This window comes from Aphis gossypii, chromosome 1, assembly GCF_020184175.1.
Source record: "Aphis gossypii isolate Hap1 chromosome 1, ASM2018417v2, whole genome shotgun sequence".
NCBI lineage: Eukaryota > Metazoa > Arthropoda > Insecta > Hemiptera > Aphididae > Aphis > Aphis gossypii.
In genome coordinates this window covers 19,882,297-20,413,948 of record NC_065530.1, presented here as the reverse complement: position 1 = coordinate 20,413,948, position 531,652 = coordinate 19,882,297, and the positions used below count along the sequence as shown (strand labels likewise).

At 27.4% G+C, this 531,652-nt stretch overlaps 15 protein-coding genes, 3 long non-coding RNA genes and 2 other non-coding genes across 38 annotated transcripts; 11 read left to right on the top strand and 9 right to left on the bottom strand.

Annotated features, from left to right (window-relative positions):
• Positions 1-28,208: 28,208 nt before the first annotated feature.
• On the top strand, positions 28,209-96,552 carry LOC114127151 (neuropeptide Y receptor type 6-like). The gene is made up of 4 exons (XM_027991297.2): positions 28,209-28,386; positions 57,271-58,106; positions 74,245-74,585; positions 91,575-96,552. The coding sequence occupies exons 2-4, from the start codon at positions 57,487-57,489 to the stop codon at positions 92,162-92,164; spliced, it is 1,551 nt and encodes a 516-aa protein (XP_027847098.2). The 5' UTR covers positions 28,209-28,386; positions 57,271-57,486; the 3' UTR covers positions 92,165-96,552.
• Positions 56,032-56,664, bottom strand: LOC126555839 (uncharacterized). The gene is made up of 4 exons (XR_007606965.1): positions 56,573-56,664; positions 56,361-56,502; positions 56,211-56,292; positions 56,032-56,123 (listed from the first exon to the last, which is right to left on the bottom strand). It is a non-coding gene; the product is annotated as an uncharacterized LOC126555839 (long non-coding RNA).
• Positions 96,553-133,536: 36,984 nt separating the features above from the next.
• On the bottom strand, positions 133,537-143,069 carry LOC114127153 (glyoxalase domain-containing protein 4). The gene is made up of 8 exons (XM_050196905.1): positions 142,798-143,069; positions 136,263-136,449; positions 136,054-136,190; positions 135,945-135,994; positions 135,594-135,859; positions 134,321-134,476; positions 134,032-134,207; positions 133,537-133,906 (listed from the first exon to the last, which is right to left on the bottom strand). Exons 3-8 carry the CDS (start codon positions 136,138-136,140, stop codon positions 133,781-133,783), a joined length of 861 nt encoding a protein of 286 aa, XP_050052862.1. The 5' UTR covers positions 136,141-136,190; positions 136,263-136,449; positions 142,798-143,069; the 3' UTR covers positions 133,537-133,780.
• On the top strand, positions 137,351-150,785 carry LOC114127150 (uncharacterized). The gene is made up of 17 exons (XM_050196904.1): positions 137,351-137,443; positions 137,838-138,135; positions 138,372-138,631; positions 139,945-140,212; positions 140,348-140,593; positions 141,090-141,258; positions 144,707-144,848; positions 145,206-146,072; positions 147,161-147,358; positions 147,436-147,653; positions 147,777-148,047; positions 148,146-148,385; positions 148,453-148,626; positions 148,691-148,944; positions 149,793-150,045; positions 150,212-150,405; positions 150,474-150,785. Exons 2-17 carry the CDS (start codon positions 137,877-137,879, stop codon positions 150,664-150,666), a joined length of 4,206 nt encoding a protein of 1,401 aa, XP_050052861.1. The 5' UTR covers positions 137,351-137,443; positions 137,838-137,876; the 3' UTR covers positions 150,667-150,785.
• A 1,511-nt stretch (positions 150,786-152,296) lies between these two features.
• On the top strand, positions 152,297-155,462 carry LOC114126243 (RUS family member 1). The gene is made up of 9 exons (XM_027990140.2): positions 152,297-152,682; positions 152,980-153,137; positions 153,328-153,488; positions 153,709-153,907; positions 154,068-154,186; positions 154,315-154,514; positions 154,774-155,057; positions 155,118-155,235; positions 155,305-155,462. The coding sequence occupies exons 1-9, from the start codon at positions 152,604-152,606 to the stop codon at positions 155,358-155,360; spliced, it is 1,374 nt and encodes a 457-aa protein (XP_027845941.1). The 5' UTR covers positions 152,297-152,603; the 3' UTR covers positions 155,361-155,462.
• LOC114126244 (RWD domain-containing protein 4) lies at positions 154,908-157,481 on the bottom strand. 3 transcript variants are annotated; one of them, XM_050197125.1, is made up of 5 exons: positions 157,156-157,481; positions 156,288-156,397; positions 155,746-155,911; positions 155,504-155,671; positions 154,908-155,055 (listed from the first exon to the last, which is right to left on the bottom strand). In XM_050197125.1, exons 1-5 carry the CDS (start codon positions 157,264-157,266, stop codon positions 155,041-155,043), a joined length of 570 nt encoding a protein of 189 aa, XP_050053082.1. In that variant the 5' UTR covers positions 157,267-157,481; the 3' UTR covers positions 154,908-155,040. The 3 variants fall into 3 exon arrangements, with proteins under 3 accessions (XP_050053082.1, XP_050053081.1, XP_050053080.1); XM_050197124.1 differs by lacking the exon at positions 154,908-155,055 and having other exon boundaries at positions 155,409-155,671; positions 157,156-157,296; positions 157,419-157,437; XM_050197123.1 differs by lacking the exon at positions 154,908-155,055 and having other exon boundaries at positions 155,409-155,671.
• Positions 157,482-180,218: 22,737 nt separating this feature from the next.
• On the top strand, positions 180,219-219,366 carry LOC114126241 (protein yippee-like 1). Of its 2 annotated transcripts, XR_003592573.2 has the most exons (6): positions 180,219-180,531; positions 200,223-200,391; positions 214,729-214,772; positions 215,003-215,111; positions 215,971-216,462; positions 218,513-219,366. XR_003592573.2 is itself a non-coding variant. In XM_027990138.2 (5 exons), exons 2-5 carry the CDS (start codon positions 200,290-200,292, stop codon positions 216,073-216,075), a joined length of 360 nt encoding a protein of 119 aa, XP_027845939.1. In that variant the 5' UTR covers positions 180,219-180,531; positions 200,223-200,289; the 3' UTR covers positions 216,076-219,366. The 2 variants fall into 2 exon arrangements, 1 of the variants encoding a protein (XP_027845939.1); XM_027990138.2 differs by having other exon boundaries at positions 215,971-219,366.
• Positions 219,367-221,683: 2,317 nt separating this feature from the next.
• On the bottom strand, positions 221,684-223,372 carry LOC126549246 (uncharacterized). 3 transcript variants are annotated; one of them, XR_007603393.1, is made up of 2 exons: positions 222,181-223,365; positions 221,684-222,015 (listed from the first exon to the last, which is right to left on the bottom strand). XR_007603393.1 is itself a non-coding variant. In XM_050197893.1 (2 exons), the coding sequence occupies exon 1, from the start codon at positions 223,079-223,081 to the stop codon at positions 222,314-222,316; it is 768 nt and encodes a 255-aa protein (XP_050053850.1). In that variant the 5' UTR covers positions 223,082-223,372; the 3' UTR covers positions 221,684-221,878; positions 222,309-222,313. The 3 variants fall into 3 exon arrangements, 2 of the variants coding, with proteins under 2 accessions (XP_050053850.1, XP_050053851.1); XM_050197893.1 differs by having other exon boundaries at positions 221,684-221,878; positions 222,309-223,372; XM_050197894.1 differs by having other exon boundaries at positions 221,684-221,878; positions 222,313-223,371.
• A 144-nt stretch (positions 223,373-223,516) lies between these two features.
• Positions 223,517-224,645, top strand: LOC126549247 (uncharacterized). Its single transcript, XR_007603394.1, has 3 exons — positions 223,517-223,616; positions 223,714-223,876; positions 223,948-224,645. It is a non-coding gene; the product is annotated as an uncharacterized LOC126549247 (long non-coding RNA).
• An 11,499-nt stretch (positions 224,646-236,144) lies between these two features.
• On the bottom strand, positions 236,145-249,042 carry LOC114126238 (uncharacterized). Of its 6 annotated transcripts, XM_027990135.2 has the most exons (9): positions 243,884-244,031; positions 243,604-243,825; positions 241,403-241,454; positions 238,942-239,085; positions 238,755-238,876; positions 238,495-238,606; positions 237,623-237,750; positions 236,553-236,744; positions 236,146-236,487 (listed from the first exon to the last, which is right to left on the bottom strand). In XM_027990135.2, the coding sequence occupies exons 4-9, from the start codon at positions 239,066-239,068 to the stop codon at positions 236,362-236,364; spliced, it is 807 nt and encodes a 268-aa protein (XP_027845936.2). In that variant the 5' UTR covers positions 239,069-239,085; positions 241,403-241,454; positions 243,604-243,825; positions 243,884-244,031; the 3' UTR covers positions 236,146-236,361. The 6 variants fall into 6 exon arrangements, with proteins under 6 accessions (XP_050058381.1, XP_027845936.2, XP_050058280.1 ...); XM_050202424.1 differs by lacking the exons at positions 241,403-241,454; positions 243,604-243,825; positions 243,884-244,031 and adding an exon at positions 248,903-249,042 and having other exon boundaries at positions 236,145-236,487; positions 238,993-239,085; XM_050202323.1 differs by lacking the exons at positions 241,403-241,454; positions 243,604-243,825; positions 243,884-244,031 and adding an exon at positions 248,903-249,042.
• LOC114126235 (alpha-L-fucosidase) lies at positions 243,907-251,646 on the top strand. Its single transcript, XM_027990130.2, has 9 exons — positions 243,907-244,153; positions 247,457-247,598; positions 247,934-248,040; positions 248,162-248,322; positions 248,887-249,088; positions 249,869-250,009; positions 250,146-250,311; positions 250,374-250,512; positions 250,622-251,646. The coding sequence occupies exons 1-9, from the start codon at positions 243,907-243,909 to the stop codon at positions 250,721-250,723; spliced, it is 1,407 nt and encodes a 468-aa protein (XP_027845931.1). The 3' UTR covers positions 250,724-251,646.
• Positions 250,337-256,592, bottom strand: LOC114126236 (gustatory receptor for sugar taste 61a-like). Of its 2 annotated transcripts, none has more exons than XM_050202287.1 (8): positions 256,455-256,592; positions 256,046-256,374; positions 255,797-255,973; positions 253,463-253,704; positions 252,465-252,619; positions 251,074-251,245; positions 250,883-250,972; positions 250,337-250,794 (listed from the first exon to the last, which is right to left on the bottom strand). In XM_050202287.1, exons 2-8 carry the CDS (start codon positions 256,365-256,367, stop codon positions 250,720-250,722), a joined length of 1,233 nt encoding a protein of 410 aa, XP_050058244.1. In that variant the 5' UTR covers positions 256,368-256,374; positions 256,455-256,592; the 3' UTR covers positions 250,337-250,719. The 2 variants fall into 2 exon arrangements, with proteins under 2 accessions (XP_050058244.1, XP_050058208.1); XM_050202251.1 differs by having other exon boundaries at positions 253,463-253,731; positions 256,455-256,590.
• LOC114126239 (uncharacterized) lies at positions 252,586-256,035 on the top strand. Of its 6 annotated transcripts, none has more exons than XR_007604713.1 (4): positions 252,586-252,731; positions 254,328-254,779; positions 254,880-255,018; positions 255,164-256,035. It is a non-coding gene; the product is annotated as an uncharacterized LOC114126239 (long non-coding RNA). The 6 variants fall into 6 exon arrangements; XR_007604718.1 differs by lacking the exon at positions 252,586-252,731 and adding an exon at positions 254,144-254,159; XR_007604707.1 differs by lacking the exon at positions 252,586-252,731 and having other exon boundaries at positions 254,167-254,779; positions 255,164-255,687; positions 255,761-256,035.
• Positions 256,593-256,877: 285 nt separating the features above from the next.
• Positions 256,878-261,157, bottom strand: LOC114126249 (cytosolic non-specific dipeptidase-like). Its single transcript, XM_027990145.2, has 10 exons — positions 260,815-261,157; positions 260,624-260,740; positions 260,144-260,318; positions 259,512-259,784; positions 259,194-259,423; positions 258,728-258,923; positions 258,441-258,662; positions 257,499-257,648; positions 257,189-257,290; positions 256,878-257,085 (listed from the first exon to the last, which is right to left on the bottom strand). The coding sequence occupies exons 2-10, from the start codon at positions 260,656-260,658 to the stop codon at positions 257,035-257,037; spliced, it is 1,434 nt and encodes a 477-aa protein (XP_027845946.2). The 5' UTR covers positions 260,659-260,740; positions 260,815-261,157; the 3' UTR covers positions 256,878-257,034.
• A 149-nt stretch (positions 261,158-261,306) lies between these two features.
• On the top strand, positions 261,307-266,012 carry LOC114126248 (cytosolic non-specific dipeptidase-like). Its single transcript, XM_027990144.2, has 9 exons — positions 261,307-261,930; positions 262,027-262,201; positions 262,280-262,552; positions 262,618-262,847; positions 262,927-263,122; positions 263,183-263,404; positions 264,516-264,668; positions 265,355-265,456; positions 265,644-266,012. The coding sequence occupies exons 1-9, from the start codon at positions 261,872-261,874 to the stop codon at positions 265,698-265,700; spliced, it is 1,467 nt and encodes a 488-aa protein (XP_027845945.1). The 5' UTR covers positions 261,307-261,871; the 3' UTR covers positions 265,701-266,012.
• Positions 266,013-267,090: 1,078 nt separating this feature from the next.
• On the top strand, positions 267,091-271,326 carry LOC114126250 (26S proteasome regulatory subunit 4). The gene is made up of 8 exons (XM_027990146.2): positions 267,091-267,285; positions 267,399-267,549; positions 267,612-267,736; positions 268,504-268,689; positions 268,747-269,061; positions 269,153-269,350; positions 269,420-269,629; positions 270,989-271,326. The coding sequence occupies exons 1-8, from the start codon at positions 267,283-267,285 to the stop codon at positions 271,121-271,123; spliced, it is 1,323 nt and encodes a 440-aa protein (XP_027845947.1). The 5' UTR covers positions 267,091-267,282; the 3' UTR covers positions 271,124-271,326.
• A 1,715-nt stretch (positions 271,327-273,041) lies between these two features.
• Positions 273,042-273,181, bottom strand: LOC114126251 (U4 spliceosomal RNA). Its single transcript, XR_003592574.1, has one exon. It is a non-coding gene; the product is annotated as a U4 spliceosomal RNA (small nuclear RNA).
• A 1,571-nt stretch (positions 273,182-274,752) lies between these two features.
• On the top strand, positions 274,753-276,844 carry LOC114126245 (protein CWC15 homolog). The gene is made up of 4 exons (XM_027990142.2): positions 274,753-275,000; positions 275,082-275,192; positions 275,260-275,422; positions 276,499-276,844. Exons 1-4 carry the CDS (start codon positions 274,870-274,872, stop codon positions 276,742-276,744), a joined length of 651 nt encoding a protein of 216 aa, XP_027845943.1. The 5' UTR covers positions 274,753-274,869; the 3' UTR covers positions 276,745-276,844.
• A 5,809-nt stretch (positions 276,845-282,653) lies between these two features.
• LOC114126242 (serine-rich adhesin for platelets) lies at positions 282,654-520,676 on the bottom strand. 3 transcript variants are annotated; one of them, XM_050198246.1, is made up of 22 exons: positions 519,923-520,676; positions 490,843-490,911; positions 429,212-429,494; positions 394,724-394,891; positions 372,998-373,113; positions 354,475-354,593; positions 348,670-349,234; positions 331,433-331,609; positions 301,551-301,730; positions 293,322-293,475; positions 291,219-291,459; positions 289,444-289,648; positions 286,955-287,416; positions 286,571-286,884; positions 286,271-286,491; positions 285,814-286,002; positions 285,638-285,741; positions 285,407-285,571; positions 285,198-285,341; positions 284,982-285,056; positions 284,754-284,887; positions 282,654-284,669 (listed from the first exon to the last, which is right to left on the bottom strand). In XM_050198246.1, the coding sequence occupies exons 2-22, from the start codon at positions 490,858-490,860 to the stop codon at positions 284,510-284,512; spliced, it is 4,194 nt and encodes a 1,397-aa protein (XP_050054203.1). In that variant the 5' UTR covers positions 490,861-490,911; positions 519,923-520,676; the 3' UTR covers positions 282,654-284,509. The 3 variants fall into 3 exon arrangements, with proteins under 3 accessions (XP_050054203.1, XP_050054205.1, XP_050054206.1); XM_050198248.1 differs by having other exon boundaries at positions 289,444-289,645; positions 519,923-520,675; XM_050198249.1 differs by lacking the exon at positions 284,982-285,056.
• On the top strand, positions 400,297-400,369 carry Trnak-cuu (transfer RNA lysine (anticodon CUU)). The gene has a single exon. It is a non-coding gene; the product is annotated as a tRNA-Lys (tRNA).
• Positions 520,677-531,652: the final 10,976 nt, after the last annotated feature.

Below are 531,652 nucleotides of genomic sequence, written 5' to 3'. Positions count from 1 at the left end.
ATGTCTAATATACTATATTATAATATGAACAGATTGAGTTACAAATTACTTGCAACTTGTAAAAGTAAATAATTAAAAAATATAAGACGTATTATATACGAACACATCGCATCAAATACTGTCAATTATCTAAAGCAACGAAATCGAAGTCCAATGCTGTAGAAAATCATCATTTTTTTGAAAAAAAAAAAATAAAATAAATAATGAAATAAGATCACGAGACGTCAAAGTTAAGAGATGAATTTAGTTTTTAAAATTTCTCGGTAGAATTTAACATATCTATAATTTTTTTTAATTATTATTTAATAAAATAAGACGTAGGCTTTCTGTATCTTTAGATAACTATTTTAAAAAGATAATTATAAATATAAACATATATATAAAATACGAACAGATGTATTTACAAATATTAGTAAACTAAATAATAACATGATTACAGATAACTAATGCAAAATTATGAATAAACATAGACCATTTATACAGAATAATTGGATGTTGATTTTAACTAATGACGACGTGAGGGAGGCCGCTTTTTAGACGTTGACGTGGTGGATGAATATGAAGATTGTAGTGAACGAGCCTGTTGAGTAATGAATTATGGAAATTTCTTGATAGGGTACATTTGAGGTCTACAATTTTAACAATTTGAAGGTCTTTATGAATATTTTCATTACAAATGAACTACGAAGCATTTGTAATATCTCTTAACACCTTATTTTGAAATATTTGGATTTTTTTTCGAGAGTATACTACAATAGTTTCTCCAGATTGGACATGCATAAGTAATAATTAATGACAGCAGTAGTTTTTGGTTTATTAGGACTGAACATTTTTTTTGAATTACTGACTTTTTGTTCATTATTGGAAATACCATCCATAGACGTTGGTATGCTAGTTGTAGTTTTGATGATGTACCCCCCAACCTATCTAATTAAATAATATACCTAATATATTGTAATGTATTACCTATACTAATAAAATAATAACATATTGTAGAGTAAACACATTTTAGTAAATTACATTTTATTGTTTAAATCAGTATATCTACTATCATTGGTTATAAATACAAGTAATTTATAATTAATTCTATTGTATAATTTATTTTAAACCAATTTAATTACGTAAGTACGTTATTGTTTTAATCCATACAATTTTTTAAGTTTGAGCGTGCTGTATACGCGCATATTGCTATTTTTTTTTTGCACTGTAGTACCATACATACGTATAAATATTAAATATATGAACATTGATGAGTGATAATTAAAATCACTAATATAATAATATAATATAATATAATATAATAATAGTGATTAATATATACGCATTGACTTGGTGACACGTCATGTCAACTTCACGCAGTCACGTGTATAACAATTATTATTAATTTTCTTATGTTTTAGGTTTTTAAGTATTAATTTTGTGTTATTAGTTATATAGTTATCCAATCAAGTTACAAAAACCTAATTTAAATTCATCTTGAAGTTTGGTTGGAAACTACTTTATTACATATTTAAATTAATTTATAATTAAATAAATAATTATTATTTTAACATAATTATTTCCTAAGAAGACGCTATACCCACGCATGTGTTTTCTCTGTCTTACACACGTAAACGTTTAACTTAACATAGTTAAAAACTATTTTGCACGAGATGACTTCACTCCTTCAATATTTATATTAAAATTATAAATCGCACTGGGAAGAATTTTATCGGTCGTAACGTTTTAATTTTTTTCTGAAAACCTATATTCGCTTAATCTTAGTTAAACGTCCTGATATTTAGGTGTGAGTAAATACTATATTTTTATATACTAATACCTAACTGTACCACATAAAGATTTGAGTACTTAGCGTAGTTAAGTTTTTTCGTTTTTGTATCTGGGTACACTATAACTTTTCGAAATAATGCTTCAATTTAAAACTTCAGGGGTGGTTTTCGAAGGAAAATTGAATATCTTTGGTGCATTATCGAGGTCAATAACGATAACGATTTATCCTCACGATTTTAAATATTTGTTATTAATTAAAAATTATAAGTCATAGGTATGTACTTGAAAATTTCACCAGTTATTTTGGATTGGCATTTTCTTTACATAATTTAATTTTCAAAATATTTCGCTTATTTTAAGGTTATAGGCATTTGAAATATTCGTTTTTTTTTTTTTTTAACTTTTTTTTGCGTTGGTCGCAAATGGTCACAATTTAATCTTAAGTCAAAATTATTACGAAATCAAAAATTTACGCGTAAAATACTAAAATAACGATTTACTATCAAATACCTAATTTTAGATTTTTGTTATAGTTAACAAATATTAGATGTATAAACTTGAAACATACGCCAGTTTTTTCAATTGTAATTTTCTGTGTATGATTTAATTTTGGGGTATTCAGATCATTAAAAAAAAACCACCTTTATTTTCACCACCCGCTAAAAATATATCCAAAACTGACAAATTATTTTCGTTCAGAATCGTTTTGAATTTTGACAAAATTTGTAACAATTGGAAATATTGCAAACTGTTTTTACGTTTTTTTAGTTAGATATTCATAAAAAAATTTTTTGATAATTCAATACACGATTCCCTATAAGTATTTATTGGAGCAATAAAACCTAAAAAAATATTTAAAAATAATTATTTTTATAGACATTTTAATTTAAAATTTGAACGAAATTAATTATTTAAGCGATAAATATATAATGAAGTTAATTATTTTGGTATAATGCAAAAACTTTATTCGCGAGGACTTAAAACTTTAGGTAATATGTATATTAAATAATTACGAATTTTACCATACGCAATGACATTTTTGATTTATTTTATGATATCTGTTTGCACTATGAAACGTTTTTACTGTTTTACGGTGTTTATAGAAATACCTATCTAATATATTTTGAGTTAGATTAGTTGATATAATATGGTATAAATATTTATTATAATATTATTATAATAATTAATACAATACTAATAATGTGAAAAAGTTTAATATTTTTTTTAAAAAATATGTCAATCTACTGTAATACTTAAAGTAAAATGAATTACTTTAAAAGTTAACCTACACGATTTTTGTTAGTTATAAATGGCTAATGTGGTATGTATATTGTATTATATTATGTTAAATACGAACACTACGAAAACGTATAGTATAATTAGAAGTAAAGTTTGTGTCTTAAGTAGCTAAATAGATTAATATTCAAAAGTGTTTATGGGTTTATATTACAAACATCCATACTCAATATTCATGTATTGTAATTTACAATATCATCCAATTAACAGCTGGAATGCATTGAAACATACATTTTATATTCAGCACTAATTCCCTACCTAATTCACTATCATTGCTACCTAAGTAACATAATTCATTATTATTCATTTTAGTTAAGCATTCCGTATTATTGGGCTCTGCCCACTACTAATTAATAAATATTATTTTTAACAAAAATGTGTTCTAGAATACAATTTAACAAAACTTAATATATAATTTTTATTTCTTGAAAAAATTGTAGGTATACGCCGTGTAAATCGAACACAATTCTTTATCGTACTGGTATATAAAATAAACAAGGTATTGGCGGCATGTTTGGTTACAACAATTGTTCCCTGTCTATTATTGATTCGATAGTTTTTATTTTTATACAGGATTTCAACCAAAATGTTTTTGTAACAATAAGGAATTTAGGATTTAAGTGTTTTACATAATAAAATATTTTGTGTAGATGGTATAAGTATATAAGTATATAACACATTCAATAATGATTTAAGAAAAAAATGTTTTCGTGAAATTGCACAAGTGCTTTTTAAAACGAATGGGAAATAGGGGAGACTCGTGTATTTCGTACGAACCGACTTTAGACGTTTGACACAAAAACCGGAAGCTTCAGCCCAATTTTGTATGGGGGAGGAGGAATTTCACACATCGTCTAATACTCTGATACATAGTAAATATAATATAGGATACATTAAAGCCTTATTCGTTTGAAATTAAGATATTTCTTTTGTTAAATTTAAGTTTTCTTTATAGTCACGCGTTTCAGCTTACTTCTACGATTGGAAAATGGTGTAAACCATAGACATAATATTAATACATGGATTACGTATTTATGTGTCTTTCATATCTTGCTATAGGTTGGCTTATCTAAAAAAAAAAATTACCTGACATGTGCACAATTTTATGACAAGACTTAAGTGTATTTATTTACTCGTACTTACTCTTCCTTTATTCTTATATTATTAAACCTATATCACCCACTCATTATGTCTGGGTATATACTATAGATGGATTATGATTTTATGTGTTATTGTCATCTTTTTCTATCAATTTTAACTCTTTCTTTTTACTATAAGTCCATTTCTTCATAATACGTTTGCAGTGTATTAGTGAAACATTTATGAATTGACGAGTACTGATATCATGGCTGTAAGACTCGTCGTAAGAAAGAACATTATTTCTGGATATTTTTATATTTTTATACTATTATTTTTTATCGCTCTGATAAGGTTAGCGTGGTTTCATTTATTGCCTTTGTTTAACGACAATATTATTTATTATACTATAGAAATTATAAATACAACTATTTCTAGAGCTGTAACAAATAACATTTGTTATATTCGGCAAACAAAATAAATAGCAATATAGTTTGAGTGATTAAAAAAGAAAAGAAAAAAAAGTGGAATACATAATGAATGTATCACATATATTTTGTGATAATTATGTATTTACATAGTATTGTTATACTTAGAACAGTCAGAACCGACAGAACCACGCCTAATTAAATTAGTTAAGTATAATGATTAATATTATAGTTATTGTAAAAATAAAATGTTATATTATCAATGCTCGATTTGTGTGAGTCAGTATTTAAAATGTAAAAATAATACACGTCGTTAAAATTTTACAATAGGAGTGATTATTATAAAATTAATATATTATTATTATTTTACGGTTTTCGATAAAATATTTTCAGTTATCAGTTTCCAAAAACCGTGTAGCTGCTACATTTTGAATTTCAATCTTTATAAATTGTTGAAAATAAAAAAAAATGTAGACTATAATAAATCGTTATTATTCAATATTATATACTACTTATTTTAAGTTATTTAAGTTAGTTGTCAATACTAAAAATGATTAAAAACTGCGATGTATATATTATATTTTTAACACATCATAAAAAAATGCAATAGTACATTGGATGACAGGAGAAGTAAGCTATTTCGACCGTGAGCGATAGTTTAGATAGTCATGATTTCCCCAACAAGAGCCACAAATGCCATTTTTTACTCATCTCTGCTGCCTCTGAACAACATGGTAGTAATCCACCAACCTGCAGCTAATGTTTAATATATATTGTCACTAGACAAAGCGTATCGATACATAAATACGTTCACGTTTATCAATCTGATTTTGTTGTTTCATTGTTTAGAAAATAACTTTTACGACCGCTGACTGCCTGACTAAAAAGCCTTTAATGTCCACTAGACAATAAAAGGTTATTTTTCAACACTTAACTTGCTTGTAGAATTACATTTTCAACTCAGGTTGACAAAAACATTATTAATACAATACTAATTGTAATAAAGGTTGTACCTATATTATAATTCCGAGTCCATCAAAAGGGATACAGGGATACAACTGATAAGTTATAATACATAGTTTATTTCAATCGCTTTTCATTGTAAAATTATCACTATTAGGAATTAAATACGATTAAAATATTCCAGAAAATAAAAATAAAAAGGCTGCAGTGTGCTAAGTGCTAACTTATTTCTTTCATCGAAGTTGTAACTCTTATATTTAATGTTACTTGTTCAAAAAATGAACACGCTTGTTAGTTTTTGTGCATGATAAATGATTATAATTTTTTTTTTTTTTTAATTCAGAACTTAGACAATGTAAACATAAAAAAGTACAGTAAGCATAATGGATGTTTTCTAATTATATTATGTGGCTTGATGACTTGAGAGAAGAACCAACCTGTGAAGGCATTTCGACATGAATTTACAAATTATTTAGGTATTTGTGTGCTTAATTTATAAGGTCTCAGGGCCATTGTCACTTGAGTTTTCTGGGAGGGTTCCGAGGATGGAGAGAGATAGTATAATTTTAACGTGAGGGTTGGTGTGATTTTGATCTGCATGAAGGGTGTGGTTTGAGATATAAGAAGAAGAATTGGTTACGAGTGTGAGAATTTTTAATTGGAAAATATAAAAAATATAATAATAATAATATTATATAATATTTTTTATAAATTTTATGTTTTGGATTATTAGCCCCAATTATATACCGTACAACAGATGGGCTTAAGAAGAAAATTATAAATATTAATTTTAGTTTTGAGGGATAGTTTTGAAAATTTACCAAGAATGGGTTTGAGAGAATAGAGTCGTTAGTTTAATTTTATTTTTATTGAGTGAATGTAGTAAGCTAACGTTAGAGGCTTGTCGAAAATAACCTAGTCTAGTCTATATAATCTAGCTTAAGTAGGAGTTTGGTATAAATCAATAAATGTATTGCTTATAGTTTTATATGAACTGGAAGAGGTTTTCTGTGACAGAGAGATTATAATTTAAATTACGATAAGACCACGTTTACAATACATTGCCTAATTTGTATATGTATGTTCTACATAACAATATTAATGAAATGTATTATATAAATTGATCAAAAGTATATTTTTAGATATTTATAAAATTATAACGATTCTACACAATATTTTAATATTCGTTTAAATCGATATATATATATAATTATGTATACATGTACGTTTCATCTAATAATAAAAATATGATATTGAATTATAGAAGCGTGTCCATCGACAATATACTAAATAACATTTTTATTTAAAAAATCGAAAATAACTGACAAAGTTTTTCGACGACGGTTTATCACGTACATTGACTATTGTTATACGGTAAATAAAATATAAAATTTATAAATAAATATCATTCAAACACAAACACATAATCGGACGTCGCGTCATTCTGTACTTGTCTTGCTGGAAAAACCATACACGTCTCGATTCTCCGGTTGATATATATATATACATAATGTATAGTATTGTTGTGATTGCTTTAAAATATTTTTGAATTTCTGAACCATTTTATAATAGTTATTTTATAATATAAGATGTACGTAATGATAAAAAAAGAATTACCAACAAATATTTTTCCTAAAATATTCGAAATGTTCATATCAAAGTGGTTTATAAATAATTTAAAATATTATGTGTAGTGTACACACATTATATCATTATAGATAATCACTTTATTTAATATATTATCGTAGATATAGTTTGTACATCAGCCGTCGCTCTTAAAAAGTGAAAACCCATCATAAACTTTTACTTAAATTATAATTAACTTTGTAGCCAATGCATTGGCACTTGTAAATCGATAAAAATAATATTACACGATGATAATATGGTACACACAAATACTGTGCGTGAACACACACAACAAAACAGAACATTGTTTTCCAATTCTACGCGCTCGTAGATGTAACAAATTTATTTATTTTTTCTTTAGGTATTTAATAAATGTTATCGAAATGGTTAATTAGTAATTTGTAATTAATATTTGAGTAAATAGTGTTTATTTTAGATGAACATAAGAATACAATTTAAATTGATGTAGGTATGCATTTATTTTTTTTAATTTTCGGATGGATAAGTGTCCACACTTAGGTAACAATGTATTTAACTAAATTTATAAGGATAATGATTCATGAATACATGAACTGTTTTAATGTACCTAATACAGATTTTAAAATTTTAAAATTAAAAAAAAAATACTTGTTAAAAAATCTATGAAAAAAAAAAAATGTGACTTCGGATTATGATATATTATAATTTTTATTATATTATGTATTGATATTATTATTATATTCTAGACTTATACTATACGATTCGTTTCCAAAACAATTCTTTACAAATATTGATATATTTCACTTGACACGAAATAAAACTAAATTAAAATAATAAAAGTCAAAAAACATATAAGTATTGTTGTGTATAATCTATAGATACCAAGGTGGATTAATCCACATAGATGGATATGTTTTCTTTTAACGGCATAGTTATTAAATAATGCTGTATTATCACGTATTCCTATGATTTAATATTATATTGTTTTTAATCTAAAAAAATGCAACGGGTTTCGTGTTTAAGACAAATTTATTTTTGTTTTGCGTGTCATACTTTTATAGTTTTATGTGAACCTTCTTATTTTTTTATGACTTGTGTTTGTTATTATCCAAGTATTTTTATTTTTAGCAATTAAATTTATTTTGAATATTCTATCGAAATGATTTGTATACTTGTATGTTTTATGTTTATTATTTTATTGTAAATTGTCAATTTCACTAAGAATAACAATAACTACGTTTGATGTGTTTGGGCATATATTTTATAATTACTTACCTAAAATTGACAATAATAATTATAATAACTATAATTTGTTGTTTGGCTTTTTTGAATAAAATTTTTTATTAATTTTGTCTACTATCATCAAGATTATTTTTATATCGTTTTTGAAATATTTGATGTATTAAGTTTTATTTTTCCTAAGAATGATTTTATTAATAAATTCCTCATAATAGCTTATTATAACGAATCATTTAAACAGTATGTTTAAGGTATTATTTGGTTCTTAAAAACTTAATTATGAAAATATATTAAATAATGTGTGGTAATTTTAAACATAGCTCAGCTTACTGTAAGGTAATGTTGAATGTAACAAACCACAATGATAGTTCATTATAAGAATATTTTTTTTGTACATATAAAAATATATATAAAGCGATTACAAGTGTATAAAAATCTAATGCATATGATATAATATAGCAATAATAATAATCATTTTTGTCCAACCTTGAGAGGGAGTATTATACTATTTTGGTATAAATAGGAGTGTAGAGACTTGGTGATCGTCAATGTGTCTCAGTCCGATCGATCATCGTTGTCGTATCCACTCTTGTTGAAATTGTAGTTTTCTGTTTTCAGTCTCACGTTACGAGTCACGTAAAGTCATTTTCGTAAGTAAGTTATTTTAATATATTTTTAATATTAGTTTGGTAACAGTTTAATTCTCATTTTACAGTTTATAGTTATTTTAATATTAATAGATTGGTAGATATTAAATAGATTTTAATTCAGTTTTCATTGTTAATGGACAATTTATATAATATTAATTATTATTATATTAGTATGATTTAAAATGTTTTGAATTTTCATTTTTTTTATTTTAATTTCTTTAACAGCATAAGCTTGTATTATAGTATAAGGTGAATTAAATAACTGGTAATTTTTAATTGATTTATTATTACTATTTCTGTTTTCTTAAAAATAGTTCTTAATAGTTTTCTAATACTTTATTAAGTTTTATATTTTATTTTTTTAATGTGTTTTGGATTGATGAACGATTTATATAGATTTTGTTTTGTTTATGGAAATATGGATATTGTATTTTAGTTGTTGGATACCAATATTATCAGATGCTACTAAATTTTTGGCGTATTCGGTATTGTTTGTCTACATAATTCCCTCGTATTTTTAAGTGTACATTTCCTAGAGTTTATCAAAATGATAATAATTGGTTTAAAATTTGTATTTCTACTTATATTACTAGTTTTTTTTTCATTTAAGCTTCGATAGTATAAGTATTTCTTTTATAATATTAGAAATTATGTAACAAAAAAAAAAAATAATAATAATAAGAAATTATAAATTTCAAATATTAAGTCCACCATATTTTTGAATAATTTAAATTAAATTTCAGATATTTTAGTGACGATACCGATTTTACGTAGGTAATTAATTTATAAAATTTATTTTGTATTTCAGCTTTGCATTATGGAGTCCAAAAAAACTGCTCAAGATAAATACGCGGATCAGTGTAACCCCAACCACCCGAAGGATGGCCCTGGTCGTCCACACGGATATCAGGGGGAAAACCAAAAACATGATCTGGATAACCGTGCCAATCAAAAAAATAAAAATAATCCTATATTTTTACCAAAACAATAAACAAACAATCATTTGTATTGAGTAATATTATATCATTGTTTTTAATATTTAACATACAATTTTCCGTTCCTATTTTTCAAGTATGTACCTGTTTTAGATTCTGAACGAAGTGATGAATGTATTGCTTTTACAATGATGATTGACAAAATTCGTCAAAATCATGAATATTTTCATATAATTTTGTAGTTGAAAATTCATAAAATAACGATTTACTATCAAATAATTTTAGATTTTTGTAAATTACTAGTCATAGAAACTTGAAACATACACCAGTTTAAATTGGCATTTTCTATACTTACATAATTTAATTTTGGGTAATTCAGGTCATTAAAACAAAAACCACTTTTAATTTCACCATCCACTAGAAAATATATCCCAGTCTGACAAATCATCTCCGTTCAGAATCATTTTCGTACATAATGATACCTATCATTAGATTCAAATTTAATACATAAATAATAGTGACTTACTGTACAGCAGAGCATTATTCACTTGATCACACTTTTTAATTATGGTATAATAAGTATAGGTTTATACATACGTTATCCATGTATGTGTATATTGTTGATACATGTTAATTGTTAATACACTCTGTTAATAAGACATGCAATATATTTTATATTATTCGTATGGAGAGTACTTACACTGTACAAATATTACAATACTTAACTCCATGGTTATGTGGTACTTATATTGTGCTTCTAAACTTACTAAAGTTCTAAAATGTGAACCATAAAAAAACAAGTATTCAACAAATCGTATTTAGTGGTCAACATTTCTGTATCTACGCCATTGATCAACAGGTAGGTTGAGCGTAAATAAATGTGGATATAATTAGAGCCAATACCTAGCTTAGAGTTTGGAAATCGGTATTCAGGAGTGAAGGGTTTGAAGGGGAAATTATGTTTCTATATAATAGATAATATAGTTTTTCTTCTCTATGAAATTTTTAAAACACAATATTACATTCTTCCTTATGGTAATTTTTATTTTAATATAAAAATCAAAAATTCTACAATACGCAAAAATAAAATAAAATAGATACTAGATAGGCAACCAATACTTTTTATCATAACTTGTGTTAATATTTTTTATAAATATTAAATGAAATGTTCAAAATATTTATTTTTATTATTTAAAATTATCAGCAATATATATATATATATTTTACAGTTAAATCAGGTTATAAAATAACTAAAACGTGTAGATAATGTTACAATTCATAAATTTAACTAGTATTATTTTATGCATTCCCTGGCATCACTTCGTTAATGTGTCAAATTGTACAAAATATCATGTATACATCAAATATTCAAATGTTAGGTATATAATATAATATTAATATTTTTTATTTATAGTATAATTTTCATGTATGATTTCATACTTTAACTAACATTCGGAGATCATTCATGAACTACTTAGTTAATTTATAAAATAACTGAATTAAACACTTTAACTGTAATATAGGTATATTCTCACCATCCTATGGCACGTCGATATTGACTTACTATGTTCATCATTATATTGCTTATAGCTTATAGTCTCAGTTGGTTTGATTAGTTTAATATAAATTGAAAATCAGAAAAATACATTAGTAAATTAATTGGTATGTGCAAAATACATTTAACGGAGTTTCGGACAGAGCAAATTTACTGACATTGTTTAATTTCACGATCAACCTTGTATGCAGAATTAAGTATTAAATAATTTAGGATTAGTAATTTAGAATTACTATATATATAAAAAAAATTAAAAGAAATAAAAGAAAATCAAAATTGATGAAACTTACATTTTTGTCACTAGATTCAGCAAGATCTGTAGTGTTATAGTCTACTTTTTATTATTTATTTTTTAATTAATAAATAGTTAATATAGTTTATTTATAAAAACCATTTTTTTATTTTATTTATTAAATGGTTACACAAAATAAAAATAAAAATGAATAAAAAAATAATTATTATGAACTGGATAGATTAAGTATCCAAAACCTGTATTTTGAACTTGGTGAAAACAAACCAAGTAACTGTGTGTATGCAATTTAGTAGCTTACATTAATTAACGAAGTTTAAGGAGAGGCTTTCCATGAACAATTCAATTTATCAAAAGCAACGCTATACAGGAATAGTTAGTAAATTATAATCATAAAATAAATGTAATATAAATTATTTTAGAAATATAGGTGAATGCATAGTTTTCATTTATTTCATTAAGTTTTTTTTTTTCAATTTTAATACATGTTTAATTCACATTATTACAGAATTTGTAATATAAACTCAGTCACTACTGGCTAGGTACTTAGTACTTAATGCTATAAAAGACTATAGGTATACTTTATATCAGTAAACTCACTATACAGAAAAGTGAGCTTAAGTTAAGTTTTCTTAATGTTATTAACTGTTCGGTCAAAATGTTTAAAAATGTAATGCAATATTCCACATAAGTTATGCTTATATTTTGTGTTTAATAATATAAGAGGTATTTCATTTTTTGACACATCTATTATAGTGACACATTTGACAGGTGGTATCTACTTGCCCATTTTTTTATAATTAAATGTATGCAAATACAGTTTTTCTGTTATTATCAGATCCTTTTTTTAAATTGTTTTATAGTAGAAATGATTGATTTTTGTTTTGATTATTTTCCTACCATGAAAACTTACCTCTGTTATTGTTTTTAAAACAATTTAAAATTCAATGTATTGTATTTAAATTGTTAATAAAATTAAAAATTATCATTGAAGGACAACGCTGATCAACGATACAGTTAAATTGAATCAAAACATACAATAAAAACTATTGATCCTATAGAGACTATCGGTAACAATTTGAAAACTAAATTAATCATGATAATCAAGCAAAAACACAAACACTAAAAAGAAAAAAAATATATATAATAATACAAAATATATAAACCCAAATAACAAAATATACTATTATTTTTTTTTATCAAAATAAATGAAAGTTGTCATAATTTTGTTAATATTTATTTGAAATGCAATGCTACTTGTGATATTTTAAATAGTCTACCAAGATTTATGGGGTTTAAAATCAGTGTTATATGCTTCATATATCTTAGTAAATGTTAAATACGGATAGTCTTTTAGTCTGACTGTTTCCCTTATTTTAAAATTTTGTTGTATAGTTCTCTGACATTGCGGTAAGTTTGACAATCAACTCGAAGTCTACGAAAGCACTTATTATATTTGGTATACAACTCCTAAATCACAAAGACCACCCCAAAGAGTAGTCGATTTTCATTTGTTCATTCAGACTATTTGAAGGACTACTAAAGAAAGTTTAAATGTAGTTAATTTAAATTTGTGTAAGTTCTCTGGTAGATCTGTTCAACTAACGTGTTCAGAAGTAATAAATATAACCTTGACTAAGGTATTTGTTTATATTTTAAAACATTTATACATAAAAAAAATATTAAATAAATAAAAAAATTGTTTTTATTTTTATTTTTTAGTACGTGTCTTTCATATTGTTGTAAAAATAAAACTAAAATTAAAAAAAAAAACCTTTGTATTTTTTAAAATATAATTTATACAATCATTTGCTGTATAAGAACTTAAATAAATTGATGGTGTACTTTTAAGCACCGAAATATTATAACTTATTTTCTTACATAACCAAACAGTTTGCATGAAGCAAGTTAGTTTAAATCCACTTTCTCATGTCAACATTTAGTGTATATACAAATATTATGTAAAGTATGTATACATTATTATCTCCGATCAAAAGATATAACAGACATAAATGCAAAGTTATGCTAGTTTTTGGTTGAGATATGTAAAATTATGTAAAATCAAATCACACTATTTCATTAAGAATTTTACAAAAATTTAAGCTACATAAAAACTATTTATTAAAATTGTTACTAGCAGAATAACATATTAAATTGATAACTTGGACTCTTATGTTTTTAGTGTTAAGAATATGATTTTTTTAATAGTATAATAAATTTTTCAATATTGTGATATGTTATAGTCTTATAGAAATTTAAAAAGAAATGAATTGTGACTAATTTGTAACTTATTTCCACAAGCTACTCATATACACTAATTTCACTCAACACGTACTTGTATTGTAGTTGTGGCCTTGCGGGTGCAGATTTTTTGTATAAAATAAAGTTTTATTAAGGTCAATATGTAATGGAGTGTTTAAGTATTGCTTGTTTCCTATTACAGGTAACAACATAAAATGCGCCTAAGATAAATAGTAAGTCTTTTGTATTATAATATTCACGTTTTCAGTTTTACTAAAAATCTATCAATTTCTTTTTTATTTTAAATGATTTTTTAGAAATAATTTTAGACAAAAAGGAATGATATTTTCTTAAAATATATTGATTTGTTGAAAATATTCTTTATCCAAAAATATGTATTTTTATATAGTTAAATATGTTATGGGTTATATTCAATTCTCCATTGAATAGTGAAATGTAAAGCTCACTAGAATAAAGATGAATTACTTATAAAAAAAAAAAAAAACATGAACATATTAAACATTTGGTGTCTCAAATTTATTATGATAACTCAAGTCAAAATTTATAGAAGGTCATTAATGCTTACTTCTTGAAAAAATATTTATAGTTAGAGAATATTCGTTACGATTTAAAAAAAAAATTATAACTTAACAAAATATTATTATTTAAAATTACATCAAATAATATTTGTTCTGTCAAAATATAGGTATTTTATATGTCAAATAATCAACTAGAAATGGCATGGTAATAAACAATTAAAAAAGACAGTATAATACTTCAAAAACTCTTAGGTCACATTTTTGCTTTTTAGTTTTTGTTACGTACCTATTTATCATTAAAAAAATATGTAGAATGGGAGGAGTAATTAAATTACGAATATTTTAAATGGTATCAATAGTCACAGAGTTCGATTTTATTAATGGCATATAAATTATTTTGTTCATGCAATGAAATTCCATCAATGTGCACTTAAATTTGCGAGTAAAAAAATTATACTATGACTAGGCATATGCTATGGTGCTATGCGTTCACTTATTAAAAACTTTATAAAATCCTACGTTTTTTTATTTTTGTTATTGTTAATTGTAAAGTTTTTGAGAAATGGCTGTTTTTAAAACTACACCACAATAATACAGCATGTAATCATATAATTATATTCTATTAAATTTTGTATACAATATAGTATAATACTTTAATGCATCGCCCTTTAAAAGTTTGTTTATTTATAAAATTTTTATACCCCATGGACCCCAAGAACCTCAAAACTTCCTCTCGAATATGACCTTGTTTATGCCTGTATTATGATTCATAATACACACAACCTGTAAAAATTATATTCGCCCCAAAATTGTTTTCTTTATAATTTTACAATTAATTTATAACCAAATATAACAAGTTATTTTAAAAATGTTTTTAATTACACCAATATTTGATTTGTTAAATAATTATTAAAAATATTTAGAAATTATGTTAAAATTTTAAATATCAAATCTCTCAAATTGTGAGTAAACATTATATGATAATTATATAGAAAAAAATATTATATCTTAGATGATATTCTTGGAACGATAAAACAGGTGTTCATCTTACAAAAAGCAGCAAGCACTTTGAATTTGTCTACACCAATTTGTGTCACCAAATGCCATTGTATCATATTTTGCACGGAAGTAATCAATAGTCATAATATATAAGCAAAAAAATCATCGTTGACAGATTACTTGGCGGTGTATCAATTGATAATAGCACTCAATATTTTGTGCTATTTACTAAATTGATATAATATTAAATATTAAAACTAAACGCATGTTGTAAAGTCAACGCACTATTATTACACATCGTATAATACAACATTTATAAATTTTTTTACTTAATTAATATTCTTAATCACATTGTACTAATAGTTTGTTTTTTTTATACATGTGGATCAATTACATAAGTCTTAAAAAATATCATAAGTAATATTATGGAATTAATGTATTGTTTTTTTTCGCCAATGTCTTTAAACTACATACTGTAAGTAAATTATTCATGATTTATTGTTCAAATTTCAAAATAAAGGCCAAATAGAAAAAAAAACATTATTTTATTTTTAATACATAATAACAGGCGTACCACCTCTTTTATATATTAAGAAAGTATAAGAAAGTAAATTATGATTAATGTACATGAATGTAATTATGTTTAAATTCCATTATTCAAGGAAGAAATAGTCTCAGAGATACTAACAAATGGTTAGTGTCATTACTCAGTATGCATATTTAGTATGTTTACACTATAAATAATGTAACTATATGATTGATACGAACAATTAGAAAATTGTTTTTAAAACTAATGGAAAACCATTTATTAGCTTTTGAAAGCTATAGATAATGAATTTTTACTTGGTGATCTATACTCATTTAAATTAGCATTCACTTATTTCTATATTGATAAAGTAATTATTCTAAAAACTAGTAAACAATTGCAAATCAAGTATTAACTATTCAAGTGGGAATAGAATATTCATCAAACTTCTCCCTATTTTATCAGCAACAATTCATGTTCACTACAACAAGCTTTCAATTAATAAAATATTGAAGCAATTTATAAATTTAATATACAATAAATTCTTACAATAATACATTTCTAGAAATATTATTAAGTAGGTAGTTAAACATTTTTATAAAATTAATGTTTCATTTTAAGAAATTACCACTTTGTTTAGTTTTCTATGAATATCTAAATTTTTTCAATAAGAAAGTTTTAATTTTTGTTTTGATTTATTTTTGTATTCATTTTTAATTTAAAACATTTATAATTTGATTAAGTTATAAATTATTTTTAATTACGTGGTAAAGAGGTCAATATATTATTTCTAAATCGTAAACTTGGCTAACATTTATATAGCTGATATTGAATTTTGTTAAATAAGATTTTGCATAATGACAGGTAAAAAATATTTTCAAAACTTAAAGCTTTTAACATTAATTATTGTGTTAAAAATATTAGTTCAATACCTAATATTTTTTTTATATATACACTTCACATACGTTATAATAATTATTATACGCATAATTGTATTATGTATTTAAGTTATCGTATAATACATTAATTTATTCATATTATATAAGAGAATTTCAGTGTTGCATTCTATTTTCTCCACATAAAATATTTGTCATTTGTATTGATACTTATATTTTAAAACACTTCTTTCAATTTTTTTTTTATGGTGTTAAATTTGATTATTTTAATTATTTTAAGCTTATTGACATCATCCGATTGGATGTTTAGTGTACACACTGTACTTAATATTGCATATTGTTTATTTGTTTATTTATAAGTGTAGTATCGGACAAATATAATGTCGGGCAAATGTAGTGTCGGGCAAATGTAATGTCGGGCAAATGTATTGTCAGGAAAATGGTGTCGGGCAATTAATATGTAAGGCAACTGAATTTCGGGAAAAAGTACTGATCCCTAAAGAGCATATATGTTAATTGGTTAATGGGTTGATGTTGTTAATGTTTTTAGCAGCTAGCAGTTGATTTAAAATGCGTATTTAGGGTTATATACAACTTAAAAATTATCCTATGTTTTCTAAACAAGATTTATTTCTAAACAACCAACATAGTATTGAGAAAATTGTAAAATCACATAAATATTGATATGAATCATGATTACTTATGGCCTTTCATTTTATTTCTGGATAATATGGTATATACCTATATTGGCTATATTAAAACTTATTCTAAATTATTTCAAGTGGTTAACTGCCAGAGTATAATAACCGAGTTTAATGCTTTCGTTTCACTTTGCTTAGTTCAGCAAATTACGACGACAAGTTATTCTAAACGGAACTTGGTTAAAACTGTGATTTTTTTTTTTCAAAATCGTTAGACGATATTTTGTATTTTTTCACGTATCTCATGGTAATTTATTGAAAGTATTTGTTCTAAGTTCTATTTAAATTGTTAGTTATATTTATTTTTTTTAATTTAAAAAAAAAAAAAAAAATTATATATTCAATATATTAGGTAAATTTTTAAAATCGAATTCTATACTATTCAATTACACCAGCTATATAATTTATTTTAATATTCACACCAGATCGTGGTTTTTGGCAGACCACTATTACATTGCAGTTGACCGAAATCAAGATTACGTTTGTGAGCTTATGACGTTTGTGTGTAGGTATTGTGTTAGTTGATACTTGATACTGCATAAAGTAAGGGCTGCAGTTGTTTCCGTCGTGACGTCACGAACGCATAGTATTATTATACTGGCATTTTGCATTGATATAATGATATCATACATAAACATACGATAATTGAAAATTCGTGTACAAAATTAAATTATTAATTGTATGCGGTGTACTGGCTACAGACCACTCGCCGATAGAGTGCTATAGAATGGTGTAAGCTAGTATGAGACTGAAAGTCTCGAAACGATCAAATCACACCGCGCGAACTAAATCGATAAATATTGTAACTCAGCATGCCAAAAGCCACGATCCGAGGTCGATCGAATATTTTTAAATGTGCATTTTCATGGCACGCTGAGCTATATTTTGTGTGATACATATTGTTAAGTTAATGTGTGATTAAAGACGAAAAAAAATTAAATTAATCGTATTTTCTGAATAATCATTATAATACTAATATGCTAAGCTTTATTGAAATATTATATTATTAGGGATTATTATCTCTTTAGGTAATTTATATATCTCTACACATTTTAATATATTATGTAATACTGCTAATAATGTATAATAGGTATACCATTGAATTTTTGCTCGTGTATGTATTATGTACAGCGTTCTTGTTTTCCTGTAGATTTTTATTTTTAATAAATATTATGCTTTTATCTACGGATTTATGTTTTGAAATCTTCATTAAAAGTGCATATGTTTTGATTTGGGTATTATAGTTGAAAATAAAAAAAAAAAATTCTTTAAACTACTATTATTTTTAATGACTTAATAATATAATATGATTAGAATTATTATACATTTTATAGTAGTTACAACTTAGGTTTAATTTATGAAGTTTTTTTTCTAAATTAATTTTATGTTAATTGCATTAAAGTAATTTATTTCAATAATATTGTTTCTTATGAGTTATATTTAACTCTTAATACAAAAAAAATCTTCCAAAAAAACACAATCTGTCAAATAAACGTTATACTATTTAAATTCGCGATCCTTCTTTTTTACGGTTGATCTCTTATCTGACTCTTTAAAATTCAAAAGTAAGCTCTTATTTAGCTACTTTGTTTTATTTATTTAATTCATTAATAATTTAAATATTTAAACTCTCATAAACTGTTTTTTTATAATTATTTTAATTAGATAGTAAGATCAATTTCAAAATCAGACTTATTTTAAAATAATTTGAATTATTTAACAATATGATATAAACTAAAAATTGATTATTAAATATCAAGCAATGCTATGAACATTTTTAGATTTCATACTTCAATATATGTATATGAATATAATTTAGATATTGTTATACTTTAGAGTGTTTTTGAAAATAATGACTTAGATGTTATGTTTGACACTGCATTTTGTTTCAATAAATATTATTTAAACATTTCTAAAAAAACATAATCTATTTTAGGATAGGCTACTAGTTTATGTATTAATAGCACCTATAGAGATTTTACAAGCTCTAAAGTCTAAAAAGTCATCGTATTTTTTTATTAGTAGGTTTTACACTCGAATACTGCAACTAAATATTCTGGCCACCTTTTATCAATAATCATGTATAAAGCCTTGAAGCTATCTACAATCGTTTCCTTCGCTATATATCCTATAAATGTGGTATTCTACATCAACCACATTTACAGGGCGGGTCACTGTTAGATTCTTGGATACATTAAATATGCATAATGTAACTGTTAGGAGAAATATTAATGATTTGAGTTTCTTATACATTAACATTATGGCCAATGGCTAAATAAACTATTTAGAGTTTTTAAGCTGCTTTAAATGTTCTTAAATATAAAACTAGATTAACAAATAATTTGTATAAATAATTAGTCATTTCAAAAACAATTTATGCTCTTACATCCGTTGGCAATAGATCTATGAGATTAACAAATTATGTTAAAGTTAATTTATATTTAATTTAATTTTCACTGTATTTATTATTTTTATAATAAAGTATTCATTCATAAATTAATATATTGTTATTATGTTTCCTAGTTCCTACATTTTAATTCATAGCTAGTATGCTAGTAAATAATAAATATATATATTAATAATTATTATTGGGTTTTAAAATCAGTTTAAAATATAAATACCAATAAACGAAAAATGTATAATACTTAAATGACTTATCATTGAATATACATTTTTTTATCTATAGTTAGTTAAATTAAATTTAATAGCAATGATAATACTTTGTATACATTTATTAAACCATTGTTGTGATGTTGTTTTAAAAAATGGTGTAAAACTGAATTGAAAAAAAATAAAATAAGTTGCAGAGTGAATAAAACAAAAAACTATACTAATCAATTCAGTTATTGTTACGAAATAACCGTATCAGAACACCAAAATGCCTATCAGAAAGATATAGCAAAAGCTAATAATTTGGATAAATTTTCATTCAAATCAAAATAATTCAAGAACTAGTAAAATTTTTAAATTTTAAATTTTGAATAATTTTTTCTTAAAAAAAAGTACATATTCAATATCTTCATAAAATTTATATTCCTATTTGTTCAAATTAAGTTTTATATTGAACAAACTACAAGGTTTGCGTAAAAAATAAAAAGCACATTATCTTATAAAATTACAGATATGAAATAAGAATTATTTAGTACCTAGTATTAAACTGAATATAATAAGTAGATACGAGTATACAAATGCATATGAGACCTAAATGAAATAAACTGACTATTAGTTTAATATACTATTTTTAATTCTTATTTTGTGAAAACTGTTATTGAATTAATAAAACACTTTCTCCTCTTTTTATAAAATATTAATTATTTCATTCAGTATCAATAAATGCTAAATATGATGTATTGTTATCGGTTCACTTTTCTTTCTAAGGTAAGGTATATAATACATTGCAGTATTAAATCACAATAATAGTAGTAACATTTTTTTGAAGTTGGTACCTATTTTAAAATATGGGCTACTTCAGTTCTCCCAAGTTCCTAATTTTAGTTAAATTGATATAAAAATAAAATACACCGACAATTTTATACTGCAGATGTTCCTAAAACTTGTATATACATTATGATAGTTGAAATTTATAGTTTTAATTCCTTTTGAAAATTGAAGGAGCTATTTTTTTCATTTGTTATTGATTTTACTGAAGAAAACTGTTTCAATTATCAAAATATCTAAGTTTAAAATACATTTTAAGTTCCTCACCCGTAGAAAATTTTAATATATTTAGTAAGCCACATGGTGTATTTTAAATTCAACTTTTAAAGTACATAATGACAATGAGTCAGTGTATTGGAAAAAGTTTTCAAGCTAAGTTTATTTACTAACAAATAAATCAGGTTATTAAATTTTAAAGGTTACAACGTTATATGCATGCTTATTGAATAATGGTTTAATTTCAATTCTTACCTTACTTTAGGCATATTAAAATAAAAATGTAAATAAAGTAAAGATTATAGAATATGCAAAAAGTAAATTATACGTCATTTAATAAATGTATTTTTTATTTTATTGTAGTCAAATGAAAAGTTATTATTACATAGTTATATTCATATTAACCATTTATTAATCTGAATAGTTTTAAACCATTTTTTTACTACGCCAAAATATTTTTTTAATTGATCAGTATGAAAATATTATAGTTGATTAAAAATAATAATATACATATGACAATTGGCTTATATTATTTATATATTTATAGAAAATATATTTTACTTCTCTCATCTTACGAATAATAAAATATTTTTTTTTTCACAACACAATGTTAATTTCCATCATATTATGTTATAATAATTATTGTAAAAATTTACGAACAATTAACTTTAAATTTTAGGAAGTATAATTTATTAATATTATAAGTTTTTGTATGAAAAAACCCCTATTTTTGAAGTTATGTTACATTATATTAAAATATTATGAATGGACTTTGATTGTTATCATATAATAATTCAACTTAAATTTAGGAATATAATGCAGTTACCCTTAACGCTCTTCATGTTTTATTTTTAAATCGTGTTCTCTTGAAGTGATTGAAAACAAATAATTTGCTCGGTAATTCGTTATTCGTAATTAAAACTAATTGTGCAATTTGGTTTTATTTATAGAAAAAATGAAAAATCATGTAATGCATCAACAAGGTACTTTCTTACACTAGAAAACCATGCAAAATAGAGCTCTAAAATGATTTTATTTGTGAGGGAAGAGGGTATTTAGAACAACTGTATAATAAGTGAAATTAATCAAAAAATTAATCAGACAATTTGAAAACGAAATACAATGTGTGTTTTTCTATATCTCCCTTTTCGTGGCTAAAAATGGAAAAATATGCGAGACTATGAAATCCACAGAGGTATTTTAAACAACTCAGTGAAAGGGAAATTATTCGAATGTTTCACAAATATACCAGAACATGGAAATACAATGTGTATGTACTGCCTTCCTTTTCTTACATTAAAATGGAGAAAAGCATCGTGGAGACACTATAGAAGGGGAATATGGAAAACTTCACAAAAAAAAATCGTAAAAAAATTCAATAGTGATGTCGTTAGAAATGCGATACATAAAAAAGGCCTGTTCTTTTATAAATATAAGGGGGGTTAGGATAAAGATATATAGATAATAATAATATATATACAACGCACATGACAATCGAGATTGATGAACAACATTATAGTATACTATATTATTGGTCCATCTCAATGTTAATTGAATAGAATTCGAAATTCTAATAAAGTATTACAGTTATTTATATATATGTTATGTATGAAATACGTAGGACGTAGAAGGGAAGTGCACTTATTTTTTCGTTCTCACTCTCAGGCTACGTGCACTGTACTAGGTTATAATACTAGAAATACGATGTGTTCAGTGCTAGTGATTCGAGACGTGCGAAGGTAAATATAAGCTTAAGTCGAAAAACATACATACTAAGTTTCTAAGAAACGTATTAAGAATGATCAAGAGTTTGATGTCTGGGTTTATTTAGTGTGTACTAGCTACCCCTAAGAAAGTCAAATATATTGCAATTTTTTATTACTTTCTATTTTATATGTTATCGTCATTTTTTAAATGCTGGAAACTATTTTTCTGTTAAAGAATTTAAACAATAAAAACCTGAACTTTGAAATACTTCTGTGTAAAAATTTAAAAAAGTTATTTCAGTTACAAAAGTCAAGTATCTTATTAATAGTTATATACTTAGAATTTGAGTTTGGTGTAGTATTATAATAAAAAGAAAATAGTTTTCCCATGATTGCAACTCTTTAACGGCTATATCATTATGATATCAATACCTTCACATTGATAACTATTTTTTTTCTTATTGCCATTAAACGGTTCAAATTGTTTTGAACGAAAGCAATATTTTAAGGAAAAAGCATGTATGTAAAGTTGTAACACAATTTTGGTTGTCTAATGGTTGTTGGTGTATTTCATTTTTAAATTCAACACTTTCATTGTAAATTTACATTTGTGTCTGAATGATAATAATAATAATAATTTTTATTTATGGATTTAAAATTAAAATTACATTTTCATGGTTGTTTAATAAAATAAAATATTTATAGTTATAAATTATAATATATTTATTTAAAACAATTAAATCAAAAAGATAGCATGATATACAAAATTATACCAATACTTTTTCGATATACAAAAATATAAAGTAAATACCTAAAAAAAAGATAGACCAAAATAACTTCATAATTTATTTTTATTTCTCTATTGCCTAATTTTACTTAACTCTTATTACTTTAATACATTTTTATATTTCTTAAAAACCTAACTGGAAATTATGTTAGGGATATTTAAAAAAAAATATTTTTTAAAATAGTTACCAGCTCACATTAGAATATTTGACGGCAAATTTGATATGTAAGAATTTAATATTATTCAAAACTCTACTACTGTGAACTTATAATAAAAACATATTAATTTATTATTCCATTAAAATTTGTGGTGCAGGTTAATAATGTTATAGAGTAAGCATTTTTTGTTTTTAAATCATACATATTTATAGTTACATTTTAAGTATAACCATGAACCAAGTGAAGAACATGGTTTGTTAAAATATACTATTTTAATTAATACGGAAAAAAATGGTTAAGATTTTTTTCTTTGTTTAAACAAGTTATTTGAGAAGAGTAGCTGTCATTAGTTCGCTCCCATCTAAGGTTAGGTAAAGTATAATGGTTACAATTCCTTCATAAAAAGTTCCAAAGAAACTTTTGTGTTATACAAACTATGTAACTTATAAGATATATATAACATAAATATTTACATTCAATATTGATACAGCCCGCATTGTTTTTTGGTATTTAAGTATTTTAATTATAAAACATACTTTGCAATGAATAATTATTGTATTTTCGATTATTATTTTGCTTATAATTAATATAAAATAGAATTTTATTATTTTTTCATAATATTTATTTCTCAATCTAAGGATGAGTATAAATTACGTTAAATTTAAATGCATAAAATAGTAACTATAAAAGATATATATTAAATATCTTATAATGAAATAATATTTTATACTATTATTACATTATTGTTTATTACAGTTACGTGAATGATTGATGATGCGAAATTTTATTTATAACATAAATAATTTTTTATAAATTTCTTTTTTTTTTCTTGACAGTTTAATTTCTACAGGTTTTATGAAGGTATTTATATCTGGATAAAAATGTAAATTAATTATTTTAATACTGTTTATTCACTTTTACCTTTCTAAGTTGTTAGTAAGGAAACATTTTGTGATTATTACTGAATCCTAAAAGACTCAGAAATATCTTAGAGTCACGTTCTTATTAGCATTTATGTCATTGGTTTCTTGACATGATAAACTACTGGTATGATAATCATGTTATGAATAAGTATAACTTACTTAGCGAATATATGAAATAATTTATAAATAGATTAAAGATATGCAAGTTGATATTTAATTAAAAATATAAATTTAATAAGTTAATATAATTATTTTGAAAACTATCAGGCATTTAAATTATAATATATATATTTTATGTATTTATGTATACCATACACTTATAAGCTATATTTATACAATAATACATATAATATTATAAAATTGTTTTTTTAATTCGTGGTGGTTAGTTAAAAATAAATATTTTATTATTATAGTCTATAATTTGTATATTTAATTTATGTACCTGTATGCAAGATAGTGAATATAGAGAATATGCAAATGTGTGGGAGGAATATATATTTAGTATTTAATTATCATGTATATATATAATATTTTATAAATAAAAAAATACCCACGGCGACATAGGCCATTGAGATATTATTATAAATCATTGACACAAGTTTTTAAATTAATATTTAAAATAGTTATATTGTTCAATTTGGATGTGGACTGTAAAACGGATTATCAGTAATATACTAGTATATACTAGGAGGTATAAATAAGTTACTCAAGTACTCAGTTTGTATTGAAGTTTTAATTGAAATGTTTCATACGTGCTTGCGAAGTTGATTTTAAAGTTTTTTCTTCAAAATCTTTGTTGGGGTTATTGATAATATTGATAATGACTTTATAGGCATCAAAAGTTATAACTAGTTACAAGTATATATACTATATACTACGATTTTGACCGTTAGAGTTTTATGGGATTAAATGGCAATAAATAATAAATATAATTAAAAAATAATAGTTAAAAATGAATTAAATATTATAATTTATAAGTTGAAAAATATTTTTTCCATACATTTTCATACATTTTCTTATAAAATGTTTTAATATTTGTTTTCTTAAAATATATAAATCTATTTACTTGGTTTAATTATACGGTTTTTTATCTATGTCCATTTTTTTAAATTGAAACAAAGTATTGGTCCTTAATAGTTTTTTATGTAGGTACATTTAGAAATCTTGTCTCCCGGGACGCAGATTTACCTATTAGAATTCTTACTCACGCTTCATTTTTTCTCCAAAATAAGTTTGAAAACCCATCTCTATAAATAATTATTATATCTTTTGAATTATCTATAAAAGTATATCGTAAACAAGAGTATCGTTTTCCGATAGCTTTATACAGTTAATTTCATAGGTAAGTAATTTTTGAAATGTAAAACATCATAAAATAATATTACAACTGTACAAAAATTGTCAAGTTAAATAACTGAGATTAAAGACAATAATATTTTTAAACAAATTTACAAATACCTTAATATACATTTATCACACCTTAAAACTTGCTGCCTGAATGTCTTCATCACTTCCCAAAATTTGTTCCCGTTTATACAGTACTTACATGTTATTGGAGTATAATGAAATAATTAACATATTCATTTATTTCACGGGATACTACCCGTTCATCGTTATGTCATTATTTTTGAAAATGTAATTTGTAAAACGATGTGAATTTCAGTCTCAAGTAAATATTTACAACTCAATTGAAGTGTCATACATTACATTGTTTGCTACGAAACGTCGGATTTAATAATATAATTTACGTTAACAATAGACAGTGTACTACTTATTTCTTAAACAGCTTCGTGTTAACAATCAACACTTCGCAAAATACACGTAAAAGCCATGTACAGTATCATAATATCATGTTTTTGGTAAGGTACGTGTACATTATCAACCCAATTTATAAGTTATATTCCAGACTTTCAATTTCACATTATTAAATTACATTATATATTATAATATATTACGACGATTAAGAAAAGTCTCTAAATTAGTAATTATATTACTGAAATGTGTATAAAAATGTTATCAAATATTATCTAATATTATCTAAACAATATATTATAAGCTCAGAGTATTTTGATGTTTTATTATATTTAAAATGAGTTGTTTCGTAATAAAAACGAAAAAATTAAGTGGTCAGCGATTTGATTGTTTTAATTATATTAATATTAAAATTTATAATTATATACGTGTACATAACTTTAAACATGACCGTATTTTATTAAAATATTTAGTAACCTACGTTAACATTATCTTTATCTCACTATTTAAATTATGGATAAAACGAAAAAAATAGGACTTTTAATGATATATATATATATATTTCTAAAACTACTTTGAAGCATTAAAAGAATCTAAAAGTTTTATTTAGTCTCATATCTATCGATTGTAAAATGAATACTGCAAATATAGTACTTTGGATGGCGCCATATCGCCACATTCCGTTTTATTCCACTAAAAAATAAATTGTTTTGCGAGGGAAATAACCCCAAAGACCACCGGTTATAGTTGATAAACCAAATACTGTGTGTAGACTTCTAAAGGTGAAGGTTTTGAAATATTATATTATTTTGTGATGCAAGATATATAGACATTAGACACTCACTTACTAGCACAGTTGTCAGTTTTACTTGTATGATAAAAGTAACTGTTAACTGATAATGGAATATATTTCGTCCATAATTATAAAAAGTTATTTTACTAATTATTAATTATTCCGATTTCAATTCTCAATAAATCACCTAGTTCAATAATAAATTTACATCATTAGTTTTAAAAAATGTATTATGTTTAAAAATAAGATTCCATCAACTATTTTATAAAGATAATGCTAAGTTTTATGTAATTTTATTGTAAAAATATTTACGATTTCAGATCAAACATCATTCACATAACGTAAGAAACCGATTTCATAACTATATTACTGCGTACTTACAATTCATTTGAAAAAACAACGGGTATAAGACCATAAACTTATGTTATGATTATTGATATTACATAGCTATAATTTGAGAACGATTATTGCTATAATATAATGATATTCATTTAATATTTGTTTCAAATATGACAGTTGGTGGGGTGTTATTTATTGAATTCCTTAAACTGTTTTTTATTTTTTTAATGTGAAATTTGTGTACAAGATGTTTTGGTAAACAAAAAAAATCATTAGATTTTCATAATTATTCAGTTTTTGCGTTTACCTGGTTTTCAAAGACTAAAGGATAAAACCACGAAGGGTCGGCGTTTTACGAGGCAATTACTACGCTTGCGCCCTCGACGCCGTGAGGGGCGCGAAACGTATCGCCATGGTACTCCGACCGAGTATCGTGTGCCGCGCGGCATTTCAGTTGTCCCTACACACCGCGGCACGGAAAATGTTCGCGGAAAGCGCACCGTAATCGTTCGTAATCGCGACGCATATCCTAATCGCTGTCTGTACGTTGCATTTAGTTTTTGACCCGGAACCGGAATTTACGAGCTACACTCATCGCACCCTTGTGAGTATAATAATATTTCATGGTGAACCATATATTTTTATGCATTTTAAAATTTAACATAATATCTTATATACCTATATAGTAGCGTCTGCTATTCAATTGGTCTATCGTTACTATTTGTTGTCATTAATACATCGCAAATTTTATCATAGTATTATATAATATGCATATTTATACTGTAAAAAATAAAAGGATATTAAAACAAATTTTTATCTTGGCAAAATTTTTCGCGTTTATGTTGCAAGTAAGTGCGTTGTTCACTGCACCTGTAAGGTTATACGATGGTTCAAGTTCTAAGTTTTGAGATAAATATCGTACTTATGTCTTAATTTGGAAAGTGTAGAAAGTGCTTAACTTATTATAACTTTCATATTAGCTTAATATAATATTATAAATTGTATTTTAATCTCATATTATTAACACTGATATGTAGACTATGGAGTATAATGGACAATAAGTACATCAAAAATTCGTAATAAAAATATCTGTTGCAAAAGTACTAAAATACGATTATTATATATTAGTCATTTGATAAACAGTATTTTGTAGTAATAACTATTTTTTTTTTATGCATATAAAAAATAAACACACCATAAGTTATAATGATTTACAAATCACTTGTATAGTGATGTATTACAATGTTTAATTTCTTAGTTATATTATCATTATATGTATTAAAATGTACTATGTAAGTATTAGATAGTTAGTTGATTATAACTACAACATGTTGTATTTAAGTATTTAATATGTATACATTGAAATGTGTGTTTGAAGTAAAGTCAGTTTTCACAAAACAAAAGTTTATATCTATTATGCTTATATGCATTAGGGATTTTTGGAAACTTTCGTTAATAGCTTGTTGTTATCTCTCAAAATTGATTGTTCTAAATTTAAATCACTTTGGATATATGTTTAGAATTTGCTAGTGTAGTTTAATTTAAAGATAAAAATCTTTATTAAAGATAAATAAAAACGATCATATAAAAGTATCATGAATATTTATATTGTTTATTTTTAGATTTTGAGTGGTCAATTTTGATAAACCAAAAAAAAAAATATTTGAGAAAATACTGGAATTTTATGGCTAAATCTAGTTTTGACAAAATGGTTTTGTTATTTTGTTATAATTGAAAAAAAAAAAAATATTCATATATAATATGTATCTAGAAAAATTGGAAAATTTCTTCAAGTAATTGCATTATAATTTTCAATATATATTAATATATATCTCTTTGAGCAATTTATATGGATGGAATTTGTTTTTATTTAGATGGTATTGATTGAAAGGTTAATAAAAATAATATAATATGCCATAAATATATTATATATTATAATAATTAAACATTGATAATAAAATAAATGCAATGTTGTTACAAATATTGAATCACCCTACCTTAATACTAATAGTAAAATAAATTAGTTAACGTAATAAAAACATAGAAAAACAGAAGGTAATTAAGTATATTTAGTGATATACGAGTAGACTGATTTTCTCCATTCAAATTGGTGATCACTTGCCAAAATTTTATTAATTTAAATAATTTTTACTACATCAACCTATACTTTTAAAAGTATTACAAAGTACAAAACTATACTGATAATACAAATGTCATCTGAAATATTAAAATTTTATAATTAAATAGATACAATTTCTGCTCAGATAAAACAGAATTGTATTTAATTATATTGGAAAATAATATAAATGAATAATAATACGTTTTTGAAATAAAAATAAATATATAAAATAAATTATTTTTTTAACATTGAATAAACACTAGGATTCTTTACAATTATAATTAACACATTAAGTATTTAATTTAAGTATAGAAAGGATTAAAACTTTGATTTATTTATTTCAATGGGTCTATAAAATAAATTCAGTTACCACTCCAATAATTTGTTCAAAATTAAATGAATAGATATAACTCTTGACTTATATTATAATGCTGTTGTAACAAAAATAAAAATTGATCGCATGTTTACATTAATATATTGCAATAGTCTCACAACTCACAAATAAATTGTCTTGAATACCAACATGAAAAGTAGAAAGTTAAGGTTAAATTTTATAAATTGTGTACATTAAATATATATTAATCATAAAACCTATTATATTCCAATCGTATGTAAATTATAATTAATATATATACATTAAAAGTAAAATAATAATAATATTGTTATTTATATTATAATTAATTAAAAATATATTTATTTCAATAGTCAATAAATAAAATCTATACTAAAATACGATTATATACTCATATATACATATAATTTTAATAGTGGAATTATACAATATACAATTGATTAGTAAAAAATCATTACTATACGAATATATTATATGAATGAATATATATATATATATATATATATGAATGTATATTCATAGTTTTGTAAGTTTTATTCCTATTCTGAACTTAAAAACCATAAAGCGTAACTAAAAACAGATTTGATTATTTGAGTATAATGATAGTTATTGCTTATTATAATACAATTATCAATTGTTGAAGAGCGAAGAAAATATATGCAGCGAAATATGTTTACTATGTTAACATCTAGAAAATAGTGATTAGATTATAAGTGCGAAATGTTTTACTTTTAAGGGAGAGTTAGTTCAAAACTTCCGCTTTTTTTTATAATTTTCAATCAATAATAACTAAATTAAAATAATATACTATGTATCTATAGGATTCCGTCTCACTTAGTTTTCTAATTTGACGTTTGTTGTGAATTGGTACATATTATAGTTTGAACTCACGCACCCTCAGACACAGCCCAAAGCCGGTCGATGTAGGGGATTAATGATACACACGTACACACGATTGCAATAAGAATTTGTGTTTGTGTGTATGTGTACGTCGTATGTGTATATATTCCCCTTCGGCGTATCTTTTAGCTTATCCAAACATTTTATATAGTGACGTAAACCAACTGCTGTTCGAAATCTCGAGTTAACAAGATGACGGCAAAGAAAATAAATCTCAGAAATATGATGCGAGCCCGTGTACATATTTTATTTTTACGTTCAACCAAAAAAACACGGAATTACTTACTAGTAAATGAATGGTTATAGAATGATGGGATATGAGTTAAGATTTTTATTCATATTGTAAATTAATTAAATTAAATTTTATTTCATATGTGTGTAGTGTATTCTTAGTACACACAAACAGTTATACATGGTCAGATTATTAGCTCGAATAGACAACACACAAACGATGGTTTATTGGTGACCATAAAACCTTCGTTCATATAACATTACAAGCGATATGCTTAGCTGCTTGCCTAATACGTCTGTCAGACGTATATCGTCTTATACCTAAAAATACACGCATGGATGAATGTCTTGGGTCACGTGTATAACGAATGTAGGAGTAAAAATAAGAAATATATTTTGTACCGTTCTTACTAAAACGAAGCCCACATACATGTGTAGTAAGTATACGCATGTATACTAAAAATATGATATTTTATATATGTATACTAAAAGTTTGTATCCAATTAAATTATGAATTTAATATGACACGTTCGGTGTACTATTAAAAAGAGTCTACTCACCGTTTTTCTTATGTTGAAATTGTAATAATAATATTATGCACAATGTGGTTATTATAATCTCGAGCACCATGTTTTACATAGGTAGGTCCCATTTATAAATGTGTTGCCAATTTATAAAGTAAAGTTTAAGTTATTGCTACGTTTCGTTAATGTTTCCAGAGTAAAAGAGAATAACATTTTCTTGATATGCATTTTAAAAAGTTATATCGACTTCTTATAAATTGAGAAAACCATAAAAACCGGTATGATAACAAAAGAATTTTAAATAATTTTATAAATACTAATGCGTTGTAAGAATATTATTAAATTTGACAAAATTCTCTATTTAAGATGGGAGTGAAATGTGTATGTATTACATTTTGATATAATCTATTTTAAAATTATAATACTATAGCATTTTTTAAGCTTAAGTTTGAAATTAATAAGAAAAGTACAGTAATACATTTACATTTAACTGCAATATTAATATTTTAATATTATTTCTTGAAAACGTTTTAATCTGTAAGTAGTATATTCAACTCAATATTGACCACTTTAAATATAATTAAAACAAATTTCCTACTTAATCACAGTATTGTAAAATAGGTATTCTTATATTTATAAACTTTGGGATACTTGTTGAATAATTGTTTCTTAAAATGTTCATAAAAATATTTGTTATATTACAGTTATGATATTCATGAATTAAATATTATTTTAAGTTATAGATAGTTATTATTTAGAATTTTTTTTATGTGTAAATATATATAAATAAATATATGTCTAACAAAGATTCTAAATTCTAATTTAAATACCATGTTGAATTTTGAGGAGAAGTAAGAACTATGCTTATTTCTAAATACTACCTATTCATCAGTTAGCAATGAAAATAATAAAAATATTATTTTGTTTACTTTCAATATTAATTGTAAATAATAAAAGGTTGGCCGGTGGGAATATAATATTATCAAATACATTCACAGCTCAATTTCTTTATTGATATTTGTATTTTTAATAAAGCTCAAGATAGTAGCAAAATATAATTTTTCATTTTAAATTTTAAATTTTGTAGTGAATATTTTTGAGTATTTGTTAGTTTTTAGTAAGCATAAATAAATATAATATCACGAACAATGTATATTTTAAAATCAAATAAAACTTTAGTTATTGATTTATAATATATGCCTATAAAATATAAATTGTATATTTTTTATGAAATTTAAATATTTAATCTCATAATCTCAACGAAATTAGTTTGTTCTTTTCAGAGTTAAAATATGAAGTATAAAAAAAAATACATACAAGTATTACAATAACTATAAAAAAATGTAATTATTTATTTATGCTCTTATGATTTGAATAAAAAAAAAAAACTATTTTATAAAATGTTAGTACAACATCTATTTTTTATTTTATTCTACCTCCAGTGTACTTTGGTTTATGACTTAGGAGTACATCAAGTCAAGTGCACTATGTTCAATGGTCGATTGAGTTGGATGTATAGGTTTCATAATTGTATTATCTATTAAAATTTATCAAACCAATATCATAATAATATTATTATTGGTAGTTAAATGAATTCATGACAGTCGTGTAGCTAAATAGCCTACCCAGGACGCCATGTTAAAAATATTTAGTTATTATCAAAAAAATTTTCAAGCGCCTGTAGAAAAATGAAATAAATATCAAAATGTACAAAATTCCAATATATTTTAAGTTTCTTATTTATTTACAAAATTATATACATTTTTAAAAAGATATGTTAGCACAATTAATATATTATTATACTAATATAATAGAACTATAATATTTTACGTACAATTAGACATGTCTGCCACATTAAATATAACGGAAAAAGTTTAGAAATTCGTTTTTGCCGAATTAATGATTTTTCTTTTATAATAATAATAATTATTATTGTCATCGGATCGTATTTATTTCTATACCGTATTGAATAATACGATATAAAATTATACAAGTTTTCCGGGTCGGATTGTAGCTACTGACATTGAAAAATTACTACTGCGTTGGTTACAATAAGACATCGTGCACCGAATTACTTTTAACTGCTAAAGTGGTTGTGATTTAGACAGGAGCAGTCGGGAGTTGGTAGCACGTGTACAACGATATCGTAACGCGCAGGCGTTGTTAGCATGCTAAAGAGATGTGAAACAATAAAAAAAAGTGTACTTACGTTTTTCACAAGGGTAGCTGATAGGTTACAAAAAAAAAAAAATGAAACTTTATGAGGCCCTAGTTAATTATTTCATTGTAAAAAAAAATTAAATCGATTTTTAATTCCTAGCCTACTTATTGAGTGTTAAATAAATATTTTTTACTTAAGTTTTTCTTATTACTCGTATATTAACCATATCATACAACATTATGAGCATTAGTTTTTTAAAAAAAACAACTTAATTTGTAATTGTTCTTGTAAATATGGTGTTGAAAATTAGTCTTTTAAACAAAGATGATTAATAAAAAACATGTTTGGTTATTATTTTTTTAAACGATGTATTTTTATCTGTATGATGATGGTTTTAAATAATTTAATAATAAAGTAACACTTAATATTCGTAAGATATTGATTAAAAAAAAAAACAATGTCATGAAATCATGTATTGGTGACTAAATATGGCTGGGATAAAACTGATTTATAAAAATAAAAAGGCTTTGGGCAGGGGGAATTCTATCCCCATTATAATATCCTCATCATGCAGTTTACGACTCCCCTCCCACTACCCATCTGCACACTTTACCGATTGCTGATCCATATTAGACGATACTGTTCACAGCAGTATTATAGGGAAACAACATTTAACCATAATATCATAGTGCTACCGGGTGGTGGTAGTTATAAACATATATATACACACAAGGTGTGTAATAAAATAGGGCGCAGGACAAGGAGGTCAAATACTCGGCACTTTGGACAAAAAATTATAACCCGATGCCCGCCGAGGACCCATATAATATCAGTCGTATAAATTCAGATACACACACATTCACGTGCATACGCACGCGTAAGAACGCCTGTTTATTATTGAACATTTAGGCCCTCTTGTGTTTATTAAATTTCCTTATAACCTAAAAACGTGATGTTCTACTGACGCGTGACCCGTCCCGTTAGAATTGCTCTAATTTTGTTGACGTCCATCACTACCCTTAACTATGGAATAGGCATATTTTTTAACGCCACGTCTTTTCATCGGTTGATACTAAACTAGAAAATAAAAATCGTATTATAATACTCTTTTTGATTCCGAACGTCCTCCCTTGTATATTAACTGCAATTCCAAAACATGATTACGACGATTGTTCTTATTTTTTTTAGAAATTCTCATTACAAATAAAAAAAAATTGAAATCAATTAATAAATTTGCTTTATTAAACTCTACTAAAAATATAATTTTGAGAACCTTATCTTAAAATTCAAAATACTGTGGTTAAGTCAGAAATGAAGTGTAGTTTTTTAATAAATGACAGGTTACTTATTCAACATTTTATTTGGGTTTTTATTATTCAAATACAAAACCATTTATCTTGGTGTATCTACTGAATTTACATCTCATGTAAATACTGAGAAATACAACCGTATTTTTATATATTAAAACTTCATGATATACCTAAATAATAATATTATAAGTGACGCATAAAGATTGATAATGGTTAACAGTAAAGTAATTAATATTGCAAAAATATTCACTTGCTTATACATTTTAACCCTGAGAATAATTTTGAATTACGTCTTTGAATTGTTTTTTGTTTAAAAATTGTATTGCAAACAATGCATGTATAATATTATAATACAAGTCTAACGTGTGCATAAAAAAGAAGACATATTTTGTGTTATTATAGAGCTTATAATTTATATACTATTAACTATTACATATGGGTCAAAAAAAAAACTACCATTCTTGATGGTCAATTTATGTGTTCTTAAATTAATGTTCTAATTAAATTGAATCAATAATTTAAATTTATTTATTTTGACTTATAATATTATAGTATATATTATCTTACTAGGAAATAAGTTTGGCCAACATTTTTAGAAATCGATTCTTGATCTTGAAAATGATAGTTCATTTTAAACTAGTTTTTTTGAAAATATTATAACATTATATCTATACATTTCAGAGAAACTTATTTTTATATTTCATAAATTATTACAAATAATTACTAAGTCAATAATTATAAATCAAATTTAATTATAAAAGTACACAAGATTTAATATTCACATGACTGTATTCATATAATATTACCATGAAGATTAAAGGTATATCTTTAATTTTCGTGAGTATTACATAGTAAGTTGTTGTGTAATATAGGTGTTTATAAAAAATAATAGACTTCCACGTTTCAAAATAATTATGAAATATGTCAAATTGTCAACATAAATTATTTTTTATTTTTGTTTATATGACTTAAAAACGATTTATGAAACATTAGTTTTTATATTATTTTAGAAGAAGTATAAAAATACTTATAAGATATTGAGATAATATGGAAATAAGTTATTGATTATGAGAATATTCAGCTGTAAATAAATAAAATGAATGCATTTTTTCAAATAAAAAATATTTTTTATTGTATTCATTGCATTTTCTATAAAACTGTGTATTCAATATTATACTATATTAGAATATAAAAATAAAAAAAAGTACAAAATTTAAGTACAAATGTCATTACTTCTCGTTTAATAAAAGTGTCATTATAATAACTGTATGATAAAAAAATTGTAAATTATTTATAAGTTATTATTATTATTTCATTTTCTACATAAATTATTATAATTTTTAACATATAACTTAACAAGAATAAAATCTGTAACTAGGTATACTGTATTTCAAAATGTTTTCAATTTAATGGTATTTGAGCAATATTTCTTGCTGAACACTCTAAAGTAAAGGTTATTTTAAAATTTAATTTTGATGATAGTGTTATAGTCATTCAACTACGGCTCGGAAATTCCACTGGAATTAATACTTACAAGGAATTTTGACGGAATTTATTATTACTATTTTTTATTTATGTATATATGTATATATACATATATTAAATTCGATTTCACTATAAATTTGGACTTTTGTAGTAATCACCGAGTTTTTTTTTTTTGAAAACCGTTAACATCATATAGTTTAGAATATAAAATGTATGAACTATTAATAAATCGATGATGTGCTTAGTGTATTCATGTGTAGAAAAAGATTGTTAACATACTTTTCAACGAGCGGAGACTTTGGGTTGTTTTAAATTAATTAAAACTACAATCTAATTAAATTATTTTCGGAGATCTGTTTGCACCAAATAATATTGTGCAACAAATTGTTCGTTATAATAGAATTCATGATGAATACTAAAAATTATATTATTTTGAATTATTATCAGTGGATAAAATGTACTATCTAGAGGTCTTAAGTAGTTTAGTATAAATTATATTTCGGAAATTGTGTTAGATCCTAAATCATGTACTTCATATTATTTGATAATAATTATTATTTATGATGTATATTTTAATATAATATTATGTTAGCCAGTTGGCAGTTAGTAATATTAACATTTTAAGTAAAAATGTATTTCTAATGTATCTTATTGAATTATTCTATGTGTGTGCCTATTATACTGACATACAGTTGTACAACAATCACACTTGAATATTCTGTGATGTTCGTTAGAATCCAGATAACGATCGGATTGCTTTGAAGTGTTTTACTAAAAATCGACATTCAACGAGTTCTGAAATTATTTTACAGAATTTTTCTCTGATTTTATACCAAGATCCATACTACAATATTTAAATTTAATACATTTTTATTTCTAAATATAATGGTCATACATGTGCATTATATGAAACTGTTTATTCTTAAGATTGGCCTGTTAATATTATAGGTGATCACTGATTAACTTAGTTTTCATCCAAATACACCCTCCACTATGTGCGTAATCCTCAAAAAATGGGTGAGATAAGTAAATAAGTAGTCAGGTTGAAGGTCATTAAGACTAATTTCGTCGTTGAATAGCAATATTATATATAATAATATTATGTACTTACAAACAGTGGAGGGAAAACAATTTTTTAAATAGATTAAAATATCATCACTCTTCAAAGATTAATACATATTATTATGTATTTGTGGACAATAAAAACGATAGGTATAATTGAGAATGAGTTGGCAAAGTTGAACGTGGTAAAAACAGACACGACAATTGTTTCATAAAATCGGATATGATACTTTATACCGTGTGTCTATGTGTATCTTTAAAAACGTAATACTATTGAATATTTTTCTAAAACCAATAACAACATTTTCAAAAATTGAATGAATTCAACTTTCCGGTTTATGAGATAACATCATAAATCATGATGTATTCGTTGAAGAAACCGTAAAAGTTGTTGTAGAAACCACACCATATCACATTGTTTGACATGGGGTAGAGCGAAACAAGCTCAAGTTTGACCGATTGAAAATATTATGATTACCTGGTCATCGAGAGTGTAAAATAAATAATATGGTAGGTGATGCCTTGTCATAACTTTCTCAATGGCATAGTGTGTGAATTAAGAATCTGTAAAAATAAATATTTTAGTGTTAAACTTATGTAATATAGATAATGTAGGAAGCATCTATTATTCACAGACTTAGTAGCCGAATTAGCGGCAACTTAATATATATCTACGACGATTAATTTGAATTTAATGTATGTACCTATAATACGTAACCTTTGGTAAAATATTAGCACGGTATATAAATATTAAAATATATTAGCTTTCATTATCGTTACTTTGTATTATAATATCAATATGTATAATATAGATCTTATACTTCACAGATTACGTACCTATATTAGATCTGTATTGTAATTACATTATTCTTACCGATACGTATGGTATAATTGGTTAAGACACGAACGACGAAAATGCCCCTAATACTGTCTTGTATGTAATATTTTTCAGATAACGGCCAGGCAAAAGGCAGTAAAATAATTTAGTAAAATAGCATTGATTAAGATATTTATATGGATTAAAAAAAAATAATAATAAAATAATATTTATGGCAATAAAGTTATTACGATGTTAGGTTTTGATGCACATAAATATTACTTAATCAATTATATTTGATGAATGTTAAAAATTAATAATTTTATAAATAAACGAAAAATTATGTAATAATAAAAAATAATAAATAATGTATAAATGATTGATTGATAGTTTGAAATAGTTCAACATGATTTTTCCCGTAAGTTTTATTTTAAGATGGCAAATAGTAATATTTTATTTACCCATGCTTTTTATCATAAAAGCCAATATTTTATTTTCGATTTTCTTCACCATTAATAATAATAAACAAATATGAATACATAAGAAGAACAATTAATTCTGTTCTGAAAAATAAGGTACAATACAAAATAAAATACGTGTCTGAAAATATAAAGTGAATTTATATTCATATTTTTTTTTTAACTTTGAGGAAGTCTCGTTTTTAAATTTTAGTGAAGGGTAAGTACCCTATATAATAAATTCAAATTCCATTAAGCTGCAATATTGTGATTTCAAATAATGTAGTAAAAAGTTAAAAATAGCATATTTATTCCATCATTAAAACTAAAAATTAAACAAATAATGATGACATTATAAGTAAAATGAGGGGAAAAAATACTGTTCTGGTATTTATGGTTACTATATATCATTACATAAATTTCTTTTTTTATCAATAATATATCATTATATGAATAATAGGTAAAAGTCTTCAATTGCATAGTTTAATATTTATATGTATTTAATTTAAACTTCTTAAATTTATTGAATAATAATCATAAAATAACTTGCCAAATTCTATTAACTAAATATTTCGTTGACGAATATTATTACATGATTTTATATTACTGAAAAATTAATTTATATTTTATACTCTATTCGCCTAGTAGTAGGTAGTAGTAGTAGTAGTATCATTTTTGCAATGTGGGCTCTTTATATAGGTTATTATTATTATTTTATATAATCACTATCCATATTAATTGTTTTTGAAATTGTCTAAAGTTATTTAAAATTAACACATAACGAGTTTATTAAACAATATTATGCTGTTAATAATAATGTTATAATGGTAGTGGATTAATTAGGTTATTCGATTTAGAATTAATATTCAATACCTAAGTTTTTACAGTCTGTTAATAAACTCTCAATAATAATAATCATTATAAAACGTATAAAATTATTGTTTAATTAATTTAATTAAAATTAATAATTGAAAGGTTTACGTGTTTATCGAACTAAACGTGTAAATCTATTCATATTTTAGATCAATAAAAGTGGTTCAAATTTTTCATTAGACACAGATTAAATTTTGCTGGAGATCATTTTTAAAATTTAAAAAAAAAAAAAATAAGTTTTTAAAAAAGGAAAATATGCAATTCAGTAGTTTTTAACAAATACTTGACCATTTACGTACATTTTGGGGTAAACGGTAAACTATATTCTACACAGAAACTTTTTGAGTATGATTTCATTTTCATACAATACACAGTATACATAATAAATACTTTGCTTAGACGAGAGAATCAAAACAATCTATCATGCTATGAGTATTTTTCATTTATAAAGTAAATGTTTATGAGTTGATTTTTTGACCAATTTAATTTTTATTTATTTAAGTTGTAGTTATATTTTCTTAAAGATTTTATCGGAAAATGTTTATGTATTAATGTTTCCAAAATGTTTAAATAAAATATTAAATCCAAATTGTTGTGTTATAAAACAAGATAAATAAATTCTAACAAAAACAATATTTAATTTAAAAAGCTAAAACAACACAATGAACTGAAAATGTTTTTCAAGGACAATCAATAATTATATAGTTAAATACAATAAATATATAAGTAACATATTTCATACATATTATTGATATTACTTATTAAACATTTTTGTATAGGATTCAGAGTAATATTGATATAATTAGTTATGGTATTAAAATATAATTTTTAATAAATAATAAAACTGTAGAAATTAAAAAATTAATTTTTTTTTTTTAAATTTGTAAAATTAATAATTAATAAATTCGTTGTTCTAGATCAATGGCCAGACATTTTATGTTTATAAATCTTTTGTAATAAGCATAATTAAATATATATATATCGTTAGTTTGACTACTAAATTAATTTAATTTTTCAATTTAATCATAATTATATTAACGGTTTCATATTAGTTAATTTATTTTTAATCTTTGTGAATGAAATAACTTGATTACTTGCTCATTTTGGATAGGCCTTTTAAGTGACGTAAATTTGTTTGGATAATCTTTTTGAAATTTTTCTTTTCAAAAATGAGATACAAATGTTTTTTTAAGTATAAAATTAACATAAAATTTTTTATTAACATAAAAAGATATAATAAAAAATATTTAATGAGAACAAGTTAGGTTTCTAGGTTAAAACTAAGGTTAACCTAATAACCTTATACCTTGGTTCACAGGCATTTGGAATTTATTGAAGTAGTTTTGACATTTATGACATTTAAATGAACTTTAAAGAATTTTAAAAACACTTAAATGATATGATAAAAAAAATCGAATGACCATCTGTTTAAAAATCATAGGTGTGATTTATACGACTATTTATTTAATTACCAAATTGTTATCTATAGTTAAGTATGAATTATATAGATAGCTTTCTAAATAATGAGTATTATACACATTATCAAAAAAGTCTTAATAATATAAAACTAGATAGATTAGGTTAGGTTTATTATAACGAATAGTTACGTAGCATATATCTATAATGTTTATTATCAAATGATTGAAATATTATATTTATAATTTTTTTATTTTACGTATTTATCATTTTTAGGTGTTCGGTATCATTAATTATACGGTAAATATGATGTGTATTAACAAAAGAACATAACTATATTATACTGAATATTGTTATATTTTAAATCAAGCATTAATAGATTGAATTATACTGCATTTATTTCTTAGAAAATAAACATACGCAATTTTTTAAATTTAAATAAGATTAGAAATAACACTATGATAAACATTTTCGGACCATAATATAAATTATTTTGTTTTTATAAAGAAAAACAACCTAATAACCAGTAAGATAGAAATATAATTTTTAAGTTTTATTATACTTTACATTTTTATATCATTATTTTTAATAAATTCTGTTAATAATTTTAATTTAAGGAAACTTAATTTTACTACAATAATAATGTATGGTTTATTATTGAATTTTTAAATTACTACTCTTGTACTCTTGTTTGTTTTTCTATGTAAATAATTAGAAACAGATAATCGTATATCATTTGAACATTTTAATTACTACAACAACACTAATTTATACTATTTTTATCAACATTATTAATAATAGGTACATACATTTCCATAACGCCCAATCACAAAGAAGATCCAATTATATTTTTAATGGTACATTTAAAATATACAAAATATTTTGAAATGTGAGATGATTCAATTAAAAATAATAATAATAAAAGTTAATATAACCTTAACTTTAACAAGCATAATAAAATCTAAATAACACTTTGTATTTTAAAATCCAACATTAATTGTATTCGTTATTTATTATATACAGATGCATTTTATTAATATTTTCTAGATTTTGTAATACATTAATAATACGCAAAATTATACAGCTAAAAGTGTTATGGTATATTTATAAAAATATTTCTATTCGTTTTTAATACAATTTGCTACAATGTTAATATTTGATTTTAAAGTTAATAATTTTCTAAGAGATGTTAATTACTTTTATTAGAACCAATTTAATATAGCTAAATTAAATAAAAGATATAAAACATAAATGTAGTAAGTTTTTGTGTAGTTAAGGCGTGAGCTAATAATTTAATGCACCTATACATTCATTAAAGACAATCCTATGTTTTAATTTTAATTCATATTTTTTAATAAATATACATTTTAAAAATATTAAATGTTTAAATGTTTAATTTTAAACAAAAATAAAATCTTTGTATTATTATTTTAATTAAAAATCCGGTAAAATTTAACTATTATTTTAATGTTTATTTAAAGGATAACCCATAAGCTAATGGCTTTCCAACTACCCTAGCTTGAGTATTAGCACTTAAGACTTAGCATTATTGTGTCATATTATATAATTGTGATTAATATGATTTTGTACTTCTGTAAAAATCTCGTCAGGTACAGCTGTAACAAAATACTATTTTTGCAGTGATTTTATATAACACCATATTATAATAATTAATTATTATCTATTTTTTTTAATGCAATTAAAATAAAATAATATTTTTCAAAAAATTCTGTTATGCGTTTTTTTTTCATATAAAAGTTTTGTAATAAGTTAAAACGATCACTAAAGAAAAATTTTGCCATAAATGAATTGCTCGTGTAATAACTGTAACATTGGTTGACTATTGAGAAGACTTAGCTGTTGCAGACATCAATGCAACACATTTCTAAGCACTATAATATATAACCTAACCTAACCTATGGGCTACGATACAACTAGTTGAGTACATTTCATACTATTCGTTACAGTGAGACTTATAAAATGCATTTGAATTATTAACATAAATATTATAAAAACGGCTATGATTTCCTATCACGTAGGTAGTAGAATATTAATATGACCAACTAAATTATATGATAAACATATTTATCATGATATTATGATATACATATATATATATATATATATATATATTTATATATTTATTGGAAATACAGTACAAGAATTGAAATTTTCAATAAAAAATTAATAACTATTTCAAGTCCATTAAATTGTTGCATTAACATTTTTAGTATTTATACTGTTTAAAATTAGGGAGGATCGAAAAATGATTTTTAGGACAAATAGAGTTTATGACTCATGACTCATGAGTGTTAAATTTACACGGGTTTAAACGAAAACCGGAAAATCTACAAGTTTGCGTCTATATATTTTATAACATAAAAAATACTACGAGATTTAAGTTTTTAATAACTTTGAAAATACTGCTGTAAAATTACTGTTGGATTGTGCAAATTTTATTTTAAAAAAAAAAAAAAAAAAGCAATAATCGGTAGTAAATCAAAAATAATACCAAACATATATTATATTAAAATTTAACTAAATATATTATTTATGGACATGTTTGATGTACATTTTTCTTTATATTTATGTATTTTATATTGAACGAAAAATAAAAAAATCTGTTAGTAAATAGTCAATGCATGTGAGTAGTCGGTTAATAACCTTAAATTAATTACATAGTTATATAATTAATAACAGTTAAATTTTGGATAAATAAAGCGAATGAGTTTAATAACAGGCAATACCAAACAACAACAACTTATATAAAATAATTAATCGGAAAATTGTAAATTACATAACATGTAGAACAATAGTTATCATTAAATGAAAGTACTGAAAAATGTTTGAAAAATAATTGAAAGTATTAAATTGTAAGGTATACATAAAATAAATATAAATATAAAATTTGAGACAAAAAAAATTGATAAATATCTGAATTTTCATTAATTGAAAATGTATATAATTAATAAAATAATAATTTCAGTTATATTCTTTATTATAAATTGATTTAATTTCAAAAAAATTAATTAATTTATAAATTAATGAGTTTGATTGAATATTTTAATAATTATTCTTACAAAATTCAATACAGATTTAGCATTAAATTGCATACATAAAATGCTGAGTTGTATAAAAAATATATACTTTTCGTTTCGTTTACGTTTTTATTACAGTCTATTGAAAAATACATAAAGATAAAAAACAATTTATACATGCGCTTTTATTCATTGAAAGTCATTTCCAATTTTTATAAATATAAATATAGTTTAGAGTCATATATACGTATGATTAAAGTTTAGACAAGTGTTTTCATTGTGTAATCGTCTGTCTCATTTTTCATGTCAGTACACTCTGGAAAGTTATCTTTTATATTATTATATTCCGTCTATTGTTATAATCTAGACTCGTAAAATTGAATTAATTTTTTTTTTTAATTTTTCATTAATTTAAAATGAAATGATCATGAAAAATATTATAATATGTACGTGTAAAAACTTATTTTCTAGGTTATTTTTTTTTAAATAAATTATTTTATTACATTTGTTCAACTTGAATAATTTTAAGTTTTTTTTATTGATGATTAACTTGAGGTAAAATAAACATCAACAGGTACAATATTTATGATAATTAGTATTAGTATTTTTATTTTAATATAGTGTATTATAATATGCTTTTGGACAGGATACAACCATATTATTGCTAAGGAAATTTTGTGACGTCATTTAAATTCATTACTTTTAGACATCGCCTACGCCCACTGTTGTTATTATTTTTTAATCGGGATTTTCGTAAGGTTACTTCCATTAATCAATGTTAACCTCATTAAATAATATATTTATTTCTATGTTTAATCATAATTTTAAAGCATATATATGATTCAATGTTGTTACATAGAGCGGAAAAAATATAAGGTAATTTAATTTTTTTTTTCAGTAATTTAAAAGTTATTTTGTTTCTCAAAATCAGCATATAGCAATCTTTGTGGTTGAAAACTACAATACATAATATTATATAAATTTAATGCATATTTTTAATCACGTGATCACATTGATCTATTATGTGACACGATTATGGTAGTCTGATATCGAGTATACAAATCGTTTGTCATTGATTAGTTTTATGTATTTAATTAGCTATTTGACGTTAATGATCGACACTCGAGAAAACTCAAAGACAGAATATGTTGACAATACAAATAATTAGTTGCGTAAAGTAAGTATTAATAAGAAATCAAGCTCATCTGCAATGTTATAAACTTATGTGATGTGCTAATGATTTCTCGATAGACAATCAAGCCGAGATTAGCGCTGAATATAAAATAATAAAAAAAAAAAACGATAAGAATAGTTATGGAAAAATTCTTTTGAATATAAATTAGTAAATATTAATCAAACACTATCAAAAAAGAAAATGTGACCGAAAGATTTCAATAATATTAGTAATTTGAACAAACTCCGACACGTATTGTATGCATTCTTATCGATTTTCCTTCCACCAATTTTCAATCTTGATATTTCCGTCTTATCATTTTTATGGAAATAAAATGAAATACGATTCGATGTGCAATCTTCCTTATGAGGTATATCTTGTTTTGACAAAATATTATTCGATAATGTATGTTTTAACTACAGTGTGTATTTTGTGCGAATAATACGAAAACAAGAAAAGATGACAAGTGATTAATCGCATGGGAATAAATCGTTTATACTAACAAATCGTAAATATAAAATTTAATTTAATTAAAACGGCCAAACTACATTAGATATACCTGATAAAATCGGTATAGAGTGGTTAGGTTAGGTGTCTTAGGTAAAAGAAGTTCATTGAGTGTGTAGTCATGTGCTTGCTGGAGCAAAACCAATACAAGTATAAATTAAGTAAAAATGGTAATACTAGTGGTAGTTAATAGTGTGTACCTTCCTAATATTATATCTAATACAAGTTTATAAATTATAAATACTTAATAGCTATAATTTTATAAAATGTAAAAAAAAAAATTGAACACAAATTTGATTTTGAATTTATATCAACATGTATTGTACTCGTATACATAAACTATAAATACACATATTTATAAAAGTATAAAGTTATACAAAATGTAAATCAGAAGATATATAACATGACAGTTTTAAGTAAAGTAAAATGTATCCTATGTAGTGGTTTTTGAAACTAACTTCAAGTTTTAATATGTACCTACATTTCCATAACGCCTCATCTACAAAACTTAGTGAAAAGGTGAAGCCCTGAAAATTTAATTTAATTTCTTTCGAATGAAATTTAAGTATGAAAATATCAATCTCTAATAAGAATATATTATGATAATTTGTATTATTTAATTATGAAATCTGCATATTTCCTGGGTTCATTTATTATATATTTATTGAAATTTTAGTTTTTGAGTTTTATGTTCATCATCAACATCAATTATCAGCAATCATTAAACGAACAGAATCCTGTCACATTGTATATTAGTAAAATTGCATGGGTTGTGTCATAGCATGTTAAAGTATCGAGTAACGCAATAAATGCTCTGTCGATAGTTATTACGTGCGACAAATGAGGAGGTCCTCATTCGATGTAGGTTTAATGTAATGGAAAATCTAAGTGATTTTCTCTAAAGTGCCTGAAGTGTTTTCTTAAAATTTCATCTTTAGAAATATTCGTCGAACACAATAATCGATTTTTTTTAATATGAATACATTTTCCTGCGAATGTTTTTTGAATTTTGTTATAAGGTACCTACAATGCACATTTCAAACTTGTTCAAGTTTAGTAAAGATAAAAGGTTTGCTATTAACAATTAACATTACGTGAATACATAATGAAAAAATTAACAAAAACATCAAGTGTTTTTTTACAACATTTTAGTGCTCTTGATACACATAAATGAGTGGTCTAAGTTTTTAATTAACGTTACCACTTTTAAAAAACATTGAACATTACGGAAATTCTTTCTTATCGGTTTGAGTTGTATTACATTTTAAAATATGAGGCTTAATTTTATAAAAGGAAAATTATGTGTTATTTTGTTTGAAATGCTTACATAGTTCATTTTTTTAAAATCTTAGTGGAACGATATTTAGAGAGTATTGGTTTTGATAAAAATATGTTCTTTATGTCTGTCATTACTTTTTGAAGCAAAAATAATGCTACAATTACTAACCTAACTTTAAGTATGGTTTGTGGTAAAAAATTAGATTTAGTTAGTAATTTAGGTATTCAACATATTAAGTACTTACTTTTCAAAATAATCAGAGAAAAGAATACGAAAAATGAAAATGTTAACGACATACCAGTTTTTGACAAAACTAATATTTCATACACAATCAGTAAAACTATCTATATGCTTACTGATGATAGTAGCTTTGAAGAATGAAAGAATGAATTTACTTGTTTTTTTATTTTTTTTTATTTATATAATGCTAGTAAATATTTCAAAGTCTGAGACATAAATTAGGCATACTTTTATTATATTATTTGTCATACCTATATAAATAACTCAAAAACTTTTTCAGAATTTTGAGTCTTTGATTGTATAATTATATAAATATTTTGTGAAAATTTCAATTATTTATTGTTTTTTTATTTTTTAAATACAATAAAATAACAAACATTGTAAGAGTAAAAATATTACTATTTTTAAGATAACTTAGAATTTTCATCAAAAATTAATTTGGCTTTTCAGTAAAATATATTTTTTTTAATATATAGTGTTAGAAAGACGATTTTTTAAAATATATTTATAAACATATTTAAGTGGAATATGGTTTATATTATAATAACTATTAAGTAGTCGATCACACATAAAATTATTTTCAACATTTTTGAACAAAGTTTTATTTAATTATTGTTTTTTTTTTTTTTTTTTTTTTTATAAGTATTATATTATATCTGATAGAATTTCAACAAAATACCTACTCTGCTTATATATTTTAGTATTATTGTATTGGTATTTAATAATAATAATAATACATTATTATGTATAATCGATTTTATAATACTATCGGTATACAAATACAACAAGAAGTGTTATTAATCTTAATATTCCTATATTAAACGGAACATAATATGTGATGTGAACTGAGTAAACTATAACGACTGCAGTTGAAATGTAGTTAAACAACCGTTCTTTAGACATACATTTATTGTTGGAGCATATACATAAACCGATAGTATAGGCTTTTAATGGTCCGTTTTTCATTGTTTTTCCGGGATCGCACAGCTCCGGGTTTGTGAACTGTGGCCTACATACAATCGGGCGTTAACGTTCTCCAATAAAATTACTCGCTTATGAGAAATTCCAAAGAGTATTTGCAGTTGTTTCAAAGGCCTAACCATTTTGAATCGAATATATATATTATATACGTATATACTTATAGGCCACAAAAAGTCTGGGGTATAAATTCCAAATTTAAACTGTATAGTTGAGGGGGGGAGGTGCTGCTTTAAAGGGTCTTAAATTTATGGTTTTATAAGTCGATACTTATTTGTACAGATGATTTGTATGTTAAGCTGTGTGGAATGGAATAAACAAAAAATAAATACTAAAATAACCGAATTTATCTCTCACGAATGAAGTTTATCCTGTAATAATCTAAATTGGAATATCTTAATTACAAATGTTTATTATTTTTAAATTAGTGTTAATAGATTAGGAGCTAAAAAAAAATTATGTGTTATTGTTCAATTATCTGAATACAAAATAAAGATATTAAATTATATGGTATGAAGTTTTTAGTGAATTATTAAAAAAAATATATGATATTTATTTACTATACCTAATTAGTATACTAGATTAGTACAAATTAATTTAATACTAATAAAATATCTAATACATTTATAAACGAACTAATATTCAAAAAATCTATTCCAGATGAGTCTCTGTTGTATAGTAGGTAAATGTCAACAGATAAAAAATACATTTTTACATCAATATATTCATTACTCCGTTTATAATCTAAAATAAAATATGTATTTTTTTATTTACAAATATTAAATAAATATTTTATATATTTGATTGGCGAATGGATATTAATCACATAAGAATCGTTTCTTTTCTTTTTTTTTTAATTTTACTTTTTTTAAATTAATTTTCATTAACATTTTGTTGATAACACACTAAGAAAAATAATGTAATTACAATTGAAGGATAATAAATTGAGAAGAAATCTTGTCCTGAAGACAACGACAAATATTATATGTTTGAATAATATGTAACAGAATAATATAGATACTTGTACATGATAATACCATACGCATTATTTAGTTGTATGTTTTACCTACTAAGTACAATTTATGTAAAAGTACAAACGCACAATATACGTATTACCATTATACTTTTGAAGTAGCCTTACATGTAATATAAAACAAAATTTTTCTCGTACATTACAATGCTACTTCCGCTACAGGTTTATTAAAAAATACAATTTTTAATTACGATGTATAATATATAAGATTCTCGGAAAACGAGAAATTATATAAGTATCTATTAATTTTTACAACAAAGTGTTATTCATTAATTTTTCTTTTAAAGAAAACGATTACGATTTAAAATTATATGTGTACTATAAAAATCTCAAAAACTTTATAGAAAGTTGAGTTGCGTGTTGTTGATAACTTCAACATTTGGGCATTGTCCGATTTTAATCAACGTTTATCTAAGCGTAAAAAAAACTATATAATCAAATTTAGACAAATTTGTTAAAATAATACCAATTTTGATTGTTTTGTCGTGATTTAGACATTATAATATTTGATGTACTATTTTTTTTTTAAATTGCCACTTAACTTATTGTTTGATTAGCGTACGCCTATTAACTATACTTCAAAAATTAATAATTTGTTAAATAATAATTTTTCCAATATCATACACTTTTTTAATAATTATAAGTATTTTACTATATAATAATATACACAATGATTCTATGAATATTATTAATTTATAAATAAAATATGTCATTGCACATATTTCTGTGATTAGTTTGTAAACATTTAATCTATTTTTAATGTGTAGGTATTTAAAATAAGCGTTGATATTATAATATTATATTATGAATAATATCATAAAAATGTAATTTGTATGGACACGTAGTAATCATTAAAAATTGAAAAATATATACATAGAAGAAACGGTATAAATATTTTCATTTAAAATTAAATTGAATAAATAAGTTTATTTGTTAGTTGATAAAAAGTGGTCATAATACATGACACGTAATAATAGCTATATTTAAACACCATAATTTACTAAAGTATTTATGCAAAAATATCACTATTAATCAAAAATAATTCATAAATATTTTTAAAATTTAAATCAGAGTAAATACGAAAGGTTTTTATCATTCTTCTTTTATTTTGTGTATATTGAGTAATAATCTTATTTATGTATTGTGACTTAATTAAAAAAAAAGATTGAAAGTTAAAACATTACTACTTTTTCAAATAAAAATAATAAATAATAATTTATATAAACGTAAAAAATATAAATAAATTATCATGTCATAGAATAATTAGCGAATTAGCTATAACTTGTACCAAATTATGTTAGTAAATGTATTTTTATGTATTTAAAATTACATTATAGTTAATTGTTATTTGTTCATTAGAGTGGATTAAACATTTGTAACTTGATATGCATAATTATTTATTTGATTTTCATAACACATTTTTAATTTATAAGTATAGTATTGGTTTACATATTTAAGAAGGTAAACATTTAAATGATTGTTAGAATAATTTTCTTAAAACGCTGTTATAGTATAATCGTAGTAATAACACAATAATATTATATACATCAGAAATGCTGTATAAAAATAATCTATCATAATAATAGTTACAATTGTTTTAAAGCACCATATTAAACTATTAATGAAAATATCTAATTTTGTTATTAAAACGCATAGTATTTAAAGAGTTCAAAAATCAAAGGAGTTAATTTTAAAATTAAATACATTAGTTTTGTTTAACAAAATGAGCATAAAAATTTATTGTTAGTTACTACTTTGTCTACTACTTTGCTTTATTTTTTGGTTTTTAACCCAGCTTATGTCTATACGGAAATATGTGCAATGTCGATGCTATCGCTAGTGGTCGTTTGTGTTAGCCATAAATAGTAATATTAATGTAAGTGTTTGTTTACTGTTACTGAGCTATCTATGCACGTGCTGCAGACACGAATATGTCAATAGCACAACCAACCAAAAATGAAAAGCGCGATTTTTTCTCAAAAAATGCTTTACAGAAAAAACTAACATTTCGAAAGTGTAGGTTCGTAAACCTAACCCGATTTCACTATTATTTTTGTTAGAAAAAGGATGCTTTTAAGTTATTTGAAAAAAAAGCTTGTAAAAATTTGTCATTATTAAAATCATATAATATGGTTTAGAAATATAGTTTTAAAATCAAAGCCTAATGCACCAATAAGAAGTTTTTGTCTCCAAAAAATTCAAAATGATTAAAATCGGATTACTCATCGAGATGTGAAAGTTTTTCTTGTAAGGAATGTTTTTGAGTAAAAAAGTAGGTCATACACTGGTTCTTTAATCTTTTTATCAAGTATATAATATAAAAAAATAAAAAGATAGTATGTTATATGTCTCCATTTAACATTTTATTGAGATCAAATTGTCATCAGCAAATATTTGTCTATGTATTAGAAATATTTTTATTTATTTCTCAAACAGAAAAAGTACTTATACTATTTTTTGGTTTTGTATTGATTATTAACCTAACCATAATAACTTTACAAACTTTTTGATTTTTATCTAACCAAGAGTTCTAGAAAAAGTCACGTTTATATGAGTACATATAATATATCATAGTTATGTGATTTAAAACCAATTTATTGTTCCAACAAATTATGAACAATAAAAATGGTTTCAATGAGTTTATCTTTAATCAGACCCAGCACAATAATAATATATCGTCAATTCTGCTTGCTTCAAGGTAAACTGGTGCAGTTGCATTTAGAAGTTAGTGAAGTAGATATATATATATATCAAAGAAAATAATTACTATTATTATTGTTGTAAATATCATTTATATGCATCGATATTAATTAATACTTAATAATAAGCTAATAGTAACTATTACAAAATTCAAAAGTTCAAATTTAATATACATATATATATATATATATATATATATTGGATATTATTGACATAGGTATCCATTAATGTAAGATATGATCCAGAAAGAATGTTTAATGTGAAAAAACGCTGTAAAATAAACATATGAAATAATATTTTGTAAATTATTTTAAAACTGTATCTTCCTGCTTAGTTTTAAGTCTAAAATAGACTATAGCATACCTAAATATCTTTAAATATTATAAATAGTAACTAAACTAATTTGTTTGCAATTTTTGGAACATAATATATTAAAATTTGAAAAAAAAATAAAATATAATACTTTAACTAGTTCAACTAATTGTTTTGTGTATCTTCTTGTGTTTCAATTTTAGATTCTGAACATTTTGATGAATGTATTAATTCTACAATGATGTGTTTAGGGTATGTGTGTGTCTATGTACCTACACGATAACTATTCAAAATAATGCTTAAATTTACAACTTCAGAGGTGGTTTTCGGTAACAAATTCAAATTGAATATCCTTGGTGCATTATAGAGGTAAAAAGTAAGAAGTTTCCAGCATTTTTCAAAAGTGTCAGGAAATACCATAAAAAGTGATGGAAAAACGTGAATTAGTTATCAAACATTGATTTTTTTCTTACTATTGCAACTCACTTTAAATACTTGAAATTTCCACCAACTGTTTATATTAGCGTTATCTATACACGGTTAAATTATCAAAACATTCTGATGTTCTGATGTTTTTTGAGCTTTTCATAGAAAACTGATTTTTTTTTTAATTTTTCTAAATACCTATTATTTTTTTGAAATATCATAAAAAATATTGTATGGCCATAAAAACTTTAAAATTGTAAACAAGATTTCTTATAAGTTTTTCTTATTATAGTTAAAAAAATCAAAAACCTTTTAATAAACATTTTTTTTCATAAGTGTTTAAAGTTGAAATTTTTACGAATATGTCAAAATCACAAACATTTGCAAGTAATTCTGTAATTGAAAATTCATAAAAAAAACGATTTACTATCAAATAATTTTAAATTTTTGTTATTGTTAAAAATAACTGGTCTTAGAAACTAGAAACATACACCAGTTATTTAAATTGAGGTTTTCTGTGCTTTGGAATATTCAGATCATTAAAATATAAGCCACCTTTTCCACTATCCAGTAAAAAATATATGTTAGGCTGATAACTGAGGATAATTGAATACCTACAAATAAATAGTCAAAAAACTCATGCTAAACTCTATAAAATAATTTTATTAAATTTCAAGGACCAAGAAAAGATTATAATAAATGAAAATCGATAAGCCTAAAAAGAAAAAAATGATTGGTTACTGATATATTCCACAATATTTTAGCGTTCCTCTAATAATTAAAAATATGTTATTATAAAACCACCTGTGGTGTCAGATTTATTTTTATAAGCTTATGTATATATAATATATATATATATATATATATATATACCTATATATAATTTTAGTACTTCTATAAGTGTATATTAATTTGTACAATTTGTCGATTTGTCTATATTTTTACATTTGTATTATTGCTTACAATTATGAATTGTTTTAACTGAATTTTTTATAGAAATAATAATATAAGAAAATAACGTCATTATATTTCACTTATTATACAATTATATTAATTATTTCTTAAAACACTATAATTTTTTTCATCACTATTAGTGGTTTACTAATAATTTTTCTTTACCAGTAGTTCATTACATCTTTGTTCGTGCTGAATATCAATAAACCTAAAAAATACCCATCGTAAAGACCCTAAATAAATATATTGGTTGGAATAAAATACTATAAAAAAAAATCGAATTGATATTTTTGAATTTACTATGAATTTAATATTAATTATTCAAAGTATTCAGAATTGCCACAAAAAATTACATTTAAATAAATTACAATGTTATAAAATATAATATTTAACAAAGAATTTTGTGGAAGGATGTTTATACACAATGTATTTTAATTACTAAAATGCTCAGTATTTATTTATAGTAAATAAATCATTATCTATAATAAGTCTACTCAAATTATTTTTCCAATAATGAATAATAATCTATTATTTCAGTTAATTTATAAAGTGGACAAATTTAAAACCTCTTAAAAAACAGATTAGAAATTGTTTTCGTGAAAATAATATAATAATAAAACAAATTATTTCAAATACATTTCATTCGCTAACAAATAACAACCCTTTATCAATTACTTATGTTCCAACTGATTATTATTAAATACAGGTAAATCTTAAATAAATAAATTGTTTTATATTTTAATAAAATAACGTCAAAAAAATATATTAATAACAAAAATAATATTTTTAGTTTGTTAGATTTATTATTTTTTGTTATGTTCATTTAATTTTACAATGACATTTTTGAACCCTTGACGGACGGTTAAATTGCTAGGTACTTAAACTAACTCTCCACTTTCTGTAGTTTCTATATAGTGATTTATCATTGTCCATTGGACTTTGGATTTTAGTTTTGATTTGAAGGTCAAGACATCAAACGTACGCGCCCTAGTGAAATTATTGTCTGGAAAAATTACAAAAATTAATTTTGCTTCTGAAATGTATAATGATCAATAGCTAATATGTAATAAATTATTATTTTATTTATATTTCCATTAGCTAATAAAAGTTACTTATTTTGTAAAAACTATATTAACCGTGGTGTTGAAAGTATAATTATATAATCTGACTCTGCTTGTTGGAGTTTTTGTTGTTGATATAAACGTAACTATATGTCATTTGTTATCAATAAAAGTTGTCTTTAAACTTTATCCGACATTGTCACTCTATATTTATAATTTTTAGTTTATTTAAAGTTTATACTTTGCTTAATTACTACCTTAGACGGTAACATATACATACATATAATAAAGCCAGGAAGTATGTATACAATAGACTCGATGAAGATTTACGTGAATTTCATTATAATATTATTATAATTTGTATAAGTATTCACTAAAGATCAGAATTTAGTAATTGTATCTAAAGAAAAATGTTCGATGACTTCGATAAAATACAATATTTTGTTTATAACGCGCATTTAAAAATGAATATATGTATTAAAATTGAATAGCATTGTAAAATTAATTAATCATTATATGTAATAGAGTTAATAACAGACTTCAATTGGTAATGAAATAGCAATATGTTGTGTAGTAAAGTTATCTTTTAAAGATAAATTAAACTTAAGATAAGTTAAAATATCTAAGGTAAGTTCATACGTTTAATGAATTTTTTAATTTTGAATTCAATTTTCAAGGTTAATTATTCAATAAAAATTTTATTAAAAAGCCACTTAAATTAATTATAAAATTGATGAAGTAATTAACGTACAATGTACATATATGTGTTAATCATTCCAAAATTATACTTTTCAGAAGCATGTTTAACCAATTCGTTGGTAAATTACATTAGTTTACTCTTAGCGTATTGACGTTTGAAATTAATTGAACGTTTTTCTCTCGATGTCTTTTACCATAAAATGTTTCTCGATGATCCGTGAAAAACAACGACCTGTAAATAGTCACGAGTTCAACACCAGTAAATTGAGTTTTTTCAAACAGTGTAAAAACAAAATTATATTGTATTTTATAAACGAACAATATCGGAAACGTCCGGAGGAAATGAAATGAAGAATCCATTAGCGAGAGCAGAAGCGCGCCGCCGCAAGGTCGTAAATAGCCTGAACTCAAAAAAAAAAAAAATCAATTTCGGACAAACTATAGGAATCACTGCCCAGTAAAGTTTTACGTCATAATAGTGGGTAGGTAGAGTACTAGGAAGTAATTTCTGTAATCTCAACAATCACGTGCGTCCAGCCGTCCCTTGGCACTACTCTCTTAAATTTGACTTCATTTGATCCGAATTTACCTGACTCGATCTTTAGTGTAATCTATACAAATATGGTTTATTTTTGTTTTAAGTCATTACGAGATAATTTTTATTAAAAAAAAAATCAATACATTTTCTGAAACTAGAAATGTTTTGTAGCTTAATTTGTCATCCCATATAGACCGCTTTAAGGTGGGTTTTCACAGAATAATTTTATTTCATCCGCGAAAATTAAATAATTCATTTTTTATAATTAGTGTTGTCATTGGTTACAGATTACAAAGTATTTATTACAATTATTATTAGTTGTAACATGGTAAATGCAATAAAAAAATGTAAAATATCAAATTATAATTAATGAAAATTAATAACGTGCAAAAACTAAAGGTTTTGAAACAAATCACGTATTTTCGAATAAATTATCGACTCGACGCATAAATCATTAATTATTATTTAACTCATAAATATTATAATTAGTTGAATACATGAGACTTTCTTTCAAAACTCCAAAATTTTAATATAAATATATTAGATAGGTACCAAACAACAATAAGTAAAATCTATAATGTACGATATAAGTAGAGCTTTCTCTGGCTCGTTTCAATGGACTGTTTTTATACCGCTTAAAATCGATAATATCGGTGACGAAGTTTGAGTAAAACGAAAAAAAATAATAATAATAGTAATAAAACGGCGCTGTGCGATGATAACAATATAATATTGACAGACTAAAAATCTGTGACTAGAATATATTATTTTAAACCACTCGGAGGCTGCTCCCCCTCCGCGATAATCAAAACGACTTTCACGGTTTTGGTTGTTTTTACAGATGGTGTGACGAAGACGACGATATGACCCGTACAGGACCGTTTGCCGGGCTGGCGGTAGGACACGAGACCATCACTAGGACGACGACGATTTCGGACGGGAGGTAAAAAAAAAAAAACACAAAAATCCAAAAAACAAAAAATCGAAACCAAACGGACGCCGGACGCGGTACCGACTCGCTCGGGGCGAACAGAGTGATTGGCCGGCCGGCACCGTTATGTTCAACCCGCCCAAGCTTCACAAGCACGACTGGTTCATGACCATGGTTACCACGCTGCTCGAGACGTCGGTAAACAGTGACGACACCGGCGGCTTTAAGAACGGCCGTTGGCCGGGCACGTACGGCCCGAACGGCACCTTCGACGGGGGCGGCGACGTGGACGGCGGCGTCGGCGCGGACGGCGGCCCGGGCGGCGGCGGTTACGACGGCGGGTTCCGGTTCAACAGCAGCGTCAAACTGGCGCTGGACGTGATATTCGACAACCAGCTGAACGTGGACAAGGTGCTGGTCATGTACCTGGAGGTGGCCATCGTGGTCGCGTACGGCGTGCTGTTCGTCATCGGGCTCGTGTCCAACGGGCTGGTGTGCTTCGTCGTGTTCCGCCAGTGCGGCAAGAAGAACGTGCCCAGCCAGGGCCCGTCGCCCCGCAACCTGTACATCGTCAACTTGGCGTTCGCCGACATCATCATGTGCGTGGTGTGCATGCCGTTCACGCTTTGGGCGCTCATGTCCCGCCGCTGGACCTGGGGCCTGATCATGTGCAAGACCGTGCCGGCCGCTCAGGGCGCCAACATAACCGTGTCCGCGTGCACCATAACCGCCATCGCTCTGGACAGGTAAGCCTAACACGTCTTTATACGATCGCATTGTCGTTATTATTACGATTTTTGTTTTTTTTTTTCATTAATTAAATATAATATTACGTCTGCCATCGACGATTTCCCGACGCCGAGAACCCCGTTAGGTTGATATCCCTCTAAAAGCCTCGGTTTATTTTATCGATTATATTTTATTTTTACATAAACTTTCCAATGCATCTATATCGACCACCGCTGCAGTCCTGATCTTTCGAGTGATTTTACGTTGGGTGTTAAGGTTTCCCGTCCGATTTTGTGCACACGGCTCACCCTTGTGGGGCGATACCGATAAGGGCTGTGGTTCAATCGATCGTCTTCGCGCCCTAGGTCATATAATATGTTAATTGTTACATTAAAAAAAAAAAAGTGACATTATATTTGATTACGTCATTAATCGATAAAAGTAGTTTGTTATAAATTATCTGGTTTAAGATAAATGTAGCTACTAATCGACATGAAATGTATGATCAATACATAAGTATTCTATACGTATATTATATTATATAAATCGTTCTAAATCTGACTTGATTTCACTAAGGATTTTGATAGTAAATCGTGTTTTTGTTTGAAATATTTTGTAGTATTCGCAACTAAATGTACATGATTATTATCTTAGTTGAATTTAATATAATATGATAGTTATAGTCGTTACTGTTATAGTTAATATTTATTCAAGAGAGATGTTACCACACGATTTATTATCATACTTAATCGTCGTCATTACTATGGAATAATGTTTGATCTAAATGAGATTGTCGTACGTCAACATTTATCGTTTATAATATATATATATATGGAAAAGTGTTTTACGAAATATAATAAAAAAACAGTCAATTATTAATCATATGAGTTTATTTTAGATTTGCTCACTGGAGATTGTCAATTTTTTTTTCGTTTATACTATTTAGTAAATTTATAAATTACCTATACCAATTTATCTATACAAAATGATTACGGCCAATACGGTAATATTAACAAATTAATACAAATATATTATTATTATTAATATACCTATTAACATTTATTTTATTATTTTATTAATATTTATAATATTAATACAAATAAAATACATACAAATTTGATATTTATTTTCATTAATGAAATAAAATATTATATGATTATTGCAGAGCACATTTTCGGGGGAAAAATCAGATGGTTAGATAAAGTTAGGTTAGCGAATACGATAACGTAATTTGATTTATTCAATTCCTTTATTAACTACACCGGTATGTAGTTATTTCATAATTTTTTATGAAGTTAGGTAGTATATATATATTTTAAATTTTATTTATTACAATATTATATTTTTCAGTGCTTTAATAAAAACAATGATTATCTTTCTTTTTTTTTTAATAGTAAAAGCGCACTAAACTTTTCATAAAAAGTATCTTTTTATATTTGTATCCATTATTGAGTTAAATTCGAATATAAAATATATTATGCTTAAACGTTTTAATTAAAACACTCTCTAAAAGCTCGGCTTAGTATACACGTCAATACTGACGATTGCATATATAATATTATTTAGCAAACGATTGACATAGGGATTGTCTCATACGATAACATAATGATTCATCTTCTTCTAACGTCCATTTATCTCTAACACATATTGTGACTGGGTGATCAATGATCATGTCTTAATTCTACAAAAATACCTTTAAGTATACATCGTGCTTTAAATGTGGTCAAAATATACCAAACACTAATTGTAAATTTCAACCTACACCACTGACTGTCATCATTCGATTACTGCGGTCATACACCTTAACATAGGAAAGATTTGTACTATTAATATTTACTAATTAATACTCATTTGACTATATTATGCAAAAAAGCACTAAAAATTGTGATGCTCGATATTTTTTTAAATTTTTATATAAACCTATAAATAATGTATACAAGAGACGAGTCATTTTAATTTATTTTTGCTATTACTTAGGCTCCGTATTTTTTACAAGATAAATGTAATTAAATTGTTTTTAGAAAAATTACCTAAATAAATAATAAGTACATTTTAAATTGAAAAAAACACTAATAGTATAGTAGAGGCACAAGATAATTATTATTGAAGCGTCATAATTAAATTATAAAAACTTAAATACTTATTGTTGATTTTAATCATATTAAATTTAAATAAAACACGTTTAATACAAATATACGTAAATTATTATGTTTTGTAAACCATAAACTACATTATATATTTTTTTTTTCATTGTTTTAACCATTTTTTCCAATGACTGCTTTTTACAAAATATTTTGTATGTCAAACAATTGTGTTCCTTTGCAATTTATAATAGCAAAAGCTTTTGTAATTTGAAGTGGTTATTGCTTTTAGCAGTAATGACGGATAAAAAAAAGTATGATGAATGAACCGCCGATACTATTGTTAAAATGGTATGATGAAATTTATACGTGATAAAAACATATTTTTAACACATAATACGAATAAATATAAAATGAGATAAAATAAACCGTCTTTTAATAGAAATTAAAAAAACATAATATCTAATATTACAAAGCTTAAAAATTAAAAAGATTGTTTTTTATTTTAAAAAAATTATACTCAAAGATTTTATGAATTATTTAAACAAATTATTTGAATTTTCATTTGACCTAGTTTACTCTAATAATATAATATATTTATGTATATTGTATAAATAAATTAACTATTAAGTGATTAATTCAAAAGATTATTATTATTATTTTATGTCAACATTGAATTTCTGCTTTCCATACATAATTTATTTCGTTAATATACTAATTTAATGTTTGTATTAATACTATAGAATAATCACTTATTGGACATAATTATTCAGCATTGCAATTGCATTATAAAGATTAAAATCGATTTGTGTACAATTGTGTATTATATTATACCATAAATTATATGATATAATTTTAAGACAGCGATCAGTTGTTCTGCTTAAAAATGTTAATTTTTTAAGAATCAAGTTATTGCATAGCATACAAATTCGTATTAAATATGAATATACGTATCTTTTAACATCAAAAAATCAGCAGTTTTATGTAAAATATTTATTTTTACATTTGACTCTGATCTCGATTTTTCATAAACTAGAATTGCATTAATTTTTTTATATAAATCATAATATGTAAATAGAGAGTGAAAGTATTAATTAATAACAAGTCCATGGATCAAGGCCTCAATATTTCTAACTTAACATTGCATTATTGCATATCTCATTACACTTACTAATCACTGTAGCACTTATTTTTAAATTGACTAATAAAATGTTTATAAAATCATAAATAATATTATCACAAAACAGGAACACATATCATGCATTTCGTTGTATACGTTTATGCCAACGTAATGTACGTGAGTATATATTTGCAGATATATAACTTGGTGCTTCAGTAAACAAGTGTAAGGTATTGGTCGTACAAACTATTTTGCAGAATATTAGTGTAAAATTATGAATATACGATGATGTCGGGAAACACACGCGCATGTTCGCTAGAATTTCCTATCGGCGAACCCCCTCAAAGCCATTGCACACCTCAGTAACAATCCCTTTCTCTTTCTCTGTCGTCCACTCTACCATTCCTTCCCCTTTCACACTCGCTGTATCACCCTATTCCTCTCTCTCTTCCTCCTTTATACGTAGATATCTACCTCTCTTTCTATATCATCCCCTATCTCTTTCTCTTTATTCCTCTCTATATCTCTCTGTTCTATATTATATACATATACTTTTTTTTTCTGGGACAAATTATGTACTTGATCGGGCGGATGAATGGCGAAATAACACCGCCAAAGCATTGGTTCCGTCACTCTAGATAGGGACGTCCGTACGCGTTCCACCCACGGTGTATGTGATCATTCGTCCGACAATAACATTCGATGATTGAAGTGTCTGTAAAGTATAATGTACTGCTCCCAGACACGTTCACCGTCAGTAGATCACTAGTAATGGGGTAAAATGAGGATTCACAGCATCATATTTTATACTATACAGTATGAACAATTTCAATTGAAAACATATCTATTAATGTGCAATTGTTATTCATTTATTAATTTTGCTTAAAAGAAAAATTGAATATTACAAGTATCTTCCGAGACAAATAAAAATAATATTATAATTTTTACATGTATAAAAAGTAAAATAACAAATGAAAGTTTGCTTCAAACGTCGAACAGAAAGTAAATTAACTCTAACAACTAAAATATATTAATATTATCGCACCCAATACATATACGTACCTATTTCAATAAACTCTAAGCATTTATATAAATTCTACAAAGAAATTAACAACAATATATTAATATATATTATTATTTTTACCATGTTAACTTATTCATGTAGAAACAAAGTTGTGTAAAAAATGGTTTAGTTATTATTACCGTATAACACATGTAGGAAAATATAATAAAACAAATAGTTAAATGGCTTATAGAATGAGAAAAATTATTTTAGTAATCATGTACGGTAGCGTCTCACTACAACGGGGTTTTTACGAAAATTAATAATCGTGGCATGCAATTATATGTCATTTATCTCCACAGGTAATATTACTTATATTTAATTGATAATATCTAGTGGTTGAATTTTTAAAATGAAAAATGTAATATCCAAAAAGCATTTTTTCCAAGAAATCTAAATTTAGTTAGAAGACAATAAGATGTATAATAATAAACATTATGTTATAATGTCTTATTTTTATACATGTCATGTATGTCATGTGAGCACAATAAGTATTTATTTAATGTTTTACCAACTGTGTAATCTTGACACTAGATTGGCACATAATATACAGATAAATAATCATACAAATAAAACAAAAACACTGCGGTACTCAAAATACCATTGCGTTTAAATATTACTAAATATGCAGAATATGGAACTTTGTAGTATTGTCCGTAATTGAAAACTGACAGGCTTTGTATTTATTTTTCCATTCTCTTCGTATAGTATGGAACGTGAGTTACGACTAAAAAAGTAAAAACCCACAATTTAATTATTTCAAAAATAAAATATTTTTAGAACTACTATCTTTACGTTATTTGAGCATCAGAATTTTGTATTTAAGTATTAAATCCTTTACCCACCCATAATAGTTATCCGGGTGATAAAAATAACAAATATCTCAAATCACAAATTAAAACCTGCTTTCGAAGAGCAGTACATTCTGCATAGTAAGTTGAGCTTTAAAATGTTTATTTAATTTAAAATACATTATGGTCCAGTTGAAATTGTTTTGTCATTGTGTCATCACTAAAACGAAGTCACGTATATACTATATCCGTAATTAATATTTTGTCTTTTTGTTGAAACAATACAACGTTGACAACTTTCTACGATATAATGAAGTTATCTTGGCAATTATTTTGATGCGATATTTAATTTCCCAAGGAAAAAATAATGTGTAGCGAACTGTAATTTTTAGAAACACTTTTAATTTATGTATAAATAACTCTAAAGAAATCGTTCAATAACCTTTACTAAGCATCCAAATTCAGTTTAATAGACATGTTTATAAATAATTATAATGTTATTTTGAATAGTAAAAATAAATCTAAATATATAAGATTAAGTTTTCATTTAGCTACATAATTTGTTGTAATTGCTTATACTAAGATAATGAAAAAAAAAAACAATTATAAAGCATATTGGTACAACTTTTTTCTAAATTTTAATTGATTTAATTTTCATATCAAAGAATTATAATAGCATAGACACTATACAATAAATAAATAAATAATTTCATACCATCTACTAACGATCTGTAAGCCCTCTTAACCTAACGAAGAGAAAAACTTCTAATTTATATTTAAATATAATATAATGTTAACGTATTAGTTTTTGTCAAAGTGGAAACGTAAAAATGAATATTCAACATATTACGTGAGAATGAATATTTTATAAGATGTATGCTCATAGTGTAATTTATTGAAAGTTTGTAGGCACCAAAATACTTGTGTATAATATACCATTATCTATATGTATATTGTTTTATGTTTATTCGACATGTTTTATATGACACGTGATACCCGGGTAAAAGAAAGAGGGTGTCCGCTTCGTAGATATTGCTTGAGACCCAAAACTAAAGATGAACAATAAACTGGGTTACGTAAGTGATTGTAATTTATTGAATTCGGTAATAATATTCTGAGGGGCTAAAACTCATTTTTGAAATTCATAAGAAAAAAATATGTGATCCTTACATACTCGTTAAAGATGTAATAACGCAAAGAATAATTATTGTTAGATAATGCATTAGAATGAGTTAATTTTTTTAATTTAACTCTGCTATTGAAATATAAATGTGATGTATTTTTTATAACATATATAATATTTTATTTACTAATTGTTAAAATTTAAAATATGTAAATTATAATGAACACATTTCATTTTAATTTAATAATATTTAATGTGTAAAATGGAAACTATTAGATGATATAGTGAATTTTCATTATTTTTTCTTTAATACATTTATAAACAAATAGAAAACAACAAGTATTGATGAAGGAAACAACTATATTCATATATGAATAATTTAAAAGTCACAACTCCATCTACTACTGCAGTGGACTAATAACAACTAAGTCATATTTTGTTAATTCATTTTAAATAATACTTGTACATACCTAGCGCATATTACCTATTTGGTACTTAGAATTATTATCAATGATTTGAAAATCATCTCTTTAAAATTGTTTTGAATTTTTATAATAAAAATAGTTTAAATAACTAATATAAACATTATATAATTTATAAAAAGTTATTAAATTTAAACGGTTTTGGTTAAATTTATAAACATTTTCATACAACTCGAGTCTCAGTCTATTTGAGTAATTAACATATACGATTCATTATTTTTTTTGCTACATAATATTATGCATTGTACATAAATACATAATACATGAATATAAAATGTATATTTATATTTTTATTTGATATTAACTTGAAGAAAATGAATTGTTAATTGTTATTAAATGTACAAGATACATTATATTTTCTAGAAAAATCTTGTAATTTTCAACTCAAAGCAGTATACATTTAAAATAAAATAAAATATGAAATTAAGTGAAATACTTGAAAGTGATTTTTTAAAAAAGAAAATGTATGAAAATAAAATGTCAACTATTTGCTTATTTTTTATTACAATTAAGCAAAAAATAAACTTAAAGATATGGTTTAGATGGTTTAACATTTAATTTAATTAGTTAAATATTGTTGAAAAATACATAACACCGATCTAATGTGTTTTGCATTAAATGAACATTTATTTATTTATTTAAAGGGCCATGTGGGCTCAAGCACAGTATTTATCTTAGTTTAAATTTAAATATTTTAAACTCAATTATTAGTTTTTTATAATATTCTATAAGAATAAATTTTAAATTCTAAATTTCCTAAACGTAATATAAAAAAAATATTGACAGTTTGAGGGCTAAGATGAAAAAAATGTTTACACAAGTTAAGATGTATATATGGTTAAGGTTTAATATTTCTTATTGTCTTGTTGCTAACTATGAAATCGACCCCTCTTTTCTACCCTTCATAAGGTTCTGAGAATTTTTTTTTCCTGTCCTATTTCTAATTACACCGCAGAGAAAGTTTTTTTGGTATTAAAGAGGATTAAGTCTTATTTCAGATCAAAGGCTACTTAATAAAGAATAAATTCTTCAGCGTTTTATCTATAGAGTCAGATTTAACAAAGAAATTATACTACAATGATCATTGATTCATTATTCAATAGAAAAGCTCGGCATAAATATTATTAATTTGGTTTAAATTTCTTTTGTCCAAATTAAATTATTAATGTAAATTATAATAAAAGTATTACAGTTATGTTGATCAGTGTATGAATTGTTTATTTATACCTTATATGTTTTTAGTTTTTGAATAAAGTGGACAGTTCATTGATTTTAACACGGTATATTTCTTTTTTTTACAAATATATATCTTAAGAAATTCAGGATGGGTAAAGAAAAGTGTTTTTTTCTTACCTGGGGCGCAACATACTTAAAACACATTGCTGGCTTTGTTCCTATTCCTTCTGTTTTTGAGTTATTATTCATTATTTTCTGAAGTAATAATATTTTTATAATTATTATTATTTAATTGCTGTATTATTTTTAAATTTATAATTTTTATAAGATTTATATTTTTATATTTTATATATATATTTTTTTTTTTTTTGAAATATATGGTATTTCATATTTTATTCTTAAGGTTACTCCTACTATATTTAGTACATATTTAATTAACTTAATTATATATTAATTAAAAAATAAATAACCGTTGTTTTTATCTTTATGGGTTTTAATTATTTAAAACCTAATACATATAAAATATAAAATTTGTACAGATACCATAACATGGTTTTGTTCAAATTTTAATTTTTTAAGGTATTTATTATGTATGCTAAGTTTGTACCTTACTATATATACAATCTAATGTTCGTACTTTAAAATTATGATTTTATTTTATTTTATTTTATTATTTTATTTTAATTCCAGAATTTTACTATATTGCATTGTTTTAAATCAATAATAATAAAATGATAAAATAAAATATCAGCATTAAAAACAATTGAGTTGGGTTCAAAGGAGGGAAATATTATTGAAATAGAAGTGGATGTGAATTCAATGTAATATTTTAGTGCAAAAAAGAATGTGTTGATGAAATATGGAATTATGAGACCATAATACAAAATTAATAATTATTTTTTTTCTAAACATTTAAATACATATTAATAATCTACATAATGAATTAGTTTTCTAAATAAAAAATAAATGTTTATTTATTAAATTCATAAACTCAATATTGGAAATTACAAGTATAGCTAAGAAAAGAAGCAGTCAGATTAAAAAAGTTATATAGAACGGCGCATTAGATAGGCAATTTTGCTACTTGTATGTGTACACTCCAATTTTATAGTCTTTCTTTTATCATTATTATTTATTATTTTATTTGTGTTAACTTATATAATAAATATAAACAATTTAAATGATTTGTTTATTTATTTTTTAATTTATAAAACATCGATATATTTCTGTAGTGATGTAGTAAATGGAATTGCTAATAATATTATAATGTCATAGTATTGATAAAATTATTATTATTATCAATGATTAAAGAAATTTAACTATGAACGTTATGTTTTATGGAATACATTTTTTGTAAAAAAAATATTTGAATAAAATATTCATAATATATAAGTGAAACATAATAATACCGGTTAAACAATAAAGAAAGAAATTAAATAGTGTTTTGAAAAACAATTATTATTTTCACGAATGATATTGGTGATATTGGGAATACGGCATATTTCATAATAATATTATATTATGCTTAAATTAAAATTGTTTTTTTATAATATTTTCTAACCATTATTTTTAAGTATATTATTATTGGTATAGACAAGTCAAAAGTATAATAATTTATAAGCAATGTAAGCACAGTAAAAAAACATATATAAATATGTGTTAGCGTATTTTTTTTATTGCTAGTAACTTATTTAACGATTTATTTTTTTTTTTTTTAATTGCTTAATTTATTATTTTAACTTTAAATAAACTTTTTTTTCTGTGTAGGTATATATTATTATTTACTTAAAAAAAAAAAAATTTAAGCGAGTTTACTATAATTGAATTTGATGTGTCTAGATTTTAATTTTAGATCTTAACATTTCGTTAAGCACATCGATAACTTAGTATCTGCGTCTTATTTTCATTGCCGGATAACATGATAGCACTTAAACAAATAAAAGTTTATTTAAAAAAAAATAGAAACTAATGCAATTAAAATAGTAAACATTGATAGTTATTGTCGTTACTTAAGAATATTACTTAAAATTTTCAATTTATTTCAGAATATCAGGTATAAGTTTTTAAATTTAACTAAAATTAACTTATTTCTTTCAACTTAAATTTAAATTTAATTTTTAAATTTTTTTTTATTTTTTCAAATGAAATCATAACCATTATATTCTATTATATAGTATTAAATACTATGAAATATATCACATTGAATGTTATAAAACGTTTTATATGGTAAAACTCGCTTAAAACGCTATTCAAGGGACCAACTCTATAGAGCGGCCTAAGCAGTAAAGCATCTTTTGTGGGAATTGGAAAAAAAAATATCAAGTATATTTACATACATATTTATTATTAAACATAATTCAATGGGTAATAAATACATCAATTATTTGTAATTATTTTTAATTGGATTAATTAAAAAAAAAAATTAATAAATAGTATTTTTTTCAATTTGATCTTTTTTATTTAATTTTAATAAATTTAATAAATTTTAATAGGTATCTATTTTTATTTTAATTTGCTTGAGGTTAAGAGAATACATTTTAGTAAAGGAGTGTTCTATTTTGTTAATATTACGATTATAACCCCACATTTTCTTATTAAAAAAAAAAAAAATAATAATAAATTAGGTAATCTTAACAATATTTAGTAAAATGTATTGTAATCCTAAACAAAAGAGTGTTTTATCCAATTAAATAGAGAAATTCAAATGTATTAACAAGTAGTTTTAGAATAATTTAATGAGTACTTCGAGTGAGTTTTACTGTATTTACTTCTTATTAAGATGATTGTAAAACTTAATATAATTATTATATATTATAATGTACTTCGTAATTTTTTTTTTTTTTTTTTTAATTATATAAAAAATATTTATTGTTATTTAATTATTAGTTATTATAGGTTGTTAAACTTGCTGTATGCTCTTCATTAAGAAAAATAAATTAAAAACAACAATACACAGAACAGATTTAAAATAATATATTCATTACTTTATGTTTTGAAAATTAGTCGTTTAGCATAAATTATAACTTGAATAAATTAAAACAATTAAATACTCATCAGTCACAATAATGAAATGTAATATTTTACGAATTTCATACATCAATTAAAACAAAATATTCATGCAAAGGTATAATGTATTTATGAATATCTATACAATATACGTATAATATATATATTTATGTCTATATAATTGTTCCAAAAACAAATACTGTTTTTTTTTTTATTTGAATAGGTATTCCCAATTATTATCATTTGATATAAAATTATTTCTATCGTATAATTATTTTTATATAATATTTATTATTTTTAGTTATAAGACAATTTATTTTAACATATTTATTTTTTCAGCTGATGAGTATATTTTTATAACTTAAATATATATTTATTTATTTTTATGTTTATTTAACATAAAAATATAATTTATTTACCTTTTTAAAAAAAAAAATATGAATGTTGTTTTAATTTACTTATATATAACTCATATATATGTACTCATATATATATACATATTAAACACCAATCGTAGTCTCTGTATTTTTAAGCAGATTATATACTTTTTTTTTCATAATGAATGTCCGGGTATATAGGAGTCGTTAGAAACCAATATTATTATTTTATTATTCAAAAGGAAAAACGTTAAATAGCCAGTTAGAACATAATAGAGAACTGATGAGTGCAAGTCAAAAAAAATATTTTATAAAGTTATGTCTTATGACTTATCAGTATGAAATCAATCCTGTTTATGATAAAAATATTAAAACAATTATTATATTATGTATTACTCGTGATATTTTTAGACTAATATAAAATATGTGAGTTTCGTACATACTTTAGTATGTTTTGGACCATGTTAAATACCGTAGAATTTCCTAACATATTTTTAATTGAAATGTAAGTTACTTAGATTTCCTTTCTCAACTTCGCCAATTAACATTATTAAAACATAATAATCTTAGATTTTGAAATGTATAATGAACTTTAAGAGAATACCAGTTTTTGTATTTATCTAAAAACTTCACTATAATTATAATTGCTAACTACAACATAAAATATTGTTATTCATTTAATTTAGATCTGTAGAATTTATGCATTTAATAGGATTATTAAATAATCAAAAAAAAAAAAAAAAATTGCAATATTTTATATTAGACATAATTTAAGTTAAAGATTTGTTTAATTTATTTGTTTTTTAACATCATAGTATATTATTTATTGGCAATAATATTTTGTTATAGCTTATCATATAAATGTAAATATATACTCATTACTCGTATGTATTTATGTATGTAATATGTATATATGTATATATGTATGTATGTATGTATGTATGTATGTATGTATATATGTATGTATGTATGTATGTGTGTATGTATGTATAATAATGAATTATATTTTAAGATCGCGAATATAATAGAACAAGTGTATCGTTTGTAAATATTTGCTTTCACAAACGTTTAATTCGAGAAATTAATGTACATATTAATCTAAATTGCACAACTGCTTATGAGCGGCTTTGTACATCACCTCATATACAAGTTATTATAAACTATCATTAATTAGTGCATCCTAACTGTACGTTTAACTCTGTTAATACCAATCCTATTTATAGTAGTTATGTGATTGTGAGTATCGAATAAACAATTGGCAGGGTTATACGTACAATATACATAGTATGTGCATGTGTAACAAAGGAATACAATCAAGAAATTCTATTTGCTTTACACTTTGATGTGGTTCTTGTGTCTGATAATGAATTTTGCGATAGTATGTATTTTCAATTTAAAAACCAATTACCTACTTATGTTTGTTATTGGAAAATTGCACACTCAAAATGAACTATGATAAATATGTTGTTATTACATTATTATTGCTTATAGCTGTTTTTATTTAAGGTATAGCTTGTATCTGAGGTAATTTTCAATGGCCAAATCGAATACCTGGTATAACAAGTAAATTAAACAGATTGACACAAACATTTATAAAAAAAGAAAACAGCAAATTATACACAAATTATACAATCTTTTAAAAACATACGTGTAGATTGAAATATGGTGAAACGTTATTATTTATTAATAATTAAATTATTAGTTAATTGCTTGATCCTAACAATTTATTTCAATAAAAATTATTCTTATTTCAGTTCGTAAGGCATTTAAGTTTTTTAATTTCATTTTAGAAATCGGAAAGCAAGTCTGAACTGTCTTTTGGTATGTAGAGCTCGAAATACAGTAGTATATTGTTTCACCAAAAAAAATCTCGACTTTTTATGCAAAAAGTTGAAAAAATGTAATGATGAAAAATTATAAAGCAAACTAAGAGATAACTGAATGGTAGCGTAACGGTGTAAACTAAGAACAACTTCAGTGAGGTTAATGCTCTCAAAAAAGTTTCACTTACACAATAATGAATGGTTAGTTTTGTTTCGTCTAAGGCATCATCAACTTTGATTACAAGCAAAATTGAAAATAACTAAAGTGTATACTATATAGTGAATATGAATTTATTTAGATATCTAATAAACGATAAGATATGTATTGGAAACTAATAAAAAAAATATAGAATGTTTATGTTTATAACTAGAATAATAAATGTGTGTATGTGTAAGTGTGCTTGCGTTTAATGTAAGATCGTAAACCATCTGTACATGAAAAATGAGAACATAGTTATCTATACCTCAAACATTTTCGTTGTACAATTGAAATATTATACATTCTACCACTTCTACCAAGTGGTGTAATATATTTGTTATTTTAAAAATTATGGATGTGATAGTTGTAGTTTCAAACAATATTAATGAAAACTAATGTGTGGTCATATTTTACACACATACTCGTATATTAATTTATATTAAATAAAAGCACATATAATAGCTTTGGTCTTAATAACATTATTGCATTTTTTGTGGAACCTAAAAAAAACAGTTTGGTAATAAATGTATTTTAATGAAATGGTATAGGACTGTAATACAAATCAATGATAGACTCAATTAAATGAAAAATCTTATAATAATTACACTAATTAAAGTTAATATTAAAATTGTGATTAGTGAAAACTGGAAATTAATAAGTACGAATGTACAAGTAGTCAGTATAATATTTAACAAGTTATTTTTATATAATATACACTTAAATTTAAACTTCAAGAAATTAGAATTATGTAATTCATTAATCATAACAAATTACTTATTACTAATAATTAGTATCTAATTATTAGATAATGCTTACTTTTCATTATTTTCAGAATAATTTTATTTTTGAAAATATTAAACTTTCTATATGAAAATTTAAGGATTCATGATAAACTGTAAAAATACATTATTAGAAGAAAATAAAAATATTAAAAATACGAAAAACTATAGTTTCCCTAATCATCACAGTACATAACAAGTATTTAGTATTATCTATAACTTAATTCGAATATTCTCGATATACTAATATAATTATATGTATATACAAAAAAAAAAGAAACTTCCTCTTGGTTTATAAATATATGAAACAATGACTTGATTAAAATATTTCTAGCACCAAACGGTATTGACCAAAGTTATTGCTGCTATGCACATTGTTAGAGTGTGTAATGATTTTTTTAATTACAATCGATAGTAAAAAATATGTAACCTTGAACGGGCGTAAAAATTAAGTGTCTTCTACTTGTATTTTTGTACTTGAGTTAAAAAAGATAAAAATCCGTCTCTGTTTCATCGCAGTGTAAAAGCAAAACTAATATTTAACAACAGTCAAAACGTAAAAGCTGACCGGCGCTGATGTCATAAACGCGTTTATAGACCATGAACAGACTTGCAGCCGACGGAAATGGAAAAACCTTTTAATTATGAAACAACGTGACTAACCTTTATTTAAATTGATTATAATAGTATGTCAAATCACGTCGCCGTCGTGGTACGTCAATTCGTAAACAATTTACCGTAAATGATTATAAAATTATTTGTTCGGTAGATCCGTAGATTTCCCGCATTTTCACTTCATAAATACAGTAGTTAAAATATTTTTGATATGTTATCTTTGATACTTCTCAATCTTGAGTAGTTTTGACATTTTTCTGCGAATTATTGTCCCAAACACTTTTTTTCTGGAGGGTAAGAGACATTATTTAATTGAGTAACTAGTTGTACTAAATTCTAAAGCATAACAGTAGAAGTCAAAACGGTAGGGACTGTTATCTGGTCAAGTCGATTCATCTGATTTATTATCCTTACTCTAATTCAAGGTCCTTCTTCGTCGAAATCGTTCTAGTGTTCCATTTCATGTCCCTATATGTTCAAGTAATTATATGAAAAACGAGCCTGTTAGACGTTCAATGTTAATGGCCAATGAGGATCCCTTTATCGATCTTTAATTTTACTATCTGTTGTTTTTTAAATTTTAATCTGCTTTAATGTCTTAACTATACTTTTTTTTATCATAATTGTTAATTTAATTTAATATTCTGTTATATGTGTTATTGTAATTATAGTACCTAGCTAAGTAATTTTTATAAATTTTCATTTTACTCATTTATTATTATGAATAAAATAAGCATAACTTACTGGTTTTTTTTTTATCTTTTAAATTGTATATGCTTAAACTATAAAATATGGTATATGATTATTATAAGTAAGTTAAAAATTTTAAATTATACAATTTGTGCTTGAATTGAACAATACGGAATAACATTGATTGAGCAATTAGTGTATATTATTAGAAGATTATGTCAATAATTATATCAAAAATATATTTTAATTTTTCAAATTTTCTAATACGCTTTCATTTAGAACTAGTTTTATAGAAAAATATTTCATACAAAAAAAAAAACAAAATTAAGTCATTAGGTCAATATCTTAAACAATAATAGCTTCATATTAGACCGATACAAAATCCAAAATGATGACGTCAATTCTAGATGACAAACCATTTGTTGTCGTTTTATCATTGGTGTGTATAGCCCGTGCGTGGTTATAATTTAGTTTTCCGTTTCTATTGTCGTCCGGCCAGGTTAGGTTATATTGTGTCTGGCAATACAATCGCTGGTCACCATAGGCAATGGTGGAGGGATTAGAGGTTGTAACACTCCTCCCTTATATAAATGACTTTCTTATGTGTACTTTATATTTATTTTTATTTACCTACACAAAAGTCTATTACCATCTACCCCTCCACAATCACCACCACCAACACCGAAAAATCAATAAATCGAGAGTACCTACTATACTACTGGCTCTCAGACTTCACATCGTTCGTTGTCATTTTAGCGTTGTAATAAACTGTACGGTAGTAATAACGTGTGACTATAGTTTTGTTTAACATTTCTGTTATTATCCTGCAGGTATTTTACGATCGTCCGGAATCCCCGAGGCTCGGTGTTTCGGTGTAGCGTAGCAAAGACATTGGTACTCATTTGGCTAGTGTCGTTCGCTGCCATGGTGCCTCTGCTGTTGTACCAGAACGTCGAAGAGGTGCACGTCGGACCCGTTCGTCTGTACGAGGCGTGCGTCGAGAAATGGCCGTCCCGCGTGGCCCAACAGACGTTCACCGTCGGCCTGGCGGTCGCACAGTTCGTGTTACCGTTCACCACCATATCACTGATCCATCTGAAGATATCGTCCTATCTCACAGTGCATCTCAAACACCCGACTATCCCGTCCAAGGAGATCAATTGCAGACGAGGTTAGTACACCATGACCTAACCCTAGAGTTTCTGACCCATTGTCCGCGGACGAATTTTTACTGGGTCTGCTTTAACTACAGCCGGAATAATTCAGTAGCTGACTAATCGCGCTGTGTATTTTTATGATTTTTGTAAAACGAAATTATTGAGATTATTTTTTCTTCTTATTGTGGACGTGTATATTATTAAAGCAGTTCATTCGATATAGGTCACACCAATATTTTTCTTTCTTTTTTTTTTTAAGTACATTTTGATGCACCGTAGAAAATATCGTTACTTTATTGGTAAAAATTGTTCCAAAATAGAAATAGGTATTATTATTCATATTTATCAACAAGCGAAGATACCAGGACGGTATTTGCAAGTACTTTTTGTCACCTTTGAAACGTAATTACTCACACATTGAGAGTTTAAACTTTCACGATATAACTTTGAGGTACACTGTTGGTTGACGGACGGTGTATGCCATAAACAATTTGTCTTCTGGGTTATTCGTACGAAAACAAATATTAATTATAGTTCTGTTGGCCAATGTCTGAAATAATCATCGTATAAATTATTAAAATTTAAACATTACCTAAGTATAATTGTATGAAATAACTTAATAACATATATTGTTTTAAATGTAGGTCATATCAATAATATCAATATTCTTTTGATAAGGTGAATTTGAATAACATTCATTTTTTTAAACTTCTAAAATAAAATGGCAAAAAATAATATCTAGCTTAAAATATGTGATATTTGAAAAAATTAGCTATATAGTTATTAGTATTTTAAGTAAATTATAAAAATAAAGTCTTAAAGATAAATACTGAACACACTATTTTTGTTCACATTTGTATTCAGTATGCAATGATTTATTAATGATTTAAAATTGATCATATCAGTCACAGTGAAATAAATTGACACGATTTTAATACATTTATTATTAACTCGTATAAATTAAATAAATAAACCTACATAATACTGAAAATCTTACTAACATAATTCTAAGTTTTCATTTACTTATTCAAAATATGTCCATATTGCTAAATCATTTTGTAATTTTTACGAGAATGTCAAGAACACATGTGTAATGGCAGCAATCGGCCATAATAAAACTAACACAGAAATAACAGTTACGTTATCAGTGTGGAGTACCACCATGTTAGGTCAAAATTCAAAACATATAAAGCTCTTTTACTCGACCTGGATATGGTCATTAATTTTTAAGACCATACAACATATACTGCGCTATAGACCGAAACCAAATTTAGATTGGGTGACATTTATTTTAATCAATGGACCCGATCAAAAGTTTTCAACTGAAACCAAATTGTAAAATGTCGATTTTCAAAAAACACAATAAATTTAAGTAAAAAACGTAACAATAAAAAAATATCTATGATGATGGATGATGATGGTTTTCGCACTATTATCGCTTTATTAAATATCACGACTGAGTCCTAAATATAAGTTATTGCATTTTTATCTAAACGATTTCTTATATTGGTGTGTGTCATATATAAATGACAATACACAAAAAGAATTCCGTTTCTTCTTCTTTAGAAAATACATCAAAACATCATGTTCTTTTGAATAATTTAAATAAATAAAAATCAAAAAATATATTTTAAACAATAAGATACAGAAATACAACTACTATATAAGTCATTATACTGTCCAATTGTTTAATACTTTTATATTAGCTTCAACATATACAATTTTTATAAATTTTTATATTCTGTTAAATAAATACCTCTCAAAATTATCAACCACCATAATTGTTTTATTAAATGCGCCACTTAAAAAATATTATTAAAGTACGTATTAATTTTATAATCTCTTGTTTTAGATTAAACAAAATTTTAATCTTATTCAATTTCATTAAATATTAACCAAAAAATAAATAATATACCTATTTAATATTTTTATTTGAAAAAAAAAAAACTATTATTATGTTAAATAATTGAAAATTAATATTAGTGTTTTGGATTTTGGAAAAACAAAACAAGTATTGTCTTAAAATCTGAGTGAAACAATATTATGGTATCGGTTTTAAACGTAACATATGTTTTTGTTTATTTGCTTACACAATTTCCGAATAAAAATAATGCTATAGTAGTTTTTTGTTAGATAACATTTTGATTTCACCAGCCACAAGAAAAAACTATCGTAAAATTGCGACAAAAAAAAAAAATGAAATTTACCACAGCACAATTGCTTTTGTTAAAAAAAATACATTGTTATTATTTTGTTGTTATTCAGAAATCAAGAACTCTAAATATTTAAAAAATGTTTAGGTTTAATAATTGTAAAATGTGTTTTGTTGGGTATAGTACTTTGGTGCAATCCAATTATATAACAACTCTATAAGCATGCTGGTCCTTCGGAATACACAATGACCGCACTTAAATAATAATGCCTAACCTTGTATAATACTTTTTTCTTGCTACAACGAAAAAAATTATTTACTTTTATTGCTTTTTCATACTGATACGAAAAATATTTAATATGGATATGCTTAATATATTCGTATGTGTACACACACATACGCATGTATGAGAAGGAAAGAGATAATATAAGTGTTCGTTGTTTTACATAATCCTCATCGTTTATAGGGGTCCAAATTTGAATGTAGGGATTAGATTGAATACTCGGGTGTCATTTGTGACCACCAACGGTATAAAGGTTGAAAAGTCAGATAAATATTCACTTTTTTTTTTATTATAAATATGCGATTTCATGAAAAAAGGGGGTTCTGAACCTAAGCTTTTAGTATGCCATTTATATGCTGTAAAGTGCATGTATGTGCAGGTTTATAAGCATTCAAATGTTATAAGCGTATCGGAAATAAATGGAATGGATAATATTCATATTCACGGGTAAACGATGGAAAGCGGATGACTTAATAATGATATGGTGTACCGTTTACTATACATGAAATTAAAGACCTTTGATGAGAAAAAAAATAAAACCTAACGTTTCGATAGGTAGTTAAATCTGGTTATATTATGAAAATACTATTACGTTTAAAATTAGAACCGAAATCTAATTATTGAAACAGCATGACGTATGCATCGAAAATCGGCGTATACCACAGCCGATCTCTTACGTATGTTTGAAAATGTTAGGATAAGTGCATAGCCAAAATGAATGAATCGAGTGTTTGAGAGACTCGTTTTATAGTATACGCTTGTGATGCGGCAAGATGATAAACATTCGAGGTAACTCTGTGACACACTACACCCAGGATTAAAGGTGTACCTACTCGTACACCGGAGGCGACATATTGAGTAATGCGATCGGTGCCCTCGTAAACGGTGTAACGTACGGGCAACCCACTGAGTTTTGTGTAGATATTTGATTTGTCCTCGTCTCTCTCTCTCTCTTTCTATATTTATATATATATATATACTTCATTACGGTTACAAAGATAAACCCAAGCTGTTTCAAACCTGTATAACTAAATGAGTTAAATAATTTGTCAAAGTTTTAGCCCCTTTACTTGGTTCATCTTAAACTGTCACTCTCATTATCGAAAATGACCAGTAAAAACTGAAAGTTTGTTTTCTCCATACAACCGTATAACAGGGTCAGCGCATTATTGTCTATACTGGTTGAATTATAAACGTACAATAAAAATATCTATTATCCGTCTCACATACACATGTAACAAAACAAATTTTCGTTCAGCAGAATCCATCATAATATTATTATGTTGTTAGCTTTAAATATTGGAGTAAATTTACCAATTATCAAACTTAAAGGTAAAAATATTATCTATGTCATCGCATATAGGCTTTTATCGATATTATCGATTTAAAGTATTATAATATTAATAAGAACCAATGAGATGGACTAGATAATATTCTTAATTTTAAGTCTGATAATAGGTAAATTTGCTCTAATATTAAAGCTACTTAAGACTTAACACATAAAATGAATTATTCTGAACGCAAATTTGCTGTGTTATATATGTATGTAAGACGGATATATCATATTATTATTTATTATGTGGGTGTGGAACTGTGGAATCTTCTTATATATTATTATAAATATTATTATGGCGATCGAAGGTCATATCGAAATCGTATAGGTATAACAATATTACGACAACAGTGATATGAAATATCACATTCATAATAGTATGCAATGTGCATATATTTTGACACACGGATCTAACGAGAATCCGGCCATATAATCATATACGCATCGATGATGATATCGATCCATATTGTTTTCCGTCTAGTTGACTTTGGTACCGAACAATGTGTGTTGATGCGTGCATGCGTATATACCAAATTTAATAATATATTATATTGTACGCGGCCCGGCCAACAAAAGATAGAATGGTTAGACCCTAATATTTGCGATATGCATTGCCAAACACATACCACTGATCGTTTATAACCGACAAAATCTTTATCTAGGTGTCAATTAATACTTTTCTACTACACATCACCCGAATTTATATAATTTTTTTTTTTTTTACATATTTACCAGTCAAAATAAAACTGTATTTTTTAATAATGACAACATACATTTTTAATGTTATCTCTAAAAAAAAATATCTTTTGGAGTATTTTATGAATTACAAATATTTAAACTATAAGTAAGCGGAGTGGAGAGACGTGAATACCCCACAAAATATTGTTCTACTACTCCGCTTACCAAAACTTTTTACTTAAATACTTATAACTCACAAAATACTCTTTCCAGTTCCAATCTTTATACATCAAAATACTCAGAAAAATATTTTACTTCGGACTATGAAATTAAAAATGTATATTGTAATTCAAAAAAGTAAAAAAATTAAATAAAAAAGGCATGTTGTTTTATTGCGACTGAAAATTTAAAAAAAAAAAAAATATTGTAAAAAATAAAACATTTTAAAATAATGAGTGTTGTTTGATCAAAGAATTAATCAGTATATATTAAGTTTAACCATATCTCATGTTCAACAATCAAAATAAGTAATCACAAATTTTTCTATGTGATTTTTCTCTTGATTTATTAGTAATTTAAATTTACGAGTATTTTAGAATTTATTATTATTTTATTAAAATTTATACTTCAGAAATCCTTATTAGTAATTTAAATAACAATAATACTTTCTAAAATTATTTAAATGTATAGCTAAATAAATTATCGTAACAAAGTAGTAAGAATAATAGATTAAGTGATGAAGAATGTAATTTTGAAAGTGAAATTTTGAGGAAATCAGATTTTTACGACTTCCAGTTGGCTTCAACAGTGGTGCACTGAAGAACTTTACACATGAATGCAAACAAAATTTAGCTACACTATATTCACACATGAATGATTTATTTTTATATTTGTACACTAAAAAATAATATTGTTATAATGTATTACAGATTCAATTCATTCAAAACAGTTTACATTTCTAATATAATATATTATAATGTATGAATATTTTATATATATTAGTAATATAAAATAATATGATATTACTATAAATATTATGTTATATTAGTTTCTTATTTGTCTAAATCGTATGAGTATGCAACGCATACTAAATAATTAGTATTATAACAATTAACTATTTTGAGAGAATAAAAATAAAGTCATAAATTATAGTATTATAGAGTAACATAAAATTAACTTAAATTAATTTCGTCAATTACTGCCTCATGACAAAATATTTTTTCTTGGTATAAACTTTTTTTCAATTTATAATTTAATCACACTTGTAATTAACCATCTCAAATTAAATTAAATTAAATTATTTGTTTACAAATTAATAATATTATAACTTAAGATTTTAAGTGGAGCAAAAAATGTATTAATTTCACAATAAAGTATATTTTAACTTTTAAGATGATGTGTGGTAGTAAATTATATGTAGTTGGTACTTCGAGGTTCAAAAGTAAAAAAAAATGTCAGCAACCTTTAAAATAATCAGAAAAAAAAACAAAAAAAATAAAGAAAAACATGAATTTTTATTCATAACTAGTGTTTATTTGATAAAATCGATTTTATTTTTTTTTTTTTTGTGATTCAAAAACAAATAAAGATAAGTACTTGAAATTTTCACAAAATGTTTGCATTATTATTTTTTATGCATGATAACATTTTCAAAGTATTAACTTTTAGAGCTATTCAAGTAATTAACAGTTTTTTAGTATTTTTTTTTTTTTATATAAATGTCAATATAAAATTTATCGTTGGGTAAAAATGCTTAAAAACTTAAAACTTTTTTACGTTGGATAATTTTCGACAACATTTTTCAAAATCTCAAATATTTATAAAATAATATTAAGTAGTTAGATATTCATATAAATATTTTTCTTTTTATATCAAGAATTAGAAAAGGTCCTTATTTTCCATTAGTTTTTCTATTTATAACAAAAATAAAAAAATTATTTAATCTCACTAATGAGGTTGAAATTTTTACTAAATTGGACATTAAGCTGTATAATGACTTTTTTTCCTTAAACGATTTTTTTTTGTGATTATAAAACAAATAACTATTATCATTTATAATTTTTAACAAATTTAATATAAGTATTTCCTGCACATAGTATAATTTTAAACATTATATTTAAATATAGCTCATTGTGAGTTTATTTTTAGTTTATTTTTATTATAAATGAACAAAAAACCTTTGGTGGGGGTTTTTATTTTAAAAATGTAATACAAGATCCCACATAAATTGTTCTGATATCTGTTTAATTAATTTTATACCTATTTACGTATACTATAAACTTATGACCTTTATCGACAATATTATTAACATAGTATCCACAAGAATTTTCTAAAGGTAATAAAACTTTTAAATATGTGTACATATATACAGTTCTGTCTGTGCAGAAGATTAATACTTTTAAGGTTTGTATAGTTTTGTTTATACTTTATTTATATTTACAATAAGCACAAACTAAAATTATGTGACATTTTTATTTTTATTTCTATAATTTAAAATCCGTATAAATATTTATTAATAAATTTAAATTCATAGAATTGTTTTATTATTTTAGTTAAAAAAGATTTATGTTAAGATTTATTCTGATATAATTACCAGTTTTCATAACTTCATAAGATTCAAACATCGCCGTAAACCTTGTAACATGCTAGGGCTATGGCTTATAATAATTTAGTACATATCACTATTTAATTTTAGTTACATTTAAAACGTTCCAACAATATACATTTCATAAACAATACCACCTAACTACTTATTAATCCAATCAGAAATACTTGGTTTAATCATTAAACTTCAGCTATTTGATATTAATACTTTTGTTCGTCAAACACGTATATACTTTATGCTAATTATATTTATTGAACTAAACTATAGGTATCAAAATCAATACCTTGTTGATTTCGTGACGTATACTCATTAGCTGAATAAAAAAGTTTTATTATTAACAACTTAAGATAATTATAAATTAAAAATCATTACTTTTTTTTTCATTAGTAATAATTGTTTTAGGTCGCAATATGTATATCATAACATATAATAATAAGTAATATATAAATGCTATTGAAAATAATATTGAACGTGAAAAAAATATTCTTATTTGGTACCGTTTGCTACAGCGTATTGGCCCGGAAAACAGTGAAATAATATGCTAACTGCGAATTTTTATTGTATTCCAAACCGGTAGTATATGTAAGCCCCTACATCCAGACGTTGCAAGGTATTTGTATTTTAAAATGATTATGTTGAGTTTGCTATTATAAGAAAAAAAATGTTTTACAAAATATTATCATTACTTATTACTATATAAAAAAAACTAAAATTTGATTATTTTTAATTTAAAATTTCTAACAAACTATCTATAACAGTTTTCATAGTTGATTAAATATATATAACTTTATGAGACGAAAATGTTTCACACCTAAAGATAAGATTTTGTAAATTATAACTATAACAATTTGAATTTTTTAGAAATTTAGCATAATTCCATGTATCCTAATGATTATTACGATCATGTGTATTTACAATTATCATTAACTTCATTTAAGACATATTCTATTAAATCAGATATGAATAAAAATATAATATTTATTTTAAAATAAATGAATAAAAACATTTTACACAATGAAAAATTTATTCCATTCCAAAAACAATACACTCTTAACTTTGTGAAACGTTTTATAATATCTAGTTTTTAATGTACAAGCAATATATCAATGGTTTTATGTTAAATTATTGGAAGATTTGAAGATAAGTAAATGAATACATCTATAGTCTATACATTTTAAAACAAAATTATATACATCAAAAATATATTTATTCTCTTATTCTAACTTCCTATAGATAGTAGTATAGCCAGTACAAGTACTTACGCATACATTATGTAAAGTAATTTTTTTTAGTTGTATAATGTATTTATTGATTTGATACTTTATTATGCGTAAATGGCTTCATGGGCATACGAATAACGGAATGAACCGTATAGATCATAATTTAATTCAATTTCCAAAGGTTCAAAGTGTTCTAAAATAAAACAAGTTGGCAATATTCAAATCATTTCAGTATATAAAGTATAAATGTATAATATTTGCAATGAACTAAAATTATGAATATAAATATATAAATATTTATTTGTTATGATACTTGGATTTAAAATACTAAGAAAACAATAATAATGAGTTTTATTGTTGTTAAAAATATTTTTTTTAATTTGGAATAAACTTGCATTTTCTATTAAGTTTTTCTGAATGACATCAATTGAATATAATATCAGGAATTACCTTCTGAAATAATTAAATTGTATTTTAATTTATTAGACCCTTAAATTTGATAATGAAAAATAACAATAACTCTACATAAATATTATAAAATAATTAATTTAAGTCTATACACTCATTATTTTGAAAAATTAAAATTTTTTAAAAAATATTTCTTTGATATAATATGATCTAATTAAAAATTATATTTATATGTATTTTTACAATATTTTATCAGTATCATTTTTTAAGTTGTTTTCTCTTTTGTATATCAAGTTCAATAAACGTTTTATTTAATATCATAAAATAGAAAATTATTTCCCGGGAATTTTGTTTCATAAAAATCAAAATTCAAACAAGTAGTTAATTAGTTATAAATATTTAAAGTATGTTTGTCCGGAGTAGAGTGATACAAGGGTATCCCTTAAAATGTTGGTCCACTGCTCGGTTCGTTTAAACTTTAGATACTTATAACTATTAAAATACTTGTCCTAATTTAGATTGATATAAACTAAAAATACTTCTTATAATATCTTGCTTCGAAATATAAATTTAAAAATATATTACGTCATTAAAAAAGTAATAACTTTTAAAAAAAAATTATACTGGTAAAAAATAGTGAAAATATAATTTTTTTTTTTTTTTCAGAAATGTTGTTCTGAACATCAAATTATATGAAAAAATATTTTAAACAAGTAAAAACTTTTCAAAATTATGAGAGTAGACACAAAAATTAATCGTTTGATATATCATAAATGGCTGAATACATTTTGTGTAACATACAAGTATATATTATTATTGTAGGTATAGTGAACGAGATAATTAAAACGATAGAGACTATAATACCTATACAATTAATTAATTTAAATTACTATTGTAATACTGAATAAAATAATGATTAAAAGTTAATACCTTGTTTTCATAATACGATAGCATCATTTCAATGCAATTTCAATGAGTCGGCTTAGAGGTGAATAACCGTACCATACGGTTCGAGAATATTTTAGATATTTCTGAATGCGTGTTCACCGCAATAGAAATTAATACTATTAATATATTATACCTACATACTTGAGTACTCGACTAAAATAACAAAAAAATTCCGAAGTCTTCCAGTACAGTAGTATATTTTCTAAGGGAAATATGATTGTGCAAATTATTAAATTAGATATTAAGAAAATTCTTTGAATAGGTAGATAGTTAATAAACGTATTATTGTTACATTTTTAGATCAAAAGAAAAATAATAATAATAAAACTGTATTGAAGTGCATGTCAGCACAAGAGCCAAGAAGTTTTATATAAGTTTTTCTCGTATCTGATAAAAATACTATCCGTATATATTTTGCAGGACAACGGACATCTATATAAATATAATATACTAGGTAGAAGATATTACACAGTTGTGCGTTTTGTTTTCAAACTCGTTATTATTTAATTCTTTTCAAATTATTATTTTATTAAATGTGCACATTTTTTATTTCTATTGATTTAGTAATATATCATACCATTTTTTTTATATTTTTCAATTAAAAAATATAAAACAGTCACTTTTAAGAATTGTTATAGAACTATATATTATGACTTACGTTATTGAATGATTATTCTGTTGTTATTAATTATATTTATTAAATATCACTATACTTATATATTTTAGAAGAATACTTTTTTATGACATAAAAAGGTCATTAAATGTACATATGTTTCACAAAACATAAATTCCAATATTTGGAGCACGATTTAAAGGTTGATTACTCTATTTCACGAGCCATTAATTATTATTACATTTATCAATATTTTTAACTGAAAATAAACTGAAAAAATTGATTTTAAAAATTATGAGTACCTACTTATTTATTATAATTATACATTAAGTAATTAGGATTAAGAGTGTGGTATTTATAGATCTCTTAACATAATTTATGAACAATAAAACGAAGACATATTTTTCTAATTTTTACATAAATATCAAACTGTATAAATCCTAATATTGTAAGTAAATTACTAATGAAAAAAAAAAATGATTAATTATTTTATAACTTTTAAGACATATTTAAGATTTTAAACTATTTTAAAATAAATAATAATAATATTATTATGATTGAGTTATTTATACATTATATTTCATTTTCGAGATTTTCGTTAATAAATATAACTTTCATAATATGTGTGTGTGTGTGTGTGTGTGTGTTTATACCATTATATAATGTAATCTGTTATGTTTCATCATATTAAACTATATCTGAAAAACATTAACCTAATTCGTCAATATTGGCGATTTGCGTGTAATAAATTATTAAAAAGAAATATATTAAATTAAAAATGTACCAGGCGTATAATAATATTCATTGTTTTTTATTGAAGAAGGAATCGTGTACTAGTTGTCTTATTTATTATGTTTCTTCATAAAATATCAAATATAGACGAGTCTTGAAGATTAATAAAATACTATATCGGATACGTATGTGTAAAAGTCTGTGTATGTAAGAGATTTCATCGGTTAGAACTTTTAAAAGACGATTTTATTGTAAAAACCTACAGGAAATCCGATTTTTTTTATGAAATATGGTCTTCACATACCACACATATACACAATTTTATTTAACAAAAACATTTTTTTTTTTTTTTTTTAACTTAAAAAATAAATCTGACTCCGACTAATATGGGCTTTATTGTGTATTTTCTATATTTACTTTATCAACGAAAATATCAACAACAAAAGACGAATAAAATCGAAAAGGGCAAAGACATTGGTTAAAACATGTTTTGTATTTTATATTTTGCCGTCTGCAGACTGCATATTGTATAGAAACTTGATTAAATGGCGTAGTCGATAAATTGTATACGGAAACACCTAATTCGGAAAATGGAACTGTTATGTTTTCTGCAAATGTTTTACAGTATACACTATACAGTATACATGTTATCATGCGTTTCGATATATGAATTATTTGATAACTATATAAAGTGATGCATAAAGTAAATGTACATATTTCATTTGTAAAATATATTATCATCATTAAAATACAATTTTATAAATCATAGTGTATACGAAATATATTTAAAATCAACCTTATTAAATAAAATATATTTTTACGTTTAAATTAATATTATAAATATTATATAAATTTTATTATATTAATATTATTTTGCATTTTTAATTGCTATGCTAATTATACTAATATTGTATCCGGTTATCCATAGGTATTTAAAACTTAATTTTTGTTTTATTTGTCAATAATACCTATTTAATTAAACCAAATACATAAATATTCAGTTGAATTAAGAATATGCTAAAAAGTAAAAATGAAAATGAAAATATCATTTTTTAATTTTCACTTTATTTTTTCTATCCCGATTTGTGATTATAAGAATATCTACTTAATTAGGTAATGTTTTTTTTAGATATTGTTAAACCATAAAACCACAATATATCATTATTTGGTTATTAGAAATCATTATATTATTGAAATGCTTAATGGGATATAAACAGTATGTTAGGAACTCGTAAAGTTCCATTTACTTTAGAGTAGGATAATACTAAGTTATGAATTTGTGATATTAAATTTGAAAGCAATGATAAATAACAACATTTGTTAGAAGATATAGTGCGCTCTTCAAAGTACCATCTAATAAAGGTTAAATTCTCCTCTGTAATCTGAAGTCTGTAAAGACATGTCTCATAGAACATTTTGTTTAGTTTTTTCAATAAACCCTAAAAAGTGATTATAGCGTACATTATTGTGAAACCATTATAATATTCTTTAATTTACTCAGATATTGAAATACAAAATGCAAAATTAATTTTTAATTGTAAATTTTAACAATAAAACTCATTAAAAAACTTACTACTTCGGTAGTTAAAAGGTTTTATATTATTTTTATACAAATACTTGTTCTAATTTATTTGATAAGTGTAGGTAACACTTAAATAAAACAACCACGTGTTATTCATATTTTTACATAAAAAAATGAACTTAACACTATGTTAATTCATTGGTAGATTTTTAATGATTTGACTAATTAACAACTTCTTTTTCTAAGTGTCCAATCACTAGGTTCTCTAATAATGAGACTGCTGATTAAATGAAAAAATCTACATTCTTCTGACCTTTTGATTCTTTAGCTAGACCTATCGGTAGGTCAGACTTTTATCCAAATTAAAAATAACGGTTAATATTTATTTTATTTTTATATTTAGCTCAAATACTATTATTATATATATATAACTTATAACTTACTCAACCTTAAACAACTATATATTAAAGAAGTTTTATATAATTTATACTTATTACTTATATAATCATAAAGAGTTTAATTTTAAGCACAATTATGATACTCGCCAAATCGTAAACAATACTTTTCAAATATTCAAATGCAATAGTGAATTCGGTAAAAGAAATCCATATTATATTAGATTATATTATTGTAATTATCTTTTGTATCAATATTAACAGTTTTGATAATTTTACCTTTTATAAAAAATATGTTATCTATAAAGTAACAATATCAAAATTTGAATAGAAACTAATAAAATTAGCTTTATTTACTTTTTTATACAAACATTTAAAAAATTGTCTTTTTAATACACAATTGTATACCTACCATTATGGTATTACAAAAAAAAATTATTTTATGAAGCAATATCCATACCAATCCAAGATACCTACTTATTATAGATTAAAAAAAAAAAAATTGCTTTAAATTGTAAATGTATACTTTAATATAAAATCACATGCATTCGCCTCCCATAAAATTATAGTTTTAATAACTTGAAATGGACTTTGAAACATCTAAATCAAATCAATTACATCATTGAAAGGATTTCTTAAATAAATACATAAATTAAAAGACTTAAATATCTGTTAAATAAATAATATTGTGTATTTGCATACAAGTTAATACATTCTATAAATTATCATCATGGGAAATATTAAATATTAATTTTTTATGTGAACCCATTATGGGTAACGGTCGTTCCACAAATTTCTGGCGTATTTCATGTAAATGACAATATGTACACCATGTAAAGTTTTTGCATTCATAAAAGAGGTCCCTGGGGTAACCAAAATACATAACACGGTCATTTCGTAAGGTCTATGTGCATAACCATATATAATCTTTCACCAACATCAATTTAGTCACATTAAATTGTACAGTAAAGTTTATCTAATAGATGAAATTTACTCCGTAAACTTGTTCATTTACGATGAAGCTTTGTTGAAATATTATAATATCATCTTTTACTTAGTACCATTGAATGAATATATTTCTAACCAACATAACAGTGTAGAAATTGATTATCATTGTTTAATGCATATAATTTATTTAATAACTATTCTATGGAAACGAACACATTTAACTAAATGTTATTTTACAGTTTTTTCTTTAATTTCAGTTTTTAAATATTTAATATCAAAAAATTTTAAGCTAGGTACAACATAAACGATAAACGTGTTTAATATACCTAGTGTAGTTCTTCGCAAAACATAGACTGAAAGAAAAAATGAAAACCTATACATTGGTATTGGGTGTATAATAATAGTGAAATGAATAAGGGTTTGGCTCGATCGAGATACGTAACCGTTATGTGGATTAGTATATTATTATAATACGCTTGTAAAGTATAATGTTTTTAAAAAAAAAAAGCTTGTATGTTTTTACGTCAAAAACAAAATCTCTCGTAAGTTATTTATGATGCACCGTTTCGCGGTCGTAAATATTAAAGTTTCAAAACTCCAATAAATACAACGATTTACGAGTGTGAACTTTAATGGAGCAAAACAAAAATAATAATAATAATAATAATAATAATAATAAATAAAACAAGAAGAAGATTTCTCTCGCATAATACACCTACTGTGCTCGAATAATCGTGCGTAACCATATGGTATATCACATTTTATAATAATACTATTATAATATATATGGTACTACACTGCCAAATTTTCAAATAAAGCGGATGGACAAATTTGGATGGTTATCACCGCAGCGGTGACGTGACGAGCCAACCGTCCGGAAACTAATAACTTGATAATTATTAAATCATCGTGTTTGTTACTCATTCGATAAACATAGATTTATAGTTGTATTTTCATCATATATATTTTACGTATCTACATATTATAAAACAAGAACTTTAGTGGTACAGGTCACGATGCTCTAAATTAAGGTTTTATAACAATGTTGATAAAAATTAAAATTTATAGTATATATATTATTATACTCGTACTATAATAATACGACTAAGAACATACATAAAATAGCGATAAGGCTTATATATATAAGGGTTATATATTTTTTTAACCAAATAAACCTATACTTTGGGTGACTAATAATATGTGATTGGTTACACTTTCTCTTCATAAATTGACACACACACACATCTACATTGCAATAATACAGACGGTTCTCAGGTACAAGGAAATAAGTAAATATTGGTGTTTATTCGATTAATACGCAATCGTGTATAAAACAATGTGAAACGTATTACGACGTTTTTACTAATAATTACTAAAATATAAATGACTGTTGTATCATTTTATTTTCTTAAATTAGCTGTATAAAATGAAAAATCCATTACGGTCGGTACAGAAATCAGACTTTTTTTCGTTTCCTGAAATAAAGTGGTGATTTTCATACTTCTCATTTCCTTTACCCGCACATCGACTATACTTAATACCTATGCATTAGTGAAATTCTAGAGCTAAACTTACTCAGACTTGCGTGCTTCGACGAACACGCCCTAGAATAAACGGAAAGGAATCATTTAACTCTCAACCACATTTTTCCCGAAAAAAATTAGATTATTATAGTGGTACCAGAAAATAGATATTTTCATACTTTTTCAAGTTATCTGTCGTTTGTTGCTTAGTACACTATTTACTCCGATTTATGTTTGAGTTAGATTTATTTCAGAGTTATCTGGAATAACAAACAAAAACACTTCCTTTAAACTGATAGCAAATATGTTAACCCTTCGTCAGTGTGTTGTGGTTTATTAAGCTCCACATGATTAAGATTCTACGTCATACCACTAGTAATTAAACTAGATTAAATAGTTTTACCTCCATGAAATCTTTTATTACCTAGTATCTTACGATCCAACATTTTTTTAGTTAATAAATAACCATATGATTAACTGCCATCATGCTATAAACTATAATATTCTAGTTACAAGGCAAATCTATTTTCTTTATAAAATGTTATAATGTTATTGAAATAAATTTACTTTAGTTTTATTTATAAATTGAAAACTAAAATGTCATTTTGATTTTAAAAATTACACATAATAAAACATGTTTTTGTTCTTTCTACAAAGTCATAGTTATGAGAAAAATATTTATATTTATTTATACGTCCAAAAAATATTTAAAAATTATGATTTATTAAAAATCATAATATAATTAAAAATTATAATTTATAATATGTTAACAAGTTGTTATATATTTAAATTTTAGTAAAAGTTGAACTGTAATTAATATTTTATGTTATTTTAAATTGTGAGGTGTGTTACACCCCAACACACTAAAGATACAAAAAACTGTTACCACACTAATGAAGGATTAATTGCTAAACAATTGTAAACTCATTGCATGGTATCTCATTAGCAATGAAAGACTACGCCGTGGGATATGTGGAGATGAGATTAGGTTAGATAACCTAACCTTCAGTGGTCCACGACTGAGGATAACGGGCGGGCCATTTGTATAAATCATAATTAGAAGCATTTCTGCTTATAACGGTAGAGAAAAATAAATTAAATAATGTCGATGTTAAATTATGGACACTGTTAAAAATTAAAATAAATGTGGTCAAGTGGGTAACGCTCTACTGCATAGTAAGTATCGTGTGTACTTAGGATATAGAATACAATGATAGGTATCATTATACATGAAAAACGATTCTGAACAGAGAGGTTTTGTCAGCCTAAGATATATTTTCTACTGGGTTGGGAAAAAGATGGTTTGTGTTTTAATGAACTAAATACCCCAAAATAAATCGTGTACAGAAAATGCCAATTTACGTGTTGTATGTTTCAAGTTTCTATGACTAGTAATTTTTAGTAAATGCTAAAATTATTTGATTGTAAATAATCGTTATTTTACACGTAAATATTTGATTTCGTAAACATTTAAACGTTAAATAAAATATTTTCAATTGACCAACGCTCAACTTTTTTTTATAATAATTGTAAGTCAAACTTGTGGAAAATTTTATATTACATTTTCAACCCTTAGCTACTCCTCCCAAATCGTTAATACATTTTTAATTACAAAACACCGGTTTTTATGTGCGTGTTCGCAGTGCGGAGAGAGCTGAGCCGGAACAAGCGGACCATGTGGATACTGTCATCGATCGCCGTGGTATTTGCGCTCAGCTGGCTACCGCTGACGCTGTTCACGTTGCTCGTCGAGTTCCAGCCGCACTTGATCGACTCGTCGGACGCCCTGTACAAGGCTTTCGCGATCGTGCACATGATGGCCATGTCGACCACATGTACCAACCCGCTACTGTACGGTTGGCTCAACACTAACTTCCGGCGGGACATATCCGGTATATGCCGGCAGATGTGGTACTGCTGCGGTGACCAGAAACCGCCGCCCAGACGGAGACGGTACCCGTCCGTGGCCACCGATTACCGCGGCCCGAACGACCGGCGCATGGGCACGGGGTCCGAGGCGGCCGGCGGATGTGGTGGCGGCGGCGGTGGAGGCGGTGGAGGCGGTGGCGGCGGTAGCCGGCGGCACCAGATGCACCACGATCCCGAGACCACCGGCATGTCGATGGTGGTCAAGAGCGACCGTCGGTTTAGCACCAGCTATCTGACCACACTGACCACGGTAACGTCCAGGTCACAGCCGGGTTCTAGCATGGGACGCGTCGAGAACGTCTAGAGACAGTTTATTATGGTCATATTATAATCATAGACGATTTACTACTATATAATAATTAATAATACATTATAATAATAATAATATTATATAGTCATCTTGCGAGTTGTCCTCCATTTCGGCGGAGCTTGTGAGTTACGAGCAATTATTGTTTATTATTAAGGGGGAAAAAATATTACGACGAAATTATTATTTGACCAACAACAGTGATGTTGGGCTAATTATACAGACTCACTGAGCTGGAATTGCAGCTACGACGTCTGACGTGTTATATTCCTCGTATCGTATTTTGATTGGCCGTTGTAATCGTGGTATCTTTAAACTATTACCACGATCTACCGTGATTTGGGCCGAGCTCAACTTTTGAAAACGACACGACAGACGATGTAGCTGTGAATTTTGCGCGTTTTGAGCACTAATCGCTGTGGTATTGTACTGTAAAATATGTCACTGGATATCTGCTGGTAACCCGAATGTCACGAATTCGCCAAGCGCCGACGAAATGGTGCTAACGGGTGTATTTTATTTTTTGCTAAAATGATAATTTGTAATTATATTAATCTTAAAATTTGTCAGGAAACGAAACTATTGTGTACAAGTCCGGGCCCATGACACTTTTTTTACTTTTTTAGGCTGTGTGTACATTCCATTTTAGTGCAATTATAACGGTATTTAGGATCGACACAATGGTGTTCTATAATATTATATACAGGGAAATTCGCCAAGCATGCTCCTTCAATATTGTTTTACTTTAATTATACATTTATTTAAAATTTTGAAACCTAAAATATTACACTAAAATGGCAAATTTTTTATTACTTGGATTTACTTGGTTTTTTACTGTAAGTTATTTAACAAATGTTTTTTTTTGGCATTTTGAAGTCCATAAATTGAAATTCAAACGTGTAGTTTCCAAGTTAGGTATTGAACATTACGCACTAATGATAATAATCAATAATAATAAGTTCAAAGATATGAATACTTTAAAATAATAATATTACAAACATTATATTAATTATTAGTAATAAATATACATTTTTAAATGTGAACAAATAGTCCGAGTGTGTATATTATGGACGTAATTAAATATTATATTCATTTTATACATTTTTTTCTATTTTCAAGAACTATTACTATTATTCCTAGTATAAATGTATTAAAAACTCAACAACTATTCATTCAAATTTTAATTTCCATACATCAACTACATCAACATTTTCAAAAAAAAAAAAAATTTATTTTACAATTTACTGTAGAAAAGAAAGGTTTTCAATTGAAAAATAGAAATTTGTATTTTCACAGAACACTCCAGATATTATGAGCTTATGGTACATAAAATCTAAGTAATAAAAATATGGCTTTAAATTAAACTTTAAAATTAAAAATTTGAATAAATGTACAAAAATTGGAATGATCATGCTTGGTGAATCATTCTATATACAACCTGCGAGAAAACGCGAAGTAATATTCGATAGTTAGGAAAACTCTCTCGAAGAAGTAGTTTTTATTTTGTTTTTCACAGTTTTAATTATTCAACTTCTGTACAATTTATTTTACACTTCCATACACACTTCTTGTATATAATATATTAAACTGTAGTTGTTAATTATGTGTAAAAGAAAATCAACATATTTTTAATAACATTATATCGTAAAAATAATACTATTAAAATGAATATTTTAAAACCATTTTTCAAGGTTCAAAAATAAAAGTATTTTTCATTCAGTATACAATTAATATGAGGATTTGAGTGAGTATACTATACATTAATAAATATTCGTCATGTCATGTCTTAATCATTAATAATATTTAAAATTTCGCTTAAGAATTTGAAAGGTTTCTTTTACATATTATTATAACCAGTTTAGCTAATTATATTATTTCCTGAAATTAAAAATATTTAAAAGTGATATTATTAGCTTAGAGACAAAATAATATAATATATTTCATGACATAAATAGTTACGAATTATATTTTATTTCTAGTGAAATAAAGTTGCTTTAATATTTGGTTTTAAAGTAGTTGTTTTTTTTTTTTTAGAATATATTATTTTGTAGTCAAAAGAGTATCTTTTTACCAGCCAATCATTGTTTTTTTTAAAGAAATAGCATTTAAATGCAAAGTGTTTATTTATGAAGACACATCAACAACATTATAAAATACGTCGGTTTTAAATTTTAATTATGTATAATCTAAACAATATCTAAAATAACAAATGTAACAATTCATTTATAATTATTCTTTTGAGGAATTAAAAATTAAAAATTATATTTCTAAAATGTTAAAGAACACAAAAAGAGGTGTAGTATTAAAAAAGCATCAAATTTAATTCATAAATAAAACGTGTGCTTAGTATTTTTTTATTACTAACATAAATTAAGAACCGAGTTTAAAAAAGCTAATTTATATTAAACGAATATGTAATGAAATTATCAATATTGATTGGAGGTGGTACTAAAGGTACTAAAACGGGCATTATCAAGAATATAATTTTAAATGCATTTAGCATATTATTATAGATATTTAGTGTACTGTTAGTTAATTGGTGTTTTTTTTTTTAATTTACTTATTTTTTACTTAATATATCATTATATAGTTTTAAATATTACATTCATTATTTTAAAAATAATTAAACTAATTACGTGATTTAATTTAAACCAAATGCGTATCCAAAATGAATACATTTAAATTATTATTGCATGTATCTTCCAAAGTCTTACTGACTAAGTCCTACGTAACTTTTGACTGATAATAATAGCGAGTTGTGTGCCGCATATGTTAACGGTTTTGTTTTAAAAACCCTCCAGACGCATGTCTAAACATACAATTTTATAATATTATTATAATTTATGATGTATGAAACGATACGGTTTTGTTTCGTCTAGACGGCACGCTACGTAGTAGAATAATTATTAACATAACATTGGAACTGTATTGTAAATGTTTGTACATTAAGGCACGTGTGATTATAATTAATTTTTTTTAAAGTTTTATTAAATAATTGTTTATACTAACGGTATAAAACTGAACAAGTTTTAATAATATATTGTACAGCTCTTTTTGGACTAGAGCAATAACATATATTGGATTTAAGGGGCAAATGGACAATCTTGGGACCACACTATAATCATGTTTATATTTTAACGTATTTTGATTTGTAAAAAATTAATTTACTCGACTTATCTTCGATATTGTTAGTATCCCGATCCCCGTAAACGTTCGCATGCAGAAACGTAGTGTGAAAAAATTATTAGTTATTTGTCGAACTGTTGACCATTATTGCTTCAAATAATGAGTATGTCTACCCGACCAGACCGATCATGCATCGATTACAACATTTTCTATTCAAGTTACCCAGTCAACCGATGAAATCTAAGTTGCGTTGGCGTGCATCTCCTCGCATAAATGTTACCCAATACGAATATGAGCGCATAATAGACGTAATAGACGCAACAGAGTGTAATATTATATAGAGTGGCCTTTATTATCAAATCTGTACAGGCATGTGAGAATGTGGGTAAACTTAACTTGAATAGAATGTAATAAAATGTAATAGTGTGCATTTATATGAATCAACGTTAACATCAGATATTATATTGTGCTTATAGCGAAATAAGCGATGGTAGACGGACATGTGTAATCGTTTTAATGATCTAATTCACTGATGATTTTGAAAAGCGTAGGTAGATGATTTTTTTTCCGCCAAAAATTATGATGTAACTGATGTCTTATAAACCGATAAAACTTAACAACTTTATAGCAACCTCGAAATAGTACTTTTTTGAATAGAATCTTTAACCTAAATACAGATAGCGTTATATTTATATGACATATAAATACGTAATACTATCCACATTTTACTACTACCAAATTTTAACTAAGATATAATTAATTTATAAAATATTTAAAACAAACAATTAAATATTGTTTAAAACAATTTTGATAAAATTGAGTTTTGTTTTTTCTAATTATCACACCACAAATACAATTACGATGACAGTTTTATAATTTTAGGTTTTTCTTATGGTATTTATAACTTTTATTTAAGTAAATCAATTTAAAACTTTTTTTTATAAAAAAAAAAATTACGAGAGTATTAATTATAACTTAAGATATTTTGTTTAATTTTACGACAAATGCATGAGTAGTATTTATCATAATATTTACTGTTCCACTTCCAACTATGAATTGAATTTACCCGAATTTCAAATATTTAGTCGAAATTCGCTACTACATTTATAAGTGTGGGTGTAAATTAAATTATTTAAAATATTTAAACATTGTATTACCTCTGATAGGGTATAAATATGAAACAAAAGAGTTGTAGAATAATAACAATTTACAAAACAACACCAACACGATATAGTGGGTTAATAGATTTATCACCAAAATTAATCTCGTAAGCACCATATTACACAATTGTTTGTCGTACCGTGTTTATTACTGAATTCCGTGTTTTAATTATTGAAAATTATTTTAAAAAAAGGACACCTTTTTGTCAAAAATAACACTAACACTTTACATTAATTAACCATTTTTAGTGGCGACCAGTGTTATCCACAGCGCATAGTGTTTAGACTAATTTAAATTTACATATAATTCATAACAGGTACCTAAATCACAAAATAAAATTGAGCTATTTCCCGTGTGTTGCGTTGTTGTTACATCAACTTATTAACCCTCCTCTCAGAATTGAATAATATTTTAAATCAATCGAGTACATTATACTTTTTGACAAAATCACAAAGATTAGACTCTGGTTCACTTTTTTTTTGGCGGTAATTAAATCTTATAGCAACACTGATACATGTCCGTATAATCTTCTTGTGCCTTTAATCGGCTTAGATAAAATCATTAATATTTGTAAAAGAAAGCAAATTCTCAATATAGTTTTCATCAGTTTTCACGAATATCAATCAAAATTATATTATTATAAAATAATATCTATATTTTCTGTTGAAAAACATACATACCTACTTACTTATATTAATCCAAATGAGCTCTATTTTACCTACATTTTTTTACGACGGAATGTTTTTGGTAATTAACTGTAAGGGAAAAACCGTGTTAAATAAATATTTGTACATATACATCTATTAGAAAATAAAAGTCACGTCAAAAATGTTTATTTAGATTGTAAAAAATATTAAAATAAAAACAGCGACGTATGTATATTTTATATTACATTAATATTTATTATTATTTAAAAAAAGAAATTATACTTTTTTTTCCACACAACTTATTTTAGATCACTCTACCTCCGTTGAATGTTCAATTTACAAGTTACAATAACATTTAAAATAAATAATAATATTAGTAATTAAAAAACATCTCGATAATCAGAGATTTATTTAAAATGTATTTCTGTGTCTAATATATTGCAATAAATAAAATTTGTAAAAATGTATAAAGTATATATTATCGATTTGAAGTTCCAAGTTTTAATTTATTAGTAACAGGTGAACATTTGATAATATATTTTATTGATTTTTCAAGTGTATGATTTTTTTGTTTTTTTTTTTTTTAAGAATAACACCCATTATAATAAATTAATAACTTATGACTGCATAATTTAGAAAATAATTATTTTTAGAAATAAAATTAGAATAATTATGATGACAATTGGCAATCGATGAACAAAATAATTTGTATTTTTTGTAGTTTCTGACTTATAATTGTATGAGCATATTATACTTTACTATCTGTAATATTAAATAAAAATAAACTTTAGTTATATATTATGTATTGCTATTATTATAATTAATTGTATTGTATGTATTAATGTGTTTATGAATAATATAATAACCTATTTTGTATTAAAGTACTTTATTATCAATATTTTAAAAAAAAAAAGATGGTTTCGAAATAAAAATATTATACATGATACAGTTGTAATAAACGACCAAAAGCATAATAATTGTGATTTTATTTATCCTATTTGTATTTATTTATTAATGACAAGTATAATACAATATGAATTAATAATATTCATAATTTGAAATTATATGTACAACACTCCGTAAATCTGGGATTAGTGCTTCTACAATTTAATGACGTTTCGAGTTTCTATAGAAGTATAGATCATATGAAATTTTTCAGGTAATGTCCACTCAACTCAGACCCGCTTGATAAGGTTCTCTTACTCATTAGATCAATCACTGCAAGTCCACAAAAACTTATTTTAGAATTTAGAAACGTACACATGTATGTCTTTCTTAATCACGATACAGCCTCGTGTTGAAACTTTGAGTTTTATAAGTTATAAACACTAAATTTATTAAATTAAGAAAATTAAAAATGATTAATGTTGTCTTAATAATTTACGAAATTATAACTTCGTCAGCATTAAAAATTAATGATCATATAAATTGTAACCTAAATAAAAGTAGGCGTTATGAAACCCATAAATTCTAATTAGGTATGATCTTTAAGATTTAAAATAAAAATAAAGTTATTATAAATAGTGAAAACACAAAACTATGGATTCTTTTTGCTTAGTCAAAATATATAAGTAATAAATTATTACATTTTAATATTTACCGAGTTTTTTATTATTAAATTCAACTTTACTTGATAATGAAAATAATTAGTACCTATGCATAATTTCAATCCAGTCTTTATAATTTAATATACAATATGCTTTGTAAGATAAAATGAGGTCTTTTGTTGTTAGGTATCTATTTAACATTCATAAATTCAAATAACAAAAAGTAGTATGATAATTGGCATACTGACGTATGTTCATGTATGAAGTATATAAAGTTATGCAAGATACAAAATTGATTCAAATAGTTAGATCCTTTTTTAAATTATTAGGTATTTCTACAGTCATTTTTATCTTTTCATACCTTTCTTTTGTATTTTATTTAAAACACGTTTTTAAAAATGTATATTTAGATAATGTTGTATTACTTGGGTAATTGAATTCATATTTAGATATGAAGAAAAATGTTCAGACATACTCAATCACCTACAAAAATCCGAATACTACAATGTATGTAAATTAGTTCATAAGAGTCAATAGATCAATTACTATTGACTGTAAAAAAGTTACCTAAGTACTTTTATTATCATTTAACAAAAAACGTTTTTGCACACTTAACATTCATTAAAATGTTTGATAAAAATTAAATAATGTACCAACATTGTTGCAAACTATACAAGGTCATATAAAAAATTCTAAAATTGTCAATATTAATTTTACAACAATTGGCATACAATGTAACTGATATTTTACACTACGATTGATACGCATTTCGAATAAGTTTTCCGTACAGTGCACCTCATGCTGCTTTGTTTTCTTTTATTTCTAGTAGTTTACACTAGTTTTTCATTACACTTGGTTTTCATTATTTTTAGAACGGTAAACAAACCATTTTTCTCGCGCTCGGTCTTCATGAATGTAAAAACTTTAGAATTTGCCATTCAATGTCAATAACATTTTTTTTAAATGTAGAAACACTGTCTCTTTTTCCTTTCTGCGTCCCATATTTTGACAATACACATTTTATAACTTTCTGTAATTCACCCGTCACGGGATGTTTCTATTGTTTCTTCGGAATACAACGTTTTGTTTTCGGTTATTGTCCCTTATAATTTATCACTGTCCGCCGAATCTTTTGAAAACATAATGTGGAGCCTATAATAATTCCCAACATTTCTCCGACTACACCTATTTCGTACGTTTTTCTTTTGGACATTATTTATTTTTTAAACTATATAATATGATATTTGGTTTAAAATTTTAATACCAATAATCCGTTACTTATTCGATCGCTAGATGAAAAATGCTTTCCAATTAAACGAATTACTCTTGTCTAATATAAAATTAAATTGTTTTATAGGAATTAAACATCTAGTTGTTAACATGTCCTTTATTAAACCAGCAAAAACCGATGTAACTTAAATTGATTACGTGTCAGTAACACACAAACACGACCTATTAAACTTAATAAATTTGTTCTCGAAATAATATATACATAATACATGCAACCATACAAGTACTCAATAATATAATGCCACTCCTTTTCGGACATTGAATAATTTCCAATTAACAGGCTACATGCATTACTTTTTTTTTTATTAAAATCACGTTGTTTTACAACAATATTGCGTGTATATTTTACGAAAATTTGTGATTAAATTTAAAACAATTCTTAAATGTATGGTTTATTTATTTTTTGTTTTGTTTTATTTTTTTCCACATTGTAAATTATTTTCTAATTTCCATTAAATCAAGTATGGTATAACGATATATTATATGCACGATATTTTAAAATTAAAAAATAATGTTTGCAAAGGAAGATATTTTATATTAATATTTGGATATTTAATTATATAAATACCTGTTTTATATCAAAATTTAATAGATATATACCTACATAAAACTTCCGGGATAGGTATTTCCTCGAATCGAAAAAAAAATGCGTGGAAAAACTTGTATTTTCATTGTTTTATCTCTATTGTTTCGTTCTTTAAAACGCTAAATAATAGTACCCAACGGGCTAATTTTGGACAAGAGTGTTATCAAATTCATCTCGTGAAATCGTTGTATTGACGACTGACGAGCGAAACAAAAACAAAAAATAAATAAAATGAAAACATTATACAACAGACTCTGTAGCTTTATGAGCGTTTTTTTTCATAACCCATAATATTATGTCTGTTTTTAGAACCGTAAATATTATATTACAAAGTCAACTTTGAACCTCGACGGTGTCACAAGGCGTATTTTCTCGAGAAAAAAAATTTATATATTTCATTTTACGACGCACTAAAACACCAAAAACTCTCGTTGAACGACCGCTTCCGCCACTGTTAAGCTTCCCTGCTGCGGTACGTTAAATATCACTTTGTTGTAATGTATAGATTAGACTAACCTACCTTCGTTGTACCGACTGAATAATAATAATTAATATTAACGTTGTAATTATTATTATTTACAGCCCGTAGACGATTCGGTGACGTCTTTGCCGTACGCTTACAGTAATAATAGTTATCATATTATTTCATGTTATTATAAAATCATCGTGTTGACGATTTAAGCCCGCGGCACCGTGGCTTCGTATTATACATAAACTGCTGTACGGAAATACGCTCTCGAAGTAGCGGACCACTCCACAGTGTGCGTTTACGTACGGCGTAATATAGATATTATATTAATTTCTGTGGAAATATTGCCCTCGGTGGAACAACGTAATGTAATATTATAATATCTTCTTATTACATTTTATCGCACCACCTCTAAAACTCAGGGACGGACAGTATTTTGGTAACCGTAAATAGTGCACTTTTAATAGGTTAGGGTTGGTATTCAACTAACATATTACACCGTATACTATTAAATCGAACAGCGAATTATCGAAATAATTGTTTCCGATCGTGGGTGTGTTTTCTACCAAAATAGATCTGTCATACTCCAACTGTATCTGCCATCCAATAAATTACGTTTTACTCAACGTGGACGAGTTTACTTGAAGACTACTTTTCCACTTTTTTTTTGAAATTGAACTCTTATAAACTCACTAAAATTTAGATCCAAGACCTCTGGACCTGTTTGTATTATAACGTCTCATAATTCTCAAGATTAATAAAATATTTTCATGTAATTAATGAATTTCTTTTGTATATGAGTATTTACTATTTGATCATGGATTAAGTCGATTAAGATACATACATTGTATTGTTTAGTTGATTATAACTGAAGTACTGCAGTACAAATAATAAAATCCTATATACTTTACTTAAAATTAATTTTTTTATTTTTATAATTCATAATAATAATTAGGTAATAACTTAATAATTATCGCTGCTATAAATATAGCATGCACCTGAATTACTACGAAATTCGATGTTATTTTTATAAATATTATCGACCCATGTTATACAGACATATTAAGAGATTAAATGACTCATGGGTATATAAATTATAAAAATAAATAAAATTTACGACAGCAAATAAGTATACCACAATATTGAAATTTCGTAGGAATATTATCTTAGAGACTAGTATACGGCTATATCCGTAATACCCTTTAACTGGTCAAAATTATAAATTGTGATTTTCTTTAAATTATAACATAAAAATGTATTTAAAATTAACTATTGTACATATTACAATAAATAGATTATATTTTAATTAGTTTTTCTTGGTTTTTATTTTTTTAAGTATGGGAAACCTTGAAAAATTTCTTCAAAGGCCTTTGATATGATAGGTTACCTATACTGAAAATAAACAGAAAATATTTATCAAATTATTATATAATCTTCATAACTATAAATTCCTATAAAAGCAATCTTAAATTTAATAAATTACAAGTATGTTGGTTTGGTTAGAAATGTGAGAAATTATTACAAATAAACATGGATAAAAAATAAACTACATTATATTTTGTATAATGATTTTAACCAACCTCCTCCTTCCATAAATATTTAAATAATCATCACATCAATCAAAATCGTTTGACAAAACATACAGTGACCTAATATGATTTTGGGAAATAAAAAATTATGTCATAAAGGATCTGTCAATATTATAATGTTATCTAGTAAAATCAGTATGCCTATTTACGATCTTACGGCCAAAATTTGACATTTATAGTTGGTACCGGTAAATCATATTTAAACTGTACTCATTTCAGGGTGTATTTTTATCGACCATTTATACGATTCTACTAACAACCTATCTTCCAATTATTATCAATTAAAATAAATAAACTCTTTTAAACAATTATTTCGCCTTAAGTCACAAATTAGGCATGTATTATATTTTATGCATATGTATAGTATATAAAGTCTAAAATCATTTAGTATTATTCGCAGTTACAAATAATCAAAAATGTATTGCTTTTATTTTTTATTTACGGAAATCGGTAGAATTGCGTCTGGGAGGATCGTTCGTTAAATTTTGATTTTACAGATATTTATTTCACAAGTGTATAGTTTTTTCTTTCAGTACAAATTTTGATATTTTTTTCAGAACTAAATTGTTATTACAATAAACACTACTGAGTGTATTGCATGAATCCATTTTATTTTCTGGAAATAGTCTGGATTAAAATATTCAGAATATTGAATATTGAATAAAGGAGAGTGTATGACGTAAATTCGGAAGTGAAACAATACTACAACTTTGTTGCGTATTTTAAGATGATGGCGGTGAGGTAAATTTATTGTAATTTTGTTGCTTATATTTTGCTACTTAATAAACATGCGTATCGGTTAGAATATGAATTAAAACAACGACACATAATGCCAGCACATAATTTAAAACATTTTATGAAATAAAACCACAATTCAAATTTTCTAATTTTTTGTACATTCGGATATCCTCGTCAATGAGCTCATCTCTATGGGTAATTTTCCGATACTGTTAATCAGTATTTATTCCTAAAGCTTATAAATTTCTATTCATGCTTTCATTTTTTTTTTAGGGAGGAGGGGGCGGGGGTGCAAAAGTTTATTTTACCTCTTAAAATTATATGACTACATAATAAAATCTGATCTTTTACGTGTTTTTTCTTCTCATTTGTCTATTAGCAGGTAGATGGAAGATACTTATTTCCATTGAAAAATACAATTTTAAATTTAAATATATTTCAACTGATGCTACATATACCAACAAGTATAATAGGTACATAATGGCGTTTTGAATTGATTTTTTTTTTTTAAAAAAAAATTTATCTTACTCGAAGTTTTCCTTCGAGCAAAAGAAAAATACACTATAACCCTTATATTAAAAGTTACATATCTAATTTATTTATAAAGAACAGTATTTGAATTAAATCTATACAAATCTAGATAACTTAAAATCGATTATCGCTTCGTTTGTAAATGAGTTCGACGTTGTGAAAAAAAGACTGTTTCTGTTACAATATTTTCAACTGTTTTCCAAAATTATAGAATTATTGAAAAAGCTTTAGGCTGGACGATTGATAAGTGCGTTTATAATAAGTAAAATAAATTATTATGAATAGTAAACTATAGTATAGAGAGGATTCGATTAATGACAAACCTAATATTATTATTAGACAATAAATTAACGGTGTTATACGAACACTGTGGATTTACTTTTAAACGAAACTGTTCATTCAAAATACTATTTAGATTTTTCTTATCGAGTATATATATATTGGTTTTTGTACAAACACCTAAATTTTGCCCCTAGTTCGTTCGATTGTTTCAACATCGAACTCCGCCGATGATTAATAGCACAGGACGCCTGTGTGACTCTTTTTACGCGCGAAAATATAGCGTGCAACACTCAGTCGCGTCTGCCATCTACCGGAAATCGCGAGCGAGTGTTGACATGCGTATTATATTTTGACTCCGTGAGGGGCAGTATTTGGGCGGGGCGAACGAGCCGGCGAGCGATATAGTCGGTGGAAATTGACCCGGGATGATTTTGACGATGAGGATTTCGGGGAGGCGGTGGTAGTATGGAAGTATGACGTCAACGATGAGGTCACGGGGCCTCGAATGACGTAATAGCATACGCGTGCAGAAACCCGGGGACGGCTAAGCTGAGAGTGTTGCCACAAGAGTACGTCGTTGCCACCCTCGGTCTCGAGTGGATGAAGCGCTTTCCCAGCGAAGGTGAAGCAATCTTTTCCGGGGTAGCGGTGGCCGATTTACTGCGACGTTCCGCGCTGTAGAGGCCGACCACATTCATGTTATTTTATGTCTATATACCTACCCTGTGCGTATATGCAATATAAATATCGGAATTTATGAATAATGCATTTAAATCACAATAAGTGTTGATGATACGCGTCATCGATGGCAGACGAATGAATATAAATTGACAAATAATAACACTGTTCTACATTTTCAATACTCATTATTGTTCGCAAGTTCCCACTAGAGGCGAAGTCTTTTAATGACGCAAACGTATATCATGATATTATGTATCAAGAATTATACATTTATTATAATATTTTAATGGTTTCCGCGCGAATAGTATCAACTCTACATGACTCCTAGACTACACGACGATAATAATCATGATTTCTACCTGGTCTAGTTAATATTTTAATGACTTTATATATCCGTCACATACTCCCTATAAATTGCATTTGCGATTAATATTATTGAAATGTCATTCGTAACAGCAAACTTATATATATATATTATAACAGTAAAGTTTTATCAGTGCAAATGACAATATATTATGGAACAATACTGTACTTTAAGTATAAATTTAAAATTCTGTAGAAAATGGATTTGTTTTAAATAAAAGTATTGATGGGTTTTATTTTATAGAGCTCGTGTATAAGTTCCAGCCCGTATTTTATTCGTATAAGGAGTGATTTGGAGATTTATACGATACCGCTTAAACAAAAATATGATGAATTAATATATTTAATTTGACGATTTTTTGTGAACATATAATTATTTTGGTTTTATTAAGAAATACTAGCCACTGCAAATGTGTTGAATTTAAAAATGCTATTTTACTCCTATGAATACTAATATACTAACTCAATCAGTTATTCGATGTGCTTAAGTTCTAAAAAGCTTAAGTTATTTCTATCCAAAACAGGGTTTGGATTTCAATGTATTACGATAGTGTTTAAAAGTTAAAACATTAAGATTCAATAAAACTAATAGGTTAATTTCAATAAGTACATAAACCGAAGTACAAAATAAATAAAACTTTATTGGTTAGATTAGGTCAGGTATAAATAACGTATTAATATAGTTCGCGGTGTCGAACCGAAAATCATTATCTGAGAATATGAAACGCGATAAACAGTTACTTAAGCCGTCTACTACTCATATAAAAAACTCTTTAAACATTATCAATAACACATAATCATAATAATATGTCAAATTACGAATCGTCGTTAGACGATCGCGTTGCCGGATCACAATAATACGACTCGCCTAAAACAGCCCGACCATAAAATGCCCTAGGAATACGATCCTGCGTCTACGCTATTAGTCACACGCTATCAGGCAACATCGTTTATATTGCGACGGCGGTGTGCGAAAAACGGTGATTTATACCCACCGGACCGGACCGAGAACCGCACAGATGCATGCTCACCGGTTGTCAGTCGGAGTTTCGGGGACTTGGTCGGTGTCACTAGTGGCCACTGATTGATGATGCGATGTGGTTTTTGTGTAGCGATAAACCAACTTACTATAATATGTGCGTTATATCATTATACGCGAGTACGTACGTATACATCACATATATAAGGTACGCGGGGTAGCGCCGCACACCACGATAATTTCATTTATTCTGTGATTTAGGCGGATAGTGTGGATAGAATAATAAGTCTTACGTCCTGCACCGGCATTACCTACCCTCCCCCCGACCACCTGCTCAAACATGCCACCGCGAGCCAAGTTTAACGACCAAGCCGTGTGTAATCGCGGGGCCTACCCGGAATGCGATTAGTCATCACAGACTCACAGATTTCAGCTACCTTTGAAATTTACCACCCTAACAAGAGTAACGAACGTATTCGATTTTGTACATTAGCACTGTAAAGGTACGCGCGGGCATGATTAGCATATACGCCAAACGCCGTCACTAGTTCATATTTGCTCTGTCTGCTGTACACACGTGTACGATACCAGGGCCTAAAATTAGGGTATTTTGCTATTGCACACCTATTTCCATGCTCCAAAATATTTTTAAATAGTTAACAAAGACTTATTAGTACACATGCCACACATAACTTCGTAACATAATAAATTATTATTTTTGGTATTTATTAATAATTAGTAGTTATAATAAATGCAATCTAAGACGATCTTCTATAAAAGTCCTTGATACCTGTACAACTAAAAATTTTAAAATTAAAAACAAAATAACTTCGGTGAAAATACAAATTTAAGAAATGGGCACTTTTAAATTTGCTACTGCACATAGTGTGTACTACTGTATACAATTTTAGGCCCTGTACGATACTATACATATAGTCTTATAATACAGCAGTGCTCGTATCGAATGTCGATGTAAACAATAAATTACTATATATGAACTTACTACAACTATATATGATATGTTATACATTATACTGTAACGTTCGGGCTTTGCGTGGTTTATTTTGTTTTTGTTTTATAGCTCATCGTGACCGAACAAAGCAGGTTGACGTCGAAAATGTTTGATCGCTTTGTCTTTTAAACCGACCACCGTCGACATTTGTTTATCGATAATAGATAATTTACCATAGTTCTACGAAATCCATGAATTTTGATTTCTCCTTTGACAATGGTCATCGCCTATTATTTATACACAAAATTCTAAACATAGATTACCATATACGTACATGATTGAGTTTATATTTTGATATTCACATTTACTCCTTTTTTGTTTTATTGCTATTCCCTATACATCATGTTTTATGCTCTTCGAGTAATAAACTTTTATACTGCAGTTATTTTTATTCTACGTGAATACCATTCGGTAAATGCATATTCAAACAATCCACATTTTTTTATACTCCAAGTTCGAAAATAAAAAAAAATACTCACAATTAAAATTACGTAAATTATATTTCGCAATTGAAAAAGATAAGATTTTGAGACTTTTTGGTCATTTTCTATATCGTCGTATAATCGATTTATGTAGTACATTGTGTCATTGTATTAAATTATAATCGATTTAATTAAACACTTCGAATTTCTGAATAAAGCAAAGTTATCGTAAAGGACATTATGTTCAACCGCTGTTATACCCGTATTCAATATATTATTCAATTTCATTATTTCTTATCGCTATTAAAAATATTTTTCATTCAAAAATAGTATAAAAGTGGTTGTATACAGGCGCATTGTAAAATTTTTATCGAAAATAAAACTTATTTACTATCACCAGAACAATGAATCTATTAAATTTGATTTTTTTGTGTACATAACCATCGACCATTGTGCAATTCAATAATGTTTAGTACTGTTGATAAATATTATTACTGTGTAAATAAGAATACAAAAACGCTTACGCGCTAAATCATATTTACACTACACACCTTAGTCAAAATTAAAATCCAATTAATTAATTATTGACTTTTATGCTACTGGGAATACTAAATATAATAATATGGATTCGTACATTTCAAGACGTTTTCCGTACTTTGTTATCAGGTATAATTATATATTATTCTTTTCTCATTTTAAATAGCATGCAATACAATTTAATTATGTATACACGCATAATATATTTACGAGGGGAGATTAGAGAGATATATATCTCCTCCCCTTTACCTTCTTTTTTTTAGCTTATATTTATACGGTTAATTATAGTTTAGTTTTTCCATTTATCATTTTATCAGTACTCAGTAGGTAATAATATGTTATGACGTTTGGACATAATCAATTTCAGTTACTCATATCATCCCCTTCAAAGAAATTCTAAATACTATGCAAACGAAATCGATTTATCTATTGTGAATTATTTTCCGTTTAAAAAATAAAAGTTGTTTCTCATAATTATATTTTTAAATAATGTAACTTATATTATCGGTTAACCGGCGCACTGTATAGGCAATTTAGCACATAGGCATGTTTCTTTATGTTAAAATGACAAAAATAATTTAACAATCAATTTATAAAAAAAATGACAATTTATATTATAAAATTATAAAAATATTCACATATTTACTTAGGTAGTACCAAGGAGTCTTGAGTTAATTTTTATTTTATTTTTGCCTTGTAATACTCTGCCTAGTTATCAGAAATTCTTCGGCTGTTGCATGTGTTTAATTGAGAAATATTTGCAATAACAATATTGTTATAATTACATTGATATAATTGAAGAAGTCTTATATTCTTGTTATAATCTTGCAAGAAGACGAATGTAGAAGAACACGTGCTCATCCATGTGGTCCAGAAAATAGACGATGCAGAAAATATATTGTATTGTTATTTTTTAATAAATTGAATAACTAATTAATTTATAAATAAAGATAGAATGTATAAATAAATAGAAGTAGTTTGAAAAAATGTATAACCCGTTCAATAATTAAGATATTGTATCATCGAGGCAGAATGACACAGAATAATCGTTAATTAAAATTTAACAACTCGAGTACAAATACAATGATGATAGTTGGAGTGTTATTTAGACTGTTAAATAGTAAACGACAAAAACTTTTCAGTAAATTAAAAGTACTGTGATTACGGGGTAACTGTTGTGTTGTAATTATAGAAAACTACATATAACATGGGTTAATTTTTCTAATTTATCTAAACAGATTAGTTTATTAAATTACTAAAAATACTGTTTCAACATTAAGTAAACTGTGAAAAATATTAAAATGATTTATTTTATTGTTTTTATAATACTTCATCATAATATATATGTACTGTAGTCACTATTAAATACTTGAAATAATTGTATTTATATAAATTTTATCTCAAAATAAATAATATAATACACAATATTACACTGATTACTGAATAAGTAATTAGTAATAATACATGACACTCGATAAGCACCTATCAGTATACTTATTGAAATAATTAATTCATCACTTATTGGGGTGTATTGCAATTAATTAGAATTTAAATTTCAAGCATCCTTAAAAAAAATCCGAAAAACCATAGGTATTTTAATATATTTCGCAATATTTTCCTGTGTATTTTAGTAAATAGGTAAACGGATAGTTTTAGATTTTGAGTGAATTGATGAATTATTGATTTTACATCGATGTATGTTTTTTTTTATGTATATTTTCTGGATAAGTTGTTAATAAAATGCTTCAATTTTGATTTTGTGGGAAGTTTTGAATATTAATTTGTATCTAATTTATATTTTAGAGAGGTTAAGATTAAAAATTCTCAGTAATTTATAATCGATAAAAAACAAATAAAAAATTAACAAAAATGGAAATTTTTTTCTCAAAAACAATACTATTATTATAATAATTATTGTATAACCATGATTAACAACATTTATATAATCTTTGCTCAGAATCGTTTTTCATCGTATACAATGAGTTACATTGAATTCAATTTTAACAAAATCCATTATAGTGATTTACTCAATAATGAGTTCTATTCGACACCTAATGTATAGCATAATGATACCCATTTGCCTACCTTTTTTAAGTCATAATTTTGTACATTAATTTCAATTCACCAATTATAAATTATCCAATTCATAAAATGTTCAAACTGATAATAATTGTTCATCTCATGAACCACACTGACGTATAATGAATTATAAAATAAAACATTTTTTATTTTAATCGACTTACACAATATAATAGTTGTCGTTCGTTATTTCATAACTTTACATTTACCATATTTAGGTCATTAGAACTATTGGTTTCCATTCAAAAAAATTCGCTCGATTATTATGCAACGCCCTCACTTTATATACAATAAGTCAATGGGCCTTTGTACGGAGATTCAAGTGCTATACGTGTGAAAGGGAAATAATTCTGAAATAAACTAAAACGGAAATCTCCAACAACTGAAAAAAATATTCTTAATATTTCAATTTTATATAATTTTATTATTATATATAAGGTACATTTCCACTTATATTTTAAATCAATTGTACATGTATGATGTATACATTTTGAAACAACAACCACATAAGTTTTAAATTGTTATATTGTGTAGAATATATTCTTCTAATATTGTTATCATAGTTATTTAAGTAACATTTTATAAGACATTATTTTGCAGTTTGATCAGTATCAGCTTATAATATAGCCAATATGTGTAAACGTGTAAGATAAATTGCTTTACACAATTAATGCTATTTATAAATAGTTCTATTTGCATTAATATATAACTAAGTGATTAAACTTAAAATATGAATGATATTGTCATTGATTTAATTTTAATTTTTAAGTATTGATATCTTAATACTAAATAAAGATTGTATAGGTATGTATAATATCAATGAACCAAATGAACTTTAATACTTTAAATATTAACTATAAAAAATTATTTTAAGTATATTGAAATCTTCAGCTTACAATAAATTTTGAATAGAATGTTTTAGCTGTAAAGATTAACTAAATTAAATAGAGCCGTTTAATTAATTTCTTAATTTCTTATGATAATTATACTTATCTTACCTGATTATATCCAATAAATAAAGTAGATTATGAATTTCTTATTAATTAATCTTTTCTAAGAAATGGTTACATCGATATTCTTTTTTAGGGTAGTATTTTATTGTTCTCGGAGAGAAATAGCTGTATAAGTTAGCTTTGTACGAATTTCAAAACATGCAACTTCGAGGAAAATACTTAATTTTTTTTACTAATTTAGAATATCTCATTGGATATTTTAAACTTATTATAACAATGCCTTACAAGATTGTCTATATCAGAAATTTTAATCATTTTAAAAAGTTTTATAAATACATTGTTAAGTATTGTAAAAATGTCATGTTGTTAACAACGAAATAATTCACAACGTAAACTCTACGCCTATAAACTTCCAGTTGTTAGATCTAGTTAACTATTTATACAAAAGCTACTGCAACACTTTAAGAATAAAAACATAAAAAAGTAAAATGAGAAAAAATGTTGTCTCTTTTCCTACTTAAATTATTACTTTACTCTGACTCAATTCAAAGTGAATGAGACGATATCTATAAATTGTATTCTTTAATGTTATACACTATTTTAATTTTTGTCTATGCTTATATGAGCACACAATATATGTTTATTACACAAATAACTATATATGAAATTTATTTTTTTTTTTGATATTTGTATTGTAATTTTACCTTTCTATAGCTAGTATTATTCTTCTATATAATAAATTTAAATAAGGTTCTCACTCTTCTTGTCAAAATTACATAGTGTAATACGTTCTATATGTATTTTGTGGCCGTCTTTATTATAAATTTGAATCCTATTATTTGTTGAATCTCATTGTATATTTGTATATTCAAATGATTCATTTTCTAATATCGTACATTGCTTATATAATTATTGTGCTATTATTAGCATGCAAGAAGCGTACATAATAAAAAAATAATTTCAAAAATTCTCCAAAAATCATAATAGATCATAAAAAATTTAGTTTTAATCTCCATAACCATTTTTTTATTGAAAATTGTTTAAATTAATTGATTTATTATGATCATACAATAATAGTAAGTATGTACCTACTTATTTTATAATTGTATGTTAAAATACGTTCAACAGTTTTGTAGGCAATAATCCCAAAAAATTTTTTTGTGTGTGTCTGATAAAAAAGGTGTGGAGTTGCATTTAGAGATAGTTAAAAATATGTATTTAACTCTAGAAATACAATTCATTTCAATAAAATCTATTAATCAATTTACTAAGTTTTTTTTTTTTTTAACTATAAGAATCCATTAAAAATAATATAGTTGTTACCATTTAAAAAAAAGTTGATTTTAATGTTGGTAGGTACAACTCCTTGCTTTAAAATTTTAAAATTGTTGTACAAAAATTGACCGTTTAAAATAAAGAAACACATTTTTTTTTTTAATTCCATGCTATTGATCCATGACCATTAAAAAAACCTCGTATAACGAAATATAAGTTACACTCTGTATATTATTAATTTAAATTACTATACTAGATGTTTTTTTTATTAAAATTTTGATCATGGACCAAATTTGGTGATAAAATCTACATTTATATCTATATATTTTTCTAGTGCAAAAGTCAATTATTTAATATTTACTTTTTTCCATTTATCTTTATTGAGTACAATATTAGTTCATAAACGTCAAGTATTTCTGTACATAATAATCTTACAAATATTTTAACAAATATTGAAAACGAATTAGTATCATCTTGATATAATACCATAATACTATCATTATATGAAAATTATCTAAATACAAAAATTACTTTTTGCTTTAATTAAGCTGATAGATATTATATGTAAAATAAATTATTAAAAATTATGTATTTTATTTGTTGATACTGTCATGATTAAAAATTAAAATAGATAAACAATTTATTTATTTTGGCGTGATTAAAAATACCAACTAAATTATTTATTTTTCCAAACTAAATCAGTATAACATTTTAGAAAATTCTAAATTTTATTAATAACTGTATTATTAGTTTTTCTTTATAATATTAAGCTTACTGATTAACTAATTTCTTTCACAGTAGAGTTAATTATTTTGTTAATTTAAATATATCATACTCTAAATATTGTAGGGAACTTACAACTTTGGATATATCAAGGCAATCAATCTACTTACACAACTTAACTCATATAGGAGTTTTCACTTAGCTAATACCCATTCTAACAATCTATAGCTTATACAATTAAAGATTATACTTACTAAATTGTTAAATAGTACTTTGTAAGAGTTCTTAAATGATTAAAGTTTAAATCAGCCTTTAACCTAGATTTTTAAAATATAAATGAATCTATTCATTGAAAAAAGGTCTATGAATTATAACTTTGTACTAATGGTGTTATCACTTGTCAATATTATAATCCATATTCTAATAAAAAAATATATCAAAAAAATATCCAACGCTGAAGAACACCTGGAAACATTAAATAAAAATTTTTTAATAAAATTGTGTTGAAAGCTATATAGTTATATTCTAATAAACATACATTTTAAATAATTTCACTTAATTTATGTATGTATATCGTGAAATAACGAACGTTATTTACACTCCTGTTTTTTTCCTTTAATAATAAACTTATTAAAATGTTGATATTTGGGATTTTTAAGCATATTCTTAATCTTAAGGACCATATTTTCAAATACTTAGTTATTTTATTTTTTTTAAAGATTATATTTAGCGATTTCCTAAGGCAATACAACATACAAAACTGTTTTTTAAATGAGAACCACAATCTTTTTCTTATTAAATATTAAAGAAACAATCTTTCCAAAATGTTCATGTATTTAAATTTAAACTGGAATAAATAGTTTCTGAGTTATTACAATCAACCCTCACTAATTTATAGGTTTAAATAAAATATAAAGTATACGTAATAATTAGTAATTCAGTCTAGTCCTTATTATTAGTTAGAAAGTTTTCAATATGATAAAATAATGATAAGTTAATGTTATTAAGAGGACGTTACACCCGCATTTGTTGTCTCCGTTTTACTAACGTATATCATAGTAAATTTGAAGTTGTTAGCTTTAATATTGGAGTCAATTTACCTATTATCAAACTAAATGGTAAGAATATAATCTAAGAAATCATACAGACTTTTTATAATATTTTTATTTTAAAATGAGTTATAAACATTTTAAAGCTTTGATAATTTATATAGCTATAACTCGCTGAAATTTAAAAATCAATTAAAACCTGATGAAACATGATGCCCTGGATAATATTCGTAACTATAAATTTGATAATAGTTAAATAATTGACACAAACATTAAATCTAACAATAAAGAACGGGTTTTGCTTAACGCAAATTTGCTATGATGTACGTTAATATGGAGACAACACATGCGGGTATGACGTTCTCGTAACTATAATTTTCTAACCATCGTATCCATGTATCTTATATACGTATTATCACGGATTATATTGTTATCTTTGACACTTAATATTTAATGAATCAATAAATACTAATTAGCATTTCCATTTAAATGAGTATTTAACATTCAGTTAAAAATTACTTATTTGAAAAAAATAAGTTTGTACCGCCGTAAGATATCATCACATCACATTCCTTCGATGATATAAAAGGTATAAGTATTTTATAATACACATTTTTAGTAGAATTGAAAATTTCAAAATCAGAATTTAAATAAATGAATTATTAAAAGATGAAATAAATGGGAAAGTATTTGATCACACTTGGTAAATAACTCACTATGTATTTATATTAATTTATTGATCCTGAATGCTTTAACTGTCTCTTCATTTATCATTACCGATCATATTTTGTTCTTAAATAAAACGTGTAATGTATAACATGTGGTTTTATTTAATGTCTAAACTCTAAATAATAAGAAATATTTTTTAATTTTTTTATTAAAAGATTTAAATTTTAACATTCACTAATAAATGTAGGCTATCCTCAAACAGCCAATAACACCTTGTATAATTATTGTAACAAGACTTTACAGTGTACAGTAATTAAGTAATATATCTAATATTGCCTATTGGATATTGCTTTGATAATCCACTGCTATATATTTTTTATATGTTGAAAGAACATAATAACACTATATAAATGCATAAATCTAGAGTAAAATTATTCCATTATTATAAATATTTTAATTTAATTTTTAAAAAACTCCTTGAAGAATATTCAAATAATTAATAGTAGTTTAAACGTTACATTAAAAATAGTGAATTATATGAATATTGAAAATTTTAATACATTAGAGCTAGGTCATACGTTTTGCCTCGGTCACTCCAAATGGCAAAGTATCCCAACGGAAATGTGTTCTGTTTATAGGTCACTGCAGTAATGTATATTAAAGGTGTGGTAGAAACATTTGTATATAAATATATAACATACACTCGTCGATACATTTTAAAAATTAACTAAAATTAAGTAAACTTTTGGTTCGACTAATAAAATTGGTTTTCTAGTGAACTTAAAATAATAATAATGATAACACTTTTCATTTAACATATCGTAACAGTTAAGATTTATGATGTATAGAATAAAGGACAAGTTTATTTTCCAATAAGTTTCTTCAAAATTATTTTTCTTCAAAAAACCCCATTGTTATAAAAAAAAAACTTTTTCCGGTCTTACCAGTTTCTAAAAAAAAAACTAAAATTTATTGTCTGAGATCAATAACCAATGATTCGCCATTATCGGCTCTATTCCCAAATCACAAACTTCTAAAAACTATAACCATCAACAAGTGTAAATAAATCTTATGCTAAAGACAACTTTATTGAATAGACTAAACGAAAAATGCCATGAGTTCTGTAGTTCTTTTGGTGTTCCTCTTTAAAAAATTATTTTATTATCATCATGCTATTCATTATTATATACATAATATATTGACTATTATTAATGTGTTATATTTCAATTGAATGTATATAATATCTAGGCATTCTTACAATAAAGTACAATAAATTATACCTTGATATCAATTTATGATAATTTATTTGATAAAAAAAAAAATATAAGTTAGTGACATATTACATTAAATTACATTTTAATTGTAATTTTAAAATCATTTTATTACAATCATAATAAAATTTCCAACATAAAATAAATGCAGTATATGAAAATTGTAAATAATACATTATAATTTATAATATTAGCTAAAACAGTTATTTTTGTCATTTTGTTTCTTATTAAACACACTATTTTAAACATACTATTTAATTTTAAAATATAAAAATAATTTAAAATAATTTTGAGTTTAAAATAATACTTATCTTTTATTTTGTAATATCACAAGGATAATATTTAAGTGTTTAAAATACATAAACAACAATTAATTTATCTAGATGATTGGCTTTTATTACACATATTTATTTTAATTTATTGGTAAATAAATAACGTAATAATAATAATAAATATATAGCCGCTAAAAAATTGATGTTTATATTATTAAATTAATAAAAACATAGGTGAGTGGATACCACTATGATATACATTATGTGTCGAATAGAACTAATTATTGAGTAAATCACTTAATGGATTTTGTTAAAATTTAATTCAATAATAACCCATTGTATACAAAGAAAAATGATTCTGAGCAAAAATTTTGGTAATCATGGTGACAAAATAATTATTTTAATAATTATAAAAATGTTCCGTTTTTCATTGGTAGTTTGTTTTCTCTCGATTATAATAAAAATTACTAAAAAATTTTAATTTTCACCTCTCTAAAATATAAATTAGATACAAATTAATATTAAAAACCAACCTCAAAGTCAAAACTAAATTAACTACTTATCATGAACACAATAGTCTTCTTAGATACTTAGTCTTTATCTAAAAAATTAACAAGATATCTTCGTTTAATATAAATATTTTACATTTTAAGATTTTTCTCGACTTACGAGTTCAGTAGTAAATTAAATACATTTATTTTTTATTGCTATTATTTATATGTTATCAAAGTAACATAAATGTAAAAAACTGTTATTATTATTAGAAATTATTATTTACGTGAATATATATGAAAACTTGATATGCCGGAAATATAACCTAAACACCAAATTACATAACCAAAAATAATGTTTATTTACGCATTTTACTCAAAATGTAGCTTTAGTAAACCAATTTTAACACGGAAGACGTTGATACGTCAAGAAAGTGCGCGAACCCAGCTAGTTATTAAATATAAAGATAAGATACACCTCGAAAATATAAAGTTGCCTAGTTATCATTACATAATAATGGTTGCCTTACATTTAAAGGTTATTTGTTATTTTATGTCAGATTTTAAGACATGTAAGATTGAATAAAAGTTTTAAAAAAACACAGTATCTTAGATAATTAAAGAGCGCGAGTTTTTGGTAACAACTCAAATTGTCAAATCTTCCATTCCATACATTTATCAGATATTTCTTAGCTAATTTTTACGAAATTTTTACGTAAGGATTTATAGTGGTTTTCTGTTCGTAACTAATGACTAAATCTAATTTGGAGAATTACTGTACTTAATTATTGTAAAAAAATATCAAACACAAAGTAATCCTGAAAGTTGATCTATTTGAATCGCCAACTTTTAGCAAAAAAGGTAATTTTAAAAAGTTGTTTAAGCAATTTACTAGTCAGATATATTTAAATTAACTTTAGAATAATAGAAATTATAAATAGATAACCTATCAAGAGACTAGCAAGTACATTTTACAGCATGTTACTATAATACTATGAATAATAACCTTATTTAAAATTGAATACTTTTAGAGTTCCTTTATTTTCAATTATCTATCTGATGTGTAGTTATTTCATATTATTTGCAATTGTTAATATATGGTTATATTTTTTCTATACAAAAGTTTATAATGACTTTTATTAGTTTCAAATGTATATTATAAAAATGAAAAATAGAGAATGTACAGTTTATAGTGAAGTACCTTCAAACATCTTTAGTTTCATTTTAATTACTCGAGTTTCTAAACTCAAAAGTTGTGTAAAATATGTAACCACTTTATGAAATAAGTATATAAAAAGATAATATTATTTACATTGTCATACAATTAACTCAATTAAAAATAATATCACCACGACATAAGTTATTTTAATGTTACTAATTACAGAAGAGAAACGAAAACTTAATGAATGTTTGTGGTTTAAAAAACAAAATTTAAAACGTCATTTATAAAATTCAGACATTCAGGTCAAAAATTACTTCGAATTATTATATGTATTTACCCAATATCTGTTCTATTGGAGTATTTGGTCTTGCTAAGTATTTAAACATTTTAAATATAATGTATTCGTTGCTACTAATATTGTGAAACTATTTAGACTTTACTACTGTCCATCTACGATTAAATTAACAAAACGATAAAATATAATGACAATAATTAGCAAATAACATTTTTACTAATATATATTTGTTTGTTGCTTTAATCAACTTCATAATTTTTAATTAGCTCGGCCATAACGTTAGTGCGTTATATGGTGTTCGGTCCGTTATTGCTATGAGCGTTCATTAATTATTATTATTATGGTCATTATTAATTATATTTTTGTATTAATAACATAAATATAAACAACAGCAATCAGAAAACTGACCTAATTTCACAACGCACGCCTAAACTCTTAAAAAAAAAAATGTTTTGACTTTGTCTTTGTCGCTGAATCAAAATGACAAAAAAATTGAAAGTTTTTTTTTTACCAAACAGTTTCGCTGTACTCGCTACTAACAACTCTAATGATCAAGCAATGACCACGGTCTCATATAGCCTTACGAATGCTTCTGTCAACTCGACTTACACTGATCAATGATCATGTTTTGGATCCTCTAGTTCCATCTATCTTCATCAAAAACATAGACAATTTCTCCACTTCATTAATGGGCCAAATGATTTCACTTGTAGGAGCTTATCGTTATATTATATCATGGTTCAACCAATAGGTCACCTAAATTATAATAATATTATGGATTACATACACGAAACTGATGACAAATTTCATTAATTCGTCACCTACGCACTTAACAAGATTGTCATTAGAACCTGCATTATTCCATATTAAATACTAACATAATTAATGCTCCTCTGTCCTAATTAGGTTATGAAGTTTAACACGCACATAACGCCAAAAATAAAAATAAATTCCTCCTTTTCTTAATTTTTTTGTAGATTTTTATCTCATGAGAATAATAGAAACATTCTTAATATAACGTCCCTAGTCAATATAAAAAACTTGGTGCTCCGTAAAGTTATAACTGCAAATCCTACGGGCTCGCACAAACAATTTTCATTTAAGATCATTAAATGTGGTAAAAACCACTACACTGACGATTGTTCCAAAGTCCACAACAGTTCTGCCAATATGTCTCAACACCAAGGACCACATCGCTAACTTCAAGGGATGTCCAGTAAGTATTCAAGGAAGTTTTCAAAAAAGCTGTCCCAAAAATTCCTTTAGTCAAAGGTCCAGATTCCAATTATCACACAACCAAATTTTAAACAAAAGCTATCAAAAAATCAAAGCTCACATTTAAAACATATCATCAAAACTTTTTAAATTTTCATATTTAATTTAAATTCATTAATCAGTCCACTTATCTTCTTTCTCAGTCAATTTTAAATACACTCATTGCTAAAGGTATTATTTCTCCATACTTATAGTAGGAGGATATTCATCATTAAAATTACATACCTAATATATCATACAATTTATAATAATAATTAAATTATTATTATAACTTATATTACTTTATTATTTAACTATTAAGCTGTAATGTATGTTTTTCCTAATTATATGGGAAAATACTAAAACATTTCAAAAGTATAGTAAGTAATTTTTGATTGACTTATGATTTTACATTTATTAATTTATTTATTAATTTATTTTATTAACAAACATTATTGACTTCATTAAAGAGTTTTTATAATATTCACGTGTTAATTTACTTTTTTGATGTTTATAATCGTACTCAACATACGAATTCTTATTTATTATTGTTTAAATACTCTAATTAAAATACAAAATTTGTGTTTCAAACCTTTTGAGACGGATTTCATGTATAGTGTATACCTTTTTTAGCAGACGAAACTCCTGTGCCCCGTAAAATCCCTAATGTAGTAACCACACATTTAAAAGGATAATGATGTTATGACCTGAATAAATAATACACGAATCAAAAAAAAATTATATTTATATATTTTTTTTTTTTCTATATTTGTATGTTTTATTGTATATTGTATGTCCTATTTATATTATTTATATTAATTTCATTTAACAATTACAGTTTTTGAAGATGTATATAGTAAGTTTTATAAATCATATTATACTAAAAATACCAATAATATTTTTTTAAACATTTACTTAGAAATTAACTTCAATATTATATTAATATAGTATAAGATATTTTATATGATATTTCTCTTCTAATCATTAAAAATTAAAATATATAAATGTAAATACTTTTTAAGATTCTTAAGAATTTTTACATTTATTATATACCTACATATCGAATTTTGGAAATTTTGGAAAAAATAATTGAAACGGCATAATGCCATCGTAATTAATTTCATTAACTAATTAGTAATTGGGTCAATTCACTATTTGATAACTAAATTATTTTGATGAACAATATAATAATGTATAGTAAACTTTTCATTTTATGTATGGAAACAAAAAACATTTTCTTGGCTTCTTCGTAACCATTACGTCACCATACCACTTGACAATACTCGTATAAGATAATCATACTCACCAGAAAACTTTTTATGCATCTCAGACGATATACCTTATACTCTTAATGTTTTCAAGCAGCTTACTCTCTGTCATTAATGAGTATCAAGTTAAAAGTCTGATACAAGTATTTTTCATTAAAACGTCATCGTTGATAAAACATACACGTACCTATCTAACTGTAATATAAAATTATTAATTTCAAAATATAAAACCAATTGTGCCAGAGCCTATTTGAAGTACGTGCACATTTCTCTTTATGTACATTATACCATTCCATCATGCTAAGTAAATAACAATATTTCTACTTAATAATAAGAAATAATATATGTATAGTTTACAGCGTACATAAAACTACACTGACACTGTTCGTAAAGTAATATTTAATCATTTTAATCGCCAATGCTACGTAATTAGAAAATTATTTAATTAGTACTAAGTACATATAGACTGACTATGGAGTGTAATATTATGTATGCACATAAATAGCTTTATAAATTTCTTTGAAAGTTATATTACGAGTATTTATTTCGATAAACCCGTGAAGTACCAAATTAATTCACCCACAAATCCTCAAGTATTATAAAATTGTTTAACTATTAATATTTTGTAATCTCCTCATTATTTTTGCATTCATTTTAATAAAAAAAAAACCCCATAAACTTTTGTAATCATTTTCTGTAATCTAGTGATGGCTGAATGATTTTTTTTTCAAATAAAAATAAGTAATTCAAATATATTGATCTAATTAAAGATTTCATGGTTTTAAGGTAATATTTATATAATATAAATGTTTAAGAAGTATCTACTTTACACTATACCTAATTACACTAAACCTACTAAGTATATTATGTCTATACTTCTATAGTAAAATTGTCAAACACGTATCATATTTATTGAACAAAAAAAACTGCTGTTAATAAAATACATTCATTTTTACTATTATAATAAGAAACAATGACAGTTAAAAAAAAAAGACTAAACAACAGGAAATTCAATTCAGTATAATATATATTTTATATTTTTTCTTTCAAAAAACAGTGGCCTAACCACGTACGAAGAATATTCTTTTTATTGTTATTAGGTTTAGTGTATTTTTTCGTTATTATTACTAATGAATAATGGTAGCTAAATTTCTAAACAAAAAGAAATGATAATAAAACACTGAGACAGTCTTGGTTATATTTTTGAAAGGATTTTATTATTTTTTTTCCTTGAACTACTATAAAAAAACATTCTTTGCAATAACTCAAGAATAACTCATAACACAAGAACGTTAAAACGTATTTCTGCTTAATATTAACGGCTTAAAAGTTTAAATAGATATCTTTTGAAATTAAAATATTATATCGATTTTAAACTTAAGTCCAAATGTACTTATATAATATAGTTTACTTTAAATATTAACATTAATTGTTTTAGACAATATTATGACTATGTCCAAGTCAAATAATCATGTTAAATAATATTTTTAATTAACTTAAAGGGTAAACTGAAAAACTTTTATAATGCTGATAATAATTGACAGAAAAAATTATTACATTAAAATCAAATTTATAATATTAGACGGATTTTTAACCATAGCCGATACTATAAATCGTGTGTACAATGCACTGGTATATAAATCATAAAACAATATGGTCGATGATCGGTGTACGTATCGTATAATTGTGGTTTTCAACAATAATAAGTTGTGGTGAACAATAATATGAAGATGATAGTTACGGTTCAGTTGCTCGATAGAATAAAATGTTTTTATAGATATTATATTTTTTTATTATAGGTACGTCATTAAAAAAATTATGTATCATATAACAAATTTATACTTCTAGTATCTGGTTTAGGGTACTTCAAATATTATTTAGAACGAAAGTTTAACGTTCATTAACTGTTATACAAAATATATTTTTGAATTGTGAATATTATTAAATTTACTCTAGAAAAGATTTTCTCTGGCACAATCGGAACCATTTGGAACCAGGTAAAAAATGTATGCTCGTTTAGACCAAATGGTCAATTGTTCAAACTTCAAGGTATTTCGGGTAAGTTATTATCGATGACACACACCAGTATAATAGGTACATAGACAGAGATTATTGGATGTATTGTTCTCGTGTTTTTGATAATTTGGACGTAACCCAAAGTCCTAAAATCGTAAACCATGATCCTTTATTGATATTCAAAGGGTTTCGCAGTAGAAATATAATATTTAATAATATATTATATAAACTGATCCCAATGTAACGGAAATTATTAAAAGTAATTTCTATGCCAACTTATTTTGTTTTTCTAGAATTCAGTCACAGTAATAAAAGTATAAAAGTAATGTTGCTCCTATCCTACCTAGGGCTAAGCTTATAATATTATGCGGTAAAAAAATAATATTTTCTAGAAATATTTTTCATTTTTCTAAAGTTGAATGTGTTTTTCTCGAACATGATATCTCATTAAATTTCTTAGATTTTTCTCGGATGACAAAGAATATTAATTTTAAACCTGTACCATTACATTACTATAAACACTAACCTCTATTTATAAATAAAAATGTTAGTTGTGTACGGAATACTTTGGTGAAAAAAGTTATAAAACGTATTATAAAATATCATCATAATGTATAATATACTGAACGGATATTTAATGAATAATTCTGTACAATCAATCACATAAATTTCTTTTTGTCTAATTTAGACGTCTATAATATAATCGATGATAACACGATAATCCTTTTCATGGTCGTACAATAAATTATTAATAATTTGTAGCAAACAAATAATAATAATTATTCACGGCCTTAGTAATTCATCCTGTCAACAGATAAATTCATTTAATCGTAAAAGCGCTGAACATCGATCTGCGTGCTTTTACTCTTCTCTATCACGTCATCGGTGTGTCCTGTTTTTCAAATATTTACTTTGTATACAAAAGTGTCTATTTAATAATTAAATTCTTATCGGTTGGGTTTTAATGTGCAAGGCGCAAATGTAAATTTCTATTTCTTAAATCATGTACTGAATTAAATATTATGTAAACAAATATAATTTTTCTAAATATCAAAACAGTTGCACATTGTTTTATTAGCCTACTAATGATATTGTTGTGACTGATTTTATCCAGAATACAAAAATAACCGCTAAAATCACACGAAAAAACAATAATTTCGTTAACAAGGCACTGGGACACACCTTTTCCACAAAACGTTGTTGTTAGTATCTAGTTACCTAGTTATGTGTTTTCTAATTATATAGAATTTCTGCATTGGTATTATTCATTTCTGGTCGAATCGTAATTATCACTACTATAAAATTATATTATTTCTATAAGATTTCATTGAAATTATTTCTTTTTCTCATTATAACGACCATATTATTATCACAATCAGTTTTTCCTTCATAATACTTATAACAAATTATTCATAAACGTTGGTATAATAATAATCAATATCTCATTAAAAATTATAAATAATGTAAAAGAAAAAATATTAATCACTCCCAATAATATTATTATTATTTTATAGTTTATATAAGACGGCGCTATGTGTATGCAATTTTAATGCAATGTTTATTAAAAATGATCGTATCCCACTATTATTATAAATTATAGTCATCTATGCAATTTGAATAGTTGAAATCATTTTAAAAATAAAAATGTACTTCGACATATGAGTATAATAATAAATAATAATAAATAATTTAATATTGCAATGTGTGTTTACAAAATAAACGAAATCCACACTAAAATTATATAAATTGTTTATTTTATTAATAAAAGTAGTCATCATTGTAACGTTGTTGAAGTGATATTTTATACAACTAGAATACTGTAATTCACACTCTAAATAGCCTATACATTTTTCTTCTCTGTGTTTATTTTTCAAAAAAAAAATACACGTATTTATTTTCTGTTATCGCCTAACAAAGTTGAAATATGTGTGAATAAACACGACGGACCACGGCCGTTAAAACAGTAAAACGGATCAATATATCGTACAGTAAATTTGCATACACGCTAAATAGCGGCCACCCTAGCGTTAGCCGACTTTAACAAACGATCAGATCGTACCTATTTGTTATCGGAGTAAAAACTTTCGACGCGTTACGAAGTACCTGCATTCACGGCAAAGCCAAACCTTGACCCTCCAAAACATGTAGGTTATTAATTTGTAAGTTGACGTTTATGACCTTAAATTGTTAGAGTAACGGACTTCACGCATTATTTTCCTGTAACGATGGCATTACCTCTCCCCTTCCACACGCACCATCTCGTAAGTTAAATAATACCTTGTCTATATATACCATATTAATACATCATTGGAATATATCGCACACGATCCTAATATTTTTATTTTATACAAAAAACGTATGCATAATAAACGAAGAGATGGCAAAAATTAACAGATAATTAAACAATGAAACTATTGTCGAACCAATGTCGAATATTTTTAGGTTAATAATATTTTTTTATTATTATCATTATTTAATTTTTTTTTTTTTTTTTATTTATATCGCTGTTTTGGTTTCATTTTTACAAAGACTACAATATAATAACTACATATTATACGTATACAATAAAATGATCGTGTTTATTTTTGAAAAAGATAACCTTAGTTGCTATTTATAGATTCGCAGTGACTCCAGCTATTATGCAATATTATAACAATATACAGCGTGATTCAACGAGTATGCTCGTTCCATTTTTACCTTTAAAAACGAATTTGTTAAAATTCTGATTTTTAGAAATGTTAAGCATACTTAAATAGTACCACTTTCAAATACTTATATATTTATATATTATTTAAGAAATATCCTGTAGTTTTAAGTATCACCTTTTTTTCAAAGTAGAATAATCATTTTTTTATAGATGGATTCAGATAAACTACTTAAAAACTATTATCCATGATGTAACTAATTACAGTAAAATTAGTATGTTATAATTAATATTAAACAGTAAATATTGAAAATTAAAAAAATGTATATAAAATATTAATTCATTAACAATTTAGGTATAATCGATAAAATTGTCTAAGTATAATACATATTAGATCCCAATACTATACATCTATTTTATATTATTTTAAAATAATTTTTAAGGTCAATATTGTCCTTAAGGAAATTTGTTGATAACTTAAAAATTATTTATTTAAATTTTTAGTTTTAGATAAGTACCTGCATCAAAATTTTGTTTTGAATTATTTACTTAATAAAAAAAGTTTATATCACCGTAAGACCCCCATATATAGTCATAAAAAAATTGAACAATTGAAAATATATTTTTTGTGTGTTATCAAGAATTACACAGATCGAAATTTTAATTAATTCATTATTAACGGAAAAATGGATGTAAGCATGCTTGGTTTTATCCCAATATTAACCTGTATATTAATTTATTATATAGGTCAAACTGTAATACCATTCCCTCCTCTCCACGCATCCATGTATCATAAACTATATTCTGCAGGAACTATTATACCACAGATAAAGCTACGGCACGAATTTTGTGTTCATTATCTTTGTGAAAATTGCAGTTTAGTCATCTTCATTAACGTTTAAATTTAGTGTATAGTACTCGAAAGGGGAAATCATTCCGAAATTGACCCAACATAATATTTTCTATAATATACCAAACTTGTTCTCTAAAAAGGTATGACATAATATGAAGGTTAATTTAATTACAATTGTTTAACAATATGTAATTTGTATCATGGAATTACGTAATCAAACACAATTCTGCTACTGCCGTTTCAATTCTCGTGAGAAATGCTTAATCAAATGTATTGATTTTAATTGCATGCACCTATTTTATTATTATTTTTTTTTTTGTAATTTAACAATAAATCAATTCAAAATATAAATAAAACAAAATAAGATTAACTAAATATAGTGTGACAATTTCATTAAAAAAATGCTTTATATTCTTGCTTTAACCCTTTAATAATAATACTATTTACAAACATATTATAGGTACTGTCTATGTGAGCATAGCCTACATTTAAATACGTTTACATTTTAATCAAACGATATAATACAATTATAGATGCTTATAATGTATTTTGTTTTTAATTAATGACGACTTATTTGAGATAATGAGATGTTAATATTGAATTCTATTGTTTTTAACTATTTTTTATTTTTTTCAATCAATTTACTACTTTGACGACTGATCGAGTCAATTTATATTTCTATCTTTAAATAATGAAATTATAATCAATATAATTAAATTGGTTTTTATTCTTCGTATTAAGATAAAAAATTCATAAAAGAATACATTTAGCTACTAAATATTTCATTTTTATATCACTTGGAAATTTGTTTGACACACATACATATATACATATATTGTGGTAGTTGCACCAACAATGGTAGATTGCACTCGCATTATTTATACATACTAACACCATAGGTATTATTAATTATTATTATTGAAATGTAACCATTCTGTTTACGGTTTATACTATAAATTATTATAAGAGATACCTGAATAGTAAATTACTGAACACACGGAATATGTAATGTGTAGATGATAGCTTATGACAATGTTAAATCGTTAAATTAACCGACACAAACGTAGGTATAGGTAGGTACCTAATAGCCCGGGTCACAGCAATGTATGTAAGTGTATTAAATTATGATAATATACTCGTAAGTAATATTTAGAGGCTACAGCTGGAAGTTAACGGTCGAAAACCCGCTAATAAAGCATTTTGACTTTTACCGTTTATTATTGTGTTAAAAATTACAATATATTATTACACATAATAAATGTATTTAATATATATTTTTATGCCTGTGACATTTTATAAACCTGCAAAGATATGGGTAAGAAAAATTCTAAAATCGTCTCACCCTCCAGCGTTGGTTCGCACGAAACTGCATACTCGTCAACATCAATTCAACAATAAGTAGGTATACTACTCGTGATTCAATTCATAACCAACCCTACTAGGACGTCTCATCCTGTTTCGCTCTTTATCCAAAAAAAAAAAAAAAACTCTAGACCCTTGAAATTTTCGAAGGAATTCAAGTTCTTAAAATATTATATGATGACCCTCTCAACCTTCACTAATCATTTATTGAAAAGTTTTATAGCTAACAATATATGACATTGCAATGTAGCATTATTTTTTAATTTCTTCGTCAGTTTCTAAATATCAGTTATTAAAAAATAAACAGTGTTATTATTGGAAATTTCATATTTCAAAACAAACCTTGTTGTTTAACAAGGTTTAAGCTAAAGAAAAAAATGTATAGGTTACATATTGTAATGACTTTATACATTCACCAACCATAAAACATTCATATTGACCGTTTAAAAAATAAAATATAAGCTGTTTTTTCCGTGAAAACGTGTTTAAAATCGAAATAAAGTTTACACGTACATATTTGGCACACGATAATTTAGTATGTTTACCTAAACGAATACACCATGAATAAAATAATAGGTAAGTACGTAAAATGAATGCCACGCGTAAAACAAAACAAAAAAAAGCGTTGTTATTTACAACAATCAATCGTTCGAGTGAGATGAGTTCTATTATTTTGTATGATTACATAACTAAAATCGTCGCGAAACGAATCTGCCTGCAAGACCGTGGATCGTCCACCACGCGCTGTCCAGCATGGCGATCGAGTGAGAGTTTTCCAAAGAGCTAAACAGTATTCACTGTGTATTTAATACTGATGCCACGATGAAACAAAATCCAGAAAATGCTGGTAGCAAGAACTGATTTCCGGTCGTTGACAGCCGATGGTCGACAGGCGTTACGAAAGTTTTAACGGGCCACAATATGTGACTATTTTAATACTAGGTACTCGGGCGAAACGACATTTTCAATAGTCAGCCATTTACACAATATTTGGCTGTTTAATTAAAGAGTTGGTATGCCATAAATGCCGACTAGACGGGTAGCTCGCCCCTTCGGCCGTCGCAAACAATCAGAATGAACTCTTTGTCGCGTCATAGTCATCAACACCACGGCCGATAAGACTACAACAATTCCCACATAACCCTCCAGTTGAGTGTGGTATGATGTGAAGTAGTAAGTAACTAACACAAAATTTGTATTTAACTGAAACATTGAAACTACTCACTAACAACTTATATAATAATAAACTATAGCAACGGTAAAATAAGACTGATGTCATCCCCCCGACCACCCGCTTATCATAAGTTCTGAGGAAAAAATAATTATTTATTGATTTAATATTGTAGTTTTTAAATAAAGTTTTTTTTTTTTGTAAACTAAATTAATTATTTTGTTATTGGTAGGTTTATAAAGTATTATCGATAGAATTATGAAAAGATATCAATACAATTAAGTCATACGTGGAATCTTTGTTTCTGGTGGATGATTCCACGGCCTAGTATTGAAAATTGTTTGTAGCTTCATAGTCTAAGAAATAACCCGCCCTCATAATCATTTTTAGATCCCCTACTGACATAAATTTAAGTGGTAGGTACCTTGTAAATAAAAAAAATTCTAAGTATCGTAAATATCTTAAATTCTTATTCACCAAGAAAAGATTATGTCAAAACTTTAGTGTATATTTTATGTACATAAGATTATGTATATAAATATTATATATAAGCGTATATGTTCATACCACATAGACAGGAAGTATTCAATATAAAAATAATAAAGTTCGTAAGTATAATGTATAATGTATATAATATATAATTTTTTTTTTACGGTTTCTGGAAAATAATTTTCCGAACTACATACCTACCTATATAATTTTTTTAATGCGTTCTTTGCTTTCAAAGTCTTAAAGAAAACCAAAAAATTATTGTACAGACGCTTTTTCATATAATATTTAAATACATCATAGCTTATTATACATGTGGCTTTTTTCAATTTGACGAAGAAAAAACGAATTGGTTTATTAACATTACAACTACCTAGGAAATCAAATTTGATTCTGGCGAATAGCTTTACCCCCTTGATGTACATCATATAATAGTATATTATATATCTATTATCTATAGATACTTACAAACGTAATATTGTAATAATGTACCACATCTGCAGAAATATAATATTTCCTTTTGATATTGATTATTTTATAAACGTACTATGTCGTTGACAGTGATTCAATATAGAGTATATTATAGGTATGTACACTGTGTAAACTGTACTTATATTATAAAATACATATAATTGTTACACTTACTACGTGCGAACCAGTGGGTAGTGACCACTCGATGACTTAAATAGAATAGGTATTTGCTCAAAGAAATTTGTTCACCGAATAATTTATTTTATATTTTTATCGATAAACTTACAAAATAAATATGATGAGTAATGAGTATAATTTAAGTATTAAAAGTAGATACCAGTTCCTATACAGTTCCACCGCGCACATTTTGTATACATTCAATGTATTTTTAATATAATTTAATTTTGTTTAACACTTGACGACCATAGTTTGTAGACAAGTACAAGTGTTTTGGTAAATATAAAATACCTACCAACGTGAGTAAAAAGTGTAGGTGTAGGATTTGCTACAGCTGCAGGTTATTTCTGTGATGTCTAATAATAATAATTGAAACGTCGAAACTCAGAATAAATTAAGTCGCACGTTCACGTTAATTAAACTAGTTCCTATTCTAAAAATAAGAGTATCTGTATTATATTTATATACGATAAAAAGTTAGAGTCTAAATTAATTATTAAGGTCTAGAAACTGAAACGAGTAAACAGACCTTTTTGTTTTTATAAGATAAACATAATACTAGTCTGGTGAAAGTTATGCGTAATTTTAAAAAGTTATAATAGCATGAAAATATTATAAAGGTTATGGTACCTACTAATCGAAAGAATAATATTGTTTTTGTCAAATGAAATAGACTTACCCATGGGCTATGAGGCAATATATGGAGTATATCTTCTTATGGAAATGTGACTAGAGCACAATTAGTTTCGAAAAAATGAATGTAATTTTTAAAGAATACTAGGACATTAAAAAAAAAAAAAATGTTGTGGCACATAGTCATACAAAATTGGTAAAATATATTACATAATATTATGAACCTAAAAGAATTTTAATTTTAAACTACATTTTTATGAATTTTTTTTCCTCCAATAAGTAAAAAACATATAATATACAAAATACATACCTACCTAGTTGCATACATACAATCAGAATGTAAAATTTTATGTTATTATAAATATTATATTAAGAGAGTTTTATTTAATTATAACATCAGTCCCAATAATGACATCAAACATAATTAGTAGGTAGGTACCTAAGTATTTTAAACATGTCCAATTACATCAGTAAAAAATTATCATAATATATTATAGTTATATTAAAATAAGCGAACCTTCAATATATTACGTATGTCAGTATGTGGTAAACTAAATTTAAAAGCAAATTCATTATTTTTAAAAAATTATCAATTTTAAAATTTATTATTTAATTCTAATGAATGTCAACTGTCAAGATATTTGAAATATGTATTTGTACAATTTTGATAATAAGACAATACGAGAAATTATTGTTGTCATTTAGTAGGTACATTTTAGTATAAAATAAGCAACTTATCAAGATATGTATCTATAGTACACTAAATTACATTTTTGGTATTTATTATACCTAGGTACTATTAAAATATGTGACTAATGTCCAAACAAATTACCTAAAAATTATGTTTAAATATTCATAATATGCTCAAATTAGTTTAAAAAAAGGTTACTTTTATGTGAAAAACATTGTAAAATATATCTGCAAGTCTTTAAAAAGTTATATCAATATAGGTAGGTACTAATTGTTTATAACACACAATACTTAAATTTATTAGCCACAAGCAATATTACCTATATATTAAGTATGATTGATCAATTCAACTTATAGAATTGTGGTTCATGCCAGAGGTTTAAAACTAATTCAATTGAATAACAAATCATAATAAAGGCATTTGCTATTTTGCTTTGTTTGTTATAATAATAAATGCAACAAATTTTTAAATAAATTAGCAGAGAATAATGATTAAGCATTCATAAGCTCAAAATTGTGGCTTTTGTATATGAAATTATAACCGACTTTATAAAGTTATAAATTTTATAATATTGTATTAACACAAACCAACAAAAAACCATAAATGCAATTTACTCATACATATTTTACCATGAAGTAAATTGTTCAATTTATAAAAAAATAAATTAAAACAAAACTCCATTGAGTGAATTCTGGATCCGATACTGGTATAAGCAGTATAATATATTTGATTAGTTACCATAATATTATGTCTACTCGATCTATTATCTTATTGCAAATACTTATAACATCACTCATATCAATTTTAAGTTTTTTTTTTTATTAATAAATAAATTACCTCAGTACATAGTATAAACTTTAAAAAGATCAGAAGAAAAAAATGTATTTTATAACCGAATTAAAATTTTACTTAATCCAAGAAATTCAATAGTCAAAATCTTACATTATTAAAAAATTATTTATTTAATTTTTTACAACTATAAAATGCCATTGAAAAATATAGGTATTATTCATTACTTATGTAAATAATTGTTCAAAATTTAAAGTTTCCCTACCTCTTTTTGTTTAAATATTTATGGTATTAACCTGTAGTTATATTGATGTTATGATGCACCTTTATTGCTTTTAAAGCAATTAAACTTAATCATGATGATATTCTGAAAAATTATTATTCTACTTAATTAATATAAAATAATCTCTTTAAAACAAGATTTTCTTCCTAGGCAAAAAAATAAAAATAATTTTCCATACTGATAGATCAACGTTTCTCAAACTTTATTTTTTGCAATGCCCTTTTTACTTTTTAGGATCGTATTCAACTATGTTACCTTGTTGTGAATAACATGAAAGATAGAACAAAAAAAAAACTCTGTACATTTTAAATAATTTATTATGAGCCATACACTCATAAGAAGTGCTCGTAGTGCCCCTAGTGTACCATGGTACACAGTATGGGAAGAACCGCTGTGCTAGACCAATTATTTATTTTCTTGCTGATTTAGAAAGAAAATTAAAGATTATATTATGAGCAACTAAAATGATATATATTTAAATACTTAAGTATGAACTGTCTGAGCATTAATTTATTAGTTTATACATAAATAGAAAAAAACTTTAAAATTTATTAGTAAAAATCAAAAATTATTCAATTAAATTACAAAATATTTTATAACTCATATTTTAACATTTTGATTAAAAAAAAAAAACACTAATTGAAACTGATTAAATAAAAATATAATATTTCAAATATTGATTTTTTTATATTATTTAAATTTGTTTAATTTAATTGAACTGTTTAGTGTTATTTTTTTGAGAGAATTAATTATGTGTATGTTTGATTATATCTGGCCCTAGTGTTTGTCAAATCTATTGGGAAATAAATGATATATTTATTGTCACTTAGGTAAAAATGAATTGGTAATGGTACTTGAATTTTATAGCTTACAACAATAACAAACCATATTATTCACGTTGTATTATTAAAAAGTTCAAAGTTCACATATTTATTAAAGATATTAGAATTAAAAATTTAAATACGTTTAGTTTTTTTTTCAAATTATAACTTTTAATCATCTAAAAGAATAGTTTTATTATACTCAGGTTTAAAACAATATATTTGTGATCATAAACTTACACAGTTAATACCAATAATTAAATATTATATTTTTTTTGAACATCAAATTAAGGTTTTAGAATAATTATATGAATTATATTTAATAAATCAACAATATTTTATACAAGATATATTATATATACTAAATAATTTTTAAATAAATAAATCCATTATAATTAATAATATTTTATGAATAACAATTTATAAAACTACAAAAATATTATGTTGTTTTTATAAATTTAGAAACACAAATTATGTTGTAACCACGAATATTTAATTTTTTAATTTTCTTGCCTCATCTTTAACAATATACTTATCTAATTGCTTTTCTGAATCTGCATCAAACTGAGATAACTCGCGAAATTCCTTATCTCCAACAAAACATATTTCATGTCCATCCTAAAAAATTATAAACAAATTGATTATTTAGAATTTTCACATATATTTAATCAAACATTTATAATTAAAATAATAAATATAAAATAAAATCATTTAAATGTACTAAGGTAGGTAATAAAACTTACAGGATCAGCAAAAATTACCACTGACACTGAAGCTTTTCCTGGTGTGTCTAAGGTTACGAAAGGAGTTAAAATTTTATATTGATTATTTTCAGCATTTTCTTGGTAACTTTTTAAATCAGATGTAGGAACTGAAAATGCTATTCTTCCATATGCTGTGGCATGATTAATTGGCTCTCCTGAAAAAAATTAAGCATTTGCAATATAATAGAATAAAACATTAATTATAATATACATTAAACTAATAATCCAAAAAATATCTAATAAAACAAAGAAACTATTTAAAAATTACCAATATCTCTTAACTTCAATTTAGCTTGATCCTCGTCAAATCCTAATTCAATTAAAGATTCATTTTGATTGAAAATTTTTAAGCCAAGTATACCGTTCCAAAATTTCATAGATTTGGTTAAATTTGTAGATGATAACATGACATTTACAACAGGATCTAGAATAATACAATTTAATTATTAATACAAAATTAAAATGGTCCTAACTTATGTAAAACAATATAAAATATTTTATAAAATGTGAAAGACAACTATACAATAAATAATTTATTAAATAGTTCCATAATTGTTTTCATAACAATTATCTTTAAGATGAAGAAAAATATTGCTATTCACAAAGTGTGTAATTTGTATGACGTATCAGAGTAATTTAAAAGTAAAAACCCAAATGTTAATTATAACAATGTATAATAATAATACAAGTACTAAAACATAACTTTTTAAAACCAATATAAGATAAAATATATTGATAATTGAAAGAATCTACATTTTACTAGATACTGAGAAAAAAGTATTTTACAATTAAAGACATTGTACCCACGTCCCACATATGTTGTCTCCGTCTTACAAACATACGACATAGCAAATGTTTGTTCACCAGTTTCAATAAGAATTGACCTATTATAAAATTTGAAGGTAAGATTATTAACTGGAGCCCCAGTGCCCCACATAAGCTTTTATTGTTATTATTATTTTCAAGTAAGTTATAATTATTTTAAAATGTACAATTTCAAAAGTCATAACTATATTGTACGTGTATAAGACAGTTAAATGTATGTTTTATAATATAGTTTAATAGAAAAAATGAGCTTTGTAAAATATAAGAATGGCATTAATGTAATTACTGCAAAATTTGTTAATTTATTTTTCATTAGTAATATAGTAGAAAATTGATTAAACTGCATTGAATAATCAGACATAAAAACATAAAAAATAAAAATAAAATTGGTATGTACTTCGTGTACTCCAAATCACAAGATGATAAAAAAAAAAACAAAAATTAAACAAAACGATAAGTTTCAAGTTAAGCTGTTCCAATAATAAAAATATAAAATATTTTAAGCCACTTTTATGTTTTTATCTTTTTAAAATACTATAGCTATAAATAATTTTAAATCTATCAAAAATGTATATACTTCATCGTTACACAATTTAACTGCGTAAAAATTATTTGAACAAAAACTAATTAAAAATTTGTAATTTTTATTTAATTTTTCTTATAAATTAAAATTTTATTTTTATATTTTATATTAATATAAATATATAATACTAAACCTTTATCAATAGGTTGAGGTTCATCAATCACATAAAATTTATATCCTCCTGGAGCAACAACATAGGACATATTATCCTCAACTTCAATAGGCCAACCGAGCGATTTAGCATTTTGTAATACTTTTGAAGATTTTAATGTTATTCCAAGGAAATCATTTCCAAGCTTGTAATCATCAACGCCATAGTTATAAGTAAGTTCAATTACAAAATGAGTGTCTTCTGGTCCATATCCAATCATAGTTTTACTCCAACGATTGTCGTATGGGCTACAAGGATTAAATTTATAATAATTATGTAAAAACTGATTGAACTATAAATATCTTATATAATGCACTTTAACTAAAAAATTACCCATTACATGCTGCCTCACAGCCTTGAGTGAATTCTTCATGCCTCAATACCTATGAAAAAAAAGGTTAAGGTCATTAAAGTAACTCATTCAATTTTTGAAAATAATTACTTTCATTCCCAAAAGTTCTCTATAAAACTTCATGGTTTTGGTTCTCTCGGCTATTTTGAACACGAAATGTAATGCACGTCCAGTCATCTTTAGTCAGGCGGTAGATGCTTTTATGTTTTGATTCAACACAAAAATACCTATCAAAAACAATTTCCTTTTTAGTGTCTTTCTTTTTATATGTCGATACAAAACACGTCGACAATACTTACAACAGTTACAACCAAAACGATCGGAAAGTCAAAAAGTAATTGATTTACTAATATAGAAGTTTGTAAAACAACACTTCGATACCATTAACTGGACACTAGTGTACAGTAGGTATACACACTACACAGTACACACTTCACAGTAATGCTGGAGGGGGTCAGGCAGACAAACCAGTTCGCTGTGGTTAATCTGAAATTAAAATGATTACGTCATCAAAATATTTTCTTGATACTTTACTTTTTAACTAGCTATCTAGGAAGCTAGGTGTAGGTACTTAGGTTATAAGCACTTATTGTACGTGTAAAAAAATCATATTATCAAGATTTAAAAAGAGACTTATAAAACTATAAAAATATTAATAACATTTATCCAAACTACTCGAGTTAAAATTTGTAAATATTTTTTCGTTGAGTACTTATTAATTACCGAAGTGCCCACAGGTATAATGAGGATTTAGGATTTATAAGTTTAAACTTTAAAGAATTAAACTGCATAGTACTTAGACGCTTTGGTGGTGTTAGAATTTAACATTTTTCAAATAATGTACCTCGTAAAAAGATACTTTTTTACCTGTTTAGTTTAATTAAACACCTCAAATACAAAAATAAATAAATGTTTTGTTTTGACTTCTATGGTGCGTAATCCAACACATATATTAACATGATTTTTTATTTATTCGATAGCTTTCATATATTATTAAACAACTAATACCTAATTAAAAAAAATTAATAAATAATGCACATGGACTATAGATAGAGTACAGAATAATAATTGAAATTTATGAAATTTCCTCGCCAAATAATTATTCAAAAAGAAATAGATCATAATTCATAGGTAAATAACAAGATTGCATTTATCAAATACAATTTTTTTAAACTTAATAATCACGAGTCATGGCAATCACTATGACGATTCATATAGTGTATTCTAAATTTAATCAGAATAGTGCATACTTCTCAATAATATCTAAAATATCAATTTATTATCCTCTTACGTAATGATGCTTAACTGTATATTATAACTAATTAAGTAATAAACACAGTAAAACACCATGCATTCTGGGTCTGAAACGACTGAAACTAATAACGAAAACGCAAACAAATATTTAATAAATATCGACTTTGGTGTCGTCCAAGTTGGTTCTGTTCATAAAAGATCAATTGACGTAACCAACAATTTAAAAGCAAGTTCACGTTTTTTTGTTTTTTTTTTAGTTATTATTAAAAACTACGATATTTTCATACGCCATTATATTTTACTGTTTGTTCTATGATTATGCACAAAATAAAACTTTCTAAATTGTATAAAACACAGAGCATGTTAACATACAACTATATGAAAGTATTGAAAGTATCTATCTTTATGATTATTTTACTTTTAAATACTAAAAATAAGTATGTTTGTATTTAATTATTTTAATGTCTGGTTGTAGTACTTACATTTCTGTATTAGAAACCTAACATTAATGCTAAATGTATATTTGTTAATGTACTTAATAGATACTATATCTAAAAAAAAACATCGATAAGAAATGATATACACTTAATTATTATTATGTATTTTTGTTAATTTTTTAGAAAGTTACAAAATTTAAAGTAAAAAATAATAATGAATTTATGTATTTGGCCGATTCGATCGAATTTGAACCATCAAAAACCCAACGAATATTTCCAAACAAAAAAGCGACTTTTACAGTAATATTTTCTCCGAAATCTGTATTAGTACAAAATACGCTAGAATACTTCACACTATTTTCGACAGACGATACAATTGAAGAGATCAGTGATGAATCCGACAACTGCGAAACACAAAGTGAACATAGTGATGATGAAATAGTACAAAAAGTCATAGTACGAGTACAAGGATCATGTTACGGTAATTTCAGTAATTTACACTAAATAGTAAATATTAAATATTGAACTGAAGCCATAAATTATATCAAATTGAAAACTTTATCGTATTTTACGTAATATAAGTATTTATAATCAATGACATTTTTATCTGAAGAATCGTAAGGACCATTAAAATATTGTTCAATAAGACAATAAAATATATTATTAAATTACTAATACAGAACATATACAATTTGTTTATGTCTATAAAACTTTAAGGTCCATCAGTGAAAATTTTACCGGTCAAAGTGTTCATGTGCCGATCAGAAGGAGATAAACCAATTATCAAGTCAATAAACCTAATAAACAAGTCCAAAATGTCGGGGCAGTATCACGTGCAATATGATTGGACGAATTGTCCGATAAAATGTCATCCATCGTTCGGAGTCATCCAAAATCGGATTCAGATCAAATTGGAATTAAAACCCATTCAAATTGGATATTATTACAAACGGCTTTACATTCTGATCGCATACCATGTAAGCCGTAAGGTCTCTAATTCTCTATACACCCGTATATAGTATATTATTTAGTGGCCATAATCAAATATATAACAGCATTATACCTACGTACAAAATTTAAATACATTTAGAAGAATACCATATTATGGCCAAATTTATTAAAATATTAAATAATAATAATATCTATTATTATCTATTATTTCATTATTTAACGAAAACTAACCGTACCTATCTATTGGTAATTGACTTTTTAAAATCCAAAAAATGTTGGACAATTTCTTTAATTAGTATCAATAATTTATTATTAATGTCTTATCTATAGGAAAAGTATAAAAAAATTGTTATCAATTTTTGAATGACATTTAAAGATGTAATTCCAAGTAAATTAATTATTTTAAACAAGAAACCAAAAAAAAATTATTTTAATTTATTTTATAGGTTACAACATTAGTACCTACCTAAGAAGATATGCACTAATATTTTTGTTCAATGATTTTTATATTTATACATATTTATATGTATCTTCAAAATATGTCCACATTTATTATACTTTTATATAGTGTACTTTGTTAAAACTAATAACACTCTAACACAGTCTAGTACTCTAGCCTCTGTTTGCTCTATTATGCACTATAGGTATTTATATAATGTACAAAACCGTATTGTCGCAACTACTTTTAGCCAAAAATTCGCCCACGTCCGCTTTTTAACCAAATATAATAAAGTAGGTAATTCCCTTTTTTCGCCTAAAAATAATTTTTACCCACGATTGCACGTTCAATATTTTTGAGAGCACTGCTTCAAAATTAGTTTAATAAAATCATTTCACATAACCAAAGATTTAATAAATTCATATCGATTTCATTCGATGATTCATATTATTGTTTATCTTTGTTTTTTACTTTCCTATTTTTAAAATACTATTGTAAATGGATACTATTTAATTTAATATATATGTAGGAACATAATTTTGTACCTATATAATACAATAATTATTTTAACGTACACAAACACGATACATTTTAGGAAAGTAATAAAAGTCGCTTGCTCGTGGTGCCTTCTGAGTTATGTTAATTATTTTATTAAGACATTTTAAGGCAGTGTTTTCTAAAATGTTGAGTATTGAACAGTAGATAAAAAGAATACAATTTTTTTAGATGAAAAGAAGCAACTATTTTATCATATTTGACCAAAATGAGGATGCGGGCGAAAAGAGTACGATCGGTGGCAGGCTATAGAGTTAATTACTTCACCGCCAATCGATAGAAATTTAAAAATCTTGTTAGCCAGTTTTAAAAAGTATAAGTGCATATTATAATATTATGTTTCAGCATCCCATTTTCGTTGATATATACGCATTTTCTGGTAAAATGAAAGTGGATCCGTTTTCGTACTTCAGGTCACCGTTCGGATCATTGCCGAAATCTAAAAACAATTACGCTGAATTCTTTAAAGACGTTGCGCACCCGAGGAACGATGTTCAACACCTAGTAACAGTATTACCGAAAGAATTGCGATTCGGCTACGTAAAAAATGTGAAAACTCTGGCATTTAACGTACATAACGATTCTGATACGACGCTTTGGATAAACTGGATAGGTATACACGATTAAACATTAATAAAATGTATAGGTGGTCAACGACAATTTGAATCATAGACTTATGACTTCTAGCTAGGCCTAAACATTAACCTAACGTAGTGTATTTATAATATATATTTCTTCTTATACACAGAACCCAGCGATGATAGCCCATTCACGATAAGTCCAAAACAGTTTTACATCGAATGCCACGATACGAAAAGGTTAAAATGCACGTTTCGACCAAAAATCATATCAAATATTTACTTTATTGAGTTTGAAGCTAACGTTCATTTTAGCACCACCGATTCTCCACAACCGTTGAATTGTGAAACTACGAATGATGCATTTCCGAAGCTTACGTACGTCGTTCCGATGAACATTTCATTAACAGTCATCGGTACGCATATAGACGGAGTAAATCTATTTAACGTAAGACACTCATTACTCATTATACTAATATTTTTGGAAAAAAAAATTAAAATTTTTAAGTATTTTTACTGTTACTAATGACAATAATATACATTTTAAATTTCATGTTATACATACAAAGTTTTTTGATTTATACAAACCAAATTTCGGACAAATAGTTTATAACTTATAATTATACAACTTTTTTATTTTAAAGCTTGGATGAGCAGTGTAGTTAGCCATTGATTAACCTTTTTTCGAGGTACTACCTATTATAGTACTATATCCACGGTTTTTATAAGAAAAAAATGAATGTCTTATATTAAATGGATCACTCGGTATACATCCATAATATAATATGTACCTATTCTTGTTAGCGGCGTTAGCCCATCATGTTGATCTGTAAACAGATGCTGCGATAGAAACAGTGAAAGCGTAGAACTATAAATATCTAATTTCATATAAAATTGTATTAATGTCTATAGGACATTCTTCCGAAAAGCCTTTTAACGGATGGAAAACTACATGCAAACTCAATAACGTAATAGTAATGCCACCCACCGTACCGGCTTCTACACCTGTGTTCGCCACACTGTTGATTAAAAGAGTCATCCGAATGCCAACAACGTTTGAATTACGACCGCCTAATAAATCGTAAGTCAAAAATTAATAGTTTGCTTATTGATAAGAATCATAATACGTATATTATAAGAGTCAACATTTCATAATTATTCTTCTCCGTTTAGTTAACATATACAATTGTAGAAACTATCGTAAAATACTGGTACTATTTATAGTACATTTGTTCAATGTATGTACATAATATTTTATTTATTTATTTAATTTTTAAATGACCTCATTAACTGATGTGTTAGTCGAATAGACGATTTATTTATGTGTGTTAATATACGTAAAAATCGGAACCAGCCATTTTGAATCTAATAGGCGAATGAATCAATAATTAACCGTTATTCCCATATGCGACAACCACTAAAAATGCCTACATATTATGAAATATACTCTAATTTAATTTTAAAAATTAAAATATTTTTTAAACTACAACAAAATATCAAATTATTACATTTGATAATAATTCAAATTTAAAGAACCTAAAAATATTGATTTTTTTCTATATATTTGTAGGTATATATTATATAATAATAGTATACAAAAGATTACATGTTTTCATCAAATTTCAACAAGAGAAAAACAATACCTAGTCTTAATGTCATAAACGACATAAACTATAAAGGATAATAAATAGTATTATGTACAGTTTATTATTTTGAAATTTATTTATCACAACTTTCATTTTAAGTTTTCATATTGAGTCTTTTTCTGTGGAAAAAAAACAATTCATTGCTAAGAGACCACAGAATTTAAGATAAATGTGTTATCCATTTTAATATATAATATATTCAAGATGTATTCTATTATAATTATTTTTAGCACAATAAACTATACCTACATCTATACTCGAGCTCATTAAATAAAAGGTAGGTGTACCTAGTTGGTAGTATCACAGAACAATATAGAAGCGACACTCAATCAGCTGATCGGTCTAATGTATCCCAACGGTATACTAATATCCCTGATATTGGCCACTATAAATATATGTGCATAGCGCTTCCAAATATGTTCATCACAGCAGAGACATTATCATAATGTCAATAATGTAAAATATGAAAATCACACACAAATTGTATTTTAATTTAATGGCATATAAAATATTATATTGACAAAAATCAAAATATTAACATCAAAATTAGAGAAAACAACAAAATAAATTTGAATATGTACCTATGATATAACTGAGAATTTGTACTATTTGCAAATTTATTTTACAAAAACAAAAAAATCTTAAGTTAAAGACAGATTAAGTTTTATGTTATGAAGTTTTTCTGGGACCTATCAATCTGTGTGCCTTTTCTAATCTGAATTATTGTGGTAGATTTTGTGAAGCAATAAAAGTGCTTCAGTTAATATTTCAAGAGATAAAAGTATATAATAGACTCAATTTATAGATAATATAATATTCAAGATTTAAAATTTCCAATCAAAGGTAAGTAGGTAGGTACATAATATAAACATGCAAAAATACATGTTTGATGAATGTTTAGCGGTTACAATGGTTTACCTACAAGTCCTCAGCCTTAATAATAAGTACTTAAGAAAAAAAATATAATTACTTACTGTCAAACAATATGAATCATTAATTCAATACTTGACATAAATCCAATTATATTACAAGAACTTCAAAAAAATATTTAATAAATATTCTTTCAAAGCTTAAAAAACTGAATTCTCCTATTATTCTCTTGATTATAAATGTACCAACAATTTAACATTAATACTTTTCTTATACTGGAAGTTTGCTAAAATTTCAAGCAAAACTAAACAAAAAAAAAAAAAAGGAAAAATCAAAATCAAAACTATAATAGTATAATATTAAACAATAAACATAAATACTAAAATATAATAGTACTGAAAAAGTGTTAATTATTGTTACTTGATAAGATATCAAGTTTATCAAAAAAATTGATTATATTGCAAAATTTAACAGTATGACCATTTAAACGGTTAAAATAAAAATTATATTAACCATAATAAATTCGTAACGCACACATATTTCAAGTCGGAAAATAATAATATACCACATGGATTTAAATTTTAAATATTTAATTCAAGTTTCGTCTAAACATTATACTTATACGAGTATATTTTAATTAACCAATAGGTAGTTCATGATTTCAGATTTGATAAAACACTTAATTCTAAGGTAGGTAATCAATGTAAGTTGTAACATATTCATGGACCAAGACATCTTAGACATCCCTTTCATAAGCCCAAAGTTATGAAATAAAAATCTTAGGTAACCATATGAGATAACCATATCTATATAAAATATCTTTTAGAGATAATTAGTAGTTATATTTTTTCTGTGATCCAACTGAATACCACAAATATGTATAATTAAATTATTTTATAAAAATTAGGTAAACAAAGTTATTACTGTACTTTACACATATTTGTGTCAAACACTAAATATAGTAAATACATTTATAATAAAGACTAAGTAAGTAATTTAAAAATGAAAACTTTTTGTAAATTTTAAATTATCAACCCTTATTTCAAAATTAAAATATCAAAAATAAAAATAATTCATTTTTTTGACAGATTAATAATTAAAATAATATTTAAAAAACAGTAAAAATATTCTTACCTATTTAATAATAGGTTAAACCATTTAATATTTAAAATAATATGGGCAATATCCACAATCCACATATATATAATATACTAATGAGCAATATTTAAAACTACACCTATGCAAAGAATTATAAGTATAATATACCTAGATAATTATATGAGTATATAATCTAGTAGTTTTCTCATTATATTATGCTTTCTGCATAGTTACCTAATAATTCTTATCACTAGCAAACTATTCAAACCCTTCCATTTCCGTTAGTTTTTTTTTTTTATAGAAATCTACGATCTCCAAAGTTTAAATCTAATAATCACGTTAATAATTCAGTATATTAACGGTTACTGTTGGTGATTGCTATACCTCTTTTAAAATCGCGTCTTTCGATAAGCATGAATTACCGTAGGTAACCTCAAACCTGCAATACTAATCCGGATTTTAGAGTAATCCTTGACTCACAGGGGTTTACTATAATAGTATAATATGTGTAGTGTGTACTCACTACTCACGGTTCTTCTATATAGGTATACGGAACCGTCTAAAATATTCGTTATCACTTATCATCAACACTATGTAATACTAAAATACTTATATATGTATATCGTCTATAACTACACACAATTAACTATAAGTACCTACATATTGAAAATTTGGAATCACGATTAAATATTTATATCTTTAATATTATATATAATATATCTTTAGACTTAAAGTATATTATCTTAAATCATGGTTTGAATCTATAATACCTGCAACCTGCAGCAATTCTATATTTCTATCTTTATACATTTCTTATAATTTGTACATAATATATTATATTATTAATTTTATTATGGTGACTATGGACGACACTATGACGCACTGATTTAAAAATTAAAAATTTTTACATTATAGAATGTTATTAGCAAAACCCATGATGGGAATGATAAATAGCGATTACCAAATTATAGTATTTCAACTGATGAAAACGAGCAATAAAGAATCGCTTTACGCTGAACGGTGGAACGTTATATTCGATGGCTTCGATAATAATTCGGTACAGTACCTTTATAATTAATGATAGACACCTATACTAATTTATTTTGATATTAAATGGCGTATTATTTGTGTGGTACACGCAAGAGATGGATGAGGTATTCTCCCTTTTTTAAATTAATCATAAGCAATTTGAAATTTGAATTACATAATTCATAATAATAATTGTCATATAATTTTGTTATATGGATTTTTTTATTTTCCCACCATCACATATATTTTACATAAAAATAAACAAAACCAAAAAGTATAGAGTCTAAAATGTACCACTGCAATAAGGTAGGCATATCGAAAAAATTAAAAATAATGATAAATTATGTTAAATTTGAATAAAAAAAAAAAATCAATTTGGTTACAGATCAGCATAGACATCTACGCGAGTGCAGAATTCGGGTGCGTGACGATCGGCGAGCGGAATCACGTGGTAATGCCGAACGACGTCCAAGTGGGTTACGAAATGCGGAACGAACACGTACCGATAGTCAACACGACCAGACATAGGTTACGGTACTACATAGAAATGAGTACTCAATATCATTCGGTGAACAACGAAGCGATAGAATTTGTGTCTACTAAGCGTCGTTATCCTTTGGGTTTGGAAGTCAAAAAAGAAATTGATAACGAAGAGATGGGTGTTGAATACGAATACGAAAACTTTTATACCGAATCGGAAATGGATGCCGGATCGGAAATGGACGTCAGATCGGAAATGATGGATGATGGATCGAAAAATAACGCCGAATCAGAAATTGACGTGAAATTAAAAAACGACGCCAAACCGAATAAAGACGTCGTACTGGAAAAATATGTCAAACCGAAAAAGTACTGTGTACCTGAGTACGTTGAACGGGAAAAGGAAGATGGACCCGAAGAGGACGACGAATGTTCGTTGACGATGACGAATCAAAGCTATGACGAGTGTTCAATAAATTCTGCAACGGTGTCTGTGAGGAAGCTCGAACGACTGTCATCGATGCTGCGAGGCGATGCCGAGAGATCTGAAAGGACGATACCGTGGCCGTTTGTGTTTGAGTTTGATGCGCTGGTCGGCGAATTAGGGCCCAACGAGAGACGCGACTTGCGATTATCGTTCCGACCGACAGAGTGCTTGACGTATACGGTAGAAGCGACATGCTATTTAACGTGTGATCACAACGACTATCCCGAAATTTTCAACGCGCTACCCGTCACCATCCAAGGAACCGGATGCAAAACGCAATTTCAAGTGAGCTTAAAAGTCGTTACCATCAATCACCGTCGGGCTTATAAATTATTAAAATATATTTTTTTTAAAACATTTGAACGAGCAATAGACACCTTATTTGATATTATTTTCATAATACCTATATTTTCTCCATAAATTATATGCCGAGGGTATCCACACTGGTGGTCTTCCCTCCTCGCGCCATCTCAAGTTATGTTTTTCACTTTTATTATCAAATTTACTTATTGTGTTGTATATAAATATTACAGATTGTAAATATTCTATTTTATCAATAATAAAAAAAAAATTATATGTCATATCAAGCCTTACATTTAAAGTAAAAAAAATTTTACACGCATATAGGCAGAACTTTGATAGTATATTATGATAATATGTATTATTGTATTATAACATTAAAAAAAAAAAAAAACTAGACATTAAAAAATAAACATGAATATTTAAAAAAAAGTTTTTAATATAATTCAGTATATTAATATACTTATTTTTCAGTGAAAATATGAATTATTTTCGACATCAAAATGCAAATTTTTTCCTAGCATATATAATTTAAAAATTACTAAACCTGTTTCGCAATTTACTCATACGTACCTAACCATTTTTATATTGCACTTGCCGAGAAATTGCATTGGCAAGTTGTCGAATTAAATTGCAAAGCCATGATTTTTTCTTGTAAACGTTTTAATAATTTTGGGTATATTCATAAATAATAATTTACTTTAATACATCACAAATTATTTAATTTGTAATTCTTGATTACATAATGTTGTTTGAGATCTGTAGGCCAATTGACCTAAAATATGTATTTTATTCTTCAGATGGAGTGAGTCTAGTATAAGGTAAACAATAATTTTTAGGTGGGCAAGTCTCCACCTATGGGCTATGATCACCCTCGGCAGTCGTGAATTACACTTATCATTATAAATACGAACAAATAAGAATAAACGATTTATAATATAATTTATAACATAACATATATTATGTATTTTGAATGGCACCGATTATAAAATTGTGACTACGGCCAGTGCCGTGCAGTATTCATATTTCATTCTTCGAAAAATAAACGATTCACTCTATTTCTTTGACTTTAGGTAACGCCAGAAAATTGTTATTTAAACAATGTAATAGTAAACACGGAAAAAATACAAAGATTTATCATTGAAAATAAAAATCGTTCTTATGCAAAAATCAATTTTGTTAAAATTCCAGAAAATTCTATGATTTTGTCTACTCCTACATGTAAAATGAATCCAGAAACTTTTCGATTCACACCTCAGCAAAATCAGTGTGTATGTTATTTTTTTTTATGTTTTTACATTCCGATGATTGCGTGAGTAAACTGTTATGCTACTTACGTTATTTTTAGAAAATGGATTTATCCATATACCCTACAGAGTTGGGATTTCAAAAATTTTTCGTCACCATACAGTTCGATCCTAAAGTGGAATGTTATCCGGAAAACGATATTACAATAACGGTCAGTATGAACGTCATAACGTGTACATTGCAAATCGTAAGGATATCTAACGATTCTATACCTTATTTTGGAAGATTGACTTTGAACAAACTTTTTCATCGCATAACGTAATTAATAATAATTATTATAACAACGATTAACAATAGAGATCATATATGCATTAGCTATCTATATATAATATATACCTACCTACAACTATTGATTATATATAAATACAAAACTGATTACAGAATAAATAAAGAACTCTGTGAAGTTTATGCAAAAAATATATCACCATTAATATGGACTATACCTGTAATTTCTGAATCAACCACTTTTGACATTCAGTTATATAATTTTTCAAAAGTACCAATAAGTTGGGGATTAAAATACAACGAATGCATAAAATGCACATCGAAGAACAAAAATAATAATACTAATAACCAAAAGAACTGCAGTACTGTTTCCAATAAATGTGTGCACCATAAGAGTATTAGAATTACTCCAACTGCAAACTTAAAAGTAATTTTAAAAATAATATCATTGTAGGTATATATATGTATATTATTACCTTTGTAATATTTTATTATTATAGTTATTTAATACTTATAACCTTTTAGATGGATAATTTTTCAAAAATACAAATTGAATTAAATACTATAAGTAAAGAAGAAATTAATTTGAGTTATAAATGGTCAATTGGAGTTTATAAATCGTTACAATATAACACTGAGTTGCTAATAGAACCTAAAACATTCAAAGACGGTTTGATTTCATTTGATCCGAAATACGGAACAACTGAACAACTTGAATTCAAATTTATACCAATATTCATAGCTCATCATAATCCACCAGCACAAGTTCATCATAAAATTATATTATTATGTTATCAATATTTTTATAGTAATACTTATTCATACTTAACAGGCGTTTTGGATGTACAATAGCAATAATTGTAATGTAACATATTCGATAATTGACGATTCATTAACACCTGCATACCCATATTTCCGTTGTCTTAATCCAAGAGGAGTATTCAATTCTAAATCAGTACATCCAATACTATTTGTATTTTCACCCGATAGACTATGTGCGTTTAAGGTACTTTTTAAAAAATTCGTTAAATTAACCTAAATTTTGAATAAATAAAATTATATTTTTATAGGCTACCATTATGCTACTAACAAACAATTATTGCAGACGCCAAATAATCCTTTCAGGACAAGGTGAATCTTATACTAGAACCACTATTTCACCAGGATATGGCTTGTCATCATTTTTACCGATTCAGAATGATAGGAAAATATTTTTATCAGCGGAAAATATAATACTTAAACCAATATATACGCAATCAAATATTAAATCCTTGTTTTGTCTGTATAACGACAGTGATGAAGAAATTATTTACGAGTGGAAAGAGTAGGATTTTATTTTTTTCTTGATATATATATTACGGACAAAGTAGAAAATCGGGCACTGTGTACAATGCCCGATTTCCAAGGGCAAAGTTAGAATACATTAACGTTGGCCGGACATTTTATACAGTATCCAATTAGATTTGGGCACTGTAAATTAAATATTAAATACATAAAAAATTAAAGAAAATATCTTACAGAAAATATCATTAACTTGCACAGCTTTTTAAATATTATAATATAAAAGTGGTTTGATATGAATAAAATAAAATATATTTTTAAACTACAATTATTTTGATAATTTAATTTCAATTGATTATTACTAATAATGAAGGGTTAGCATTATTTTACATTATTCACTACCATACACACACCACTATTATGGCACTTTGAGTTGCAAAGTCGACCAGATTTTTTACATTTACACCGGTTGGTCTTACACAATGTATTGCAAATATACCTATCGTAAGCTAGGTCATCTAAATTAGAAGATTTTTAGAGATAGTTAGATATTTTAATATCTATGTATAGTTTTGTAGTAATATTGTTAAGTATACAATATAAATGCAATTTGATATAAATTTGTGCAGCGCGCTGTATTTAATTAACTTTGCCCACTTGAATCTGAGCAGAGTAGTTTTCCAGGGCAATTTAGTACAATGTCCGGTCAATGTATGAACAATTTGAGTATTACAATAATCATTCTTACATTGTCCAAAAATTTTCCGAATTTCCTACTTTGACCGTAACATATATATAGATAGATGGTCAAACGATAGTTCAACAATAATATGTATGTTGTATAACGATGATAATAATAAAAATGTTAAATGTTAAAACAATATGATTTAGGTGTACAGTCGACAAAATACTAACAGCTGTTATAAGTCCGATTAAAGGAAATTTAAAAAAACATAACAGTCAAATATTTCAAATATCAATTACCAGTTATAATGAACCAGCTATCTTAACAATAATGTTAAATATTACTTATAAGTTAGTTTCTCAAATTGAAAACTATGAACGGTCATTAAGAAACTATAATATAAACAAAGACAGACTTCAAGGGTATTTTAAGATTGACGAATGTGGCAATTATAAACCAGTAAGCATTTTAAATCTCATTTAATTGAATAAAAAAATAAATAAATGAATTTATATATTATAATTTTTATATAAATAATATAAGTAGTAGAAATTTTTCAATTTTATTTTCATACTATGAAATGAAACTATAAAACTAAAAAATATGTACCATTAAATGTTTTTAGAAATTAAACATGAAAATAGAAAAACAGCCACAAGAAAAACATTTAGTACTGTATGCTCATGTTAGAATAACTGATGAATTTAGTAGATGGATAAATGAAGCAAAACATAACTTAAAAAAGCATAATTTTCAACAACAGAAAAGAATTACAAAACAAAAATTAGTTTGTTCAGATTACTTTCAAAATATTTTATGGTAAATTACTAATGCATTTATATTTGAAAATAATTATGATTTAATATAGTTGCATTCAACTGTTGCAGGGATGTTGTGGATAAAATTTGCTCGAAAGAAATTGAACACAAACCATTATATTATTATCAACTAAAAAATTCAAAACAAAACGATAAAAATGATTTATCAAAAACGATGAGAGATAATTTGGATACTATTTTAACATCACTTATCAGAGATAGTTTGATTAACATATTTTCATCAAATACGTGGAAACATTGATAATGACAATATTATACCTATAAAATGTACTCACTACATATTTACAAATATTTTCAGTATAATATAGATTTATTAATTACCAATTTATTAAACTAAATATAATATTTTTGACTTACCTACTTTTAATTTACTTATTTTAAAACTATGTAATATTTCATAAAAAAAAAATGTGTATAAGTATTAAGAAATTGGGAATCATATGAAACATTGTAATAATGTATCCAAATAGAACTGCTAGGTACACCAAAATATTTTAAGTTTTTATTTTATTTGACCATACCTATTTTATTGTAATTTATATTCATATTGATCTGGGATCTAGAAACTAGTTCTAACTTAAAATTATAAAATAATAAATGTGTATCAAATTACGTTATGCCATAATCCACATTCAATAAAATGTAAAAAAAAAAACTAGCTTGTTTTAACAGGTGTGTCGGTAGTCGGTATGATGTTAGAAATTAACCTAGCCAAAAAAAATAATTGATGAATGATGAGTAGGTATGTTGATTTTCCACGTATGTACATTCTATTGATTTGGCAATAAGTACTGATTACGGTAGATTATATTATTATAAATTAATTGTAAATTTTTTTTTTTGCTTTTAGATTCTGAGCGAAGCGAGGAATGTATTGGTTTTACAATGATGTTTATTTCTTTTTTATTCTGTAAACACTTTTTCTCCCCCTAAACTTGCTCAAAAGTACAAGTGTAACATATTTTCTGTTAGGTAATGTTCTTGAGCTGGTACTTTAGACAGGTCATTTTTCGATTTTCTAAATAATATTCAAAATAAAAGCGGTTAAAGGAGAAAAAATGTACAACTTCACGATTATGTAGGTAATATAAAATAATTACGGCTTTGTTTATTACCATAGAAACGAATAAAATGAAATAAAAAAGATCCCCTCGTCTGCTCAGAATCGTTTTTTATGCAATCAAATTGTGTTCAAATCGAATACCTACAGTAAAATTACACTATTCTGTCGGAGGACCGAAGGGGGACGATGGATAAACATTCACCTCCGAAATGCGCTGACTTACTTTTTTATATTGAATGTTGAATTATTTTTGTCGTTTTAACACTACATAGTATATATATTATATTATATATATAAATTGTATACTATTAGAATAAATAATATAATCAAATGCAATGTTGACGTCTGACGGGGTCCAAAGTTTTGCCTCCCCGGAATCAGACCGCCAGTAAGTTGCCGACCACTGGTCTGTATGGACTAATATGACTATCTAATATTATGGTACTGATTTAGTTGATCCACCATCACACAGGTTTAGTTAATGCCCATCACTTACATCAGTATTCAGTATTAGTACTTATGGATTAGATAAGATATATCTTAAATCGTGGTGTTACATACTTACATAATGGTGCATTGGTGCATATCTACAACTAGCATACTGTAGTGATGAGTGGTTAAAGAGATTAGAAATTTAGAAATAAAATTAACAATTTCTTTCATAATATATAGGTACTAGCACAGTAGCATGGCTAAATATACTTAGCCATGGGTACTAGGCACTATCTAGGTAGGTATGAAACAATTTTTTAAAACTGCTCGACGTGTTTTATTTTGTTTGCTTGTTTTTGTCATAATATCCTGATAACAATATCAGTCACTGTAGTAAGTTGGCCTACGATTTACGGTTTGTGGCTCGTGCTAATCAACCGAACTGTTCGTGTCACGGAATAATTTGACGATTGTCAGTTGTCACCGCAATTAAAATACATAGGCATTCAAGTTTCTGTTTACGAAAAAATCAGTATCTATTAACAACTATGTTCGTAATTTATTCAGCCGAAGTTCGGCTGCTAAACGCATTTCTTTAGACACCGTTTCGTCGTATTATACTACATAATAGATTACTATTAAACTCTTAGTGTTAATCTTCAACGACCTAAACACCTAACAGTATGACGAAAAATCGCGATGAAATACTTTTGAGCGAAGAATACGGACCAGGAGAGTGCAATGTCATATACAAGAGACATGGTATTTTAAAAAGATTTACTCATTTTAAGCATTTGATTAATAAGCACTAATAGATTATGTTTTATTATTTTTATTATTTTTTAAATCTTATATAGTACAACACAAAAAGAAAATTACCAACATTTTGTCTAAAAATTAAAGTTTAAATATTTTATCTAATATCTTATGCACAATAGGTATTAAATTTTATAAAATTAAAAAAATATGACCTATATTGTGGGTAGTGCTTTTTTATTTGAATTCTCATGTTATTTTCAATATTTACAACTGTGTTATTGATATTCCTTTCTTTTTTAGACCAACGGCAATTGATATTGGAATCTGAAAGACGGAAACAGTCCACTAGTTTCATTCGTAGCTCAGTTAATATACTAAAAGAAGTATTTCTACCAAGAGGATTTCCAAATAGTGTGAGCAAGGACTATACAGAATATCAAATTTGGGATACTATACAGGTGACATATTAGTACCTGTAAAATAATGCATAGTAGATATTGATTAAGTAATATTATGTTGTATTGAGATACTTTCTATTAAAGTATTAAAGAATAAACTATTGACCTATATAATTTAATAGAAATTTAGTTTTGATTAGTTTGAAAACTATTACTTCGGTAGATTAACTGTACCTAAATTTGTTTTTAGGCGTTTTGTAGTACAATATCAAACATATTAGCTACAAATGCTATTCTGAAAGGTGTCGGTGTAGGTGATGCTCAAGCTACAGCTCTTGCTGCATCCATTACTTATATACTTAAAGATGGAGCTGGTATGATTGGGCGCATAACTTTTGCGTGGTGGAAAGGGTAAATTTCCATATTTAATAAAATGTAGATTTGATGCACCGATGCCAATAGTTTTATTATTTTTTTAACTTAAAATATATATTTATATATTATATTATATATATTTACTATATTATTAAGCAAATTTTAAATTGCATAGTTTTTATTTAAATAATTTATTTAGATACCTATGTAAGTAATTTGTAAAACACCTATTTTATACATAATTTATTGATTTCAGATCTGAATTGGATACACAATGTAAAAAGTGGAGACTCCGGGCAGATGCACTTAATGATTTGGCAATATTCATTGAATTACTTTTAGGTATTTCATGGGTTAAACCGTTTTCGATAATAATCCTATCATTTTCAAGCTGTGCAAAGTCCATTGTAAGTGTTGCTGGAGGAGCCACACGTGCAGCATTAACACAACACCAGGTATTTATTAAAATATTATGTTATATCTATTATATTGAACTAAAATAATATATTTAGTTTAATATTTAAAGGTAAACTTTGAAACAAAAATTTATTTGTTACATTTTTAATATAAGTATGTACATAATTACTTATATACTATATTTTTTACTCTAAATAGGCTATTCGTGATAATATGGGAGATGTTTCAGCAAAAGACGGTAGTCAAGAAACTTGTATTAATCTACTTGCTTTTCTTATTGGATTAATCATGTTACCAATTGTAGAAAACCGTATTTTGTAAGTATGAAGATCTTCACTTTGACATTTATCATTGTATTGTTTCAGCAAAAACCTTCCATAAACATCCTTTGTTTTTTTTTTAACAATATAACCCTACTTGTAAATAATTATAACAAATTGTCTAGATTGATATGGATGATTTACTCAGTAGTAACTTCATTACATTTATTTGCCAACTACAAAGCAGTCAAAAGCTTAAATATCAATGTTTTCAACAGTGCCCGTTATGATTTGACTCTTAAATATTATCTGTCTAATGATACACAAAACCATGATGTACAAAAACCTGACTATATTAATAAACGAGAAGCTTGTTTTTTAGAAGGTGAATTATACTCATAATACTATCATTAGAGCATGGCCAATTATTTTAATGAGTTCATTGTTTATACAATATCATCACTAAAATTAGTAACTGATTTATACTAACATATTTTTTTTAGTTTAGATATATTACGTTTAAAGATTACATACTTCATCAATTTAAATTTGTAATCAGTAGCACTATTATGTAGATTTTCCTTAAATAACAAAAAATAATAACTTATGGTCGTTTGAAAATTTATTTTAATTTATTATTTTAGATGAAAAGCTGTCTTCATTTAAAATTCAATTGGGGGCATCCGTTCATGAATTGTTGTATACAAATACATTAACTACATGGGATATAATTGATCACATTGAAATGTATAAAGATTATCTTTATATATTGATTATTGATACACATAAAGACATCATCCGTGTAGTGTTAGATAAAAATATCAACACTGAAAATATTTTAAAAGCATACTTTCATGCTAATATACTAGGTCATTTAATTAGTCCCAAGAATAAATTGTCATTGATAAAACTCAATTCTCTTCGTTCTGTAAGTATTAATAAAATAATTTCATTAGTGTAAAATAATATGCATTAAAATTTTTCAAAGATGAAATATACATCCAACAACACTCAATTTGGTTGCACACATTCCGAGTATGTTCAACTAGCATGCGAATTTGTTAATAAAAACTTTGATAAGTTTCTCCTCCATGCTAAAATGTCAGGTAATTTAGAAATTTTACAAATTACATATGTTATCAATATTTATGACTAATATTTTCATGTTGTGTTAGATTGGAGCTGTACAAGTCATCAATTAGTAGTAGATGAATGGAGGGCTTCATGGTGACAGGATATTTATTGTAATTATTTGGATAAAAAAAACTATTAAGCAATGTTAATATTGTAAATGAAAATATATTTTTCACAAAAACAAAAAATTCATAGTTCATATCACAGTGTTATAAAATTTAATTATGTAGATATTACTACCTTGGATGATCCCGTTTGTGATAAATGTTTAACTACATCTATCCAATCATATCCTCGTGGTTTTTCTCCTTTGGAATCTAAACGATCCCATTGTTTTCTCTTTTGAGCTTTGCTCATAGTTTCTTTCTTTGTTGTCTTTTTTGCAGATTCATCATCATTATCTATCGACTAAAAAGTACAAATTGTTACACGAATTATAATATACTTCATCAATGATAAAAATAATTTACTAAAATACATACAAGTTTAGTTATACTTTCAATAATTTCTTTATCTGGTTGATCAGCTACAAGTTCTGTGGCAAAATCTTTAAGAAATTCAAAAAGAGTAAATGTCATAGATTCTCCCAAATAATGGTCAGCCTCTTTTGAAATTTTATCTTTAATATTTTCTTTAACTGAACTTACTCTAAAATGTTTATTTCATATTAATATTTTTATCAATTTAATAAATTTTGAAGTAATATTTGATACATTTAAGATTGAAGTAACCAAAAGTTCGTTTTAAAACCAAGATTGAAATTGTTTAAGTGGTATTAAAATATATACCCAATAAACATGTGTTAATTTAATATTAATTTAGATCCTTCTCTCAATAAAACTAAAATATAAACCAACAATTTTAAATGAATACTATATTAAATATTAATTGATAAATTAAGAGAAAGTAGAAATAAAAATAATGTTTTGTCTATTGGTGATTTGAAACTAGACTTAAATGGTTACATCATCCAAAACATACAATATATTACACATGTGTAGAACATAATCAAATTTATCCATACATATGTTTATTGTAGAACATATCTAAATTTATTTTAGGCGCTTCATTTGGATAATTGTCATGCCACTCAACCTCCAATAGAAAGGATTTATTGTCACTATCTTCTCCATACTGTCAAATAAAAATTAAATAATTAGATAAACTAGGAATGTATTTAAATTTATACATATATATATGAAAATGGAATATACTATTCAGTACAAAAATATTGTAGTTGTCAAACGTTACATACAGCTGTTGGTTTTCAATGCAAAATTTGAGCAAGATGTAAGACTGAACATTACTAGTAAGTAGGTACAAAGTGAGTGAGTACAGAATGAATTATATTTTAATTGATGTTGACAAGTAATGTCAATAAAACAACTTTGAATAATTACAACAGTATTAAACTTGCATAAATTATGAAACATTTAAATTTTTAGCTAAAATTAAAAATTAATTAATTATAAAATTGTTTATACTATATAAAATCATTTAGTTAATAGAAAAAGTATTTTGGATAATACAAATATGGTATTATTAAATATTAGTACCTATTAAATATGTTTGAAGTCTTGAATAATTTTTTTACAAGTAGATAGTATTTATATACACTTTATTTATTAACAATATTTTAAAATAAACTGAAGCATATATTATGATTCTATTTACCTACATCCTACAAAGATTTCATTGAATATGTATCAAATCAAATTTCACTATTAACTTGATTCTTAATTTTTTTCAGTACCTATATGAGTTTTCTGTTTAAGAAAGAATTTACCTACATAGGCTACATCAGAATATAAATGTTCAAAATATCAAACCAAAAATGAAAAAAAATTGTATAGACTGAAATTTACATTGTTCATAAATCATGACAACCTTACCTTGTATTGATAAATAGTAGGAGATACTTGTTTAAAAGCTTCATCACCATCATAAATAGAAAGCAACGCTTCTCTCTCCTCTTCTTGAAGTACTGAACATTCTTCGTCCATATTTTGAAAAAAAAATAGTCATACAAATTACTAAAAATATTTAATACTGAAATTACCGATTTGTAGAATTATTTATAAAAAGAAATGTGACTAAATAGTGTGAGTGTATGTGATTGTATGATTTATACAAATCATTATTTAAAATAACGTACTAAAATAAAGAAATAATGAATGAACTCAATTCACAAAAAGAAAATATTCATTCAACATGAAATATGAAAATATGGAAATTCTCTGATTCATTGATAACGTTATCGTTAGTTATCAATATTATCATTGTTATCATCATAAGACTAGTGATATTATGGAGGCTAAACTACCTCAAAAAACGTCCTGTACTCCCGTAAAATATCGCACTAATTTATCCACTGGTCTGCGTGGTAATCCAATCTGAGGCTGGCTCGGATTATAATTAAGCCATATTAGATATAGGAACATACTCAACTTTATTACCTTTAAAAAATTTTAATTAAAAAAACTAAAAATCATACTTAAATTATAATTGCATCATCGTATTCAGCACGAATATATCTTTAAGAATACATTACATAGATATCACTAAGAATAATATGTATTTTATAAGAATACTTCATACTTGTTAATATTGTTATTAAAATCGCTTATTACTTACTATAGAAATACAATTAATATTTAATTGGTTGAATTATTTTTAACTGAAAACATTGCATTTATTATATTATTAATATTTAATAAGTTATAAATACTATATAACTATCTAATATCTATAATAGTAAAAAATATGTATTTTATCATATATGTTTAAGTTGTTAACTCTTAACCCAATTCTGATTTACCTAGTGTACGGTAGGTAAGCATAAGCATATAATAATTTAAAAAATATACAAAATATAAAAATAAGTATACAAGTATTTTATCTATGAAAATTCTAAAATAAAAATTTAATGTGTACTTATCTACGATTATTCATTTTTTGTGTTACAACTAAATAACTAATCAATAAATTGATTTTGATGAAATAATGGTTTTTTCCCAATTATTAAGAAAAGTACTCAAATATTTTCTTGTGATCTACTTAAAAATAATGCGGTACGTATTGCATTACTTATAAATTTCTTTCTCTCATTTATTAAGGTCTTAACCTAATTTTAAATAATGGGTCAAATTATAGGTAACGATTAAGTTAATGCATGACTTTTAACTATACACATATATTTTTTAAACTACGGTAAATAAAAATAAATATTAAATTAATTTCTATTTAATCACTATTATAATAGCTTTATAAGCTCCCACATTAGAATTCTAAGAGAAAACCTTATAATTTAGTAAATATGATTGCCAACGAAGTTCAATTCTAAGTAACTTAATTGGGGCAAACGTAAATTGCGCCCAACGAAGGGAAAAAAATAGTAAATTGCACCCGGTATTTTTCAGGTATAAATTTCTACGTAGTAAATTGCGCCCAATAGAAATATTATTTTTATTATAATCATTTAGCATTACCCAGAGGACACCACGAGGAGGTGACTATTACTATCCTCCAAAAGTTATTTTTAATTTTATGGGATTAATAAGTTGTTTTAAATATTTTTAGGTTAATTTTTACAGTAAATAATAATTAAAAAAATATAATACAAAAATATCAAGTAAATTATATAATATAAAGTTAATAGTATAATAAAATTATAAGTTTTATAACAGCATAGTAATGATACATCATTTTTATGTATTCATATCTTGTAATAGTATTTTCATTGTGTTGTTGAATATTTTTTTCCATTGTTTGAAATTTTTTTTTTGATTTGGTGTTTTGAAATTTATAAGGCTCATTTATACTACCTATTAATTTTTATGTAAATTTCAGACTGTAACTTTAATATTATATCCATAAAATTATAAATATGAGGATGAGGAGTATAAAAACTTTTATTAAAATCACTGTGGAAAGATTCACAGACATTAGTAGTCCGTGTTAATGTTGCTGAAGCTGATGTCCAAATATTCGGAGGAAAGTCAGCAAATAAAATCGTTAATATTATAATAATTAACGGTTACGTTGGTTTTTACAGCAATAAATGTACTTAAGTGTTTAAAAGGGATCAATTCAAAGTCGCACTTAGATTAGATACTATGGGCACATTTTACTACATAAAAATTTATACCTGAAAATTACCGGGCGCAATTTACTATACTATTTTTACTACCTGCTCACTATGGGCGCAATTTACAATCGCCCCTTAATTGAGTAGGTAACTCAGTCACTCAGTTACCCATAAAATAAAAAAAACTGAAAATCTTACTGCTCGAGTATGTTTAGATAATTTGAACGAACCATGAATGTAATAATAACGATATAGATATTACCTTTATCAAAGATCTAAAAAATATTTGAGGATTTAAATAATTTTGAAGTAGAAAATGTCTAAACTATTAAAAAGTATTACCTATTAGGTATTTGTCTAGCATTTCCTTTTTTTTAATCCTAAGCAGTACCTGTTTCTAACGTTAGGTTACCGTTATCCTATTATGTTATACCTATATAAATAATATTCTTACCATACATTTTTAACTGAATAATTTTATAATAAGAAACTTAATAGGTATTTATAGATAATATTAAAAGAAAATCTTTAAAGCTTCTTGATGAGTCAAGATGAAACTTATCTATGTTAACACATGTGGCGTCCTTCTTACGGTCAACCACATCATCATTCAATGTCAAAAATACAAACATTACCGCAACCAATTCCACATCTCTGAACAAATCTGTCAAGCTCTAGAACCAAACCCACAAGAATGAAGACCATGATTTAAAAAAAAAAGCCAAATTGAATAAATTTATTCTAAAATGTTTAATTAATTTAATTTGAAAAAAAATAATACGAATGTATATATTATAGTATTATACTAATGGCCAAGTTATCGATGTATTTTGAGGTCAATAAAAAAAAAAAATGTATGTTTATACAGTAATTTGAAAAAACTAGTAAATCTATTTATGTGTTATACTACGCAAATGTATAATATAATATTTAAATACCTAATTAGATTTTATAACTACGTTTTAATAATTTTTAAGAAAAACTTATTCTTATAAGAAATTATCAAAGCATATATTATAATTTATAATATTATATATTTATTTTAGTACCGAGAATATAAAAATCAAACCAAATGAAAGCAATCTAATATATTATTTGATCATAATCATTAATGATGATTTATTAAAACGTAAAAAAATAAATAATAATAATAAAATTACTTGGTAGGTATAGGTAGTAAATTATGAAACGATATTTAAGTTTGATCAAAATTATTTAGAAATTTTATATTTATATATTTATATATTTCTTCTTTGTAACTGAGAAATTAATAAATAATAATCAATTATAAAACTGAAGTATATAATAAAAATAAATAATAATGAAATAAAAAAAGAAACACTCAATATTTTATTATTTTATAAAAAAAATTCTTGAAGTACCTATATTTTATAGTTTATACCCTTCACCCATGTGCAAAATTACTGAAATAAGATAACAATTTTAATATGTTGAAATAAAATCTAAAGTAGGTATAAAATATTAAAGTGTAACATTACACAACATACTTCAAATTGAAAAATTAAATTAAAACGTGACTAGAAAATGGAATTTGGGAGATTACTTGGTATAATATGATGTAAACGATGTAATATGGAATGGATAAATATAATATAATAATGAATAAATAATATATACCTTTTATTGACTATTGCTAAAAGTAAATTGAATATTTATGAAGAAACTGTTTAAACTATTTTAGTTTCGTTTACGTTTAGGTAGTATTAAATTATGTAAATAGTGTACTATTAACTATAAAGAAAACCAAAACCCGTTATAGTAAATAATGAAAGATAAATACACCAATAATGAATAATGTAAGTGATAAAATTAAGTTGGTTATTAAAATGCCTCAAGTCGATTCTTACCATGTGGAATGTACTTAATGAATTACGATTAAAACAAAATAATGTTATAAATCTACACGATTATGTGGTTTAGAATAAATACCGAGTTAAAATACAATTATGAACGCCGAATGAGATTAAAAAATAATGGCTTAAGAAATACAGATAAAGGATTTAACGGGAGTTTTTATGTGGACGATTTGGCAACCAGGGCTTTATGGGATCGGTTAATTCTTTTTAATATGTAAACATTTAAAAATAACATAATTTATGACGATTATTAAGGGTGTAAGAAACCGATGCACTGTAGTACAAAAATTCACTCTCGAAAAGCAGACAGATTTTAAAATATTTTTTTTTATTATTTAAAATATGAAGGCTTTATGATTAATATTTTATTGGATTCAGATTTTAGAAACTGCATTTATACACTTTTATACATGTCTTATAGTTGTGAAAATCATGTCTCAAATTTTGTTTTTTTCAATGGTAAAAGTTTTGCGTATCATACGTAATAGCAGATATATAAATAGTTTATTATCTGCATATTTATAATCATTATATACCTATATATTACTCGGTTAAAATAAATGTATGGAATTGTTTAATTTCTTGTAACATTATTGTACATATTGAAAAAAAAGGTAAAATCAGTTCCATAGTTTATTAAGGCCGTAGAATCGATGAACTTATTAAAAAAATCCTCTTAAATTTGCTTACAAATCAAACACTACTTTTAAAAATCTGGACGAAATGATCGAGGTGGAGGCTACTTCACACATATCATTATATTGTTATCACGCACAAAGTCCGTTGACCGAAATGAAGTCACTGCATCATGAAATTTTATTGTTTTCGCGAGCGATCATTACCTTGCTATAACCGTATCTCCTTAAAATACACATACAATTGTACAATACTATACATAAATGTCGGTAATACGGTATATCGTATACCACTCATGTAGTAAATATTTTAAGCCATTGTTATTATATTAAACTAACGTGAGAATTTCCGACGAGCATATAAAGCGCAGGATGCGAACAGTTTTTGGTCATATTATATAATAATACGTGTGAAGCATAGGTAGTTTGTACACATTGTGTGCAAAACGGTAAATATGGTATTGCGATGGCGTATATTTTGCTATATCCGTGATTCAGTTATATTATACTTATTAGTTATTACCTGCTTATTCCAAGTGTTCACGATTTTTTTCGGGAAAAAAATAAATACTACCTCTCTACTCTGTGACGTGATAAAAACACACGGCATATTTATACATAGGTACCAGGTGGCTGTGACAAATACAACTATAGTTTATAATAATATGACGTTTTTTCCATTTTCTTTGATAAATTGTTTAATCTTTTTTTTTAGCAAATACGAGCAAACTCACTAGATCATTGCAAATTATATTTATGGTGTTAAACGTAATACCTATACATAAATAACACTTGCATATTATTATATTATATTTATTTTACGATTTGTAATAGCTGATGACGATCATAAATTATGATTACTGTCCAAAAAATTGCATCAAAAAGAGAGTTAGGCCGTCCATCACCCTCGTGAAAATGCACATATTGTGAGTTGTGACAGCCGACATGTAGGTATGCGTATACAATGACCGTGTGGCGGTGTGACAGTGATAAAGGTATAATTTATCAGTTTGGACGGTGGAGTAGTGTGTACTGTATACATACATATATTACAATAATATATAGTCGTATGCAATAGTATATTATATACTAGCAACTAGCTGGTAAATAAAAAAAAAATGAATATTAAAGCTTTGAAGGAAATTAAAAATTCCCGGAGCCAGCGGGGCCAATTTCCTTTCGATTTCCGAAACGCCGTATCGTTATCATTCCGATTTAATATTGCCGTATGTACTGCAGTATATGTTGCATGAAACGGCGCATTGATATAGAATCATTTTATCATTATAAAACCTGGAAATTTCGTAGATTTCACGTAGGGAAATCACGGCGGTATATTTTATTAAACTTTAACACGTGTATTCAAATGGTGGATCTGAAACTTATTTAAAGGTTACTCTTACATTGGGGATATTAAGTGATTCAATACTGACAAAGACGTCTTATTAACAGTGTATTTATGTGAAAACATTTCTTGAATTACTCGGACGAACACCGGAAGCAAAATCAACAGTATCCATATTAAAACTGATATTGAGGGAATTTTTTGTAATTGTCTAACGAATTTGTTATTAATTCAATCAGAAATCAATTTTTCTGCATTCAAAAAAAAAAAAAAAAATATTGACGTAAAATCCGAATTTGTTTTCAGAGTATTCTTATCGCATTGCTATAGATCACTGCACGTTTGAAATAGAACAAGTCTATATTTCAATAAATATTATTCAGTTTTAAACATGATTTATTAGATAAACGCACCAAGGTTTTAAATAAACTATGACATTTTTTAAATAAATCTGTTAATAAAAAGGATGCTGAGCGCACAAACGCCATAAACTCGTATTTTACATATTTTAATTAAAATAAAATAGTTGAATCAAAACCGTATTGCAAAATAACACAAACATTGAAGATAAATACAATTCTATAGATGTTATCCAAGTTTTTAATACCATAATAGTATGTACTATGTATATCTATAAAATATTACTAAAATTACGATTTACGGATACACGTTCGATCTTTGACTCACAAACACAAGACACAACAAACAATCCGACTAAGTAAAAAAATGTTTAATTAAATCCATCTTTAGTTTAATCATTTAATGTTACAAAAAGCACGTTATGAAAGAAATAGAGCACAAAAACGATTTTGATCGTTGTCTGCAACAAATATAGACTACATTTTTATTTCCTCTAGAATGGAATAAATTATATTTACAGTTTCAGTGCAGCTTTTATCTTTCTAAAATAAAATAATATTATGTTTTATTTTTCATGAAATTATGTATTATTAATTATTTTGTTCAATAAAATTTAATAATTTGAAGTATAGCATAATATTAACATAATCAGTACACGTACAGAGCATGTATCCATAAATATATCATAATATGTTTACAATAAATTAAAAATTAAAATAATACTTTATTTTAGTTGTACCTCATAGACATTAGACAATTTAGAGATCATATATTTAACACCGTAATAAAGAGGACAAATTATTAACTTTCTACTAACCAACATTAAATAAATAAATTAAAAAATGTAACTAATATATCCACACCTAGACAGTCGACTAACTTGCAGGGCAACCCATATTCATTCTAAACGCCTCACCTTAAACAACCGTTCTCAAGTCTCAACAGCTATGTTTACTTTTCCTATCTAAATATGTAAATCTCAAAAATAAACTACTCCTATATAAACTTATCCTCAAATCAATTTTGACCTATGGGCTTCCAACTAGAGGAAGCTGCCAAACCCACTAACATAAATAAAGTCCAAATGCCTTCGATAAATAACTAAAAGCCACATACTATGCTCGAATGATATTTTTCATAGATATCTCTTATCCCAACAGTACAAAATGTTGCCAATATATTCTAAAAACGCCTACGTTCCAATCTTCACAACCATCGCTACCTCCTGAGTCCTGATTTTAAAATTCTTCGTCATCACTATTTCTTGTGACCCAAGAATACAGATAATACGAACCTGATGTTGTGATATATCTTTAATTAACTAACCCTTCTCATTCCTTGTTGTCACAAAGTTTCACCACTAGATGACTTTCAATAAAACAATATTACGTACTTTAAAACTAAGTCCATACTTTGTATACTGTGCTGTCGAAGACCTTATAAATAAAGTTGTAGTGCACTGTGCATATCTATCGGATACTGTCGAAATAGCTGTTTAAAATGTTTGGTAAATGAAAGTTATATGTAAGTACTCACCTGACCTACTCAGTCTTAATTTTTTTTCAATTATTATCAAACGATCTTTATCCTCTGTATCAGCACTTACATAGAATTCTAGATTTTTTATATTTTTTCTTGGCTATTGCGCATTTATGTAAATTCTAAAAATCCAAAACCTATACCACTTCTGTTGTAGCCTATAGGGAAATTTTATGTACATTTTATGTGCTAGAGTTCTGTTTCAATAAGTACATAAAATATATTTTAATTAGGTACGCATTTATAAAATATATTATTTACATTTACAAGTATACAGGAACCTATATAATGCTATAATAATAATTATGTAATAGAGATAAACATTGTTTAAGTAAGGATTTTTATTTTGATAGTAAACAAACATTATTTCTAAAAACTTTTTTTTACTGTAAGTTGAAATAATTATATAATAAAATTATATCATACAAAATATTGTATTTTAAATACGTATAAAGTTATAATTAATTAACTACTAATGTTTTTTGTTTGATATTATCAGACAAATATTTGAATTTAAAAACAAAATATTGGAATACGTAATATGAAATTAAAAATGTTGATCAAATGAATACTTCTCTGCTGACATTAAGTGTCGAGTGGGTAATTATAATGGATATGTTAAATTTGAATTCAGTGATAAATAATTTAATATGAAAAACGGTTCTGAGAGTAAAAGTATAGTAAAGTTCATAATATGTGTAAAAGTTTTAAGCGTTCTTAAATAATATTTTTAAATTAAATCAAAATAATTAACATTATTCATATAATTTATTCATCATTAAATATGTAATTTCGTACAAATTGTAAGTATCTATAAAAAATAAACTGTAATTGTATATTTTTAAAATTTTTTAGTTTCTGTATATTTTACTTATTAGGAACATTGAATAATATTTTTAATACAAATTGAAAGTTTTATACTGTTTTTTACTTATTCAAGTGTCGTGTTGTTTTTGAATTATTACAAAATAAATAAATTAATTTTGTCGAAAAATGATTTGGCATGAAAAATCCTATTTTCCTTGATTTTTTTTTTGTTTTCTCGATTATTTTCAAAAGTATGGTGATTTTTTACTTTTGTAACCCCTTCAAGTTTAATATCAAAACATTATTGCTCCAAAAGTAATTAATATATAATTTATATACATATAAATGAAATCACCATTTTACACCATCGTAGAATTAATAAATCCATTGCTTCGTTTAGAAAAACTTACTGAAATATAAATTTTGCACAATGAAAAACTTAGATTTGTATGTTCTTGAAGATTAAAACGATGAATAAACCATTGTGTTACACAAACAATTTAATTTTTTCAATTTCAAGACCATTTTCTTCTACATTATTGTAGGTACATCTATCCTTGCTACTGGTGGTGATGTTGACTTTATTAAGATATTAATTTATTTATTATTATTTGTTTTGTGATTTGTATAAAGCGGGTAACTAGTCGCATTTTCCCAAAGTGTCAACAGATTATATATTTACAAACAAATTTATATTCGTCTCGCATTTGACTGAATTAAAGAGACCACCGAGCTCCGTGGCACAACTTGATGATCTTCTTAAATGAAATGAATGATTCGAGTGTGGACTCGAGTGGGCATATTACTGTGCGCTCATGCTGTCCAGGACTTGCAAAGACCCGGGTAACCTCCTTCCCCTTAATCCGGCCTCGCATACCTTTGTTGTCGCAATGGATAATACGTATAATGTATATATATGTTTAAAACGAGTGCGCAGCAAGTTTTAATTATTATAAACGTCGAGACAAAAACAACTCTTTTGTTCTTTGTGTTTTTCTCGATCTATTCTTTTCGCGATTTCCTGGGACGAACGTATACATTTTTTTCACCGAAGATTACTGCAGTATTCAGCTGCTCCGTTCGTGTCTGTATAATTGTTTGCGATTTCATTTTACAGCCTCCATACGCATAATACTTATAATATACACTGCTGTTTATATATACATTTCATGTACTGCATAGTAATTTCCTTTTTTTTTTTATTTTTCATCTAACCTTTTTGTACTCATTTGTATTTTTATTTATTCTCCACATACGGTCGTGTTTTTGTTTATTTGAATTTTCATTTTAAGACCCCAATAATGTGTTTGTGATCATTTGCGCGCAACATAATACGTCGAGCGAACAATACACACGCCATCAATATTATTATCTATACATCATATTATATACGATACGCCATATAATTTACCCCGTTCCTGGCAATGATAATAATTTTTCCTTTTATCTTTCTATATGTCGAAGAACTAATTTATTACTATTTATTTTATTCTTTAATCTTCCAAGCGTTTCTCATACTCGTAAATATACACATGGATAATACATATTTTTTTTTTTTGGTGTGTAAAAACGACGATGTCGGGGGCCTTTTATGCACTCTAAGTATAATATCATCATGTTTATAATTGTAGCATTATCGCAATAATTTCATAAATATTTAAAATTTAAATGTCAATAATATTTTTCCTATAATGAAGCTTCGTATTTTTTTATGGCTATTTGAAGGAAAATTTATGGAAAACTAAGTGTTGAATTTTTTAACTTTAGATATAAAGTAAAAAAATAAAATAATTTATGATTTTTCAACTGCTAAATTACTTACAAATGTTCACAATTTTAACATATTTAGTAAAAAATTGAACTTTAAACGATGATAAAAAAAAATGTGATTAATGATTTTTTGATTTTTTTTAACTACAATAAGAGCCACTAATAAGAAACCTTGTATTAAATTTTCAAGTTTTTTTGAGCATCCAAAATTTTTTCATCGACACTTAGGTTAAAAAATAGTCAAAATAACTTATTTTGAAAATTTAACTACAATATAAAAAGTTGGTGATAATTTCAAATATTTACAGTGATTAGTTTTTGAGTTACATTGTAACAACCATATAAAAAAATCGATTTTGTCGAAAACTATACTTAAACCTTCTTTAATCTTCCACAGTAGGTACACGCTATTACAACTCATAATATATAATTTTATTTTATATCTTTTGGCTAAAAACTAGTATGTTCATATAATAATTGATGTTATCATTGTTATCAATACTATTTTTCGTAACTAAATTGAATGGCAATTAATTTTGTATATTATTTCAGCGTATATAGGTAATGCATAATAAGTTAATATTATTACTTATTTCAGATAATACCTTTTACGTTTGCAAATAATCTCGATATTTGTAGTAAAGTATTATTTTTAAATAATAATAAAAATAATAACAGTAATCATAAACTATGTAATGACTGTTTAATATAACGCACAAGTGTTATATTATATAGATAAATACACACGTAGGTACCAGCTATTTCACATATACGCGTATGTACTATCAAATAAATGCAATATTATTTTATACAAACACGCGCGGTATCTATTAAAATTAAACTCATTTGCATCTATAATAGTAATAAAAAAAAAACCGCACGGCTTATTTAATTTTAAATGCACGTCACAAATTCGAGTTAATAATACGTATAATAATTTATAATAATTAAATGATTTATTAATCATCGAAGAGTTTTGTAATATACAATACAGTATGTAGTCACTCTATAACTACTATATATATACATTATTATATTCTAGTTGTTATCTAGGTATATGTCATTAGTCATTATATACTCATTATATATCAATATCTGCAGTTATCAGGACAAAAAAATTGCGTAGGTACCAATGGAATATGCATACACAATGCACAATACATAAACGACATACATTATGTATAACAACGTGTAAATTATTTTTAAATGAAGATTTGTTGAGCTGGAATTGTTTGGCGTACAAACCATCAGCGTAGTTTGACGATTTTTCAATGATCGTTACGCAATTTATTTTATAATCATTTTTAAAATGAAATCTTGGATTGACAAAAACGAGTAAAATCGAATTTAAACATATCATTATATAGGTATATTATAGGTACTTGCTATGATAATACAGCTATGTGATACACCTATATTGTATTTTATTATAATATATAACAATATTATGTACGACATATCTATACATTCACGATTCACGGTTTAATAGTGTAGTATTATATAACATCATAGAACATAATCATCATCTGCATTCATTTTGATATTATATAGAAATTCAAATATTTTGCCAATATAAGAGTGAATTTGATACTTTTCGTCATTACTATAATTAATTACAGCACATACTTGAAAGAACATCATAATGTGCGCATTTAGTTCGTTAAAAACATCACTCTCTCTCTTTTTGTCTTTGTCTCTCTTTCCTCCTAAAATTAAATACTTAAGTTTTCTAGAGACGTCTATTTAATATGTAAAATTATATAGTATAGCTTATATAGATATATAAGCTGTATGATGAGGAATTAACATATATATTATGTTAAACGATTGGGTCGTAATACCCAAGAATAAAATGGTTAAAATGCATACATGATACATATAATATATAGTAATAAAATATGTGTAGTATCCGCATATTAAAATATTTACACTTTACCGATATATGACGTACCGCTAGGTTATTATCCTTTTCAATAAACTCTCGAGTTAACTGCGATTATATAATATAATATAATAATATAATATAAGATGGCTGTTGACTTATAAAATAATATTTATGAAAACTCATTAATTATATCGGTATAGCAGACTAAAGACAATATCCCTACTTATAGTCCAATATGTTTTATTGTCTCTAATCTCTATACATATAATATACGTGTGCATAAAATACCTATAATACTGCATACATTGTATAATATTATAATATGACGTACCTACGTCATTTACATGTCATAATAGTTCGAAAAACAATATTGTTATATTATTATAGTTTATAATATGTGCGCGTAAATGTTTATATCAGCTTTTTGTGTATAGGTACCTATAATGTCTAGGTGTACGTACGCGGATTATAATAATTCATCATTATACCATATACATATACGCAGTGATCTAGGTAAGGGGAGGAAACCACATTTTTTTTCCTCATAGCGTTATAAATACTTAAGCTTAATTTTTTTTCCTCGTGTGCGTGTTATAGCGGTATACTTAACTTGTCATTCAATTATTAATATTGTAATAGGTACATTTTTTTATTGGATAATTCAACTAACTTGATATACTTTCACAGGTTTAAAAATGTATGAACTTATTATAGTTGACTATTCAATGGGAAGAAAGGTAATAAATCTTTCTCTGTATTTTTATACATAATACAAATACAATTATATTTTGTTTAAAAATGTATAATGCATATAAACTACGTTCGATCTTTTCAAAACATACAATATCCAAATTTTACAATATAATATATATATATGTTACCGGTAAAGATGATAATTTAGGAATTGTTGTGATTTCCTAGTCATTGTTGACAATGACTGGAAAGGATAGATAATGTTGGATATTTCATAGTTTTATACTTTTATCAACATTTCCGTATTATATTAGGCAATGCTATAAAATATAAATCCATATCAAAACAAATATAAACACCTTTATCGGTATTCTGCGGTAGTCGGTCTGTTCATTGAATAATATGTATACCTATATAGTATATAACCAACCCTGTTTTATATTATCGTTTTATGTTTTATTACTTATAACTTTTAATAAAATTGACATAATATGTTAAATTTGTAAGTGATACAGTACTGTCTGTGCATTGAAATAGTAAATAGTAAAGTGTTAATAATTGTGTTTAATAATATCGGTTTCAAAATTGATTAAAATGATAAGCTTAAAATTTGACTGAATATGCTTGATGTGCATCTACTAGATAATGTAATACTAATAAATGTTCAAGTAGTTTACCATGCAACAATAAGGATGATAAAATATATAATATTAACATGACAGAAACAAAAAAAAAATCAATGTAATAAAGAATATATAAGATAATATACAGATTATCCAAAATTATAGGTTTTAAATATTATTCGGTTTATAACTTAATTTTTAAGTTTATCTACAATGTCTTCTTTTATTAAGTACTGTCATCAATAACTATAGTTATTGGAGTCAATTTCTTACTAAATCAGACGTTATCGTTATTGACTAGTCATTGTCAACATTGACAACATGTCATCTTTTCTAGTACCTAATATATATTATGTATATAGCTTTTTAAATATCTTAGTATCAGGTAGTTTTCAGTATAGTATTGGAATTTAGGGTGGGACAACTAATAATGCAATCAAACAACTAGCTTAAATCAAGCTACAAAAAATACAATTTTTAGGGTTTGTCTGGGTAAACATAGCTTATAATAATATTAATGAATTCACAATTTGTTATTTAAACTAACTCGTAAAACATTAGCTGTTTTATCAGTTCTAAAAATTTAAACAATTGATTTACCTACCTAGTTTTGATAATTTATGGTCTAAAACAGAATATAATATATAAGGAATACGATGTCATACATTTTATAAATTTGTATATGAAATATGCTAAATATTATTTTAGTCATACGTTCTTGGATTATTTTGGTCTTATAACTATAGATACTTATTTTAACTATACGGACATGGAAAGGGATACAAAAAGAAAAAGGTTTATATTGCTTATAAACACGATAAAAGAATTTATAGATGTTTAAAAAAAGTTTAAGATTTTATTTTAATTATACTTTTAAATAATATTTTTTTTATTATATTTTATTTTATACTTGTAATAACTCTCTATTTTTAAGACAAGTAATGCTTAAAGGAAATAGATGAATAATAAAATTCGTTTAAAAATATTTTTTATGTCGGTATTTATTTCATTTTAATTTAAACAAAAAAAATATATATATTAATTTTATAAATAATCGATATTACAGCAGAACACACCGTAAGTTAGTAAGTATATAATATAATATCGGTTGTTAGGTAAATTAATTAAATTTTTATAGTACCTATCATTGGTATCATATGATTAATTGTTAATTATTAAAATATAATACATACATATATGATATAAATGATATAATAAATGTATAGATAATGGCAATTAACTTAGCATTATATTAAATTATATAAGTGCCTATTCAAATCTAGTTAAAAATAGCAACTTTAGTAAAATTAAATTAATCATATTATGTGAAATTATTTTCGTCGAATTTTCTACACGTTTGACTCGTGTTATATACATACTTATACTTTATATATACTTACCTATATGTATAATTATATGGATTATAAAATTTGGCACTGGTACAAAATAAAACTAACTTGTTTATATAAATATATATATAGGTATCTAGTATATATATAATTTTTAATATAATATTAAAAATCTAAAATAAACGTATAAAAATAAGAACCTTCACTGTCGCCAGAATTTCGAAAATCATCTATTCTAAAAGTGCATTTCACTATTATGCTGAAGGCAGATATTAATATATTATTGTGATATAACTATAATACTGCTATAGATCTATCATTGTTCAGGTTCTACATTTATCAATCAATGAGTTAGTCAGGTTATCATATAGGTATTCTGCTTGGTGTTTTCCGTGAGACTCTCTTTTGATTATGCGAGCAATATAATATCAGGTAAGAAATCCACCTATGGTGGACTGCAGACTCTCGAGATGTGTACTTAAGTTTATAATTTCTAACCCTTAAGTTTTAAAGTTGTATCAATTTTTTTTACTACGGTGGATTAGATATAATAATGTGTCATCTCATGATTTTTTATAATATAGTCAGTGTAACAACCTGACTTATGTGTTGACACACTCATTGCATTATTATTACAACTAATTATTATTAAAAACCAATAGCAAAAACCAAAACCAATTTATTAACAAAAATTTCCATAGTAAATGGGGTAAATCTCAAAATCTCTGTTTTAATACCCACTAAAATTGGAATTTTTTATAATTTCCTTTTGTAAAAATCTTCTCTTAGCAATTTCGAACAATTGGAAAAAAATTTGAGCCAAATCGGCCCCGCCGTTCTCAATTTATGAATTACTATACAGTATTCACACCATTTATGTATTAATATAATAATAAAATAAAATAATAATATAATAAATGCAATATTTCGGAAAAAAATATTTCAATCTATGTACTACAATATATTAAAGGATTAAATGTAAAATAAATTAATAATAGCTATTGGTATATCAAATAAACATATCACTTGGTGATATAGGCTGATGACCGTTTTCGGTCAGAATCATTTTTTGTATACTTTAACGTTAAATTTAAATTTTACACATCTATAATAATGACCCACTAGACACCTAATGTACAGCAGAGTGGTACCCACTTACCTGACTTTATTTTAATTGCTTACCTCACAATCGCTTATCCGATATTTACACAATTGCAATAAAACGAATCATACATCATACAGACATACAGTACATATACTTCAATATAACATAAATATTAAATGTATACATTTTACAAGTATAAAATTATATTATTTTCCTAATTCTAAAATAAAATCTAAAAAAATCACTACTCCGTCTACACCCACGGACATTTTTTCGAGACTTTAATCGTCTCGGAATTGTGACTAAATAGTGTAATATACGCTATATACTTAGCTAATAAAATGTATCGTAGCTATTTGCGTGTGACAGCCAACTGTTTTATATAAATATTTTTTCAATTAAAAAAAAAAAGGTATTTAGGTTTTTAAATTATTTTTTTTCTTATTTACGTAGTTTATTGCCGATTGCAATATAGAATCTCGTCTACAATTGGCAACAACTGTAAAATATGTAATTTGTGTGCGTGCGTATCCTTCAAGGTCATTCTCGGATGCTCACTATACTACTACAACTACAGGTACATGACCCTGGCACCACATTATTAGTGCCCGGGCCAAACGTAACATGTCTTGAGCAACAATGCTGATGCACATAATTATACTACAATATTATTGTCATTATTATATTTACTAATGCGAAAATGCATACTATTATAATTCAGCATTACAAGGTGGTTTTATTTAAAGGAAAACACTAATTTTCTCAGTCAAGTCTTGGGTTTCAATCAAATTTGACCATAGTTTTTAAAATTTAAATTTTAAACGGCATCAGTGTGTCAAGCAATCTTTTCTGTTTTTTATTAAGAAAGAGAATATTTATCGAATTATGTATAAAGAAAATTATGACGTCTAAATATTTAACGTTTAAACGATCAATGATGATATCACTACATAGTTAAGCAAAAGTAAGTACCTATCACGAACGATATAGCCACCATTTCTCTTATATCCGAGCTCTTAATTTTTTTGAAAATGTCTAAGTTTAATAGCTATGTGAGTATAACTAATTAATACAACAATTAAAAACTACGCAATAGGTATACGAACAGTCTTTTCAACTACAGTAAATAGTCATATCGTTATTAATATTTGAGGATTTGATATGTAGGTATTACAATAATACTATATTGTTTGTTTTGTTTATCGTATTCGTTCGTATAAGGTATATATATTTATTTTAATTAAATTCAATATACGCAGTAAAGAAACATAGGTAGTAATTACAAAATTATTATGGCATGCAAGTAGTTTTAGCTTCTATGTAAAGCTATTTATAATGACGTTTTATTATTATTAAAATTTAAAAATAACGTTAATCGTTATTTCATTTTTTACTGTTAGATTTTAATTTGACTATCAAAAAAATAACTGTGAATTTCAATATTACATAATACATATAGGTATTAGGCATGCATTTATTTTATACGTCTAGAATGTTATAACTTATAATGTCTTTTTGTCGGGAAATGGCAACGTACCAAGTACAAAAATGTCATCGTACGGCGTGCACAATGTTACAAAATGAAACTGTATTGAATATTTTATGCGTTAGGTATAATAATTTTCGTGGTCTTCCATTTTTTTTTCATTTTTCACTTTCATACCCATATTATATATTTTGTTGTGTGGTTAAAAAAAAATAATAACACCATTACAGTACTCGGTAGGTATATAAAACTATAATAAGTTCAAAATACTATTTTTTTAACGCCATATTAATAATTTATACTACGTAGTTTTTAACTAATGATATGTCGCGCGTATATACCTATACTGAATGTCAAATAATATAATAATGTATTTTTCTTTACTCGTACTTGTACAGTTATATATTAGTTTATGATAATATAGTATATGACATTTTAAAATCGATAAATATTGTCATATAATATGATATAAACATAAAACTAAGAAGTTATTGTGTTTATTGTTATATAACCACGATACACAAAGCACCTATACCTTTAAACTTATAACGTATTACAATATTTTGAGCGTTGATTTATTTGTTCATATTTCCGCAGTCTTGTTGTTATTTAGCTTTGCATTTTTCAGCGGGATCGAGAAATCATTTACAAACGGCAGGTAGCTAGATTGTTGTTGAGTAGGTATGTTACAATATAATATATTATATATACGTATATATCGGCTGATCATTTCCGTTATTTTGTGTACGAATATTATTAGTTTGATTTATGTTAACAAATGTCGTTTGAAAAATAAAAAAAAGTATTTTTAATAGCCAGACTATAGTAATTAACCCTAATAAACCACAGTTAATTAATTTGCAAACGAATTATAAATTTCCAATGTGTTTTAAACATCTGAACTGTTTCAATAACTGAACGGGTCAATTTTATTGTTAAAACTCGTTTTCGTCTGATGGTTAATATTAATATCATCCTATAGGTTGTAACAGTATATTGTGTAACCCGTAATGTGCATAACTTAAAAGATCATATTATTATTATATTTACCAACCACAAATTCGCATATATAGATGATAATTATTATATAGGCATTAATTAAACCTTATTATGCGTAGAATAGAAGTATTACTATTCATAACATTTACTATCTTATCTAATTACTAACTACTTTCAGTCATAAATTATAAGTACTATAGTTACTATTAACAAGGTTCCAGCAACCTATGCAACTTATACAGAGATTCACCATACACGGATTATATCGACTTTTTTCTTTGCAGATAATGAATTTTTAAAATTCGAATTTTTAATTTGGTATACTTAGAGACGATATATTTATTTAAATTTTTTTAGATTTATTAACATCTAAGCCAAATAAAAATTGAACCAATGATTTTTTTTTAAATTTTGATACATCTAAATCAAAACTTGGAAGAGTAATTTTTGAGTTATTAAAATATTCATATTGAACATACTTAGGATAATAGAATTTATAAATAATTTTACAAAAATATATAAAAAATGTAATTTTGCCAATATTTATTATAATATTAAACTATAAAATGTTGGTGGATTAATGAGAATACAGTTATCCTAAAATTTAAAAATCTTCATAGTTCCCGTATTTTTCTAATCTAATATCATGGATTTATTATCCTTAGTAGGTACATATTATACTTCAAAGATTTTGAAAATATGTTATTATTGGAGACGATGAACATGCTTGGTGCATAACTTTGTACAGATTTACCATAACATCAACCAAATATAATTAAAATTTGTGTCATGTATTATTTTTTAATTGTTTGTTATTTTATAAATGTACAATACATAAGCTCATAAGCTGATATACACTTATATAATATAATTATTCTACCATTTATAATGTGTATCCCGTGGTTAGGTTAGGTTAAATACCTTGTAAGACTTTTATGAAAATAACCGTCATAGAATTCATGATCATTATTCATTTCACAACTTGTACACTTGATTATTGCTTACTAATATATTTCCCCGATACTTGCGATAGCTTCAGTTAAGGGTATAGTACTATAGTATAAAATTGATGTAAGAACTGAATTTTAATCTTATCATTGCGGTCGACAAAAAACTGTTGTCTCAACTATACAATATAACGGTATCGAATTATATCGATTAGCAGTTTATTTTTAATATATTGACATGTTTTTTCAACGAGTCATACAAAATTTTGATGACTTTCATTAAAACGTTCATTGAACTTGTGCGTTCATTAAATTATTTTTTCAATTCTTATGTCATCATAAAATATAAATAATATTAAAATTAATAAGACTACAAGTGGCAATTGTACGTATTATAATATATTATAATATGATGATCCTTTATAAGTTATGCCGTTGAACGTGCTTGTATATTATGTACTCGTATAAATGTATAATGCATAGCCGCATAGGTAATAATATAACTACGAGTGTGTTTCAGACCTCGTTTGTTATAGTCATAAAGGGACGTTACACTGACATGTTTTACTGTCTCCATGATAGAAAATATAGAAAGAAAAACCTGCTTTGTATTCTCATCAAGATCAGTGTTTTATAACTTATAGAAGATAAGACTATAAATGATTATTAAAGAATCTAAAAAATACAGTTTATTTTATAATAACCTGTCTGGAGTTTGAACTCAATATTTTAATTTTGGAACGAGGTATGGAATAAATATTGTTTTCTACTGGCATACGATCATTTTCTATTTCTACAAACCATGACTTTTTACTCTCTGTCTGCTTTATAGTATGTATTCTCTGTCAACACGAAATAAAACGCCAAATATATGAGGGTTTTAAATACTAATAATATGTTTTTCTTTAAATATTATAAGAATGAATGTGTATTATACTATTTATAAGTAGCAGGTACTGATACTTGAACTTTGTAAAAGGTGCGATATTTATTTTAATGCTAAAAAGTGAATATTTTTCTTCATACTTAATACTATGATTATGAATTGGTTACTAAGTCTAATTTTAAAACGCCAGTAACAAAATAAGCTATGTCACTTTAACTGAGTCAAAATAATTAAGAGTTAAATAATAATTATTATCTTATTATATTGTATATTGCCTTTGTATACTAAAATTGAGCATATTACATACTTATTTGACTATATTTTAATTTATTTATAATGAATTCTTAGTAGTATAATATTAATAGTTATTAATGCTACAATAAATCAAAATTTCTCAGGGATACTCAAGTACAATGTTTTGGTATAATAACATCGACACTGGCAACGATGAGAACTATTTTAAATACATCACTGCTTCAGACACTGCAGCAATAACGTAGTACATTATTGTACATCGTATTCAGACTATCAGACTTGACTTTTAGACAAGTGCATTACAACAATTTACTCATCACGACTGCGAGCTGTTCAGGTGCATATATATATATATATTTGTATATAAATGAATATACAGAATATATAGGTACACGTATAATATATACAGAGAGGGAAGACGTGACTGTTGAAGTCGTAGACTATACATATACATAATATTGTAATATGTGTGCGCACATATGTATGGGTATATAATATATATTATATATGGTTATAGCCTTACAGCCTATGCCCTATAGGTATATACCGTGTTGTTTCGACCATACCATAATATATAATATAGTGCTCGGTTGTGTGTACCTACCTACTAGTAACTACTACCTATATCTAGGTACTCTTGTTTTTTTTTTTTTCATTTAGAAGACGAACAAACGAAAATGTGACCCTACGGCCTACAATGTCTGTCGTGTAGAAACCTCCTATAATGTATAATATGACACGAACGAGTAAATCTTTTCGATATGTGTGTGCGCACTGCGCACCGCAACGTTGTGAAATTCGATCCTAACAATAATTATCGAACATGCCTATAATATTATTATAATGTTAAATATGTTAATGTTATAGGCACAAGTGCACAACGCGTGCACAATTAGTGTGAAGTCGAGTGCATATAATAATTTATAACATAATAACATCTCACGACTGCACTTCCACTGTATATTTATACAGTATACACCACAGACCATTCTATAATAAAAAAATTTATATTATTATATACGATGGAAGTGAAATAACACATGACAGATAGGACCAGTGTACTATATTAGTTTATCTAAAATATAAACGCAGATGGCATATAGGCACCACGAACAGAGGAAGAAATCACGCCCTCGTCGATTCCTTACGTAATATACGTTACGTACGTTGCAGTTAACATGACGTGTACCTAATATAGATCACCAACGATTAATATTTTCGAAGGGCTGTTTTGGGAATTTCAGACATTTTCCGGGGCTCGTAGAATTTTAAACACACGATTGCGTCCGAGGAAAGTTAAGAAAAAACCTACTAATCAAATTAAAATCAACGAAACCGCGTTCGATAAAAAAAACTAAATTTTTCACCATAACTATAGGGCCAAATAAAGTTCGACAACGGGCTCACCACTTGGTAACCAACCCCCCAAACCCCGATATAGACGGTCGTTGGTCACGTACACCTACGTCATATATCTCATAAAAGAAAATATATTTCTATGTTTGACAGCATGTATACACACCAACAAGTCAGTATATCGTCAAATGTGCATATAATCACGTGCAGTACCTATGTATATATATATACAAATACGGTAATTTGCGGTAATCGTAAAATGTTCAAAGATTGTGTAATATTATAATTACTGTAGGCGTAGATATAATATTATAATATAATAATAATATGTAGAACAACGATTTGTACGTCGATCGAAAAGTAGGTGACTCCTGCAACACCATAAACACTTTGCGCGTAATTGATTTCTCGCCGGGGTGGTGCCGGTGGCGCGGGTGGGTTGGAGCGATTTTTTTTTTTTTTTTGATAATATTATTATTATCTTCGTGACACAGATTTAATAATAATAATAGCAATAACGATTGCGCGCGTGTGCCGTATGTTTACGTACGGCGCAATAATACGACTTGGGCGGCGGTGTACGGGCGGGGGGTGAGAGGGGGGGACATAATCGATAGGTAGGCGGTGGTGGTGGGGTCGCGAGGGGAAAGTAGTTCTCACTCACACGCACAATCGATTGCCGGTGGAGGAGCCATCGGTGGCGGCGGCGGAGTGCTCTCTGCTCAGCTGCGGCGGCGGCGGCCAGTGGCAACAGCAGCAGCAGGTCATCCTCCTCTCACGGCGGCGGCGGCGGCAGCGGCGGCGGCGGCGACGGTTGTTGTTTACGTTTCGCGACACCCGACGTGTATGCGTATACGTACGGCGAGGCAGCACTGCGCAAGCGCCGGCCGCACGCCCGCGCCGCGCCGCGCTATAGAGTAGTCGCGCTCCACCCCGCGCGCGCAGTATCCACACGCCGTCGTCGCTCGGAGAGGATTTCCCATTGTGGCGCGCGTGTTGTTTTGTGTTCATTCGTCAGCTGTTCGCCGCATCAGACGCGTGCACACCGCTGTATTGTTCGCACGCACGTATCGGTGCTTGGCGTTTTTTTTCCGTTTTTCTTGTCGCCGTCCGTCGTTTCCTCGTCGAGTATCCTTCGCCGACAGCGAGTCGACTTAATAACGTGTGGCCTGCGATATCGTCTCAAACACTGTCCACCGCCGCCGCCGTCGTCACAGCGACTCGCCGACAGACGACACTGTAGCTGCCGTCGTCGTCCGCGCAGGTAATAATCGCCTCCTAATATTCCAATATAAATTCGTGGCAACGTAGTCGTCCTAGTGTTGGACTGTCGTCGGTATTGGCGCGTTAGGTTAGGTTGAGGTGTCAGAGTTTATTATATGTTTTCTTTTTTACTATCGGGTCGGGTCCAAAATCGGATAGCGCCGGTAGAGTAAATCCGACGACCAAAATATTAGCGTATTATATTATTTTGTATTTTTTAATATTCCTACTACGTTGTTATGACCTATGCATTTTTCATTCCAAAAATATTTTTACTCGGACAAAAAAATACCGGCGAGAGTAATGGTTGCATAATCTCCATCTACGGGTTCATATTTACCCATATCGTTTTATATTTTAAGGTACCTACTAATTAGACAGTTTTCGATGGTATTAAAATATTATTAAAAGAAACCATCAGCGTACGCTTTTTTTTTTTTTTTTTTGGAATTTTTAACATTTATACTTTTTCCGACCAAAATCGGATTACCGCTTTCGCCTCTTTGCCACATCTAGCTGTGGCTCCGCGGTGTATTGCGTAGTTAACAATGTTTTTTGGCCACCGCTGTCGCTTCGTGCGCACGTGCGATTTACTCGCGCACGTAGGAGAAGAAAAATATCGCACAATGGTTCTTTTACTTTCCTGCGATATCTTTTAAACGAGGGGATCTACGAAACCCGTATAACGTCGGTCTTCGTGATTTTGCTTGGGTTAGGTTGTACAATATCTCGTTTCTACCTCGTAAATATTATATTATTTTTTTCAAATTGCTAGTTAGCGGACTAACAACCTACTACCTATAGTTATAAACAGTTATAACATAAATTGTTATTGTTGCTCTCGAGTCACGACAATCGTTGAGACCTCAATCACAATAAAAAAATATGACCATGTTCTTTCTATTTAAAATTGCATTTTATTGTATACTAGGTGTTTCATAGAAGCCGTACATTTTAAATACAATTTTCCTAACACTTTTTGTGGCTATCGATTTGTCGCTCATAGTGTAAATTGTATTTATGTTAACAAATCACTCAATCGATTATATTACTACAATTATTATTTTTAATTTTATATTGCCTCAATACGGGAATTAAAATCGTTAACAATTAAATAAAAATTGATTTCAACGAAAACGCATATACGTATTCACATTATACACATTATATTTAAAACGGTTATTGCACGAGTAAAATTATGTTTTGCATAATTTTTTTACCCAACTATATTAATCAATCGTGTATACACGCGAACGATTTATAATTACCTGTATAGATACATCAATTTCATAATATATAATGTACTATGCGTACATAAATGCACTTATAATAGTAATGATTTTAATTTTTCTGATTTTAATTTTTCCTGCGTTTTGTGTTTGCGTCTTTGACATAATTTCTACGACTTTATTTATATGGTTAAACGCGTATTCGAAGTGAAAGCTTCCTATGTTACTATAAAAACTTCATATAATATGCTATATTTCAGTATTTAACTACACGAAAATAACCAAACTCCTTTTTTTTCGATTTATAGCCTGACGACGGTGACGACCAATGATAATTGTAAAAACTGTTAATAAAACAATAATTTTCCTTTTCTTCGAACACAAATGCATTCTGTCTGTATAAATGTGTATGAAATACACCTAACCCATTACCGGGTAGAACCAGCATACTGGCTACAGTGATACATTTTAATTCAACAACCCATTTTGCACCTCTTATACGTATAAGAAAGAACATAAGTACAATCTACTCTGCAGTGAAATTACAGTTAGGTAGATACCTTGTTTTATAACTAGTAAGATATATTTTTTCATTATACGTTCGACGACCTACGTATATCTCGAACGTATAATTGTATAAATTTTGTAAAAAAAGAGGTATACATAATAATATTAATAATATATTATGATTAATACGTATATATTAAAATCTTAACTTATTGGGCGTATTTAAAATGTATTTTCTTTTATGTTTTCTGAAAAATTAATTACTATATAATACAGATGATAAATTTATATACACTCTATAATCTATATAAGTACTCGTTATATTTTAAAAAGTTTCGACTTTTATGAAAATATTTTTTTTCATGGTTCCATGTCATTTCTAAACAGTATTTTTGAAAAATAATAATATCTTTTTTCAAAAATCTCTTATAATGACATAAAATAATGTAAAAATGATATTTTTCAAAAGTCAAGAAATATTGTAATAATGATGAGTATTGAGTGTAGACACTTAAATATATTACTTTGTATACCTATATTACCTACCAAATAAAGAATTATGCTTTTTTTTTCGGATATTGATACTTGAACTTCTGCTTTCATTCCTCTACAGTCTATGACACGATGTGTCTTCCTTTATCTTGAATTTATTTTATACATTAAAAAATGGGTCATTCAAGATGATAAAAACTACAAGTAGGTATTACGTCGTCCAATTGAGTTCGTGACCCCCGACGAGGAACTTCACGCAGTATACGATATATAATCCATGTAAAATGTACATAATGATAATACACTATTAATCTCCTTATCTTTTATTATAATATGATGTCAACATGTATAGGTTTTTTTTTAAAAAAAAATTTCACGGCCGTTGATCGTTTCTCGATAACAACTCGTTTTAAAGTATACAAATCGTATGCGGGCTATGCAGTCACACGAGATCGTCTCGGTCTCCATGATGTCGTGACCCTTCTATAAATATTATGTTCGAAGTACCAGAAACAAGGGCTTTCGCTTTGAATACTGTGTTTTTACATCATTTGTGATAATATGCCTTTAAAACTGCAGTAAGTAGGTTTAAGCGCATGAAGGTCAAAAATACACTTTTTTTTATTCCAGGGGCGCCGTTTGAGGGGGGGGGGAGCAGGGTGTCTTTTGATGACCCTATTTTTCATGTACTATAATATGGCCCCGGCTTACAAGTTAAAAAATCCAAGAAATTTCATTGGTAGGTAAATTAATAAATAAATTTTAACTACAATGTTGTGCATTTATATGTATTTATATATATATGTGTATGTGTATATAGTGAATCAGCGTGCATATTTGTACCACATTTCTTCGTTTAATAATTAATTTATTCAAACTTAGATTTTTGGAATCTTAAATTATACTTAAGGAGTATGAACTAGACTGTCAAATCGGTATTAATTTAAATTTAAGAAATTTTAAAAGTATACCAACTGTGGCAAAACAAACTTTTTTTCAAATAAAAATTACCTTTCTTTTTTTTGTAAATTGTTAAGAAGATGATTTTCAATCTCCCAATTTATTGTTTACGAAATATGTTTGTACTTTTATGTTTTGAGAGTTGAAACAGTTAAACAATACGAGTATATCCAGCTTACAACTTGTTGTTGTGAACTTTTAAATAAACAGTTAAAAGCCCATCAATATTACCATGCAGTAGCTACATCAAATAATATCAACGTTAGATACCTACTTATAAGGTATCTTATATTTTAATAAAATATTTATACAAAACAAGAAATCAAATATAATGTATATTATTATCATTTTGTTTTTAAATTGATGAATAATGGTAAATATTGTCGATAGTGATAAAATAAAGCCATAAATAATTTTAATAGGTTATTTTTCATTGAAATGGAACATTTTTGTTTTCTTTTGTTCGATTTGATAATATTTTTACGAAGTTAAAAAACAAACCATACATTGTGAACAGCTGTGTTTGTCCGTACATACCTAGTATTTTGTGTAATTAATGTCACAATCGTGATATTATAATATTCAACAGGTAAGCACCTAAATAATTCAAGCAGAGAAAACCGTAGTTAGGTATATTAAACTTTAACTACAGACTACGATAGTTTCGAAGAAATGTAAGTATTTAGGGATAATGTAATCCTCGAAGGCGCCACGAAAATGAAATACGTAGCATCTTCATTCGACAGTTCTACGAACAGGTTGTTAAACATGTTAACAATGGCTGTCAATTATGACATTAATTTTAATTTATAAGCCATAAATCATAATCATCCATGCCATTATGTTTATATTAATATTATATAAAATACAAATTACAAGTATAATAATTATTATTATGAATTAATAGGTGCTATGTAATTAGAATATAATATAAGCTATCTATGTTTAAAACGCATGTGTATTGGATTACAACTATAGTGGCTATATTCTAAGAATGATTCTGTGTACTATTTAATTGGGTATATCTTCTCAGTTTATGGTTTACACTATTTATTAATTATAATTACGTATCAAAAAAAAAGTTAATTTGATAAACGCAATTTATTAGTTTAATCTTCTTTAATCGATCAGGTTTTTTTTTTTAATTTACTAAATCATAATATTTTTTTTCTTATTACGTTTTAATTGGTTTTCAAAATGCAATCAAATTTATCTATTTTAATATTTGATCATTTCGATGTCTGATAATTTGCTTTAAAAGTTTTATTACTTCGCAGGTGTCTTTATAAAGTTTGTCTGAATGTCAAAACCTTGATGGTAAGAGTGGTAAGACCCTGTTGAAAACTATCTCGGTTCCTTCTAATAAGACTAAAATTATAAAATATGTAGATATAGATAGGTGAGTACTGGGCGCATATATGTTATTACTTAACGAAATTGAATTTATACATGATGCCTAAACATTATTATTCATAAACACCTACTCAGCAACTTGCATAGTTACCCTTCATTGTTGAATATCTACTTATTATATAATACAATAATCCATATTTATTACTAGTCAAATGAAATGAATACAATAATTTCGTAAGCCGAAGAATAAAGGTCGAGTAGCAAATTAATTTAAGTATACAACAGTAAATAATTTATGATTCTTCGAAATTTTCTTGTATTATGTTGGATGTATTTTTATTGGCAGTCCTGCAACTAATTGCACATCAGCCACTGGAATACTTAATATTCATTGTTATTCACCTTTTGTTAGTATAGTCTACCAATACACACCATTGAACCTCGATAATGAAAATAATGAAATATTGAATTGTATACATATTGACATATTGCATTTGAACATTACTTTGGTTATGAAGAAAATTGTTGACCATCGTTCTACATTTCCATGCCGACGATAATATTATTATGCATTATTTTTTTATTTTTTACTGTGTCGAATAAAATCTAATAATATAATCTATTTTCGAGGGGCATTCATTCGTTAACGATGAACTGTCCACATTTAATTTGCACTCAACGCATACGCACACAACTACACTCGCGCACATGCATTTATATGTATATTTATATTTATTAATATATACACATTAGAAACGCGACATATTCAATACTCGCCAATCTTCAGCTGTCAGAGTTACATATTTTATTCATACATGTAACACTTATATATACATTTTTTCGTATGTGTATTTTTTTTTAAGTGATTTTAAACATTCATTTTTTTTATATAGCTCTAGTTGTGTGTTGAAAACAACCTTTGTATGTCGTCGACTTGACACATTTTAAAATTATGAAACTGTATATAGGTAGTTCATACAAGTATAGCGTCTATACGCTTGTAAAATTTGAAACTCGAGAATAATTAAAAAAAAAAAAAGTAGTTAAAGTGGTTCAGTGGCGAGATCGTTATTCGCACATAAGTCCCATCAAAATAATATGTAAGAATTCTATTCAACTACAGCAGTGTGTATATACCTACACATAATACATTAAAAGATTTTTTAACGTTTTCATTTTCGCTGTATAAGAAGAAAAAAAATACCTTTACTCAAACATATTTTTTTTAAATGTTTTTTTCTCGTTGAAAATCCTTTGTCTCTGTTTGAAAAACTGTGTATAATATAACCTCATTCGTATATATCAGAAGGCATATTATTATTCACAGCATAAGCGTTCGATTAAATCATAAAACTGTTTCTATTAGATATTTACATATATTCGTAATAATGTTATTTATCCAAGTAAAACAGCTAGGATTATGTTTTATTATTAGTCATGACTAATGAAGAAATTAATTTTTTTTTACAAAATATAACATTGTAAGATTTTTGATAACCATATTTTGTGTATACTGTGTACTTTTGAAAGCAAAATATAAAAATAGATCATACCGATAATTCGTTTAGATTTTGACCTACGGGGAGTTGGGACTGCTGTGATCTACTGTAATTTTATAAGATAAACCAAGATAAAAATATATTGAATATTAATAATTCCAATTATATCCAGAGAAATTTTTCAGGGAATTACTTTAATAAATAGAAATCATTTCACAGTCTGAAAGATATTGACTATATTTGTTAAGATAATATATCAATCATTCAGAAAATGTTGTAAATGTTGTAAATGATGAGGCTAATAAACAAATAATTTAATGCTTACCTACGGTTAATATTAAAACTCAAAATGTATGATATGTTAATGAAAATCTCTTAGCACTTAGCATATCATTTAGCTGAATTTCGTTATCACTTAATATAAAAATTCCAACAATTTGATAATATAATTTTTTGGAAGACGAAAAAAGTGTATGTTTTATTAGACGATTTTTTTTTTTGAAATTTCATATAAACTAATTGCATTCGTTAGCTATATTAATTTTATTTTTTTCCAATAAACCGCACACTAAACCTAAAAATACTCTGTAGGTCACAAAATCGCTAAATGAATTCCATATTCCCATAATATATCCTTTGTGTTATTGAATTTGTTCATTGGTATATTGTATTATAAAGTAGTTTATCGGAGAAGTGTTCATGATGTACTACAGTTCACCTAATGGCGCCGAATAAGGGGTTTAGATGTAGCATTGACTGTATAGACCAAATATTAAGGGATGGTTAGACAAAAAATCGTCTCGAATATTTCATGCTCATACCATGTGAAATTGTGAAATAATTATTGACACCAAAAAAATTATAAATTGTGAAAGTAGATCATTGGCTCAAACAAAAGCCTTATCGTACTATAACTTTAAAACGTTATTTTGATTAATCGAATGTTGTGAAATAATGAATTTTTTTAATAATAAACCGTTATAGTTATTATAACTTTTTTATCAATTACATTTTTACGCAACACTGGCCATATAAGAAAAAAATGTTTCGAGTTTAAATATAATCTTTTTTATTTTAATAAAAAGGCTGTATGATGGTGGTGAAGCCACCACGATAATATATTGAGTTTAGGATAAAGGTTAATGAGGGTGTTGGTCTTGCAACATTTTTGAGTGTTGGTCAGATCACTAAAAATATGTTATACTTGGTGTTGCTAGTAATTAATATGCGATAGTGTTCAGTGTTTTATTGAAAATCGTGTTTGCACACATCTTAGTATTATCATTATTATTATTATTATTATTATTATTATATACAAAAAGTATATGATAACAATAACAATGTATTGCGAATTCCGCGTAATGATAATCGTCGGTGACAGAGGTGCTCCGAGGACTACGGGAAGACGTCGTCGTTGCACTAAATATCGTAAAATAATATTAAATCATTTATAACCGGACTCGTTTCGTTGCTTAATACGCGAAATCCGTCGTCGTATTATGTTTACATATTATTATCGTACTTAATACATTATATCTATCGTATTTTGTTTAGTTGCACAATAGTACAACTAATGCAGTTGAGAGTTTTAATACGAAAAATCATGACCGGTCGTCGCGTTTCCGGCCGCAACACATGTATTATTAAAATATATAATGTTATTACGAAAATATTATATCATGGTCATCGTCGTCGTCGTCGTCGCGGTCACCGTTTGCCCGAGAAAATCCGTTTGTAGCGGCGTCTGTATTTCATATGTAGTATATTATATTATTAATACAACGCCATTTCCCCTACCGCCGCCCAAGTTACAAACGTACCTGGAGAGGGCATTGACAGTCGCTGTTCGCTGCCACAGTCCAGCGAAAAAATAAAAACGAGCGGCGGTGGCGCGCAATACCGCTTTGTGCGGTCGACGCCACCGCCGGTCACGGCGGTGGGGAGGTCACGTGAGGTTATTTTCTTCAAACCGTTTGCGACTTACGAGTTTTTCTTTGTTTTTCTCGTCATAAGACGAACTTACAACAAACATAATTGTTTTGCCTGCTAAGTCTAAAAATATATACATTAATTCTCCCTTCCACCCTAAAGAATTAAGCCGCTTATTATTATAGTAGGCCTACTATGTATTTCGAGTATGCGTTTCGTGTGCGGATCGTAATATTTTTATCCGTAATGTCGTTGTTGAATAATTTAAGTGAGAATTTTTTAGAAGTTTTCCCGTCCGTTTGTACTCCTACGTACATATAAACCTACTCACGAGTTCATTCACTTGAAAACACGTATGAAATACATTGCAACGCAGTTATAAACAATATAAGTCACAATAAATTATGACGTACAACACTACAACCTTTTTTTTTTTGTTACTAAATAATAGCATAATTAAAATATAAAACTTATTACTTTATTATAATTCATAGTTTATATACTAATTCAATTCAATTAATGCTCACATATAATAGCCCTTTAAATTAATTTCAAATCACGTGCATTATTATAATAATACATGTATATTATGTTGAGCGTGTCATCGCCATCAGCAATATCTTGTATTCGCATAAAAATCATTGCAATACATATAATATTATACATCATTTTGTGTTTTTGTTCCGACTTTCGAGCATAACGATTATGTACAACACGGTTTCAATGAATGTCTAGAGACTTCCCATACGTAATATCTTTCCGTGGTTCATTGAAATTCGTCGAATTTAAAAATTATTTATCACTAATTACTAACTAGTGTTGTGTTTACTTTTGTTCGCATAATCTACAATTTACGTAATAAAAAAAAAAATCGTTAGAATTTATAGTATTGCACTGTTATAACTTTAAAGTCATAAAATACATTTATCAGCGAACAATTAACTCGGTTTTATAATTATTGTACTTATTATTTTAACGATTATTTCAAAGTTGTTTTATCGTTCAATTACTCTTTCATATTTCATAATATGGATAATATTCAATAATGTTATTCTAATCCAGCAAGAACTAAGTAGTATCGATAAATGTTTTATAATAGTATGTTTAATTGCTGTTTATATAGACTCAAATATAGTATAATGAGGTATTATAGTAAATAATAATTATACACTGGTAATATTTTGTTTAACTTGAAAAAATAAATTGTACTATTGTTCAAGATATAACGAGAACATTTTCTATCGAAATAAATAAATAGATTTATGTAAAAACAATATTTGCCAAATATTATTTATTTTTAATCACAACTGTATGATATTATATAATATAATGTTTGTATTTGAACTAATTAGATTAAATGAATAATACTTGAACAATATAATATTATTATGTTTTATATAATATTATGTAATGCAATATTCAGTGTAATAAATTTGATTGAAAAAAATAATTGAAAAATTGCATTATTAACACATGAAATCAATTAAAAACTGATTTTTTTTCTTTTGACCATGTGACCGTATTGGTTAAAAAATTTTTAATAACGACTTATAACACAAATTTAACAGATCCATGAAATTACGAAAAAAATGTTTACCCTTTTTAACGACTTAATAGTTTAACTCAAATACTTGATACAAACAATCGCCATAGGTACGCCTTGAAGTCGTCTACAGTTTATGCGGAAAATATTGAAAATAGCCATTGACGTAGGTACCTATAATTATACTATAATTAAGTCATTTTAATAGCATCTATATAATTTGGAAACGGCCGTACTCGTATATATTACGAAACGTTTTAACTCGGCTGTTATTGTTTTAGCTATTTTTTTTTATCCATAGAAATATAAAACGATACGATTTAAAATTTTCTAAAAAATAATAATACTTATTGTATAGGATTGTACAGCGGTTTTCAAACTGTGATCCACGGAGACCTAGGGCTCCGCACATCTGAATTAAATACTTACATGTATTATTTTTAGTTAAGTAGTTACATGTTACATTTATATTGTATACAGTTTGTATATTAGCAATTCATTGATCCATAATTGTTTGAGTTGTAAAATTGGTATTTCAAGTTTTTGGGGATCCGTGAATTATTTTTAGTATATCAAGGGCTCCGCGAAAAAAAAAGTTTGAGAATCGCTGGGTTTGCATAATATAGTAAATATTATATTATACTTGAGTTCTGGCGAATCTCTTAGAATATACTTATAAAGTTACACGATTACACGAAAAAACAATGCCAAACAATATAATAATATTGGTTTAACTCTGTGTATTATATTATAGTACTATTATATATGTATTACAATTTATTTTATATGTATAGAATAAATATCAGTACATGCAATATAATAATATATAATGATAGTTTTTATCAGATATGACCTTTTGGCACATGACAGTTTTCGGTGCACTACTGCATGCCGCCGCCTCAATATAATATTATATTTATACGTATTAGATTACTATGTGTGTGTGTATGGGTGTGTTTTATGCATTATATTAAATTATTCCCTCTGTACGTATTTCGAAAAAAATATATGGATCATATATTATACGAAAGTAATGTTTCGTCTTTTGACCATGCGACTTAATATGATATATATGTATATTATAATACATTAATATAATATAGACGTACTGTTGTCATAGAAACGAATAACATTTCTTTATAAAACTGAGATTTATTTTAACGTTTTATTATTTACTATCGATGTATATTATAAAAATAATACTCATAATAGTATGATAGTATTGTGAGGATATGATATTATATTTTCTTTTGTTTAAATATCGACGTCAACAATTCATTTGTTTACGTAGACTTCGTTTATTGAAAAGCAGTCACAGAATATATATTTGTATGATATTAATTTATCTATATTGTACACGGCCGATGGCAGTGTTTTTCGTTTTGCGAGTGTTTCTCGGCAAGCGAAACATCAATTTCGTTAAATCCAAATCGGTGACAAGGCTGCTGCTGATGGTCTACTGATTTCGTATTTGTTCGAAACCTTTTTCGAAAATCACCACATCGAATTGTACCTGTACAGCTGCAGGATGACAATCGGAGAGAGAGATTCATTGCGTATGACGACTATTCCTCTTCTTCGACCGTAGTATTACAATGAATTGCGTCATAATCGCGCGCGCGACATGCCTCACTAAAATCGTTATTTTTACGGGGATAATAATTCGAAAACTAAGTTTTATGACAGGAACACTGATCCGGTGATGGGGAGGGGGAGGGGGTTGCAAGCATCGCATACAGTGTCGGCTATATCATCGTCGTCAAAGAGACACATTTGTTCGTCATTGTTGTCGTCGTAATGGTTTCCTTTGTCAAATGGCCCTCTAATGATGTGCGCCGCGGTCCGTTTGTGCGTTTATATTCGTCACTTCCGTAGTTTTTCCGTCTCGGCCGTAGACAGGAAACAATAACATTGGTGCAGTGCTCACAGTGTATAATATAAGTAAATATTTATTATTTTTAATTCTCATTTTTTGATAATATACATTATACAATCTATACATTATTTTTGTTGTATATATATGTATAATACCTAAGCATAATATGAGTTGGTTTTAAACGAATCGTTCATTATATAGTAACACTTTCATGCATACAATTATTTTACTATATTCTAAGTCACAAAAACATTTTCTTTTGAAACGACGCATGAAGGGTTTTCAGATACATAATTCTTGTTACTAACGATTTAGAAGTGATATGTGATGGCGAAAATACACTCATATAATATAATAAAGTATATATACCTATATTATATACACATTCTAAATAGTCATAAAAACTATTATTCAATTATTAACATTAACTGTAACATGTATATAATACACGCGCGCACACATGACTGCAGCTGTGTTGACGACTGGTTTCCTAGTAAGAATGCACGGTCGATTAAAAATAATCGCGAGCCGGGAAAGTCGAGTTATTTTTCTCACGAGATCCAATGTTTTTATGCGTTAAGAAAAAATGTATAACTATTTCAAAACTTGTAGATTTCTTCTCATTTTCCGCTCATCTTACTGATGCAAGATAATGATATAAAGAAAACTCGCATTAATCGTGTGAATACAATAATCAATGCCCGTATTCGTTCATCACCTCCGTGTTATACTTTATACTTTTTTTTTACTTGATACCTATATTACAAAGAAATTGCTCATTGCATCATTTATGTAACGGGTACATTGTACCCACCACCATGATAATTAGATGCAAAACGCTACACGCCGTCCGCATCATTTTTTGACTGATGAAAAGATACAGGTGGCAAGAACGATTTCGTCTAAAGACTATATAATAAAGTCCGTTGTCTTGTTTATCTATAAAGGTGTATATAGTATATCCAGCAAGTTCGTGTCAAAACTCGAAATATTAACTAGATACTATATTACAAACGGGCATCTGCTACAGCAGTGCTACACCTGGTGTGCGTATATAACATATAACTGGTATGTATGTAAATGAGGATATAGCTTTTATTGTGTATTGTGTGTAAAAGTAAAGTCAGCCAGCCGTCAACCCCCCTGACTTGAGTAGGTACACGAATGACAAGTCGGCCGTCTCGCTGTAAAATATTCATTTGTATACATTTTAATATTTATTTTTGCGATAACACACTGTATATTATATAATATAAATACACCTGCCCGGTGACGGTGTTATTTGTCCGTGACTTTGGTGCAAAACAACGAATGACGATTAACTAGTAGTTGTAAAATAAAAAGTGCGATCGAGCGGGCATCGACATCGTTTTTTAACGCTCACCGCAACATGTTCTTACGATACTTATATTATAATCCAGTGACGGTATTTACAGGAGCAGATGGACTTGCATAGTCTTGTGGATCATTTATTTTCTCGGCATCGACCTGTAAAACATAAATTACAATATAAATATATTATTATATTTATTTATACATCTAACATATTTATATTAGATGCAATTATATTATTAGAATTTTGAATGTCAAAACGTGACTTTTTCATTCGATAGAATTTTAATATAACTAGTAATCATGTTATTATTACTATAATAATTATAATTATTACAAAGTTGACAAGTTTTTACAATGCATACATTTTTCGTGTCGTATCTATATTTTTTTCAACGATCTTTTTTAGCAGGCTTCCTGTAATATTATATCAAAAAAATATCTATTTCACAATCAATTATAATATATAATATATTTATATGTATATATAAAATCGGATCTCAAATTCTCAACAATGTTTTTTTTTAAACTTAACTATAACTAACCTATAGATCTAATAGTTCTACGTTTATGTGATGATTATTTAATTAAAAATGTTGAACTTTTTATTAGAATTCGAGTATATAACCGTTATGGATGTAGATTAAATTATAAAACATCATAAAGATGTTACACGAATTTTACTTAAACTTCTCGCAAAGGAAATTAAATTATTCAAAATCAAATTTGTTACTACATGTTATGGTCTCGGCGTAGAACATTATTAACTATTAATGAAATTTATAAAGTTTAAAAAAAAAATAAACAACGGTTTAAGGATTTTGTAAAGTTTAATTAAACAGCTAATCTTTAGGTTGACTAGATCCATTTGATGTAAGAAATTCGACCGTGTAGGTAGAAGATAACTAATGTACCCACAATGTCTGAAACATAATATAAACACATATTGTACAAGGTATACTATTTTTGTGAATAATAATATCATAATATGATATTTAAGCACAGTTTGCTATTATATTATACGATTCGTTTGCAGCCTACATTTCATATTGTAGGTGACCGAATAACGAAGCTCTTAAAGTGAGCGTCCCTAGTATTTTTTTTTTTTTTTGTTTCTACTATATATTATATAGTGCACAATACGAATGCTATAAAACGAACGCTAAAAGGCGAGTGCTGCAGAACAATGCACACACGACTTTATACTTGGATGAATTATAATTATATTATAATACAAAAAAATCTCTACTAAAACTGTATACAGCACCTATGAATATACATTATTATGTGTGTGCGTATAGATTACATCGTGTAGAACAATAGCTAATCGAAGCAATCATATATAAGTATTATAAAAATAAATTGTAATGGGAAACTAAATCGAACGGAGGCGGTAGGCCGGTACCCATATCGTATTTTATATTAATATACTATCTATTCTGCAAACGAATTTCGAGGATTGAAAATATTGCTCGCCCATGTGTGTAGGCGTCACGTCGATATAAACATATTATAATAAAACATTATCTTCGAATCAGTGTAATTTCACTATTATCTCACATTGTGATATTACATATTGGTGTAATTAATCATAATTTTATCCCTTTTAACACTAACGAGATAATATATCATTATAATCGTCGAGTGGTTTTTATAACATGTACTTTAATCATTATTAAAACATAATAACTTTAATGACATAAGATAAATTTATTGATTTAAACTAAAAAACGACATCTACTTAATATATTAAAAACGATTGTAATTATAAATTATTATAGATACGAGTATAAGTAATATTTTTTATTTTATTATAAACATTGAAAAAGGTCATGGGGGTAAAATATCTCTCTCATTCCCTTCCTGTTATAATATTAGTTTATCGTTGAGGTGTGTTGATATAACTGTTGGACTATTTCCAAAGTATGTTAGTAGCCCCTCTATAGATACATACATAATGTGTCTAAAAATTCGTTCTTAACTTATCCTATTGGCTGACACATCTCCCAATGTCCCATCGCTAGATATCATTATTTTTGCAGATATTTTGCTTATAGTATATTTGTTTTGTGGTAATATTTATAATAACTCAACGACGGTGACAAAAGTCATTGAATGATGGCATCGGACCATAATAATATAATTTATATTGCCGGAAAATATAACTGCAATTATAATAATGCGACTGCTTGCCTACAGCAATCGTGCATGGATCGACCACGTGTTTTTTCGCGGCCTCGTGTGCCATTGACCGCCGTGGAAATCATGTGCCCGGACAAATGAACAACAGTTTTAAACAATATAAAATATAATAAACCAGTCGATAACAGTATCTTGTGATGGTGATAATGGTACAGATTATTAAAGCACGATTTCGACAAAACAATATTATACTCGTTTTTTAACGAAACAGATAAAATATTATGCAGCCGGCCACAGATCACCACGTCGATACACGCCCGTAAGCCAAAACGTCGGTCAACACGTGACATGATACAACATTTAGACGTGGAAGTTGAGACATTTTGGCAGCGGTTTTGGAATAATAACACTCCAGAAATAAATATAGAGATTATACTGAGACGCCAAAAAAGAACTACAGAGCACGGTAGTAAATGGAATAGAGATGCGTCAAACAGACATTCACGTTCGCGGATAATCTCCGAGTGCAGTGTACAAGCACACCTCGTCAGCTGTCGTGCTTAATCCCCGAGGACCGGCGACTAACACGCGAAGTTTATACACGAATAGTCTTCTGTTATGAAATAGTACAACCGAGAATATTGCGTTATAGATCGACTATAGGCGTTGACCCGAGACGGTCGAAGAAACAAGGCCTTGAACGACGAACAGATCGACATTACGGATGTGCGTTTCTCGGACGATCGGATCTATAAGCTAACATAAGGTCATCAATACTTATGCAAAAAGTATCGAAATTATTGTCTTCCCCGAATTTTACAGGTATACGAACAATACGATTTAAGAACTATATTTTGCAACTGCAATGTACCTGACTATTGTAAACGAAACCATAATAATGCGTAAATTGTAATATATAATATTGTATTTTGTCTCCGAAAACGAATTCAAAAAATGTATTTATAATTAATAGAAGTACGATCTCCGTATTCTCCGGATCGGCGTGAGCGTTCGACGGCGACGTCGAACACAAAGCCGAAAAGACACTGCAGACGACCTGTACACCTATATGATATTATTATTTTATTGTTACATTACGCCTCCAAAACAAAGAAACGTCTCGGACTCTGCGGGCACGGAGCCAGGTGGCCCGGCTGTGTTTTTCAACGGGAAATCGTACAATACAACACATTACAATGTTATTAAAGTAAAACCCGTGTAGGTATTGTGATGGGCATCGTGTTTTATATTTTTGTTTTTATATCATATTATATTGTTATCCTTCCTGGACGAAGTGTAGTCTTATTAAAAACATCGATGTGGTTTTTTTTTTATATATATTATTATGTTTTGTCCCGTATATAGAGATTCGATTTCAAAAACAAAAACCGTATTCAATCAAGATCGTACACAATTTTTACGCATTGTAAGAATCGCGCGTGCGATCCAGTATTGTTTCGGAAGCCAATGTAATGTTAATGATATATTATATACACCCGTTGTAGTAGGTATAGTATAATGATATGAATACGTCTATATATGCATATCACATGCATCGTATAATATGTATAATACAATAATATGAATCAGTAATCGACGCGTAACGCTACTGTCTTTTATACTTAACCGTCTTATATCTTATTATATTTTGTATCCAATAATACAATTATTATAAGGACCTAATATCATTTTCGAAGAACAATGATGTATTTACGACGTTATCGTGGTTCCCGTGACTATAGAATCATCGGCGCACGTTTATTTATTCATTATCTTATGTTCGTTTAAGCACTATTTTTGATAACTCGTCACTCAAAAAGAGCCTCACGCACCTTTATGTATTTATATTTTATGGTTTCATTGGTTAGATGGATACCACGTCTAAATCGATTATGAGTGTGATGGTAACATCGAAATTTCCTATATAACATGTACATTGTACACGCCTAATTTAATATAGTATTGTTTATTTACAAATCGATCAGTAAGTAGGTACGTTGTAAATATAATACGATTATAGATCATTGACATACGTATGGGATAGGCATGAAGAAGCACACTGCAGCTGAACACATGGTGATAAATGTTATTATACTTTAATATTTTAAGTCTATGGCTGTAACACGATCATCTGCAATAGGTACAGATATTTAATGTCCGTGAATTGTCTATTCATAATTATTATTATTTAATAACGATAATAATATATTAAGGTTTTAACATTTATCAATAGCAAAGTAAAAAGTTCGTTTATAAATTATAACGCACAATTTATGTATATTTTTCTGCGAGCATTTTAAACTCGAACACTTAAAATAACGTATTCAGGCAACGTTATATTCCGAAAAAAACGTCTGCGAACACTTATATAGTATATATATAAATGTCTATATGTTTCGTGTGTGATTTATGGTGACTGCAGATCACCGCTTCCAATCCCCCTCAGCACGGTTAGTTTAGAACCTTATAAGCGGATACCCATATTACCTTGTAAAGTAAATAGTCTCCCATGGGAGACTTTGAAAGATATGTTCCCAGTACGACTAGTGTAGAACGGAGATGTTAGTATAAGTAGTTCTTATGTAAATGGTAGGGGAATATTATATTCCAAAGAACCGGTAAAAGATATTATAAGAGCTTAAATACGTATAAAATAAATTTGGTAACAAACGTTTTTTCCATGATAAAACTAAAATATTTAAACCTGGTGCCTACAGCCATATAATTATAGCCACTGAAAGTAATAAATTTAATAACAATGTGTGAGTAGGTACTAAGAGTTCGAATTTAATCGACCAATAATGTAAAAGTTGTATGTGTACACCGAGTATTTATTTCATATTTCTTAAAACTTCATTTCATGTACAAATTATAATTTATAAATTTATCTCATTGGCTATATTAACAATTCCTATCCCGTTTTAAATTTTACATCGTGATTTTTTCTTTGGGTGAAAAATTATTTTTAGTGTATTTTAATGGAAAGGATTTTGCTACAAAACGTCAGTTCATGCGTTATAAGTTACAAGGAACTATGATATAAAAAGTACATAAACTGGGTAAAATATAGTAAGAAAACTGAATTCAAAATGAAAATTTCAAATAATAATGTAACCTGTATTCTTTTAAATATTATGTAAAAAAAACAGCTGAAAGTCGTAGAAAAAAAAACTTGTTTAGATTTAATTTTTAATATTATTATAATTCTGACCTAGTTTTATTATTTTATTCAATTTATTCGTTGCGTCATATAAGAGAAAACAAACCTAGTAACATTTTCGATCAAATTTTAATGCATGATATTATTGATTAATTAGATCAATTAATTTTTCCAGGATTATTCTATTAAATTAGTTCATTAAAATATTTCCAAGAAGCAAATTACGTATTATTATACTGTATCTATAATGGAATTAAACTACATTAATCAAATTTGTTTTTCTAACTGTGTTACTACTGGTTAAAATATTTCTATATATTATTTTATTGATTTTATAAATCATAAAAAATATCTAACCTTTGTGTTAATATAACTGCTATAAATATAATTTTAAATATTATATATAATACATAAAATTATGAACAAAAATGTAAACTAACAAACTGCAAATATACTGATTATATATTTAATTTCCTTAAATATTTTATTCAAATTTTTTCATTGAGAAGTGACCTGATAGGGTATTATGATTACCTACTAATTAGTAATTAAAATAAAATATTGTATGTATCGAACAACAATATTTCATCAGTATATTTTACAGAAAACGTAATTTAATCACGTTTATTTTTATTCTTAGGCTTCTATAATACCTACACAAGATAATCACTTTAAATCTGTACAATATTCTTTATGTTTTTATTTTATCGCGAGTAGAGTACTATAATTTTAATGTTAAATAACTTTCGAGTCGGAGAATGCTATCGAGATTGTCCATCTCACATGCAAGACAACAAGACAAGTGCCCATGTCGATTTAATGTGCTGTAGTAAACACTAAGTATTAATTTATATTCAACGAAAAATAATGGAAAATGTTTGTAAACACTGCATATGTTTTCAATTATATGAAAATGGACAAAAACTTTGTATCAAAAACTGCATGGCCGTATAATAATATTTTATTAATTATTATGTTCATGCATTTTGTGCAAATGTAACACGCATTTCTCGTAGTACCTATATTATATTATTGTCCGCTAGTCATTATAACTGGAATAAGAATTCACTGAGCAAACTTAAGTACGTCGTATAATATTATATATTATAAATAAAATATAATAACTGTACTTGCATACAAAAAAAATAGGCATATTACTTAAATTTTCTGGTCTATTTGAATCGGTTTGTGTTCATTTAAAAATGTATATTAGGATCAAAAAGTGTTGAGTTACGTGCCTAAACGTATTTTAACTGTATGCGTTTCAATCTAACATATAGAATCGACTTTTTTATTTAACACTTATGCAGCGTTGTTCGTGACACATTTCGGCAAAGTCCTGAAAAAATTGATCGAGTGTACTTGCAAGGGTAGGAGTCGGTTTGTCCTTGAGTAGCGCGCTAAATTTAAATGTGTAGGTGCATATTTTAAAATCGATACTAGACTCGAATACGGGTCCAAAATTTATCTATAGAGTACACGAAACAATACTTTTAAAAATAACATAAACACAAACGACATGACGCAAATACATCGCTTGTTTACATTACATAAATACATAAACATGTTATTTTTTATTTACGAACTGCGCAAAACTTGCTCATTTAAGTAAAAAACATTTACGCTCAGGAACATTTTAATTTATGCAATTTTGTTTTGTTATGTTTTAGTTACATTGAATGCATATTTTGAACTTCATGTTTCAACCCGTAACCGAGTACTGCTGACTAGAGCACCATGGTCAAGACGTTTCAGGCGTATCTGCCGGACTGCCACAGGACATACTCTTGCATTCATTGCAGAGCACACCTGGCAAATCACGACGAACTTATATCCAAGGTATAGTATTAGTAGTATATATGGTGACTTATAAGGGAAAACGATCGGGATGAACGGAGTTTGTCGAAAAAGGAGATATGCTTAAAACGTGAACTGTGTGAGAGGAATCGTATATATTATGATGCAACGGTATATACAACAGCAATATCGCGTATAATATAACGTCAGTAATAATTACTCGTAACGTTGTATATTTTTATTTGTTTGTTGTATATAAAATCAAGGTTTCATTTTCAAGACCAAACCATAAATATTATCTATCTGTACGTCATCTAAGTTTATTATGTAATATTAAGAGTACCACTAGTACTTATGATTTTTAATGTTGTTTAGTCATCAAAACAATATTTACATTCGTTTATTTTAAATACTCGATAATTTTAATATATCATGAATTTATACTGCTACAAGTGTATAGACTATAGGTATATTATTTATACATACAACCTATATAGACTCTTTAAAATCAATAAACTACATAATAAATATATGTATATGACATATGTATAGTATATAATATATCCTCTATAGTTAGAAGCAAAGCATATTATATTGATTCCAAGTGAAGTGTCTATCTATATCCATAAAATAAAAGTTGGATAGTCATATAATTGAATTTTAAAAATCCATATTAAGGGAATTTATTTTAAATGCGTGTTTCATAGCTTTTAAAAAAAAAATTAGGTACGTCCGAAATATGCGGTGTATGTATGCGTTTTACGAAGTCGATTAATTCGATTGCTGTAACTGTTTTATGGTAATACGTATTTTACACACATTACGCTAATGCGCAGCATATTATTTACGCAAAAAAATATATAAATCTAATATTTTTAGTGTTCTGCTGTTCTGTGGTTTTAATAATATTATGTATAATTTATTATATTATAGTCTAGATGGTATTTAAATCTTGTATTCGAACGTAAAATAATTCATTGTAATGATCTCGAGCCGTTGGCATTTATTTAGAAAGCCACAAAAACTAAACACATAATATATATTATAAATACATACTTATATCGTGGAAATCGTGTATTTCCCCACCCCTAAAAAAAAAAAAAAACATTTTTCAACCGGTTACGCCACGCAAAACGATAGGCCTATAGTTTTTCGGTTGTAAACTTTTATTTCTCGTCCTGGTTATGCAAATTTATAATATTACAATTTGAGCATGGTGTGCGTGTGCATATATTGTTATTATTATTGTTGTTATTGTTATTTGTTATTATTTAAAGCTCACGATATAGCTACTTGGCCAACGGATCGGAAGCTAGTTGATATATGTGCGGTAGTATAATATGTACGACGTACATTGTACATTGTACGTGCATATATTACATATACATTGGATAGTGCACATAATATATATATAGGCATGCACACGCGCGACCGTTATTATTGGAGGAAAGTGCTTTCACTTTCCTCTGTCTCTCTCCATCTTATCACCTATTCTATATAAATAATATGCACCTGTGCTAAATCTTATGTATGTTACGGTAAAACTACGAATACCGGTAAAACCTAGGATAATATACAAAATAGTTTGGCCAAACCTTGAATAATTTTTGCAGTTCGAACTTTTACATACAAAATTCAGTAAATCTTAGGATGACCTAACCTACTCATGTAAAATTGTTATTTGTGGTGAACATTTTGTATGATAAGTTTTACCAAATCTCGTTTGTAAAAGTCCGAACTACGTCCGAACGAAAATCATTCGGGTTTTGACCAAACTATATTTTGTATATTCTAGGTTTTGCCGGTATTCGTACTCTTACCTTTACATATACATTAAAAAATGTCCTTGTTCTCTTATGCTATTGTATACTTACATTATACTCTCCATCGTCTTTACTCCGTCACTGTGTGCACTCCGCAGGTGTCTACCGATGTCGTTGTATCTCCTTTCATCGTTTTGTGGGCTCGCGCGCGCGTTATAATATATATAAAAGGTTAAATCTGTGCTGTGGTTATAATAATATAATATTATAATACGATGGGAGCACTGCACGTGTTTTTTAAACTCTCTATAATTACATAGAATTGTATAGCTTAAAACGTTTTATTCGCGCGTGTCGTGTGGGCAGTTGCGTAACATCCTGTAACCGCATATTTAATATAATACATATATAGCACATAATAAAAACTATAATTTACATCGTTGATCTCTTTTCCAGCATAACTTACACCACCGCACTATGCGTAAAAATTTAAGATAACAATATTGAAAATTGTCAGTACGTGGTTTAGGTTTTCACGAGTTTAATAAAATGTAAAAATTTGAATTTTTAAATCTCATTGCTCTTCGTTCATTAAGCATTTAAGTACTGCAGTTAAATAACCAAAACATTCTAATGATATTACACCTATAATAACTGTTTGTCTACCTTTATTTACTAACTATCGAAAGTAAAATTTCAAAAACATCAATTTGAAAAAGTTTCCGAAGGGAAATAATATACAAACATTGGAACCTTTGGAAATTCTACATAGATAACAGATGACACTTTTTAACATATTTAAAGTTTTAACGTGTATTTCGTTAATTTAATTCTAATAAGTTTGCAGGCTTCACATATTAAAAACGTTATATTTTATCAATCACAACCCCTTACCTAATATCCTGTGACGACACTGTTATTAAATTGCGCTTGTATATACACAACGAAACAAAGGAAAATGTCTTCTATAGCCTACCACACACACAGTCTGTATGGTAGTTACTGTATATATATACGTAAAACAACAAAAACAATAACAAGAACAGCTGTTGTAGGAGTACCGAATTATGGGTTTTATGGTGGTGGTAGTGATGGTGGTGGAAGTGGCGTAGTAGGTCAAAACCAGAGTTACCGTGGTAACGGAGTGCCAGTCCTTGTGGTGGTGTAATATCCTAAGTTGTTCTCCACCCCGTCGATCGTGTTTTGCACAGAAATTATAGTATTAGGACTATTAGGTATATAATTGTATCATATAATATATCAATTCACTGCTCAAACGAAGGCAATCATTCTTTTTTGTTTTATCATCATCGTTAGTATATTCAAAAACGACCCGTGATATACGTATATAATATTTATTATATAAACAAAAAATGAACATAAGGGTTGATTAAAGCGAATAAATTATAAAAGTATGCATTTATAATAATATATATATTTTACATATGATGCTTTTATAGTTACCTATATCAGTTTATTATTTGCAACAGTCTTTGTTTCTAGTGTTTCTACATTATATAAATTTATTCAACTCATATATTTTATACAGCATTTTTCTTTAACTTTCATGAATATTGTGTTTTAACATCAAGTATTTATTTCTTAACCGAACAATATAAATATACATTATACTTTTTAAAAATCGTTTTTGCGTATTAAAAAAAAAAAGAACGCGCACCAGTGTATTGCACTTGAGATCCTTTTGCAGATAACAAGCAAGTAACAACTGAGTGTTTTCGAGTTCAGTATTTTTGTCGACTGAAAAAAATCTATATGCCATATTTGGTTGTACATTAAAACTTTAGTGCGTATTTAAAAAAGTGCATTTATAATAATGATTGTAGTAAAAAAAAAAAAAAATAGAAAACAATTAATTTAAATTTATCTATTATAACTTGTACGAAGATATATTAAATTTTCATGGAACATTATGTATGACTTGCGTTTTCAATACGTCATACAAATTGTATAAATGATTATTATATATCACGAGTAGCTCAACTCCATAAATTATTTGCAAATAAATGTACTATTATAGCAATTTAGTTTGACCTATATCCGAAAGATATAGTTGTAGGTTTCTGTTCGACCATAAATTATATAAGTTACTTTATTTTGACACCGGATTTTTTTCGCTGTTTATCGCATCAACAATATCCTCATTTTAAAATTTTATCACGTGCGACATGACACTTTTTCTTGTCAAAGGGATGAATTCCCGTTTACAAAACTCGATTATCGTCTAAAAAAATATACCGCTGCTCATTTTGCTCGTCTATATTTATTTTATGTATTTTTCACTAAGAAAAATATGAGTAAAAAAATGTATCCATTTCATATTATTATAATATATCCTTGGACTCTGGCCATTTTGATATTTACGGCATATATACGCATGTACAACAATAATACGCGTTTGCCTAAAATATGGCTAGTATATAGGTTATTATAATCCGGATGATATAGATAGTATAGTATGATATTATGATTATTCGATATTACTCTATATAATTTTGATTTTAAACAGAGATTCGATATACCTAGTTAGATATACATAGTTATCAGATTTACGTGTACGAATAAATTAAACATCAACATGACTTCAAATCACTTGTACATACTATTCCAGTATACAAATATTCTACTAGCCACGTGCATAAACATTTAAATACTTGAAATACATTGAGTAAACCGTTAACGAATTTATTAGAAAATATTATCGCATTTATTTGCATATTTTGTTTGAAAAGTTAAACACATATTATTATTGATATGTTTACTGTCTTTATAATATTATATAATATTATATAATTGATATTATTATTTAATTTTATTTGTTACTCTATATTATGTGTATGAAATAATAACCATGCATATACCATTTGAAATTCAAAATAATCTCTATCAATATAATTAAATTATTGTATAGTTCTACTATACTGCTATAGCAAAAACAATTATCATAATTTATAACCAGTAAAATTTAAAAAAAAAAAAAAGATAATAAATATACTTAATTGGTATAATTTACGCTAATAAATTAAAATAAAGTTTTAAGTTGATTCAGTATGTGTCAGATAATATAAAAATGTATATATAATATTATGTATGTGATATTATGATATTATATCTGATTACCATTTTTACTTATAATAATTATATTAATAAATTAACTAGCTACCAAATTCAGAATAGCTATATTAAAATATGTATAAAATCAATAAATGTTAATGAATGAATAATTACCTAAATTATTTCCATCGTAGATTCAAATTCAAAAGTTACAAAAATATTAAAATTCTGATTTCATATTTTACAACAATATATTATTATCCTGTTAGAATACCTTTCGAGTTTCTCTATTAATATAATTCGATCCGTTGTGCTATTTTCATGTAGCTACATTGTTTATTGTACGTGTCCCATATTTTGTAATATTATATAGTCTGCAGATAACTATTGTTTGTGTGTTTTTAGGATAATGTAGACATGTACTCACGTCTCATTTCTATACTCTTATCTCGTATCAATTTTTTTTTTTAATAATCTAAGACTTTTATTCGAATTTTCTTATTAAATCACAAATATATTACTTATTTATTTAAGTTACAAATAACTTTCGGTCTAATTATTGTGTCACTAAGTTTTTATTCAAAGAGTAATTATAAACAAATATATTAAGCTATGTGTCAAGGACTACTGGCATTTTGATACAACGGCTCATGCTGGCTTTTAAAAATAAACCCAAGAAACAGGTCAAACCCCGCGAGGACTTCATACTGGAGGAGGCACTGTATTCACACTATGTAGTAAACAAAATCAGTACTCTATAATACGCTATAATATCAGCAAAGTGTTTAAAGAAATATGCGGTTGTAGTTAACCTATTTTTATTTATTATAAACCTTTCAAACATTCGTCTAAAATTCATTAAATACGTGTACTCTACTTTTTGTTTGTATAACAAAATTATTTGACGTTTTAATTAACTTTTCAAACTTTATCACTTACATGCACCAAAACTCTAAAGATATAATTATAGATACTTTGAAAGTTTCTGTGAAGCCAGCTGTCAAGAATATTATCTCAAAAATAAATTAGTATCTGCATACTTTTTTTAGTATATTAGTTGATAAATGTTAACTATATTGGTCTTGTTTAGATTCAGCAAAAACTCTAATGTTCAAAGAAAAAAAAGTCGTCGAAAATGCACACGGAATTTTCCTGGGAAATTATTTCGCATTTCTCTCATACATAATGTTGGTAAAACGCTGTGCGCTATATACAGAGTGAATCATCAAGCATGCTTACTACCATTTTTCATTAATAATGAATGTATTCAAATTCTAATTTTTAGAAATCCTAATTCTAATTTTAAATATCCTTATAGATCGTATTTACAAAAAAATTCTTGAGATTAGGTTTACTTATGAAGTGTTCTGTGGTGGTAAAATCTTTTTTAAACAATAATTTTACGGACTTCAAATAAAAATTGTAGTAACTGAATAAATATAGAAAAAATTAGAATCGGAATAAATATAATATTATTGAATGAAAAAATGGGAGTGAGCGTGCGCTTGGCGAAACACCCTGCACAACGCCAGTGGATGTTTACCTTTTGGAATTTTTGGATAATAATAATAAGCTTATATAGTTTCGTTATTATGAAACAAAATCGAGAGATACAATATTATTCAAACCCGGTCGGTTGGATATCATGTTATATGTATTTATATTTAAACATTATAAGTTAGTAGTTACAAAATATTATATTATACGCACAATGTATAATACTATATGATTTCGATTTTCTGCACTTTTCCTATACGTATTGATTTTGCAATATAAAAATGTATGTTTATTTTCCTCTGCGTGTAGTTGGATCCTCCTATCCCTGACACGAACCGTTACAATGTACATTAGTATGTGCGCAAAGGTCAAATGGCTGTTGGATTGCGCCCTGTATACTCGTCGTACGCATAAGACCCGCGAAAAACAGCCGAACGCGTGACGTCATCACAACACGCGAAACTTCCCGTGTTGATGTTTTTGTTCGGTTTATCGATGGCGGCTTGTTTGTATCTGCGCAGTTGTTACCAGTACGGTACACCGTGTTACCCGCACCCACCGCAGCTCGGCCGCGAGCCACTATTATCGAAACAGAGGTCGTTGCGCGACGTATTTTATATATATATATATATATATATATTATATATTATGTACATGTCGTGTACGAGTGTGTGTTATTATTATTGTTCGACACGCTTCGAATTTAGAAACAAAATTTTAAAAAAAAATCCGTACACAGTATTTTGATTTTTTGCCAAGTCGACGAAAACCATGTGCTCGCTCTTGTGATCGTTGCACAATCATATATTGGCCATATATATTTTTACACCGCGTCCTAAAGTGGTTTCTCGATCGTACCACAGGGCTCCCGTTTAACCGAAGAGACGTTTTCGAATTGAACTGTTCAGCCCTGTTTATAAATTTTAAACATTTCCTGGATCTGTTATATAGTTTTCAAAACAACTACTTTTAATTGGTAAACACTAAAGTGTTTTACGCGTATTTCATATCACACTACTACGCACTGGTAACCGATAAAATTTTATATTTTCATTTATATAGTTATTTTTTATCGCTTGAATAATATTGCGAATGATAGGTTTTGTAGTATATACTATATTATGAATACAAAATAATATATTCTTAAAATATAATGACTAATGAGACACATTTGGCATAGGTACAAAACTACAAACATCCCTATTAGGTATATTATAAAGAATAATTAATTTAAAAGTAACTATAGGAAACACAATTCTACATTGTCTCTTATTGTTCTCATCTATACTCTGTACCTAATCATGTATTCATATTACGTCACACTGCATTTTAATGCATTATATTATTTATTAATTACTTATACGTAGTGACACGTTGAACGGACAACCAAAAATATAATAACCTCTGCAACGTCAAAATATGTAGTAAAAAGTATAATTCATATAGTTTATTGTGTTTTCAATGCAGTTATGTAAACATAATATAATATAAAAACGAAATAAAAATGTGCATGTGCAGCCCGGCACTGCATTGTATAGCATGCGCGTTTATCGTCATATTACAAACAAAGCTTGCACCAACAAAGCGATTTTTTACCAACTGGCCTGCCTCCGTTAAACCTCTCTCCATTGATATACGAAGTATTTTACATATTATGTGTATATATAATATATATTTATGTGTGTGTGTATAAAAACGACGCAATATTTTTAACAATGAACACTAAGTACCGACTCGCAAAAGGCGATTCGACGAGAATTGCTGAGTAGTGGAACACCTATACTATGTAATAATTATTATTAAATTGCTATGTATCATGATTTCATGGGCACAAGTGTGCAACTATATCTTACATTTTGGGAGTGCTAAAATTACGCAAAGCTTGCGATACAAATTACTTTTCCTTTTCGTAGAATTTTTAATAATCAATAATCATTTAAATAAAAGAAAAATAATAACTAATGGATAACTATCTATATTAAAACACTTCTCCTTAGTACTGACTTTTACTACACATTTATTAATAATATCTTCGGTTTTGAATTAATTTGTTAAATCTTTTTAAGTATTTAACAGTGGTAACGATAAGTTTGAGAATCGTTCTTGTGTCATGCACTCATGCTATTTACTCTGTAATCGATTTTTTTGTTCGTCACAATGTCACATTTAGGATTAGGAATTATAATATACATATATATATTATGTATATAATTAGACAAGTCATTTGAGAGTCCTAAGCAAAGCTGGGACCTAGTTGCGCTTATACTATATATAGGTAATATAGTAAATATTATCACTGTATAGTGCACACTTGCGTATTATTGAAATAATATCACATTAAACATTCGCGTCTATTATAATAATAGTTTATTGTAGTGTGCGCACGTGGACAATATAAATTACTCAAGTTCGTCAAGTTCTCTCGCTGCGTAGATTTTTACGTAGTATATTATTTAGTTTGTAAAGATAAGTCTTGGCCGCAGATTAATAGTATATAATATATACCACCGCAATCATTACTGAGATAAGCCTAAACACTGAATTTATATTTCACATATACAAACAGTATGACATGTTTTTTCCCCATTTACACACACAGAATAATTATTTTAATAAAAAAAAATAAATTATTGCGATTTACAAGTTCAAATAATTATAATAATAATACAAACCGTATTATAGTGTATTAATTGTTATTATCGTATTATTTATTTAATATAAGCCATGTGCTATCAATTTAATTGACAAAACACTGGTAACATTAACAGAATATACAACACAAATATAATATATATATATATACATATAATAGCGTATAACATTGGCGTGTATCAAATTTATTTACCAAAATTATCAACCTATAGTAGTGTAGAACTATAGGTAGCAATGATGTTTATATAATATTGTTTTAAATCGTACGACTACTTTTGCGTGTATATAGAACATTAGCGTTAATAGTGTTGGATATATTTCCAAAATGTAGGTACGTTTATTCTTTTATAATGAAATACATTTTTTGTCTGATCTATAAATTAATTATGTCCACATTCACTTTACAGAGTAAATACATTTTATTGATGTGTTATATACTTTTACCAAATAAAATATTATAGACTAGTACCAGTATCTATACTTATAACTGTATACAGTCATGAATGCGCTTGTATATTTTATTTATAAATACTAAATTATATTACATTTTTAATGAAAACAAATTACTCATTATTTTTACAAGAATTAATATGTACTTATTTAATGTAATATTTATGATTTTTATTATTTATTTAAAACAAGTACAAAAATATTCTAAAAATAGATATAATAACATACGACACTATTAAATTACAACATACACATCATTAAATATAATGAATTTATGTATTTATTAATCAATTAAAACGGCATTGTTGAAAATAAGAAATATAATAACATATTGATTATGACAAATTTTAACTACATTTGTCATGGCTGTATTATATCAATATATCACATTTTAAAAATGACCGACGCGTAATATTTAAAAAAAAAAAAAATTATAAAATACAATTTCTATATTTTTTTTAACAGCAAATTGTCTTGTATTTGTTTTCATTTCGTGTCATGTTAATAACTCAACGCGTATATTATTGTGTTCTATCTAATCTCCGTATTGAACATAATGGTCATTATGGCTGATTTGTTCGCATACCACTCGTTCGTCCGCCAGTTAAGCCTAACCATGATGATAACAGTAATAACCATACTAATTGATAATGATAATGTACTTAATACTGGGCATTAAGAAATTCTCTTTGTACATCGATTAATATTCTACAGTCTACACGACCGCAATCTAATCATTTCGGTTCACAGGTCCCTCGTTCCGCGGCCAGCTAATAACAAAATATTATAAATCCGTCCAAAAGTTTATCTAACAGACTTAATTATTATTCAATTATAATATATTGTATTATTATGCATGTGTATTGTATTATGCACCATTTACAATAATTATATATTACTGTATCCGATATTGATTAGGTTCGTTTTTAATCTTTTTTTCTAGCGCGTACTACTCGTATACAACATGCCATACGTAATATTGACACTCAGTTGTCGCCTATATTATGTATATACTGTATAGGTAAGTGCACACACATACGCAAAATATTGTGATAGTTGATAGGCAGTACAAAATATTATTAAAATATCATAATTTTACACTTATACTAACCTACTCGACATTCTCGTAATCTGGAGTATGCACTTGCAGCTGTTCCCCAAACAACCACTTAACCCCGTTTTATTAAACTCGTCGACCTCTAAATCCTCCGTCCACGCAAATCGAAAATATTATTCTTCCACTTAAGAATATAAAAATAACATAGTTTTATAACAATAACCGACGACAAAACTGTTTTTGTGTGTTATTTGTTATCGTGTAATAAAATATAATATTATACAGTAGCTGTTGTAGTGCGTCGTATACAATAATAATGCTACGCGATGAGAATAGTATCATAATGATATATTATATATTATATAGGTACCGCGTCTAGTGCGTTTTATGAATTGTGATCTTCTCTCGACTTAATATATTATTATAGTTCTAACGATTTTCGGTAACTCGAAGTTCGAGGAGGAAAAACATTTAAGTTTTTGAAATGTTCAAAAAAATTCAATGATTCGGTGTTATGAACGGTTTTTTTTTATTCATGTCTCGTGATATCGAGAGTCGACTGTATTTCGTCTGTTACGCTTACTTTCGTTCAAAACTGATCTAAATTAAAAACGGTGTACACAATTGTAGGTTCTTCTAGATTTCGTGCACGTCCCATATTATATTATAACAATAACGGCTAATGATAATTTGGTATCATATTATATTCTAATCATTTTTATGAAGGCGTGTAACCTGTTTGATCATATTTTTAAACACACGTTTGCCCACTTGTTTTTTTCCAAAAATTTAGGGCGTACCTATAGTGTTATAATTTATAATAAGCCTATTGTTAAAAGTTAATAAGCTACACGTGTTTAAATAAAATATGATAAATATTATCATGATATCATAGATTAAAAATATATGATATCGATATTGAATGGGTATAAGAATATCCGAATGGGACTATCATCTGAGATTAAATCTATTTTTTTCTATGTAATCTGAATCTGAAAGAGCCTATACACCAGCAGCAGCAGCCGAGAACGATGTTGGGCCGTCTGGTGCGTGACCTACAGTAGAAGGGCTGCGAGACGTGGCAAACGTTTTAAATTAATTTAAAGCTTAAACAATGTTATATTGTTATTTTATTTTGTATATTATGATAAATTTACTATAAATAATATCAGTTTGAAGCGCTCAAAAACCGATCGCTTGGTAATTCGTCGTGCCCGGTTCCCGCGATCTGTCTTCGTTGATTTTGTCACGCATCGTTACGCGTTATTACTTATTAGTTATTATATCATAATAGGTACAAAATATAATGTATTATAAATGGTTCACCACCGTGGTCGGATAGATATATACCACAATAGACCTACGTATCCAATAATTAATTATGATGTCGCTCGCCCGTACAATCGGCCATCGGGAGTAGCGTTTTATAGCGATTCACGTTCATAACTGTATGCCATGATTTACCATTTTCTTATATAAATTGTAACGTTTGTTACCTGCAAGGTTCCCCTTACCAGGTTACACTAAACGAGATCGTAAAACGGCAAAACCATCCGAAACATTTGTGGTCACCGCAACAGTGCGAAGTCATATTATGTAAATAATTATTATACGTTTACCTCAATACGTCGCAGACTCTATTGAACACGACGTAAAATGGGGCTTAATTTTTTAATATGTACTATGTATATTATAATAACGTAAATTTGATTATTTTTTTCCTACGTATCAACCCAAAACCCGTACTGCGTATGCGTATTGTAAGTATTATAAGTGTGTACCTATAGTTTTTTTTCTACCTGGTTCACTAAAATAACTACCTATCTCCAAACCAAAAATCAATAGTGTATAATAACTCATCGAGAGTTGTTGTTAACGGTTGTGGTCAGTATAGGTATAATAGGTGTAGATACAGATATGAGCTCGAAAAAAAAAACTAATTCGTCTACATTCGTTATTAACCACGCGCTGTATATTAATTATTCCTAAGCCACTTGAAAACGTATAATTTTGAGTTCGGTTTGTTATGAAATAGGAAAAGTAATACATATTTTTAAATTAATTAATTGTCACGACTACTAATTATAATATTTTAATGGAAAATTTCCAGCGACTTTTCATCTCTATATCTATGCATAATTTTTCTTTTAAATACCGTCTCTTGTTTTCTATAATATAATCAATTAGGTACTATTATCTTCCAATCACATACATCATTTTGATTGAAATGCTTTAAATAAAACATTATATCTTGCTTGTAAAATTCTTACATTTTTATTTTACAATGATAACACGTCGTAAATTCTACGACACTTATTTTAATCCACAACGATTACTGGAAAGTGTGTGAACAAACAACAAACCCATCTTACATAGGTACCTACTATCTATTCACCTTTAACGGGAGCCATACTACAAATACAAAAGTGCATTACAGACATTTTAATGAATTCAAATTTTTTTTTAATACATTAAAAATGATTTTGTAGAATTATAAACTATAGGTTTTATTATACTAACTAATAGCTAAGTATATAGTATCAAGTTTTTAACATCCTATATTTTCTGTTACTCGTTGCGTATAACAATAGCAAATTATTTTATAAATGAAATCACACCCATTTATATTGTTGATTACTTTTACAGTCATTTTATCTTAGTTGGTATCAGGTTTTGTCATTTATTTATTTTTTATTATTATTTTACTTGCTCCATTTATTTTTACTTCGAAAGTCTTATACATCACACGAATCGTTAATTCTTCAATCAAAAGCGCACGGGAAATTTAAATTTATATTATAGTTATTCGTTAGCTGCTTTTGCACTATACAGTGCTATCAGTACATATATTTATACAGAAAATGTCAATATAATATTATATAACCTACATTAATCGTACCGAATTGTATAATATTATGGTTATCGGATATGATGTCACGTTTCGATGGCAAATAAATAAAAAATAATCAGTATTTTTTATTTTTAATTACCTCTTTCTATATTCTTATCGACATTTATAAATGCAATAAAATGGTTTTTTTTAAACTATTGACATAATCATGAGTGACGAGGTTAACGATCCTGTCGGATCGACCTTAAAATTGATTTGTTATAAAATAAAACACGAAACATTATTTTTGATTTAAAATTTCGATTTACTGCAATTAGATTAGAAACCAATATAATGTCTGTACAGTGTACAGCGTACAATACCTAATAGATATGGATTGCTCGTTTATATTCGATGATCGTCTATTGTAGGCAATAGTATATTTTATACGCATGAACATTATTTGGATTATTTTGTTATTTTAATATGAAAGAAAAAAACCAACATGTAAAATAATTTTGGTTTATAGTGTATACTGTATACTATATATATATATATACTATACTATATACTATATACCTAAGTAATTATTTAGTATTCGTAAATTTGTAAGTTGTAACACCAATAACAGACTACAATAAATTTAATATTCTGTATAAATTTAATAGTATGGTATAATTCACAGTTTAATTTTTAAACTTTTTAACTAATTTTTAAATAACCAATAATTTAAAAACAATTCAAATAAATTATTTAACCGAAATTTTATGTAGATGTCATTTAATTACATCATAAATATGTGAAACCAAATATATTTAGATTTTTAACGTTTGATTCTACACAATATCAATATTATGGAAATGATTTAAAAATGTATTACAGTATTGAATCACTATAATAGATACTTAATAATTAATTGAATATAAAATACATATTATATAATATTTGTATATATTTTCAACAATATACATTATAAATTATTAGTTACCTAGCATTTTAGTCGATTTTGTTTTTTGATAAATAATATCGTTTTATAATAATTTATTTTATTGTTTCAGTCTTTTCAAGGCAGTCAAGGAAGAGCATACCTTTTCAATTCTGTGTAAGTTATAAATTTTGTAATTTCGTAACGTCATCTTTTTTGGGACTCGAAATAGTAGAATACAATTATTATTTTGTTAGCGGCGAGTCAATCTGTAATTTCGTAGATATATGTATATATAAAATAATGTATAATTTTTACGTTCCTACGTTTTATTTAATGATACCCGTTAGGTTTTTTCCGTCGTATTCTAATGTAACGTAAATATTAACTTATTCGTTCTCCCTTAGTGTAAACGTTGGATGCGGTCCAGCAGAAGAAAGGATTTTGTTGACCGGACTACATGCAGTCGCCGATATATATTGTGAATGCTGTAAGACCACCCTGGGTTGGAAATACGTGAGTATACACCTACTGTATTTATTATTAAATGTCATGTACCGTGAACAACGCAATAGTGTAATATTTACAAGAATAAGCTTAAAAAATACAATTGAAATTTTAAAAATAATTCAATATAATAGTATTATCATAAGAGTTTTTAACTTTTTAAAACGTTTTATAAAATAAAAAATTAAATATCCATTATGTTGTTCAGCTTAATTTGTATTTGATATTTTCTTTTGCCTCGTTATTCTGCGAACTACGGGTATTTGAATTTCTATGAATTTCACTGAACTTGATCCAATATGTTTATGAATACAATTTCCCCGTAAAAATAATAATATTAATAATTATAATTCGTGAATCAAATCAATTTTCATAGAACTTTATACATAATATCTTACTAATAAATAATTATATATTCTATAGGTGTAATGCTATAGAAACTAGAGAGAATTTTCCCAGAGGACTTACTATTTAGTAAAGTTGGAACTTCAAAATAAGACATTAGAAAATGCATGTCGTAATACAAAAAAGTAGGAAAAAATAAGAGGTTATAATGATACACTAAATTATAAATTTTAGGAATAGGTGTTGTTATTTTACAATAACTTAGAATTATTTTTAAAATAATTTAAATTTTTGAAATAATAAGTGTTCTTTGACAAAAAAAAAACAGATATAGGTAGGCTATACAACCACGCTGGTTTTGTTTTTTTCTTTTGTTCTTGTTCTTGCTTAAACTATTATTATATTTTCCCTGAAAATATACTGTAGTATGTATGAGGTTATTCGTAACGCCTACAAATAATATACATGCATACTACTAAAAATCAAATATACATTATTATTTTGGTGCTTGCGTGTGTTACAGGAACACGCGTTTGAATCCAGCCAGAAATATAAGGAGGGCAAGTACATAATCGAAATGGCACACATGATCAAAGAAAACGGCTGGGAGAGTCCGCCGAAGAAATGAACTCCTATCGTCTTTCAAGCTATCTCTCTATCTCTTTGTCTTTCCCGTCATGCGTTTCTCTCGTCAAATTCTCTTTGTTTTTCCATATCCATTCTCCTCCGCCTATCCAACTACGCCGAAATTCACTCTCTCTTTTTTTTTATTATTATTATTAATCCAATCTCGAAAAGTTTGACGTTTTTCCGGACAATCTGTTGTTGATATTGCCAACAAAATGTTCACCGTATAACCGCGACAAAATATGTTGCCGCACAGTTATGGCCACAACGAAGGTGAATAACATTATATTCACGCTTGTCATAATATTTTCGCCATCGACCTAGCTCCGCTGGATATGCATGCCCAAGCGATCAACGGTAAACGACGGAGGAAAATCTCAATTAATAGGTACACCGAAGTTAACGTTAGATGATTAGCTTACGGTCTTATTAAAATAATTATTGATGTAGTAGTAATTAACTAATGATGTACCTATTTATAATGTTAAGTATTTATGTGATAACGTGATCGTATATAAGAGTAATAAATAATATGGTCAGCACTGTAAATCGATTAAAAAAAACACACACACAAAATTAGAGATGTATATCATCTTTCAAAACTTTTTATTCGATATATATTATATTTATTATTATTATGACCACAAAAATAGATTTATAGGTTTATTGATAATATTACGAAATAGTGAAAAAAAAATGTAAATTCTTGCATTGTACAAATAATAATATAGATAGAATAATATAAATTCATTTATTTTATTTCGATCAATTTATTATAATAATGAGCTATTTGTATTATTATACAATATAATTCAATGTCAAAGTACTAAAAATATAAATTATATATTCTATAAATTAACGCAGGGTTTCGTTTTAAATATTATTTTCTTAAAATTAATTTCAATTGTATTTTTAATTGAATATTTATTTTTCTTTTACAAATTGATCCGATCCTATACATTTTGAGAAAAAAATATTTTTATGTTATTCAAAATTATTTAAGATGTATTAAGGCTAACCAAAAAAACCTACTAACCCATTAATAAAAAAAAGAAACTAAAATTCTTGATAAAAAAAAATAATAATAATCGTACTGCTTACAATCATCTATCAGTTCTTATAATATACACCATAATAATTTATAATATCACTATTATGTAGATCAATTTAATAACATATAACATATAAAATTAACACACTTTTTATCTGTCGATTTTAACTCGTAAAAAATTATTTTAAATATTCTATTAATTGGATGTTAAGTACAGTATTTTCATAGTTAAGTTTATAAATTATAATACAATAATTATCGATATAAATGTTATTTTCGTGTACAGGTTACAGAGTGTCCCATTCGATGGTTAGCTTTTATTTTTATCACAGAGCGGCGTAGTACGTATCTACGTCATCTGACATTTTTATTACTGAAGTATCGTTATTAAATTCATCTTTTCTAAATACTAATGTATATCATGTAATAGTGCATGTATATTGTATATACATCGCTCTGGTAATAAGAAATAAATAGGTAATATTGTACTTTGGCTTTAGCGTATAAGTAGTTATTGTATTTAAAGCCAAAATAATTATCCATATATATCCAATATGCTGTTAATGGTAGTATTTAAAATAAGTTATTACTTTTTATATTTAAAATAGTGCTACTTCAAATTATTGTACTTAAAAATAAACTGGTCTCAAAAAAAAAAAAAAAAAAATCGAAAAAAAATAAACTTAGAGAGAGTAGTTACTCTAAATCCATCGGTTTATGTTATAGCAATTTAAAAAAAAAACTTCCATTTTATTTTTGTCATCGACTCGATTTTTTTTTTCAACTATACCTACCTATTTTTTTGTATTTTGTATTTTTATTTTTATCATTAAAGTTCCTGTGAAAAAAAACAAACTTTTCCACTTGTTCTTGACAAAACTGATCTCAAAATATAATAAAATATTTTTTATTATATTTTTATTAACTATCAGAATGGCTGAGTTATATGAATATTTTACTGGAAATGTAAAATTTTGTTCTAAACCAATGGAGATAACTAGCACAACTCTGTTATTTATATAATATATGATCGTCTGGGGAATCGTTTGTAATATTATACGTTCTGATCCTAATAATATATTTCCGAGCCACATAATGTGTGATTTTCCTAATTGCAGTGTATTTACTGAGAATCATTTTAAACCGATCAAGTGCCTATTACCTATATCATTTTTAAATATAAAATTATAAACATTTTCAAACGATAAAATATATTGATCTATCGCAGACGAGATGAGGTTAAAAAATATACACAAATATACACAAATACATAGTCATGTATTATATATTTATCATATTAATGACAGCTTCATATTATCAAATATAAATTTGTTTTCTCATTTTTTTTTTTTTTGTTAATTGACTTTTTTTTTTGTTTATTCACTAGGTACTTATATTTACGTAATCGATGACCAACTACTCTAATCCCTTTGTTTTCCATGATCAGAAGACATAATATGTTTTAAACAATATATTTATATTTATACTCACTTTTTACTATTATTATTTTATAAATTTTAAAATCTAGTCTAGTATCTACAAAATATTTCAATACTATAATTATTATACGTGTTGCAGTAGTTTCCCCCATGAAAATGTATAAGAACTATATTATTATCGTTAGACTAATCAATAATAGTGAGATATATTATGTTAGGGATCAAATTACGTACTAGGTATTATAAGTTATTATGTAATAAAAGTATTTGAACGTATAAGATAGTTCTGTGTGCTTTTATTATTAAAATTGTTAATACATAAATCCCATTAAAACTTAATATTACTAAATTTTCAAAACTAATAATTTAATATATACGCCGTATTTTTGTGTAATACATGTCAAAAGTATTCAGATTATTTTAAATTTTTGACGAAAAAATAATTTATGTTGAATTAAATATTAAAAATACATCAATACCTATGCTACAACTATAATATACACCTATATATATATTAACAAAATATGTGTGTGTTGTACATCTGTTTGTCTGATGTTTGAAATGGGTAGTATTGATTATATCTAAAACAATTTTGTTTGTTATTTAAGTTTTATAATATAATATAATTATTAAGTTATTTTAACGTATTGTTTTTTAAAAATTTTATACTTAACATCTATGTTTAATATTTAGTATGTTTTATATATTAAGTTTCGATTTAGGAACGTTTAACCTATTATTTTGAGTTGTGATTTTTTTTTTGAAATGTGTATGAATTAAATAAAAAAACATTATATGTGAATATTGTATTTCTTTTATTCCATTGTTTACTAATCATTAGTTATACCATTTGAATGTATTAAGTCTAAAGAACTATTAGAACTTGACATGTGTACTCGTATATCATCATAACATGTATAATCCTAAAAAAAAATAATATATTTATTTTAAAAACACATTTTTTGTAAAATTTTATACTATAGAATAAAGATAGTTAATAATATTAACTATAGGCCACTTGAAATAAAATAAAATATGATATATATATATATATATATATTATATTCTTGATCTTAATTCTTATAGAATACTAAGTAACTATAGCTATTAAAATATTTACTATTATTATTATTTGTTGAGCGAAAAACATAAGGTCTTATAACTATATTAAAGTTAGAAATGATTATTGACGTATATTATTGTACGGAGACCTTGAAACGTTACTTAACCTATAACCCCCAAATAGCAATTTGGTAATTGACGTGCCATAGAAAATACTGAACAAATATGTATTTATAGAGCATAAAAATTCGATTCGACATCCCTTACATCCCTTAAATCAAATAGCGCTAGAACAAGACTGAAAATATGATTTCTTTTTCTTTTTTTAATCTTGATCAAATACTCACATTGTTTATCTTAACTCATATCTGTATTTATTATAATGTTTGGTTTATATGAGATTAAAAAACTATAGAAGAATCGCACAAATTATGTACAAAACTTTGATTATAATTTTAAGAATCCTAATACGATAACGTTGCAAAATTGACTACAGTATAATATACCTAACAGTGCTACGCTTGATTTTGAATTAGGTGCGTACAGTTCAATGACTAGAACATATAGGTTAGTTCATTTGTTACGCTGTCAATGAACATTAATCGAGATGAAAAAAAAAGTTATTGAAATACAAAGTAAGTACATCATCTATTTTTATGGTTACTATCTTTAAAGTCTTCAATTCAATATTGTCAATTAAATCAATTCTTCGTTAACAGCAATCAGTTTAAAACATTTTAAATTGGATTTACTGAGAAAGTGAGAAAATAAATTATGTTGTACGATTATAATTTGATTATCTGTCCAACAATTACCGTTTAAATTTATTTTTTATTAAATTCGTATTTAATACGAGTATATATATTATTAAATATATCTACTTCAGACATTTTTAAAAATCTTTCCCCTACAATTTATTTTTGATTAGGTACATTTATTTAAAGGTATTAATTATTTTGTAGAGTAATATAAATCTTAAAATATTTTTTTGATTAAAATAAATCATGTCTTGAAAAACTATCATATGAATTTTACAGTAAAAAATGGTTTGCCACTTTATAATGATCGATATCTAAAGTTATCTAGTTTACTTAGTCCGATTATGCGACAATACAATATTGTATATTTATATTATACAACCATGCTACTATGACGTAACATTTCATATTAAATATGTTTTTATATCCTTAATACTCAATATGCATGTAACCTTAACGATTTTTATTGACCATAATATGTCTGAGGACACCAACCCCAAAAGGGTTTACGTCTTTGTAGTTTGTAGCCTTATAAATTATTATTCATATTATTATACCTTTTTCGTGTCTTACACTTATACAGTTTGACCAAATACAGTATAAAAAACACTATTGCTATGTTTACGCTCAACAAAATTAATTTTAAATAAATTATAAAGTTATTTAAGCAATAAAAATTTATTATTGATATTTATAGAAAGTATTCGTGGGGTAAATGAAAAATAAAATAATATAAATGGAAAATATAATTTAAAAAAAGTGGAAACAAGATTCCTATCATATTATATAAATGATGATTAATTATGTGTTCAGTCTGTATTTTCAGAGCAATAAATTCCTAACATTTGAATTATTAAAATGTGTATATGTATAAATAAAAAATGTTATAACATATAAAGAAACCATAACATATTTTCTAACTGTACATTCTAATTAAAGAAATAAAGTTTTCAGAGTAATCTTTGAAGATAGTCATTTTATACAAACTTCACTGTAGCTGTACATATAAATAACATATAAATGTTAGATCCTTCATAATTTTTGTGTCTAATTAATTATCCTTTTTAAAACTTCCAACCAGAAGATGGTGTTAAATGAGTTATCTATCAGTTTAAAATAAAATAGAATGTAAAAAGTTATTGTTTAGTAAAGAGATGAAAAATGTATGTATACATATTACATAATACATAACCAAGGGCACATTTGGAAAATTTGCGCCCCTGGTAACATATTTTTACCACCCCACCCTCTCTCTCTCTCTCACTCTCTCTCTCACTCTCAAAAAAAAAAAACAGTTAATCGTATTAAATTTGTAGTCTTTATTAATAATTATAAACATAATGTAGATTTTGAGTTAACTGAAAAGTTATAAACAGTTTTTTATTTTCTGGCAAAGACAAATATCAAGTACGTAATTTTTCAATTATTCTCACGACTCATTTTGTGAACCAGTGAGATTTTCTTCGATGTTATTATATTTGTATCTTGTCATACCTGAATTATACCATTTTATTTTTAGTTATACCAAGTTATAACTGAAAAGTAAATAGCACTAAACGACTAAACGTCTCAAACCCATCAAAACCGCATCAGCATAAATGCATAAAAAATGAAAAATTAATACAGACAACCTGTTTATGTGTACACAAATTAATTAACCTGAATTATACCATTTTATTTTTAGTTATAACAAGTTATAACTGAAAAGTAAATAGCACTAAACGACTAAACGTCTCAAACCCATCAAAACCGCATCAGCATAAATGCATAAAAAATGAAAAATTAATACAGACAACCTGCTTGTTCATGTGTACACAAATTAATTGATTGAGTATTGAAAAAAAACGTACTTTCGGGTTGAATAAAACTCAAAAATGTTAGTTGAAAAGAAAACTATTGAAATGTAAATCGAGTTGATGATGACCTACGTCAGATCACGCCTCCGGTCGTCTCCACTCCCCCGGTGGCGGTGGAGGCTACTGTGGCGTCTGCGTTTGCGCCCTGCGACTCAGCGTTTTTGCCTCGACGGCCGCGGCGTCTGCGGCGCCTGCGGATCGATGGCGTCCTTGGCATATCCTGCGGATAGACTCCAACTCGTTTTACTGTCATCACGGAAGTGACTACGGCCATGGAAGCGACTCCGGCCACCGCCGGGTCGGGCGTGGTATATTCGACGATGAAAGTTTGTGTAAACCACTCGGTTGATGCCACGATAAGCAGCTGGCCAGACGGACACCGGACCGTCACTATCGACTGGACGAACAGCGATCGACAATCACCGTCGTCGTCCTCGATAGTGCCGGTCTCCGGTGCCGCCACCTCATCAAACAGTTTCCGGATTTCGGATATTCCCGTTGCAACGTACCGCTTCCCATCCATGTCTAAAGTACAGAGCGCGTTCTTAGCGTAAAAACGCCAGACGTCGTGTGGCTCGTTGTACCATTTGGTTAAAAAGCGTCCAACTAGCTGGTGGCCGGCCGCGTTGTCTAGTTCGTAGTCCTCGACCGATCCCAAGCCATCGCCGCCGCCGCTAGAATTCAGCTCCTTCACAAAGGCACGATGCTCGCGCCGTTCTTCTAGCGGCGGCGGGTCAGTCTGGACTTCGACGGTACTCGATAAAGCGGGGACATCTCCGCCGCAACCGTTAGTCCACCAAGATTTTCGGAAAACCGTTTGCCTCATTATAGTGTTACCCATTTTCGATTTTTATTTGCTGAGTGAATTATAACGATGTTACCTCCACGCAACGAAACAATTGACAGAGCAGTCGACCGTTGTTATTATTGAAACTATGGGTAACATACTCGTATAATTATTAGAAAATAATATTATACTAGCCAGCAGCGATCTCTCACGAATCAACATTCAGAGCGTTATTTTACCACATATTATTGACATTTTTATTGTTCGCGAGTTTTTCGATCTGATTCGCGGCAGTTTGTTATATGTTTCCGTTGGACAGATGAAAAAAAAATAATTACTTTTTATTCGTGATACTTCATAATTATATTATATAAGTCAAAATTTTAATTGATAATTACTCATTGATTAATCGGCATTATGTTTTTGCTTAATGTTTAGTCTAGTTTTTTTTTGTGTTTGTGTACAGCACAACCTTTGGAAAAGTTATTGGATAATTTATATTGGAAAAGTCAAATCAATGGTCTAGATCTAGAATGTTAGTTATCAAATAAGTAGGTATACTATGGACGTTGTATGATAGTAATATTATGTGAGTAAAGTCAATATATATTTAATTATTACTTATGTGTGTGGGTATAAATTTGTATTTAAATGATTATTTTTTACTTAAATATTTTCTTTTTCAGATAATAAATTCAAAGTGCTGCAGAGAAATTTCATTACTTAAAACTCAAAAACAAACCGTAAAAAAAATCAATTCCATTACGAAAACAATACCATTACAAAGTTATAAACGTTCAAGCAAGATCCTATACATTATTATGTATTATACATAAATAGGTTTTAGCTGTATGTGTATATAATCATGAATTACTCGTAAAATACAACTTAATTTAAGTTTAATTTTTATATCTTTATAGATGAGCATTTCTAAATCGAAAAATAAGTAAATTAAAATTATCTACTTATACTATACCCGAAATAATGCGTTAACGACCAACGTAAGTAGGTACAATGTAATAATTTCGAGGAAATGACCGACATAATAACAGAGTAACAGACTTGGGTAGTATTCTGAATATTTTTTTTTTAAGTATTCAATACGGTATTTTGAATACTTCTTACAGGTATTTTGAATACAGTATTCGAAATACTTTTTTAACGTCCAATCACACTTAAAAAATAATTGTACTACTTTTTTCGTTATTGAAGCTTTTGCACTTGTATATAACTATATAAATAAAACGAGATTATTATAATATTCATTTATAAACAATGAATTGAAAAAAAAATATGTTTTTGTCATTGAAATCTAAATCTACTAAAAAAAGTATTCGAAAAATATTATTATAAAGTATTTGGAATATGTATTCAAAATACTTTTAAAATGTATTTTACCCAAGTCTGTATTTAATTAATATAGGCATACATTCGGTTTTGCAGTCATTAGTCACTCAACACCAACTCCATTTTTATTTGCTTATGCATAAACTCTATAATTTTTTCTAAAAATTATTTTAAAGTAGTTATCGGATAAAATAATAACAAAATCGTTTACAGCGTTTTCCCTCATTGACTCAGTATTAAGGCTGACCATTCATGGCAATTGAGGAATATGAATAACTATGTACAATATACTTATAATAGATATTAAATTATATAATAATATATAATATAATTATATAGTATTATATTATATTATTTTATATTAAAGTTCTATTATAAAACTTTATTATAGTTGACTTAATGTGTTCTAATTCTTCTTTAAGTGACATATTTTGGTACAGTCTTTGCACTTATATACTGCTTTAAAGATATTTATTTTTTTACAATGCATACATTTTCTAAATCGATAAAAAAAAAAGAGTAGGTGGTTTTACAAAATCGTGTCTTCATTTATTTTTCAGTATTTTATGAAATTTAATAAGCACGAACTTAATATGTAAATTCAATCAATCAATAATATCAGAAAAATTATAGGTACATATAAATATTAACTGAATGTTTGAATAACACCGGTTGCTAATATTTTCACGCAAATAAGGTAATTATTTGTTTTTAATTCAATCTAAATCTAATAATATTTTATTTGTTAAAAAAAGATTGTTTGCATTGAAAATCTTTGTTTTATTAAATAGAAATGTTGTCGGATTGAAAAATTCCACTAATTAGTTAAGTTATTCTGCAAAACTCTATAGATACATGGATGCAATATACCTTATTTAGTATTAATAGTGTTTTATATTGTATTATGTATAATATGATATGTGTATACCTATTAATATTTTAAAATTAGTTAAAATATTTTATTGTGTATGATAATGAATAATTTAAAAATAAATTTGGTTATTCAATATTCAACTGGATGATTTTAATATTCAATATGAACGTAACATAGGAGTAATCCAATGAAAATATAGGTACCCCAGTTGTTGACTATTATATAGAACTCAATTTTTGCTAATTATATTATTTGGTGAATTTAGAGACACGAGTATAGTTTAAACATTCTTGGTTTTGTACGAGTAAAACGACTCGACATTAGAATAATTATTATAGTCCCTATAATATATTAATATGTCTATTTATAACTTACATTTTTATAAATACCACTTTTTTTTTATCTATATTAGGTGAATTAGGTAATATATATTAATAATATCATTATTTAATAGTTTTGGCTATGGTTAATACATATAAAAGGTATATATTATATGTTTTCAATTAAATTATATTAAATTAATCATTTTTATTAAAAACTCATTGAAAGTTATTACAAAAACTTTTTATTTTAAGCTGAAAAATGATTCAGAAGAAAATATAATTTTGTTTCTAAGTATCGTAGGATGTAAAGGTCAGCTGGATTTCGGTTCTATTAGTTCAGTGTTTCCTAACGGGGTTGGGAGGAGGAAATTCCTCTCTCGGGAGGAATTTAGATACTTGGAAGAAGATGGTTATAAATCAATGATAAAATTGTAAGAGTAAAATATGAAATGAGTACATTTTTAATTCACTATTTGTATAGTAACAATAAGTACATTTGAAGAAAAATTTTTCTTCAACTATTTAATAGTTACGTATTGATTTATTAATTTAGACCGTTGTTGCGGATCGATAACAATACAATTATATAATGATTAAAATATTGTCCTATTCGCAGGTAATATACAGATAAAGAATGAATACGAATGAATTGTTATGAGTAACAATGAATATGAATTGAATGTGGCGTCTTATTTAACCATTTTACTATTTTATATAATAACAAAAAAAAATTCATGAACTTTTTCAATTTGATAGAGGGAGGCATAAGTTTTTTAAAACCTGCAAGGTGAGTGAATGACGAGACATGACGTGTCGACGGTGTAATGGGTGAAGAAACTTATGACGCCAAGTATTGTCCGGTCACGGCGATGACTGGCGTAGTGGCGTCTGACTACTGTCTGTCTTTGAGGTATACGGACACTAGCCATGCGATGATAGTGGACTGAAGTGAGGAATGAAGCATATGGAGATTATGAAATATAGAAAAATATCACAACAGAATACTAAAGTAAAATAGGTATCGAGGCAGATGGATACACACCGCCAAAATAATACATTTTATTGTTTAGCTGAAGATTCCTTAGGGTTTATTTAATAATATATAATAGATATAATAGTATATTAGCCTTCGTCGCGGCAGTAATGCGAAAGCAATTCCCGCGGCGTCGTCGGTTCAGACAGGAAAAAAAAATAATACATTAGGCTTAGAAAGTTCTATTCCAATTCCTTCTGTTTTGAAATGGTTCAAACATTTTCAAACATGATATATATCCTCATCCTCTACTGATTTACATCAATTTTCCGCATTTGAAGTAGGTAAATAATATTGTCAATATTGATTTATTTTAAAACTGTAATACATATATAATTCATATACTATATAAATCTAAATATATATATATATTTTATAATGCTAAAATGAATTTTAATTTTAATTGCAGGGTCTGTGAACAATAATATCAATAAAATATAAAAATCGATGTATTACATATTTTAGGTGTTGTTTTTAAAGTACAGACTATCTTGGATTTTTTTTTTATAATATTAAACACACTCAACTACTACAATATATTATTTTTTTAATATATATTATGGAAAGCAAATATCAAGTGGGATAATGAATAAAAAACGCTGTACTTAAATACCTATTAAAAACATGTTTTTATCCGCTAACTTTTATTAACTAAATTATATTGACTATAGGTACTATTAAAAAAATCCTAAACACTTAACCGAATATTACACATACTATATTATGTAAGTATAAAAACTCTGTAGTTTTAAGTAGAAGTTTAAATATACATATTAATATATATTATTGGATAGTATAAAATATAAATTAATTCTGAAATACTTTTAATTCAAAATATTTTGTAGATATAAATAAATATGTATATAGCTAACAAATTATTTGTTGTGCACGTCAATATGTGTCCTTAAACATATATGCGTACTTGCGTGTATAACTATTTTTTTATGATAGGTATATTTTCTATGACGTTTATTTGAAGTATATACTATTTGTTATTTATTTTATACCTTTATGATGCTTATATTTGATATTATGTAATAGAATGATATTATTAAAGATAAATTCGCACACATTAATTAATATTCAAGAGAGCTATATTTATTACTTTTTTTGTGCATTTACCAGTACGTAAATTATTATTATTTTTCTTTTCTTGAACTTAGATACCTACCTAATATCTATAAATATTTTAAAACTTACTCAATTGCATGGATTCATAGGTATATTGTATTCAAACATTTCGAGAAAAAGTAACTTTTTTCCTATTCCTTTTGCACTGTATATATTATATTACTGGCTATTTTTTAACAAGAAAATATAATTAAATGCTCATTCAGATTTACTTCATTTGCGCAGTATAATATATTAATTTATTTTCGTGTAAATCAATTACTTACTATTATAAATTTACTGTTAAATGTTAGATAAAGACGAGTATGTAAAGACATCATAATATGTAGATATAGCTGCATATTCTATACAATAGGAACAATACTAGGGCACTTGTGCAAAATTAACATTATGTCGCTGAATCTTGTGGTTTCCAATTCGATGTTTTATTCAATATTTATTAGCATGATTCAATTATTATCCAACTGTGGTCTGTGTCTCTGTGATCGATCATAACTTTTTCGAAACGTTCAATTTAATAATATTATTAATATTACACAAGTATGTAAGTATAATCCAAAAAAACAAAGAAGTTCATACAGACACACCATCTTTATAATACAGCCGTTACCAAAATTAACACGATGGGAGTATTGTTTTACATCTATAAATCAAGAGAAAATAACCACGTTAGACAATATCCAGTATAAGAAAATTACGGTATCAGTGCAGTGATTCATTGTAAGAATAATATTATACACAAACAAATCAGTACAAAGATAAAGCCATCGGAATGGAATAAATACCGGTTGAAACCACCACCAGGCGATAAATCTAAGAAATTAAATTCTAAACTATAGCTTAAAACCCCAGAAAAGGGTAATGCGAAATATTTAAATCAGAAGTAAACCTGTACTTGGAAAAAAAACAACTCTTTAGGTTAGCTCTAGTTAATTTTCTTCATAATTCATCATACCAATCAGACAGCAAAAATTAATGCTTCTATGTTCATACTAATTAATTGACGTTACCACCGACGACAAGACATGTCGTTGAATCGGACAACAAACACAACCCAACGTCTAAATCTAGTCACATAATATCGTTAATATAGCTGCAAGTGCTAGCGATCAACAAGTTGCGTCCAGATTCGTCCATAAAATGGTTGTTTCACGACGTCTGGCCAATAATTAGGATCCAAGCAGTATGACTATGACATTACGACTGTCCACACTCAATGAGTCCGCTAATAAAACGTTTTGAACTTGATACAAAGTCATAAAAAGGTTTGTAAATTATTATAGGTGCCTATACTTATGTATGACTATAAAGTTTTATTACATTGAATTTTGATAGACCTGCCTAAGGCTATATATTATTCTATTCATATTAAGAATTACAAATAATTGTATTTTAAAACGACTATATTTTATATTATACTTTCACGAGAATAGTGTCCATCTATTTTTAATCCATAATATAATCTGTTTTTTTTGTCTTCTCTTGATATTATACTCATTATAATAATTATTAATTTCACGTTTATTTGTTACCCTCATCTTATTGGAACAAAATATGGGATAATGATATTACTTTTCTAGACTTCATAATAAAAAATGGTTCAACAAATTCATTTTACGATTTTTGTTATTGAAAACATGGTCAAAAACCATAAACAAGAACACGTGAATTTCTGAGCATTCTAACAAATCATTTCCTGATGTTAGGTTTTTTTTTATTATTTAATATTGTTTATAGTTTCCGCAACTTTCAACTTAAAGAAACCCGCCCAATTTTCTAACCAAACTACTGTACCTCACTTCCTTTTTATTATTATTTATTACTCTTTTACGCATCACGAAACTCATATTAGTCAATGTCATTTGCATGTATTATATAGTTACTTGCTGTGCGTGTTCAATATATTTTATTCCATTTAATTTTTGGCTTTCCTCGAATCCGCTCTTTTATGAACGCTATGTCAAACAAAAACAAGTAAAAAAAAACGTGGTCAAGTGGTCATGTGGTTCGCTATTATATATAGAAGAACTAAATTTTTGAATTTTTTTAACTACAATAAGAAAAACTTATATAAAACTTTGTATTAAATTTTCAACTTTTTTTGGGCATCCAAAATTTTTTTATCAACACTTTAAAAAAAAAGTACTCAGAAAAATCGAAAAATTCAACTATCTGTATACAGTTCAAGAAATCCAAATTTTGGAAATTTAACCTTATATAGATAACGCTAGTATAAAAAATCACAAATATTTACAGTGATTCGTTTTTAAGTTACAACCATATAAAAAAATCGATTTTTTCGAAAATTCTTACATTTAACCTCTAAATGCACCAAGGATATTCACTTTTCCATCGGAAACCACCCCCAAAGTTTGAGATTGAAGCATTATTTCGACAAGTTATGCTGTACACGCAGATACAAAAAAAAATTGTGAAATCAATACATTCATCATTTCGTTCAAAATCTAATACATTTAAAAATTGGAAATCTCGTAACGTTTTTTCACGTATTCTCAACCTCTCGATCTCTTTCTCTTCAACGTTATATTTTCCATTTAACATTTGATATAATTTCCAATGAGTTTTGTTTTATACACAAATTTAAAAGACGTGCATATAGTTGTTATTTTCTCATCAGCAGCTATACATTATGTTCATCTAAACGTAAACATTTAACATTATATTCAATTACCAAAATAATCTAAAAACAAAAAGGTAATTATAAATGGCGTTATAATACTTCAAAGTTCAAATACATTTTTAATAACATTGATAATTAAATATATTATTACTTATTAGCCTATACTTCGTTCAATAACAATAGTAGAATGGTAACTCAATACTCGCGGAAGTAAACACTAAACAAAATGGCAGGCATCGAACTAATTTTTATTTATTATATGTTCGAGTAATACTGTGTACTTTTACTATTTCAATGAGTCACAATTTCGCGAGATAAACATTATGTAAAATCATCGATAATGCATCAATAAGTATATACATTTGTACACCTTATCGAGTTTCTTATAATGTAATATATTCATGCATAAGGAATTGTTTAACAAGAGCATGCGGTCAACGATCCTTCTAACAACAAAAAAGTCAAATATTTGATTAGAATTATGCGTTATAATATACCTACTAAAATATAAGAGTAGCAAATATTTAATTTTTTTTTTTTTAAAAACACCAATTAGTTTTTGTTGTAAGCGTTGTGATAATTTGTTTTTCTATCCATCAAGTTTTATGTGTGATTGACGTCAGACGAGATAAAATTTTGATTATAAAATTAATTGCCTTTTGGCATAGAAATACACAAATATCGTATATCACTTGTCATTATAATGCATTAGAGTCGAATAAATTTATTTTATTTACATTTAAGTTCAACCGCAGGAGAGGGTCGTTAGAGTGGCCATACCTCCCCATTGTTATTGTTGATTTTTAACTTAAATGTGCCGACGTGTACACCTGATGAAATTGTGCATTTAATGTAAAGTTATCTAGTTCATGAAATGGAAAACATTTGAATAAAATATGTTTGTGATAGTAATATTTAATATAACAATTTTGAGTATGAGTGTTTCAGTGTTATATTTTTTTGTCATATTACTAAGTAAAAGTTTATTCTAAACTATTATAGTATTATGTCAAAAGCATTCATGATACTTACATAACATAATTTCGAGACATTTTACGTAATTATTTTACTGTTGAAATTTCTTATATTGGTGTTCACTTAAGAGTAAAATTTAATTTCAACAACAAGATATCTATTTTTACTAACATTTTTTTTAACTCTACCCTTTTAACTTGTCTTTATTGTTAATAATATTGAAATCTTTTTATATAGTTGAATGTTATTCCTAACTTGAAAAGAATCTATTATAAAAGTGTTATATATTATTTTTTAAATGTTGTGCTTGCGCTATCAGTACCTATTATTAATTTATACGATTATTGAAATTTTAAGAGATAAATATATTCAATTGGAATTGATTACATTTTAAAATTAAATATATATATTTAGGTAATAGATATAAGACATCTCTAGTTTCCGATATTGATATATTTTTTTTATTTCAAATATATATTATTTTAATTTAATATTTACATTCATATACATTAATCTATTTTCGTAATAGCTTACAACATTATATAGATACCTAGCTATTTATACTTTAAACATATTATTTTATTAATTGTACCTGTTATTGATTTATTTCATATTAGACATGAGTTGTATAAAAATTATATGATTTTAAAATTATTAAAACTTGAAAATTAGATATAGGTAATATCAATATGCATGATTTATGTTTATTGTTTTGGAAAAAGCGCTATTTTTAACTTAAGGTATACATTAATCATATATTTTGTATATTCATACGTTTATACATTTACGTAATGGTTTACAATACGTATAATTATGTTGATAGTTTTAACATCATTTATTCATATTATTTTATTAATTGTGTATGTTAATGTTGACCCAAAGTACATAAAAGTCATAAAACAAAACCGTGAAGCAAGGAAATTGGAAATGCATAACTACAACTTTGAAAGGGTAGCAAGTTTCAAATACTTGGGGGTATACAAAAAAAAATAACGTTAACAGCCACGAAGAAATAAAATTTAAATTATTTTCACCAAATAAAATAAACGCTACTTTGGTCTAAATTATATATTCTTACTTTCGTAAAGAACTTAATAGGTACCAATTGTACTTACGATAAAGAACAGTAAAAATAAACGAAATTAATTGGACAAGTGGAATTCAGTATCGATCCGTAACGATAATGTAAAGATAAGAATGATAAGATTATGTAGTACTGCAGTATAGTGTAGTAGAACTTCCAATATAGACTTTAATTGTTTCAGATAACCGATATGTGTTTCAATAATCCAATTGATTTTAAACGTTTTAATATACGGCCGGTCTGTCTCTAGACATTTTGTTTCAACAACGCGATTGTATCAATAATCCGTTTTCCTAATAAGTGGCTTCTACTGTATTAGGAGTCCTTAAAAGCAGTATGATAAAATAGACTGACCATGTATGGAAGTCAAAATGCCTCATTGAATTAGCCACATGATGAAAACCGGACATAAAATAACCGATGGTTTCCTGAGTGCCTCCCGAAGTGACCCTTATCTAATGTTCCAAGTACGTCCGGAATAAGGTATATGACCCGATTGCATCACAAGAAAAAAGGTCATATATTTTACGTAGCCCGAAGTTCCCTACAGTCAATTTAGTTATCCAGGAGATGAACTGACTTACACCTCAAAAATATTTTATTATTTTTTATTTATTTCAACTTACACCCTTAAGTTTGGATAGTTAGGTTTTTTTTTATTTTAGAAAAATGTTCCTTATTTTTTTAGAGAATCTATATAGGCTGGTGTTCAAACGTCATTCTTTTGCAAAATAGTACGTACGTTCACTGCACTATAATACCGTAACTGAGTATTCGTGCTAAATTATCATCGAAATGATTAAAATAAAAATATGCAATTTCCTCACCGTTTTCGAACGCGGATATGTCGATAAAACAGCGAACGTAGTCGGGTACCATCATATAATTTGTGGAAAAGATTGCGGACGCACTCCGGCTATGAAAAGGGTAAAAATTAATAATAGGACGCATTCGAGGAACGGGGTATCCTCAAAAGACCGAGAGAAAAGTAGCGTCGGAGAGACAAAATCATTAAAAATACATCGAAGTTGAGAGTAAACAATGGGAAGGAATTGGTTCAAACCATTATGCTTAAAGGCAAATAGTTGTTGTGACAATGGATCTAAATGACATGTAAAAGCCTAAAGAATAGATTATAGTTAATGATTACCATATTATATACCATACAATAATATAATTTTAGATTTAGTAAAAAATTAAAAATGAATACATGTATTATAATATCATTTAGTGTTGGCATTATTATTATTTTTTTCTTTTTATTTGAAAAGGGCCATTTTTACATTAACGTCATACATTTTATAAAATTTGTACATTACTTCATTAAAATAATGAATTATAAAAATATTTTTTTAATTTAAATACAAACGATACTTCTTAAAAAATATCTTTTATTTATAGTAGTGGCATTAATGTAAATTGTAAATACCCACTATTATGAAAACAGCTTGCTGTACTTACATTAGTTAGTTTTGATTCTGGCTTTCTCATAGGCCTCTGAAATGTTGTTAATAATTAACATAGTAATTTCATAATTCAATTTACTTGTGTTATTTATATATGTCAGATCATTACCCCTTTCTATATTATTATTATTTTTAAGTTATCATATAGGTATCTGGTATATATGTTTTTTAAATTAATTACTGAGATAAATAAATTTTAAATTATAGATGTTTTATTAATTTCTGTTTTGCCTTAGGTTTAACCTTAACGTACTTAAAAATATTATTTTTTACTAATGTTTATTATAAAATATACCATTATTATTTAACTTATAGTTCCTAACACCTGTTATTGAATTCAAATTTTCATTGTAACTCTTAACCATACTTATATAATATGAGCTTTAGAAAATAAAACTTAAAATTGAATTATTACTTTTTTAAATATTTATTTTAGGATTTTATATTTTCACATTTTTTGTTGCAATATCGTATGAATAATGAAACAAACATATTAAAATATAAAAAAACAACACCAATATACGTGGATAGTGAATACTCTATGCTCCGGAAGAATAGTCAATATAATGTGTAACAATGTAAGTATTTTGCAGCATAGTATAGAGCAGGAGTGGCCGTGTTAGCGAGCCACATAGGCAAATATAATGAATTATAATACCATGAGCCAAAGTATTTATAAATACATTTTATATAATTTGATAAATTTAAATAAACGCTTATCAAAAAATTATGACAATAGTTAGTAAATTTGTATTTTATAATGAACACAAATGTATTAACTTTAAAAATCACCAAAAATAAGTTATTTGAGAATATTTATGTATAAGGTATAACAGATGTATTTACTTATATCTCAAAAGAAAAAAGACATGAATGAGATACAGTGTACCTATGGAGTATGGGCTAGCTATAGTCTCAATGTATTAATGTACCTATTTAGAGTTTTATTTTTTTAAAACAAAAATAATCAACAAGAATGTATTCTATTGATTTCTTTGTTTTAGCGAATCTAATTGTTATTAATTAAACAGATGACAATGCTATGATTTAATACTGATTTATCACTTAGATGATAAATCATTCTTTACGATCCATTTAACAATGTATATTACTTTATAATAGGCTTCAGAAAACATAATCATAATCTCTTGCTTTGAAATATTTCAACTTTAAAAACTTCTCATGAAATAATAAATAACACAATTTTTTTTAGACTAGATAGTATACATAAATTATAGTATATAATATCTACTTAATGTTTTATGATGTCATATGAGTACCATTTGTAAATGTATATAAGATACTCTCTGTTGATTAACATAAGTCTTCAGTATTTAAAGTATAAACTATTATTTTTTTTTATAAGTGTAACTACATGTTCACATAATATTATAAAAATCACGATGACACGGTATATAAGTACATAAAATATAAAAATTCATTCTTTAAAATATAAATAGTAAAAATGCAAATAAGTTGATTATTTATGTTCATAATTTTTAATTTTAATTTCTGAGTTTATTAACTATAATTTCGGAATAATTTGAAGTAGAGACTGGGCTTAGGCAAATAGGTGCCTTATCTCCAGCACTTTTTAATAAAGTACTGGAGTCAATCATCAGAGAAACCTTAGTTACAAATGCTATTTTGGATTGGTACCCTTATTTAAATCAAAGCTCCTACCATAGAAGTCATAAATAAATGTTCACTAAATATTAGTGAGAGCAATAACTATATTTGCAATATACATGTGGTGCATGGGCCACAACGAAATTGGATGAACTCAAATTAGCAACTTTTGAATGGAAGATATTGAGAAGAATCTATGGACCCAAAATTAACAGCAAAGGAGAATATGAAGTAAGATTAATGATCTATAAGGAGAAGCAACTATCATTTAAAAAGTAATAGATTAAGCTGAGCTGAATATGTATGATTAGGGAAAATAATTAAACAGGTTACAGAATGGAGACCAATCATTAAAAGGCCTATAGGATGCCCAATAGAAAGATAAAGAGATGGAGTTGATACTAACTATCTCTATGGAGATTGGACTAACTAAGAATTAAGAATGAAGTAAAACTGGCAAAGGAAAGAAGTCAATGAAGACAAGTTTTGTTGCCACAATGGGCCTAAATGGCTTGTTAAATGCCGAAGAAGACGAAGAAAAATTAACTATATTAATATTAAGAAATTATAAAAATTGAGTATGTATAAATCGATTTAAATACAATATATTTTATTTTATTACTTTAGGTAAGTTTAAACTATACTGGATTTTGTTTTAAATTTTATAAACACACTTAATTAATATAATATTTTTTTTACAATAAATTTAAAAGTTAAAATTAAACATAACATACATAGTATATCAAATAAGAATAACAAGCACCTATTTATTACTACATAATTTTAAAAGTTTTGTTCTGGATTAATATAAAATGTATGTTTTTTGTAAATTCATACACTTTCATTAATTTTCAATAGCCCTTCAATATTTTTCTTAAGAAGAAGTAATTCACTTTTAGTTTGCTCATCAAATGATACGTCCATAGTAGAACCAACTCTAGGTAATATTGAAAGAACCTTAAAAAACAACACAAAAATGTAAAAAATTACTATTGCAGAAATAGTTTTTAAATTTGAAATACATTTCCATTGGCTAATGGTACACTGATTGTAGCCATGTCATCTCTAGAAACTGATGAAATCATAAGTGGACTTCCTGTCATTGAAAGTGCAATTTCTCCTTGATTTGGACGCCTCATCATCGACATAGGTTCATTCATATTTACTTTTGGTGTAACTGTTGCTGAAGATAGAAGTGGTTGATTAATTGGAGTCTAAAATATATTATATATTATATTATATTATATACATTTTTAAATAAGATTACTGATTTATACATTTAAAAAAAATATCAAGAAATAGCAATAAAAAAAAGGGATAAGAAATACTTTGTACTACATAATATGAAAAATTGATTATTTTTAAAAAAAAATATACGATTTTAATTTTAGATTAAAAAAAATGAATGTATCATCTTTAAAGTTATACGTTTATGTTTAATTGTTTGCTAATTACTAATTAGTTTAAAAATAATTAATCTTTTTTTTTTGTGGTGAAATTTATATTTATTATTACTATATTTACTTGCTTATCATTTATTGTGTGCTCTGATAATCAAAATTAATTGAATTATAGTAATATGAAAATTTTTAATGTTTAGAGCCTATCTCATTAGTTTTTATATTGAAATTTAAGGTGATCATCACATATGAATTAAGTGAATAAATTATCTTCTACAATTTGATTTTTCACTCATGCATTTAAATTTACTAAAACATAATGTAAATTATATTAAATTTAATGTTATTTTTACATTAATGAGGAATTGAATGGTGTTGATGTATGGGTAACAGAAAATAAGTCAATTTTGACTATTTTAATTATATTTTTTGTTTCTTAAAATATAGTAATTTTAATTTTTAACATATTCTCTTTTATATCTGTACCTATACTGTCAAATTCATAATTTATTAGTAATTGAGAAAAGACTAACATAGGTCATGAAAAAAAAATGATTGAAAATCAATAACTATGTTATACATGATTGCTAAGAGCATTATACATTTTAAGTTTTAGTAAGACTTTACTGATATGAATGAGTATTTATCTAAATTAATTTTTTGAATATTAATACTCCACATATTATATTTACTTTAAATTTAGATTCTATTATTTCTGTTGATAGTGGTAGATCATCGTCGATATATTGTGTGGCACTGCAGAATTTTACTACTTTTGTAGAAGCAAAAGAACCATGGATCTTCAATACCGAAGTAGATACTGAAACAAAAATGTAAGGTTATTATGGTATAATATTATTAATATTTTTAAAATAAATTGAAAATACATTTTTATATTAAAACTTAAATGCTTGAAATAAATCCACAATTTATACAGGTATTATAACTCTGCTTTGTACTATAGCCACAGGCTTTTTTTTAGTCTTTCCAACTAATTACACGCTTTCCACTTGGTATTTACAATTTAAATGTTTGAACTTTAAACCATAATGCACTATGACTATGAATCATTGTTTCTATGCACTAAGTCATTTATTTATTCATTTATATATACATATATATATTATATATATAGGTATGTATCATTTTATACACTATCAAAAAGTATTTATATACTAAAATTTAATTATTACTAACTCTAAAAAAATTAAAATATCTAATTTCAATCACATAGATAATTTAGAAATAAATGTATCTATCAATTGATTTTTTCTTAATAATATTTCATAAACCTCAAATTAATAACTATAAATTAGATACATAGATAGAATCAAAAAATAATCAAGATACAATATGTAAACCATTTAACAAGTTAATAGGAAAATTAATAACTTAATACAAAATCTAAGACATAAGGCTCTACTTCAGTGTAGAGAAATTTTTAGTAGGTAATATTTTATATTACATGCTATATTGTATTATGTATAATTCTTGTAACTAAAATAACTAAACAAATATTATACAGATAAAAAAAAGATTTACTGTTTAAATAGGTACTTCTTACCATTTGTTTGTTTGATTGTTCTATTTACTGTGCCTTTGGTAACAGGTCTTGAAGGTTGTTCCAGATGTTTTTTAGTTACACAGTTGAATTTTATAGTATATTGTTTAAAAATCTGTAAAGATAAATGATTACTTCTATGTAATATATATTAATATATATGTATTAAATTTATGTAATAATTATTAAAATTCAATATCCAATGTTTATTATGTTGTATAATCCAATAGATATTTATACTAATGCAATACTATGATACTCGCCATGTCATAGAGATTATTATGTAATATGTCACCAATATTCATTTTTGTCATTAAAAATGAATTTTCAATTAAATTTCTATAGTTTTCAATTATGGCAAAAAAATAATTTTCAATAATTTGTTCTAAAAAACGAAAAAAGTACATTCGTTAATAAACACACAAAATGGTTACTCATGTTCAATATTACTTTCACAATCAAATTCATATAAAATGTCTTTTACAGATTTCGTTTGATTACCCATAGTCGCATTCACAGCAGTCAAGTTCGTTTCAACAGCCGAACGCTTAACTTTTCTTCCTTTGGTTCGTGGCATTTTGGATCAACTTATTTCTAGGACAATTAATCAAATATATTATATAAAGTACTTAAAGAATTAACTATAAGCGGGTTTGACACGACAAGTATGTTATTTATGACGATGGATAACTGTAACATGAAGTCATGAAATCTATCGACACAACAATGCCAATATAGGTAATAATAATTTAAGTAAAAACTAAAAAATAATTTGATAATTTTCTGATGACTTGATGAAAAATCTGATGACTTAGACCACCATAAATGTTTAACATTGTTTTGATTGACTGGAATTATTATCATATTGGTTATTATTGTTATTAATTATTATACCCATTACCAGCTGTTTATGTGACATCTATTTTTAGTTTTATTTTAATAATATTTTATTTTATCAACATACCTACAATATCTATGTAATTGCATTAGATTATATAATGAAGGTGGATATAATATCCACTTTGCATATAAAATATGATCTAAGGTAATTGCCCGAGTATCGTTGATATCTGCTGATAACTGATCTCTTTTTTATGGTGGAATCCCAAAATAGATGAATCTATTTCATCATATAATTTACCGCAAATCACCATTCATAATAATTAATATATTCCGCTAAAAAGACGACGTGTGACTGTCTGATTCAAATGGACTAATTTCTTATTGAAATATCGAGGTGAAAAATAAGTAGGTACTTATTTTTACTTTAGAGTCAAATAATTGTTTAATAGGTAGGTACCTATTTATACATAACTGTAAGTATGTAAAGAAATCTTTAAATTTATAATAAATATATTACTTATTTGTAAGACTCGGATTTTTAAGCATACCTATGGTTTTTTTTATAAATGAGATAGAAATCTAATTTTTATACATAAATTCGTTTTACATCATTCTGATTCCATATTAACCAATTTGTTTTTACTTTTTTCGGCATCCGGCTTTATTTTATGTAAATGCTTTTTTTGCTTTTTCCGGTTATTCCAACCATAGACCTATGGGTCTATGATTCCAACTGTGCAATTTTATTTGTTTATTACTATTATCTTATAGAGATAAAAAAAAATAATTACCCAATAAGAAATGTAAAAACCCGGAGTACGGAATACGAAATGTTTATACTAGATTATTATTGTTTTCAATGTTTTCATTATCAACTTGATTATTAAATGTTTAAACATAATTATTATGATATATATATATATTATAGATGATCGACCTACAAATAGCCTGTTGCCTGTAGTACCTAATACCTATACGCTCCGCTCAGTACGCCTACTACACCTATAACATCAATATCGATCGTTTCAAAATTTAAAATTTAGTGTAATTTGAAACCTCTTTTGAGAAGTATGTATTTATCACTTTACTGGACGAAGAGCGTTCGTTTTCTATGCATTAAAATAACATTCTGTCGGACATTAGAGTCAGTTTCACCTACTGGAAATTTAGGAAAATAGACGGTAATTAGTTTTTTTTTTAATTTAAATTAATTTTTTAAATGTTTTATTCAGTCTCGAGGTCATTGGCGCTTGAGTATTCTTGTTGCAGGGTCTCCAAAAACTATGAAGTGTGGTTGAGGAGGATAGGTTAGAATAAGAAGATTTGAATCGTCAAAGAGATGTTTATGTAAACGTGTGTAATTAGTTTTAGCAATTTCATTTATCGTAGGAATTTTGAAAGTTAGAGACGTATGGACGAGAATAAAATATTTAAATCAAAGAGTACGATATAAGTTATTTAATATGATTTTTGGATGGGAATACGGGATTGCAACTATTTTCAATTTTCTTTTATATATTTTCGACCTACCTATTTTATTTTATTGCAACAGTGCAACACATAATAGTATTAAAAAGGAATGAAAAAAAAACAATAACGTTAATTTTTCAATTTTATTTTTTATCTTTTTATACACCAAATTTAAAAATATCAGCTTTTTTAACGTCCTACAACTGTGCTATAGAATAGTAGCACAGTAGGCCAGTCCGTTATTGCTACTGTACCGTGTTACTAAAATACTAAAGTAAGTTGATTTCTAAAATTTCGGATAGTTTTCATAAATCATTATAATGTCCAGGACTGCTTATTTTAATGTAAAAGTGAAACACATATTGTTTAATATTGTGTTAATATTAACAATGAAAACCATTTTAACCTGTATTTGTGTCGAAATTTAAAATCGAAAAGACAAATTGTTTATAATGCTTATAAGTTGTTCGTTGTACATGATTAAAAATAAATTTGCAACTTTGTCTATCCTATGGGCTTTTTGTACATAAGTTTGTGTATATTATTGAAATACATATAAGTATTACCTAAGTTACATAATATAAATTTAAATTTATACCTTCTTGTAATATAGTCATTGCATTGGCCATTGAGACACTAATGAACATCAACTAGAACAAATATTGAACTGGTTTCAACAAATTACTTAAAAGTTTTTTTTATTGTAGTATATGTATCACCGGAACAAGAGTTAAGAATCGCTTTCACAGTTTCACATTATTCTCACGGCTCACGCCTCACATCGTTTATTATACAAAAAAAACTTTAAAAAAACAATTATTACTCTAAAATCACCGACTTCCGTCACCAAAGTAGGCGCTTACTGCTCAGTGCTCACATATTATTATAGTCACAAATCGCATTACCTTGTTGAAATTGAAAATGTCGACTTTCATTTGTGTAATAGAATTCTAGAATAGAGTAAGTTGAATACACAGAAAAATTATACTATATGATTTATTTAAAACGTTGCATATTCAACTTGCGTACAATATTTTTGCGATATGTTCATGTTTTGGCCCTTGGGATTGAATGATGAGCTTATAATTTAATAATTAATTGCTGGAGTTGAATGTTGAATCCGCTCAAGTTTTAAATTCCATCCAATTTTTGAATATAGTTTCAGTATTTCACTTTCACGCAAATTACGTGCCAATCATGTTAAATTGAGTTACATATAGCTATATTTTTTCTAAAAATTTGTGATTTTACGTATTCAATATTTTGCTTTAAATATTAATCATTACTTCATATGGTTTTATTCTCCTGAATTACGAAGTTTTTTCCTATGTTTTCTAACTCATAAGTAGGTTTTCGACAAACTTAATATGTTTCATGTGTCATAAAAATAAATTATAGAGCTATAATAATATCATACATTTTGTCATTTTAATGAGGTATAACCTAGGTATTTAGTATTCCGAAATAATAATATTACAACATATTAATGTATATCACGTTATAATGTTTTTAATTTAAACAAAATATAAACATCGTACTTTTGGATAATATGAGACATATGAGTCATAACCCGCATCATTGAAATAAACTATAATAATATGTAATCAAACATCATTTCGTTTCTTTTTTCCGATTCAAATTCATTAAAAATGAAGCTTGTTGTTTTAAATAAATAATTACACTACAATGATTAAGCAAACTATAGAAGTAAGTTAAGTATGCAACAAATATATGTTGTGTTAGTGAAAAATACTACTAGTAAAAAAAAAAAAACTATAGTGAGCACCGAGTATAAGGGTTTTAATTTTGTATAATAAAACTTTCTAATAGATAATTAAACGTTACAAGTAAAAACGTTTCAAAATATAGTAAGTAACATAAAACATCATTTTACATGTAATATTAGTAATATTATTACAAATATTAACAATATAAATATAAAATAATACCTATTATTATATATTTTACACCAAGTTTTCTTCCACGGATGTAGGTACCTACGCAATACACACTAAACATACATTATACATAATATATTATATCTGTAGGCTATAGTCTATTCATAAGAATTTGGAGTTTGGAATTAATTTATCTGACAATATAACGATAGTTTTTAATGAATACGCCGGAACATCAAGCGTATGGGTAAAAAAACAGTGTCTACGACAAAGGTCAATGATAAACAGTTATAGTAGTACGGGTGTACACACACTATATATTGTATAAAAATATTATACAGGGTCTTTCGAACTTCATATTTCTCATCCATGATCCAATGATCCGTATACCTATAATACCATTTTCGTTCTCGAAATCCTTAACATCCCAAATGAAAAGTGTAGGTACCTAGTAGATGTGCCAATTGTATTGTACCTATATGAATATAATTTCGTAGTGTATGAAATTGTCAAATCTTCCCGAATGTATATTATGTATAATAGGTATATGAATGTGTTTTGCTAGTGTGTCCTCGCACAGTGATTAAATTAGTGGAGTGTATGAAGAATTCGTACGTGTCACACGCACAACTAACACGGATGTAGGTACCTATATACACACAACTCGACCAGTTTTCCGTCACGACCTTATATCTGCGTACCTCACTGTGTATACGTATATACAAATATAAAATTTATCTGTATACGCGTATAATATGTAAATACGACCTCGAAATTTTTGAGCGTTTTTATTTCAAATTCAACGAGGAATTCTAATGGTATTATAGACACTATAAGATGGTCGTACACATGTATTATATACGTATATATGTGGTGTTAATACGTTGTGTACAATATATACCGTGATTACGTTATGCAAATATTGCGGAGGTCCGTCTTCACGAATGATATACATTGTACCGCGTCCTGTGACCTCTGTAAGGTATATACAACTCGTAACCTGCAACTGCTGCCAGTCGTTCGCGAGGCAACCGACGACAACGACGGTCGTGCGGCCGTGGCTATACATAATTTGTTATCCTACCGCAATTTTACTGTCTGCCCTGTGTCGTCGTCGGCCAAACTGAAGAGTATATACTAATAATATTAAAAACGCGACATTATAAATTATTTTAATATACCTAGTCTCGAGTCCAGCGAATAGATGCCGAACCTCCGCCGGGTGACCGACGTGGTCTTTGCCATTGCCGTCACTGCAGCGTGGATATCTGCCTCAGCATGCGGAGAGGCGGCATCGGCCGACATCCAAAGATACGAGCCTGACTGGACCAGCTTGGACGCTAGACCGCTGCCCGCGTGGTACGACCAGGCCAAGTTTGGAGTGTTCATCCACTGGGGTGTGTACTCGGTGCCAGCGTTTGGCAGCGAATGGTTTTGGATGAACTGGAGAGGTAAAGTGAGGATTGTAGGTTTGTCTGTATACTATGTGATTCACTAGTAAACATGATCGTCCCAATTTTTTTTTAATACCATACATTAATACATTTATTCAAATTTCGAATTTTAAAACTTTGAAGTTTACCTAAAGAGAATAATATTTTCAATTTTTTAGATTTATATAGTATTTAACTATGTAATAAGCAATAACAGTCTTAAGTCAATACGATTTTCTTCTTTGAAACAAAAACCAACTAAATTTTTTTATTATAATTGTTAAGCAAAAAATGATATTTTTAAAAAGTTATAAGTATCTAAATCAAAATTCAGACGAGTTTATTCTGAGTTAATAAAATATATAATATACATAGTAAGGATAATAGTTCTACAAAAATACTTCTTAAATAATGAATCTAAGAATTTTTTAAAAAACTATTAAAAAATGTTAATTGATTAACATTAATTATAGGTAATAACTATTAACATTTTTAAGCCGTTATATTCTCTATATCCTCTAAATATATTTTCATTAGTACACAAAGTCAAATAACTCAAAAACTACTGGTTTGAATTTAAATTGAAATTGGTACATTTTCAAAACAATCATTTTAACAAATTATTTAAAAAAAGTTGATTTTCATTTGAAAAAAAGAAGTTGATACTACTCACCACAAAATATTCTACATATGGTTTAAAAATCTAAGTATTTAAAAATATATAACTAGTAAGTTTGAAAATTTAAAAATCAGAACTTGAAAAAATTAATTATTTAAAGAAAAAAATAGGGGTGAGCTTGAAGAATCATCTGTATAATATGACGCAATATTACGACAAATTATTGTTTTAACTAGTTTATGTTGAGAAAAACTATTACAGAAACCAAAACAAAAATAATTAATTTAGCATTTTTAGTTACATAAACTATTTTTTTTTAATTTATATTAATATTCTTCTAGTAAATTGTACTCAAGAGTTATAAATAATAATAAAAATATAATATAGGTATTAGGTATTAGAATTTACATTATATATAACTATTAACTAGTGAATTTTAATTTGAAAGTTATAATACACAAGCACGTATTCTGTAGGTGGGGTATCCTAGAAATTAAAAATAAAATGTACCTATTGTATAGGTACGAATATTAATCATGTACAAAAATAAAATAAAAACCGTATTCATATAATATCATATCGTATATATTATTTAGACTCCCCCCCTCCACTAAAAAAATCCTGATTACGTGCCGGGTTTTATGTGATACCGATTATAGACTATTATTATTTATTAGTTATTACTATATTGTATAAACAAAATCAATTTGTAATTTTCATTACATGGTTCATTTCCTTCTAAACTGACACAGTAACACGAATAATATCATCTGCTACAATATTTGATCGTTGTATCTAAATTTCATTTTGACATCATTTCAAAGTAAGAAAAAGTAATAATTTTTTTTTACTTTTTTAATTTTTATAAAATTTTAAAATTTATATAAATTGATATTTTGAATTATCGGATATTATATATATTATTATACTAAAACCACACAGAAATTATTTTAGATCCTAAATATAATATACTATAAATTCTAATAGTTTATGATGATTTCACGTCATTATATTATCAAGATTCTAAATCACAACAAGGTTTGTACAAAAAATAATATTTTTTTTTTTGTTTACTCCGGCCGGCAGTTACCGTGGTAGGCATTTAAATTTTAGTTGTTAAGAGGATGCTACACCCGCATGCAGCGTTGTCTCTGTCTTACAAATGTAGAACATAACAAAAACTGTTTTGTATGGAAAAAAACCAAGAAGGCGACAATCAGAATTAAAAAACAAAATTTTCACTAGATAAAAAAGGAGTACTTTGGCTGTGAAATATCGCTTATATTTTTTCGATATCATCACTACAAAAAAAGTTATTTAAGTTTGAAAATACATCATTTTGAAACAATAAGAACTTTTTTATGCAAGTGATATCAAAAAAATAAAAACGATATTTCACAGCTAAAGTTCTCTTATATATATGGTAAAATTTCGTTTGCATCTTAATTGTGACTGTAGGTAGCTTTATTCTTTCCGGCGTAGAAAAGTTTTTGCTGTTTTACATTTTTAAGACAGAGTCAACACATGCGGGTGTAGTGTCCTCTTAAGTTAAGTTTAACTACTATGTGTACCATACTACTTTAATATGCTTAAATTAACATTTGTTTGAATAATTATTATAAACGTATAATTACATGAATGATTGTCCATTGTATATTATATTTGTATGTTTAACAAGATGAAAGTACACAGTACCAAATTTTTTTCTAATGTCATGTTTGTGTCTTGTTAAAAATATAATAGACATGTAGATATAGACATTTATAATTATTACACAACGAACCTTAATAATATTTAATCACATAAAAACAACTTACAAACATTTTAAATTAAGTCATTCATATTAATAAATTAAAATTAATTGTTGTACAAAAACATTATTGTTAAATGCTTAAATGAAAATCTTGTAAAGTAGAGATATTAACATCTAAATGACGAAAACCTCGCTTATAGTTGCCATGATAATCATTGAATCATATAGTTATAAGTAGGGCTAGGATTTATATGCATTTGCATGTTTTTTTCCTTAAGTCCAAATTTAATGGTTGTCAGATTTGTCCACGATTTGGCTAATTCTCGTTTAAATAGAACCAATTTATTTTTGCATATTTTTGCATATTTTGAACACAATGCATATAATTGCATATTTATAGATTTTTGGAATTTTGACTTTTTTTAACTTAAATTTTCAAATTTTTATAATTTATTGTTAATTTTAAATGGTGTTTTTTTCATAAAATCGATAATTTTTGGTTTATCCGTCGAATTATTGTAAATATAAAGTATAAATATTATCTATCTAAGAAATCGATATTGATTAACTCCAGGATAAATCGCATTATTTAAAATATGCACCAATAACCTCGTGTGATGTGGAAAGGAGTTTTAGTCAGTATAAATCTATATTACGTTCAAATCGCTGGATGTTTGTATTTGAAAATTATTGAAACAACACATTATAGTAGCATGTAATAATGATATAATATAAACTAATATTCAATATTTTAATGTAATAATAATACAATTTTGAATTATGATAAATAATAATACTCTAGAAATAATAAAAATTTGTTTTTGCATATTTTTGCATATTTTGGTAAATAAAATGCATATTTTACAATTTTTTATTGCATATAAATCCTAGCCCTAGTTATAAGTATTATACCTAATAATCATTTTTCATATTTACTTGACTTATACAGGTAGAAAGGGCGCAAACTATGTAAATTTTATGACAAAAAATTACAAGCCAGGTTTCACGTACCAAGAATTTGGTCCACAGTTCACCGCGGAATTCTTTGACCCTATGCAATGGGCCAGTATCATCAAGGACTCCGGTGCAAAGTAACTATACATCATACCAATAGACAATATGTATTTATTCATGACATTTACGTAAAACCTCTTTTTTTACAAACTGTATAAGATTACTTGAAATATATATGACAAAATTGATGAGCATTAATATGATATGATAAAACATTACACAATCATGAAATAAAATTAGGTTATTGCCATGTTTGTATTTTCATATGCTTAAAACATAAATTAGGGAAATAGTTGGAAAAATATAATGAAAACTCCACACATCCCGCAAATATTATGTTTAATAATAATTATCGTATTATTTTGAGTTGTAGTTGCATATCTAATAGGTATTATATTATATTATTATTTAGATACGTAGTATTGACCACTAAACACCACGAAGGTTACACATTGTGGCCATCGAAAAAATCATTCGGATGGAACTCTGTAGATGTAGGACCTCATAAAGATCTAGTAGGTACGTACATACACAAATTATGGAGTTGAAATTTTTACGACGTATGACGATATCGATGTTTTTTATCTGTGATGTAAATATTATTATAATAATATTATTGTTGTGTTTTTTATGCGTGAAGGTGACCTGAGCAGAGCCATAAGAAGTTTAAATAAGACTCGGTTTGGGGTGTATCATTCGTTATACGAATGGTTTAACCCACTTTGGTTACAGGACAAACAATCAAATTTGACCACTAACACATTTGTGACCGAGAAAGTACTCCCAGAACTTTACGAATTGGTAAAATTATTGATTATTATAGTATAAGTACATTTAACAGAGTCATGTTGAACTAATTTTTGGTGAGGAGCAAAAATATATATAATAGATAACCACCCCTCCTTTCTCATTCTAGTGGCATTGAATTCATCTCAACAAAACAATTTTAATTTACAAAAAAATGTATGTATATGTTTGTATAGAGATATTCGTATAATCATAATAATCGTATATATAATATATACCTATTCAATTACTTTATGTTAAATAATGTTAAATAATTAACGGGGTTTTATGCTGTAAGTTCCACAAATATGACACATAATTGTAGACATAGTATATTTCTATGATATACTTAGATATTTTAGGGCATGGAGTACCATAAACCCAAAAAATTTTGATAGAGCAATTACTTTAAAATAACACTTTCACCACGCCGCTGCATTATGCCATTATAATATATACTTATATACAATGTATAAAAATAATATCAAAAGTTCTAATGATGGAACTTTATTTATTATCATATATACTCGTATATTTAATACGTATATTAATGTACTTTAATAATAATATATTAAATAGGTGAACCATTACAAACCTGAAATCATATGGTCGGATGGTGAATGGGAAGCGCCAGACACTTACTGGGATTCGTTGAACTTCCTCGCATGGCTCTATAACGATAGTCCTGTCAAAGACACAATAGTCGTGAATGATCGATGGGGTGGCGATACACTATGCAAGCATGGTGGATTTATGACCTGTGCAGATAGATATCAACCAGGTATTTTATAATGTATTATAATTATAGATTCGAACACAAAATTAGATTTAATAAACGTCGAATTTACGCATAATTACAGCGTGTATACTGTATAGTGTATACACTACACAGGGTGAATATTTTATCGAAAAACATTTATTACCTATTTCAAAAATGATTAAAGTGTAACATTTAACATCATTTTTTTCACATATTATTAAATCGTTAATTAAAACAACGCTTTGAAAAAATATATTTTTACTATTTTTTAAGTTTTTAACTGTTGTGTGTGACATATAGATGTATATATGTACATATATATATATACCTATATTTAATTCCATCATGTTCCGAAGTAGAAAATTATTCAGAGTATTTTTATATAAAAATCAAATTATGGACGATTACCAAGTTAATTAGTTATAAATATTTATTTTAAGTGTATGTGAGCAGAGTAGTACAGACTAATACATTTTGCGAAGTACTTCTTGCGGCAGTGCCATCCCACTTTGCTTATCAAATCTTAAAACAACACTTAAAATATTCTCATCAAAAGTTCAATTTTACACTCAGAAATATTCTATACAGCTTAAAAAACAGATCAAAAATGTATGTTACAATTAACAAATTATATGAATAGAAAAATGTTAGTAGTTCTTTTAAGTAATGATTGTTCTTCAATCAAAGAATAACTCAGTTTTTATATACTTAGAAATTATATTATTAGGTATATATTATAAGCCATTGAATTTAGTACACATTTTATGATCATATTATACATATTACCTATTTATATTGCAGGGAAGGTGATTAGTCGAAAATGGGAAAACGCTATGACAATTGATAAGTATTCGTGGGGCTACAGAAGGAATGCTAGAGCATTAGATGTATTCTCAATACAGAATTTAATCACTCAATTAGTCGAAACAGTAAGCTTTGGAGGTAAATTATACACAGTATATACTATATACTAACTCTATAAATTAATTTGCGTTATTATATAATGTATATTTGCTATACTATTTATAATAATCAATAAACAATAATTTTAAAATAAAATATTATGAATTCATTTCAGGTAATTTGTTACTAAACATTAGTCCTACTAGTGATGGCATGATACCGCCATTACACGAAGAACGTTTGTTACAAATTGGCCAATGGTTGTCCGTTAATGGAGAATCTATTTTTAATACAAATCCATGGTTAACGTGTCAAAATGATACACAACATCCACACTTGTGGTAAAACTGAAATAACAATAGGTACTTGAAATGTTCATGCATTTATTATATTTGGTTTTAAGGTATACACGTGGAAAAAATACTTCGACAATTTATTCGATAGTTTTGCAATGGCCCGATAGTAATTTACTCAACTCTGCGTGTCTGGACAAATTAAATATCGAGTCTATTGTTATGCTGGACACACAAAGTAAACTCAAGGTAATATAATAGATATTAAATAGGTACCTAAGTAGCATTTTTCATTCTTACACTAAATTGTATTATGGCTTGTTTTTCGCGTTCACTGATGGATTTTGAATTGTTACAGTGGAGTCAAAAGGCAGAAGGCGGTTTGTTAATTAAGCTAGATGATAAATCGAAAACCAAAACTGATTGGGGCTGGGCTTTACGCGTGACTTTGAATATTTAAGGATTTTTTCGAGAACTGTATCCTTTCATTTGTACAAGTAATATTTCATAAGAAACAATCGTGCCAAACATCTACAACAAAAATATATATTTATACACTGAAATTAACGAGTAAAATTGATAAACAAATTTAAATTAGGTATAGGTACTATATACTCACAGTTAATAAGAACCTTCTGGTCATTAAAAACATGTGGCTCCCGGTTAGTCCAATATGATCTTTTTGAATTTGTAACAAAAAAAAATCCACCTAATTAAATTTTATTAAATATACAGTTAATTACCTTTTAAATTACTATACTGTTAAGTTAGGTTAACGTTTATTAATAAATTATAATAAACTGAACTCACCTCGTTACAAAATGATTGTTGTGGTATTTCATAAAGCGATCTTTTCGGTAATTTGCTATTTTCGTATATTTTAACGGAGCACAGACATAATAAACATCCTCTCAATGAAGAAACCATAAACGAAAGTATGGCATGAACGTAGTGACTTAGACTAAAATGTTCATTTGTTCGCCTGAATATAATAGTATAAATAACCACAAAATACACAAGCTAAAATTTAAGTTAATGTTGAAACATAAAAAAATTATTTTTATTTTTGTTTGTTTAGAAATAGATGTAGATAGGCATTTACTTTAAATTATATTATTTGGGTTAATGGTTTTTTTAATGATATCGGAACATATTAAATTAGATATCAATGATTGTCAGTTTGATTTAAATTTTTCAACCATTTAGATAATAATGATAATTTAATTTAAAATCTAGAAATAAGATGTGAAGAACCGAAGACTCGTTGTAATTTAGAGTATTTGTATTTTTAAATATGAGTTATATAATCGTTTCCTATTTGAAATTTTTTATGTAAAAAGCATGAAAAATAAATTTATTTTTAATAAATAATAAATATACATATTTGTGTTGTGTGTAGAAAAAAAAAACCGTGTTATAGAATTAATTTTATTACGATAATAAATGTATGATATATCATAATATTTAATGAATAACAAAATATGTGCTATATAGCTACACTTAACTAATCAAATATCCAATCTACGTCAGAATCTCGAACTATAACTTATTCTATTTATTTATACCTATGAAGAGGCGAATTATTCACAGTTGAATATTTGAAATTTGAATAGAGATGTTGTTGGTGTGACATTAAACATACTGTGCACTAAAATAAAGGTAACTCCGAGTCTTCAAGGATTTTGGATTGTCACATCACTAGCATATTTTTCATACGTATAATTATAAATGAAATATACGAACATATTATTATAGTCGAATCCAAGTATTATACCAACTAGCTTGAACTAATGATTAGCTCACTAACGGTGATTCTGAGATCAAGGCCAGTATACCTTGATTCGAGTATCTATATCATACTCTATAGGTAATACATTAATATTTGGTTACCTAGTCAGATAGGGCTGTTAAGTGTGTTAAAAACCATCCTAAAAAGGATCGGTTTCATTATAAGTACATATTGAAAATGTCTTATTAAAATGGTTTACATTTTTAAAGTAAAATTTCTTTGAAGGTTGTACGCAGGATTTAAAGATGTATAAATGTATAATAATATATACGAGGAATCTAAATCTGTTATCAAATATCCCTATAATCGCGTATTTAATCAATCAGTACTTTGGAGTTTGGAATGAAAATAGCTCATTCAGAACTCCTGTAATTTATATATGCATTATGTAATAAACATTAAACATCCTTACACGACGCCCTGGTGCATTTCCACGCATATGATGTACACGTGTATCAGCAAAGATACGCACAACAAATGACACACGCAGTCGTTCAACAGTCTCGCCAAATTGCACAGTCGCGTATAGTCCACTCGCAATGTTTTCCATTGATCCGGTGTCAAGTTCTGTAATCCACACATTACAATAAGCATTAAGCACACTTGTATGTAATACAGTAGAATAACATCAGTGGCGTATTGGTAGAGGCTTTTTTGAGGCAGTCGGCTCAAGACTAAAGTGAGTGTGAGATTTATGTTATAAAAACAGAATAAAATATACAATTATAAAAATTTAGTTGTATCGCTGTAAAAAAAAGGTTCGGATCATTTTTTTTTTGCGTTACGGATTTGTGACTTAAATTTTTTTATACTGACACAGTGACATATGCATATGTTGAAGGCATATTTATGCAAGTATACAAAGTATTCAACAAGTTAAAAAAAAAAGATAGAAGTAAAGTAACATTATTGAATAAATAAATAATGTAGAAATAAACATTTTGTACAACACCTTTTAATAGTGATTTATAACTCACTTCTCACATGTTAATAAATCACTATTATTCTATGGAATTTCAAAAAATGTTACACTCTCATATCGCGTTCTACGTGCTTATTTTGCCGTTTATTATAATTTAGCTGTAGTTCGCAAGCGTCCTTAAACTCGACCAATCGATAATCGGTAATTGCTAGATTATTGATATTTTATTAACAATCACGTAATCACGTTAATAGCTTTAAATATATGTACTGACTTGGGGACTGGGGCTTAGCTAAATACTAACCTGGAAATAGTAAATTAACTTTTAAAAATTAAATAATGAAAAATAATATTTTCGGGTGCCGTGAATATTTTGCATACATTGGCACACATTCAATAGATTCCCCACCCTTGCCTATAGTTATATAGTATAATATTACCTATAATATGTTCTGAATATGTACATCGTACATGTACCAACGATTTACCTTTCCTTTGTGTGTTTTCATGCGTTCGTTGAATATCTCAAAGTAATTTCCTAGTGCTAAACTACCCATGATGATGATTTGGTCTGAAAAACAAAGGGTGAGAGTCGATACGGAATTGACGATCAAAACCAGCACTGCTAGCCACGTGTTGTATGTAATAACAGTAAATACTTGTGGAAACATTTTCAAGACGTAAATCTCAAACACTTCGTGTGAATTTTCCCGTTCCGTCGTTATGATACCTGTCAACAAGTAGCTCAGATGCTCCACTGAAATTCAATTTATAAATTCTGAAGCTTTAGTTACATTATTTTTACTCACGAGCAATAACATATTGTATAGTTATTATGTAGGTAAGGGTGTTAAGACAATCTAACCTAACCTATTTGGTAGCAGCACAAACTTAAAATTAGTATCGTAGGTAACAAAGTGGCATGAGTGCGTAGGTTAATGTTTTTCTAGGTCACCGAAACTCAATTTTTCGAATCCCAATTCACCGATTAGCCTGACAACTAATTCAGTAATTCACATATTTGCAATTTATCAAGTGCAGTATAAAATATTATACCTATATACCTACCATGGTACTAAATTTAAAATTGATTAAATAACAAAAAATTCGTCATTAATAATCATAAAATTAGCTTAATATAAATAGTATAATATACTCATTCAATAAAAAATATACAGTTTCATGGTAGGTATACTGATAATATTTTTAATAATAAAAATATTATCCTTCTATGTGTATAACCTATACATTATTCCATGATATTTTAATATATCATCTATGTATTCGATTAATTAATTAATTAATTTGTCAGTCTCTCTTTAATTTTGTGAAATTGTCTCGGTTGCCTCATAGTAGTTCCAGCCCTGATGACCATTGACCATGGACGAGAACCTAATTGAATAGGGAAGGCTGAAGAATTGGATGTGTAACGAGATGGTTTTAATGGCCGAAAAATCTCAAAGAAGAAGAAGAAGAAGAAGAAAATTATTAGGAATGCAGTTAGAAGTTAATAAAATTAATATATATTTATCCAGAGAAATTAAATTAATAGGCTACCTAGTACATTATAGAGGTAGTCAATATTTTGAAAAAGAAAAACTAGATGAATATTTGTTCTGTGAAAGATGTTGATGATAAGGTACTGCTGATTAAAAGTTTTCAATTGAAAAAGCACCAAATGTTTTATGCATTCAGTTGAAAAGGTAAATTATTGCTTGAATGAAAATTAATTATGTATATGCTGACACTACACAGCTTTTGGTCTAACACCCTCTGGATCATATTAATATTTTAATGTTTTAAATGTATGTATTATAACTAATTATATTTTCATAACATTTATTTGTTTTAAGATAATTAATTATGTTTACATGTTTATCAAACAATTTCAAAAAGTATTCAAAGAGTAATGATTCAAATATAATATTTTATGAATTTAAACTATCAGAAAATAAAATACATAAGCGTGGAAATGATACTTTAGAATTGGACAGTTGTAGTGAGTGATCCAAAGTGCGGCTTGCAGATCACAATTATAATGGCGGTTAGTTTTATAACTTAATAATATTATTATTTTGAGTTATTCTATTATTTTTTTTAATATATTAATTCTGATTAACTGTACACATAAATTTAGTATATATCTAGTAAACGATTATAATATATTAATATAATATTTAATGTTACAGACTTAAGTCTCAAATTAATAGCAAAACAGATGGAAAATGTTTAGATGGAAATAGTTCTCTTGATGATAAACCTTGATGAGTTTAAAATTGTATAGATAACATACGAATTTTTAATGTTGATTTTTGTGCAAATTATATGTAATTTTTGTACCTTTGGCGTTTCTATCATGTAGCTCAATATTTTACTCTTAAATTAATATCTTTGAATTTGATCCCTATCTTTTTTATACAAAAAAAATAAAAATTTTATTAATTAATTAATTTGTAATAACCAAAATGTTATTAGGTAATAATTTAAAGTTAGATAACATACATTTTACATCATTACCTACATGGTTACTTTGAATTAAATATCTTAATAATTGTATTGTTTTTACTACACAAAAATATTTAGTAACACAATACACAAGAATTTATTTAATTTATCTCACAAGAATGGAGAAATAATAAAAGCTAAACAATAATTTAAAAATTAAACCGAAGACGTTAGAAATGCAATAGATATATTATAGCTGAATTTTTTAGTAAGTAACCAATACGAAAACAAATAAATACCTAGCCATATTGTATTAAATATACATAATATGAGGTTATCAGGTCGGAAAATGCTGAGTTATAAGGAAAAGTTCTTACCCATTGAAAAAATAATACACAAAATGGATATAAAAGTGAATTTCAACTTCAAATTCTTCTGGTGCCCGAAGTATCCCTCAACCTGTTCCCATTTGTTTAAGAGATTACACCAATTACTTGACAAGTTAATGAGCAACGCCATAGTGACGGCTGATCCACCAAAAAACAAAACTACACCTGTAAACAATTCTCTGTATTGTCATGATTATAATATAATATAATTATAATAATCTGTCGAAGTTCTTTGACCTCCTTTGAATATGTTAGCGCCGGTCTCCTTCAGCCAGCAAAAACTCAAAAACGTCATGATAATTTGACAAACAAGAGCGATTACTGAAAGCACAGTCCTTATACTGAATATCCGGAAACGATCGTGCGATATCGGTATCAAACATAGATACCGGCCAAGTATCGTCGGGAAATGCGTAGCGGATCGGAAGGAGTCAGACGGGATTTCTGGCACGTCCAAAAAGTAACAAGTACTTGACTCGATATCAACCGTCTTGTTGGGATTTATTTTGAATCGTTTAAAATTATTTGATAGTTTCACCCTGAGAACGTTTTTCAACATGACGTAGCTAGGTAGATTATAATAATACGATATCAAATATTTTACATTATATTGCAAACTTTAAGACATGTTTTAACCGTGACGTACAAAACACTATATAGGTGGTATGCCTTCTGGTTGTTGTAAAAACCAAAATCGAATTCTTTACTTTAATTTAACTATTGGTTTTGTGTGATGTGTGAACTACTAAGTGCATTTTGATTTTTATCTTGACATATATCATATACCTACTGACAAATAAACATTTTTAAAAAACTAAAAAATTCAAACACTTAATGACCAAGATGTTTATCAAATACATATACATTGTGATTGACAAGAACCACAATAAGTGAAATAGCTAATATAGATAACTATATATATATATATGTCAATCTAATAACTTTATAATTGAAATTTGTTTAATGTAAGTATACCAACATATAAATGTATTGGCGCAGAGAATGGTCGTCATAATTGACGTATTGTTCCAATAAAAAGGCTAAAAGGAATTAAACGAATAAAGATTAATTAAAAATATAAACATTCTCTGTTATATTATGATTTATGAATATTTTAATATATTTTTTATTATAAATTATAAAATGAATAAATGATATTTATGTATTATAAAATAGAATATAAGATTTATTAACGAATGCTAAAAAATATACCATTTATATTTAATTTAATTCTTTATTTTAGATACTTCATAGAGATATGCTGCCATCAATTTGGTCTACAAAAAAAAAAAAAAAAATTATTATTATTGTACATAATATACATAATAAAAAATATGAATAGTTAGTAGTAGGGTTTTTAAAACCACATTTGGTACTTACTCCTTCAATGTAATTGCGTACATCAATCTTTTCATTTTGCGAATGTGCACTATCGTCACCAGCACCCATTGGTAATAACATTACACTCTTACCAGTAACTTCCTAAAATAACCAATTTTCAATTAATACTTTTATTAATAAAATAAGAACTATAACATAAATTTCAAAAACTATTCTTTTTTCATGCATCAATTACTACTTAATACCTACTCAGAAAAACATAAAGGATATACCCGTTTAAATCATTTTGTATAAAGCTATAGGTATATAAAGGTAAGTAAAAAATTATAAGTGTTAAATAAGTACATACTTGGAAAGTTAATGTAACAGGTATAGATCCACCACATCTTGTATACTCTGGTTCGACATTGTAAACGGTTTTAGTAGCTTCATGAGCTGCTAAAAAGTGAGCATTGAATGGATCTGTCTTCCAGGGATTACCTTCACTAGCTGAGTAAATCTGTAAAATAAATTAAAATATCAATATATTATAAACAGGTACTTATATTAAATCTAATACTATAGACAACTACAATTTCAAGTTGTACAAAATATATAATATATTTAAATAAGCTGTTAGATTCTTTGGATACTACAGTATCGCACACTTATTAATCAAATTCAAATTAATTGGTAATCAATACATAATTAAGTAAAATTTCCTACTGTACAATATAATTTTGCTATTTAATATTTTGTTGATTTTAGATACTGTAATATAATAATAATTCATACTTAATAATATAAATAACAATTTTAATAAACTATAAACAATTTCACATAAGTGAAATGTAAAGCTCATTTAGGGTATACGAGCTTTACATTTCAAGGTATACCCTATACCCTTTAAAAACAAAACAACCAGAACTAAAAAAAAATAAGAATAAAGAAGACTGGTGTAACAGTTCAATACATCAATATCTATAATGTTGTATAGGTGTATTAAATAATATAATAACATTTTATGTATCCATTTTGTCCATTATAAACAAAATTATTTATTATTTAATTAAAACAACTAAAAATGAGAGTGATAATAACTCCATAAAAGATGCCAATAACTCCAATTTTTAGTATTTTTAATAAAATATCTGCATTATATCCTAATTAACTTTTTTTCTTGGTGGGTTTTTTTTCGGGATTCTTATTTAACAAATTGCATGATGGAAAGTATTATTATATATTATTTTTAAATATTGATAAATTTTTATGTATAAATAAATTAGCATTATTAAAATTAATTACATAATACCTTGAATTTGTTAGGACTTTGTCGCTTTTCCCAAATATTTTGAACATAATCTTTAACTATTTCTGTTATTCTTGATGGTACCTGATTTGGCACTAATCGAATGGAAAATTTTCCTATTACCTTACGAGGTATCACAGTTTTAAATCCAGAGCCTGAGAATCCTCCTTCAATTCCATGAACTGATAAACTTGGATACCTCCAATTACTCATTAATAATTCTTCCTAAAATTAAAGGTGTTTTTAAATGATTTTATACTTATATTGTATTACTGTATCAAAATATTAACTTTAGTTTCTTTCAGTGGCTTAGGTGCACCAATTTCATTGATGTATGCATCTACATCAAAGTCTATTTTTTCATACAATTCTTTTTCTTTTTCAGATAATGGTTCTACTCCTTCGTTAATCCCTGGTATTAAAATATTACCTTTTACATCAACCAATTGATTGAGAATGTATAGTAAATCTGACATTGCTTCGTACCTAAACAAAAATGAATAATTATTTATTAATTCATTTTAAACTTAATTATAACAACAAAATCAAAAGCAACGCTATTGATCATAACCTATTATAGTTAAAAATTTTATCCTAAATAAATATATTAACTATGGTCCATAATTTTTAAATTTTCACTTAAACTTATAACTTTTATAATATTTTATATTTCTTAGAGGATATAATAATTACTAAATTATATAGGTATAAATGAACCAATAAAAAAAAAAAATTGTAATTTTTATTATTACTTACACAGTTCCACCATACATTCCACTATGTAAATCCTTATTGGAACCTTCAACTTCAACCATGAAAGCGCACATACCTCTGAGTCCATATGTTAAACAAGGTTTTTCTGTGCCCAACCAATAACTATCTGATATACACACATAATCAACATCTTTTAAAAATGTATCTTTCTTTTTTATCAATAGTTCATCCAATCCAACACTACCAGATTCTTCCATTCCTTCAAAAACAAACTAAAATCAAATAAATTATTTATTTAATCATTAATTAGGTATTTATTATTATTAATATCTATAAATGTTATAACTATAATATATCAACCTTTAAATTAACTGGAATTTCAGTCCCAGTACTTTGATATGCTTCAATAGCGTTGAGCCATCCAAGGACTGGACCTTTGTCATCTGAAGAACCTCTTCCATACAATTTTCCATTTTTTTCAGTTAAAACAAATGGTTCACTATCCCATCCATCCGAAATGTCAGCTGGTTGTACATCTAAATGTCCATAGAGACATATTGTGGTTTTAGATTTGTCATTACCTAATGTTCCTATTAGGACTGGTGGAAGTTGAATTTTCTTATCTTTTAACGTCTAAGACAAAAAAAAAAGGTATAATATAAAATAGTCATATTTTCAATCATTTAACATGAAATTAATATATTAGTAATACTAATTTTAACATAGTGATACAAAATAAAACTAATTGTTTTTACGTTTAATGGATATAAGTATTACATCAGAAATTCAATAAAAAATATAAGATAATATTGATTTAAATTATCTTTATAATATTATAGTAACCTATTTAAGAGAACATAAGGTATATTTAATATTCAGTCATTTTTATAAGCAACATTTTTTATACTAATAAATACTGGTTTGAAAATATTGTAATACCTTTTTTTTACTTTTTAGTTAAATATGCTAAATTTCAATTATTTTATTAATACCTGTTGGCCAATATCACATAACTCAACTTCAGCACCTAATGCTTTTAATTTTACTAGAGCCCATTGCATCATTTTATAGACTTCATTTCTCAATTCAGAATCAGCAGATATGGATTTAATTGCAACTGCCTGTGATAATGTTTCCACAAATTTGGTTTTATTATCTTCAACATATCTAATAAAATAATTAAAATATAATCAAAAATTAATTTTTATGTAATATAGTTGGTAAGAATTAGGCTTTAGTTTCAAAAACAAATTAACTTAATTAGATAATACAACACATAGTACATCATCAATGGGATATTTCAACTTATCTGTATCATAAAGTAATTATTATACAAATAATGGATATAAATATATTTATAAGATTCATAAATAAATATACAAATATGGATAAATATATAAAAACATAATGCCTAAGTAAAAAATTAAATAATAAAAATACAAAATAAATTATAAATAAAAAAAATGATTTACCGAAAAACATTAGTTAGTGGATGAACTGGCTCCATTTTAATCTTAAAAACTCAAAATGAAGGTACAGTATTAACAAGGAATGATGATATTGTTCAAAAGTCAAGGCAATGGTAGAAACTAAAAATAAAATTACAATTGTACTAGATGAATTTAAGTGAATAATTAGATAATCACAAAAACAAAATAATTACTTAGTAGATATAGGTAATAGGACTTGAGATTTGAGTGTGTTGGAGAGCTTTAGAGTTTATTAGCTATTAATTGATAATTAGTAATAAAAAATAATTATTCAACATAAATAATTATCAACTTAAACTTTCAAGGCTTATCATATTATAATCCTACTTTCCTAACACACGTCATAAATCATCACTCATCAGTCATCACTAATTATTAAATTATATTATTGTAGAACAATTTTAATTTTTATCACTGACTAGTTTGACTAAATGTTTTAGTTATTTTTTTATTTAATAATCAACTTCAATACTTGGACCGGAAAACCGAATCATCTGCTTATTCTGTTTAAATTTACACCGAAAAACGTTAAATTGTGATAGCCGGTGGGTGGTAGTGGGTATAGAATAAAGATTGGTAGTGGGTACACAGGACAGATGATAAGATGAAATTATTGAAATTCATTCATTTTTTTCAATCGGAAAATTGGGATGATTTGGATGATTCAATGATTCGAATGGTTAATGAACTGATAACGAATTAGTGAATACTGAATAGTGAATTCAAAATACAAAAAATGTCAAATATAAAAAATATTACTGATTACTGATTATTATTATTTTTTGTACAATTTGAATTGTACAATCTCGGCAGTTATCTCCGAGTACCGACATTAATATTTTACATAAAACATTTTATTCTATACAACTCTACGTCCTCACTCGACATTCTATAATATATTACCTATACAGTTGTTATGCAGTGCTCATAGTTCAGATATTACGATCGTATGATATAAATTGTACAATATAACATTAAAACAGTTACATATACATATACGTATATTGTACACAAGCTATAACGGCAACTAACAACCGTAATCGTAGCATAAGTTGCATTCAACCTGGTGATTATTGTTGGTGATCACTACTTATGTCATTGCGGTTACTGGTTTGACGCGTAAACGTCCGTGGTTCATATTTTCTGGTTTATGAACGCTCGAAGTGTTTCCTTTTATTGAAATTTATTTGTTAGTTTGTTACTAAAAATCAATACCTAAATAAAATTAAAATGTCGAAAAGTAAGAAGCAACAAAATTCTCTTCCAATTCAATTAGTAAAAATATTCAGGTAATTATAAATATGAAGTTTAGGATGTGGAGAGTATGTATTTCTCGTAAAAATATTTTGAATTAATAATCACCAATATTTTAATTATTATCGCAGTTATATTGATGAAAATGAAAAGACATTTGTGAAAACATTATCAAACGCAGTTTCAATTAAATCTGTATCGGCAGATCCAGATTTAAGAAATGATGTTGTTAAGATGATGAAATGGGCTGATGTAAAATTACAAGGACTTGGCGCGACCACTGAACTTTGTGACATAGGTGTACAGGTATAATATTTAATTAGTTTTTAATAGGCTTAATTTAAGTTTTTTTCCTTAATACAATTTGAGTTAATTCATTTTTAGGTATTAAATGACAAAACTGTACCACTACCTCCCATTTTACTTGGCACATTAGGTAATGATCCCAAAAAGAACACTATTTGTTTATACGGCCATTTAGATGTGCAACCGGCTGACATATCTGACGGATGGGATAGTGAACCATTCATATTGACTGAAAGAAACAATAAATTGTATGGAAGAGGTTCTACAGATGATAAAGGTCCAGTTCTTGGATGGTTTCATGCTATTGAAGCATTCCAAAATACTGGAACTGACTTGCCTGTTAATCTTAAGGTTAGAATAACAACATTAACAACATTCTTAATTTACAATAAAATTAACAGATTGTTTGCTTTTAGTTTGTTTTTGAAGGAATGGAAGAATCTGGCAGTATAGGTTTAGACGAGTTACTTGTTAAGAAGAAAAATACATTTTTTAATGATGTAGACTATGTTTGTATATCTGATAGTTACTGGTTGGGTACAGAAAAACCTTGTTTAACTTATGGACTTCGTGGTATGTGTTGTTTTGGTGTAGAAATTGAAGGTTCAAGTAAAGATTTACATAGTGGAATGTATGGTGGGACTGTGTTAGTATATTAGTACTTATATACTATTATACTAAATATTTGATGTATTAATAAAATAATTTTGATAATTTAATTTTAGATATGAAGCTATGTCGGATTTAATTTATGTTCTCAATCAATTAGTAGATGTAAAAGGAAATATTTTAATTCCTAATATTAATGAAGATGTAGAACCATTAAATGAAAAAGAAAAAGAGTTATATGATAAAATAGAATTTGATGTTGATACATACATTAAAGAGATTGGCGCTACTAAGCCATTGCAAGAAACAAAAGTTTGTTTTATTTTCTAAATAATATATGTGATGGATTTAATTTAATTTATTTCATTGTAGGAACAATTATTGATGAGTAATTGGAGGTATCCAAGTTTATCAATTCATGGAATTGAAGGAGGATTTTCAGGTCCAGGATTTAAAACCGTTATTCCCCGTAAAGTAATTGGAAAATTCTCTATCCGATTGGTACCAAATCAAGAACCACTGAAAATTACAGAAATAGTGAAAAGTTATATTCAGAGTATTTGGGAAAAACGTCAAAGTCCTAATAAGTTAAAAGTAATTATTTTAAAGAGTTACATAAAATTTTAATACAACTTATTAAGTTAAAATTTATTTAACCATTTAACCAAACAGATTTAATTGTATATGTGGTTCTGATTATATACCGAAGCAATTTATTTTTAATTTATTAAATTTATTCCTATAGTATTAAATGATACAATTGTGAATATGTGCATTATGCTATTGATTATAGAATAGACTATACTACAAGTATACCTATTATATAGTCAATGATTGTACTAGGCATTTTTAACTATATTTTCATTAATACGAGATTTCCTATTATTTTCTAATTATTGTTTAGTCATTATCATTTGGAAAACTAAGTTTTTTATTAAATATTTGTTTTATTTAGTTGATATTACCTAAATAATAGTAAAGTTTAGTACTGTTAAATATTGAAAAATTTTTAAACAAAATGAACAATTTGAAAGTATTTTACAATTCAAGTTTTTATTTTAACATATTAGAAGACATCTAATAGTTTTTTTTTTTTTTAACTTAATAAGTATTATTAAATGTCAATAATATTTAATCATAATATTTAATTTAAATATCTAAATAGACATCAAAATTGGAAAAATATTCTAATTTATATAATTAAACATTTAAAAATAATAAACTATATGCAACCAATAAAAATTAAAAATAAATAAAGTAATATTTTAAGAACTATTCATTAAATTTTATTGACAGGTATTTAAGGATATTGTTAGTGGCGCTTATAGATTTTTTTTTATATGTTACACTACCAATTAGTTATTATATAATAAATTATCTGGTTAACTTAGAAATTATATAGGTCAATTTTTTATAACTAAACATTATCCATTTATATTTTATTTTATTTTATTTCTTATTCTCATAATATGACATAAAAGTGTAATATTTAATTTTAAAAATCAGTTTAATATTATATTATTATGTAATAATTAAATTTGTCTTGCTTAAAATTATTTATTAAATGTAAGAACACAAATTCTAACAACATTTTTAAACCTTTTTATACATTAAAAAAATAAATTATAATTTGTTGTAATTAATACTGCTTCTAAGTTATTTAATACATTAAAATTAAAATTATTAATTTCATTTGATTTTTTAGGTTATTACTGAAGGGGATGGTGGTAATTGTTGGATGACAGATCCATTTAATCCTCATTATTTAGCAGCCCATAAAGCTACAGAGTCTGTGTATAATATTGAACCTGATTACACTAGAGGTGGTGGATCAATCCCTGTTACACTGACTTTACAAGTATGTCACTTATAATTAATATTCTACTGTTGATTAATTATATACAGTGTAATCTCAATAACTCGAATCAGTTGGGGGCAAAAAAAAAATATTCAAGTAATCGCAAATACTTTTTTAAACAACACAAAAGCTTCATTTTATAATTTTATTTACTTATAAATGTTTAATATATGTATGTATTTTCTATTAAAATTAAAAAAAGATATTCTATAAAAAAGTATTAAGTAATAAATAAAGTAGCATTACTTTTGGAAGAAATCAGGTATTTTTGATTTTTGATAAGGACCTATCTGTAAAGTTTTCAATTACGTTTAGTGCCTCTGTTAAATCTCGTCTAAAATTGTTCTTGAATATATTTACGTAAGTACAACCTGTAAATCATCTAATACCTTAGCAAGAGAGATAATGTATGTTAAACAATAATTCAACTTATTAGCCAAAATTTAACTTAAATTCCTTCAAGTTATCGAAAATTTGACTTAAAGGAGTTTAAGTTATAGAGGTTCCACTGTATTTTGTAATTTATAATTATGTTAATTATATAGTATAGGTATTGAATTTTTTAATACTTTTTAATATTACTTTATTTTATTCACACAACATTAGCATGAAAAACATTTTTGAAATTGTGTGTAATAATACATTATGTTTATTGTTTATGTTCAATTAATTTTGATAATTTAAAGGAAGTAACTGGTAAAAATGTTTTACTCTTGCCAATGGGGTCTGGAGACGATGGAGCTCATTCTCAAAATGAAAAAATTGAACTGAGGAACTACATTGAGGGAGTAAGCATTAATTTTTATCATCTTATTAATTAAATGCTTAATATATTAAAAAAAATGGAAACTAATTTCATTCTATAATTGTATATTGTTGATATTTGCTATAAATATAAAAATAGTTATTAAGAATGTATTTTTTATCTTAAAAAAATAGTAAATATGTATAATAATTAAATTATTTTTTTTTCAGACTAAATTGATGGCTGCTTATTTCTATGAAGTTTCCAAAATTAATAAAGCCAACTAATAATTTGGAACTAAATATTAAATTTATTTTATTATTTTTATTATCAACAATTATTTTAATACATCAATTTATAATATTGTTACATTACAAGTATAAGAATCATTTTTGTTTGTATTTTAAAAATGGTTCTACAAAATTCATACTATTATCAAGTTTTCATGACAATTTTTAATTTTTGTATAATACCAAAATGGTTATCTTATGATACTCATTTTATATTTACTATTTTTATTTATGTAACAAACTTATAATTATAAACAGAAATTAATAAAAACATTTGGTTTCTGAACCAATCTGCCTATTTCAATTATATATATTATTATTTTATGTTTATGAATTTCCTTGTATCATATTTCACTAATAAGTAACTAATCTGTGTAACAATATGAAAATATTAATACTTACACTTAACAATGAAATAAGTTGACTTTTAACAAAACTATCAAAGTGGAATATTTATTTTATGACAATAGTTATGAAAAAATAATTAAGTTTTATCATACATACACAATTACAGACTTAAGTATACTTTTTTTTTGTCATTTGGTATTTTGGTATCTATACTGAGAAGTAGAACTGCAGAACTGGTTAGTTTTACTGTACTCGGAAATCTAGATTCTAGGCACATATTTTTAGTGTATGCTTTTGATGAAACTTTCCTGATTTTTTTTTGAAACTTATTTCCTGTTCATCCCTGATATCTCATAATTATGATATTTTTAAAATGTAATTCAATTGTAAAATTATGATTTTACAGTATTGATATTGGGTTATTAAAGAAAAATAATATTCAAATATTGGTCCATACTGTTTATTTGATCTAAATTGAATACTTGAAATTTCAATATATGTATAGATCTTATTATACAAAAGTGTTAACACTACATCATTCTTTGCTAATTACTTTACACAAAATACAAAACTTCTTTAATAATGAATTACGCCAATATTAGAACAGTATATTTAAGATATAAAAAAATTGAACTAGGAAAACCTAAAGGTTTAAAATGGATCTTGAAAGTTGAAGTCAGCGAAATGTTTGCCCTTGGAAATTACATAGGTAATGGTATAAACATAAAAATCCTTCAGAGGTGTGAAATAATTCTCAAGTCTCAATTGGCTCAACTCAACGACTATCTTAAATAGTTAAATTACAATACGTTTGAAAACTATTAATACTAGAAAATAATAAAATATGTTATATATTATTTATTGGAATGCTAAAAATTAAAAAAAATTGTTACATTAATTTTGCCGCCCGATGATAATCCCCTTATCTGGTCATACTGATTTTACCGCGCTATGTGGTCGTATATGTGGTATGCTGTCTTTGGTTAAACTTGGCAACAAGGGAAATGATAATCAAAAATTGAGAATCATTGTTGATATTTTTTTCTATTATTTCAAATGAGATAAATTTTAAATATCATAAACCTAGTGTAAAGTGTAAACTAGAGAGTGACAAGCTTGAAATAGTTAGTAGTTACTAAATACTAAATAAGTAGAAATTATTACATACATTAACAAATATAAATATTTTGAGGACAATTCATTGTAGGTACCACTTAAGTATTCCATAAAAATGGTGAGTAAAATAGATTTATTACAATTTTTTTCTTAACTAACATGCAGTATAGTTCAAATCTAATTGATCATAATTCATGTTGTATATTTAAAATAACCATTTTTATTGTTTAGGGTCAAAGTCATTCAGCTGGTGGTGGTGCTGGTGGTGAAAAAAAAGACGATAAGGACAAAAAGAAGAAGTATGAACCACCAATCCCAACAAGAGTGGGCAAGAAAAGGAAGCGTGCAAAGGGTCCAGACACTGCTACAAAATTACCAATAAGTGTGTATTGTATGACATTTAAAAATTAATATATGTTTAATTAATTTTGATTAAATTTTTAGTCACTCCACACACAAGATGTCGTTTGAAGTTATTAAAATTGGAGCGTGTCAAGGATTATTTAATGATGGAAGAAGAGTTCATATTAAATCAAGAAAGGTTAAAGCCACAAGAAGAAAGAAATGAAGTAAATATGAATTTGAATACCTTAATTTGTTATAAAAATACTTATTTTATTGTTGGTATTGGTAATTATGTATCTAAGCTACATTTTGCATAAATATCAATTGAGATATAATTCTTTTTTGTTTTGTATTCAAATAGTTATGGTATTGGTGAATGTATTTTTAAGAAAAGTATATTTAATAATTTTTGAGTACTTAATTTAAATTTGCCTTGAAAAAAAATTTAAATAAGCTTATAGCACTAAATACAAGTTAACTAAGTTAAATTTGTATTAAATATAAAAATAATTTGTGTAGGTTCTAGGTAAATTAGTATATCTTGTTAAACATAGATGTTAAAAAATATGTTTGTTATATAGTACAATTATAATACGGACGGATAGTGTTACGTCACAAATGTTATAAATTCTTATCAAATGTCCCAATTGGATCCAAACAAATATTTCGTACTATATGAAAAACATATACTTTTAGAAAATTTGAACAAAATTTTAGTTTAAACTTTCAATTTACTCGATTTTTCATTCAACTAACTATGCACAGTGCATTAGTACACATAAACCTTAAGAATTAAACAATTCTGCTTAAACAACGTGTAAAATGTTAATTTTAAGCGATATTATTACATGGTAATAGCTTTTGTTTGGATCCAACGGATCCATTGATAAGATTTGTACGTATGATAAGAACGTGTATGACGTAAGCACTATCCGTCCGTATTGTCATTTATTACTCTATTTCCTTGATTAAATTTGTATGTTATTTACAGGAAGAACGTTCAAGAGTTGATGATTTACGTGGAAGCCCAATGTCTGTTGGTACATTGGAAGAGATTATTGATGATAATCATGCAATAGTGTCAACATCTGTTGGAAGTGAACATTATGTTAGCATTTTATCATTTGTTGATAAAGATCAGTTGGAACCTGGGTGTTCAGTACTACTTAACCATAAAGTAAGTAAATTAAAATTATTAAGTAATTTGATATTTTAATGCATATTAAAATCATAGGTCCATGCAGTTGTTGGAGTATTATCTGATGATACAGATCCTATGGTAACTGTAATGAAATTAGAAAAGGCACCTCAAGAAACTTATGGTGATATTGGTGGTTTAGATCAGCAGATCCAAGAAATAAAAGAATCTGTTGAACTTCCTTTAACCCATCCTGAATATTATGAAGAAATGGGTATTAAACCACCTAAAGGAGTTATTCTGTATGGACCTCCTGGAACAGGTAAAACCCTTTTGGCTAAAGCTGTTGCCAACCAGACCTCTGCCACATTCTTACGAGTTGTTGGATCTGAACTTATCCAAAAGTATTTGGTAAGTTATACATAAATTTACTTATATAGTCAGTCTCACAAGCCAATGTTTATATTAACTAAATGATATTGATTTATAATAACTTTTTTAGGGAGATGGTCCTAAATTAGTAAGAGAATTGTTCCGTGTAGCTGAAGAACATGCACCATCTATAGTATTCATTGATGAAATAGATGCTGTAGGTACTAAGCGTTATGACTCAAATTCTGGAGGAGAACGTGAAATTCAGCGTACTATGTTAGAACTTCTTAATCAATTGGATGGGTTTGATTCTAGAGGTGACGTTAAGGTAAAACATTGTGTTGTTTGCTTATTGAGAACCTGTAGAATGTTTTTAAACTTGTATTCTTTTTTAAAGGTGGTTATGGCTACAAATCGTATAGAAACTTTAGATCCAGCCTTGATTCGTCCTGGTCGTATTGATCGTAAGATTGAGTTCCCCTTACCAGATGAAAAAACAAAACGTCGTATATTTAATATTCACACATCTAGAATGACATTAGCTGAAGGTGTTAATCTTCAAGAGCTCATCATGGCCAAAGATGATCTTTCTGGCGCTGATATTAAAGTAAATATATATATTTTGAAACAATATGCAAGACAATGGTATACAAATACAATAATACATGCATAATAAGAGTTATAAACACCCTGAATGCCTACTTTGATCTTATTAATTTCCAAGGCTGGGCAAGTTAACTATTTTTTTTAACTCGTTAAGTTAAGTAATTTTGAAAAATGTAAGTTAAGTTAAAAGTTACTTTTTTTTTTATTTAACTTGTTAAAGTTACTATAAGTAAAAATAAGTTACTTAACTTAGTTAAAAATAAGCTACTCTTCTTTTCTAAATAATAATTATCCTCATGATACTAATTTTATATCTAGACATATAATATAAAATATTATTCTTTATTTCTCATAAGTTGTTTCGTATATTTTGACATTTTATAAGTTACATTAACTATTAGCATTGTTTAAATGTACAGAAACTACAATATTTAGAATACTCGATACCTACTTAATAATATATAACAGAATTATTTATGTTTAACATAATAATTATTGTTATTATTAATTTTTTTTTATTACACACAATGCAATAATAAATCTTTGAGGTTCATACAAAGAAGAAAAATAACTTAACGTGACTATAAAAGAAATTAACGTTTTAAGTTCGAAGTTAATTTAAAAAAAAAGTAATTCATTAAGATAGAAGTTACTCCGTAAAAAAAAAAAGCAACTTAACTTAAACTTTTTAACTCGTTAATGCCCAGCCTTGTTAATTTATTCCAATGATTACTATATCTTCTCTTGTTTTACCAATAATCTATAATATTCATTTTACTATACCACTAGTTATTTATCATTTATAATTCTTCTTCCTTATTTATTATATATTTATATTCTTAAATTAATTCATAGTATATTATTATTTCTCATTAAAGTCATCAAGCATAAATTAATAAAATCAATAACAATGTACCTGGGCATAAAACAAGTCATTCATCATTGTAGTTTTATTGTTATCAATAAATGTGTACTCTGTAGTGTGCAAATTAATTATAAAATATAAACACTTGGCACAATGCTTTCCCAAGTTCCTAAGTTATAGTCATTGTTTAACAAAATATGTATTAAATATAACATTAAACAATAGTATTTTTTATTTTCATATAGTAATATGTATTTACATATAATTTTAGAGTTGTGTATATAATATTATGTATTATATAGTGTATGAATAATAAGTTTTAATGCAAGATGATTTTTTATCATACACAATTAATATTTTTGAAAGTAAATTATATATTTTTAAAGCTTTTTATTTTTTTGAATGATTACATAAATTTTTATACTTTATCCTTCTAATCACCCTATTTACTGTTTATAAAACAATTTAAACTGATCCTACTCTTCTAAATTTTAGGCTATTTGTACCGAAGCTGGTTTGATGGCTCTCCGTGAACGTCGTATGAAAGTAACCAATGAAGATTTCAAAAAGTCCAAAGAGAGTGTCTTATATCGTAAGAAAGAAGGCACACCTGAAGGATTATATCTTTAGTACTAAAAATATTGAAGGATTATTTTTGTTATACTGAAAATATTATAGGATTATATTTGTAATATTGAAATTTTTTATTTTTTATGTCTATAAGACTCTTAAAATCAAATCTAACTCCATTGCCTTAATATCTTAATACATTTTTCTGTGTTTTCAACATTTTTCGAAAGATTTTACAACAATAAATGCCAAATTAAAACTAATTTTTATTTTATTTTTTTACTACAATAGGCCCACATTCCAACATAAAATGTTATCCATACTAGTTAGTAAACAACAGTATTTTAATAGATTTAATATTCTAATATAAGATGTGTATTAAGTAACATAGTAATAATCGTGTTAAAAACATATCAGCACAATGTTTGTTTTTCTCTTACTCGTATGTAAAATATGTAATTTAGTTAAGCATTCAAATAAAAATTATTTTGATGATTTTAGAGAAATCTTAGATTTAACCACCTATTATAAAAATTGTAGATGATATTTTTGAATGCTTGACATATTGATTTCATATTTTATTATTACCCATTTGACTTTGTATGTATTTGACTTAAAATAATTAAACAAAATAACAAGTGTAAATTTAAATGAATGTTAAATGGATATGTTAGATATATTCTTTATAATTTTATAGTGAGGTTAGATTTTATACTAAAATTATTTAAAAACTAAACTAATAATTTCATGAGAATTCATTTGGTTCTATGTTGTGCGAGGACATCGATAAATAACCAATGGCTGTGCTGACAAATTATAGAAATCAGTTTTTATTTACACTTCTTGACTCTTGTAAATTTAATTCAATTGTTTTAATATAATAAATAGTTTTTTAAAAATATTCTTTTTATAATGCATGCATATGACCAATCACGTTTTTGAGAAAAATTATTTGTATGGATTTTTTACTTACGCATCTTATTAAATTAAAGCAAGGTTACATTATGTTCTAATTTTTACATTTTATCATCAAAATCAAATGAATTGTTTCTTATTGATTACCGATTTTAGAACAATTTATTTATGAAAAGTAGTTATAGCGGTTGGATTTATATAAGTTAAAAGTACTGATCAATTAATTTGAGATAATAAGTACCTATCATATTTTAGCTGTAATAATTTATAGAATAATCTAAAAGCTAATAAAAAAAATAATATAGTATTTTCTCTCTGGAATTTGTTGTATTTAAAGTTTTACACTTTTATCTTTATGTTTAAGTTATTTTTTTATCTATTTATTTTAACATTAATATTATTAACTACAGTATTCAATGTCTACACATTACGTAACTAATTAAAATTCAATATTAAAATATTAAAAATTTTTTTTAATTAATTTGAAAGTAAAACACTCCATACTACATAATATTCTTCTTGGAATGTAATAATGTTCACTGTACTGACGAGTGTATTCAATATGATGCAAAACTTTGTTTCAGACAAAGCTAGAGACATGTTTAAATTGAATGCTCACGAGTACTGAAATGTATTTAATTTTCTACAAAAATATGTTATATTATGTATATATATTTTTAATTTCATATTGAGTCAATATTTATCTTAACAGTTACAGATGATGTATATAAATAATACCAATTTTATATTTATCCTCTATTGATAATTATATTAAAACTGACCTTCTCAACACAGTATTAAGTACGCATATCATAATTAATCGATAATTTAAAATTCTTTCAATTGCTTCAAACCACGAACACCGGTAGAGGAATGTTTTTTAAGGATATGGGTGAGAACAGAAACAGAGTATTGAGTAAATTAACGATCACCTAATTACTTCGTGGACATTGCCTTATTTTGTGTTCACTCCCAAAATGAGCATCGAAGCATGAGTTGTGACGACGTTTTAACGCTTAGGTGGGGGGAATTTCATAGTTATAAGACCATTCAAGTGATATGAGCCCGTCAGGGCCTACAAAAATTGCCTACGCGGACAGTGTTTCATGTCCACATGGCGGGGTATTGGTTAAAGTTTTCAACTAGCAATAATCGCACCTCGGATGAACCTCATTGGTTACGATATCGCCACTGCGCAAAGCTAAAGATTTCGTCTGATCGGAACCCTTTTATGCAGTTCCATGGCCGTAACTCACACGTAGATTCTCGCTGACTGCGGGTTACAGTGACAGGGTTGACACGTTTTCAATCATTGTCTTTGCAGTGCGCATAATTGCTATCGACCTTTGAGTGATAAATTTTTGGGATGACGACAGTAAAAGTTGAACGTTGAAGTCCGTTTACCGTTTGAATCAGACGTCAGTGAACGATTCAAAGGTGATCGTCAGTTCAGCGCGATCTAACGTCCAAAAATGGCACCGCCGCAACGAATGTTTCCGACCGACGGTTTGTATAGCTTAATAGATCGTTCCGCCGTTGGTGGGGTCGGCTCTGAATAAATCAAGAAACTTATGTTGAATATTATACAACATAATTTAAAGATCAGATATTTATTTTAATAAAAACAATAAGAATTTAAATGAAAAGGTATTTCGATAAAATTGTTGTTGTGTTTTGTAAAAAAATCATTGAATATTTGAAACAAATAATAGTATATTATCTAGGACTGTAGGTACCTATTTAAATAATTTAATTGTTTCTAATATTTAATTTTAATACAATATAATGTATTATTTAACTTATTTTCTTATTTGTATTGGATATTTTGGTTACAATAATTACTTATGAATTTATTTTATAATAATTGATAATTTTTAATTACTAAAAAGATTTGGTTCAAATCATTTCGAAGAAAAATAATAACAACGTATTACTTAGGTAGTATTGCATTAACGTTACTTCTTTCAAAACCAGTCTTTTGAAAATGTAGGTATTATTTAATAAAAACATCATATCAAGTTCAGAAAATACTCCATATATACGACTAACTTAGAACCAAATAAAGAGAGCTCTGTTTTATTTAATCGGTAGGTAATGCTTTTTGTTTATATTCTGATGTTTAGCTTAAAAAATGAGCTTATTAGCAAAAATGAACAGAATAACATTACGTAAATTAACATTAAGCTTTTATTATTTAAAATCTCTAAAAATATATTAATTCCATTTTGTAATTTATGCAAAATTTAGTACAGGTAACTTGTTTTTATTATATGAAACAAAAACAAAATGTTCAAATAGTAATTTTGTTTTTAAATTTAGGTAGGTATATTGGTATATTTAAATTAAAAAACATTTGATAGTTTGAAAGTATTAAATAATATAATATGTAATGATTTAAGGTGCTTAAATTAACTGCAGGATTTTTCTTTCATAGCTTTATCTGAAGAATAAGACTGAACAAATGAAATGTATCTTAGCTATGAGAAAAAAGTTTACTAAGGTCTAATGACGATGCTAAGCAAAAAATAATTTGCATGGAGATCATATCCGATAAGTTGTATTGATTTTATTTGTTTAAATTATATATTTGTATATTATTATTACATATTTTATAAATAATTTATTAAATCGTAATTCTTAGTCCGTGATGGAGGCTAATTGGAAATATGTGGTGTTATCATTTTTTTGATTTACAGTGTAGCCACGAGACAAGAAAAGTTATGGAAACACTTTTTTAATCAATATTAATTATAATCTCATTCTGTTAAATCTTGAGATACGCACTGTTGCAGTTTACTATAGTTGCTACTTGCTATAGTTTACTAGTTTAACTCCGCGTATAAACCAGAACGAAAACGTTGGAAAATTTTTTTTTTTTTGACTTTTAAAACATGACGACTGCTGCCCGACCGACGTTTGAACCAGCCCGTGGTGGCCAGGGCCGCGGAGAAAACGATCTCAGTGCCTTGTCTGTGCAATATTCCAGCAGGGATTTACCGTCGCATACAAAATTAAAATACAGGTATTTTGCATTTAGTGTTTAATTGTCAGTAATTGTAATGATGCGACGGTCTATAATATGTGTTATTGTTGTTTTGTGTAGAGAACCGGGACAGGGCACAACTGAAGAGCTCCAGAAACAAGATTTTGCAAAAGTACTCGAAGAAAAAGAAAAAAGTGTTGCGACTAAAGCGATAGGAGGTGAACCTCCACAGTAAGTACAATTAATAAGATATAAATAATGTTAAAACTTTTATCACAAAATTAATATTATAATCTAGAAAGAAAATACGTCCTGAACATGTTCCAATTGCAACATTGGATGTTGATGATCCATTAGATTTGGACGCTTCAGATGATGACGATAGTGAAGATGATGCAGAAGAATTAATGTTAGAATTACAAAAAATTAAAAAAGAAAGAATGGCTGAAGAAGCTCGTATGGTAATATATCTTAGTATTTATTTTTAAAGTGTTTAAATAGTAAAAAAGGAAAATCAATTTAAATAACTCTTTGAATCTACCTACTGGAATGGTTTATTTTAAACAAAATATTCATTATTTTAAAGGCAGAAATGTTTGTTCTTAGATCATTAGTGTAATATATTGTTTATTGATTCAAAAGATTTTAGATTACCACTTTAAAAATGAAATTAATTAGTGATTAGTAATTATAAGAAATAAAGATTCTACTATATGATTAAGAAGACATTTTGATCAACCCATAAACACAAGAATATTAGTCCAGTGGCAAAAGTCTTGAAAATTAATGTATTGAAACTAATACATGATTATACTATTGATGAATTTTAATAACAAATTGTTAATTTACGTATTGAGGAGTGATGCGTGTATGTGAAGACCTGACCTTTAATTGTAATATAATATTATGAAATTGTGTTATACTTTCAAAACACTATTTACTACTACACCTTTAAAAAGGTCCAAACACCTGTATACATAAAAAGAAATATTTATGTTTTTAAGTTTGTTGGATAGCATAATATATAATATTTTTTAAAATTACATTATCATAAAAAATGTATGTTTGTACGCTTCATTAAAATTGTTTTAAAAATTTGTAAATAATTAAAAGTTTCATTGTAATCAAATAACATATTTTAATAAACCATATTAATATGTAACATTGACATATTATCATAAAAAGTAATAATAGATTTATTCATAATTAATATAATTTAAAATAAGTGTACATAAGATTATTAATGTGTAATATAAATGCAAAATTTACAAGTTATAAATGTATAATAGTTTCTAGTTCAAAACATTGCATAATGGATGCTTTTTATATCATGAACCATCTATTATTTCAAAAACTATTAATTTTAAAATATCTTAAACATAATTTTAAGTAATAAAAATTCTATATATTTACTTATCCAAATACTAACAAGAATAATATTATAGTAAAAATAATAATGATAAAAATTAAATAGGTATATACAAAATGATCTGTAAATGATTTAAATATTTTGTTATTTTTTTATTTTATTTAATAGGAAGCAGATAAACGTGAAGCCGAAGAACAGATTAGAATCCAGAATATTCTTCAAGGAAATCCATTACTAACCTATGGAGGAGGATCAGCAGTACCCAAAGTAAACCAAAAAGTTAAGAGACGCTGGAATGACGATGTGGTATTTAAAAATTGTGCTCGTACAGAACCAGAAAAGAACACTACATTTATAAATGATTGTATACGTTCTGATTTTCACAGAAAATTTATGGATAAATATATTAAATAATGTTTATTATGTTTTTTAATGGTATAAAATAAAAATTTAGGTTAATTATAATATACAAATACACATTTTTTAAAAAATAAAATTATAATATGTATAAAAATGAATTGTTTTTTTTTTTAAGCCATTATTATTTCAATTATACTTACTTTTATATAACATTTTTAGGAGGTAATTGTAATTATCTAAAATGTTGAGCGTTTTGGTAAATCGTTTTTTATTTTATAAGTTGTTTGTACTTTATGTAAATTAATTCATATTTACTAAACATTAACACTACTTAGCTATCTCAAATTCATTACCATTTTTTTTCCCATAAATAATAGTAATAATAGTATAATCTGTATAATATGTAAGAAAACACTATACCTGTATGTGTTGTCTTTCAATGTATAGCATAGCAAATTAAAGTCATGTGATATTATTTTTTTGTAGTATTTACTTCAATAGTGAATTTACCTAATTTGCCTATAGTTAGTTTTAAAGTTAAGAACTATATTTATAATGTATTTTCAAGCAAATAAGTGAAATATAAAAATATTCATATTGCTTAAAAATAAAAATTGTGAAAAACCAATAAGAAAATATGAGTTATCTTTTTAACGTGTTCTTAAGTTTTATCATAGGTAAATTCACTATTAAAGTAAAAAAAAAAATTAATACAATTTTTTATACTGTACATGTATATAATTGCGGGGACACTATAACACTTGCAAGTACAGTGTTTTTATATTATAAATATAGGAGAAGTCCAAGAAGTTGAAATCGATAAATACATTTTTTTTTTTAAGTAGGTATCGGAAATTATAAAAAAAAATATAGATATTATTGTAAATGGTGAACATACTTGACAGCAGTTGAGAACGCATAATATAAGGACTGTGCTTTAACATAATCATTATTTACAATTTATGTAATATAGTATTGCAATACAAAAAAATGCGTGTTATAGTTTGTATCTGACGGCTGACGTTCAATATGAAATGTAAAATATTCAAAATGACGTTTAAAATGTGTTAACATATTCTAATATGGGATCGCATATATGTATATAGCACTCTTTGGAAATTCTTTTTTTAAGGCTAGTCTTATTTTTCGTGCTTTAAATAATTAATTATAAATAAATAAATAATTTAATAATAATAATAATTTTAATTTATTGGTGGTAAACCATGACAACTATTAAACTTCCGTTACAATTTTTTGTGACATCGAATTTATACCAATTCACTCTAGACCAATTTTTTTGCACACACGCGCGTAAAGATGTTAACACATTAATAATTTTATTATTGAAATTGTTTGACTTAAAGAGTACCTTTAGACAAAAAAATGTCATTGTGATAACCTAGGTAGATATCGTTAAATGATAGATTAGAAGTCGATAAGACACATTACTAGAAGTTTCTATTCAACAAAATATTATTTTAGAGTTTAGACCTTTTAGATCTAAAATTTGAAAACAGTCATACATTTTCATTTTAATAAATCTCTATATGCAATAAATAATAATTTTTGTCAAAATATGAAAAAAAAATGTTCTATAGTGAACTTTGTTCTGTTTTAGAATCGTAATGTCTGATATTCATGTGTGTGGATTACAAAAATAATTTACTATTAAAATCAAACCATTATCCGAGCAGCTCATAAAATAGGTATGTAAGTATCTATACTCAAATTAAACATTATTTGTACATGCAGATGTGAAAAAATTAATTATTAAATTGAAACCATTACGATCCATAAAAATAACTGAAAATAAATTATAGAATATGTACCTATTGTTCAAAAATCGGAACCTATTCTAAATTAATACATCATAATACTAAATTATACAATATGCATAGGTAGGTACCTAATTGGCAATTGCATACTGGTGTTAGCGTGCCCTCATACATCGAAGTTATTCATTTATAATATATTAGAATAACGCACAGTTTACTTTCATTTTTATTTTAATAGTAATTTAAATAATTATTTTTTTAAAATCCAGGAAACTCGTTCATACAAAAATTTGGTAAGAAAAAAACTAATCTCGGGTCAAGTTTATATTCTCTTCTACAAATTTGGTACCTATCTAATATTTTGTACATTTTTTAAACAATAATCATTAAAACTACAAATAAATCTTATTGTTTTTGAGCACTACACTTCAATGGTTCGAGTGGTTGTTGGACTTCGTCGGAGCGATTTAAAATCAGACCCACCCGAAGTCTCAGATGCCAGCGGTATGAACCGACGAACATTCGTGATAAAAGCTAGTGAGCAATTAATGCTTTTTACCGTGACATTATGTCTTAATAGTCAATTTTATCAAACAACAATAATAATACTTTTGTTTTCATCAACATTTTAAATATATCTAAATACACGTTTTAAAGTCAGGAGACATCCGATTTCATCGAATGCCGACGTCGGTTCGCAGGATCATCGCGCGGTTCGACTGATGCCATCTGGCGGAGAACGCGTGGCGATTCCATACGCCCGCCGACAGAAATATCCGCACCGGTTCGCTGCCGAACGATCGGACATCGATTCCTGTCCCGACTGTCGCGCGCGACGTCGTAAAAACGATCTCTGTTCCGGCTGTCCGTCGGACGACAGCTGGTCACGTGACGCCGGAACGTTTCCCGAGGTAAACTCTCTTCCCGGGACGCCGACCACGTCGCGTCTCAACGATTCTCGCGACCCGTCCCACGCGGGTTCTGCAAGGTTCCCGGTGGCCATATCCGCTATTAAACGACACCGTTCGCCGTACGTCAGGTTAATCGAACGGTGGTCCGCTAGCGATGGCGCGATTACCGATCTTTTAATTTCTCTAGAACGGGTCGTCAGTTCTCACGGCGGCCCACGCATCGAATCAATCCAAACCGTCCCGATATGTCTCGTGCGATTACCGATCGTCTGCGACAAACGCGTTCAGTACGTTGTTCATTTACTGTTTCGACTTTCGAGCCGGCCCGCGAGGAGGCGATATTATTATTACTCATTGTGTTCCGTTTGGAAATTTGTCACGAAATCATACCCTTTAGACGTGGCACCACGATTTGCTGAACTGCTGGTTTTTTTTGTCTTAGTATAAAAGTATAATAATACGTATTACCATTACATATTTTTGCTGTTTTTTGTCGTTCTTAAACGATATCATTGACTTTGCAATACAAACATTTTATACCCTTTTAATAATAATAATATAACAGTGCAAGTCGTTTTTATAATATTTTTGTTCGAAACTTCCAGAAATCGATTATACTAAAAAACGATTCTTATACTTTTTTTACCGACTTAATTTAAATGTTTAATTTGAATAAAAAAAATTAAACGCCCGACATTAAATTTTTTTCTATAATCATATATTATACTGAAATTGTTATTTTTATTGTATTATTTAATTTATTAATTAATAATTTGTACATTCATTTAGAACAAATGTTATGAAATAAATGTAGCAGAGGATATTTTTATTTCAGAATAGAAAATTGCTAATTAGAATTTATGTTTTATTGTAAATTAATGTTTTTGTTTAATACTTTATTGATTTATTATCGTCAACTATATTATCCATAAGTCACGACAAACAACAAATGGTATCACGATGCACAGTTTTCGCCAGTATGAAATTAAAAAATAAAGACATAAATCTCTCACTACAAAAACAATAACTATTTTCGCATAGGTATTCATTAAGAGTATACCTATGCAGTATACGGTATACCAGATTGGTATAACACAACTGAAACTTATAAATTAGATATTAATATGATAAATTAATATAAAGTGGTAATTCTGATAATAAGTATACCCACAACAAATTTGATGAAAATATCATTGACTAGTTTATTAGTTAGCTTGGCAACGAACAAAATAATTAACAATAATAATATAATAATAATAATAACAACATTAATAAAAGGCTTATTTTTGATCATATTAAAATTATAATTTATCTCGGTTTGTCATTTTATAATCTACTAGCTGAATTAATAACCCGTCAATGCCGGGTTACAGCAAAAAAATTTAAAACCTTAAAATTTTCATTTTTACCAGTAAACAAATCAAATATTTCATTAAGCAAACGGCACCCCGGTAAAGATATTTTGCTACTACCAAATTACCACAACAAAAACTAAAATGTCCTCAAGTCATTTCCATGTTAAATTACCCAAATAAAAAACGTTAACTATATTATGTGATAAAGCGCGTTTATAATTTCATTTAAATGCACTCTGATTTTGGTTTAAACGATTTTCATTACATTTTTTCTTTCACGTCATCCAGTTAAATAATGGGTATAACGGTTGTTTTTAGTGTTTGCATTTATTTTTTTTAGATAGAATAAATTAATTTTGAATATTATTATATTATGAATTATTATACGCTGCAGGCAGTAATACGTTCGTTTCCGCCGCCACTGACGATGACGTAACAGTACTGCAGTCTATAGTAGATAAAAGACTATTGATGTCATAAAATGGGTATAAAATCAGCAATATTGCATATTTTATTTAGTAACTATAGTGTGCAAAAAAAGTTCCTTGGTAAATTTAGGTGTACATTAAATCTATTCGAAGAATAAATTTAACTTAAAAAAGTAGAGCTTATTATAGAATGTTACAAAGTTTAACTATAATCAAAACTTTAAAAATCAAGTTGTATGAGTAAATGCGTATGAAATACATTATCAACATACTGGCAATTATCGATAATATTGTGATTCAGTGTATCACACGATGTACTCGTACTATATGAGTAGTGATGTATTGCTCTTTCACTACGTAGATGATAATGATAAAAGCTCAATCATTAAGCCGGAAAATTGCTTTCTTTTCATACAAAATAATATTGTTTTTTTTCAGTCTTTAATATTTATTGTAGTACTTTTCTAAACAAAAACAATGAAAATCCAAGGAAAGAAAATTACTTATTTGAAAACATAAATTCAGAGAGATTACTAAAAATTTAATATAGGTACCTGTAAATAAATGGTATAAAAGGTGGATAAAAGTTCATTGGTTTTTAAAATATTATTGATAATCACCACTTGACATTTATTAATAGGTACCACTTGAGAATTGAAAATTACGAAAACAAGAAAATATTTTGTTAAAAAATTTTAGCAGGTATACGAGGCCATGCGATCGTTTACCCTCGCATAATCGTACATTTTGAGAGTTTACGCTAAAAAACAAACAATAGAAAAGTGTGTATGCGCAGTATAAACCCGTATACCTCCCCACAACTACACATCAAAACAATTCACTACTGGATGCCTAAATAATATATTATAATCTGGATACTAAATGCATAAAAGATTGTTATTTGACATAGATTTTGAAATAGTTATTCATAATATTATCTAAATGCAAATTCGTTTGGCCAAGCATATAAATTTAATATATATATATTATATACAATTGTTGTTTTCATTTAAATTGAAACTTAGTTTAAGATTATTAAAAGTGACAACATTTTCTGATTGTTTAATTGATGATTATACTATTGTCTAAAAACTGCAACCTTTCCATTAGTTATATGCGAATTGCTGCTTAAATCAAACCATGTGAATCTATTTGAGAGTTTCAATCATTTTATAATAAAAGTTTCAATGATACGCTCATCCTTGTGTTTTTGTATTCGTAATAAATACATTTTTATAAAAATGAATAAAATTGAATATTATGTAACATTTTGAACGTTTTTATATACAAACCGTAAACTTAGAAATTAAAAAAAAGACTGCATACTTCTTATAATAATCTGCTTTCATACATACCTATTTTGAACACAAACTGTATGTTTAAATTTTATTTTTTCTCTAGACATACCATATATCTAATTATAAAAATTTTGGTCAGGAACGCCAGGAAAGAAATAGGAACTACTTAAGTAATAATAAATACATAAAACAACTGTTAATAACCATTAATTAATATTTATTTATTCGTTTCCTCTTTGAAAGACCACAACAATTAGATTAAATAAATAGTACAATAAATTATACACTGTTGATTGTATACAATGATTCCATAAAATACCGATAAAATAATAGATTTAATAGAAATAGTTTAAATGAAACGAAAAATAACTATTTTTTTACAAACATATTTAGTTACACATACTTATTGCATAGATGTACTGATGTACAATTAGTTAGCCAGTAAATTAACTAAAAACAAAAAAAAAAAAAAATTACAATAACTTTTTCCTTTAACTTTCGAGCCCAAAACAACAACGAACATTCTAAACACATAATAACTTAGACCTATACTAAAAATTTACCATAATAATATATTAAGAATGTACTAAAATATTTTAAATATTTTTTTTCTATTAAATAATTTAAGATAATTATATTCATTAAATATAATTTTAATTTTAAATCTCGTATAACTCTTATCTAAAATAACTATAACAATTTCTTTTAGCGTTATTTCCTTTAATTATTATCATTACCCTTTGGTGGGCGCACAATGTTTAGCCGGAAAATTCGAACGTGGGGGAAAGGATGGAATGTACCGGCAACGCTTGGGACCGGATGAAAAAAAAGGGCATTTTGGGGAGGGATAGAAGGAGTGATGTAAAATTGCTCCCTTCAATGTAAATAAACATAACAAAAATCAATACTGGCAACAAATAACATTAAAAAAAACCCTCAAGTAGCGCAATAAAAAGGCGCAGAGTAAACCTTTTTATACTATACCACTACCTAATCACTAACATCTCAAATATACATTTTTATACGAATTATATATAACATAAAAGCGACGCGTATTATATATATATATACATATACATGCATTATACATGTATATATTTATCTACGCTTCAAAAACATGCATGAAGATTAGTGCCTGTATTAACACTTTTGTGAACCAATCTTATCATAAATATAATTTTAAATCATTGATTTAATAATAAAGTAATAAATATTAAATATTTATGTATATTCATTTACATTCACTTAAGATAAATAACAGCAATAATATAGCTATTCACTACCATTTGAATTTCGAATTTTTATTTTGGAAGGGAAGACTGGAACTAAATATTAGTTTACAAAATGTAAGTCAAAGAATTTGAGCATCGACTTGATAATGTTTTTCTTTGTATTTTTTTTTTAATATTCACAAAATTATATTAACAGGATATAAAAATACAAAGGGGAAAATATTTTTATTTGGCACTATAATTATTATGTATTAATAACATGATGAGTTTATAACTTAATTTTTTTTTCAAGTACCAAATTCGTGTCTCAAATGAGTGTTTTAAAATTGTATTACGTATATATTTTACTGGTTAGAAATGTACACTATAATATTTTATATACATAAGAACATTCTCACACACGCACACATACACATACATTTGAAATTATTTTGACCACATTATGTGTTAATTGACGAACTTTGGTTTTAGTTTTCAAAAGCTTAGAAACTAAAGAAAGTTGTAAAGTTTCGTACTGAGCATTTTGATTCTAGCGTGAATTTGATTGGCACAATTTATATTGTTTGAATTTATTATTGTCCAAGAAATGATGATTATTGCTTATTTAAATGCTATAAAATTCATCGAGGAAGAACTTTTGCACAGTAAAATTTTTAGTGTTATGCACATACGTATTTATGTATATATTATTATTAATATCATATTTATGTATATTGCTTGGACATTTTATTAGAGTAAAATCCCCGAAAATAGGGGTTTGATTGATTGTACGAGCTCTGTTCAAAATTGAGCTTCATTTTGAATGTGGTTTTGCGTTCACTTAGCATTGTCTATGTAATTGAATTGGCGTTGCAACAGTCTTGAGTTGCATCATTTGACCGTAATCGACAGTCTGGTCCAATTTTGGTTTCTTTGGTTCTGCGTCAGGAGGTCTATGCGATTTCATATGAGCACTTCGGCTCTTTACTTTGGTAAATATCCTAAAATGAAAACATAATTTATTGTTATTTATCCGTGGGTAATTGATATACCAAATGGAAAGAATAGTAGTTGAAACAACATACTTTCCACAGATCTTGCAAGGGAATTCTTCGTAATTCGGATCAATGTGTGTTGGTGTCAAGGTTTGCCTTCGATCTGGAGTTCCATTAGTGTGTAGCCTCATATGAGCTGCTAATCCTATTTTGTTGCTGAATGTCTGAAAATGAAAACAATAAATTGGTTTTTATTATTTATTGCACGTTAAAATTGTACAGGAACACGAATGAGGAGGAAGAAAGGATCCAACTCACCGACAAACAGTCTGAGAATTCGCAAACGAAAGTTTGTTGGTCCTCCGAACTGGTGGTGACCATAAGGTCGTTAGCCTAGAGAGGGAAAAATAAATAAAAAAAAAAAAAAACGAAAAAATTTAACACAAGAACGTGAGTGTTTTTTTTTTATTAAGAGAGGAATAAAAAGATTCCAATAGGGATATTATTAAACATGGACACACATAAAGTACTTACAGGAATGTCTAATTTCGGATTGATTATTGTATCGTCACTTCTCGACTTTCGTCTTTGGAATTGAAACTGTTTATAATCTTCTGGACAAACTTTTTTCCACAAATAATAAAACTGTATGCACTGTTTCATAGTTTTTGTTCCCAACTATAAATAAAAACTCATGAGTTATTAAGTCTTTAATTAAAAATGGTTGGGTTAGGTAAATATACCTCTTTCGATATATATGCAAAATCTTTGTCATATTTGAATACAGCTTTTTGAAATATGGATACTTCATTTGGGGTCCAGTGATCAGATTCCGTGTATTCAAATTTCATCAAAGGATGTCCTTGTGGAAGATACGGAGTTGGTTGCATCAATTTTAACATTGCTTCCTGATAATCAAACCATTTGTTAATAAATATTTATCAAAAAAAAAAAAAAAAAATACTTAAGCATACCTGAACATTTCCTTTGCAAAGATGTAGTAAATGTAAAGCATATTCTTTGTTTCTTCCACCACCTGGTACTGCAGCGCAGCATGCAAAGTCCATGTACATTTCAACTAGAATGTTTTAAGATTTATAGAAAACATTCTTATACAAATAAAATTAACTGTTTATCATATTAAATTTACCTTCTCGATCAGAAACTGAATTTGTAATACAAGGGTCCCATAGTAAATAATCATTTGATGGTTCTCGAATTGGTCTGATTTTGCTTACTGGTGGTATTAAAGCTTGAAAATTTGGACCAAGATTAATGTGTGGTAGTACATCGCACTCTGGTGGCGAATCTAGTCCTACACAATCTTCAACAATAACTTCTGCAATATAAAAACATATTAATATTCAAAATTTTCATTAAATTTTTTTGTGTTATAAATACTACAACTCTAGTTTAGAGAAAATAAAAAACAAATAAATTTCCTTGAAATTATTTATTAGCTCAATATAACTATAAGTAATATTATTATTAATAATATATTAATAATTATAAAACTTAATAAAACGTAAATAAATATTCTGAGTGTCTACAGTTTTGATCCACAGGAGCTTTACCAAATAATTTAGAAATAAACTAAAAAAAATTACCTTTGACAGTTGAAGAGCTTGGCCACGAAGTCACTGCTTGCCAATAAAGACCTCTTCCGTTTCTAGAAGGACTCAACATAGGTTTTGGAGTGAATTGCAATGTTGGTTCATTTAACATACCAAGTCTATGACTACGTAATCTGGATCGGAACGGTTTATACGATATAGTTTCTCCATAACAGCGTTTTCTGTTAAACCGATTTGTAATACTCGGCGGAATACTAAAAATAAATAGTGATAAGTGTTTATAATATAATGTTTTGTGTAAATGTTCACATAAATAAAAGAGTAAATTTTTACCTTGATGGGTTTAGGAAAATGTCATCTATATCTTCAAAGTTTTGATTATTGTTCGGTTTTTGTTGTTTGATAACTGGTATATGTTTTTCGATCAACTGAGCTTCTGTTTGTACGAACATGGTTCCAGGATTTTGGTAACTGGCTTGAACTAATTTTAAATCTCCATTTTTGTCGATTAAAAATTGACTACCGTCAATAACTTGGGCCATGGTTCCATTGACCCCATACAAGCGACATGTTTGGTAATCAAATTTCTTCCTAAATTCTTTAGGATTGCTGGATAATAACGGGTCTTCTGAATTTGGCATCATTACCTGAGTTGTGTTTAATATTATTAAAAATATGTAATATTTAAAAATATTATGTTAAAATTAAAATATAAACCTGTAGTGTATGTTGATGATGATTAGGTAATGGTGACGGAGCAGCTGATGAATTATGTATTGACATCGGCGATGAAACGGGTGTATTGGCTGATAATGGCGAATCAGTAGAAGATTCGAAATTTGGCAACACCTCACTTAAAGCCGCTTCGACAGCTTCTGAACTTGACATGTCAGATGAATAAAAAAAGTCACCAAGGTGACCGTTTGACATAACTGAATGAAAATTTAGCGAAGGAGATTGACCTTCTTGACTAGCCGGTGGAGTAGGGTAGGTAAAACTTGGGGATGGAAGAGGTGATCTACCTAAATCTGTAAACATGGTTTGTCCTGAACTGTAAGCTAGATCAGCTAAGCTGGCTGATAGTGGAGAGTTTAATACGGCTTGGAAATCTTCATTGTTTTGTAGATCAGTCATGCCATCGTAATCATCTAAACATGACATGTCTTGCATGTCGGTCGCCTAATAATAATAAAAATAAAAAAAAATTCAAAATTAGTTTTAAATTAATGATAGTTTCATTTATAAACATTTATATTTTGTTATAAAACATAATCTATAATAGGATTAAAAATATGTATTAGATTTTAAAGGCATTTGGTAAACTATTTTTTTTTATATAGTCAGGAATATGTTTGTTTCAATCATATCAGTATTTTGCATATTTATTCACGTCATCATTGATCATAGGCATTTATTTTCAAGTGAGCTATTGACGATTTCACATCCATACGTTTAGTAAATTGAATCAAAAACAAATAATAAACAAAAATAAATTTATGTATAGGTAAAGGATAAAAATCGAAATGGATTCTCTGCGTGGCCGTGTGTATTTAATGCACTGAATAAATTTATATTTGCAATTGCAACCCAGTAGTTTACTATAGCCTTTGGCCCAATAGAATCGACCATCAAACACAAAGTTCGTTTTATACTTATCTGTGTATATAGTCATATAAAGTTTTACAATTTACGTACCAGAGTACACACGGTTCAAGAGCGGAAGAAATCTCGTTTATTTATTACTAACGAGCGCAGACGAAAGGGGAAACCGTCGTTGTACTAAAACTTTATCGACCTACTGAATTGGTCCAAACTTCAAAGGATTATTTTTGCGAAATTGTTTGTTTGGAGATAATGCAAATGTTTACTATAGTATAGGTTCATTTGATTTCGAATAATTTGTATGTATATATTTAAATATTAATTAGTATTGAATAACTAGAATTATGATTACATTTGTATGTTTGAATAAGTTATGGATGCCTAATGCCTATCTATATAATAATTATTAATATTGATATTAACCACTATAACCGTAGCTTTTCAATGTATTGTGATCAAATGTACAAATATAGACTATAATTATTACTATTTTTAATCGTTTATTATAGTATACCATCACGTACCTGTTATGCAGATGGCATAAAAAAAAAATTAATTTTAAATATTCTAAAGAATGATAATATCTTAACTTGAAAATGGAAAAAATACATTCAATATTCATTCGAGCTTAAGAATAATATGATCTGTTAATAGATAGGTTTTTTATTAATTTACATTTTTGTAAAGTCTGATCAATTTTTTTGTTTATTGTCTGTGTGTTTTGAAGCGAGGACCAAAGATCGATTAACGCCGTCGGTTGAATAACAATAATGTTACCGAAATTCCCACTCCAACGGATCTAATATTTAGGAAAGCAAATTTTAGAAGGGGTTTTGTGTACTGATAAAAGCTCGTCGGTGTTCTGATGATTAATGCAGACGGCGTTTCCGGAGTTTTTTGATTAATCGACAGCGATTGGCCCCTTCCATTTTAATCTATGAGCTTAAAAATGTATAAGGTTCTTGTTTAACTGTAAACAGTAGAACACATAAAAAAAAAAATTTAAAAAGAGGATTTTTTTATGAATTAGATGAAAATGTGTACTTACACAACTACAGTCGTTGTAATGGTTTTAGATAGCCATGGAGTGATAATGGTAAGATCTAGTGAAGAATACATATTTCATGGAATAAAAGTGTATATAAATTGTTCATTTATTTTATTAACTAAGCTTCGGTAATTTTACTTTGGTCATTAACTGCGATTGTTTTTTTGTTAACAGTAGACCCAGATCCCGGAAGGGTATGATACGGTTGGTTTTAGGAACACACGTTTTTGTATGCAAGACATGGCTGATTATTTGTTTAGTTATATTAATGATCGATTAAAACTATATCAATAAATCAATAGGTCAAAAAATATGTATAATATAATATATTTTTTAAATTCCTGTTCTCGGTGCCACGGTAATTTCCTTATAGGTATCGATTTACTTGTTCGGAAAACGGTGGCTACCGCGAATGAATACGATATTACTGCTACTTAATGTTATACTCTTATTATTGTTTATAGTTCTACTATTACTTATATTATTTATAGGTACTACTACAAATATGGATTATTATTATAATACTATACAACTGCATGTGGTGGATCCGTTTTACCTGTATCGTGTTGGCCAGCTGCACAGAGTCGACGGCCTGTAAGAGCATAGTTTCGGCTTGTACGTTAGGAAATATATCGTCGTTGAGTCCCGGCGAATAATAGCCCCGGTTATCGGTTTCCTTTTCACCTCCGCCGCCACTGTTTCCGTGATTCAGTGTGTATGGCGAACTGGAGTAATTAATATCTATTTGTGGGCTGGTGCTGCTGCAACGAAATCCCATTACGGGTCAGAGATTAATAGACCGATCGTTGAATCGACACGCACACACACATTAGTACGCGACCCGAAAGATATGAAATCAAATCTTGTGCACGAGGCAGCTTGGTTGTTGCGCATTTCTGATGATATCTATTTTGTGTTTGGAAAGCGCGTGATTAGACGGTTCAAGAAATCTAATCACAGGTAGGCCTACTTGACGATAAGTTTTTAACTTCTAATTGAATATTATAATAGTGACGTTCCTGACAGTTGTACTACAGGCACAGGGATATACTGAATTATAAGTTGGCTTAAATAAAGTTGTTGTTTAGATTCGGAGCCGAATTGTTGGTTTTACAACGATGTAATTTATATAACATTACTCCGTTGATAATTATAATAAAAGAAATACACAGGAAGTAGATTTTCAAAATGTTCAACAGTTTTCACGTTTTCATGAACATCGCGAAATTAGCCAACAATAGTAAAAAATTTATTAGAATAGTATATGAATAGATAATAGTGAGAACAATTTAATTTTCAGTAGTAGTAAGACCGTTTACCTTCAGAGAAAATTGCACTTTATTCAACAAAATTTTTGCCCGGAATCAATTGTATAACTTGTACTTTATATAGTATATTTTTATTTCAAATATTATTGGTGTAAACTTTGTTCCGATGAAGTAAAATTTATGATGATAAATTTAAAAACTACTATTTTATTACTTTTGACGTTAGCACAATGTGACGCGTAGGCATTTCATGAGGTCTCAAAAGTAAGACCGGGGAAGTGTAGGTGACACTTTATGGAAGTATCAAATAAAAATATGCACTTATGCATGATGTATTTGAGTAAAGTTTGTTGGTTGACACTATTGATTAATGATAATGAACTAATGATAATTTAATATTTGACTGTATGTATATTGTTCAAGTTATTAACACAGTGGTACATTATAAAATTATATATTATATTTCACATTCAACCACATAATATAATATATTTTATTTTAAAATTACACATTTTTAATTTTTAAAAAATTAGTCTGAAATGCTTAGTTATTTGTTATAAACATTCAAGGTAGGTAGGGTTTCCTCATATATAGTGGTTTAGAAAATAAAAGTTTGGAATTGAAAAGATTAACGTTTTTATTGGTTTGTCAGACAAGGCCTTGTCAATTATGCATGAAAGGATACATGCATCGGCGGTTTAAACAGTTAAGTCAAAGGCTTCCGAATCGGAGGGATACGAGAAATCCCGATACGCCGTATTTTAAACCGACATGGCCAATTTGATTGGGACGCTTAGACGTGGACAAACGCCGTCGTATTCAATTTAAGAAAACATCCAGACACAAATTCCAAAAGCCCACAGAGTTTATGAGATTTTATTCTCGTTTCTCTCTCTCTCTCTTTATCTGTCTGTCTGCCTGTCTATCTTTCTTGTCTCGCTCTGTCCGAGTGTCACTGTTTCAATGGTTCCGAGGAGAAGCACATCGACGCGCGTATTGTTTTCCCCGGATTCGTCGCCGAGGTCGATTCACTCGACACAAAGATTTGTACGCGCCAACTCACCTGTGATTGAACTGGTATCCCGGATCCGAACATGCCCTTTTTACTCCGGTCTTTTTGAGTATAACGTCCGTGTACACTACGGCCGTAGAGTCAGCCAAGCCCACCGTCGTGTCCACTACGGAGGCGGTGTTTGGAACCGCCGGAACCGCGAATGACGTACCACTGGTGGTCATCACTGCGTGCACCGCCGTGCTCCTGCTCACCACTTGCTGCACCACCGTTTCCTTCTCGCGGCTCAAGCCTGAAAACCCAAAACATCGGTGGTTAAAACGACTTAACCGCATAGACGCTGAAATATCGTCGTATCGTCGCGAACATAGACATCTCGGGAATATTATCTAAAAGTCTATGCGTACTTGTTTGTTATCTCTACACCACCTTACAATACCAAATTTATTATCCAGCTATCTATGACCGTCCGTTGTACACCGATATATTTTATACACCGTTAGATCAAATATAGTTTATAAAATTGATAGTAGCATAATAATTAACGATTAATAGTGCGCTCGTGATTTTCACGTGCGATTCAAACATCATTATACTTAATATTATTGTTTGTAATAACAATAAGAATAAGAGAAAACAATTTGATACATGACAATCTTAAGATCGATTCAAATAATCTAATTATTACATTCTTGTTTGTGTTATTTCTTTATTACTTATTTTTTGTTAAGAAATCGCTGTTAATCTTTAAAGTCAATATTACAATTCGAGAGGCAAATTACGATTCAAATATTTATTTTCAATTTTTTCCAAACTTTTTATTGATTATATATTACTGGATAATTCAGTATTAAACATTTTTTCTGTTTAATTGCATACTTGAAAAAAAATGTTGGGACAACTAAAACAAATGCTGGTTGAGAGTTAGGGTTGTTTTGAGGACTATCTGATGTAGGTATCTCTATGAGCGTGGAAGGTAAAAATAATATAAGTTAAAAGATTTGAGATAACTTTGTGCCATAGGCCATAATAGAACTTAAATTTCACATAAAATCCGTTATTGGGGATAATGATTATGTCTTAATTAAAATAAAATAAACATTACGTTTACTTTGCACAAGGTATATCTTTATAACTTATAATTCACAATAATATTCAATAAATAGTAGCTCATATAATTTAAAATATAAGTATACTTTATAGATTAATATATTCTTTTAAAAGTTGAATAAAACAAAACTGGGAATTTTTGTTTTATAGTCTAGTAATAATGACCTACTTTGAATTTCTGAAAATTTAAATTACATTTATATTGAAAATTAATCAAGTAGCTAAGTATTTAAGGTTAGTGCTTTTGTTTAACAGTTAAAATAAATGTTTGCTGTTGTTTTAGCATTTTAAGAATTTATAACAGTGTATACTTTAATAGAACAATACAATAAATCGGTAAGTATCCATTAAAAACATATTTTCCCGAATATATTTGCTTAAATCATTAACTTTTCCGTTATTTAGATTTATTATGTATTTTAAAATTATAAAATATTTATAGTGTAAAATTGTTATAATATGTTTATTTCGTAGGTAAATTTTTTAGTTATTATTTATTCTTGTCCATTAGTTTTATTTAGTGTATTTTGATTAGAAAGAAATACACTATTGTATAGCCAATTGAATGAGACTGTTAATAGAAGAATGAACGTTTTGAAATTTAGATTAACGGTGAAAAACAAATAATGTGATTGGAAATGTGTAATTCCAATGTTTGTATAAAATATATGTCATGTTTGACAAAAACAAAACTTGTAAAACAAGTTGAAAATGTTTGATTAAAATCCAATTAATTAAATTTGAAAAAGTTTTGAAAGTTTACTTTTAAGTTTTTTTTCTCAAATAATTTAAGAGTATTTTTATAAATTTCTTTCGAATTAATTTAAATTGAACTATTAAGCATTTAAATATTTGATTATGATTTTCAGTGTATGGTGATATTACACAGTGTAATTAATAGTTAAATTAATTATTGTGATTTTAGCTAAAATCTATTTACAAGCAAATTAATACCTATATATTGTACCAAGATTGTTTAGATGTAAGATTGTTTTACTATACATTACACTATAAGCATACATAGGTATTTCAATATTTTTTTACTTGAATATGTAAGTCCGTTTTGAGTCGAACAATTTGGTTTTGTGGTCCTCTTTTGTATGATTTTTTCTTCGATTAAAGCTCTGACACTCATGCTTGCTGTCTGTAAGGGTGGACCTGATGCTTCTTTTTTCTCCCATTTTTTTGAATCAGTTTCCTAGAAATTGTTTTCAAAATTAATAAAATCATTTTGGTTTAAGCTTAAGATAGTTGTGTTTACTCAAATCCCTTCACCCGTGATTTATATTTACAATTGTGGATTAGTACGAAAAAAAAAAACGCTTTAGGATTTTTTGTGGTCGATTATAAAATAAAGCAAGAGAGAGGAAACACATAATAATAATAAAAAAAGAGTTGAAAACTTTCAGGAAGGGGCGAGGAAAAATCTGTATGTATTTGATAATGCCAGACCAAAAAATAAATACGAAAAAAAACTACTGAACGTCAAAAAATACATGATTCAGCTTTTATGGTTGTTATTTTCAATGCATATTTTTTCAAAATCTAATTTGATATATTTTTATTCTTAATAACATTATTGAGAGAATTAGAAACCTCTAGGGTGAAAAATAGTTTTTGATCAGCAGACAATAATTTCATATAATATAAATTTACAGTAATGATAATTAGAAGTATCTTATTATAATAGAAGATTAATTTTGAAATAGTCCAATTAAACTTTAAAGGCATATAGTTTATTATAATTTATAAATTTATATGTTCCTAATTGTCTCATGAACTCTTTATTTAAAGGTTAAGCTAGAAAAAAAATGCAAATGCATCAATTTCCTGCCCCTAGTTTAGAAAATATTATAATTTAAGTTTTAAAAATTCAAATAATAAAACAGAATAAATATAACAATCAAACTTAAATACTGAAGTAAAGTTATTTTTATCTTTAATTATTACATTAATTTATTTAATTATTATTCTAGCATAACTCATTATTCACTATAGCTGCATACTTGAACTAGTGAACTATTCAGACGGTTGTCATTAACTTAAGGTTATGTTTAATATTCGATTGTTCGAGATTTCGAGTAATTATAAACATTTATTGTGCTTTTTTTTTAAATTTAAAAATAAACTGGCTTAGTGGTTTCATTATTGTTAGCTTATGTATACACAGTAGATCATAAATACTTTATACTACTAACATTCTTTATAAAAATATGTGTATTTATTTTATATATTTTAATTAGTCACTAATTTTTGTTTTTAAGAAAATAGTTTTACAAATATGTGTACTAACTGATAATATAAACTCTCAACATTTTTGAGAAACAGCGGCGATGGTTATAGTAAGTGTATAATCCTTCTTCCTTCGAGAAAATTATTTTTACTCATGTACATTCCCCTTTGACAAAATCCTAAATACGCCAATGCATTGTACTATACCTATCGTACATCGTGTGCTTTTATTATTTTGAATTTATTTTACATTTTTAAATTAATTTTTTTAATATTAAAATCATAAAATCAAAAGGCCATTTTCCCAAAAGAAAAGAGAATTTTGAAAGATACAGATATGAAAAAATATGAGGTTGTTTTGTTTGATTTCTACCCACTAAAAATGTATTAAATATTAAAAACTAATTAATATTAATATTTTTATTTTGACCATATACTATGTAAGTATACAATTATATAGCTTTTTAATTTTTAACTTTTAATTGTTAATATTTTTCATATTAAAAAATATGTATACCTACTAAATCAATTATAGAAATAACAATTGTTAAAACAGATAATAAATCTATGGTTATAAATAATTATTTGAAAACTTATTTAAGAAATTTAATGAAACAAAATCGTTTGACAAGACGTATTGCTTAGTTTAACATCGAAAAAGAATAACCTAATAACACAGATATGGACCAAATCATTAATCTGTTTGCTGGAGTAAAAGTAAGTGAAGTTAATTTACATTATTAGATAAAAAGTTATATTATTTAATGACTGAGATTGTAATTTAAATTTAATAGCTATGAAAAAAATTTATATTTATTAAAAGTTGTATTCATTTTGGTGAATATATAATATGCTTAAATTCGATTTGAAAAATAAAATTAAAAATGTTTAATATATTTAATAGGAAAAAAAATATTACATTTATTGTAATTCTTTGGTAATTTTATAATACATTTAATCTGATTTGCATAGTACAACAAAAATATCAGATTTAATATTTGTTATACGTACTCATAATAGTTTTTGTTGAATTGGTAAATATTTTCATTTGATTGTTTTTTTATTGGCCATATATTTAAATTGTTTCTCTATAATTTATATTTTGTAATTTTGTTATTGTTAATTATTATAATTTAACCATGTACCATGTAGATTGTAGGTACACATTATTATTCTCATGATATACAATACAAATAGAGTAGCGTGTTTAATTATCAGTAGTCAGTATTAAAAATTATATATTGTTGCGAAAATTCTTTTATTGCTTTTTACTTTGAATAAACTATCTATAGTGGTATTACAAAAATAAACACAAATCAAATATTTGAATAACTTTATAAATTATATCTTAACAATTTAATATTGAATGTTCTTAACCTAATATTTTATTTAATCTGATTCCAAATTTCAAATATTTCAAAATAAGAACTATAGTTAATACAGTTATGTGTAAAAAAATGATGATTAAAATATTATTATTTAAACTGTTTTTATATACATTTTTATTCAGATTTCTTACTATATGTTTATACAATAAACCCGTTGGTTTACACTTTATAATCACAATCACGATATTAATCATTGTGTGTTCGAGAATGTGGTGGAGTTGTGGGTCTGTTTTCTTGTGTAATGGAAATTTTACTATACCCTTGGAAAATCCAGTGAAGTTTTTCTCTGGCTCTCCTGCTCACAGCCTGACACCTTTTTGGAGATCGAAATAGTTCATTGCGGTTTTTGCATCAACTAAACCCCTATAGTAATCAACATGATAAATCAGTTGACCGGGATGGAGTAAGGCAAAGTAATGGCAAAACATTTTGGGACTTCTTGCCGATACAAGGCAGCAGCAGGAGGGACGTGTGGGGCATTTCTGTAATTAATATTAGGGGAGGAAAAGGCTGGCAGATATTAAACTATGTACTCCTATACAAATACTCGTATACACCCACATTCACCCACACACATGCACACAGACAAACACTCGCTGCATATGGTTTTATAATATAGCGGTCTGTCGGGATTAAATAATGATTTGTTTTGGAGGGGCGTGCTTGATAGAATGGCATAATATGCAGATTTAGAGGGTATATAGAATATTGATATGGTTGCCAATGGACTTTTTATCACAAAGATAATAATGACTGACAATAATTGAAAAAAAAATACCTTATATTTTATCAATTCCCTAACGCGATGCGAGGAATAAAGTAATAAAATTCGAATTATCTGCCATAAAAATAATATCGATTACGTACCTATCTATATATTATTGGTAAATTATTACACTATACAATAGGTATATATTTAATTTATGGTATTGTTAAAAATTAGATAGCCATGCATAATGTAGGTATTGTAAGTATAATATGTATTTTATGTTCAGAAGTATAATTTATGTGGGTAAGTTTCCTATTAATATAATATCTAATACAAATTTCAATTCTTAAGGTTTTAAACATAATTCGCGAAATCGATAGAATTTTTTATTGTAATTTATTGTTATAGGCCAATTTTAATTTCACAAGGTGTATTTTAGTTTTATAAAAATAATACAATTTATAATATTTTATTCTATATTGTTGAATATTTAGTTAAAATGTATATTATGCAATCAGTCGGAATAGTATTTAAAGTATCCATAACATTAAATTAGAAGTGTATTATTTCAAATGGAGTACCTGCTATTATATTGAAAACTATTTTACAGAACTAAAAATAAATTTAAAATTTAGATATCTCGTCTATATTTTCAATATAAATCATATATTATTATACAACGGAAATCAATCCATTATTAACATTAATTTAATTATAATATTGAACACAATTTTTACGTTTGTCTATAGTTATATTTAATCTATGAGTATATGTGTATTCTTATACCTTATTCATGAAGACTACAACTTTTTCTGAAAGATCTGTTGAAAATTTAAATATTTACTTTAAATACTACTCTTAAACTACGTTTACAACAAAGTCATTTTTTTACTGTTTCCAATCAAGAACTCAGACCTATTCTCTCGCTATATTTACTTTTTTTTAATAATAATGTCATGTAAGTTTCGGAATAAGTCGTAAATGAATCCTATTGATCACAAAGTTTAGCAATCAGGCTTTAATTTCTAACTCGTAAATTTTTAACATTGTCCAAAAAAACTCAGTGTAAATTACTATTTAAAAATAAAACATTTCTAAATTAGTAAAAAAGTTATTAGTTAGTAACATAAATTGTTTGGAAACAACTTAAAAGCGAAGTAAAATTTTTTATGGACCAAAATAAAAATCTAAGAATCATAATAATATAATATAAATTAATTAAAAACGACTCACAATATCTTAATTGTTTATTCTAATTAATTGTTTTTTGAATGTTTTATTTAAATAATAATATTATTTACTGTAAAGACGAGTATCATTAATGAACTGGGTTTAATCATATAATGTTGTAGAATCAGTTATACAACATATTTTTCTTAACATTAATGACACAGAAATGTTCAATATTTAATATCCTATATTACTTTTGATTTATACAATAACTATTCAGAAATGAAAATCATTTTGTGGTGAATATTATGTATTATAATATATGAGCGATGGGGAAAAATAATCTTTTAGTCGTTGTACATGAATGAAAGACAAAGATTTCTGTGAAAAGTATGACCCTAGGCGTCTTCAAAACACAGTACACATTACGAAATTAAAAAACGATAGCAATCTCACTCTATTTATTTAATTTTTTTCCAAAAATGAGAATGTTTCTAAAATAGTAAACATCATTTATTTTGTAATTTAATTTAAAACATATAACATACATTTATTTTCTTATTGCAGTTTGTAACTTTTTTTGTGAACGCATTTTTCTAATTTAATGAAAAGCAAAAAAAGAAAAAGTAATATGACGGCAATATCTCCTTTTTAGTCCTTAGCTACGACATAATTTATTAAATAAAACCGTCTGCCTTAGAGGTGAATAATTGTCATGACAAAAAAAATGTATATATAATAATAGTAATAAAAAGGGATGGGAAACTCCCGCTTTTAATGCAGTATACTCTGAAACGAGATCAAAGAAGAAAAAGGTTATTTTCCTTCAAAAACCTAAGAAACGACGTTCGTAAACACAAAGTGATTTGTTCGCCGAGTACGTCAGTGTAAATACGAAAGTTTGATTGAGTGTTCAATGTAAATATCCGTTTCTTTGTAAAACATTTCCGGCCGTCGTGGAAAATATTCAAATTGGTTTTCAGTTACTCGTTACGTCTCTGCAGGAAACCTCTGTGTTATGTTTCCTTAAGGATATATACATATTATATTATATATATATATATATACACGAGTATGTGGCGATGTGTATTGGGACAGGTACAGACTCGAAGCACGCATATAACACTGCATTGCACGTTATTTGTTCATATATAGATTAGTAGGTACCTAAATAAGCATAATACCATACATACATATATATATATTCTATATAATGTAAACAAGTGTACTTATATGTATATGTTCGCAGACATGACCCGACTTGTAAAAGGGTTGTTTATGATAATAGTTTTCGTTGTTAATTGATTTAACGTGTAGTGTGTACATCTAGTCGCTCAATTTTTTTTATATACCAATAGGCAAAACTAATTATATAACTAAATAGAGTGAGGGACTAGACTTCCCGTTCTGGTATTGATTTATGCAGAATTTTCCATTATGAGATTCATGTTTGAAATTCATTCAAGAAAATTTACAAATAGAGAGAAGTTAATATTATTTCGTAAAAATGAGTGTAATTATTTTCATGTTTTTTTTTAAATTTAAAAATATAAATTTAATATTTCATTTTTTTAAAATCATTTGTTTATTTATATTTTGGCTTCGACAAATTGAAAAACCAGTTTATGTTGTGGATGTATTCAAATCCGGTATTTGAGATGTTAAAAATTTAAAATATGATAGTACAATATTATTGTACATTTATTAACAAAATAAATAATTCTATGTATAACGTATAAATGTATTAATATTAAAAATTAAATAATATTATAATGCGAAAAATTTATACGTCACATTCACAATTATTAAAATTATTTAAAGACAATATTAAAGTTATAACACTAGGTATATTGAAAAAAATTTGAAAAAATATGAGATTTGTAGGTGATTTTTTTAGTTGATAATAGGTACATCAAGTTGCTAGATAATCAGCTAATAATTTGATTAGATTTTAATGTATCGCTTATTTTATGAATTTGTCTTTAAAAGAAAAATATGCTTAATGCCTAAGTATAATGCACATATTATATGAGGAATAAAAAATTAAATAATAATTAGTAGATATTGTATTTAATAACACAAACGTTCACATTGTTTTACAAAATGACAACAATTTATAAATTTATAATATTATGTATTCACATGTTGTCAAATTAAGAATTTTGATCTGCAGAAAATTTAATGGATCTATGAGTCATTAGATATTTATAATAGTAATCACTTATAATTTTAGTTATTTTGATATTGTGTTATTTGTATGTATTTTTCCAATATGGTATGTTTACATTTTATCTGGCATTATATTGATAAATGTATTTATTTATAATTTATATTATAAAAAATAAAACAGAAAAACCTAAGCAAAAACAATGTTAAGATAAATGTACGAAATTATAAATCGAAGTTCCGTATATATTTGTAAATTATACCTCACTCGGTTATTGAACTGATTTTATATTTTGAAGTCTGCAAGTAATATTGATTGATCTTATAATTCACAATGAAATAATAATTAATCATATTTATTAATTATACTAAGTAGTTATAGTGATTCGATTGGTTCTCAATTAATCGAGTTCTCAATTTGGTACTGTTTAGGACTTAGTTTAGCTACAGTGCTATACATAATATATGTTTGTACATAAACATATACATAAGCGCAGTATACACATTTATTATATATGCGACATACCTACATCCATATACGAGTACACAAAAACAATTCTTTTGAAGTCATCGTCGATAATCTCTTTTAGAAACGTTATCATAGATCTCTTTGTCATACTCTATCTCTTTGAACATCGGATAACTGTCTGGCCCCTTCCTCCTCACCCCGATTCAAACTGAATCCAGGAAAGTGTGAAGCCTTGTAAATGAAAAATTCAATTTGGATATGCGCATGGTTTCCATCCCACCCCGAAACCGTGTTTTCCTCTCGTTTGGTATTTCCCATTGATCGAACTCACGTCTCGTTAAACCTTTCGGGATTTCCGAGCTAGTGGAGATAATTGGTTAAAATTTCGGTTGTACGTTAATTAGTGAACCAGAAGGCGGGATAAATTTTCTGGGGAAGTGAGAGAGGGAAAAAATCTTTATTACGGGTCAAATCTAACTGCCGGGACTGGGTAGTACAGTAGGAAAAAACGCATGTTGCTGGAAATTAGAGTGTATATGTCATTTTGACAGTACGAAGGGTACTGTACATACAAAGCATTTGTATACAAAAAGTTGAACTCCACCCAACTGTTTTAACTCGAAATTATAATTTCTTACGTAAATAAACTTACAACCTACTCGTATATACCAGTATAATATTAATAATCACGTGTATTATATTTCATAAAAAATGTAAAATAAAAACGAAATTCGTTTAATACCAAAATTAATTTAACTATATCCTGCAAATTGAATTACAAATTAATTTTTTTATTTAACATAATAATACAAATATAGTAAAGAATAAACGTCGTCGACAGTTTCTAATGAAAATTGTATCGACTATATAATTATTTTAATTTTAGAATGAATATTCAAAAACTTTGATTCTGTAAGCGTACAAATTGAAAATGTATTTGCTTTTATATTATTATTACGTTTTTAATTTACATTACGGAATACGTTTGAGTGAAATACATATATTTGTACTGAATTTCGTATCAAACACGTTGGTACTTAGAATTATGTGTTAAAGAATATAATATTTATATTGTGTACACAGCGCAGGTAACGCGTCGAGTCAAAATAACGTACATGCACACAAATAAAACTACTGACCTTTTTAAAGTATCCTCCGTGCAATCTCATGTGTCCATTTAGAGCTGGTACGTTTTTAAACTTTCGATGGCACAGGTTACATTCCACGGGCTTTTGTTCTGGTTTAGGTTGCACTGCAACGGCAGCGGGTTGTGAGTGCTGTTGTTTGTTGTTTGCCGAGTCTGTTGGGCCGTTTGAGGTCTAAAAGGAAAAGTATATCATGATATTATTAGTCAACTAACATAAGTCACCGTAATTTGCTTATTATAGAAAGCGCATAATATATTGACTAAAAATTAACGGACAAAAAACTGACGGAATCGTTGGTTATGTTTGTAACATTATAACGATATGTACGATAATAACTATACCTAGGTAAAATACAAACACAAATTATTTTATTTTTGCAGCACATGACATTTTAGTATTTTAGTCAAATTGCATAATATAAATCATATGTTTATAGATTCTACATTATTTCACGTCGTTGTAATTTATTTTAACTTGTAGTATTTATATATTATATATATATTAATAGAAACTTCAATTAATTAAATGTGTTTTTTTGAATAAACATAAAAATGAGCGATTGGAAAGTTGGAAATTTTAAAATTGTATTAAACATTATATTATTTATCGTTATAATAATTATTGTTCGTAATAATAAAAATCAACAACTTTTTTTATAGTTAGGTATTGTTTAATATGAAAAAACCACTACTTGAGGCTGTTTTTATTGCAGTTCTGCATTAAAATATTTTTGATAGTTAGATGCCTATAATCTATTACTGAGATATAAATATGATTGTTTCATCTTATTTATGAATAAAATACATTTTTTTCACAATGATAATGTTGAGTAAAAAGTAATAAGAAAAGTTAAATTGACGAAACAAAAGACAATTTTTTATTATTATGATGGTTTTAAAAATTACATGTATATATTATAATATAAAGTAATAATACGCCTGTGAAAATATGTACCTATAGTAATTATTTTCCCACCTCTCGTATTTTTTTATAAAAGAACAGTCTTTATTATATATTTTTTTTCAAACTGTCGGAATATCACTGAAGAACGGTGCCCACGCCCAACAATGAAAAACGTGTCATTATTTTGCGCAAACTATATATTATAATATATTTTGTTCGTTCGGTAAACATAATGTAAAAAGCCGAAAAGAAGGGAGAAAAAATGGAAAATGTTCAATCGTCATCGTCCGTGCCTCGTTTACGGGGTTTAGTAGTAGAAAATCGTTCGGTGTATGAGTTTAACCGGAAAACTCCACTCCGCTTTCTACTCCCGACCTAAACGAACGCACCATCCCGTTTAAATCGAAATTAAATTATTATTATTATTCCGAAAGCCCGTCGAAAAAACAGCCTTCCCACACCATCGCATCCACCGCCAATCGCCGCCGTCGTCGCCGGAGGTGCGACTAATTGGATTTCGACGACAATGAACGCGAGAGGTTTTAATTCAATAGTCGCTCGACGAAAAGCTCTTTTCGCCTGCGCTCGTTTTTCCCACTACATAGGTATAGGTATATAACTATATAGAAATGTATAGAAACGTATACAGAAATGGGTAGATGAAGATTTTGAAAACGGGCTGAATGTCGTGTACGGGACGGGGTTAAGACTCGGGCGATACACGATGCGGTGGAATAACGAAACAACGCTTGTACTCATCGTACTGCAAATAACGTTTACATGTTATTATTTATAATAATATATACGGAGACGACAATAATAAAAAGTTGTGGACACGCCTAAAATATTATTATAATATAAAATAGGGTAAAAGTGTACGTCTTATTAGTTATTAATAATACAATGTACGCAACAGAGTGTGTCAGTTACAATAACAATCGTGGTGAATTAACTATTTAGGTTTATTAGGAGACTAGAGATATTCTGAAAAATAAAATATTAAATGTGTTTTGGCCGTCGGCCGTATTCATTTTGCTGTCGAACAAAATACATCGAAGCATTGATTAGCTATATTGTTATTAATATTATTTGACAGACTCGTACTTGCATATAATTTATAACCAAATATAAAAATATAAAACCCATTAAATATTTATTGAAAAATAAACTCAATAATTTGTTTCACCGAAACGTTGTGAGTCTTTTTTTCTAAGCTCACTACCGATGTATAATAAGTTACATTTTTACCAAATGGTAATAGTAATAATAATAATAATAATAGTCATTATTATTATAAATTAAAATCGAACCATTCAAATATATTATAAATGTGTAACGTACATTAATTATATAGGTTGCTATTGTTTTTTGTTAAAACGCTGAGTAGAAAATACAGCACCATGATAATAATAATATTTTTTTTATAAAGAAAAGCGTTTTTGTAGAATCCAAAGGTCAATATTTTTTGATAAAATGTTCATTTTATTTTGCAATTTAAAAAAAAAATAGTAAGGGTACGTAGTAATTTGACGTAGCTTTGTTTTGTTAAAATGAAACTTTTTTCCGAGAAACTTTAAAAAATGTTGATTTGACAAAAAATTGTACTTGAAATTTGATTTGTTAGATTAAACTTGTCTTAGAATAAATTTAATTTTCTTATTACAATTTAAGTTGGTGTAAAATAATTTTTTTCTTAAGAAATAATAAATAAAATAATATATTTATGACGTTGTTAAAAATAAATTTAAATAAATTGTTATTTATGTTATAATTTAAATTCCTAAAAATAAATCAATAAAAACAATAATGTTTATATTTAGGCGATACATTTAAATAATAATGTAGGTTAATATTCTATAATTCCACTTTCAAAAGAACGATCTCTGAAAATGGATGGCAAGCTATTGCTATTGCTATTAAAATTAAAACCATTATAATGGTTCGAAACAAAATATTACTATCGATTTTAAATTATTATGCTTTGATATATTTGGTTTAACGGCAAAAATTAATACTCATTACATTGGGGACAAAAATCTACTAATAATTCATCATTACTCAATACTCATACTATATTACTCGTGTAGCAATAATACAAAAACAAAACGAAAAATTATAACATTGTAGTAAATAAATTTGTATAATAACGATGTAATATAAAACAAATGTTTATGTAGGTAATCTACTTGATTATTTTTTACTGTTTTACATAGCTTTATCATAAAAAGAATACATCCAATAATAAAAGTATGTAATTCAAATAAATATTATTCAAATAATTAATCACTAGATTTGTTGTAAATAGTAACTATTATAATATAATATACACTAAGAGTAAAAATAATAAGCACAACGTTTTGAACAGTGTTTGGCGACAAACTAATATAACTTTATTATTTCCAGTGTTTTCATAATAATAATATAATAATAATAAATAAGAACAGATTAGTTTTACATCGGTACAAAAGTCTAAGTCTTAATAACTAAAGCAATATGTCGTGTTCTAATAATAAACAATTTTAGCATAATCGATCTACAAATAATAATAATTATTATTATTACGGTACCAAGTACAAATAATAATATAATATAACAATAATAATGTCTGCGAGTAAGTGCGTTTGTGTGCGGGTGTGTGTTTTTACCTCGGGATACTGGTAGTTGGCATGGTTATAGTCGTAACCGTAATTGTTGTAATTGCAATTATTGTTATTGGTGTAGTAGCTGTACCCGTCAGGATATTGATACGTGATCCACTGGTCCATGCTCAAAACTGAACTAGATCCCCGAAAACGGTTAAGGTTTTGAAATTTTAATTCACTCCCCACCTCCTTACGAAGATGACATTTAAAGATAGAGGGGGAGGAAAAAACACTACTAGACGTTGAAAAGACGACGCCCACGCATGTGATTAAACCCTCCGAGTAACCCTATCACTGAACGTATAGGGTCACGCGGTGGCGGGTGGCGGATAACGAACAATAAGGGTGCGTTTGATCTACGAAAAGAAGAAATTGGTCTTAAAACGTTTTTATTCCATACACTGAGTAGGTAGGTGGTACTTTTCTTTCTCCTTTATTTTTCACTCTACCCGTTTCGTCGTTAAACGACCACACCCACTCACCCCCATATTATTATCTATATAGCCACCATGATGATCTAAAGCGTATTATACATGGTTAGAAACTACCTTCCAAATTTTCCCGTCAGCGTATAAATTTTCAACTGTTTCTCCGCGTGTCGCCCAGAAATTGTAAATTCCGTTTTACGGTCGGAAGTGGAGGTGGTGGCGGTGGCGCGTTAAGATTCATTGGTCGCGTATAGCTGCGGACGTGCCAAATAAATTGCGGTCGGGAAAAAATACCTTCGAGATAGTCGGACGGGGCTAGCACATAACTCAGGCGTGTGGTGTGCTTAACACGCGTAGCAGAGGGTGAAGAAACAAAAACAAAAACAATACGACCTCCGATAAGCGGGTAATACCTGTCCTATATTATAATAGTCGTAACAAAAAAAAAAAAAAAAATTAAATCTTATTATATGCGCGGTGCCAAAATAAAAATAATAAGTTGTCGGACGCAAATACGCGACCCATTGCACCGGGATACCTATACTACTCGAGCAACACTAAAACGATAAATTAAATGCTCTAATATTTTTCGGAGAACTTGAAAAACTCATAGCGAGTGCTATAAAATAAAACACACCAACACAGACAATTGCACTTTATATGTATTATATTTTGAGAAGAGTTTGTATGGTTAGTTGCGCTCGTTTTCGGTCTGCTGAATTATACGAACTTGCTGATTTATTTCAATTTAAACTTTTCACGCTTATACAATAATTTCAAATGATAATGATTTATTAAATAGTATATATTATACAATATTTATCGTTTCACTATTATGCCACTAGATAAATATGTAATATGCATACACAATGTTAGTAATTAAAATGTTATTACAATTTATAAAAATAAAAAAAAACTATTATTAGAAATATTTTTTTTCGTTAGAGAATAATATAGGTAATTTATCAATTTTATGTATATTTTATTGATTTTGTTTTATATTTGTATATGAATATTTAAGGTAAAGATAACTGTGAAAAGGTTTTTTTTTTTGTTTGTCTGGTTTACAAAATATACGAAGAAAAAACATTGAAACTATACGATGGGTAGTAAATTATAATAGTTTTGGTCGCAAATAAAACAAAATCATAAAAAAGTTTACTCTCGCTGTCGAGGGACAGATATTGTGGCAAAGTCACTTTTTAAGTAAAAAGTTTTTTTTTTAAATTTAAAGGTAGTTTTTTAATATATACACATACACTAAACATAGTCTAAAAATGCAAAAACCGTAGCTACGCCAATGTGTTCAAAACTTGAACACATCTAAAACAGCGAAAGTTCTCAAACAAATACGAATAAGGTCACAAAGTGCTTAAATATGCTAAATATATTTTTATGTTTTGAATTAAATGTCTATCAAAATATTTTTTATTTAAATAACCACGAAAGAATGACAGTGTAATATGTACGCGAGCCATTCAGTAACTTATACAGGCTCTTAAAAATTGACATTGTTTAGTATAAGCAGTTTTATTCAATCGTTTGAAAGATGTGTATACTTGATAGCTAGTATTTTTTTTTTGTTCGAGCAATTTATCTTTATATTTCTCCTTTGAACTCACAAAGAGCATATAATATTATTTTGTTTTTATTTTAAAGATTTTTGATTTTATCTAAAAAAGATTTCAAGATTTAGAAAATTGCAAAATCATATAAAAATATATTCCAATATTCGTCTAATATAAACGTATTAAAATGTTTTATATTTAATTGTTTACAATAGTACATTTCCATCATTGTTAAATTATCACACAATAGTGTAATACTTATCTAATTAGGTTTGTTTCAATATGCATTTGGAAACCCCTTGAAGTTATTTAATAGTGAAAAGAACATAATACATTTAGTCTTTGACAACTTGACGTATGATAATAACATTATTACCTATAGCGCGGGAGAGTCTGTAAATTTTAAATAATTTTGTTTGAAAAATCATTATACTCTATTTGGCGTCGCTTTTACAGATTCACCGTGAAACGTCTGCAGTTTTGTATCAACTTCTAATTGACAATACTTATTTTATTATTATTATTACATTATATAGGTCTGCGTAAGTAGACGGTACGATCAATCATTGTCTTTGTGTGGTGGCAGTAAATCATATATACGTACAGGTTAGGTATAAGCCGATTAAAGGCATTTTCATGATTCCGACGGGAAGTATTAGCGAAACGTGGCATCGGCTTATGCGACATTAATTATACATAATATACGTCCTATATTATTATGCGCACAGGCCACAGAATACGGTTCGTTGTGTATACCAGCTCGGAAAATCGTGTCTTCCGTTTCGTGACATTACCGCGTACGGGCGAAACGATTTTTACACTTATAGTTTATTCGATTATAGGGCTGATGACTGTTGCCATCAAACCGCACAATTTAAATACAGACAGCCGAAATATAATAGTAATATACCTATCCTATATTATAGACTAATAAGATTGTAAACAGCTCGTTTGCACGTGTAACTAAATTATTATTGTCTACGCTGCAGTTGAATTTATTTAAAAAAAAAAGATTTGATCAAAAACTGAATTTCGATTATGTGCATTTATATTGTTTATACTGTTGTTGTACAATAATTATTAAGTATCGTGAAGTGTTGTGAAAATTGTGGTAAGATAATATACAAAACGTTTACATTTTCTGGTTTTTTTATCATTCTTAAAATAATCAGACAGTTCGTTATATAACATAATACTGTAATTTATATAATTCAAGTATGTGCTATATATATTTTTTTTTCTTGTACAAATACATTTAAAAATAATGTTTTTATTAGTAAAATATATATTTTGTTTCTTCCTTGGCAATTAGTTGTAAGAGCAACGTGTATTATTTATCCTTGATCGTAATAATAATGCACTTTGTCAATGTCAATATTAGTCACAGTTGAGAAATGTATAATTTTGAACTCGTATAATGTAACTGATCTAATTTATCATCAGCGCAAACGACGTGTAATCCTCCATCAATAAATGCATTACTTAGATTGTGGAACACACAATCGCATACCCCCTAGGACTGCTATACAAACACCCTCCGTATATATTTTTTATTCGCCAGAACCTGAGAATGTTTATCTTTTATTTATAGCGTCGATTTTTCTTTACTACTACTTCTGATATCTACTCCGACACACTCGGATGCTGTTATTGTAGGTCAAAGGAAAAAAAAAATACTCAAAATAAACGACCAATGATATATTAACATATTATAGGGACTGCCTTCTTTCTGTAATTCTGATGTGTATGAATGCAAGAGGCTTATGAATGACAATAAAAACTTATTTAAACGAGGCGGCGCGAAAATCCAATAAGGGTCCGACCCCGCCGTGTGTGAATGCTAAACCTTTGACCCGAAGGCGTACATCGGAACCGGTTCGGCCACTCGAAAGTATTTCCGAGCATTATTTTTATTATTGCCGACGTGCGTTATACCCATTGGAAAGGTTAACTGTTTTGGTCATTTATCGAACGTGACCAAAACAATTGGACCGGTTCTATGCTTATCCGATCCCGGAGAAACGTCTTATTATACACGGATGAAAATATAACGATAATTTTTTGAACGTCCGTTCTCAGAGGACATCGCCAGCTGTCCCTCCGTTTGCGCACAATATTGGGATTGTAGACACCTATATGAACGCCAAGACGTGCCACCACAACCCGAAGCACTTGAATCTCTATACAATGTGCATAAAATACAACATTATATTGTTATTAGGCGATGCTCGGCAGCGGGGACGATACCGTTTATGCATCAAGAGGTGCACACTCTAGTATTTTATATGGAAATTTCCTACACCCTTCCCCCGCGCTGTCATTTTGTACGTCGGGTGTACTTAAGTCGTCCAGTAATTCATTGCGTTTGTATTATAGCTAGGCACCTATATTAAAATTAGACGTTTAGACGATTTAAATACTTACATAATATTATATTATAATGTATCGACACGCCTATTATATTAATGATTTTCTGGGCAAACCGATAAAATTGAAAAGTTTGATACAACTTTATGAAGGAAAAACTGTAGCGACGGGGTTATCGATGGACGTGAGGTCAATGATAAATCATTACATTTGAAAACGAGCGGTACCAACATAAGGTTTATTTGAAAGTTGAAGAGATTTTTCAAAAAAACAGTGAGGTATTTTGCAAATTGAACCTCTAGTCGTATTAAATTATCAATTATCAAAGATAGATAATTTGCACGAAATGTACAAGAAAAACACTCGATATCGTTATTACGTAAATTTATTAAAAAACGTTCATTTTATAATATTATAATATTATGTATTTATTACCATTGTCCATTTATCATCAATCATTACTCATTATTCGATTTCGTTAAATGTTAATTTTTGTGCGTTTTGGATTAGTTTTAATTTAAATTAAAATTTAATTTTTACGTTAGTCTCAATATATTGAACATATTTTTTTTAATAGGCAGTGAATATAAACAAAATATTTTAAAATATAGAGGTTGTTTTTTTTTTTTTAATAAAAAAATTTAGCTGTACAAAACAATTGGGTAGCTATTTAATAATTTATTGATTTTAAATACTTTTAAGTCAAGTGGTGCTCACGTTTATTATTCGAGTACTTCCACCGGCATGGTAAAAAATACCAACGAAATGAAAGCAGAGCGTAGCAGGTAGGTATATGCATGATTATTTTTTTTCACTTTAATGTATTTACGAACATTTTTGATACCCTTTAGGGGTTTAAATTAACGAATATATTATTATTATCCATCCTTTATTGATCATACAAAAATAATTCGTATCAATGAGCTCTTTATTCAATTTCTCTATACTATATATACTCATAAATAATATAAAATTACCGGTGTCGAGCGTTTGCATATTGAAAGCGAAATACCTAGGATTGTGTGTTGTATAGTATAATAATAATTTAAATATTTTAAATATACACATTCCATAAAATATACCGTCGATGGCGTTCATTCGTAATTGGATCTATATTTCTCTCTAGAACAATGATTTAAGTAGACACGTGTGGTGGGGTGTTGGTGATTGGTGTAATATGGCAGTGGACGGCTTTTGTTTCGCAAATGAATGTTTTATATTATCGATGATTATCCGTATGGAAATAATTTTGATCAAAAGTGAAAACAATAGTGTTTATAAATGAAAAGAAGACTTGTATCACGATAAAATCAAACGTCTACCGGGAATGAAAGTACATGACGTTTCGAGATAAATAGTTTTTTTTGTGTAATAAATCATAACTTACGTTTTGTATGTTCAAAACTCACTTTAGATCTACTTAAAAGCATTTATTAACGATTTAATTTTATTATAAATGATATTATATTTGTATGCTTTAATGATTAACATTAGACTATTGATTTAATTGATAGGTATTATAGTTTTTTAAGTTTTAATATTATAGGTATAAAATTCACATCAATATTTTGAATACAAATCATTATTGTTTTTTTTTTTTTTTATAACCAAACAAATACAATTTTATTACATCAACGTTCTTGTGGGAACATTAAGTTAGTTTTGAATTTAATGAATATTTTTATGAAATAATAATATATTAAAGTCTCTTATTGTGGTCTTAAATTTTGTTTTTTATACGAGTAATTCTGTAACTATTATTACCTAAAAATTCTCGTGTATACCAGTTGCAACTATAATTTAATAAATGAATCAAGATTATTCTAAAAATAGCTATAGTTTTAGTCAATATCAATGGGAAAATTATAATAACAATCAGTGTCTAAAGTGAACAAATCTAACTCTTAAACTTGAAAAAATTAGCGTTTCTTAAAATTATTGCACTCAAACATTCTCGACCATAAACCCTTAAGCAAATAATTACAACAAACAATAGTATGCCAATAAAGACTACTTATGAAAGACAAAAATAATTTTTTTGAACATTAAACTGATTTATTAGCATTTTAAGCACATTTTTATTAATTAAATGCTTATTAATTAGTATCTATTTTAATTTTATTTTATTTCATAGCCTTTTATAATATTAATAAGTTGTATAATTTATCATATTTAATTTGGGTACATAAATATAATATTTAGCACAAAAATTTCAAAATATTGTTTATTATGATTAAGAATATGATACTAACAAATATGAAAAAAAAATAGAGGAGTTCTGTCTGTCTGCGCTTCAAATAAATTCGAGCACAGATGATAATTTAAATTTTTGAAGTTAATTTCAATATTATAATATTATTTTTGACAAGGAAAAGACTGTTATTTTTCGTTGAATATGTACATCCATCTTAAAATGTTATTGGTATAATTTTGAAATAAAAATAATCAAGTACTAACGCACACATAAATTAGTTTGTAAAAGTTGTTTATATTCTCGTTCGGATAATAATTGAGAGTTATAGTAAAAGACAAAATAATAAGATAATATAGTTAATAATAACGTTTATTTTAATAGAGATATTTTCAAAACAATTGTATAACGGTACGATATTATCTTAAAACATTATTTGTTTTGCGAAAATTACTGAACGTATAATAAAAACTTTGAGAGTCCACCCTAAAGGCATATGGTGACACACTTTTAACGTCGACTTGTGTTTGTTTCTTTTAATGTTCGGTGAAAACTTGGATTGGGGGACCACGAGGGGAAAAATTAAACTGTTCGAAAATAAAAGAACCCTCTTTTTTGTGTTTATTAACCGGCTTAACTCCCGTTATTAACACATCCCGTTGACTCTTTGTCCATTATATCGCGCGAGATTTTTTTTTTTTATTTTATTATATTTTTATTCCACTTTGGCAATCCCTCTCTCGTCTCTCCTGGGTACAATGGAAAAACGCTTCTCCTGTTTCAAAATAAAACTACATCCGTTTTGTTACGGTTCGCGTGGTCTGAGTACACTTCTTTTCATTTTTTTTTTTTTTTATTTATTTATTTATTTCATCTCTCTACTCTCTTATTTATTATACGTAGACTTCAGACCTGAAACGATTTGACCGTCTCGATTCGATCCTTTTTCGTATGAAAAGGACGCGCTACTGTATAATTTTTATCCCCGCCCACTATTGTTTATTTATACCAGGCGGTGGAAAATCTTTTGTCCTTTTACCAATGCAATGTAATCGATTCTCAAAGATTTATTCGTAAAAACAAAAATGGGCTTTTCTATGAGAGTAATAATACAGCACATTTTATTAGTTTCCCGTGTATACAAAAATAATTATTGTCAATGCGTTGTACATGCTACGGAATACAACTATACATGAACTGTAATTTGTAAGTACGTATTCAAACATTTATAGAGTTTCTATAAATTTATGCAGACTCAGTCGAAAAACCGAAAATTAAAATTAATTTTATTCCTAAATGTATTAAATAAATAGTATTTAAAAAATACTGAGTATAATATTGGTTTATTTAAATACAACATTTCAATAAACATTTCAAAAGGATACATTATAATATCATTATATTCTGAGTTAATTTTCTGAGTATTTTTTTTATAATTTGCAGATTATACTAACTGATTATTGTGTAAAAAAAATCATCTATTAGTACACTATTGGTATAGATGAATAGTATAACGGAGTTGGAAATAATCTCAAGTAATATAGGGTGTAAAAATAAAAATTATATAAATTAATTAATAATATTTAATTATAGCTGTACATTGTATATTAGGTATATAGTATATCGTAATACATTTATTTGAATTTATATTACAATAAATTCTTGCTGATGATTAAAAACGGAATAGGTACAAAAAAATGTGTTTATTCATATATTTTAAATACCATGCAATTAGTATTGATTTTTTGATGTTTAGCTAATTTTAACTGCTAATACGAAAGTTTTAATTTGCTTTATATTATAATTTATAGTATATATATACATTATACATATACTATAATATAGGTATATTATGTACTTATATAAAAGTAATTATGATTAAAGGATCAGCGATTGTTGATGAGGTAAAATATACAGAATTATAATTATTTTTCCAACATAAACAAATTAAATTGCTATTGACGTTGTTAAAATCTCAAAGGAATTTATTTTGTTAAAATAAATTCGATAGAGCATGTTTAAAATCATTTTTTTTTTATCGGGGTGAAAATTTGCTACGCTGGTTGATCACGAATACTATTAACTATTTATTTTATACATATAAAATCAAATAAATGATATCATCATTGAAATGTTTGTGACGAACGGTTTATCAAAATTTACCGAACAATTATCTTACAATATTATAAATCAATCTCGCGCCCTACAGCAAGGTTACTATGGTACGTTGTTATTATTTAAGGTCTGCCTGAGCGTACAATAGGAAAAAAATGAAATAAAAATAGCAGCGTGTCGGTGATATTTCGTGGAGTAAATCAAAAAAATATTTTGAGCGAGTTATTTATCAAGTGTAAGTACGTTCAAGGTTTTTGAAAAACCAGGACAATCGAGGACAAACAACAGGAACAGGAACAACAACGACGAAAACCACCCCGAACATTCAGCGTTGACGTTTAGAGCTTGTTTCGCGTGGCCGGTTGACGCGATTAATCATATCGCGAGTCCTTTCATCAGTAGGAGGTTTATACACACACACACACACACACACATAATATACTACTACTGATGATTGCGCCGGACGGTTGTTGCAGTTCGAATTCCACGGAACACGTCACAATAGGTAGGTACCTATATATATGAGGGTGGGTGTATTGAACGCGAGACGGGATGACGGGTTTAGAGGGCAGTCTGAGCAAAGGTTCTCTAATATTTATATATAAAGCATTTTGACCGGAGACGTATTATTGTCGTCTAATTATACAAATGACACGTGCAGAAGGTCATTATCGGCCGAAGGACCGGAGTTTAGCTTGTACGGGTCGGTGATCTCGACCAGACTAATTTATTTACAACTGATTATCGCGCCACCGCCGCCGCCGTCAGCTTTCAGAATCCACTGATTAGGAACACTGAGCTTTATAAACGTTTGTAATACATATTATCTAGTCCGGATCGGACCAGTTACCCGTTAATTGGTTATACCGCAGCGGTGTATCGGTATACTATTATTGTTTAAGCCCCCGTGAATCGTACAGCTTCGTCATGATATAGCTGCAGCGTGCAACATTAAACACGGTATTTATGCGGCGTGTGCCTGGAATATCTGATAGTTTAAATAACATTTTAAATGAGATCAATAAAATTAGCCGATCTGACAAATCACGTTTTTCAACCAGAAATCTATTTTCGCGCTGCATTAAATCACACTCGAGTGGTCGCACCCACAGCTGTAAAATAATATATTATTATTATAATAGCTCTATAATGTAATCGTTCGACAAATGGGCTATGCGCGTATCATACGCCGATTTGCTGCCGCTGGTGAATATAATAATGACTAAACGTACGCGTATCATCGATTTCTCCTGGAAAGTGAACTGTTACGACCCAATATTGGTGATCAGTTAACCGAAAAACAAACCAGCTACATAATTTATTAATATATTCGCTATGTAGCGAACCATGTGGTTGCTGAAGAGTCCAATATTATACTTATACTTCCTATATGTACCTACACATATCGTGATTCGTAGTTTGAAACTCATTTGAAAAATAATATATCGTGGAGTTAGCGATTAAAACAAATTTAATTTTGTAATCGAATTACGACATAATGCGCTTATTTCTATTGTTTATTAATACGTTACGACAATAAAATAATTCAATAAAACAACAATATTATGTACTGTATTGTGACTGTTGTCTGTATTGGTCTCAAGTACAATTAAAATCAGGTTAAAAAGTTTTTGAGGGTTTCAAAACTAATATACGAATACCCTTATTTAATTATTACAAAAACTTGCCATGCGGTATTATTGATGACCATGATTTTAAAAGTCCATTATATTACTTTTAAAGTTTTACCAAACAGACGAACTAATTTAAATTGAATTCGTTCCGAATTCAAATATTAAAATAAAGTCTTTTGAAAATGGCTTCAGTCAACGGAGTAGTACAATGTATTGAGATGATTGAAAAAGAATTGCATTAATAAGAAAAGGTCAGCTATGGAGAATTGGAGAATAATTTGTGAGAGAGTGCTGTGAGACAAGGAAGATAGCGGGGGGTAGGATATTATGTATATAAAATTGTGATAACAAAAAAAAGGATATACGTACCTATATAGATGGTATAGAGGTACAGGGGTGTTCGTGCATAGGCCTCGAGAGAAAAGGTTGCCAAACTGTTCCTTAATAAAATGAGAGATAAATCGAATGGTATTGATTGAAAATAAGTGAAATAATTTACAACACTTGGCAGTTATTGAAATGGATTAGGTAGACAATAATAATTTTAGCGGAAAATCGCTGTAAGATAAACCGAGTAAACATCGTCACAGCTTATCAAATGTTGTTATTCTTATTGGGCTCTATGCACGATTGTCGGTTAATAAGTTTTTCGGGATTGTTTTATATTTTCCTAATATACATTGTATGTATACATATTGTGCGTCACTACAGATTATGTATTTGAAATGTCGGAGAAAAAAATAGCTGCAAGGGATAATATAAAAATCGTAAATCCGAAACGGTTGGCCGAAGGCGGACATTGGAAATTGATAAAATCATTACGGCCGAATTTCAGTGGGTCGTGAATATTTTCATGAAAGATAATATAGAAAAACTTCTTTACAGCCGTAAAACGCCAACGATGAACGTCAAAGACAAATTTCACAGCCATAAATTTTGTGATCGGTTACTAAAGGTCAGTAAAAACGGCGATATGTAATGTAGGGGCGACCATATATACGTGGTGGACGATAGGGATGGTACTTTGTCCGATTAACATACTGCCGTTGATATCGTTAGCATGGGAACGAAAATGTCCCATCCTCACGTTCCAGGACGTTTGAATGCTATTTTTCCCTCTACTATTATTATTATTATCATTACTATTTGTACACAGCCGTGCAGCGTGTATGCTAATCGCGGGGAATCTTCTCAACGGCAAATACACCCACGACTCGTATCTGCTGTTTGCGATTTTACATATTGTTACGTGAAATGCATTGTGCTCACCCGTTTCGTAATATTATTATTATAATCATCGTGCGGTTCATATTTTTCCCAGGACGTTAAAAAAAATGTGTGTATCCATATATACACGCACATACACCCGCTCGTATATATGTATATTATACAAATATATCCGAACACAATGCGTACACAACCGGAACTACTCCTACGCGTTCATCCCTTCAAGGAAAACCGGGTGTGCAAAGATTCTCTCCCCCATTATGCGACGCCGGCCGGACACCGGATGTTTCCGGTTTTCGCCCCCGCGTGTGTACCCGATGAAATTAAGTACGCAGACATACATGCACACACACAAAAAAAAAAAAAACGGGGTCGGAGGTCGAGACGTTATATATATATTTGTATATTGTAGTGTACTATAATAATGTTTTATGTATAGCAATGGTCCAAGAATTGTACACCAGCCGTTAACGCGCGGAATATGTCCCGGACGTCCTGTACGGTTTTTCGGACGACCGCCACTGATTTGCATTTCACTCCCACCACTGGTGTTTGTTACGATTGTTTTCGTCCCCACAATCCGATACATAGGGGTTTTTTTATTCGAGTTTCAACGAATATTACATTGAATACCGTAATTGCGTCAAACAACAATGATAATAAAAAAAATTAAATTATAAAATGGTATAAGCTATCTGTGTATTACGGTTTTATAATTTATTACTGTTTATAGTTTATCAACATCAAAACGAAATGACTGTTTAGTTTGTATATCAGTCGATTATTTTATAATTTTTAAAATTAATTTTCATGAACTATATTGCTATGTGTTATATTAAGTTATATAATATCATAATATATATTGAGTCTTGTCGTTTTCTCATAAAGCTATTATGGGTAAACAGGAAAAATGGGAAATTTCATCTTGCAGTTTGCATGTTATATAATACACGTCAAGCGTCCAATAGAAATTAATTTATGTGTACTTTATTTTATTGGATTTAGTTTTAAGTATGAGAGCGTCGAGAGCCATTAGCTTACATATAATATATATATAAGTTAAGGTGTATGACCGCAGTAGGGGAATGTTGACAGTCACTGGTGATTGTTGACATTTACAATAAGTGTTTGGTAAATTGAAAGCATTTGAAGTACGATGTATACTAAAATATATTTTTGTATTATTTTGTAGAATTAAGACGTATCGCCCAGTCACAATATATGTTAGAGACTTTTGGAAGTTACTAATGTTATTGCATCAGACAATCCGATTGTCAATCGTTTGCTAAATAATATATACCCTCGTCAGTATCGATGCGTAAACTAAACCGAGCGCAATAGTGTTAACTAAAACCATAATATATATTATATTCAAATTAAATTTAATAATGTATATAAAAATATATAAGATATTTTTTATGAAAAGTTTAGTGCACTTTTATTAAAAATAGGGAATAAAATAATGTTTTTATTTAAGCACTGAACAATATAATATTGTAATAAATAAAACTTACAAAAATATATACTATCTAAAGTCTAAACTATATTAAACTATATTTATTTATGAATTTATTACCATCTATTTGATTATATGTGTTGTCAGACGTATCAATATTCACTAAATAACTATTGCGCATGTCAATAAACATGGGTAAATTTAATGCCCGCATCATACGGTATTTGAAAAAATTGATAACATTCACCAAAATGATCAGTAAATTTCATCATAAACCGGCGACTGTCAACATTCACTACTATGCGATCATTCACTTTAATATATATATATTATTAAAATAATATTATTTGGTCACCCCGCACTCGGTGATACTGTTTATTAGTATCTACCAACAAAATGTTATTTACATTTTACACACAAAAGTTAGATTAAATTATTGATATAATATGGAATTTTAATTTTTTAACTTAACAGTCCATCAAATTCACAAATTATATAAGAATATACAGTAACAGAGAAATTGGATTTTCTTAATTTGATTCATCTATAGTTCGATATACTTTATGGATATTTGAAAAACATTCGTTTTTATATGGGTTAATGGACTATAAAGGAAATAATTTCAAATTTGTGAGATACAAATATATAAAGCAAATAAATAAATGTGTATTCTGGGGTAAGTAATTTTTTTACCCCAAAATGGCTTCGTTCAAAACTGACATTTCATAATTGTAGATGGTATATTATTATTAAGTTCAAGTAAGGATGACAGTATTTAATTAATCCGGAATTTATTAATATTGAAATCTTTGTTTTTTAGAAAATAATGTAAATATTTAAAATTAAAGAATGAAAATAAGTTTGTATTATAACATTTATGTGAAAAATTTTATTGTACAAGTTTTAAAAATAAAAATAATTATTTTATTGCAACAATAAGGTTGTGTAAGCTATAATATTATAAAATCAGTTATTATGTTGTTTTATCAAGAATATTCAAAACCAATAAATAATTTTCCATTGATTATAACTGATATTAATATAATATAGGTACATTGTTTAATATTTTCTTAATTAAATTACTAAAAATTGTAAACAGCATTTTATTATTATACTTGAGTTTAACCATAATATAATAGAGATTCTCCTAGAGTTGTATTTCTTAGTCTTTACTGTGGTTATGATTAATAGTGGCATTTATCAAGTTATTAATAAGTGGTTTTACTTAGATTTACTTCAAAGTTGGATTGTATACATTTTTTAATTATCAACTTAGAAAGCTATAGGTAGTATATATGGACCACATAGTCAAATAGTTATCTTGTGGTTTTAATTGAAACTCAACTTCCATTACTCAGAAAGTTACTCTCTGCTTAATACGTGCAAAGTTAAACATAGCTTTTTGATTGCCATTACTCATCGAGCCATAAAAATCGAGAAAACATAAATAGAAACAAATTTGAATTGTTTAAATATACTATTGATTACTTATAATTTATAATTAATTCTTTTGTAATGCGTTAATTTTTAGCTAGATAAATATGAAATCTATAGTGAATCATGGATATAATATGGTCAATTACTGATATTATAAATTAATATAAAGTGTCATTAAAATACAATATAACTTAGCCGACTTATGATAATTAGGTGTAAATATAATATAAGAATAATGATGTAGATAGGTATGTATGTATTTTATATAAAATGTGAAAATGAGTGTGATTTTCTTTTGTTTCATAACAATTAAGTTATATAAACTTGAGTTTGGTCTTTTTTTTGTAATTTATAAGATTCATTTTTTGTCTAGGTATTGTCAACAAGTGGGCACTAGACAATGATTGCAATGACAAATATGTTATTTGTAAATAAGTGATCCTGATCTACGTAGTGGTACTCAAGAATATAGATTTCAAACGACATAAAAACTTTATAAAAACTATTTGTTAGACAATGGTTTTTCATTAATAATTTCACTTAAATTATACTCACTTTTTAACAAGATATAAAGAGTATATAATTAAAAAAAGTTTTTATTTGTAATACTGGCATTTCGCTTTAATGAGTTTCGTTACTTTTAATAATACTGTCTTTTCTATTTACTCTTTGCCTTTAAGGTCTACTAAATTAACAAATTACATTGTAAACATGATGTTGATTTAAGTAAGTACGTTTGTAAACAAGTTCTTTCATTAAAAACGGATAACTGAACATTTTTTAGTACATTGTTGTACTTACGTGAAAGTATTTGAACGAATTCGTAACTAATGTTAAATTTTTCATTGATGTATAATAGGAAGTTATTAAATGATAACGCTTGTTTTAAAAATTACTTCACATGATATACTGATTTTACGTCAGTGTAGATTGTTTATGTATTTAAATACTTTAATCTCAGTTTTTTTTACTGGCCGTATCAAAGTGTCTGTTTTTATAGTAATTATATAAAAAAATTATAGTTATTGGTTTACTTTTAGGAGTAAATATCAAACTCAGTAACGTTGCAATGATCAATCGAATAAGCTAGAGTAAAAAGTAAAAACCAATAAAAATGTGATTCTAAGTGAAGCAAATATATAAGTATATATTGGTTTTACAATATTATTACTTTTATTTTCTATGAACACTTTTACTGATAGAATAGTGATTGAAATGTTTCATGTAATACCTTTTAAAGGCCGAAAATATAATTTATATATGGTATCTATAGAAGGTATACAATTTTTGATTTCTTTAATATTTTATCTAAGCGTATGAAAAACTTACAAATAAAAGTTGAAGAAATTTAAGTAAGCGAGATTTTATGTTAAGAATCGTTATTTTACTGCGGTGAATTATTATTTCTATCAAATTTAATATTGCAACCATACTATCCTGCGCTGAAGAGAATGAAATGTGTAATGTTTTATATTTATAATTTCATCCCTGGATTTTTTTTTATATTTATTAGAAAGTGGTACGTATTAATGATTTATTTGTAACAAAAGTGCTCAATAAAATCGATTCCAATATTTTTTATTTGTCGGCATTTATTAATTATTTTAATTGTTCAGTCGATACGGAATAGTGATGATACTAGATTAATACAAATTAAACTAATAACTTTGTTCAGTGTATATATAGAACATAAAAAAAAAAAATGGTATGATTCCGTATGCGCTTGGGGTTTTCAGGCAGAAGACGGAAAATGTACAAAATGATTCATATTTACAAAAACAACAATATGCCCATAGATTTATTTAATTTTGATCTCATAACGACGATGACGATGATAGAATGTGGTACACCACGTCCGGTCATCACGCTGTCTATCGTACATAGAATGGTGTCGATCACATAAATGTGCGTGTATTACAAATGAGACACTTAGATTTTTGCCCCGGAACCAGCGACTTCGGTTCGTGTATCATTGATCCAACGATGTACCCACCACCGATAGTTCTCCTTCTATCCGGCCTTCTATTACAATTATTATTTATTTTACCGGATTGTACCGATAGTGACGTACCTGAGAAGTGAATAATATATTTTCCTAGCCCACTGGACTGGCGGCGGCATGTTACCTGTCGCAGCAGCAGCAGCAGCCATGAGTGCTACATTATATATATAATATGGTGACACTACATTTACCCGTCATAATAATATATGCTTGTCGAAGACGTTTTCGTTTCACGTTACACGCGACAAGGCTTGCGTGTGTGTATTTAGTCAACACAAACTGATCTCGGCGGGGGGCTGAGGGTGACGTTTTAAGGGGGTGTCTTGTGGTACCCAGAGGAGGAGAGAGGGTCGACACAATAGTACCATTGTTCAGAAGGAAATAAATCCCGACGAGACGACTGTCAAATGCATACACACACATGTACACATAAAATCGTGCGGAATGAAGGCAAACATAATTAAGTCTAAACCGATTCGCGAGATTCTGGAGTCTGTACGTTTTAATGTGTGATCGTCGTCGTCGGTCGGCAGGTCTAGATTGTCTCAGAAACGTAAAGCCACCGCGAAATAAGTCGTAATAGTTAGGTACGGACGTTTTTAAAGTAATAACGTGTGATAGGTTTAGGTATAAACGAGTACGTACCTAATGTGTTTAGGATATCCCGTAGACGAGTGAGTGAGTACAAGCAGGACTTGTGCATAAATATATACACAGGGATGGTTCGTTTAAATGTAAACACTAATTTTCTCGCGCTGCAGTTTGTTACAATATATTATAGTATTATATAGCATTTCATATTGTGCTGAAAAGAATATTTTTCTGATAACTTTAATATATGTATATACTATATATATAAATAGAATTTTCGAATCGATAATTAATTAATTATGAAAATGTAAATTACCTATGCATAGACGAACGGAGTAGTGGACCAACATATTTTGTGCGGAATACCCCTGTTCCACTCTACTTGCTCAACTTAATGTTAATTAATATTAGTTATATATAATAACCTACTCGTTTAAAATTCTATTTTATAAATGAAAATTCTCTCGAATGGTTGCTAAGTCAGAAATTTAAAAAAATAATAACGGCGAAAATATAAAAAAATGTTGTCATGTATGAGTGTAATTACTTCAAACTGTGTACACTGTTAGCAGTGAGTAGTGACCGCGGAATGACGTTAGGACGCTTTATCGGCTTGCGTCCGCCACGTACGGTGGACTAATAATATAGCGTAGCGTAATTCGTAGTGCTATTCATCGTATCATCATCGTCATCAACGTGTTAACATATCGTGGCTATACGGATAAAAGGTGTATTTTTTTTATTTAAACCCGTTTAAAATTTGTTGTGCTTAGAAAGAGGGTGAGACGGTCTAGTATAATAATATATTATAATGTATATAATATATATATATATATATATATACGTACGCTCGCTCGGACGCCTAAGAAAAATCATCGTACAGTAAATACATGAACAATGAACAATTGCATAATTGAGCGCATTTTTGTCATAATAATAAATCGTAGGCGCGTTTGTATGTGGATGTGTAAATGTTTACGTTGTCATATTTTTACAAATGTAAATATCGTATATTTTCGTATATTTACGAGATCGTTAAAATAAAAACGGTCGTCGTAAGCTCGTAAAAACTAGAAATTGTTTTTTTTCTACACTACATTAATTATTTACACTAAGCGTAAAGCGAATTTACATTTAAACATTTGATCTTTTATTTCAATTCACTCTATACGAGTTTTTAATTTAGTAGTTTTTATTTTTTGTTTATTTACGGCAATTTTGAGTATTTAAAACATGCTTTTCGTTCGCTATTTAATGTGTACAAGCATAGTAAATACGATAACGTACATCGTATTTTAGCTCTCTCTGTATAGGTACTCTTATACAATGTTTTACTGCAAAGTTGTGTTTCATTTGTAGTATTATTTTGATTTACATAGAAGGCTTGCATTTTAAGTAACATCTCACTATTGATGTTTAGTTAGTTCATCTTACAATATTGTTGTTAATTGAATTTCATTGAATAATGAATGTTTTATTATCGATCCTTAATAATTTGTCTTCTATGAAGACAAATTATGTTTTATGTTATTTATTTTTTTAATTTAAACAAATATTTATTTTTTATTTTTTAGTTTGAAAGTTTGAAACAATGTAAGTTTTTATTCGCAATCTAGTAAGATTAATTTCACAAAATCTTAATTTTTCAAGTATTAAAAAAAATACAGCTTACAAGTTATAAAACATTGTTTTAGTCCCGTAATTTAAAGTACTCATTTATGATAGTTCTAAATCGAATAAAACAGTGGTTAAATCGACAAACAATAACAATTAACTTCAACAAAATTATCTAATAAGTAATTGAATTGGCCAAAGTTGAGGCGTAATCAAAATTCAAATAGTTAAATCAATGAAAATGTTTGTCAACCAGTGTAATAGTTGTTCTGAAATTTGTGTTTATTAAAATACGAGTACATAAACGGTTTTGAAACTCAAAATAAGTTAACTGTAATTTTTAATCATTAAAGACAATAAGTAGTAAGTAATATTTTTACATCAGATTATTTATTAGAAAATTAAAATTTCAAATAAACAATATCGTGTTTTTAGTCGGCGACTAAATATTGTGTTGTATATTGAAAAACATTAAAATGTTATCCTATAAATAGCAATAAAATATTATGGTTTTATTAATTAGTTATTATTTGTAGATTTTGAAATGTTTTTCAACGTCCATTGAAAGTGTTTACAACAGAAGATTGATCTTAATGAATAAATATCAAAATATACATTAGTGTCAATTTTATTGACAAGTTTCATTTGACGTCGCATTGTCGTAATATAATATGAAAATAAAATATTATTTACATTGTATTGCTATATTTCCTTTAAATAGTATACTTTATTTCAGTCTAATAAAATATTAAACAAATAAAATAATAATATTTCTGACTCATGAAATATTATGGTATCAAATTTCGGTCCCATAATACCATAGTACACACATATTGTGTTTTTATATTATTGTTACTTTTTCGTTTTAGTTTTAAGCGCTATAAAATATTTATTTCAACCATAATTTAATTAAATATGTTGAATGGTAGAATTTTATCGATAGTTGGTTCGTTTGATGAATTTCGGGTTTATATTGACATTGAGAAAATAAAAGAGTTGCCTATAACATAGTGATTTATATAATATACGACGTCGTTGGTATTTTGTCCGTGGCTTATTCTGACCGAATAGAATAATATATGATACGAGTGTAACCAATATAATAAGGATTTCACGATCAGAAATGTGTAAATTATGTCGTTATCGCGCGTGTGTGCGCTGGAAACGCGAATAATAAAAAGTCGAGACGGATAAGACATTATGCTCGCACACCACCTGTCAGTCGTACACAAATATCATATATATAGCACAGCCGGTCCCTCGTACGCTAATAATATTAAATACACAGTGGAAAAGCATCGGGACCGAAGGATGAGGAATTTTGAGTGCTGGACAGGGTTAGGCGGAGTAGAGCAGGGTTCACTGCAGTGAGCAAATCTCGACGGCGCGCGAAGCTTTTTACGTAAGATATGATTATTATTATTATTATTATTATTGTTATTCGTACATTTATATATTACATGTGCGTGTGCGCTTACTGTGTATAATATGTTATTGTGTGTGTGTGTGCATGTGCAGTGTGAAAACCGTCGGGAAGAGAATGGCAGACGGTGGCAGTGGTGGTGGTGGCAGCGGTAAGAGGGTAGTTTTTCGGTATCCCTGAGGGGTCGCGCAGGGTAGGCTTTGTGCGTGCGTCTGCAGACAGCAATAAGAGTGCCATTTATAGGGTCGGTTGAAGAATGACGCTGTCATGCATATTCGTCAAACGCACCTGAGAAATAATGTCCCCCTCTACTTTGCCCACCCTCTCTCCTGGCAACATACACACACTTTTTCCGTTCGCCCTTAGCGGCGCCGTTCGGTCTAATGTGACACACGTCAGTGTTCGGTGTCAATTTATTTCCACCGGATGACGACACGCATATTTTGATGATAATTATTGTCGTTATTAATGTTCGTAAATTTACTTCTCTCGTGCGATACCATACTATATCGTATTATTATACATAATATTGTTATAATATACAAGGGTCGCTTTCCTAACGGTTGGTTCTCACATATTATGTATACTTATATTTTATACACACATAAAAAGGTCATTACTGTCTTGTGGTCCGCGCGGTTCATGCCAAAAACAGTTTTCCAGCCAAGACATCAAGAACGTGTAGAATATTACGTCTAAATGTTAAGTGTACAGACAAGAAATTCGCCGTACTTAAATTTTTAAAAAGTCCCTAACTCCACGTAAACGACGCACGATTCGTTAAAAATATTAAAAGGGTAAAGTAGTATGAATATTATATATATATATATATATATATTTAAGCTCATACGAATCCCGTCTTATAAAAATAAATATTATACTCTCAACGGATCCCGCGGGTATTGAGTTCAAAAGAAAAATGGAGCAACGGCTGTCGTATGATTTCTTTGAACGAAAAATAAAATTACAATTTTGTTCTTATAGCAACAAAATGTTATCAAGTAAATAAATATTTATATAGTCTTCAAATCGACAATATACAATATTGATACTTTGTGAATGAAAGTATCTTTGGGTTTTAAATACATTCCAAACAAATATTGTATAATTTTATCATTTGTACATAAGGCATAAGAAACATAATTACGTTATTTTTTATGATTTAAAACTTAAATAGTTAGGTACTACCATACAATATACTACAAGCTATAATATACTATTGGATAAATATTTTAAGAAAATTATATAAATGTTATTGAATGTGTTGTTGATAATAATTTAATTTGATACATGCCCATGCATTTGTTAAAAACGAATAGGGATGCATCAAACAACTGATGGAATACATAGATGTATATTAGGTACAGTGAAACCTCTATTAATGGACCCCTCTTAATAGTGAATACTTCTCGATAGTGGATACTTTTAAATTTTCCGCGACTGCCCACTATATAGAGGTTTCGCTGTTTATTTAAATGTTGAAATAATAGAAACTGAGTACATAGAGCAGTTATGATAATTATCTTAACACGATGTAAAGGTTTTGGGACGACTGACAAACATTGAATAATATGCGCGTTCAACGAAAAACGACGGTAATAATAACGTATAATTTAATGTGTATAATGTATATTTAATTTTATGTATATGCACAAAAGTTGCTTCCGTTGCTGAAATAATATAGAATCGAAACCAGTACACCGGAAGTTTACTGTACGTCAAATAAAGGGATAACTTCCGATTGGCTAGAACGAGTGCACGCGTTCGCGCTCGAGGTGAGAGCGAGTGAAATATAGACAGAGAAAGATAGAGAGCGAGAGAGGAATGGAAATTTTTTTGAAATTATTATACTCACTGCTACCGTCGCAACTATATTATTTGTTCCGGGCGAATATAATGTTTGAACAAAAAAGCAGTATATGTATGTACCCCATCGTCTTTCAATGGCTACGTTTATTTTTCGAAATACGTATATCTACTTATGTTCGCCCTCTCCCGCGTTCAACAATTCAGTGGACTTTATTTATTAATTTTTTTTTCACATAATAAATTACCTACCTTTGAGTGGAGAACCTTTTGTCGACGACATGACTGCCGGGCATAGACTCGGAGACCTACGTAATAATAATTTTCCCGGGAACTGTAGCTGTGGCGATAGTCGTCACAGGGAAGAGGTATTATACCTTGGTAAAGGACGTACAACTACAAAGCGGGCGTACATAATAATACAACAACAATAGTAATAAGTACGTGCGCTATTTTTAAGCGAACCGCGTGTAATTTTATTCGGAAAATTCGTATTTTGCGGACACGTTACGGTTGTATGTATATGTACGTTTTGGTTTCCAGGGCACATAAACGGTCCTCGATGTTGGTTTAAAATCTCCGGTACGTTTTCTAAGCCATACGTGACCCGAATACGTCGCACTACGCACATATTATTATAATAGTATAGGCGTTGTGCGGACATTAGTGCGGGTTCTATCAGCTGGACGGCATTTTGGTTTCCCGAAAAGAGAGAGAGTGATTGAGTAGGAAAGAGGAGAAGAGAGAGGAATAAAAACTAAATAAAATGAAATCCACGTCTGTACCGGAGCCGCCGTCCAAAATTATGTACCCTCTCTCGAACGGCTGTACTCCGCAGGACCACCAGAAAATCGAGATTTTATACCAACGGGCCTTTGACTATATATTTATAAATCGTGACCCCTGCGTTGTCGACAGCTACAGACTATATTACGTTTGTTTATTCCCAATGGATACAACATTTTTTAAACTCTGCAGACTTACTAGTATTTCCGTTTTTTGATTAAAATCAGTTTTAGTTTGGAAAAGTATAAAAAAAGAAATTATCAGTGTTATCGATTACAGAAAAAACGAATTTGGCACTGTGCTTCTGGTTTATCGTATGTATGCTGTGAATTTCGGTTGTATATGAGTAAAATTTTTACAAACGTCAATAAACATTATTTAAATATATTATTTATAATTATAGTTTTGGCATAATATAATTATAAAATCTTTAGGAGAAGGCTAAAAACTTTAAACTCACCTAAGGATTATTTAGAACTGCCTAATATAGTTTTATGTTTGTAGTTACTAAGTTAATAAATTTGTTGTTCTTAAAGGTCACAATATTCATTGAACTATAAATCAATAGTTATATGTTTCATACATAACTTTAATATAAATTAGATTATTAATTAAACAATATAAAATTTATAATTTTATAGTTTTAATTTTAAAGCTATTTTTTCAATATTTTCAAATTTGTCAATCATTCCTTTATGATTAATATTATTTGTAATATTTTTTTCTACCTATAAAACACTTAAATTTGAGATTGTGATTTGTTGAAATAGGTTTAATCTCAAGTTTAAATTCTACGCATTACACAAAATGATTATTCGAATGTTACACGACTTACAGCCTACAGGCAAAATATAAAGTACAATAGTATATTATAATTTATACAACGCAACATGCATTAATTAATAATAATATAGTAAAATATAATATAATTATTATTAACAATAAATATTTTGCAAATTATTTTAATTAATTTAAAGTCCAAGTGGTTAGTAGTGTAAAAAAAATTAATGAATTAAAACATATAAAATTGATTTTTTTTTTAAATATAAAAATTCTAGGGTTTCAAGTGTAGCTTTATTATATTCTTCAACTGTACTATTCGGGCACTCATACTATGTTCTCTTACTTAAACTAACACATCGTTTTTATTGTAAACGGTCAGTCGTACTATAACCACCACCGGAGGCTGATGTATTGTCATTTAATCAACGGTGCATGATTTTGTGCTTAATATTATTACGTATGCGTGGTTGTCGCTTAAATACTCATAATAAAATGTAGCTTAGTCGTATATAGGCACATGTGGCGAATTTATTTTGTTTAATGGGTACGGCAAAAGAGCCGTTGCACCGGAATAATGGGATGGAGAAGGAAAAAAAAAGGTAAAACACTTTTTCTGCAATTTCACGTCGTCGGCCGGATGATAAATTATACGTTGCACGGGAAATGGTCGCGTCTCATGTTCAGGTATCGTTTTGAGGAGCGTACGTCGCGGCGCGCGCCGTAGGACATTAGCACGTGGAAAAGCTCGAGTAGGGTCGCACATAAATTTTGTTTCCCTCTTAACAACGACCAACGGGAGGAAAAAAAATAGAAAAAACACCTCCCCTCAAAAGAAGTAGAGCAAGAAAAAAATAAAATAAAATAACGCATAAATATAATTCGCAAACGATGACGTGGGCTTTTTGGGGTTTCCAACCCAATGCAGTCGCAAAAGTCCATTTACTTCTTTAAGCGAAATCGCTGCATACGCCACATTGGGTGATAGTATGTCGCCGTTTCGGCGCAAAACTTCGAACTAAGCGTGTGCGGTGGGAAAGAAAAACGGAAAATATAAAAACGAAATACGTTTTAGTGGAATATTGCATTTGCTGTTATATTATTTATAAATATATCGTCGCCGGTGGTTAAAATCCAAAAGGTGAATAACGATGAGGTTTATCTCATCCCGTAGCCGCGACGTTAATTGGAAGAAAACGTCTTTTGGCGTGTTCGGAAATAAAATATAAACTATACGCACTACACTTCGTTCACCCAGACTTCAGATAATCATATAACATTAATTCGAGGATCCCGATTTCGAGGTACCAAAAGTAAGTTTTGGCAAATTTATGACGCCAAGTTGAATCGTAACTTATATTTTATTGTGTGCCATATAACTATATAATATATGCGGCGCTCGCTGTTTTCAAAAACACCGCACCGAAACAATGGGGATGAAAACAAAAACTATTATTTCGAATTGTATCTATATATTAATCTCGGGAACGAACAAAAACGATCTATTGAAAACGCAGTAACAATTCCTGTTGGACCTATTGTACATTAACCGTAATTATCTCGTAAGCGCGGGATATGAACTGCACAGCACTTTCGAGACACGGTGAGTGCTGACTATATACTATATGAATGGATCAATATTAATGGATGTGATAATAATTAAAACGTATTTCAAGTATAGATAGATACAGTACATGATAATAATATAAAATTATAAACGCGTTATTTATATTCGCTTTATAATTGTATTTTTAAAATTGTTTACATACTGAATTATAAGGGTAGTTAGTTTCAAACTTGACACACCGCTTAATCCTGTTGAAATGTCTTACACCTTTTACCATGGTTTTAGACACATAGAAGTATTTCAGAGAAATTTAACGCGTATTAGTATTTTCATACTACTCAATAATTATAGATTTCTGCAATTACGAAAAACCCATGTAGCATACACAATATACTCGTATTATATCATATTATCCATACATTTGTACCTCACAAAATCATAATTTTTCGTGACACAGAATTTTATATTTTTGTGGGTAATCGAAACAAATAAAGTTTGTTCTCGTCACGCCATCCCTCATATCATATATACTTCGTTTACAATATTGTCATGGCGTTGGCGGTGGTGGTATAGTGAAGGGAGATCGCCAAGAACGCTGTATATCGAAACCGTAAAAAAAAATAATAATAATAAAAAAGGGCAATTGTTATGTAAATTCAGTCCTTATGTGTTTGTCACCATGAGATCGGTAAAATTGTTTTCTTTCAAGACGATCGTACACTTTTTCGCATAGTACATACGACCATACCTAGAGTCTACACGTGTGTTGTATATAATGATATGTATATGCATATGACTACTATTTCCGATTTTATGTTATTTTCCGCGTGACGAAATAAAGCAAAACTGAAATTACCCCATTTTCTTCTCATCTTCCGTACAACGTGCATGCGTACTTTTTAAAAAGCGCAAAAATTCGAAATGGAGTTAGAACGCTTTTGCCGACGAAAATAAGGTTATACAAGGGTAGAACAATTTTTTTTCTTACCACTGACGTGTAAACGGGGGTGAAAAAGGTATGAAAAATCAAACAAAGATGTAGATGTCATGTTATATTCAAAGTATAATAGAGACCTTTCGAGTTACGACTAGAATATTTTAAGAAAAATCGATATTTTCATTAATAATGCGCGTATTGCGTTTGCATACATGTATTTCATTAGTGTAATGGTTACATTTAAAAATGCACCATAACCCGAAAATAAATTAAATTAATATTTACAAATATACTTAGGTACTTATTACTACACACAACACACATAAAGATAAAATGATTGATTTCCACTACTTTTATGATATTTTTTATGTTTAATAATATAGAGAATTTTATTTTTACCTGTTGACTGTTCCAGTTTTTTGAGTTGGACGAATTCTTCATGTTCGAATTTTTTGAGACAGTTGATGTTGCTATTTGTTGTTGGGTGTGATGCATAATCTGTTGAATAATATCAAATTGCTGTTTTGTAAAACTGTCTTCGTTGTCTGCCGCATTTCTCGTTTCCGGTTGGCCATTCTGTCGAAAAAAATAAGAAACAAATATGCTCAATTTATTTATTATTATTTTTAAAGCAATCAATTGCATAAAAGCTGGGGTAGATTTTTATTTAGATAAACAGTAAATAAGCTTACAATGTAATTTTCTCGTCGTATATACAATGTTGGTATACTGGAATAACATATTGTGTGTTCATCGTAAACTAACAATAGTAGTTTATTGGTTTTAGTTATATTGTATTTGAAATACGCACATATATGTACATATATATATGCGTATTTTTATACATAAATATATTTTATTATTTTTATCATAAGTCAATAAGTATTAATATTTTAAAAAATTATCTAATTTGAATAAAACATATTAATTCGTCTGTAGTTTTTTTCAATAATATTACAATCTTGTTAAACGAAAAGCAAATCATTATTCTTTAACGTTATATTTATTTATAGTTAACGTTGATAATTTCTAATAAATACTCCTACTTACAATATTTTATTAAAAATAATAATAACCGTTGTATTTTACCTTACATTACCGAAAGTCGTATTAAAATATACGAGAGTCGTTGTATACGAGTATTACGACGATTAAAGAATTTATAACAAAGTATAATATTATATCTTTCGCGTTAAGTGCTTATCATAATAATTTGTTTTATAAACCATGACGTGTGTGTGTACACCATGAATAATTTTCAACTCGAGGGAAATTCACGAACATCACTATCCATATAGGTAATAATAATAATAATATTATATGGTACCTATATTACTATTGTTGTATCTGTATATATATTATATACAGTCGACAACTCCGACCGAACGCTACATACCTACTTAAAAACTGAACAGAAATTTTTTACTTTTGAAAATAAGTTGTATTGCACTGTTGCATATACATTATACATGAATATAACTAACACACGCATATGTGTGTGCGTGTGCGTGTAGTTATATATAGCGTCGTATTTCCCCTTAACGGCGCGTATATACATAATATCAGTATATATATATAATATAATATGTGCGGTACTCATCTTTTGGCTTACAAGTGTGTACAGTCATGTGGCGCTTGACTTGGCGCACGTACTTCAAAATCCCTAACCGACCGACCCGCCCAGACACGGGTTTCCTCCGAGTCGAGAGTCTCGAAAAGTCGTCGTTTGACCGAGATCGAATGACAAAACGCAACCGGGCGTGCGGCCGCGCGAGAGCGAGAGAGCGAGCGGGTCGGCAGCGCGAGAGTGTGCGTGAGGGGTGAGAGGCTGCAGCGGGACCGCCGCGACGTCGAACTTCGGTTTCATTTCGTGACACTCGGCTCGGAAGTAATTTGAACTTATTACCTCCAAACGCCACGTTATTTCTCCATTGTCTGTGAGCCGGATGACGGGACGTAGAGAGATGGGGACGACGACAACGACGACGACGACGACGATGACGACGACGACGAGACCCGTGCCGCACGCAGTCGTGGTCTTCTCTCGCGCGCACCCCCCCCCGTCGCACACAACCCTTGTTCCCACGAGGAATGGTAGAATGAACTTTTAGATATAAATCGCAAGAAAACTTGATACTGCGCGCCGGGGCAAATATATATACCATTGTATAAATACACGCACGATGGATATTAACCTATCGGCGATCCGTAAGCGTATACGATTGACTATATATTATGTACCCATATGTCAGGTCTACGAGCGAACGTTTAATTGCTATACGTTTTTATCCTTCCACGTTCAACGTATAAACGTTTGAAATTCTCGTATAAGTTAAAGAAAAAAAAAATCACGTTTACTTTTTAATTTAGTTTCATTTTATAGCTATGAAAAGAACATAGGTACACATATTTTAACGCTGGAATAATTAATATTCAAAAAGTCAGGAAACTTTGGTTTGAATAAAAGTAAATTTATATTTGTTTAAATCTATACTTATTTTATCGGTCATTAAATAATGGACTATGAAAGTAAATTAATACATATCAAATGTCGTTTATTATAGTATGAATCTTTGGATTATGTAAGCATTATTTTAGCTTAATTTATGTGTATATTATGTTCACTTTTTTTATACCTAGATGAATTAGCTTTTTTAAGCAATGTACTACTTTTTTGTCCTTAATAAATGTAACTATTTTGTTTAAAAATATTTGTCTCATTTATATAAAACGTTTTCTGATTTATAATATACGTTCTAAGTACATGGGGTGAGATTTAAATTTTGTATATTCGTGCATTATGGTTTATACTTAAATGAAGGCGTTGTCAAACAAATAATATACCTATTAATATTTTTATATATTACAATTTTTGTTCATTATCAGAACTTACAATTATGATACATGTACATGTACAAGTGTACATACAACTGATTAATATACCTGTGGGCTGTAATATATTATGTTCCTATGTATTTCCCTATTTCCTATGTATTATGTATTATTGTGTTCATGCTACAACTATATAAGAAACAAATATTTTAAGTAGGTAGGTATCAATTTTTTTTTAGAAATCACATATTATACATTTTATAATTTTATCAACTATCGTATTAACACTTATATTTTGTTAGTCAGGGCAATATTGTATTTGAACTAATTTTAATAAATCAAAAATGGCATACAACTATTGGACTATTGATACGAAGTTATCTCAATTCAGTTTTATATTACTAGTATATTGTTATCGTATCACGTAAAAGTAATATTTTTATATTTTATTGTGTGTACGGATTCGCGTAAAGTGAAATGAGCCACGAACAGTAGAACATGTATTGAGCTATAAAAGAGTTTTTCATCAGTTTTTCACATCGGTCGGCGCATGGCATAAATTTGTTTTAGTGGATTTTTTTCCATGTGCTTTCATCTATCTCGTCTCGTTTGTTTCCACAGCGTTAAGACGATATTCTTTTCATTAGAAAACATCGTCTTGTAGACGGCTTAAGATGGTAAAGGAATGAGATAGATGCATATAGGAACAGGGAAAAAAGGAGAGAGGCAGAAAGAGGGAAAGAACAAGATCGAGAAAGAAAGCGACAAGGAGAAAGAGAGTGAGTGGTAGAACGGAAAGCGTAATTTAATATTCTGACGCTAACGTCTTTCGATATTGTTACGTTTTCTCTTCGGCTTCTCCTGAAAATGACATTATCTAATTTCGCAGGCGGTGCGTCCTGCTGTGTGGGCGACGGGAGTATATGTACACTCCATACCGTTTTCCAGGACAATAATCCGCTCATGGCCCCGGTGATGATGCAGGCGCTTACGACGAAGAGACATATAACTCCGGCAGATGCACGAGCGATTACGAACCCGTGTAATAGCCGTCCGTGTGTTTGCGAACTCCGTATCATTACGCACCTATACTATAATATGATATTATATATAGCATTGGTCATTAATTTTGCGTGCCTACAATTTGTTTTATTTTTTTGTTATTTTTCAGCAGCGCAATCGATATATATATATATGTTTAAAGAGATATTGAGTAAGAAAAACCATTGATGATGGAAATCGCGATTAAAAATGTTTTTGAAAATCGACGTTAGCTCTTTACAGAGTTATTATGCGCGTCATTGCTTGGTGAAGTGTGATTTCAGTCGCGAGTCAATTATACGGCACTCGCTGTTTTACGAGACAATAATAATTATTACACGTGTCAGATTGATTTTTTCTTTAAATTGTTAACTACTGTCGACTTTATGTTACGATATTATTTCTCGAGTCATTACACATAGATGATGTTGCCTATATGTTTCAGTTTTACTTTAAGACTTTGCTATGCATTCTAATATAAATATTAATGTACGCATATCTTATTCATTTCAATACCAATTTGTAATTTTTGCGTTTCCATGACACTCGTGTCCTGATTATTATTCATTAATGATTTTATATCGAACATTTGATTTAGCATAATAATATTGGCGTATTATGTATATAAGATTATGTTTATCTTACCTTCGAGTATAAAAATACAGTTTAATTATTTTTTGATTTGATTAATACCTAAATTAGTCGTAATAATTGACGTTTCCCTTATTATTCGGAAGTCAAAATGTACATTATGTAAATTATAAAATAAACATTATATTACTGTTTGTTCTTTAAAAACTAAAATTCAAAATGGTATTTCAAAAAAAAAAAAAAAAACAAATTGTTACTTGACAACCATGAAAAATTGCGTTATAACCAAGTAAAACATTTTCGCGATTAAAAGTTATTATAATAGCCGAAATTAGGCCATTTTTAATAATGAAATATAAGTGTAGTTTTGAAATATTTTTGTAATATTATTAGGAAGGGTTTTAGTGGTCGAGGAAATGCTTTTAAGTTTTGTTGAGTTAAAACCGGTAGATTTTACTGTTGAATATTTTATGAAACGAAAAGTGTTTTATAAATTATGTACTTACTATTAGTTGTTTTTCCGTTACTAAAAAAAAAAAAGGATTTAGTAAGTAAATGACAAAATTTACACCCTTTTATGTTCCTCGTTTCTAGTAAGCATATGCATGTATAGAATCAAATCTGTGATAAACACTTTTAATCTATATAAAAAAAAAAATGTAATTATCGTTTATAGAGACTTTATGGATAAAATATTGAATCGTCCTATTCTGAACAATAGTTTATTTTATCTGCATATTATTTAGAGATTAAATACAAGTTATGAAGTAGACTTTATTTATTGATTATTTTGTATAAGTCGTAATGAGATTGTAATCAGCTTTTATTTATTGAAATAATTAAAACCTATTATTAATTAACGTTGTGGGTTAGATAGTTAGGTTCATTTCATTAAAAGTATGATGTTTCAGACTTTGACAGGGTTTTAATGATAATTTAATTAAAAGAAATTATTATATTTTCGATATACCTGTAATATCTATTTCATTTAATATAATTTCGTACGGAAACCATTCAATAAATAGCCACACATCTATTATATTAAAATAATATCACTAAATAAATAATACATCATTATTACTCTATTATATAGTATAATCCGAATATTTGATGATTACACGATTTATAAATAAAATAGACCATTATCAAGTACTATGATAGGAAAGGATTTGTAAAAGTTACAATATAATGTCTATATCTTTAAATTCGTATTCTAATAATGTGTAATTTGATTAATGAATCAATATGAATTAATATTCTAATCAAGTTTAATTATACAGACTTATTTTTTAATGTAACGAAGAGCCGGATTAGAGTATGAAGGACTATTATTTTGTGAATAAGATCAATAACTAAAATAAAAAATAAAAAACATCCTTTTTTTTCTTATTTATACCGTACGATATTATTACTGTTTATCTATATAGATTGGAAATTGAACGCAGATGGTATTTTATACGGTTCGAACGTCCCAACAGATTTAAAGAAAATCGAGAAAAATAGCCAAGAAAACAATATGTAACTGCACCAAGGAACCGTATTTTTTTTTAACAACGTCTCATCCATTTTTTTCGGATGAACCGACCGCGAACATCGCCCGGACTGTCTTTTGGGTGCGCATAACAATATATTTGTCTGTTTTTCGTCGTTTTTCTATCGACGTGGTGAACCTTTATTATTATTACACAATAATGATAGTATATTATTATGACGTGTGGTAATTGGTAAATACAAAAAACAACGACTAACCGGCACACGCATTGAATTGATAACTGTCTACTCTAAACAGACTAAATAAAGTTTATACAATTAATTATAGAACAGATTTTTTATATAATCATATAATCAACGGGAAGCGATATAAATCCAACACATGACATAAAATTGACAAATCTACGGTGTTAATATAGGCAGTAAAAAAAATACAAAAATTATTTTTTTTTTTATAAAATATTTGTCTAATATTTTAATGAAATTTTGTTTTTTTAAAACTTTGATAATATTTCGGGCATTTGTATATGAATTGACAAAATTATTGAAATTAATTTATGAAAAATGAATTATTTAGTATTAAGATATAACTGTCATTCATAAAAAAAAACATTCACTGTGAGCACTAATATACTAGTTATTATTAGTTTTAATATTAGCAGCGTTATTTATAATGTGTATTTTACTTAATGATTGATTTAGTCAAGCGTCAGAAAATACGTTTGTATAATATTATTTTAAATCGTGACCTACAGTCTGGCCGGATCGAAAACAGCACTGAATCATGTTTTCATATTTTAGTTTTGGCATTTTTTTTCGAACCACGACCACTATAGACCCCTTGGTTTTTGTAGAGTCTTGCCACACATAACAGTACTGTTCGACTGTTGTAGTCTATCGACATAATATTATATTTTTATCACGTGACAAATATTATTATAGTTTACCGTCGTTCGTTGTGCGCACCAATATAATATATTATATTTTGTCGTATTTTTCGGGCGTGATACGTTTTAACAATAGAACAGTATTGTATAGTATATAGTTGTAGTTGTTGGATCCTTTTGGAGAAAAAAAAAGAGTCCGAGCCCTGCGCTGTTGACGTCGAATACAACAATAATAATAATATTTCTGTTCTTGACGTGGACCATAATATTATAATCAGAAGAATAATACTCGTTTCGTCGTGTTCCATCGGTCGGTGGTGGTTAGCGGTGGATAGTTGGGTATGCCAAAAAACGTGTCTATCGACGCATTCGCTCGGATCGGTGGCAATTATTTCTCTGCACTTTTGAACGATAAATATAATATTGAATTATTCATATTAATATTGCACAGATATTCTGTTATACGCTGAACGGGGCATTACGTATGCGCCTCATTCGGCTCCGGTGTACGTATACGTGCCTACGTGACGCGCCGACCACAGTACTTTCGCTCCGGATAAACCCCTACTGGATTCTCTCTGTCAGGGTTGGTCGAGGGTGAGACGTTACACTATATATTTATATATGCCAAGAATTGGGTGCACGTAACTCTTTATAGGTACTGATAATAACCAGTCATGGGTCTACGCGCCGACGTTTTTTAAGGTAACTCCATTCTCGTCGCCGCAAACACCCTAGACCGCACGGTCTAGGAATATTATCATTAGGTCAGGCTCGAGAAACACTTTAGGAATGCCCAATTAAACAAATTCCTCCGGTAACCCCATTCTCTCCTCACCATATCACGAGTGGTTACAAATTACAATGTCACGCTGCCCAAGTGTCGATACGATACAACAATAATATTAATATAATATCTTCCCAAAATTTACAGGAATTCGAGCATTATTCAGGACGGTGACAACGGAAATATGTGAATTGAAGAATCTGGAGATTCCTGCAGCATCATAGTTGGTCACGTACCTACCACCTAAATGAGCTAAATCTGAATATTCCTTCGTCGTCGTAACAAGGAATTAATTTACCACGATTGCGAGGTGTCGGTTGAAAAATTAAAAAACTTAACAGTGTATATTATGCAGGAGGTTTGCTACCTATTACTGGCTCACCAGAGTTTAAGGAATTTTTAATAAACCCTATGAGATTTTTGTACTCCATGCACAGAGCGTATGTCGAAGAATAAAAACAGTACGTTTATTATAAATAATAAAATGTTTGGACAATTAGTAATCATAATTCTGTTAACTCTGCACACGTAGACGGTGCAGTATAAATTAATGAAAAAGTGTGTTATTATGTGATTGGAATGTTTCGCTGTTTATATTGGATCAATAGTGCTTTTTTATTTAAAAAAGTCGTCAAAATCGTTATAGGGATGAGTATAAAAAAGACCGATTTAAATAATAATATGTTAAATAACACATTGCACACACCCCTCTTCTTATCAACGAAAATGATCATTAAGACCCGTATATTTGACCGCCGTTTTTCTCTATTTACGTCAATACTACCCGCATGAATAAAAAACGAAAAAGAAAACACCAAGAACAACCTCGTATCGAAATGAAAATAGGGCAAACTTCCAAGAGTAAAATGGATCTCGTGAGCATAAAAAACCAAGGGTTCTAGTATCTGGGTCCGTAAAAAAAAAAAAACAAAACCATTAGCTGTGTGACAAAAAGAGAAAAAGAACATTAGCAGAGGAAGTTTCTCAACGTATTATTTTTATTCGGCATTCGACTATCACCCTATCACTCTATCTCTCTTTCTCATTCTCTCTCTAAAAAGTGTGCGTGTGTCATCGTCCTTTACTCTCGTATTGCCACGTCTGCTGTGGTGAGGCACTCGGTTACGCTTCTGACGGGTGATTTAGGTCTATGTGGTGCACGTCTCAACTTTGGCTAAAACTTCGATCTAAGGACATCCGGCTTCCAGTTTTTTTCTTTTTTTATTTCCGTTAAAATATGATAGACACAATATCATTAACGAACGCGTGGCACTAATTTAAAGGATAAAGTTATTAATTTTGCACAATTATAATAATAATAAAATTATGTTAATTTCTTTACTTATTGTATTCAAACTATTTTAAACTGCAAGTACTTGTGTAAATACGAAAAACAACTACAGTACTACACGTTATAATAATTTACCATTGGCGAAACTGTTCAATTAGGTACCCACTTAACAGAATATATGTACATAAAACGTTAAATGTTTAAATTTAAAATATTAAAGGATTAAAGGTAGAATATTTTGTAAAACTTATATTGTGCTTTGTGTTTTAAGAACTTCTGTTTAATAACTCGGGAAATGTGTTTATTTGGTTTTAAACAGCATCTATGCAATAATAATAATAAAAAAATTTAAATACTGCACATTTAATTTCGAAATATGTTATATGTGTTATATACATACGTGTATGGGTTTAAATGATCAATTCAAGTATTTATATATATTATTATTTAGTATAGTAACTTATTATGTATGTTATTCTGTGTCAGATCAAATAAATACTTTTAAGTAAAAACTATTCAACTAGGATACTATCAAATAAATAATTAAAATATTATTTAGTATTTAAAACTGAATAAGGAAATTTAAGTTTCTTTATCGGTAGATTTAGAATATTGAAGACCTTTGTAACACTATCAAATTTGTTTTAAATCATTTTTTAATATATTCGATTGTGATCAAAAGAGTTAATTATGTTCTTTAATTAAACTGATATTTCTGTTTATAGACAATATCAACACATTTGTGATGATCAAAATTGATATACTCTGGCTCTTTTATTTCAATTAATTAAAAGTTAATAATTAATATTTGAAATTTGGACGAAAGAAGTCAAACATATAGTAAATTTAATAAGATGGAGAAAAATGACATTTCTGTTAAAATTAATTTAACATACTTAATTTAAACACCTGTATTATTATAAAATATTTATTTATTAAAAATAAAAGTAATAAAATAGCTTTATTTCTAATAATAATAATAATAAAAAAAGTAATAATTTAAATTTTTATGTTTAGTAAAATAACTTCATAATTATTACTACGTTTAACCAAAATTAAAAACACGACACATAATATATATATGTATATATTTAAATTAAAACGTGTACCATAAATGGCTATTATAGTAAAATAAATATGAAAGAGCATATTTTATTTTCAAATTAATAAATTATAAAATTATAATAATTTTACTAAAGTTAAATATAACCATTTAAAGAACATTTTTAATGCACTTCAATTGGTCACTATAGATTCAAATACGTTAAGATATTTAAATAATTACCTCATATTTTGGATAAGGAAAAAAATATTTAAAATGAATTAACGTTAAATGTTGATTATATAAAAATACTATACTATAATGAATACAATAAATATTAATATATTTTATTTTAAATGTAGTTTAAATTAATTAAAAGAGAAGAGTATTAAAATTTAGCAGATGATTATCCCGTTATACAAATAATTAAATACTGAGAGAGTTCTTAAAAACTTGATTTGAAGAAGCTTAAAAAATATGACGATAATATGTTATTTATATATATTTTTTTAATAAATTAAGACAATATTAGATTATAATGTGTTTACTGTATACTGTGTATTAATAATACACTCTATTATGTGTATTCATATTTTGTGTACTATTATAAATTTATAATAAACAAATTAAAAAATGTTACATAGATAGTATTAGAACAAATATATTTTTAAATACACTCTGATATAAAGCAAAATAAATCATTTGAATTTTAAATTCAAGAAACATTATGATGTATAAAATGTTTTCATACTTATGTTAAAAATATAAACGACTCAACTATAATATGCATTTTTATATTATTTAAATAATCATCTGTGGCTTGATGATAAAATGAGAATACTCTAAATAAAAATGTATAGACTATGGTCTTAAGTTTTGTTAATAATGTCGCTATTAATGTACAATTTTAGTACATAAGTCATCCAAAAACATAAATGAAAAAAGATACATATTTCGCGCTACGGTCCAGGTCATCGATTTTATGTTTTAATTGTTAGAACAGTATCATCAGTATCATGCAAATCGTATTTTTAGATGATCAAATTTGTACGAGTTACGTGTTAAATATTGATGCATGCTTTTTTAAAATTAGAAAATGGGCTGATTAGCCGCAACGTACATAAAAAAAAATTAAAAAATAATAAATAAAGAAACAAGATTTAGTGTATCAGTCCTGTAGTATTTTCTTTTTTCTTTTATATTTTAAACGAAATTCTCAAAAATGTTGTATTGATACCAATGGTATGTTTTTCGGCTAGGGCTTACACACATATACTCTATTTTACCCAAGCTACAGACAGGGACGACCCTATAAAAATCGAACGGCGTGTTTAATACGACATAATACTGAGCAGGCATTATAAATAGAGCATGGTACTTAAATTATCGAACCATAAATATTCCGATACGAGTGTAGTATTATATTATTGCGACCAATCGAGTTTCGATGAAATAATTGGTATGGGAAAATATAAATATGCAAACATATTGTTATAAAGCTCTTCGTTTATTATTATCGTTTTATATGGGTAGTAGCTGCACGAAGTCTAAGCTCCAGAGACTGTGAAATCGTCTGTGTATTTATAATATATATTATGTATTATGTACCTATTTCGATCTTATTTCTGTTTTCAAACTCCAAAGGTCTTTTGAAATTAATAATCGGTTCGAGCATTCTGGGAAATGAGCTTATAAAACGCTTATGTATTTATAAATACAATTTATGCACTTCAAATGAAGTTTTTTTGCCAATATATCGGGAAATTAAAAATAAATATACTACAGAGGTCAGAGAGAGGTTTCCTTTTCATGGGAAATTAATAATTCAAACGATATCATAATTAGGCAGTTATAAAGAACGGCCAAGAAATGAAGGGATAAATACAAACAGTAAGTAGAAAAAAAATCGTGATATTTAAAATTCGAATTATGAACATTAATTAGTATAAACGCCAATATTTTATTCATATTATAAAGAGATTGAAATATCATAACTTATATTATAATTTTATATTGTGCACTGTTTCGTGATAGTGATCAGTGTGTATAATGTTATATTCTCCGATGATTTCAGAAGCAGGTTTAAGTGTGACAGGTGTAGGCAATTCACCTAACTTTCAGATCTAAGCTACGATTTTTTCTTAAAATAAAGCAATATTGCGCTTTAGACATAATTCTTATGAAGTATATTAAGTAGAATGGCGTTGTCATTCAAATGTTATAAATGAATTGTTATCATTATTTAATAAATAAAATGTATTTTTTTTTAATTTGTACAACAATCTTGAGATCAGATATTTTGAATGATATTAATATGCGATATAAGAAAACAAGTTCTATAGATCTGTAATATTTTCCAGTTACGAATTATAGTTTATAGTTGAGGAAAAATACACAGGAAAAAAATAGTATTGCAGATTACTAATTAAAATAAACGATTAAATTAAAAATCTTTTGGTTTAAACGATAATAATTTTAATCATTATAATATGTTAAAATCTTTGATTTTTTAGCATTATACAAGTAGTTTGATTAAAATGTAGAATATTTTATACTATAATAAAAGTTTTGATTTTTTCTTCTGTAAACAATTTTATTTTCACATTAAATTATTTATTTACTATGATGTTATTATTACTATAAAAATTAATAAAATTAAAAAATAGATTTTGATTAGTTTTACTTGTTTTCTATAAATTAAAAATATTCTCATACTTTCTATGAAAAAAATCATACTGAATAAATTACAGTAGGTTTACGGAAAATAAAAATTAATTTTAAGTAAGCTTCATCATTTGTTGGCACAGTATTATTTAAGATAAAAAAATAATCGAATTTCTATGAGGAGTAAATTTCTACATTATTACATTGTCTCACAAAATCGTAGCAAAGGATATGCCCAATACCAGTTCGTTAATATTATTGAATTATACTTCATTTATTGCAGCAAAAACCATCGCACCATAAAAACACTAGTGTCACACATGAGCTCATTTAAATAGAGTGTTGATTTTTATAATTCAATACACACTGTTTAACTGTTAAATTTTTAAAGTTGTATAATTTTTTTTTTATAGATTACATTATTATATTCAAGCAAAAAACCTTTTTTAATCAATATTGATTAAAAAAAATACCCAGGCATAATGCATGTATAATAATTATTATTGTATACTAGCTTATGTCAAATTGTTAACACTCAAAATTTAATTAATTAATTAAATGTATACATTTTCATTGATAATGATGGTTTTTGTTTTTTTTTTAAGAGCTAGTTTTTTATTTGTAGCAGACATTTATGAAGAAAAATAATAGGTCATACAATTCTTACTTAACCATAAATTTATTAGTTACCCAAAGAAATGGCTTCAATTAAATGTCTAGCTTAAATTTTATGTGAATTAAAAAATAATGATATGCATGAAGTGTTTGAGAAAGTCTTGAAAAATATATTTTAATTTAATTACATCTGTAATATCTTGAAGAATTTAAACATAGTTTCATATTTTTTGTAGAAAAAGGAACACGCGAGTTTCTTGTAAAAATGTCGATTTGTTATTTGAAAATAAAATATCAAATTTTAGTGAAGTAAAATCATTTAGATATTATTGTACGACGATTTAATGTTTAATAAAAAAAAAATCTGGTCTAATTCAAATTACAAAAATATAGAGTTTACATAATTATTTTGCGACGCATTCATAAATGGTGCGAAAACCATTAAAGATTGAAATTACAGTGAGATACGGAACAATGAACACATGGCAATATTTAATAATAGGCTGCAACACACTGTTTTAATCGATAAAATCACGGGTATAACCGAATTGTTTAAAAAAATGTACACATCATTATGGTATGTATAGTATACCTAGGCTATATTATTATGGTAAATAATATGCATTAGACTTCGCCCGAATTAATCTAAAACGATTTTAGTTCATGTCGTAGTACGGAACGAAAAAAACATTTTCTCACACTTACGTATATAACACGTAGGTAGTTTAAAGTGCATGTTTTGCTTTGATTTTTTACTATCTATATTTAGTAAATAGGTAATTAATATCCCCGTGATATATTACATACATTTACGACATGGGCCTCTTTTCATGGCTGAGACGTTTAGGTTTTTAACACGAATCTTCAACATATTATCATCTGTATTTTATTCATGTGCAGATAATATATATGTATGTGTATATAAAAGGTCAAATAAGTAGTATAGAAGCACCACTAATTTTCAATATAAATTCGGTACGCGTAAATGAGTATTTGACTTATTTCAAATCCCCGTCTCTAAATTTATTTTATACAGTACACGTGAGACATATTTCTGTGTTCAAAACTGTCGATCACAGTTCGGATACCCACTAAATTTATATTTTCATTTTCTAAAAACATTTTTTCACGTTTCTATAATGATTTTATAATTATTTCTTTAAATTTATTCGTATTCAATTATTCATCCATGGTTTGATATAAACATTTTGTTCGTTCAATCTTCGGAATTCTATAAACACTCAAAAGTCTTCTTTTACAGGTTAAATTTACAGCAATTATTCTCTTCTCTTTGTAAAGTCTCGAATTGTATCAGTAGAAGATATAAACATGTATTTATTTTTATTTTCACAACAATAAATTTTATTAAAGTGCATCAATAATTGATTTTATGAATTTCATAACATTTAAAAATACATTTTAATTTACAAATACACAATATTTTTATTATATTACATTTTTAACTTTTGTTATTTTTCAATTTTTCACTTCAGTATATAATTTTGAGGAAATATAAAAATTACGTTCAATTTGCAGTATATTTTCAGGTACAATTAAATTAGAAGATTTATGATATTTTGCTTATACGATATGATACAACAGAACACTAAAAAATAAAATAATTTGTAAAATGTTCTTATAATAAAATGAAAAACTTGGACCTATGATAGCTGATTAAATAATACTCAATGCACGTTTTGATATCACTTTTCCATTTCTCTGCAATCGAATTTCATTTATTTTCGAGAAACATTATTGAAAAGTTTACTATTGATGTATTATATTCGATGTAAATATATTTGGAGGTAAAATAAAAATGTCTATTATTACACGTTTCATAGTTATCAAAGATATTTTAATCTGTTTATATTTTATATAAATAAGTTAGTGTTTACAGCATATCAAATTAAATATCCACACATAATAGCTTGTATATAAAGTTTACATAATGTTATTATGATCAATAACAATAGTAAAAAAAAAAATAATAATAATTTATAAACATTATTTAATATTTGTTGTGTATTAACCTTTTTAACTAATTTTATTCAAATAGGTAGGAAAGTTTTTAATGAAAAGAGATCGAATTATTTTGTTTAAACTACGTATGTTAATTGTATATTATTTAGTAGATAATTCCATTTAATATGAGCCTAAAATTTAATATTATGTATGAATGTTGTATAAAGATTATAATTTATTTAGTAAATGTTGATAGAAAACAATATGATCTGATTGTTATTCATGTTATGAATGAAAAAAAAATACATATCAAGCAAATTATTATTATAATTTTCCGATAAGATAGCGCCTTGTATAATATGTAATTTTAATGAAACGTGTTAGAATACTGAAGGTTTAATAATTCTATCAATTCGAAATGCAGTTATGCTATAGCTATTACCATATCGTTGTTATAGTAATGAATAATTTGCATAACGCACTTAATCAAGCTTATCTAATTAAATCACACTAGGTACGTGCTAATGAAAATGTCAGCATAGACAAAACATATATTTTCTATGCCAAAAAACACCGGTGAATCGAACAATTGAAATATTTCTAACACTTATTAGTTATTTCGTGTTTTGGTATTTATACCTTTTGTTTAACGAATACATTTGGTTGTGTCATAATAATAATAATAATAATAATAATAATTGCTTGTCGAAAGTATTTTTACAAACACATAATCATTAATCATGGTATTGAAAAATTAAAATAATTATTAAAATGGTAGTTATTTAAAAACACGTACCAACGATAATAATAATAATAATAATCATAACTATAAAGTATATTCTGTGCTGCAATAAGGTGTTTATCGGCGGTAATGTAATCATACTTTATGCAGCCTGATCGACATTTATTTGTTCAATGATCACTTTTATAGGTACCAAAAACACTGTCGGACCGGGTACACATGTACACCAGTTAATTAGAATTATATATTTTTACATTTATGACTTGATAGCACTAAGCACCTCTGAGAGTTGCATCATCAATATAATAGTCAGTGTTGAGTAAGTTACATTTTTTTGGTAATTAAATTACATTACGTATTATCTTTCAAAAATATTCTCACTGTACTTTATTTTATTAAGTACATTACTTTATAGTATTAAAAAATTTTAATGGAGCTTAAGAATTATTCTTTTATCACTAAATTAACTAAGTAATGACAATCAACAATATAAAAGGTTTATTTGCGAACCAAAGAAGACAACGGTTGGACGATTTTTTATCCTTTATTTTTTAAATATATTCCTGAAACAATAGTTACTACTTATTGAAAATAATGATTTTATCAAATAGATATCATAAACATTTTAGGTACTGCCAGAAAATCATATTTATATGATGTACCGTGAAACTTGGATAACTCTTGAGGTTCCACTGTATTTATATGCATGATCAATTGGTTCGTAAAATGTATTAAAATAATAATAATAATCATAACTATAAAGTATATTCTGTGCTGCAATAAGGTGTTTATCGGCGGTAATGTAATCATACTTTATGCAGCCTGATCGACATTTATTTGTTCAATGATCACTTTTATAGGTATCAAAAACACTGTCGGACCGGGTACACATGTACACCAGTTAATTAGAATTATATATTTTTACATTTATGACTTGATAGCACTAACTAAGCACCTCTGAGAGTTGCATCATCAATATAATAGTCAGTGTTGAGTAAGTTACATTTTTTGGTAATTAAATTACATTACGTATTATCTTTCAAAAATATTCTCACTGTACTTTATTTTATTAAGTACATTACTTTATAGTATTAAACAATTTTAATGGAGCTTAAGAATTATTCTTTTATCACTAAATTAACTAAGTACCTAATGACAATCAACAATATAAAAGGTTTATTTGCGAACCAAAGAAGACAATGGTTGTGTGATTTTTTATCCTTTATTTTTTAAATATATTCCTGAAAACAATAATTACTACTTATTGAAAATAATGTTTTTATCAAATAGATATTATAAACATTTTAGGTACTGTCAGAAAATCATATTTATATGATGTACAGTGAAACTTGGATGACTCGAATTTTTTTCCACCCTAACTAGTTCGCGTTATTGAGGTTCCACTGTATTTATATGCATGATCAATTGGTTCGTAAAATGTATTAAAATAATAATAATAATAAGGTAATGAATAACCGAAATCGCGTATAATTTAGTTACAATAAAACGCGATTAAATTGCCATCAAATCGTTTTAAAAAGTAGCTGTGTTATATTATAATAGTAACTCGTAACTCAAGATAAATTCAACACTTCTCAACACTGCCTATATCGTGCATTTATTCGGTATCGGAAAATCAAATCGTAATCAATATATTATTAGGTGTTATGTTCACTAAAATCCCTTCTTACCTTTGACGAAAGTGCTCCTCCGCCGCCGCCGCCGCCGCTGTTGGTCGACGACAGCGGTTCGGCGCTGAGTAGCTTTTGCAGCTGACTGGGCGTCGCGTCGTGTGACTGTTGCTGTTGGTGGGACGCGGCGGACGACGTCGTCGTGGACGGTGACGACGCCGACGAGGCCGACACCGAAATGGACGACATGGAGCCGAACGCCGCGGCGGTGGACAAGGACGCGGACGTGGTGGACGTGGACGACGCGGAAGCGGACGCCGACGACGACGACGACGAGGCCGACGCGGACGACGACGACGGCGCGCCGGCGGCCACCGTGGTGGACGTGGCGGCCGCGGAAGTGCCGGGCGGCGACGGCATTGGCGCGGGCGCGTACTGTATGCAACCGGAACTGGTGGACGAGGACGGCGACGCGGGCGGCGAACCCTGGTTGGACGACGGCCGGTGGTGGTGATGGTTCTCCGTGTGCCGGCGCAGTGACCGCGCGTCGCAGTACGACTTTCCGCATCCGTTGGCCTTGCACTCGAACGGCTTTTTGTGCCGATGTGTCAGCATGTGTCCGTTCCTGTCAGGGCACGCACATCATCGTCACCATCATCATGTACACGAGAGCGGTTCTTAGTTTTTACATAATATAATATATTGCCTATCGTATTGGTATCACTGATACCGACGTGCCTGGCGTAGGCACGACTAGGCGCGACTACTTTGTCGCGCGAGGAGAGTGTAGAGGACATAAGGGGTGTGTGGGTAGGCAGTGAGGCGAGGCCGTTTTTAGAGTTTGGCTATAAGCAAAAAGCCCTATTTATCCTACTTAAATAATATTAAGAATATGCAAAAATTTATTAAAATAAAATATTGTTGATTAATTTTCAGGTCATGTATAAATAATAATTTCGGCATTTGTTATAAACCACTTAAAAAAATACACGTTTATAGTAGTGAGTGTTTCATATGGATTCATTAAGAAAAAATGCGAAAATTATTCCAACCGCCCTAAAAAATAAAAATTATTCGGATTGCGTCTATGACTGGTGGATTCGGAAGACGTTGGTATTGCGTTCAGGTGCACTTTTCGATTTCACCTTATAGGAGTAAGAGCAAGTGTAATACTGAAACTGTGTAAAAATTATTTGGAAAAGACATTAACTGATTCACGATAACATATAACAAAAAAAAAACACCCCGCATAGATGATAATAGTTTTAAAAAATAATACTACTAATTAATTTTTTTACGAAATTATCTCGAACTTTCCATTATGTGCGACCTTTAAGAGGCACCATCAGTTGGATCATCCGTCGTCCGGTGACACGTTTGGACGTTAATATAATTTTACTGTATATTTTTTCTGTCACTCACCCGTTGTGAATTGTGATGCTACAATTACTTCCCTTCTCTTATCCACCGACCTTGACCCTATTCTCAATATACACGATAACTAATAGGTATGAATTGGAAATGTGTAAATGGCGTACGCCAGTTGAATAATAATGATTAACGGCACTAAAAACATCTTCTATTTTTCTGTAGTATTTTCTTATCCACCATCCGACAACGTAGAGAAAAAAACGCTTTGAGCAATATATTTTTGTTCCTGTGGGACCGCGAGGCCATTGTCGACGGGAAACGTTGTGAAGTAAACTAATTAAAACGGATTTGATAGCCTTACGGAAATAAACGGTAAGATAACATAGTAATAAACGCCAAAATGCAGAAGACCCTTTTTGTGGTGGACGTTTTATAACAATACTATTACCGTTTGTTCGGACGATAAAAGTATATAATATATTAATATATTATTACCTATGTGTATATATACGTAAAATAAGCCTGTTGTGCGGTAACGTAAACCTATGGCCATATTATCATCATACCGTTACGTTATCCACGGTCTATGAATAATCAGGGGCATTAATTATTACATTTTTATTTTTGTTTTTCAATTAATTTTTACGATGTAGTAGAAAAATGTCCGTTCATTCAAAACATTTATTTACACCACGTTTGCACCCTACTACAGCGTACTGAAGTAATTGTTTTATTTCCTTCTCATTGTACACGTTTCCCGTGGCCGTATATAGATGTATACGAATATACTACGCACTAAGCACTAGAATTTTATACGCTGTACTTTTTTTTTTTTTCACCGTGATAATATAATGTCGGAAATGAAACAGTAGGATTTGGCGTATTATTATAGAATCGCCGAAACACGAGCACGGTCGGAAATGCTAACGACTATTGTTCAAAGAACAATCCGGATAAAGTTCTCTCGTCGTTTTCTATACTGGAACACTAATGGCGGAGCGGTGCAGGGTTCTGGTGGAAGTTGTATGTATATGTGTGTGTGTGTGTGTGGGAGTGAGAGAGAGGTTCGAGGGACGGGAGGCGTGGCGTTAATAGATTTATAGCTGTATTACAGCGCCGAAATTATTGCTCCGGTTTCCCTTCGGCTGATATACGACCTAACCCGGTGTCTGAGTGAGTATGTGTGTGTATGTATATACTATATATATATATATATATATATTGTATATGCACGCGAGTGTGTTTGTGTGTGTGTGTGGGAATCCGCCCTCTCGTATACCTGGCTGAGTGTTTTCTTCCTTTTATTTTTTTTTCTCCTCCACCCCATCGCGCGCCGAACCTATTCCATTGCACGTTATCGGCAAGAAAAACAACATACCGAAAACTAAATCATTGACAATCGATTGGGTTATGGGGATATAAATCGGTATCGGGATCGGAGACCATCCGAAAGGCTTGTGAGTCTATCCCCGTCGGCCGATCATCTTGGCTATTGAGAAACCAATTTTAGCTATCATTTATCTCGGACGGCAGGTAAGAAGGTCGTCCTCCGGGGATTCCTGGTTCTGACGATAGGGTTCGTTTAAAATATTATCGAGTTAGAGGGGACGAAATTGTTATTTCCGTCGCCGCCCGCTTTACTGACGGCGATGGCCAATTTCGTGATACATATTTTGCGAGTTGGTTTAAAATACATGAAATATAAGCGGTCCCCTGTGACAATATTATTTTTCCTCTCAAATGGATTTGGGGCATAAGTATTTCAAATGAATTTATATTTACTGTGTCATAGAACTTAGTACTACAAAATCAATGTCAATCAATAATATCAATCTTTATTCTATGTATAAATTTTTAATCATATACATTAAAATATTGAAATATATATATAATATATAAATAAATAACTTGCTATAACTCTTTAAATATTAAACATAATAATAGCAGTACATAAACAACATTTATACTATAAATGATAATTTATTATTTAAAGTAAGGTATTTTTTAAGCATAATTCCATTATACGTAATATAGTTATAACGGTACTGATGTTGCTGGCCCATATAAAATCAATATTCATTACTATTTTACACTATACAGAGATTTTGTTATTTAACTAAAAATCTATTGTTTTCGGAATTACAATATTATTGTATAAAAATATATTATACTTTAAAATTAATATTTTTTCCATTTATAAAAATTAAATTAATTAATTTTAATAATTGTGTGGTGCTATTTTAATTTTGTATCGTCATAAACTGTATAATGATGATTCTTTTGTTATTTATTTAAACAGAACTTTCAAAACTAAATTTTGAAAAATACATAAATAATATTCTAAACTTTAATTACACAAAACTTGAATAACTATACAATTATGATTGCGCTATGTTGTAAGGTTCATCATAAATACACATTTCTTAAGTTTATGAAAGATTTAATAAATGTTAACATAATATTAAATGCTTAAGTTTAGAGTAATGTATTCTAAACTAAATATGAAATACCTATATGAACATATCTTAAACTATTTATAAAATATGTGTGTTTAATTAAAATAGTTAAATAATTAATATATTAGACTGTTTAACTTTTGATATAGAATATCGGATCTTTTTAACGAGTTTGAAATTATTTTGTTATTAACTGCGTTTATTTATACCAAAATAGGTATGTAGTATAAACATTAAACACAATAAATTATCTTGCTAAAACAACAGTTTATAAAGATGCGCACAACTAGAATATATTTTAATTTTAATTATAATGCCCATTTATTAAGTAGATAGTCTATTTTTAATGAGAAATAGTCCTGGTTTTATCGGAGTTTATTTTCGAGGAACATTGCTTATTAATAATTATTTTAACACATTTTAATTTTAAGGTGAATTTGATGTTGACAATTGACATCATATTTTTGAAACGAAAACAAAAACTATACATGTTTTAGTTAAATTTAAATGAATTCTGTTCGTCCTTGTCTGACCTACATTACGAATGCATAACAACCACAGGTCACGCGGGTGAACGGATGGAGAGCAAATGCCAAAGGATTTTATTTTGAAATAAGAGAAACATTGTTGAATTGACGTTTTCTATAGTTGGCATTTGGATGTTTAAAGGTTACGTACGGTATATTTACTCCATCAAACGGACAGCCGAGAGGAGCGTGATAAAAATGCGTATAATATATACCTGAACGATACGTGCGTGGGCGCTTGTGTGAGGGCGTGGTAGTCTTTGTCCGTTTTTAATTTTCCCCTACTTGGAAAACTTTGCACGTACCATAACTGAAAACTAGACTGTTTATGTATGTATATATTATTACATATGACGAAATTTTCTCGAATCACCGATTTATCCACTCGGTGGAGATGGGGAGGGGGAGTTGAGTTGTCAGCCATTGGATTTTTCACGTGCATAGGTATATAACATAATAGCCTTTGGGTGTTGGAAGGTAATGCGCAGGCCCATTTTCCTAGACATCGACGATGACGACGACGACACTGCCGTAATATATGTGACCGGAATACATTTTCAAATATACGAAAAAACCACTACGAGTCTCGGGTTTCTTTCGCGAATTTATTTTCCAATAAATACTTTTATGTTATTATTATTGGCACTGACATTAAACTTATGAACGGTATAATAATATGTAGATGTTTTGAACAGCTTGCATCGTGGTTAGGTCATGAATGTGTGTATGTGTTTGTAGAGGGGAGGGGTCGGGAAAAATATCATTTACGTAATAATATATCATGCACGCGCATAGGTACTTAGGCAATAATGTCGATGTGGTTATACTTATCCCAGGCGGGGTTGCGTTTTCAATTTCCCGACGTAATGAAAACCGATACTTGTCGATGTACGTAAGTCGGGTGCTCCGGCTAAGGGGATATAGTGTGCAACAGTCACTCACTGCATGAGCGTGAGCGGGACCATAGCGGTTGCCGTTGCCGGGGGCTAGTTCGGCGGTAGAGGTAATGGGATGATGCTGGACGCTGTTGGTTGGTGAGTCAGTGAGGGTAGTTGGTGCGGTAGTAGTGGTGGTCATGACAGGGGTGAGAGGTAGAGGGAAGTGGAGAAAAGGTCACAATAAATATGAAAAAAAAGGTCCTATGTGAACATAAATTATTGTTAGGCTACGACCATTCTCGGAGGTTTAAAAAAATAAATAATAAATAAATAAATAAAAATATATCTATGTAAATACGGTATAATTTGAAAATATCAACCGAGACGGATGAAATTATGATCGAGTGTGTATGTGTATAGTGGTATGAAAAAAAAGAAATATATATATAATATAAAACATAAAAAAATAAAATACACGAAAAAGTTAATATTTTTCTGGCGCACTTAGAATAACAGGATGGTTCGATGGTTCCAACGCTACACATATGTATGTATATGTTGATGTAAGTTGTATTTTACAATCTTCTATTTTAGTATGTATAGAATATAGATAGTTTATTTTTCTACACTTACAAGTGGTCTTGTCTTTTGAAAGCTTTGCTGCAAACGTTGCACACGTACTTCCTTTCGTCGCTATGTGTCAACTTGTGTTTGGCCAGTGCAGACGCGTTCCCAAACACTTTCCCGCAGGTCTGAAACACACGAGTTTTTAATGATTTTATTAATACTTAATACAATCGTCATAATGGAATAGTTTTTCTTGAGTACTTTTCATTAATTTTCACCGCTATGATTGTTATTATTATAACACCATTGTTACAATATTGTATTATGTGACCAACGCGTAACGATAATTCATGTATAAGGAAGATCATTGCGCGTTTAGTATTTGTGTGTGGAGGAGGGTAGTAGGTAGGTTGTAAAATAATGGAATGAATTTTTTTTCAAAATGTTTAAACATTGTATTGTCTGGTTAGGTTATTATCATTATTATTAAAAAAAACTAAAAAAAAATTATGTATTTATTTTGAACAAGCTACCGTACCTATCTTATGTATTTTTATTGATTCTGAAGACTTTAAATTGTTCGTGAATGACACGTGTTACTTTTGAGATTATAATCTGTCACACCCAGAGTATATACAACATGCACTTTAAAAATATATATTATTACTTGTTGGACTTAAGTCTAAAGCATTTAGCTGTCGTCTAAAGTTAGTGCATTTATTTCTAAATACTTTTGATATGTATTTTGAAATACCAGTGTCAAACTTAATATTTTCTCCAGAGATATTCCCAGATCGATTTCTAGAAAATAATTAATTATGTTAACTGGTAAATTAAAATTGCATTGCTATATTTATTGTTGCTACTACTCGTATAATATGTATAACATACAACTACCTATATATTTTATTTAAAAATAATATACTATATTATTTCAGTGACAAAATATATTTGTGGATACTTCTTAGTTATTACGAAATAGTTTTGAAGTTTTCGGCAGGTTATTGGCATGTGTAATGACGTTTGTTGGTAACGTTTTTGATTAGAATAGATTTCATTTTGTACTTGTTTGTACAGTTTTGTAAACTTTGTCAAATATTTTATGGATCTCTTGTACATGTGATAAACAAACATTTAATACATGTTATTGACATATTATAAATACTATACTGAATACAGCATATATATGTGCACCAATGCAATTCAACTTCGAAACTCCATTAACATTGTCCCAATGTAAAACAAATGGTTAAATACATTTGCACAGAACATATTACGCTAATGTATTCGTTTGAGTAATACACTATGATACAATACAAAATGATATTGGGAACATTATTTTTTATTTTTTATTGTAACATTAATTTTAACTAGGTATCGGTATTGCCAATTAAAACATTATCCTTATCTATTTCACAGTATTTGAAATAAATAATAATAATATAAAAAAAGATTGGTTGGGAGATCCGATAATTCGTATTTGTCTTTTGTCCACTTCAAACGTTATCTTAACGAGATTAATTAATTATAAATTCATGTTGCTGCAGCATTTACGATTGAACAGAACAAAAACTTGCAATTGCTAGCCCCCGCCAATTTATTATTATAAAACGCTCGTTAATCAACGATCTTAATGTCTTCTTGAAGAATTTTAACGAGCACTCGTTAAAAAATAAAAAAAATATAGAAGTTGAACAAAAAAGAAAGTGAACTACTGTCTTTTAGGTGGTTGGATAATAGGGGTGAGGGGAATGAGATTTTACTTATTATTTGCAATTTGTATACATAAATTGTAACGAACTGAGAAAAAACCTATTAAAATTATTTGGAACTACTAACTTCTGCACATGGAATGAATTGAATGTACATTTGGAAATTAACCGTTTAAAATCGTAAGGATTATTGTCCTAAGATTTCAAGTCACGTTGGAATAAATTGCACTACCTTAGCCCGCTGATTTATAACTCTTCCTCAATTTATAGGACTTTACAAACGTCCATTAAAGGTGTTCTGTAGAAATGTTTCTACTCTCATTGCACTTAGACCCAAATGTTGGGTTACTTTTCATCATCTCCTTTGCCTTATCCCATTTAGCTGCTGTCGGTTACCCGTTTTTCTCTTTAATCTTGCTTTTGCAAATACCATAATATTCTCACTAGGTATTGCGTTTAATATAATACGTACCACACAGTTTATATTACAGGAACAATAAACTTGAAAATTGGTCGAATTCGATTATTAAACAATATGAGTATTTGACCAACCCCATACGAATTATTATTTTAATAAAAAATGCTTTTTTATTTTAAATTCTTTTTCGTGTGCAATTTATAAGTTTGGAATGATTTTAATTTTAATACTGTTAACATGTTTATTCAAAGAAATCTTTGATATATTTTCTAACTTGGGGCTTACAGTCGCTTCACTATAAAAATATATTTAGTAGTAATCCTGGTATACCATGGTAAGAATACATAAACCGTTCTTAATATTAAATAGCAGAGTTAGTAAATTACATAATATATACACATTTATTTTGATTTAATTATATGTATATACAACCTATAGTAAAGTTAATAGTTATAATAAAAAAGTGAAACTTTTATTTTGAAATAAATGTAAGCAAAAATCAATGTTTCAGTATTCGACATTTAAAAATTCATATTTGAGAATCCAAATATCGACTCTTTAAAAATAAAGCTCTTTTTGTCTCTTTAATGTACAATGAATGTTATCCAAGGAAAATGAGAAAATTTAGCTTTTCTTTTAGCTCATTAGTGAAGGAAATACGATTTACATGTAGAGTACTTCACATAACGTTGTTGGTTTTTTGTAAAATCCTCTTGAAGTGAATGCAGTTTCTCTTCGATAAAAAAAAAAAAAAAACGATAGAAACGTATTATAATATTCTACTCAGGTGCTTCGGTAGGTGAATGGGTAGAACAGTGAGTATATAGTAGTAAGAAGGCCATGGTAGATATTGCACTAAGGTTTATTATTATTATGATTATGATTATAATGTTAGGTTGCGGTAGCTCTTTTTGAAGTGGCTTATTATTATTATTATTACGATTATTATTATTATTTTTTAACTTCGGAGAACGAAGCGATGTGGTGGCTTCATTTTGATTCCGAGGGGTTGTAAACAGCAGCCGGCGGTCGGTCCACAGTCAAATTTAATGAAACGCATAACTTTTAAAACTTTAGCCGGCAGCGATATTAAAACATAGTGTGCGTGTGTGCGAGTGCGGTACACCCCGTTATTTATTTATATCAGCAAACTCTCTTTGATGTTATAAAATGCAAATGTTCCCGATGTCTTCGTTAACCTCCTACTCGTTATCAGACCTTTGCTTTGGAGAAAATAGTGTTACTATTTGATATTTATTTTACGAATCATTGTTAAACGTTTATCATTGATATCATGTAGGTAATATTGGTAAAGATTATTATTTTATGTTTGCCATGCATGGCCTTTTTGATGATAACTGTTCGAAAGTTATAAGAAAACTACCAAAGGTTTACCTTTGATAAATTATTATTATATGAATAATACTACTTATGTTACTTTACTACATTTATATGCCGAGAAATTGAGTGTATTATCTATAAAAAAAATAAACTTTTTTTTTAAATATATTTTAATAATTTTAATATAATAATAATAATAATAATAATAAAAAAAACGTGAATAATTTAAACCAAAATTCAACAAAGATTTAGTTATTTTAAATGAACGAATGAACTGCGTATAAGTCAAACGTGAATCTGGCTTTGAATTTAAATAGTTGATGATAAATGAAAGTAAATCATTGAATAACGGTTGTTCAAATGTCAATAACTTATAAAGGTATTTAAATAATAATAAAATTGATACAAATCAATACTAAACCAAAGAGAAAAATGGTAATATCGTATTATATATTCGGTGTAGTGTAAATGGGATATTATATAGAGTATCGAAATCGTTGAAAATTATGATGACTAAGAAAATCATCGGGCAGAATAGATGAAATAAATGTGTTTATGTAAATAAAACTACCTACGTACTAGTTTAGTGTTTTATTATTCTGGTATTTTGGGTATTTTGTATATCGAAAACGAAAATGGTTTACGACTTTTTTTTTCATAGTAAGTTAAATTGATCCAACTGAACAGATTGTAGTCCAAGTTGATTTATAGCAATTATTATCATAACATCCCGTGATATCTATTTTATAAATATTGGACTATTCCAAAAGGCTACAATAAATTATTTAGTCTTTTGGTTTCTCGTCCGTTTTTATCTTTTATGCAAATACTCATCGCTGGTACTGAATAATTGTGCGTGAAGTTTCCGTTGCGTCCAAAAATAGCCATCTGGTGTCCATGGCACGTTCATTTAGATGAATGAATTGTAGCAGATTATTAAACAATTCCGTTTCGAGTCTTCATCGTGAAAATTTCTCAGCGCATTTTTAGTCTGGGAAATTATTTTATGTAACTGATGTTAAACTAACATGATTTACGTGGGTGAACATACATTGTAACGAGAATATACATATTGTTTTTATCATTATTATTATTATTATTATTATACGGTAGAGTAAAGGGTTCAAAATGATACTGTATATATATTTATACTAGTAGCAATAGTTGTATACATAATATTTGTGTTGTAAGTGCTTAAACAAATAATAAACTATTATTTATCGCCGACAATAGAAATTTGTATTACCTTAATTTGTTTTGCATACACGTTGATTAATTCAAAACGGTCTACTCGGAATTCTGGCGGGTGAGTACTGCATAATACATATAATATTGTAATATGCTCCATGAACGAGAATTAATAATTTTGTTTTTTTTCTTCTTGACACTTCTCAATATTTGATTTAACGATCGTTATATTATGTAATATTATTATTGTATGACTTCAATGGAATGGATTTTTCGTGTTTATGTGTTTTTTCCTTTTATTATTTCATCGCAAACAGTTAACGTAATTTATAATTATTTTATATCATTCTTTGAAATCGTATTTTATAATATTATATAAATGTATATGTACTATGATTATTTTATTCGATTCCGTGTAGACCATACTGTCCATACTACTAGAAACTTGTTGAAGAAGTATAAATATTTTATGCAAACTTAAGAGGGTCACAGATATGTTTATATATGTATAGAAATCAACAGTTGATTGGCCGTCTGTATAAGAGCGGAGGTGAAAAAAACATTAACGAATGCCAATATAAGAATGATTTAATAAAAAATATTATGTCGATCATCATCATCGTCGTTAATATTTCGCCCAGTTTGCCGACGATGTGATCTAATGAATTACTCGTGTTCATTACGATGGATGTCGTTTCGGCGTAGTTTACGCGTGGTAGAGCATTATTATTTTCCAAAGTTTAATATTATTATAATATTATGGTCGTCGGATAAATCGTTTTCGCACTGACGACGTCAAATTGGAAATGGTGCTTTTGGAAAATAATATCGTTTTGAATTGAAATCTTTGCAATGCATATGTGCATAAAATAAGAACGCATAATATATAATATATATATATAAGTACGAAACAATATATTATCCGGTGAAACTTCTCGGGGCGTTAAACGTTTTTCATTCTTGGCGATTGACTATATACTTCTTCTACCCGCTTTCGTATACCAGCAACATTCAATTCCGACTATAGTCTATGTATACTGGTACTTTTTTTTATGATTGATAGTTTTTCGGTAGCTTCTCTCAATCTCACGTGCCAAATATTTTAAACACGTCATGAATATATCATTACTTCAAACATCTATGTATGACTTGCGCAAACACTTTTACGTTTGTCGGTTGTTCTCAAAAAAAAAAAAAAAGTCGGCTGTTTGCGAAGCAATATTTTTAATGGCCTTTATACGTATGTAGTTTTCAATTTTACCATTCACTCCAAAAGACACGATTATCGAAATTCGAAGTCTTTTGTGTTTCTTAAAATATATATAATCGTGTGCAGACACACATAAATACGTACACATATAAGTTCGTATTTTATATTAAAAAGAATGAGGTCATGTTAATTTATTGTATATATTTATAGCGTATTATAATTTTTAAGGTCAGATACAGATAACTTTAATTTATCTACACTTGTTAAAGTGAATGTTTATTTTATGCCATTTATTAAATAACACATAAAAAGTTATAGCTAGATTTAAAAAAAAATAAATTGGTGTAATATAGAAAATACATTTAACGGATTTATAGAATTTATCTATCTTTTATTGAATTACGAAAAAATTAATTTTCTACTGAATAAATGTAAATAATGTTTAGTGAACAAATATTATATTTCCCCAACATAATAATATATTGAATGGACTAAGAAATTATAATTTTTAATAACTAACTCCTAAAACCGTATTTAGTTATAATTTAAAATTTATCAAAAATTAATAAAATAATATTGATTAAAAGCTCTGATAAAATAACAAGAAGTACAATAGCAATAATTAAGAATTAATTTTTGGTTCTCTGGATAGTATATACATTGTTGTCTTTTAGAAATTATTGTTTGAACTATAAGTACTAAAAATAATAATAATAATAAATGTATTGCATTAATAAAATACAGTAAAGATGCATAAAGTGTTAAGTTATATTTTTCTTTGTAATTATATTATATTTATGGATTTTTGTGTATACTTTGAAAAATTAGTTTTCTGACGTAATATAATATTTATTTTACAATCGGAAAAATATATAATTTTTCGATTGAGTAAAAAAAAAAAATAAATTGAAAAAGAGATTTCAGTATTTTAATTTTTTCACCACAAAGAGGATTTGCCGTCGCCAGGGAAACGTTTTAAAACCGTCGTTTTTCATGCTAAAGTATTGACTGGAAATCAGCAGTTAGTGGTGGGAGGAAAGAGGGTTACGTCCCTATTAACGGTCGGCATTGATACCAGAAAAGGAAATTTAATTTTTTTTTTGTTTCAAGTTTAATTATAAAATTAATATATAATTTAAAGGAGTTTTAGTAGGTGCTTACAGAGTATAAACAAAAAATCAATCCATAAAACAAAGAAATTAAACGAATGCGTTTTATAATAAGTAATAACCAATATATTATAGAATACCAAAAATATAAATAAATTGCCACATTAGTTATGAATTATTAAAATATTCATATTATCTATAATAGTTACCACAGAAATCATAAGTAATTAGTATATTAATTGTATAATATGTACGCGGTGACAAACTATTGTAATTCGAGATACATATACGATCAGGAACCATTAGTGAATCCTATGTTTGTATAAACATAACATATTATAGTGTACTTAATAGGATTATGTTAATGGGTATTCGAATATATTATTGGTGATTATAGAAAGACTCAATACTTATAAATAATTTCGTAATGTTAAATGTCGTGATGATATTATTATAACCCGTTAGAAAATCACAGGTAATTTATAAGTAAGAGATAATTAATTGTTAGGTTTATTTTACTTTTTGTTAACACAGCAAATCTCCCGGGACGGGCAGTCTAATACTTAAATTAATATTTTTTAACTAAAAACAAATTTTGTACATGTATTTAGTCGATAATAATATTAATACGCATTAAAAACCAATAAATAATTCATAATCTAAAGTTCTTGTCAGATAAATGAGACCCAAGGGACACTAGAAATAAATCAGTTGGGTCTACGCCGGACACAGTTATATAATATATGCACTTAATGTCATTGAATCTATAGTTGTTGTTGTTTTTTTTTAAATTTATAATCCTAACATTTTTTAAAAATTTCAAAGTGAAAAGTCAGTACAATAATACAATAATAGTAACAATAATAACAAAAATCGTAATGTATACAATGAGTTTAATTTTGCAAATATAATCGAAGTAGAAATGATCAACGTATCATATTTTCTGACACAACGTAAAATGTATAAAATCATTTTTATTTTCGTTGACATTAAACAGATACTAGTGTTGGCTGATTAAACTTACTCTAATTGTTTACGAACGGTTTACGCGATAAATTCGCGTCCTTTTAGATTCGTATTTACTACACGCCTTAATCCACAACAACCGGCTTAAATGTAGTTTGTATCAGTGCATACTTTCCAAGTGACTTCTTCAATTTTAATCAGTTTTTACTGATTTTATGTACATTTTCTGACATCTTGTTAACACGCAATATCATCATAGTTACAATGATTATTATGATTACACGGCGTAATATATAGGCATTTTAGGTACACCTTATTGTGTGTTTATTTTCGGGTGTGCCGTACACTATTATAATACTTGGTTGGTTATAAAATACATCAAAGAATAATATTAAATTTTATTCATTGTAAAGAGTAACTAAAACCATTTTATCTAATCCACTATCTTTGGATTAATTTCTGCGCTGTTTTTCTATTAGAATAGTGAGTCCGAATGATTATAAATTCCGTACCAGTCAAACTCACTGACTATTTGATGACAATTATTTAGATAATTTAGAATAATAATAAAAAAAAAAATAGTATGCTTCAAAAATGAGATAAACTAGTACAAATAAATATGAAATTTTTGTATTATGATTATATAGTAACAAAAACATATTGAATTATATAAAACTAACTGTGTTTGAAATACGATTTATATGAATACTGCTTTTGTTAATTTAAAAATAAAAAATTGTCTTATTTGTAGAAGAGCTCAGAACTTTAAAAACCGAGATAAAAAAAATATTAAAACTGTTTCATATGTGATTGTTATGGTTTTCATTATGGTGAGTCGTTGGTAAACAAAAAAAGTTAATTTTAATATCCGTATTTATAATGTCATTATTTATTAAAATATTAGTGACGTATTGTTCTTTGTTGGATCGATAAATAATCACTTATCTTTAAATGAAAATTCAAAAAATAAATAAAATTGTTGATACTTTATATCGAACTTGAATAATTAGAAAAAAGTAATCCATTTCCGCGTATACGAGACGTTATTAAAATCAAAATATTTTTATATATATTTTTTATTACATTCGATGTACTATGTTGCTATTTCTTTATCGATTAGAGAAATGCGAGAAATTTTCCGTAAAATTGACATTGAAGGTGATGGTGTCGTTGGTATTGTTCCTAGTTTTTAATGTTACTGCCGCCACTGCTGTAGCCATTTCGCGCACAGCTACTAATAATTACATGCTATAATATTATATACTTTAATGCTATAGTGACTACCATATTATACTATTATTACCATTACTACTGCTACTACTACTACCATGATTATATAGTATAAACTAATACTAGCACCACTAGCACTACTAACTGGTATTACTATTACTAATACTATCGCTATTTCTACTGCCTCCGCCACCGTACACCTCGCCCGATTCCCGACACGCATTTCTTTTTTAAACGTTGTTCCGCAGTCCGGAAAAAAGCACTGGCTCGTGAAATTGTTCGTTGGCAAAAAAAAAAATAATGAAAAAAATAAAAAAAATGAATATTAAAAACTCGACGTTAGCGTGAACGTGCGCGTGAGGGCACCAGAGCGAGCGGGGGATGAAACGGCGAATACCAAGTGTTACCCTGCCACGATCGCTCGAACAAACCAGCTCCTACCCTTCTCAATCTCTCTGCTCCTCCATCCCGGGCGTTTGTGCATTACACCGGAAGCGGAACGATCACATACACGCTCCGATGAAATTATAATGTCGAACGATATTTTCTTTTACTTCAACCATGTCCACCTGTTCATCAGCATCCGTCACTGGTGTCTATTTCGATGTTTCTGTATTTTTCGATTTTTATTTTATTTTTAGCGCGATTCGATAGGTCCTCTTCGATAACCGTTGTCGTTTCGCTAGCTATCCATTTTCGTTTTATCGAAATGGTTTGGAAGCGAGTGCGATAAGAATATTGTTGATCACATACGATCGATAGCTACGAATTCACCAATTCAGTTTATCATTAGGTCGATTTTAAATGTACATAAACATAAGGATGTCAGGACTTAACAGTCGGGGTGTGTAAGTGGTCATTTTCATGAAACCATTATTAATCGTGTTTTTTTATTTAATTATGACTTTGCTATTTGAGTTTGATGCACCATATTATCGGGTCGATTTAATTTTTATTCAGCAAGCTGATTTTTGTGTTAGCAATAGTCACGTGCTCTGTAGACTTGTAGAATTGTTTACGTGTATTTTACGGTTGTGTGTATTTTTATTACCAATTTACGACAGTTACCGTAACTTTAATATACGATTTTTTGTTGGATAATAAATTTCGATTTCCAATGAAATGGGATATTTATCTTTCTGACTTGTTTATCCTAAATTGTATATAATGCATTTTATCGCGTAATGACAATAGATATTATAATAATATCTGGACAGAGGCCAACCAAGTATTATAGTTTAGGCGTTAAAATGTTTTTAAAGCTACGATATAATATATGACATGATGTATGTTTATGACATTAAATACTCACAAAAGAGGTTTGTTTATTTTTTATTTTGTTTATAAATAATATTTTATGAAACTTTTTTTGTATATATTATTAATAGCTTTAATATATTTTTGAGAAATTACAATAAGAGTGTAGTGGAGGGATTATGTACTGTTTCATCACCTATATAATATAATAATATGATAGTATAAACCTGTATGCGTTGGTTTATTATTTAAAATTAGAAACGATTTTTAAGTAGGTACAAGAGGTAAATTTATAGTTAAAATTATGTATTTATTTTTATTTAAATTTGTTTTTTGAAACCTTAGTTGTTATTAATAAAATAAAAAGTTGGAACTTTTGTTCATTAATACTCGTATGTTAAGACTAAATTTGTATATTTTAAAAAAAAATGGGATAATTATTTACAAAACAAGATAGTTTAATTTTTAATTAGTTTTTTAACTAACTCTATTATGAACAGGATAAATTTAAAACCAATAACTCAAAATATATTAAATATACAATTTTTTTATAAGTTGGATTTTAAAAGCACTTAGATAATGTCCACTGAATATCAGGATAGATTTAATTATTTTACATGCGATTCATACAATTTTAAACTTTGTTATAAAAAATAAATAGTAATACGTCTGAACATCGTATCATTATTTCAGAAAATATAGTTGAAAATAATTTTTAAATTATGTGCCATCTTAACTGTTTCCGTTACAATGAAAAAATAAACACACAACTCGTAACAAGCTGAATAGAATTGTACCAAGATATTTGAACAAAATAGAATAATTATGTTAAAATTTATGAAACGATATTTTGAAAAGCGGCCTATTATAAAAATATATTCGAAACCCAGGATTCAAACATGCTGGACATGACTTTGAATTTATAAAATATACATTTAACCATGAGAGATAATATTAATATAACCTTGTGAACTTCTGAATGAACTGCATCCCTTATCATAATTTGATTTAATATGTTATCCACATAATTTGAAAAATGATATATAAAAAAAAAGTATTCGAACTATTTAATCAAAACGTTAAACATAGCACACGTTATGAACGTAGCGCGGTATATCTTGTGTATGTTTTTCTTAAAAGTATCAATCAGTTTTGCAAATTATGTTATAATATAGTTAATATTATGATAATATATTGATTAAGTACTTTTGAAATGTAGTGATTTGCAAAAAAATAAATTCTACGAATTTGTGAATGACACGAAGATATTATATTAAATTTTAGTTAATAATAATTAACTACCATAAAATAAAAATAATAATAATAATACTATTTATAAATATTATGATAAGTTAAATTAAAATATTACTTAGTTTTAAATTTACAAGTGATATATTTATATTCAGTAATGTTAAAATTAATTAATGTTATTTTTTTCTGAGAGGGTATCTCTATTTGAAAAAAGATTATCGTTAAATGTTTACGCATTAATTATTCAAAAATAATACGTAAATTAAAAATAAAAATAAAGTTAAGTAATTAAAATAATAATTTTCTTATTAAATATTTATATATGTTTATTTGTAATAATAACGTATTAAAACGTATCTTGTGTTTATAATATTATGAAAAGTAAAACAGTATACTAAAAGATACCGATCCTTTGTTACAAATTTACAATAATAGTTTATACTTGATCTAACAAGAGCATATTATGTAGTAGTAATATCAATATGCGCGTTCCAAGAATACTTAAAAGTTTGTTTGCAGCCGATATTTAAAACGCAAAATCATTCGATTTTATTAAAAAAGAGAGTTGCAAAAGAAAACGTGCTACCTAATTGGTATGGAATTTAATTTAATTTTACATTAACTCTGGATTCATTTGTAAGGAAGTTTAAACAAGTTTATGAAAATAATTTCATCGGCGTGCCTACATAAAAAAAGTATAAAACTATGGAAACTTCAACAAGATATAAGAAAAAGGTAAAAAAATAAATAACTGGGCATAAACATTTCTAGAAATTAATAACGTTGTATGATTATTTATTTTATGTATATAATTGCTATTTTCAATTCTATTAAAAAAATATTGACAATCTGAATCATTATTTGTAACGTCTCTTACGCTAAAATAACTATATATATAATATATTTGAATAATATATATATATGAATTAAATTAGTATTTAAATATATGCAGAATATTTATAGAGCTACAATTAAAGTAAATACAGCAGAATGAACGTTTATGGAATAATTTAACTAAGGTAAGCTTTAATATTTATCTTATAAGTAAACATTTTGGCCAAATCATTTCGCAATAGGTTCATATTGAAAAATATTAATTATTTTAATTAAATTAAACACTATTGGCGATTCAGTTGGTTATATAATGAAATTAATAATTATATAATTGTGATAAATTTCAATTTAAATTATCATCAAAACGTCATAAATATAATGTATATAGATATAATAGCATATTTGACTCTAACAAAATAGGAAACTGTTTTTTTATTATTGTTATCTATGGCGTGAAGCCTATTACATATTCTACTACATTGTTAAAATATTTGTTATTGATTTTGATAGTAAAAAGAAAAGTCCATTATAAATTATTAAATCAAATGCAATTTTATAGAAATTACGCATTATCTACATTCAAGTAGTGTTTGTGACCTACATGCATTTTATGTTTGAGGTTACAATAATAAGAGTAATGTTTATTACATTTATGATTATTAAAATTGTTATTTTGATTGAATTTGGTTATAGTTATTTATAGAACACGACTCGATAAGGGTATTTATCAGAACAAATATTTTTAAAATACTGATTTATTCCTACATTAAATTCGGTTTTAATATTTATTATCATTATGAAAAATAATGTTAACAATTTATTAGTTAAAATATGTATATTGATAATAAATAATAAAACTGATTAGGCATAATAATTTTATAATTGTAAATTAAAGACAATTTAAAAATATACCATACTATATTATAGGTAATGGTTTTTTATGAAAAATATTTTGTTTATTTAAATAATTTAACTAACGTATTAGTATTATATTATTATATAAAACAGGACAAAATATTATTACGTGGAGTTTTGTTACGAAATTTTAGATAAATTCAGGTCGTATAGTCCTATACCTGATATGTGCATTGATATACATAAAGATGTTTAATAGTGTAACGTTATGCAACATTAAAATCATTCGACATTATATAATGATCTGAGCATAACTATATAATGATACAAATTAACCAACGACCAATTTAACGATATCGTATTATCATACTTATGAGTTATGAGTAGAAAATTTATTTTTCCATGTGTTTTTTGCACCGAAAAAATATAAAATACTGAAAAAGAACCTGCACCCAATCGCACACAATTTTCGCTGAACCTATTCAATTCTATATAACATTTTATTACCCTAATGGCGTGAAAACGAGCGAAACTCTGAAACAAAAGCCTCTGGAGATGAATAATTCTGGTAAATATTACTTCTCTTCTCGCATGTTGTATATGTATAGAATACGTGTACACAGCACCAGCACATATGCTTTCATTATTGTTATTTTACCTATATACACATACACGCTCACAATATATACGGAACTGTCGTATAATTTTATAAGCCCCAGCTGCCTCTACCCAGTTTTGGATATCTCATTCGACATAACACGTCGTAAAATAATTCTCTCGAAACTTCTAAGTCTGGCTTGCGTTTTGCAAAGTCACCGAGTGTTTTTTTTCTGCGTTTGCTTTTGATCAACGTGGAATCGCACTACAAACTTTCAGAAAACGTCGTGGTATACTAATACAATATACCTACTACAGATGTGTGACTTTAGCTCTAAAAGTTTTGCAAACAGTCGTGATGTACATGTTCATGATCGACTTACAAACGTTTGTGTGGAGGAAATTGGCCAACAGGTGTGTGATGGGTTAGGATGGTCTGGGGTTGAGGTACGAGTTAAAGCGTCACCGACGATATGTCGAGGTGGATAATATGACAAGACATATAATACAGTTACCACAGCGAAATGTTTAGCGATTCATTTAGTTTGACACTCGAAATTAGTCAACGTCAATGACTGTGGAAAATGTTCAAAACAGTATTTCGCTGCTTGATGATGTATCACTGTACTGTACAACTTTTATTTTTTAGTTAATGAACTAATTTAAAAAATACAATTACATAATGATATAAATTCGGTATTATAATGGATGAGTTTTTTTATTTATAACAGTTTGTCATGGTATCATAACCAATAATAAAAGTTCAAGTACTATTAAAGTGTTGGTAATAAAATAAGATTGTTATTATTATTCAACACACGTGTTATGAAGCTAACGTTTAGGAACAAAAAAAGCTGCATTATACTTGAATATATAAAACAACAATCATCGATTTCATGTGCAGCTGTACTTGAATAACAATAAAACTGTATTGCAAAGGTAATGGGAATAAATAAAAACTTTTTTTTTTGATGTTGAAACATTTAAATTGTTATCGAATTCTAAAAATATGATATGTCTATAAACTATAATAAGATTAACAAAAAGTTGTAAAACATAATTTTTAAAATGTTTGAATAGGTACATGTATTTATGGTAAAATGAAAATGTTTGTATTCATAAAATCGTTTTATTTTTTTATTGGTTATAGGATAGATAATATGGTTTCTAATACAAGTTAGGTATAGAGTAAAAGTTAAACAAAATTATTTCAAATTAAAATCAGCAGGATACTTTAATAGGTACTTAGATACCCTTAAATTTTATTATTAAAATAATATATCAAATAATACTATTTAATATTTAAATTATCAATTATGTATATAAAAAAAAAGATAATATTTATCATATTAATATTAGTATGTATAATGTATTAGATGCATATGACGTTTCCAAAGCAAATATATATTTAACAAACATTTTATTTCCTTGTATAAAAAAATATTCAACATTATGTAACTATGAATTTTATTTGTTATAAAAAATATCTTTAACTATTTTGTGTAGAGATGTTTACAGTTTTTATTACATATTTTAATTGAATTGGAGTCAACATAATATAGTCTTAGTAATAAATGAAAAATAAAATAATTTTTTTTCAAATAGAATAATTAGACTTTTGAATGTAAAAATGAACATAGTATTAATTTAAATATTTTAACCAAGCGATTTAATTTTTTACCTCAATGATTTTCTTTACGTGTATTTATTATGATAATTATAGTATTCTCGAAAAAAGAACACCATAAGAATATTTCCAAGAATAATTAATAATATCATTTTTTTTGTTTACAAGTGCTTATTATTAATGCAAGAGTTTAATTATGATATTATGATAGTTTTAATATGTATTCAAACTGTTCCTGGTAAATTTATTTTAAAAAATGAGATTTTTCATTGGCAAAATTAAGTCATCATGTATTACTGAATAATAACAATAATAATAACAATAAAAGTTAATATAATTGTATGAAATATATTATTATGGTTATTAATAAAAATAATTTAAATATATATTGCACGAAAAATAACTTAGTTAAAATAAATCTTCAGATTCGTGCTACCATAAACTTTTGATATTATAAACTATAAAATTTGGTTTAAATTATATATTATATAGGGTTGAGAGGAAATAATTAACAATATGTTATAATATCATTTCGAGTAGATATGAAGATCTAATAGTGAGTTTCAATTGATTTTATCATATCATCTGGTGGAAATAATGCTACAATTTATTCAGTTGTAATAAGTTTCAATTATTTTATAATTATTTATAATAATTGTCTGAACGTTTGAAATAACTGTACAAAACATTATTTTCATTGCTTGTGGAGATTTTGGTATTGTAGGTATTATTTGAAATAGAAGATAGAAATAAATATAATAAGACCAGCGAAAACAAGAAGGTGAAAATGAAATGGATTTTGGACGGAGGATTAAACAATAGCAGAGACTGAAACGGTCTTTCGTGATCCTATCTAGAAAACTATCATTTCGTCTGAAAAAAAATGTACGTAAAGCACGTTCTAAGTTTCTCTTTATTGTTTTCTTTAAACGAACGTGTCTAAATCTACTTTGAGGAACATGTGAAACGTTGCTCTGAAAGATAATGGAATTATAAAAAAAGTCGTCCTTTCTACAACATTACATTGGTGCCGTCTTTAATAAAAACAAAATAGCATTATAATACCTACCGCATAGTCTATAATAGTCAAGAGTATGCTATATAGTAAGTGAGTATTATCAGTATATACAGGTTACGGTGTTATTATGAACATGTATTATAGGGTAGAACCAAAAAGGTTTTTAAGTCCAAACAATAATATTTCCTAGTGCCTGCAATACATATTATATGGTACATTATTCGACTGAATATCAAAATATCACGATAAATAACAATTTATATTCCACTTTAGATTTATATGAGTAGATAAGATTATTATATTATGTTTATTTACTGTGGACGCACAGACGCCATCGAACGATGGAAGAAGAAATTGAATTATCCAATTATTAGAAGGAACATTTTTTTTTGTGGAAAAAACTTTTTGTTCCGGGCTTTAATTTTTTATTTTTCACACAGATAAACAAAATATACTTCATGGATATTATAAGATATGAAAGTGTACACTGTATAGTTTTTGTTCCACTTTGTTATGATCTTGTGTTTTGGAGAAAAATGTTGATGGAAGTATAATATATATATATATATATGAAGTTAACAATAATTTACGAGTTGAAGAAACTTTCGCACTACAAATATTATCTCCGTGGAATGTCGACCCTTTTTAAATTAAGCCAAGACGAATTTAGCAGTCAAAATATTCGTTTGTGTCTGTGATTTATAAAATACCGAGGAAACTTTTGTATGGTATAATATGGTACTCTTGGTTGTGACGAAGAAATCATCTACAGCGGTCATCGAAGAATTCTTAATGCAGCAACTTAAGAATTATAATGTCAAGGATTACGAAAAAGTTGAGTAGTCCGTAGAAGTTACTAAAAAGTCATTCGTAATTATGATTTATGAACCGTAATGAGAAAAGAGATAACAACTTGACTGGTGAACAATGTTTGATTATGAGTCGATTTAACCTCTTTTTACGATAGCATAAGCTGTTTGATTAAAATAAAAATAAAAAATATGCTGTAAATTAATATACTATGCATTATAATAGCTGCCTGTACACAAATCAATCGTAATAAAATCAAAAGTGTATTAATTATTTACTAAAGAAAGTTATTCATAGCATTGTAGCTGTGTAAATTGGATTTGAAATTTAATTTGAATTCATGTTGTGTATACTGTGATAGACTCGCGTTAATCTAGGGTTATTGAAATTTGTTGCATTCTTGATTAATTGATTATACCAGTTAATGAGAAAACGATAATTAAAACATATTTTCTACGCCTGAGTTGCACTGTATCAGCTGAAACTTTTTCAACTTTTGACGTTTTTTCCAATTTCCAATTGTTTTTTTTTTTTTTGCTATGAGTAAAGAAAAAATAAACTCGGCGCACTTTTACAGCTATAAAATAATTAAACACAATGAAATATGATGAATTTGAATTTTTAGATTATCAACCTCGGGGTATTCGTGTATTCGGATTATAATATATAATGACTAGAGCTGAAGACTATAATATAACCATCTTATTGTTCAACGTCATGTTCATACACAAAGTTTTCTGCTCGTTTAAAGCTGTTTTCAGTTTGACTATTGGGAAGGAGAATAAGGGAATATTATCGTTAATAACACTCATGTCTGCTTACATAGCCGACGGTATATAACGAGTACACGGTGGAGTACCTTTTAGTCTGCAAATAATATTATAATAATAACAGTAATATGGGTTTGAAGGTTTCGAACGTTATTACATTTAGAAAGAAACCGCCTTACTCAATATGCTTTACTGCTTTATGCCAGATCAATATAGCGATTTATTATTTTCTACTGTTTTTGTTTTTCTCGCATTTATGAATAACTAGAGTGAAATAATGGGTCTTATATAAAATCGAATCATGTATCGTGCTGATTTTGCAGTTTGTAACCATAAATAAATATGTATATAAAATATATTGCGTGTATATATATATATATGTATATAAGTACTTACGATACACTGCTGGGGACCCTGTCTGTTGGGAGACATAGCTTTCGCCACCGGTTTTGACCGCCTCGACATATTTAACTTGCTTAAATCTGCTGACTTAACGTCTTCCGAGCTTCCAACTGTAAACAGAAATTAATAATTAAATATTATTCCAAAATATAAATCCATTATTAGCTAATTTTGACTGTTTATACACAGTTTTCAAATATGTATTATTAAACTTATATATAGTCGAGTCTCGATAACTCAAAATTTAAGAGAGTTAAAAATTAATTATGCTCATGTATTTTTCGAGTTACAAATATTGCATTGAGGCATTGAGTGTATAGGAATTCCCTAGGGACAAAAAAATCGAGTCATCGAGGTAAAAAAAATGTTACTCATATTTATGTATTTTATTTCATTTTTCTCTCGTAAATTATAACAAAATTAGACGAATCGTGAAAAGAGAAAAAAATTCAAGAATGAGAGTGAAACTTTTATTGAAACTTTAATAAAAATAAAACACATCAAGTGTCAACGTTAATTTATCATCAGAGTCGAGCACATAAAATATAACTACGATTTATTAAAGCAAATTCATAATTAAGTACAATAATAATTACCATAATATTATTATGGCAGTCGTATTATTCAGTTCAATTGCATTTTACGCGTTTGTGATGTATTTTTATATATATTTATATAAATGTTTTAATGATGTGTGCAGACGGTAAACTTTGATGAGACATATTTCGTTAATTATTACATTCCAAACTGACATATTATTACTATCATCATTAGGTATACTTCAACGACATTTGTTTATAATGATCATTTTTCGTTATGGATGGTTAGCTCCATCTTCTGCTATAAAACTTGGCCAAATGCGGTTAAATTTGAGTTGATCAGACACAGAACACGTACAGACACACACACACACTCACGCATTAAATCGAAGAGATAATAATCCATTTTGCACGAAAAACCGTTCGCTCCAGGTATTTGCAGAGGGAAATTGTCAGAGTTGTTGACAGAGTGACAGAGTATAAAGACGATATAATATAGAGAGCAGAGACTTTGCTCCGACGAACCACGAGCATATAATGTACCCACAGCTTCCGCGTGCACATAATAATGTATTATTGTGTGTCTATATTAAACACAAGCACGCACGAAGGAGCACCAACCGAATACTACGAACTTATATTCTATTATATAAATATATGCATATTATGTGCAATATATTCTTCCAGGTTTACCGAACCAAATGTTCACATCGTTCCAGGTCGACGGAAACGTCGGATGATTTACCCCAACGTCCCGTCGAGAATCTCGCATTGCGGTGACAACGGCTATAGTATTATTATTGTGTTGACGTGAAGGAATCACACACTCCGCAGGTATATTATTATATAGTAAGACGTTATATGGCCACGAGTACACAGCCGTTGCGAATTGGGTTAGTCTATATAATACTATATAATTATAATGTTATTGTCACTTTGGTTTTATTGAACGATCCGAATCAGATGCGGTTCGGTACCAGTGTATTGATTGTAAATCAATGGAAATATTATGAATAACAAGTGTTGCAAAAATTAACAAATATACATCTCAGTCGTGTCAGAGTTTGATGGTTCATATTATAGTGACTTCATAGATACACCATAATGACGTTAGCATATTGCGTTTTATTGAGTAGGTAGTTGGAAATATAATACTTAATTACTTTAAACTCTCAAAATAACTAAAGGCAATACACATTTACACGTATTTGTACTTTTAACAATATCATAATTTTACAGCCATCAAATTAACGTTGATTTGACGTTTTGCCGCTGTATTCGTTTATATGGTGACGTTGACAAATTAAGAGTATACCCCACTACAGTTCTTCGTTATAAATCACACAAAATATATGAAGACGGTTTGTGTTGTATTTAAGTATTTTACTGAATCTCTAAAATCTCAAACGTGGGCAAACAAAAGGGTTGTGTATTTTCGCGCGATGCTTACATTTCACATTTGTATGACGACGATGAAAAGTTTGACTTGTTTATATACGAACTGAGATTAAACCTAATATTTGAGAAACTAAATTTCATCTGTAAACTACAATAATATACTAAGCTCATTTTGTTCCGAAAATGCGTGTGTGGAAATCCAAAATCGAGTAGCTATACCAATAATCATTTCGATTATTACGAGTATTACAGCTGTACTTACAATTCTTAAACACACGTGGATCGTCTAACGAGGTAATTTAATATTGTTTCAGATAATCACGGCTGAGCTCGGACAATAACTATCTATATTTATTGGACACGTTTACTATAAAATATACCGTCCAATTTTGATAAATCTTACGAGGTGAAAAAACGAATAGGAAACCTATTTGTATTGCGATAATTAAGGCTGCAGTGTTGCTGAAATACACTTTTTTTATAATATTATGAATATACTATATTATGTAGGAAGTTCATAAGCTTGGTAAGGGTAGTTAGGTAGTTGAATACTCCATTTTTTTTTCAAGTTTACCTAAAATAAAAGTTATATACCTATAATGCTACACTGAATATGTTTTATTAACGTTTGATTGAAATTTTACTAATAAGTAATAACTAATATTTGCTATATATATACCTATCATAGATAATATATAATAATACATAGTAATATTATAAATTTTAATATTAAATATTATTCTACTGTATGTGATATCTTAGTGGATATATACTGTAGTCAATGTGTGCATCTAATGTTAATATTATAGTGATTAGTGGTTAAAAAATCGTACTCCTTACTTTCCACCACCCGCTACTCCCTTAACTTACTTATAAATTTGAATACATTTGTTATTATCTACGATTGGTCTGTTTTAAAGTGTCTGCGCATGATTATGGGGTAAGAGCTATTACGTAAAACCCAATAACATATTATAATATTTGGTTTGAGAGTGATTCTGCATCAGGTAAGTACATAAAACAATTGCGATCGTGACTGTTATTGAAAGAATATTGTTGGCAACTTATGTCGTAGCGTGAACGGATATTTTAATGCTCGTACAAGAAGTGGAGAAAATTCAAATGAGAACGTTATCGGTTATTTTTCAACAACTTTTCACGCAAGCTCAAACACATCTCTCAATTATTTTAAACGCGCAAATATTTTACGGCTGTGCATCGTCCACTTTGCGAGGAAAACGGTATTATATTGTATATATATGCGCGTGCATAGCACGAACGTTGTCGGCGGTACTTAGTGTGAAAATGTCTGTTGAACACAACACATTGCGAACTTTAACTGCGCTCCGTTTACTTTCTCCCCCGTTTTTATTTTATTTTTTTTATAGCACTTCTTCCGAATCTCATCAACCTTTTTATGGCGAATTCATTACGCAACGAGTTTCCCGAGTAATATATTTTACATTCGCTCGTTTATGCCGTAACAAACGTGCGTGGCCTCGCCGAACCGATCCTACTGAAAGCGGAGTCGTTAGTGGGAGTGCAGTTTTTCGGGGATAGTATAAATTGTTCAGGCTATACCTACGCCCCGGGAAATTTCGATTTATGATACTCGTGGCTAGTGGTGGAGGGCATATTATGTGAGCGAACGGTTTCCGTGGTGCGGTGCCTGTGAAATTTTATGGCTGTCGGTAGTGACAACAGAAACTTATGATATAATATATATGTATTTATATATCTAATCTGTGTATGACTTGTATACTCGTATAATATATGTATATAATATATATATATACATGAATTTGAGTAAAACAATGACATTGGAGATAATAACGCGGAAAGAGAATTTTTTTTCGTTTTTTATTAGGTCGTTCGAAATTGAATGAGTTTAGACCGTCATTATGATGATCGATTACAATCGTAAATTCTTGTTTACGCCATATCTATATGCTGGGCGTATATTTAAAAAATAAAATAAATCATCTTTGTACTTAATAAACTACACCATCGTGATTGGTGATATAAGACTACATATATAATATAATATATTGTTCTTTGTATAGAAAATATCTAACTGACACGCTGTTTAATATATCTAAAGTCTATGCTCAGAATTTTGGTATAGTATAAGATTATAACAATTATTATAACATTTTTGGACAGCATAATGACATAACTAATCGAGTTTAGCCAGTTTTTACCTATTTATTATTTATATTTTCATTTTTAGACTTTATTAAACAAATTAAAAATCATAATAATAGATCGATATTATATTTTATCAAATGCATATAAATGAAATATATAATGCAAAAATGCATGAAAAAAATTAATTTGATATTTTTACGTATATATAATATATATTTTATATTTATGAATTGCAATATTACTACATATCGCATTAAAACTCAATTATTATCAGTTTTGCCGGTGACATGCTACAAATCGTTTTTTTTTGTAATTTATGTGTAATTTTATTGACAATCAATAATAGTAATGACCTATTTGGACCTCGAAAATAATAAGAAAAAAACAATTCCTAATATAAATGTACAAAACTGTATTGATGTAATTTGTACGAGCTTTTGATAAGACATCTATTCGCCATTTATTATTTCACATATTTGAACTACAAAATTGTCTGATTGAAATATTTATTAATTTTGAAATTAAGTGCATAAAATATTAAAATGTATACTCAGCTAGGCTGAAGTTAAGTATATTAAATAATTGTATTCTTACATAGGTTTCAAATTAGGTTAATAACCACGGCCTGTCATATGAATGTATTAATTTCGACTTTAGTACAACATACATCTATAATATTAAATAGAGTATCTACATAAGGTTAAATTGTTTGCGTTATAATACTATGACATTTCGTACTCTTTTATTTGGTCGTCTACAAATTATACAGTTTATAAAACAGGACAAATTTTCTAGTCAATATCTATTGCTATTTTTTTTTTTTTAAATTAAATTCATGAAACGTATTATACTTAACATAACACATATGTGTTTATAGTGGTAACAGCGGCGTGGGATTTAAAACGGAGTGTGCGACACAGAGGATTATTTTCCCTCTGACAATTTATATATGTGTGCGTGTGCGTGTGTATAATAATATTATATATTTTATATTATATGGACTATGCCTTACGGTGCAAAACACGCACAATGCAATGCGGTATATATTTTAAAAGATGTCTATACACGACTCGCCACCCGTCCACAATAACCGTTGTACGCCTTCATTTATGGCGCTCGTAAAACCTCTCTCCTTACACCTCAACCTGCCTTAACGCGCAAGTACATACGGAGGTGGAGTATAGTCAGCGGCAGTTTCACCGTTCGTTGTTTATACGTGTGTGAGTGTATGTGTATGGACAAATGGTGGCTAGTGTTCCAGATAACATTTTTCGGGTAACAATGTTTTTTTCCCGTGCGAGGAAGTACGTGCTCTCGTAAAACAATAGGGCTTCATCGGACTTCGCAAAAAGCTTCGGTCCCGAGAAAGAAATATATATATATATACACGTGTGTTTGTGTGTGTGTATGTGTATGAACGAAAAGGGGAAAAAATAGCACTCGCTATACATATATATATATATATATATTGCATTATATTTACGGTGAAACGGAACGGGTAGAGGAGGGATTGTAGATTATATACGGTGCTGTATGTGTAATCGCGTGTTGTTGGCCGGAAGATTAACGAGCCAGGTGGCTGGAAGCGCGTGGCATAACGGATATATTATTTTTCGAGATATGACCCGGATATGGGGGAGAAAACATAAAAATGAGATGCGAGAAAAAGCGTAGAAAAAAAATATATATATCGATATGACGAAGGAACAGTAGGAAAATAATATCGAGACGAAATAATATAATATTCGAATTTCGTCTTCCGTGAATTTCATTGGAATTTGGAATATTATATCGAATGTGAACGAGACAATACAAAAATGATTTTATTTTGTTAATCATATTATGCTGTATTCAATACACCATGAATTTAAATATATAACACACTCACACACACAAACTACAGTGATGAAGTTATAAGATTTGCATCATATAAATATTTAAATTAATTAAAAAAATAATCATACGTAGTATTATTAATTAAACACATCAAATTAATGTATGTTTATAAAAAACGGCGTAGTTGAATTACGTTATACAGTTTTAAATGAATGTATTAAAGACGAGAAAACATCAAAAGATAAAACTATGGAGTTTTATAAACAGTGCACTGTATGATATGTACTTATGATTATGTTTGTCACATTGAATTTTCTATTTATCGATTGAACACGTTAATGAATCGTCGTCACATCTGGACAGTAAATAAGTCTTTCGAGTTATCGTTCAAAGGGCATTCATCAAGGGCACGTATTTTTCGACACCATAAACGGTTATCTTAGCTTCTTTATACAGATGGTCTTTTGTAAAATTCTATCCGCTCTCTTATTTTCTCTATCATTCTCCCGGTCCGTATTATCTTATACGATATCTGCTGACTGAGCTACACGGCTCAGTCCATTAGTGTAATTTGTTTTAGTCGGGCCCCTCCGACTCGCGGAGAAAAAAAAACTTTTCGAATGAAAAAAAAAATATATATATATATATGCATTGGGGATGAAGGGTAAGAAACTATATTACTGGACTTTGGAACTTTTATCTCATTCAACCGATCGGAATTGATTCGGACCTTCAAAGAAGAAGAATGCCAGCCTTTAATACTCTCGTTTGATTTGAATGACCGTTTCCTTTGGCCGATTCGTTCAATGACGTTTTTATCCGCTTTCGAACTTAGTTCTTTTGAGCTAGTGGTGGGGCGGGGAACTCTGAAATAAGTGTAGGGGGATTTTTTTATATATTATTTTCGTTGAGAAAAAAAACACAATTTTTTCAATTCCGACTGCAGTAATCTATAACGATTTAGTGAGTTTTTACCGAGCACATGATCATTATTTTTATTTCGGTCGTTTAGTTTATCTGATTCAAATATTTAAATGCAACGTGTATTATGTAATATTGGGTCTTTTCGTTTATATAATGTCTATACTTATATATCTGATAATAATAATAAAAAAAAACATTGATTTTCGTTTTTATTGTTATAAAATATATTCTTGTGTATGGCGTGGGTTTTGAATTAGAAACGTCATAGTCGACAATGTTGGTAGTTTTTAGAAAGATTTATTGAAAACCTGGGAAATCTCCATTCACCGGAAAAGGTCTTGTTCGCGTGCGTACAGTTCTTATATTTTGGGTTTTAAACAGCGACGACAGCGCAAGATTTAAGCGCCGCTTTTAAGTATCTTTCACAAACCACATAAATCCTACAGCGAAGCAATGGAAACTTTTGGGTTCGTTGACTCTGGTACTCCGTACACTGTTCTCAAACATAAATTGCTCCATGGCCGTATAATAACGTGAGTCTATGTATATGGTATCTTTAAGATCAAAACAGGGTCAGACACAAAGGCGTTTTGTTTATATTTTGTCGTGTTTATGTTCATGTGTGGGTGTTAACATATAAGAACCTTGAATGTTTATATGATATAGGGCATAATATTATACGTTTACAAATATATAGATTCGATCCAATGTGTTTACTCTTATACATTACGATGGACTTTATGAATCTACATCACCATGATGTTATTACAATAATTAATCATCACCAAAGTCGTACCTATTCATTATGAATGATAAAATATATTACTTAAGTGCAGGTTTTTAAGATATTATACTATTGATTCGTATGCTAAATACAGTCGATAAATAAAGTTATTATTACTCTATTACACTATAACATCGATTGAATACAATATTCATTTTCAAATTAAAATCTATAACGTTAATCCACTTATTTTTTTTTATTTTACGCCAGAGTTTCTTGTATAGTTTTTACAAATATGTCATAATTAACTAAATTAATTACGTCATAATCACATAGAAAAAAACAAATGTTTTTTTTGTTGAATTTTACTTCAATATTAATATATTTAACCTTAAAAATTTTCTAAGTTTAATTATTTCGCTGTTATGCTAAAAATAAATAAACTTTTTTGACAACTTCAAAATTCACATAGATATGTTATGTTAACAACGAACCTATTACATTTGTTCGTTCGGTAACTTTGTCAGAGAATGTAGACATCACTTTGTCATTCATTGACAAACATTGGAAAACATCAGCATTCTAACTTTTAAACGCAACCCCAACTAATTCACTATCTTAGCCTTAGAGAAAATATTTGTCTAAGGTCTATAAAATTCAACATTTCTGTCAAGTCACCTAAAAATACAACTGTTAGAACATTGTTATAAAACAACAACTGAAAGCATATTCTGAATTTTATTAATATTTTTTTTTCCGAGAAAACATTATTTAAAACGAAATTTAAATTATTTTGAGTGACTAAAAATAATGATAATTAGGAAACAAAAGAGACAACAATATATTTATAACATTAAATAAATACATTTATGTTAATTTAAAAATAATTTAATTTCCCAAAAATATGAAGACAAGCTTATGATTAAGTATTAATTTCGTTTTCTTAATATTTCAAATTTTTGAGAAAAAAAAATGTTTGCAAGAGGAAAATACAGTAAAAGCATTTTAATTGCATATACTTGAATAAGCTATTTATTTAAATTGCATACATATAAGATACAAATTATTATTTACAAGAATTCAACAAATTATTTTTAGTAAATTCTTAGAATAAACTAATTTTAGCACAGTAAAATATTTCACGATTAGACTTAAATTATTTATTTTATTTTAATTAACGACTATAATGAATAAAATGGATTATGATGAAACTTTAAATTTCCTTGAATAAAATTTTAATTTACCTACATGTTTGTAAAATTGTAAAAGAAATACTTTATTATTCCATGTGTATTTATAGTAATATCTATATCTAATATATAATATGTCCTATTCCAATATTTTTAATAATTTACTTTTTTATTAATACAAAAATAAGTATGAAAATTAATGACACTATAGAATTTAATACACAAGTATTCAATAATTATAAAAGTATATTAATAATGGATTCTTTCATGCAAACTTTAAGTAATATAAAGTTATATACAAAAAAAAAAAAAAATAATAGTAATAATAAATAAATAAATACCAGTACAGTTTCCACACAATTTTTTTCGTTTCACTTATTATATTATAATTGCAATGAAAATCCGAGTTTGAAAATTTAATTAAAAATTCTATAATATAATGATTAAAAGATAATAAATAAAAATATAATTCTAAAAGTACTAAATTCGTGTACAAGAGTATAACTAACTAACTGTTCTATAGCACGATAAAGAATTGTGGTAGAGTGGAAAAACAATGATATATAGGTAGGTAACAACAGTAAAATGTCGTTAGTGTACTATTTTATACATCCAATTATGTGGTGAATATACATATATTTGAACATTAGTCGAATGGAAGTGATTTTTTTTGTGAAAGTACTATAATAATACTGTTAAATTAATTTTCGTGTAAATACTATTAGTCTTAAAATAGAAAAATAGAAATAGAAATTAATGCATTTATTGGTCATTTGATTCAATTAAAACGAATTTTAATTTTTTTTTTAATTTATATGTTTAATAAATATTAAAATACAAGTATAAGGTATTGAACGCTTATTACTTTTTGTCTATGGAAGATTGTGTGATTGTTATAGATTTGAAACAAAACAATTTTAACATCATATTATAAAATAACACTGAGTGGATCTTGAGATAGATAAGTGGTACTTATGGTTACTGTTTTTATTTTTTTATTTTTTATATACAACTTTAATCGTTTGTAAAAAAATTTGTTTAGAACCATATTTTACATTTGATTTGAATATACATAAGATATAATTGAAAAAACTTTGCGATATTGCTCTTCACGTTATACCTATAATGCTTAAAATTAAAATTTACTTAATACAAATATTCTGTAAAATTTATAAAAGGATGATGATTTACTTAGTAGTTAATACAATAATAATTTTGAAATTTTCTTACTATAAATTTCAGTTTTTTATTCATTTTTTACGGTTTTGATATTTTAAAAAAAAAAATCCATGAAATTTTAAAGTAACTTATTTAAAAAGTATGAAGTATATTATTATTTCCAAATGATGTAATTTTACTGATAAAATAGTCATCGCGACATAATAAAACATAATAAAATTTTGTATAACAAACCAAATCATAGTTACATTTAAAAAAAATAAGGGTGTAAAATAGGATACGATTTTAGATTTTTTAAGTATACCTTATTTATTAATGTATAAATGCATTTATAAATAATATAATATATATATATATTAAAATAATAATAGTTTTATTATAAACAGACGTTCAAGTATAAAAATCTTATTTTTTTTTTATTACTTTTATTATTGTTTATGATATTTTTGTTTATAATTCCAGTTAAATATTGATGTACAAAGCCTACTTTCCCGTACCACAAAACCAAACGACGAGGGTTTAAAACATTTACATTTATACATTATATATGTATATGTATAATAATACTTGTGTGTTTGTATGCGTACGTACGTGGTGTAGGTATACCAGATAGACATGTATATGCGTAGCAGTATTTCCCATAGGGAATCACGCCGGTCTCGCTTAATTAAATATATTCGAAAAAGCATTAATTCCGAATCCGGACTTTTACGTAGCACCTCGAACGATGTGTGTATCACAAACGCGATGGTCAGTTTCTAATGCATATTATAAAGTCCCTGACAACGATATAAATACAAATGCCCAATGAATATAGTAATTCACTTTATTTTACTTCCCTTTTTTTTTTTTTTTACTTTTCAATTTTGTGACCCTAACGAGTCGATATTTGTTTTAAAAATGCATCGTACCTACGTGGGAATGCGCACACGAGTGTGACGCGAATAAATTATTGTTACGCTAAACTAAACTCTACGTTTTCCCCATACTGTCTCTAAAGTAGCCTCGAGGAAAAAAATAACATATTGTGCAGGACACTTCAAACAAAGGAAACATCATAGTCCAATTATTTTACTAAATTCTTAGAACTATTAGATTATGTGATCATGTTATACATGAATATTATGTACATTGAATGTGCAAAGATTTAATATTAAATATTAATGATTTAATAAATGTTTTTAATAAAGTTCATTATATAAGTCACGAGTATACATTAAAAAAAACTATATTTATTTGTCATAGTAAGATGCCAATGTTTGAATTGTGGAAACCGACAAAAAATACATAAATATGAATAATAAAATACATCTTTATAATATTATTTTTTATTTATTGTTTTAATTAAGCGTTTGTTAATATTCATTGTTGGTTTAAATAATATTTATATATTTTTGAATCTAATACATAGGAACAGTTTTATAGGAGGTGCTATTAGATTCCCAATGGAAAGCACTTGCATTCATTTTTTCCGAGGGTAAAATGCATTAATTACAATGTCCAGTTGGAAAGTGGCTCTGAACCGGCAAAACCCAGAAAAAAGGATTTTTTTTTTTGTTTTTTTAAATTAAACACATTCATTTCACATAATCACTGACGTTTATTATTTGATATTAAAAAAAAAAAAAAAAAAAAAAAATATTGCGATTTAATTTTACTTGTAATTGTATAAACTATATAAATGATTGTAATTGTAATTCAAATAGTTTTTGAATACCTAAACATGTATACAATGTATTTTGAATTATAACTTTGACTAAATAAAATGTGTATGTATATACAATATGTTAGTTAAATGTATCTGTAAAAACAACAATATCAAAAGTAAAATTCGTTGAAAAATTTATAATTCTTTATTTTCGTCACCAATGAATGTTTAATTAATGGATTTTATTCTACACAACATGTATACATGGATAAATAAAAATCGGTCAATTTATATGGTAAATGTTATTTTACAAAAGAGATAAATTCATGCAAATTGATTATAACAGTACTTCCCCGTTTTGCGGTTTTTTAACTGGACAAGCGGGTGAAAAAATTAACTACAATAATCATACTCGGGCTTAATGTTGATCGGATTACACCTGACATTTATCCATCTATCATAATTAGTCCTATTCAGGACGATTAAATACGCAATGTTGCGCGGGGGATGTTTCATCGAAAACAAATATTGCGGAATCTCACAAAGACTTGTTCGCTCCCCAAATATGATACAATCCATCGAGTCGCGTTCCTAATTATTGTTAATTCATGACCCCGAAAACGATTAATATCTAAAACCACTATTTCGCAGCAGACAAAATAGGGTTTGAAGTTTCACAAGTTTGTTGCACGTTGTAGATGTAAATCATGAAATTCTCATTTATGAACCTTACTATGTGGAATATAGGTATTTTGAAACAGTTGGAATTTTTCTTTTTACATTTTATAAATTACGTTTTAATGTTCAGAACGTAAATTGATGTATTACAAATTCAAACTGTATGTAATTTTAAAACAGTATAGTGATTTATTCTATAGCTAAAAATATCGTAATGTAACTAAAATGATCAATTTGAAATTTGTAATACAAACAAACCATTCACCAGAAATATGTCAATAAGTACGATTATGGGGTAAAAAAATATTCAGAAGAATATAATTACATTTTATGGAAATACATTTTTGATGTAATTTTGCTTTACATAGTACTTTTAAATATTTGCTATTAGGTACAACGGACACAGTGGTTGCCTTAATCGTGACACATTTAACAGAGGATAAAGGCTTATTCTGGCTACTTTATGATATTATGCTTCATCGTAAAACGAGGTTAGAATTAATTAACCGTCTGCAGGACATTCGAGGCATCGACAATAGTTATTATCCATACAATGTACGTATTAACCAGACAGCACAGTTAATAATATTATCCTTTTCGTTTGAACAGAGGTCGACAGTCGAAGAGCTATTTATTTTTTCTTCAAACATCTATATATTATTGAATTATGTAATATGTTTAATCACTGTACACTGTAATATCTCAAAGATTTAATGAATTTGACTGCATAATATAAAATTCTCACCAGCGAATATTGTGTTAAAAATAAATTAACGTTGTATATTATTATGTTTAAAATGAAGTACAGAGAATCATACAAAGTAAGTTCATTTTAATTTGCCAATCATTTTTGAAAATTTTCCATTTTTTAACGACTTTGGTCTTTGTTTTTAATAAATATAAAACAGTTAACACAGGACAGAAAACATTAAAATTATATCCCAGAGGAATACAAATAATTACCTTACAAAGTTATATTATTAATTGACAGTCTGAGACTTTTCTGTCAGATATAATTGATGTCGGTCAACTAAAACTATTTTCGATAAGTTAAGATAGTACATTTTACGAAACTTTAATTATTATTCTTAATTTTATCCAAGACTTGTTCAAGATATTTTTTTTAAATATGTATTATTTTATACTATATATTATTTATTTTAATCGAGAAATATTTCTAATGTATTTTACGGGTTGAGTTCTTTATCAACTGTCCATGCAATTTATTTAATTCAATGAGACATCATTGCATACAAAAAATGATTATAATTGAAGGCATTGCGACAGTCTCTTTAAGTATTTTATATTATAAACTATTTGCTTGCATGCGACTTAATTTGGTATTAGTAAGTGTAGATGGTATGTTAAACTAATTTTTTTTTCAAAAATAAGTCATATAATTATATTGTTTATAGTTATAATATCTTATTTTTTTTTTTTATTTTAAAAGTTTCGAATGCGTATCATTCATTATGTAAATAGTTTAAATAGATTTTAAATATTTTAAAGAATTTATTGTTTATAGAAAATGTTTAAAAATTAAATTTTGAAAATATTAGGATTTATAACATCGTTCTACAATGATTATGTTATTTTAAAAAACATTGCATTACATTTTCAAGATTAAGGTACTAAAATAATTGTATGCATTTTTACTACAAGGTTGTTTTCGAATTTACCTTATTCTAACAATAAAATTTAAATAATTTTATTAATTTTAAAATTTTGTGATTATAAATTATATAGAGAAAATTAAATAAAACTGTTTAGCTTTTTGACGAGCTGAACGTTTTTTTCGACATGTTAAAATAGATACTAAACAAATTCACAATTAATAAATACTTAAAAAAGTTAAAAAAAATAATACAATTAAACATTTTAATATTTAATTTTTGTGTAGAGAATGTTGATTAAATTTTCAAAAACCTTGTTAGGGTAATGGTAAAGGGGAATGATATTTGTTTTATGTGATATTGAAATTTCTCTGAACAATTTTATTTGTATTAATACAAATTGGTTGAAAATTGTCACTGTTATTTTATTTTATTCGTACCTATTATTGTGTATTTTATGGGTTAGGACCCAATTTATAAAATATGGCTCCTTTAATACATAAAAATATACTTAATGCAATATGTGATCTTGAAGTATCTTTTTTATATTGGTTTTGGTAATTTCATAGGTTTGAATTATATGATTAACAACCACGTATCATGGAATATTTTATTGGAGAAACAGTACTAAAGATGTTCTGTGTATATTAGACAATAAAACGACGCATTGGCTAAAGCAATTAATGATTGTTATCTAAGAACATTTATTCCACGTAATGTTCGATAGTTTAATTAGCCGGAAGTAAAGAAGGGATGAAAGTTGAGATGGTTTAGAGGTATTAAACTATTAAAGTTATTCATTTTCGTACTTCCGATCGAAAGTTTAAAGTTAATGAAGAGCAAATTACATGGCTCATCTCAGATTGACTATATTTTTCATAATCTAGTAAAACTATTCTGAAAATTGACAAATTATGTTTAAGAACATTCGATCAAAAATAAAATAAAATGATTTTAATATTTTAAAATAGTCTACTAATTTTCCAAATTATGTACGGTTTTAATTAAACTGTTGTTAATATTATGATAGGTTTTGATCAAAGGCTTATAATATATTATACTCAATGCATTATTGTATGTTGTATATAATTTGAATGTCCAATCTCTTACGTAACTAATTTACTGCTGGAAACTGCTTTGACATATTATTATTCTATATTTCAAATATAGGATAGTTTCATGTAAGCACACAAGTTTCTTGAAATTTAGAGTTACTACCAAATAGGTTAGGTTAAAGTGTTCCATATATGGCTATGCACTGTCGGGATTCTAAAGGGCCTATTTATTTCCGGTCGACGCTATAGATCCTTGTAAATTCATACTGATGGAAACTAAAGGACTTAATTATATTGCCTCAGAGTCTAGGTTCCATTTAATGTATAATGCGTGAATAACTTGGTCATCATCTCCTCCAAAGTTCATTAAAGGATCTAGGAACAAGCCTTTGAAACGTTTTCCGGATAAATGCAATATAATTTCCTACTCAACATATTATGAAACTCGTCACAAATAATTATTTTAATATACTTATTGAACATAACACACTATTTGTCGTATTATGGACGATTTAAGAATATATACATGTTATCATAACAATAACTTTAATATACATGCTAAATACTTTCTATATATGAATATGATAACATAATATGTTAATTACTTGGTAGTTGAATAACTTACTAAAATGGTTATTTGTATTATCAAGACACAAGACTTTATCAACAATTAAATATAAATGATTAAAAGGGTTGGAAAAATGAGTACCGCTCTGTATAGTAGGTGTCGAGTAAACCACTGTAATAGACATAATAAATTTAAATCAATAATAAACCATAATACACGAAAAACGATTATGAGAGGAGATAATCGTCTGACTATATCTTTAAGTAAAATTCATGATATGTTTTTTAAAATTTCTATTACTGTAATTTATTTTACTATTAATATTACAACACCTATAGGTGGATTCCCAAAAATATTGAATTTATTATATTATTTATATTTAATAATAATAATAATGTATAGTGTATACCATATTATTATATAATTGTTATTAACTTTTAAGTCAAAACCATTTTACTTTTAAACTATATGAATAGGTCCATGTACAAATAGTCAATAGATAATATTCCTTAAAAATTAAATCTACATATTTTGAAAATATCATTAAGTGAAGTAAAATTAATAATATTTTTATATATTTTATGTCCCCACGAATTATGTTTTAAAATTATAACAATATAATAAACATCGTTATTCTTGGTTTAAATGTATTGAAATTTTATTTAAATATAAACTTTAAATGACAATATAAAAAATAACTATGCTCTAATAATTGAGTTCCAATATGAAAACTAATGACAAATATTGTATTAAATGTTTAAATATCAAGGTAAACGATTTTATGTTTTTAGTGTTTTTACTTCAAAATACTTGTGTTTGTAAATTTTGAAAAAATTAAATTTAAAATTAAAATAAAAAAAAAATACGGCACCAATCAATTTTTAATATTTTTATAAGGACAATTAATATAACAAAAGCTGATGTGGGATATTGTAATACATTTTTTTAAACACTTTTAAGTGAACAATTATTATTATTGATATTTTTAGGTAAACAATTTAAAAAGAAAATTGAAAATTGATTATATAAATTGAAAACCATTCTTATTTGAAGATTTTACTTTATTCAAACATGCTTTGCGAAGAAAACTACTACTTGGTGATTAAAGTCATCATGTAATGTTCAATAAACTTTTAAGTTAAATTTTATTAAAAGCACTGAAAACAATAAATTCTTATAATAATTAATATAAACATTATTCTTAAAGTTATACATATAGAATCTATCGTAATAAATATTTAACAAATAATAAACTAGGTAGCTGATTTATCTGAGTGATAAATATAGCCTTTTATTTATTATTTATTTAACTTAATATATTTATTTTTTATACATTTTATAAAAACCTTTCATTATACAAAATTAAGAATTTTATTTTTGTTACATAACCATAAATATAAATAATCTAGTTTTCGCTACTTAAAATATACTAAAGCAAGGAATTTGTTTTATATTATAAAGCGTTGTTCTTCACCGATCACAACTTACATTACTACAATTATCTGACGTCAATATAAATTTTATTTTCAGTATTTGACACTAACTGAAAAAAATAATGACGTGGTAACTTAAAGAAGATATTTTAAACTTTGTGAATTTTTGATTAAGTATAATCATTTCAGATAAAATATATACCATTCTGTCTTCTCCTCTATCTTGACCAAAATTCTAAAAAAAATGACTATTTATTTCTAAAAAAATACTATCACAAATAATAGTATTTTTTTTCAATATTTAATTTACAGGTTTGATAAATGGATTTAAAATTAATATCTATATTTTTGGAATTATAATATAATTTTGATACTGTAATGGTATTTTAATAATTTTGATTTATAAATGTATAATGTTATTGAATATTTGCTCACAATATCGATTCCGTTGTTCATCAATAATAATAATTAATTAAAGATTTTCATATTTCATATTTTATAACATATTATTAGACATGTTTTTGTTAGTTTTAGATTAAAAAATAAACAAATAAATAGATATTTTCACTCTTTATTTATATTAAAATAATTATTTATTTATTATTATAAATATTAATATACCTATTTTTAAAAACAAATATTGAATTATTTGACTTGAGTTTACTTTTAATTTTTTTCTACACAAGATGGTAGTTAGTTCTAACACAAAAATTTTGAAAAATTAAACTGCTCTAGTTATTTAAAAAATACAGCGTTGTATTGTTTAATATTTTTAGTTATTAAAATGGCTTATATTTAGTTATTTTAAAATGTCATATTTATCATACAATAAGATAATGCCAGTTATATATTGTATTTACGAAAATGAGTTGGTTTTGTTTTGGTTCATTTCAATTATATAGTATGCAATTCAACTCGTCTCATGGACCAAAATAAAGCCGTTTCAAAATCAGATTCAGTGGTTGTTGTCTAGGCTATTTCTGATATTTAAACACGATAAAAGCCCTTCGAACAACGTAGGTTTCCGAGTCGCTAAACTCGTCGGTAATCATTGTTTACCGTTTGCCATTAAGCTCGCACGTAACCTAAATAAATCTGAATAATCCGACAATGGACTCAAGTACCTGTCTGCTGTTCCTCACCACCGCGCTAGCTAGCTAGTGGCCCACCTACGGTTGTCGTTTAATTAAACTAAGACGTGTTGAGTGCACAATAGTATATGTATGTGTCCCTTGTTCCATTCAACGTGACCTGTTTTCACACAGCTCGTTTTATGCTCATACATATATAGGTCCCACACTACCACCGCGATGTAGCGTTGAAGAGTATTCTGTTTTTTTTTTTTTATTTTATCTTATTATTTAGTTTTCTTATTTTTTTTTCATCCAAGTTTAAAATTAAATTTTTGTATTAAAATACGTCTACATTGTTGACGTTAATTAATGCTACTTTAAGTGACTTTTTTAAGTATTTTTTTTTTTTTTTAGTGCAATTATGCGCTAAGTACCTTATTGTCACAACATTTCAAAAACGTTCACATGTTGCTATATTTACACTAAAAATTAATTTAACTAGATACATGATAATAAGATAATTTGATACCATTTAGATATATTTTTAATTTGATATTTACATTGAAAAAATTTTTAGTATATTATTTATAATAGGTTATTTTTAATAAATGATTAAAGTAGCTTTTGTATCTATAAACATGATCAAAATAATAATAGTTTTAAGCACTTTATTTTATTATAATATGTGTTAATATAAAATTATATTATTTCAATATTGTAAAAATTTCTTAAAAAATATTTTGAGGAACAATTTTAATGTTTTAACGTCGAAAAATGAAATGTCAATTACAATTATATTAGTATTTATTAAATATATTGGTTATGAATAAAACATGTTGTTTGCTTGAAAACGTTGATAGTATTTCATAAATAAATATACATTAAATGATAACGGAATAAATGTTTTTGAAACGGATGTGATTTATTTGTTCAAATCATAAAAGTTGTTGAACAAACCTACACTTTTATTTGTTTTTGTTACGTGTTTTTTATTGGATCACAGGAAGTCCGAAGAATCAAATATGTCGCTTTCGTTTTAAATTTCAACAGTTTTCATCAACTACTTCGACAGCCAAATAAACAAATGTCGACAGTTTAAAATTACACACACACACTTACATACACATACACATACACACACATCAAAATGTTAAAAGGTTTATTTTTTTGGATTTGAAATAGTTTTTCTGTCTACTATGGATTCAATTCTTGTATATTAGTGTATATTAAAAATCACACACTTTAACCAATATGTCAACTGTTTTTTGTATGTAGTAGTTTGTAGTTTGCACTTGTATCCAATAAACTGTTGTCTGTAAGGGATTACCAAAACCTGATAATATTATAGAATATGTTAGAAGTATAGTATTACAACCCAGATTTAAATTTGAAAAAAAAAATATATTTTTTATTTTTGTTGTTGTAATAGATTAATGACGAATAATTCTTATTTGAAATTTATTTTATTTTTAGAATATGGCCAAGTCATTAACTTAGTTTTTTTAATGTGTAATAAATTATTATACTTAAGATATATGTGTAATAGGTAACTGAATTTTGTTGCAAGTAATGACGACTAAATAGTAAAAAAATATGAAAAATTAATATAAAATGGGTAAAATTAAAATATTTAACGTTCCACGAAGAAAACTTGGAAAAACTAACAAATTAATAAATTAATATTGAAATACTCGTAGACAATATAAAATAGAGATGTTAAAAAAATAAATTTATCAAAGTACATATATGCGTATAACAAACATAATATTGTACCATTTTAATAGATTATGTATATATGTATACATAAGAAAAATATCTCTAGCGTATAGTTACCTAAATTTAATATTAAAAATATAGATTTTCGTCTGTAAGAATAGACTATAATAATAGTTTGTTTAAAAATGGTAGTATAAATTTTGAAAATTAAATAAGCCTATTTTTAAATAATTTAGTTTGAAAATTTGTATTGCGAATGTCGCTTTGAATCATAACTAGTATAATATACTATGTCAGCTTTACACGTTTTTAACTTTTTTTTTAGATATTTAGTAAATCATACATAATGATAATATTTGTTTCAAAAAATAGTAATATATAAAGTTATTATGTCATGTTGTACTGAGTGACTTATGTAAATAATTTATTTCCGATTTTAAACTATTTTTATATTTGCGGTAGATAATCTTATTAGCTATTAATATCAATATTTGGTCAAATTTCAGAGTTTGAATTCAATATTATGTCTTGCTAACATGAATCTTCAATAATTTTTCTCTCCATAAAATCTTTCTGTTTAGAAATTCTGGCGTCGCAGGTCACCTATTTCTGTAAAAGGGGTGTGTTTAAGAGGGTTTCAGTATACATGCACATACATTTGGCAATATCGTGAATTATGAGTTTTTGTCCTGCAACCCAGAGTGAGGCTAAATCACCGCTGCCGCCGTCACCAGATAGGGTGGGATGGAAACTATTAAATTACGCATGGACTAAGGATTCGTGGGAGGTGTGTTAAGGAAGGGGGGCAAGGTTGTTGGGCGCCAAAACCAAAACTTTCCCCAAATTTATTTATTGTTCCCCCGGCAGTTGTTTTGGAGCTATACGTATTTATTGTGTGAATGTGTGTGAGAGAGAAGGGAAAAGTGGTGTAGAATTTACTCGTAATCAAACACACCGGGTGCACTGGAGAGGTATACAGTTCGAAATAAAAAAAACATATATCAAAGTATCCCCAGAAGTCATAAAAAAACTCGTAATTCCCAAATACTGATAATGTCACAAAATTTATATTAAGTTGATGAAAATATAGGAATTATATAAATTGTATAGAGGTACTCTAAAAATGAAAAATGATGTATGAATTTCAATCATATATATAAAATAATGCTAATAAAAAAATAAACATTTTAGATGAAAATGTCATGTTACATAATTCAAAAAGCATGAATAAAATATCAACTTAGGAAATATAGATTATATTAATTGAACTATAAAAAAACGTGTTATATAACTTAATTCAGTTACTCATTGTAATAATATATAAATGCAACAAATTGTAATATAATTTTATTTTATGGCTTGAATATAAATTTATTTGTAATGTCAAGTATAGAATACAAGCATTTATTTTTCAATAAATTATATAAAATTAAAAACATTATAAATGCTACATTATATTTTTATTTTTTTTTTTAATTTTTTTATAGTACAGTGCAAATATTTGTTGCTGATTTTAATTTCGTCAGCTTAAACTATGACTTTACTAAATTGTTGAGTATTATTTTAATATAATTGTTTAGGGTTATCAAGATTAAAACAGGTATTACGTAGTATATTTACAAAACCAGGAACACTGTAAACATCTTTGGGCAACAATAGGTTATTTGTCTACTGTTGCTATTTATTTACAGAACAAAAATATAAAATAACAAAAAAACTGAAATACAATTCTTGTTATGTTTGTTATCACTCGTTGAGTTTTTCTTTTAAATTATATTTTCTACTATACATATATATTATCTAATATCTGACTTGACAAATGGAATAATTTATAATATAAGAGTACCGACATAATTCTACAGTCACAAAGTAAATATTTCTACTTATAATATAATAATACGTTTTTATAAATCTCTCTAGGGAGTAAAAAGTTATTTGTTAATATTTAATTTTTAAATGGTTAAAATATTTGCTATGACGATAAAATATTAACATTACCTGTATCAGACTCATTGACGGGTATGCCTATGCTATTTGAGTTGTCGTTGACTAGAAAAGATTCAGCTGTGGTATTAGCAGTAAAAGTTTGTGGCGATAGCGTGAGATCGTGGCCGTTATCTGAATCGAAAAGCTCGAAACCAGGTGAATCTGTACTTTGACCATCACCTGTAAACATAAGATCATAAAGGATATTTAAGTGAAAACTATTTATGCACGTTAATATTCCTTTTATCATTAAAATATATCTTATAAATACTAGGATAGTTGATAAAACAATGTTAGGGCACTTGCCACTTATTACGATCTAAGTTTTTACGTTGATGCATATTGCTGTGAGAATGTAGAATCATTTTAAAAATATTTTTGTCTATTATAATTATTTTAGCAATTGTACTATTCATAATTATTAGTTATACTAATAATTGTAAATTACATTTTAATACTAAAATTGTTTTAAACTATTATAAGCAGACGCAGACCATCAAACTTTGAGTTAATATTCCAAGTTTAGGGTTGTGCATACTTAGTGAGATTGGGTATCAATAAGATTGTTGTGCATAGATTTCTCAACATATATTGAAGTTTATAATTGGAGTATCGAGATAGTTATATTTATAATGTATTTGTATTACTAATGTCTTGACCTTGAAAACAAACAAGTTTCCATAACGACGCGTGTTAAATGTAAATACTGTAGAATAATCTGCTAGCTGTTCTTCTTATAGATAATATTATATTCTCATAAAATATTACTTTACTGCGTGCCATGCAAAACATACAAACATATATATTATAAAGATATGCAAAAAGTGGCTATGATGTAATAATGAATAAACTTATTCTATTTATAAATATTTGAAATTAATATTTAAATTTTAAAAAACAACAACATATAAATTGAAATTACAATATGATATGGAATTGTGGGTGCGACTGTATGTGTATATGTGTAACATTTACAAACATTTGTCGCGGTGAAAACATTTTATTTAGACAGTAATCCCAAGTACGTTTGGTTTTGATATTTTGCCAAGTCTCTCCGGAGACACTATTGTCTTCCTAACGAAATCATTATTGCACCGTGAGTGAGTTTATGATTCGGTGACATTTCCAGAAACTGTGCCTTTATCCAAGGAACCGTCGTCAGTGGTGTATTTTTTTTTTACACGCCACAGTTTTCGTAAAATAATAACAATCAACATATTTTAGCACCGCATTATTTAATAATAAATGTTTTTACTGCAGAATTCTGTAGGTACCTTTATGAATTCCGGCGACCCAGTGCTTTACATTAAAATGCTCATAAATCTTGTGCAGTCGGGTTATTGGCATTGAAGGCGTACCAGTATGTATAATGTACAATAATAATAATAAATAATATAACATATAATGTATATATATATATACATATAACCCTACACGTATATATATGTATATATAAATAACACTGTCGGGAGTGTCACGTGAAGAGTTGAGACATGCTATTCTTATCTTCTTGTTTTTCATATTGTATGAAATTTCCATTCACACGCATATATAGTGTCCCCACGCGCGCAGACAATGGTGTATACTAAATAACATTATAGTTTATGTATCTACTATAGATACCTATATATATAACATACACACATATATAATACATTTATAAACAGGCTTTACTAGCTATGCATATTCATATTCAGAAGACGACAAAACCTATACCGTGAAATTGCTGACAGTCGAAAATATCCAACCGTTTTCTCTACAAAGGGATGCTGATCATCTGCATCATCTACATACCTACCTCTATATTATTATATTTCATGGAATACAAATTCAGTTTTATTATTATTTTTTTTTTTTCCATTAATCGGAAAATTGTATGAAAAGTACAGTCGTTTCGAGTCGAATGGACGTTACACGTTGTTCGGGTAGTAGTTGGTTACTATACACTTGCACCGACTACAGACTCTGGAATTCGGTTTCCAAAACGTAAGCAATTTCATGTGCAGTTTTGACGGAATTACTTTGCGTGTCGACGTGAATAATATAAAAAGCCAAGTAACTTTCTGTCACCCATTTCGGCTGTCGGGTTCACACGTGTAATAATAACGGTAATAATATAACAGTGGGTGAGGGAATGGAAAAGCCCGCGCCTGGTGCCAAAATGGGCAATATAGTTTTCAGAGAGGGGTGCAAAGGAAATCTGGCAATGTGATATCTTGCGATATATTATTAGAAATGTGAAGGAAAAAAAATAACAACAAAAAAATGTCATAGAAATGGGCGGAATAAATGGACTTTTGCGAAATAATAAAAAATAATAATATTACGGTGTATTTACGGAAATGTTTTGTACGGTTAAATCCCTGAAGCAATGAGGGACGAATGAATTACCGTGCGATATTTTGAATAGGTATTCATATGATTTACTACGTGATTCTTTATTAAAATAAGTTATGTGCTGTTTTATTTTTAACTGTGTTTGTTTGCAACAGTTGACATAAATTTAATAATAAAATAGTCACAGTAACTGTATATTGTACAATGGCTTAGAATCTATATAGCCAATAATCAATAGTTTTCGATGAATAATAAATAAATTAAAACCATGGGAAGGGTAACTATAATTTTATTAAAATTATAATGATGCTAGTAAAAAAAAAAAATTGATAATATTATATTTATATATAATATATTATATTTGTTTCAGTTTTTTAAATGATTACGGTTAATACCAGCCCGATTTTTTTTAAAAAAATTTGTAAAACATAGTTAAATGTAAAATATAATTAAAACTAAAATATTTATAAAACCGTAATTTTCAAAAATAAGGGTTTATTTTTATTCATATTTTTTATATTTCAATTATTCTATAAGTGTACGATTAAAGTGAATAAATATTTTATGTGTACTCTTACTAAAAAACTAAACTATAAAATTAGAAATTCATAAAATGTTAAGTTGTTTAGTTAAAAACCATTGAAATAACTAATTTCATAATAGATAATTTAAAATTTAAAAATATTTGATTAATTTATAAAATTAATATTAATGATTAATTTATATATTTGTAAATATTAATAAAAGCTAATTTATTTTAATGATAAAAATATTATAATATGATATTTTTGTTTAAAAATTCGTTAAATAATTAAATTAAAAAAAATAACTATGTGATTAAATTTTTATAATAAAAGAAAATACTTGTCAATGGAAATAATTATTTCCAAAAATAAAAGTTAACTGTGAGCTATACAAATTATTCAAGTAAGACAACTATAATGTCTATGTACATGCATATACTTAGTACTGTAAGTTAAAAGCTCGAAACTAGTACGCGCCTAAGTTGTGTAATTTGAATATTTCCGTTTTAATTATTTTAAGACAGTCTAGTAAGTACCGTCTTACAGAAATTTATTTCATACATTTACTTTTTTTTGTATTAATCCTCATGATTTTAAGTTCTTTTATAATATAATAATTTATTTCATTTTATGTGAATATACAAATTGAAAAAATATAGATATGCTATTTTAAATAATAATGTAAAATTAGAAATTTTACTATTTAAAACTTTAAAATAAGCTGCTACCATTATTAAGAACTATATAATATTTTATTATAAGATTTTTGGCATTTTGTTTAAATTGCTTTGGTGCTCAACCTTTTATAGAAAATGCTTTAAAATTCAATACTTACTACTTACAAAAAATAAAATAATTTTATCACATTAAATATGTATCATATTTTTTTGTATTTCAGTTTGTAATAAATATGTTTTTTAGTATTTGGGGTTTTAGATTTTTTTTTTATATCATTGGTCATTGAAATAAGACATTTACAAAATGATAATAATGATGTAATAATGGTTGGTGCTAGGTTAATATATATATAATCGAACCTTACATTATAATTTATTAGGTAATAAAACTGAATTAGTTTTTATTTTATTTTTCTGTCATCATAAGGTTTTATTACAATTATTTAAAACAAAACAATTAACTAACGAATTCTCGTCAAAATTGCATTAAACAAAATACGTTGCCTACCAATGACGTGTTTTTGGCACACGTTAATCTACTAATTTAAAATATATATCCTACACATACAAGCCTATATACATATATAATATTGACGTTTACATACATTCTATTTATCTGATTATAGTCGCTAATGTTCCTATTCTTGTCATTGTAAATAATAATGTGCATTATGCGTTCAAAAATTAAAACTGATATACTACTCATAGTATATAGCTAACCTATATATAGCAAACCACAGATGAGGACTATTCTGTTCACTACGACGCCACCCTATAATTTTTTCTGTTGTATTATAATGCATATTGTGTACTTATTTGTTATTATTTTTATTTTACCGTAAAAAATGTTCATATATCATTGGTTTTATTGTCCCGAACAACTTTTGGCCGAGACATTTCTGGCTGTTTTAAAATATTGTTCACCGCTTCCGGCGGGGCACCGCGAAAAAAACACAGCTCGGCGCCACACACGCACGAACGTTTTCACTCACTTTATCCTTCTCCTCCACTCTACAACTCTCTCAAAAACATGAAATGAGTAGTGACCACATCTCTCCATCAAAAATACCATGTTCAACTATATTATAAACACATATCACTATATTATCAGTAGTCAGTACATAATATTAAATATTGTATAATATATCATAACAGTCATAACACATTGGAATTTATAAGTATTTTGTGAGTGCTGATGGTACTATATAGTTTAAAAACTATACCTACATTATAATATTATATTATACTATACTATCATAAATACCTATACATTTTTTTATCAATAAAAATTAAATTGTCTTCCATAATTTATGAATTTCAATGAAATAAGTTGTTTTTTTTTAAGTAAGTAGCTATTTGTTTTTATATTCATATCTATAATTTTATTTATTTATTTATTTTATTATATTTTCTTAAAATTGTATTATAAATAATAATAATAATAATAGTAGGTTGGTACATTTTTAGATTTTTATTAATTATTATACAACAAATTTAATCATCATAAAGGTATAGTAAATTGTAAAGTTTATTATACATTTTTACATATTTTATAATACAGAAGATAACCATTGATGTAATATATTAGGTTATAATATAAACTCGTAATTAAAATATCACATATTTAAAGGAAGTTAAGTGTAAGTATACCTATCTAAAACAGAATTTATAAGAAATATAACTTAGTACTTACAAGTTCTATGATAATACCTAGGTTAAACTGTTATAATATTAATTGTATTAAGTTAAAAAAATAGCGAATACTTGACTTCTTTGTTTGATTATGATTTATTAACTTTGAGAATTTCTATTTCGTTCTAATTCATATTTATTATTACGGTATGTATTAATAAACATAAGTGTTTTAAATTGCACTTAAAAATTAGGTATTATTGTAATATAAGATTTAGTAGTATGTGTGAAATATTATAGTTAATAATTTACTTGTATATTATTAGTATAATATCATATTATTTGTGAATAAATAAAATTAAATATTATTTAGTTTGTGTGTTAATTGACATTGGTCCAACCTACGTTTTCAACTGCCCGGCTAGCTCAGTCGGTAGAGCACGAGACTCTTAATCTCGGGGTCGTGGGTTCGAGCCCCACGTTGGGCGAAATTTTTTTTACACTTTTTTACGAATATTTCTTTCACATTGGGAAGATATTAATTCTTAAAGCGTTCACTATTCAAACATTCGTTCATCTACTACGGTCGAGAAAGATCGATAAGATGGATTTAAACAGATATTATGCTTTTATACTAGAAAAAAACCATCTCTTTAGAAAATAATAATTATAACGCCGTCGTCGTCGTTGGACGAAATCACATTTACGCTCTGGTACTCAATAAGAAAAGGGATCGGTACACGAACGTAAGAATATGTACTGTATATAATTTATATATACGTATATTGTATACAAAGGCAATAGCTTTTTATATTATATATATTTTTTACGTTCAGCTTAATAAAATAATAATAATAATATAATATCCTTTTTGATCAGTCGCGATGGGGTTTTCTGCGAAGAGCATTCATTTCCGGTGGTGGGAGGCTTAAATCATAATACCATATATGATTATTATTTCTGAGGGAAGGGGTCGTTGTAGTGTAAAATAATAATAGTGTATGTGCGTCTTGGTGATAAAGACGATTGGATAAAGATTGTTTTTTTTGTTGGCCCATATGCAAGTATACATTAGGTGTACACTGATACACACATACTGGAGGAAAGGGCTAACCGCCACGCTGTCTGTATGAAAACAGACCGATATAATATACTTATCCGGCACATTAATTTATTTTTATACTCGGACGTGACTAAGCCATTTTTTTGGTTGCAAAGCACCACGGGAAAACTATTGTCTTTGGCAAATAAAAAAGCATCATAATATGAAACATATTATTATATTTGTACTACAGTAATTCACATTTTTAGTCTTATTTATTTCATATTTTCTAGTCGATAATATTATTCGTAAAATATTCAAATATTAAGGATTAACGACGCCATACTGTCTGCACTGCAACTATTTGAAGCACACGCGATGAGGCTCGTTGTAGTAAGTTGTTCGTATAGGAAATATGCGATAGTAATTAGTGATGAAATTAGGTTTAAACTCTAGGGAAGAAGTGAGGACCATACTCCGCCATATTTTAAGCTCGGGAAAGGGATTATTTATAATTGCCCAATAATAATCTTTTTATGCCTGTAGGCTGAACATATTCACTAATCACTATACAGTAACAAAACTATAAATTGATATTTATACATTTTTTACACGGGGTTTATATTAAATTACAGTATTATACTTTTCTTTCAATATTTTCTTAATCAGAATTAATATCACATATTTTTGATATACTTTTTCATACTCAAAATTTCCAGGTTTGTAAATCAAAGAGTTAAAAAATGTATAGCTTAAAGTAATAATGTGAAACAAGTAGGTTTTTAGCTTTTGAAAAATGAGTATGTTTCCGATCAAACGACGATTAATGTTTAGTCGCACTTAAATCGTTATCATCCTATGTTTTTATTGTATGTAACAATCAAACATTATGGTAAGAGAAGACACGGACGCAATATTATAATACCATAGTTTAAATAACTTAAGAAAGCAATTTTAAATAATGTTTTTATCGTACTTATAAAATATAAAAGTATAATGATAATTATCGCTGCTGAATCTTCCGTTGATAAAAATATTATATTATTATCGAAACAATCTAATACAATTTGATATAACCGTCGTGCAATAACATTTAACGATTTCATAGACGATGCTCATTATAAATATCTTATTCCGGTATTACAGTGGTCCACGTATTAAGTTCAGTGAAGTGTACCAATGTTTAGCATAGACTACGGTTTAAATTAATAGAGCGAGTTATATTGTATACGTCATATTATACTGTTATAAAATGTAAAATTATATTTTACGGGTATACACAGCGCCGGGATCGGGATGTCTCTGATTGATGAATGTATTTTGAATTCACTATCGGCGGTACCGGCTCGCGTATAATAATAGTAATAACAATAATAACGATATTACAATTTCAAATCGAAATTTATTGGCTTATATATACACTATAGTATATAATATTATTATATACCCCGCTGCAGGCGTATTGAATCTCACGCAAAGGATATAATGCGTTTATATGTATAAGCACACAAACGCACCCATATTATATATTATTGTACCTACACTATTTATACAGGTGTATATAGTAGAATATAGTATACATAATATATCTATATTATTATATTATGTTTGCGCAGAGAGGCAATGGGAAGATTTGTATATATTTTGGACGAAACGCCATGTTTTGGCGGAGTGTTAAATTTCGTAACATAAATCACGACATTTATACCTTCCTCTTCTTTCGATTATCAGTTAAACTATACTAAATATTCCCGAAGTCAATATTATTATTATTATTACCTATACTACCTAAATCGTGTATATTTGCACGTGTGCGTGTATAAAGGATGAATTTATATATTATATAAGCGTCTCCTCGTATGCAATATTATGGGCACTATGTTATAAATGTATTTTTAGACTCTGAGTACATGCGACGAATGCATTAATTTTACAATGATATATATTATATATCATCTTTTAGAGCAGTAAAAATAATAAGATTTTTTACATCAATATCTTTTTTGCTAGGTATATGAACACATTTGATACCTTGGGGGTTATAAGTAAATAGTTTTCTGGTTTTTTTTTTTTTTTTTTAATAATTAGGGGAAAGAAAATATTTTTGTTATTTTGTTATAATGTAATTCAAAAATATTATTCCAGGAAACTTCGACTTTGCACGTATTTAAATTATTATATTTTATATGAGCGAAAACATCTTCAACAATATTTAGATAAATTTTATGATATTGCATATATTTTATACCACAAACTTATTTACACTGTTATAATATGGTAAGTGCGGATATAAACTCAAAAGTTAATAACATTAATGTATTATGATAATATACATTTATACCTTCTATTATGGTTATTAAATATTAATAACAAAACAAAAGTAGTATTTTCGGCAAAAAATTAATTCAAACGACTAAAATAGCATTATTAATAGTAGTTAGTAGTAAAAAGAATTAATCTAATGATATAAATTAATAAAATAAATATGCTTGTAATATGAGTCATACATTTTTTTTATGGTGTAATAATCAAACATAAAAATTTAAATTTAAATTTAACGAATTTTTGCAGCAATGTCCACAATGACGAAGTCCACTCGATGCTGACTTTACAGCAAAGCGATTACCTATTTTCCCCGTTTTTTCTCACTAATACCATTGAAATCGGTTTGCACCCAATCGGTTAATAAGGACTAAATCGTTGCGACTGAATTTCCTATATGATTATTCGTATAGTTTCTTAGAACCTATTGGTCAATTCGACCACGTAATATGATTTATCGCGTTAAGCGATTTATACAGTCTTTTTGATATTTTTCTTTGCGGAATTCGATGTGCACAATATTACCAAGTTCTATTATACCGCGATATTTTACAACCATGTATATTAAAAATAACAACCGATTTTTTTTTTTTTTTATTACGAGCCACATAACGACGCGTATTATGGCACGCATTTATTTTTTAATTGCGCGTTTGTTTCACCGTGTATACGCGTCCTATACCCATATTATATGGTGTAGTGTGTAGGTACATTATGGTATTATGTATATGATAATATTGTATTTGATGGACACGGGGTCGTTATATTATATTATTTCATAATAGTGTTGTACGTCCAAACGCCATTAGTCGGCAAAGTTTGAGCGGTATATACATACGTATATATAAATATATATCGCGCGCGTACGCATTATACTATCATATTATGTGTACGTACAGCGTATATTAAACACACACCCATATAATAATTATATATATTACATTATACTATACGACGATGATCGTATATATATATATATATAGTACCGCGACGTTAGAGATGGTTGAGTAATTAATTACAATTTTCACCGAGTATTTCCAACTGCTCGGTTGCATATACATATTCACTAATAAGGTTTTAAAAACAAAAAGGAAAAGACATTATATTCACGGCCAGCCGCTTCTCTGCGCATACACTGTTTTAAACGTTCACGGGTTGTTTACTTTTAGACTTTGAAAACGTGCAAAGTTTTGAGCACGGGGGGGAAAAAATTTCAAGTCATTACCAACTTAACCAAGGAACAGTCGACGCACCAAAAATATTACTATACACATTATACTCGAGTCCGGCGCTAATGGCTTATTATTTTATTTTCGATGAAAACTAAAAACAAAAAAAAAAAAAAGCTTTTACCGTCAATACAGGCTTAATGCTGATATAATCCCATACGCGTAATATATAAAGTATATTATATTCTATATATGGTTATTTTATTTTTTTATTTTTATTATACTGCAGTAGATGTAGACGCGTATAATAAATGACGTTTATGTGGCTATTTGTATCGGATTTACCGACCTAAATGTGGATAGTCACCGCCGCTACCGTCGCCCTCGCCATTCCTCCAGTAAAAACCGTAAAATTTATTGTCATCGCTACGACTTTTCGAAATAAAATTTCACCTAAATCGGATCAAAGGTTCAACAGTGCCCGCGCAGTAGTGCAATGATATCAACGTAGGTATGCGCGCGTAAGTACACTGCGCATCCGAGGTAAATGATAATTTACGGGGTAACTTATCACCGGCAAATCTCCGGTTTTCGTCGACTACTTTGCGTTTTAATACCCGACGACGATGACGACGACGGCGACGACGACAACGACTACTATGCGCTGCAAAAGGATCCTCTGAAAATCCTGGACATCAACATGACCCCCCTTCTCCCTTTGTCCACCCCTCATCACAACCTTATATATACGCGCCTGGGCCATTTATATACACATATATTATATACCTATGTATAGCGAAATAATCTGGGCAAATCCCTGTTTTGTAAAATCCTCAGATTTATTCTGTTTTAAAGTAAAAAAAAAACTTTGCAAACACACCCAAGGGGTTTACCTGCAGCGTTTTCTTCTTCCATCGCGTGCTATTTCTCCAATTGGTTTAAAAAAAACAACTCGGTAAATGTCTTGTTCGGTATGCGAATTGTTATTTACCCTTTTTATTATTATAGTTATGGTTATTATTATTATTATTAGTCGCGTGCTCCTAAAAAGAAACTGAAATGGCAATATAGCATCCAGTTGTAGTTAAATCAACACAAATACCCTTTCTGGAGACCGCATTTATCAATAAAACATGACGTCGACGTCGTCGTCTTCCAAGTTAAATAATAACTTTTTTGCCACAAATACAATAATTTATTATGTTTGCCATTGTTTACCTTTATTATGCAAAATTCAAGTGAGGTGGTGTTAGCGGTGGAGAATTTAGATTTTCACTAAAATTCGTTTGCGCGTGATTTTGTCGTATCGGAGCGAGTTCAAAAATAAATAATAACCTAACGATAATAACGGTCTAATGCAATGCAGACGATGGAAACAACAATAGAGAAGGCCAGAAACTCTACAGCGTTCGTCAAAGTTTATTCGACCGATTTGAAAACTCAAACATTCCTTCGGGTCTACGATACACTATTATATGACTCGAGATTCTGCAGACCAACTTTTTCTTTTCCATTTTCCTCCTCGGCAGGTTGTTGTTTAGAGAGACGGAAAGACGTGTACCGCGTGTTTAAAGTATATACATTATTGTACACTTACATGAACACACCCTGACACATGTATATATATTATATATATATGTATATAAGTGACGTGCACATCGAGCAAGCTAAACCCGTTTAAAGTGATCTCGTGCTACGGCGCACGTGTGTATTAAACATAATATATATATATTACGTATAATGTGCATTATTCTTGTTTTCGACACGTGCGACGACCCACCAGGGATTTACAAGGTTTTACGTGAAAAACGAATCTATATAATAATAACAATAATATCATATTATACAAGTATATTATTATATGCTGCGTGTATCATCCCGTGCTGTGACCAGACGACGAGACGACGGGAATAATAATTATTATTTTTACGTTATACGTATTGCGGTGTCTCACTAGAAACACATCCCATCTATATTATAGATATTAAGTTTGAAAAGTAAATCTTTATATCTACAGTAGAAACTGTTAGCTTTTGTTTGTTGACTAACCATTAGAAATAATTGATATATGTACGTGCGGATTCTCTGCGATTAACTCAGACGAGCTTTGTGAAAAACTCATATCCCTTCTTTCTCCCACCTGACATCACATAATATTTTAGTTTGTCTTTTGGGAACTAAAAGTTTGTTGTGTAAAAACGTATTATGGCCAGTTGAGTAGTATCCATATAACCTAATAAATAGCTGGTGACGTGTCTGTATAGAATAAATGTTAATGTATAAAAAAATATTTGAATATATTTTGTTAATAGTACACTTGGCAATTCACCACACACAATCACCGCCATTCTTTAAAATAATGAAGCTATTTAAATTTTTATTAGAATTTTCAAGTATAGGTACTTAAAAATCATATTATTTTTAAATACCTACTTACATATTTTATGCTATTTAAGGAGTGACTTACAAATTTCTGTTTTTAAAGTGAAAATCTTCTTATTACTGTAAAATGTTAATCTGAAGATTTTTTGTTTAATGTTTATGTATTAAAATCGAAAGTTAAACGAATGGTTTTTGAATTATTAGAGTTAAAAATAATAATAGTGCATGCTAATATTTTCAATGGAATAAGGACTATGGTGATTTTAAAATTGAAGTTTTTAGTGTTTTGTAGTTTGTAAAAAAGTTTTGACCAAAATAAGTACTATGCTAAATATTATATTTAATTTAAATTTTAGGTAAAATAAAACTCATCCAAATTTAATCAAGATTCGTAAAAATGTTAAGAAATCACCTTTTTTAATTAACAGTGAAAATAATGATTAATTTAAATGTAAGTAAATAACAATTCAATATTGAATACCTATACTAAGAAATATCAAAAAATAAGATTTATTTAATAACCGCATCATTAAAATATAAATGAAAGTCAAACACGGTTAATTACTTTGTATATAAATTAATTTTTTTTTAATATATAATAAAATTTTAGCATAGTCATTGGTAATTTATAAATATAATTTTAGTATTTATTTAAAATAGGTATCTCTTTTCTAAATCTAACATAAAAAATTAAATTATTTATCAGACCTTATATTCGCCGAAAAAAACACAGATATCCAAATCATTAATCACTATTATATGTACATGACTTACATAACTGCATAATATTTTTAAAGTTATTGAAATAAAAAATATATTTTATAGAAAACAAATACTATCTACTATAATATTAGTACTATGCAACTATAAACTTATAATAATAATAATAATAATAATAATAGTAATCATAATAAAATACCTCATAAGAAGTCTTGGTCGTTTGTGGACTCCAAATTTTCATTAAATATTTACCAATGACGATGTTGATAATAATAGTAATAACGATTTATTATAATAATGGACATCGGTCTGATACATAGAACACAAGAAACATTACCTTATAGGTTAAAAGAAGTAACTTGATCATCGGCTGACCCTCTTCACGGGGTTTGTTTGAGTGGGTGGGCTAGAAATGAAAAGGAATATTGGAAATATTTTTCGTGATCAGTATGGATTCGTATGGACATGAATACACACACACGCATCGCATACAAACCAATTTTATTGGTCTTTTGTGGTGTTCCGTGTAAAGTATTGCAGAAACGGCAAAAAGCGACAACGGAAGAGATAATTAATTGTTCTATTATCTTAAGCTGTGTTTTTATAATCATTCAAGATGAATGGTACCCAGTCGATAAAAATTAATGATGTACACCATGATAATATTATAAAAATTTAATAAACACATTGAACGATGAACGAATTTGGGTAGTGTTCAACTTTTGGTTGACTGCAGACGATTCATCCAAAATGATCACTAAAAGTGAATCATGTATATGCGGCTTAATGTGCTGTGGCTTGATGGCGGCAAAGCGAACGATGGTTACAATAATCAAATAATCATACCATAATTGATGAATTGAAATTATAAAGAAATATACTATGAATATATGAATTTGAAAGCGCTTGAAACCGAATGGATGTGAACGTTACATTGTTCTATTGATAGAAAGAAAAACTATTTAAAATACGGTTATTGTTTTCTTTGTACATACTTAACTTGCTAACGTTAGCGTTGCTAAACTGTTAGACTTTAAAACTATTGTAATCAAAATGGTGTATTCTTATAGATAATAGTATTGAGCATGTGCCAAACATATACTTGTAAGATTTTCAATTATAGTTTTTTATAAGTCGTTTAGTAAAACAATAAAGACTTAGTTACATCGTACATGACTATATAGAGATACAACAAATATAATTATATAAGACGATGAATTTTTTATGAAATTTAAAATGAAATTGTTGCCTAGCATTCTCGATGTAATATTGTTATTGTTATAATATGCTACAGTAAGTAATACTAAAAATAAATAAATAGATAAATAAACAATCAATGTTTTATTTAAGCTTTGAAAATCAGAACGTTTATTTTATTTGCTAAAAATTAAAGAGATTTTTTTATGTGATCAGAAATCGATCATTATATATTATATAATATGTTGTATACATTATTACATGATTGTTGATTTTTGAAATATTTATTGTGGGTTACAATATACGTATAATAGTCCCCTTCGTTTCCTGTTTTTATATGAATGGTCTTTATTGTGTTTCTCGACATTTCTCCTCGTAAATTCAATTGTAATAGTATACATATAATACCCATACTAAATCACTGAAATTAATATTTGTGGTTAAATAATACATTTATCAAATACTCCTCTGTTACCTTGCTATTATATAGAAGTTTTATTAAGTATTTAAAAAGATACAATATGATTTTAAAAGGAAATTAAATTGTTTTCATCCATAAATATTGCTTTAATTAAATCAATGCATTTTATTATATATACTTAGAAATAACAAACAAAGTATAGCTGTATTAAGTGTTTCCAAGTCATCAAATTATATATATATATATATATATGTGTATATATATAATGTATAATATAACTGTGTTCTGAAAGAGGCACTTGGCTAGTTTATAATATTAATATTATACATTAGCGATTGACCAATAAATATATTTTTTATAATTAATAAGACCATAAATGGTAAATTAAAATTAATAAACTTGCTTCGAATATAAATACAAAGATAAAATAGTTTTATTTCATAATTTCATCATTTTAATCATTTTAATTTATTATTAGGTGATTGAAGTAATTGAATTACTCTAAAGTTGGGATCACATGACTATTTTACAAATATATTTCAATACTTGCGATACCAAATTGAAATCATATTCAATAGTATACCTACTAATATACTTAATTTTTAGATAATATGTTGGTAAGGGTAATATTAGTTAAAACAACCACCAATATACTTGATTACATCATATACATAATATGTTCCTTTTGTCTACTCGTCCACATTTTTAAACCAAAAATGAAATGAATTTTGTATAGAAATTACCTACCTTAATTTATGCAATAAATATATTTTTGCCACAACCAAATTTAGGCTCATTGCAAGCTTAATAAATTAGGTTTTAAAATAAAATTATAAAACGGCGTTCAAGGTAGGCAATTTAACTACATCTCTGTTATAGTCCATTTTTCAATAAAATATGATAATATGGGTATTGATTTTAATACAATTCATTATGATTATAAGGTGAATCAGATTGGGAACTTAGAAGAGTTAATATTTATTGACGTTCTTATAAATACATACGTGAAGGGTCTTTATGGCTTTATAACATACTTAGGCAACAATAATGTTCATCAGTATAATAATATAAAATAATATATATGTATATATAAATTTAAAATTTATATATACATATAATATTATAAGATATATATATATATATATATATATATTATAAGATTTATATCTGTAATGTAAATTAATAATTAATAATAGGAAATTTATAGTATAATATGGTATTTGATTATTTTATTTGGAATAAATAAAATTATTAAATATATACATTGTAGTATATCTATAAAATATTTCTGTAAATTAATTTTTAATTATAGTACATTAAAATAGTAATAATAATAATTAATTAAACTGTATAGAAGTTAAAATAGTTTCAGTAAAATGGTTTTTATATTCTATATTAATATATTAGATAATATTATTATATATAAAAAAAAAAAACAATAAATTAAATTTCATTATATTAAATTTATATTATACTAAATAATTTAAAATTAAGTAACTTTTTATACGTTTTAATAACTCTGAAGAGTTTTTTGATCAATGTGCTTATTGTATATTATGCTTAAAATACGACAGAGGTAGATTTCAATTGAACTTTAATGTAATAGAATTACAGTTTTAAAGTAGGTTATGATTGAAGTTATACTTTTTAAAGTATTTATTCTCTTATAATTTCAATTAAAATGTATAAATACAGTGGTAGTGCGAAGTTTTCGAGTCTTTGAAGCATAATATATATTTTAAATATTTTTATATACTGTATATTATAATTATATTTATATAGGTAAATGTTTCTTTCGTGTACACATTAAAGATACCGACCTGGACCCAGTCACCCACTTACCTATTTAGAGTTTAGACACAAAGCAATTGCTACAAATAATCTTGTATCCCACCTCCACTTATAAATACTATAAGTATAGGTAATTTGAAAAAGATAATACCGTCTTTAAATATTTGTTAACATTTTAATAAACAATAAATGTTTTCAATAAAAAAAATAAAAAAAATAATTCAAGTCTCTTCTGAAAGTGTGTTATGAATTATTATAAGTAAACTTAAGATAGGTATATTATATTTATATACTTTTATGTAATAGGTGTGTACTTACTACTTATATATTCTCATTATAATGTTTTAGTGGAAAATGTGCATCAAAAGAGAGGTTTTATTTTCTTAAATTATACATTTTAATTTTTAAGACCGAAATGTGAAAAAGTAAAAAAATAGATTAAAATATACTTCAAAAAATGTACACTGATATATAGGTTATAGTCGGTCATTGGTTGTATTACTAACATTGTGATTTATTGAATACTTTATAAGTTTTTTTTTCATACAAATATAACTACGTATATAAATAATGCATATTCTAAGATAATATAAAATTCAGTTATTGAAAAACAAAAAGACAAATTATGACGTTATATTATTATAATATTCTACTGAATAGTGTTTGTATACGTGTATTGTAGTAGAAGTATAAATAATCCTTGAACCTATTCGTAAAAAAAAAAAAAACAATTCTTGACTTCAATACATTCGAGTTTTATACATTATGTACCCATGTGTTGTTCGTTTGTGTTTTATTTCATCGTCATCAGCAACATCATCGTCATCGTCATCATTATTATTACTACTATTTGTATTATTATTATTTTTATCTAGAGCAGCGCAATTTCGGGATCCGCATCGGTATAATATACTATGTACTCGGGTCCGAACAAACACTGTATAGCCCCCGGGGTCGAGCGCACCATTTCCGTCGGTCACTTCATGTCAGTATAACATGGACGATGTAAAACATTCTGTTACTATATATAATAATAATATATATATACCTCTGAAAAGGCTGTACAAATATCGTAATGGCGTTCATTCTGTTATCCACGACCCATTCTTCAACAGTATATAGGTAACTAACCACCGTCGCTATACGGTATATGTATCGCAATTCCCGATATTCAGTTTAATATTATACATAAACTACCTATATATATATATATGTATAATGTATATGTATATGTATATCATAAAACATATATTTATTGTTCGTTGTATATATACAAACAACCGGTGGAATAACGCAAACAAACAACGGTGCACGAGATTTTATATTTTTTCTTCCGGACACGGCAAAAACAAGCGTTCTCTACATGTACACTCTACCGTAAATATATATATATATATATATATACTAAGTAAATATGCACAAGATGTTTTAGGGCATATTATATTATTAGAAAAATATTGCACAGGGGTGTACAATGGTGGACAGCCGCGCTTTGCTCGGGATAAACGAGTGGCGGTGTAAGAGTACGTTTAAGTCTAGTGGCGGCGGAATGAGTAGGTGGTGGGTTCATATTGAAAGAAAACATCCCTTATTGACCCTTTCGACTAACGAGATCCTCGCCCGGGGGTTGCTTTATTTCTACCCGTGTCTCATTCCACTACTTCGCGTTTGCCCCTCAATTATTTTATCTTTCACTCCTCGCGCCGTCGGGTTTGCTACTATCCATTCGTAGTCGGTCTACGCCAGTTTGTTGGTTATTTTTATTATTTATTTTATTGAAACGTAAGCTGTACGTCAATATAGATGCACAGCAAATTTGATTTAATTTTGAGTAAAGGACTTGGTCGTATTATTTCACTATCGGTTGTTTGGTGATGTAACAGAAAAAGCTAAATCACAGAGAGGGAGAGGTAGAACGAGAGAAAAAATAGAGAAAGAGAGCACAAAACCAAATATGACAAAGAGAATGATCTCTTGTTTCAGAAATTTCAACGACGAGAACAAATATACGCTTACTTAATACCTTTCATTACCACTAATATTTTTTCTATTTAGTACTATTTTTTACTAATTTTACTTTATTTTTTCCTGCATCAAACGTTTAATGTTTGTTTGAAAAGTTATAAATTAAAGAAGTATATTATATGCGTTCAATTAATATCACCAATTCATCAGTCATAAAATAAAACACATTCCATGTAACGAGAATTTTACGAGAAAAAAATTATTTTACTAAAATTTGCGAAATTGAGTCTAAATACTTCGAGTTGAGCGTACTAAATAGTATAATATGCCCATGTAACTAATAAACAAAAATATGGAATTTAATAAATCTTATGCAGTAACCAGAAAATATTTCAATCGTTTTCTAAAACGTAATTATTTAATCTCTAATAAACACATATTTGTTTTAATAATATATTACAATTCGTTTTATGATTTTATTTATTGTTTCGCTTAATTAATATTGATCACAGCATTTAATTTGAGAAGTTCAATATAGTACGAAGTTATATAGTAAACGTTTTTTTATTCAACACATTCATTAATTTTAAAAAGAATAAATTAAGATATTTAAAATCTCTAAAATAAAGAATTAAGTACGTAATTACTGCTTTATGAAGCTGAACTAAAAAAAAAAACACTCCAGTTTTAATAAAATAAAATTTAAAGCATATTTATTTATAGCATATTATCATAGCAATGCACACATATTGTGTGTAAACTTGATTAATTTTAAATTAAATTAAGCAAACAATGGTTATTCGTTATCGTTAAATACTTATAGACAGTATAGTAGACTTAATAATATTATGTTGTATACAAACATAATAAACTATAGAGATTATTGTTACCAGACAATTAATGTGTGTGTTAGTAGTGCTATCTAGTGAACATATTTGTACAGTTATTTCACAGAAATATAAAGATTTTAACTAAGATCTGGATAAAACATATGTCTGATCTTTGCACTAGCCCTTCATTATTAAAATATCCGTCATCACTAGCACAACCCATACTATATTTCGTCGTCTAAAAAAAAAAAAAAATTAAAACATTGTACACACACATATAGGTATAATATATATATATATTAATATGTATTTCTCTCAACAACTACAGGTGATAACAATAGAAACAGTTTTGAATTTATATTCTTCACAAAGCTTTTTAAAACATCTCAATTGTTGAATCTTCGGATATATATCACCACCGAAAATAAAATGTATAATAAATATATGTACATTTTTTATACAAATGTGTATAATATAATGTATACAACAGTGGTTCCGTACTGTAAATAAAAATGTTATGTCGTGGACTGATTTTGAATCTGAAGAATGATTTTACGAGTTGCACGAAAAATATTCATGGGAATAAGTTCCAGATGTTAATCAAAATATACATTTTTTCAGGAATCTCTGCGGGGTTGTTAGGATGTGTAAAAGGGTAGTGAAATATTATTTTTATTTCACATGTGTATTTTAGTTACTCCAGTAGACGGCGCATGGAAAGTAGAAATACCTACATTATCGCAGATGTCTCTAACACCAAAAACACTTAAAAACTAATACTACGCAAGGAAAGTTTACACGTTTATAATCCTTATGGATACACGATCCCAAAACATAAAAGATGACAAAAAAAACGTATAAATTCCATTAAATTTTCAAGTTTTTGTTGTGATCCGAAATAGTTAAATTTAGTTTTGAAATCCGTGTACTTTGTACTTAACCTTACACTTTTAAGTTTTTTAAAATTAAGTCTGACGGGAATAATAACTAATTCACATCGCACGGATAGTTCGAGTTCGTTGTTATCAGACTTCCTTGGATATTCGTACCAAACAAATCGTTGTGAACGTGCTTCTTTATAAACTAAAAGAGAATAAGATGCATGCGATTATAAAGTGTACCTGTTGACTGGATTGCGAATACTATAAAAATGTAAATAAATATTGATTTATAAAAACATATTATATTTTTATACTTTCGTCTTAGCAGTCCCCCAGGCTCATAAATCGTAGATTAATACTACAGTGAAATATGTCCGAAAGGAAAAAAATTAAATTTTCAACATTGTCAATAACAGTAATGTAACCTACACGGGATAGAGGCTTTTTTAAAGACTTTGCGGTAATACATTTTTGAATTATATAAGCGAAGAAATGGCGGTGAGGCGGAAGAAAAAAAATATTTCTCCAAACGTCTCTTACGCTTTACAGATTATTGTCGGAAAAAAACACTTTAAAAATCCATTAAATATATATATATATGAAAAACAACAACAAACAAAATAAAATAAAAGGTTAAAGAAAATATTTTAATCGTACATGCAGGCAAGGATTTTTTTATATTTATTTCGCTTCGGGAACTTTTTGGTCCGAAGGACACGAGTTTTTCCCGGAAAAGTCTCAAAGGATCGTATACATAGGATTCGATGAACGTTCGTGACCACTCCAAAACGCACGTGACCTCGTTCATGACTGCATATATTATTATTATAATGTCCAAATACGCCTTGAATTTTTCTAGACCGTATCGCTAGAAACGCCTTTCAGATTAAAATTATGTGCCATATACTCGTATATGGCACTATATTTATATCACGTGTACAATAAATATTTCTTTTTATTTTATTCTATTGTAAACACATATTTTTAATAATTAATTTTCCTTAATGGATATTATTAAGGCTCATTATACTTTCTCTAGACAATATCTATATAAATTAAATTTATATATTGTATACATTACAAACTGCGTGCCTAAAGAATCTATGGCTAGAATCACTCTATATGGTTTTCAATTTTTTTATACTCAATTAATTAATGGTTTTGAGTAGTTATAAATAATTTTGAGTAATAGTATTTCTATTCAACAAAATCGATATTTTAAGTGAATATTTTTTTTTATATATTATAATATGTCTATTATAAATAATAAAAATGATAGTTGTTAAGTATTTATTTTTGAATTGTAACGCAGTCTAAAACTAAATATCAGTAAAAGTTTTAAATCATAATATCAGTAGTTGATAAACGTTAAAAGTTATAACCATGTTAAAATATTTTAAAAATTATTCATGTAAGACATGCTACGTATGTATATTATATTATATTATATTATATTGTGCTCTTATTTGTAGGCTCCGATAGGAAACTTTGGAATAAATTAAATTCTTTAAACAAAAAAAACATTCATAACAAAAAAGTTTCTGTACTATCGCTTTAAAAATACCATAGATGATTTCACATACACTATTGAACAGTAGTTGAACAATTTAAAGTATTTTTATTTTTAAATAAGCTTTTGCTAAATTTACAAATTAACGAATTTACGTATTTAATAACTATTTCAGTTAATAATATTTATTCATATTTGAACTCATTATATTATAATATTACACAGTAATTTATATCATTGTTTAAAAATAAAAAATACATTATTCGTTTTTAATAGACATGAAAAGATGTTATGTATTTTAGTTTCTACATATAAAGTTCATGAAAGACATGCTTTAATAATATAGTAAATGTTATAGAAATATCGTTTACAATAAGTGGATTGTCTTGTTTACAGAGAGATAAGTATTAAATATCAAACGAGAAATTTATTTTTGTAAAATCCTTTTATTAATTTTTTTTTAAGTTTTTCATACTTTTATATTTTAGCACAATATTTAGAAGTTTTAAACTTTTTTTAATTTGTTTTTGAATACAGAATATTTTTTTATATTTAAACAACGAGCCTTATTGTGCGTATAATTAAAAAGAATAATAATATTTTTTTTACGACATAAAACGTTCTACAAAACTGTTCATTTTGCAAGAAACTTAAATAATATACTCGAAAAATAATTGACAAGGTGTGGGATTATGGTGAACAGATTTAAATTTCATTGCAATATACAGTTTAATAGGTATTTCTAATTTCTAAAGAATAGTGACGTTTACATAATAAGATTTAAATATGAAGTATTTAATTGCAATAAAAAAATAATAATGACGGAGTTTGTCGATTCAATTCATAGAAACTATTAACTGAGGTTAGATTAAGTTATAAAATTATTTGGTATGACACTTCAGTAATAATATAAATAATATAATATAATAAACAGAAACGACGAAAGTATTGATATATTGTTTGATATTTAGTCGACATGTCTTAAATATAATTTATTATGGTGTTTGCGTTTATTGAATTTATACCGAATAATGAAAATTATTATACTATTTTGTCATCGTAGCCTCTGAAGTCGTTCGAAATAAACGGCCTATAATAATATTAAGTCATATACCCTATACAACAAAAACAACAACAACAACAGTAACAGCAACAAAAGCAGAAACATTACAGCATTATGATAATAATAAAAAATTATAATTATGATAATAAAATAATATCATTCTGTGCAGTTTTTTACGGTGTAACCTTAATGCTAATTATTTGTATATTGCATTACACGTCAATTCCACGATGACATTGTTTCAGATATTATAGGTTTATAGGGCGGTGGTGTAAAAAACGAATTCGTGTCGTCTAATCGGCAATATTATAATCAAAGGCTGTTATGCTTATAAAATATATGTAGCAGAGGCTTTTTTCTCGGGTGACATATATAACGCGTAATAATCGAATTAGAGCAATAAATTACATACCTAACTGATGGTCAAAACTGGTTGGACGATTGGGCAGGTCGTTTGACTAGATTATCGTGGTGGAAGGGGCCCAATCGTGACGAATTGTCTTTGTATGGCTTCGCACAAACGTTGTACTATACTCACTATTTTTTTTTTTAACTATATTATTATTTATTATTGTTCAGAACGATGCGAATCTCTTACGTGCTTCAATTATTCCGAGCGCGTTGCGCGCTTCAAACCCCGTTCCAGTGAGATCATATTATTATTATTATTATTATTATTATTACTATGACGGGATTGCCTTTGAAGGATAACCACTGTACGGCCGACAACCGTTCCGGGGAGTTAACTCGCGAGAAAAAACAAAATCGAAAAAAAAATGAATAAAAACACCACGTTGCAATATTAATGCGGTTTTTTCGGACCAAAAGCGCGCGCGTATGGAGTCCGCGTGGCTGGCGGTTTACGCGGGTGCACAGCAGATGTTTACAGACTGTGGTCTACTTTTCGTTTTAAATGTTAATTTCGATAAAGCAGTGAAATTTCGCAGAGGTTTGGCCGCCTTTTTTTTTTGGCTTTTATACTCTGATAAATTTTTAAACGTTTATTTTTTTTTTTTGCTCCTTAAACAGAGAACTAACTCGATATTTTTTATTTCTATTTATGAAATTTTTGTACAATATTATATTTTTTAATTCGTTCTCTTTGCTATTCGCATATATACAACGGTGATGGTAAAACTATTAAAAAAATACCATTATATTTTTATTTTGTTCTAGTAGGTCACTATAATATTTTTATAAATAGCAACGTTTATTTTTCTAGCTCAAATGTCACACTTTAATGTATAATATTATGCGTGACACGTGTACTTTCAATATATAGCTTCTATACAGCTGTAAAATATAATATATTTTTACCGTTGTTACGATATAGTTTGGACTTTCGGTACATTATTGGATACTAAATACGTTTTAAAAATGTCTGAGTCAACTTTTGTTGATGTGACTTATATAGTTTAACATTGCAAGTCAATTTAAACTCGCATTGGAGAAAGAGTAAAAATATCGTAAACTCAAAACTAAAAGGTATTGCTGTATATAATATTATAATGGGTCAAAATAATATTTTCATAGTAGTATAATATGGTTGTAATAACACTATAGACTTGATGACTTCAGATTATAATAATATCGTTGCTCTGGTATAATATAGGCAAAGTATACAGTACTGCAGGAGAAATGGGAAAAGTTAAACAAAAAAATTGCCTTCAGTTTTGAGTAATTAAATATGTATAGAAAAATCAATGTTTTTATAAAATGTTCAATTTATATTATTTCAGTATAGCTTATATGATTATAATCAAAAGCAGTGTAATACGCATTATCTAATAATGTACTATTATAACAAACGGTAAATTATTTTACTACAATAAATAAAAAGTATAATCTATGCACATATTATTTAAATCGTTACAACTTTTTAAAAGTATAATAAAATTACATTAGGCATTATAATGCATGCACCGTTATATAAAGACAGAATATTTCATTTGGACAGAGGGCTTTTTGTTTTTGGGCCCCACCGAATCGACATACTAAAATATTTAACAGTTATCGACCTCAATATAATATGAAAACACTGTAGCAAATATTATATTGTATACAGGAGAGTAATCTATAATTTATGAATATTATGATTATATATATTATATAGTCATACAATAATATATCATTTTTAATTCATATGTGTTGTGTGACTTTATTATTTTACTAATGGTCTCCTTGAAGTTTGTAAACATATACATTTTTAAATATCTACATTAAATTAAAAATTCTACATTACGCTGAACATATTTTAAATAATGTTTAGTTATGATTGTTACAAAAATATCACAGGAAGATACTTGATTAATTTTTCTAAATAACTATATAATAACACATTGTGCCAAATATAGTAAGATTTATCAATATTCATTTTACAAAATATTTTGACTCGTTAAATTACATATGTGCATCAGACATGAATATACTAGAATATACTGGCTAACTAATTATAAATATACATGATATAATTTACATAATATACCATAATGTCATTTTAATATATGAAAATTAAATATGATTCGGGATCATTAGGAATATATAAAAAATAAGACATAATGCGTGTCTCCAAAATAAAAATATTATGAGACTTGACCAAAAAATATTTTATGCCTACTTATTATAATACACAAATTTACACTGGTATAATATGCATAACGTTAAAGTTGAGAAGGTATTTTTAAGGTTAGTCTGATTAAAAAAAAAAAAAAAAACGAATACTTTTGAATTCGATGCGATCCTGAATGAAAGTTTTAGAATTTCCATTTTTTTTCATTTTGAGAACGATTACTGTCAGTCCCGACAGCCTTAATCAGACACTTTCCATCCAGAAGTTTATTTTTATAAAAGAAAACTTTTAGAATAGTTTTAATAAATTGTCAAATTTTTGACAATCACGCTTGGAAACCACTGAATTCATTTCAATATAATTACTGTATACTATAGAAGCTCAAAAAAAGAAAAGAAATATATTCAGTTTCACACATTTTAATAAATATTTATAAGGTCTATGCTTAAAGTTATGGTTACTTTTAAATTGTTATGCTCGTCAATAAATAAAAATTTAATTTAGATGGTTTGAAATATTTTGTAATAATATTATCCTACTATATAAAAGCAATATACAATTTGTAAATAAATATTTATTTATATACTTGATATATTTATATAGTTAACATGTTTATTCTAAAAATGCACGCTAACGTTAAAATATATAATATTACATTATATTATTTTATAATAATATAATGATATAGTGCACACAGACACAAGTAAACATAGAATAAAATTTGCTATTATAGCTACCATAATTTATTTATTTTCTCGAATATCTACTTAATAATAATAATAATAATAGTAAAAATACCAAGTATATATTTGAATTAATATACTATGTCAAGTAAATTTTTTAAATTTTACTAGGCTGACAGACGTTGCTGAAAATTTATTGTCAAGCCGTATAATTTGTTTTATAAAAATAAAAATTGCTCTCGTAATCTAAAAAAGACTCTTTCATACTTCTATACATGGTTTGCTTGAAACTAAAGGAGTCGACCATAAGAAACATTGGAAATATTGGTATTTCTTTAGAATATCTTTATACCTATACCCAACCAAATAACTTGTTTTTAGGTAGCAACATAAATAAAATACTCTCATTAACCGATATCATCACAAAACAAATTACAGAGAAGATGCAATTCCTTAAAGTCGGTTTTAGGATTTAGGAGCAATTATAACTCAAGATAAACGATTGTAAAGATCGTTTTAAGCTTTCCCCTTATCCTCTATCTTTATATACGTAGTACACTAGTATAGGTATATCTACTTATATTGTATTTGTACTGCAAAGAATTCATTAGACTCTTTTCATTTTCTTCGTCTGTATGTGCACTCTGATTGGCTCGTGTTTCAAAAACTTCACATGGTGTTTCTTTGTGTCAATTGCAAGTTACAAAGGGTAGAAAAAATGTCAGAATGACGGCATCCGAAATTACATGGTTCAAATGGTTGAAAGAAAGACAGGCAGGGCAGACATACAGATAGAAAATAAAAATACACATATACACTATTTACACACGCCATCGATATATATATATATATATATATTCGTGGCAATAATGTATCGAAATATCACCGCCAATACTTTCAAAAGTAAATTTCATGTTTTTTTTTTTTTATTGTATTGTGTTTTTACAAACAAGAGTTAAGAAACGAATTTCAACGAGCAATAACTTTTGAAAAACTTAAATCGTATCACAATACTCTGCGTACCGTAACAGACAAGGATCATTTTTGTCTATAAACAGGGTGGAGTTTAAGAAGTAGGACGTGCGTGAGATAGTGTGTGTGTGTATAATAATGTATATAGTGTGCAGGCGGTGACGAAGGGAGTAGTAGCACGCTCAAAAATTGTTTACAACAGTGAGTGAAATAATAAATGAAAAATGTTTTTGGAAAAACGAGCCGAGTTTATTATAGTGCAAAATAACTCGACGAATTAAAGGCGTCGCGTCGAGTTTTACGAGTCTAGGCGAGTGGCTGTAATAATAGGGTAATAATATTATTGTAACAGCCGATGCGATAACTGATCCCGAATAAAATAACACATCAGTTTATAAATAAAAATGATATTCATTTTCGTTTTACATAATATACATATTTTTAAATATTTCAATTATTTGTGTCGGTATTATCGAAAACTGTTAAATTATAAAAAAACGAATAAGTAATTAGATGACTTAAATAGTCAAATAGTATCAAAAACGCTATTTGATATACTCTAAGAACTAATACGTAGTAGGTACTTGTACAGCTATTTCGTTACTATAATGTTATATACCTACATTATAATATATTTATATATTTTTTTCTTTGAAAGATAAAGTAAACAATTGATTATTCATGTGACACATGTTAAACTCTTCAATTATTTTCGAATAATCATTGTGTAGTATAATGTTACAGTTAAAGTCACATATTATTTAACATTGATATAATACATGTGACAATTAATATTGAATTCTCCGAATTAATTAAACAAAATGGAGTGTAATTGTAAAAAATATGATTTTTTTTTAAGGTAAATCATACAGATTGGTTATTAAGGTTCGTATGGTTTAATACAGAAGTAACAAATGTTCCTTTTAGACAGCTAAGCTAACCCCAGGTCCATGATAACAATAACGTTATGCATACTATTATTTATAATATTACGGGGAAAAAAATGACGCCGACGTTATCTGAAAATGTTGTGTGTACATTTTTTTATATTTATACGTAACTCGTGTACAGATCGCATTTAAAATGTCAAAAGTTAATAAAAACTCATGAAAAAGTTTAAAAATTGTTATTTAATTTAATTAATATGGTTTAATCTGTTTAATATTGTAAAGTAAATATTGAACTTTCATATTATTAAATGTAAATTGTAAAATACTAGAAATTTGTGTTTCACTGCAATAAATAATAATAAAATATAGGTACCTACCTTTTATTAAAAAAAAAAAAAAAAATAATAAAAATAATTACTTCCGATTTTTAAACTAAAAAGTGACGTCTTGTTAATTATAAACTTTAATAATAATGATTATTATAAAAAAAAAAAATAATAATAATAAAACATTTTAAAAATACTGACATCTTTTTTTTTAAGCCAATGGTTAATGACTGAAACAAAATTATTTCTCTGAAGTCTTTGTAGTTAAGCAAACTATATTCCTCACAGATAAAAGATTTGTTTTTTATTTACTAGATATATTATTAAAATATATTTTATGTGCAAGGCTATAATAGCTGTAAATAACATGTAATAAATAAATATTAAGAAACTAGAACTTATAATAAAAAAAAGGCATTAAAAAAAAATTCACCAATTAACTTTTTTGTTTGAAAAACTAATGGAGTGTATATTAGTATCGAAGAAAGGTGGGAATTGTATTTTTTTATTGAAACAAAATTCGATGTTGCGTTAATGACGAAAACACATGAATTACGTAAAAACACCGCATTTAAATCAATGTAATATTTAAATATACGTTCAATAAATAAAAATCATATTTTTAATGACAAATTAAATACTGTTTTAAATAATTATAGTATTGTAGGTGTTTATATAGAAACGATATTTAAAATTGGGCATGTGGTTAGTACTGTGATGTATTGTGGTTTTCTTTCGTCCACCGGCGGAAAAATGTTGATGAATGTGTATGGTTGAAGTCAGCGTCGACGAATTCATTTTACAAGCTATCGGATAACAATTTAATAGTAAAGTGACTATTATTTGTGCAAAAACTACATTGCGCGTTTAGCCATTTTGAGAGAAGAAAACACCCGGCAATGACGTTATCGACAGTTTTACATAATATGGGACTAGTTTGAATCGGAGGATTTGGCAATTTTGTCATAGAACGCATGACGTTAGGTTGAGTTTTGATTATTACTCGATATTTCTGATTTTGGAAATCTGGGAAAACTATATGTGTGTAGCTCGCGTTACGAACCCCCACGACCACCCGGGGCCACGCGAGCTCACGCCACTGCCACGCATGACGATCGGACATCCGCGTGACATGCCGTTTCGCTCGCATCTGCACCCCAAATATATTATATATATTAATTGTACACAACTGCTATAAATACGTATTATATTATTGTGACGGCGTGTAAGAGCTCAAGCGCAAATAGTATAATAATTTACGCGCATGCAAAAGGCCGCAAAGTGACACCCCTTTCGCCCCAGTATACACCCCTTGCCGCGTACACACAGACAGCCGTACAATCGTGCAGATTTTTCGCCGGAAGTCACGATTCGGTGGAGTAGGGATGAAACTCGGCTAAACTACATACGCACTGTGTATGTATATATATATATATATATATATATATATATGTGTGTGTGTAGTGTATAACCATCCGGTGGTCTCGCGGGGAAATTACTCTGTGCCCGCGGCGACAGGGGCGGTTTTCTCGGCGGAATTCATAATGCAACACTGCTGCTGCTCATTCGCTCGTTCGTCATTGTAGTCATAATAATAATAATAATAATTATTATTGTTATAATAATTATATACAAAATATAATATACTCGTACCACGTAGCATTGGCGGCGGCTGCGTGACGCGGTGACGTGGACGACCGCCGGTATCTCGAGTAAGGCACACACGCACACACTAACGGACCATGGAGCTTTAATGTGAAACGAAACATTGGCATCGGTGAATAATAATACTAATAATAATAATAATAATAATAACAATTATAATGATAATCGCGGAATGTTATACTGCGTTACGAGTGATAACACGCGACCACTGTTGGCAAGATAACCGGAAAAAGACGAGATCCGAAATAATCACACGATTTTCCGAGAAATAGTAGTTTTTCTCAAAACATAATGTGAATATGTTTGTCTTCTCATACCGCTCAGACGAAACTATAAACTGCAATGATCAAAAACAAAATCCTTTAGGTACCTACGTCATACACATAAAATCACATAAAACTGACATTAGACTTTGCATATTGTTACCAATAGTAAACCGTACGAAACCTAACCCATTGCTGACTCGAACGACGACACGTCTATATTATAATATCGTTTGAATAACTAATTCACAACAAACACGGCATTGCAATTTGTATTATTGTGATATCGTATGGTGGTTGAATGTATCTAACTTTGATTTTTTTTATTAACGAGAACAAAATACCTATCAATAATAATCATTAATCACAATACCTATAGAATCATATTAATTGATATTTAAATGTATGTACAATGTTTATAGTTATGTCTGTATAATATAATGTGACATTATGGTCGTTATCTCTATTAAGTTTGTATGTACATATACAATATATACGTTATATCATAATACACAGTTGATATTTGTGCATAATCAATAGTTGAATAACATTGTTGGCGTAGATTCCGGCACTTATTAGTATAACTTTTCATCAACGACCACCGGGAGTTATCACAAGTTTCCCACAAATAAGTTCACCGTTTGATATTACCTAGGTTAACCGAGCAAACAGTCGACTTGCAAGTATCAAGTATTTTGTCTTGTCGGTCAACCACCTTGTTTAAAGTAGATGTACATATATGATGTATACATAATACATATTATGTATAGTAATAATATGCAAAATGATTCAGAAACGCATAATTGTGTTGTGTCCGTATAATTATATTCATAATCGTCTCGGTCACTGCAATCGTACTAATTAACTTCATTCCAAATTAATTGCACAATGCATTTTGGCAACTAGAGACTGGCCACAAGAAAAAGTATGAAACTATAAAAACTAATTTTTTTTCTTCTAATATAATATTCGTAGGTAGTATGTTTTTAAAGAAAAAATAATTACATAATCTTAATCTGTTAAATTAATAAAAAAATTTCTGACGCATTTAAAAATCGAAAACAATAAAGTTATTTTTCTAAAATAGAAAATACTATGATGTTATTGTTTTTAAATCGTTTGTCTATAAAAATACGATTTTTTAAACGTCACGACGGGGGTTGACGGTCGAATATGTAACCCATTTGTTGGCCACCAGCAGGGAACTTGACATTTTGACCGAAATGTCTTTTTGGATACAGATGGACCTCCCCGTGGCCTTTGCGCCCTAATGAATTACTATCAGAGTGAACGAAAACTTCATAGAGCATAGTGTTTGAAAAGGTCAAGTGCTTCTAAGTTCTTGACTAATGTGTACAAAGTAATAGAAATTTTTATCTCTTTGGCGTAATTTTTTATGACGGTTTAAATATCAAAGCAACTTTAACGACAAATAGTATAACTAAAAGTAATTACTTATGATTTACTTTTATAATTTTGATAATAATTCAGAATTCTGTTTAACTGTAGAGAACAAAGTGTTGAGTGATTTTCAATTCATATTTAATGCTAATAAAATATAACATAAAATATTATAAAGCCGATAAACAATTAATTAATTTGAAGTTATTACACTTATAGCGATATATATTATTTCAAAAATTCTGTGAATAAGTCATTTGAAACGGATGTTAGTTGTGAATTATTTTCCTGATATGGGTGAGCAGTTTTTTATAATCAGTTAGAAATTAGCTTAACACTCGTAAAGGAACATAATACATATTAAAACAAAATATAATATTATTTACTCTTGAATTTGGATCACATCCATTGAACAGACTTTGTATTTCTTGGTTGTTCGCCAAGAAACCTGAGGACTCCCTAAAAATGAACTTGATTCTATGTGTGCATCGCGTGCATAGACCTCTAAACAATTTTAGTCGCGTCCTCTTTTTCTTCGTTTTTTTTTTCATTTTTTTTTTTTTTTTATTTGATTAACGGCGGGGAGCGAGAATTTTCATCTTGCCGAGCACGTAAGGAGCCAAACATTTTTTTTCCCATTTTATTTCCAAATCGTCTACAACCCCAATGAAAAAGGGCTCGTTGTCTCTAGGGATACGTAGATAAATATTTAAAAACAACTGTCTCTAAATCGACTTGCTTTCCGCGTAGATGTTTGGTAAAATAAAGAACAATTAAAAAAATAAAACAAAATACTTATATAGGTGTTTTCTTTTTTATTTTGCTAATAAAATAATATGAATAATATATTTGTATTGATGATAAAATTAATCAACCCAAGAAAATTAAGTGTCAAAAAGTATCAACAACAAAACAAAAAGATTTAAACTTGAAAATGTGATTGTTTGAGCGAAAAAAAGGAAATTATTATTCTAATAATATATTTGATTTAAATAATAATTAAAATGCAAAACAGTGATGAAAAAAATTCATTTTAAATTACTTTTTTGTCATCTTAGTCTGTTCTTTGAAATAATGATAAACGGATTTTCAAGGTTTTGGATTTAAAACAATTTGACAAATTATGCTCAAAGATAAAAGTTAGACGCGGACTGTTTAAAGACAAATTTTATTATTATCATTATTTAGCATGGTTATTATAATTATTTTTTTAGAATAATAAAAGTTGTCACTACTCACAAAACATAGCATGACGAACTTCAATGTAATTTTAGATTTAAAAATATAACTTCTCAGACTTAACTATAGTGACATTAATTATTGTCTGGCTTTTCACTCATTTTTTTAAAACTAAAATTAAACATTGTTAAAGTTGTTCTTTCTGAAAAAATTCTAAGAAGGTTAATTTATGTAAGACACTTTTAATGTTAATTTTAAAGACGAAATTACACAATTTTATTAAATAACTGGTATTACAAAATAAGAATAAAAAAAAATAATTATTGAATTATTTTAAAACAAACTCCAGATATTTAAATTAAAAAAAATAATAATAACAAAAATAATTTGCATACAAGCAAACATATTATTAAATTCATACATTGTTTATTTATTAAATTTTACCTTGTAATTTTTTTAAATATTTTATTTCAATGTTTATTTTACCAAAATCGTTTAATTATTTTTAATATTTGTAAAAAATGAATTAAAAAGCTTTTTATTCACAACAAAAATATAAATAAAAATTGTTAAATAATAATATTATAATCCATAATTTAGATAAACAAGTTGGTTTTAATGCATTTTTGTAAGAAATATTATAAACCCTAAAAGCAAACGGAGTGTAATTAATATTAGGGTTTACGAATAGTACTATATAATAAATACATAATATACGCATATAAAGTTTTTACTTTTAACTTTTTGGTCAATAAAGCCTTGTTGATATGTACTTTTTAATAGTGTAGACCATTAATAATATATTTTAATGAATAATGACGCATATAAAGTTGTGAATTATTCTTTTTGTTTGCACTTAAGCAGTGAATTGTGCAATAAAATTAAAATTCTACTCAAAATTCATTATTTTTGAAAGTCATAGGTGCAACGTTAGAATGATAGTTTTTAATGATAAATATATTTTTGTATGTGTTACAGAGCGTGTTGGACATTTGTGTTGGAGAAGCAACGGGGTCGTATGTAGGTGGCGCTCATAAACCTTTGTGAACGGTACCAAGTAAAGAATCTAGCATAGGGCCACTTTAGCAAGTACAACTTTTCGGGTGCCATGCGTGTGGTGAAGTGTTGGAAGGGTATGTATGGTGATAGGAGGGTGTCGGCGATAAAATAAATTACAGGCGTCCATAAACAAAAGGCGTTCTCCCCGTCATTGTTAAGGGCCTCTTATTTGTCATTTTATGGGTATTGCACGTCATAAAAGTAAAAAAAAACCAACAACAAAAATATCAGGATGGAAAAAGAGACCTTTGTGTAGGTAAAGTGTAAGGGGGACGAAAAAATATATACAAAATACAGCTCCCCGCTATAATATAAGGTAGTGGTGGCCTAGCTGGTTGGTGCCACTGTTGAGGTTGGTGGAAGGGTTGCTGTGGAGGGGGTGGTTAGAGGAATTTTACCGTTGCCAAAACCACGAACGCATTGTATATATATATATTTATATTTCACCCACTGAGTATATTGGTGCGGGGTAAACCGACGGATTCCATCCGTGCCAGAGGACAAAATGTTTTTTAACCGCACACACGTCACACAAACACACACACGCACACACGCATACACATATATTTACTTACACACACATACACAATCGCACATACAGCTCGATTAACGACGCGTACCCAACGCGCAAAATTCGGAGATGGTGCCAAACACTTTTTACACGAACGGACCCGAGGACCGCGACAAGCCAAAATTTGGAAAACAAAGTCCAAACGCTATAAAATGGTAACCGCACCATAGGTAGACACTTTTAAAATATATCATGTATAACACTTTTGGGAATGTCTGTGGTTCGATATTCGCCACAATCCGACAGTTACCACAGATGACCGAATGAAAAATAAACCTTTCGCTTAAATTACGCCAGAAATTAGAAGGCGCAGCTTATGCGTGATGTTTAGAAAATCTATGTAACATTACGATGACTTTTGTCATAATAACCGTTTTATCCATATAATATCATGATAATATTATAACACCCATATTTTCTGGGTTATAATAACGTTATATTATATCCAAACTGACTTACCGGAAGAATGGAGCGGTGTGGTGGCCAAAAGCAGGTCGATGGTGCCATCAGTGAGCACCTCCGCCGAGTCCTGGTAGCTGATGGACAGCGTTGCCGTATCCGTTTGCCGGGACATTTTTGACAGCATGGACGCTGGAAGCTCAATGGTTTCGTCTGTCTCTCGAAGCTGCAACGTGACTGTCTGTCCATCCGGGCCTGCGGTGCTATACATGAATACGGCCGTCTGCTGGGGCATGGCTGACGCATAGCTGCTTTTCAACGGCACGCGGATCCCAGGCAATCCCTGATGATCAAAAATACAAAAGTCGGTGAGAAGCGGTCGACGGCCAACAATGGTTTTAGGTCAATCATTTTGATTACCGAAGTAGTTCTTTTCCAGTGTATTTTTTTTTTATTATTATAATTACTATACAAAAGCACAAGACACGAGCAAATATTTTAAATACGCTCGTAAAGAATATAATTTAGATGGTTTTAGCATACATACCATACATTATTTAACATATGATGTATTTACCACGAAATTGTCAAGACTGCAATTTCTTGTGTAAGTTGTCTTTATATTATCGAAAATAATATAGTTAAAAATAGGTTAGGTACATACATGCCTTACGCACAGTTACATTGGTTATAAATTATAATCATTAAGGAAACAAATATTTAAAATTATAATAATAGTAATAAAATAAGGATAAGTATACTTAAAAAAAAAAATGAATAAACATTATAAAATAAATAATTTACATGCCACAAGTTTACATTACTGCACGTGCTATTTATAAATTGATAATCGAAATGATGTATTCCGTTTGGTTAATTTTTTAATTATATGATAATTTTATTGTTCAAATGTTAATCTATGGGGGTCGTGAAGTGATTGATCATATTTTATACCAAGGTATTTTGGAGGTTGCAAAATTAAAAAGGTTGAGAAATAATGCTTTATATGATGGGTATCTATAGATATTTATACTATTGCAGGACACATTGATAATAGGAAATTTGTTGTAGTATTGACATAGAGTGTATTTGAGTACTAAATAATAATATGGACAAGGACTAATGATATTACATGTTATCTATAATATACGTGTGGTAATAATAATAATTATCAGAAAAGGCGAATAATTGGAGCTGATTTGATAACGTTGTATGCAGGTTACATGCACGTAATGGGTAGATTTTAGTCTGTCCTTCAAAATCGTCTCGAACGGTGAATTAAAGCTTAAACAATTGGTTTCTCTTCAATAGGTGTGGCAGAGGCTTTTACTACGCTCGTCATCGGCCCGTGCCCAGATAATCGAATTCAGTGTGCCAACTCTATCCACTATGCCACTACGGTGGTAGATAAGAAGCTCAACGGTTACGTGCTTAATTTGGGTTTGGAAACTTAATAGTTTCCCCCGGCGAAGTTTTCTCTCGGAAATTACAAGGATTTAATGCCAGTCGAGGGAACGGACGCAGGTGAACGATGATTTATACAGTAACCATGGTAACCACACAACGGTCGAACAGTCTCCCACCGCAGCATACACTATACACACACGCACATATACCACTACACCTACCACCACCACCATCACTATCATCTACACCAACACCATGATGATCGTGCACGACCGAGATCCAACTTTGCATGAATCAGTGTCAGGGTATTCGATACGTTGATAGGTTTTAGTAAAATTCACTTGGGTCACGGCTACCCACAATTTGCTTTCGCCACTGTGTCAGTTCCACAACCTTTGAGGGTTGAGGTTAAAAAATAAAAAGCTAAAGCTTATGCGAAACCTATGTTTTTGACGGGCGGCGGCAAATGGGGGATTTCGGTGAAGCATTTTTTATTAAGATTGTTCGATAAAAAAAAATGAAAAAAATAAAAATAACGCTCTCGTCTTTTCAAGGTGGTGTGATTTTTTTTGCTGTCGTTGCTCTGTACGAGTACGCTATGCTGACATGACCGACCTGCTCCTCTCCGGATGTCTGCTTAAACACTCGTGATCAGAAAGTCACCGTGGACATTCCAACGTTTTGGTTTTGTCTCGTTTTGGTCGACAGTTATTATTATATATTTTATATAAGGCATTCATAACTTATTATAAGTTATAATACATATTCAAGCATCATTCACCAACAAGTGTCTATTATGCGTGTCATATATTATATACCTACGTTGTTGATTTGAATGTATATTTACGTTAAGTTATGGAAAAGTGAACCGTTTTAACGCAATTAGTTAGTTTTTGATATTGATGAGGATGTGTGTTAATGATTATTTCCGTAAGAATGTCGTGACTCTCTACCACTGTAATTTGTTTTGACAGTACGCTGTTCTTTATAATATTCACGCATGCTAGTTTAGTCACTGTAACAGAATTCATTAGTACACTGAATCTTATAAGCTGAAAATCATCAAATTTGCAATATTGTTCGTCAACAAAATCAAAATATATTGTTAAAATAAGTATGCCAATGAAAAATATATTTTTTCTTTAAGTATTTTCTATATTTCAATTATTTTACTTTAATCAATTTTCTATGTACACCCAAATGTATTAAAAAAAAAAATAATAATAATAATAATTCAGCTAGTACAGGTCTAATTTAATCTAAGCATTGTACAAAGATAAACTTAAGTGTCTATTTTAATTATGACAAATGTACAGTTTCATATAAATGTTGACTTCATTCATGAAAGTCATTTATCAGTGCTTGATTTTCGATAAAATTATTAATATATGCACTAAACACTTATAAAATAAACACAAATTATAACGTGAAATGTATTTTGTATTTAGAAAGCATATTATAAATTAACCATAAAAAAATAAAAAATGCAAGAGTTATTGTTTTAGAATCATATAAAAATTCATACACACTACATAGTATCTCATCAAAGTTGATTAGCGATTGTGTGAAATAATAATAATAATAATAATAATTTATAAATTGTATATAATATTTTTGCCATCATGAAATTCGACATCGCTTATGCATTGATTTTTGAAAACCAAATAAAATAACTGAAAACTATTATAATATGTTCTAATATGATTATTATCATTGTTATTGTTCAAATTGTCATTCAAATGATAAGTTTGTGACAAAAATCTATTAAATAATTTTGAAGTAAATAATTTGATAACAAAGACTCAGACGGATCATATCAGATTGAGAAGAGAGAACCGTGAGTGACTGTTATAGTGTTTTATACGATTCAAACGAAAAATGTAATATCTATTCCGGAAGCATATGTTGAAAATATATTTTATAATAATATAATCGATTTCAAGAAAGTATAATAGGAAAACGGTTGTTCAGAGCGATATGAAACAAACACTATTTGTATGTATGCAATACGTATAATGTATATATTTTATATATGTATATATATGAACAAAACAGTTGTGTTTATTTATGTTTTATTAGACCACTCTATACCGCTGTGTAGGGTAATGGGTCAAGTTTTTCGGAGTCGAGAGCGTTCTATAATAATGATGAGTTCCGTAAAGGTCATCCGTCATAACTGTCATGTGGCGCATATATATATATATATATATATATTATAATAATGCCAAGTGTTATAAAACACAAAATATACATTTTCCAAGAGAAATATAAGCTCCGCTGGGTTCTTTTACAATGGTTCACGAAATATACATCAGCCAACCCGAGTGTTGTTTTTTTAAATATGTTTATTTATAACTCGTCATTCTTCAAATTTGTACTTAACGTGTACCACACGTTTTTTATATTATAGCCCTGACCGGCAGGCATGCGGCATTGCGGCTCTTATTGCACTGTAGTATTTAATTATTATATGCAATGTAATTTTATAAAAATAACAGTGCGGTTTTCTCATCGAGAGAAACTATAGTGTTACAGATCAAAAATGAACTTCAAACGTATACCTATTGACAATGTCTTCGAAGACATTAATACAGTAGAGGATCTGTTGCAGTTTAGAAATACTCAAAGAGTTATTATTACTACTCCGTCACTAACACTATTCCTACACATGACTGACTAGCAAGTGCCACCTAGCCATACCATGATTTCCAAGGGGACCAATAATATTATTGTCCATGTGTCTTGTAATCAATTTCGATCAATTTTATTCTAGGTAGAGTTATTCTAAAGAATTCAAAGAAATCGTTGAACGAGTATTTTATTAAATATACGAGTGCGTTGAATATTATCATGTTTAAGATAATTAAAAATATTTATAAAATTTACTTTAGAATGTTTTGTGAGTAATATACGCTAATGATTAATGAAATGTAAAATTTTAATGCTAAATTATAATATTATCTAACATTTATTTGTTTTGAAATATTATGCAATTGAGTGTTATATGCATTTGTATTAACACAGATAACGTATATTAGTATATGTCATATGCTAAGGTATTTTTAAAATAGCCGCAGTACTATATAGTATACACTGTACATACATGTAGGGGACTTAGTAGGAATTTAAATTCATTCGTATATCAGTTGTCTCTGATATTCTCGTGATGATGTATATTAATATACTACCAATAATGTATCCGAACGGTAAGGTTATAAAATATGTAGCACCAAGATGCAAATTCTCTGAGAGAATCGATCTCACTAATAGATATCTGAATAATTTAACATCACTGACGAGCACAGAAAAAAAGAAAGATAATTACATTGTAAGAGGTCATAAAATATGCAACTGAAATCTTCGAAATCTCTATTACGCGACCAAAACTGTTCCCGAGGAAAAAAATAAGGTTTAATGAAATTGTATTTTTTTCTGACGACTTATTGTGTACTCTCATAATGGGATTTGAACGTTTTTCGCTTTTTCAATTGCCTTTAATACTCGTTAAGATACTGTACTAATGGAATTTTTGATGTGCTTAAGTGGAAAACAAAGGCTTAACCATGGTGCTGCTACTGGATAGCCGGAGAGGGTCAGCCGTTTAATATCGAAAACTTCCAAAGGTTACTCTTAGCCCGTCTTATTGAGGAGGATTACAACTTTGTTTATCAGCTCGTCGTCGGTGCTGGAAATGTTTCAGTGACGGACAACCGTTATTTAGTACTTTCCTCAAATGTATAATAATGTATTGTTTATTTGCTCCGTCAAGTAAGTTGTTTTTTTTTCTTAGATTTCCAATTGAAGTTTTGTTCAAATTTTTAAATTGAATTGGAAAACTATAAAAGAGCACGCTGTTTTTTATTTTATTTATATTTTTAATAGGCAAATAAGGTGCAAATAATTCAAATGTACTTTCAACTTTCTTAATTATCTTCAACTGTTTATACATTTATTTCAACGTGACTGTTTTTATTTATTTTACATTTTCTACAGTTGACGATATTATGATAAAAATAATAATAATATATTCATATAAATAAAACTTTTATAAAGAAATTTAAGTGTTCCGAAGAATACTCAATTATTTAAGTCTTTAAAATTTTAAAAATATATTATCCTTTTGGTTTTATATAGTTACCTAGAATTTACATTACTTTAAAACATATTTACATTTTATAATACATTCAAGTATTATTTTTTAGTTTATAAATCACTCTTGTAGTAGAAATATCTGCACTACTCTATCTACAGTTTAATTAATTTGTGTGATTTAAAAAAGTCATATTTTATAATATATTTTTCATCTTATCTAAAACGACCATTAGTTAACTTAATTTACATAAATATTCACGTGGATATACATATACATGTATATTTTTTTTCATAAAAGCCAAAGATATAACTTGACTTCCTAGACGCTCATATATTATTATTATTATTATTATTATTATACAACGCATAGAGTTGTCGTCCATATCCACTCGGGACACCGTATGATAGTCATCGGAACACATAAAAAACTACAGGCGTCTTTTGTCGCGAAATTGCATTTAATTTTACCAGCTCCCTTCGCTCACAAAAAATTATTTCAAATTAAAATTTTTGTGGTGGCAGATGAAATGACCGACCTTTAAAGTTAATGTATTATTCCGAGGACCATCTTGACATTTTCCCGGTACTTTATGCTATACGTATATAAATGTATATGTGAACATACGCTCTCACACACACACTTTTTTGTTTTAAAAATCAGACTGAGTAAAAAGTTTAACATTGGAAAAGTTCCTTGTATACGCCTAGGCGTGTATATATGAGGTGGATGTGCGTTACGGGTAGGATACGAAAATGAGCGATAAAAAAAATGAAAAAAAGGATGGCCGTCGGAGGGTGGAGACGCTAATTGAAACTCTAATTGACGTAAATTAAAAGACAAAAGTCCAGGAATATTTGAACAGAGAACTCATGTTCTTCTCGTGTACGGTAGAGGGAAGCGTGGGAAATGCGACGACGGGTAGGGTATTTCAATTTGCATTTTAGTGGAACTCCGGGTACACAGGGTATTACGAAAAAAAAAAAAAAATGAAAAAGCCGGTGAGAGAGAAAAATAAAAATCCTTTTGTATATACACGACCGAGCAGACGCCTTGTGTAATGAGCTCAAAAAGTCCTCGGGCGTAGTGCGGTCTTGTTAAAATGTAATAAAATAAAACCCTTTTACAGGAATAGGAAATAATTCGCGTTGTTATTTTTTTCCTATCTTTTGTCTCCTATACATCTACGCACGACTCGCTAAGCCCGCGGGCTAGCGCCATCGTCGATAGAATAACAAAAAAAAAAAGTTCATTAGCATTCCACCTTTACATTTAAACGCTTGATAACATGATAACGTGCCAAGCAATTGACGTAAGTTTACCATTAAATGAGTGGCTGGGATTTTCACGTTTTTTAAAACAATATAAAGGGTTCGTGATATGTACTGAAATAATAATAAATGAAGAGGTAATTTATTTTTATCGTTTTCCTTACGGCCATAAAAGAAATTACATTTCTTTGGTCCTCAATTTTGAGTACTCAATTGGCTAGCAGGAAACATTTGCGTGACGATTGGAATAATAATAATAGTAATAATATAATGCATATATATATAACATCACAAAAAGAAATATAATATCATTAAAAAAAACATTGATTCGTGGTGTCCACTGGGAAAGGATACATACTTACGACATATAAGGCATACTAGAATATTCAAAAATAAAAAAAATCAAATAAATGAATATGAACGGACAGGTTGTCAACTTGATGATTTTCGAAAACTGAAGATGTCAGTTTTAAGCCCACAATATTTCACTGTCATGCGAATACACCAATTAAAATATATTTTCATTTTACACAAAAACAAACCACAAAATGTTTTTTTTTTTCATAAAAATACCATTACAATTCAATAACCATTTTTATTGATGATTAAAAATTGTTTAAAAATATTTCTTTTTTAATATGGCTTTCTTATATTAAGTTAAAGTACATTTTTTGTTTTTTAGATACACATCTATATTATATTGTTTTCTTAAATCAAAAAAATATTAAATATACCTGTCTTAAAATGTTATTGAAAAAACTGTATATTATGCTAGGTACCTATATAGTTTCTTTATTGAAAAAAGTGAATGAAAAATTGTTTACAAAAAACATTTTTTATTTTTTTTATTTTGTAACTGTTAATAATTGCATCCGAAATTATTTCTTTTATATTATGTGCCCGTTGGATGAAATATTATTTTATTTTATTTTTTTAAATATCGAGTAGGTTGAAATTATTATTTTCAGTGAATAATAAAATCACTGCAGTTAGTGTAATAATAGTAATAATGTTCAATACAGTTGCAGCATTAAACTAGAATAACAGTATTGAACAATACAACAAAAAAGTTATTCAAACACACACACAGATGCATGATGTACACTCAAATACACACACATACATACACAGACAATGTGTATATTTTTATATATTCGATGTAAACGTATGCGCATGCACTATGCTTGTTATACTTGTTTATTATGAGTGTGCATTAAAGTATTTCGAAACAATATTAATAGTTATAATAATAATAATAATAATAAACAATTACAATATCGATCGATGTTGATTAGTAGCTATTTTCAGTCTGGAAAGCTGGGAAATGTCATATTGATTTGGAATTATTTTATTTTTAATGAAACAAAAAACCTTGACAGCATAGTCGTAATGGTTATTTCCTAGTTTCCTACACAGCAATCCGTCGATATATTTCTAAACAGTCACGTGATTTCTAAATTCACTACGTAATAAATCATCACATCGTCCATATTATAATACGCAAATACAATATTTAGGTTTTAGATGTACATCATTGGAGTATATTGCACGTAAATATTATAAATATTATTAATAATATTTTACGATTTATATACGCATGTCAGCCTTTGATAGGAATGGACTTGGAAAATCACTGACGACACCTTCTCGGAAATCATAAACATATTATTATTCCTCTTTCCCTAGGTTAAGCTAGTTAGGCTAGTTTAACCTAGCCTAGGTGAAACACATGCAGTATATCTACAAAAATTAAAATTTTTGTAAAATAGGTTTTTCTTATATCTATATTTTTTACTATATACACAATAACAAAATTATTCAGTAATATTTTTATTTTTTTTTTGTACAAATTAACTTAATAAATCATTCTAAATAATTTTCTTTTTGCTAAATTAATGTTTATACCTAGGTACTTATTTTGCCAAAACTAAGTGGATACCGACTGTGTTTGTGATTATCGAAAATAATTACAATCATAATAATAATAAAAAAAAACAATACAATATACCACACACATATTTTAATAATCAAAGACATATTTGATCAAAGTTATGAACAAACTAATTAAAATATGTAAATATCGTTGAATCATAAAACAAAAAAAAAAAAAAATTAAAAAAATATACTATGATCCTACTATAATATTGATATATTAATTTTCCACTTATATTATAATATTTAGTATACAAAAATATTATACAAATGTGACATGCTTGAAAGCTCATTTAAACGGTCTAAATGAAGTTCAACTGGATTGTAACCTAGTGAAACAACAACAAAAAAAAAAAAAAAAATACGAAAAATACGAAAAATATATTCTTAATTTTTAAAAATATTCGGCGATAGTATTTCACTTTATCGCGAAAATTAATATTGTGGTCTAATTAAATTATACTGCATGGCAGTAAGTAATACTGTTGTTTTGTGGTATAGGTAAAAATTATGAAAAAAAAAAAAACATAGAAACTGTGATGTCGGGATCTGGAGTCCTGAGGGAAAGGGGGATCCGATACCGGGAGTCGCCTTCACTCGCTCGACGGACGGGGTCACGCGGTACCGACGTGCATGATAATATTATTATTGTTATTATGATTTGATTGATAGCCATGCGTTTCGACTTAGTGTGGTGCAGCGTGTGATTAACCAACTTGGGCTTGGGCGAGGTACAAGGTAATCTCGTATACTGCGGGGAGTTTCGTGAGGGAATAAATTCTGAAAAAAAAAATGAGCAGAATTCGACGTAAAGCCGGCCCCACCCCGCCCTAGGGAGTTTGGTCTCGGCGGCATGGCGAAAAGCTTCGCGTGTGCGTATGTGAATAAAGTCACTGCTACCGCGTCCCGACAAATGAGTTTAGGTTGTTTTTCGATCCGATGCGATTTCGTCCAACAGTTTCTCACTAATTTAATTAATTATTTATTATTTTCAATTACAGCATTGAATATAATAAATACAAATCGAAAGTAGATTTTCTCTCCAATAGATATTAATAATACAAGGAATGGCAATGATGATGACGATGACGATTCTTAATGATTCAAAAAATGTAGGCCATCCGTTACGAGTTTTTTCATTTTCTTTTTCATGTCCTTATAATATACACTGCTATGTTATTTAATACTTAGTTTTAATATTATGTAATACTATTATTAGTATATAGCGAGTTGTAACGATAAATAATCGAAAGCCAGTATATTCGAAAACTTTTAATAGAAGTATATAATATGTGCCTAGTATTGAACTGTCAAGTATGACTTGTATATTTTATTTTAAATTAAAATCCGCGTAACATGCGTAATAAATAGTTATTTGTATATTTCAGTACCTAATTAAAAAGTTATAGATAAAAAAAAATAATAATAAAACGTAAAAAAATAGTGTACAAGGTTTTAACATATTAAGTCAGAGTTTTTAATATTATTATTTTATTTAATAATCTTTTTTTTATCTTACTTAGTAGCTGGTAACTAATTGATACAGGGAATTGACCTAGTATATTATACCATATTTTGTACAACGTGGTAATTAAATGACTTATATTATATAAATTTTTTTTTTTTTTTTGAATATCGATTACAGTCTGAGTGGTAATCTACCTACGTCTTGTCTTCTTAAAAAAAAAAAAACGAGGATGATATATACAGGATGATTCATCAAGCATGCTCATCCACTTTTTTTTTAGTACTAAGGATTATCTTATGATAATAATACATATATATTTTATATATATAACAGATTATTTTTATGAATAGTTTGATGTATCTAAAATGTTGACAAATAAAATATATAAATGCGTTTTTACAATTATTCAATTATTTTAAAATCACCATATAAATTTCTACTATAATTGAACCTAATATTTTTAGTACATACAATTAAAAAAATCAAAAATTATCGATTTGTAGTCAAATTCAAATTATTAGATATATAAACGTCTTCAAAAAATAATTTGCTTAAAATTGAATTAGAAATTGAGAAAATAGAAAATGCTATCGTCACAGGACATATTTTGTAATGGTATAACAATTTAAATTATTCAACATATTATTTTCTTTAAGTATTTCTAAAAATTCAAAACACTAGTACCTATTTGAATAAATGCTTTATTGAAGAAAATATCGGTGAGCATGCCTGGTAAATCACTATGTATATACTTTGTGTTCATAGTACCTCACTTGTATTTTTGTAGGATTTTGACACTAACATTAATACAGTTATTCCAATTACACGCGAACGCGGAAAGTTTCATTAGATGAAACATATTACTGCGAAGGGTCCCTTCTCCAAAGTGTAATGTGAGATCCGGATGTATACCAAGAGTGTCACAGAAACTGATCAGATTCTAACTGAAAAAGTGGTGTTCATTTCAGTAAATAATATAATACTTGATAAGTAAACGAGATACATATTTTATCGCGTCTGGTCGGAGTTAAGTTTGTAATGGCGACTCTAAAGTACATTAAACCTGTTCTTATCAAATATTTACGTTTAAACGCGAATACATAAAATACATAATAATCAATGTTTTCGAGACGTGACAAAAATATCGATAAAGGTATTAACAGACAATAGTCGTTATACTCCCATAAACTGAATACAAAACATTGAATTTCCGAATACACTGGTTCATCTATAGAACTGATATTACGTGTGACCAACGAATTAATTTTTTTTCTGTTTGTGAATTTTACATTTTTGTGATTTATTCGAAACAAAAATAAACAATAACGATCTTTGATTGATAAATACATATTTCCTGTAAGTTTTTTTTTTTTTTAATTACAATGATGTATTAAATTTTTCTATAAATTATAATAAAATATTATCAGCCTTTTTACGCACAAGATTAGAAAATAATTAAAGCTAATAAAATTGTTTTTCTATATGTCAATAATTTATTATTTTTGGTTAGCAATTATTTTGATTGATGTAACATTCTTTAATTTATTTTATTTATCAATCTACTTATATCTATTTAGATACGATCGAGTTCGATTCATTTGTCTAAGGATACAGAGGTTTTCTATTTTATTCACAACACAATGAAGTTATACAACTAATATTTAGTAATTTCATTTTTTTTCGTTTTTAATAGTTTAAGCATTATTAACATAATAATTATAGTCACGAGTGACCTTTTTAAAATTGTGAATTTTATGTATAATTTGATTTATAACTACGCCATTGATGTTACAATACGATAATTGCGTTATTGCGAACTGGTTTACATGCGCATAATTAATTACGTAGGTATCTAAAAATGACGAACAACCACCTATCTATCCTGCGTCATATTATACACACCACTGTAATATATTTTGTTTGTATGTCTAATTAATACTACACCCGTTCAAAAGTGGTTAATCGAATCCAAACACGACGCGGACTGCCTGAAATATATTAATACGAGACATAACAACGAAGTCGACCCACTATATTATTATTACACTATTTACAAACATCATATTTCCACGTCTCCGAAACACACGTGTACACGTTAAGTTTGCGTGTACGCACTACGTATATCATTATTATTATGATTATTGTGCGTCTACATAACGCACAACCGATTAAATTATTAGGCGCGGCAACGGCTTACCGTGATGAGATTTTACAGCGATAATATATTACTGAAACTGCGCCACCGGTCCGACAGTTGTTTATGACAGTCGTATTGCTCGTCCTCCTCCACATCCACGTCCCCGTCGCTTTCCACCACTTACACCCCCGCAATCACCACCAGCAGCCTCCCGGACGCCGTGCAATCAGGTGTGCAAATATTTTGTCGGCTATAATAATATTATTATAATATACACGTGTATACACTATTGTACAACAATACTGCAACGTACATAGTATTATAAATGTACGTCTAACGTGTTCGGCATTTGAGCGTGATCGAACACCCCGACAGATGTCCGAAAAATCGGATGATTTGCTTTTTTTAACCAATGCTCAACTGTTGTAACGCGCCTATGCGGTACATTTCACCAAGCCATTTATATACTCATATTTTTTTCATTATGCGATTCGAATATTGTGTCTTATATTGTTGGTCGGCCAACAGCCGACTCGAACTACTGTACAATGTATTTTAAGAACTGTTTGAACGCTGAACCGCTAAACAAACTTTTATGGATCGTTAAATTTTTTTTTAACACTTAACTTAAGTTTTAAGCTACAGACTATACAATATCGCTCATAACATCACTATAGCAAGCTAAATACGCGATTCGCCTCGCAGCAAACCGTCATAATTTTATGTTCGAATTTCACATCGCGCAACTGGGCCAAAATAGCTTAGTCGACTGAGGGCATCGTCGTTCTTTTCCACTCATTCGACAATAAAACCCGGTAATTACACAAACGCGAATGGGGTGGTTAGTGGATAAGGGGGAGGGAAAGAGAGTAAGAGGTACAACCCCTTCGGACTCTCTGTCCTTGTTCGTGAAAAGTAATTAAATTCCTCACTAATTGCCAGGCAATAAAATCCGGATTAAAACTCGGTCGGCTGGTGGTAATTAAGGCCTGATATTTTTACCATCCTCCTCATCCCGTTGCCGCTTCTATTCATAAAATTTTATAATACTAGCTCATCAAAACCCCAATCCTTTCGAATTGTAATATTTATTTATTTATGTTTTTTTGTTTTGTTTTGTTTTGTTTTTATGTTTTTGCAAATGACCCCTACACGAGTAATCACCGATTATCGATAAAAATTGACCATTAAAACTCGTTAGGTTTTGACATGGTGGTATTTTTGTTGTTTTTTAACGTCCGAATGAAAAAAAAAATATCGCAACCAAGCGCACTATTGTGGTGTGTAAGCACATACATAAAATACACGACGATTGCTACAGTACTGTGGGTATGGTAAAGAGGGAATAGCGATGGAATGACTGGGGTGTACGTGCGCGCGCGTGTGTGTGTGTGCGTGCTTCGTACGCCAAGTGTTCCTGAATAATTCATGAGTTTCCGCTATATACGAGGCTCTTCGGTGTATAATTCGGGTGAATACGATTTGATTTGCAAATGCGAGGGCATTCAGATTATTACCTGCAGATAGACAGAGACTCCGAGTACAAGTCGGAGGGGTGCGGGGTAGGGACAATTAGACATGACAAACGAACAGGTCGGTGGGTTGGCAGGCGGGAGTTGAATCGGTGGCGAGGGTTGACGACCATGTGAACCATCAGAGAACAAACAAACTTGAGCAGCAGCGGGTGGGTGGTGACGGGACGAGTTAAATGAACGCGGGGCAAAGGAAATTGACAAAGTTGCGCTTGGTCTGGCGTTGTGTTTTAGAGAATCCGAGGACCTTTAAATTGTATTACGACGGCAGATCCTATTGGTTTTGGGTAAATATAACACAGTTGCTGCTAGAATCAAAAAGCGTTGCATCTCCATTCTCTAACGAGTCTATCTGGCAAACTTCTTTGTATCTTTCACAACTATTCGAATTTCTTTTCGTGCCAAAAACTTTGCCGATTTCGTTGTATTGTTTATGAAACGTATGTCCCAATCAACAATAAATCACACAGAGGTATATAGTATACCATGGTATATTTGTATATAATCATAATACTTATGTTTTTTTTTTTATTATTATTATACACGTGTTCGCTCGTAAAATGATACACGAATACCGTATCAATTTTTAAATAATAAAAAAAATTGCAACTATTATTTGAGTATATTTTAAAATCAAAAACAGCGGTAAGGGATTATATTAAAAAAAAGAAGAGTCAAATATCGATAAATAAAAAAAATTCTTAAAAATTGTGCTTGCTTTCCTACATTTTGGTTTAATATTAATATCTAAATATTGGTGTTTTTTAATTTAAAGCAATTGAAGTTATACTGTAATAGATTAATTATGAATTTAAAATATTGGTATGGATGAATGTTCATTTAGGTCTTACGTCCTAAGGGATCCTAACTTAACCTTTAGGACGATAATATATTAGTTATTAATATTGTATAGACTAACTTTACTGTCAAATACTTTAAAATATATTACTTAACATTTGTGTACAGATAATCATGATAAGTTTTGACAAATTTTGTGTAATAGTCATATTGTCGGCTTTCCGTAAAAAAACCTCGTAAAGTAGGTACTTTACTTCGTTTTCTTCGGTATATTTTTTAGTAAGTGGTTCGTTAGTAGTGTTCTTGACTTAACAGAGATTTTGGCTTGTAACCAACTACAAAATGCGACCAAAACAACAGGTCTTGTAATCGGATTTGCCAAAAAGGTGGCTTTACTTCTACTCTCTCACCCAACACTGGATTAAGTTAGTTTCGTCTTAGACTTCTTTAGAGTTTCCAAACACGCCGTGAAGTTATACTCTTGTCAAAATAACAATCCGTTATATTGGCAAGGTTTTGCTCAGCATTTCTTCTGCATCGCGCTTATGTAAAACAGCTTTCACAAAAAAAAAAAAAAATAAATAAAACTACAAAAACATACCGATTAACATTTGAAAATTGTACTATGGAGCAGCTGACTATCCATTATAGTCATTATACACATACCTTATTTGTCTTGGACCATAGAGATCATATTCTATATTCAGTTCAGAAATATTTTCTTACTTTGTATAGGAAAAGTTAATGAACTGAACGAGATAACAGAGCAATTTTATAGTAGGCCTCTAGTATATAAAATGCGTGCACCGATACTGAAATATTTTAAGTTACCTTTAACACCGTTTCGTCTGAAAAACGTTGAAACGCAGATATATTATTGTAAAACCTAATTCTGTTCATATTATAATATTGAAGTTCCCGAAGGATATTTTATATCAGTCGTGAAATTTATTTTAGGTATTTTAGGGTAAACTGTGAACGGATGAAATATAATTGCAGATGGTACTAATATAAAGTTGGTACCTACCTGGAAACGATATATTTTATACGTGCACATTAAACTCTTGTTATTACAATGCGAACGTATAACAAAGTTTAACGATTTTATGAATAGTAGTCAAGCAGAGGACGCCTTATCAACAAACAAAAAACCTTATAATATATTGTTAAGTCGTTTAGAGTTATATTGCAGTGTATACACATACAGTTTATTTTATAATCTTGGTTTTCTGAATTCGGCAAAATCGTTTCTGCCCAAGCCGTAGAACGTCCCGCCAGCTCTCCGGGGACCACTATTTATATACATATACATTGACCGTTATACTTATTATGTATAGCCCGAACATATTTTAAAGGTCTATCTCTAGCAGCAGCACAAGCAGCATCCTTCAGTCTTGGTAATATACGGAGGGGTCCATAGGTCTGATACGAGGGACTCGTAAATCGCTCGCTCATTAAGTATTCGGCGTACGTATTCAAAAGATATCTGCCACCGTCGCCGGCGGACTCCTTAAATTTCAACGCAAAACCGTGTGATGCTCCTCCCATACATACACCCACACACGCATAAAGTTGGCGCAATTTTAACCCTAAGCCTGTACAATGGTATACAATATTATACTTTTGTTGTACTCGGGTATGTGTGTGACTGAGGCAAGCGCGTTGTTCGATGGCCGTATAGCGATAGCGCCACGGGCACTGATACCGTTTGTGAAAATGCGTTTGGAATGTTTTATTAGCTCGACAATGTCTAGGACTGAATTAAAAATGTAATTCCAAAGCAATTTGAGGAAACCAATTGCACGTGATTAAAATGAATAAACATTAATATAGCCGTTGTTAAATCTAGTGTTTGTGGATTTTACAACAATAAGATGACCTTTACAGATTTAGCCACTATAAAATACAATTTCAGAAATCTTGAATCTAATATCTGAAAATTAAATCAAAATAACGATAAAATATTCACACCAAATATTATTTTAAATTACTGAAGCTTTAGGAAAAAAATATTTATATTTATGACGAATTCGCATTAAAAGTAATTTCAAAGACAATTTGCTGTTTGGATAAATAATAAATATATAAATGATTAAAACTGTAATTTAGTATTACTAGAATATTATTACTTACTGTAATCCATTTAGTTTATGTTTTATAAAGTTTTTTTCTTCATTTCATAAAATACATAGTACTAATAATTATATTAATTTGTATGTTAAATTGTAATATTAACTTCATATAATATTATTAAAATCATTGAACAGAAAAATAAATATTATAATATTTCTTTAACTCTCATTGTATCTTGAATTCTATCTAAACCATAATAAGAATAAACATAATGTTACACGTGTGTACTAAAAAACTTTTAGATATAATATAATATAATGTAAAATTCTGATGTATAAGAATATTACTATCGTGTTTGTAAAATTGTAGATCGAAATGATAGGGTTCCATAAATTTATATAGATAGGTACAGTGAATAAAATATATAATAGTATATTAGGTTACAGAAAAAAAAAATAATATATATATGTATATACCATAAAAATATAGAATTGGAAGTTTATTTTAACACCAGATAATAGTTTCTTATTAAACTTCCTCACAGTACATTTATTACGGTATTATTATTATTATTATTTTTTTCTATTGACCAAAAAGATTTCGTATTACGCCTTGCTTGTCATATACTATCACGTAGCGTCCAAGGACAATATAACTGTCGGACACAGTTTATTTTCAGAGGCCATGTTTGTATGGAAAAAAGGAAAAAAACTTTTCCCACCTTCCTCTATCAAACGTGATTTGCCGGGAGGGTCGAATTTTTTCTTTTTTCCCCGGGAAAAGAGAATGGAGATAGGACAAACCGAAATGAAATGAAATTGAACACACGGCAGAAATTGAGGAGAAGAACAGTGACGACAGGACGGACCCCCGAGGGGGCCGGGAATAAAAACTAAAATTCTTTTTCGACGACAAAACACGTCCGTTTGCCAAGCACGTACACGCCGTAATTGCTTCTCCCTTGTAACTTATTACGACGGTATATATGTGCGTGTAAAGCATGTGTGTGTATGAGTAGGTACGTGTGCGTGGTCGTATATATAATATAAATTTATATTATATGTTTGCGTATTATTTTCCGCGAGACCAATCAAAAAGTGCTAATGAAAAGTCTATCGAAATGTCAAGAAAAATATTATTTTTATTTCACTTGGACGTACTACGGTATATAGTACTCCGTGATACAAAATTACTTATTGTTTTTCGGGTCAGACAAAACTCTCGGGTACGAAGTAATAGATTATGGTAAGATATTTTTGTTTTCCGTTTTAGTATTCAAGAATACGTTAGATTTTCTTAAAAAATCGCATAATATTGACGAGATAGTGTTGTATTTTTAATGAAAGTAAAAACATTATTCCTAGTTTATTATCGTCAGTGTTAGTCTGAGTTAGTCCCACCCCCATCCCCATCACATAAACACACACGCATACTCCTACGTTTTCTTTTTACCTTTTACTACGCAGCTATTTTAAATTTGTATTAATTAAATTAAATATGTATTTATACAGCAACCCGCCTTTGAAAAACATGACTACAAATAAAAAGTCTCGTATGAGTATTTTATGGAACTAAATGACTTACCGAAAGTTATGCATGTTTTAATGAAATAAATTACCATTATAGAATAATAATATATAAACTATATGCTGCTGTGTTACTTATCGGATAGCGAGGTACATCAACGACTTTTGAATTAAATCTACACATTGAAATTGAAATTCTTCTATAATAGATGGACATGTAAAGAAATGAAGAAATGGCTGTTGATATAGAGAAGAAATAATAGAACATTTATTTAAAATAGTTGACTTAATAATTATTGTTTTTCTCAAAAAAAAAAAAAAAAAATTATGAAAATTCAATATTATAAATAATATATTATTATGTAGTATGTAATATTTTAATATCGGTTGTCAATTCATAGTTTAAAATAATTATTGAAATAATGTTTTTTTTTCTAACGCATATTTATTATACTTATTTAATATATTATATATTTTAAGATGTTTTAGTTTCTAAAATAACATTGTATTTTTCTTGATCTATACAATATTGTTTTGTAAATTAGACATTGTCCATAAATACTAATAACAATAATAATGAGGAAAATATAAATATAAAATACCATCAATTAATTTTATTTGTCAACAATTCTTCTTAATATTAAATTATACTAACTAATTTATTATTATAGGATATGTATAATGTATATATCAATATACATATAGTATTCACGAGTCATTGCATTTAAAATATATATAATTCAACATGTTCTATGCACTTAAATAATATATAATGATAGTAGTGTCAAGTACATTTTGTATAGAATTTAATTATTTTCAACTATTATAATATATATATAAATAATTATTAGTTTGTGGAATTTGTTATATTTTTATATCGGAATAACCAGGTACAAATATATTTTTTACTGACATTTTATTATAATAACAAGAAAAATAAAAATATTTAATTTTCTCGTTAAGTGCTTTTATAATATAAATTATATATTTTTATTGATTCGTTGTAAACGGGCACATGCGTAGTGAATAAATTGAATTCATTTCGACAGAACAGAACAATATGTATCATTACTATTTTAATACCTAACACACACATTTAGCAATAAATTATTATGTTAATCTACTCTTTGAAAATGTAAAATAAACTCTTGGGATTTAATTTGTCAGTTGAAAAGTTATTAAGTCAAAATATCTGTTGCGTGGCGTTCGAAACACAACCGTAATGTATGGACTCGACGTAAAAGGTAAACGTATACGTGAAAAACTCACGGGATTAAATTTCTATACACTATTCCTATTAAACGCCATTAACTTAATTTGCTTAAAGCCTCTCTGACGGGCTGACGTCGTCTACACAGCGTATATAATGTGCGTATACGTATTATATACATATTATAATAGTTGTCGACTGCCGGGAAAACTATTTTCTAATTAAACCAAACATGACAATGTCTCGGATGCTTCCTCTCATTCGTGTAAGGTTTTTTTTTTCTCTCTCCACTCAGTCGCGTCACCTACACATGACTGCTATTAATAAATAAACCCTTTGCAATACCGCTGCACGAATCACTTGACAATAGCCGTTTCACGCTCTTTAACCACGTGTAATAATATATAACGTACAAATCACAGTCTTGTGACTTAATTGTTACTCGTTAATGATTTCAAACATTTTGATCGTAAAACTACTGTCATGTAAATAAGTAGATAGTTCATGCACAATACTAGACCGCACACGGCACACGCATAAAAATTGATTGCCAAAGCAGCGTAATATTCTCATCATAAATACACTTCATAATTTGTGTTTAAAATTTCTATATTTTTATCTTTTTTTTGCTTATATTGAACAAAAAAGTATATACGTTTAAAATTTGGGCAGACGTTGGAGGGTTTTGCGTGGAACGCTAAAAAATGTACCAATAGCCAACCATAATATATATTCAGAACCACTTTCATAAACATTACGAGACTTTAATAATTGATCGTTTTTTCTTAAGCAAAATGAAAATGAGTACCTATATATTATTATTATTATTTATAAATAATGCAAAAAGATTATTATACTTTTTTTTCAACTAAAAATGTTTAAGCAAAGGGAAATTTAGTTAATAATTTAAGATGGGATATATTGAATTTTTAAATTTATTTATAATGTTTAATAAATAGTTATTAAAAACGTATTTTTTTTTATCATTAAAAATGTCAATGACCATCAAAATTGTTTTTTTTTTTGTTTTGAATAAAATATGCATCCTTTCATCTCATAGATGACGCTATTCTTTATAATTATATTATTAAAAACTTATGTGTTTAATGTGCTGAGTAAACATCTTAAAAAATGTTAAATATTATTTTTTGTTACATTATAATACATTTATATACTAATTAATAATTACTTAATAACACATAATATAATCTATCATATTTACCAATCTGTGTTTAATAATTAAAACAATTTTATTCAACTGAAAGTCATTTTCTAGATAAGTAAACATGATATAGAAATATAATATTGTTATGATAGTTTCATATTTCATAAAAACAAAATAATAATTCCATGAAGTAAGCAAAGTATCTTGAAGACTCGTATGTACCTATACTGTGTAGTTTATAAGAAATTCCTATAAATCGATTTTTGATTCTCTTGCAAGAAAAAAAAAGGAATATATTTAAAAGAACTTCAACTGTTCAGTAAGTCAAAACACAAAATGAAAACTAAAAGAGAATGTATAGTCACAACAATATAAGACATATTTATATTTACTATGTAATTTCATAGCTACCTACGTATAATATTATATATATGGATTTATAGCTGTTTATTTGTTCACTGTATGTCACAGTTGAGAAAAATGAGCAAATTGTCAAAACTTAGGCGCTTGAATTGTTATACAAAAATAATCAAATCATCTATTCAGTACCAACTAATACGTCATCTGGCTGTTTACATTAAACGAGATTTTGCTTAAAACATATATACAAATAATATAATATAGACATTTTTATCATGATCCATGAGACATAAACTTTGATCGTGTATTAAATATTATGATCAATAACTGATAATATTATGCAGTAAATCGATTACAATACAACCGAAATAATTTGATCGTCATATTATAAGCTTACATCCGGCCCGTACTTACACATTTCGATAACAATAAGCGATTTATAACATTAACTGTGGTTATAATAAGCAGCGATAACTATACTTAAAAAATTACAACAAATTTAATCGACGAATCGAGTTGCTTAGGTAAAAACAAAAATTATCCTGTACAAAACAACGTGATTACTCGTATAACGCTCATGGGAAATATACATATTTTGCGAACAACGTGTCTGGTGGGGTTGCAGGGGTTAGTGAACGAAATCAAAGTGTTCAGGATCACAGCTATACATACACAATGGTTATATTGTACGCGCGTGTCTATACATATTTTATTATATATTATTATATGCGCAATAGAAGTGGTCTATGATAATAATATTGATAATAATAACGTAACAATTTATGCTACTCCGATGTTTATTATTCGGATCGGCGGGGCGGTAGCTATTACCATGATTGCCGGCACCGGGTGGGTAGACCAGTGGTGGGCCACAAACTACTTGGTCAACATTTCGTTTAGTGATGTATACCACGGTAACTCGCGATGACGACATGGATAATAATCGATGTACAAATTACCATTTGTACATTTTGCGTGGTAAATGAACGTTTGCTACTATGAAAACTACTATGGGCCGAAATATCTCGAGGACGTATAAGTAGTATTTGCCCGTGGCGAAATGATAAGTCATAGTGTCGTACCATGATAATAATATTATTCTGTCGTACCTGCCGTTGGCTCAGCAACCGTAAAATCACATCTCACTACACTGCGCCTCCGGTGATGCAGGCGGTTTGTGGGCCCCAGTCCACCCTCAATATAATATTATATTATATATTCCGTCAACGAGGTGAGACTACTGTGATATACCTCTTCGGTACCTATATTCTCATCGTTTTACTTTTCCTCAGGTTATTAGCCCCTATAGGGCCGTAAAGTCTCGCTCACGTTCGATTCACCTACCGGAGCTATCTTGAATCCATCTTCCCGACAACGAAGCCTAGATAATGTCGGTTACAATTTTAATCTTAATTTACATCCAAATTAGCTCTTAGACACCGGGTTTTCTTCAAAAAGTCCCTTAATAATACATTTTTAGTCTTTTTTTTTTTTATCAATTTTAACCATAAAATTTTCTACAATTATAAATTAGAGCGTTGATCGATCCCAGTGTATTTCAGACACTGACGAATAATGCTAGATAGCTGCATATACATTATCATAGTGCGATAAAATATATTTACAACCATAATTTCTCAGAATATACTTAATCTTAGAAGCATAAATGGTTAGTACTATATATACTGGTATTTTTAATTATTTTTATCGACTGCATTACATTTTTTTTATTCCGATCATGGTTTATAACTTGAAAACATTTTGTAGTCAATTTTAAATAATAATAATATAGTCGAGTATTATTTTTATAAATATAACATAATTCGATCGGTATATAAAATATGATGTTTTAATATTCAGAGAAAATAAGCGTGAGTGGAGTGGTTGTTTGTGTCTTAACGAACTTATCGTTTTTTTTTTTTTATTTTATTTTTTTTTTTGTTTTTTAAACCGTTTAATATAAATATAGCTTATTCACTTTTATAGTATAATATTTCAAGTGATTCCTTGAAAATTGTCGGATGAAATAATTTATTGATTTTTATTATTAGGTATACTGACGGTGAATTATGTACAGTATATTTTTCAATCCATTGACCCGGAAAAAAAAATAAGATCATAAAGCGAAATATAAAACGCTCTTGGTATAATATACCTATTCATTAAAATAATATTTTATTGTTTTGACGCACTGCCGGAATTCTGTAGCAAACAAAATGAAATATAACGCACGTAAATGATACCGGACTACAAAAATATATGGTCGAAGCGTAGGAGAAAATAACTCGGAGGAATTGAAACGGTAATGTGACACCCACCCTCCAGCACGCACACACACCGTTTCGCGCAGTGCGATATTAAAACGTTAAACAAAATGAGGTAATCACTCATGAATAAAAATATGATAAGGAGTGCGGCGGTCCAAGGTAATGTTGTTTTATTTCAAATCCCTAGTTGGGGATGATCGTGCGTAGGTCGTAGTGGGGAGGAGGGCTGTGCCCGGCATGTACAGTTCCCGACGGTAAATGTCTCGGAACGAAAACAAACGACGTACATCGCACTGGCGCAGCATCAACAATATGCGACCACGGGGAAATGATAATAGTGGCCAAGTTGACGGCGGGAGACAGTTTGCGGGGATGAGAGGTTTGCCGGAAGGGTGTTTATTTGACCGATTTCCACGAAAGACCAGTCGTCGGTTAGGGATGGTTTACTCTCGCGTGCCTACTACGTGCACTATGTTACAGTACTATACGTATACCCAAACCGTATGTACAGAGTGGTTAAACAAAGACATCGCGGCGGTCAATAGATTTTCGAAAAAATATATTTTAAGATGAAGTATTTTCTTTGGTGATTAGAGGTTAACATCCGAGACGAATTCGTACGGATTCGTAGAAGTTTAACGCGGAAAAGAAACAAGTGTTTATTTTCTATAATGATTATGGTAATAATAATAACTATTATTATTATTAAACAAATAAACGATTCGTGTTGCGGGAAAAAGATTTCTGAGAATATGAGAAAAGCAAAAAAAAAAAAAAGGTTTAATATATTTTATAAAATAATATTGAGATAGCAACGAAAACGTTTCAACTTAAATTAGATATAGCTTTTTTATATGCACCTCCTAAAACACTAATTTAAATCTAATTAGTAACCTACATTTTCTTCTACACGTTACTGTTTTATACAATATAATATTATACAACCATACTTTATTAAATATATGATTTATAATTATTAGAATAGCTATTTAAGAACAACCAAATAATATGAAAAAAAAATTTCTTTAATCTACGTACATAAAATAATATTCTTGTTAAAATTAAATCTTAAAATTTAATAGAAGTATGACTTTATTATATAGTTACGTTTTTTTATGTAATAAAATGTAATAAAGTATAATTTTTAAATATACTTTTTTTTCTTTGGATCGTCTTTGTATTATTTATGATGTATGTGAAACGGATATTGGCTAGTCAGTAAAACAAAATTTGTATTGTTATTGAATGGTATCCCTTAACGTACTTTGTATTCTAAACTCATGTTTTGGAAAGTTCCCTAAACAATGTATATGAACACTTTATCGAGTTTTCTCCATACTGCTGCAGTACATACGTAATGTCTAAAGGTACCGAACTTGACCGGAAGAATACACGTTTTCAGTGGGTTGAAATTTGTATGTGACTTACTTTACAACGCAAAAAATGGTTACTCACCTGAAACATAAAAAAGAAATACAATTGTTAGAAAGGCACACTCAAGTAACTAAGTATACATAAGTAATAATAATATGCGTATTCGATTCAAATGTCCACCTTGTTTCATTCGTTACAATTCGAAAGTATCTACGGGCTTTAGTTTAGTTAAGTAAGTATATTTGTTACTATTTCATACTTCAAAAAAATCTTTTAAATATTATATTTATATTTGATTTTTCTTTTTATACCTATGTTACACGATATAAAATAAGTAACAGAAATATAAGTTCTACATTATTGATAACTATTTTGCGGGTGTCAGCTTTTTCGACTAAAATTTAAATGGGTTATTGATGTTCAATGGGTTTTCATTAGTAAGTAATTTAGAAAGTAAGGTATTCATACTTGATACTTCATTTTTAAAACATTAAAATTATGTTGTATTTTGTACGCCAATAAGCTTTAATCACTACTTTTTTTTTAATTTTTATTATTATTATAATTAATATAAATAGTAGACTATTAAACCAACTATAAAATATTCACGTGCAATGATCGAATTAATGGGTAAATCGTTTTTAAATAGCTAGATTTCTTTATTTTTTCACGTTCCAACGAAATAAAAATAAAGTGCTCTCACCCGTTTGCAATAATTACTAATAAATTTTGCAAAATATTAGTACCTACGTTAATACGTAATATAACTTTTCTGCATGGAAAATAAACACTGTATAATATGCTTAAACTACGCTTAAAAACACTGCACATTCATTAATATTATACTCCGAAGGTTGAACCAATGTAATGTTACAAGTGCACGGAAAGCAGATTTGGTGAGCACAAAATCATTGAACTTTTTGGATAGCTAGGGGGGTAGTTCAAGTGGAACGAAATTCGTCATTTCAATTGGCTGCAGTAATTTGCAATATGTACAGAACGGAGCAATCATGAATATTATCATGTTTATACAAGCCGTTTAATGGACATAATATCATAAATTATCGTTCATATATCATTAAATTATAATGCATACGGGTAAGCCGGTAGGTATGCGGTTCTAGGTGTAGTGACACGTAAAGGAGCAGCTGATCGGAAATGCAACCCCAACAAGGCTGACGATCACCTAGTGCAGTTGGATATTATTACTCTATATTCATATGAATATTATGTAGAATTATATAATATTATTACGTTATGTGGTATACGGGAAAGGTTTGAAAAATCGTATATCATACCGATCCGGTTTCTCTGCTTCAAGTCAAGTTTAATAATACAATTTAGGTCATAAATGCAACGGGTCGGTCATTATATCCGAGTAACTGATGTTAAACAACATTACAATTTACAGGAATGAGATTATTGCCGCCGGTGTAATAAAATACACGCCATTACGTCCCAAAATGTCATTACAAATGTATTCTACTGTATATAATTTCGTTTGCCATAATATCCTGGGACCGACGAGTATATATTTATGAATTATCACGAGATGGGACATAATTCGAAATCAAATAAAACGTAAGCAAATTTCGTTTTCATAATGTAAAAATTATTACCGAAACTGATATATGCGATATTTTAAATGCAAACACGACTGCGATGTTATTAACTATTAGGTATACCTTTGACATTATGCATTTATAATAATTTCGTCTTGTGCGTATTTGGCAGTGAAACGTTTATGGTAATAAATTATTATCGAATTCGGATAACAAATATTTACAATATTCCGTTCGTTTGTATATGTTGTATAAATTAAACATGATATTATTATTGATACTAAACGTATAGTTGACGAATTGACGATTTAGAGGAAAACGCATTAATTACTACTCGTAAATTAAGCTCAAACATAGGATGGATTAGTTCCCAAATATATACCGGTTGAGCTACATCCAGGAATTTTTATATAATTATTGTTCCCAGAATATCAGCATTATATTAGTGTATAGTAGTATATTCACTCAGTCAAGTAAAAGAGTTGTTTTTTTTTAATAGTTTTGCTGTTTAATTTACGTACATGGTAAAATATCATAATTGATATTGTAATATTATAAATTTGATGTAAAATCAATGGTAATAATACGTATAGATTGTTTGTGCATATCATGATCATGTGAATTGGATTTATTTATTTACGATATCAGTGTATCAGTGTAATTATACATTAACTATCAGTGAAATAATATTCGTATAGTACGCATTAAGGGTTGGAAAAACATTTAGAGAAAAAAAAAATCAATCAAATTGAAATATGACGAATGTCCTGTACAAACGATGGAGGACGGTGGTTGTAGTGGGGCATTGGTCTATGCCTGTATTCCCTGGAGGGACTTGGGTGCGTTATTAAAAGCTTTATGACCAACCGAGTCTCGTTTGTCGGGCCGTAAAAATTGGCCGACCCTATAGATGTATACATATACACGTGTAGGCGGGAGGATCGAGATGAAATAATAATAAAAATAATAAACCGAATTTATAAAATATTTTTTCCTCCGTTTTTATACAAATAACAGTAAAAACGGTCGAAATCGAAAAATATTATATTGCAAATATAAAATCGAGAACGACTCGAGACGACCATATACGAATAAATATATGCCGTTTTTTCTGTTTTGTTTTGTTTTGTTTCGGTTTTTTTTTTCTTTTTATGTATACGGGTGACTTTTATTTATTATCAGTCGCGGAACAGCCGTATCTGCATAATAAACGATCTCGAGAGAAAAAAAAACTAGAGAACGGAAAAAGAAGAAACGAATTCCAATCGATTCGTTCGACGACTTGAGGTTCCAGTCACGTTTTTCGCATATCATTATTACAGTTCTGAAAGTATAAACAAATGTTTCGTACCCAGATAAGTCCGGGATTTCCACATCCCCTGAAGACAGATTCAAATGAGTTTACTGGAATTGGCAAAAATAAGAACCGGGAAATGATGAAGCCAGGTTTTAAAAAAAAATTAATATTAACAACGATAACTGGGTGCATATTTCATACGGTTCAAAAAAGATTAAATGTTCCTATTGAAAATTCGGGACAAAAAAAAAGGAATTAAAACAGCCGCGAAATCGCCGAAAATGGCTGAATGAATTAAAAGATATAAAATACGAAATATGAGGTCACGAGTTTTTCCTCTGTGGACATTATTTTCCCAGCCCTTAAAAATGCAGCATGTATTGAACACAAACACTGAAATATCATCATTATTTTAGTGTTTGACACTATAAATATTACACGGAGTTAAAAAAAATATATATATATACATTATATACACAGGTATATGTAAATACAAGTTAAACACTTAAGTTCGATTAACTTACCACATGCGAATATTATGCTACTACATCATTTTACGCTGTAATGTTATTATACGTATTATTATAAAATATAATATCATGGATAATATTATAAGCTGTAGTATTTTTTCATCGTGAGATAATATTTATATTAAATCATATTTATTTTACATAACATTATTATATTATATTTATGTAAATAATAGCACCGTGAATTATTCGTGTAAATTGATGAATATTATAATAATACCTATATAAAAATAAACGAATTTTAAGAAGAGTTCCCTTATTTTTATTTCTCATTAAATTTTAAGCTATACCATGTAAAGATTTATAACGTGAACACACTTAAAGAAACCATTATACAACCCTAACGATCTAACTTACTGCTTTGGAATATAGACTTAACAACTTCAATATTATTTTTTTACGCTTAAGTTTAACTATTAATTACTCCAAGCCATACGCGGTACTGTATAATATAATAGTTCATCGTACGCATTTATTTTAATAAAACCGTGTAACAGAATAAGACCACCTAGAAAAGCACTAATTATCTAAATGGAGTTAAATATGCACAATTTACATATTTAATATCATTATTTGGCAGTCATACATAAGACCGGTCGACGAGGATGAAATTTAATTCCATATCTGTTAATGGGCACCTTCAGTAATTTATGGAGGAAAAAGGCACATCGTGTCAATATATACTAATTGTAAATTATTGAAATCCAGTAACCTACCAATACCGTGGTTAAATTTTAATTCGTATTCTGTTCATATGAAATTATGTACATGTGAATATTTAAATCGCTAATTACATTGAATCGGTTTTACGGCGATCATTGGTTAAATCTGATGATATACGACTTTTAATTTTTTTTTTTTAAATATGTATAATGTATACAGCATATAGTGATAATCTAAAATAAGTTTTCGATAAAGTTCATAAATATTACTATAAAACATAATAACTCTGGCGTGACCGCGTTTTATTAATTTTAAATAGAGATCTAATAAGAATTTTAACTTGCTGCTCTTAATAAACCATAATACTATAGTACATTAATGAAACTATAGTTCAAGATAAAAACAAAAACGAAAGCGTCTTTTAAACAAGTTCTTAAAAAAAAGTTATTCTTAAAAAACTGGACAAGTTTCAGGGATATTTACTGTTCATTTTAAAATGTTTGAAATAGGTTTTGAAAGACTGATGGGTTAGATGTAATAATTGTTTTCATAAAATATTATATGTTTGGAAAGAAAAACTCTAATCTCGTTTTATATTACGACAATAGACATACATATTATAACGATCGCTTTTATTATATCAATTTTATTTGCATATACATCGTCATACTAATATTGCATTATTTTATTGTTTAACAATTTGTTAGACCATAACGAACACACCTACTGTTGGTGCGTAAATCCGTCTAAATTCTATTTATATGTGGAAATCTATTTTCTCAGTAGAAATAAAAACGAGTGTAGTTTTTATTACGAATGTGGCCAGTCAAGTTAGTTCGAAAGAATTCACGGAAAAAATGCAATAACGAAATATCGTTTCTGGAAGACTATTTTCGCAATTTGTAATCCACGTCAAATAATGCTTAGCTAAGTGTAAAGATTAATAATAATAACAAACAAACAAAAAAAAAAAAAAAAACAGAAAAAAAACAAATAGCTAACAATAGGAACACGTTTAGAGAAATTTCAAAAATCACCACTGTTGTTGGTATTTACTAGTGAGACAGGATGAATTTATAAAGTGATCAATACATTATTGTATATAAGAATATAAGAATCTTTGACCCTGTTTTAAGAAAATTTTAAAATATTTTAACAATATATATAATACATAAACCAATAACCTTAAAGAAAATTCAAGTAAATGAGCTTAAAAACTTATCTTAAAACATCTATCTATGCATTATATTTATTAATATGTATACAATAAATTTATTATAGAGAGATACTGGGCACTACAAAACAATAAAAGTATACTAAATGCATTAAATCAATTCAAATTAAATTAAATTGTATTTGTTATTAATGATTACGGAAATAAAATTGAATGATTTTAATTGTACAGATAATTATTTTATTTTTACATCAAAAAATTGATATAAAATATAAAAATTAACTTTAAAAAATGTTTGTATTAAATATTCATAGTTATAAAATATAGAATGTTGTAAAGATCTTAATAAATCTGAAATCATACAATATACTACTAGGTTAGGTTAGGTAATAGAAATACATCTACATACATACATGTAATATGTGGTTATTAGAATAGGTATACCGAGAAAATGTATCCCTCGACAGTGATGTACCTGATTTGCCTACCTATAATGCCGTGTGATTAAAATTGTAATTTTTTTAACATTATCTTCGACATCAACGGTATTAGATTTTTATATGCTATTTAAAATAATTACCCAAACAATTCAATAATAAAAAAAGAAACTTTCTAAAATATTTTTTATATTATGTATATTATTAATGCATTTCGACATTCCTATGAAATTATATTATAATATAATAGCTGACGCCATGCACTTCGTTGCCCGTTAAAAATGCTAATTTTATAATATGATTCCAAACTTTGTTATTTAACATTCGATTTAACGGTGATTAAAACTTAAAAATCTTCATTGATCATTTTGAAAATTAAAAAAATTTGAGCAAATTATTTCGTAAAATGATTTTTTATTACACACTAAATTTGTGGTACGAATAAACCTTATAAATTTCAAGCCTCGATCTATTATTGTTCAGGCTCTACATTTATCAGTTAGTGAGTTTGTCAGAATATATACATTTCGTTTAGCGTTGCTGGTGAAACTTTCTTATGATTATGCGAGCAGTACATTATCAGGTAGGCAATCCACCATAGGCGGAACTTAAACTTCACGAGATATGTACGTAAGTTTATAATTTCTAACCATTTTGTTTCAAAGTTATATCCATTTTTTTTTTTTTTTTTTTTTTACTTCTGTGGATTAGATTCAATAATGTGCCATCTCGTAGTTTTTTCATATAATTAGTAAATAACAACCTGACTTATTTATTGATACATTCACCACTTTATTATTACAACTAATTATTATTAAAAACCAATAGCAACGAAATAGCATTTATAAACTAAAATTTCTTTAGTTTATCTCAAAATCACTGTTTTAGCACCTACAAAATTTTTTTTCATAAAAACCTATTAGAAATTACGAAAAAATTAAAAAAAAATTGAACTAAATCATCCCAGCCGTTCTTAATTTATAAACTACTATAATACATTTTGACACCATTTGTGTATAAAAAGATATATATATATATATATAATATATTATATAATTCTGGTTGGCAATTGTGTCAGATTAATGATTATTTCACCGAGGTTTTCCGTAATGTTTTGCTCTTTTCTTCATTAGATCTAAATTCCGTTATTATAAATTTTACAATATGAATCAATCAATAGGCATATAAATTATGTATATTAATAATATGCTTATTAATATATTACATTAATTATTTTGTATTATTAAATTATCACCTTTATTATACTTTGGAATTCAGATTCGCATGAATATTGCTATTTAATTTTTAAGCTGTATTCGTATAGTAGTATAATAGAATTACATTTTACATTCGTACAACATATTATAATGAATTTTACCAGTTTTCCCGTGAAAGTTACAATAAAATCATTTTATTTTTATGTTTGATGAAAAACTGAATCCTTTAATTTTTATCTCGAACAAACAAATTCTATAGGTGATTAAGATTTTATTTCCCTATTAAGAAACGTACTTCGTGTAATCATATGATATTTTGTTGCGGTAAGGTTTCAACTGTTTTTTTTTTTTATCTCCAAGAAAACTATTGATTTTTATTCGCGATTTCGGTATAAAAACAAAACAAAACTTAGTTTTGGTATTCTCGTTGTTTTGGCTCCGGTGAGATGTCGGTATGTTTTTTGTACTCGGGGGTTTAAAAACCCGTGTGCTGCCACATGCCGGCGCCCGAGAATAATAATAAAATGCCATTGTGTGCATCGGGATCAGTTGTTAGCTGACACAGAGACCGTTTTGTTCTCCAACATGGTCAATAATGTGCTCTGGTGGCAGCGATGGCGGTGGCTAGTAACATAAAACCGACGTGGTTAATCAGACTAAGTGCAATTTAACTATACAGCCATACTGCACATTTTGCCCGTCATCGCTGCCTAGATAAACGGTAAACGCCCAGCTAAACGTCTGGATAACGTGAGGTTCATGTTTCTATATTGTTCGTTACGGGAAAATATAGTGAATAGGGTGAACATTATTGGCAAAAATACCTATCGTTGTGCATGTACTCTTTTTACTGTTTACAAGTTGTCATCCTACCCGCATGTGTTACCTATGTATTTCGCTCGCGTCACATGGCAAATTTATGAATAGGATTATTAATACAGTTTATATATTATAGTTAATATTAGAGAAAATGTACGTATCATCGAGTTTATAATGGAGAATATAAACTATACTCGAGTAAAGAGTGTTTTTCTTCATATATTTCAAAACGAATTCTAATCATTTTAAATTTCAAATTATTTACGTATCATAACGTCATCTTAATATTGTATATATTGACGTACTTGTAAATCATTAGTCATAACTATAACATATAAAAACATAACAAAAATCTACATTGATATATTATGTGTGTATACTCGTACAATGAGAAAAACGCGTTCGGGTACGACGTCCTCTTATAAAGCATCGAGATTATTTTCCGTTTCGAGTAACAATAATAATTGTTTAAAAATGTAAACACATTTTGAAATAGCAAAAATAAAAAACTTATGCGTTATTATATGGAATAATAAACGATTCAATGTATGTTATAATATATATATATATGTATAGGTACTGTACGATGAATACCTTAGTCGTTTTTACAAAAACTCACTTTGTAATAATAATAATAATAATAATAATAATAATAATATGAAACGTATATACGGGGTGAAAAACAAACAACGGAGATGAGCTGGAAAAAAACTTACCGTGTCTACCTATATTAATATATATATTTATTTTATCATAATATACTCGGATAACATCATAAAAGCTGCTGCCGTATTAAAAAATTCCTTGGAGTAAATATCGCAATATTTTTTATATAATATTATATAAATATATGATAAGCATGCGTCCCTTGTTTCTTTTCTTATTTATTCTCCCATAGCGGCATATAGTATTATTATATTGAATTTTTCATCTGCATGTCCATCAACATTACATTATAGTTTGATATAAATTATTATAATAATATGATCTATATAACATTATCGTAATGGTAAATAATATTATAATATTATTATATAATGATACGATAATTGAGACGTGCATTTCAAGACAAAATTATGTGTCGAAAATGCATTTATATTTTATAAGGTATAAGCTAAAGGAAATTTCGTGGACCTGAAACGGATAATCAGTGGCTATTTTTTTTCAGTTGTTTTATGATTTCACACGATTTTACATAAACGAGATAGAAACCATTCTTAGTAAATAAATGGCCCTACAATACTAAAAGTATTTTAATCTCAAATGTTGTTTTAATTGTTTTATTAGATACCATTAATTATTATGTTAGTTGAATAAAAAAAGAAACTAATATAAAATATTTTGGTTGAGTTCCAAAAAAAAAAAAATAAAATAATTGCATTCATATAGCTGCGAGGATTGGTGAGGTGTTGTTTAAGATCGTTCTGAACGTTCATACTGATTAGACTATGCAGAAATAGTATTATTATCATTTTTCTGTATCTTCGAGTCGAGTCCAAAAAACAATTCGTCATTAGTACGTTTTCCCGATATGCATGACCACAGTTAATCAGTTAGCTAGTTAGATAATGCATAGATTTATCATATTAAAAAAATAATAATTTTAATATACACATTATTTTGAAAACTTACTATAGGAAATATCAAATTACTGATCACACTATTGTGATAAATATATTAAGTCGTTATTAAAAAAAATGTATATAATTGTGAACGCAGTAATCGGTTTTGTAAATGATGCTTTCTCGGTAATTTAAAAGCTTGCAGCCAATAAACTGTAGCAGTTAATTTTGTTGCAACTAAAATTCAACTTAACTACTCTAACGATGGCAGTGAGTAGTTAATAATTTGTATTCTTGGAAAGTGAAATCTGTGAACGCAATTTGCAAACGATTTTGCATTGCTCGAACCATATTCAAGTTGATTAACATTAGCGAGTCAATATTGTTTTAATAAAAAGTTACGCAGCAATTATTATTAAGACGACGGATAAATATTACCTATGTGCAACCAAAGGGATTATAATAATAATAATAATAATATAACTTAGAGCTCGATACAACATCTTAATGACTGATTAATATGTAATATTAATGGTATTTATAACAAAATATTATAAACGATAATTTATCCGGAGAAATTTATTATTTAACGTGGTATTTGAGTTAGGATTAAATTACGTCTAGACAACAAATAGAACACTAGTGCATTGAACTCTGCACTTTGCCCAGCGGTTCTATAATAGAATTGTTGTCGGTGTGACTTCGCAATTCATTATATTGATATGTTATTTACTTGCACAAATTCTATACATCTATATATTATATTCATATTGTATATACTACATATATATATCAGTTATGATCGTATGTTAAATAGGCAAGGGATCCTTTGTCGTCTAATTACACCACAAACGACGTTGTGTCGAAATGAGTTTCTGACGTTGTGTATTTAGGTATTCAGTTATTATACTATAATTATCATCTTTGAACCCGCACGCGAGGCACATCAAAGGGTATGATCGAGAGTAAAATTTTAGGTATCATTAGTAGAAATTTCCATAAGTTAAATTACGAGCTTTAAACTCAATACACTGCAACGATATTTTTCATGGTTACCTACGCATAATAATATATAAATACATTACGGCGTCCGATGCACGAACCTCATCAAACATAATATAATATTATAATCGGCATACGTATATAATAATATTATACATACAGGGGACCGTTGTTCCCTCAACGATCCCGTGATCCTTAGAAACGCGATAAAGGAATTCTGATGCACAGGTACGCCGTACAAAAGACGAACTAGATCAGTGACATGTAACGCGAAAAATTACAGGTATTCTATTTATGTGGATGACTGAAAAGGTATTTCGTATTGATTTCTTGTGAACAAAATGTATAAAAGAAATTTAATGATAAAATCATTTGATGGCGTACTAAGCACTGCAAACGCGTTGAACGAAACCAATCTAGTTTGTATCTCACGGTTGTGTTTAGGTATATCGACGATATTCCTATTGACTCATAGTCGCCACGTGAGCAGTAATAATAGTCTGAAATGTCAAAAAGACGAACGGAGAATTCTTAACGCGTGACCTAAAGCCATTATGTAATGTGGACATGCAAAATCATGTGACCTTTTTTTTTGTTCATCGTGCAAAGAATGTACACTACACGGGTGCCAGCTATTTTCTTTTAAAGTGAAATAATATAATTTGCAATATTTTCTATACGTTCACATCTCGTATATTGCAAGTATGATATATCTACATATCGCTGTGAACCGTAACGTTATTCACGGTAAAATGAGTTACAGCGGATGGCGATGATGGTTGACGTGCGTGGAGGGGAAAGGGATCGACCCATTCGGATAGTAGGCGGTGTGGCGTGGTGGACGTACATACTATGCAGGGCATACGTCATCGCGAGAAGACGGAGAGCCTAAGACCATAAATATAGAACACCAATAGCAGTAGCAGCTGAAACAGTAGTGGTAGTAGCATCTAGCAGCAACGTCATCAGACTGTTAACTGCCGAGTCGTTTTGTCAACGTCTAGTGCGAAAAGCCCACGAGGAAAAATAAACCCATGACAATTAAACGTTTTATTTGACGGAGGATAAAAACAACGCGGACGGCGTCGTCCGGTGCCAAAACAATAATGATAATAATAATAAAAGTTATTATATTATAGTGATCATCGTCTGGCAGTGATCATTCTCTCGCGACGGCATCGTATAGATACGTAATAATAATTACGCAAAGACGGTCGCTGCGCCCGTACGTTTGTTGTTGTTGTTATTATTATTATAGTCATTTTTTAGACTTATATATCTGGGGACGGCGAGAAACTTGAAGGTTAGGTCGGTGTAACGTTTAGGCGGAGAGAAAATCATCGAGGGACCGAATGATGCCAAAAATGCGTTTTGGCAATAGGTGTGGAACGGTGGATGGCAAAGAAGTACATGTACAGCGAACATACATAGTGATCACACATACACAAATAAACATACACACACATAAAGCACAAGATAGAGATTGTTAATCCGGACGACGGGTACGATTTATTTGGTTGGGTCCGGCTCATTAAAACGCCAAAATGGATTTACGGTGGAATGTTTATTGCTACGTGAAAATCCGTTTATATTGAGCTTCGGATAAGGATAAAAAAAAAAAAATAAATAAATAAATGAAAATAATAAGAAGGAAAAAATGTGCGCTGTATACGCAGAAAATCCAGGAGATATATTATTATTATTATCGTTACTACTATCATCTTCTTGAGCGTAGACGGCACCAAATAGGATATATACGTACCTAATAATATACCTATAAAGTATAAGACACAGTGACTGTCGTCTCTAGGAGCCTGGTCTGATATTAATCCATAATATATAATGTTACATGTATTATGTATTGGAAAGAAATTGGCCTGGCGTGGCGGGTGAATGGAAAAAAATCGGTCGTGTTGGTCGATCGAAATTCGATTTCGGTCTGTGGACTAGGTGCAAACCTTAAATCGTATTTTTTCCTATTTCTTTTGACAAAACTTTCTGATGGAATTTCTAATAAAAACGTAAGCTAAAGTTTTGACATCTAGTTCCTTCTCGCTTTCACACTAACTCTTTCTTTCTCTCTATTTTTCTCTATCCTCCAATCTCTCACACTATTCTCGCATACTAATAATCTGTACCTACATGCCTACATAGATTAATTCATTAACTGGATTCAACTTAAATAATACGTTACTATATAATTTTACGAAAGAAAGTTTTAGTAATTAGTTTAACGTTATACTCTTATCGGTGATAAAAGTTTTACGAATGTAGAACATATTATATTTAAATTATGAATACATTATTGTTAGTGCATAATATTATAGGAAGACATAAGAATAATTTTTTTTTACTAAATCAGTTTGAGAATATATTTGTATTTTTAAAGTCATAACACATTCTACAAAAATGGAAAAATTCAAATTTCTTAAAAATCATCAAAAATAATATTTTAATATTAATATTATTATTCTTCTAATTTTAATAACAAAAAGATAATTTTCAATTGATTAAAATCATATCAAAAAGCTGTATTTTTTATGTTCTACCATTATAATCAATTGATTGATTTTTTTTTTATTTCCTCATCATTCGATTTTTATAATAGTATCTGTAATTAGTTAATAAGAAGCATATAAGAAGTATATTATTCATAATCCTTCATTCATATATTTGTGTTGATATTTTTATTTTTTACATATCGTTAACGAAAAAATCATATATTTTTTTAATATACTTAGAGTAAAAACGTACACAAACGAAACATCAACAAATGGATAATTCTATTGAAACAATTAAGCAATAATAATACTTAAAACATGTTCGTTCACAAACCGATTAATAAAAACTTGAAGAAATTTATGTTAAAATTAATTTTAGAATTTTATTGTTGGACCTTGGTAGGGGAATGTAAAAATTATCTAACTATATTTATTTTAAAATACATATAGGTATTGGTTTTTGAATTAATTCCTTACTATTGTGTAAGAAATAGTGTTATAAGTCTTGATTATTAAATTTATGAAAATAAAACTAATTCTTTAAGTGTTTAATATTATTATTATTACAATTGATATAATTTACTTTGCTGTTTGAAGTAAGTACTATTAAATTATATTTTACGACTATGATTTTTAATAAAAATTCAATGATAGAAAATATTATAGAAAATTATATAGTATATACGTATAATAAACACACATTCTGAGGTTTTTAAATTTTTATGATGGACGGTTTGAGAATTCTATACTTATGATTGTATAAATCAATAGCCATTTTAAGATAGGTAAATAGTTTTTTAAATGCATTTTATTTTCAATAATATCAATATTAAAATATTATGTTTTATTAACCATCTGATATGTGAAATACATATTTTAACGACAAATTAAGTGGGTTATTACAAATTTAAATTTATATTATAATAAATTCAAAAATCCAATGCCATGTTAGTATAGCCATATATTAATTTACTATATCACATAATATACTTACTAAAACTTTTAGTATTCATTAATCATTAGAGCTCTAAATAAATAAAGGTCAGGCTTAATGTTATTAAATAACACAATCATCATATCATTATACGAATATAAGTATGATGCTAATTTAGAAATAAAATCAATTAATATTTCAAAAAAACATTTTTTTTAACGTTTTTTTAAGAGATAATTAAACACTCAAATGAAATTACCTACTCAATAAAAATCATGTTAATTAAAAAGCTTAAAAATATATTCTAATATATACACATATTTTACATTAAAAAAAATCTAAAATTAAGCATTGCGACCAAAACTATTGTCACAGTCACATACACATTTGTGCCAAATCGCATTTAAAGTTTTGAACGGTGCAAATGCTGACACGGCTAAACTACCTTTCCATGACATAACAGATGGTCTGAAATAATGCATTTGTCACTATAAATACTATTATGTTTGTTCAATTAGAATAGTTATATCTTTATGTTTGTGTAATAAAAAAAAATATTCTCCTTGATTTATGAGATTAAGAATCTTGTCATGAGATATTTATATAAACGTAAAAAACAAAAGCAAACAACTATTCCTTAATAAGGCTAATGGGTCATGATAAATAAGTCGATACAAAGTATAGTTATTCTTGTTTAAATTAAACGTATGATATTAATAGGTATTTATTTTAAATTATTTTATTTTAGGTACCTAGATAATAGGTATATTAAGTATATAAAACTTGTAAACATTAAATTTAAATCTCTATCGTATACTATTATTCCAAATATATTATAACGTTCAATAAAATATTCTCTCAGAGAATTAAAATTTAAAAATTAATATTGCCATTCCCAGAACATCATTTTTATTATAAAGTGAAACTATTAAAATAAAAGTTGAATAAAAACTTTTTTTTAAAAAAAATGACTATCTTGTTGAAAGAAACATTTTGTTTAAGAAATATTCACGTGTAAATTCACCTACAGCATTATGTTTTTTTTTCAAAAAAAAAAAAAAAAAAACATAATAATAAAATTAAATTCAATAAGCGACTGAATTTAAAATTGTAAGTTTATATTATATACTAAACATAACTGAAATTCATGTTTTAAACATTTTTTCTGCAGAGATTTAATGTTTTTTTTTTTTTTTTAAATGATATGATAATAATTGTACATGACTGTATTTATATATTGTATTTTAGGAATAACCAAAGCAAAATGAATTCATCCAGTCAGACTTTCTTAATACATTGAAATAACGTCATTCTTTAATCGATTATTTTTCTTATTAAATTTACAAATTTACGAGCCTGATAACAATGATATTTCCCGATTTGTAAAACACGTGAAGAAAATGAGAGTCGACACAGTATAATATAATATATCAACTGCAAAACGTGTTTCGAATTATTTTGTTACATTATTATCAAACGCAACTCTTAAAGAAAAAATAATCAATAGCGAGTTGTATTCTACATTTTCTTATTAAATTATTATTCTCACAAGCACTGCACATATTATCCACAAATAAAGAAATAACACTTTCAAATCTGAATCACCTAGCTGACTATTAAAATATAAAGTCGGTTTTTTTTTCTTAAAATAAATCGTCGGGATTTCAATGTTTGGTTAAACATTTTTGAGATATTACATAATTCCGATGAAAATATAATTTTGTATACGATGAAAAGTTTTTATTTTCACTCGGTAAACATATCAAATTCTCGAAACCGGCTGGCGCCGAACAGGCTTAGTTAATTCACGTGCGCGTATTTAGTTTGCAACATTGCAGCAGAGTAGTGTTTATAATAGTAGGTACCTATAACGTACGCGTATAAATATAATTCACATGATATAAATAACTCATCGTATTTCAATGTTTAGCCATATGAAACACAGCGGCGGTGGTGGTTAACGTCTCATCTGACCAACTGTTCTGACGACAGCGCGGTGATGATAGCGTCGTCGTCGTTGAGCGGCGCTCGTGGATTCACGGACAAAACAGGACGTGCGTGCCGAGAACTCGTGAATTAATATCAATCGGACCGCGCCCGCAAAACGAAGACTGAAAATCGGCTCGTAAAGACGTGTCGTCGAGAATAGATGTAAGATTACGTTTATAGCACACGTATAGTGGTGCGCGTGTGCTTGTATAAGTATAATATAACGGGGGTGACTGCGGTGTTCGCTGAACCATCGTCATTAAGGACGGTCACCAAGGTCGGTGGAGGTGGATGTGGAGGCATCTATGTATATACGAGATAGATAGAGAGAGAGAGAGAGGGATGTGCACACACATACCCAGTAATGTGATACCCATTTATCTACGTCACAGCTTGCGACTTCTAAGCCCGAGGGGCCGCGGCCGACGAGCGTAGTGCGGCGATAGAGACGGAACGAGGAGAACAGACGCGGGGAGAGTTTAAAAGAGACATGGCAAAGTTGGTGGTGGAAAACGTCCTGTACGGTGCTTCATTATGTCCCGGTCATTATCCCTATCTTTTTGTTTTTTTTTTCACCTCTGTCCCGCCTCGCCATCAAAAACAACCCCCTGTAACTATTAACCCCCTCTTACCATCTTACCCGCACACCCGTTGCATCGCCGGGTCCAATTTATCTCTCTATCTCACTCTCTCTCTCTTTTTCTCTCTCACTCTTTCCGCATCTTTGTGTGCGTATACGCCGTACGTATAGCGATGCTGTGTTATGTTCGCCTTTTACATTACCGGTCCGTGTGTAAATTTACCAGGGCATTCCGTTTTGCCCCCCACCGATCATCAATCATGTACACCCCGTCGCTACCGACGGGTTATCTCCAAAACAATACGGGACGGGGGAAAAAAAAAAGTTAAAGTGCAACAACATACCTCTAACGAAAAACAAAATATATACACATATACATCATGCGTGTGTATATGAAATAAATAAAGAGAGATCATATCTACAAACCACGAACAACTTATACGGTTTCGTGGTATAGTTTCATAATACGTATTTAATATAATATTATATTAAATGCTTATGATAGTCTCGTGGACGGAAAACCAAAGTGTATATTTAGGTATATAAATTATACTTTCCATACAGACCATTTAGTGGGTGTCACCACCACTATGGCACAACTTGCTGTAACACGTTTTGTAATAAATATATTTGTTAGGAATGGCTGCTAATTTTTATATACCTACATATGAACCACCACTAGGAATTTATGGGTCGAGTATTTTGTGTTGCATAGAAAAGAAAAAAAATGCTATTCTCGTAAATAGTTTACATTCTTTTTGTGCGCACTACAATGTAAAACGTCAATGCATACCTAACATCGAATCGTTTTATCGTAATTAAATCACATTATTATATAGCTGTAGTGCTGCAATTAACGTGGAATGGAAACCTTAAGTTTAAAGTCATAATTTTCAAATGTTATATAATACGATTGCAGACTATGTTTTGTTTATTTAGCTTAATTGCTTATTCAGATGCATTGGTACAACATTTGAGTTTACACGTAACATATTATAATGATCCAAGAATTGGCAATGTGTTCGATTCAATATTTAAATATTAAAAAAATAAATAAAATAAAATTCTGTACGTATTAATATTGTGACCGTCAATACAATGGTCCTTGTTCAAAAATAAGTATTTGTAAATATTAGATTATCTGTAAATATATATTATTTTTGATTGAATTACTAGAAAAAAAAAATAAATGATAGATCATACGTAATGTATTCCATTACACAGATGAACAAAATTATATGTATGTCTGAAACGAATCGATTTCTTTGAAGTCAGACGTTTCTTTTATGGCTTTTTATATACTATAGCTATTATATTTACTGTTTAAAATGAATAATAATTGTTTATTTAATCAAATATGTGTTACATTACTTCCACATTAGATCTAACTGGCTAAAAATAACAACATACGGGGCCACCTATATGGATAATAATCGACGGGCAAACGGCCAGAGGGACGCAGTTAAAATGCCCCAAGTCTCTCAGTGCGAATAATTTCGTATAATATTCTCATTATCCGGTTTGGTGGTAGCCAATTTCACAACGAAAAGCGGGAGAATGTCGGTATACACTTAAACAACAAAACTACGAAACCCTCGAAATCCACGAGAACTGTATAATAATATCCTTTTGAAACGTACGCGTAAGAGTGTACATGGCTTACGTTCATAAAAAAAAATTTATTCGTAACGATAACGAATATTATATGTAATATTATATCTGTTCGTTTACTGATCATGTAGAATGTACTGTATTTTGACTTGTTGGTTATAATTATAAGTGTCAGACGATACAATGACCGTAGAATGTGTGTAATTTGGTACCTTTATTTGACTAGACCTTCGTGGAAGTGTTTTTGAATATTTAATTTTGGTTTATAAATTTATTGTTCAAACTTTTTAATCCATCATTATTCAACTTGAATTAATTATAAAATATTATTTAAAACTTATTTGATATTAAATTGTATGAAAAAAATAAAAATAAAATTTCATAGGGTTTATTATATTTTTAAAAAAAGTATAATAAAAACCACATCTCTCAATATAAGGTTTTAAGTATGAATAATACAATCCAATATTTCAGACCATAAAATATTGTGCCCAATCAAAAAAAAAAAACATACTATAATTATTTATTATTTCTAAATTTAGATTACTTGTTATAATAATGAGTAACATATATTTTTTAAATTTTAATAAGGTATATGCACAATACTTAGTGTTCGTACAAAATCATATAAATACACAAATGTTTCAAAAGTATTTGGCAAACAAGGACATATATTAAATATTATGTAAGTATACTCATAATAGTTATAGTGTATATTATTCACAAATCGTGAATTATAAGGATAAAATGTACACCCTTTGTTTATCCTTTTAGGAAAAAATGGAAGTTTAGGTCAATCGCCAACCATTGTAATAGGTGGTTCTTTCACAAAATGCACATTTGACTGTCGAATCAGTAGGTTTTTGATAATAATTTGAGGTTTGGTGTCCACATCGAACATATTTAGGCGGATGATTACAGTATGATTTTATATGACCAAAAACTTGCAACAGAGACATATTATGATTGATTAGTGATTTACTCGAGACTTTTCAAACTTTATTTTTGTATAGTCAATATGATTTAATGTGTAGTGCTATAAATTATAATTTATAACATCGTAATATAATATTAATAATATTTATAATATTACCGTTTGGACGTAAAAATCGTTAACTAGATAATAATATTGTTATCATCACGTTTATAATACTGCTAGTGGCGGCGATTGTCTTGTAAATGTCATTTAAGACAAAATCCCAAATGACGGAGTATTGTTTGCAAAAAAAAACATACCTACCTACGCGAAACGGCCGTGGTAAAAACACAATAATTTAACTTGTGGCCGATTTATAAGTGTTCGCGTAGACGTTTTTACTGCTAGACTACGGTATTTATAAACCGTTTGTGTCACGAATAAATCTAATTTTAATACCAACGCACATAATATTGCAATATCGTAATACATTTAAGGCGCCGGCTTGAAAACCGAATGCACAGTGCACACGTAACGATTGAAGATCCAATAATTATTATTATTGTGTGTATGTACGCTATCACGTCGTATGATATATTGACGAATGCTTTTATTTAAATTTACCATTGAAAATTCTTCAGTTATGATCATTCATTTATTTTATATACATTGGGAAACTCAACCACATTCTCACTGAAAAGAAGCCAAAATTATATATTATCTAGATTAATATTCTTCACTTTAATGACTGTCTTTTATAATAAGCATTTCGGTCACCTTTATCAAAATTATCATTAAACCATCCTTAGTTTTTAGGGGTGTCGACTAACACTGCCGTATCTCTTTCTGTGAGTTTCTCTTGTGGGCATATGTATAATGAGAAGTAACTACTCGACTTTGGATTACTCTAAAGGCTCATATTGTAGTGTCGAAGGGGATCGTTGACAACGATGACGACGATGACAAAAACAACGACGATCATCACATAATGATTATATAATAATATTATGGTATAATTATTATTTACAATGTATTAGGTACTAGAAAATTGACTCTACCTAAAAAGGATACTGACAGGTGTCGATTTGGCTTATTAGAAGGAGGAGGAGGAGCTATAATTAAGAACGTAAATCAGGTTATAGACTTGCGAAAGGCCTCACCCCATATCGTATATATATATATATATATATTTTACAATAATAATTGTATAACATTCATATAAATATTAAAAAATTATAAACAGTTAAATTTCATTATCTTAATAATTTTATTATATTAATTAATTTAAAATGTTATATCTTTGTTCATTTGTATTTTTTTTAATAACGATCCTTTTATTAATATTTTTTGTCTCGAATAGATAGACACATGACTAAAGCTATCTGGTAACGTAGACGTTCGTAACCATGATTTTATCTGGCGCATAGCAGAAAAACTTCTCTCATACTTAAAGGAACTGACTGGTAATATTAAAGACATTTTATACAAATAAAATAAGTTTGGGTAAACATTTTCCGTAAAATAAGCTTCACGTTATCAACTATTAATTCTTTCGAAGTAGGTACCATTGTTTGAATTATGCAGATTGAATTACAACATAATAAATTGTATTTTTTTCTCTAGTTTGAATATTGAAATTTGTTGAAAAACTTCAAATGTTGAGGAGGCATATGCCTCTTTCAATTTACACTTATGGACGCTGGATCGAAAAAAATTCACGTCAAAAACGTATAATGCGTAAACCCGAGATGGTCTTTTGATATGTTTCGTATCGAAATAAAACGCAGTGAGATTCGACCCAATAATGTGAAACTATTTCTTTGTTGTATATATATTTAAGATAAATGCGCATAGGCAAACAGACCGATCCCTCGAGAATATTGTACAGCAGTGTAATATATTGTACGTAGATTCGATTTGTAGTACCTATAAACCTTCAGCGCTTACAGGCGTTTGCTTTTTAATTGATAAATCGGGGGAACTGAAGCGAGATCGTATTTCGGTATAGCAGTCTTCTATTTATCAGTTATCACGCGACGGTGAATACGTATCGTATATTATATAGTACCGGTCGGATTTCAAGTTGTCTATAGCATCTACGACAATATAAATATATATATATATACACAACAAAGCTCGTTTGCAATATTACTATCTGTTCAAACTTTGGCGATCAACTTAATATAGTTATAATATTATATTTTATAGTGTATATATAGCCGTAGTGATATTATTAACTATACACGCCGTGGTGTTTGGTACCTACACAATATAAGATATTGTGTCGTGGGACGCGCGTTTTTGTTCGCTATTCATACTTAAGTTCCAATAATTATGTTATTTTTCTTTTAAAACAATAATCTAGACACCTTAAATGTCGGAAACGCGTTAAACAATTTTGTTCCAAAGAAGCGCCTAAACATATTTAAGTATAATATTGTCTTGAAAAACAATTAAACTATTTATGCATTCGAACAATAAACTCGCGCGGAGAATATTTGAAACGAACAACAACAAGAGCATTAGATGACTATAAAGTTGTTTTTACATTTTTAATGCCTATTTATCATAATCCACAATAATACCAAAGCAGCACTTGGTGAATAAAAGATCTATACATACACACACACACGTGTTGTGTGCATATGTGGGTATAAATAATATGTGTTTCCACGGGGTCATACTATTATCTTTATTGAAATCCCCGTGGTTCCAAATTAAGTGTAGATCCGATGAGCAAACGAAAACACCCCACAGGGGATGGAATTGTGGCATTGATGGCGGTGGTGGTGGTGGCGGTAGTGTTAGTGATGGAGTGCAGTGGGGTGATGGTGGAAAAGCCGCAGAAGCAGTCGTATATAGTATATACGCGGCTTTTATTATGTGCATTATTTATTGCGCTCAATAGGAAACATTCATCACTGGCCCCCGAGAACTTTCCCGAGTTTAATGAAACTTTTCAGACCCAAGTCGGCTGAGGTTGCGGGGTCGCGGAGTTGTTAGGCAGGGCCGGGAACTCGGTCGTAGCGCCAGCTAGCAGTATTCCAGCCAGCTCTTGCGCGCCACCGTAACAAGGAGGAGCGGAAAACAATAAAAAAAAGGGAAAAAAATGAGAAACAAACGAAACAATAATTTTTCTTTGGTTATATTCCACCGTTACCACAATGTTAGTATAGGGGGGAGGAGAAAAATAACGAAAAACCCCTTCGGCACACTGTACAGTGTAAATTACGAAATAAATTGACGACTGTGTGTGCCGGTGTTGGTTCGGTTGTATATGTTATTACGACTACGCGCGTTCTTCGAAAAAGAAAACCGCAAGGTAATAAGTATATTACATTATTATTATATACGCTCATATATATGCGAAAACAGTAATATAATACGTATACGAACATCGAGATTAACTAAGTTCAGTACTAGTTTAACAACGACATAAACTCCAAAGTTGTCACGGCCGTTCTCGGCAACGTACGAAACATATACATATAAATACATAATGTAATTGTATAATAGTACCCATATTATGCGTATACGTTGAAAGTATTATAATACATAATACAATATAATATGCTTTTACCTGTGTTCTTCAAACGAGATAATACACACGACCGTACATGTATATACTTATATAAACATTTTAATATATATATATATATATATATTTTTTTTACTTATGTAATGTAAATATAGCATGGTGTAACATACGAAAAAACTCGTGTGTCTGAAACGTGATCGGGAGACTTCTCGTTCGTGTATATTATATTCGACAAGTGAACATTTTTCAAATCTCAATGAAACCAAACGACAATTTTGGGTGCTACGAGTCAATGATAGTTTTAACGTCTGTGTTCCAGGCTAGACAAGAATGTATGTCAGCGAAACAAAAAAAAAAAAAAAAAACAACAATAATAAAAACAATAAATGACAATGTACAAAACATTAAATAGTCCATGTACTAAGAAATGTTACGTGTAACAGTGAAAAATAAAAACGTCAAGTTTATAGGCACTATTGTAGTTGTTAAATGTTATTATAAAATTAAACTAAGTCTCCAACGTATCATACTTATACTATATATTATAGAATATATTATGCAGGATGTTTGACTAAATGTGCGCATCACTTTTTTTCTTCGATGTAATATATCTATAATTCTCTAAATATGATTTTTGGAATTTTTTAATATAAGTGAGTACTTCAAGACCATTATACTTTCAATTTCTTGAAACTATTTGTACAATTCAAGGAGAGTCATTTTTATTTTTTAAAAGAAACCATTTCTCTTTTTTTCTACTATAAATAATTTAAATATATAAACGATCAGTGGCTCGGCCGACGAATGCAGTATACAATAGTTAACTACACGTTCGGGCGGGCCGACTAAGGCTGAAAACCCGAACCGAGACCAAAGTTTCGTCGTGGGTGGTGAAATGCTCTGCGCCTCTGGCTTACACCGTGTTCATGGCAAATTAATATTGTGTTCGGGCCGTTTTATCTGAATTCTGGCGGTCGTAAGGACCAAGGGACGGATACGCCGCCATATTGAGTTAGGCTGGGCGTTTCGCATGGTATTTACGTGAATAAAAGTAAAAGGCATTTTATTTTCCCGAACACAACTGAATACATTTTTGAACAGCAGCTAGACAGCCGGGGGACTTTCGGCGTCCGTCCACAAAGTTTTTTAAAAGGAAAAACTTACTAATATAACATTCTTCATACGTCTCTCGCTCCAACGTCCTATAATAGTCCAATGGCAATTTATTTCCATTCCGAGTTTTTGCCATCTTTCTGTGAATTGTCTGGTTCCGATGATATCGACCCGATTCACAAACGTGTACGGACGACTGATCAGAATAAAAAGTTTCGGCCGGAAGAACGCAAAACAAATAATTAAACCGGATTTCTATTCGAAATACCCATCTCTGTCAATTTAACTAGACCGATACGTTATACGATTAGCGGTATACATGCATTATTATCATTTTTAATCATTTCGAGTTCATTGAGTTTTGTAAACCTAAATGTATTAATTAGAATTTATTCATTGTTTAAAAATATAATTGCATTTTATTCATATACCAGCTTATATTTGATAAAATTTTAAGTATTTTTAGTTTTATGCATTTTATATAACTTGGAAGGTATAGAGTGTAGAAAAAATAACATTCAAATTATTACTTGTATATGACGTGTTATTTGTTATTTATAAATAAAATCGATTTAAGTACAATGTAATTAAAACGATTTTTGAAAGAATTTATCTCACCGGTATTATATTACTTAACTTTTGTTAAACTTTTAAGATAGCTGCTTCTATTGTTTATACTCCTAATTACGAAATACATCAACAATCATTAGAGTACCTATCTAACAAAAGAACCATTCAATGTAATCATTTTGAATTTATATTTAATATTAATGTTATAAAACTGAACAAAAGGTCTATAGTAATTATTGTTGTGTACGGTTTTTAGTTTTGTTTAAATATTTGATTTTATAATATAGATTGGTTCTTAATTTATCATGGAATTTAAACCAAAAATTAACAATATAATTTTCATACGTGTAATTTTGAAATCAAATTTCTACGATTAACGCTTTAAACAATTAAATCATACGGTTCTTAATTATTTTCGTTTTTTTTTTTTAAACTACGTTTGTTTTTTTAATTAAAAATTAAATTAATTAACAATATACTAGTGTATATCATGTCAAAAATTACTTTTATAGATTAATGAAGTTAAAGTATCTCTCTAGATTAATTATCGTGGAAAAAGCCATCTGGAAATGAATTTTTGTGATGATATCAAAAAAACTTTTAACTTAAGGTCTATAATATAAAACATGATGAGAAAATTGTTCTTCAATGGAACTCTCGTATACTGTTTGAAGTAATATCGGATCTTGCTTGACGTGCTTTATGGAGTGTCACTTCGTACTCTTAAACATTTCTGTTACACTCATATAATATATGTGTACGTGCGCGTGCTTGTGTATGTGTGTGCGTGTGTGTGAGAGTGTTTGTGCATGTGTGCTTATGTTATTTTCCTTGCCGCGCCAACAATAGAGAGCCCTAAAAACGTTTTGACAAAACATTAAACGCACAGAGTAGATATCTCTTGTCGGACACATACTTCAGTCTATAAGCAAGTATATCTCAGGTTTTTAAGTAGTCTTGTAGATTGCCACTTGCAAAACTGCTGAACGCTTGCAACGGTTTTATGAAAGCATTATTATAAAGCGTACCATGAACAACGGTTAGTTATAAATAACGTCATTTTGTAATATAATCGACGCATAATATAACAATCGCTAATAATTACCGAATGGCCATTAAACGAACTTTGTTAGGACCGTGAAACGTTTAAGTATTTAAATTTAACTGTGACCCTAATAATCGGTGCGGATCGAAATTGAGAACGACTTCCACCATATTTTACGACATACGTTTTTGGCACCAACCACGGAAATAAATAAATATATAAAAATAATAGTAAATTACATAATATTTAAACAAGGCCTTTATCTTAATACTAGGAATGTGCGCGAGCCAAAACTTAAAAACATTTACTTGGTAGGTTGTATAACGATTAATTATTATTTAGATAAGCCTCGGCTCATTTCAACTGCATTTCCGTTGTTTGCACAGATATATTATCATTTTTTTTTTTTAAATTTAGTTCGTTTTAATAAATAAATTATCTCGTGTCAGATAAAAACACAACGTATAATTTTAATCCTAATATCGTATTGTAAGCGTTGTTTTGGTGAAAGTGCAGGTATACGTACACTTAACTTAAGTATTGATCAAGCATTACTCTTGACCAGCTGTACTTTTACCATTAATGGCATCATTCTACAAAGAACAATAACGATGGCGAGCGATACGCAACACACACAACAATATGCGTTTTTTCAACGGGTAGATTAACGGATCGTTGGATCCCTATATAAATTATATAGCCATCCAATTTCGGATTGTAATGGAGGGGCTACCTAATAACTAAGTACTTAAAACGGGTGCAGCTCTCGAACTCGTAGCTAATCGACATCCGTCTGAGTCCATTGGCGTATAAAACGGTACTCTCGTTCACTACGATTTGTCAACGATTCTATCTACCTTCTCCACAAATTCACAAAATAAATTTCACTATGCGCCCACATGATGTTTAGGTATTATTCCGGTTATGCGTGCTGCGACGGTACACGAATATCCTCGTCCTTGACGACGTCGTTGGGGGTGTAGTCACGATCTCGCCTCCACGATGGATCAAAAATAATATATTATACATAATAATAAGCTGACTTATATGTATATTCATCGTGCCGAGTATGAATTTTAAGTTCAAAGTAATACAACTGTAGCATCGACTTGACAGTCGCTTGAGAGTTATATATGGTACAATTGTATTGCCGACACTGGTACAGCAACTGACATAACGGAATACCGTTTGCCTTACCTAAATATTCGTTACCAGACGCCAGCACACACAGACATCAAAAAATAGTATCATAATATATCTTATGAAAAACCAAAATAAAACCATAGTGGATCCATGGGGATCAAAAAAACTCCTATCGTAAAATGAAATGTTCAATAAAATGACTAAAAACTTCCTTACAATTGAAAAAAATAAAAAAAATGGCAAAAGTGCAATAATTTTAGCAGACAGATAGTTTTTTCCAAATTAATTTTTGAATGGCAAAAGTCTAATCTGGATACCCATAATAACCCGATAAAAATATTTTATGACAGGGTATTATTTAATGATAACATGATATTATAATACTATTTGAAGGTGCAACAGCTCTCCGTAATAATTTAGTCGCACTTATCGTCTAAAGTACATATTACAGAATGTAACTTGTCGAACCATATTGTTATCGATACTCGACACGCAAGTTGTTAGTGTGTTTGTATGTGTGTTTATATGTGTATATGTGTGTATGTAAGATAGAAAAAGAGAGTGAGTGAGACATACTGACAGCCGGTGTGTGTAGGGTTTGTTTTAATTGCCGTCAGTGTCAGTTACAGACATGGGTCACTTGTTGAAGGGCAATAATATGTTTGTGAGGTGTTAACACCATTTCGACTAAAGTTTTATCGGATTTTAAAATAATATTTCGTAAGTGGACGTCGGCAGAAAAAAAACAATAGTCATGTCGATACATGATACCTAACAATATTTCAACACGCACTACCATACATTTTTGCCTATTGATAATTCATTCATACGCTATTATTGTTTGATAAAAAAAAAGCTTGTCCACAGTATTGTTGACATTTTGTTTGAAATTAAATTGTATTGAATTGATATATCCTTTCAAAATTACCAATTCGTTATATGTCAAGCGTTTGAAGTTTTATTTAAAATCACGTGATGGCCTCGACTCTAGACTCATCCTATGCCCTACATCACATTCATCTGGGGTTCAGCATAATCAGCTTATTGATTCAAATGGATTATATGGACTATATGTACGTACCTACAATATGCACGCATATATCATTAAAGCCGTATAAACGAATTAAATCGTTTTGAATTTTGTCAAAAGCGAGGTTTAAGCTCAATTAGATTTCCACGTTGAATTGACCTCGTTTAAAATAGGATGCGAACTATAAGGAAGGGAATTGAACAAAACGACTCCTTTGAAGACCTTTATGACAAAATGTCACTGCTTTGAAATACATGGAAACGAAAACCTTTTAATAATTCGTCACTGAAAACGTTTAATGATACCCTTTTGAACCCTTTCGCTCCAGGCAAACCCTCCTATGAACAGAACCGTTGTTCCTAGGTTCATATATTTCGTGGTTTGAGTGGAAATTGGCGTAATAATGACAAGCAATGTTATTAAATTTATTTATAAAAAAAAACTAATTGAACAGACAATTTAAATTTGATATCGATATTAAACAGTCTATAATTGGAACTTAACATTTTACAATTTTGATTGATCTCAATACAGTGAAAAATAGCATTAACAAAAATGAAAAAAATTATGTTTCCTTATTGAACCATTCAACAGTAAATAATTAAAAATATCTGAAAAAACACATAGTCAGATATTTTTTTGTTATATTCACAGATTAAAATTTTAATCTCAGCTTTTATACAAGTTTAAGACGCTAAAAAAAATTACTTTCAAGTATTAATTAGAAAATCTATAGGTAAGTTATTATTGAAAACATTTTAACCTTAATATTTTAATGCGTAAAACAAATATATATATATTATTGCAAATACATATATATAGTATTTAAGTGTAATATTTTTACCTAAAAATTAGTATAACTGTGCAGTTGTAATATAAACTCAAATACAACGTATATATACGTTATATTCATTTATATATATATAAAAAAAAAATTACTTTATATCAATTTCAATAATAATATTATTATTATTTTAATATAAGAATTAAAATAACGTCCTTACTCTTTATGTTAATGTAACTAATTTCAAATACATTATAAAACGATTCCATGATTAAAAATAAACATTAGCTAATGTTATTATGAATATCTAAATTTAAAATTTGAGTGGTGTCATCATCGAGTACATCATATGTTTGACAACAACAATAATACTTTAATTTGTCCTGGCGTACTATTAATATTATGTTAAAATAAGTGAATATTATTCAATTTAATCATTTCAATCGAATTTTGTATAATTTATATTTTACCTCGACGGATTTCTCGAGTGGTGTGAATCGGAATTGCCGCCGACCCGCCGTCTGCTACTAGTCGATTGAAAATTGCATTTTCTCCGAGGAAAAACGCTAACCGGCCAGCAGAGGGAACGAGTCTCATATATATACATCATGTTATTATACACTATGCGTGTATATAATAATAATAATAATAATAATATAATACCGTAGTACGTAAAAGCGTTCGGCCAGTTGGTTTGTGTGTGCTGCACAGCACAGCTATATATAGTTGTAAGCTTAAGGGTAAACAATGTTTTTCGGCCTTACGAACCGTAATTATTAATTATTCAGGGCCGCCGACCGTGAATATCGTTGTGAACACAACACGTTATTATTATTACGGTGGTATCTGCACGATAAAGGCCGCGGAGGATGGTGGTAACAGAGACAGAGACTGAAAGAGAGACACATACACACACATACAGTCAGAGAGATTGTGTCTTTTGCTCGAAACATCATAGGCTCCCCTCCAATCACTCGTCGCATCACGAAACATTAAAATTTATCGCTAACCGATAATTTATTATTTGAATTCGTGTTTAAAAATAAAAAAAAACATGCAAATGTTATTGTCATAAAGGTTAGCCAAATGGTGTTTTTATTTATTTAATTGAAGGATTAGATCATCCGAAGACAATAGAATGTTATGAAAAATAATATGATATCGTTTAGAGGTCGTTTGACGTCAAAGACTGAAAATAATAATGTAGTGTTGGGCTGGAGGTAAACGTTTGATGGGTCGTACGCATAAACAAATCGTTTTTTTTTTTTTTTTTTGTTATGACACTTATAATACCTATATATCAAGTATCAAAATACTAACTAAACCGTTGTAAACCTCTGTGTAATAGTAGGTTGTATAATATAAACTGTACACCTATGTTATGTACCAATGCATACCTTTGTAATATATCAGCTAGTGAAGTGGTTTTTAACAATTTAATAATTTTAAGTTTTCATAAAGTTTAAATTTATCAACAGCTATTAGTAATATAACTTACTACATGCATTTTTTTTTTTTTTTATATAAACTTGATAATTATAACTCTTATTTCGTAGTTAAGTAGATTTTAAAGAACATAAAATAGAAATATTATAATATAATATCATAATGACATATTATTGTGTTTATTTTTTTGTATTAATGTTTTTGATAAAAAAAAAAAAAACATTTTTTTTTTATCTATTATATCTGCTATTTAATGTATATGAAATTAAAAAAATTCGTAATTTTTTAATTTTATAATATATTTATGTTTATTAAATTAAAGTATTCATGTATAACTATTGTATGAACAAGAATTATAGTCCTTTGTGTGTGAAATAAATTATTTGAATGAGTTCAGTCATTAATTAATTAATAACGTTTATAATTAAAATTATAATAAACAACATCTAATGGCAATATGTACGAGGAAATACAGGTTATAAACTTTTAGATTTAAAAAAAAATTATTCCATCAATAACAAAATCGAATTAAATCTAGTTATTTTGTTTTCTGTTTCGAAATACACTAATAGTATTATATAATAAGATATTTTTGAACTTAGAAGAAACTAATATTGATCGAAAAAAATACCATGAAATAATATCTGTGGCGTAGAAAATAAAAGTTTAGAAAGTTAAAGACTATATATGGACTATATACGAGTTGTTACATCATTTCATAATACCAACATTCTACACTACAAAATAAACATTATTGAAAAACTTTTGAATCTACCAAAGTTGTGTAAATATTATAAGTATATATATTGCTATTATATTTTTGATTTGTACAGTTATTTTTAAAACGATAATTAAGATAAATATTATATACAAGTATCTGTATATTCAATTATATACAATGAAAAAATAAAAACTATAAACCGATATTGATTATTTATTAAGTAACCGAGAAATCAAAAAGTAATATAGGTATCTACGTAATATGACCGATGCTAATAAAAAAAATATTATATACGTTTGTATCACGTTTATTGACCAAAGTCCAATATGTTTATTATTGAAATACATTTTCAACTTAATATAACAACGTGTTACGTAATAAGAATAAATGTAAATGATATTTTTATTTTTATAATAATAATAACACTAAAATATAGATACGCACTGTAGTAAACGATATAGCTGTAATTTTATTCATAACGTTTCGGTGAATTAAATAATATATTTTGTCACGCGAATTGTGTTTACACGTATAATGCCATGTATATTTATGTTTGTATTTCACACGTTGCATATCATAATATTATAACACGCGCCGTTTCATTACTAAAAGCCTGTATAGTGAACGTCGAATTTACGAACGAGGCGTATACAGATGAAAGCTGCAAACGGATATTTATTGCCGAATAAATAATAATATTACCAATTTTATTATCGAAATCGTTGTCACATGCGTTCCTGCGAAAACTCGGGTTATTATTTTTTTTCAACGCGTGTATTAGAATATTTAACAATAATATTAACACCGACATCGATATACAAGAGCCCAGAGATCGTTCGGTGACCGTGACTTAATAATATTGAATGCACAATTAATATTATTATTAGTAGGTACATCATGTCTTTAAACGTGGCTTTCGATTGTAATACTTATAATATGGGTTAAGATGCGTATTAGACGTAAATTAAAGCATGTAAACGGGGCTTCTTGATGTACGGTAAGGACAATCGCTCACTAAACATTTAACCATGTATAATATTATACAGTTCCTGATGTAGTTAAGCATATTATTATATAGTTAAATTACGGTATTAATATTGCCGTGAAACCGTGGTATACATTTATCTACATTAAACAACTTAAGTCTACTCAAGCTTCAATTTCAACAATTATCATTATTATTACGTATAATATACACATAAAATATCGGTATAATAATATTATAATCATGTTTGTCGCAGTGTCGCTCTTCATCCCTCGTTCCGACACCCGGGGGTGCACCTGGACTGTGGCGTTATAACTGAGATCGTAAGCGCCTGGGGGCCGACTGAAAGTCAAAATTATTATGGTTATAGTTGTTTCTGAGGTGGTGAAAAACGCGTGGGTGGCAAGGGTAAAAATAGGACACCCGCTGATAGCGGCCTAGTGGTCCGGAGAAGTGTATCCACAATTGCAACTAGAATGTGTTCTACAATCTATGATTCATAATTATTATAGTAAACCTTACATACTAGAACACGCGATTATTTTAACACGTATATTTACGTATTGTGAGTTTATTTTAAGACACGGACCATATACGTGAGACGTTTAAACAATAATACTTAATATGCCACCTGCGGGCAAAATACAATCACTAACAACGAAATACATACAATATACGAATTTTAGAAGTGCAATAACGAGTAGTGTATGAATATGATAATAATTAAAAATGCATAAGTATTATTATAATATATTAAGATATAATAATTAAAATATTCGTGTATAATACGTTATAGCACTAAACTACTTTTACAATTTGTTTAAATATTTCACTGTTCACGATACTATTTTTCCAGCGGGTGGCATATTAAATATTATTGTTTGAACATCTCACTTATATGTGTATGTGTGTGTATATGTGGTTCGTGTTTTAAAGTAAATACACAATTTATAAATGTGTGTGTGAGAGTTTAAATGTTAAATATTATAATGGGCGTGAAATTATTCAATTACGTGAAAATAATGTCCCCGTTGTTAATACAACAATAATATTATTAATAAATAGTTAGTTATTTTGCTGTGTTCATTTTTATAGTTAACGACAAACACAATTATTTGTTTTGCATAATTAAAAAAAAAAAAAGACACTTGAGTATAAAACGCACTTGTATGTAGAGTTATTGAATGGTTAGAGTACAATAGAGTGTATATAGATATACTTTGAATTTTCCTCTGCTGTGCCCCGTATTACATTTATATTTCGATCAATTGTTAGGTTTTGATAGGCGTTGGTACATTGAAAATGTGTTATATAGACACAACGCCTATAATAAATATAATTAACTCATTAACGAAAAGTCAAAGTTACTAAATTATGAATATTATGTACTTTGTTCCAGTTTAAATGTTAAATCACTAAAATTCTACATTAAAATTTTAAATATATTATGTAAAGTTACTCTATTTTCAAAAATGTAAATACATTCAATTGGGATTTTTTTTTCAAAGATCTTTCAAAATTTTAGTGGGTATTGATGACGAAAATCCATAGATTTTTTTTTTATCAATCCTGATATAACTTTAAAAAAAAAGTTGTAGAACCAACATTCATTTTAACACTACTGCAGTGTACGTAGTGTACAGAGACGAACGGTGAACATATTTTTCAATAAAAAGCGATTCAAAATGGAACGTGAAAACAAGACGGAGTAGCGGATGCGATTTCCTAGTTTAAAAATGACGGGCGTATATAGACTGTGGAATTATTTTATTCATTATTGTTGGTTGCTGTTTTTTTTTTTCATTTTTCGTTTCACTGCATCCCTCTCTTTCACCAAACACACATATACACCGCCAAAACGCGCATTTCGACAATTGCGGCGGGTATAATACAAAAATCCGACGATTGATTTTCACCGTTTTCCCTATAAATCGGTCCATTGCCACCAACCCTCTCACCGTTAACGCACAAAAGCGCGCGAGTTCGCACACACACAAACCCATACACTTGCAAAACATAATATACCACGGTGGGATGTGTTGGTGGTGGGGATAGTGGTAGTGGTAGTGGTGGTGGCAGGGATCATCCTCCACAGGGTGCGCTGTATATTGTGCGTGTATATAGAGTGATAAAAAAGCAATCTAGAGCTTTGTCCCACCACTGGCCCCAACGAGGCAAACCCTTCCACCCACAACACCCCATACCATCACCACCGTTACCACTCACCCCCTCCCCAAAACGCCACCACTGCCGCCGGGCGGTGAGCCATTGTTTTACGTTAGGTAATTGTGTTATTTTCGACTCTTCTCTATGTCTCTCTCTCTTTATATATATATATATATATTTATTTATGTATACACATTTTAAGCACACACACACACACACACACACACACACATATATATATATATATATATTGTTCACCCCCGACAATAATGGAGAGAACACGCACCGCCGTGCACCGTCCGGCGTCCGCGCGATGATGATATTATTATTATGGTAATAAGAAGAGCGGAGCGAAAAAGAAAAGGAAATTATCCTTCGTAAATTAAGTGTCAACTACCACCGGAGATGTTGTTATTATGTGCATACTATACATAATATAATATATACTGCACCGGTGTGTAAAAAACGTCGAGAGCATAGCGTAGAGTGTATAGTGTAGTACATATTTCCTATATAATATAATGTACCTATATCTTAATATTAAATGTAATATGTACACAGCGTAGAGTTTAAAAATTTCAGAGGCGTAGTGTTTCTTTACTTATTATTATTATTATTATTATTATTATTAGTTTTTTTTTATTTTGAAACATAAAGGTAGGTACGAGCAGAGAAAAAATAATAATAGTAAGTGACGCGTTGTATAAAAATTAATAAAGAAAAGTCTGCTGTTGCTTCCACCTCGCTCGAGGTGATTTCGAGATATTTAATAATGATGAAAGTATGTCGAGCATTTTCTATTATAACGACGACATCACTCCCTTCTCGCGGCTCGAGGAATTTGACGAGCTGCTAATTTTCGGTAAATGCATGCGCCATTATTCGTGTTAGCATAATATTAAAAAATGAACTCCCGAAGGTGTTTGAATAATGAAAAAGCGGCATTCTTTGTAGTATACATCGTATAGTCCACGATATCGAATGGTTGGCAGAATGAACACAAGGTTTTCATATCAAATTCGTAACTTATAAAATAAAATAATTAAATCATTGATTCTGTGTAGGTTTTGATTTATTGAAATATTTTTGTAATTTTTTAACCTAAGAAATTACAAATAAGATTTTTTAAATACACTGGAAAAATAAGGTAGCAGTGATTATAAATATGAATAATATTTTAAATTATCATAGTTTATGTGCCTATAATAGTACCTTAGTATTTACGACTATTTCATTGTACATTTTAAATACCTTTTCTAATAAACCGTAAAAATATTAAAACTTTTTCACGTTTATAAATTATTGTAATAAGAATTCATAATATTAAAATTTCAATATTTTTTGTTTAATCAAAATATAAGTAGAAAAAATGAAAATGTATAGTAATGAAATACTTAAGAAAAAATGGTTCGCTAAATTCAATGGAATAATAATAACAACAATATTTAAAAAAAAAATGAATATAAAATGTATTCAACAGATTGAAATGTAATATAATTTATTTTATTGACACAAGAATGATAAAATATAAAATTAACAGGTTTATTTTAAAATATTTATTTCCCTACATAATTTTTATTTGATAATTCATTTGTTATGAAATAAATAGTTATCAATAATAGACATTTAAGTTTTGAAATTTAAATTTTTTACATAATTTTAAAATTAAAATATATAATATATTTTATTTTATAGTATCGATTAATACTATCAATGAAAAATAATAATTAAATTATTTTAACTTAATTGAATATATTTTAAATTCAGTTTCTACTTATACAAATGGTTCATTGGGTTTCCACCGATAAAAAAAAAAAATTAAAATTTTACTATTAAAAATTAGGTGCAAATATAAGCGATCAACATAATATTATGTTAATCAATTAATACAATTCAACTTCAAATGTACAAGAAAATTACTATTTCAAATTTCGTAATGAAAAAATATTAAACATAATTGTTACTTAAATTTTTAAATAATACGTTTTATCAATATGATATCATACGTTTAATTATCGAGTTAAATCATTTTTTACGAAATAAAAGTGCTCAAAAAGTTACATATTATTTTAGAATACTTTTTTTCATAATAAAATTGAATTTTTTTTACTGATCTTCAATTTTAATTTTTAATTTCTTAAAATATTTTTTCATGGTAGTAAATTTTAAGTAAAAATAATATATATAACACAATATACGAGTAAACATGTAAAAATAGAATTTATATAGCTATGCTACTACAACGTTCTCAAAGAGTTCCGTAAGTTATTTGATATTAAACATCATTAAAATGCTTAATATATTTGTAATATTAGTTTTATCTATTTCTGATTGATTTTTAATATATAAAATTTAAAAGAAAATAATACTATAATTTTTATTTAGTTTTATAGACAAATGGTTATTAATTATTAAAAATGTATTAAAAATTAAATAAAAAAATCTAGCAAACGGTGAATATTTTAAAGTATAGCGTTTTTACAACGATTGGCTAAATCACCTAATCCAATGGCTTGGAGCATAGGCGAATTGGACAAGTTTAATTTTCCGAGTAATCTATTTTGACATAATTTATAGTACAACAGACTGAAGAGTACCAGAGTATATCACTATTAAATTAATTTAAAAATTTAACTCTTTTTGTAGTGATTTTTAGTGTGATTACATATTTAATAATAATATATTATTATTTATTTAACGAATAAATAAAAATTGCCTTCAAAATGTCATGTACTATCAACTTAACATTCTGGTTTGAATTTAGAACTCAAATAGATTTTGGAAAACCCATTCATAATTATTTGAAAATTATCAGTGAAACGTACTACTTATAAACTTTGGTATAATATGTAACTTTTAGATCAGTTATTTGGATCCGAAACTGTGTTTCAAATTATTATTAAAAAATATAACTAATTATAAAATCAATACCTCCTACATCTCTATACATAAAATATGTATAATATGCAAACCACGCATTAACTCAATTGACCGATTTAAAAAAAAAAAAAACTTTTTTAAAAAAATTCTTGGACTAATAGCATACTTACATATAACGGTTTGCCTTTCTTATGTATTTATTTATTTTTATTAAGCTCTTTAGTAGAATGAAAAAGTACCCGGTCCGGGATCAAATTCAGCCATTTTCTGATTTCACTATATTTTCTTTCACATAAAAAGCACCTCGGCAACCTTTTTTTTAACAATCCTCGTAGAATGTACATTCTTATTTTATGGTATGACTTGAATGCACAATATTAATATTTATAACGTCACTGTAGTTCCCGGAAAGTTTATATCCAATTACATTCCTGAGGTACCTTAAATGCACACTGACTCAATGCTGTTAGTTTCTCCAATCTTATGCTGTAGAACTAACAATGCTAATTTTATTAAATTAATGTGTTAATTTGATATGGTGAAGATGAATTTCTGATTTCGAATTCCATAATGATCGATAAAAATTCAGAAATGAAGATATATGAAAAATCATCGATATTATAAATTAAATTTTTACATGCCTTACATTATATACTATAAAATACTATAAAATACTACCTTGCAGAATTTTAACATAAATGCATATTTCGTTAAATAATATTTGTTTACGGGGATCAATGTTTGAATGATTTTTTTTGTCTAAGCCATATACTTAAAAATGTTTGAAATATCAATTAAGAGCAAACCAAAAAAAAAATGTTAACATAAATAATATATATAATATAAAATAATTATACAATACTTACAGTATTTACTGCTGTCATGTCTTTCACCTTGGAACCGGCGCCAACATATGTTGCTAAATCGTCTTCAATCTGAAATATTTTATAAATACATTTTAATAAATGATCAAAACTCATAAAATAAAAATGCCAGTAGTAGATGTTAAAGAAAAAGTACAAATAATAATGGGATTAAAATACATTCTAACATTTTGTTAAAAACAAAAAAAAAAATAGAACTTTACTTTTTTCAAACTATCTTTGAAAAAGAATATATAAAATAATATTTTAGCTTTATTATGCCTATAATATAACCCAAAATATTTCATAATTCATGAGTTATTGCAAATAAAGCCTAAAATAACTTGTCACAGGTATGTAATAAAAAAATACCATATTTTCACAAGTCAATTACATGAGTAAGGGTTACATGATAGCAACTTGGAAGTAATTTATATTCTTTAAACTTTCATATATGCAGTCAATGGATGCCAACATTGAAAGGTAATAATTTCTGCCAAACCAATTCAAGTTATTGACTCACAAAATATTGTAATATCAATCATATTCAGATTTTTTTTTTTTCGTAAATCTAAGTTTTTATATGCAACATTTAGAAATTTACAATTGCTTTTACTTTTAACTATTATATAATTAAATATAATGTTGACCAATTTATTATAAGTTTCTCAGGCATTTAAAATGCAATATTTATCTTATTATGTCTGCTATGAAAAATAATTTTTTTTAACATACCTGCTGGTTATTTTAATGTAAATTCAATATTATATTAACTAAATTATGCAAATGAAAAATAATTAATCCCAATTCCCAAGCCGAATTTAACTGCATGCATTTAGTATGTAAACATCGTGGTGGAAATTATTATCTTTTTGATGATAATAAAATAAATGCAATATCTTTCACTATAATTTAATATAATCGTATATAATATTGTATTATGTGAACTAAATAGAATTGTGACAAATGCAAATAATAATGTATTGTGACATTAAATTTGAATACAATATCATTAAACTATGTATGTGACTTAATATTATTGCCTAACAACGTATAAATACGTATTTACTATAGTGTTAATAATTTATTTAAACGATTATCCAGTATCCATCTATAAAATTTCGGGTGCCTTTGTCTCGAAAACCACCACCAGTATGAGCGACCAACCTTAAGTATACCGCAGCTGGATATAGGGATGCGTTCTATAAGCTATTCTTATTAACTTATACCTAAAATATCTACACACGCTTACACCAATATTCTAGGTAATTTATGTCTAACGTTTTATACGTAATGTAATTACCAGTAAACTGTAAGAAAGTTGTACAAACAGAGAGGGTTAACTAAATGTTTTGTATAAATGGGATTATGAATAATAGATAAAATGTTCTTTGGTCTTTCGAAACAATTTACTACGTATAGCTTAAATCTTTCACATCCCGGGGCTGAAAACTTTTAAGGTATGAACATTTTGTTTGTATGTACATTTTATACTATACGTGCATTGAAATACAAACAGTCTAATGGAGTAATTATATTATTAGGCGCACGCGACAAGGTGCTGGAAAGAGTTGTTGCTGGTGGCTCGTAGTCTTTTTATACTTATTTTATCGAGTGTTCCGATTTCCGACACCCATTTCCATCCCATCCCGATGATCGCTAACAAAAGATACACTCTATAGTTGTGTACGAGTACACTCGACTTGCACGACGACCTCAATTAGTACTTTTTGCTTTAATACATTTTTTCTCCTTCTCCTGTTCTCGCTCTTTCACGTTGTTTCTTTACATTATCTCCACCCTCACTTCCATTATCGTCATATTCGTCCCTACTCACCACCACTCGAGACCATATTATGAAATAGACCAACGTAAGTCCAACAGGTATTGCGTGCGCTCTTCGTTGGTGTGAACAGGTGTGAACGTGCCTAAGTGCATTTTTCCCGAGGCTTCTTTGTTCTTATTTGCTGATGGTAAACAACCTCACTACAAATCGCCTCCATTTCCATTCCTCGTCCATCCTATCAAACTACCCTACGGTGGGTGAAGGTAATGATAATTCGCCCTGTCGCCAATAACACTTAACGCGCGTGCGACGACGGTGGTGTACACTTAACGACTACTAAGTACCCTCTCGTGATGGCGGCGACGGGTAAAATATAATTCTTAAATGGAATGTAAAACAATATAGTTTATATTATAGTTAAAATAGTATAATATATATATTATTTATAAAATAATGAAAATATGTTCATTATGACAAGAAAATCTTTGAAAAAGTTTAAATTTATTGTGTTATGTAATTACGAGTATACTTATATAGGTATATTTTTATTGGAGTTTATATTATACGTAAAATTATCACACTGGTTTGTATTTGTATTAAATCCTCAGGTAGTTTATCTCATATATGAAAATATTGTGAATATAATTTTTTTCTTCGATATATTTAATTTACCTAGTTATTTAGTTTTAATGTACTACCTAAAAATAAAATTTGCCAATATTTTAATAATAAAATTATTGTTAAATATTTTCAATGAACCATGTAGTTTCAGATATAAAAAACCGAAAAACTGTATACATGTTATAAATAATATAATATTATATAATATATTGTAAATATTTTTCTTGCATAATACCCAGTTGAAATAAAACAAAATTTTTTAAATAAAAATATTTTTTTTTTGATTTAATTCTTAAATGGAATATTTTTTGGAATATTTTTGTACATAAACATTGAAGTTTAGACAATTAGTTTATGAGTTATAAGTGTTTAAAGTATTGGTTAACGGATTGGAGGAGTATAGAGATTCCCATGAAATATTACTCTACTATCCCGCTTACCAAACTTTAAATACTTAAAAGTTATAACATAAAAATAACTCGTTCAAATTTCGATTTGTTTATATCCAAATACTCCGAAAATAATTCTGCTTCAGAATATGAGTTTAAAAATATTTGTTGTTGTTCAAAAAGTAAACCATTTAAAAAATATATTGTTTTATTTCAACTGAAAATCATATAAGAAAAATATTTACAAAAACGTTGACACGTTTTTGAAATAATGAATATTTTATGATAAAAGGATAACCAAGTATACTAAGTATACGTATATTAATTAATTGTATTTGTAGCGGTATTCATATAATTGTAATTGTCAAATTAAGTGTTACTTCTCAAAATGTCTAAAAAATCTCGTCAAACCCATTATATGATTATTGATTAACTATTCCAATTAAATATTATTAACCATGAAGGATTACTCAACCATAATAATATATTTTGTCTAAAATAGTTTACTATGCAAATATACATAAATAATACGTTTTTTTAACTGATCAAATACCTAATTTAATATACATAGTTATTATAAGTTGTTTATAATTCAGTTAAATTTGATGTATGGTTTTTTTCCTTTAATAAATAAATATATTGGACTATTATGGATAATAACCGGTGAAGAAAAAAAATGTTAATGAAAAAGCCATAGGTACTAATGGTTTTCACTTATATTAACGGTGTAACTCCACACAGAAATTTTATGGAAAGATAAAAAATTTTTCAACGTTAGATATTATGTCGGATAAACAAACATGATAATAAATTTGTCTTTGATTTTTATTTGATTTAAAATTATTTCATATACACCAAAATTTCACATTTTTTTATGAGCAAACTTTTTTCAATGTCTCTTTAAACTCTTGACAATACCTCACTCCTAAAAAACGGTATGATATAATAAAATATATTTACATGTAGCACTTGATCGAGTTTAACTCAAAAACAGTTTACTTATCAGGTAATTATTTTAAGATAGGTTTGGGAACCGTATATAATATAAGTCATCTGGATGAAATGTATTTACTAGTCAGTCCTGTAGAACTGAAGTGCTAATTAATTAAAATCCCTTGTCATGTTTGAGTGATAGAAAAAATAAATAAATAACGAATTGGGTCTGATTTCAATATTATGTATTTTATTACTCAACTTAACTTACATGCGATATATTATAAATTCTATATAAATTAAAAAATAATTAAACATTCCCGATTGTTTTGTTATAATTTAAATATTAAATACGATTAAACGATCAGCTATAAAATGTAAAAAGTATTTTTATATACCACTAAATTAATTTTCCCGTGAAATTAAATTTATGTGTTATATTTTCAGCATGATTTCTAGTTAGCCATCAATTAATGGCCAAAAACAAACGGATGAAGTCAATATCTTAAACCAAACAAAGTACCTTTAGGTTAAACAAAAAATAAGTAGGTAAGTTTAGAAATATATTTGAAAGAGACCAAAAACTTTGAATTAACAATTAGAAACTTTTTAAATATACTACGCTTGTTTTTTTATTTATGTGTTTAGTAATATTATACTCACGTACAAAGAAAAATAGACAGTTGAAAAGTTTATTAGTTTATCTTAATTGTATTTGCCTATAGGTACAATATATAAAATAGTATTTACAGCACCATTAATACTACTAAAATTTATAAATTGGTTCTTCAAAAAGGTTATATCTTTATTAAAGTTTATAGGAATCGTAGTCTTTAATATTGAGTCTTTAGTATTGTGTGTACAGTGTCCACTATAGGTTTATAATGTAATCATAATATTACTATCAAATATAAATAATAGTAAATGTATATCTTGTTATTTTTTCATAATCGAATATGTTTTTAATATATCTACAGCTAGTGAATTTCATTTTAGTAATAATAATTTGGAATATAACAGTCTATGTATAAATAAATATTTTTTAAAATTTATATTGTAATATTTTTTACCCTGATTCATTATTATTCACTAAATATAATACAAATAAGTGTATTTTATTTTTAAAAAAATAGTGCTAACTGTAGTAAGTATAATGTTATGATAAATTAATACATAATGAACAATAAATATGCTCTCATCTACTTTTTTTTTTTTTTAATCAACTTAATCATACGTATGTACATTATACAAATACATCACGCCGTGTCAACAATTAACATGTTGAATAAGTTAATAAAAAAAAAATCTTGATTTTTAAAATGACTTCCTGTAACTCTACGTTGTTTTTATCAAGGTCGATTATATTTCGGTGTGTAGTTCGTAAACTGTCACATAGGTGTCGACAAACAGAGAATTTCTAACAGGGACTCGGATTCCATCGAAACCGTATATCCTGAATGACTAGACTTCAGTTTGAAGAAAAAATAAAATATGAAAAAAGTAGCAATAGTAGATTTGTTTTTAGAATGAAGTCGGCTTACGTCCAAAATATTTTCTTTTACCTAGTGTAATAGTGTCCTGGTGTGAAGGACAAAAATATCGAATGTTTGTTTGTTTGTTATGAAATTCGTAGGAGGTGCAAACAATCTTTTGTCAAAAACTGTTGTAGAGATATATGCATTTAAAAAAAAAAAAAAAAATTTAATTGAATCTAAATAATTATTTACACTCATTTAAGTTTTTCTAAATTGTTTTTGGTGCTCACTTCTAATAATATAACATATTTTTTTTAATAAATCAATGACAAAACACATATAAGGTGTCTTTCCATAAAAGATAAATTTATAGCTATTTATTATTAATAAATATAATAGAAATATTGAAATTAACTTAAAATATTTTGATTTAACAACGATATACTTATAATATAATATAAATAATACATAATACATATAATATAAATGTAATTACCACCAGTTTTCAATCATCAATCGACATCGTTTTAAGTTTATTTTACTCGTCCTATTGTAGAGTTTCGGGTAAATTTACACATAAACTATGGTAATCAAGAAAACTTCATAATCGCACTTTCCTTGATCAATAATCACTAGAATGATGGTTTGTTCTAATTGACAGACAAAATGACGATTAATTTTAGCTTGAGAGTATAAAAAGCTGACGCGTCTACGGCAATTTTTCATTTTTTTGTTCCGGCGGCAAGGCCACTATTTCCCGTCGACACAATGCGTCACGTTCGTATCGTGGACGTGATATACAAACAATTGTGTTAATTTAAAACGCTCGAGAGTCTCAAATTTCGTGAAAGTAACAAGATTAAAGTGTCGTGTGGAAGAGTGGAAATGGGGTGAGTACGCTCTGGTAGTAATAATGAGATAAGACAAGTCATTAAATTCGTTGCACGCGGGTAAGAGATGGATAAAAGGGTCACATATGTATGTGAGTGTTTTCAAAAATGACACGAGTAGTTAAATTGTAACAATCATACAATTTTGACTTTACTATTCGTGATTATGGTAAAGACTCACTCAGTCGACAAAAAAATAAAATAAAATTTATATTCATGATTTTTAAATTATTTAAATCATTATCAACATTTACCACTCTTCAAAAAACCGCCACTTTTACAAGGCTCTTACAATTGAACTCACAAAAATAAATTAAAGGCAATGTCTTCTTTCTACTTTTAGCAGCTACGTAGTTAAATATTATATAAAAAAAGGTCTTGTAGGTAACATTAAAATTGCTTTTGTCTTATTCTTTAGCTACATTGCTTTTATTAGTATAACAAATACAAGTTATTAAACAGTAACATTTTATTAAGTCTTAGACATATCTATGACTATAAGATCATAATAAAAAGGAAACACAAGTCATTAGAAACTAAGAGAGTTTTCTATACGAAGCAATATACGTAATTGTATATTATAGGTATAAGAACTTATTTTTTTCAATCTCATTTGTAAAAGAAGTATAATTTGAGATTCAATACGTATGTGGAAACAATTAAAATTTCCTAGTACACACCAGAAACTCAAAATCTTCAATGAGTTAATATGACTTCTAAATTGTATATGTATATAAAAACTACGAATGTCTATTCACAAACGGAAATCCAAGACAGATGAGATACCGACATTTTTTTTCAACCCTCTATACATTTTTTCCTTATGATATTTTCACTAAGATCTTTTAACCGTTACTCTAATGATGTTTCTTGCCGCAATGTTTCCCAAGATCAATAGGAGGGGTGGGCGAGCCATCTCTTTATTTTTCCACTTGCATGAACTCTTTACCAACTCTCTTGTGCTACCAACGTACTATTTCTTATTACTAGTAGTCACAGCAGTAATATTCCATTGCAATTGTTAAAACGCATTAAAACCCTTTTATGTCATCTTTTTTTTACTTAACAGGCACCCATTTCGGAACCTTTGTTAGTGTAAATATTCATTCATGCAGTAATATTTGAGTTTAAGGAAGCATGACAGAGTAACACTATTTTAAAAACATAAGGCTTACTTTGTTTTAGCGATTCCAATCATTTGTGTAGAATAATATAAAAATACACTATACTTAAAAAACAAAAAAGTAAATTGTATATTTCAAACTATGACGAATAGTCATGTTTATGAATTTGATACCTTAACAAGTTATTTATCTTTATACATACCTAATATTATAAAAAACAATTATTATTTAAGTATTTAGAAAAAATAATTGTATTAAGTTTTAACAGAACATACTAGTATATTATATAAAAAAACAAACATCAAATTTATTTTAACTTAAATGAAACAATATTTATGTATTATAAAATTGAGAGTTTTTTAGTCATAAATAATAATCAATATCTTTATTTAAAACATTTAAAACAAAAAATACAATATATCAAAAAAGAATTTCTAAGCTCATGTATAAACTTAGGTAACTATCAGACAAAACAGATATTTTGTAACTGATACATATAGAACGCTCGAAAAAGAATCAATTATTTTTATCGTAAGCATTTAATAGTTTACTTGAAATTATGTTTGTATTGTTTAACGATCACACGTCAATAACTGTCATAGCTTAACAATAGGTACATACACATTTTCGTCAGCATTTTAAAGGAAAATAACGATAAAAATTTTTACAAAAACAATTGCTCGAAAAGAATGTCATTTTTATGGGTAGAAAATTGACTATTATGAAATAGGTACCTAACTTTAAATATACTTTAATATAGTTTTTGTTTATTATTTTTAATATATGAATACAATTATAATAATACAGTTTTAGTTACCTTATACCATAGAATTTTAATTATTTTTTTTGGTCTATTTTGTTTATAAAATCAATATTTCTTCCTTTTTTGTAGTTAAGATAACTATTTAAACTACTGTAGATTATCACAAAGAAGCCTGATTTTCTAAAAAAAATTTGACTAAAAGCTTATTTAATGATTTGTTGAACTAATCTGACAGTTTTGGCAAGATACTTATTATTTAGCCTGGTAACTTACTGTTAAAGATAATCTAGGAAAAAATAAAATCAATTAAACCAATACAACTATAAATATTTATAATATAAAAAAAAATATATGCTCAAATTATAATTATTTAAATCAACTAGACTTTAAATGTTCATTATAATTTATTTATTTATTGCATTTAAGCTCATGGGGCTTGTGTTTACTAAGTATAGTATGGTAATACAATCTTATCTCAACATTAATACAAAACTATTCACATTATTAAAATAATACAAATCGTAATTGATAAATTAACTTTAAGAATATTAAACAAATATAAAATAAAAAAAATACTTAACAATCAAATTGTTAGATATATAATATAATTAATTGTTAGTAAAACAAAGATTTTATGTTCCTACATTACCTATATTAATTTCTCATATTAAACAAATCAAAATTTATCAACGTATTACATTTTCTGGTTATATCTTCGGTCAAGGGAATCATTGTAACCATAGCTAGAATGTACGATGAAATGTAATTATAATATTGTTGATATTCAATATTGAAGACAAATTAATACTCAAACCAATAAATAAAATTAAAAGTGAGTATAGTATTCATAACAATAAAACATGGTTAAATGTATTGAATTCAAAATAATTTAAATTATACAGTTTACTTGACAATAATTATCTTTTTTTAAAACGTAAAAAATGTCAATTCTTGAGTAGTAAATTTTTGTGGTGAGTTTTCATCATTTGTAATAAATTGTTAACATAATATATTTCCCAACAATATCTAAAAATAGGTAGCTATTTTACAATAAGCCAGTGTATAATATATTATATAATTATTGCAATTAATACCGAGTATGTACGAATAAAGAGAAAATAACTGAAGTATATGAATTATAAGCAATTATAATTATTTTATGATTTACTAAATTGCTTACAAAACAAATTTCCGTTGTTCAAATTAAATAATAGAATATACCTAATCGTATTAAACGTATTCATATTATGCACTCTGGTTATTCTTGGAATTTAATTAACTCTTATCAAATTATCATTATAATTATTATAGAAAATTATTGGCGGCGCTCTTGCTCCACTCGTATACCTTAAGGCCGTTTGGGAACATTGTAAACCTCTTTTCCCGTATAAGTATGTATGTAAATATAACAGAGTGCGCCGGTCGAGTTTTATAAACCAAAGTAGCTATAGGCTCAAGAGAATCGGATAGTGGAACGTTCTATGGGTGGGTGGATGTGTGGCGTAGTGAGCGGGAAGGGAAAAAGAGGACGAGGATCCGGTGCATCGGGTTATAGGGAGCCTGGGAGCAGCGGTGGCCATGTCCGTAAGCCGATTACCATAAATTTCAGGCAGCCGTCGAGAAGGGGTAAGGGATTGGGAAAATAGCGGCAGAGTGGAGAGTCGACATTGCGCATCGAATTTTAATGATCGACCCCGGTGATCGTGCACAGGCGAATTCAAACAAAACCGCCTTGTGATTAATGAAAGAATGTTGTATTTGTTGTTTTGCACTCTGTATATGTATGTATAATATGTACATATATATATATATTATTATCTAAATATATTTGAAAGTGCGCGCAAACGCTTGTGTGTGTGTGTGTGTGTTCAGCGGCGCTTAAGTACTTAGACCAACTCTGCTAGAAGTATTAACGCCATGACCATAATATTGCATGCGAGTTCCAGTGAACCAGACAATTACTTTGAGAAGATATAGTACCCCTTATCCCAAATTATCAGAATTCGACAAATAAAACCACTGGAAAAAAAAAAAAAAACTATTTTTATAACTTATACCAAACATTGTTATGCACATACACATGGACTTGGAAAAATATTGTGATATAAAAACGAAATGTGTACATTATTTCAATCAAACGAATTATTATAATAATTGTTTTTCAGTGTAGATTCTATCATCCTACATTAAAATATAATGCTAAGGTTTTTATAATATAAAAATAAATGTTATTTAAAAAAACAATAGAAGTTCACTGATTATTATTAATATAGATAATATTATTTAAACAGAAGTTAACTACCTAATAGATTATGTAATAAGGTAAAAATATATATTTATATATATTATAATATATGATACGAAAAAAAGTCCACAAACGATATAACAATTAGCATATAAATTATAATATTATAAAATTAGGTTTTTTTTTTTATATATATATATAATTGAATTGACTTTAAATTGTTTACATTATTTTTATATTTTCAGTTTAAACCTTTTTATTTAAACTTTGATTACTTGAGTTGCAAGGAAAAAATGTATTCTAAAATATATTATAATTGAATTATTAAAATTAAAATAATAAATAATTATTCAAAAATAGTTCACTTTATAAGTTAAATAAACTTGTTTTTAAAACTAGCTTTCTTGTAGTTATTAATAACTTCTGCAATCATTGTAAAAGCTATTATAGTTTTAAATTATTTTAGTAAATATATAAATATATAAGTATTTATTTATTATTATTGTGTAATGTTAAACAATAAAATTATTAACAACCGTTTATTAAATCGTATATAAATTAATTAAGTAAGTGAAAAAATATTTGACATTATTCAATTATGTCATTTTAGTTTATTTTAATGACATGTTTAGCAAATTTTTAATATGAAAATAACTAATGAATGTTGAAAATCAATAAAATTAGTTAAAAAATAAAAAAAATATTTTATTATTGGTAGTAATTCATGACATTGTATCGTATTATTAAATTTAATTCTATTCTAAAAAGTATCCTAAATAATAAGAGGATGATAATCTTAGCAAAATAACGTCAAATAATATAATATAAAATAATCACTTTTCCAATGAAACCTATGGTATTTTAATAAAATTATTAGCATTATTAGCTTTTACCTTAATGTTTTAGGGACAAAAAATAATAATTATCTTTCTCATTCGATTAAACAAAAATTAAAAAGAGACAGTTTACACGTCATGTATGTCACTTTTTAAGAAGTAAAATTCTGTTACAAATTATTAATGAATTAAATTTACACCCATAATAATCATCATAACACCAATATAAAAATTCTGATAAAAGTATTTTTATTTTTTATCAACCTTTCTGACAAATCAATTCAATATAAACTTTAAAATTGTTGTTTTTTAAAAAGAACTTTTTTAACTTATCAGAAAAGTGAAATCACAATAATTGATATCTAATTGAAACGTCGTACAGGTTTCTAATTTATTTTAGTCAACATTAAAAATTATACAGTAAGTATTTATAGCAAAAATAGTAAATATTATTTTATTTCACAATTAATTATGTGTTGTATAAATTAAAAAATTCCTTTTTTGAAAAACATGTATATTTTACTATAGTTATTAAACGTCATAAAATATTAATATCATATAAATAGTTACAACTTTACGCAGTTAAAAACAAAGAATATAATAATTAACTATCAAATTCCATACCATTTTTTTCTATTAATTTTAGACACAGTTATTGATAACTTTTTTCGTAGTATACACTTACATCAATCAACCTACAGGACAATCGTTATTACGCATAGACATAATTTAACCACAATCTAAAAATATAGTGCTGGTACATTGTATGTATGTGTGTGCGTGGTTTTTTTTTAAATAAATATATAATGTAGTTTGATCAATACAACCAAATAAATCTTTTCCGGGAATATTGCTGACCTTATTCCAATGTAAATAGTTTTTTTTTTTATGTATAGTGTATTATATTACGCTTGCTCTGATAACTGTATTATAATGGCTATGATTACTTCTGTCAAATACGTTACTTCCTTAAATTATTTTTCACGCTTTAGAGTATTAATTCATATATTTTCATGTGCTTTCATTACCCTATAAGTAAGGAATAAAGGGTTATTTTCACTATTTTATATATTTCTTCATAGTCACAAAATCGCGCAGAAGAATAAAGTGCGGTGTTCATTATCGTGCAGGGGCCACCTGCGCATATAAACTGTAATCTATTTCTGGCATCGGTCCCGCCGTTGGAAACTCTCCACCTACCCATCGACCACGCCGTGCACAAACACTCGCTCACAAATCTCTATTTACCCGTAGTAGACCTAGCTAAAACAGTGTTTTTATTATTATTATTATCATCATTATTATTATTATTTCAAATGAACTCGAGAAAACCTATAAAACAAGAAGTATATACGGAACATTTTTATGTGTTTTTTTCATTACACCGCTCAGCCGTCCATCGACCTTTCTAGATAGGCAATATACATTTTTTAAACGAATCAAATTCTATTGAGACTTTACGTATTATATTCTGCTAGTTATTTAATTGATTATATGCTGAAGCGATTAAAAATCAATATAATAAAATCCATTATGAAATGATTGATTTAAAAATATATTAATCTATTATGATACCTATATAATAAAATGTATTTAATCGAATATGATTTATTTTTTAAATATGTGTTAAGTAAAAACTATTTATGGGTAATAAATAAAATATTTGATGTCTTTAAGGAAAATAATTTTGGTTCTAAAAAACTGTTTTAAATGAAATATTGAAGTAACTAAATCAATAAATCTGGAGATTTTACTTTAAAAATTAATAGTTCTGCTGACTTAGTACGACAAACAATACCAATTTAATATCTATATAATAATCTAAATGTTGTATAAATATAAATAGTTTACAAATCGTTTTGATTGAGAAATATTGTATTTACATTTAACGTTTAATTTCATAAAAATTAAATTTCATTGATATAGTTTTACAAAATTGTTATCGAATAAAATATATTCTATCTTGCTTGTATTTGAATTGAAGAACTTTACATCAAATTAATACTTTGATCACATCTTTAATGTTTTTGACATTCTACTTTATCATTATCAAGTATTCTATGTATATATAATATATTTAGTACTTATTTATAACGTTTCTGAATACAATGAGAAATATTAAATGGGTAACACACGTAAACAAAATTATCATGGATCTGCATAATGTAGTACAATTATAGGTAGGTACTGTTTATTTTAAGCAACAAACACATTTCTATGTGACTACAAATTATATAAGTATATTGTATCCAATTCTAATATTTAGGAAAGATTATTTAAGTAGATAAAATACACCTGTATTGTTATAATTTTATAGTTTCGAACACTATGACACATTTATTATTGTACTATTTAACATACGTAATAATAATGACATGCCAAACTGATTATTTATAATTGTAATGTATACATTGTAATGATAAAGCTTAGGACTTTAATGAATTCGACCATTGGTTAATGTGCTGATTAACCCAAATATCTGTTTAACAAATGATTGTTAAATGATTGTTGGCCATAGTTATTGGCCTATATGCATAGATAAGAAAGATATTCACAACACTGAGATATTTTTAAGGTATACATTTATAAAACTAAGTACCGTTATAGACAATACACCGACTGCTAAAAAGGTCGAGTAAGTTCTTTGAATAGATTACTACTATTCGTTGTGTGTAAAAACGTTGTGCATGTAAAATGAAAAATACTAATAGCCTTAGATGAACGAATGTTTAAAAAAAAAGATCGATTTAAAACTTCATTATCCATTAATAACCCAATTTTTTCGTTTGACCGTTGAAATTTTTAATTATAGATCTACAATTTGTGACTTTTCTAAGATAACTGTCTTCTTAGTGCTTGAAAGAATTAACCGCAGGTCCTATTATATTTTGTAAAATTCATATTATGATCTCCACATTGTACTGCTATGTCATTTATACTAAAAATGTATTCAACTTATCTTAGCAAACCTATCATTTTTTTCAGAATTCTTTCACACAGAATATTGTTTGTTTTGAGTTATTGGTACAGATCAAATTTAGAATTCTTATCCCGACAAACAAAATTATCAATTTTGCAATAAATTAGATGCACCTATTATAACTCGCCTCATTTTCTTGTAAATATCGATTCCAATTTTCAATAAGTTTTTATATTATAATAAATTCTAAAATAAATGTTTTAACTATTCACCATTTTAGTTTGTATGTTATTGCTTGATACTTTAATTGGTATGTTATTTTATATTTGCATTATATACATATATACCCCAGTTTTTTATGATTTTAAATAAATAAATGTGTGTTTTAACATTTGCATTTGTTTATTTTTTATTATATTTATATTGTGAACACCAACAATTGTTTTTAAGCGTATTGAAATATTAATTAAGTTTTAAAAAGCACATATTGTAAGTAAAATTTTTATTAATAGTTAAATAATTATTTTTAAATCGTTTAATTTCAGATAACGTTCATCTTTTTTGAAAGAAATATGTTAAATAATATTTTGATCCTTTTTATGTACATGATATTTTAATGTATACATATTTTTTCAATGTAACTTCCGATGTTTACCGGATATATCTAAATCCTCATACGTATATAAAAGCGATCATATAGGTATATACTCTATTTGTGAAGTATTCAGACCATAACGCGTCAACCATTAACCGTCGTGAAATGTGTCCAGGATGAGGACATGAATCACACATTTATTTTCAAACCACACTATATCGGAGGGGAAAAATGACGGAGTAAAAAAAAAAATGAAAACAAGAAATTAATATATATATATATAATATATATATGTATTATGTGTATATTTTATTATATATAGATCGTTAATGACGCGGCACTTTCGTAATGAAATACCTTGAAGCTTGTAAATCAAAATTAACCGAAAAAGATTTGTTTTACCCGCCCACATTGACCCCTCACCATCCTACCGGTGGAGGTGTCCTGAAAAGCGGTGCATGTTAAAAATAAAGTCTTAGGTCTACAACAGCTCATTTAACCTGAACGCTAGGAATGCCATAGAAAGTTGCTCGTGATTTATACATAAAACGTTAGTTGTTGTTTTGAGAATTACATTATGTGCCAAACACAACAGAAATCATGACATTATATGCACTCATCATTATGTACACATAAAAATTAAGTACAACGAAATTCGGAAAAGCTCAATTCATTTGAAAAATATTTGTTTATATCACAATATAAATCAAGATCCATAAAATATGAATTTTTATATATTTTCAGTTATGTTAGTTATTATTATATTAATGCATACCTTATGCACTTAAAAATTCTATCTAAAGAAAATTGTGATTTCTATAATTTTTAATGACATTTAAATTATAAGCTGAGTGTCACTGTTGACAAAATAATTATATATTATGTTTTAATACTACAAGCTAAATTATATACCAATGTAATCAATGTAATGAATGTAATGTATCCAATGAAATTTTACCGATGTATATTATATATTTAAGTTTTCAAAATATTAAATAATATGAGTAAAATGTATATGATTTAACATTTTAATTCTATTAATGTTTTACAATGAATTAGATAATACAAACTGAATGAAAATATAAAAATTAAAGATCCGGCTACACATAGAATCTCACTCAACTTAGTACTTCACAACAGATGTGCCATTCAATTTCAAAAATATAATAAATCGTTACATTCAATAAATGAATTTGAGCGGAAATCAATTAAAATCGTGCTACCTGAAATTTCTTTAAAATAGTTCGACGATTGTTGATAGTTTTTTTTTATGACTTAAAGAAACTGAGAAAAGTGACCTCTTCAAGATACTATAATATATCATATAGTATTTTTTCTATAGGTACAGAAAGGTGCTACTTGAAATAGTTGAAATGCTTCGAAAAGCGTGTATAGAAAAATATGATAAAAATAAACATCAAAGAATAACTAAAACATTTCTATGTTATAAAGAATCTAAAATATCAACGCATGAAATCTATGAAATATGATTTATTATCTGTAATAATCGATTATTAAAAAAAAAATCTATATTTTCTATTATTATTTATTATATGTATTTACAAAATAAATGTGTTTTTTTAAATCAAATTATTTATAAATAAGTAAATATTGAGTAAAACAATATTATTTAAATAATTAAACATAATTAAACTTGCTATAGCATATTATTATTACTATTATTACTACATTGTCCTTGACCGTAACTATAATCATAATATTATAAATGTTTGTATGTATAAACTGGATCGGCAAAGATTCAAAAATAGCCAAGTTCTTAGTGTTGCCAATAAATATCCACCACTTTAAATGTTTAAATAAAATTGAAAATTGGAAAAACATTTTTTTTTAGTTTCTCCATCAATAAGTCATTATATAATAATACCGTGGTGATAGGAAGGGCGGGACTCAAGATAGTGAAATTTAAAAAAAAAATGAAGTTGATAAGTAGAACTTATGAAAAAAACTTAGGTATTAGTTTTTTTTTTTTACTTTAGTTACTTTAATTAACCCACCATATATAACTAGAAATAATTAATTAATTTAATATTTTATTTTAATTTAATTTTATATTAGTTTAATTCTAATTATTTTAAGTCATTTATTAATTATAGTTTTTACTCTTAAAATGACCTTATGAAAATAATGCATTTAAAACTTTGGTTTCAACATAAAGTTCTTTTCGAAATTATTTAATGTGGTCAGAAACACACTAACATAGTTGCTTCTATATATACGTAGATGCCTGTTGAACCTCCAATGTTATTATCCTTGGTCCGTTACCACGAGTGGCTATTATGGTGCAATGTTCGTAAAATTCCTGAGTTTTAAGACCTTTGGATGTTTCTTATTATGTTGTAGTTATGGTCCAAAGAACAAATGGGGTGTGTTATCTCTCCCAAAGTGATTCAAAACAGTTAAGGTTAAAGGCTTCATTGAAAAAATAATTTAGGTATTAAACAATATTTTCATGCCAATATTTATTGTGATATAATATATTATTTACTATTAATTAGTAATTTATAGTAGCTTTTATTGGTCATTTCATTTAACCGAATTTAAGGAATATTGAATAGTAAATGCGTATATATTTATTTTTATACCTAATAATAATAATAGAAAAACATCATGTTAGGGCTAATTGTAGGACACACTAAATGAATAAAAAAAATCCTAGTGCGTGCGTGAGTAAATTACTCATTCGTGTTTAAAAGCATGATTCTATAAACTCCATTGTTATTAAATTAAAACAAAAACAATTATTTTTTCTTTTAAAGATCTTGATGATCTATTATAGTTCGTCAACAACTTCAAAAGTTATTACATAAATAGTTAAATTTCAATTTGTAAAAGACTACAAATATACGGTCTTATCATAACTACTGTCATCAATAATAATTATCCTATGTACATTTAAGTGTTATGTCTTCATTTTATAATTTTATAGTAATTCATGAAATTATAAGATTTCAAAAATCAACGACAAAACAAAAAAAGTATCGTTACCAATTTTTTTTTACTAAACATATTTCTATTTTTATGTCATTTAAAATATATTATAATATTGTAGTTAAATGTAACGGACAACATGAAAACATACTTGATACTATTTTTTCATACACCATATTTATTTACTCTATTTCTATTGAAATTAATACTAATTATATTTATTTCATAATCATTTTAAGTTTGATATTTGACTCAAAATTTAAGAACTAAAATATCAAAAATATTCTTAGACGCCATCTGTATAATTAATATTATTTTAAATGAAAATCTATCATATATTTTTTTTTTTTATGTGTACCAGTTTTAAATAATAATTTATTTATCGTATGTAGTTTGTGCATTCATAATAGTTCTTATTTATTTTCTTGACATTTAGATTTTCATTTATATATTAAAATGTTTTTAAATTATTAATTTATTATAAATAAATAACGGAAATAATGGTATAGAAATAACGTAGAATATGTCATTATAAATACATTTTTATAATCATTTTAATATAATCAATATAAAATAATTAAAAAAAGTTTAAAATTAGATCAAATAAATATTATATTATTTCTCTTATTTATTTATGAAACAATACAGGATGATAAAATATATTGGTGTACATAACAGACTGTTAGTTAAAATTTATAAAATAAATAATCATTTCACTACTAATTGTGTATAATTTACAAAATTATAATTTTAAATAAAATATACCAATATCAGAAAAATAAAATGCTCGGACAAAATGTATTTAATTGTCAATTGTTTATTGCTACGAGTCAGACTTAAAAAACGGATTTCTTCTTTTACGGTCTACAAAAATGCATTTTATGGGTTTTAAAATGACCAACAGTCGTCTCTAACTTGACGAACTTTAACAGGCTTTGGTACACGCGAGTGTGCCTTGGTTTGGCCTAAGTCCAGCTGGCTCATGTCCAAGTTCGAAAAAAAATTATAGAAAGGGGAAAAAATCGCGATTTTTTTTATGAACGCGAAATTATCGTCACTCTAACATTATTACATTCCACAAGAGATTCATCCGACCTCTGATCTTATCAATCACAGAGGCCAAATGAACTCGACACGCGTTGGCAACCCCCTGGAAAACGATCAAACATCGACAACGAATTTTGGCTAGAAATCAATATTAGGTTCTATGGTATTCTAAAATGTTTGATTCTAAAATTTACATAATAAGAAGCTGTAAATTCAAAAAATGTACATATTATCTCATAATTTTACACGTAAAATAATTGTGTATCTTAAATCAAGTCCATAGTTGGAGTTTAAGTCTTCTTGTTGCCTTTTTTAACATCTAGGTCATTAAAATCCATTGTTTTAATCAAAAGGATATTTACTTCTTCAAAACTCTTAAAGTATAATATATGGTTGACAAGCTACAATAATTAAACACTTAAGTAAACATTTTTCATTTTATACTTGAAAATTAATACAAATATAATACTTTTTAGATTCTGAACGGAGTGATGAATGTATTGATTTTACAATAATGTATGTATATATATATTTTTTTTGTATCTGTGTATAACATAACTAGTCAAAATAATACTTTAATTTCAAACTTCGAGGTAGGTTTTCGATTATAGAGGTAAAAAGTAAACATTTTCCAACAGTTTTCAAAAAAAACGAGAAAAACAAAAAATAAATGACAGAAAAACGGAATTTTTACACAAAACCAAGTTTCAACCAAATCGATTTTTTTTATATGGTTGTAATTCAAAAACTAATCAATGTAAATACCAAATGTTTATGTTAGAGTCATCTTTATACAGTTAATTTTTCAAACAATTTTGAATTTTTTTGAGTTACCTATTTATAGACCACTGAAAATTTTTTTTTATGTGTGGTTAAAATTTTCATTGGAAAAAATGATTGGATTCAAATTTAACACTCCTATAATATATAATAGGGATCCACACAGAACCTAATGTACAGCAGAGCGGTACCCACTTACCCGCTTTTTTTAAATACAAATTTTTTTTTATAACCCCATCCATGAAGAAATATTGCCTTCAATATAAAAGTTAGTATAACACATTTAAATTATATTCAATTACTAAAAAGTTTAAAGATATAACACTGTAAGTCTTAATTTTATTTTAAAAATATTAAATATGAGACCACATATTAGGAATAAAATATTTATTTTTATTCTTTAACTACTTTTTGTTTGTTTTTATATTTTTCATTTCTAAGTGAAGTATATTATAAAATACATATATACAAGTAAGTCACCGGTTTCAGACTCTTTTTATAAACTAAAAGTTATTAATTTCAACTGCAAATCATTATCACGATGAAAAATGTAATGTATCATTAAATAAGTTATACTATTCAAAATGAAAGTATAACACTAAATCTCAAATAATTATTTAAGTATAACTAAGTAATTTCAAAATTAATTAAATATTTTGTACACTACTCGTATATTAAAACATTAAATGTACGATAGATACGAAACAATTTGGAAAATCGTGAATAAATTTATTGTAATTTAATGTAAAACTAAATTAAAGCAATATTCTGAATTAATTTTTAGCTTATTACTATATTTATTCTTATTACTAAGAAACATATAAGTGCATTATGCAACTTTCATATTTTTTAGTTTTAATTTTATGTCATTATTATTATCATTAGTCTTGTATGGAAATGAGATGAAAACATTCACCAGCCAACTGTTGCAATGAAATTTGGTTTTTGCATTTTAAATTAACAGGTTACCTTAAGGGGTTGTGTAAGAATATATATGTATCATCATCAATACGACACTCGACTTTCTATCAAGTTGAGAGTTTCAAACTTTCGTCGAATAAAAAAAAACGCACCTCTGTTATTTTCTATCCTTCAATATATACGGTTAAAACTTTTTTGTGAACCACCGCAAGTTACGTCAGGAGAACAAAGATCCAATTTCGGAATTCATTGTGCGATCGGTAGCTAAAATGGCGGTGTGGTTGGAGGGAATTGGTATAGCAATAAATCTAATTGTTTTTTCTCTCCGACCTGCCGACTTAAAATCCCCGGATACGTCACGTTCGGGAACGTCTGTGGGATAGGGTGTGGTTTTATAGGTAAGCGACGGAGGGAAAATAAAAATGTCCCTTTTATACTTGTTGCAGTCGGTGAGCATAAGGCAGGGAACTGGAAGGGAAAAATAATTGTATTTCTTCGACCTGAGCCCACAAAACCCCTGTCACCGTAGTTCGCGTCCTTGGGGACGGTTTATCGTGTTTGGCTTCCAATATACCAATATACCAATGTCGGGCTCGGCTAAGAGAAGATGAAGAAAAATTGGAATTATTTGCTCTTTGAAGTCAAGATAAGGTAGGGAATGAAATAAAAAGAATCATAAAAAAGTGACCAGACCTAAAAAATGTATCTACAAAAAATATTTTATGTGATAGATTATTGATGGAATTCGATTAGATTTTAATTGGTTTTCTTAAAACCATTCTCAATAAAATAATCGCATGGATAACTTTGCATTGATTTTTTTGAATAAAATACATTTTTAATATTATTTTGGAATGAATAATTCGTATTTTAAAATAAATATTCTGTTTTGTTAAAACTTAATATAGCTTCTAATTATTAAGGCAATTTATATAACCACTGTTTTATACTGAATATCACATTTTATGATTGTATTGTTATAATATACAGTTTTATCAATATATTTAATAGACTTATGTAATTTTTGTAACAATTTATTTTAATACAAAATACAAAAAGAATGATGAACATTTAAAAAAAAATATATGAAAATTCATATTTTGACATACAAGCACACAATATTATTACTTTTTATATATTTTAATTTAACTTTACTATTTTTTTTTTTATAATTAATATATTAGAGATGAACTAAAAACAAAATATTATGCTTGGTATATTTAGAATAATATTAAAAAAAAAAAAATGATTATATTATTTTGCAAAATAAGAAAATAATTTGAATTCAACAATTTATTATGGTCTATTCCATATTATTATATTGTAGTATTGTATCTAACTACAGAAAAATAACTTGTTTTATACATAAAAATTCACAAATAACCCATTGAAAATCGTAAAACCTAACTAATAATTCATCGTTTGAAAGCTAGCCATTGCGTTAGGGTGCACTGTGATATATGATACTTCATTTTTATAATGCATTGCCTTCTTTTGTCCAATTTCTACTCAAATGAAAAACCACTTTAAGTAAACGACAACAATTTTTAAAACGATAATTTTTTGCCTTACTATAAACTATTTCGATCGCAATCAAATATTAAAATAATTTAAAACAAGTAAACATCATTTTATATCTAAGAAATGTATAAAAGTTTAATTTTCTACAACATCCCCAAATATAAAATATATTATAATTTATAACATATTTTTATGCTGAACACCAATTGCTAATAAGCAAAAAATATTAAAACATTTATTATACTATGAATATGTACATGGATATTTACTATATATATAAAAAAGACATTTGTGATGGATGGATTATTATAATAATATTTTAATAATTTTCATACAATTTATATTATTTACTTCAGATTAAAATTGCATACATTTGTAAGTAGAAGTTAAGGTTTTTGATTATAACATAAATATGACGTGTATAAAAGTGTTATATAATTTAAGTGTGTTTCATCAAATAACCGTGTTGTATTTGTCGCTTTTATTCCAGTAAATTACTTCGCAGTAAAATTCTTTGAAAATTGTTTGCTTAGCGTGCTCTTTGTGTAATACTGGTGACTTGGCGTGCAATAAACTAATCCGATGTTCATAATGAATTATAACGGAGGCCAGACCCGTTAAAAGTGGTGGCCAACTTTATCATGTACACAAGAAATTTTTTCCACCACCCTGATAAGTTTACATAAACTTTGAACCCTCATTAACAATTTCACAATGATATTTTATACCTACTTACTCCGAGACCTAATGAATAACACAGTTGGATTCATAAAACGATTATTGTGTAGGTGTGTTGCGATATCAGACCACTATAAAATATACTTATATTATGCATTATCTAGAAAATACTACATTGCGATAAAATAAAAAGCCGCCCAGAAGGCAATGCAGCAATTATGTGAATTATAATTGAACACGCGCCACATGCATTTTGCCATTTAGGTGTCCGAAATCACGAATAGTTAACATTTTTATCCGATTTTTCATTCCTACAAGTCATGTACAACAACGATACTATATAAATGCCCTTTATTTTTGATTATATCCTTATAGCTTATTAACACGCTAACCTTTTATTCTTTTAATTCGAGTGCCTACCTACTGTTTTAGTGTTTCTTTATTTTTAATGTTAAAATAGTATATAATATACTGAAGTAACCATCATCTAACGAGGTTATTCACTTGTATTAAATAATTAAGTGTTTTTGGATTAATTTAACGTAAAAATAATTAAAAATGTTATTTAAAAAAATATGTAATGACAAATTACATTTCATAAAACATATTTAATGAAAACCACATTGTTTTTATGAAATTAAAATATATTATTATTAACAATAATGATAATAAAATAGTAAAAATGTAAAAATATAATATTGAGAATTTTTGAAAATGTATATTCCTTATTAATAAATGAACATATTATTGTCAAGAAAACATTTACGAGAAATACATAAAAGGTAATATTATGATTCATATTATGTATAATTGAAAGTGTCATTGTTATTGTATCATAGCCATCTGATGCACAATTATTTGCAGGTGTCGATCATACATTTTCGTTTACAGAATTGAATATTGTTAATTTGCTTGTACGTCAGCCATAAACAATTTATGTCAATTTTATGTATGTATAATTATCTACACTATTAAAGTTTAAACATAATATACATGTATATATATAGTTATTTTACTGGCATTCGATATATTTTAATACTCCGGAAGTGTTTGAAAATAAATAATAATGTCTACAATTAAACCAATACAATAATTGGCATCACGGAAGTTGTAGCATCGTCGTAATAGTTAGTCGTATCGTTTACAAAACAGTTAATTAATTGAAGGGAAATGTTAATGGATTTTCGCAGTGTGCCCGGTCGTCAATATGCGTTTCGTGAACAGCGTGGAAAATTCGACCCTAGTCTTATACTATGCACAGTACAGTGTGTGTTTATGTATGTGTGTTGGTTGTTTTGTCTGTAATAATTATACTCATAATACCGTCTTGTACTCATCTTTCGTTTTTGAAAAAAACATACATATTTTGAATACGAATAATTTCAAACGAATATTATTGATATTTTTTTCAAGAATATTATGTGTAAAAACGTTTACATACCCACCGGTTGTGACCCGCAAAGGGAAAGACCAATAGATCACCGAAATAGGGTGGTGGGAGAAAGTCGTGAATTTCTGGTTTAAACGTTATCATTCTGAGCGTGTAAAAAACATACCAATATTTTGTTTTTTGCCTACGGGTTAATGAAAAGGGTGGTGATGGTTTTTGACGTGTAACGAAAAATGCATGCCACCGTATCGGCACTGATGTATAATGCATATGCGTATGAGCGTATACAGATAAATTATTATTATTATTTTTGCAGTTCGTGTGGGCTTTTGTTTCGAGTCTCAGTACGTGGCGTTATACATATATAGGATCGGTGGTGGCCAGATGAGGGTGTGGTGTTGTGTGTATACGCTGAATGGCAATCAATATGCGGAAGAGGGTCGGCGTGTCGGTTTGTGGGTATAGGCCTAGTTTCCAGTTTCCTTTTGTAAGCCCCCTGCATCCTTCCCCCCAAACGACCACGGAGGAGTTATCTTCGGAACGAGATTCCCATTCAATTTCGTTTCCATTACGCCGGGCAGCGGACACTGTGCGGTCCATACTCCGCATCCACACTTGAGCCACCCCCTCCCCCCTCATAACATCCTGCCATTTGAACAGCTATCGGCCATCTGATTAATTATTTTCACCGTTCCACACCTATTTCTAAAGCCGCCAAAACCATTATGTCTGTCGGTGCGTTTTCCGCAGTCTCGTCCATGTATTGCGACAAGAGGCGAGTTACTGGACGCACGAGAGAAACGTGTCGACCGACCAAACACTACTCATCGGTCACGACGAACTGCTCATCCGGGCTCGTTGGCTATACATATTGCAGAACTTAGCCGTTTACCGAGAAGAATTTCACGCGGGCGTATGAATACCGTCTCGGAGAAGGATTTCAGTTTCAGTGTAATAACTATATTACTCTCTGTAGAATGAAGGTACACGAAGCCACGTCATTTTTTCTCTTGTTTTTTTTTTTTTATATTTTACATTCATAAATTGTATACGATATGACGTACCTATTATGTATATACATGCGTATTATATATAAAAATATAGCATTAATAAAACTTCTAAATATGGGTAATCAATCACATTGTCTCGTTAAGTTTTCTTTTTAGACTACACACTCAGTTTTAACTAATAAGTGTATAGAAGCATACGTGATAGCTGTGCACACATTAAATATTAAAAATATTAAATTGTTTAATCAAATAAAAAAAATAATGGCACGCTATTAATTTTATGTGGCGGAAACAAACGTTCGCATTTGATGTATCACGCGCATTTTTCGGACAACGTATTTTTGTTATTTAAAAATAAACGGTTTAATCATATTTATAATGATTTTATTTCAAAAAAATATACATCACCCATGTTCATTATAAATATTTTTACAAGAACATAAATGCAATTTTATATATCTCATAAAATAAATTTAGATTCAAGTAGGTAGTCAGCGCAGTGTTAAAAATGATCGTTTTTACAAATTATAGAAACTATAATTAATCATGCCTATTATTATATTAGTATAAATCTGATTAATTTATTTTATAAATATAAATTAAATTAAGAAATTACTTAATCTAAATTTCATAATTTTTATGATTAACTGGTATGTGTTTATGTATCTATTTAATTATAATAACACTGCCGTTTAATTTCTTCTTTTTTTTTTTATCAATCATCTACATCAGTAATTAGTAATTACTTATGTTATATTTTCACTATATCGTTTCACTTTGAGGTATATCTAATAAGTATTAAACACATGTACCAACAGTATACATATTTTAAGTATAACAATCAAATAAATATTTTTAAAGCAGCAATACCAAACACGATTAAATAAATAAACATCTGTACTTGTATATCACCGTTTAGTCATCTACTATAACATTATGCAATGTACACATATTTTATCATTGGTGCCAATAACCTTTCAGTTCCGGGATATTTTAAATTGTTTAATCGTCTTTTTTCGTTTTACTAATTTGTGTTTAGATTAATCGGCTTCGCTATTTTTTGTTTTTTTTTTTTTTTATCATCACACTAAACATTTATGAAATCATTATCGTTTAACACTTTTAGCATCATTGTGTAATCGTGTACAAATTTACGATACTATGGTACAATATCATTAAAACTTGTTCAGAAATCGTTTAACGAAAATAATTACGGTAATATGAATATATAACTATTTAATAGCACGGAGTTAAACAGTGAACTTTGTTTTCAATCGAACTACGCATATTTTCAGTTTGTTACAACTTGGTGTAGATAAGTATAATATTGAATAACCACGTTCAGCGTGTTAGACTTAATATATTTTTTTTTGTGTATGCATTATTAAGTTCAGCTAGATATATTTAAAAGTAGAATGTTTGTTATGATCTACAGATTTAACAACTGAACACGAATTAGAACAATTTCGTTTTCAAACTGTGCGACCGGATATTTTTTTTCTTCGTCGTCTTTATGAGTTTAGACCACGTGCTGTGCGGGGGCGCCTACCAACTGAAATAGCCGCGACATCACAAACGGACGTCACGGTCTGTGTAATCATATCTATCAGTTTATTTCTGTCATCGCCGTCACTACACGTTGAGAGGCCTTCAAATAAAGTCCACATCGTTTTGTTTTCCGTGTGTGTCTCTCAAAGGTGTGTACTTGTCTGCATTTGTGCATCTATGATGGTATGCTTTTATAATATATAATTATAACGTTAACGATATTGTTAAATGGCGTATAATATGCGTACATAAACTGTAAAGTAAACGATTGTTGTAGATTTCAAACGAACACACCACAAACACATGTACGACATCATAATATCACACGGAGTAGTTATAAAAATATTTATATCACATCATATGTGTGATTCCTCAAAACTACATTCAAATGTGGAGATACTTTTGAATAATTTTATTTTACAAATAATTATATTGTGATTGTTCAATTGAATTATTTTTGGAACAAAAATGTTAATTCACATGACAAATTTATAATTTACTAGTAATTCAGTTGTGTTTACTGATACAAAAAGATGTTATATACAATAAATTATAAATCGTATGTATAAGTTATATTTGTTATGATAATATAACTGTAGAAAAGTAACAAAGTAGAACGTATGGATTGGTCTTAATTTACACACAATTCATAGATAAAAAGAAAATATATATAGATTTATGTTATTATAAATGTTGAATATTTTACTATTTATGTAGGTTATATGTGTAAAATATTTAGATGTATGTATTTTTTTCAAAATATTTTTGTTTTTTTGGTATCTTACATTAAACGTAATGTGATTCGCAATGATTTTATAATTTATATTCTGTGTTTAAGAAAATGATGATAGTATTGTCTTAATAATATCTTAATATTAGCTGTTACATAAATTAAAACAATAAATAAGCAGACAACCATAACGTTTATGACAGTTGATATTTGTAATCCCTATATTATACAGGTATATAAATCCTTATATCCAATAATATATATATATAGTGTTATTTTATAATGCACTCTTCAATAAATTTAATAAAAAGCATTTGTTGTCGTTAAATAATTCCGTTCATTAGAATAATAAATATCCAAGAAAATATTACAAAGAAACGTTGAATTAAATTAAAGTATTTTTTAAGAATTATAACGATATGTTGTAAAACTCAAACAAACAAAATATGCAGTTATTAAAGTATAATATAATACGATAAATCTAAATACTGTACTTAATTTATTTAATGCTAATTTAATAAATCAAGTATAAAACATTATATACTATTGAATCATTGATTACTATAAGAAACGTGTACCGACTTAATCAACTTGTCTTACTATTTAACAATTAAAATGAGATATAATTTATACTAAGTATACTTAGTACCACCATTGTTTAAAAGTGAACTTAAACCAAAAAACAAAATAATGTAGCTATGTATATTTTTAAATGTTATTTCAATAATTTTTAAAATCTCTTAAGTTGACGAAAACAAAACTAAAAATGTTTAGAAAAATTAAAATTAAATTCGTGTTTTAAACTTATGAAAATGCATAAACTTATTTTAGTTTTTAGTTTAAGTATATATTATCTTACTGAACTTTATAGCCAAAAATGTTTTTGCTGGAACACCATAGAATTATAAGACAGTAATCTCTTACGTTCACAGACATGAAATAAGAATTCCTTTCAAGAACACGCCTGGTACATTAAAATAATGATATTAATAATATTAAAAAGCAGAGAAGGAACATAGAGTAAGCAGTTAAATCTTTCTTAGTTTTATAGGTCTCAAAAAACAACGGTTCATATACATCCTACTATCCTAGCTATACGTAACTTAAGTAATATAGGTAATATATATAAAAAAAACATCGAGTTATGTAATTTTTTTTTCTTGATTTTATATAAGTTTTGTTTTATTTAAAATGAATTCACCTCGTTCAATAGAGGCGTACCGTAAACTGGACGATAGATCTGTTTTTTTAAACTTTATGAGTCCTATAAATGGAACATTCCTTTACTCGCACAACTAATACAATCATTGTATTGTTAAATTTATTGAGGTAGGTTATAATACTGTTATTATAATAATTTGTTTAATTAAACGTGTTTGTTATTCATTAATTTATTACTTGTTGCCTAATGCCTAATTTTACTTAGGTGTAACATATCCTATAATTATGCTATTATTAGACATACAATTATTGTTGTTAATATTTACAAATAAAATAACTTACGTTTTTTTTATACTAAAAATACTTTTATATGTAATAATCCATATAAATATGTATTTTTAAATACACTTAATGTTTTATTATCTTTTTTATGATAAACAATTTTTTAATATAATTTTTTAATGATTTAAATATGATAATCCGTTACATTTAAAATGTTATTTTTTTTCTATGGATCGCAAAACGAATATTCAATATTCAAATCTATCACTCACATTGACGACATTTTAATTGGAATTTTTTTTTTAGTTATTATAATAATAATGTAACTTTAATTTCTTTTTAAACATAATAATACGTTAATACCAATGATGTTTTTAAAATTCTGCACAACATTAAAGGTAATAGATAACATACTGAACTACAGATATATGCACAATCGACTGCAGCGATAACACCCTACGTTTCATATTCATTTGTATAGAAACTGACCTGTGTTATGGTGGCGTTTATGGCACTGAGGCCGTTTCCATCCAGTGCGAAACCGGTTTCTGGTCCGCGACCAATAGTCGGGGTCCCAACCACGTCCTCATAGATGTGCACACAAGGCGATCACGAAATTTTTCGTACCAGCGGTATTTAAAACCAACTTTTCAGTACCGGTCGCGTGGTTCGAATGAAAATAAAGTACCCGAAAAAAAAAAAAAAAAACCACACTTTCAAAAGTTTAATTTCGTTTTCCCGAGAAACAACGACGGCGCGTGTTGTTGTTTTCGGATCGACTGTCCAATAATAACGGTAATATTATTATTAAATTTGGATTGCGTAGTCGTGTAGCTTTCGTGGTATGGTAGTCCAAGTAGTGATAGTGCAGGTGGTAGAGTATCAGTATATTGGTAGTAGTAACAGTGGTGGTGCTGATGGTAGTAGTATAGTCGTAAACTATAATAATAATATGGTATAATAATATTAACGATAGTTAGAAAAAAAACGAAACGAAACGAAACGAAACGAAATAAAAACAAGTAACAAGTAACAAAAATTAACTGCGGTTAAACAGACTTAAAACAGACGGTGAAAACTACTAGACGGATGTGTATAATTATTTTAGTGAGACGCAAACCGTCACGCGGGAAATCTCGCGAGCGGGGGGCTGGGGGGGCGGCGCTCGCGCGACGGCGTTTAGACGCGTGCTCGGCGAATGGCAGGGATGAATGGTCCGCGGCAGACTGCCGACAACGCTCGGGTTGTCGCGACGAGCGCGTTCGCCGGTGGCCACCACGCTCCGGGGACGCGCGCGCGGTCTAGCGGTGCGACCGTGTGGCCACGCGCGTGCCACCCCCGCTGCGCCTCCCCGCCGCCGCCGCGGAGACAATGACCCAGTTTTGGCGGCGGTGGTGTCTTCCGGGAAAGACGTGTGTGTGTGTGTGTGTGTGTGGTGCGAAGGGGATAAGCGCGTGCGAGGAGGCTGTCGGAGGCGGCGGCGGCGGAGGACTAGCCCGAGTAGCAGGAGAGAGACGTGAAAAAAATAAATACGCACATGTGCGTACACGCACGCTAATACAATATAATAGTGTATAAAATTTTGTGAGCATATATACGCGGTGTTGACGACGATAGGATCCAAGTGAAGGCGCCGCTCGTGCTATGCGTGCCTATCTCCACTACAGACGTTTTGCCCGAATCTCATTAAAAACGTTCGTCGAGATTACACCGAAATCCGTTATTAACCAAAGCCGTCATAATAATATTAATAATATTATATTTCATGTTTATTTTATTATTTTTTTTTTTTTACTACATTTCATTGCGGCGTCAACAGTATTAAATACCGAAAAAACGACAAGAACGTGAAATTTACATAATACTTAACCAAACAGTCGGATCGTAATCTCTCTCTTTTGACTTACCTGTCGAGATGAGCCGTATACCAAAAGTATCGCGACTATGACCCATCGGTTTGTTCCCGAGTACTCGCTTTCGAATCGATAAAAACTGACTGTGGTCAACAGGAAACCAAAATTTGTTCCGAAGACCGTTGTATCATGACTCATTCTACCCGGCTGGTCAGTGTAAATAATCAAATCCGTTTACCTGTATAGAAAATCTATGTAGAAAATCGCTGTGAAATCCGACGAAAACGCACCTACACCAAAAATACAAGTGCAGTGTTTGTATGAATCTTTTACATGTTCAAAAAATACACCATTCAATATAATATCAAAAATAAATATAAAACCCTGTAATCACTAGCATTATATACGAAGAATATCTCACGTAATTTACCCGCAATAGGCGTACACAATTATGTAGCAGATGTGGCTACAATTTTTTTCCACCTCCCACTCTCTGACCAACACATTTAGTCTGCCCTCCAAATGTATATATATATATATATATGTATATATATATAATGTATATACTATATACATTATACATTATTTGTATACTAAAACATTCATAAACGAAACATATCAATCAGGAAATTATTTAGCCAGCAGCGGTATAATAGTATACCATTATTGATTGTATATTTGTATAATATTATTATCACAATATAATAATAATACCCTATAATACACCATGAGCCACAGCTAATCGATAGGTACAAAATTATAAAAATCATCATAAAGCGAGTCCTGGAATTGGAATGCGATGTTGTCACTCGCCGCAGTGATCATACTTACAAATAGCAATTAGGTGTTCTATTTTGGTGCCTAAAAAAAAAAAAGACTTCAGGTGTGGCTTTAGCCCTACAAGCCATATCCGTGCTCACGCCTATGAATTTATTGTCGTGTGCAGCTGAGGCGCAAACTTAATACTGTATGAAATATAAAATATATATGATTCGTATAATAATCAGTCTTCATCTGTAGATGTATATTCTTAGAGATTACAAAATTGTTATTTTATGATGGACAAGTTTGATAGTGAGAAGTAGGTTAGGTTAGGTCAAAAATAGAAAAATATTGGTTATTACGATTAGTTTGTACTTAGTTTTGATTATAATTTAATAAATAATACTTAATTACAAGATAACGGGTGTGTAGTAATATTCTCAGAATTCGCCTAATTACAATTAATTCGTTTTGGGTTTACAGCCAATTTTTGCCAAAATAAAAAAGGTATGTTTTTTCAGCCAAATTTACTTGCGTAAACATTTTACATTAACAACTTGGTTCATATATTTAAAATACCTCGTATATGTAATATATACTAAAGTTATTTTTATAAGTTCATAGATTTTAAAGATTTGTGATTTTTGATTGGATAGAAAGATTGAAAATAAGTTTTTATAATTTTTATTATTTTATTACGATGTAGGTAGTAGGTACTCCATATCGGATATAGCTATTATTAATTCCATTATTGATGAAATTGGTATAACTTAGGTATATTTATCATCGACATTGTGTTATGTTGACCTATACTATAGTTCTATATTTACCAAGACTGTAGACTTGAACTTTGATGTGTACAACACGCTTGCCATCTTTCATCGATAATCACGAAGACTGTTGCTCAGACGCCACTCACGGATATATTTTAATAGCTTGGACGAGATGCACAGAAATACACGCTTTACAATAATATTATTATAACTGGAAAAATGTGATTCGTTTTAGAGTATTTGATTGTTTGCAGGGGACTTAAATTTGCTCTGATAGAAATTGTATTTCTTTAGAAACCTTTCTGTCCTAATCAAACATGATTACATTTTACAATAAATGGAAAATCGGTACAACAGTCAACTCGATTATTTGTGTAGGATATTCACTATGTAATATATATATATTATGACATAATGTAGTTACCTATATTGTCATAAGTTTTTATTTTTCGAATAATATTATGATAAGTAGGTAAACTAATTAAACACATTTTTTTTTTTTTGTTTACTTCGATGAATTTTAAATTCTGAAGGGAATGATGAGTGTATTGATTTTACAATGATGTGTGTTTTTTTTTGTTTTTGTGTCTGTGTACACCATAACTTGTCAAACAAATGCTTCAATTTAAACTTCACCAGTAGTTTTCAATGGAAAATTGAATACATCTGGTGTATAATACAGGTGAAGTAAGAAGTTTTCAGTAGTTTTCAAAAAAATTGGGAAAAACCACAAAAAAAGTGACTGTAAAACGCGGTATTTTTTTTACTCAAAACCCGTTTTCAACAAAATCTATTTTTTAGTTGTAACTCAAAAACGAATCACTGTAAATACTTAAAATTTTCAATAAATATTTATATTAGTGTTACCTATACATAGTTAAATTTTCAAAATGACTTTTTTTTAGATATTTTTAGACAATTGAAATTTTGTAGTTAAAAATGTATAAAAAATGTTGTATGAGTAGCTAAGAGTTGAACATTGAATACAAGATTTTCCATAAGTTTGGCTTACAATAATTTTAAAAGAATTTGAGCATTGGCCAATTAAAAAATTTTATCTGAAGTTAAATTTTTTACGAAATCAAATATTCACGTGTAAAATAATGATTATTTAAAATCAAATAATTTTAGACTTTTGTTATAATTAAAAATTACTAGTCATAGAAACTTGAAATATACACTAGTTGTTTAAATTGCCATTTTCTGTATATGATTTAATTTTAAAGTATTCAGGTCATTAAAACATGAACCACTTTTTTCAACACCTACGGGAAAATATATATTATTCTATGCTGACTTATCATCTCCGTTCAGAAGCGTTTTTCGTATACAATAATACCTATCATTGTATTCAAATTTAACATACCCATTAAAAAAGTGACCTACTCTATATCCGAAGTCCACTCGATACCTACTATACAGCAGAGCGTTACCCACTTGATCACCATTTTTTTTATTATATATAACCATACCGGTTATTTTAAATTATAAATAATTATACTATATAATGATATTTCAATTGTTTAACATTAACAATTAAGTATAATAAAAGATAAAAAGTGTTATTAACGATACATTTTTAATTAATTATTTTAATACAAGTATACATTTTTTAAAATTAGAATAAACCTAATTTAATAATTATGTATATCATGTTTTTAAAGTCAACAAAAAATGTGATTAGGAATTACAAATTCGATCAATTTAATATTTAATTAAAATAAAATCAGTAAAAGTATGAATAAACATTATTTAATTCTAGATTCAATTATAATGGTCATTAAAAATAATCTGTCATCTTGGACAGTTTCAAAAAAAAAAAAAAAAAATACATTCAATTTTATAACTTTGATAAATATGATGCAGTGTATTGGAAAACAATAGCACGTCATACATGTTAGAAAGCTTTAGATCTATTAAATTACCCGTCATTATTTGCTATCATGTTAAATTTGAAATTTTTCTCATATCAAAAGAACGGAAATACTCCTAATATTGAGAAAAAGAACAATATAGAAAAAAACTTAAACTAAATTTGAATACTGTGCTTTACATTAAATATTAATATTATATGAATCTATGATGCATAAAGTTTAATTAGTCTATGTATTTACACTACCTTTAATTAAATTATCATAAAAATAATACAGCTAAATAATTATTTATAAACTATATGAATAATTATATGTATTATTATAATTAAATGTATTAATAGCATATATAAACACATTATAAAAATAATTATTTATATAGTTATAGCTTAGGTTAATAATAATTACTTTCAATATTTGCTTATTTATTATTTACGGAGGTAATCTATGATAAACTAATAAATAATAAGTTTTTAAGTCTTCACGTTCTACATTTACTTATATACTATGTACTATAATTCACTATTATTTCTTGACAAGTTTAATCTGAACTTATTTTTCAATACATAAATAAAATATTTGTAGTTTTTTTTTTTTTAAGTTGTAACTGAAAAATACCAAATAAATATCACGACAACTTAAAAATCAATAACTCACTACTCTCCTAACCTTTCACATTTTTATAAAATAAAAAATTATTTACTATAATTAATATATATTTTATATCATATCTGAATAAAATGATAGATTCAGTCATTCATTCAGATAAGAATATTATGCATATTTTTCTTTTTACTCAGAGAAATTAAACGAATAAATATTGATCTATTTGGGGGGTAATGGGTCTACGGAGACCAATTGTCCCAGACTTTGGTTCCCAGAGGGGTTTCCGGAACCTTCTGATCTCGAATCCGATGAAATTCTCTACTAATGGGCAGTTATATACGGGAGACATTCTTCCTTTTACTCGGAACAATAGGCACAGTCAATGGCTTCATTGCAAGCAGCGCAATGTATTTGAAATCCACACTGTTCAGCTCCTTTTGAAATTTCAACGCAATTGATGTCTTGACTAAAATATAGAAAAAATACCCGTTTTGTTAGCTTTATGCACTATTCATTGTGTAAAAAAAAATACGACTATTTTTGGCAACTACAGTGTCATTACATTAAAAAACATGATAAAATAGAATAACTATTCCAAATATTTAATAATTTAAGTTTTTTGCGTCTTAAAAAATACATTAGATATTAGGTATTGATTGGAAGTTTGCTTGTGTAAGATAACAAAAAATATATCCCAAACTATACGTCATAATATATGGAGACTAAAATATGAGCGTTTACCTCGTTTCTAATAAATTTAGCATTAGTTTGAATAGTGAATGGTTAACCTTGTATTATATTTTTAGGTCATACAAATAATTTCAGTACGAAATAAAGAAAAAAATGATAGTTTATATAAATTGTATACTATCCAATGCTTAGATAACAATAAAAAAAGCTGGATAATAGATATAGTATGTCTATTAATATATTACTTCAAGTTTTAGAAAACAATTTTTAATATTTTCATTATAAATTATATTTAAACAGAGTTCTTACTCATAAACACAACAATTATAAAGTATATACAATATACATACAAAAGGTAGTATTATGAATATATATCTTGTATTTATATCATTTTTCATTTTTATCTAGCAAAAGTTTCATATAAGTATAAATATTATATATTTATATACATTGAATATTTGAAATTGATGACTATTTATGAATTATGTTTTAAATCTTGATATAGTACTCTACTACTCCGATACAGAGGAAAATATTTTGTGCTATATTATAACGTTTTACTTAATCTTGAGAATTGATATTTTCATCAATTATTTGCTTCATTAATTTTCATAGTTCGAGGATTTATTAAAAAATATTTTTTAAAAAAAAATGGTTTTTATGATCGATAAAAATATAAATAATTTAAAAACTAAATTCTATAATTCAGCTTTTTTACTATTTATGTAAATACGGAAATTTTTAGCAGTATGTTCTATACTCAAGGTATAGAAAAAAATGTTTTTGATGAATTTTTATCAACCTCTGAAAAATGTTATAACAAATTAATTACAAATGAGATAAATTATATTAATAATATATAACCAAATAATTTTCAAATAACATTTAATTACTTAAATGACTTAAAAATTAGAAAGATATTAAAAAATTAATAGAAGATTTAAATTTTTTTTTCATTGATTTTTAAACGAATAGTTATATTATTTACAAAAAAAAATATATATATATATTTTTTTTTATTATGTATGTTTAGCTAGATGAAAAATGAATGAATGTTCAAACTGTGTTGATGGAGTAGTATATATTTATAATGTATGCAATTATTAAGACATTACTGCGTGGATTTTTGTAAATTATCCTGGCCCTAATCTGTATTTCGAATAAGGACTTTAAGCTTGTTGATAAGTCAGACGTTATTTTGGACTGTATTGTACCTAATTTACCTACACCGAGTGCCAGGAGGTTATTATTATTTATATCCTGAACGTGTGTAATAGACAGATAGGCTATCTGGACGGCATCCAACAATCGCATTTTTTCAAACAAATCAAACACATTTCCGATTTAGATTACTTGTACATCAGAAAGTCTCGGATTTTGAGATAGGAAAGAAACGATGGAGGTATTTAATGAAATGAGAGCAAAAAAAGAAGAAAAACTCAATAAATGAAATGGGTGCCTTCACCTGGTTTCACCTTAGTCGCCCGCTGTTTATAAATAAAATCTAGTCCGAGGGCGTTGGAAATTAAAAAAATATACTTGCCAAGTTATTTTCTGAATTTGACATCCAAGTTATTTGGTATAATGAAAAGAAAGAAAAAATAATGTGAAAAAAAATTACAGTGTCTCGGTGATATTTTGACTTTTTGCCCAATGGGCGTTCTCAAACTGGCGGTCATTCATCATCGAATGGTGATTTGCAGCATAAAACGTGCCCTTTAGTAGTGGGAACTATGGTATCAATAATTAGAAAAAAAGACGTAACAAGTTCACGGGCTATCGACAGTTTTGATACAAATCAGAACAAGCATTTTTTTTGTTTTTTTTTTGTTTTATCAACAGGTTGGCATAATTAAGTGTAGTTAATGCTTTTAAAAATTGCAATAGAATATTAAAAATTATCTAACATACGAGAAACAAACGATATGTTAAATGTTTTAAGTAAATATTATTTCCCGAATTATTAGATTTATATAATATGTTAAATGTCCATCAAAAATAAATTATTAACGTACCTAATGCTTCTGAAATGTATTCTGATGAATTGCCTTTAAAATTTAAAGTTGTTATGCTATGACCAGTGGCGTAGCCAGAGTTAATAGGTTATAATCCCGCTCCCCGAAATTTCTCTTATTTTGTAAGCCATACAATCATTTTAAGACATAAGTATATTATTTATTTATTTATAATTAAAATATACCCCCCTCCTCATTAGGCTAAAAAATGTGTATAGGTATTTATTGAGGCTACGCCATTGGTCGATATAGTAATAATATAGTTACGGCTCGTAACTAATGTTGTGAACTTAATCATCGCCAAAATATTATGAAATGTATATAATTTATTTGTATACATTTAATATGAAATTATTTTTAAAATATTAAATAAGTAAGCCAAAAAAATTAGAAAATACATGTTAATTATTTGTAATTTGTATTCAAATCGTAATATTTTAATCGTTAATAATATTAAATATAAATTTAAGTATGATTTAACATTGACAATTAATACATACAGATTTATAATAAAGTTCTCAATTAGGTATTTGCTTACTTTAAAACTAGTTAAAACTAACAAGAATTTATGATATAAAATTTTAAAAGCTATTTAATACACGTCATATAAAACAAATATAATATATATAATATATATATATAATTTTTTTTAACTAATTCAATTTTTTTTTTTAATTATTTGTAAAATTGTATTTTATTAATGCACAAAATATTATATCACAAGAAATAAATATAATAATTGTTCATGAATTACGGCAACAAAAAAATAACTTAATTTTTATCAAATTTAATTTCAATAAAAAATAGCTTTATACAAAAAGTGTATTTTTTTAAATATTATAATTGAGATAATAATTGGAAAAATTATTATTCCCTGTTAATATATTCCATAATATATACAATTTAAATATTCTATAAATACGGATGTAGTTAACATAGTTTACTTTTTTTTTAAACCTTAAGGATTGGCAGCTTAGTTTTTAGATGTGCGTCTCAATGGCATATGGCTAAAAGGTCATGAATCCAAAGAGCAAATTCATCACATGTTTTGAGTAGATGTTACACACAATAAGTATGTAGAACTATTTCTATTGTTACGTAATTTTAACTGTGTGAATTGAGAATTCAGTATTATATGATTTTTATTTAATATCAAATTGCATATATTCATGTAATAATATACATATATATATATATTTGGTATAAGTGTTTGACAAAACAAAAATACATGTATTGTATAACATATTAAATAGCTACAGATTATAATATGTTTATAAAATAACAAAAAAAAAAATATAATGCAGTTGAATAAACCTTGAAAATGTTGGCAATTATTTATCTTCTTAAGTTATTAAATTAAAACATATATCTATCTCAAAAGACAAAAATATAATAAATTGATATAAAAAGTAAAAATGTCTTATAAGCTTTAAGATACTATGCACATTTCATTACATTCAAGTAAATATCCAATGACTGTCACTTTTCACAAATTATACTGCAATTTAATATGTACACTTGTATATAAATTCCCAAACATATTAATACAGCAGATGATTAACAAATCTTGATAGCGATGAGACATTTTTTTTTAACTAAAATAATATTATTTTTAATTTGAGTCATTATATATTTTTAGTAAACCAATGTAATTTAAGACAGACGTAGTATAATATTATTATACTTATTTTTTCTAAGAGAAGGTAAATTGTATTTATTTATAAATATTTACCAAATATTACTAAGTAATAATAATTATTTATTTATCAAGTTTAATTTAAATTAAAATGTTTCCTTAAAAATAAAAACCAATTAATAGTTAATTCATTCTTTCTCAGTTTGTTTACTAAAAAATTTCACTCTGTTGTTATCTATTCTATATACTAGTTTCACCTAACTTAGACTTATCATTCACAAAATTTAAAAATGCCAAATGCTACTTATAATAATATAGGTACTATAAAAAATAAACAAACAAGAAAAGTGTAGCTAAATTGCCTATCCAAGGCGCCGAGTTATTATTATTATATTATTTTTTTAAATTATTACATAATTAAATCAAAATAAATAGTTTTTATAGAAACAGTGAAAAGTGGTAGACAAAATAACCACGTGTTGACTAGTCATGGATAAAATAATGTACATTTTACCAATGAAATAACAAGTATGCCCTAGTGAAGAATATTTTCCTGCGAGCATGCCAATCGTTGAACACTAATAACACACCCTTGTCCCTTATAATATATTTCAAAGTACAGCTTAATAATTAACAAGATATAAATAATTTCAACCTGCATTTTAACTAGATGAAAAAAATTGATTAATAGCAAATCTTTATAAGTTTATGACCACCTAAATATATCTTAATAATAATGTGTGACATATTTATATCAATATTACTGATATAATATATTAATATAAAATATTTACTGATTTATATAAAATAGTTAGAAATTTTTGTTGTACAGATAGTCTATTTCAAAATATTTTAAATTAAACTTATCTTTTTGAATCTATATATAAACAATTTATTTTAGTTAACCACACTGCTAATAGTTCACAAGATGCTACACTATCTGCGGGGTAAGCCATTATCGACGGCCGTACGCCCCTTACTCGAACTATGACTACGAAGGTTAAATTGAAAGTGATTATTGAACATGACGTGTTTGTGTATTACTAATTATACCTACAACCACCATAATGTTACAAGAGTACAATAATTGTTACAAAATTAATTGATGCACCACTCTTACTAATATTTTAGATTGTATTGATATATGTTGTAAAAAAAAACGTTGTCATTTATGTAAGTTTGTTTCGAACCAATAATAAAACAATGTTATCTTTGGAACAACAAGTTTAAAAACTCGAGTCTTGAAATGTTTAAATCAATCAAAGAAATATAATCAATAATATTTAAAAAATTATTAATAGAATAAAAAACATAAAGATCACAAATAATGTTATATTGTTTCAAATATTTCACTCAATACAATTATTTTTGATTTCGTCATACACCGTTTATTTAATGGCATATTTTATGGGTGAACACAGACAATGTATGAATATAAATGTAAGACCATTTACCTTTTATTTGGAACAAATTATAATACCTACATTGTCTCAATAAAACAGGCCATCTTAGAAACGCACTTTTCCAAGAATTTCGTAAAGTTTACAGAAAGTTATATTTTAATTCTTCGAAACCGTATGGATTACATAATATAACAACTATGGAAAATGACAAATCTCTTTGATATTTAATGATAATATCTGTGGTGTTCTATGTTGTACTTTGGTTTTATGATCAAAAAAGTTTTGATTAATAACTATAAATGCGTTATCTTACAACTCACAATTATTCAGCATTCACGCTGAAATTCTGTTTCTATAAATAAAATATTAGTAATTTATTATGATATAATATTTTTGTGACATTGCGTATAATACAAGTAAATATAAATATATATATTTCTGGTAAAATATAATGCATTTCAAATTAAGAATAAATTTCAAAAAGTTATATTATTATTTTAGCTGTAATAAAAATAATATTTATACAATCAGTTATTTCAGATTCCATCTATGGATATCCACCATTCAACTATTAAGTTAATTTATTATATTGCATATTTTATTACATTTG

Excerpts from the sequence above, each read along its gene's own strand:
- LOC114126242 (XM_050198246.1), bottom strand. Across the intron at positions 349,235-354,474 it reads TTCAAAAGACAAGACCACTT|GAACGGACACATGCTGACAC; the intron begins GTAAGTGTAGAA and ends GTGCCCTGACAG. Across the intron at positions 289,649-291,218 it reads GGATACCAGTTCAATCACAG|CAGCACCAGCCCACAAATAG; the intron begins GTGAGTTGGCGC and ends ATTTCGTTGCAG.
- LOC114126238 (XM_050202323.1), bottom strand. The coding sequence starts at position 239,068 with ATGCCACGAACCAAAGGAAGAAAAGTTAAGCGTTCGGCTGTTGAAACG. Across the intron at positions 237,751-238,494 it reads AACAATCAAACAAACAAATG|TATCTACTTCGGTATTGAAG; the intron begins GTAAGAAGTACC and ends TTTTTGTTTCAG. Across the intron at positions 236,745-237,622 it reads TAATAGAATCTAAATTTAAA|ACTCCAATTAATCAACCACT; the intron begins GTAAATATAATA and ends AATATATTTTAG.
- LOC114127153 (XM_050196905.1), bottom strand. The coding sequence starts at position 136,140 with ATGACTGGACGTGCATTACATTTCGTGTTCAAAATAGCCGAGAGAACC. Across the intron at positions 134,477-135,593 it reads ACCTCAACCTATTGATAAAG|ATCCTGTTGTAAATGTCATG; the intron begins GTTTAGTATTAT and ends GTATTATTCTAG. Across the intron at positions 133,907-134,031 it reads TGGTAATTTTTGCTGATCCT|GATGGACATGAAATATGTTT; the intron begins GTAAGTTTTATT and ends ATAATTTTTTAG.
- LOC114126241 (XM_027990138.2), top strand. The coding sequence starts at position 200,290 with ATGGTCAAGACGTTTCAGGCGTATCTGCCGGACTGCCACAGGACATAC. Across the intron at positions 200,392-214,728 it reads ACGACGAACTTATATCCAAG|TCTTTTCAAGGCAGTCAAGG; the intron begins GTATAGTATTAG and ends TTATTGTTTCAG. Across the intron at positions 214,773-215,002 it reads GCATACCTTTTCAATTCTGT|TGTAAACGTTGGATGCGGTC; the intron begins GTAAGTTATAAA and ends GTTCTCCCTTAG.
- LOC114126235 (XM_027990130.2), top strand. The coding sequence starts at position 243,907 with ATGCCGAACCTCCGCCGGGTGACCGACGTGGTCTTTGCCATTGCCGTC. Across the intron at positions 248,323-248,886 it reads TCCCAGAACTTTACGAATTG|GTGAACCATTACAAACCTGA; the intron begins GTAAAATTATTG and ends TATATTAAATAG. Across the intron at positions 250,010-250,145 it reads CGAAACAGTAAGCTTTGGAG|GTAATTTGTTACTAAACATT; the intron begins GTAAATTATACA and ends AATTCATTTCAG.
- LOC114127151 (XM_027991297.2), top strand. The coding sequence starts at position 57,487 with ATGTTCAACCCGCCCAAGCTTCACAAGCACGACTGGTTCATGACCATG. Across the intron at positions 58,107-74,244 it reads ACCGCCATCGCTCTGGACAG|GTATTTTACGATCGTCCGGA; the intron begins GTAAGCCTAACA and ends ATTATCCTGCAG. Across the intron at positions 74,586-91,574 it reads GGAGATCAATTGCAGACGAG|TGCGGAGAGAGCTGAGCCGG; the intron begins GTTAGTACACCA and ends GCGTGTTCGCAG.
- LOC126549246 (XM_050197893.1), bottom strand. The coding sequence starts at position 223,081 with ATGGGTAACACTATAATGAGGCAAACGGTTTTCCGAAAATCTTGGTGG.
- LOC114126244 (XM_050197123.1), bottom strand. The coding sequence starts at position 157,266 with ATGGACGAAGAATGTTCAGTACTTCAAGAAGAGGAGAGAGAAGCGTTG. Across the intron at positions 156,398-157,155 it reads CTACTATTTATCAATACAAG|TATGGAGAAGATAGTGACAA; the intron begins GTAAGGTTGTCA and ends TTTATTTGACAG. Across the intron at positions 155,912-156,287 it reads ATGTTCTACAATAAACATAT|AGTAAGTTCAGTTAAAGAAA; the intron begins GTATGGATAAAT and ends TAAACATTTTAG.
- LOC114126245 (XM_027990142.2), top strand. The coding sequence starts at position 274,870 with ATGACGACTGCTGCCCGACCGACGTTTGAACCAGCCCGTGGTGGCCAG. Across the intron at positions 275,001-275,081 it reads CATACAAAATTAAAATACAG|AGAACCGGGACAGGGCACAA; the intron begins GTATTTTGCATT and ends TGTTTTGTGTAG. Across the intron at positions 275,423-276,498 it reads TGGCTGAAGAAGCTCGTATG|GAAGCAGATAAACGTGAAGC; the intron begins GTAATATATCTT and ends TTTATTTAATAG.
- LOC114126236 (XM_050202251.1), bottom strand. The coding sequence starts at position 256,367 with ATGTTGAAAAACGTTCTCAGGGTGAAACTATCAAATAATTTTAAACGA. Across the intron at positions 253,732-255,796 it reads GTGTATTATTTTTTCAATGG|TGGAGCATCTGAGCTACTTG; the intron begins GTAAGAACTTTT and ends ATTGAATTTCAG. Across the intron at positions 252,620-253,462 it reads TGAAAACACACAAAGGAAAG|AACTTGACACCGGATCAATG; the intron begins GTAAATCGTTGG and ends TGTGGATTACAG.
- LOC114126249 (XM_027990145.2), bottom strand. The coding sequence starts at position 260,658 with ATGGAGCCAGTTCATCCACTAACTAATGTTTTTCG. Across the intron at positions 260,319-260,623 it reads CCACTAACTAATGTTTTTCG|ATATGTTGAAGATAATAAAA; the intron begins GTAAATCATTTT and ends TTATTTTATTAG. Across the intron at positions 257,649-258,440 it reads AAAGTCCTAACAAATTCAAG|ATTTACTCAGCTAGTGAAGG; the intron begins GTATTATGTAAT and ends TTTATTTTACAG.
- LOC114127150 (XM_050196904.1), top strand. The coding sequence starts at position 137,877 with ATGTATTTGGCCGATTCGATCGAATTTGAACCATCAAAAACCCAACGA. Across the intron at positions 138,632-139,944 it reads ACATTCTGATCGCATACCAT|CATCCCATTTTCGTTGATAT; the intron begins GTAAGCCGTAAG and ends ATTATGTTTCAG. Across the intron at positions 140,213-140,347 it reads GCTTTGGATAAACTGGATAG|AACCCAGCGATGATAGCCCA; the intron begins GTATACACGATT and ends TCTTATACACAG.
- LOC114126250 (XM_027990146.2), top strand. Across the intron at positions 267,737-268,503 it reads CACAAGAAGAAAGAAATGAA|GAAGAACGTTCAAGAGTTGA; the intron begins GTAAATATGAAT and ends TGTTATTTACAG. Across the intron at positions 269,062-269,152 it reads AACTTATCCAAAAGTATTTG|GGAGATGGTCCTAAATTAGT; the intron begins GTAAGTTATACA and ends TAACTTTTTTAG.
- LOC114126248 (XM_027990144.2), top strand. The coding sequence starts at position 261,872 with ATGTCGAAAAGTAAGAAGCAACAAAATTCTCTTCCAATTCAATTAGTA. Across the intron at positions 262,553-262,617 it reads ACTTGCCTGTTAATCTTAAG|TTTGTTTTTGAAGGAATGGA; the intron begins GTTAGAATAACA and ends GTTTGCTTTTAG. Across the intron at positions 263,405-264,515 it reads AAAGTCCTAATAAGTTAAAA|GTTATTACTGAAGGGGATGG; the intron begins GTAATTATTTTA and ends TTGATTTTTTAG.
- LOC114126243 (XM_027990140.2), top strand. The coding sequence starts at position 152,604 with ATGACGAAAAATCGCGATGAAATACTTTTGAGCGAAGAATACGGACCA. Across the intron at positions 152,683-152,979 it reads TGTCATATACAAGAGACATG|ACCAACGGCAATTGATATTG; the intron begins GTATTTTAAAAA and ends TTTCTTTTTTAG. Across the intron at positions 155,058-155,117 it reads AACTCAATTCTCTTCGTTCT|ATGAAATATACATCCAACAA; the intron begins GTAAGTATTAAT and ends AATTTTTCAAAG.